Source organism: Festucalex cinctus, chromosome 17 (genome assembly GCF_051991245.1).
Source record: "Festucalex cinctus isolate MCC-2025b chromosome 17, RoL_Fcin_1.0, whole genome shotgun sequence".
NCBI classification, from domain to species: domain Eukaryota; kingdom Metazoa; phylum Chordata; class Actinopteri; order Syngnathiformes; family Syngnathidae; genus Festucalex; species Festucalex cinctus.
The window spans coordinates 8,220,061-8,699,798 of record NC_135427.1 but is presented as its reverse complement, the minus strand read 5'-3'; the positions used below and the strand labels follow the sequence as shown (position 1 = coordinate 8,699,798).

General features: G+C 38.6%; 26 protein-coding genes, 2 long non-coding RNA genes and 3 other non-coding genes across 70 annotated transcripts; 16 read left to right on the top strand and 15 right to left on the bottom strand.

The window, feature by feature from the left end:
• Positions 1-54,745: 54,745 nt before the first annotated feature.
• LOC144005104 (uncharacterized) lies at positions 54,746-97,008 on the bottom strand. Of its 2 annotated transcripts, XM_077503033.1 has the most exons (49): positions 96,351-97,008; positions 94,717-94,749; positions 93,632-93,721; positions 91,169-91,857; positions 90,403-90,571; positions 90,078-90,331; positions 88,720-88,845; positions 88,448-88,645; positions 87,590-87,730; positions 86,848-87,105; positions 85,811-86,000; positions 85,565-85,731; positions 85,342-85,482; positions 83,819-83,997; positions 83,517-83,689; positions 83,220-83,444; positions 83,034-83,143; positions 81,594-81,824; positions 81,343-81,469; positions 80,524-80,731; positions 80,268-80,415; positions 78,816-78,993; positions 78,519-78,696; positions 77,325-77,451; positions 77,085-77,204; positions 75,944-76,094; positions 75,316-75,428; positions 74,993-75,143; positions 73,846-74,094; positions 72,613-72,831; positions 69,700-69,881; positions 69,397-69,580; positions 68,101-68,243; positions 66,740-66,921; positions 65,263-65,522; positions 64,049-64,265; positions 63,793-63,970; positions 62,842-62,968; positions 62,663-62,749; positions 62,261-62,446; positions 61,146-61,423; positions 60,915-61,063; positions 60,034-60,118; positions 59,314-59,428; positions 58,243-58,374; positions 57,887-58,147; positions 56,643-56,796; positions 56,390-56,555; positions 54,746-55,448 (listed from the first exon to the last, which is right to left on the bottom strand). In XM_077503033.1, exons 4-49 carry the CDS (start codon positions 91,844-91,846, stop codon positions 55,038-55,040), a joined length of 8,706 nt encoding a protein of 2,901 aa, XP_077359159.1. In that variant the 5' UTR covers positions 91,847-91,857; positions 93,632-93,721; positions 94,717-94,749; positions 96,351-97,008; the 3' UTR covers positions 54,746-55,037. The 2 variants fall into 2 exon arrangements, with proteins under 2 accessions (XP_077359159.1, XP_077359160.1); XM_077503034.1 differs by lacking the exon at positions 96,351-97,008 and having other exon boundaries at positions 72,619-72,831.
• LOC144005115 (uncharacterized) lies at positions 94,692-117,022 on the top strand. Of its 3 annotated transcripts, none has more exons than XR_013279501.1 (6): positions 94,795-99,337; positions 100,213-100,252; positions 101,717-101,884; positions 103,044-103,159; positions 110,487-110,606; positions 116,811-117,022. It is a non-coding gene; the product is annotated as an uncharacterized LOC144005115 (long non-coding RNA). The 3 variants fall into 3 exon arrangements; XR_013279500.1 differs by having other exon boundaries at positions 94,795-100,133; XR_013279502.1 differs by lacking the exons at positions 94,795-99,337; positions 100,213-100,252 and adding an exon at positions 94,692-94,775.
• LOC144005113 (sulfotransferase 2B1-like) lies at positions 97,171-101,095 on the bottom strand. Of its 2 annotated transcripts, none has more exons than XM_077503050.1 (6): positions 100,987-101,095; positions 99,133-99,344; positions 98,746-98,872; positions 98,093-98,181; positions 97,828-98,008; positions 97,171-97,356 (listed from the first exon to the last, which is right to left on the bottom strand). In XM_077503050.1, the coding sequence occupies exons 2-6, from the start codon at positions 99,331-99,333 to the stop codon at positions 97,247-97,249; spliced, it is 708 nt and encodes a 235-aa protein (XP_077359176.1). In that variant the 5' UTR covers positions 99,334-99,344; positions 100,987-101,095; the 3' UTR covers positions 97,171-97,246. The 2 variants fall into 2 exon arrangements, with proteins under 2 accessions (XP_077359176.1, XP_077359175.1); XM_077503049.1 differs by lacking the exon at positions 100,987-101,095 and adding an exon at positions 100,243-100,615.
• On the bottom strand, positions 101,240-124,067 carry radil2b (Ras association and DIL domains 2b). The gene is made up of 20 exons (XM_077503040.1): positions 123,812-124,067; positions 121,854-121,932; positions 121,400-121,482; positions 120,421-120,587; positions 118,570-118,744; positions 116,765-116,997; positions 115,073-115,479; positions 112,538-112,828; positions 112,041-112,439; positions 110,664-110,701; positions 110,431-110,582; positions 109,857-109,969; positions 106,902-107,169; positions 105,304-105,476; positions 104,541-104,685; positions 104,263-104,447; positions 102,881-103,220; positions 102,594-102,805; positions 101,732-101,871; positions 101,240-101,634 (listed from the first exon to the last, which is right to left on the bottom strand). The coding sequence occupies exons 1-20, from the start codon at positions 123,853-123,855 to the stop codon at positions 101,541-101,543; spliced, it is 3,738 nt and encodes a 1,245-aa protein (XP_077359166.1). The 5' UTR covers positions 123,856-124,067; the 3' UTR covers positions 101,240-101,540.
• Positions 123,233-153,365, top strand: abcc3 (ATP-binding cassette, sub-family C (CFTR/MRP), member 3). 8 transcript variants are annotated; one of them, XM_077503036.1, is made up of 31 exons: positions 123,244-123,625; positions 126,960-127,136; positions 128,227-128,352; positions 129,968-130,105; positions 132,985-133,110; positions 133,787-133,848; positions 134,281-134,412; positions 136,202-136,447; positions 136,632-136,809; positions 136,903-137,064; positions 138,194-138,286; positions 138,494-138,697; positions 140,865-141,011; positions 141,210-141,297; positions 141,542-141,608; positions 141,686-141,812; positions 142,558-142,734; positions 142,841-143,008; positions 143,127-143,310; positions 143,414-143,522; positions 143,916-144,072; positions 144,180-144,387; positions 146,366-146,679; positions 148,586-148,785; positions 149,495-149,621; positions 149,764-149,865; positions 150,401-150,547; positions 150,625-150,783; positions 150,863-151,029; positions 151,111-151,305; positions 152,664-153,365. In XM_077503036.1, the coding sequence occupies exons 1-31, from the start codon at positions 123,590-123,592 to the stop codon at positions 152,770-152,772; spliced, it is 4,632 nt and encodes a 1,543-aa protein (XP_077359162.1). In that variant the 5' UTR covers positions 123,244-123,589; the 3' UTR covers positions 152,773-153,365. The 8 variants fall into 8 exon arrangements, 4 of the variants coding, with proteins under 4 accessions (XP_077359164.1, XP_077359162.1, XP_077359163.1 ...); XM_077503037.1 differs by lacking the exon at positions 146,366-146,679 and adding an exon at positions 145,125-145,435 and having other exon boundaries at positions 123,245-123,625; XR_013279496.1 differs by lacking the exons at positions 146,366-146,679; positions 149,764-149,865; positions 150,401-150,547; ... (2 more) ...; positions 151,111-151,305; positions 152,664-153,365 and having other exon boundaries at positions 123,233-123,625.
• A 2,151-nt stretch (positions 153,366-155,516) lies between these two features.
• On the top strand, positions 155,517-159,711 carry wfikkn2b (WAP, follistatin/kazal, immunoglobulin, kunitz and netrin domain containing 2b). Its single transcript, XM_077503042.1, has 2 exons — positions 155,517-155,963; positions 157,286-159,711. Exons 1-2 carry the CDS (start codon positions 155,781-155,783, stop codon positions 158,828-158,830), a joined length of 1,728 nt encoding a protein of 575 aa, XP_077359168.1. The 5' UTR covers positions 155,517-155,780; the 3' UTR covers positions 158,831-159,711.
• Positions 159,712-172,768: 13,057 nt separating this feature from the next.
• Positions 172,769-174,089, top strand: LOC144005224 (uncharacterized). Its single transcript, XR_013279527.1, has 3 exons — positions 172,769-172,849; positions 172,941-173,054; positions 173,947-174,089. It is a non-coding gene; the product is annotated as an uncharacterized LOC144005224 (long non-coding RNA).
• Positions 174,090-179,757: 5,668 nt separating this feature from the next.
• Positions 179,758-185,257, bottom strand: tob1b (transducer of ERBB2, 1b). Of its 2 annotated transcripts, none has more exons than XM_077503048.1 (2): positions 185,197-185,257; positions 179,758-181,851 (listed from the first exon to the last, which is right to left on the bottom strand). In XM_077503048.1, the coding sequence occupies exon 2, from the start codon at positions 181,665-181,667 to the stop codon at positions 180,669-180,671; it is 999 nt and encodes a 332-aa protein (XP_077359174.1). In that variant the 5' UTR covers positions 181,668-181,851; positions 185,197-185,257; the 3' UTR covers positions 179,758-180,668. The 2 variants fall into 2 exon arrangements, with proteins under 2 accessions (XP_077359174.1, XP_077359173.1); XM_077503047.1 differs by lacking the exon at positions 185,197-185,257 and adding an exon at positions 184,130-185,152.
• A 25,701-nt stretch (positions 185,258-210,958) lies between these two features.
• spag9b (sperm associated antigen 9b) lies at positions 210,959-241,703 on the bottom strand. Of its 4 annotated transcripts, none has more exons than XM_077502075.1 (29): positions 241,074-241,703; positions 234,438-234,558; positions 232,601-232,671; positions 232,320-232,420; positions 228,522-228,669; positions 225,929-226,352; positions 225,755-225,848; positions 225,468-225,592; positions 224,925-224,982; positions 224,186-224,338; positions 224,047-224,104; positions 223,808-223,938; positions 223,385-223,441; positions 221,902-222,081; positions 221,675-221,807; positions 221,290-221,373; positions 220,390-220,551; positions 220,128-220,299; positions 219,443-219,655; positions 219,279-219,381; positions 218,313-218,441; positions 218,147-218,227; positions 217,994-218,061; positions 217,778-217,926; positions 215,625-215,796; positions 215,384-215,497; positions 214,073-214,249; positions 213,728-213,850; positions 210,959-212,586 (listed from the first exon to the last, which is right to left on the bottom strand). In XM_077502075.1, exons 1-29 carry the CDS (start codon positions 241,371-241,373, stop codon positions 212,468-212,470), a joined length of 4,020 nt encoding a protein of 1,339 aa, XP_077358201.1. In that variant the 5' UTR covers positions 241,374-241,703; the 3' UTR covers positions 210,959-212,467. The 4 variants fall into 4 exon arrangements, with proteins under 4 accessions (XP_077358201.1, XP_077358200.1, XP_077358202.1 ...); XM_077502074.1 differs by having other exon boundaries at positions 214,073-214,252; positions 241,074-241,701; XM_077502076.1 differs by lacking the exons at positions 232,320-232,420; positions 232,601-232,671; positions 234,438-234,558; positions 241,074-241,703 and adding an exon at positions 229,674-229,960 and having other exon boundaries at positions 214,073-214,252.
• A 583-nt stretch (positions 241,704-242,286) lies between these two features.
• On the bottom strand, positions 242,287-250,892 carry daglb (diacylglycerol lipase, beta). 2 transcript variants are annotated; one of them, XM_077502947.1, is made up of 16 exons: positions 250,514-250,892; positions 250,205-250,392; positions 249,911-250,062; positions 249,404-249,578; positions 249,062-249,329; positions 248,239-248,361; positions 248,001-248,128; positions 247,802-247,928; positions 247,630-247,713; positions 246,625-246,702; positions 246,459-246,539; positions 246,238-246,365; positions 245,855-245,923; positions 244,891-244,963; positions 244,562-244,815; positions 242,287-243,294 (listed from the first exon to the last, which is right to left on the bottom strand). In XM_077502947.1, exons 2-16 carry the CDS (start codon positions 250,297-250,299, stop codon positions 243,099-243,101), a joined length of 2,031 nt encoding a protein of 676 aa, XP_077359073.1. In that variant the 5' UTR covers positions 250,300-250,392; positions 250,514-250,892; the 3' UTR covers positions 242,287-243,098. The 2 variants fall into 2 exon arrangements, with proteins under 2 accessions (XP_077359073.1, XP_077359071.1); XM_077502945.1 differs by having other exon boundaries at positions 250,205-250,892.
• Positions 250,893-251,092: 200 nt separating this feature from the next.
• Positions 251,093-251,164, top strand: trnaq-cug (transfer RNA glutamine (anticodon CUG)). Its single transcript has one exon. It is a non-coding gene; the product is annotated as a tRNA-Gln (tRNA).
• Positions 251,165-251,276: 112 nt separating this feature from the next.
• On the top strand, positions 251,277-252,981 carry mrpl58 (mitochondrial ribosomal protein L58). The gene is made up of 6 exons (XM_077502948.1): positions 251,277-251,506; positions 251,669-251,696; positions 251,779-251,838; positions 251,910-251,992; positions 252,088-252,257; positions 252,820-252,981. Exons 1-6 carry the CDS (start codon positions 251,333-251,335, stop codon positions 252,902-252,904), a joined length of 600 nt encoding a protein of 199 aa, XP_077359074.1. The 5' UTR covers positions 251,277-251,332; the 3' UTR covers positions 252,905-252,981.
• Positions 252,982-253,433: 452 nt separating this feature from the next.
• On the bottom strand, positions 253,434-253,505 carry trnam-cau (transfer RNA methionine (anticodon CAU)). Its single transcript has one exon. It is a non-coding gene; the product is annotated as a tRNA-Met (tRNA).
• Positions 253,506-253,661: 156 nt separating this feature from the next.
• On the bottom strand, positions 253,662-253,734 carry trnar-ucg (transfer RNA arginine (anticodon UCG)). Its single transcript has one exon. It is a non-coding gene; the product is annotated as a tRNA-Arg (tRNA).
• Positions 253,735-257,605: 3,871 nt separating this feature from the next.
• On the bottom strand, positions 257,606-268,039 carry LOC144005110 (cerebellar degeneration-related protein 2-like). 2 transcript variants are annotated; one of them, XM_077503043.1, is made up of 6 exons: positions 267,215-268,039; positions 262,208-262,320; positions 261,279-261,427; positions 261,049-261,213; positions 259,936-260,143; positions 257,606-259,866 (listed from the first exon to the last, which is right to left on the bottom strand). In XM_077503043.1, the coding sequence occupies exons 1-6, from the start codon at positions 267,291-267,293 to the stop codon at positions 259,093-259,095; spliced, it is 1,488 nt and encodes a 495-aa protein (XP_077359169.1). In that variant the 5' UTR covers positions 267,294-268,039; the 3' UTR covers positions 257,606-259,092. The 2 variants fall into 2 exon arrangements, with proteins under 2 accessions (XP_077359169.1, XP_077359170.1); XM_077503044.1 differs by lacking the exon at positions 267,215-268,039 and adding an exon at positions 265,237-265,428.
• On the top strand, positions 267,132-273,121 carry LOC144005111 (DNA-directed RNA polymerase III subunit RPC4). Its single transcript, XM_077503045.1, has 8 exons — positions 267,132-269,205; positions 269,576-269,622; positions 270,706-270,863; positions 270,933-271,069; positions 271,212-271,290; positions 271,370-271,617; positions 271,917-272,069; positions 272,384-273,121. The coding sequence occupies exons 1-8, from the start codon at positions 269,023-269,025 to the stop codon at positions 272,519-272,521; spliced, it is 1,143 nt and encodes a 380-aa protein (XP_077359171.1). The 5' UTR covers positions 267,132-269,022; the 3' UTR covers positions 272,522-273,121.
• Positions 273,122-273,303: 182 nt separating this feature from the next.
• On the bottom strand, positions 273,304-285,579 carry tfam (transcription factor A, mitochondrial). Of its 4 annotated transcripts, XM_077503053.1 has the most exons (9): positions 285,315-285,579; positions 284,493-284,560; positions 281,181-281,265; positions 276,043-276,176; positions 275,828-275,898; positions 275,413-275,562; positions 275,254-275,349; positions 275,053-275,109; positions 273,304-274,653 (listed from the first exon to the last, which is right to left on the bottom strand). In XM_077503053.1, the coding sequence occupies exons 4-9, from the start codon at positions 276,089-276,091 to the stop codon at positions 274,348-274,350; spliced, it is 729 nt and encodes a 242-aa protein (XP_077359179.1). In that variant the 5' UTR covers positions 276,092-276,176; positions 281,181-281,265; positions 284,493-284,560; positions 285,315-285,579; the 3' UTR covers positions 273,304-274,347. The 4 variants fall into 4 exon arrangements, with proteins under 4 accessions (XP_077359179.1, XP_077359180.1, XP_077359178.1 ...); XM_077503054.1 differs by lacking the exons at positions 281,181-281,265; positions 284,493-284,560; positions 285,315-285,579 and adding exons at positions 277,704-278,344; positions 280,330-280,397; XM_077503052.1 differs by lacking the exons at positions 281,181-281,265; positions 284,493-284,560; positions 285,315-285,579 and adding an exon at positions 280,330-280,433.
• naglu (N-acetylglucosaminidase, alpha) lies at positions 277,832-287,402 on the top strand. Its single transcript, XM_077503041.1, has 6 exons — positions 277,832-278,367; positions 280,813-280,960; positions 281,198-281,344; positions 281,450-281,535; positions 282,335-282,591; positions 283,145-287,402. The coding sequence occupies exons 1-6, from the start codon at positions 277,952-277,954 to the stop codon at positions 284,356-284,358; spliced, it is 2,268 nt and encodes a 755-aa protein (XP_077359167.1). The 5' UTR covers positions 277,832-277,951; the 3' UTR covers positions 284,359-287,402.
• A 4,091-nt stretch (positions 287,403-291,493) lies between these two features.
• Positions 291,494-302,543, bottom strand: ipmkb (inositol polyphosphate multikinase b). Its single transcript, XM_077501686.1, has 6 exons — positions 301,366-302,543; positions 296,385-296,470; positions 296,211-296,307; positions 295,970-296,142; positions 293,553-293,634; positions 291,494-292,998 (listed from the first exon to the last, which is right to left on the bottom strand). The coding sequence occupies exons 1-6, from the start codon at positions 301,595-301,597 to the stop codon at positions 292,286-292,288; spliced, it is 1,383 nt and encodes a 460-aa protein (XP_077357812.1). The 5' UTR covers positions 301,598-302,543; the 3' UTR covers positions 291,494-292,285.
• On the top strand, positions 301,892-308,237 carry LOC144004511 (ubiquitin-conjugating enzyme E2-17 kDa-like). Of its 3 annotated transcripts, none has more exons than XM_077501698.1 (7): positions 301,892-302,040; positions 304,745-304,808; positions 304,973-305,004; positions 305,301-305,378; positions 306,667-306,772; positions 306,908-307,001; positions 307,090-308,237. In XM_077501698.1, exons 3-7 carry the CDS (start codon positions 304,996-304,998, stop codon positions 307,133-307,135), a joined length of 333 nt encoding a protein of 110 aa, XP_077357824.1. In that variant the 5' UTR covers positions 301,892-302,040; positions 304,745-304,808; positions 304,973-304,995; the 3' UTR covers positions 307,136-308,237. The 3 variants fall into 3 exon arrangements, with proteins under 3 accessions (XP_077357824.1, XP_077357823.1, XP_077357825.1); XM_077501697.1 differs by lacking the exon at positions 301,892-302,040 and adding an exon at positions 303,818-304,035; XM_077501699.1 differs by lacking the exon at positions 301,892-302,040 and adding an exon at positions 304,090-304,316.
• A 105-nt stretch (positions 308,238-308,342) lies between these two features.
• On the bottom strand, positions 308,343-321,932 carry LOC144004500 (signal transducer and activator of transcription 5B-like). Of its 2 annotated transcripts, XM_077501681.1 has the most exons (20): positions 321,790-321,932; positions 321,040-321,174; positions 320,724-320,880; positions 320,489-320,578; positions 320,238-320,415; positions 319,265-319,395; positions 318,634-318,785; positions 318,354-318,509; positions 317,969-318,148; positions 317,278-317,365; positions 316,541-316,663; positions 316,221-316,313; positions 315,703-315,732; positions 315,526-315,600; positions 315,296-315,390; positions 314,303-314,445; positions 313,862-314,017; positions 313,185-313,236; positions 312,993-313,103; positions 308,343-311,976 (listed from the first exon to the last, which is right to left on the bottom strand). In XM_077501681.1, the coding sequence occupies exons 2-20, from the start codon at positions 321,165-321,167 to the stop codon at positions 311,853-311,855; spliced, it is 2,262 nt and encodes a 753-aa protein (XP_077357807.1). In that variant the 5' UTR covers positions 321,168-321,174; positions 321,790-321,932; the 3' UTR covers positions 308,343-311,852. The 2 variants fall into 2 exon arrangements, with proteins under 2 accessions (XP_077357807.1, XP_077357806.1); XM_077501680.1 differs by having other exon boundaries at positions 315,526-315,732.
• A 653-nt stretch (positions 321,933-322,585) lies between these two features.
• LOC144004495 (caveolae-associated protein 1-like) lies at positions 322,586-343,930 on the bottom strand. The gene is made up of 2 exons (XM_077501672.1): positions 343,149-343,930; positions 322,586-326,005 (listed from the first exon to the last, which is right to left on the bottom strand). The coding sequence occupies exons 1-2, from the start codon at positions 343,677-343,679 to the stop codon at positions 325,151-325,153; spliced, it is 1,386 nt and encodes a 461-aa protein (XP_077357798.1). The 5' UTR covers positions 343,680-343,930; the 3' UTR covers positions 322,586-325,150.
• On the top strand, positions 323,400-366,934 carry LOC144004494 (V-type proton ATPase 116 kDa subunit a 1-like). Of its 5 annotated transcripts, XM_077501668.1 has the most exons (24): positions 323,400-323,478; positions 323,955-324,025; positions 326,540-326,639; positions 347,465-347,614; positions 347,691-347,769; positions 347,847-347,944; positions 348,866-348,994; positions 349,104-349,186; positions 349,418-349,544; positions 350,273-350,355; positions 351,045-351,138; positions 352,735-352,947; positions 353,678-353,828; positions 354,005-354,144; positions 354,224-354,387; positions 355,086-355,176; positions 355,308-355,426; positions 356,043-356,259; positions 356,446-356,553; positions 357,573-357,773; positions 359,002-359,019; positions 361,574-361,691; positions 362,759-362,930; positions 366,013-366,454. In XM_077501668.1, exons 4-24 carry the CDS (start codon positions 347,498-347,500, stop codon positions 366,104-366,106), a joined length of 2,616 nt encoding a protein of 871 aa, XP_077357794.1. In that variant the 5' UTR covers positions 323,400-323,478; positions 323,955-324,025; positions 326,540-326,639; positions 347,465-347,497; the 3' UTR covers positions 366,107-366,454. The 5 variants fall into 5 exon arrangements, with proteins under 5 accessions (XP_077357794.1, XP_077357796.1, XP_077357792.1 ...); XM_077501670.1 differs by lacking the exons at positions 323,400-323,478; positions 323,955-324,025; positions 326,540-326,639 and adding an exon at positions 346,222-346,377 and having other exon boundaries at positions 357,666-357,773; XM_077501666.1 differs by lacking the exons at positions 323,400-323,478; positions 323,955-324,025; positions 326,540-326,639 and adding an exon at positions 346,222-346,377.
• Positions 366,935-367,586: 652 nt separating this feature from the next.
• On the top strand, positions 367,587-375,530 carry rfng (RFNG O-fucosylpeptide 3-beta-N-acetylglucosaminyltransferase). 2 transcript variants are annotated; one of them, XR_013279400.1, is made up of 10 exons: positions 367,587-367,735; positions 368,784-369,350; positions 370,084-370,132; positions 370,237-370,339; positions 370,440-370,593; positions 371,859-371,944; positions 373,161-373,326; positions 373,549-373,634; positions 373,729-373,937; positions 374,860-375,530. XR_013279400.1 is itself a non-coding variant. In XM_077501687.1 (9 exons), exons 2-9 carry the CDS (start codon positions 368,844-368,846, stop codon positions 373,802-373,804), a joined length of 1,227 nt encoding a protein of 408 aa, XP_077357813.1. In that variant the 5' UTR covers positions 367,587-367,735; positions 368,784-368,843; the 3' UTR covers positions 373,805-375,530. The 2 variants fall into 2 exon arrangements, 1 of the variants encoding a protein (XP_077357813.1); XM_077501687.1 differs by having other exon boundaries at positions 373,729-375,530.
• dcxr (dicarbonyl/L-xylulose reductase) lies at positions 373,862-397,826 on the top strand. 5 transcript variants are annotated; one of them, XM_077501693.1, is made up of 14 exons: positions 373,862-373,937; positions 375,756-375,808; positions 375,974-376,057; positions 376,407-376,504; positions 376,591-376,745; positions 377,667-377,709; positions 377,821-377,920; positions 378,031-378,095; positions 378,368-378,485; positions 378,656-379,755; positions 382,726-382,848; positions 392,383-392,548; positions 395,680-395,776; positions 396,755-397,826. In XM_077501693.1, exons 3-10 carry the CDS (start codon positions 376,006-376,008, stop codon positions 378,757-378,759), a joined length of 735 nt encoding a protein of 244 aa, XP_077357819.1. In that variant the 5' UTR covers positions 373,862-373,937; positions 375,756-375,808; positions 375,974-376,005; the 3' UTR covers positions 378,760-379,755; positions 382,726-382,848; positions 392,383-392,548; positions 395,680-395,776; positions 396,755-397,826. The 5 variants fall into 5 exon arrangements, with proteins under 5 accessions (XP_077357819.1, XP_077357817.1, XP_077357820.1 ...); XM_077501691.1 differs by having other exon boundaries at positions 395,652-395,776; XM_077501694.1 differs by lacking the exon at positions 392,383-392,548.
• rac3b (Rac family small GTPase 3b) lies at positions 379,742-390,401 on the bottom strand. The gene is made up of 7 exons (XM_077501696.1): positions 390,258-390,401; positions 390,017-390,163; positions 387,692-387,763; positions 386,759-386,876; positions 385,509-385,571; positions 384,861-385,020; positions 379,742-382,818 (listed from the first exon to the last, which is right to left on the bottom strand). Exons 2-7 carry the CDS (start codon positions 390,049-390,051, stop codon positions 382,688-382,690), a joined length of 579 nt encoding a protein of 192 aa, XP_077357822.1. The 5' UTR covers positions 390,052-390,163; positions 390,258-390,401; the 3' UTR covers positions 379,742-382,687.
• Positions 390,760-398,856, bottom strand: lrrc45 (leucine rich repeat containing 45). Of its 4 annotated transcripts, none has more exons than XM_077501682.1 (18): positions 398,786-398,856; positions 397,916-398,172; positions 397,116-397,177; positions 396,951-397,021; positions 396,673-396,851; positions 395,916-396,044; positions 395,656-395,801; positions 395,364-395,422; positions 395,098-395,175; positions 394,828-394,963; positions 393,974-394,051; positions 393,779-393,890; positions 393,612-393,682; positions 392,819-392,911; positions 392,634-392,726; positions 392,353-392,526; positions 391,626-391,773; positions 390,760-391,519 (listed from the first exon to the last, which is right to left on the bottom strand). In XM_077501682.1, the coding sequence occupies exons 2-18, from the start codon at positions 398,133-398,135 to the stop codon at positions 391,320-391,322; spliced, it is 2,049 nt and encodes a 682-aa protein (XP_077357808.1). In that variant the 5' UTR covers positions 398,136-398,172; positions 398,786-398,856; the 3' UTR covers positions 390,760-391,319. The 4 variants fall into 4 exon arrangements, with proteins under 4 accessions (XP_077357808.1, XP_077357809.1, XP_077357810.1 ...); XM_077501683.1 differs by having other exon boundaries at positions 395,656-395,768; XM_077501684.1 differs by having other exon boundaries at positions 398,028-398,172.
• Positions 398,857-399,104: 248 nt separating this feature from the next.
• On the top strand, positions 399,105-405,793 carry trub1 (TruB pseudouridine (psi) synthase family member 1). 2 transcript variants are annotated; one of them, XM_077501690.1, is made up of 9 exons: positions 399,105-399,300; positions 399,385-399,483; positions 399,763-399,818; positions 400,172-400,253; positions 400,382-400,454; positions 401,583-401,722; positions 401,809-401,865; positions 401,950-402,123; positions 405,652-405,793. In XM_077501690.1, exons 1-9 carry the CDS (start codon positions 399,159-399,161, stop codon positions 405,678-405,680), a joined length of 852 nt encoding a protein of 283 aa, XP_077357816.1. In that variant the 5' UTR covers positions 399,105-399,158; the 3' UTR covers positions 405,681-405,793. The 2 variants fall into 2 exon arrangements, with proteins under 2 accessions (XP_077357816.1, XP_077357815.1); XM_077501689.1 differs by lacking the exon at positions 405,652-405,793 and adding an exon at positions 404,123-404,249.
• On the top strand, positions 405,677-411,674 carry hhex (hematopoietically expressed homeobox). Its single transcript, XM_077501688.1, has 4 exons — positions 405,677-406,109; positions 410,648-410,826; positions 410,926-410,976; positions 411,055-411,674. The coding sequence occupies exons 1-4, from the start codon at positions 405,677-405,679 to the stop codon at positions 411,313-411,315; spliced, it is 924 nt and encodes a 307-aa protein (XP_077357814.1). The 3' UTR covers positions 411,316-411,674.
• A 13,005-nt stretch (positions 411,675-424,679) lies between these two features.
• On the top strand, positions 424,680-453,673 carry exoc6 (exocyst complex component 6). 4 transcript variants are annotated; one of them, XM_077502402.1, is made up of 25 exons: positions 424,680-424,828; positions 428,091-428,262; positions 430,327-430,374; positions 430,533-430,623; positions 431,001-431,046; positions 434,061-434,114; positions 434,292-434,442; positions 434,529-434,684; positions 434,901-434,969; positions 435,111-435,194; positions 436,086-436,132; positions 436,279-436,399; positions 437,794-437,865; positions 437,947-438,044; positions 438,604-438,709; positions 438,969-439,078; positions 439,244-439,355; positions 439,422-439,556; positions 440,233-440,412; positions 441,504-441,533; positions 443,296-443,437; positions 444,104-444,177; positions 448,212-448,324; positions 449,167-449,178; positions 449,402-453,673. In XM_077502402.1, exons 1-25 carry the CDS (start codon positions 424,731-424,733, stop codon positions 449,526-449,528), a joined length of 2,448 nt encoding a protein of 815 aa, XP_077358528.1. In that variant the 5' UTR covers positions 424,680-424,730; the 3' UTR covers positions 449,529-453,673. The 4 variants fall into 4 exon arrangements, with proteins under 4 accessions (XP_077358528.1, XP_077358530.1, XP_077358529.1 ...); XM_077502404.1 differs by lacking the exon at positions 441,504-441,533; XM_077502403.1 differs by lacking the exon at positions 449,167-449,178.
• Positions 453,674-462,510: 8,837 nt separating this feature from the next.
• Positions 462,511-466,995, top strand: cyp26a1 (cytochrome P450, family 26, subfamily A, polypeptide 1). Its single transcript, XM_077502692.1, has 7 exons — positions 462,511-463,648; positions 463,736-463,960; positions 464,786-465,067; positions 465,142-465,291; positions 465,366-465,500; positions 465,591-465,737; positions 466,274-466,995. Exons 1-7 carry the CDS (start codon positions 463,460-463,462, stop codon positions 466,610-466,612), a joined length of 1,467 nt encoding a protein of 488 aa, XP_077358818.1. The 5' UTR covers positions 462,511-463,459; the 3' UTR covers positions 466,613-466,995.
• Positions 466,996-479,738: the final 12,743 nt, after the last annotated feature.

The following is a 479,738-nucleotide window of genomic DNA, read 5'->3' as shown; positions in this document are numbered from 1 at the left end:
AAAAAAAGCCTTACTATACATGGTCGTTTTTATGTCGAAAAAAAAAGCCTTACTATAAATGGTCGTTTTTTTGTCGGAAAAAAAAGCCTTACTATACATGGTCGTTTTTATGTCGAAAAAAAAAGCCTTACTATACATGGTCGTTTTTTTGTCGGAAAAAAAAGCCTTACTATACATGGTCGTTTTTTTGTCGGAAAAAAAAGCCTTACTATACATGGTCGTTTTTATGTCGAAAAAAAAAGCCTTACTATACATGGTCGTTTTTTTGTCAGAAAAAAAAGCCTTACTATACATGGTCGTTTTTTTTGTCGGAAAAAAAAGCCTTACTATACATGGTCGTTTTTATGTCGAAAAAAAAGCCTTACTATACATGGTTGTTTTTTTGTCGGAAAAAAAAGCCTTACTATACATGGTCGTTTTTTTGTCGGAAAAAAAAGCCTTACTATACATGGTCGTTTTTTTGTCAGAAAAAAAAGCCTTACTATACATGGTCGTTTTTTTGTCGGAAAAAAAAGCCTTACTATACATGGTCGTTTTTATGTCGAAAAAAAAAGCCTTACTATACATGGTCGTTTTTTTGTCGGAAAAAAAAGCCTTACTATACGGTCGTTTTTATGTCGAAAAAAAAAGCCTTACTATACATGGTCGTTTTTTTGTCGGAAAAAAAAGCCTTACTATACATGGTCGTTTTTTTGTCGGGAAAAAAAAACCTTACTATACATTGTCGTTTTTTTGTCGGAAAAAAAAGCCTTACTATACATGGTCGTTTTTATGTCGGAAAAAAAAGCCTTACTATACATGGTCGTTTTTATGTCGAAAAAAAAAGCCTTACTATACATGGTCGTTTTTTTGTCGGAAAAAAAAGCCTTACTATACATGGTCGTTTTTTTGTCGGAAAAAAAAGCCTTACTATACATGGTCGTTTTTTTGTCGGAAAAAAAAGCCTTACTATACATGGTCGTTTTTTTGTCGGAAAAAAAAGCCTTACTATACATGGTCGTTTTTTTGTCGGAAAAAAAAGCCGTACTATACATGGTCGTTTTTATGTAGAAAAAAAAGCCTTACTATACATGGTCGTTTTTTTGTCGGAAAAAAAAGCCTTACTATACATGGTCGTTTTTTTGTCGGAAAAAAAAGCCTTACTATACATGGTCGTATTTTTGTCGGAAAAAAAAGCCTTACTATACATGGTCGTTTTTTTGTCAGAAAAAAAAAGCCTTACTATACATGGTCGTTTTTTTGTCGGAAAAAAAAGCCTTACTATACATGGTCGTTTTTATGTCGAAAAAAAAAGCCTTACTATACATGGTCGTTTTTTTGTCGGAAAAAAAAGCCTTACTATACATGGTCGTTTTTATGTCGAAAAAAAAAGCCTTACTATACATGGTCGTTTTTTTGTCGGAAAAAAAAGCCTTACTATACATGGTCGTTTTTTTGTCGGAAAAAAAAGCCTTACTATACATGGTCGTTTTTATGTCGAAAAAAAAAGCCTTACTATACATGGTCGTTTTTTTGTCAGAAAAAAAAGCCTTACTATACATGGTCGTTTTTTTTGTCGGAAAAAAAAGCCTTACTATACATGGTCGTTTTTATGTCGAAAAAAAAGCCTTACTATACATGGTTGTTTTTTTGTCGGAAAAAAAAGCCTTACTATACATGGTCGTTTTTTTGTCGGAAAAAAAAGCCTTACTATACATGGTCGTTTTTTTGTCGGAAAAAAAAGCCTTACTATACATGGTCGTTTTTTTGTCGGAAAAAAAAGCCTTACTATACATGGTCGTTTTTTTGTCAGAAAAAAAAGCCTTACTATACATGGTCGTTTTTATGTCGGAAAAAAAAGCCTTACTATACATGGTCGTTTTTTTGTCGGAAAAAAAAGCCTTACTATACATGGTCGTTTTTATGTAGAAAAAAAAGCCTTACTATACATGGTCGTTTTTTTGTCGGGAAAAAAAGCCTTACTATACATGGTCGTTTTTTTGTCGGAAAAAAAGCCTTACTATACATGGTCGTTTTTATGTCGAAAAAAAAAGCCTTACTATACATGGTCGTTTTTTTGTCGGAAAAAAAAGCCTTACTATACATGGTCGTTTTTTTGTCGGAAAAAAAAGCCTTACTATACATGGTCGTTTTTTTGTCGGAAAAAAAAGCCTTACTATACATGGTCGTTTTTTTGTCAGAAAAAAAAAGCCTTACTATACATGGTCGTTTTTTTTGTCGGAAAAAAAAGCCTTACTATACATGGTCGTTTTATGTCGAAAAAAAAAGCCTTACTATACATGGTCGTTTTTTTTGTCGGAAAAAAAAGCCTTACTATACATGGTCGTTTTTATGTAGAAAAAAAAGCCTTACTATACATGGTCGTTTTTACGTCGGAAAAAAAAGCCTTACTATACATGGTCGTTTTTATGTCGAAAAAAAAAGCCTTACTATACATGGTCGTTTTTTTTGTCGGAAAAAAAAGCCTTACTATACATGGTCGTTTTTTGTCGGAAAAAAAAGCCTTACTATACATGGTCGTTTTTTTGTCGGAAAAAAAAGCCTTACTATACATGGTCGTTTTTATGTCGAAAAAAAGCCTTACTATACATGGTCGTTTTTTGTCGGAAAAAAAAGCCTTACTATACATGGTCGTTTTTTTGTCGGGAAAAAAAAACCTTACTATACATTGTCGTTTTTTTTGTCGGAAAAAAAAACCTTACTATACATGGTCGTTTTATGTCGAAAAAAAAGCCTTACTATACATGGTCGTTTTTATGTCGAAAAAAAAAGCCTTACTATACATGGTCGTTTTTTTGTCGGAAAAAAAAGCCTTACTATACATGGTCGTTTTTTTGTCGGAAAAAAAAGCCTTACTATACATGGTAGTTTTTTTGTCGGAAAAAAAAGCCTTACTATACATGGTCGTTTTTTTGTCGGAAAAAAAAGCCTTACTATACATGGTCGTTTTTTTGTCAGAAAAAAAAAGCCTTACTATACATGGTCGTTTTTTTGTCGGAAAAAAAAGCCTTGCTATACATGGTCGTTTTTATGTCGAAAAAAAAAGCCTTACTATAAATGGTCTTTTTTTGTCGGAAAAAAAAGCCTTACTATACATGGTCGTTTTTTTGTCGGAAAAAAAAGCCTTACTATACATGGTCGTTTTTTTTGTCGGAAAAAAAAGCCTTACTATGCATGGTCGTTTTTATGTCGAAAAAAAAAGCCTTACTATACATGGTCGTTTTTTTGTCGGAAAAAAAAGCCTTACTATACATGGTCGTTTTTTTGTCGGAAAAAAAAGCCTTACTATACATGGTCGTTTTTTTGTCGGAAAAAAAAGCCTTACTATACATGGTCGTTTTTTTGTCAGAAAAAAAAGCCTTACTATACATGGTCGTTTTTACGTCGGAAAAAAAAGCCTTACTATACATGGTCGTTTTTTTGTCGGAAAAAAAAGCCTTACTATACATGGTCGTTTTTTTGTCAGAAAAAAAGCCTTACTATACATGGTCGTTTTTACGTCGGAAAAAAAAGCCTTACTATACATGGTCGTTTTTTTGTCGAAAAAAAAAGCCTTACTATACATGGTCGTTTTTTTGTCGGAAAAAAAAGCCTTACTATACATGGTCGTTTTTTTTGTCAGAAAAAAAAGCCTTACTATACATGGTCGTTTTTTTGTCGGAAAAAAAAGCCTTACTATACATGGTCGTTTTTTTTGTCGGAAAAAAAAGCCTTACTATACATGGTCGTTTTTTTGTTGAAAAAAAAAGCCTTACTATACATGGTCGTTTTTTTGTCGGAAAAAAAAGCCTTACTATACATGGTCGTTTTTTTGTCAGAAAAAAAAGCCTTACTATACATGGTCGTTTTTTTGTCGGAAAAAAAAGCCTTACTATACATGGTCGTTTTTTTGTCGGAAAAAAAAGCCTTACTATACATGGTTGTTGTTTTGTCAGAAAAAAAAGCCTTACTATACATGGTCGTTTTTACGTCGGAAAAAAAAGCCTTACTATACATGGTCGTTTTTTTGTCGAAAAAAAAAGCCTTACTATACATGGTCGTTTTTTTGTCGGAAAAAAAAGCCTTACTATACATGGTCGTTTTTTTTGTCAGAAAAAAAAGCCTTACTATACATGGTCGTTTTTTTGTCGGAAAAAAAAGCCTTACTATACATGGTCGTTTTTTTGTCAGAAAAAAAAGCCTTACTATACATGGTCGTTTTTTTTGTCGGAAAAAAAAGCCTTACTATACATGGTCGTTTTTTTGTCGGAAAAAAAAGCCTTACTATACATGGTCGTTTTTTTGTCAGAAAAAAAAGCCTTACTATACATGGTCGTTTTTTTGTCGGAAAAAAAAGCCTTACTATACATGGTCGTTTTTATGTCGAAAAAAAAAGCCTTACTATACATGGTCGTTTTTTTGTCGGAAAAAAAAGCCTTACTATACATGGTCGTTTTTATGTCGAAAAAAAAAGCCTTACTATACATGGTCGTTTTTTTGTCGGAAAAAAAAGCCTTACTATACATGGTCGTTTTTTTGTCGGGAAAAAAAAACCTTACTATACATTGTCGTTTTTTTGTCGGAAAAAAAAGCCTTACTATACATGGTCGTTTTTATGTCGGAAAAAAAAGCCTTACTATACATGGTCGTTTTTATGTCGAAAAAAAAAGCCTTACTATACATGGTCGTTTTTTTGTCGGAAAAAAAAGCCTTACTATACATGGTCGTTTTTTTGTCGGAAAAAAAAGCCTTACTATACATGGTCGTTTTTTTGTCGGAAAAAAAAGCCTTACTATACATGGTCGTTTTTTTGTCGGAAAAAAAAGCCTTACTATACATGGTCGTTTTTTTGTCGGAAAAAAAAGCCTTACTATACATGGTCGTTTTTATGTAGAAAAAAAAGCCTTACTATACATGGTCGTTTTTTTGTCGGAAAAAAAAGCCTTACTATACATGGTCGTTTTTTTGTCGGAAAAAAAAGCCTTACTATACATGGTCGTATTTTTGTCGGAAAAAAAAAGCCTTACTATACATGGTCGTTTTTTTGTCAGAAAAAAAAAGCCTTACTATACATGGTCGTTTTTTTGTCGGAAAAAAAAGCCTTACTATACATGGTCGTTTTTATGTCGAAAAAAAAAGCCTTACTATACATGGTCGTTTTTTTGTCGGAAAAAAAAGCCTTACTATACATGGTCGTTTTTATGTCGAAAAAAAAAGCCTTACTATACATGGTCGTTTTTTTGTCGGAAAAAAAAGCCTTACTATACATGGTCGTTTTTTTGTCGGAAAAAAAAGCCTTACTATACATGGTCGTTTTTATGTCGAAAAAAAAAGCCTTACTATACATGGTCGTTTTTTTGTCAGAAAAAAAAGCCTTACTATACATGGTCGTTTTTTTGTCGGAAAAAAAAGCCTTACTATACATGGTCGTTTTTATGTCGAAAAAAAAGCCTTACTATACATGGTTGTTTTTTTGTCGGAAAAAAAAAGCCTTACTATACATGGTCGTTTTTTTGTCGGAAAAAAAGCCTTACTATACATGGTCGTTTTTTTGTCGGAAAAAAAAGCCTTACTATACATTGTCGTTTTTTTGTCGGAAAAAAAAGCCTTACTATACATGGTCGTTTTTATGTCGGAAAAAAAAGCCTTACTATACATGGTCGTTTTTATGTCGAAAAAAAAAGCCTTACTATACATGGTCGTTTTTTTGTCGGGAAAAAAAGCCTTACTATACATGGTCGTTTTTTTGTCGGAAAAAAAAAGCCTTACTATACATGGTTGTTTTTTTGTCGGAAAAAAAAGCCTTACTATACATGGTCGTTTTTTTGTCGGAAAAAAAAGCCTTACTATACATGGTCGTTTTTTTGTCAGAAAAAAAAGCCTTACTATACATGGTCGTTTTTATGTCGGAAAAAAAAGCCTTACTATACATGGTCGTTTTTTTGTCGGAAAAAAAAGCCTTACTATACATGGTCGTTTTTATGTAGAAAAAAAAGCCTTACTATACATGGTCGTTTTTTTGTCGGGAAAAAAAGCCTTACTATAACATGGTCGTTTTTTTGTCGGAAAAAAAGCCTTACTATACATGGTCGTTTTTATGTCGAAAAAAAAGCCTTACTATACATGGTCGTTTTTTTGTCGGAAAAAAAAGCCTTACTATACATGGTCGTTTTTTTGTCGGAAAAAAAAGCCTTACTATACATGGTCGTTTTTTTGTCGGAAAAAAAAGCCTTACTATACATGGTCGTTTTTTTGTCAGAAAAAAAAAGCCTTACTATACATGGTCGTTTTTTTGTCGGAAAAAAAAGCCTTACTATACATGGTCGTTTTTTTGTCGGAAAAAAAAGCCTTACTATACATGGTCGTTTTTTTGTCGGAAAAAAAAGCCTTACTATACATGGTCGTTTTTTTGTCGGAAAAAAAAGCCTTACTATACATGGTCGTTTTTTTGTCAGAAAAAAAAGCCTTACTATACATGGTCGTTTTTATGTCGGAAAAAAAAGCCTTACTATACATGGTCGTTTTTTTGTCGGAAAAAAAAGCCTTACTATACATGGTCGTTTTTATGTAGAAAAAAAAGCCTTACTATACATGGTCGTTTTTTTGTCGGGAAAAAAAGCCTTACTATAACATGGTCGTTTTTTTGTCGGAAAAAAAGCCTTACTATACATGGTCGTTTTTATGTCGAAAAAAAAAGCCTTACTATACATGGTCGTTTTTTTGTCGGAAAAAAAAGCCTTACTATACATGGTCGTTTTTTTGTCGGAAAAAAAAGCCTTACTATACATGGTCGTTTTTTTGTCGGAAAAAAAAGCCTTACTATACATGGTCGTTTTTTTGTCAGAAAAAAAAAGCATTACTATACATGGTCGTTTTTTTGTCGGAAAAAAAAGCCTTACTATACATGGTCGTTTTTATGTCGAAAAAAAAAGCCTTACTATACATGGTCGTTTTTTTGTCGGAAAAAAAAGCCTTACTATACATGGTCGTTTTTATGTAGAAAAAAAAGCCTTACTATACATGGTCGTTTTTTTGTCGGAAAAAAAAACCTTACTATACATGGTCGTTTTTTTGTCGAAAAAAAAAGCCTTACTATACATGGTCGTTTTTTTGTCGGAAAAAAAAGCCTTACTATACATGGTCGTTTTTATGTCAAAAAAAAAGCCTTACTATATACATGGTCGTTTTTTTGTCGGAAAAAAAAGCCTTACTATACATGGTCGTTTTTATGTAGAAAAAAAAGCCTTACTATACATGGTCGTTTTTTTGTCGGAAAAAAAAGCCTTACTATACATGGTCGTTTTTTTGTCAGAAAGAAAAGCCTTACTATACATGGTCGTTTTTACGTCGGAAAAAAAAGCCTTACTATACATGGTCGTTTTTTTGTGGAAAAAAAAAGCCTTACTATACATGGTCGTTTTTTTGTCGGAAAAAAAAGCCTTACTATACATGGTCGTTTTTATGTCGAAAAAAAAAGCCTTACTATACATGGTCGTTTTTTTGTCGGAAAAAAAAGCCTTACTATACATGGTCGTTTTTATGTAGAAAAAAAAGCCTTACTATACATGGTCGTTTTTTTGTCGGAAAAAAAAGCCTTACTATACATGGTCGTTTTTTTGTCAGAAAAAAAAGCCTTACTATACATGGTCGTTTTTACGTCGGAAAAAAAAGCCTTACTATACATGGTCGTTTTTATGTCGAAAAAAAAGCCTTACTATACATGGTCGTTTTTTTGTCGGAAAAAAAAGCCTTACTATACATGGTCGTTTTTTGTCGGAAAAAAAAGCCTTACTATACATGGTCGTTTTTTTGTCGGAAAAAAAAGCCTTACTATACATGGTCGTTTTTATGTCGAAAAAAAAAGCCTTACTATACATGGTCGTTTTTTTGTCGGAAAAAAAAGCCTTACTATACATGGTCGTTTTTTTGTCGGGAAAAAAAAACCTTACTATACATTGTCGTTTTTTTGTCGGAAAAAAAAACCTTACTATACATGGTCGTTTTTATGTCGGAAAAAAAAGCCTTACTATACATGGTCGTTTTTATGTCGAAAAAAAAAGCCTTACTATACATGGTCGTTTTTTTGTCGGAAAAAAAAGCCTTACTATACATGGTCGTTTTTTTGTCGGAAAAAAAAGCCTTACTATACATGGTAGTTTTTTTGTCGGAAAAAAAAGCCTTACTATACATGGTCGTTTTTTTGTCGGAAAAAAAAGCCTTACTATACATGGTCGTTTTTTTGTCAGAAAAAAAAAGCCTTACTATACATGGTCGTTTTTTTGTCGGAAAAAAAAGCCTTACTATACATGGTCGTTTTTTATGTCGAAAAAAAAAGCCTTACTATACATGGTCGTTTTTTTGTCGGAAAAAAAAGCCTTACTATACATGGTCGTTTTTATGTCGGAAAAAAAAGCCTTACTATACATGGTCGTTTTTTTGTCGGAAAAAAAAGCCTTACTATACATGGTCGTTTTTATGTCGAAAAAAAAAGCCTTACTATACATGGTCGTTTTTTTGTCGGAAAAAAAAGCCTTGCTATACATGGTCGTTTTTATGTCGAAAAAAAAGCCTTACTATACATGGTCGTTTTTTTGTCGGAAAAAAAAGCCTTACTATACATGGTCGTTTTTTTGTCGGAAAAAAAAGCCTTATACATGGTCGTTTTTTTGTCGGAAAAAAAAGCCTTACTATGCATGGTCGTTTTTATGTCGAAAAAAAAAGCCTTACTATACATGGTCGTTTTTTTGTCTGAAAAAAAAGCCTTACTATACATGGTCGTTTTTTTGTCGGAAAAAAAAGCCTTACTATACATGGTCGTTTTTTTGTCAGAAAAAAAAGCCTTACTATACATGGTCGTTTTTTTGTCGGAAAAAAAAGCCTTACTATACATGGTCGTTTTTTTGTCGGAAAAAAAAGCCTTACTATACATGGTCGTTTTTTTGTCAGAAAAAAAAAGCCTTACTATACATGGTCGTTTTTTTGTCAGAAAAAAAAGCCTTACTATACATGGTCGTTTTTTATGTCGAAAAAAAAAGCCTTACTATACATGGTCGTTTTTTTGTCGGAAAAAAAAGCCTTACTATACATGGTCGTTTTTATGTCGGAAAAAAAAGCCTTACTATACATGGTCGTTTTTTTGTCGGAAAAAAAAGCCTTACTATACATGGTCGTTTTTATGTCGAAAAAAAAAGCCTTACTATACATGGTCGTTTTTTTGTCAGAAAAAAAAGCCTTACTACACATGGTCGTTTTTTTGTCGGAAAAAAAAGCCTTGCTATACATGGTCGTTTTTATGTCGAAAAAAAAAGCCTTACTATACATGGTCGTTTTTTTGTCGGAAAAAAAAGCCTTACTATACATGGTCGTTTTTTTGTCGGAAAAAAAAGCCTTACTATACATGGTCGTTTTTTTGTCGGAAAAAAAAGCCTTACTATACATGGTCGTTTTTTTGTCGGAAAAAAAAGCCTTACTATGCATGGTCGTTTTTATGTCGAAAAAAAAAGCCTTACTATACATGGTCGTTTTTTTGTCGGAAAAAAAAGCCTTACTATACATGGTCGTTTTTTTGTCGGAAAAAAAAGCCTTACTGTACATGGTCGTTTTTTTGTCGGAAAAAAAAGCCTTACTATACATGGTCGTTTTTTTGTCAGAAAAAAAAGCCTTACTATACATGGTCGTTTTTACGTCGGAAAAAAAAGCCTTACTATACATGGTCGTTTTTTTGTCGGAAAAAAAAGCCTTACTATACATGGTCGTTTTTTTGTCAGAAAAAAAAGCCTTACTATACATGGTCGTTTTTACGTCGGAAAAAAAAGCCTTACTATACATGGTCGTTTTTTTGTCGGAAAAAAAAGCCTTACTATACATGGTCGTTTTTTTTGTCAGAAAAAAAAGCCTTACTATACATGGTCGTTTTTTTGTCGGAAAAAAAAGCCTTACTATACATGGTCGTTTTTTTGTCAGAAAAAAAAGCCTTACTATACATGGTCGTTTTTTTGTCGGAAAAAAAAGCCTTACTATACATGGTCGTTTTTTTGTCGGAAAAAAAAGCCTTACTATACATGGTCGTTTTTTTGTCGGAAAAAAAAGCCTTACTATACATGGTCGTTTTTTTGTTGAAAAAAAAAGCCTTACTATACATGGTCGTTTTTTTGTCGGAAAAAAAAGCCTTACTATACATGGTCGTTTTTTTGTCAGAAAAAAAAGCCTTACTATACATGGTCGTTTTTTTGTCGGAAAAAAAAGCCTTACTATACATGGTCGTTTTTATGTCGAAAAAAAAAGCCTTACTATACATGGTCGTTTTTTTGTCGGAAAAAAAAGACTTACTATACATGGTCGTTTTTTTGTCGGAAAAAAAAGCCTTACTATACATGGTCGTTTTTTTGTCAGAAAAAAAAAGCCTTACTATACATGGTCGTTTTTTTGTCAGAAAAAAAAGCCTTACTATACATGGTCGTTTTTTATGTCGAAAAAAAAAGCCTTACTATACATGGTCGTTTTTTTGTCGGAAAAAAAAGCCTTACTATACATGGTCGTTTTTATGTCGAAAAAAAAAGCCTTACTATACATGGTCGTTTTTTTGTCAGAAAAAAAAGCCTTACTATACATGGTCGTTTTTTTGTCGGAAAAAAAAGCCTTGCTATACATGGTCGTTTTTATGTCGAAAAAAAAAGCCTTACTATACATGGTCGTTTTTTTGTCGGAAAAAAAAGCCTTACTATACATGGTCGTTTTTTTGTCGGAAAAAAAAGCCTTACTATACATGGTCGTTTTTTTGTCGGAAAAAAAAGCCTTACTATGCATGGTCGTTTTTATGTCGAAAAAAAAAGCCTTACTATACATGGTCGTTTTTTTGTCGGAAAAAAAAGCCTTACTATACATGGTCGTTTTTTTGTCGGAAAAAAAAGCCTTACTATACATGGTCGTTTTTTTGTCAGAAAAAAAAGCCTTACTATACATGGTCGTTTTTACGTCGGAAAAAAAAGCCTTACTATACATGGTCGTTTTTTTGTCGGAAAAAAAAGCCTTACTATACATGGTCGTTTTTTTGTCAGAAAAAAAAGCCTTACTATACATGGTCGTTTTTACGTCGGAAAAAAAAGCCTTACTATACATGGTCGTTTTTTTGTCGAAAAAAAAAGCCTTACTATACATGGTCGTTTTTTTGTCGGAAAAAAAAGCCTTACTATACATGGTCGTTTTTTTGTCAGAAAAAAAAGCCTTACTATACATGGTCGTTTTTTTGTCGGAAAAAAAAGCCTTACTATACATGGTCGTTTTTTTGTCGGAAAAAAAAGCCTTACTATACATGGTCGTTTTTATGTCGAAAAAAAAAGCCTTACTATACATGGTCGTTTTTTTGTCGGAAAAAAAAGACTTACTATACATGGTCGTTTTTTTGTCGGAAAAAAAAGCCTTACTATACATGGTCGTTTTTTTGTCGGAAAAAAAAGCCTTACTATACATGGTCGTTTTTTTGTCAGAAAAAAAAGCCTTACTATACATGGTCGTTTTTACGTCGGAAAAAAAAGCCTTACTATACATGGTCGTTTTTTTGTCGGAAAAAAAAGCCTTACTATACATGGTCGTTTTTTTGTCAGAAAAAAAAGCCTTACTATACATGGTCGTTTTTACGTCGGAAAAAAAAAGCCTTACTATACATGGTCGTTTTTTTGTCGAAAAAAAAAGCCTTACTATACATGGTCGTTTTTTTGTCGGAAAAAAAAGCCTTAATATACATGGTCGTTTTTTTGTCAGAAAAAAAAGCCTTACTATACATGGTCGTTTTTTTGTCGGAAAAAAAAGCCTTACTATACATGGTCGTTTTTTTGTCGGAAAAAAAAGCCTTACTATACATGGTCGTTTTTATGTCGAAAAAAAAAGCCTTACTATACATGGTCGTTTTTTTGTCAGAAAAAAAAGCCTTACTATACATGGTCGTTTTTTTGTCGGAAAAAAAAGCCTTGCTATACATGGTCGTTTTTATGTCGAAAAAAAAAGCCTTACTATACATGGTCGTTTTTTTGTCGGAAAAAAAAAGCCTTACTATACATGGTCGTTTTTTTGTCGGAAAAAAAAGCCTTACTATACATGGTCGTTTTTTTGTCGGAAAAAAAAGCCTTACTATGCATGGTCGTTTTTATGTCGAAAAAAAAAGCCTTACTATACATGGTCGTTTTTTTGTCGGAAAAAAAAGCCTTACTATACATGGTCGTTTTTTTGTCGGAAAAAAAAGCCTTACTATACATGGTCGTTTTTTTGTCGGAAAAAAAAGCCTTACTATACATGGTCGTTTTTTTGTCAGAAAAAAAAGCCTTACTATACATGGTCGTTTTTACGTCGGAAAAAAAAGCCTTACTATACATGGTCGTTTTTTTGTCGGAAAAAAAAGCCTTACTATACATGGTCGTTTTTTTGTCAGAAAAAAAAGCCTTACTATACATGGTCGTTTTTACGTCGGAAAAAAAAGCCTTACTATACATGGTCGTTTTTTTGTCGAAAAAAAAAGCCTTACTATACATGGTCGTTTTTTTGTCGGAAAAAAAAGCCTTACTATACATGGTCGTTTTTTTGTCAGAAAAAAAAGCCTTACTATACATGGTCGTTTTTTTGTCGGAAAAAAAAGCCTTACTATACATGGTCGTTTTTTTGTCGGAAAAAAAAGCCTTACTATACATGGTCGTTTTTTTGTTGAAAAAAAAAGCCTTACTATACATGGTCGTTTTTTTTGTCGGAAAAAAAAGCCTTACTATACATGGTCGTTTTTTTGTCAGAAAAAAAAGCCTTACTATACATGGTCGTTTTTTTGTCGGAAAAAAAAGCCTTACTATACATGGTCGTTTTTTTGTCGGAAAAAAAAGCCTTACTATACATGGTTGTTGTTTTGTCAGAAAAAAAAGCCTTACTATACATGGTCGTTTTTACGTCGGAAAAAAAAGCCTTACTATACATGGTCGTTTTTTTGTCGAAAAAAAAAAGCCTTACTATACATGGTCGTTTTTTTGTCGGAAAAAAAAGCCTTACTATACATGGTCGTTTTTTTTGTCAGAAAAAAAAGCCTTACTATACATGGTCGTTTTTTTGTCGAAAAAAAAAGCCTTACTATACATGGTCGTTTTTTTGTCAGAAAAAAAAGCCTTACTATACATGGTCGTTTTTTTGTCGGAAAAAAAAGCCTTACTATACATGGTCGTTTTTTTGTCAGAAAAAAAAGCCTTACTATACATGGTCGTTTTTTTGTCGGAAAAAAAAAGCCTTACTATACATGGTCGTTTTTTTGTCGGAAAAAAAAGCCTTACTATACATGGTCGTTTTTTTGTTGAAAAAAAAAGCCTTACTATACATGGTCGTTTTTTTGTCGGAAAAAAAAGCCTTACTATACATGGTCGTTTTTTTGTCAGAAAAAAAAGCCTTACTATACATGGTCGTTTTTTTGTCGGAAAAAAAAGCCTTACTATACATGGTCGTTTTTTTGTCGGAAAAAAAAGCCTTACTATACATGGTTGTTGTTTTGTCAGAAAAAAAAAGCCTTACTATACATGGTCGTTTTTACGTCGGAAAAAAAAGCCTTACTATACATGGTCGTTTTTTTTGTCGAAAAAAAAAAGCCTTACTATACATGGTCGTTTTTTTGTCGGAAAAAAAAGCCTTACTATACATGGTCGTTTTTTTTGTCAGAAAAAAAAGCCTTACTATACATGGTCGTTTTTTTGTCGGAAAAAAAAGCCTTACTATACATGGTCGTTTTTTTGTCAGAAAAAAAAGCCTTACTATACATGGTCGTTTTTTTGTCGGAAAAAAAAGCCTTACTATACATGGTCGTTTTTTTGTCAGAAAAAAAAGCCTTACTATACATGGTCGTTTTTTTGTCGGAAAAAAAAAGCCTTACTATACATGGTCGTTTTTATGTCGAAAAAAAAAGCCTTACTATACATGGTCGTTTTTTTGTCGGAAAAAAAAGCCTTACTATACATGGTCGTTTTTATGTCGAAAAAAAAAGCCTTACTATACATGGTCGTTTTTTTGTCGGAAAAAAAAGCCTTACTATACATGGTCGTTTTTTTGTCGGGAAAAAAAAACCTTACTATACATTGTCGTTTTTTTGTCGGAAAAAAAAGCCTTACTATACATGGTCGTTTTTATGTCGGAAAAAAAAGCCTTACTATACATGGTCGTTTTTATGTCGAAAAAAAAAGCCTTACTATACATGGTCGTTTTTTTGTCGGAAAAAAAAGCCTTACTATACATGGTCGTTTTTTTGTCGGAAAAAAAAGCCTTACTATACATGGTCGTTTTTTTGTCGGAAAAAAAAGCCTTACTATACATGGTCGTTTTTTTGTCGGAAAAAAAAGCCTTACTATACATGGTCGTTTTTTTGTCGGAAAAAAAAGCCTTACTATACATGGTCGTTTTTATGTAGAAAAAAAAGCCTTACTATACATGGTCATTTTTTTGTCGGAAAAAAAAGCCTTACTATACATGGTCGTTTTTTTGTCGGAAAAAAAAGCCTTACTATACATGGTCGTATTTTTGTCGGAAAAAAAAGCCTTACTATACATGGTCGTTTTTTTGTCAGAAAAAAAAGCCTTACTATACATGGTCGTTTTTTTGTCGGGAAAAAAAGAACCTTACTATACATTGTCGTTTTTTTGTCGGAAAAAAAAGCCTTACTATACATGGTCGTTTTTATGTCGGAAAAAAAAGCCTTACTATACATGGTCGTTTTTATGTCGAAAAAAAAAGCCTTACTATACATGGTCGTTTTTTTGTCGGAAAAAAAAGCCTTACTATACATGGTCGTTTTTTTGTCGGAAAAAAAAGCCTTACTATACATGGTTGTTTTTTTGTCGGAAAAAAAAGCCTTACTATACATGGTCGTTTTTTTGTCGGAAAAAAAAGCCTTACTATACATGGTCGTTTTTTTGTCGGAAAAAAAAGCCTTACTATACATTGTCGTTTTTTTGTCGGAAAAAAAAGCCTTACTATACATGGTCGTTTTTATGTCGGAAAAAAAAGCCTTACTATACATGGTCGTTTTTATGTCGAAAAAAAAAGCCTTACTATACATGGTCGTTTTTTTGTCGGGAAAAAAAGCCTTACTATACATGGTCGTTTTTTTGTCGGAAAAAAAAGCCTTACTATACATGGTCGTTTTTATGTAGAAAAAAAAGCCTTACTATACATGGTCGTTTTTTTGTCGGAAAAAAAAGCCTTACTATACATGGTCGTTTTTTTGTCGGAAAAAAAAGCCTTACTATACATGGTCGTTTTTTTGTCGGAAAAAAAAGCCTTACTATACATGGTCGTTTTTTTGTCAGAAAAAAAAAGCCTTACTATACATGGTCGTTTTTTTGTCGGAAAAAAAGCCTTACTATACATGGTCGTTTTTATGTCGAAAAAAAAAGCCTTACTATACATGGTCGTTTTTTTGTCGGAAAAAAAAGCCTTACTATACATGGTCGTTTTTATGTCGAAAAAAAAAGCCTTACTATACATGGTCGTTTTTTTGTCGGAAAAAAAAGCCTTACTATACATGGTCGTTTTTATGTCGGAAAAAAAAGCCTTACTATACATGGTCGTTTTTTTATCGGAAAAAAAAGCCTTACTATACATGGTAGTTTTTATGTCGAAAAAAAAAGCCTTACTATACATGGTCGTTTTTTTGTCAGAAAAAAAAGCCTTACTATGCATGGTTGTTTTTATGTCGAAAAAAAAAGCCTTACTGTACATGGTCGTTTTTTTGTCGGAAAAAAAAGCCTTACTATACATGGTCGTTTTTTTGTCGGAAAAAAAAGCCTTACTATACATGGTCGTTTTTTTGTCGGAAAAAAAAGCCTTACTATACATGGTCGTTTTTTTGTCAGAAAAAAAAGCCTTACTATACATGGTCGTTTTTACGTCGGAAAAAAAAGCCTTACTATACATGGTCGTTTTTTTGTCGGAAAAAAAAGCCTTACTATACATGGTCGTTTTTTTGTCAGAAAAAAAAGCCTTACTATACATGGTCGTTTTTTTGTCGGAAAAAAAGCCTTACTATACATGGTCGTTTTTATGTCGAAAAAAAAAGCCTTACTATACATGGTCGTTTTTTTGTCGGAAAAAAAAGCCTTACTATACATGGTCGTTTTTTTGTCGGAAAAAAAAGCCTTACTATACATGGTCGTTTTTTTTTCAGAAAAAAAAAGCATTACTATACATGGTCGTTTTTTTGTCGGAAAAAAAAGCCTTACTATACATGGTCGTTTTTATGTCGAAAAAAAAAGCCTTACTATACATGGTCGTTTTTTTGTCGGAAAAAAAAGCCTTACTATACATGGTCGTTTTTATGTAGAAAAAAAAGCCTTACTATACATGGTCGTTTTTTTGTCGGAAAAAAAAGCCTTACTATACATGGTCGTTTTTTTGTCGAAAAAAAAAGCCTTACTATACATGGTCGTTTTTTTGTCGGAAAAAAAAGCCTTACTATACATGGTCGTTTTTATGTAAAAAAAAAAGCCTTACTATATACATGGTCGTTTTTTTGTCGGAAAAAAAAGCCTTACTATACATGGTCGTTTTTATGTAGAAAAAAAAGCCTTACTATACATGGTCGTTTTTTTGTCGGAAAAAAAAGCCTTACTATACATGGTCGTTTTTTTGTCAGAAAAAAAAGCCTTACTATACATGGTCGTTTTTACGTCGGAAAAAAAAGCCTTACTATACATGGTCGTTTTTATGTCGAAAAAAAAAGCCTTACTATACATGGTCGTTTTTTTGTCGGAAAAAAAAGCCTTACTATACATGGTCGTTTTTATGTCGAAAAAAAAAGCCTTACTATACATGGTCGTTTTTTTGTCTGAAAAAAAAGCCTTACTATACATGGTCGTTTTTTTGTCGGGAAAAAAAAACCTTACTATACATTGTCGTTTTTTTGTCGGAAAAAAAAGCCTTACTATACATGGTCGTTTTTATGTCGGAAAAAAAAGCCTTACTATACATGGTCGTTTTTATGTCGAAAAAAAAAGCCTTACTATACATGGTCGTTTTTTTGTCGGAAAAAAAAGCCTTACTATACATGGTCGTTTTTTTGTCGGAAAAAAAAGCCTTACTATACATGGTCGTTTTTTTGTCGGAAAAAAAAGCCTTACTATACATGGTCGTTTTTTTGTCGGAAAAAAAAGCCTTACTATACATGGTCGTTTTTTTGTCAGAAAAAAAAGCCTTACTATACATGGTCGTTTTTATGTCGGAAAAAAAAGCCTTACTATACATGGTCGTTTTTTTGTCGGAAAAAAAAGCCTTACTATACATGGTCGTTTTTATGTAGAAAAAAAAGCCTTACTATACATGGTCGTTTTTTTGTCGGAAAAAAAAGCCTTACTATACATGGTAGTTTTTTTGTCGGAAAAAAAAGCCTTACTATACATGGTCGTTTTTTTGTCGGAAAAAAAAGCCTTACTATACATGGTCGTTTTTTGGTCAGAAAAAAAAAGCCTTACTATACATGGTCGTTTTTTTGTCGGAAAAAAAAGCCTTACTATACATGGTCGTTTTTATGTCGAAAAAAAAAGCCTTACTATACATGGTCGTTTTTTTGTCGGAAAAAAAAGCCTTACTATACATGGTCGTTTTTATGTCGGAAAAAAAAGCCTTACTATACATGGTCGTTTTTTTGTCGGAAAAAAAAGCCTTACTATACATGGTCGTTTTTATGTCGAAAAAAAAAGCCTTACTATACATGGTCGTTTTTTTGTCAGAAAAAAAAGCCTTACTATGCATGGTTGTTTTTATGTCGAAAAAAAAAGCCTTACTATACATGGTCGTTTTTTTGTCGGAAAAAAAAGCCTTACTATACATGGTCGTTTTTTTGTCGGAAAAAAAAGCCTTACTATACATGGTCGTTTTTTTGTCGGAAAAAAAAGCCTTACTATACATGGTCGTTTTTTTGTCAGAAAAAAAAGCCTTACTATACATGGTCGTTTTTACGTCGGAAAAAAAACCTTACTATACATGGTCGTTTTTTTGTCGGAAAAAAAAGCCTTACTATACATGGTCGTTTTTTTGTCAGAAAAAAAAGCCTTACTATACATGGTCGTTTTTACGTCGGAAAAAAAAGCCTTACTATACATGGTCGTTTTTTTGTCGAAAAAAAAAGCCTTACTATACATGGTCGTTTTTTTGTCGGAAAAAAAAGCCTTACTATACATGGTCGTTTTTTTGTCGGAAAAAAAAGCCTTACTATACATGGTCGTTTTTTTGTCGGAAAAAAAAGCCTTACTATACATGGTCGTTTTTATGTCGGAAAAAAAAGCCTAACTATACATGGTCGTTTTTTTGTCGGAAAAAAAAGCCTTACTATACATGGTCGTTTGGTTTGACTCAGCCTGGGATCGAACCCACAACCTCAGCGTCAGAGTTTAGACACTCTACCACTAGACCACGGGGCTGTTAATCAATTTACTGGAAAGAAGAGCAATGAGTTTAGTAAGTATGACTAGGAATTTAAAAAAAAAAAAAAAAAAAAAAAAAAAGCCTTACTATACATGGTCGTTTTTTTGTCGGGAAAAAAAGCCTTACTATACATGGTCGTTTTTTTGTCGGAAAAAAAAGCCTTACTATACATGGTCGTTTTTATGTCGAAAAAAAAAGCCTTACTATACATGGTCGTTTTTTTGTCGAAAAAAAAAGCCTTACTATACATGGTCGTTTTTTTGTCGGAAAAAAAAGCCTTACTATACATGGTCGTTTTTATGTCGAAAAAAAAAGCCTTACTATATACATGGTCGTTTTTTTGTCGGAAAAAAAAGCCTTACTATACATGGTCGTTTTTATGTAGAAAAAAAAGCCTTACTATACATGGTCGTTTTTTTGTCGGAAAAAAAAGCCTTACTATACATGGTCGTTTTTTTGTCAGAAAAAAAAGCCTTACTATACATGGTCGTTTTTACGTCGGAAAAAAAAGCCTTACTATACATGGTCGTTTTTATGTCGAAAAAAAAAGCCTTACTATACATGGTCGTTTTTTTGTCGGAAAAAAAAGCCTTACTATACATGGTCGTTTTTTGTCGGAAAAAAAAGCCTTACTATACATGGTCGTTTTTTTGTCGGAAAAAAAAAGCCTTACTATACATGGTCGTTTTTATGTCGAAAAAAAAAGCCTTACTATACATGGTCGTTTTTTTGTCGGAAAAAAAAGCCTTACTATACATGGTCGTTTTTTTGTCGGGAAAAAAAAACCTTACTATACATTGTCGTTTTTTTGTCGGAAAAAAAAGCCTTACTATACATGGTCGTTTTTATGTCGGAAAAAAAAGCCTTACTATACATGGTCGTTTTTATGTCGAAAAAAAAAGCCTTACTATACATGGTCGTTTTTTTGTCGGAAAAAAAAGCCTTACTATACATGGTCGTTTTTTTGTCGGAAAAAAAAGCCTTACTATACATGGTCGTTTTTTTGTTGGAAAAAAAAGCCTTACTATACATGGTCGTTTTTATGTAGAAAAAAAAGCCTTACTATACATGGTCGTTTTTTTGTCGGAAAAAAAAGCCTTACTATACATGGTAGTTTTTTTGTCGGAAAAAAAAGCCTTACTATACATGGTCGTTTTTTTGTCGGAAAAAAAAGCCTTACTATACATGGTCGTTTTTTGGTCAGAAAAAAAAAGCCTTACTATACATGGTCGTTTTTTTGTCGGAAAAAAAAGCCTTACTATACATGGTCGTTTTTATGTCGAAAAAAAAAGCCTTACTATACATGGTCGTTTTTTTGTCGGAAAAAAAAGCCTTACTATACATGGTCGTTTTTATGTCGGAAAAAAAAGCCTTACTATACATGGTCGTTTTTTTATCGGAAAAAAAAGCCTTACTATACATTGTCGTTTTTATGTCGAAAAAAAAAGCCTTACTATACATGGTCGTTTTTTTGTCAGAAAAAAAAGCCTTACTATGCATGGTTGTTTTTATGTCGAAAAAAAAAGCCTTACTGTACATGGTCGTTTTTTTGTCGGAAAAAAAAGCCTTACTATACATGGTCGTTTTTTTGTCGGAAAAAAAAGCCTTACTATACATGGTCGTTTTTTTGTCGGAAAAAAAAGCCTTACTATACATGGTCGTTTTTTTGTCAGAAAAAAAAGCCTTACTATACATGGTCGTTTTTTTGTCGAAAAAAAAAGCCTTACTATACATGGTCGTTTTTTTGTCGGAAAAAAAAGCCTTACTATACATGGTCGTTTTTTTGTCGGAAAAAAAAGCCTTACTATACATGGTCGTTTTTTTGTCGGAAAAAAAAAGCCTTACTATACATGGTCGTTTTTATGTCGGAAAAAAAAGCCTTACTATACATGGTCGTTTTTTTGTCGGAAAAAAGCCTTACTATACATGGTCGTTTGGTTTGACTCAGCCTGGGATCGAACCCACAACCTCAGCGTCAGAGTGTAGACACTCTACCACTAGACCACGGGGCTGTTAGTCAGTTTACTGGAAAGAAGAGCAATGAGTTTAGTAAGTATGACTAGGAATTTAAAAAAAAAAAAAAAAAAAAAAAAAAAAAGCCTTACTATACATGGTTGTTTTTTTGTCGGAAAAAAAAGAACCTTACTATACATTGTCGTTTTTTGTCGGAAAAAAAAGCCTTACTATACATGGTAAAAAAAGCCTTACTACGTTTGGTTTGACTCAGCCTGGGATCGAACCCACAACCTCAGTGTCAGAGTGTAGACACTCTACCACTAGACCACGGGGCTGTTAGTCAGTTTACTGGAAAGAAGAGCAATGAGTTTAGTAAGTATGACTAGGAATTTAAAAAAAAAATAAATAAAAAAAAAAAAAAAAAAAAAAAAAAAAAGCCTTACTATACATGGTCGTTTTTTTGTCGGGAAAAAAAGCCTTACTATACATGGTCGTTTTTTTGTCGGAAAAAAAAGCCTTACTATACATGGTCGTTTTTATGTCGAAAAAAAAAGCCTTACTATACATGGTCGTTTGGTTTGACTCAGCCTGGGATCGAACCCACAACCTCAGCGTCAGAGTGTAGACACTCTACCACTAGACCACGGGGCTGTTAGTCAGTTTACTGGAAAGAAGAGCAATGAGTTTAGTAAGTATGACTAGGAATTTAAAAAAAAAAAAAAAAAAAAAAAAAAAAAAAAAAAAAAAAAAAAAGCCTTACTATACATGGTCGTTTTTTTGTCGGGAAAAAAAGCCTTACTATACATGGTCGTTTTTTTGTCGGAAAAAAAAGCCTTACTATACATGGTCGTTTTTATGTCGAAAAAAAAAGCCTTACTATACATGGTCGTTTGGTTTGACTCAGCCTGGGATCGAACCCACAACCTCAGCGTCAGAGTGTAGACACTCTACCACTAGACCACGGGGCTGTTAGTCAGTTTACTGGAAAGAAGAGCAATGAGTTTAGTAAGTATGACTAGGGAAAAAAAAAAAAAAAAAAAAAAAAAAAAAAAAAAAAAAAAGCCTTACTATACATGGTCGTTTTTTTGTCAGAAAAAAAAGCCTTACTATACATGGTCGTTTTTTTGTCAGAAAAAAAAGCCTTACTATACATGGTCGTTTTTTTGTCGAAAAAAAAAGCCTTACTATACATGGTCGTTTTTATGTCGGAAAAAAAAGCCTTACTATACATGGTCGTTTTTTTTGTCAGAAAAAAAAGCCTTACTATACATGGTCGTTTTTTTGTCGAAAAAAAAAGCCTTACTATACATGGTCGTTTTTTTGTCGGAAAAAAAAGCCTTACTATACATGGTCGTTTTTTTGTCGGGAAAAAAAGAACCTTACTATACATTGTCGTTTTTTTGTCGGAAAAAAAAGCCTTACTATACATGGTCGTTTTTATGTCGGAAAAAAAAGCCTTACTATACATGGTCGTTTTTTTGTCGGAAAAAAAAGCCTTACTATACATGGTCGTTTTTTTGTCGGAAAAAAAGCCTTACTATACATGGTCGTTTTTTTGTCGGAAAAAAAAGCCTTACTATACATGGTCGTTTTTATGTCGGAAAAAAAAGCCTTACTATACATGGTCGTTTTTTTGTCGGAAAAAAAAGCCTTACTATACATGGTCGTTTTTATGTAGAAAAAAAAGCCTTACTATACATGGTCGTTTTTTTGTCGGAAAAAAAAGCCTTACTATACATGGTCGTTTTTTTTGTCGGAAAAAAAAGCCTTACTATACATGGTCGTTTTTATGTAGAAAAAAAAGCCTTACTATACATGGTCGTTTTTTTGTCGGAAAAAAAAGCCTTACTATACATGGTCGTTTTTTTGTCGGAAAAAAAAGCCTTACTATACATGGTCGTTTTTTTGTCGGAAAAAAAAGCCTTACTATACATGGTCGTTTTTTTGTCAGAAAAAAAAAGCCTTACTATACATGGTCGTTTTTTTGTCGGAAAAAAAAGCCTTACTATACATGGTCGTTTTTATGTCGAAAAAAAAAGCCTTACTATACATGGTCGTTTTTTTGTCGGAAAAAAAAGCCTTACTATACATGGTCGTTTTTATGTCGAAAAAAAAAGCCTTACTATACATGGTCGTTTTTTTGTCGAAAAAAAAAGCCTTACTATACATGGTCGTTTTTTTGTCAGAAAAAAAAGCCTTACTATACATGGTCGTTTTTTTGTCGGAAAAAAAAGCCTTACTATACATGGTCGTTTTTATGTCGAAAAAAAAGCCTTACTATACATGGTCGTTTTTTTGTCGGAAAAAAAAGCCTTACTATACATGGTCGTTTTTATGTCGGAAAAAAAAGCCTTACTATACATGGTCGTTTTTATGTCGAAAAAAAAAGCCTTACTATACATGGTCGTTTTTTTGTCGGGAAAAAAAGCCTTACTATACATGGTCGTTTTTTTGTCGGAAAAAAAAGCCTTACTATACATGGTCGTTTTTTTGTCGGAAAAAAAAGCCTTACTATACATGGTCGTTTTTTTGTCGGAAAAAAAAGCCTTACTATACATGGTCGTTTTTTTGTCAGAAAAAAAAAGCCTTACTATACATGGTCGTTTTTATGTCGAAAAAAAAAGCCTTACTATACATGGTCGTTTTTTTGTCGGAAAAAAAAGCCTTACTATACATGGTCGTTTTTTTGTCGGAAAAAAAAGCCTTACTATACATGGTCGTTTTTTTGTCAGAAAAAAAAGCCTTACTATACATGGTCGTTTTTTTGTCAGAAAAAAAAGCCTTACTATGCATGGTCGTTTTTATGTCGAAAAAAAAAGCCTTACTATACATGGTCGTTTTTTTGTCGGAAAAAAAAGCCTTACTATACATGGTCGTTTTTTTGTCGGAAAAAAAAGCCTTACTATACATGGTCGTTTTTTTGTCGGAAAAAAAAGCCTTACTATACATGGTCGTTTTTTTGTCAGAAAAAAAAGCCTTACTATACATGGTCGTTTTTTTGTCGGAAAAAAAAGCCTTACTATACATGGTCGTTTTTTTGTCGGAAAAAAAAGCCTTACTATACATGGTCGTTTTTTTGTCAGAAAAAAAAAGCCTTACTATACATGGTCGTTTTTATGTCGAAAAAAAAAGCCTTACTATACATGGTCGTTTTTTTGTCGGAAAAAAAAGCCTTACTATACATGGTCGTTTTTTTGTCGGAAAAAAAAGCCTTACTATACATGGTCGTTTTTTTGTCAGAAAAAAAAGCCTTACTATACATGGTCGTTTTTATGTCGGAAAAAAAAGCCTTACTATACATGGTCGTTTTTTTGTCGGAAAAAATAGCCTTACTATACATGGTCGTTTTTATGTCGAAAAAAAAAGCCTTACTATACATGGTCGTTTTTTTGTCGGAAAAAAAAGCCTTACTATACATGGTCGTTTTTATGTCGGAAAAAAAAGCCTTACTATACATGGTCGTTTTTTTGTCGGAAAAAAAAGCCTTACTATACATGGTCGTTTTTATGTCGAAAAAAAAGCCTTACTATACATGGTCGTTTTTTTGTCAGAAAAAAAAGCCTTACTATGCATGGTTGTTTTTATGTCGAAAAAAAAAGCCTTACTATACATGGTCGTTTTTTTGTCGGAAAAAAAAGCCTTACTATACATGGTCGTTTTTTTGTCGGAAAAAAAAGCCTTACTATACATGGTCGTTTTTTTGTCGGAAAAAAAAGCCTTACTATACATGGTCGTTTTTTTGTCAGAAAAAAAAGCCTTACTATACATGGTCGTTTTTACGTCGGAAAAAAAAGCCTTACTATACATGGTCGTTTTTTTGTCGGAAAAAAAAGCCTTACTATACATGGTCGTTTTTTTGTCAGAAAAAAAAGCCTTACTATACATGGTCGTTTTTTTGTCGGAAAAAAAAGCCTTACTATACATGGTCGTTTTTTTTGTCAGAAAAAAAAGCCTTACTATACATGGTCGTTTTTTTGTCGAAAAAAAAAGCCTTACTATACATGGTCGTTTTTTTGTCGGAAAAAAAAGCCTTGCTATACATGGTCGTTTTTATGTCGAAAAAAAAAGCCTTACTATACATGGTCGTTTTTACGTCGGAAAAAAAAGCCTTACTATACATGGTCGTTTTTTTGTCGAAAAAAAAAGCCTTACTATACATGGTCGTTTTTTTGTCGGAAAAAAAATCCTTACTATACATGGTCGTTTTTTTGTCGGAAAAAAAAGCCTTACTATACATGGTCGTTTTTTTGTCGGAAAAAAAAGCCTTACTATACATGGTCGTTTTTTTGCCGGAAAAAAAAGCCTTACTATACATGGTCGTTTTTTTGTCGGAAAAAAAAGCCTTACTATACATGGTCGTTTTTTTGTCAGAAAAAAAAGCCTTACTATACATGGTCGTTTTTTTGTCGGAAAAAAAAGCCTTACTATACATGGTCGTTTTTTTGTCAGAAAAAAAAGCCTTACTATACATGGTCGTTTTTTTGTCGAAAAAAAAAGCCTTACTATACATGGTTGTTTTTTTGTCGAAAAAAAAAGCCTTACTATACATGGTCGTTTTTTTGTCGGAAAAAAAATCCTTACTATACATGGTCGTTTTTTTGTCGGAAAAAAAAGCCTTACTATACATGGTCGTTTTTTTGTCGGAAAAAAAAGCCTTACTATACATGGTCGTTTTTTTGCCGGAAAAAAAAGCCTTACTATACATGGTCGTTTTTTTGTCGGAAAAAAAAGCCTTACTATACATGGTCGTTTTTTTGTCGGAAAAAAAAGCCTTACTATACATGGTCGTTTTTTTGTCGGAAAAAAAAGCCTTACTATACATGGTCGTTTTTTTGCCGGAAAAAAAAGCCTTACTATACATGGTCGTTTTTTTGTCGAAAAAAAAAGCCTTACTATACATGGTTGTTTTTTTGTCGGAAAAAAAAGCCTTGCTATACATGGTCGTTTTTATGTCGAAAAAAAAAGCCTTACTATACATGGTCGTTTTTACGTCGGAAAAAAAAGCCTTACTATACATGGTCGTTTTTTTGTCGAAAAAAAAAGCCTTACTATACATGGTCGTTTTTTTGTCGGAAAAAAAATCCTTACTATACATGGTCGTTTTTTTGTCGGAAAAAAAAGCCTTACTATACATGGTCGTTTTTTTGTCGGAAAAAAAAGCCTTACTATACATGGTCGTTTTTTTGCCGGAAAAAAAAGCCTTACTATACATGGTCGTTTTTTTGTCGGAAAAAAAAGCCTTACTATACATGGTCGTTTTTTTGTCTGAAAAAAAAGCCTTACTATACATGGTCGTTTTTTTGTCGGAAAAAAAAGCCTTACTATACATGGTCGTTTTTTTGTCAGAAAAAAAAGCCTTACTATACATGGTCGTTTTTATGTCGAAAAAAAAAGCCTTACTATACATGGTCGTTTTTTTGTCGGAAAAAAAAGCCTTACTATACATGGTCGTTTTTTTGTCGGGAAAAAAAAGCCTTACTATACATGGTCGTTTTTTTGTCGGAAAAAAAAGCCTTACTATACATGGTCGTTTTTATGTCGAAAAAAAAAGCCTTACTATACATGGTCGTTTTTATGTCGAAAAAAAAAGCCTTACTATACATGGTCGTTTTTACGTCGGAAAAAAAAGCCTTACTATACATGGTCGTTTTTTTGTCGGAAAAAAAAGCCTTACTATACATGGTCGTTTTTTTGTCGGAAAAAAAATCCTTACTATACATGGTCGTTTTTTTGTCGGAAAAAAAAGCCTTACTATACATGGTCGTTTTTTTGCCGGAAAAAAAAAGCCTTACTATACATGGTCGTTTTTTTGTCGGAAAAAAAAGCCTTACTATACATGGTCGTTTTTTTGTCTGAAAAAAAAGCCTTACTATACATGGTCGTTTTTTTGTCGGAAAAAAAAGCCTTACTATACATGGTCGTTTTTTTGTCAGAAAAAAAAGCCTTACTATACATGGTCGTTTTTATGTCGGAAAAAAAAGCCTTACTATACATGGTCGTTTTTTTGTCGGAAAAAAAAGCCTTACTATACATGGTCGTTTTTATGTAGAAAAAAAAGCCTTACTATACATGGTCGTTTTTTTGTCGGGAAAAAAAGCCTTACTATACATGGTCGTTTTTTTGCCGGAAAAAAAAGCCTTACTATACATGGTCGTTTTTTTGTCTGAAAAAAAAGCCTTACTATACATGGTCGTTTTTTTGTCTGAAAAAAAAGCCTTACTATACATGGTCGTTTTTTTGTCGGAAAAAAAAGCCTTACTATACATGGTCGTTTTTTTGTCGGAAAAAAAAGCCTTACTATACATGGTCGTTTTTTTGTCAGAAAAAAAAAGCCTTACTATACATGGTCGTTTTTTTGTCGGAAAAAAAAGCCTTACTATACATGGTCGTTTTTATGTCGAAAAAAAAAGCCTTACTATACATGGTCGTTTTTTTGTCGGAAAAAAAAGCCTTACTATACATGGTCGTTTTTATGTCGAAAAAAAAAGCCTTACTATACATGGTCGTTTTTTTGTCGAAAAAAAAAGCCTTACTATACATGGTCGTTTTTTTGTCAGAAAAAAAAGCCTTACTATACATGGTCGTTTTTTTGTCGGAAAAAAAAGCCTTACTATACATGGTCGTTTTTATGTCGAAAAAAAAAGCCTTACTATACATGGTTGTTTTTTTGTCGGAAAAAAAAGCCTTACTATACATGGTCGTTTTTATGTCGGAAAAAAAAGCTTTACTATACATGGTCGTTTTTACGTCGGAAAAAAAAGCCTTACTATACATGGTCGTTTTTTTGTCGAAAAAAAAAGCCTTACTATACATGGTCGTTTTTTTGTCGGAAAAAAAAATCCTTACTATACATGGTCGTTTTTTTGTCGGAAAAAAAAGCCTTACTATACATGGTCGTTTTTTTGTCGGAAAAAAAAGCCTTACTATACATGGTCGTTTTTTTGCCGAAAAAAAAAGCCTTACTATACATGGTCGTTTTTTTGTCGGAAAAAAAAGCCTTACTATACATGGTCGTTTTTTTGTCGGAAAAAAAAGCCTTACTATACATGGTCGTTTTTTTGCCGGAAAAAAAAGCCTTACTATACATGGTCGTTTTTTTGTCGAAAAAAAAAGCCTTACTATACATGGTTGTTTTTTTGTCGGAAAAAAAAGCCTTGCTATACATGGTCGTTTTTATGTCGAAAAAAAAAGCCTTACTATACATGGTCGTTTTTACGTCGGAAAAAAAAGCCTTACTATACATGGTCGTTTTTTTGTCGAAAAAAAAAGCCTTACTATACATGGTCGTTTTTTTGTCGGAAAAAAAATCCTTACTATACATGGTCGTTTTTTTGTCGGAAAAAAAAGCCTTACTATACATGGTCGTTTTTTTGTCGGAAAAAAAAGCCTTACTATACATGGTCGTTTTTTTGCCGGAAAAAAAAGCCTTACTATACATGGTCGTTTTTTTGTCGGAAAAAAAAGCCTTACTATACATGGTCGTTTTTTTGTCTGAAAAAAAAGCCTTACTATACATGGTCGTTTTTTTGTCGGAAAAAAAAGCCTTACTATACATGGTCGTTTTTTTGTCAGAAAAAAAAGCCTTACTATACATGGTCGTTTTTATGTCGAAAAAAAAAGCCTTACTATACATGGTCGTTTTTTTGTCGGAAAAAAAAGCCTTACTATACATGGTCGTTTTTTTGTCGGGAAAAAAAAGCCTTACTATACATGGTCGTTTTTTTGTCGGAAAAAAAAGCCTTACTATACATGGTCGTTTTTATGTCGAAAAAAAAAGCCTTACTATACATGGTCGTTTTTATGTCGAAAAAAAAAGCCTTACTATACATGGTCGTTTTTACGTCGGAAAAAAAAGCCTTACTATACATGGTCGTTTTTTTGTCGAAAAAAAAGCCTTACTATACATGGTCGTTTTTTTGTCGGAAAAAAAATCCTTACTATACATGGTCGTTTTTTTGTCAGAAAAAAAAGCCTTACTATACATGGTCGTTTTTTTGTGGGAAAAAAAAGCCTTACTATACATGGTCGTTTTTTTGCCGGAAAAAAAAAGCCTTACTATACATGGTCGTTTTTTTGTCGGAAAAAAAAGCCTTACTATACATGGTCGTTTTTTTGTCTGAAAAAAAAGCCTTACTATACATGGTCGTTTTTTTGTCGGAAAAAAAAGCCTTACTATACATGGTCGTTTTTTTGTCAGAAAAAAAAGCCTTACTATACATGGTCGTTTTTATGTCGGAAAAAAAAGCCTTACTATACATGGTCGTTTTTTTGTCGGAAAAAAAAGCCTTACTATACATGGTCGTTTTTATGTAGAAAAAAAAGCCTTCCTATACATGGTCGTTTTTTTGTCGGGAAAAAAAGCCTTACTATACATGGTCGTTTTTTTGCCGGAAAAAAAAGCCTTACTATACATGGTCGTTTTTTTGTCTGAAAAAAAAGCCTTACTATACATGGTCGTTTTTTTGTCGGAAAAAAAAGCCTTACTATACATGGTCGTTTTTTTGTCGGAAAAAAAAGCCTTACTATACATGGTTGTTTTTTTGTCGGAAAAAAAAGCCTTACTATACATGGTCGTTTTTTTGTCAGAAAAAAAAAGCCTTACTATACATGGTCGTTTTTTTGTCGGAAAAAAAAGCCTTACTATACATGGTCGTTTTTATGTCGAAAAAAAAAGCCTTACTATACATGGTCGTTTTTTTGTCGGAAAAAAAAGCCTTACTATACATGGTCGTTTTTATGTCGAAAAAAAAAGCCTTACTATACATGGTCGTTTTTTTGTCGAAAAAAAAAGCCTTACTATACATGGTCGTTTTTTTGTCAGAAAAAAAAGCCTTACTATACATGGTCGTTTTTTTGTCGGAAAAAAAAGCCTTACTATACATGGTCGTTTTTATGTCGAAAAAAAAAGCCTTACTATACATGGTTGTTTTTTTGTCGGAAAAAAAAGCCTTACTATACATGGTCGTTTTTATGTCGGAAAAAAAAGCCTTACTATACATGGTCGTTTTTATGTCGAAAAAAAAAGCCTTACTATACATGGTCGTTTTTTTGTCGGGAAAAAAAGCCTTACTATACATGGTCGTTTTTTTGTCGGAAAAAAAAGCCTTACTATACATGGTCGTTTTTTTGTCGGAAAAAAAAGCCTTACTATACATGGTCGTTTTTTTGTCGGAAAAAAAAGCCTTACTATACATGGTCGTTTTTTTGTCGGAAAAAAAAGCCTTACTATACATGGTCGTTTTTTTGTCAGAAAAAAAAGCCTTACTATACATGGTCGTTTTTATGTCGGAAAAAAAAGCCTTACTATACATGGTCGTTTTTTTGTCGGAAAAAATAGCCTTACTATACATGGTCGTTTTTATGTCGAAAAAAAAAGCCTTACTATACATGGTCGTTTTTTTGTCGGAAAAAAAAGCCTTACTATACATGGTCGTTTTTATGTCGGAAAAAAAAGCCTTACTATACATGGTCGTTTTTTTGTCGGAAAAAAAAGCCTTACTATACATGGTCGTTTTTTTTGTCAGAAAAAAAAGCCTTACTATACATGGTCGTTTTTACGTCGGAAAAAAAAGCCTTACTATACATGGTCGTTTTTTTGTCGGAAAAAAAAGCCTTACTATACATGGTCGTTTTTTTGTCGGAAAAAAAAGCCTTACTATACATGGTCGTTTTTTTGACGGAAAAAAAAGCCTTACTATACATGGTCGTTTTTTTGTCGGAAAAAAAAGCCTTACTATACATGGTCGTTTTTTTGTCGGAAAAAAAAGCCTTACTATACATGGTCGTTTTTTTGTCGGAAAAAAAAGCCTTACTATACATGGTCGTTTTTTTGTCGGAAAAAAAAGCCTTACTATACATGGTCGTTTTTACGCCGGAAAAAAAAGCCTTACTATACATGGTCGTTTTTATGTCTGAAAAAAAGCCTTACTATACATGGTCGTTTTTTTGTCGGAAAAAAAAGCCTTACTATACATGGTCGTTTTTTTGTCGGAAAAAAAAGCCTTACTATACATGGTCGTTTTTATGTAGAAAAAAAAGCCTTCCTATACATGGTCGTTTTTTTGTCGGGAAAAAAAGCCTTACTATACATGGTCGTTTTTTTGCCGGAAAAAAAAGCCTTACTATACATGGTCGTTTTTTTGTCTGAAAAAAAAGCCTTACTATACATGGTCGTTTTTTTGTCGGAAAAAAAAGCCTTACTATACATGGTCGTTTTTTTGTCGGAAAAAAAAGCCTTACTATACATGGTTGTTTTTTTGTCGGAAAAAAAAGCCTTACTATACATGGTCGTTTTTTTGTCAGAAAAAAAAAGCCTTACTATACATGGTCGTTTTTTTGTCGGAAAAAAAAGCCTTACTATACATGGTCGTTTTTATGTCGAAAAAAAAAGCCTTACTATACATGGTCGTTTTTTTGTCGGAAAAAAAAGCCTTACTATACATGGTCGTTTTTATGTCGAAAAAAAAAGCCTTACTATACATGGTCGTTTTTTTGTCGAAAAAAAAAGCCTTACTATACATGGTCGTTTTTTTGTCAGAAAAAAAAGCCTTACTATACATGGTCGTTTTTTTGTCGGAAAAAAAAGCCTTACTATACATGGTCGTTTTTATGTCGAAAAAAAAAGCCTTACTATACATGGTTGTTTTTTTGTCGGAAAAAAAAGCCTTACTATACATGGTCGTTTTTATGTCGGAAAAAAAAGCCTTACTATACATGGTCGTTTTTATGTCGAAAAAAAAAGCCTTACTATACATGGTCGTTTTTTTGTCGGGAAAAAAAGCCTTACTATACATGGTCGTTTTTTTGTCGGAAAAAAAAGCCTTACTATACATGGTCGTTTTTTTGTCGGAAAAAAAAGCCTTACTATACATGGTCGTTTTTTTGTCGGAAAAAAAAGCCTTACTATACATGGTCGTTTTTTTGTCGGAAAAAAAAGCCTTACTATACATGGTCGTTTTTTTGTCAGAAAAAAAAGCCTTACTATACATGGTCGTTTTTATGTCGGAAAAAAAAGCCTTACTATACATGGTCGTTTTTTTGTCGGAAAAAATAGCCTTACTATACATGGTCGTTTTTATGTCGAAAAAAAAAGCCTTACTATACATGGTCGTTTTTTTGTCGGAAAAAAAAGCCTTACTATACATGGTCGTTTTTATGTCGGAAAAAAAAGCCTTACTATACATGGTCGTTTTTTTGTCGGAAAAAAAAGCCTTACTATACATGGTCGTTTTTTTTGTCAGAAAAAAAAGCCTTACTATACATGGTCGTTTTTACGTCGGAAAAAAAAGCCTTACTATACATGGTCGTTTTTTTGTCGGAAAAAAAAGCCTTACTATACATGGTCGTTTTTTTGTCGGAAAAAAAAGCCTTACTATACATGGTCGTTTTTTTGACGGAAAAAAAAGCCTTACTATACATGGTCGTTTTTTTGTCGGAAAAAAAAGCCTTACTATACATGGTCGTTTTTTTGTCGGAAAAAAAAGCCTTACTATACATGGTCGTTTTTTTGTCGGAAAAAAAAGCCTTACTATACATGGTCGTTTTTTTGTCGGAAAAAAAAGCCTTACTATACATGGTCGTTTTTACGCCGGAAAAAAAAGCCTTACTATACATGGTCGTTTTTATGTCTGAAAAAAAGCCTTACTATACATGGTCGTTTTTTTGTCGGAAAAAAAAGCCTTACTATACATGGTCGTTTTTTTGTCGGAAAAAAAAGCCTTACTATACATGGTCGTTTTTATGTCGGAAAAAAAAGCCTTACTATACATGGTCGTTTTTTTGTCGGAAAAAAAAGCCTTACTATACATGGTCGTTTTTACGCCGGAAAAAAAAGCCTTACTATACATGGTCGTTTTTTTGTCGGAAAAAAAAGCCTTACTATACATGGTCGTTTTTATGTCGAAAAAAAAAGCCTTACTATACATGGTCGTTTTTTTGTCGGAAAAAAAAGCCTTACTATACATGGTCGTTTTTATGTAGAAAAAAAAGCCTTACTATACATGGTCGTTTTTTTTGTCAGAAAAAAAAGCCTTACTATACATGGTCGTTTTTTTTGTCAGAAAAAAAGCCTTACTATACATGGTCGTTTTTACGTCGGAAAAAAAAGCCTTACTATACATGGTCGTTTTTTTTGTCAGAAAAAAAAGCCTTACTATACATGGTCATTTTTACGTCGGAAAAAAAAGCCTTACTATACATGGTCGTTTTTTTGTCGGAAAAAAAAGCCTTACTATACATGGTCGTTTTTTTGTCGGAAAAAAAAGCCTTACTATACATGGTCGTTTTTTTGTCGGAAAAAAAAGCCTTACTATACATGGTCGTTTTTTTGTCGGAAAAAAAAGCCTTACTATACATGGTCGTTTTTTTGTCGGAAAAAAAAGCCTTACTATACATGGTCGTTTTTATGTCGAAAAAAAAAGCCTTACTATACATGGTCGTTTTTTTGTCGGAAAAAAAAGCCTTACTATACATGGTCGTTTTTTTGTCGGAAAAAAAAGCCTTACTATACATGGTCGTTTTTTTGTCGGAAAAAAAAGCCTTACTATACATGGTCGTTTTTTTTGTCAGAAAAAAAAGCCTTACTATACATGGTCGTTTTTACGTCGGAAAAAAAAGCCTTACTATACATGGTCGTTTTTTTGTCGGAAAAAAAAGCCTTACTATACATGGTCGTTTTTTTGTCGGAAAAAAAAGCCTTACTATACATGGACGTTTTTTTGACGGAAAAAAAAGCCTTACTATACATGGTCGTTTTTTTGTCGGAAAAAAAAGCCTTACTATACATGGTCGTTTTTTTGTCGGAAAAAAAAGCCTTACTATACATGGTCGTTTTTACGTCGGAAAAAAAAGCCTTACTATACATGGTCGTTTTTTTGTCGGAAAAAAAAGCCTTACTATACATGGTCGTTTTTTTGTCGGAAAAAAAAGCCTTACTATACATGGTCGTTTTTTTTGTCAGAAAAAAAAGCCTTACTATATACATGGTCGTTTTTACGTCGGAAAAAAAAGCCTTACTATACATGGTCGTTTTTTTGTCGGAAAAAAAAGCCTTACTATACATGGTCGTTTTTTTGTCGGAAAAAAAAGCCTTACTATACATGGTCGTTTTTTTGTCGGAAAAAAAAGCCTTACTATACATGGTCGTTTTTATGTCGAAAAAAAAAGCCTTACTATACATGGTCGTTTTTTTGTCGGAAAAAAAAGCCTTACTATACATGGTCGTTTTTATGTAGAAAAAAAAGCCTTACTATACATGGTCGTTTTTTTTGTCAGAAAAAAAAGCCTTACTATACATGGTCGTTTTTTTGTCGGAAAAAAAAGCCTTACTATACATGGTCGTTTTTATGTAGAAAAAAAAGCCTTCCTATACATGGTCGTTTTTTTGTCGGGAAAAAAAGCCTTACTATACATGGTCGTTTTTTTGTCGGAAAAAAAAAGCCTTACTATACATGGTTGTTTTTTTGTCGGAAAAAAAAGCCTTACTATACATGGTCGTTTTTTTGTCAGAAAAAAAAAGCCTTACTATACATGGTCGTTTTTTTGTCGGAAAAAAAAGCCTTACTATACATGGTCGTTTTTATGTCGAAAAAAAAAGCCTTACTATACATGGTCGTTTTTTTGTCGGAAAAAAAAGCCTTACTATACATGGTCGTTTTTATGTCGAAAAAAAAAGCCTTACTATACATGGTCGTTTTTTTGTCGAAAAAAAAAGCCTTACTATACATGGTCGTTTTTTTGTCAGAAAAAAAAGCCTTACTATACATGGTCGTTTTTTTGTCGGAAAAAAAAGCCTTACTATACATGGTCGTTTTTATGTCGAAAAAAAAAGCCTTACTATACATGGTTGTTTTTTTGTCGGAAAAAAAAGCCTTACTATACATGGTCGTTTTTATGTCGGAAAAAAAAGCCTTACTATACATGGTCGTTTTTATGTCGAAAAAAAAAGCCTTACTATACATGGTCGTTTTTTTGTCGGGAAAAAAAGCCTTACTATACATGGTCGTTTTTTTATCGGAAAAAAAAGCCTTACTATACATGGTCGTTTTTTTGTCGGAAAAAAAAGCCTTACTATACATGGTCGTTTTTTTGTCGGAAAAAAAAGCCTTACTATACATGGTCGTTTTTTTGTCGGAAAAAAAAGCCTTACTATACATGGTCGTTTTTTTGTCAGAAAAAAAAGCCTTACTATACATGGTCGTTTTTATGTCGGAAAAAAAAGCCTTACTATACATGGTCGTTTTTTTGTCGGAAAAAATAGCCTTACTATACATGGTCGTTTTTATGTCGAAAAAAAAAGCCTTACTATACATGGTCGTTTTTTTGTCGGAAAAAAAAGCCTTACTATACATGGTCGTTTTTATGTCGGAAAAAAAAGCCTTACTATACATGGTCGTTTTTTTGTCGGAAAAAAAAGCCTTACTATACATGGTCGTTTTTTTTGTCAGAAAAAAAAGCCTTACTATACATGGTCGTTTTTACGTCGGAAAAAAAAGCCTTACTATACATGGTCGTTTTTTTGTCGGAAAAAAAAGCCTTACTATACATGGTCGTTTTTTTGTCGGAAAAAAAAGCCTTACTATACATGGTCGTTTTTATGTCGGAAAAAAAAGCCTTACTATACATGGTCGTTTTTATGTCGAAAAAAAAAGCCTTACTATACATGGTCGTTTTTTTGTCGGGAAAAAAAGCCTTACTATACATGGTCGTTTTTTTATCGGAAAAAAAAGCCTTACTATACATGGTCGTTTTTTTGTCGGAAAAAAAAGCCTTACTATACATGGTCGTTTTTTTGTCGGAAAAAAAAGCCTTACTATACATGGTCGTTTTTTTGTCGGAAAAAAAAGCCTTACTATACATGGTCGTTTTTTTGTCAGAAAAAAAAGCCTTACTATACATGGTCGTTTTTATGTCGGAAAAAAAAGCCTTACTATACATGGTCGTTTTTTTGTCGGAAAAAATAGCCTTACTATACATGGTCGTTTTTATGTCGAAAAAAAAAGCCTTACTATACATGGTCGTTTTTTTGTCGGAAAAAAAAGCCTTACTATACATGGTCGTTTTTATGTCGGAAAAAAAAGCCTTACTATACATGGTCGTTTTTTTGTCGGAAAAAAAAGCCTTACTATACATGGTCGTTTTTTTTGTCAGAAAAAAAAGCCTTACTATACATGGTCGTTTTTACGTCGGAAAAAAAAGCCTTACTATACATGGTCGTTTTTTTGTCGGAAAAAAAAGCCTTACTATACATGGTCGTTTTTTTGTCGGAAAAAAAAGCCTTACTATACATGGTCGTTTTTTTGTCGGAAAAAAAAGCCTTACTATACATGGTCGTTTTTTTGTCGGAAAAAAAAGCCTTACTATACATGGTCGTTTTTATGTCGAAAAAAAAAGCCTTACTATACATGGTCGTTTTTTTGTCGGAAAAAAAAGCCTTACTATACATGGTCGTTTTTTTGTCGGAAAAAAAAGCCTTACTATACATGGTCGTTTTTTTGTCGGAAAAAAAAGCCTTACTATACATGGTCGTTTTTTTTGTCAGAAAAAAAAGCCTTACTATACATGGTCGTTTTTACGTCGGAAAAAAAAGCCTTACTATACATGGTCGTTTTTTTGTCGGAAAAAAAAGCCTTACTATACATGGTCGTTTTTTTGTCGGAAAAAAAAGCCTTACTATACATGGACGTTTTTTTGACGGAAAAAAAAGCCTTACTATACATGGTCGTTTTTTTGTCGGAAAAAAAAGCCTTACTATACATGGTCGTTTTTTTGTCGGAAAAAAAAGCCTTACTATACATGGTCGTTTTTACGTCGGAAAAAAAAGCCTTACTATACATGGTCGTTTTTTTGTCGGAAAAAAAAGCCTTACTATACATGGTCGTTTTTTTGTCGGAAAAAAAAGCCTTACTATACATGGTCGTTTTTTTTGTCAGAAAAAAAAGCCTTACTATATACATGGTCGTTTTTACGTCGGAAAAAAAAGCCTTACTATACATGGTCGTTTTTTTGTCGGAAAAAAAAGCCTTACTATACATGGTCGTTTTTTTGTCGGAAAAAAAAGCCTTACTATACATGGTCGTTTTTTGTCGGAAAAAAAAGCCTTACTATACATGGTCGTTTTTATGTCGAAAAAAAAAGCCTTACTATACATGGTCGTTTTTTTGTCGGAAAAAAAAGCCTTACTATACATGGTCGTTTTTATGTAGAAAAAAAAGCCTTACTATACATGGTCGTTTTTTTTGTCAGAAAAAAAAGCCTTACTATACATGGTCGTTTTTACGTCGGAAAAAAAAGCCTTACTATACATGGTCGTTTTTTTGTCGGAAAAAAAAGCCTTACTATACATGGTCGTTTTTACGTCGGAAAAAAAAGCCTTACTATACATGGTCGTTTTTTTGTCGGAAAAAAAAGCCTTACTATACATGGTCGTTTTTACGTCGGAAAAAAAAGCCTTACTATACATGGTCGTTTTTTTGTCGGAAAAAAAAGCCTTACTATACATGGACGTTTTTTTGACGGAAAAAAAAGCCTTACTATACATGGTCGTTTTTTTGTCAGAAAAAAAAGCCTTACTATACATGGTCGTTTTTATGTCGGAAAAAAAAGCCTTACTATACATGGTCGTTTTTTTGTCAGAAAAAAAAGCCTTACTATACATGGTCGTTTTTTTGTCGGAAAAAAAAGCCTTACTATACATGGTCGTTTTTATGTCGAAAAAAAAAAGCCTTACTATACATGGTCGTTTTTTTGTCGGAAAAAAAAGCCTTACTATACATGGTCGTTTTTTTGCCGGAAAAAAAAGCCTTACTATACATGGTCGTTTTTTTGTCGAAAAAAAAAGCCTTACTATACATGGTCGTTTTTTTGTCGGAAAAAAAAGCCTTACTATACATGGTCGTTTTTTTGTCGGAAAAAAAAGCCTTACTATACATGGTCGTTTTTTTGTCGGAAAAAAAAGCCTTACTATACATGGTCGTTTTTACGCCGGAAAAAAAAGCCTTACTATACATGGTCGTTTTTTTGTCTGAAAAAAAGCCTTACTATACATGGTCGTTTTTTTGTCGGAAAAAAAAGCCTTACTATACATGGTCGTTTTTTTGTCGGAAAAAAAAGCCTTACTATACATGGTCGTTTTTATGTCGGAAAAAAAAGCCTTACTATACATGGTCGTTTTTTTGTCGGAAAAAAAAGCCTTACTATACATGGTCGTTTTTACGCCGGAAAAAAAAGCCTTACTATACATGGTCGTTTTTTTGTCGAAAAAAAAAGCCTTACTATACATGGTCGTTTTTATGTCGGAAAAAAAAGCCTTACTATACATGGTCGTTTTTTTGTGGGAAAAAAAAGCCTTACTATACATGGTCGTTTTTTTGTCGGAAAAAAAAGCCTTACTATACATGGTCGTTTTTTTGTCGGAAAAAAAAGCCTTACTATACATGGTCGTTTTTTTGTCGGAAAAAAAGCCTTACTATACATGGTCGTTTTTTTGTCGGAAAAAAAAGCCTTACTATACATGGTCGTTTTTTTTGTCAGAAAAAAAAGCCTTACTATACATGGTCGTTTTTACGTCGGAAAAAAAAGCCTTACTATACATGGTCGTTTTTTTGTCGGAAAAAAAAGCCTTACTATACATGGTCGTTTTTTTGTCGGAAAAAAAAGCCTTCCTATACATGGTCGTTTTTTTGACGGAAAAAAAAGCCTTACTATACATGGTCGTTTTTTTGTCGGAAAAAAAAGCCTTACTATACATGGTCGTTTTTATGTCGAAAAAAAAAAGCCTTACTATACATGGTCGTTTTTTTGTCGGAAAAAAAAGCCTTACTATACATGGTCGTTTTTATGTCGAAAAAAAAAGCCTTACTATACATGGTCGTTTTTTTGTCAGAAAAAAAAGCCTTACTATACATGGTCGTTTTTTTGTCGGAAAAAAAAGCCTTACTTTACATGGTCGTTTTTATGTCGAAAAAAAAAGCCTTACTATACATGGTCGTTTTTTTGTCGGAAAAAAAAGCCTTACTATACATGGTCGTTTTTTTGTCGGAAAAAAAAGCCTTACTATACATGGTCGTTTTTTTGTCGGAAAAAAAAGCCTTACTATACATGGTCGTTTTTATGTCGAAAAAAAAAGCCTTACTATACATGGTCGTTTTTTTGTCGGAAAAAAAAGCCTTACTATACATGGTCGTTTTTATGTCGATAAAAAAAAAGCCTTACTATACATGGTCGTTTTTTTGTCAGAAAAAAAAGCCTTACTATATACATGGTCGTTTTTATGTCGATAAAAAAAAAGCCTTACTATACATGGTCGTTTTTTTGTCGGAAAAAAAAGCCTTACTATACATGGTCGTTTTTTTGTCGGAAAAAAAAGCCTTACTATACATGGTCGTTTTTATGTCGAAAAAAAAAGCCTTACTATACATGGTCGTTTTTTTGTCGGAAAAAAAAGCCTTACTATACATGGTCGTTTTTTTGTCAGAAAAAAAAGCCTTACTATACATGGTCGTTTTTATGTCGGAAAAAAAGCCTTACTATACATGGTCGTTTTTTTGTCGGAAAAAAAAGCCTTACTATACATGGTCGTTTTTATGTCGGGAAAAAAAAGCCTTACTATACATGGTCGTTTGGTTTGACTCAGCCTGGGATCGAACCCACAACCTCAGCGTCAGAGTGTAGACACTCTACCACTAGACCACGGGGCTGTTAGTCAGTTTACTGGAAAGAAGAGCAATGAGTTTAGTAAGTATGACTAGGAATTTATATAAAAAAAAAAAAAAAAAAAAAAAAGCCTTACTATACATGGTCGTTTTTTTGTCAGAAAAAAAAGCCTTACTATACATGGTCGTTTTTTTTGTCGGAAAAAAAAGCCTTACTATACATGGTCGTTTTTTTGTCGGAAAAAAAAGCCTTACTATACATGGTCGTTTTTACGTCGGAAAAAAAAGCCTTACTATACATGGTCGTTTTTTTGTCGAAAAAAAAAGCCTTACTATACATGGTCGTTTTTTTGTCGGAAAAAAAAGCCTTACTATACATGGTCGTTTTTTTTGTCAGAAAAAAAAGCCTTACTATACATGGTCGTTTTTTTGTCGGAAAAAAAAGCCTTACTATACATGGTCGTTTTTTTGTCGGAAAAAAAAGCCTTACTATACATGGTCGTTTTTTTGTCGGAAAAAAAAGCCTTACTATACATGGTCGTTTTTTTGTCGGGAAAAAAAACCTTACTATACATTGTCGTTTTTTTGTCGGAAAAAAAAGCCTTACTATACATGGTCGTTTTTATGTCGGAAAAAAAAGCCTTACTATACATGGTCGTTTTTTTGTCGGAAAAAAAAGCCTTACTATACATGGTCGTTTTTTTGTCGGAAAAAAAAGCCTTACTATACATGGTCGTTTTTATGTCGAAAAAAAAGCCTTACTATACATGGTCGTTTTTTTGTCGGAAAAAAAAGCCTTACTATACATGGTCGTTTTTTTGTCGGAAAAAAAAGCCTTACTATACATGGTCGTTTTTTTGTCAGGAAAAAAAACCTTACTATACATGGTCGTTATTTTGTCGAAAAAAAAAGCCTTACTATACATGGTCGTTTTTTTGTCGGAAAAAAAAGCCTTACTATACATGGTCGTTTTTTTGTCGGGAAAAAAAAGCCTTACTATACATGGTCGTTTTTTTGTCAGAAAAAAAAGCCTTACTATACATGGTCGTTTTTATGTCGATAAAAAAAAAGCCTTACTATACATGGTCGTTTTTTTGTCGGAAAAAAAAGCCTTACTATACATGGTCGTTTTTTTTGTCAGAAAAAAAAGCCTTACTATACATGGTCGTTTTTTTGTCGGAAAAAAAAGCCTTACTATACATGGTCGTTTTTTTGTCGGAAAAAAAAGCCTTACTATACATGGTCGTTTTTTTGCCGGAAAAAAAAGCCTTACTATACATGGTCGTTTTTTTGTCGGAAAAAAAAGCCTTACTATACATGGTCGTTTTTTTGTCTGAAAAAAAAGCCTTACTATACATGGTCGTTTTTTTGTCGGAAAAAAAAAGCCTTACTATACATGGTCGTTTTTTTGTCAGAAAAAAAAGCCTTACTATACATGGTCGTTTTTTTGTCGAAAAAAAAAGCCTTACTATACATGGTCGTTTTTTTGTCGGAAAAAAAAGCCTTACTTTACATGGTCGTTTTTATGTCGAAAAAAAAAGCCTTACTATACATGGTCGTTTTTTTGTCGGAAAAAAAAGCCTTACTATACATGGTCGTTTTTTTGTCGGAAAAAAAAGCCTTACTATACATGGTCGTTTTTTTGTCGGAAAAAAAAGCCTTACTATACATGGTCGTTTTTATGTCGAAAAAAAAAGCCTTACTATACATGGTCGTTTTTTTGTCGGAAAAAAAAGCCTTACTATACATGGTCGTTTTTATGTCGATAAAAAAAAAGCCTTACTATACATGGTCGTTTTTTTGTCAGAAAAAAAAGCCTTACTATATACATGGTCGTTTTTATGTCGATAAAAAAAAAGCCTTACTATACATGGTCGTTTTTTTGTCGGAAAAAAAAGCCTTACTATACATGGTCGTTTTTTTGTCGGAAAAAAAAGCCTTACTATACATGGTCGTTTTTATGTCGAAAAAAAAAGCCTTACTATACATGGTCGTTTTTTTGTCGGAAAAAAAAGCCTTACTATACATGGTCGTTTTTTTGTCGGAAAAAAAAGCCTTACTATACATGGTCGTTTTTTTGTCAGAAAAAAAAGCCTTACTATACATGGTCGTTTTTATGTCGGAAAAAAAGCCTTACTATACATGGTCGTTTTTTTGTCGGAAAAAAAAGCCTTACTATACATGGTCGTTTTTATGTCGGGAAAAAAAAGCCTTACTATACATGGTCGTTTGGTTTGACTCAGCCTGGGATCGAACCCACAACCTCAGAGTCAGAGTGTAGACACTCTACCACTAGACCACGGGGCTGTTAGTCAGTTTACTGGAAAGAAGAGCAATGAGTTTAGTAAGTATGACTAGGAATTTATATAAAAAAAAAAAAAAAAAAAAAAAAGCCTTACTATACATGGTCGTTTTTTTGTCAGAAAAAAAAGCCTTACTATACATGGTCGTTTTTTTTGTCGGAAAAAAAAGCCTTACTATACATGGTCGTTTTTTTGTCGGAAAAAAAAGCCTTACTATACATGGTCGTTTTTACGTCGGAAAAAAAAGCCTTACTATACATGGTCGTTTTTTTGTCGAAAAAAAAAGCCTTACTATACATGGTCGTTTTTTTGTCGGAAAAAAAAGCCTTACTATACATGGTCGTTTTTTTTGTCAGAAAAAAAAGCCTTACTATACATGGTCGTTTTTTTGTCGGAAAAAAAAGCCTTACTATACATGGTCGTTTTTTTGTCGGAAAAAAAAGCCTTACTATACATGGTCGTTTTTTTGTCGGGAAAAAAAACCTTACTATACATTGTCGTTTTTTTGTCGGAAAAAAAAGCCTTACTATACATGGTCGTTTTTATGTCGGAAAAAAAAGCCTTACTATACATGGTCGTTTTTTTGTCGGAAAAAAAAGCCTTACTATACATGGTCGTTTTTTTGTCGGAAAAAAAAGCCTTACTATACATGGTCGTTTTTATGTCGAAAAAAAAGCCTTACTATACATGGTCGTTTTTTTGTCGGAAAAAAAAGCCTTACTATACATGGTCGTTTTTTTGTCGGAAAAAAAAGCCTTACTATACATGGTCGTTTTTTTGTCAGGAAAAAAAACCTTACTATACATGGTCGTTATTTTGTCGAAAAAAAAAGCCTTACTATACATGGTCGTTTTTTTGTCGGAAAAAAAAGCCTTACTATACATGGTCGTTTTTTTGTCGGGAAAAAAAAGCCTTACTATACATGGTCGTTTTTTTGTCAGAAAAAAAAGCCTTACTATACATGGTCGTTTTTATGTCGATAAAAAAAAAGCCTTACTATACATGGTCGTTTTTTTGTCGGAAAAAAAAGCCTTACTATACATGGTCGTTTTTTTTGTCAGAAAAAAAAGCCTTACTATACATGGTCGTTTTTTTGTCGGAAAAAAAAGCCTTACTATACATGGTCGTTTTTTTGTCGGAAAAAAAAGCCTTACTATACATGGTCGTTTTTTTGCCGGAAAAAAAAGCCTTACTATACATGGTCGTTTTTTTGTCGGAAAAAAAAAGCCTTACTATACATGGTCGTTTTTTTGTCTGAAAAAAAAGCCTTACTATACATGGTCGTTTTTTTGTCGGAAAAAAAAAGCCTTACTATACATGGTCGTTTTTTTGTCAGAAAAAAAAGCCTTACTATACATGGTCGTTTTTTTGTCGAAAAAAAAAGCCTTACTATACATGGTCGTTTTTTTGTCGGAAAAAAAAGCCTTGCTATACATGGTCGTTTTTATGTCGAAAAAAAAAGCCTTACTATACATGGTCGTTTTTTTGTCGGAAAAAAAAGCCTTACTATACATGGTCGTTTTTTTGTCGAAAAAAAAAGCCTTACTATACATGGTCGTTTTTTTGTCGGAAAAAAAATCCTTACTATACATGGTCGTTTTTTTGTCGGAAAAAAAAGCCTTACTATACATGGTCGTTTTTTTGTCGGAAAAAAAAGCCTTACTATACATGGTCGTTTTTTTGCCGGAAAAAAAAGCCTTACTATACATGGTCGTTTTTTTGTCGGAAAAAAAAGCCTTACTATACATGGTCGTTTTTTTGTCTGAAAAAAAAGCCTTACTATACATGGTCGTTTTTTTGTCAGAAAAAAAAGCCTTACTATACATGGTCGTTTTTATGTCGGAAAAAAAAGCCTTACTATACATGGTCGTTTTTTTGTCGGAAAAAAAAGCCTTACTATACATGGTCGTTTTTATGTAGAAAAAAAAGCCTTACTATACATGGTCGTTTTTTTGTCGGGAAAAAAAGCCTTACTATACATGGTCGTTTTTTTGTCAGAAAAAAAAGCCTTACTATACATGGTCGTTTTTTTGTCGAAAAAAAAGCCTTACTATACATGGTCGTTTTTTTGTCGGGAAAAAAAAAACCTTACTATACATTGTCGTTTTTTTGTCGGAAAAAAAAGCCTTACTATACATGGTCGTTTTTATGTCGGAAAAAAAAGCCTTACTATACATGGTCGTTTTTATGTCGAAAAAAAAAGCCTTACTATACATGGTCGTTTTTTTGTCGGAAAAAAAAGCCTTACTATACATGGTCGTTTTTATGTCGAAAAAAAAGCCTTACTATACATGGTCGTTTTTTTGTCGGAAAAAAAAGCCTTACTATACATGGTCGTTTTTTTGTCGGGAAAAAAAAGCCTTACTATACATGGTCGTTTTTACGTCGGAAAAAAAAGCCTTACTATACATGGTCGTTTTTTTGTCGAAAAAAAAAGCCTTACTATACATGGTCGTTTTTTTGTCGGAAAAAAAATCCTTACTATACATGGTCGTTTTTTTGTCAGAAAAAAAAGCCTTACTATACATGGTCGTTTTTTTGTCGGAAAAAAAAGCCTTACTATACATGGTCGTTTTTTTGCCGGAAAAAAAAAGCCTTACTATACATGGTCGTTTTTTTGTCGGAAAAAAAAGCCTTACTATACATGGTCGTTTTTTTGTCGGAAAAAAAAGCCTTACTATACATGGTCGTTTTTTTGTCGGAAAAAAAAGCCTTACTATACATGGTCGTTTTTTTGTCAGAAAAAAAAGCCTTACTATACATGGTCGTTTTTATGTCGGAAAAAAAAGCCTTACTATACATGGTCGTTTTTATGTAGAAAAAAAAGCCTTACTATACATGGTCGTTTTTTTGTCGGGAAAAAAAGCCTTACTATACATGGTCGTTTTTTTGCCGGAAAAAAAAGCCTTACTATACATGGTCGTTTTTTTGTCTGAAAAAAAAGCCTTACTATACATGGTCGTTTTTTTGTCTGAAAAAAAAGCCTTACTATACATGGTCGTTTTTTTGTCGGAAAAAAAAGCCTTACTATACATGGTTGTTTTTTTGTCGGAAAAAAAAGCCTTACTATACATGGTCGTTTTTTTGTCAGAAAAAAAAAGCCTTACTATACATGGTCGTTTTTTTGTCGGAAAAAAAAGCCTTACTATACATGGTCGTTTTTATGTCGAAAAAAAAAGCCTTACTATACATGGTCGTTTTTTTGTCGGAAAAAAAAGCCTTACTATACATGGTCGTTTTTATGTCGAAAAAAAAAGCCTTACTATACATGGTCGTTTTTTTGTCGAAAAAAAAAGCCTTACTATACATGGTCGTTTTTTTGTCAGAAAAAAAAGCCTTACTATACATGGTCGTTTTTTTGTCGGAAAAAAAAGCCTTACTATACATGGTCGTTTTTATGTCGAAAAAAAAAGCCTTACTATACATGGTTGTTTTTTTGTCGGAAAAAAAAGCCTTACTATACATGGTCGTTTTTATGTCGGAAAAAAAAGCCTTACTGTACATGGTCGTTTTTATGTCGAAAAAAAAAGCCTTACTATACATGGTCGTTTTTTTGTCGGGAAAAAAAGCCTTACTATACATGGTCGTTTTTTTGTCGGAAAAAAAAGCCTTACTATACATGGTCGTTTTTTTGTCGGAAAAAAAAGCCTTACTATACATGGTCGTTTTTTTGTCGGAAAAAAAAGCCTTACTATACATGGACGTTTTTTTGACGGAAAAAAAAGCCTTACTATACATGGTCGTTTTTTTGTCGGAAAAAAAAGCCTTACTATACATGGTCGTTTTTTTGTCGGAAAAAAAAGCCTTACTATACATGGTCGTTTTTATGTCGGGAAAAAAAAGCCTTACTATACATGGTCGTTTTTTTGTCGGAAAAAAAAGCCTTACTATACATGGTCGTTTTTTTGTCGGAAAAAAAAGCCTTACTATACATGGTCGTTTTTTTGTCGGAAAAAAAAGCCTTACTATACATGGTCGTTTTTTTGTCGGAAAAAAAAGCCTTACTATACATGGTCGTTTTTTTGTCGGAAAAAAAAGCCTTACTATACATGGTCGTTTTTTTGTCGGAAAAAAAAGCCTTACTATACATGGTCGTGTTTTTATGTCGGAAAAAAAAGCCTTACTATACATGGTCGTTTTTTTGTCGGAAAAAAAAGCCTTACTATACATGGTCGTTTTTTTGTCGGAAAAAAAAGCCTTACTATACATGGTCGTTTTTATGTCGGAAAAAAAAGCCTTACTATACATGGTCGTTTTTTTGTCGGAAAAAAAAGCCTTACTATACATGGTCGTTTTTTTGTCGGAAAAAAAAGCCTTACTATACATGGTCGTTTTTATGTCGAAAAAAAAAGCCTTACTATACATGGTCGTTTTTTTGTCGGAAAAAAAAGCCTTACTATACATGGTCGTTTTTTTGTCGGAAAAAAAAGCCTTACTATACATGGTCGTTTTTTTGTCGGAAAAAAAAGCCTTACTATACATGGTCGTTTTTACGCCGGAAAAAAAAGCCTTACTATACATGGTCGTTTTTTTGTCTGAAAAAAAGCCTTACTATACATGGTCGTTTTTTTGTCGGAAAAAAAAGCCTTACTATACATGGTCGTTTTTTTGTCGGAAAAAAAAGCCTTACTATACATGGTCGTTTTTATGTCGGAAAAAAAAGCCTTACTATACATGGTCGTTTTTTTGTCGGAAAAAAAAGCCTTACTATACATGGTCGTTTTTACGCCGGAAAAAAAAGCCTTACTATACATAATCGTTTTTTTGTCGAAAAAAAAAGCCTTACTATACATGGTCGTTTTTATGTCGGAAAAAAAAGCCTTACTATACATGGTCGTTTTTTTGTGGGAAAAAAAAGCCTTACTATACATGGTCGTTTTTTTGTCGGAAAAAAAAGCCTTACTATACATGGTCGTTTTTTTGTCGGAAAAAAAAGCCTTACTATACATGGTCGTTTTTTTGTCGGAAAAAAAGCCTTACTATACATGGTCGTTTTTTTGTCGGAAAAAAAAGCCTTACTATACATGGTCGTTTTTTTTGTCAGAAAAAAAAGCCTTACTATACATGGTCGTTTTTACGTCGGAAAAAAAAGCCTTACTATACATGGTCGTTTTTTTGTCGGAAAAAAAAGCCTTACTATACATGGTCGTTTTTTTGTCGGAAAAAAAAGCCTTCCTATACATGGTCGTTTTTTTGACGGAAAAAAAAGCCTTACTATACATGGTCGTTTTTTTGTCGGAAAAAAAAGCCTTACTATACATGGTCGTTTTTTTGTCGGAAAAAAAAGCCTTACTATACATGGTCGTTTTTTTGTCGGAAAAAAAAGCCTTACTATACATGGTCGTTTTTTTGTCGGAAAAAAAAGCCTTACTATACATGGTCGTTTTTATGTCGAAAAAAAAAAGCCTTACTATACATGGTCGTTTTTTTGTCGGAAAAAAAAGCCTTACTATACATGGTCGTTTTTTTGTCGGAAAAAAAAGCCTTACTATACATGGTCGTTTTTTTGTCGGAAAAAAAAGCCTTACTATACATGGTCGTTTTTTTTGTCAGAAAAAAAAGCCTTACTATACATGGTCGTTTTTACGTCGGAAAAAAAAGCCTTACTATACATGGTCGTTTTTTTGTCGGAAAAAAAAGCCTTACTATACATGGTCGTTTTTTTGTCGGAAAAAAAAGCCTTACTATACATGGACGTTTTTTTGACGGAAAAAAAAGCCTTACTATACATGGTCGTTTTTTTGTCGGAAAAAAAAGCCTTACTATACATGGTCGTTTTTTTGTCGGAAAAAAAAGCCTTACTATACATGGTCGTTTTTACGTCGGAAAAAAAAGCCTTACTATACATGGTCGTTTTTATGTAGAAAAAAAAGCTTTACTATACATGGTCGTTTTTTTGTCGGAAAAAAAAGCCTTACTATACATGGTCGTTTTTTTGTCGGAAAAAAAAGCCTTACTATACATGGTCGTTTTTTTGTCGGAAAAAAAAGCCTTACTATACATGGTCGTTTTTTTGTCAGAAAAAAAAAGCCTTACTATACATGGTCGTTTTTTTGTCGGAAAAAAAAGCCTTACTATACATGGTCGTTTTTATGTCGAAAAAAAAAGCCTTACTATACATGGTCGTTTTTTTGTCGAAAAAAAAAAGCCTTACTATACATGGTCGTTTTTTTGTCGGAAAAAAAAGCCTTACTATACATGGTCGTTTTTTTGTCAGAAAAAAAAGCCTTACTATACATGGTCGTTTTTTTGTCGGAAAAAAAAGCCTTACTATACATGGTCATTTTTATGTCGAAAAAAAAAGCCTTACTATATATACATGGTCGTTTTTTTGTCGGAAAAAAAAGCCTGACTATACATGGTCGTTTTTATGTCGGAAAAAAAAGCCTTACTATACATGGTCGTTTTTATGTCGAAAAAAAAAGCCTTACTATACATGGTCGTTTTTTTGTCGGAAAAAAAAGCCTTACTATATACATGGTCGTTTTTTTGTCGGGAAAAAAAAACCTTACTATACATTGTCGTTTTTTTGTCGGAAAAAAAAGCCTTACTATACATGGTCGTTTTTATGTCGGAAAAAAAAGCCTTACTATACATGGTCGTTTTTATGTCGAAAAAAAAAGCCTTACTATACATGGTCGTTTTTTTGTCGGAAAAAAAAGCCTTACTATACATGGTCGTTTTTTTGTCGGAAAAAAAAGCCTTACTATACATGGTCGTTTTTTTGTCGGAAAAAAAAGCCTTACTATACATGGTCGTTTTTTTGTCGGAAAAAAAAGCCTTACTATACATGGTCGTTTTTTTGTCAGAAAAAAAGCCTTACTATACATGGTCGTTTTTATGTCGGAAAAAAAAGCCTTACTATACATGGTCGTTTTTTTGTCGGAAAAAAAACCCTTACTATACATGGTCGTTTTTATGTAGAAAAAAAAGCCTTACTATACATGGTCGTTTTTTTGTCGGAAAAAAAAGCCTTACTATACATGGTCGTTTTTTTGTCGGAAAAAAAAGCCTTACTATACATGGTCGTTTTTTTGTCGGAAAAAAAAGCCTTACTATACATGGTCGTTTTTTTGTCGGAAAAAAAAGCCTTACTATACATGGTCGTTTTTATGTCGAAAAAAAAAGCCTTACTATACATAGTCGTTTTTTTGTCGAAAAAAAAAGCCTTACTATACATGGTCGTTTTTTTGTCGGAAAAAAAAGCCTTACTATACATGGTCGTTTTTTTGTCAGAAAAAAAAGCCTTACTATACATGGTCGTTTTTTTGTCGGAAAAAAAAGCCTTACTATACATGGTCGTTTTTATGTCGAAAAAAAAAGCCTTACTATACATGGTCGTTTTTTGTCGGAAAAAAAAGCCTGACTATACATGGTCGTTTTTATGTCGGAAAAAAAAGCCTTACTATACATGGTCGTTTTTATGTCGAAAAAAAAAGCCTTACTATACATGGTCGTTTTTTTGTCGGAAAAAAAAGCCTTACTATACATGGTCGTTTTTTTGTCGGAAAAAAAAGCCTTACTATACATGGTAGTTTTTTTGTCGGAAAAAAAAGCCTTACTATACATGGTCGTTTTTATGTCGAAAAAAAAGCCTTACTATACATGGTCGTTTTTTTGTCGGAAAAAAAAGCCTTACTATACATGGTCGTTTTTTTGTCGGAAAAAAAAGCCTTACTATACATGGTCGTATTTTTGTCGGAAAAAAAAGCCTTACTATACATGGTCGTTTTTATGTCGGAAAAAAAAGCCTTACTATACATGGTCGTTTTTTTGTCGGAAAAAAAAGCCTTACTATACATGGTCGTTTTTTTGTCAGAAAAAAAAGCCTTATTATACATGGTTGTTTTTACGTCGGAAAAAAAAGCCTTACTATACATGGTCGTTTTTTTGTCGGAAAAAAAAGCCTTACTATACATGGTCGTTTTTTTGTCGGAAAAAAAAGCCTTACTATACATGGTCGTTTTTTTTGTCGGAAAAAAAAGCCTTACTATACATGGTCGTTTTTTTTGTCGGAAAAAAAAGCCTTACTATACATGGTCGTTTTTTTGTCGGAAAAAAAAGCCTTACTATACATGGTCGTTTTTTTGTCGGAAAAAAAAGCCTTACTATACATGGTCGTTTTTTTGTCGGAAAAAAAAGCCTTACTATACATGGTCGTTTTTTTGTCGGAAAAAAAAGCCTTACTATACATGGTCGTTTTTTTGTCGGAAAAAAAAGCCTTACTATACATGGTCGTTTTTATGTCGAAAAAAAAAGCCTTACTATACATGGTCGTTTTTTTGTCGGAAAAAAAAGCCTTACTATACATGGTCGTTTTTTTGTCAGAAAAAAAAGCCTTATTATACATGGTCGTTTTTACGTCGGAAAAAAAAGCCTTACTATACATGGTCGTTTTTTTGTCGGAAAAAAAAGCCTTACTATACATGGTCGTTTTTTTGTCGGAAAAAAAAGCCTTACTATACATGGTCGTTTTTTTTGTCAGAAAAAAAAGCCTTACTATACATGGTCGTTTTTTTGTCGGAAAAAAAAGCCTTACTATACATGGTCGTTTTTTTGTTGGAAAAAAAAGCCTTACTATACATGGTCGTTTTTATGTCAGAAAAAAAAGCCTTACTATACATTGTCGTTTTTTTGTCGGAAAAAAAAGCCTGACTATACATGGTCGTTTTTATGTCGGAAAAAAAAGCCTTACTATACATGGTCGTTTTTATGTCGAAAAAAAAAGCCTTACTATACATGGTCGTTTTTTTGTCGGAAAAAAAAGCCTTACTATACATGGTCGTTTTTTTGTCGGGAAAAAAAAACCTTACTATACATTGTCGTTTTTTTGTCGGAAAAAAAAGCCTTACTATACATGGTCGTTTTTATGTCGGAAAAAAAAGCCTTACTATACATGGTCGTTTTTTTGTCGGAAAAAAAAGCCTTACTATACATGGTCGTTTTTTTGTTGGAAAAAAAAGCCTTACTATACATGGTCGTTTTTATGTCGGAAAAAAAAGCCTTACTATACATGGTCGTTTTTTTGTCGGAAAAAAAAGCCTTACTATACATGGTCGTTTTTTTGTCAGAAAAAAAAAGCCTTACTATACATGGTCGTTTTTTTGTCGGAAAAAAAAGCCTTACTATACATGGTCGTTTTTATGTCGAAAAAAAAAGCCTTACTATACATAGTCGTTTTTTTGTCGAAAAAAAAAGCCTTACTATACATGGTCGTTTTTTTGTCGGAAAAAAAAGCCTTACTATACATGGTCGTTTTTTTGTCAGAAAAAAAAGCCTTACTATACATGGTCGTTTTTTTGTCGGAAAAAAAAGCCTTACTATACATGGTCGTTTTTATGTCGAAAAAAAAAGCCTTACTATACATGGTCGTTTTTTGTCGGAAAAAAAAGCCTGACTATACATGGTCGTTTTTATGTCGGAAAAAAAAGCCTTACTATACATGGTCGTTTTTATGTCGAAAAAAAAAAGCCTTACTATACATGGTCGTTTTTTTGTCGGAAAAAAAAGCCTTACTATACATGGTCGTTTTTTTGTCGGAAAAAAAAGCCTTACTATACATGGTAGTTTTTTTGTCGGAAAAAAAAGCCTTACTATACATGGTCGTTTTTATGTCGAAAAAAAAAGCCTTACTATACATGGTCGTTTTTTTGTCGGAAAAAAAAGCCTTACTATACATGGTCGTTTTTTTTGTCGGAAAAAAAAGCCTTACTATACATGGTCGTTTTTTTGTCGGAAAAAAAAGCCTTACTATACATGGTCGTTTTTATGTCGGAAAAAAAAGCCTTACTATACATGGTCGTTTTTTTGTCGGAAAAAAAAGCCTTACTATACATGGTCGTTTTTTTGTCAGAAAAAAAAGCCTTATTATACATGGTCGTTTTTACGTCGGAAAAAAAAGCCTTACTATACATGGTCGTTTTTTTGTCGGAAAAAAAAAGCCTTACTATACATGGTCGTTTTTTTGTCGGAAAAAAAAGCCTTACTATACATGGTCGTTTTTTTTGTCGGAAAAAAAAGCCTTACTATACATGGTCGTTTTTTTTGTCGGAAAAAAAAGCCTTACTATACATGGTCGTTTTTTTGTCGGAAAAAAAAGCCTTACTATACATGGTCGTTTTTTTGTCGGAAAAAAAAGCCTTACTATACATGGTCGTTTTTTTGTCGGAAAAAAAAGCCTTACTATACATGGTCGTTTTTATGTCGAAAAAAAAAGCCTTACTATACATGGTCGTTTTTTTGTCGGAAAAAAAAGCCTTACTATACATGGTCGTTTTTATGTCGAAAAAAAAAGCCTTACTATACATGGTCGTTTTTTTGTCGGAAAAAAAAGCCTTACTATACATGGTCGTTTTTTTGTCGGAAAAAAAAGCCTTACTATACATGGTCGTTTTTTTGTCGGAAAAAAAAGCCTTACTATACATGGTCGTTTTTTTGTCGGAAAAAAAAGCCTTACTATACATGGTCGTTTTTTTGTCGGAAAAAAAAGCCTTACTATACATGGTCGTTTTTATGTCGAAAAAAAAAGCCTTACTATACATGGTCGTTTTTTTGTCGGAAAAAAAAGCCTTACTATACATGGTCGTTTTTTTGTCAGAAAAAAAAGCCTTATTATACATGGTCGTTTTTACGTCGGAAAAAAAAGCCTTACTATACATGGTCGTTTTTTTGTCGGAAAAAAAAGCCTTACTATACATGGTCGTTTTTTTGTCGGAAAAAAAAGCCTTACTATACATGGTCGTTTTTTTTGTCAGAAAAAAAAGCCTTACTATACATGGTCGTTTTTTTGTCGGAAAAAAAAGCCTTACTATACATGGTCGTTTTTTTGTCGGAAAAAAAAGCCTTACTATACATGGTCGTTTTTATGTCAGAAAAAAAAGCCTTACTATACATGGTCGTTTTTTTGTCGGAAAAAAAAGCCTTACTATACATGGTCGTTTTTTTGTCGGAAAAAAAAGCCTTACTATACATGGTCGTTTTTATGTCGGAAAAAAAAGCCTTACTATACATGGTCGTTTTTTTGTCGAAAAAAAAGCCTTACTATACATGGTCGTTTTTTTGTCGGAAAAAAAAGCCTTACTATACATGGTCGTTTTTTTGTCGAAAAAAAAAGCCTTACTATACATGGTCGTTTTTTTGTCGGAAAAAAAAGCCTTACTATACATGGTCGTTTTTATGTCGAAAAAAAAAGCCTTACTATACATGGTCGTTTTTTTGTCGGAAAAAAAAGCCTTACTATACATGGTCGTTTTTTTGTCAGAAAAAAAAGCCTTATTATACATGGTCGTTTTTACGTCGGAAAAAAAAGCCTTACTATACATGGTCGTTTTTTTGTCGGAAAAAAAAGCCTTACTATACATGGTCGTTTTTTTGTCGGAAAAAAAAGCCTTACTATACATGGTCGTTTTTTTTGTCAGAAAAAAAAGCCTTACTATACATGGTCGTTTTTTTGTCGGAAAAAAAAGCCTTACTATACATGGTCGTTTTTTTGTTGGAAAAAAAAGCCTTACTATACATGGTCGTTTTTATGTCAGAAAAAAAAGCCTTACTATACATGGTCGTTTTTTTGTCGGAAAAAAAAGCCTTACTATACATGGTCGTTTTTTTGTCGGAAAAAAAAGCCTTACTATACATGGTCGTTTTTTTGTCGGAAAAAAAAGCCTTACTATACATGGTCGTTTTTTTGTCGGGAAAAAAAAACCTTACTATACATTGTCGTTTTTTTGTCGGAAAAAAAAGCCTTACTATACATGGTCGTTTTTATGTCGGAAAAAAAAGCCTTACTATACATGGTCGTTTTTTTGTCGAAAAAAAAGCCTTACTATACATGGTCGTTTTTTTGTCGGAAAAAAAAGCCTTACTATACATGGTCGTTTTTTTGTCGAAAAAAAAAGCCTTACTATACATGGTCGTTTTTTTGTCGGAAAAAAAAGCCTTACTATACATGGTCGTTTTTTTGTCGGAAAAAAAAGCCTTACTATACATGGTCGTTTTTATGTCGGAAAAAAAAGCCTTACTATACATGGTCGTTTTTTTGTCGGAAAAAAAAGCCTTACTATACATGGTCGTTTTTTTGTCGGAAAAAAAAGCCTTACTATACATGGTCGTTTTTATGTCGAAAAAAAAAGCCTTACTATACATGGTCGTTTTTTTGTCGGAAAAAAAAGCCTTACTATACATGGTCGTTTTTTTGTCGGAAAAAAAAGCCTTACTATACATGGTCGTTTTTTTGTCGGAAAAAAAAGCCTTACTATACATGGTCGTTTTTTTGTCGGAAAAAAAAGCCTTACTATACATGGTCGTTTTTTTGTCGGAAAAAAAAGCCTTACTATACATGGTCGTTTTTTTGACGGAAAAAAAAGCCTTACTATACATGGTCGTTTTTTTGTCGGAAAAAAAAGCCTTACTATACATGGTCGTTTTTTTGTCGGAAAAAAAAGCCTTACTATACATGGTCATTTTTTTGTCGGAAAAAAAAGCCTTACTATACATGGTCTTTTTTTTTTTTAAATAAAAAAAAGGCTTGCTGTACTATACAAGGTCATTTAAAAACAAACAAACAAACAAAAACAAAAAAGATGCTCATTTTTGATTTAAAAATAAAATAAAAAAGCCTTAGAGGAAGACAATCACCGTAAAAGTGGAACCACGTGACAATTCTTTCAATGTGACATTCAAATTGGGTGCGCTTGATCCTCTATTGACACTGACATGCAAACATGTTCAGTCGAGTATCTTTTATTTATTTATTAATTTATTTAATTCAATTAAATCAAATTGAGGCTAGTGTAACATGAGGGTGCGTTGGTGGTTAATGGATTTGGCTTTGATTTGATTTTTGATTTTTTTTCGAACATGTATAAAAACAATAACAATAATTAAAAATGAAAAATAAAAATTGTGAAGCCCAACTTGTAAAAAAGCGAAAAGGAGTAGGAGGAAGTATAAACTTTTATACTCTACATATACTTTATCTCCATTTCAACATCAAAATATCAAATTATTTTTAAGATTTGTAAATATTGCTAAATATAGTAGTATACTATTTAGGCAATCGGGTATACATAACAACAGCAATAATAGTGTTTTGCCTTATAGATTGCAATCGCAATCATTTTCCTGTCCTCTGATTGGTTGGTCTGAGAATGCTAAGTTTGATTAGCAAAACACGTATGTAGCATCTGCACATATTAATACATTTATTGTTCATTATTTCTGGTGGATCTATTTTTATTTAATATGTTTCTTGCTTTTGAGCATGACGTGATTGTGCGGTGTAATTACCACGGAAAATGAGCACCTGCAAGGAAGCGTTCAGCTCCGCTTCCACTTGGCTTGACTCGGCAAAAATCACTTCATCTGTCACTTCGACTCTTGTCACGCTGCACATGATGGCTTAAAAAAAACAACAAAAAACAGGAGAAATTGCAGTAACATGGAAATGATTTTATCTAAAAAGGTGTACAGATTGAAAAGGTGAGATACAAATTGGGTTAAAACATCAATGTGCCCTAGCGACATCACATAAAATTATTCATTTAAAAAAAAAACTGCTACATTGTAAAAAAAATAGGATTAGTGATTTCCAGGAACAAGGAATATTATTATTAAAATACCACACATCAGATTAAAAATAATCCATCAAATACATACAATAAAAGTGCATGTCGATGCAATCAGTGCAGTCAAGGGTGACATTACAAAGGCCAAATTTTCCTCACACGAAGAGAAAGAGTTCAAGCGTCTTCGTGTGAAGATGCTGCGCCAGGTTGCGGATGCGGCACAGGCGCACGTTCCGCGCATCGCCCGCGTTGTACACGCGGAACATTTGGTAGCGCTCTTTCCTGATCAGCGCGAAGTGCAGCTCGTTGGCCGACAGCACCACGAACGAGCGCTCCTTCCTGGTGGTGGACTTCACCTCCACGTACACCGCCTCGTCCGCCGTCGGCCCGAAGGTCAGCTCAAAGTCGTACGGCTGGCCGCTCTCGCCGGCCCGGTTGCACCAGACCACCCGCGTGGGCCGGCCCGGGTCGGCGCCGTCTCTCCAGTGGCAGAGGAAGGAGTTGACCAGGCGCTCGCCCCATTCGCCGATGGCCGTCAAGTCCATGTGGCCTTCGCTTAGCGCCACCTGGATGACAACGAGCGCCGCGTGCAGTTAGCCATCCACATTCTTTCGACTTTGTGAGCTTCCTGGTGCCGGTCAAATGAAAATATGGAGGGAAAATGACATATTATGCTTAACTCATTCGCTCCCAATAACGTGTAAATACGTTTTGTTTTTTTTATGTTGTGAGTGTCCCAAAGACGTATTTATACGTTTTTTTGTTTGGTTTTTTATGCTAGAGCATACAGAAGGCTTTGATGCAGCCTCTCAGCTGCAAAGAACGGTTGCAGAAAAGGTAGTTATTACACAAACGGCCAGCAGGTGGCAGCAGAGCAAAGGGGATCAACCAGGGCCATGTAGAAAAAAAAGCTAAATTACTCACAATTTTGAGTAGATTTGCGAAAACTGATGAAACTTAGCTCTCATCTAATACTAATTGCTGCAAAACGGAGACAGATAGAAACATACTTTTTTTTTTCTGATGAAAGAAGAGACTTTAATCTTTCTTTTGATAGGTTCCATGCTTTTATAGCAATAGAACACAATATTCTGTGGGCTTTGCAAAATCAGTCCAAATCCAGTAAAACAGCCGCGAGCGAACGGGATTGCGAAATGTGAAAATGGCTGGGAGTGAATGAGTTAATTAAATTTTTAGTGCGCAATCCAAAACTGATTTGTTTTTTGTTTTTTTGTTTGTTTTTCATTTTCTGTTTGATTGATTTTTTCCCCCCAACTTTTTTGGAATCATTGTTTTCTATTCTGTATATTCCATAAAGCAACACAAACATATCAGGAAAAAAAGAAAAAAAATACTCAGAAAACAGGCAATATTCAGAAAAACAAAATGAAAAAAAACCCAAGAAACAAAAAAAAAATACAAAGCATGTTCAAAGTTGCTTACGGGCAAGAGTGAAAAATGAGCAAAAATAGCAGCACATCTAAAGACGCATTGAAAAGGTACTGACAGTGGCGGGTCTCTGGCAGGTGACGTCCAAGTCCTCAAGCGTGGCCTGCGGCGACAGGAATTTATCCCAAGAGGGAAAGTTGAGGTGCAAAAGGTGTCTCTGGTTCTCCGCAGCCGCTTGTGAGCCTCTGAACACGCTGGGCAGCACCACCGCCTCTGGCACGACACTGGAGGGAGGAGACACAAAATCGCCGATCAGTGGAATCGAGTGCGAGTGAATAATACGGACTTTGGAGGACTTGGAGCGAACGTACGGGCTGTCTGGAGCGGGTCGCTCGCCCGCCGCCTCGACGGGCTGCGCAGATGGAGCACTCGGAGCCGGTTGGGGATCAGTGGGACTCTCCTCTCTCGTCTGCTTTGCGCTCTCTGCGTGGCCAGATGTCGGTGCTTCACTTGGTTGATGGCGCCCTGTACGTGACAGCGGAGACCGGAATGAACATCTAAATCGATTTAATTCATAATAATTAATTATCTTTTTTTAAATTTTTTTTTAGCTATTGGCAAACTAGGAGTGCAGCTTTCAAGCAGCATTTTTTATTTGTATTTATTTATTTTTTAAGTAGAGCAGATTGCTGGATGCTGACGTGTTCCGCACTGCCCCACTTTCTATTGGTGTTCCACAGGGTTCAATTCTGGGGCCTCTGATATTTTCATTGGCGTTGTCAATGATGCCACCCCGAGTTGTGTCTAGTTTCCTTTTGTTGTGAGTCTACTCCCGGATAAAGGTTGTTACTTTTAATCTCATTTGCTCCCAATAACGTATAAATAGTTTTTTTTTTTTTTTTTTTATGTTCTAAGTGTCCCAAAGACGTATTTATACGTTTTTTGTTTTTTTTATGCTAGAGCATACAGAAGACTTTGATGCAGCCTCTCAACTGCAAAGAACGTTTGCAGAAATGGTAGTTATTACACAAACGGCCAGCAGGTGGCAGCAGAGCAAAGGAGATCAACCAGGGCCATGTAGAAAAAAAGCTAAATTACTCACAATTTTGAATAGATTTGTGAAAACTGATGAAACTTAGCTCTCTTCTAATGCTAATTGCTGCAAAACGGAAACAAATAGAAACATACTTTTTTTTCCTGATGAAAGAAGAGACTTTAATCTTTTTTTTGATAAGTTCACAATATTCTGTGGGCTTTGCAAAATCAGTCAAAATCCAGTAAAACAGCCGGGAGCGAACGGGACTGCGAAATGTGAAAATGGCTGCGAGTGAATGAGTTAATCTCATTTTATAGGACTTGACCTCATACAGTTGCCAGCCCAGTTAAAACGGAACTTTGACGTCTATCGCCGTCAATGGCAGTGAATGAGTTAAAATTTTTTGTCCTGGGCATTTTCAAGCTCCTAAATATAGCCCACTGCTGTCACATTTTGTTATGGTCTCTCTCTTTTTGTAGCACTGGCTTTGTAAAAGAAATGAACATTATTGTAGCAGTAATTTTGCTCCAAATGTAAAATATGTGCCTAAGCTCAATCAAGTGGCGATGCAAGTATAACCTGGAGGTTTTGTTGTGCCAGCAGCAGCAGCAGCAGCATTAGACTGGCTAGTAGTTCTCGGAGGTCCTGGTTGGTCTGCTGGTCTGCTGTCGGTGGTCTTGAACGCTTTATCACCCTCAATGTCGCCGTTGTCGGATTTCTGTGGAGCAAAATGGCCGCTCCCTTTGGCGGAGACGTCTTTCTCCGGGTCTCTGTCCTTGGGCGTGGCAGGAGGTGGCCACATCTTCAAGGCGGCTTCTACTGCGCTTTCGTCGGCACGGACTGTTGCAAAAATGTGGGAAGAAAAAAATGGGAGGATGAAGTTTGTGCTGAATGGAAATAATACGCAAATTCCTTTGAGCCTGTGCTTCACACACCTGAATTTTGGTTTCCTGTGTTGACAATGGATGCTCGTGGAGGCCAGGAAATTAACGTCGTCTCTCCGTCTTGTTGTTCAGGACGAGAAAACGCTAACGGGGAACCCGTGCAAGTCGGATATCTGGACGGTGCTGGAAAAAAAAAAAGAATTCACTTTCATGATCACGATCAAATATAATCAATTTGCTTTGTGTCCTCTCTTCCTGATCTTTGAGGTAGCTGAACAAAGCCACCATTTACATTTGTAAGGGACAACCCAGGTGGAGACCAGAATGAACATCGAAATCTATTGCTGTTTTTTTTTTTTGGCTTTGATGCCCGACTGAAAATGCAGATATGTGACGATGCTGGCGATCAAGGGAACAGGATACGCTGCAGACGCAAGAGTGGACTGACTGACTGACTGACACGGGCTCAGAGAAACGAGCCGTATGTCGTTAGAATTTGATTTCATGCTCCAGTTGCCGTGCAAAAGTTACATGCAAGCGATCTCGCACGATTTCCACTGCGTCACGTCCACAGACACTTTTAGAACACCTTCGAAAACTAGACTCAGTGCAAATTTGTGGAGAAATTGCGTGGGAATGCTGAAAGCTGAATTCTATGATTTTGTATGCATGTGGAATGCTTATGAAGTAAATTGAGAGATAAATTATGAAATTATGACCTCCTGGTTGGACACGCGGTTGCTACGCGGCAAAAAAGTGTGGAGAATAAAAATCACAATAACATATGCGGGAATGCTTCAGCATTCCCACAACTACACTAAGTGCAATTCCTGGAGAAATTGCGTGGGAGTGCTGAAAGTTGAATGCTAATAGCAGAATGCTAAGAGGGAGGCGGACGTGCTAACCAGTCTTCTCCAAAACAAATTGATCGAATTGAAAATACAAGCTAGTTTCATGATTCTGATAAAAAAAATAAAAAATACATAGAGACAGTTTTGGGCCAAATAGTTCCTTTAAACTCAGAGTTGCAATCACCCTAACAATGAATTGATGTTGAAAAACACAATAGTGGAGGTGTCTTGACTTGCCCAAAGGGCCCCAGGCCTGCGAATACGTCCTTACGTTTTTCCAGGGTCACCTCTGGCCGAGGGGGCTCTGGGACCTCCCACTGCACCTCCTCACTGGGCAGCTCTCTGATGTCCTCCTTCACTAAGAACCTATTCAAGGCTGCTGGGTCCTATTTTGGTTAGAAAGCATTGTCAGAATTGCAATCAATAACTCACCTACCAATCTACTGCACGCAGCTGTTTACTGCTAATCCATAAATGTAACATTATTTCAGTCATGCGTTTGCAGATTATGAACCAAAAAGAGACAACATTAAATTCAACCAAAGTACTGTAATATATATTCTATATGTCATAGCTGCGTTTAACGTCCGAATGGCATTAAAGTGACTTTGAAGTTTCTCTTGCTGGCACGTCCGGAGCGAAGGCTCAATTATTTTAATCAAACATCCCAGCTGGGCCTTCGCCAGAGTGGATTATCATTGATTATAATGCGACCCAATTGCGCCGCACATGTCGGCAGCCGCTGCACAAACGAAGCGCACGAGGATATTCAAGGATGCTTCGATGGCGGTCGCCGTGTCATGTGAGCAAGCCCTCCCCACCCTCGACGGAAATCTCCCATTAATTCTACTTCCAGTTGTGTGTGCGTGTCTGTGTGAGAGAGCGAGACAAGACAGACAATGACAGGCTGAAAGAGGCGCGAGCAAGCAAAGTCTGGTTTCCCTGAATATGGATTACTGGTCAGTGCGCGAATAGGTCACATATCGCTTACGCTGAGGGACGCGATCAGGCCGCTCAGGAAATTCATCAGCTCTTTTCTGTGGCCGCTGTCGGTGCAGAACAGTTTCACCAGCTCCCTGCAAGACACATGCACAAACAGACAGATGGAAATTGGACTTGGATACAAAAAAAGTTGGATCTCCGCAGTGGCTTAGTAGCTTAGCGTGCTACACATCAACCCAAAACATTTCTTTACAATATGTTCTATGTTCTATATGTTCTGGTCTAAACACGGTATTCTGATGAATATTATGTTTGGGCAGCAAAATCCACCGGCCATTTTGCAACATACTGTCAACTGAAAAATGACATCACAGTTGCTCAGGTCTCAGGTAACAACCAATCACGGCTAACCTTGCAAACGTCAACATGACCAAACTCAAAGACAGCAGGTGAGCCGTGATTGGTCGTTACCTGAGGCCTGAGCAAGTGCGATGCTATTTTGAGTCCACGGTAAGTGACAAAATGGCCGCCCCCTTGAGATGGAAAACACCAGGTGCATTTTGCTGCTTTATTCATATTCCATAAAAGCAAAAGTAAGTAGAATATAATATTTAGACTAGTGGGTTGGGAAAAATTACTTACTAGGGATGTCACAATAAGGGCAATATCGTGATATCGTGATATGAAAACTGCCACAATATCGTCGTCGTCATGTTCACAGTATTTAAAAGGAACACATCTGTTAATTTAAAAAAGTTGATTTCCATTTGTGCAGTTCTAGCACCCTCTAGTGGCTATTTTAGTAGTGCAATTTAATTTTCATGAGGGATGTTTTGGCCTTCTATGTTTCAAATGTATGCTAACTGTCAGATGACGGGGAACCGAATTTGCTTGTGAAGCGATCAACGTGTGCTTGCGTCACACACAAACCTGCAGATGTCCAACTTGGCCGTGAGATGATCTTTTTGGATGTACAATTCCTTCTTATCCTTCAGCAGACAAATGACATCTGTGGACTCCACCACAGCATCCTCGCAGTTATCCAAATCCAGCTGGTAGCGGATGTACAGTTTACCCACCTGGAAATCACCATCAACAAACTCACAACCCGACTCACCATTTCCATTTCCAGTTGAAACATTTTCACAAATTCTGACTGACTTGCGCAAATTTGAGTCGCTTGATCTTTTCCGCGATGTCGTCCTCGACCAGTTGCGCATAAATGTCGGCCAGCTCCTCGTGGTGGTAGAGGAACGTCTGGACGTGGGGGACGAGCGATCGCACCATGGCCTGCATGGGGGCGCAGGGCCTCCAGCTCTCCGTGACGGGCTCCATCTTGACGCACCGGGATAGCAGACGGATGCCGCAGATGTTCAGGAACGCCAATCTGTCATTCTCGTTGAAGGCGGGAATGGCTGCCTCGCTTGGCGCTGTCCTCCCTGGCAAACAACAACAACAACAAAAAAGGTCACAAGTACTCCCATAATGTGTGTTTGTTTCTCAGACGTCAAACCTCTTCAGAACAGGGCTGGGCATTGCCGCCAACCTCACGATACCTGCTGGCCGTTTGTGTAATAACTACCATTTCTGCAACCGTTCTTTGCAGTTGAGAGGCTGCATCAAAGCCTTCTGTATACTCTAGCATTAAAAAAAACAACAACCAAAAAACGTATAAATACGTCTTTGGGACACTTAGAACATTTAAAAAAACGTATTTACATGTTATTGAGAGCAAATGAGTTAATAGGCACGAGCCGATATGAGCAAAAATATCAAAGTATTAAAATTACAGCTCTAAAATGTGCTTATTTGAAATATTTGGGGAAATAAAAACAGCATTTTTTTTCCACGTAATACATTCTATTTCGTTTTTAAACAAAATATAGGAAAATTGGTCCATTAAGACACGTGCCGTGTTAATTTTATAAGTAAATAAATATTACTATTCTTCCTTTGCTTTAACTTTTCTTTAGCAAAACACAGTGTCCAATCACTGGTGAGCTATTTTTGCATTAATTGAATGCAATTAACTTCAAAGACGCTGCTGGTTTTAATTTTTTTTAGGTACAATGCAAGCTGCAAAGGTAAACGTGAACTGCCAATATCGATTCTGAAGCCTGTGTATCGATACGTGTATTGTAATGAGGCCCGCAACGATATATTGCCGTATCGATTTTTTTTTAGTACACCCCTACTTCAGAATATCAAATCCGTCAAGTATTTGATAGATAGATAGATCAAATAGTTTGAAGACACTGAAAGAATCAGCAGCATACCGGAGGAGCCGGTATTTTTCCGTAGCAGGGTCTTCTTCCCTGCTGGCGGCAGATTGAGGAGGCAGACTTCCTTGTGAGTTTTAAAGATCTTCTCCAGTTCTTTACTGTCCGCTATCATGGGTTTACATGCCAGGCTCACCCAGCTCTTATCCTTGGTGGGGAAGACCCTCTTGTCGGACACCATCCCTAAACGCAAGACGTGAGAGTACGGCCGGTGTGAGTCAGCAACAGAGGAATTTTCTCTGTGGCTTTAAACTCATCAGTTGGCGATAAAAGACGACGTAATCCGGCACCTGAACGGATCGTGCCGTGTTACGTTTTCCTGTATCGTCAAATGATGAGAAATATCTTTCAAAGGTTGTATGTGGGGGAAAACGTCAACAATATGAAGGCGCCGCTCACCTTTCAAAGTGGAGGAGTAATTTCCATCGAGCGTGGACTGAGGCGCGTCCTCATGTTCGCCAGACACGTGAATTTTACACTTGTCGGCTGTCGGGACATGCAGAGGAACGATTGGATAATCAGGCCCGGTGGAAGAAACGATTCAATCTGGGGACAAAATTCCACGGCGACAGTCTTACCAAGTGTGGCGTAGAGCGCTGACACATCCTGAAGCACGTCAGCAGTTGGGATGGGAGATGATGAAGCGATGATTTCCAAAAGTGACACATATTGCCTCATGTTGGGGCTGCCGTCCACATTGAGGAGCTGACAAGAGACAAAAATACAAATCTTCAGAATACCGTTTCTTTTTTTTTTTTATTTATTTATTTATTTATTTTTCGTTTCGGATTGTGGTGTCAGTTTGGACTCTATTTCAAGTACATTTCCTCTCTAATAACAAATCTTTGACTGCCACATGTTATCCAAAAAACAACTTGTCAGCTGATTTCGAGCATTTTAACTCATCTTTCGTAATATAATAATAATATTCGTAAACTGAATATTGTGTGCTTTTACTACATAAACATGATGGGTCCCATATAAAAGATCACGTTCCATTCTTTCATGAGGGGGGGAAAAAAATTATTTTTTTTTTTTTTACTAATCACTATTTTAAAATAGGTATTTGAGTGAAATTGAGTGAAAATTGAAAAGATAAGGAGAAAACAATTTTTTTAAACGATGCATTTTCTCCACAACAGTGACTTTTTTTTTTTTTTTTTTTTAAGTGACTCTGTGAATTAGATTTAATGTGACAAAGACTTTGATCATTCACGTCACCCTTGAAAAAATTTCTATTTCATCAGATTCAGTCGCGTTTCATTGTAATTCCACGCCGGCAGCCCTTTGATAATAAGAGATACAATGCTGCCATCTGCTGGTCATAGTTCGTGGGTGTTTTTGATTCCACAACACATTGACCAGGCAGCATTTCAATTTTGTTTGATTAAAAAACAAACAAAAAAAACATGTTAGTGACGTCATTTTACACTTATGGCGGCATACATCGTGATTTTGCTCATCGTCATGACACGTTTTTGGCGGTCAAAGAGTTTTAAAAAAAAGTCCACATGAGCGGAGTCGCTTACTCTGATGAAGAAGTCTTTCATGCCTTCCAATTTGGTGTAAAAAGCGGCCAGGACTTTCGGCTCCTCAACGGGGCTCTCCGGTCCACGCACGAGTTGTTTGTAGCGCAGGAACATGTTGGTGGGGTCACTCCAGCACACCTCCCTCAGGTGGTAGAAGCGTCCCGAACACCACTCGTTACTTTGCGTGCGGGGAAAGCCAAAATTTGATTCGTGGCAGTCAGTGGGATACAAACAATCAATAACGTATCGATCCTACCTGCGGCACTCCAGCGGTATAAATACGGCCGGATGATGTTGGAAGAGCTCCTTTAGGCTGCTCTGGGGACAGTTTGTGCGCAGGTAAGAGTAGACGTTGTGGACGTGCGGAATCGTGGATGTGAAATTTGCCCCCTCGTGTTCATCTGCTGCGGGTTTGGTGCACCACTCCTTCACGTACGTAATCAGATCATCCACTGACACATTTTGTCTGATTCCTAAAAGAGGCAAAAAAAAAAAAAATTGTTAACATGTACATTGACATTTGAAAAATTGTTCAAGTAGAATTCTTTGAACGACCTAACCCAGTGGTGTCCAAACTACGGCCTGGGGGGGCCATTTGCGGCCCGCCGTCCATTTTTTTGTTTTTTTTAGTGGCCCGCGACATATGCTAAAAATAGCATTTGAGTCAGTTCAAATCAAATAAAAACAAAAATGTTTGGAGATGGTCAAAGTAAGAAGGGAGGGTGTCGAAAAAACACAGGTGCTATTAAAGGTTATTTTAGTTAACAAAAACTAACGAAAAAAGTAAAATTCAAAAAACAATTTCGTTAACAAAATAAAATAAAAACAAAGATGCTTTTTAATAAAAGAAAACTAACTATAATTATAGCAAAAATGTCCTTCATTTTAGTCTTTGGTAATTAATTTAATGCATGAGCCTTTGGGGATGATTTTAAATGTGATTTTTAGTTGATTTATTTTGATATCAATCGGAATAATGATGTCTCGCCCATGGTGTTTTTTTTTTTTTAAATATTGCGCACAATACTACACGTAAAAAAAACAAAAAAACAAATACTGAAACTAACTGAACTAAAACTAAGCATTTATTAAATAATTAAAAGTAATGAAAAAAAACTAACAGAACCACCGTGAAAACCAATTAAAACTAACTACATTTAAAAAAATAAAATAAAAAACTAAAATAAAAAAAATTCCAAAACTATAATAACCCGACTGCCATATTACAAATAAATTGTTTTATATACTGTAGCATTTTTCTAAATATGTAAAAGCGCAAATCAATTATTTGTACAATTTTTAGGACTAAACACAATTTCTCTTCATAACATTATGTGGCCCTTCTAATTTTCTGGATGTGGCCCTCAAATGAAAAAGTTTGGACACCCCTGACCTAACCTATGAAGAATGCAACCCCTGAATCGACACCTTTTCTTTTTTTTTGGCAAATTTCCGCAACAAGATTCTTACCCAGGGCTTTGCTGAACTCGCTTGGATCCATGTTGACGTAGTCGACGTGCGTCCCGAGCAGGCTGCTGATTTCAGGTGCGTTCAGGTAGATCGTGTTTGGACACAGGTACTTCATCTCCGTCTTTTCGTCTTCCCGTGGGCGAAATGCCGGCATCCATTTGAGACGGCACAGGAAGTGGTAAAAGGAAGACTTGGTGGTTCTGATGGGCCGAGCGTCTCTGTCCAGCACCTGAGCGGTGAGGTACTGAGAGTAGCCATGCCTGGAACGATGACGTCATCATTTTAAAACTCAATGTTATTTCAATTTGACCGGTCAGGCTAACATTTCTGCTTCGGTGACATTGACACTTTGCGTCGCTTCACCAAAGTGGCACAAAACTGCGCGATCAGATTATTCTGCAGCATCAAATGCGCAAAAGAAACTTCGATTTACGCTTCAAGTGAAAAACGATATCGTGTGCAATTGAGCAGTGTAGTAAACACAAGCTAAGTCATGTATCCTGACAAGGCCCATGGTTTTCAAAGGAAACATGACGATTAATGGGCTAACTTTTGCTTGCCCAGTAAGGTCCAATAGTCGCTTTCCTTGACACCTGATATCAAGCAATAGACTTCACTGGATTGGCAAAAAAAAAAAAAAAAAAAAGCGACTTAAAAAACTAAAAACAACGAAGCATTGTGAAAACATGACATGGGCACTTGGAGACCGCCTTGCACCCCCAATCGTCAGTCAGATTAATAGACTGTATTTTCCGCACTATAAGGCGCACCTAAAAGCCTTCATTTTTTTCAAAATCTGACCAAGCGCCTTATAATCCGGTGCGCCTTATATACGGATCAGTATTGAGCCGCAACAGGTCTCGCTGTCAAGACGCTATCGGTGACCCTGCACGATCGGAGATTCCGCCATCTTGGATCGCTAATACGAATACTTTCCCTCAGAGAAAATAATAAAACAGCTGTTGATTCATTTTGGGAGTTGTCACAAAGCTGCTTTGTAATCTATTAATAAAGTTTGACTGACCTGTCTGACTGTTTTGTTGACATTCCCTTTAGCGCAGCACCATCTAATGGATGCATAACGTAACCCCAGCCTCTACTTTAGCGACTTTATATGGAAAAAGTTTGAAAATATGTCATTCATTGAAGGTGCGCCTTATAGTGCGGAAAAAACGGTAATAAAGAATTGGGACCGCCAAAACAAAGTGAAATCTGCAGAGTGAAAACACTGTCTTGATCAAGACCACAGCAACACGCTAAGCTAACACTTGCAAGTGTATCCAGTGCATGTGTGCATATTTTCCAAAGGACAAAACAAAAAAACAAAAAAACTTTTAAAAGGATTACACCCGACCCATTCCAACCATAATCTTGTTCAGTCTAGACGCTATTGTGAGCTATCACTCCTTTCGAAACGGTCGAGTAGAACGCATCTGTTCCTCAATTGACATTGGACGGAATGTGACAAGCGCGTTACCCCGCGCTCCAGTTGCTCGCCAGCAGATTTAGCAAAGCCGTCCTCTGCGCCAGGAGGCAGGGAGGAGTCAGCTGGGCTGTGGCCAGAGCGCGGAACTCCTCGCACGGGTAGTCGTCCAGCACGCAGTCCTCCCCGGGAGTTTGGTGCCACGTTGTGCTTTCCACCGACCACGGGCTGGCGTTCTGGACAAACAGAAAACGTATCGTGACAGCTCCGGATGGATTTGGATATTTATCCACCATATCCCCACGTACTAAAGCAAGACAATAAATCTCCAAACAATGAGTTGGGGGTTGCAGTCCAAGCTAAAACTGGCACATGGAATTACAAGCTGCTGACATGTCTTTTTTTTTTTTTGTCACCTGCTCTTCCTGCTCACTCTGAAAACAGCGAGTGATCTCAGGAGTTTTCGTGTACCCCTGTCCTCATGTACATACTTTTTTTTTATATATATATATAAATATATAGAAATATAGAAATATTATTATTATTATAGGCACTGGATTATTATCCATCCATTTTCCAAAGCGAACCACAAGGGTCACAGGGATGCTGGAGCCTATCCCAGCTGGTCGGGCAGCAAGCTGCACCCTGAACTGGTTGCCTGTCAATCGCAGGGCACACGTACGCAAACAACCACACTCGCAATCACACGATTTCCACACTTCGATTTTCATATCACGCATGTTTTCGTTATGTGGGAGGAAACCGGAATACCCGTAGAAAAGCCGTGCAGGCACGGGGAAGAACATGCACTCAGGAAGCCGGAGCCCGGACTCGATACTGGATTATTAGTTAGATAATTAATTTATTTATTAAAATTAATTGTATTGTGTGTTCTATACAAAATATGCATTTTATGAACAGATGGATAAAAAGATAATAAAAAATTACCTTGCAATCTTAGGGAGAAACGCTATATTTGGATAATTACTTCTTTCTTTAAAATGATCTGTCATTGTTTTTTTTTAATCGTAATCCAAATTACTAGTAGTGTCAGAGTTTGTTATCGGTATCGGTGAGTACTGAAGAGTTGAGGACTCGTACCGATATCGATCGATACCGAAAAGTGGTATCGAAAATCCCTATGATAATCAATACATTGCAAGAAATTAATCTTGAACACAGTAAAGTGCCATATTTGTGCACTTCACTTCACAAATATGGCACTTTACTGTACTTTAATTTATTTAATTCAATCTCCGGTATTGATTGATTGAATTTTTATTCATTTTATTATCTGTTCTCATCTCTTGTGGACCAGCGTGGTAGCATATTTACAGCACGACTTTTTTTTTTTTTTTTTTTTGATTGATGACAAAAACAGATTGGGGGTGAAAGTGGAGCGACGTCATTCTCACCAGTTGTGCGGGCGTGAGCGTCTGTCTCTCTTTTCGGATGACGAGTCCGTCGCTGACGCCCAGTCGGCCGAACAGTCGCCTCCAGCCCGCCAGGTCATCGTCCGCCTGCAAGTAGTTGGTGCTCAGCAGGATCCAATCATAGCCTGGTTGATACCGAGCAAGGTAAGAAACGTTAACCCCGAGGATCACAACATAACAACACACATCATAAAGTGTACAACTGAAGGTATTTCGACAAAAGCAAACCACAGACACCTGAAAAGTTTGAACTGTTTTAAATTGTGGGGAAGAGTTGATGTGCTATGATCTGTACATGTAATTATGTCTTTAGGACAGCAACACTCTTGACTCTGTAAATCAGGGGTGTCCAAACTTTTTCCTTCGAGGGCCACATACAGAAAATCCGAAGGACGCAAGGGCCACATCATGTTATGAAGAGAAATTGTGTTTAGACCTAAAAAAATTGTACAAATCATTTATTTGTCCTTTTGCATATTTACAAAAATGGTACACAGTATATAAACCAATTTATTTGTAATATGGCAATAGGGTTATTATAGTTTTGGAATTTTTCATTTTAGTTTTTATTTTTTTTTAGTTTTGTTTCTTTAAATTTAGTTTAGTTTTCAGGGTGGTTCTGTTAGTTTTTTTTTTAGTTTTAGTTCTTTAATAAATGCTTAGTTTTAGTTTAGTTACTTTCAGTATTAGTGTTTCTTTTTATTTATTTATTTATTATTTTTTTTAAATGTGTATTACTTGCGCACAATATTTAAAAAAAAAAAAACACCATGGTTGCAACGTTATTATTCCGGTTGATATCAAAATAAATCTATGAAAAATCACATTTAAAATCATCCCCAAAGGCTCATGCATTGATTCAATTAATTAACAAAGACTAAAACAAAAGACATTTTTGTTAAAATTATAGTTTTATTTTTAGTTCGTTTCGTAAACATAAAATGTAGTTTCAGTTAGTTTTCTTTTTTTAAAAAGCATCTTCATTTTTATTTCATTTCGTTAACAAAATTGTAGTTTAGAATTTTAGTTAACTAAAATAAACTTTAATAGCACCTGTTCAAATGCCATTTTTAGCATATGTCGCGGGCCACTAAAAAAAAAAAAAGGATGGCGGGCCGCAAATGGCCCCCGGGCCGTAATTTGGACACCAATGCTGTAAATGAATAATTCCGTTTCATCTATTCCAATGGAGAACTGGAGATTCCACCGCAGTTATTGTAAAATTCGAACCATGTTGCAACAATAGCGTGATGTCGTGTGAGAGTCTTGAATGTTTACCGGGCAGTGTCTTTGACAGGTCCATGTTGCCGTACGCTTCAGAGAAGTGCACCCTGCTCTGGCCTGGGCACAGCAGACCCCTGTTGGTGAGGACGGGTACTGCAAGGTCTGCGTACTCCTGGCTGGAGTTGCAGTGCTGCTTGATGAAAACCAGGTAACTCACGACCACCGCCTCCGGCTTTGACTTAGTGACATTAAAGGGTCAAAATAACAGAGAGAGAAAGATAGTAATAATAAAATAAGTTTGATGAAAAAAAAAAAAGAAAAGCACACACCGCCGATGCAGCATCTAAAAATATCTACCTTCCATTTTTCATTTTGTAACGCGGGGTAGATGTGCTGCTCCAGCAGGTCTTGCGGCTCGAGTTGATGAACTCCAAGTCTTCGGAGCAGCTCCCGCACCTGCTGACTTTCCAAAGGGTCCACGCAGCTCAGCAGATACGGGTGAACTACGTTCACGTCCGCATACAATACGGACAAATGCCCTGTGAGTGGGGGAAAAAAAAAAAATATTGAAGGAAAAGTTTTCGACCAGCGTCCAGACGATGACGATGAATGGAAAATAAAGGCGGCCCAAGAATGGAGCCTTGGGGCACTCCCGATCTCAGACGGGTCGACAATGGACTCAACGACCACAAAACGAATGCTAAACGTTCTACTAGTAAGGCAAGGGTGTCCAAACTTTTTCATTTGAGGGCCACATACAGAAAATCAGAAGGACGCAAGGGCCACATCATGTTATGAAGAGAAATTGTGTTTAGTCCTAAAAAATGTACAAATTATTTATTTGTGCTTTTGCATATTTAGAAAAATGCTACAGTATATAAACCAATTTATTTGTAATATGGCGGTAGGGTTATTATAGCTTTGGAATTTTTCATTTTAGTTCGTTTTGATTAAAACAGCATGGGGGCGACGTCATCTTTTGTTGCTTTTCTATTGGCTGCTGCTTGATGACGTCACTTCTGTGTGACATACTTTCAAACGTTATTATTCCGGTTTATATTAAAATAAATCTACTAAAAATCACATTTAAAATCATCCCCAAAAGCTCATGAACTAAATTAATTACCAAAGACTAAAACGAAGGACATGTTTGCTATAATTAGAGTTAGTTTTGTAAACATAAAATGTAGTTTCAGTTAGTTTTCGTTTTTATTTTATGTCGGTAACGATATTGTTTTTTGAATTTTAGTTTTTTTCATTAGTTTTAGTGAACTAAAATAACCTTTAATGGCACCTGTTTTTTTTCGATACCCTCCCTTCTTACTTTGACCATCTACCAAACGTTTTTGGTTATTTTATTTGAACTGAGTCAAATGCCATTTTTAGCATATGTCGTGGCCCACTGAAAAATGGACGGTGGGCCTCAAATGGCCCCCCGGGCCGTAGTTTGGACACCTCTGTAGTAAGGTAACACGAAGAGTAAAACATGTAACGAGCCGACATAAGTGCAAGATGGATGCATGGATGAAACCATGCAAATGCATTACATAGAACACACGACGTGCAAATGGAAAACCAATAATTGGCGTGAAATATTTGTCACTATGTGCACCTAAAAAAAAATAAAGATAGCACCGCCCACACATTTGGAGAAAGGCCCATCGGTGGCCTACATTCCGAGACAGGCACATTTAGTCTCTGTCCTGCTGAATATTTGAAAGGAGTTCGCAGTGATTCACTCTGTGCTCTCTCTGCTATCACACTCAACTTTGTACACTTGACTTCCCCTCAACGCAGAAGAGTTCAACAATCGAAGCGAATACTGAAACTCGCTCCGCTCGCTGACCTGGAAACGGAACTTCCACGACTATTGTCATACCCGTCCATCATTCAATGCTGAGTTTATATACTGAGAGGGGGAAAAAAAAAAAAGACAAATCAACCACATATTTCAAAGCAAGTTCTCTTAACTCATTTGCTCCCAAAGACGTATTTATACGTTTGTTTTGTTTTTTTATGCTAGAGCATTCGTAATGCTTTGATGCAGCCTCTAAACTGAAGGGAGTGATTGAAGCAATGGTAGTTATTACAAAAACGGCCAGCAGGTGGCAGCAGAGTATAAGAGATCAACCAGGGCCATGTTGCAACAAGCTCTTTTTGTCACTAGGAATCTGAGTAATGATGAAACTTTGATATATTCTAATGCTAACTCCTGCAAAAAGGAAACAGATAGAAATAGACTTTTTTTTTTTTCCTCACTCTAATCTTTCTTTTAGTCGGTTCCATGTTTTTATAGCAATCGAACACAATAGTCACAATAGTCCAAATCCAGTGAAGCATCTGGGAGTGAAGCGGGTTTTGCTTCAGTGAAAATGGCTGGGAGGGAATGAGTTAATATCAAACATGTTGTACCTTCGCCGCTGTAGTAACTCATTTCGAGAGGCAAAAACAACTCCTCTGTGATGTTTGTGACTCATAAGAAATACATAAAGGGAAGTCAAAATGGAAGAGCTCTTTGCCGCCTTTCCAAAAGTAAAACTGCGCGTGTGCTGTATTTAGGCATGATGACGCACAAGTCCGGCGATATTCTTGACTTTGTCTATTCTGAGTGCGATTTGAAAAACTGTCATACACTCACTACCTGCAAAAAAAAAAAAAAAAAAGTCAATGTGATGACTAATAAATCCTCTAATCTATTTTATTGTCAACATAATAAACCTTTCAGTTCAATTGAAAATAGAAATCAAACTTGACCTACATTCGGACAGCTTTTCCGCAAACACACTTGGTGTCCCTATTCGTGTTTTGTTTCGGATTTTATTTCCAAATGTTTGCATCTGGATCTGATGCACAACTTTTTGTTTCAATCCACCCGAGTAGTGAAACTTGTGACTGTCATTGAAAGACCTTCTAATAACCTGTGAGTGCCATCAGCATCAACGTCCAGGTGACAGTGTGTGGCGTTATCGGTAATTAACTTCATGAATAAAAGTACAGAGATGAGTCTTAAAAATTCTGGAGAATAAAAAAAAAAAAGAGACAAAAGATGAACCTTTACCAAAGTGACGTAAAGGCTATTATCTTACACATTTACAAACACGCTACTAAAACAACTAATTCGTTCACCAGGTTTTTTGACTGAACAAATTCAACTCCAGTCCTAAATCCTACTAATTGAACAGTACTGTTTGGTAGAAATATGGTTTAAATCAACTTACAAGTGACAGAAAACGGCAATCAAGCATTTTACAGATCATTGAGATCAATTACCAGTACCAGTTTTGGATTCAGTTTTCCTTTTCTTCGTCTTGCTTTGCTCCAACGGGAAGAAGACGCCGTCCCCATCGAGCGACACCACGCGTCCATCGGCCAGGGGAATTATGGGTAGAGTCCGAAGAGTTTGCAAAATGGCGTCGCCGTCCCCGTAACCGTGTTCCGCGGCCCTGAAGTTGCACACAAGAAGTCTGGCCAACTGGCGCAGGCCGGCATCTGCAAGAGTGGAAGACTTGCTTACGGTATTTGCTTTGGTGCAATGAATGACAAATGAGTCAGAAAACAATTTAAATAGACGACTGCGAATGCATGTGCAGAAATAAATTGAAAGCTTCTTATTTTTCTAAATGTAATAAAAAAAAAAAGGCTGCAGACTTTTAACAAAGCAGTCACCAGTGAGCATGAGTAAAAAAAATAAAATAAAATAAATAAAAATAATGGTTTAGCAGCAATTGGCCCAATCTGTGAAGACTTCTCCTTAACTCTTTGACTGCCAAAAACATGTAATAACGTTTAGTAAAATCACGATGTATGCCGCCATAAATGTTAAGTGACGTCAACAACTTTTTTTTTGTGTGTGAATATATCAGTGCAACGACCAAGTGCAGCGCAGCCGGGTCAATGGGTTGTGAAAAAAAAAAAAAAAAAAAAAAAAAAAAAACACTAACTATGGCCAGCAGATGTCAGCGGTAGCTGCTCGGGCCCTAACTAGAGCTGCAAATTACAATGAAACATGACACAATCTGATGAAATCGAACGTTTTCAAGGCTGACGTGAATGATCAAAGCCTTTGTAACATTAAACCTAATTTGACGGAGCGTCGCTAAACAAAAAAATATTAGTATCAAAGTCACTGTTGACTGTTGTATCTTTTCTTTTCAATTTTGGCTCAATGTCACTCAAATGACCTATTTTCAAATGGTGATTACTCAAGGACAGAATAAGTTAGAAACATACTTTTTTTTTTCTAATGAAAGAATGGAATGCAATCTTTCGTGTGGTAGCCATGTTGTTTATGTAGCAAAAGAACACAATATTCTGTTTGCTTCAAAAAACGAGTTAAAATGCTCGAAATCCGCTGGCATTGGGGGTTGTTTTTTGGTAACGTGTGGCAGTAAAAAAGTTAAACACTCATCATCTGCTCATATGGCAACATATATGTGTGGTAATATGATTATTTATTTCAATGTTTTCGATGAGAAAAATGTTGGCAAAATATCCTCCACTCACCTGTGTGGATAGTCTCGTCTTTCATCAGCTCCTTGGCCATGGCTGTGGTCACCGTGGTAACATCAGAGCCCCTCAGGTTCCGAACTCCCAGGTGGGAGAGGAGAGAGGCGGGTGGGGCGGGGCTTAGACTCGGGTGCAAATATGAGAGCAACAGATGCTTTTCCAGCTCATCCTGGTCGATCACCTTGCGAATCACGGCATCCTTGCAGACAGCCACTTGCGATGGCAGCTTGTACGCAACCTGACCATCTGAAAAGCAACAACGGAAAGTATCGTGTCAATCGAACTTGAAATAAGGCTACAAACAAACGATAAACAGAACTTTTCTGTCACAAGTGCGCGAGGATTGTGTGAATGCTGAAATGTTATTCCGATTCTTCATTTTTGATGCAACTCCCACGTAATACATCCTATTTAGTTTTACGATTTCAAAATATTTCCAAAAATTCACGCCTCACAGAATATTATTTTTCTCAATCCACAATACTTAGTTTTTTCCCCCCCACAATTACATATTTTACAACATCATTACATCAATTCATTTTCAATGGGACAAACTTTCAATATTGCAAGTCAAGCATTCCACGTCCAGTGACCAAAAGGGTTGGGGGTTCAAATCTTCACGACTGTGCATTACAAATGTATGTACAAGGGTCGCGGGGGGGAGATGGAGCCTATCCCAGCTAGCTATGGGCAGTACCATTTAATTATATTTAATAATTACTAATTTTTTTTATATAATTTATCTTTCAATATCCTTCATAAATATTCCACAAACATTCAAATATTACCATTCAGAATGTACGCACAATTTTTTTCTAGAAATTGCACAATTAACATTTGTATGTAAAACATCTAAAAATTTAAATGTTTTATTTCTATCCACTGCTTTTAATTAATGATGGTGATACATAAAGGCATAATCCCAACATGTTTTGCTTTACATAAATACTAGACAATTGTTGATACAACATCTGATTCAAATTCAGAGATGTGTGGTTGCCATGACAATGGCAAAGATGTCATTCTCCATATTGCAAGCCAGTGTACAATCAAAACATTAGAATTAATAATTATATTAAGATTGCGTTTGTACAAAGTATTGACATTCTAGTTCACGTTTAATTCAAGTAGGTGTGAGCGATACCCGAGTTGAGTGTCGGCAGGAAGGCCTTGCCCTTGAGCAACTGGATAATCTGACTGGCGACGGGTTTAAAGAAGTCCATCACCTCGTCGGGCAGGGGGATGAACTGCAGGAACTGGCAGAGACCCCGAAGGCCCGTGAACTCTGGGTGATCCTGCAAAAGCAACAAGGAAACATAGTTCGGCCTAACATGTCAAAAAAAATAAAAAAAAAAACATGGAAGTTGGACTCCACATTTCAAACAAAATCCGAGTGAAATGAGAACCAGAATCAGAAATGAGAACAATTTAAATTCAGCAAATATTTCAGGAGAATTGTAGACTTACATGAAAAGTGTTCATGGCCTGAAGGAAGAGTTGTGGGATCTCCGATCGGAGCCACTGGTTCCATGAGCTGTCTCTGTCAACATCCTCTCGAGAAGATGGGATGTCAAAATCACCTGAATGGGGTGGGGGGAAACAATTTGAACTGTCCAAGCCACTGCTGACTCTTACTGGTACACTCGAGTACTGCATTTGTACAATGAAATTACCCACTTCATATTTTTTGTATGTTTTTTTTTCACAGGCGTTCTTAATTAAATTTATTTCTTAAATATTTTTTTTTTATCATTGGGGCCAGTTTGAACTGAGACATTAAAAACTCTAGAAAATTATTAAAAAATGTTTGGTTTTTTTAACCCAAGAGTTAATGTGAGTGACTTCATACATCACACATATTGCTTATATGTTATATACAACCAAAACACGTTCAAATGATGATGTCACCATTTAGAGACACTAGACATTGAAGGGGACACAAATTGGCCCCAAATATGTAACAAATATGTGCTAAATGCACCAATAAACCAGCTAGTTTCAAAATGTGGTTGAATTTCTGCTACATTACAAAATGAATAAAGTTGTTTTTTTTTCTATTTTTTAAATGATCTCAACAAAGAAGAAATAATCCAACCTTGTACGATGAATCGGAAGCCAAAGCTGCGAAGAGGCAAGTATGCGAAGACGGGCTGTTTCTGCGGCTGGCCTACAACGTCGCCTCCGGCGCTGTCGCAGTTAAGTTGGAAGGCGAGGGCGAGCTCGGTCGATTCAACGTTCTCTTTCAGCTTCGGGAAAAAGAAAAAAGAAAATAAAAATGTCGTCAAGATGGAATAGGAGAATTGTATTCTGTACTGTCAAGTTGGCTGACAGAGAATCAACCAAACAATCAACGTCATAAGTCTACTCCCAGTCTAAAGAAAATTGCTTGAAAAAAAATGACCAAAGAAAAAAAAATAAAAATAAAAAAGACATTCACTTGCACAAATGACAGACCTGGTAACGTTTGACTTCAGTGCTGCTTTCGATTTAATTGATCATAAACTATTGAGTTAATTAAGAGTTGTCTTCTTTGTCATTGCACATGCGCAAGTACAGAGCAACACAACAGTGTAAACGGGCTAAACGTCGGCAGTATTGCGAGCCGTCTTGGGCTTTTTGATGGTTCTAACCAAGCCATTTCAAAATAAGATACTGCCTACGAGGTACAGTTCCTTGAACGTGCGATAAATGACCACCTCTCACTTTAAATGTACTGAGGGAATTCCAGGCGCAACGCAGAAGAATTTAGCGGAAATAAATGTAATAATAATAATGCATCTATTTGTGGAGACGAGGGTCAAGTTGCATTTACAATTTTGAAAATGTGCAGAATTTCACAAGTTGCTTCATGTTCAAGATTAAATACCTCTTAATATGAAAAGAAAGAAATGCACTGAGCTGTCACCGTCTTAACAAATGCAATTATGCCATCTAGTGGCAGAAAAATGACCTCATCACACATCAATATCATACTCGGGTTTTTTTTACAGTTGAGTACATCTTTTTAATTTGAACTCCATTTTAGGAATTATTATGAAATGACTGTATCAATGACTAAAAGATACAGCCATATATCTATTCGTTTAACATTTTTGTTTCCACTTTTACGTTAACAAGAGTATAAAATCTTCCATTTTTTTTTATTTTTATTTTTAGAACAGATATAAAATTTGCATCAGATTGTGTCTGTGCACCGCATAACATATGAATGAACGTGTGAGCAGCGTGCAAATCACCATCTTGGGCTGCAGTGTAGTTTTCACAACAAGCCAGCGGTCAGCGCCATCTGAGTGCTCCACCTCCAGCACATTATGATTCAGGTCTTTACGTGTCATTGTTACAAGGCGGTCCTCAGCCTGAAGGATTACAGAGAGCGCATAAAAACAACAACAACAACAACAAAAATGACCCTCGTACAAAAACTATGCTGCATGACCCCGTTGCACTTTCAAGTAACGTGGACGTGCGGGAGGCACCTGATTGTAGATGGTGATCGAACGTAGCCGGTGCAGAAAGAGCAGCAGGGACGGGTGCACGTCATGGAACAGGTTTCGGGTCTGATGGCTCTCGGAGCGGAGAGGAAGGCAGATCTTGGTTGTCCAGCTGGTCAGAAAACAAATGTGCATTTTTTTTCTCCATATTATCCAATCTTGATCATCACCACAATTTTATATATTTATTAGGGGTGTCAAAATTAGTGAGTTCATTTAAAGTTCCTTTAATGCCACTCCTTTTTTGAACGCTTGATTAATGACCGCCCCTTACTTGGAAAGTAACAATTCCACTCGCAACGCAGCAAACATATCCAGTCAAAATTGAGCAGTAATGCATTTATTAATAATGCATACTGGGGTCAAGTTGTAAAAAAATGTGCAGAATTTCATACATTTCATGTTTAAGATTAGATTGCTCTTATTATAAAAAGAAAAATTCACTGAACTGTCACCACTATCTTAAAAAAAATGCAATTATGCCATCTAGTGGCAGAAAAATTACCAACACAAATCAATATCACACTTTTTTTTTCTCCCCACTACATCTTTTTAATTTTAACTTAATTTTATGAATGAATGAAATTGCTGTATCAATAGCTAAAAGATGCAGCCATATTTCTATTAGCTTTTTTTCCTTTTCATTTTTTAATTAGTATGATAACTTAAAAAAATGTTTTCTTGTTCATTTAGAACCGAAATAAAAGTTGCGATTAATCGCGAGTTAACTATTGAAGTCATGCGATTAATTACAATTAAAAATTTTAATCGCCTGACACCACTAATATTTATCCAACCATTTTCATCACTGCTTATTCCTCACAAGGGTCGTGGGGGTGCTGGAGCCTGTCCCAGCCAGCTTTGGGCAGTAGACCGGGGTCCACCCTGAACTGGTTGCCAGCCAATCGCAGGGCAACAATTTTTTATATATTGTTTGTAGTATTGCCACTTTTAATGCATCCATACTGAAAACTAGAGTGCTTCAACATTACATGAATAAAATCTGAAACGTAATAATAGTCATGGCTGACATCTACCTTGTGCATTTCTTGCTCTAAATTTTTGTTTACGTCTTCAAGTCGACTCTGATTGGCTGTTGATCAAGTAAATACAATCACAGCTTATTTGGCATATAAAGGCCCAACCCAAAAAGTCAAAAGGCCGGCCACCGCATCACACCTGTGACGAAATGGCTCGTGTAACTGCGGGGCCAAGGGCCTCTCATCATCCGTCCAGTGGGGGAGGATGTATCCCATGGGGCCGCAGGTCTTGTCGAAAAACAAATGGAAGCCGTTGGAGTGAATCTCTGGACGGTCCGTGACCTTGAACACCGACTTAAAGCCAATGCCCTTTTGTCCTGCAGGAATCAAATGGACGAGTCTATCTTGTGAACGGATCAGTGATCGACTCTCTTTTTTTTTTTCAAACCGGCTGATAAGCGATCGAGTGATGGTGTCAAAGCAGGCTAATGCGTACCTATGTATCCATATTTGTGTTTGCCCTTGGTACTTCGACCCACATCACATATTGCCTTTACGTTTGCCTCCTGGAAGCCGTCTTCATTGTTGAGAACGGTGATGCAGTCTCGCTCAACCACGAAAGCCAGCGCTGGAACCACGTCAGCCTCCGATGGGTAACTGTTGTCATCTGCGTTCTGGAAAAGGAGTCAGGTGAGAATCGGTGAGTCGTGGTTGCAATCGCGTGTTCCTTCTTCAGTCCACCACGGCGAGCGCATGGAAGGAACGTCTCCTCCGTCAAAGTCACGGTGCCAAAACGCAGCTTCATCGCCATACATAAATCAAAACAAGTCGAATTCAAATCAATCATTGCATGTGTGTTACGTGACGTCGTCAAACAGTTTAGAAGCTGAATGTACCATAGCTTATTTTAATGATGAAATAATTCATTTCTTAAAGGATTCTGTCATTGTATATGTTAATTACATTAAAATTACAAATAAATAAAAACATCTGAACTCATTTGCTCCCAAAAACGTATATGTTCTATTTTAAATGTATTAAGTGTCCCAAAGATGTATTTATACGTTTTTTTATTTTTGTTTTGTTTTTATGCTAGAGCATACAGAAGGCTTTTATGCAGCCTCTCAACTGCAGAGAACTGGTGAAAAAAAATGGTAGTAATTACAAAAAACTGCCAGCAGGTGGCAGCAGAGTATAAGAGATCAAACCAGGGCCATGATGAAAACAAGACGTTTCCCCACAATTTTAAGCAGATTTGTGAATAATGATGAAACTTATTATGGCTTTTTTTCTTTCTTTCTTTTTTTTTTTTTACTTGGTCTAATATTTTGAGATATATTTGAACTTTCGTAAGCTGGAAGCCATAATCAGCAATATTAAAATAATAAAAGGCTTGCAATATTTCAGTTGATTTGTAATGGATCCAGAATGTGTGACATTTTTTGCTTATTTAATTGCATTACAGAAAATAATGGACTTTATCACAATATTGTAATTTTCTGAAACAGTCCTGTATATTCTAATGCTAATTGCTGCAAAACGGAAACAGATAGAAATATACGCTATATTAATGTAACTCATATTAGAGGATTGATAATAGTTTGATAGATATATAGATTGATACAGAAGGCTACATTATAGTTGCATGTAGTGTACACAGTTTACCCACACCGGTTTGAGATGCATTGCAAATACCACACACCTATAACAAAGTTTTAGTGTTAGTAATGGGAAAACTGAACTTTATGAAGCGTCATGAAGCACTTACGCGCATTTTTTTTTACTCCTCTAGATGGTGCTCTTTGTATTAACAAAACAAACAAAAAAAAACCCGGTACATTTCCACTACATCATCTAGAGGAGTAAAGAAAAAAACAAAAAAATTCAATCGTGCTTCGTGAAGCTTTCATGAAGCTTCGTTCACAGTGTAAGTTAAAGGGGACAACACCTGAATGAGTTCCAACACAAAATGCGTGTCTTTGCTGTAGAGCTCGGTCGAGAGTCGATCCAAGCTTCTGCCGAGTCGGTCCTGGTGGACCTGCATCAGGTTCTGGCCTTCAGCTGTGAGTTCCACACCGATCCCAAACTCTTTTTTTCTGTCGTTAAAAAAAGGAGAAAGAGAAGAAATACGCTGATGAAGTTTTGCTTTTGGGAAACTTAGTACAAAAAAGTACAACATTTTTTAAAAAGTATTGACGACACACCTTATTTCCTCAATTATGGTTCTGTGGACATCTAAAGGGGGTTCCGGTTGATCTTCATTCCCATCCAGAAGTTCTGGCTTATCGTCACACGCAGCTTGGACCTCGTTGCAGATGTCTGACAAATCACTGTCGGATCGTGACGCTAACAGATCTTCTTCAGCTGATTCGTCCTCCACCGGCTCTTCTCCTTCTTGCGCTTTATTATTATCTAAAGCCAATTCAAAACAGTATATACAGCATTTGTATTATATCAGTTCTCATCAATCCATCTCTTAAAAACGATCCATTTAACACTAGGGATGTCACGATAAGGGCGATATCGTGATATCGTGATATGAAAACTGCCACAATATCGTCGTCGTCATGTTCACAATATTTAAATGCAACACATCTGTTAAAAAAAAAAAAAAAAAAAAGTCAGGTTTGATTTCCATTTGTGCAGTTCTAGCACCTTCTGGTGGCTAGTTTATTAGTGCAATTTAATTTTCATGAGGGATGTTTTAGCCTTCTGTGTTCAAAATCGATGCTAATTGTCAAATGAAGGTGAACGTAATTTGTTGTGAAGTGATCAATGTGTGCTTGCATTACTAATATTTTTATTAGAGATTGTAGGTGGTTTACATGCATTGCTGTTATGTACAAAAGCACAATATATATATATATATTTTTTATTTTATTTTTTTTTACAATATTGTGAGCTTTTTTTCAATATCACCAAACCCCCCCTCCCACAATATCGTGATAATTATCGTATCGTGACAATATCGTATCGTGATGTTTGGATGTGGTTACACAACACATCATGTATTCGTGTTCCACCTTGTTGAGGGCTGCGGTTGAGGTGACGGCGGGAGAGGCAGTCGTCTGTCGCATCGTCTTCACGACTCTCATCGTCACTCATATTCACACCTGACAGACTACTGCTCTCAGAATCCGCCGCATCGGACTGAAATCATAAAGGAAGCACATCGTTCATAACTAGCATTGTTCCGATTGCATTGCCAGATACAACTATTTGCATTGCTCCGTATTCAGTTTTGTGTTACTTTCGAGTCATCTCAGCATTCAACCTGTGTTTGGACTTTGGCCCGATGCAAGGGTCCTGGCTCGAAGGTGCCATTTTGGATCTGTGGTGACGTCGTCAGCTTTTTTTGGTAGTCCTTCACCCACTCTGTGATGCCGAGAAGGATTCCGAGCCGATGCAAGCAGTTGATGTGCTTCAGGTTTGACTGGGCTGCAGCGATTAGGACCAATTTGGACTTTGTTTGGCCCAAAACTTTGGACAGAGGCTCTAAAAACACCTGGAAGGTCACATTCATTTGAGAGCGACGTCATCAAATACATACATTCCTTTCATTTGATTATTTTAAGGTAGTGCTTCGCAATTATTTTCTGTCGTGCCCCCCGCCCAGGAAGAAGAAGAAAACATCTCGCCCCACACCCCCGTACGCTTCGTCATATTTCGGGCGACTTTCGTTTGTCTCTTTATCTCCGTCTCTCTCCGCCTGTTAAATATTTTTTCATGGTGTCACTTGAGGGTCTACTACACTTCATACATGTATGTTAAATCTTTACAATTGATTAAAAGCCCTAAAGTACAAGTGATATATAATATTTTGAAAAAAAATTACCTCTTGTGTTGAGTTGAATATTCTGATTTCGTTTTTGTAATGTCATTTATGTTTTATTTTATTTTCCTTTTGTGTATGTAATTTACAATTGTATGTGTGCATTCTGTTTGATTCTCTTGGTAATTTTCTTTTTGTAGACTACTGTTCTCTTGGCAACTGTTGTTGATTTGTATTGAAAATGTTTGATTGTTGCCATGTTTGAATGTTTTACAGAAAATAAAAAAAATAAAAAATAAAAAAATACTCATACTCTGTGCTGTGTGCAAAAGGCGCATGCTCAGTGCAAACAAAACCACCGAGCGAACGCTCCCTGCGCACACTCTGCCAATAATGAGAGCGCCACTGCCCCCTAATGTAGTGGAGGTGCAATTGCACGTTATTCTAAGACAGTAAAAAAAAATAAAAATAAAAAAGCATGTTTCCCGAGGTCAAACGCGCCCCCCTTGACGAAGTCTTACGACCCCCTGGGGGGGGGGGGCCCGCCCCACTATTTGAGAAGCACTGTTTTAAGGAGACATCAATGCTATTCTGAAATCATAATTGTTCTACCGATTATGAATAGGATTAATGACAATTCAACTGGCACATTTATAGTACAAAAAAAAAAAAAAAAGTGGCACCTCCAAGTCCAACACAATCTTTTTTTTTTTTTTTTTTCTGACTTCCAAGTGTTTTAAATATCAGGACAGCCAGACAGTTTGTTTACAGAGTTACAGTATATTGTGACCTACTGGTAATGGCATTCTAGACATATTACTGCGATTAATATGGAAAGTATATTTGCAAAAACCTTTTCAATTTAACGGACGAATCGTCCGCCCTATCAGTCCGTTAATTCGACTTCCTACATTCCACTCGTGCGAATACGGCGCAACTGACCTGCTGCAAAAGAGCCTGACAGAGTCTGCTTGGAATTCGAACCAAACAATCCAAAACAAAATTCGCCACTGTGCCGTAACACGACATGTCCTCTTCAGCGTGGGACAAATCTAAACACAAACGCTCATTTTAGCAACGCGGGCAAGTTTGCGTTTTCAAATCGAACACGATTTGAGGCTTCAATACCTTCTTTGGCCACAGCTGCAGCCAGGGAACTCTGAACATGATTGGCGAGGAGGGCGGTGGGAGCGTTTGCGACGCCGTCGGCGACGACGATGGAAACGAGGTGACCGGCGGTTTCCACGGGGTCGAGGTTGACGGCGGCCTTGGAGAAATGCTTGTCTCCCGTGTCTGAAGTGATCCTGAGCAGCAAATTTGGCCCCACCTCCAATGCTGCTAAGCCCGTATTTGCTGTCATTTGTTCAAATGGAAGGTGATTGCGTCATAGCGTTGGTTAGCCACATTTCTGACAATATTTTGTACCTGCATTTCTTTCAATGAAATCTTTGAGGGAGCCATGGAAAGGTTGAAATATGAGCTCCCATTGACTCCATTCACGTAAATCCTCTAAGAGAGGACAAGAATGCAAACTGGCCAATGCCTCGACCTTTGACATCTCCCCAAGCCGCCCGACTGCTTCGCACTCACTTTGGGCACTGGTGATAGAAAGTGGAGAGAAAATGAAATGCTTAAAACTAGTTTGTCTGTCAGGGGTTCGACAGTAGACCGGCCCACTTTGTGTGTGGGTTTGATTTCTGACAATTGCAGCCAATAGAGGACCTCACCTTGACATTCCATGTCTGGCAAACAACGTCGACTCATAAAAGACTTGGCTGAGTCCTCCTCCTGCGAGATCTTTCTGGCACTGGACGAGTCTGGCCAGCGTCTGGAGCGAGCCGTAGCCCAAATCCCGACTGTCCTGCACTCCATAGTGGGACCGCAGCGCCAACTCGATGTGGGACAACTGAGAACATTGAAAGGAGAGCAGTTATGTTTCCACTTCACGAGCATTTATAGTCAAGACGCTCGTCAGTTTACAAAAGCGTTCTGTTGCTACGATGCTGACATATTACGGATTCGTACATTGAGTACACGTGGCCTAGTTCATCGCTAAACTACCAGAGGTGGGCATCAATCACGTCAGCGATGGACTCCCATTTTGTTGGCGATAAACAAATGACGGAAATTCTCCAAGCTTTCTCTCTTCTGGCTCTGTCCCAATACTGATAGATGGCCGTGTTGTGGAGCTCGGGTAACTAATAATGTTTTCTTCCTCTTATAAATCCCTCGTTATTGCTACGTTTAACTCATTTGCTCCCAATAACGTGTAAATACGTTTTTGTTTTTAAGTGTCCCAAAGACGTATTTGTACGTTGTTTTTTTTTTATGTTAGAGCATACAGAAGGCTTTGATGCAGTCTCTCGACTGCAAAGAACGGTTGCAGAAATGGTAGTTATTACACAAACGGCCAGCAGGTGGCAGCACAGCAAAGGAGATCAACCAGGGCCATGTAGAAAAAAAGCTCAATTACTTAGAATGTTAAAAAGATTTGTGAAAACTGATGAAACTTAGCTCTCTTCTAATACTAATTGATGCAAAACGGAAACAGATAGAAACATACTTGTTTTCCTGATGAAAGAAGAGACTTTAATCTTTCTTTTGATAGGTTCCATGCTTTTATAGCAATAGAACACAATATTCTGTGGGCCTTGCAAAATCGGTCAAAATCCAGTAAAACGGCCGGGAGCGAACGGGATTGCGAAATGTGAAAATGGCGCAGAGTGAATAATTTAAGTAACTTTTTTTCTAGATGGCCCTGGTTGATCTCCTTTGCTCTGCTGCCACCTGCTGGCCGTTTGTGGAATAACTACCATTTCTGCAACCGTTCTTTGCAGCTGAGAGGCTGCATCAAAGCCTTCTGTATGCTCTAGCATAAAAACAAAACAAAACAAAAAAAACGTATAAATATGTCTTTGGGACAATTACAACATTAAAAAAAACGTATTTACACGTTATTGGGAGCAAATGAGTTAATTATCCTAAGTGCTTGAATGAAAAAAACACTTCCAAAATAATCTATTCAAAATGGTGAATTTGGCAGTCACTGAGTGAAAACATATTCGCACGCAATGCAAGTACGCACGTAACAAAAAGTGAGCATTCTTGTGCCGCGTAGTCTTAAAATGAAGTTGTTTGTCACCTTAAAATGTTGCATCATAAACTGCAGGACAACTGCATATAAAAACAAAGTGAGGAGAGCTTTGCTGTATGTGTAATTAATTTCTCATTTCATTAGACGTGGACTCACTTCATCTTGACCACCAGATGTATTTTGCCCACACTGTTTGATGAACTCAAATATGTCTTGTTTGGTGGGCCTGAAAAAACTTCTTGCGCATTTGGTGCCACTTCTCAGAATCAACGTCGAACCGAGCGCGTCCTCCAGTAGCTGCGTTCAACACAAAACAGATTTTGTTTTTCGAGGACCGAACGACCCGAGATCAGCGAGAGTTATAAAGTGCACTTGGTACCTGAATGTGTTTGAGCAAGAATCCCAAGAAGCTGCCGTGACCCAAGCAATGAAAGTCTTTGACCTTGAAGTGCTTGCTCAACTTCCCCTCCAAGATGGCGATATCGGCCAAATGGATGGCTGAGTTGGCTGAGGAGAGGATCTCTTTTAGGTACTGCTTCACTTTGGCTGGAAAATTGATTCATAAGAATGTGAGGTCAAAAGAATATTTTTTTTTTCCAATCCTTTCTTGATCTTGAACGAATACCTTCACTGGCATTTGATGTGGCAGGTCCGTCTTCCGTCGGCTCTGTTTTCTTAGAAGCTTGTGGGGTTTTCTCCTTGGCCTGGTTCTGGTCCTGTGGGATGGCTAGCGAGCCACCACAGATTGCCAACTGAAAGAGAGCCGTTGCCAGCTTGTTGCCCGACACTTGAGTTAGGAATGTCCGGATATGCATCTGTCAACCATAAAATGACACAATTAGCAAAATACATCAACATGAGTTTCACCCGTACAGTTTAAACGAAAAATAATTGTTGGCCTGTCTTTCCAAGTTTGCTACCAAAAGAAAGATTAAAGTCTCTTCTTTCATCAGGAAAAAAAAGTATCTTTCTATCTGTTTCCGTTTTGCAGCAATTAGCACTAGAAGAGAGCTAAGTTTCATCAGTTTTCACAAATCTATTTAAAATTGTAAGTAATTGAGCTTTTTTTCTACATGGCCCTGGTTGATCTCCTTTGCTCTGCTGCCACCTGCTGGCCGTTTGTGTAATAACTACCATTTCTGCAACCCTTCTATGCAGTTGAGAGGCTGCATCAAACCCTTCTGTATGCTCTAGCATAAAATAAAAATAAAAAAATAAAATAAAATGTATAAATACGTCTTTGGGACACTTAGAACATAAAAAGAAAACGTATTTACACGTTATTGGGAGCAAATGAGTTAAGTGCTCAGCCCACTGCTGACCCACGACTGTGTGCTTAACGCCAGCACCAACCAGATCAGCAAAACTGCACATGACTGGGCTTCGCCTTAATACCAATACTAATAAATCCAAGTTAAAAAAAATGTACGTTACTTCGAACCAAGAAAGCTAGCAATAGCATTAGCAGGTTTTAACTGAGCCACCTTGCACTGGCGACACCGACACACTTCTACAGTAAAGTGTGGCGAAAATGTGTGCACGCAACTCTTGAGTAATTTTTGGTACTCTTGAGCCATTTTTGGTACGGCCCTCGACAACTCTTCCACTTTCCCCGCTGCCACTTCAAGCAAAAGCACGTACTTGTGAACGTCTTCCACTTACCCTGAGCGCCGAAGGGTTGAACACCTTTTCCACATTTGTGAAGACTGCCAGCACGACATCTGCCGCAGTAGAGGAGGCGTATTTCTTTCTGAGGTCCAAGTTCCCCGCAAAGACCGAGCACGTGCCTTTCACCGGGTCCAGGACGCTCTTCTTCAGCTTCATCAAATGCTCGCGCGTCTCTTCTTCCAGCTCTTTCTGAAGGCTTTCTTTGGCCTGGTCCATTATGCCATGCTCACAACGAACCACTTTATTTAATGTCTGAAGGAGAACAGAGGAAAAAAATGAAATAAAACTTTCATCCACATGCTGGAACATTTGCGCTTAACTCATTCACTCGCCGCCATTTTCACATTTCGCAATCCCGTTCGCTCCCTCCCGGCTGTTTTACTGGATTTTGACTGATTTTGCAAGGCCCACAGAATATTGTGTTCTATTGCTATAAAAACACGGAACCTATCAAAAGAAAGATTAAAGTCTCTTCTTTCATCAGGAAAAAAAAGTATCTTTCTATCTGTTTCCGTTTTGCAGCAATTAGCATTAGAAGAGAGCTAAGTTTCATCAGTTTTTTATGCTCTAGCATAAAAAAAACAAAAAACGTATAAATACGTCTTTGGGACAATTAGATCATTAAAAAACGTATTCACACGTTATTGGGAGCAAATGTGTTAATTTGAAAGATTATAACACATCTCACTCAGAAAAAGAGAATATTAAGTCGCTAAAAAATCGACTCCAACTTTACCGCTATGGGCAGTCCAAGACTGTGTATCCTGATGCCCAGTTCGTAAGGAGAGTCACAGTTATAATGATCAGCGAGATGCTTCATAAAATCCGCTAGGTCCACTCTTGGCTGGCTTGACTTTCTCCTGTAATTGCGAAGTTGCTAGAAACAACAGAACAAAAACATTTGACATGTAGAGTGAGCATAAGATAGACACTGCGGCTTTACATATACGTGATGGGGAAAAAAAAAATCCTAGACCACCCTTGTTTCTTCAGTTTCTTGTTCATTTTAAACACGATGGATGCGGGACTTGATTGTTAGTACTAACAAACATGACTCAGTAGGCAATTGTTTTAACATGGCCTGGTTGATCTCTTATACTCTGCTGCCACTCAACCATTTTCTGCAGTAGAGAGACTGCATCAAAGCCTTCTCTATGCTCTGGCATAAAAAAAAACGTATAAGTACATCTTTGGGACACATTTAAAATATGGCGTGTTTATACGTTTTTGGGAGCTAATGAGTTAATTGGACGTCTGGATTGTCACTCGGTGTGATTGTGTGAGTGTGCATGGTTGTTGGTCTCCGTGTGTCCTGAAATTGCCTGGCAACCATTTCAGGGTGTCGTGCCTGAAGCCAGCTGGGATAGGCTCCAGCACCCCCGCAACCCTTGTGAGGAATAAGCGGTTAAGAAAATGGATGGATGGCTGGACGGATACTGTACAAAACACGTAGCATATCTACCAATGCTGAAACTGATTGGGAAGATTGGTTTGAAATGAACATTTTCGGACCACCGATACATCGATTAATCAATGTACTCATTTAAGCACTATTCTGTTTTTTTTCTTCTTTTAGCACTACTCTAAATCACACCTTTAGAATGTCCACCGTGTCGATCTGGGGGATATCGTCATCCTTGGTGTCACTGTCGATCTTGAACATGCGGTGGACGATGGGGAGCTTGCAAAGGGGTCCCAGGTTCAGCTCCTCGTAGCGTTTCTTGTCCTTGAGACCGGCCAAAGTCTGTCCCAGCTCGTACAGGGTGAGGACGGACGCCGCCGCTTCCGCGGACTGCCGAAGACAAATAGTTCAAAGCAAAAAGGTTGAAACAGGAGACTTGTAATTGTGTATGAGCGGCTGCTCACCTGGATGTACATCGTTATCTCTTTCACCAAGTGGTGAAGGTCGCTCAGGGCCGGAATAAGACGATAATTGAGCTTTTCCGATTCTTTCGAAGTCAGTTGCATTAACCGGCACGTCCTTGAGATCACCTGACAAGAGTCAAAAAAGGAAGAACGTGTGATATTTCACAGCAAATTCCAAATGTTGGGAGTCCAACTATACTTCAAAACTGATCCATTCGTTCCTCGAGTCTCCAAAACTAAAAATTCCGGCTTACGAACAACAGTGACGTTTGCTGTTCATTGTTTTTGTATATCGCTGGTGTCATGCCAAAACCTCTTAGACTTAAACTTGACTTTATTGATCCCTTTGGGATGGCTCCATCTGGGAAATTGACATGTCCAGCAGCAAATAATAAAATAAAAAATAATTCAATCAATCAATCAATCAATAAATAAGGTTATTACACCAGAGATTGAATTAATAACAATAATAAAAATAATAAATAAAATAAAAAATAAAAATTCAATCAATCAATAAATAAGGTTATTACACCAGAGATTAAATTAATAATAATAATAATAATAATAACAATAATGATAATAATAATAATAATAATAGTACAATGAAAAATAACAATTCAATCAATCAATAAATAAGGTTATTACACCAGATTGAATTAATAATAATAATAAGAAGAAGAACAATAATAATAATAATAATAGTAATAATAATAATAATAATAATAATAGGAAGAAGAAAAATAAAATAATTAAAATTTAAGTCACAATTTGGCAAGTAAATTATGCATAGCTTAACAAGATATGCAAAAATCGATGTTTTTGGTGAGTCCACATTTGTGGGTAGGGGTGGGCGATATGGTAAAAAATGTCATATCACGATTCTTTAAAAATAAATTCACGATCTCGATTTTATCACGATTCTTTTTTTTTTTTTTTTTTAGACTTATCTTCACAATTCTGAACATTTTTGTCAAATTTAAAACATATTTAAAATGTATATAAAACCCTAAAAGAAAAACAAAACAAAACAGACATCTTAAGCCAGGGGTGTCAAACTCATATTAGCATATTAGCCCGCATAAAGTTAAACTGTATAAAATGTGCCCTACAGACAATCTTGTCGATCTTTCAGCTTTATGAGATGGTCAACACTTAACGATCCTTAACGATCTAATATCATCATGTCGCCCACCCCAAACAATTTTTTGACAATATTTACGCTGATTATTTGCTTCAAGCACAGGGATAATGACAATTTCTTCCAACATTTTCACAAGCAATGCTCAAAGTGCAGTAATTATATTTCGAAAGCTCTAAGATTAAACAAACAAACAAACAAACATATTTTTGCTTTTCACCTTTTCCTTGGTGACCAGCTCTCCCTCTCCCGCCAGTTCTCGTCTCACATCCTCCATCAGACTGCTGAGCGCGTCCGGATCCAGATCTTTTTTCCTCTGACCTCGGACGTCATCGTCCGCCATCGCTTCCGCGGCCCGCAAATTATCTCCATGAACTTCCCTCAACTGAGCATTGAAAGCTTCTCTGAACACGCTGCGCTCGCCCCAAGCTGCGGCGCTCGTTTTGCTCACACTGGCTGCAGACGATTGCTGTACTGCAGAGGAAAAAAAAAAATTGTTTACTAACAATGAGTGCATATTTTTTCCCAATACAATCACATCATACCAGCAGTCCTGGCGTCAGGTGGACTAGGCAGCTTGTTTTGCCAAGATGATTCCAGATGGTGGTACATGGATAAGTACAGTTGAAACGGAAGCTTTTTGCCACAGTGATGAAAATAGCAAACTTCCAGTAGATCCATGCACGGGTCACTTAGCTGGTATTTTTCAGCCACCTGAAACACATTAATAACCTTTAAAACAGCCGTTCGGGGGGGGGTGCAATGCCAGAATTTGTGTGCTTTTTACAATGAAACTTTTAACTCATTTGCTCCCAATAACATGTAAATATGTTTTTTTTTTAATGTTCTAAGTGTCCCAAAGACGTATTTATACGTTTTTTTTCTATGCTAGAGCATACAGAAGACTTTGATGCAGCCTCTCAACTGCAAAGAACGGTTGCAGAAATGGTAGTTATTACACAAACGGCCAGCAGGTGGCAGCAGAGCAAAGGAGATCAACCAGGGCCATGTTGAAAAAAGCTCAATTACTTACAATTTTGAATAGATTTGTGAAAACTGATGAAACTTAGCTCTCTTCTAATGCTAATTGCTGCAAAACGGAAACAGATAGAAACATACTTTTTTTTCCTGATGAAAGAAGAGACTTTAATCTTTCATGCGTTTATAGCAATAGAACACAATATTCTGTGGGCCTTGCAAAATCAGTCCAAATCCAGTAAAACAGCCGAACGGGATTGCAAAATGTGAAAATGGCGGCTTCATAGTTTCCATATATTGAATTATTTTTTTTCTCTGAGTGTATTGACTCACCTCTAAAACCGTCTTGTGCAGATTCTGTTCTTCCTCAGTCAGCTTGGATCCTGCGGGGGGACTTTTATCTGGAATGTTCCGTGCCGATGAAGATGTTTGTGGATTGAAAAGCGAACTTGCCGCTGATACTCCGGCTCCATGTGGATCTGGAGGCGAGTGGCTCTTGTGGAACACGTGGTCCCCTATCAGCACGAGATCACGATCTAAGGTTTCTACCAGGGCAACGATGGAATTGAAGCCCATCGAGCTCACTTTCAGCTTTTGGTCGTATTTCAGCCGGTATGCTGTTGACAGATTCTTCATGGGAATCCCTTCCGGATGTTCGACCATCATGGCCACGAGATTCTTCAACTTCTTGATTTTCTTTTTTTCCTTTTTCGGTTTGGCAGATTCACAAGCCGCAGCCACGGCTGTAGAACTCGCACTGGTCCCAGCTTTAGTTTCCACTGTGCCGTTAGTATTATTACATTTGCAATCCTTGTGAAACACAACGTTTCCCTCGACAAGCAAGTCGTCATTCAGATGGGCTAATAGATCAGCATGGGATTGAAATCCCAGGTCGGATATTGATAGGTTGCGACGGTATTTCTTCTTATAGTACATGTTAAGTTTTTTGATGGGGATCCCTGCTGGATGATTCTTCACCAAGGCCACAATATCTTCAAGAACGTTCTCCATCTTGATTAGTTCTGCCAAGTGAAAAACAAAAACACATCAGCATTCAATAATTAACACCACAAAGCAGTTACAAAAAAATATATATATATATATAGTGGTATTTTGCATATACAATAGAGCAGTGGTGTCCAAACTACGGCCCGGGGGCCATTTGCGGCCCGCCGTCCATTTTTCAGTGGCCCGCGACTTATGCTAAAAAAAAAGAAGGCATTTGACTCAGTTAAAAAAAAAAAAGAACAAAACAAAAATGTTTGGAGATGGTCAAAGTAAGACGGGAGGATGTCGAAAAACACAGGTGCCATTAAAGGTTATTTTTGTTAACTAAAACTAACGAAGTAACCAAAACTAAAATTCAAAAAAAAAATTTCATTAACAAAATAAAATAAAAACGAAAATGCTATTAGAAAAACATAAAAAACTAAAACATAACGTAAAATTAACTAAAACTATAATTATTGCAAAAATGTCCTTCGATTTTGTCTTTGATGTGATTTTTAGGAGATTTATTTTTATATAAACCAGAATAATGACGTTTGAAAGTATGTCACACAGAAGTGATGTCATCTAGCAGCAGCCAATAGAAAAGCACCGAAAGATGACGTCGCCCCCATGCTGTTTTTTTAAGTATTGCACACAAGTAATACACATTACAAACAAAAACAAAAACAAAAACTAATACTAATACTGAAACTAACAAACTAAACTAAAACTAAGCATTTTTTTTAAGAACTAAACTAATAAAAAGTAACAGAACCACCCTGAAAACTAAGAAAAACTAACTGAAATGAAAAATTCCAAAACTATAATAATATACTGCCATATTACAAATAAATTGGTTTACATACTGTAGCATTTTTCTAAATATGCAAAAGCACAAGTAAATTATTTGTTCAATTTTTAGCACGAAACACAATTTCTCTTCATAACATTATGTGGCCCTTGCGTCCTTCTGATTTTCTGGACGTGGCCCTCAAATGAAAAAGTTTGGACACCCCTGCTATACTATAGAGGTTGTACAATTCGTAAAACCAACAACAATATATTTGTCCCGAAAAGATTTGCGTAAAAGTTAAAAAATAAATAAATACAAAATAAATAAACAAATAAAAAATCCCTCTCACTTGACCTGAATGGTCATCATCTCTGTGATGGGATTTGTGGTGAAGATGTGGACCCAAATGCAAAGAGGACGCAAGGACAGAACAAACAACATGACGGGCAATAAGCGACAAGGCGCACGCTATGCTAATTGCTAAGCTAACCTCGGAAGTGGACAAGGCCAAGCGCATTTAACAGCGCGATGAAATGCTCGTGTGATCAACAACACGTTACACAGATGTCTGAGAAAACACAACTGCTGCACAAAATGAAAAAAAAATCAAGTCATTGATTCGCAAAAGTTTCCGACAAAGAAATAAAAAAGAAATCCAGCCTTGATCGTGAAACACTTTTCAAGCACATCGTCTCGTGACGCCATTGGAATAGTACAAAGTCTCTGCAGTGTTACCTGTTTTGTGTAATTGGACTTGGAATAAACAACTTTATTGACCAGATGATAATTTACCAGGAAATAAATTCATTTATTCTAAAATATATGTACAGTATATATATTTTTTTACATTTTGTTTTGAAATAAGATGAAAGCTGTGACGTTGACTGTGACCTGTGCCTGCGTCACCTAACTTTAGGTGCGAACAAATTCATCGAAAAACCCTGCTAACCGCAGACATCCTCCCCAAAGCAAAATGTAAACATACAAAAGCCATCAATCCAAATGTGTCTTACCCGTTTCCTCTTCGTCCGCTCCGAAAATGAGCCAGCAAGCCTCTCGCTTGTGGCTTATAAATCCCTCCCCGTTCTGTTGAGTTTCAGTCTCTGCAGGCAGACAGAAATGAAAGTGAAAGTAAGAGACTTGCTCATTCAAATGCACGGCTTGGCTCACTCTCATGTTCCTGGAATATGTGACTGTGTTGTTTATGTGTTTACATGATCATAATCCACCAAGGAATCAAGCAAAAGAAAGCAATCAAAACACTTTCACATACATACATACCAGTATGTAAATGTACAGTGTCATGTATTTGAATACTGTATTTTCTGACATCAATTACATTATTTATTAACGCATTCACTCCCAGGACATTTTCACGGTTTTACTGGATTTTGACTGATTTTGCAAGGCCCATAGCATATTGTGTCCTATTGCTATAAAAAACATGGAAGCTACCAAAAGAAAGATGAAAGTCTCCTCTTTCATCAGGAAAAAAAAAAAAAAAAAAAAGTGTATTTCTTGCTGTTTCCATTTTGCATCAGTTAGCATTACAACATGGCTAAGTTTCATCATTATTCAAAAATCTGTTTAAAATGGTGGGGAAAAGAGCTTTTTGAGCTCTTATACTCTGCTGCCATCTGCTGGCCCGTTTTTGTAATAACTACCATTGCTTCAAGCATTCTCTTCAGTTCAGAGGCTGCATCAAAGCCAAAGCGTATAATTACGTCTTTGTGAGCATGGTAATTTTTTTAAAATAGAACGTATTTATACGTTTTTGGGAGTAAATGAGTTAAATACTGTACTGTGACAAAAACTGAATAAAAGTATCTTATCAGATACATTGTCCTATTTGTTAACTTAAGTGGATTTTTAAATCAATGAGGCTATGAATCTGATTTCTCCAAAACAATCAGAAAATACAATATACAATAGCACATCAAAATATATGATGATGTAATACCACAGAATGCACTACACGTTTATTATTTTACCCTACAGCCATCCATTTCTATATTGTTAGTCCACATTGCTTTAGACTGAGGAGAGAAATTGTTTCTCTTTCCTGCCCGCCCCTTCCTGAGTGCCTGCTGAGTCATACCTCATGTGATCTGCAAACGAAGCTTACCAGCGCCTGATGAAAGGAAACAGAAACAGCAGGTAAGTACTGTCATGGACTGTCAGCTCCCAATATGCATTTTTCTTCATTTCCACTCATAGGAACAAAAAAGTTCCTCTTGTACAGGTTGCTGCCTAGTTATGAAATCACCTTGGCATGCATCGCTTCAAGATGTACAGCGCTGCTGTACTTTTTTTCAGCAGTAAAAAGAATTCATTTCATAATTATTTTTCATGTACAATCAATACTTTTAAAAACACATTTTGCCACTTGGTGCCAACTGTAAATGGACATCACGGGTTCTCCGAGCTCAGGTAATTAACAATCAGGTCTTACCTGTTTCTGGGTTTGGTCATGTGAAATGTGCAAATTGAGCCATGATGACTGGACGTTTACCTCAGCTCTGTGGTCACGTGACGTCATTTTCAGACGAGAGCAAATGGCAAAATGTGTTTTTCACTCCTTCACAAGTATACTTGTCAATTGTATTTTTTAGAGCGGGGATAGATGGGGGCGAATCTGATTATGCTCCATGTAAATGTCAAACTTGGAAACAAGTTTACTGATGCCCAACCACCAGTAGATGACATCATTGCCCCATTTTATGCCAAATAAACACAGTTTCAGAGTCCATGGGAGAAATGGCTGTATTTTGGCAAACCGACATTTTTCTACTGTCAATTATAAAAAAAAAAACGGGACGGGGCAGAATGTAGGGAGTCGATTCTGTCATTTGGTAGATTCGGTTTATACATTTACGTTTTTTATTGAATATCACGTGGGTAATTTTGAAATGTTCTAAAGTGGCTGGCAGCGAATGAGTTTTAATGGCATTTTAATTGTACATGAAAAACAATGAAGTCACCAAATCAGTTTTAGACAAAATATTAACTTTCTTACTGCTGGAAATGGCTAAACAGGGTCAAGCATTCCTTTAAACCTGCTTCTTTATGTTGCCTTAAGGAGCATATTTAGCTATTTACTAAAGCGCATTGATTTTTTTTTGAATTTATATACATATTTGCAAGTCTAAAAAAAAAACTAACAAAACTTACTGCCTAGATTTAGCACCATGATATTGAACCAAAAAAAATAAAAAATGATATCGTGCCTTTCCAGAGCCAATAGACATCTATCACCAAGAGCATACAGTAACTTTCAGCCACCGTTTCAAGGTTTACTTTTCCTTCTCATAAACGGGGTCTGCACATTTCCTGCACTGTGGAGGCCCTGAACGACAAATGAACGCATCTCTTAACTACGCGTATTAAAGTGCTTATTATTCCTTGCCCAAGTTGGATGGTGCACGTTTTTAAGAACAAACTATCATAACGCAGTCAGTCCAGTCATGTAGTTACGTGTAATTATTGATAGATGAGCCAACTTTTGCACAAGATATTCGAATGGAATCGGAATGCAACGAGCATGCATGCAATGTGTATATGTCGGACTGAACGTGAGTCGAAGCCGGCCGGTTTCTGTGACGAAGCTGTCGGGAATGCTTTGGTTAGCTTAACAAGCTAAGACTGGCTGTCGTTGCTCGGACGCTGTTCGTTGACATTCCAAACGGGTAAATACGGATGATTCACGTAATATTAATGATGGGTGAACCTTACCATGGTAAAAAACAAAACAAAAAAAACGGCGACCTCAAATAGTCAAAGCACACTGCTGTTTATTTTGTTAGCTAAAAACAGTACTTCCGCGTTAGCATGATGATGCATTCAGGTTCACAGAAAAAAGTAGGACGTATTGTTGCTCGTTTGTTTGCGCACTTTAACAGTCGGTTGAGAATATTAGGATTAGGATGACTTAAATTTGTCATTATACACAGGTACAACGAAATTTTGGGACGTTTCCCTTGTCAGTGCAATAAGAAGAGAGCAAAATAAATATAAGTTAAAAAAAAAAATAGCACATAAAATATCTAGATATCTACAGTTTGGTTTGGTTTATTGGTTTTGAACATATCAACATAAACATATTAAAAGTATAAAAAACAAGTTGAAAAAATAAAATAAAGGAAGAAAGGGGGAAAAATGTCAACAATAAATTCCATAATTTACATGTTCAAGGAGTAGAAAGAAGTACAGTACACGTACTTATCCAGTCCTACTCCCGATTATTTCTATCATATTGATATACCAACAAGTAGTTCCTATTCAATAACATGCAAATAAAATTAAAACAATGACAGATAAAAAAAAAAATACGCCTATCCCAAGTGCACAGATAATAAAGAAAAGAGAGAACGAAAGCAAACAACAAATTCCCAGAATACATAACGTTCATTGTTATTGCAGTTCAATTCATGTAGCGGTTGCAGTTCTCGTGTTCACCGCTTGGGGGAGGCCTTGCATCAGCAATGCCAGAACCGGAGTTAAGAGTCTGGAAGAGTCTCGAGTCTAAAATCACGTATAATATCACCCACCCCTCGATTTTGGATTATTTATTTATTTTTACAAAAGAAAAGTGTTATTTCCAAGAAATTGCATCAAATGGAAAGGTTCTTTTAATCCCATGCAAATTTATAATCCACATCTTTCATGTTGTCTATGTAAACAGCATCAAAGTGCTCCACTTCCTCTTGTGTCATCTGGTTTTTCCAATCTCCAGCTATTCCTGAAACATAACGTACGTACAATCGAAGTCATCCCATTCTATTTAAATTAAAAAAAAAAACTATTTAAAAGTGCAACTTTAAACATACTTTTGTGCAATAAGGAATTTACATCGTTTGTGCACTTTCATGAGATGATCAAAGCTGGTAAATTAAAAGGTAATGCAAAGGGTCACGTTTACGATGGAGTTACGTAAAATATTGAATGAAACTAAAACATAGATTTATAAAATTATCAAATTAAAAAAACGATAAGTACGGCAAATTACCCGAATTTTACCCGAAACACATTTATGATGAACTATGTTCTTGAGTTACAGCAATAAAGTCATTTTCTGAACTGCTTTTACAATCGTTTGTGGCTTGACTGGTTTGATTTATGAGTCACACAAACAAACGGCCATTTAAAGTGCACTGACCGATTTACTGCTGTTCTGACGCGATACGGAAACAAGCACTTAACAACAACGCACCTTTCCTGAGAAATTCCGACTTTGTGGTGTCCATGATTTCCTTGGGAACTGCAGAGTAGTTGGACATGTTGTTCTTTTTCATGTTCTCGAACACACACCGCTCTGCGATCTTCTCAATCGCATCTTTGTCCAATGATTGGCCCAGGAATTGAGAGATTCTGGCCACAGAATCTTGAAGATCCTTCCATCAACAAAAGTCAAGTGCGATTAGATTTACAATGATCGTCGCACAATAGTGGCTGTGATTTTGTTTTTTCCTCCTCACCTTTATCATTTCTTCGTAGCAGATGTAAAATATGCGTCCTTTATAATTAAGCCACGCCTTTACGTGATCAAACCATGAGCCAAACATAACTAGAAAAAAAAGAGATGGTGCAGTTTAGTTAACTCATTTGCTCCCAATAACATGTAAATACAGTTTTTTTTATGTTGTAAGTGTCCCAAAGACGTATTTATACGTTTTTTTTATGCTAGAGCATACAGAAGGCTTTGATGCAGCCTCTCAACTGCAAAGAACGGTTGCAGAAATGGTAGTTATTACACAAACGGCCAGCAGGTGGCAGCAGAGCAAAGGAGATCAACCAGGGCCATCTAGAAAAAAAGCTCAATTACTTCCAATTTTAAACAGATTTGTGAAAACTGATGAAACTTAGCTCTCTTCTAATGCTAATTGCTGCAAAACGGAAACAGATAGAAACATACTCTTTTTTTTCCTGATGAAAGAAGAGACTTTAATCTTTCTTTTGATAGGTTCCATGAACACAATATTCTGCGGGCCTTTCAAAATCAGTCAAAATCCAGTAAAACAGCCGGGAGCAAACGGGATTGCGAAATGTGAAAATGGCGGCCAGTGAATGAGTTAATAGCAAAAAAGTGCATTGTTATGATATAGAGTACATTAGAAATGAATAACCTAACCTTGTCCTTTGAGAAACTTTTGGAGGAACTCGCTCTGCGGTCCGGGGTCAACCAGGAAGGAGGCCATCGCACAATAATGGAAGGATGACGTGAATACATCTTTGGGGTTCCTCATGACATAGATCACCTGGAAAATTTTAATGATGGAGGAGGCTACAACTTTTCATCAGGATCAAACACTTCCAAGCCAGCTGTATGAGGAAAAATGCCATTTTTAAATATGGACAAAATACGTGCTCAATTACTACATTCTTCAATGCACGTATAAAAGAGACTTTTTTTTTTTCCCCCCATAAAAAGCTAACTCACTCAAAAATTTAATATTATTCAGTGCTATGTTTGTCCCATGTGTCTTATAACACTGATGAAATAATAAATCAGAATTACCTTGGGCTTAACTTCCAAGAAAGATGGCGGCATCATACGAGGAAGGAAATGTGTGGTGAACATGCGCGGCGAAGGCCTGTCATCGAGATTGAGGCTGCAAGTGCGAGCCTCCTCCAGCCAGGGAACACGATCCCAGTTGTGGAGGCTCTCCACTGAAGCGGGATCGCCACCGCTCACAATCAACGGGAGGATCTCCTGCATCCAGGTTGTACCTTCACAAAGGAGATTTTTTTTCGATAGTGTAGGTCAAGCATTTTTTATATTTTCTTTTTTTAGTATCATCATGTTCAAGTTTAAAGGTTTGAAAACAATACTTAGTACTTAATACTTAATAGTAAAAATGCCACGTCTAGTCCTATAAAAAAAATTGAAACTCAGACAACAATTGCAACATTTAATGCTTTATACAGCAATGATATAATACATGAAATACAGAATACAGAAAAACACAAAACCAAATTTTGATGTGTTAGGTAGTTTTTTGTTTTGTTTTTTAAGTTTTCTGGTTTTGTATTTTTCTGTATTTTTTTCTTTTTGTTGTTGGTTATTCTTGCTTTATTTAGTTAATTGCTATTAACTTCAGGACCACTGTAAGTAGTAGGAATATTTTTTTTAAGACGTATTTTTACAACATTATGCAAATTAGTTAATTGCTTAAAATGCTTCGTCCATTGAAATATAATAATTTCAGGGGGGAAAAAAAACACCGCTTGGCCACAATATAAAACATTCAATGAAAAAAAAACGAAGCAGCCAGCAGCGTTAACTGAACGTGCCCTTTGCCACGTGATGACGTGTTCGTCGTTGTTACAAGTTACCGCTGTAAGCGTCGTTCGTAACGTAAATGCCTTTTGTCGTAAACGGAGGACTCCTTGTGGCGCAATGTAACACTTCCCCCTGCTGGACATGGGAGGCAAGGCAGTTTTGAGGTGCGCCAGGACGTCACTTCACCCTCCCTCGGAATTTATTTTTTATTTTTCCCCCACTTGACCTACATTGCTGTACGCTTACTTTTTACTTTTAATTGGGAATGTTTTCGTTTCGGTTTGTACTCTGTTTGAAAAACGTTTTTTTCTCTAGGAGAGCTGGTGGAAAACAAGCTCGACTTACCTGACTTAGGGTACGTTACAATGAGAATGTCATCTGGGCGAAACGTGAACGTCTCGAAGCGCATTAAACTCTGTGGTGGGTGTATAAGAGTGGGCAGCAACACCCCCTTATACACCTTGTACAAGTCTGCCTCGGTCATTGTGTAAAACTGCACAAATTGCAAAAACAAAATCTCAGCAGCTGTCGTTTTGGCCAACGGCAATTTATTTTCGGGTACTTCCGGTGTCTTCTCTTGCAATGAGGCAGGCCAACGGAAATGGGATCGACATTCCATTAGCCACGCCTACCGTACTACAGCAGAAATCGAGGAAGAATAGTGTGTAAAAAGTATTTTAAAAGTTTTGAATGACCTCTATAAAAAAAATTAAAAAAAGTTCAGATTGAAATGTTCTTTAGTACAGACGTAACAACTCTTTGACAATTTTGATATTTGTTTTGATAAATTGGTTCCCATAGGCTTGCGAACATTGTGAACCGAGTAACAACATTTTTAGATGAGTTAAAGAAATGGAATAGGAATACACCTTACTTGAATATATTTTTCTTCTAATTTAATGAAGAATTTTTCAACACCATAAAGTTGTTGGTTTGGCTGACAGACATTCGCCACAAAATTCACAATTTACACAAATCATTTTAGAGCTGAAAATCCGGATGTGGAATTACAGTAGCTTGCTTTTCAAATCTGTTGCATTTATGTTGTCATTTTCAGAGGCTGAAAAAAATAAATAAAAATCTGCTGACCTACTGTTATGTGGTACACTGGTAGCGTGAGAGTGCAGCTTTCCAATGCTCACCCTTCTATGATAGTTTACTGCAATTCGTCAATATAAGTGAAACTGGTGTGAATGCTGTTTGCAGCCATGATAAATCACACTTAAGCAGTATTCTGCTCTTCAGCCAGTAGGTGGCATATGATGCAGCATTATGTCCAAAACACAGCTCAAGCCAAACACGGAAGACTCATAAAAAGGCTTTATTTACAAGTATACATGTAAGAAACACCTGGCAAAAAAATATTTACCGTCAAGTGAATTATTGAACCAACTTTTAAATCTTTTTTTTTTTTTTTTTTTAATATAGTGCATTTTGTCTTAAGAAAAAGCAATCCAGTTCTTCATTGTGGCGGTCAGGACGGACCTGAAGAGAATCTCAACACCAGGTTAAATATGTGAGCAGAACTTGAGCATTACCCCCCACTTCTGGCTAAAAAAAAATTTTAATTGTAAATGATCTCGGTACATGTGGACCCCTCCGCTTTATGAGTGAACAAATTATTTGGACGATTTCCTGCAGCGTCAGCATTCAGTCTGTATAGCCTTGGCCATCCAATCAGATCTGGCCACCAGTAACCTCAGTCTATCACCTGATGACTGCATCAACTCCTTGCCACTGATGAAAGAAAATGATGTTAAAAAAAAAGGTTATTTCAAATGATCTGCAATACTTTATATTCTTTTTGTTGTTGTTGTAGATTTGGTGCGTTTACTTGAGGCAGTGGGCACCAAGCAGACTGACTCCATTCACAGCAAGGATCCTGTCTCCTGGTTGGAGCTTCTCACAGCGGGCTGCAGGGCTGTCTGGAACTACTGCCCTGATGAAGATGCCTTTCACCTTCAGTGACATATCCTGGAATATTGAGGTCAAACTATGAACAACAACGGTCAAGCCAAAAACTTATTGTACATTTTAATCTCTAACAACTATTTCGCAATTAGCATTCTTATGTTGGTTATGCAAGTTGGTTTGCACTTAACTCATTTACTCCCAAAAACGTATAAATACGTTCTATTTTAAATATTACCATGCTCACAAAGATGTAATTATACGTTTTGGCTCTGATGCAACCTCTGAACTGAAGAGAATGCTTGAAGCAATGGTAGTTATTACAAAAACGGCCAGCAGGTGGCAGCAGAGTATAAGAGACCAAAAAGCTCTTTTCCTCTTTATTTTAAACAGATGTGTGAATAATGATGAAACTTAGCCATATTCTAATGCTAATTGATGCAAAATGGAAACAGCTAGAAATACACTTTTTTTTTTTTCCTGATGAAAGAAGAGACTTTAATCTTTCTTTTGGTAGGTTCCATGTTTTAAAACAATAGGACACAATGTGCTATGGGCCTTGCAAAATCAGTCAAAATCCAGTAAAACTGTGAAAATGTCCTGGGAGTGAATGACTTAACAAAAAAACAAAAAAAATGATACTCCATAAATTATTTCGAGGGCCCCGAAGCTGTCGCTCGCAGACCCCTGTGGGCCCCTTGATCTCAGTTTGAGAAACTGCATGTCTGCATTACGAAAAAAAATTATGCAAAACACGGTCTGTTAAGAAAAAGTTGTGTCTGTACCCTCGTGTCGACGAGAGCGAGACCAAGACCGCGCTCGTCACGCTCGAGCTCCAAACTGAAGATCTCGTCGTTGTTGTCGTCAAAATGGTTGCTCATCTCTTCGGCCTCCTCTTCCTCTTCCTCGATGAGTTCAAAAATCCTTTTCATGCTGGTGTAATCTTGGTCAAAATGGTCGTCTTTCAGCGCAGATAGGCATTCGAACATTAAACCGCCTGAGGAGAAAATAATTGAAGGTTTCGCTTTGACGATATCGTCGAACAAGTGTGACGATTTAAGCCCTAAACTACCTTCATCGTGTGTACCACCATCAGGGGACCAGGGATGTGTGTCTTGGTCTTTAAGCACATGAACAGGATCTATAATGAGAGGCGTGTTGGGCGGGGTGAGGAGACAGGAGGGGTCCAGTGCTGACCTCCTCATGTCAACGCTCTCCGTCTCTCTTGTCTGCAGCTGGAGATTCCGAAGCTTCTGGGACAAGAGGAGGGCGCCGCAGGAGCTGAACTCATCCGGGTACTGGATGGGGGAGCGGCGGGACGGTGATGGCAGAGGCTGGACGCTTGTCTGAGGTAATTGCACTGGCGTTGCAGCCATTGTCTCCTGTCTGGATTTGGCCTTCATGGTGATACTCTGAAATACAAATTGTATTAGAACATGGGAAGGACAATTAACATAAAATGATATATAATACATGGACGTACCACAAAAAAAATTGACAAAGTTACAGCAGTTTTAATGTTGAAAGGTAGAAATCCCTAGTTTGGAGAAAAAAAGGGGTTTTGGTACTTGCAACTTTCAAATGTCCATAGCAACCAGTACCTTAGGAAAAAGATAAGAACCTGAAATTTTCAGGAACTGTTATTCAAATATCAATGGATTGTCAATTCCAATATCATCGTCCGAGATTTAAACGCTTTCAATGTTTTGGAAGTTTGACCTGAAATCAGCCTCAACTTTGAAGATCACGTTCAGCTTACAATTCATTTTCTGAGGCATCAGCCAAAGTTTGCTTATTTTATTGTTGCTCTTTGTGGTATTTTCTTGTGTAAATCAGGTCATATTACCACGGTGGGAAATTTGATTTCATAATTTTGTGTCACTTAAAAGATTATTTGCCATGTGTTGTGGCCTGTGCAACTGCCCAAAGCCAGCTGAGATAGGCTCCAGCAACCCCCGTGACCCTTGTGAGGAATAAGCGGTCAAGAAAATGGATGTGGCCTGTGATAAGTACATTATTGATAACATCATGAAATGTGATGTCTCAAATGCTTTTGGTCACATGAAGAAAATGAAAATGTTTTGTTTGTTTGTTTGTTTGTTTGTGCACCGTGGCTGCTCCCCTGCCAGACTTCTGGCAGGACAGGCTACAGATAGTTTACTATACGGGTATGCTGATCTGACAGAACACCGGGCTTCCTGTGTGGAGTTTTCACGTTCATCGCCAAAAAATCACGTTTTCATCTAGACAAACATCCATTTGCACTCACATTTGTGGGAGGAAGCCAGAGTTACTTAGAGAAAATCCAGGCAAATGCGGAGGGCACATACAAACTCCACACAGGAAGGAGCTGAAATTCAAACCCGGAATCTCGCAAGTGTGAGGCCGACCAGACGAGAACACCCGTTGCTGCCTTACTGTTTGACAGTAGTCATAAAATGTGTTGCCGTTTACCTGGTTGGGACCGGCATCCGTGACCCCATGGGACTTGAAATTCGAGAGGTTGAAAATGAATACTTTGAGCTTATTCAAATGTTCAACCAAGCTGGAATCTTTCACTGCCCTTCCCGCCATAAACTGGTAATCCTCATCCGGTAGCACAAGAGGATGGTGGCTGTCGAAACTCTGCAGGATGTCCTCTGAGAATGCAAGCGACGATACAGAACATCCAGAACAAAATGAAGACATTACCGAAGAGAATCAGCGAACCGAAATGGCGTTTTGACGCTCACCGGTTCTGCGTGCTTCCGTTTGATCTCGGCCGCATGGAGTCCATGTGTGCCTGGTGGGACATGTCGGGCTGTAAAGACTGAGCAGGTGGTTCAGTTGGGCTGCGTTCAGGGCGGGGAAGTCCGATCGTAACGAGGCCCAAGAGGTCTGCACACAATTAATACCTGAATACCGAATCTTGGAACATTTCAGCAAAAGATTGGACAGACATGAATTGTGGAAAAAGGCAGAATAAGTTGCCTTTAATTAACTCATTTGCTCCCAGTAACGTGTAAATACATTTTTTTAAATGTTTTAAGTGTCCCAAAGACGTATTTATACGTTGTTTTTTTTATGCTAGAGCATACATAAGGCTTTGATGCAGCCTCTCAACTGCAAAGAACGGTTGCAGAAATAGCAGTTATTACACAAACGGCCAGCAGGTGGCAGCAGAGCAAAGGAGATCAACCAGGGTCATCGAGAAAAAAAAGCTCACAATTTTAAATCGATTTGTGAAAACTGATGAAACTTAGCTCTCTGCTAATGCTAATTGCTGCAAAACGGAAACAGATAGAAACAGACTTTTTTTTCTTGATAAAAGAAGAGACTTTAATCTTTCTTTTGATAGGTTACTTGCTGTTATAGCAATTGAACACAATATTCTGTGGGCCTTGCAAAATCAGTCAAAATTCAGTAAAACAGTCGGGAGCGAACGGGATTGCGAAATGTGAAAATGGCGGCGAGTGAATGAGTTAACCATCTCCTTGTAAGTGTGCATCTTTTCACCTGGAGTAAAATCTTTCTTGGCGTGGTCAGAAGATTGATAGCCGACGAAAGTGTGCGCGTGTGCTCGAAAGCCAGTTCTCCCAATCCGCTCGTCTGGGACCAGTTCAGGAGCAAGTCCAAATTGGTCCGTATGCGAATGCCCGTAGACCGCTGATAGAAATCTGGCTCCGAGCCTGCAAACACATCAGGAAAAAGTCCTCTTTTGAAAATAGGTCACGACATAAATAGGGACGATTTATTGAGCTCCATTTTTTATTGCCAGGCTGGCTGTAATATTTAATAGCTCATCTGTCTTTGATACAAATATGACAAAATGCGTATGATGTCAGCATGAAAAACAAAAATCCAACCAAAATGAAGGCAAAGGTTGGAGATATTTTACAACATTTTTCAACATCAACAGTGGAATTGATTGTATCAAATGGTATTTAGAGACAAATAAATAAAGTATATCGATAGTGGTTGCATTCCAGTAGGGAAATGTTTGTAAGCGTGTCAACTACCACACGCTAGCTTTCTCCTGAGCAATTCAGCTGCAGGCGTTGAAGTATGCACATATTTTGGCTCTATGTACCCTGTCTGGGTTCTCCCTGCTGCTGCAGTAAAACAAAACTTGTAGTAAATGTGATTTATCATTGTTTGTTATCATTCTTCAATATAATATCCTGTCGCATGTTTGCTCTTTCATCCATCTGCTGTGACACTCTTTTCTCAGTTATGTTTTTGAGATAAAAAAAAATAATCATAAAAAAAATAAAAAAGTGCTAGAGATAAAGTTAAAAAAACAACAACTAATATTTGTTGAGGGCGCTATGAGTGACTTTCGGGACAGCACGTGCGCCATGTTGACAATAATATGTCGACCACATTAACACATCTTTTAAACATTAGCTGCCCATAATCGACTGTCACCATTAAAAGGCGCACGCGTATGATTGCGGGTGTTTTCACACGTGTTCCCATTCAAAAGTCCACAAAAAACTCGAGACTGACTCGTCAGCATTTTGTTGCGCGTCCACAGAAAAGTTGGCAATGTGAACAAAAGGCATCATCAGATTCACTTGGTATTGCGCAGTCTGACTACTGTATCGACTTGATCGACTGATCTCATCAGACTCCAAGTGGAGGGTTCAGTTTTGTCACTCGACGGGGATGGGGGGGTTGGTGTTATTTAAAAAAGGTCACAATATTGTAAAAAACAGAAAAAAAGAGCTCATGCTAAAAAAAAGCACAATATTGTGCTTTTGTACATAACAGCAATGCATATAAGCCACCTACAACCTCTAATAACAATATCGAGGCACTTTCTTGCTAATGCAAGCACACGATCGCTTCACAAGCAAATTCGGTTCCCTTCATCTGAAAATTAGCATCGATTTGAAACATAGAAAGCCAAAACATCCCTAATGCTGTAACACTGTTGTAAACCCTGCCACACTTTGGCTTCAGCCACAGGTTCTTCTAGTCAACTGAAAGTCGCTTGTTTAGATTAGCTTCGCTCAGGTTTAGCTTGCTAGCTTATTTATTTGTAAATCGAGTATTTGTTTTGACTTTGCTACGCAACAAGCAATTTGATGGCGTACGAGCGTGTCGGCTACCTCTCTCCATGAGCAAGTTGAAGAGTGACGCGTTGATGAAGTAGAAGAGGAAGGCAAAGAGCTGTGAGGAAATCTCGGGGTGGAGCTGACAGTCCAACAGTAGTCTCTGGGTCTCGGACAGGACCTCCAAAACCTGCTGGACTTGATCGGGGACCGTCAGCCCGTTGCTGCTCAGGACCGGATCACCTTGGCCGGTCAGAGGGCGACTCTCGAGACCCTCCTTGAATGGGTTGCAGTCCAGAAATCCCGGCAGGATGGGGTGAAGGACCTGGTAGGAAAGAATCAGTCAAGTCAGCTCATACCAGTGGTGGACAATGTAACAATGTTAATAAAAAGTTAAGTCAACCCAAAACATTTCTTTTCTTAACAACAAAATCCAGCAGTTTTTAATCAATAACAGAAGGCGGACATTTTGCCACTTCATCATCGCAGTTGCTCGGGTCTCAGTTAACGACCAATCGCAGCTCAGCTTCTTAAAACAGGTGAGCTGTGATTGGTCGCTGTGATTGGTCGCTGTCTGAGCACTGAGCAACTCTGATGTCATCTTCAGTCGACAGAAAGTGGCAAAATGTCGGGACCTCAGTATTAGTTTGTTATTTTTTTAAATGTGCTTTGTTATACTTTTTAAATGTGTTTTACTTGAGCACAATATTAAAAAAAAAGTTAGTTTCAGTATTAGTTTTTATTTTATTTTTTTAAATGTGTATTACTTGTGCGCAATATTTAAAAACGGCATGGGAGCGACGTCATCTTTTGGTGCTTTTCTATTGGCTGCTGCTAGATGACGTCACTTCTGTGTGACATACTTTCAAACGTCATTATCCCGGTTGATATCAAAATAAATCTACTAAAAATCACACCAAAGACTAACACGAAGTACATTTTTTGCTATAATTATGGTTTTAGCTAGTTTTTTTAAATATTAAAATGTAATTGCAGTTAGTTTTCGTTTTTTTTTGTTTTTTTTTTTTAAAAAAAAGCATTTTCGTTTGTATTTTATTTCGTTAACAAAATTGTTTTTTGAATTTCAGTTTGTTATTTCGTTAGTTTTAGTTAACTAAAATGACCTTTAATAGCATCTGTGTTTTTTGACACCCTCCCTTCTTACTTTGACCATCTCCAAACATTTTTCTTTTATTTGAACTGAGTCAAATGCCATTTTTGAGCATACGTCGCGGGCCACTAAAAAAAAAAAATGGAAGGCGGGCCGCAAATGGCCCCCGGGCCGTATTTTGGACACTACTGGTATATATCATATTATTGAAATGTTTAAAGTTGACTTCCCCTTTCAAATGAACTTTTGTGAAGGGATCAGCGTCTTAAGGCAGATTAAAGACCACCCACGTTGCCCTCACTTAACATGACTCTTTGAACACGGGGCACATTATTGATGGAAGATTACATGAACAAAACCAGAAAATCAGCAAAAAAAAATGAGGGTGTTTTCTTCTCTCTCTGTCAGCTAAAAGGTCCTTGCTACCCCAATGGACAATGACAGCTCTGTTTAGGCTAATTGTACGCAGACATCCCCTTTCCTTTCCTTTCCTTCCCTTTCCCCACAACTCTCGCTTTTAACGCCCACCAAGGCCGGCACCGGCACTCGATCCACATTCCAAAAAAAAAAAGCTGAATATGGCGCTCATGTGGGCTTGGCGCTGTGCTGCAACAAGACTGCTGAGCGAAGAGTTGTGAAGGAATCCGCCCTGAGCGGATCATTTTACTTTGACTGTGAAAGGCCAGCGTAGGCGGGGAAACGCTGAACACAAACGACAGGATGGAAGTCGACAGCCACATCTCGCATCGCACACCAGACGAGGGAAACGGGGGAAAACGCCGTGTTTTCTGGTTGGAAAATGGAGAATTCAACTAAGCTCGATGCTTGATTTTTTTACCGCGTTCAGCCAGAGACCTGTATTGTCTCACGAGTCAAAAGCGTGCGTTCGTCATAAACGGGCAAATAAACAAGTCTTGCCCGCAAGTCTGTGGAAAAATGTGCATATCCATCAACAAAATGTCTTCAAGTTGAAATAGCTTGTCATTAATGGCGTCTGTTGTTTTTCCACGCTGCAGCAACATTCACCACATCGAAACGTTGTGTATAAAATATAAGCATTCTGCCTCTTCTTATTTGTGGAAATACAAAATTTATTTCACCGCGACATCTGAAAACAACTGAAAATAGGCCAGACTGGCTCGTACTCGCTCGTGAGGGAGTCTTGACACTGCACTTAACTCGTTTGCTCCCAATAACGTGTAAATACGTTTTTTTTAAAAATGTTTTAAGTGTCCCAAAGACGTATTTATACGTTTTTTTAATGCTAGATAGAGCATACAGAAGGCTTTGATGCAGCCTCTCAACTGCAAAGAACGGTTGCAAAAACGGTAGTTATTACACAAAAGGCCAGCAGGTGGCAGCAGAGCAAAGTAGATCAACCAGGGCCATGTCGAAAAAAAGCTCAATTACTTACAATTTTAAATAGATTTGTGAAAACTGATGTAACTTAGCTCTCTTCTAATGCTAATTGCTGCAAAACAGATACAGATAGAAACATACTTTTTTTTCCTGATGAAAGAAGATACTTTAATCTTTCTTTTGGTAGGTTCCATGCTTTTATAGCCATAGAACACAATATTCTGTGGGCCTTGCAAAATCAGTCAAAATCCAGTAAAACAGCCGCGAGCGAACGGGATTGCGAAATGTGAAAATGGCGGCGAGTGAATGAGTTAATCATTAGGCCACAATCGAGAGGCCTTTGCTTGACATCGGAGACTTCATCGCATTCCTCACTAATTCTGTTTGGCAATAGAGGAGGCGTGATGAGATGACAAGCATGATGGATGATGGATGACGAGCTGGCACAACCAGTGCAATCATTCTTCATAAACAAGTTTTATCCCTCACTTCTTTTAGTCCGGGGACAAAAAAAACAAAGCAAAAAAAAAAAAAAAACGTACCTTGGTGATGTAGTACACGCACTGCTGGAAGGTAAGCATGATGACCTCCTCCAAGGCTGCCATTGTTTCTTCACTGGCCGAGCGCACACAGGACAGCTGGAATTCCAGCAGGTCTAAAAAAAAGAATCAACAACTACACTGAACAAAAATAGAGCAACAGTTTTGTTTTTGCTGCATAAACCACCTTTAATCTCTAATAACAATATTGAGGCACTTACTTGCTTACGCAAGCACACATTGATGGCTTCACAAGCAAATTTGGTTCCCCTTCATCTGACAATTAGCACAGATTTTAAACACCGAAGGCCAAAACATCCCTCATGAAAATTAAATTGCACTAATAAATTTGCCACTAGAGGGTGCTAGAACTGCACAAATGGAAATCAACATGACTTTTTTTTTTTTTAACAGATGTGTTTCTTTTAAATATTGTGAACATGACGACAACGATATTGTGTCGGTTCTAATATCACGATATCGCCCTTATCGTGACATCCCTAATTGAGACAGCATGATCGTGCAGGTGTGCCTTAGGCTGCCCACAACAAAAGTTGTGCCGTTTTATATGACTGACCTAATTTGTCCGCATCCTCTCCTTCTTCATTCTCTTCGCTCGTTCTCCACTCCAAGATGACAGGCAGCTGATACTGGACGAACTGGAGCATCTCCAGGCTGTTTGACAGCCACACCACTAGGGGCAACAGTCTTGAGATTACGTCCGTATTGCTGAAAAGGGCCCAGCACATCCAGGTATGAGATTTCAACAGGAGGAGTTCTGTAGTATGGAGTAGGAATAAATGGGCTTACACTTCCTTCTGAAACGCAGCAAGATCCTTCGTTTGCTCCTGTATTGGAAATGATACAAAACAAAGTCATAAAAATAAATACATCTTGGTATGGGGAACCAGTAGAAAGTCATTTTGAGAGGTATAATGGTGACCATTTCTCCGGCTCTTTTTAAGTGTTTGCCCCTCCCCAATCTAACTCGGAAAATGGTTGGGCCACCCGTTGCAAATGTCAAACCTGCTCAGTATTTATGACAGTAAATTCTGATGTGTGTGGTCCACAACGAGTTCGGGAGAGTCACAGACGTGTTTGTTTGCGACGTGAAATGGAACGATAGCGTATTGGGATTAACTGTTAGCTTAGCTTTTTCCGTTTCTTCTACTACTACTTGTTCCTTTGAATTTTTCAGCAAGTTCGTCTTGATACTCCACCAGACGTGTTTTTTTCACCATTGTCAGAAATATCGTTTTGTGTGTGCGTGGCGTGAAGCGAGATCCAGATTTTTTTTTTAATCTATCTCAGGCGGCGGCCATTTTGCCACTTGCTGTTGACTGAAAATGACTTGACAGTTGCTTCGAGCCTCAGGTAACAACCAATCACAGCTCACTGAGTTTGTTCATGTGACGCTTTCACCTGTTTTCTGAGTTTGGTCATGTGACAATTCGCAAGCTGAGCCACGATTGGTCGCCTGAGCCTCGAGACACTATGATGTCATTTTCAGTTGACAGCAAGTGGTAAAATGGCCGCCCCCGGGCTCTGGGCGGGAGGAGTGGAACCGTCGCTTGCCTTCGGAGCCGGTTGATGTGAGTTCGATTCCCCGCTTGAGAGACCACGTTTGTTTGTGTGAGTGAGTGTAAAATAAAAAATAAAAAAAAAAGGGGAAAAAATGGCTGCTCCCCTGAGATGGATTAAAAACAGGTGGATTTTGCTTCTTAATTCATATTTCATTATTGTAAAGAACATTTTTGACTTTTTCTTTAATGGGATACCTGACTCATCGAGCCATTTTTCAACAATAAGAAGATAATATTTTGTCCACAATTAATGCGATAACGTCATTATTTTTCATGAAAAATTACTATCTTTAAAAAATAAATTTTCCACTTGCTGTCAACTGATGATGACGACGACATCACCCATGCTGAGGAAAGAGGTAACGACCAATCACGGCTCAGTTTGCTGACAGTTTGTGGTTGGTCGTGATCTATTGCCTCAGCGCAGTGGAAAAAAAACAATTGTTCATGAAAATAATGAAGTAATCAAATTAATTGTGGACAAAATATGAACTATTTACTGCTGAAAATGTCTCAATGAGTCAAATATTCAAATATATGGCATCTATCGCATCGATTTCATGACATTGAATAATATGAATCAAAACAATCCAGCACTACTCACCCAAACAGTACTTTGAATTTGACTTGCAATAAGCAGTAGGAGCCGTCGCAGGTCCGAGGTGCGAAAACGTGACGCTGAATACTGAACGCACAAGCACAGCAGAAACGCGACGCTCAGCGACGATCCTTCTTTGACGCCGCCGCCGATTGCAACGATTTGCTTGACGACGCAAAGCTCGTCGCCGGTTTGGTAGTTCAAACTCAGGCAGTGACCTTCTGGCGATTTCAGAAACGGAGGGCTTCGCCGCTGGCGCTTTTTGGTGGGCGGGCTTGGCAGGTCGCCGCAGGTGTTGCAGAGTATCACGTCGCTTGCCTGGCTTGTTGTATGCACAGACGCGGCGTCGGGAAACGACCAGCGGGGAGGAGACAAGTTGGGCTCCGGAGCAGTTATGTTTACTTCCTTTTTTTACAAAAAAGAAACAGCAATGAATCATAAATGATATTATGATAGTTACAGTGCCAAAATATGACGTGAGAGTATTTGTTTACGTCGACTACCTTGTGCATCAGCGGATCTTTAAATAGAAACAGGTAGCTTTGTCCCAGCCCAATGACATCACCAGGGCAAAGTTGTACTTTCTCTTTTAAGACGTTGCCGTTCCTTGTGAGCAGCGCGTCGGGGAAGGGGCACAGCGTGGTTGCTCCACCGGCACTATTGCGTTGAAAAATGCAATGTTTTGGTAAAATATCTTCAGCGAGGACGAAAATGTCCGCCTGTGAGAGATCCCTGTTGTCATTCTGTCGCCCCATTACGATGCTTGGACTCATAAGGAGGTAGATGACAAAGTCCTACGGAGAAAAACAGTACAAGATGGAAGAACACTGTTACACCTTGGGGGGGGGGGGGGTCAAACATGAGGCCCGTGGGCCGGATCAGGCCCACAAAGGGGTTTAATCCGGCCCACGAGACGACTTTGTAAAGTAAAAAAAATAAAATAAAAAATTGTAATGTCGGACTAACTAATCAGCCAAACACAATCCATCCATCCATTTTCTTGACCGCTTATTCCTCACAAGGGTCATGAGGGGTGCTGGAGCCTATCTCAGCTGGCCTTGTGCAGTAGGCTGGGTACACCCTGAACTGGTTACCAGCCAATCGGAGGGCACCAGCCACAATCAAATATATACATTTTGTAATTTCATGAGCAGTCCTCAGATGAGTAATGTAACTTGGTCATAATTTTACACACAACTTAAAGTTATGGTTTGTTTAAAAAAATAAAATAAATAAATAAATCATAGACCAACATAAACGTGTTAAATACGAAACAAATTAAATTACTGTTAACACAAATATATTTGACAGGGATTAACATCCTTATAACTTCATTAACTGTGCCACACAATGCATTCTGGGAACGATATATATGCAAAACAGGTAGATTTAACACATCCGGAACTCATACAAAGCAAAGTGTTGCCGTGTTTCATTTGCATTCGTGTTATTTTTTTTAAACAGTAGATTACAGTTGAGCTCCGTAATTCAGGGCTGGCCGGAAAAAAAAAAAAATCGCAAAAATCTGCGTACAATTGACGGCAATTGTTTTTAAGTTATATACACCATTATTTTACCGATTCGGCCCACTTTGTAATATATTTTCCTCCATCCAAATAAATACATTTCTCAAATGTGATGAATTGATCATGTTTATTAGGGTTGCAGGTAGTCTGGAGATGATCACAGTTGGCACTTCCTCCTATCATATAACACCGGTTTGCTCAATAGGAATTATAATTCCAGACTTGATCCAAACCTGAGTAGATAAACATTTTTTATTTATTTTTTTTCTTCCCCACAGTGAGTACCAAAGCCAACAAGCATGCGCCGGGATTATGTTTGACTTTGTGCTCGTGACGCCTACGTCCTCGTACATTTCTGATTTCACATGATGAAATATGGAGCAAATAAACCCCTTAACCTTTTTTTTTTTTTTCCAGAGAACCTGGTCTCTAAATGACTTCAGCGGCAGTTGCGAATGTGCCCAAATATGTTGGCCTGCACGTGTAGAGCTGTTAAAAAAAAAATCCAACTAATCAGACAGGAAGCAGTACCACAGTTGCGTTTTATAGCTTCCTGATCAGTGTTCACTTGACAGTTTTTCTTCTGACAGTTTTGCGCTCATGTTTATTTTCTCTTCGGAGAACATTGCCATCCTGTTTCGTTTTCCAAATAGGGAAGAATGTATGTCATGCAGTAGACACAATATTGTACGTTATTTTCCTGGTCGTTTCAATTGATGGCGCAAAACTAGATACAACATGAAAAGTTGAAGTGATAAAGACAGATTTATTTGGATTATTGTTGTAATCTTAATTTACGATTTACTGATTTATATATCATCATTTGCCACTAGTTGGCATATATACAGTTCTCATAAATTTACATACTTCTAGGACAAAGGTCTCCAAATCGGGTCTTCCAAGACACCTGAATCAAATGATCAGCTCATCGCAATTCGATAATTTCAAAAACAAAACAAAAAACATTCAGACCCACTTTAGTGTCAAATATAGTTATAGTATACCAGAATAATAATAATACTTGAAAAACTAAGTTTTAAAAGTTTCCTAACTAAATCGTGATATTAAAACTGCCACAATATTGTCATCGTCATGTTCACAATATGCAGTTATAGCACCCTCCGGTGGCTAGTTTATTAGTGCAATTTAATTTTCATTTGGGATGTTTTGGCCTTCTATGTTTTAAATTTGTGCTAATTGTCAGATGAAGGTAATATGCTGGTGAAGCGAGTCAACATGTGCGCGTGCATTAACAAAGTAAGCGCCTCAATATTGTTATTAGAGAATGTAGATGGTTTATATGCATTGCTGTTATGTACAAAAGCACAGCTTTTTTTTTTGTATGAGCTCTTTTTAAATTTCCTGACATCATAGCACACCAGCAAAAACTGAAATTTGCCAACACAAGTTCTGCTCACAGCCACTCAGAGAGAGAAAAAAAAATGCGTTACAAATTTTGCATACGTGTGCAAATAGCTGAGGGAAGCATGAGTGTGTTATTGCATGCGATACCTGTACAAGGCTGCGGCCGTGTAGCAGCAGCAGGTACGGACAGTCGTGAGGCGGGTGAATGGAGTACTGTGTGGTGTTATCGTCGCTGCTTTCCGTCTCCTCCCTCTCAGACTCCTCCCCTTCCCGCTCACCTCTCGGCCTGGGCGGACAGACGGTCTCTGTTTTTGCCTGAACTGCAAGTTCAGCGTCAGCGGCGGCGGCTTCTGGGCACTCGTGGGCCTCCGCTAAAGTTCCATCCAAGGACACGCTTTGATCCGCATCCTCTTTGGGCCGTGAATCGCCATTCATGAGGTCCATCTCACTTTTACTCCTCCATAGTTTCTGGGTTCGACTCATTGTTTTCTCTACGAAGGTGGAGTTGACTCTGGAGCGACTCTTCTGCAGCTTTCGGGCCTGAGCGTTGATCCCTATCGGGGAGGTGGATAAACAAATACAGGAATTCGCTTGGGCAACCTGCGCAAATAACCTGCTATATAAAAACATTCGGGACCCAGCTAATGGGATGCAGCGATAAGGCAACACCTGTTTTTTTTTCCTGCCGTTTAATGCATGTGTACGCGTGATCGTGTAACGTGCCAACGCTCGAGTCAACCCAGATAGTCCGCACGCAGGAAGCAGACGTCAGTGGAAAAGAAAGGCAGAGCTCACGGAAAACCGAAAGTGATCACCCACACTGATACAGAAGGGCTATCGTCGCATGCCGTGCCAGCGGCAGAAGCAAAACGGCAAACAGGACGCACTCATACTCGGTCACCACAGCTGTGTCAACTGAAGCCAGTGTTTCCAGTACAAATGATGTGGTGCTACGAATGTCTCTGGAAACTTTTCTATGGCATCGTGCTTTTGTGCAAGTGGAGAATTTTTTTCCAGGCAAAACGTCTGGACTATTTATTTATTTATTTATTTTTTCAAACAGAGGGTGTTAGTTAAAACTACAATTTCTGTAGTTTTCATTAACTCATTCACTCGCCGCCATTTTCACATTTCGCAATCCCGTTCGCTCCCGGCTGTTTTACTGGATTTGGACTGATTTTGCAAGGCCCACAGAATATCGTGTTCAATTGCTATAAAAACATGGAACCTACCAAAAGAAAAAGATTAAAGTCTCTTCTTTTGTCAAGAAAAAAAAAAAGGATATTTCTATCTGTTTCCGTTTTGCAGCAATTAGCATTCGAAGAGAGCCAAGTTTCATCAGTTTTCACAAATCTTTTTAACATTCTAAGTAATTTAGCTTTTTTTTCTACATGGCCCTAGTTGATCTCCTTTGCTCTGCTGCCACCTGCTGGCCATTTGTGCAATAACTACCATTTCTGCAACCATTCTTTGCAGTTGAGAGGCTGCATCAAAGCCTTCGGTATGCTCTAGCCAGCGTAAAAAAAAAAAGACATAAAAAACATATAAATACGTCTTTGGGACACTAAAAAACTTATTTACACGTTATTGGGAGCAAATGAGTTACATTCAGAGTGTTAAAACATTTGTGCAGAATAAAATGCAACACCAAATTTGAAACAAAAGGAAGAAAAACATTAAATGCACTTTAATGCAAGAGGTGTGGTTGTCTGGAAAAACGAAGCGAAACTTTGCACGAACTCTAAAACTAGATGTACTGCATTATGGATAGTGCTTTATTTTAAAGCCAAGACTGTTGAGCAGCGTGCACGAGGAAATAATAAGCGTCAGTCAGCCTACCAGCAGTGACGGTGTCTTTTTCTCTGGACGTCTGTTCCTCCACCAGGCTTCTCCGCTGGATTTCAAAGCGTCTCGCGAGGCCCTCCCTTGGTTTCCATAGCGACTGCAGGAGGAGCGGCTTCTCGTTGTCGCCCACAACTCTGAATCCTTCCGTTTTCCACTGGCGCTCGCCAAAGGAACCGATCGTGTCGCACAGAACATAAGAACTTGCTTCGTCTTTTCCAAGGCCGTACCTGGGATGACGTGGAAAGGAAAACAATCGGCACGGGGGGGAAAAGAATGGTGGAGGGGGGCCGCAATTTTTCATCAATGCTAATGTGGGGCTACAAACAACCTTGTACTTCCTAACCAGGTGTATGACAAAATTCTAAATTTGTAGAAAATATGTGCTCTCAATGTATTTCATTTTTTCATACTACATTTGCCAAAGAATGCAAAAAAGATTCACTAGGTTTGTGACAAGCAACAAAATAAACACATACTGTGACCACCCAAAAAAATGCAAAGGGCTCTCTTGCATGACAATTACCATTTAAAGAAGATACAAAACTGCTGAACAGCAAGCAAACCATCAGTAAATACAAAAACTCACTTTGTGCATTTCTCTCTCTCTCTCTCATAAAAATCGATTTACTCAAAATTTTAATACTATTGAAGTACTGTTTGTCATTCATGTCATTTTATATATATGCCAAAAAATATTAGGCCTATTTACATTGTAGTAAAGAGCAGTATAAGACCTGGTGCAAGTGCAACTAAGTCTGCCATCTAGTGGCAAATGGTGATATTGTAACATAAAACAATACAGTGGAACATGGGCGATCGGCACCGAATAGCAAAAACGTGCATAATTGACACCCCTTGAAATGCGTTGGTGGTGGTGGTGGTGGGGGGGGGGATCCTCCAAAAAGAGCCCCCCCCCCCCAAAAAAAAAGAAAGAAAGAAAAACAATAAAAACATTGTTTTCAAAAATATTCTTAGCAAAAAACTGCAAACAATGCCAAGCCGGGAGTATTCAGATTTTTATTTTATTTTATTCTATTTATTTATTTTTGACCAAGGGGCCCCTCACAGGGTGGTCGCGGGCTACATGTGGCCGCCAGTTGACCACACCTGAATGAATTATCTTCCAAAAGGTTGAAGTAACACTTGATTGCCATCTGCTAACAGTTCTTGTTGCTCTAACAAAAATCAGCAACATTCATTATCATCTTTCTTGTGTGTTCACACATAAGAATTAAGAATACTAAAATGCTAAAAACCTGTAGGCTGCAGTTCATCAAATATTCCAAATCCAAACATATCAGAGGTTTACCTGTGTCCTTCAACCTTTGAGGTTTCATTTTCTTTTAGCTAAACAGTTACATTGCGAACATGCTAACGTTGCTAACTTGCGTTCATCATTCAGTTACATTTTTGGGGTCTGAAATCCAAGCAAAGACTAACAGACGTTTTTTTTCCCTCTCTCTCTCTCCGGGGAGAATTCCTGCCAACACTGGCCGTCTTTCACACAACGCTGTGGTTTGCGCTCCACTTTTTTTTTTTTCAGAGCTATGAAATTGACTACGTATTTGGCACATGTGCACACTTGTGTGCACAACGCTGCGATTATAACGCAAACGGACACAACATCTAGTCGACTGTTTCTTGAGCCGGCTTATTAAGTATAAACACATGTGCATACCCGGCTGCTTTCATATACCAGATTGTTTGTAGCGAAATAAGGAGGAAGCGTGGACAAACAATCGCACAAAACACACATATGGCTAACAGACAGCTAGCTAAATGATAGCACGTTCCCTCACCTTTCAAGGGCCTCTTTGACCAGCTCTTTCGCACTGGAATGTGTCGTGGCCAAGACACTCTTGTAGTGAGCTCCTTTACAAAGTTCGCTTCCGAAAATCTTCAGGATTCCGGGAGCACTCAACTGATTTGACAGCTCCGAGGGGTCGTCCGCAATTTCTGCGTCCGTCACAATCGCTGAATGCAACAAGAAGAAAACATAATACGAACGTGTTTATGGGATGTATTTTTCTACATTTAAGGAAGGAATATCAACACTTTTTAGTGCACTATTTTTTTTTTATAACAGTTCTTTATTTGATAGATTATGAATACCATCATTATATTATGTATGGATTGCGTATTGGCTGGGGGCGGGCCAAAATATACAAAATATATTCTTTATACATGACCACTTTGGAATGAGTGTGGAATAAAATTAGGACAGCATGAAAGTAAGAAAAGAAAAGTCAGCCAATCAGGTGAAAGTATGCTTCTTGTGAAGGAACTCTTGTGTCTAAAGAAAGAAACTTTACAGCGTGCCAAAATAAAATCAATAAAAAGCCTTTCATGCTTTTTTTTTTTTTTTCCCGCTCGAGTTTCCATAATGTGAGTCAAAGTGTCCCTGCAACTCATGTGGGACTCAACATGAGATAAACGAGCAAACTGTAACAGCTGTTGGCACTCCATTTACCATGATGCAACATTCGATCCTTTCAAACTATGCCCAAAAATCGTCTTGCCTTTCTTTTGTTCTGGTGCAAAATTGTAGTTTACTAATCCCAGGATGAGATCAGTCTGATGACTGCTTGTGTTTTGGGTTTTTTTCCCAACTTTGCAAAGCTTCTCAAGAAGGCATTATGCCCCATGACTTGCATCATAAAATGGGCTGTAAAAATGACTCACATTTGCACCTATGGGCAATTCATTTAGATCAGGGGTGTCCAAACTTTTTCATTTGAGGGCCACATACAGAAAATCAGAAGGACGCAAGGGCCACATCGTGTTATGAAGAGAAATTGCATTTAGTCATAAAAATTGTGCAAATAATTTATTTGTGCTTTTCCATATTTAGAAAAATGCTACAGTATATAAACCAATTTATTTGTAATATGGCAATAGGGTTATTATTATAGCTTTGGAATTTTTCATTTGAGTTTTTGTTTAGTTTTGAGTTTTGTTTTTTTAAATTTAGTTAGTTTTAATTAGTTTTCAGGGTGGTTCTGTTAGTTTTTTTTTATTAGTTTTAGTTATTTAATAAATGTGTAGTTTTAGTTTAGTTAGTTTCAGTATTAGTTTTAGTTTTTTTGTTTTTTTAATGTGTATTACTTATTTTTTATTCTGTTTGTTTTATTTTAGTTTTGTAAACATAAAATGTAGTTTCAGTTAGTTTTCCTTTTTTAACAAGCATCTTTGTTTTTATTTTATTTTGTTAACGATGTTTGTTTTTTTTTTTTTATTGGAGTTTTTTCGCTAGTTTTAGTTAACTAAAATAAACTTTAATAGCACCTGTGTTTTTCGACACCCTCCCTTCTTATTTTGACCATCTCCAAACATTTTTGTTTTGTTTATATATTTAGTCAAATGCCATTTTTAGCATATGTCACTAAAAAGTGGACGGCGGGCCGCAAATGGCCCCCGGGCCGTAGTTTGGACACCCCTGATTTAGAGACTTCACACAAGCAAGGGAAGACAATGAAAACTACACAATGAGACTCAAACCGAGAACCTCTCAACTGTGAAGCAGTTGTTCTAACCATTCCACCACAATACGAGCTGCTTTCAAATATCTCAAAATAAACGATCTGAACTGATGCGCTCGCCAGTATGTTTCTGGACATTAACATGGGAAGAAAATGAAAGGATTTACTGACCGCTTCCTTTCCCGATTTGGGTCGACATGGCCGTGGACGGCGAGCCGCGGAGGAAGACTCCCGAGAGGCGGTTGGTGTGGTGACGGATGCGGCTTTTGCCAGGCTGTCTGAAAGCCACAGCCTCGGCTGACCTGCCGGTGGACGAACTGCCGGCAGACGAACTCGACCTGAATAATCAAACGGGAAAAGGTGGACTGATGAAAAAGAATCCAGTTAAGTCAACAATAATAATTACAAATAATAAACAATAATAACAAGTAATTAGGTCTATAAATGAGTGTTTCTACATACAGTACAAGCCTGCCTTCTCCTTCACCATTCCTCTCTCAGCTCTTGGTTTACTTGAATGGAAAAAAATTAAGTGTTGGCGCAGGACTGAGCAAGCCTGTAAGCTTCTTAACATAGTGTGGTTCAAAGGTTTTCTGCTTACATATAAAACAGCTCACATTTGTGGGGAAAAAAAAAAAAATAAAGTTAAATACCGAGATGAAGCGTTCACATAAAAGGTTCTGAATAGGGGTGACAGACGATTACAATTTTTAATCGTAATTAATCGCACGACTTCAATAGTTAACTCGCGATTAATCGCAAAATGTTATGTCTAAATGTACATTCAAATGTATAATAAAATATTTTTTTGAAGTTTTGGATGAATACGATTATATGAAATAAATGGTGATAATGTGTATGTGGGAAAAAAAAAGTTTTAGGTCTTTGAGTTCATATCATAAAAAGATGGGAGCAAAAACAAAAGTGCTGTGTTTCTATTTTTGTTGAATATAATTCTCAAGATGCAGAACATTACTGTCATTTTCCACATATTCTCTCTCTCTTTTTTTTTAATTTAAAGCCTGCAACATATTTGAAAACATGCAAAAATCGAGGTAACAAAAAGACTGTGAAAGTCAACAAATACAAAATGAAGTCCTAATAAACAATTGGACCCCAGCTAAATAAATAAATAAACAAACAAACTTACCGAAGGGATCCATCACTGGACTTTCTTGCGAGTCTTCCAAGGCGTCTTTTCAGAGAAGATGTGGAAGATGTCGACGAACCCCTCTGTGGAAGAGATTGTAATTCCTCCGCGTTTCTTCGACTCATCTCTGATCAAGGTCAAATTAATGTCCCGACTCGCTTGAAAATCCGCGCGGCGGGTTGCATAATAACGTCCTTTGAGAGCTCGGCTTCATTCCGGAGATGTTTCACGCGGGACGAGCGACACGACGGCGCTCATCTTCGACTCTCTGCCTGCAGATGTTCCCCCCCCCCACCCACACTCTCATCCAGCTGTTGGAGCAGGCGAATTCTGTTCTAGGTTGTGTCCAAACTCTGACGCTCTGAAAGGTTTTTAAAGTGAATCACAGGCAAAAAAAAAAAGTGCAATCTGTTAACAAAATGTAGTCGTGATATGATTTGAATTATTAACGAACCTGCTGTCCAGATGTGCGTCCGCGGCGCAGCACTTTGGGGATGCCAATTGTGAGCACATAGCGCACACACACACGTAGCCTGCACACAAACACATGCACGCCCATCCAAAATAAAAAAAAAAAAAAAAAGTTCAAAATGAGACAATCCTCTAAAGTGGGCGGAGCTTGTTTATAACTGCGTGAACGTTTTTTTTTTTTAAGCTATAGCATGTCATACGAGGGTTGTGAAAAGTGAGGCTCGGAAATAATTGGAAACAACACAATCATTTCAAGCGACGGCAACACCTGCTGACACGTGAAGGTAATATGGATGTATATCGCGAAATATAAGAAAGAATAAAATCACACATTTTTAAATTCAGAAGTAAGCTAAAGTTGGTAGTGTTAAAGCGCTACAATTAGTGAACTACAAAAAAAAAAAACAGTATGGGCACGTGTCACCTACACAACAGTAATAAAATGGAAAAGATGAAGCATTTACAATGTAAAGTACAGTATTTATTATTGCGTCTATGTCGCCATCTAGTGGCCAATTTGTACATGTCCCCAGCCACGTCATTATGTTTTTTTTTTGTTTTTGTTTTTTGGGGGGGGGGTTTTTCAAAAAAAATTATTTTGCAGTATTCCAGTTACTTCACAAAGATTGTGGAATGTCAAAATAAAAGTGATTGGACAATATTTTTTTTTATTTTTTTTTTCCCTGGTAGTCAGGAGGTTAAGTAAATATCTTTTCAATCCTAAGATTCTAATCTTAGTATATGTAGATTTTGTTAAACATCCTGCTTTGAATTGACTTTGTGAATCTAATAACATCCTGAGTAAATCCTCTCCTTCCCTGCATGAGAAGATTCCTTCCTGTACTGTTGATCTCCTGTTGAGTTAGTTTTCTGTCATGTGAACGATATAAACGACACTGATTGCATCAACCATTCAGATTTTATTAAGTAATACGGGGGTTATAAATGATGTTTACAGATTAAATTGTTAACACAGGGTATGATTTCATATGTAAGTTCTTTGGTCCAGTGCTTGATGTTAAGGGAAACTACAAATAGCCCTGTGACTATTCTACTTTTTGAAATATTGTTCTACTAGCCTGCAAATAAATGAGCTAATATTTTGCTAGTTGAATCCAGTGCAATAAAGCTTTAATTGCAGCTTTGCTGTTGGTTGATAGTTTCTCTAAACCACCACTGTGTGATTGTGCAACATTAATCATTCTGGTGGTGCCGTTTGTCTATGTGAGAAAATGGTTGAGTGCCAGTGTGTGTTATGTGCGTGACGGTGGTTGAAAAGAAAAAAAAAGAAAAAAAATTTAAAAAAAAAAGAAAAAAAAAGAGAGGAGGAGGAAAAGGAGGGGGCCAAAATAAGCTCACGCCCTTTACTGACATCTGAACTGAGACTTTCCATTTCTCAGCCCGTGATCTACTTTGTGAAAGAGGAGTCGGCAGTCGGCTATTGGGAAAGAGCGGAAGCAGAGCCGCCGTTTCCTGGCGCTGGTTCGGTCGCTCGGTAAAACCGAGGCACATCCAGTACCCGTCTGTCTGTCTGTCTGTCCGTCTGCCTGACGAGTTGTCGGGCATGCGACCGTTTAACCGGCGTCGATTCACGTAAAGAGGGTACGAGAGGAAAAGCTGGTTGCTAAGCTGCCTAGTCACGAAAAGGAGGGAAAAAAAAAAAAAAAAAAAAAGTTCTCCGGTGGTTTACTTGCCGGTGTCCTCCCGAGGCGGACGGAGATGGAGCGGCTGTGCGGACCAGAGCTTCCCTTCTGGGTAAGTTTGCTACATGAAACAGCGATGCTCAGTTGTCCGTACACGGACAATACACTAGTTTGGCTTCATTCAACTTTGTGTACGTTTCACCTTAGGCTAATACACGCCGTATGGTTTGAAAGCGTTTATTTGTTTGTTTTCTTTGTTGGCAGCCATTCAGATCAGGAAGGACCAGAGCTAACTTACTTACTCGATCTCGATAAGCTCCCTGCTGTCAGAATGAATTGCATGTTGTGGTTTGCTCTCTAAATGCAGCTGTGCTTTTACTCTTTAGAACCCAAAGGACGCATGTTAAACTGCATATTGCTGTAAATTAGTTATATAAACATTGTTGCCAAAGTTAACGTGCAACTCAAGAAATTACGTTTTTATTACTAATGAAAAATATACATATTTTTTTTTCACATGGGGCAAAATAATCAGGTGCAATGAAGACATATAGAGTGGTGAAATACCTGTAATAAATAATTCATAAAACAGTATTCATTTCAATAATATGCAAAATAAATACAGTAAATACAATAAAAAACTGTCACATCAACGTGCAATTTTTAATATAATCCTAGCTCTAGTAATTTCTAACTATTACATAGCTCGTGCCATGCCCTTTATTTTATAGCAACATCATGAAATGACTGATATGACAGTTATTTAATTTCTGGCTGATCAGTTACAGATTTTATTGGCTCTTCAAAAATGCACTAAATTATTCATGAAGTCATTTTTTGTTTGTCAGGTTTTGCCCACAAGTAAATCTCCTCATGTAAACAAACATTTATAAATGTTGGTGGTATGTTGGTTCCAAAAAGCCATATATTTATTTATTTTTTTGTATTGCAACCAGTTTGGAATAGTTTATTTTGTATTTTTTTTGAGGCCATCATATGTAACTCAATTTAGTTTCTGCCATAAACTGAATGAAGGTGATCTTAGGTTAGCCAACTAATGCTGGTCAGTTTTTGGTAGAATGTTTGTGGTAGGTATTGCACGGTTGTACTCGATATGATAGATGTGTTTGAGAGGGAGACGCGTCACATGGTCCTGGGAAACCGCTCAATTGATTTTTTTTCTTCTTCTTGTATACTGTTGCACGTTTGATGCAGAATTGAAACTAAAAGGGATGAAGCTAAATGAAGAACTGAGAGTATAAAGGGATGTTTGGTGGAAACTTTTTGTTTCATGTGCAGTTTTTTTTTTTTTTTTATCTTTGTGAAATTGTGTCATACAGCAAGGCAAGGCAGCTTTATTTATAAAGAGCATTTCCTCGTGTTGGGAAAGACACAAACTCGTTCAAAATTCAGCTCACAAATTTTTAAATGAACTTTATTGCCACCCATTTCATCCATACTTCCTTGTGTATTGTTTGTTCTCCCCAACTTTGTGTTTTTGTTAACTAAGTTTTCATCTTGTTAATTTGTTTCGGTGCTTTGTGGACATGTAAGCAGACCCTAAGAGATACTTTTAGTTTGATGTGTGTGTATTTCTCGTGTAATAATTGTAATTATTTTGATTAATTGCACAGTCTTACCTGAATTAAACATTTTGAGCAGTTGAGCTCATACTTTTTTTTTTTTTTTACATTGTCCGTAAAATGAATCCATAATTCACACAGTCGTGTGTTCCGTGTGAGAAAATGTCCAGCAGCAGTTCCTGTTCTCCTGCAGTCTTTACGGGGTTTTTTTTTGCCATCACTTAACAACTTCTCAGTGTAACAGGCAACAGATGGGGAATCTGTTGCAATATTTGTTGTCAAGCTGCTAAATCCAGTGACCAAATATGCGATTGTACCGTAACTGTCACATCGGCTTTATTGCTTGTTTAACTACAGTATCCTTTTCAATGGCCAATCGGAGCACAAATTGCGCCTATAAATTTCACATATTTATGGAATTATTTGCTGAGATCGACATGATTTGCTGCTGACGTTTCACTAACAGTTGGTAGGATATGAATCTCCACTGGATTTTTTTTTTTTTTTGGAGAAGTATTCAGATTTACTGCAACGTTATTATTGCTCTTTCATCATTCCAGGTGTTGCTTGGTTATACACGATGGTGCAAACGTCCCACGAGGATGATTATTCCCACGCTGACATGACTCTTTGGAGAAATGTCATGATATTTTCTTGAAATGGAATCTAGTTTATATATATATTTTTTTCATCATCGTCATCCTTGCCAATAAACCAAATTGAAATGAAATGTAAAGATTTAGTAGATTATAGCAAATTACAAATAATGCGCTGAGCTAAGAATGGATGGACGAAGACAAAGTATCCAGAGGCTGTTTAAAATATCAATCTATCAATCTAAGATATATGAATTCAATTAAAAAATAATTGCCTGTCGATCCAAAATGTGAAACTACAAAGACTCAGCTGATAATGTTAATCAGTGTAAAAAAAACAGAAAAACAAAACATACAAAAAACATGGAAATTATTTAATATGGCAATATGTTACAGCAAATTAAAGTAACATGTCAATACAATAATTAGAAGAAACGTGAAGAAATAACCTTGTGTTTGCTGTTTTGCTTTAATTTTTTATTTTTATTTTATTATTTTTTTTTTAGCTTTAGTCTACACTCAGAGGGTCCATTTTTTTTCCTCCAAATGCCACATATAGAAAAATAGGATGTGAGAGCTCTTTAATTTCTTAAAAATGGTGAAACTAATCTTCCAAACAATTTAATATTGCGTAGAATTTGTAGTTATTAACAAAAAAGAAAAAAAAAAATCATGACCCACCAGACGTGAAAAACTCAATTCAATACCCAGCAGCTGGAGTGATGACCTATCACCCCATACATGCCTTAGTCGATGGGAGTGGTGATAAATGGAAAGTGACGGACGGGACTGGAGTCCGCCAGCTGTGTTTATCTTGGTATTCTGCGGGCGGGCCCTTGTGTTTGTAAAGAACCATGATCACTCCCTCGGATTCACGGCCAGTTTACCATTTCCTCCGGAGGTTGCCTCCTATTGTTATCCGAATGTCGAAAATATGGATATGTTTGAACAATGTGGCATTCGTTTTATCTTGATTCATTTATGATCTCTCAGAGAAGCTGGCTCGAATTTTGGAAGACACCGCGTTCCAATTTTTTTTGCAAATTTTCTCTTTGCATCAACTCTTTAGGAAGTAAATATTATTTGGAAGAGTGTAAAATGGGTAGGTGGACTTAAAAAACATTTCAGTTTGGAATTATGTGTCACCATATGTCTGATGTTGATGTAACTCGAGTATACTCTAAGATAACCATGCAATTATATTTTTGGTCTGTGATCTTACGTTTTTTGTTGTTGTTGTTGTTGTTTTTGCTGGACGTTTCTGTAGGTTGCCAATCAGACGCTCCACACAGATCAGCCCGACCTCCCCGTGTGTTTCCAGCTCACGGTACTGTCTTGGCTGCCATGCGTTTACCTGTGGGCCGTCTCCCCTATCTACCTTTTCTACCTAAAGAAGAACAACAGAGGCTACATCATGATGTCCGTCATGAACCGATTCAAGACGGTGAGACACCCGAACGGCCCCAAAGGAACATTTCATCATGTCCTACTTTCTGGTCCTGTCAACAGGACATCGGCAGATTGTAGCATACCATTTTTTTCCCTTACTGAAAATGAGACGAAGCCATCGGTGGCCTCGTTTGTGGAAACATGATCTGGCTTCATTCTCCCGACGCAGCCACCAACTGTCTTTAAAGCATCGGCTGCAAGCAGCCCTGTCAAATATTGTGCATCACTGCAGTGAAAGCCTACCGATATAATAAATGCAGCAGCAAAAAAACTAAAGAAAAAACAAAACACAAACAAAAAACGTACTGTATGTGAGTTGCCTGCTGTGGCGACCCCAAACCGAAAATCAAACATCATTTTGTTTGTTGTTTGCCATTGTCCTGACAATAATTTCGATTTTTTAGAATAACTACCATTGCTTTAAGCCACCTCTTCATGTCAGACGCTGCATCAAAGCCTTCTGTATGCTCTTGCATAAAAAAAACAAAAAAAATGTCTAAATACATTATGGGGAGTGAAGGACAAAGTATTTAAAAAAAAAAAACGTGTTACACGTTTGGGTTTGAATGAGTTAACTTTCATTTTTTAGATAAAATATTCTTTAAATTAATTGACTTAAATTGAAAAATATTTTAAAAATTATCATAGTCTAAATTATTGAAATATCAGAAAAGATGAAAGGTAAGATGAAAAAGTTGTTTAAAAATATATTTTAAAAAGTGACGATAACATGTCCAGAAAGAAAAAGGAAAAGCACAAAATTACCATAAAATGTCCATAGATTGCCAAAAATGTCAGAGAATTGAATTTAAAAAAAAGGCAGAAAAGAAAATATAAAAATGTGAAAAGTTGAAATATAAAAGAATTCCCGAAAATTACCTTAAAGTGTACACAAAATTACCCAAAAAAATTTCGAACTACGTACTATCCACTTTAGAGTGCCGATCCACAATACATTCTAAATCCACGCACGCTTTTAATTTTCAAGTGTTTCACGCCAGTTGAAAAAGAACATCAAACTTTATCTGTTTATTTTTGACTTCATTTCTGTTCTTTTGTCCTCTTTCACTGTCGACCTGTCTCAGGTGTTTGGCTTGCTGTTATGGTTTGTTTGCTGGACAGATCTCTTCTACACATTCCATGAAACGCAGCAAGGAATCAGCCAGCCGCCCATTTTCTTTATCACCCCACTGGTGCTCGGCATGACCATGGTAAGAATCCAGTTTCGTCATCGAAACACATTTACATGTGATTCAAATGGAAGATGTTCAGAGTGCACACAAAACTCTTTCTACTGTACTTTTTGTGGAGCTATTATTTATAAAGGCCCATTTCTATGTGGATTTAGTTTCCATGGACTCCTAGCAAACTACGCAAACACATTCCATACAAACAAAGACTGCTTAAGAGGAATCAATGAAGAGATCGCATCAGATAAGGAAGTGTGATAAAAGTCACTGAGGGTGTATTGTACAAAATTCTGTGTTTGTTTAAGTTAACTGACACAAAACTAATGGATGGCATAAATGTAACAGCAGACAGTCACATAATAGGAAAACGGTGCAACGTATTGTCTGATGTTACGCAACACTTTAAGGGGCCTATTCACTAAAGGTTTGCGTCGCCTTTGCACCGCGCTAACCGGCAAAAAAAGGAGCAGTCTGGGAGCGCTAAATGCGCGCAGATGGGGAAGTCCGTCACTAAGTGCGCGGCCAAACAAATTGCGTCACGGTGCGCCAGTGTTATTTGCACGTATGGAAATTTGCATACATTTGACGCAAAATATGCCCACCACAACGCCAATGAGACTCTCTGATGTACGGCGTCTAATTCACTAACGCCAGCGCAAATAGCCACACCGCGTTTGCGTGACGCAAATAAAGTTTTTGGAAAGCATGTTTTAACCTGCTGCAACCTTGATTCCGGGATCGTGACATGATATATATATTTTATATATATATATATATTTTTTTTTTTTTTACAAAAGGTGTTTATTACATGATCATTTTCACAAATAAGTGCATTTATTTAATATGTCTCTTATTTCATGTGTAATTTAATTTGTATTTCTTATTAATAAAAAATCATAAGATCAAAATTGTGAATTCATAATTAAAAAAATCCTGATATTCTATTTTTGCAAGATCGCCCACCCCTAACACCATGTGAAGAAGACTCAATTTGACTATGCCTGTCTGGGAGTTTCCTTCTTTTATACAACTGTCGTGCTTTCATCATTGTCTATAACTGATATAAGTGCAGTCCTTTTTTATAAAATATTATCATTTTGCATGGAGTCCTGCCATGTCCAAGTGCCCTTAAATAACCTTTCCTTGCAAAACCATGACCTGGATAACTGAGATTCTTCAACCCCACCATTTAGTGTGCGTGTTTTGTTTACTGTAAGCTGTTATGATTTCCTCTCAGAAGTATTCCAGTGTTTTCTAGCTAATATGATATTAATGGAATGGAATGGAATTGGATTTTAATCAGAGATTTTGAATAAATAAACACAGAGCCCAAAGGGGGAAAAAAAAAAAAAAAAAAAATCCGGATCAGGCAGTTTACCCCAGACGACCTCGTCTTTGTCTCTTAGTAGGTCAAACAAAAATGGAAGGAAAAAACAAACAAAAAAACAGGCTGAGCAGCACATCTAATCCAGTTAGTGTGTAAGATGACGGGAGCAGTCAGCAGTCAGACCCTGCTTTACCTCACATGCCCTCAAATGTTCTGTTTCATTCAGTCTCTTCCCCCTCCCCCCACCCACAATTCCATCCCGCTCCTCAAATATATATTTATATTTATTCTCCTCGCTTTCTCACTCAGCTGCTGGCCACGTTTTTCATCCAGTTTGAGAGGTTGCGTGGGGTTCAGTCCTCAGGGGTTCTCTTCATCTTCTGGTTCCTGTCCGTGCTGTGCGCCATCGTGCCTTTCCGCTCCAAGATCCTGCAGGCGTCCAGCCAGGTGAGAATATGCCCTTTGACCCCGGATGCCTTTCGAGGCGTCAGTCGCGGCTCGCTCAGCTCAGCCCGCATCCATTCTTGTCTCCAAATTCCATCTTGAATCGTCTGGTTTCATTGAAATCTCACCCTTGACTTGTGGATCACACCAAACGATGTCATGGCATGAAAACATTTAGCATTAGGAGCCGATAAAACTTTATTGAGGCAGGGGCACGCACGTAGATTTTCAGAAATGCCAAATGTACGAGTTACAAGACTTTAAGAAGTTATAAACCGAGATCAATACTTTATTTGCTAAGGATGTATTAGAGTGATAAAAAAAAATGGAAGATAACTGAAGAGACTCCCACAGGAACATTAATGCAATATTGTGTCGCCACTATCTTTGGGATGCAATTAAACCGAATAACGTAATAAGCAATATTAAAAACTACAAACATGTCACGTGCTGTTTAGTAGGCTGTTGTTGTTCTACATTTGGGCACAACGTCCTGATGGTATCAGCGAGCACTCCACGTGAAAAGAGTCACTGCCAAGTATTTTTTTTTTCCCCTCAGGACTCTACTCATCTTCACATTGCAACTTAATAATTTGTCAGTTTTCTTGCCAACTAACCGCCATTAATGTCATTTTTATTTCTTTACAGTGTACCCCTAAATACTCCCTTTTTAATACTGACACATACACAGCCCACACAGTTTTTTGTTTTTTTTTAAATGCCTATATCTGGGTCCTGGGTCAGAGAAGTCTTCGTCCACACATTCCACACGTACATTTTGGCTGACTGATTTAGCCAATCAAAAGCATGAAAATGCGACTACAATTTCCTTGCTTTAGCATTCTGATTATTTGGCCCCTCAATATAATAAGTGCAGTTTAGAATTCACCCTTTTCTGTCTGCCAAACATGAAATAAACTGGAGTAAAATGTTATTATTGGACCTTCTGTCTACATAATAAAATATATAAGATAAATAAATCATCAATCCATCCTAAAATCTTGTACAATTACATCTAATTTTTACACGACAGTTGTGCTGCCTTAAAACAATGACCACTTTCAAACAGGCCACCTTTTTGTTTGCACGATCACCTTTTTCACATGAATAAAACCTCCCTTCCTAAAACCCTTTAAATGCGGTACTGAGCTATGTTGGCGGCCCGAAAGTTGAGCTCACTGGTCAGCCTCTGCGCACGTTGTCGTGGCGACGGGTTCAATCTCAATCTCAAGTTGAGCGGATGCCGCCGGTTACACGTAATCGCTACCAATAAGCCTCAACACGTTTAAAAACAAAACAAAATCACTGTCGGTTGGGAGCTTGAGTTTGACTCGGTCAATTTCCCAGATTCTGACATACAGTTGTGCTTGAAAGTTCACATCGGGGTATGTAAACTTTGAACACAACTACAAATGTACAAAAGCTAAATATCACTTATTGACACAAAAATGTTAGGAATCGTCATGTCAACCTTAGCCTCTGAAACATCAAAGCAATTGCCACAGTATTTTGGATTTTATGGGCATTAAGCGTTTGTCTCGCCATGCAGTACGCTCCTAAGTTTATGTCAACTTTCAAGCACAACTGTAGTATCAGAGGGGTAACAAAAACTGATTTCTTTTCTTCTTTTTTTTTCTGCTTTGCCTGTGAGCTTAGCGGAGGTTTTGCAAGGTTCAGCCCAGGCCACAGCTAAGCAGAGAGGGAAGAGGGAATACTAGGCCTGTTGTTTCTAGCGTGCTTATCTTACCTCTGGTGCAGGGAGCTGCAATTTACTGCAAATAATCCCTCGCTCAGGCAAGACCAGCAGACACGAGGTTGTACTCGGTCTTAAAAGGACAACTTTGAAGAGTTTTGAAAGTTTTACATCATCTGTACTCGTAATGGATATATGGCTGTAATTTAAAAAAAAAAAAAAAATGCGTGAATGTGAGTGTCAAGGAGGGACTTACTGTTAACTCATTTGCTCCAAAATATATAAATATGTTCTATTGTGTTATTTATTTATTTATTTTTTAAAATTTTTTCTTATGCTTGAGCATACAGAAGGCTTTCATGTATGGAGCCACAACACTGACAATGAGACTTGGTATTGGGGAAAAAAAAAAAAATGTCATTGTGGAAAAAGCTGCAAGCATAAAAAAAAAAGTGTAAAAAAAAAATCTGCAGATTGGCATTGAAAAAGATATTGTAGTGTTTTTTTTTTCAATGTTTGTATTTTATTTTTCAATACAACCTTTTACAATGCCAATTCTTAATATTTGTTTCAATACCAATGCAGCATTTTCCACAATGACATTATTATTATTATTATTTTCAATACCAAATCTTATTGTCAGTGTTGTGGCTCCATATTGATGCAGCCTCTCGACTGCAGAGAACGGGTGGGGAAAAAAAAAACGGTAGTAATTACAAAAACGGAGCAGGTGGCAGCAGAGAATAATAGATCAACCAGAGCCATGATGAAAACAAGCCGTTTCCCCACAATTCTAAGCAGATTTGTGAATAATGATGAAACTTAGCTTAGCTATATTCTAACGCTAATTGCTGCAAAACGGAAACCGATAGAAATATACTTTTTTTTTTTTTTTTTTCCTGATGAAAGAAGAGACTCCAATCATTCTTTTGGTAGGTTCCATGTTTTGATAGCAATAGAACACAATATTTCTGTGGGCCTTGCAAAGTCAGTCAAAATCCAGTGAATGAATTAATGAGTTAATGATTGTTCGATCTGTGAATGGCTGAAAGGGAATCATTGTTCATGGTGAATACGTGGCCTTGGAAACCACTCCTCTGTTGGGGGCCGCTCTACTTTTGATGCAGGCATTCCCTGCTGTGAGTCATCCTTCCTTCCGTATGCGTGTGTCCTTTTCTTCAAATCTCAGGTCGAAGTCACGGACAAGCTGCGTTTCGCCACTTTCTACTTCTACTTTGGCCTGGTGGTCTTGGAGCTGATCCTGTGCTGCTTCAATGAGAAGCCGCCGCTCTTTTCCAATGTTGTCACGGACCCCGTGAGTCATCCGTCCCATCTCATCTGCTGAGAATCTTTCTGTGCTCTGCATGTTAGAACATGCATGCACCGCTGGCATAATTCAGTCGACATTTGTTACAGTAGCAAACAGCCACATCCGCAAATGAATTACTGAATATCTTCCTCTCCACCATTGTTGTTCAGTAAATAAGCAGGCAGCACAATGATGTGATTTACGCGAGTTTAACAGTAAATTCAAACGTTTGAATTCAATTTAAGTTAAAACAAAAATAATCTCATGTATTTGCCTCTCTTATCTATCACGTTTGTAGTGCTTACCCCGTTCAGGGGTCACAGGTCAGAGAGAGAGAGAGAGAGAGGGTACACCTTGGACAAGACCCAGTTGATTGCAATCCGTATATCCAATAATGCAATTCTATTGAGTGCGCTAGACGATACCGAAATACTAAATGCTGGACGAAAATGTCAGAAAATGTGAAGATCAGTTAAAATCCGACCTGATAGAGACGAACACGAGTGCAGGCAAGTTTATACGCAGTCTTGCCCTTTTGCGATAATTTTAGCTTACCCAACATTGATTTAAATATTCAGTGAGTCTTCTACTTCTGTGATTTAAAAGCGCTTTTTTAAAAATAAACGCTTGTGGTTATTCCACTCTTGTTTTTGTTATTTTTGCTTTTTTTTTTTCTGCCCAGAAAGCCTGCCCTGAATCTACAGTTGGTTTTCTCTCAACCATGACATTTTGGTGGTTCACGAGGTTTGTTTGTCCCTGTTGCTTCATGCAATATGTCAACAAACATGCATGTTGTTGGGATTTTATTTATCTGCATAACAGGAAAAAATGCTAATTTATCCATTGCTTTAGTTGGGGTTTCACTTCTACAAGCACAGCAGCTTCTTTGTTGTTACCTGGAAGTCCGTTTCCATTTGTGCTTCTATTAATCCAATTTTCCAATGAAATCTGAGCCTGGAGTACAGAAATGATGATTGGTGAATTCCAGGAAACTCAATTAAGCACTGGAGGGAAGTAATTCCTAACAAAACTCATACGGGGAAAAAGGGTTGTAATTTATGTTCTAGTTGAAAGAAAAAAAAATCACATTGTGCTAGAAAATTTGGTAGCGAAAAATATTGAATTTGCTCATGTGAGATTATGCTGCTGCTCTTTTTTTTTTTTTCCCCCTCTCAGTATGGCCATTAAAGGGTACAAAATGCCGCTTGAGGCCAAGGACCTCTGGTCTCTGAACGAACGTGACAGCTCGAAGGCAATGGTGCCCAAACTCCTCAAAGAGTGGGAAAAGGAGCAAGCGAAAGCCAAGAGGTACTTTCCTAATTCACCAAATATTTACTATGTGTGGGAGTGCTTTTTTTTTTGCTTTTTTTTTTTAAATCTGCAAAACAGCAAGTAAGTGACAAAAATGTAATGATAACTGGAAAGTTCTGAACTAACGGTAATCGTAAATCATTAGCTTGTTACAGTATTTGAAACACCTGAATGTTATCACCATGTTATGATTGCATTCCCGAATGCACAAAATACTGGTAGAAGGAGATGCAAATAAATTACGCACAATGTTATTTATTAAGCGTGATGATGAAACAAATGGCGGTGGCTGATATCTTAATACCGCATCTGGACAATTAACAGTGTTGGTACGATTGTGTGTGGTGTGCTCCGATTATCTCAATATTAGCGCCTAAGTGTTTCCAAAGAGAACGATAGGCTGGCGAAATGATGTTGACATAAGATTATGATCTTACAAGACATAAAATTAAAAAAAAAATAAACGCTGGATAATACATACATACATTGTATTCTCTCTGGTGAACTTTGGCCTTTATCCGGTTGCTTCCTTTCTTTGTGTGCTGCAATTTTTTTTTCCTGTGAGTTTCACTGCTTGAGAGAGCAAATTGTAAAATGATACACTAAAGCTCATTTAAGTTGCAGCCATTAAACTTGTTGGGTGGGGAGCTGGGTTTCATCGCGCTTAGAGAGCTCTGGGTACCAATTCTGGTCATGCTTGGTTTATATTCTGATCCCTATGGTCACTTCAGCCACATTTGCCTCTCAAATGAGTGGACTGTGGGGGATTTTGTCCATTTTTTGGTCCATATCCAAGTCTTGCTAAATTGTCCTCACATTCTATTACTATATCCGTGATGGTTGATGGTGCATGGGCGGGGAGGCTCTGCTGAAGCCCAGAGACTCAAATCTAGACTACGGTTCGGCCTGACCTGACCTGGCCGATGCCGATATTTGGCATGTTGACAAATATCGGCATCGGCCTTTTTAAGAATCTAAAAGTCGATAAAGCTGGAATCTCACCGAGCAGTGAATGCTTGCAAACGAAGCAAAATGTTGCGTTTTCATCAGGATTTTACTTGTTGCAAAGACATTTCAAACATATTCAGACCATTTTTCACTGTCTGCGAAGATCTTTATGAACCCTGACGAAAACCCCAAATTAGATATTGAATTTTGCATACATTTGTCACTGCTGACACTGGGAAGTCCCAACACTATTTATAAAAAAAAAAACAATAATAATAATTACAATTAAAAGAATGTTGAAATTTTGCAAAACTTTATTTACAGTAGAAAAAGTATGTATTTATTTAATTATTTATTTAACACTTTTTAATTTATATTTAAAAAATTAAAAAATTAATTTAGAAATTATATTGAAATTTTGGAAAGCTTTATTTATGGTAGAAAACTATGTATTTATTTATTTATTGACTTGCTTAGTTTTGAAATTAGCTTAACACATGCTGATAACCCTGGAAGTTCCCTACAATTTCTACAATTTCTCTTAACATTTTTAATTAAACAAAGCTGTCTATTCTTTATATGTTTAAAATTAAAAATTTATGCTATTATTTTTTCTTTGACTGCAAATGAATATCGGCTTGAAATATCGGTTATCGGCCTCCTTGACGACCAATAATCGGTATCGGCAACGGCTCTGAAAAAAAAAACGTATCGGTCTATCACTAAAAAGAGGTAATTATCACCGTTCATTCATTTTCAAATGCTGTAAATACGATTTTGGAAATGTAACCGTCACTTTACTTGCTGCTATTCACAATGAACAATGTCCGCTTTCCAGTAAACCGAATCCATCCAATGAAGTTGTCTACTCCAAGGTTCCGCCATCGAGCGGCAACCACATCGGCGGTGAAGGCGGAACTAGCCCGGAAGAGGCGGAAGTGCTGCTGAGCAGTCAGAAAGCTGCGCCCCGCCAGCCGTCGTTTTTACGTTCACTCATCAAAGCCTTTGGACCCTATTTCCTGATTGGTTCCGCTTACAAGCTTTTGCAGGACGTCATCACATTTGTTAACCCTCAGCTTCTCAGGTGAGTCGAATTATCCACTGCTACAGGATTTGTAGGTGCGTTTTTGTGGTTTGGCATTCGAAAATGTATCTATGCGTGGGTTTTAATTTTGAAGACTGTCTTCACCTGCTTAAAATAAATATGTTTTTTGTTGAGTATACATATTTGCTTTTTGTTCTTCTTCTTTTTCTTTTTTTTTTTACAGAATGCTGATCTCCTTCACCAAGCAAAAAGGTGTCCCTGACTGGTGGGGTTACTCTCTGGCCTTCCTTATGTTTTTCACAGCTTTTTTGCAAACGCTCATCCTCCACCAGCACTTTCAGTATTGCTTCGTCACTGGCATGCATGTACGCACGGCTCTCATCGGCGCCATCTACAGGAAGGTACATGCGCATACGTCCCCGACTGTACGTCTAGATTTGTGACACCATTTTGTCGTTGTGACGATGTTTTTATTTTTTGTCTGTGTCTGCAAGTCATTGGTAATAACCAACGCTGCCAAACGCTCATCTACGGTGGGCGAGGTGGTTAACTTGATGTCTGTGGACGCTCAGAGGTTCATGGACCTCACCACCTTCCTCAACATGCTGTGGTCTGCTCCTCTTCAGATTATGCTCGCTCTCTATTTCCTCTGGCAGGTACGTTCAAGAAATAGCCTACTTTGTCCAGTAATCATTCCCATGTTTTTTTTTTGTTTTTTTGTTTTTTGATGGCTCGCTCGTTGGGTTACAGGGGTTATTATAGTTTTGGAATTTTCATTTTAGTTTTTATTTTGTTTTGAGTTTTTAAAAAAAAATTATTTAGTTTTAATTAGGTTTCAGGGTGGTTCTGTTAGTTTTTATTCATTTTAGTTATTTAATAAATGCTTAGTTTTAGTTAGTTTCAGTATTAGTTTTTTTTTTTTTTTTTTTAATGTGTATTACTTGTGCGCAATATTTTCAAAACACCATGCGAGCGACGTTTATCTGAAGGTGCACACTTTCAAACGTCCTTATTCCGGTTAATATCAACTTAAAATCACATTTAAAATCATCCCCATGGGTTCTTGCATTAAATCAATTACCAAAGATGAAAACGAAGGACGTTTTTGCCGTCATTAGTTTTAGTTTTGTTGACATAAAATGTAGCGTCAGTTGTTTTGTTTTTTTGTTTTGTTTCGTTTTTTTTAACCAATTTCCTTTTTATTTTATTTTGTTAACGAAATTGTTTTTTGAATTTTCGTTTTTTCGTTAGTTTTAGTTAACTAAAAATAACCTTGGTTGGGTGATTGTCCAAAATTGTTTTATATTTATAGCAAAATCTAAATTTGTCATTTGTTCGCGTCTATACTCTATAAAACGTGTTCTGCACATCCATTTTTTTTCTTCCTTTATTTGTTGAAAAGGTGAACATTTCAAAAATAAAATGTAAATGCATCCAATTATTCACATTTCCATTGGTAGTCACCCTGCCATAAGGAACATGGCTGATGTAAACCAACAAAAACAACAAATTAAATAAAATTATGTTTAAATGAACTGTATGAGATGGACTCTCTAATGTTTTGTGGGATTACATTATACTCATTACTTGCCCTGTAAGGAAAACCAAAAAGACTGAATATAGAGATGAACACATATGTTTGTAATAAGCTAAAATGGGGGCAATCGAGAATTCCAAAGAAAGTCCAAAAGAATAAAACAAACGACTCGCTCTGGATTTGGAATCCCCGTTTTTATGCCTGGCATTCACGTGTTATTTATGCTAAATAAGTGACTTTGCCTCCAGAATCTGGGCCCCTCGGTTCTGGCTGGAGTTGCTGTTATGATCCTGCTCATCCCATTTAATGCGGTTATAGCCATGAAGAGTCGTGCCTACCAGGTACTGACAAGCACTTCATTTACACTTTGTTGTCATGTTGTTCTGCTGTTCGTAATTTTCTTTACTCGTCCTTACAATGGCATAATTTGTGAATCATAACCATCTATTATCCACAATACAAATTAAGATGATCAATTTGAATATAGTAATTTTTTGATAGTATTTCACGTGGTGCGTTATTTATTTATTTATTTTTTTGTGTCCCAGGTGGAGCAGATGCAGTACAAAGATAGCCGTATTAAACTGATGAACGAGATCCTTAACGGCATCAAAGTTCTGAAGCTGTACGCTTGGGAGAACTCCTTCCAGGAAAAGGTGCTGGCCATCCGGCAGAAGGAGCTCAACGTGCTGAAGAAGGCGGCTTACTTGGGAGCACTGTCAACCATGGCTTGGACCAGTGCGCCTTTCTTGGTACGTTATTTCTTGAGATGTCACGTCAGTCTGATGATTATTCTGTCGTTGATTTAGAATTCCTCATAGTTGTTGACAGATGGTTTAATATAAAGTCAGCATCCATGAAAGTGAACATATGACTTAGGGCTGCTCAATTATGGAAAAAATAATAATCACGATTATTTTAGAAGTAATTGAAATCACAATTATTTTATTTTTTAGTACAAAACAAGAAAATTTTTAAACATTTAAAAATACTTTTTTTTTTTTTTTTTTTTTAATAGAAACACTATAATTATGTAAGTTCCTTTTGAACCAAACAGAATTTATAATAATATTTATTAATTTATTTATGTTGACAAAAACTTGAAGTTTGAGTGCAGGATGATTTTTTTATTTTATTTTTTTTTAATTTATTATTATTTTTTATTTTATTTTTTTGGTACAAAAGAATATTTCAAGCGTAAAAAATTACTAAAAAAATATTAAGACATAAAATTCTTTGAAACACTATAATTATGCAAGTTCCTTTTGAACCAAACAGAATTTATAATAATATTTATTAATTTATTTATGTTGACAAAAACTTGAAGTTTGAGTGCAGGATGATTTTTTTTTTATTTTTTTTTTTTATTTATTATTATTTTTTATTTTATTTTTTTGGTACAAAAGAATATTTCAAGCGTAAAAAATTAATAAAAAAATATTAAGACATAAAATTCTTTGAAACACTAATTATGCAAGTTCCTTTTGGATGAAACCAAATTTATTAAATCAGTTATTTTAAAATAAAATAAAATAAAAAAACGTTCAAACGCATATACATTTAAACAACTTAAAAAAAAAAAGTATTAATATCTTTTTTTTAAACGATTAAGCTGATTTTGAAACTGTGGAGTGTAATAATTGAAATTGTAATTGAATTTCGATTAATTGCACAGCCCTAATATGACATATCAATCAAATCGATATCGTGTTCTTTGCAAAGTGACCACAAAGCTTCAGTTTGATGCCAGAAATGCCACAATAATTTCAAAAGTACATCCTCGTGGCTTGAAGTTCCGCATTTTTCTGTATCACGCAGTATACTATCGTAATAAGCAAAGTGAGTTACACGGTACAATGATTGTGTTTCAAAATAGTCAGGCATGAATTCTGTCTTATCAGTCTATCTATAACCAGATATCATCTTTCGGACAAAGAGACATCAAAACAGATCTTGTGTTCATTTGTATAAACAAATAATGATGTCATCTAACAGACAAGCTCTCTTTTTTTCAGCCTCATAAAGTTTTGAATAAGTATTTACACAAGGGGAACAGGGAGAGAAGTACGTAGTATGTCTGCCTCACAGTTGGGAGCTTCTGAGTTCAAATCTTCTCGCTTCTTTTCATCCCGGCTTCCAGAAACTTGCATGTTAAATTCATTTGAAGACTCTAAAATTGTGCGAATGTGGTTGTTTGGCTATCCGGTATGTTGACTGGGACCAGTTTAGGCTATACTGAGTATCGAGATGCTGATATATTGTTGTGGGAATGCTGAAGCATTCGCTCATATGTTAGATTTTTATTCTCCACACTTTTTTTTGCCATGTAACAAATCCCACATAATACTTTAGATTTACACTGTTCAAATTTCAACTTGCTTCAAAAATTCACATCTCGCATTACTTAGAATATCCGCACAATTTAACATTAAATATTAACTTTTCCCCATTCATTTTCAATGGGATAGACATTGAACTATTTTATGCGTCACTTTCCACGCCCACTTCCATACATATAACTTATCATCGATACCAGATGTCTGACTGCTCGTTGGCACAGTTGGTAAGGTGCATTATACAGTAAACAGAAGGTCATAATTTTATAATTTATCTCTTAATTTTCTTCATAAGCATTCCACATGCATTCAAATCTTAGCATTCAGCTTTCAGCATTCCCACACAATTTATCCAGAAATTGCACTTAGTCTAGTTGTTTTTGTTGTTGTTTTTCTTTCAGGAATGATATAAATTATTGATAGTCAAATACTAATATAGAAAATAGTGAGAACTGGTTGGTTATCCTGTTTCAATGATTGTCTCTATCACCAGCTTTTGAAGAGCAGGTTATTTTTGACTCAGGTGTTTATGTCTACAGTAAACTGTCGTTTCTCACTCGCTCGTTTGTTGACGTGTCCTCAGGTTGCACTGACAACATTTGCCGTGTATGTGACAGTGGATGAGAACAACATCCTGGACGCCGAGAAGGCCTTTGTATCGCTCTCGCTGTTTAACATTCTGCGATTCCCGCTCAACATGCTTCCCCAAGTCATAAGCAGCCTCGTGCAGGTGGGCGGTTTACATCTCTTCGTCCTCTTGTCTCTCTGCCTGCGTAAGTCGAGCGCTCGGAGAGACTGTTTGTGGGCGTGTTTTTTTTTTTTTTTTTAAACGCGTCGTTTTGCATGATTCTGCTTATGCAAACAAAAAGAGCGTTTACTTCCTTGATCACCAGTTTGGATGTACACTTTTGTTTACTCTGCGTTACAGACAAGCGTCTCACTGAAGCGAATCCAGAGTTTCTTGAGTCACGATGAGCTGGACCCAAATTCAGTGAACAGGAAGAACACGGCGTCAGGCAAGTTCACGTGTCGTCGTTTCATGCCCGCCCACTTCATTGAAAAGCGATGACTCATGCCTGAGAATACGTGCATTGTCATTGTAGCTCAGCAATTCCTCGTATACGATTCTCCGCCTTAGTGTCGAGTCACTTTTTCCCGCGTGTAACTTTCACCCGGTGGCTTGAGGCGTGAGGAGGATATTCAAGTTTGAGAAATTCTGAGTCACCATCACAATATGTCTACATATGTTCTGCTTAATAGATTTTTCAGTCGCTGTTGTCAATGGGAAATTCACCTGGGCTAAAGAAGATTCTCCTGTTCTTCATGAGTATGTCTTGCCAAGTCTTCGTTTTCATGGATTCATGCACAATGTTGGAGGTCTGACGATTGATTGTGTTCGTTTAGCATTAACGTGTTGGTGCCCCAGGGCTCCCTGCTGGCAGTGGTGGGCCACGTTGGCTGTGGGAAGTCCTCGCTCATTTCGGCCCTGCTGGGCGAAATGGAGAAACTTGAAGGCGAGGTTTCCATTCGGGTACGTCTTCACTCCGTGTCAGCTTTGACATGCAATCTAGAAGCAGTTCGTCTTGTTTTGTTTTTTTCCCACCATCATTAATGTTAATAACTTGGGAGATATTTTGTGACTGAAATTAACTCTTTGACATGATATTCTAAAGTTTTATTTTTATAATTAACTCTTTTATTGCCAAACGTTATTAAAAAAATAATAATATGACAAAGGCTTTGATCATTTACATCATCCTTGAAAACGTTCTGTTTCATCAAATTTCATACACATTGAGACCATTGAAAAGAGATACAATGCTGCCATCTGCTGGCTATAGATAGGAGGGGTTTTTGATTCCACAACTCATTGACCAGGCAGCACGTGCTGCACTTAGACGGTTAACAGCCCATTGATAAAAACAAAAACGTATTAACGTTTATGGCGGCATACATCGTGATTTTACTAATCGTTATTAAACGTTTTTGGCGGTCAAAGAGTTCATAATGTAGTTATCACATTGTTCTTTGGATGTTTTTTAACTGATATCTTTGTGTTTCTCTTTGCCTGTCCTTTATATCTTTTGCTCTTATTCCAGCTAACATAAGTTTTCTCTTACAGCGACAATTAATTTCCTCTTTGGTGTGGCTTTTTGCCTTGCAACTCTTATTTCTAGCATCCTTCTATCAATATATTCCTGTCCATCATAATCACTCCCAATGAGAATGTCAGATTTAATAACAGGATTTTTTTTTTTTTTTTTTTTTTCTGCCAGGGCTCAGTGGCGTACGTTCCTCAGCAGGCCTGGATCCAGAATGCCACGCTGCGCGATAACATCCTGTTTGGGAAAGCGTACAATGAACAGAAGTACCGCTGCGTTCTGGAGGCCTGCGCTTTAACCCCTGACCTCCAGGTTTTGCCAGGAGGGGACATGACGGAAATAGGAGAGAAAGTACTTCCGTTTTGCCTTGTTTCCACTCGTCTGGACTGAGAAATGTTTTGTTGCTATGCCAAACATGCTAGCTGTCTTTAATGCCGTTGCCTGTCGATACGTGCAGGGCATTAACCTCTCCGGAGGCCAGAGACAAAGAGTCAGCCTGGCCCGAGCTCTATACAGCCATGCTGATGTCTACCTGCTGGATGACCCGCTATCTGCTGTTGACGCCCACGTGTCCAAACACATATTTGACAACCTCATAGGTCCAGAAGGAGCACTAAAGGGCAAGGTGCGTTGACATTGCGCATATTTTCTGCTTGCGTGCAGTTTCCTCATTTGATATGTTTAAAACGGAGACGGCGGTATTTCATATTATTTAACATATTGTTTGTTCTTATTTGACCCAGACACGTATTCTCGTGACGCACGGCATCAGCTACCTGCCCCAGGTGGACAACATAGTGGTGATGGTGGACGGAAGGGTGTCGGAGATGGGCTCATATCAGGAGCTGCTCAAGCAGAATGGAGCATTTGCCGAGTTTCTAAGGAACTACGCTCTGGATGATGTCGTAGAGGAGGACGAGCTCACAGGTACAATTAAGTGTTATATATGAAATTTGCATACCATCAGCTAATATTGGTTGACATAATTATGTGAAGTGATTTGCTTCCTGTTTTTTTTTTTTTTTTACAGAGGAACTAATCGATGATGAGGATTTGTTCCCTGAAGATACCCTCAGCAACCACATAGACATGGTGGACAGTGAACCAGGAATCAATGAAGCAAAGAGAAAGTTCATAAGGTATTACCAACCGTTTTTCTTAAAATAATGACTTCTGATTGAATAGCCATGTTGTCACAAAACACAACCGATGAGGAGGACAAATAGTAATATGCAAAGTACAATAGAAAAGTCTTTAAAAACAAAACAAAAAAAACTGTTACTAACAAATAGGGAGATATAGCACTAGAGCTGTCACTATTGATTATTTCTATATTATTGTTGTAATTGGAAATGATTCCAAAGTGGGAGTTACTGGCACCGTGTTAACTGTGACTCAATTGGTAGTCATGAGTACGAGCAGATCACATGCGGGGTTCCACAAGGCTCCATCCTTGGACCACTTCATTGTCCAAATAAGAAAAAATAGGACATACCTCTGTCCGCAGCTGACATCATTTCTTTGAATTGAAGGCAAATCAGCATCATTTCGGCAGATGGCGAGAACCCCAAATCCCGGTCGGCGAGGAGGCACGGTTGCAGTCAGAGGAAGCACCCGGAGCCACAAGAAAAGAAGCAGCCGCATGGGATCGGGAAACTCATCCAGGCAGAGACTACAGAAACGGGCAGGGTTAGTTTCTTTTCAGTATTTGTGCTTATTCCAAACATTTTCTCTCACAAAATCAGACATCCCATCGTCACTTGTTTTTGCATTTTAACACCCGGTCTGTCCTTCAGGTCAAACTAAAAGTCTACCTCGAGTACGCCAAAGCGGTGGGACTGCTGCTATCTGTGCTGATCTGCATTTTGTATGGCTGCCAGAGTGCAGCTGCCATCGGAGCAAACATTTGGCTCAGTGAGTGGACCAATGATGCTTTGCAAAACCAGACTGAGGACAACGTTAATATGAGGGTGGGGGTGTACGCAGCACTAGGCATTACGCAAGGTAAGAAACTTCTTCTTTTTTTTTTTTTTTTTCTAATATAATATTATGAATGTATCCAATCCGTTGTCGCTAGCTAGAAAGTTTCAAGCATATGAAGCTGTCATTTTACGCGATGATGATTTCAAATGTTTAACGGCCCCAAGACTCAAGCAGGAGGAGTGATTGATTTGATTTGCCAGGTTTGTTTTATTGATGCGCTAATCTCCATATATTAGGTATGCATTTTTTTTTATTTTTTTTTTAAATGACACGACACAATGATTTATTGCAAATTATTTTGCACACTCTGAAGCTATGGATCCGGACCCAAGTGGGTCCAAGGATTATAGTTTGACAACCACCGTTTTAAGTAACATGAGAACATTGCAAGCAAGTAATTTCCAAAAAAAAGCAAACCAAACATATGTTTGAGCCACTGTACATTGCATTTGTAGCCTTTTGAAAGGCCTTCATTTGAATGTTTTATTTTTTTCAGAGGGCATTTGACATGGTTTGTTTGTCGTTTAATGGCCCATGTGTAGATACTTTGTTATTGGAGAAGATGCATGTTCTAATCTAATTCTAATTGTTGATATGTTTGAAAGAGCGTTTAAGGCTGTGAATGTTTTGCATAATGTCGTCGAGAGCATCCCCCCCCCCCCAATGAATGTTCCCTTTTTCAACCTTGCACCGCAGGCACGCGTCTGCTATTTGCCGATTAATCGAACGAAACCCTTCTTTTCTGAAATCGATCTCAGGTGTGCTGGTCATGATCTCTTCCTTTACGTTAGCCATGGGCAACATTGGGGCGGCGAGGAAGCTGCACCATAACCTGCTGGCCAACAAACTTCACACGCTGCAGTCGTTTTTTGACACCACCCCCATAGGACGCATCATCAACCGTTTCTCCAAAGACGTCTACGTGATAGACGAGAGCCTGCCTTCCACCGTGCTCATGTTCCTGGGCACCTTTTTTGTTTCCCTCTCCACCATGATTGTTATCGTTTCCAGCACGCCCATCTTTGCGGTTGTCATAGCACCCCTGGCTTTCGTGTACATCTTTGTGCAGGTACTCGGCGAAATGGAAAACGATGCATGCTGCGTGCATGTTTGCGGCTGTCACAACACTCCAGTGTTTGGGCCGCCTTTTCATCTTTTTTTTTTTTTCTTCTCTACAGCTTTGTCCGTGCTGAGCGTTGCTGCTAGGATTTATCTAACCACTTCATTCTGCTTTCCTGTCACGCCCACATTCTTCTTCAACACTTTTAAACAAACACAAAAAGAGATCATACGTGGAACTATGGCTCCCTCTAGCGGTGCAGTTATTTGAGAGAAAGCGGAACGATGAAGATCGAAATTTCAGGATCAATTAGGGATGTCACGATAAGGGCGATATCGTGATATTTAAACTGCCACAATATTGTCGTCGTCGTCATGTTCACAATATTTAAAAGGAACATCTGTTAAAAAAAAAAAAAAAGTCAGGTTGATTTCCATTTGTGCAGTTCTAGCACCCTCTGGTGGCTAGTTTATGAGTGCAATTTAATTTTCATGAGGGATGTTTTGGCCTTTTATGTTTAAAATTGATGCTAATTGTCAGATGAAGGGGAACCGAATTTGCTTGTGAAGCGATCAATGTCGGCTTGTTTGCCTCAATATTGTTATTACAGATTGTAGGTGGTTTATATGCATTGCTGTTATGTACAAAAGCACAATATTGTGCTTTTTTTATTTTTATTATGAGCTCTCTCTTTTTTTTTTTTACAATATTGTGATCTTTTTTTAAATATCGCCAATGCCCCCACAATATCGTGCTAATTATCGTATTGTGACCTTCATATCGTGATAACATCGTATCGCGATGTTTGGATATGGTTACAATCCCTCGTATCAATAGGTATATTGTGTACCTGACTTCAGAAGGATAACTTGAATCCATGTAACACATTTGTCGTGTTGTCACACTTGCCCCTCCCCCTGCTCGCTCCCCTTCTCGCAGGTGCGCTGTTGTTGGTTAACTGCCTGTTGTCGCAGACCTACGGCATGATACGGGCAGCCGAGCTCGTGCACCGCAACCTGCTGCGGGGGGTCCTGCGAGCGCCGCAGGCCTTCTTTGAGAGCAACCCCATCGGGCGGTTAATCAACCGCTTCGGCAAAGACACGGATGCCATAGACTCGCAGCTCCCGCACCAAATTGACATATGGATGCGCACTTTCTGGTACACGCTGAACGTGCTGCTCATATGCTCCGCCCTCACCCCCATGTTCCTCATAGTCGTAGCCCCGTTAATGGTGTTCTATTGGTGGGTTCAGGTAAATAAGTCCAACAAGTCTGTTTACACGCATGTCTGACGTTGATGAGAAAATGTGGTGTCGTACTTTGGGTGCTCGTTAGTCATGCTGCAATTTCAGTAACCATGATAATGCAATCTGAAAACTCTGGTGGCAGAAATAATGGCAGCAGTTGATTATGTTGATGATTTTTTTTCTAACCTCTCGGATTGTAGAACCTCATGACGTGTTTGTTTCCTTAAAACGAGCCTGAGGGGGTATGTGCACCGTTGTGGTATGAACACAAATGATCCCTGTCTAAGAAAAGGCATTGCTCAGTGATTTGGTTCTACGGACAGCAGAAGCTTTGGAGCTTCCGTCCAAATGACGTAAAACAGCGGAGACGTTGTATTTTTCATGTGGTTGTTGTTGCTATACTATATCTTGTTCGTGCAGGGTTTCACCTCCAAAATATTATTTCACGTGCTTTCAAAACGGTTCAAGAGAATTATTGAATCCCAAACCGCCTCCTCTCTCATCCTATGGACTATAATAGTCAATAATTTCATACGTCTTTAGTACTAAGGTGGAGACTAGGAGACACAAGTATTTGGTTTATATTCTTATCAGTGGCCAAATGTTTATAGAGCATTTCTGGATTGACTGCTTGGAAGTTGTAATTGGTAATTTCTAGGGATGTAACGATACCGACAATATTGTGATATTAAAACTGCCACAATATCGTTGTCCTTCATGTTCACGATATTTAATTAACTCATTCACTCGCCGCCATTTTCACATTTCGCAATCCCGTTCGCTCCCGGCTGTTTTACTGAATTTTTTACTGATTTTGCAAGGCCCACAGAATATTGTGTTCAATTGCTATAAAAAAAAAAAACATGGAACCAATCAAAAGAAAGACTAAAGTCTCTTCTTTCACCAGAAAAAAAAAAGAAAAAAAAGTATGTTTCTATCTGTTTCCGTTTTGCAGCAATTAGCATTAGAAGAGAACGAAGTTTCATCAGTTTTCACAAATCTATTTAAAATTTGAAGTAATTGAGCTTTTATTCTAGATGCCGCTCGTTGATCTCCTTTGCTCTGCTGGCCGTTTGTGTAATAACTACCACTTCTGAAACCGTTCTTTGCAGTTTAAGTCATCTCATGATATCAAGTACCGAGGAAAGATTATTCCTGCCACTGGAACAGCTTTAGCGTTAGCCTATACCTGATAGTTGCTATGGTGATGTCAAGTCAGACGCAGGTGAATTTTGTTGTTGCTGAAAATAGTTGCAGTTACGCATCGGCCGACATTATGTTGCTGATTTCTGATCAATTAATTTCATTCCACTCTTAACTAGTAAATCGGTGACAATTTTGAGCATAGATTTCACATGATTGAGATCTTTTCTTGTTTAATGAACATCACAGATCATTTTGGTCTCATTGTTACATCGTTTCTCAGAATTTCAATAACAAATTCAGCCAAAACAGACTATAAATGACTTTCCAAATCACTAATCATTTTTGAATTAAGCAAGCACACAACTTAATTGACTGTGGCTAATTTGAATGTTTGCTTTCCCTTTTTCATTCAGTACTAACAAGCTTGATCATTTCTGGGGCTGTGGTGATATTTTCCCTGCATGGCATTTTTCTTTTGTGAATATTGCTGACTTGCGTGTTTCCCTGTATGAGCGCTTTGTGGGTGTCAAAACGACTCACTAATGCAAAAAATGACAACAGTACTAACATACGGCGCTTTGTAATTGTTAGAAAAAGAGGGTTTCATGTAACAAAAATAAAGGAATAAAAAGCGCACAGGCTTAATATTGCGTATGATTGTGTAAGTATGTATGTGCCATGTATTGTTTGCATGTATTTTTAACCTGCGTAAGTAATTAGTTGTAACTTGATGTTTGTTTTTTTTCGTCTGCTGGTTTTCCCGTAGAGGTTTTACGTTGCCACATCTCGGCAGCTGAAGCGTCTGGAGTCTGTCAGCCGCTCGCCCATTTATTCTCATTTCTCTGAGACCATCACGGGCTCGAGCGTTATTCGAGCCTTCGGCAGACACGCTGCATTCGTTTCCATGAGTGATACGAAAGTGGATGACAACCAAAAGAGTTACTACCCCGGCATCGTGTCCAACAGGTGTGGATCTTGTTTACGCAACAGAAGCTCTTTTTTTTTTTTTTTTTTTTTCCTTGGCTTGGTCTTCCTGTTTATTTTTAATGTTTTGTGTCAGATCTTCATTCATATCATTTATCTATGATGTGATATTAAGCACAATTTTCTTTTTGATTAATCACAGATATTTAATAAACATCAAAGTAATGCTGAAGCATTCAATTCACGCCTCCCAGGGTATATATCGTCTGATTCCACATTACTAACAGCATTTGCACAATTTAAACATTTAATATCAGCTTTTCCCCCATTCATTTTCAATGGGACAGACTTTGAACTTTTTTTTTTTTTCCTAAGTATCACTTTCCACGTGGCACAGTTGGTAAAACACAGGCGGTTATACTTTCATAATTTAGCTCTCAATTGGCTTCATAAGCATTCAAATCTTAGCATTCAGCTATTACCAGTCAGATTTCAGCATTCCCACGCAATTTCTCATGAAATTGCACTCATTCTACTGTAGTTTGAGGTTGTTGTTTTTTTGTTTTGTTTTTTTTAAATATATATATATAGCTTAGAATGTAGGGGTGTCATTCGATTAACATTTTTAATTGTAATTAATCGCCTAAATTCAGTAGTTAACTCATAATTAATCACAGATGTTATACTTAAATGTACACTAAAATATTTTTTCCTTGATTATTATTATTATTATTATTATTTTCTCACGCAGGTGGCTGGGGGTGCGCATCGAGTTCATCGGGAACTGCATCGTGTTGTTTGCTGCTTTGTTTGCGGTCACGGGAAAGAATGATCTCAACCCCGGCCTGGTGGGTCTGTCAGTGTCTTACGCTTTACAGGTATGCAAGATTTATAAGGCTCCGCAAACGTATTCCTGAATTTCTGTTTCTTACCAAATACAATATCACACACAATTTTTCCGGAGTAGTTATGTTGATTTTGTGTCTTGAAGTTGAATTCAGATGTCACCTGTGCTTGCAGGTGACCATGTCTCTGAACTGGATGGTGCGGATGACTTCTGACCTCGAGAACAACATTGTCGCCGTGGAACGAGTGAAGGAATACTCTGAGACCAAGACAGAGGTACTGTATGGAGTAGTTTTTTTTGTTTTTTTTTACAATATCGTGACCTTTTTTAAATATCGCCAACCTCCCCCACAATATCGTGATAATTATCGTATCGTGACCTACATATCGTGATAATATCGTATCGTGATGTTTGGATATCGTTACATCCCTACAAGTAGAAGAGTTGGCAACTAGATGTGGTAACTAGTTATCCATGTTAGCTAATAGTTAGCCTAGCTCTAACAATTAGCCTAACAGTTTTATTCTTCTTGCTACGACAGGAAGCTAATTCTCAAAGTTGATCTTAAGTACATCCTAAACTACAAGAGCAAAAAGCACATGATTTTTTTTCCTCTTCATCATGTGTAGGTTAAAAAATAAATAAAAAATCTGTATATGTACCTTGCTTTCGATAGCCAGTGTGCAAGAAACTTTTGAGAGGCAGAAGTGAAAGAACGTGACACTTTGAGTGACAGAAAGAGATTTAAAAGTGGCGGCGCTTCATTTGTTCTTTTTTTTTTTTTTTTATATATATATTTCCATGCAAAAGGCACCGTGGGAAATCGAAGACAAGAAGCCCCACCCTGATTGGCCCATGCAAGGGAATGTGGAGTTCCACAACTACAGTGTCCGCTACCGAGAGGGACTGGATCTGGTTCTGAAAAACTTGACGCTGAGTGTGAAAGGAGGAGAGAAGGTACAGGAATATTAAAAAAAAAAAAAAAAAAAGTGGAGAAACATGCATGGCCTTACCGACTGCACCATTTTCGACAGGTTGGTATTGTCGGTCGAACAGGAGCTGGCAAGTCATCCATGACGCTCTGCCTCTTCCGCTTGCTGGAAGCCGCTGAAGGCGAGATCTCCATCGACGACCTCAGGATCTCCGAGATCGGGCTGCATGACCTGAGGTCCAAACTTACAATCATTCCACAGGTACGTCATATATAAAAAGCAACACAGAAGCATTCCATGCACATTCATGCAAGCGTGGGTGCGAATGTTTTTGTCCCAGGAACCAGTCCTATTTTCCGGGTCACTGAGGATGAACCTGGACCCCTTCGAGAAGTACACCGATGACGATGTGTGGAAAGCGCTGCAACATTCCCATTTGCACAAGTTTGTGAGCAACCAGCCGGCTAAACTGGAGATGGAGTGCTCCGAGGGAGGAGAGAACCTCAGGTACGGAACAGCCAACGATTCGTGAACAGCTGTCGGAAAAGTGATTTTGTGTGACACATTTTGTGTGTGTGTTTTTCTCAGCGTGGGCCAGAGGCAGCTGGTGTGTTTGGCCCGAGCGCTCCTGAGGAAGACGCGAATCCTCATACTGGATGAAGCTACTGCCGCTATCGACTTGGAGACGGATGATCTCATCCAGTCCACTATCAGGACTCAGTTTGAAGACTGCACCGTTTTTACTATTGCACACAGGCTCAACACTGTTATGGATTACACAAGGTGAGAAACGTTTTTGTTTTTTTTGATGGGTGTCAAAAGTATCGCGTTATTATCTCGTTAACTTAAAGTACCTTTAACGGCACTATTATTTATTTATATATTTTTTTAAACGCTCGATTAACAACCGCTCCTTATTTGGAAAGTCTCTACTCAGGGAATTCCAGTCACCGCAGTAGAAACGTCCACGTCAAAACTACCCAATAGAAATGCACTGGAGCTAAAACACAGTGTTTAAGGGGCAGAATGTAGCGTGGAGGAGCTATTTGGACTGTGTCTTACCATTACAGCCCGTGCCTTGCTTTGAAAGAACGCACTCGGTTAGCCGTTAGCCCCCGGAGGTGTCCATGGGAGAGTCAAGAGCCAAATGGAGGCCGTCATGTCAGTTGGAGTGAGCCCAAGCCTATTTATCTTTAAATGTGAGGCGTATTTTATTCAGCATCTCCACAAAATACCTCATCAGGGTGAAAGTGAAACTACCGATGTGTTCGCTGTAATAGTAGAGCGGCCTCAGCTGCGTCTCGCATCCGAGAACTTAACAAAATAAAAGCGTCCGACGTCCTGAAAAGTAGTCACTATTAACACAATTTAGCAGTAATAAATTTAATTATGCCGCATATATTTGTGGGGACTGGCGTCAAGTTGTATTTTACCATTTTAAAATGTGCAGAAACTCGCAAGTTACTTACTGTTCAAAATTACAGAGCTCTTAATATGAAAAGAACACATCCATCGTTTCTGGTTCCTATGCAGTCAAGATTCGTCATTTTACAATGCACATCCTATTGAACTTAACAAAAGAAAAGCATTCAGCGAATGCATATATTTGTGGGGATGTGTTGTATTTTACAGTTTTAAAAAATGTGCATAATTTCACAAGTTACTTCATGTTAAAATTAGGCACCTCCGAATATGAAAAGAAAAATGGACTGAGCTGTCACCATTTGTCTTACAAATGCAATTATGCCATGTTGTAGTGACAGAAAAATAACAGAAACAAATCAGTCACACTTTGGTTTGTTTTTTTGCAGGACAGTACATATTTTACTTTTTAACTACTTTTTTTTATACTGAATTGCTATGAAATTACTGGATCAATGACTAAAAAAATCAATTATTTAAATTAGGGGTGAAAATTGTACATTTCATTGTAAATTTAGATATAAATTGAGATATAAAATGTGTGATTAATCGTCAGTTAATTATTTAAGTCATGCGATTAATTACGATTAAAAAATTTAATTGACTGACACCTTTTGCTGCATTGAAGCAAAGAATGCTTCAGTTCAGTTCAGCAGGGGATCAAATCATTATCACCGGCACGTTTCTTGACGAAATGTTCATACTTTGTGTCCTTGCAGAGTGCTGGTGTTGGACAAGGGACAGATTGCAGAATTTGATACTCCGTCCAATCTCATATCACAGCGTGGAATCTTCTACGGAATGGCAAAAGATGCAGGACTGGCGTAATGAGAGCAGCTGCTCTTCATCAACAAACTTTTAGCGTCTTCACCGCACTTCCCCGTCCGTGGTCTTGAGCGCCATCGCAGACTTGTGTCAAATAGGAGTTGCAAACAACGACGTGAGGTCATTTAGTCATCTCACACTGTGGGGACTGGAATGCACGTGTCGGGAAAATGGCGCCGGAAAGAAGAAAAACGAGCTTTATTTGCTCCTCCAAAACTGATCGGAAGTGCCTTCAGCCAGTGAGGTGAAGAAAACAAGTGAATGTATCTTTTTTTTTTTTCTAGTGAGCTGTCTACTGCAAAACAAAAACACTAGTAGACAACAAGCGTAGGCATTTTTATGTTAGTTTTTTATTAGTGTTCAAAGATACTGTGCCACTGTACCGTCTGCAAAAAAACGTTTGCGATGAACCCACTTATTTTTGTACTGTATCATTATTTAAGCCATTTTTTGTTGACTGTTTTTTATGCAACTAGGGAATTTGTTGAGTTGATGTGATTCTTCTGTGAACCAAATCTATCTATAAAACTTGAATTCTGTACCACCAAAATATGAAATATTGTAATGCTTGTATTAAAGAAAAAATGAAAATATGATTGTTATAAATTGATGCATTTTGTTTTTCTCCCAGTTTGTTTACAACATTTTTGGGACGTAGCATGATCCGTAGTGACAAGTCCAAGGTGTAGGATGTATATATTTTACAAATAATTATGCAGCTACTATTTTGAGGACCAAAAATATGTAAATATGAATATTTGATAATCTGATGAATTATGAAGATTGATGATAAATTATTGCACTAATATAAAAATAAAAACGAATTTATTTCCATTTATATATATTTTTTGACAGAAATTATTATTATTATTATTTTTTATATTCATTTTTTTTTCTCCCACTTTTAGTCATTTATTTATTTATTTACTTATTTTTATTTTTGGTAGTTTTGGTCCTCCATAATCTTGAACGTCCAATTGGAGTTTGACACACGACCAGGAAAATAATGTAGTTATGGTAACTCGCCACTAGTGGGCACGATAGTATTTACTTCCATACCATAGTGACACCGTCTGGTTACATGATGTGTGTATGGCAAGGAATGTAAACCATGGAAAATAATTTAAAAAAACAATTGTCATCCAAACGTTTTCTTCAATGAGCTGCACAAAAAAAAATAAGATAACTTTTGTATCTCAAATGGAGTTATTAAAAATGTGATATTCACAATATAAGCAGACATATATATGATTTCCTCCAACAATTATCTACTGTTATTTAAAAAGTTATGAAACATGAGCATTAGCAGGTCCACAATGGAACGTGTGAATGTGGCTATTAATGGTTCTTTGCACGTATTTGTATGTGCCTTAATAGCTTTTGACACAAACTTCTGAAATAACAAATATGTTCAAATTATCACTAATTATTGTTATTAAAAATGAGTATTCGCATTATAAGAAGCCACTGGCCATGTTAATGATTTCTTGCCAGCTGGTGGGTGACCTGTTTTAGACGGTAGTTAACTTTGTCATACTCATCATGGGAATGTTGAATAGTTGCATGTCACAAATCAAGTAAGAGGAAGTCGTTGGGCATTAAATTGTCATATTGGCTAGGAAACGGAGAAGCTAATCTGTTTTTATGAAATCGTAAACTGCAGTCAAGAACAAACAAAATTCTTCCCACACCACACGACCTGAATGTGATGTTATTGAATGGGAAAGGCTGTCCTCGGCTGAACTGCCAAGGACCACATGCGTGTGGATTGAAAATAACACCTTCGTTCATTACACTTTCAAATGATCTCTTTGTCTTTTGTGAAATATTTTTTTTCGCTCAGCCCCCTCGCCAGGCATTCACCCCGTTCGCGCCAGTCTAAGACTTAAATAAGCCATTGAAATTCCTTGGATGGGTTTATTTCACAAAACACAGTTGAAAGAATGCATCATTATGTCAACTGACAACCGACAAACTTCTCAAATGCACCGCATTATTTGAAAAACAACCGAAATGAGCTAAAACTACAAAGGTGCCGCCATTTTTGGAGTCACAAGCTACACACGTGGCGCCAGCGACAGCGCCCCCTGCTGTCGCGGGTGGCTTGATAAACTCATTCATCCCGTTCGCGCCAGTCTAAGCCTTAAATAAGCCATTGAAATTCCTTGGATGGGACTATTTCACAAAAGAGTTGAAAGAATGCATCATTATGTCAACTGACAACCGACAAACTTCTCAAATGCACCGCATTATTTGAAAAACAACCGAAATGAGCTTAAACTACAAAGGTGCCGCCATTTTTTTTCGTAACGCAACGTACGTGACAGTATTGTCGCGATATCCCTGCATGAAATTATGCGGTATAAACTACTTAACTGTATGGAATGCTTATGAAATAAGATGAAAACAACAAAGGAAGCAAAATTGCAAAAAAAAAAAGGTAAGTTTTCTGGAGGTCAAATTGAGTTTTGAGGACCAAAATAAATTTAAAAAAAAAAATTTTTTATCACTATCCGCCATTTTGGTTGTTTCCGTTCGCCTCGAACGCTTTCAGGTCGAAACTGGAAAAAACAAAAACAACAACTCGGATATATCCGACTTTCTACCATGCTCGAATGCAGCATAAATCCCAACATGCACTTGAAACGCGCACATGCAGTGCACCTTGGTTGGCACCAGTGATGTATCGAAGGAGTTAACGGTGTTTGTGCGCGTGCGTGTGTGGGCTGAGCGGTGGGAGGCGGATGGGACCCTCAAGCAGGCAGGTACCCCTTCAGTCCCAGCCCAAAGCCAACCACACTCACTTAAAAATGTTCCTCCAACTTCTCGGGATCAAGTCGAATGTGTCCTGCTGCGGGTTGCTCGACCATGTTCGCGTATCTTTAACATATAAGGACGGCTCGAACCATTTGACACGCGTATGATGTGCTCCCGCAGGTCTTTTTTTTTTAATGTTTTAAACATTAGCCGCTTTTAAACCTTCGCCAACTCGTGTTTACTTGCGTGCTGAGATGTGGTGGATGCTGTTTCCACGTTGGATATGGTTTGTGGCCATCGGCGTGTGGATGGAGCTCCAAGTGGAGGTTCTGCCTCACGTCACCGACTCGCACGCGGGGATGTGCCCCAACGAAATGAACCCCAACCTGTGGGTGGACGCCATGAGTACTTGCACAAGAGAGTGCGGGTCGGATCAAGTAAGAAAATGGATTTATTTATACACTTTGAAATAACATTTAAACGACGGACTTTGGAACACGTTTTCAGACTAAAAATAAATGGATTTCATTAAGCTTGATACAGTTCATTTTAATTGTTATAAAAAATAAATTCTGATGCCATTAGAAAGATTTATGAAAGAAAAATAATAATACAATTTTACTTTAGAAAAATACCAAACTACATATGTACTATACAGTCAAAAAAAAAAAAACCCAGTAGGTTCAACCGTATACTCATTTTTCAGTAAGGGGTGTCGCTCACTTATGTTGCCATCAGTTTTGAAATTTATGCTGACTTATTTTGAGGAGACAATACTGTTTTACAAGCTGTACATAAATATCATAACGCTGCAGTGAATGTTAATTATTCAGTGCCGTGCCACGTAGAACAAAATATTAACAAAAATACAGTATGTGCTGCTTTGAAGAAACATTTTTCTTTTATTGCTAAGTTCCTGAGACCCCAATATTAGATTTGACACAGGTGACTTTTGTTGAATTACAGGTATTTGTCTTTTAATTTTGTATGGACCTGGGTCTGCAATAAAGAATGACTATCATTCTTTAATCAAAACCAGTGTTTTCCGATACCGATACTGGCAGAGGCGCCGATACTGCATTAAAACAGTGGTATCGGTATCGGTGACTATACTTACAAGTAACTTGCCAATACCATTAATTCCAACTAGTGTTGTTCCGAAACCGTTTTTTGGCCCCTGATACCAATACCCAGCTTTGCAGTATCGGCCGATACCGATAGCATACCGATACTTAAGGTTGTTTTTTTTTCCTCAACATGAAAAAGCTGTCCTGCTATTGGTTCAGAGCATTCAAGGGCCAATAGGATATCTTAGATCGGCATGCAGTGAACATGTCACATATCAGTGAATGTCGTGCACGAGCAAGACACAAGATGCTGCATCCAAAATCCTTTATTAGCGTCGGAATAAATGGTATCGGCATGTTACTTGTGAGTACTCACCGATACCTCTGTTTTAATGCAGTATCGGTATCGGAACAACACTAATTCCAACGCTAATACTGTATAGGATTTTGGATGCAGTATCTTGTGTCTTGCTCGTGCACGACATTCACCGATATGTGCATGCCGATCGAAGATGTCCGATTGGCCAAGCCAATCGCAGAAGTTTTCCACACCTTTAAAGTAAATCCACAGTGCCATCAGCTCTCCCGCAGGGTGGGATCACCTTGATCACTCTCCTCTGGTGATTGTTTTCTGCTTTGGAATTGCAGCCTTGTAATTTGCCTGTCTGTCTGTCCGTCTGTCTGTCTTCCAGGAATGTGAATCCTTTGAGAAGTGTTGCGGGAACGTGTGCGGGAACCGTAGTTGCGTGGCAGCCCGATACGTGGCTGGGGTGAAAGGCCCCGTGGTCGTGCCCCAGCAAGCGACCTGCGCCGGCTTCACGTGCGCCCAGCAAGGGGCAGAATGCGACATCTGGGACGGCCAGCCCGTGTGCAAATGCCGCGACCGCTGCGAGAGGGAGCCGCACTTCACGTGCGCCTCCGACGGCATGACCTACTACAACAGGTGCTACATGGACGCCGAAGCGTGCTCCAAGGGGATCAGCCTCTCGGTCGTCACGTGCCGCTTCCACCTCGCCTGGTCGAGCGCCAGCCCCGCGTCGTCCCCGGCGACCACCCTCCGCCCGACCACCACCCCGCTGCAGGTGACCGTCCCGCCTCCCGCCGAGCCTCGGGCGCCCGTCGTCGTGAGCAGCCCCGTTCACCAGACGGTAAACGCGGGCGACACGGCCAGCTTCCCGTGCGATGTCACCGGCGGACCCCCGCCCGAGATTACTTGGGAGAAACAGCTTTCAGAGGGCGTCGATAAGGCGGTCATGGGGCGCAACAACGTGCGGGGGAACATGGTCGTCACCAACGCTGGTCAACTTGTCATCTACAACGCCGGAACGCACGACTCGGGTGTCTACACCTGCACGGCTCGGAACCCGTCTGGCTCGGCGCAAGCCCACCACGCGCTCGTGGTGTTGCCGGTAGAGCCGTCAAAGAATCCAGCGGCGATCAACTTGACCCGCTGCTCCCCTGACGAGTGTCCGAAGCCCCCCGACAGCCCCCAGCTCTGCGAGAGCGACCTTGGCAAAGTGAGCTGGTTCTACGACTCGCAAAGCAACAACTGCGTCTCTTTTCGTCGCTGCAGTGGCCAGCAGCCGGGGAAGTCGTTTGAGAGCTACGACCGGTGCATGCAATGCTGCGGTCCCGAGCTGTCGGGCCCCTGCGACCTCCCCAGCCTGCAAGGGCCGTGTAGGGCCTACGAGCCGCGTTGGGCCTACAGCAGCAGCCTGCGCCAATGCCAGTCGTTCATCTACGGCGGATGCGGAGGCAACGACAACAACTTTGAGTCCAAGGAAGCCTGCGAAGAGACGTGCCCCTACCCGAAAAACCACGACTGCAAAACCTGTAAGCCGAGAGGTAAGATCGTGACCAGCTTCTGTCGCAGCGACTTTGTCGTCCTGGGACGCATGACCGAGCTGACGGAGGAGAAAGACTCCGGCCGCGCCCTCGTGACGGTGGAGGAGATCCTCAAGGACGAGAAGATGGGCCTGCGCTTTTTTGGTCGGGAGCCTCTCGAGGTGAACTTCGTCAACATGGACTGGAAGTGCCCGTGCCCCAACATCACGGGCGCCGCCGCCGCCGAGGAGGGCCAGGTCATCATCATGGGTAACGTTAGCGACGGCATGGCTGTGCTGCAGCCGCACAGCTACGTGGGCGCCTCGAGTCCTCGCCGCGTACGGAAGCTGAGGGAGCTCGTCTCCAAGAACACGTGTGACATTCTCAAAGCCATCACAAACAGTCCTCAGTAGACTGTACGGCATAGAAGGACAACAACAACACAATGCTATCGCCGACACGTATTTGGCGATCGATTCGAAAACTGACCAACAACTTACTATTAAGCAAATCCAGCAATGTGGCATTGCTCAGACGATGTTACCCGGTCATATCACATCACTTATAGCTAAGGCAAAATCTATGAGATTTCATCCTAATTACTCACTTGGTATAGAAAATCGATGTTCTCCGAATGGGGCATGACACTAGTTATTGTGATTTATACCACTTTATTTCACTATGTGTAAAATAACGATTTGATACCTATTATGATACTTTGGGTATTGATACAATTCAAGGACGCAGTAAACCTACCGTCCAAGAAGTTGTGCATTTCATGCCGTGCCAGCACTCTTTTAGTTTTTTTTTCGGATTACGAGCTGGCCTTGGTGGGCTTTCGACGAGGGTGTTCTACTTCCCGCACGAGATTCTGTTTCTCCCATCCAGAGCAAGCCAGGCAGGCAACAGATCCGCCCTCGTTTACTGGCAAAACCACCAGGGAGCTCAGATGTGCACTTCGCCATCTGTTGAGGAGGAAAGGATTCATCTGAGGCAACCTTGGATCGCACAAAGTATGAAATGCAAGCCGGATTACGCAATTTTGAAGTGACATATGCAAATAGATTGATTAAATAATCGACAGGAATTAGATGTATTGTCTTTGTTTAATGTGTATACAGTAAAAAGTACATCTGCTCGTTTCTCTGGTGTCTGACATCAAATTGATCAACTCAAATGAATGCACATTCTTAACAAACATTGCGAAATATAAGGTCCCCACAAGACAGAGGTGCTATGAAAAAAATGTGTTTTATAACAAAAAAATAAATAAAAAAATACATTTTTTTGTGGTGTTGTGGTGATGTCGAAAGACATTCCATTTGATTGTTTTTTTTTGGTCTGACGGCATAAGAATAGACATTCTTACTATTTTTCATTTCACTGTTTTGAGTACAAATATTACCTGCAATTATGACTTTAATGTATTTGTTAGCATAGGCTAGTCATACAAATTCATATAATGTGAATTTAGGACTTTCTAGAAATATAGAACATTTCAATGTAATTTTTTTAAGTAATCTTTAATGTCCTTCTATTAGTTTTTCAAGATAATTTGGTAAGGAAATACCCAGAATGCCCCTCATCAAGCTCGGCTAGTCAAAAATTCTGTTCTTGTATGAAGCCTTTAAACACTTATTAGGAACTGTAGTTGTACATTGACACAAGCTTCAAAACTTGCTTCTCTTCAGGCATTATAATAGGTCATAAAAACGTGGTCGGATTTTTGTGGCAGAACCTATTACACACCACTGCTGTGAAGTGTGAAAGGTACTTTGGAGCCAAAGACAAAGAATTTAGGAAACACTAGAACAGGAACCGTTTGAACAAAAGACAAGAATTTATTGGAAAGCCTTTGGTATTCGTTCTTACCGGAATGGTAATTAGTGGTTACTACACCTATCAAACACCATCATTTTTTATTTTACTTTCAGCCTTTGCTATAAAACTGCAAAATCTGGTATCTATCAAACGTTTCTTCAATTCAATGAATCTCATTTTTCCACTTTTCTAGTTGGAAGTGAGCCAGCTAAAAAAAAAGGGTAAAAATGTGCTCTGATTCGTTGCTACGGAAGGTTTGCACAACTATTTTTTTTTCTTTTTTATTCCCCATGTTCCTTCCTCTCAGACGTTTGATGATTTGATAAGGTCAACGCGTTCACGGGCTCGGTTCACCTGAGGCGGTACGAGTCGGTGTGGTCCATGGACAGGCCGGAATATCCAGAAAAGATCGAAGAATAGCACCTGTGGAAGAGATCAGCCATGCCGGGTGGTTCGAGACCTTTTTGATTCACGACAAACATCTGTTATGGCCATAATAGTGGAAACATCTATCGAAAAGATACAGTAGCCACTCGTACGCTTTGACTGGAGATGAATAGATCCCATGGCGATTTTATCTTCCGGGTAAGGGCAGCGGCCGAAAGGTTTGAAGCTGCTAAGTGGTAATTCAGGGCTAAAAAGTTCAAATTGGACGATAAGAAGGACATCATTCATTCATTAAGCCTACTATGAATGACAATCAAAGGTGGCAACATGCAAAATACGTTTTAGTGCTACACTTGTATAGCCTGCAAATAGTTTAGTCTCTGTGTCTTAGCTAACAGCGTTAGCATCCAATAATGGTGAATTAAATCATTATGGTTGCTTGCTTCATGGGGTGGAGGCGATCGATTAATTAGCCATTGCTAGGTAGCTTTGCACAAGTGCTGTCATTTTTCAGTCTAACTAAGGGGTGAAAAACAGCATGGAAGCTGCAAGTAAAACTCCTCTGACTTTTGTTGGCAAGCGTTAGCTAGCAGCATTAGCTTCTGAAATGAGCAGTGAAACAGCACCAAAAAGAAAATGTAAACACAACTCCTCTATGTAATGTTCTTGTCTCAAAGAAGAAGCACTCAGGTTCCGTGTTTATGCTAGTCTGCTTGATTTCTGACTCCTTCTCGAATCATCGATAACAATACCGGAAGCCCACAGTCCCTTGAGGTTATACCGCCATCTCTTGGTCAGCACACATCACTACACTCTATTTTTGCTTGCTAGCGTTAGCTAGCAGTGTACGCTCCTGCTGGGCACATATTTCATTGCAAAGTTGCCGATGAAGTTGTAGTTTGTGCACAAATTAGCCGGCAAGTGATGACTTTAAACACATCATTTTGTTTGCACATTTTCCAACTCCCAAGTTATACAGAGGACTTATGAGACTTATTCGAAGACTCAATAGTACTAGAATCCCATTATCATACAATACTGGCATATTCCAGTACCGCACATGAAGTACAAGGTGTTCAGTATTGAAAAGTAATGAAGGCTAAAAGTCCGACTACCACTGAGCACAGATCATCTTTAGACGATAAGAAAATGGCATGGCCCCATTCTGAACTCTAACCCCCTAACCTGGACAAATAATGGTTAAATCAAATTAAATAAATAACATTCATTGGTCTTTTACCTCAACTGTGATTTGTTGTTACTTTTAATTTAAAACTAAACGAATGAGTGAAAAATGGCTTAGTGGAGTACTAAAAGGTTACTAGTATGTGGCTAGGTCGAGAAACAGCCTCCTCTAGTGTTCATTTAAATTAACCACATACATGTAAGGCTTGGAAATTAAACAATCCAGAGGGAATTGAAGAGTAGGCTTTCAGAGAGTTTTTACAACAACGTGTTTTTTACTATTTAGGATTTACATCAATTTCATGATGAGTGCCTGCGGAAGGCATAGTAGATGTACTGCAAATAAATTAAAAAAAAAGTGTGCCTGTGCTTCAGTTCCGCAAGAGGGCGCCATTGAACATAAAATAAAAGTGTCCAACAGCAGCCTGCAAAGGCCTGTGTCCATACATGTGTATCATGTGTACAGTTTGCTCATTTAGCCATTTAAAGGCCAGGAAACTCGTTAGTGGGCCCGCAGTCATATTAGTAGCATACATGTAATGTAACGACTAAAATCATTTGTTTCAGAACGTCTGCATCATTGTCTCACATAAACAAAAAAACAGAGCAACTTTCCCCGGCTTGGAGCAGGACAGTGACTAGTGGAAAACAAGGCGAGAAAGTGCTGAGTTTGCGGGATGGACTGCACCTAAATATTTCACTGGTGTCAATAGGCTAGCGATCCTTTTAAATGCTTAATGGGATCTTTTATACAGATTGCTTAGTATGGAAATCTTCAGAACACTAAATATTACATAGCAGCAGAGTGTATTTCACATTAAACATTTAAATCAGAATAAAGTGACGTAACGGCATTGACACAGATCGAATGCAATTCAAAAGAAAGGGGAGTCTTCATTTGTGCATCGAATAAGTTATTTTCTTGTCAAACGATCACGTGGAAGGGAGGGAAATGTTGCCCCAACAGCAGTTGAAACGCTGTGCAGTCAAACCTCGGTTGCAAAACGCTTCTGTTCTCAACCAAATCGGGTTTTCAACCAGAAAATTCGACAATTTTATGTCTCAGAACTCGACCAAAAAAAATCGTCTCTCGACCAAACTGAAAAAAAGCTGAGCGTACTTGAACGCGACTCACTCGGGAGCTAACTCGAATGCTTCCGCCGGAGCACATTCCTGTTCAAAGTTCGAACGGAGCAGACCTGTTTATTGTTATTTACGCAAATCTTTTTTTTTTTTTTTTTTTTTTTTTTTAAGTTTTGCATTGTGTATTAGCCCCTAATCATGCGTCCAAAGAAAGCAAGTGCAAGTGGTAAAGATGGTGAAGAGAAGAGGAAAGTAGTGCGCAGAACTATTGAATTTAAAAAAAGAAATGTTTACATTTTGTTTTTTCATCATTTAGATAGGATATCTAAATAAAACAGTGTCTATTTCTACCCTTTTCTATTTATGGTAAACAGTATACAGTGCAGTTTATGATGTGAAAGAGTAAAAAAAAAATCTTGGAAAAAGTTTTTTCAGACTTGGAACGGATTAAAATTATTTACATTAATTATAATGGGAAAAATTGTTTTGGATTTCGAACAACAGCCTTCTGGAACGGATTATGTTCGAAAATCGAGGTTTGACTGTATTTCCCCTTTCATTCTTCTTCTTTCAAATTGACACCATCTGAAACTAAATAAGTGTGCTGCCATCTAGTGGTCAACAGTGGACTTATACACACACACACACACACACACACTATAAAAGACCAATATAGAGTTAATAACTGTAAAAAATAAATATATAAATCAGAACAACAAAACGGGAACCTGCGATAATTGTGAATATTAAATATTGTAACAGTGTTGGTGGTGTGTTTGCGTGTTTCGGGATCCAGGGGGAGTTAGGCTATTGCTGCATATGCATGTGCTCACCCACTCCATCACGGTGTTTTATTTCGGGACGGGCACACAGGCTAGAACTAGGAATAGAACAGCATTCAAGTGGAATGAGCTGACATGCTGTAAGGCCACTTTCTCTCCGTCCGTCCGTCCGTCCGTCCTTCTCTCCACAGACGTTGGACTTGAGCGCAAGTTGCCTGACAGTGTCTGCTTTAATCACTCACGCTGGCTCCCAGAGTCACACCATGACCTGGATCCATCCCCTCTCCTTGCTTATGCAATCCCTTCATCAGCGAGCGTGTCTGTTTGTGGACGGGTGCATGAGGGCGAGCGAGAGAGAGATTGCTGCTCTAAATCTCCATTGCCCCCTTTATGTTGGCTGTATTATGCAATCGGCTTGGCTGTGTTATCGGCGTGATCTATGACCCCAAGTGTGGAGGGTGAATGTGAGAGAGAGAGAGACTGTGCTTGTATGATAACTTAATGACTTCTCAACCATTTGCGCTGTATAGCCAAGGCCAACCTCACAAACTGTAAAGAGTTGTGAGATTACAGCTAGCCAGCCCCTAGTGAGTTGCTATGTTACTCCGGCCACCTCACTGAAAAAATATCCTGGCCCAACGTGTGTATCTAACTCGCACAGTGCTACATTGAAAGGCAAACTTACCGGTAGTTCATACACGTAACTCAAAACAATCATATTTCAAAACGTTTTGTTTTTTTGTTTTGTTTTTCTTATTGAAATGAGTGGAGGCATCAATCAGTTCATTCAAGCCTGCTCCCAAAACAAAAACAAACGAAAAAAAATGCTGGAACATATATTTCAACAAGGAAAAATAGCATTCTTTCTTATTGTACTTAATTATTAAAGAGTTTTTAGCACACTGCATCAAGTGAATGACAAATGAATTTGCTTTTTTAGGGCTGTAGCGCCACAACACAGACAGTTAGCATTGGGCTACCGGACTTAAGGTTTAAGCTAATTATTGTGGTTAGTTTAAATACACAAGGTAGAAATATCTTTGGTTTATGTTCAGTTTGATAGTAAACGTAAAATAGTGTTTCTGTTCAATCCCTTGCTTTTTTTTTTCTGGGTTATATTACCACATCATAGATGCTAGTTAGCATCAACGTTTAAGCTAGTGCAGTGAAAGGCTAAAGCGATTTGGTTGTTTAAGTTGTTTTCTTTGCTTTATGTTTAGTCTGACATGACTTTTTAAGTGCAGCCAGTCGTATCGAAAGGCAACACTATACATTAGTTAAAAAAAATTAAAAATAAATAAAGAGTGAAATACAGTCACGTTATTTAAACTTCATTTAGAGTGTGCTAAAGATTCGCACAAGTGTAATTAATTCCCACAATGTGCTGATCTCAGCGGAATCTTCTTCCTCTTTTGGCTCTATTGTTTCCTGCTTCTGAGTAATTTGCTCGTGTTAAAAGAGAACCAAATTTCTCTCATCTATCCCTCATTCACATCCCGTTCCTCTTTTTTTCCATCTTCGTGAGTTTCTCATCTTGCTCCTCGCATGCTTTCGGAGACTTAGCCTGACAAGAAGGAGGGGAGGGGAAAAAAAAAAAATCCATTTCAACAAGTCATTTAATCTCGCATTGATGCTTCAAAACCTCCTGCGAGTTTTACTTTGGGGAAGACGACTCTTCTTTCACAAGACACAAATCCTCCCTCTTGATTATGAAAGTCTGCTCAATTGCTTTGATTTGCACGACTCTTTTGAAAGTGAGCTTTCTGGAAGGTGCTGACCCATGTATTTGACCCAAAAAAAAAAAAAAAAAAAAAAAAAAAAAAAAAAAAAAAAAGTCAGTAACGCAATGTCACAGTAACTTGAAAAAAAGATTTGGTCAAATATATTTTTTTTTTCTGCCAAATATTGGAATCAGCATTGGCCAAAAACAAAAAACGAAAAGAAAAACAAAACAAAACAAAACTTATTGTTTAGGCCCTAATACATTTATCACCTGTTAATATTTTATTAAATTATAAATTATATTAATCATTCAAAGCCAAAAACGAGTAAACATTTTTTTTAATACTTTGTACTTCGCTCCCAAAAACGGATTCACACATTTTTTTGTTTTTTATGCAAGCACATACAGAAGGCTTTGAGGCAGCTTCTGACATGAAGAGATAGCTTAAAGCAATGCTAGTTATTACAAAAAACGGCCAGCGGGTGGTGACAGAGTATAAGAGATCAGCCAGGTGATTTGATTCGATTTGATGTAGCACAGCTCAGCCTGAGAGAGTATGATGCAATGATTTTTTTTTTTTTTTGGTTGTCATTTTGCCATTGTTGTCATTTTGCCAGAGTTCTGCACTAGCGTCCCTGTCATTGACGGATGTCCACATTTTCCGCGAGTTCTTTATTGTTATTTTTTATTTTATTTATTTTATTTTATTTCTTCGAGTTCTTTATGACATGAAGCCTTGGAAAAAAAATAAATAAATTACACGGATGGAGAAGGAATATCTGGACCGGATCAACGGACGAAAACCCGCATCAGTCGGTGCTCGGTCCGTGTATTTTTTTTTCAAGGCTTCGCGTCATAAAGCATCCACGGAAAATGTGGACATCCGCCAACAATGGAACCTGCTTCAGCATTTTACATACATTTGACTGAACTTTCGCTCGCCAATAAAATTCGACAAACGCGTGTTCTGCGAGCTCCTCCCACATTTTCCTTTTTTTTGTTGTTGTTGTTTGAATCTTTGTGGTAATTGCATCAGACATAAACATCATCTCGTGCATGTGTGCGCACCGCTGCCGTCCGTCCGTCTGTCTGTCTGTCTGTCTGTCTCTCCCTCGGGCAGATGTCCGTACATGCTTGAATGAGCCGTTGTCTCCGGGCGGCGGCTAAAAAAAGCATCCTTGATTGAATTGCATAATGAGCGTGATGTCAGCATTGTTCTTCCCACGGTAACAAGTGACGCTCGATGATGAAGAGCGGGTTGGAGGCGGCGGTACGGCTGGTAATGGATGGCAGAGGCGAGAGGGGGGGGAAAAAAAAAAAAAGCTGAGACTGACAAGAACGTAAAGCAAAGTGAAAGATGTATGAAGTTATAACATCATCATCTTCAATCCCAGACTGACAGTGAGGAGAATCCCGTTGGCAGCATGATGCCGCACTTTTTGTTTACCCGGAGGAACCTGCTGTCGGGTGTTGACACTTTTCCTCCCACGTGAAATGGTGACTCATAATTGTTGCATCACCACTATTTTCTCCTCCTTTTCAATACGACAGAAACTCAGCCTGGCAATCAGAGTGTAACTCATCATACAATTATTATTATCATGATATTTTGATCATCATATTATATTGTTGTTGAAAATCAACAATAATGAAGTCATATCTATAGAGTCTTTCGCATTGATTGATGATTTTTTTTGTGTGGTCTGACATTTAAAAATATCTGTTGAGATATCGCAAAGTTTGATATGGAATTTGATGCTTTGATCTGAATTTGACCAGTCAGACTGTCAGGTTTACCTGTTTGACATTTATTAAACATGACCAAAAAAAAAAAAAAAAAAAAAAAAAAAAAAAACAGGAGAGAAGACACTCAGTTCGAGGAAAGGAACTGACTGATACAATTCACTACTGCCCTCTCTTGGGGGAAAAAAAAAAAAAAAAAAAAAATCCCCTCCTCACCCTCTCTTTTTATTTGGTTTCCACGCCCCTGGTTCCATGGGTGTTCCAACCCTAATAATGCAAAAGCAAAACATAGTTGGAACACAAGTGTACTTAACGAAAATGCGCACTGCCATCCACTAGTTGAACATTATCGAGAGGTAATTACAATGAATTAAGAATACATTGAGTTTGATTATTTTACCGCAGGATTTTTTATAAAAAAAAAATCTTTTATTAGATAATAAAAATGTCATTTCTTTAGGTACATGTTAAATATCGCAATAATATCAATATCGCTATATATTCTATTCAACTATATCGCATATTGCACGTTGTCCCAACATCGCGCAGCCCTCGTGCGTCCCTCGTAAATGCCGCAAACAGCAGGTGGCGCTTGTCTTAATGGTGACTGTGAATTTGTATGCGCTGCCATTGTGTTCTGATGAAAGATATTATTAAGTTTAATGCACTGTTTGTGGCAAATGGGGCAACTTGTACCGTTGTAAAAATAAATAAATAAATAAATAAATAAATAAATAATAATAATAATAGTAAATCACATAGATTTTGAGTGGTTAGCACGTCCGCCTCCCGTTCTGAGGACTCGGGTTCGAGTCCAGGCTCCGGCCTTCCTGGGTGGAGTTTGCATGTTCTCCCCGTGCCTGCGTGGGTCTTCTCCGGGTGCTCCGGTCTCCTCCCACATTCCAAAGACATGCGTGGCAGGTTGATTGAACTCTTATACTCTGCTGCCACCTGCTGGCCGTTTTTGTAATAACTACCACAAGAAAATGGATGGATTGATGGATAAATCACATATGATTGAGGTCTTTTCTGTACAAATCCAATCCCATGCTTTTATTTTTTTATTTGTATTTTTGCTTCCACAGGAGAAATAAATTGCTTCAGTAGAACTATACTGTATAAATCAAGCCTAGTATACAAGCATCTGGTTGTGAGAGTGGTTAATTAGCGTATGGCAGCTGCAAAATCACAAGTAAAAATGGAAGTAAGATCAAGATGCTTCCATTCAATTTTGTAAAGTTGAAATGAATTGACAAGACAGTCATGCCACTTGTTTACATCTAAATCCCCTTCTAAGTACAAGTCAGTCCAATCTTGCTTGTTGACGACTCAAGCCAGACGGCAGGCCCATATCGGGTCTTTTTTGCCGTTGTCACGCTGCGCTTACCTCGACTGGGAAGGCGGAGATGCAATTAGTAACACTCCGCCCCTTCGGGCGCACACAAACGCACGCACGCACTTTGCATGCTTCTTTTCAATTGAGCTTAGCCTCCAGATAAGTCCAAATATAGGAGAGGGGATGAGTGAGTCATCGGCAGCAACGATGTGTGTGCTTGTGCATGCATTGCACATTTGGGGTACACTTTTTTTTATTTATTTTATTATTTTTAATGCTCTATCGCGTCTGAATGAACTCTTGCAGAAAGAAAATAAATCAAGTGAGGTTTTTGCAAAGTCAACAAAGTCCATTACAACCTTCCACTTCCTTCTATAGTGCGAAGATATTTTAGTCCCCCGTCCTGTGGAATTGGGCTAAAAGAAAACATCCCACAACCTTTGATACTCACGTCGGTAACCTGCATCAGAAATCCTTTACATTTCAAACAGGGACTTTTTTTTTTTTTTTCGGCCCATAACAACAACAACCTTTGGCTAACCTTTAACCTTTTGGGGAAAGATTTGGACTTGTCGTGTAGGACTATATTAAATTTGCTCCCAAGCGAATGTGAATTGTTACAATGCTAACAACATGTTTGGAGCAATATGTTCGTTGTGGAACATCTTGTGCATCGGTGCTTGATTTAAGACGACCAAGATGGAAGAAGACTATGCTAGCTATAAGACTATGCGACCATGCTAACAGTTAGCACAAAAAAAAAACAAAAAAAAAACAAACTTTTCTAAAGGAGAGCGGCATAGCGTTAGCTAAAGTCCACATAAAACTCGAATGTAGGCAGAAAGAATCTGTTCAAAATGACACTCGCTTCAAAACAGCAGTTTAGAAATTTGGTGTTTTGTTTTGTTTTTTTAAATATTGTGCTCCTGAGTGAATGTTGGTGATCAGTTTGAATGTATTATTATTTATTGATTTGAAGTCATTTTATTTTTCCATATCATATGGGTTGAAATGGTGAATTAAAAAAAATGTTTATAGTTTACTAGTTTATTTTTAAATTTTAGATGCACTTTAAATCTTTTCTGTTACAGTTAATAAAGATATTCTTTGTTGTAAGTTGGTCCATATTTCTATCTTTTTTTTAAATTCTCTTATACGTTAATATTTATTTATAGTGGGGGGGCAAGATGTTTTCTTCTTCCTGGGGGAGGGGCATGACAGAAAATAATCGAGTGGAAACAATGAGCCAATCAACCCGAGTCCAATGTGTGACTTGAACCTCCCTCGTCTCCAGTTTCCTTTCACTGGTCACTTGATCCCGCCTCCCGAGCGCGACACCCGAACGCACGAGTCCCACTTGCTCTCGTTCGGGCATGTCGAGTTTCTTCAGGATTGATAGCGCTCTCGATTTATGATATCACAATTGGGATGTAACGATATCCAAACATCACGATACGATATTGTCATGTTATGAAGGTCACGATACGAAAATTATCACGATATTGAGGGCGCGTTGGCGATATTTAAAAAAGGTCACAATGTTGTAATAAAAAAAAAAAAAGAGCTCATACTAAAAAAAAATAAAAAAAAAATAAAAAAAGCACAATATTGTGCTTTTGTACATAACAGCAATGCATATAAAGCACCTACAATCACTAATAACAATATTGATCACACATTGATGGCTTCACAAGCAAATTCGGTTCCCCTTCATCTGGCAATTAGCATCGATTTGAAACATAGAAGGCCAAAACATCCCTCATGAAAATTAAATTGCACTAATAAACTTGCCACTAGAGGGTGCTAGAACTGCACAAATGGAAATCAACCTGACTTTGTTTTTTTTTTTTTAACAGATGTGTTCCTTTTAAATATTGTGAACATGACGACGACGATATTGTGTCAGTTTTCATATCACGATATCACGATATTGCCCTTATTGTGACATCCCTAATAACTACACAAATGAATGAATAAGGAAATTATATTTGCTAACAGTAGGGGGAGTTTTGGAGCAAAAAACAAAAAAAAACCAAAGAAAGAAAGAAAGAAAGCAGTATTTCTTGAACGCTACTTGAAGCGCACTCACCCTTCAGGTTGCTCCCGCCGATGCGCTGCAGTCTTGAAAGTGTGGAGTCAGCGCAGAAACAAATCATTCGGTGGCTCACGGGTAGAAGGTTCAATTAGATGCACCACCTCCAACTGTCGAGAATTCAATTATGTCAAGAACGAGTTACGGTTGAGGGATGGAAATAAACAAGGTGTGCTAATGTTTTATTCATCCCACACACCAAAATACTTCTTGCATAAAATACATTTGGAGAGAAGCCCCCGCCCCCCCCCCCCCTCCATGTTTTGCTTTCAAATTGGAGGCACAGCAATTTTCATATTTGCAAAGATTGTTGTGACTTTATGGGTAATAGGAGCGAGTAGGAACAAGGATGTGCTCTAAGAAATACTTATGAGTAGGGATGTTCGATACCACTTTTTTTCCCAGATACGATACGATACCGATTCTGATACCAAGTGTCGATACCAGTAGTACATTTGATAAATAAAAAAAAAAAAAAAAAAAAAAACATCACTAAAAATATTTTTAACAAAAAAACAGCACGGTCACTCTCCAAAATAAAACCCAAAAATGCTCTTTTAGTTTAGGATTCACAATTTTGACGTACTTCCAAACCGGTGACGTTTTGGTGAAAAACGCAGACATGCTTGTGGGTTTCATTGATGTCCAAACAGGAAGTGATCCTCGTGATTTGCCGTGGCGTCAAACTGCCACAGGCTAGCGCCAGCTACAGGCGAGGAGGACTCACTCCACGTCTCCGGCATCGGTCGCTTGTACTCGTCGGCTTCACGAGTACTTGAAAGAAGGCTGGCATCGGCCCGATACCGATACCTTGTATCGGTACTCGCTCATCCCTAGTTTTTAATCGCTTGTTTGTATGTTTATCATTATTGAGAAGAAGCAGACGGATGAGAAAGCTTCCAGTTGGCAGGATGATGAGCGAACTGACCTTCCCTTCCATGGGCGCTCGTTGCACCTCAAAGGCCCTCTGTGCAGCCATCACGCCAGATGATTCATAGGATCATCGAGTGACAACAATATACATGGCAGGCTGCACGCACGCACACGGGAGGTTGGGCCAAAGCCAACGTGTTTACCTCAGAAGGTCAGCGGATGGAAATATGGTGACACCTCGCGAGCGACAGACTCGGCTCTCTCGTCTCCCCAAACGCATCCTCGCATTTTCAGTTTCATACACGATGCTCATTTGGAAGGTGCCCTCCGAACAACATCATATTTGGTGGCCATGTCTATCATGAGTGGACCCACAAATTAGAGATAGACCGATAAGGTTTTTTCGGGCCCGATACCGATATCAATTATTAGTAGTGAAGGATGCCGATAACCGATATTTGGAGCCGATATTCATTTTCACTAAAAAGGGACATCAAAATTTGGAAAAAATACAAACTCAAGCATATGTTTATTGAGCAACTTTTAGGGTTAGTAAAAATATTCATTTTTTTTTTTTTTTAAATCTTAGTCAATAGACAAGTTCTGGGATCTCCCAGGCGCAGGAGCATGTTTTTAAAAGTTAAATAAAAACAAACAATTTAAATAAAAGTCTTCCAAAATTTCTAAATATCCAAAGTATTAAATGTTTACTTGTCTTAGTTTTAATTTCAATCAAAAACAGAAGGTGCAGAGAGTTCCCAGGGTCGACAAAAATGAAAATAAAAACTTTTTCTTTCTTTTTTTAAATTTACATTTAAATTAGTTCCCTGAATTTAACACTTAAAAAAAAAGGCCATATAATTCTTCAAAATGGCCGATGCCGATATTTCTCAAAATGCTGAATATCGGCGCCGATAATCGGGCCAGCCGATAATCGGTCTATCCCTACCACAAATCTAGTCTCGCCATTTCAGTGCAAAGTTTCGGTTTACGATTTGATTTGGCCATTTCCAGGGTAGAGATTTGATCCGGTTGCTATTAAATACTCAAAAGTTGTCGAAGAAAAATATCAGATAAACCCGTTGAAAAGCTGGGAATCATCTCGACATCGTTTCATGCTGTATTTTTTTGTGTTATGGTCAACAATGTGTTGCAATAAAATGTTTGTTTTGTTCACCTGGTGCGCGTGTTTGTGTACTATTGTGAAAGAAGGGAATTTCCTTTAAAAAAAAAAAAAAAGTGGATTAATATTAAACTGGCTATTGGCTTTTCGCCTATTGGGGAAGTTTTGTGTAGGAAAGTTGCATATAAAGGGGGCCACGGCGAGGAAGGGCAACAATCCAGTCGGTTTGAGCAACATGAAGACCGTCCTTGTCGCTCTTCTCGTCTTTGCGCTCGTCAGCCAGGGTGAGCGCGTCGCGCTTTGTTCACACTCGAGCGGGTTTTACATTTGGTTCTGAAAAAAAAAAAAAAAAAAAAAACATATTTCTTTGTCTAGGCGAGGCCCTGCAGTGTCACTGTGGAGGAGAGGAGAGGTTCTGCCCGCTATCGGTGGAGACCTGCAGCGTTTTCCAAGACAGGTGCGTCCGCATCACCGATGCAGCTGCTTCCGGTCAGTATTTACTTCAGTTGTTGTCATATTCACGTCTCGTATGTCGTATTCACATTCAGGCAGCACACGAGTGTAGGAGGGGGGTGTACATTTTTCCTAATTCCCTACTCTGGTAAGATTGCACCAGTATTGTCAAAATTTTGAGCCCCTCGCTTTCAAATATAATTTGGTCCTGAGAGGACTGTGACTTTATTCTCTGAAACAGAAAAAAAATATAATAATAATTAAAAAAAAATAAAAATAGCACTCTCTTGTCGTAATATTATACGTTACAAATTTTTAAAACTATAATGCCTCTTTTCTTATTTCACATTTTAGTAGTTTTGTCATTCCATTTTTATAAAACAAACAAAAAAGTTTTTATCCATGTAGAATCGTGCATATTTCTTCAATAAATGCAATGCTATCATTGGAAGATTACATTTTTTTCCCCCTCAATGATTGTGAATTTATTCTGGTCATCTATTTTATTATCTCTCTCTCTCTCTCTAAATATATTTTTTTCCTTTGAAAAAGAAAAACAATTTATTTTGGAATATTTCACCTATTCCAGGAAAAAATGAAATATTTTTCTGTAACATTTCACTTTTTTTCTGTCTAAAAAAAAAACAATACACATTTTTTTCAGATTTCAATTAGTTTTTTTCCCTCGAAAAAACCCCAACATGTTTTATGCCAGAATTACATCTTTTTTCTTGGGGGAAAAGAAAAACAAAAACTAAATGTTATGTGCAGATTTGGCCTTTTGCACAAAATAATAAGATTTTATTCTTTTAGTCTGAATCCCATTTATTTGCAAAAAACACTTCTTCATGAAAAAAAGTGTTTTATTTTATCGATACACTATTTCCCTCTCCCCCAACAAAAATCTGTGTGCATTTCTTGTCGGCAGTCATCTTTGAAGGCTGCATGTCGAACCGTGACTGCATCCTGCAGAATTGGCCCGACAGCTCCACAGGTGAATGCTGCACATTCAGCAAGTGCAACAGATTCCCTTATATGCTGGATAAATAATAAAAACATGGTTTCACTGTCTATGGTCTTGTCTTTTGTGCTTTTTTTTTTATTTTGATTTATTTATTTATTTATTTATTTTTTTTAGAAGTATTCATCAACTTTTATTGGCCCATAAATCTGATTAATAGAAAAGTCAATTAATTAGCCATTTACTCATTGGTCCTTTCACTCCCCAGGATAAAAGAGTTGGTCAGGCCTTCATTAACTCATTTGCTCCCAAAGACGTATTTATACGTGTTTTTGTTTTGTTTTAATGTTGTTTTATGCTAGAGCATACAGAAGGCTTTGATGCAGCCTTGGAACTGAAGAGGATGCTTGAAGCAATGGTAGTTATTAGAAAACCGGCCAGCATGTGGCAGCAGAGTATAAGAGATCAACCAGGCCATGTTGCAAAAATCTCATTTCCCGACTCTTTTCCACCAGGAATGTGAATAATGATGAAACTTAGCTATATTCTAATTATAATTGCTGATAAACAGAAACATATAAATATACTTTTTTTTTTTTTTTTGCTGACTCTAATCTTTCCTTTGGTAGGTTCCATGTTTTCATAGCAATGGAACACAATAGTCTGGTGGGCCATGCAAAATGTGTCAAAATTGAGTAAAACTGCCAGGAGCTAAGGGGGTTGGGAGTGAATGAGTTCATGTTGGTTCTGGTTAAGAGGGATTTAATAAAGTGCTGTCGATTGAAGTTGAAATTTCGGCAAATACACAATACGAAAGAGTCCTCCTCACTGAATCAAATACTTTTTCTGCATCTTAACGTCATATCAACGTATCGTATCAGTAGTATCAGTTCCATTGTTTTCAATGTTATTGAGGTAACTACTACGACTTGGACAGTACTTCTCGCAGGCCAATCTGCATCACCTACTGCTCGGAATATTTGGAATTTTTACATGAATTTTTGTGGATAAATACAAAAGAAGGGCTGCATGATCATATTTTGTTTACGCATACAATATTGACGGAATGCCCACCTCTGGATGTAAGACTGCTGCTGTGAAATGCAGCTTGGCACGCTCATTACAAAAAAAAAATTCAGGCTTAATGGAAACTGCAAAAAAAAATAAATAAATCATGACAGTTTCAAAGCAGCCAGTACGGAATCTTGACACTATTATTTCCTGTATAGAAGCTCCAGTAGATCTCGCTCACAATAGTGCAAACAACATTACTCCATTAAAGGACTTTGTCATTTATTTACCTTTGGTGAATCACTGCCTCTCTTTCTGCTTCAATAAGCTATCATCCGTGTAAAGAAAAAGGAAAGGAAACGGTTGTCATGGCGACAGGGTTGGCCTGAAATGTATTTGTGCAAACATCTTTGTATCTCGCTGCTTTGTCTGTCGGTTTCCGTCCGAGTTACACGCCTGCTTTTCAAGCTTCTCTTCATGCCTTCGCCTTGAGGTTGCAGCCGCCCCGGCCTGCGTGCGTGCGTGCGTGCGTGCGTGCGTGCCTCGTCGTCACGTGTTACGTCAGCAGGCGTGTGAGTGAAGAATTGCTCCCCTCTCTGCTGTTTTTTTTTGTTTTTTGTTTTGCATATCGCTTGCTGGCAGGCGGGTGGGCGGGCGGCTCGGTCGGGGAGGGGCTGTTTATGATCCTGCAGTGAGGCAAGGATTCTCCTAGGATGACGCAGACACCCTGCAAGGTCTATTTTTAAAGCGATTGAAGTGTGCGCGACACCCTCTCTGTACTCTAACCTTCAGCTGTGCCTGCAAACCAAAACAAACAGACACTCAGTGAGACAGCGAGCGAGTAGAGAAAGTAAGCGATGGCGACTAAGCTTTCTTTTTAGGCTTGCGAGAGCGATGAAATATGGATTATGACTCCGCGGTGGATTGATGCGGTGCTTTTAGCCCGAACGATTGTCAGCCACGGAATAAGAATAGGGCAGAATGGATGATCCCCACTAAAATGACTTGGCAGCACTTGAAAGCTGCAAAATGACTCAAGTTCTATCCTGGCCAAACACAGAGCGGCCTGTATTCATTTAAGTCTCCCAGCATTTGGGGTTTATCTGCGGATAACACGGGCTCGTCGGGCCTTTTAGATCCTCTTTATCTTTGCTCATGGTCATGTATTTTTAATCAAGTGTGCAGCTCACAGATTTGCAGTCATGCTTCCGCACTCACGTGGCGATATCTTTTGGCTGGCGCACGTGCCAAAATACAAAATCGCATACAGGTGGACGATTCACACAGGGGTGCAATTTAAGTTCATTTGTTAAAATATATATTTACTTGTACATTTATGTTTCTAGAACTATTATTTACACATTATATATATAGGGGATATACTGTATTCCACTACACAATATAATTTCATAACATTTCACAAGACTTGTTTTTTTTTCTGGTGTGCTTTGCTTTCATTTCATTGTTGAAGGTTCTTATCACGGATTCTGATGATGCAGAACAATATGAGTAGCACTCAATACCTTATGAGAGAAAATTTAGATCCACATTCATTTCTTACTGATGAAATCTGCATTTAGAGCATCTCCCACACTTATTTTATACTTATTGGTACAACCATACGTTTAGGGCTGTACTTATTTATACTTATTCTATTTACTTATTCACTTCCCAACATCTTCTTATTTTGTTTTTTTAAATATATATATTTTTTGCTTTTATACTTACCTACATATATTTACTAGAATCAATTTTATTTTGTGTTATTTTCTTTCAGCTGTCTCTATTGCAAGACTGATTTCTATTCCATGCACAACACTTTGTATGCAGCAATAGATGTTTTAAAGTGCTTTATAAAAAAAAAAGGTTGAGTTGAGATATGTCTATAATATAGAGAAACGACATATGGGTGCAATGAAAAACGAAGCAAAATATCAATCCAAAAGGATGTGTAAAGTGCTGTTTTTTCATTAGAACTTAGTGACAGTCATCAACATTAACAAACTTGGCAATAAAAAAAAATAAAAAAAAAAAAGAGAATTCAACTTACATTGTACTGCAACTGTGCTTTACTGATAAATAATTGTATGCTCCAAAGTTTTTGTTGTGTTTGTGTGACTGCGTGGCTCTGTTAACCGCATATGTGTATTGCTACAATTCGTCCGTGCTGTGTGGCTTGACGAATCAAAACAAAAGTTTGCCACTCACTTGTAAACGTTGTTTAGTGGACGCAGGATTCCCAGCAAAGTCAACTGTGTTATCCTGGATCGAGGTTTGGCGTTTGGTGGTCATTGTGTCAGCGTCGGCCGGCGAAAACGCACTACTATCTAACCCGGAAGTAAATTTGGCCGATAGCGCACTACTCTCTAACCCGGAAGTAAATTTGGCTAATGCACGTCTCTAGCGCGTGACCCCCCCACCTCACCCTCCCAATCCCGATTGTAATTGGCTAGCCGTAGTTGTCAATCAAAGCTACATCTGAAAGGAGGTATGTGGTTGGCTGGCCATGCTTTACTTGAAACAGAATGCGCGAGTTTACGTGACTGACAGAGGATTAAAAAAAATAATAATACTTTAAAAAAAAATATATATATATAAAAACTTCTCCTCTCCCTGTCGCCCCTTTTGCTCACGAGCGCCCCTAGCATTTGCCTAATCTGCCTAATGGCAGGAGCGCCACTGTAGTCACTTATTTCCAGATTGCGCTGATTTCTTTCGGAAATGCGCCCTGAAATCCGTGCACTACACTTCCCATTAATTTCTGGGGGGGGGGGGGGGGGGGGGGACAAATAAACAAACAAACAGTGCAGCAAGATTACTATTTGTATTTTTGTTTACAACTCGGCTCTGTCGTAATCATCTCGCTAGTTCACGCAGCTAGCTAACATAATTGTCAACAACCACCATCTTAAACAAAGCCTCGACCCAAGCACCACTAAACCACAAACTTCTGAAAAAGACTTCATAACTTACCCATTTGATAAGTATCCATATGGAATGGTGAATGATGTGACAACAATGACATTTATACCCCCATCAAAGCACACTCCCATACATTGGTAATAGAATATAACAATATACATACTTGATACTGTGTTAATACGACAACTCCAATCAAAATAAGATGGAAGAATCGCTGGTTTGAGCTTTTTTATGGAATTTGAATAGTTGCCCTTGAGTTCTCATCAATCAGCTCCAGCAGCAAATGGGAGCCAGAATGCCAAACAGATGCGACGGGACCAAGCAGACAGATCAGAAGTTTATTTATTCAAACCGACTACTCGTAAAACGCGATCTAAATCACAACATTTACGAGGGTAACACGGACGTGAGTAATGAGAATAAGAATAGAATAAGAATATGGAAAAGTACAAAATGTGGAGGGAATTATGATTCAGTACTAAATACGTTCTTTTAAACTGAAATACTTTTGTCAATGCCATCTTGCATCCCTCTTGATCTCTGCTGTGGTGAAACAGGTGAGTGAGTGAGCGAACACTCGAGGAAGACAATATGGAGTCACAGCAAGGCAATACCCGAACACCAGCTGGGAGTCTCCCACCAACACCATCTGTGGGCCTGTTTGTCGCAGGGATGTTCATGCTCGTGTGAAACTGTGCACATTGTGCTTTGCTTCCTAGTGGAAAAAAGCAACAACAACGTTAGCCGGGAACAGAAATTCTTTTCCCACGTGTTAGCCGACTCAATTGATTACAGCAATGAAGGCAAAGTCAAACGGCGCAATAAGCAGCAATTGGAACATGAACTATCCATATTTACAACAAAAAATCTTGGAAAATGTGCCAATTATTTTTCTGTTGTAAAAAAAAAAAAATGCTTACTGCATTTCAGTTTATGCTGTTACAAAGGGGAGGAAGTGCCAAGCTGCTTTCACATATATTAGGGATGGACATACCCGACCTTTTTTTTTTTTTTTACAAGGTATCGTTAAGCACGACCAGCCACCCTCTATCTTTGTACGATTAGCAACTAGAAATGAGAAACTTGCTATTAATTTCATGCAATTTTAAGAAAATTGCTATACTGTGATGTACGTCTTTGATTATTATGGGACATTGTTTTTTTGGGGGTAAATTTTATATATCAAATGTACTGCCAAGTATTGCAGTAATAATGTGAACTGCCGTTTTAATTTGACTTTACTCAAGTGAAGCACTTTAAATTGCCTTGTGTATTAACCGGGTTACATAATCTACCATACCTTTGTGACGCTTTGAAATGAAAACACTTCTCGAATTTCTTCATATAAAAGAAAAAGACTAACAGCAAAAGCCTAACACTTTAAAAATGAATATCTGATCATGCTATGTACTATGAAGCCATGACACAAAGTGAACACGTGAGGAAGCAGCAGAAATGTAAACAGTCTGAAGTTAAACGTCTAAAGCTCACACTAGCATGTCGATTTCCTTCCATTTTGTCCAAAGTTGGACAAGCAGCCTTCCCTCGTGTAATTAAGTGTGACGATAACCTTGGCCTTCATATGGCCAGTTTACAGGACACGAGCGTTGCAGTCTTAAGCTTGAGGTGACCCCGTGACACGAGCACGTGACCACACTTCCCGCTATTATTAGCTCGGGAAACTGCTAAGTGTGCTAACGGCTAAACAATCATAACGGACTGATGTGGAAGCAGGCGAGGAGGAAAAATGAGCTCATTTTCAACAACATCTTCCCATCGTAGATTATTTTATTAAAAAGACCAGGGTGCAAATACGAAATAAAAAAAAAAATAAAGACACGCATATAGTTTTTAAGCATTTAATACAAACTTAACAATATAAACTATTTCAGTCCCTCTTGACATGTAAGACACTGACTCAAAATACTTTGTTACACCGTATTTTTTTCTTTTTCTTCATCAAGTATTGCACAATGTAGGTACAAAATTAATATCCATACGATTACATTTGTTGTCCATAGTATAGCAAAATCTTGAACCTCATAACAGAAAATACAATTCATCTTTCAGAAATAGCAAATATTCCTACACTTGAGTTCCACCACTAAAAGGAATATTCTGTACACAATCTTTAGAATTTTTTTTTTTTTTTTTTAAGATGGTTTCTTTAACAATTCTTTTTTTAAAAAAAGAAAAGAAAAATAAGGAAAAGCTGCTGCAGCCATCACAGATCACTGGAGTCGTAAAAAGATATAAATGCAACACCATGTCATAGAAACAATATATACTTTTATATCTTACAAACTTTGTACTAAATTAAATTATACAATTAGAAAAAGACCAAGTAACCCCACTTAGTAGTGCCAATTCATAAAAAGTCAGCTTTTGTCTTACCAACTGTAAAATACTGTAAGACGCCAAAACGCAAAGCTCGGGTTTTTCTTTTCCTTTCATCATTTTTTGGAGTATTTTCCTCACCATTGTAAAAAAAAAGAAAGAATATTGTGCTTGGTTGGCAAAAAAAAGGGGGAAAGAAAAACAACGACGCATGATGAACTGAAGCAACCAAGCTTGGATGTGTTTGTACAACAAGCTTTGTGAGTCGAAACAAACTCGAGGGGTTCCAGTAAACACGACCTTGGGCACATGCGCTTGACGGGACCAGTCGCTATCAGTCCGGTTACTAAAAGTGTGCGCTTCGTTTTTCCCCGTTCTCTTCCGAGCCACCTTCACTCACAAATAACCACAAGCAAGTTTCAGTTGGCCATGACGGGCTGGAATTGCTGGTTGGAATACTGCATGCTGCTCAGACTGAAGTTGAGGCCATCCACGAGGGACTTGTCGTTGAGGCTTCCGTAGGCGGCGAACACGTCCAAGGCATTGTTGTACGGCAGAGGGCCCGAGAGCCCCAGGGAGGCCTCGGCGGCGAACGCCGGCCCGGGGCTGGCCTGACCCTGGAGGCTGGGGAACACGAACTCCTTGGCGTTGGGGGACAGAGCCGAGGCCTTCTGCTGCTGCTGCTGCTGCTGCTGCTGCTGGCCGAGGCCGTACAGCGAGTGCACGGAGGTGGAGATGGCTTTCTGCTTCAGCAGCGCGTTGACATTCAGACCCAGGTTCCCCACGGGCGACGACCGCGACGCCTTGCTGCCGCCGTTGCCGCGGCCGCCGCTTTTCATCTTGGTGGAGCCGAACTTGGTGGCGGCGAAGGTGGCGGTGGTGAAGGTGAGCGGCTGGGCCGAGCGCGGCACGAAGGAGGGGCTGACGGCGGCCGACTGGCCGAACGGAGGGGAGGGCGAGCTGGACTCGGACGAGGCGCCGGCGGACTCGGTGATTGGCATGAAGACCTGGGCCTCGGGATTAAAGCTGTTCTTGATCTCCTTGTCCAGCTCGGAGCCGTTCTCGCCGTTGTCGTCCACATACAGAACTTTGACCGCTCCCTTCTCGCCAATCTGGTAGGAGACCTCGAACGGGTCGATCCACACGCTCAGGTCCTGAGGGAGATTGTTGCGGACATCTTCGATGGCCAGGCCGCTCTCTTTGGCCGCCTGCTCCACCACGGGCTCCACCTTCTCCCCGACGTGGATGCACCGGAACCCCGAACCTTTGTACGGCTTATCCGGATACCAGTGGCCTTCATACTTTTTCCTCAGCAGGCTCTCCAGCTCCTCGCCAAAGATATTCACACGTCGCCGGGGGAGTTTGTTGTATAAATAGGAAATAATAAAGTTGAGTGCTACTTGAATTTCAAGCTGCATAGCTGCTTATGTGGCGATGAGATTTTCGTCTCAGTAGTTGGATTTCCCCCCCCCAACGGCACCGAGAAAAAAATAAAAATAAAAATCTTCAAGGCAGCAGTGACCAGCGTGATGAAACACGGATGGATTGAATTCTTCTAGATCCAATGAATATCCGTCCTGAAACGTGGCAATGTTCTGGAGCCTGAAACACAAGACACTTCACTTTAATAACTCTGCATTACATCTGCATTATTTACAGATACTAAGGTAACTAGCAATAGCATTAGTAATTTTGATACATTATTTTTTTTTTTTTACAGTGAACGTTGTTTTACATTAACTCGTTGACTGCCAAAAACGTTTAATCCCGATGAATAAAATCACGATGTATGCCGCCATAAACGTTAAATGACGTCAACTATTTTTTATTTATTTTTTAAATCAATGGGCAGTGCAACATCTAAGTGCAGCGCTGCCTGGTCAATGGGTTGTTGAATCAAAAACACCCTAACTATGGCCACCAGATGGCAGCATTGTATCTCTTCAATGGGCTGCCAAATTACAATGAAACATGAGGAAATCTGATGAAATAGACCGTTTTCAAGGATGACGTGAATGATAACGTTTTGATAACGTGTGGCAGTAAAAGAGTTAAGAGTCATATCGTGCTTCGTTTGAGCTTTTCCAACGACTAGTTGAGATATGTATTAGTGTAGAACAACATGTAAATATCGTGTTATATGTCAAGACTGAAGAACTTGGGCGGCTGACGTTTGAGTGCAGAAGAGTGACAGGGATTAAGAATATGACGATTATTATAGTGGCACCTGTATTTACTTGTATCGCTCGATACCAAACTCTCAAGTATCGACCAGCTCTATTAAATGTATCCCAGTACATGGGACTTCAAGGACATTCTGATATTTTAAAATGACATACATAAAAACAGACATATGCACAAATGATATATTTATGCCGGATGCCATAAAATTGATTTAATCTTCAAATGTTAGCAGCGCTTACAGTTTACTGGCAACATTATGCCTGGTCAAAATGTATGCGCACTGCATAGCAATGGAGTAGCTTTCAGAAATGCTATACATTCCCATACAGTTTTTGTTGTTTTTTTAAATCACATTTTGCATAATCGTAAGCAAAAATAAAATACTAATTTGCAGTTGTTTAAATATATACATTTGCACATTTTTTTATTTTAAAAAACATTTATCTTGTTTCACCAATCAACGCAAAATTTGGTGGCCATGTCTCTCATGTTAAGAAGACACGTGATTAAAGAGCACTCCTGAATTTGAAACCGAACGTGGCCAGTTTGGCTTTGAAGCAGCCATTTCGGGTCAATTTATTTGCTCCTACTACGATGAACTTCATCCATCCATGTTATCATCATACTCTGGGTCACAGCTGACTTCAAGCGTAAGGCAAACTGCACAACACCACAGACTGATCACTAATCAATCACATGACAATTGTGAAACTACTATTTTCCCCTGATGGGCGGCAGGTGTCTTTAACAAATGGGTAACAACTAAAGATTGAAGCTGCTTCAGCCATAATTTCAAGGATTTGTCATGAAAATGTCTGTCATCATTATTAAACGATTTAAGAGTTGAGGTTTGTGGGGCAGACCTCGTCTTAAATATGTAACAGTCAGTCGCAAATGTATCTGTCAATTGGACGATATCAAAGCCGATATAAATAAGCCATTGAGTCATAAGGGTGTCAGTCAGCAACGTGTTCCTCATTGGCCTTGTGTGACAGATTAAAGGCAAACGTTTGTGACCTCTGTGGACAAACGGAAAGTGTGCAATCGTCACGCGGATGTGAAAGACATGTTGAGACAAAACGCCGAGCGAGAGCTCAACGGGGGTGGATGCTTTCAGAACTACAACTGTGGCTGGCATTAATGAACTCTAACCGGACACGAGCGTGAATGCTGCTGTTACGTAATCAACACGGGCTCCATCTGCACACATATTTTGGCACATTGGGAGGACAATTATAGAAAAAAATATGCGTGCTTTGTCGTCGCAGATGACAACGTCGAAAATGAGCATAACTAGCATTAGCTTAACAACTTGCCGTGTGGGGTGTGAACGCCAGTGCAGCATAGAATCGTTTTTTTTAAATCAACCGTGAGCCGGTGGTGTTAATTTGTAGCTCAGCAAGGATAGTTGATCATTATCGGTTCGTCGTGTTTACAGAGTAAGCGATTAAAGAAAGGTTTGAGACGACGCCAATAATTAAAAAAAAAAAAGTCAAATGTGGTCGTGTCACGTCCATTAGCTTAGCTTAGGTAGCTTGTAGATGCCAGAATGTTCGACAAATGCTGCGTGACTAACATTTAAAAGCGCGGTGTCACTAATCAAACATGCGAGTAAACGTTCGAAATCGCACACCGAAGTTGGGATTCTTTATCAAACGATTACGGCATCGCTGCGGTTGACTTAAGATGTACTTACATGGAAAATTACAGCACGTCCTTCTTGCAATAGGCTTCCGCGTCGAGTAGGACGGATTTTCAAAGTGCAGTGTTTCCAAGCGAAGTACAAAATGAAATGTCTCTCGCTTCCAGGCGAGTTTCCTTCTGTGCGGCTGTGAAGTAAGTTGATTCTGATCCCCAAATCTGCTCAGATGACTCCCCCCCCCCAACAAGCCTGCCTGGGAGTTTGCACAACTCTGCCCTTTAAACAGCGATGGCGATGTGTTTATATAGTATCCCTCCGCCACGGACACGGAGGAGGTGGTGATGCGGCTCACAGAGGTCGACACCCAGCAGAGCGATTCTACTGGCTGAGCGTATTACGTCATCGGCAAACCACCAAACGCCGCTTTCCTATTGGACAATGTTTTGTTCAATCAATGGCAAGGTTCTATTTACGGCAGTGGTTTGCCATTCGGTAGGCTCTGAACTATTTTTTGCTGTATTCTGAGGTAGTAAAAATGCTTCGTATCAACCAAATCGTGGTGCAAGTAAACAAATGGGATCTATTACATGAACGAGGTTAATACATTAGACAGTTGAACACTGTCATGGATGATTTTATGACATTAATGCGACCCCAAGCCCTTTTAACAAATAACCTTATGAACCTTAGGAGGTTCTATTGTGAATATCTTGTCTCAAATATACTCTAATTTCACATCAAACGTACCTCTTGAAACTTAACAACATATTTCAGTGACAGCATTTCATTGTGGATGAGTGTCACACGCACACATACCTTTCACAATGTGTTCATTGCTACACAAAAATGACATTTTGATATTCCAAGAACCAACAGTAGCCACGAGCCACACATTCAAACCAACAACATTCATTTGCAACTCCCACAAGGTCCGTACCACTGTCTAATTGTTATTACAATACTTGTAATTGTACTTGTTAATACTTGTCTAATGATTCTTGGCAGCGTTGCGGTTCCTGTGCGCCGGCTACTTTTTCCCAGCAGCTGAACAGTGCAGCGGGGCTTAAGTTCTCCCCTGTCAGGCCCATGACAGGGTGTTTGACGACACAGCCTATTCTTACCTAACATGGGCTCCCACACTCCTGTGTTTGCACAATAAATGTAATGCCACATGAATCTCGCAGGCCGGAGGCAGAAGAGAAGGAGAAGGACGGAGAAAGGTTCGAAATTAAAATGTCTTCACTGCCAAATGTTACCTAAAAAGCTTCGATTCATCAGCTAAAACACTAAACATGGGTGCCACTAGAAACGGAGGTTATTTTCTCCCCCTACCTCCACCATGAAGTACAAAATACACAAACATGTACTTGCCGAGTAAATAATCATTTGCGACAAATGATTTTTCTCTCGTCGCTCTTTCTTGGTGAACGGTGACCAACTTAAATATCAAATATGACGGATGAAATAAGTTTTAAAACGACTTTCTGGATAGGATTTTGCCAAATGTGTGTGTGCGCGTCAATGGATGCCGTCATAAGCTAGCGGTTGGTATGACAAACAATAACCTAGCTAACAAAGAGCATCAAAGCAGAAGGAAAGAGTTGCCTAAGTTCAAGTTTAGTACAAGCTAGGAGATGATACGACGAACCGTATCGTCGCCAGCAAGTTGTATACAAAGCAACCGTCGGCAAGAAGGTGACAGTTGCTGACGTAAACCGTACATACGCACCCCAAACTTGAAGCCGGACTCATCAATGAGGTGGCGAAATCCTGGAACAATGGGAAGGAGACCTCCAGCATCGATCCATACATCTCAAAAAGCAGAAATCAATAATAAGAAAATTGGAGTTAAGTTGAAATATTTCAAAGTACGCTTCAAAGTACATTATTATATTATTTTTTTATTCACTGAAGCGTACAAAATTAGCTTTGTGAGATACAAAGACACTATAGACACTTTGATCACTTTGCACGATCTCATAAAAGAAAAAAAAAAAAAGCCTTCTGTACACGAATGCGGTTGATGTTTAGCTTGGTGCCATCTTGCTATGTAGTCAGGTCGTAGTGAGTTATGATAACTCACTTTATTTGCACTTTTTATATTTGTATGATAGCTAAAAATGTTTAAAAATGACTTTTTATGGATCTTCACTTTTTCCAAGCTTGTCAAAATGTCTTCAATTCTTCAGTTTTTCATTGCCTTTAAATGTATTTCACTATGTGAAGCTAGCTTGCGCATGAAATGCGCTATATAAATATATAGAATTTTTTTTTTCAATTTGATGATTTAAAGTTGACTAAACTTTAGACTAGCTTGGAGCAGGTCTAAGTTGTGGCGTATATATCTGCTTCCGCAATGTCAAAGGTTTGCTATTTCGCACCCAAGTTTGGTGTTGAATATTTTATTCATGTTCCCTTTTTGCCACCATTGGCATCATTGATTTAGACATGTTAACAACACAAGAAGAACATGCAACTCCACGCCTGAGCCAGGCATGCTATCTATCGCGCCACCCTGCCGCACCACTAAATTTCTTTGAGCTGTTTTAAAACCAGGTTTGAAAATATGTTCCCATTTGCGTCGGCATCCCAAGGCCACTTTTCAATTCAGCAAAAGCGATACGGCAGAAGGAGGAGGAGGCCCGGAATCATTTTGCTCAGTCTCCCACTTTTATATAGCCGGCATGTGGGTGTTTGTCTTGGCTCGAGGCAGGTAGAATAATAGTCCCGCAGCATGCCTAACAATGACTTATTTGTTATTCCCCGCTCGTGAGCGAGGTGAAAGTTTCCCTTTTGTTGTCGAGAGCGACTTTGAGGAAAACACTGATAATGAAGTGAAATGTTTTAGCATGACTCATGTACATTTTTCAGTGAAGTCAGACCACATAGACGCTTTTTTTTCTACATTTTTTTTCACAACTGTGTGAAAGAAACCCTTCGCCCCCCCCTCGATGAGGATTTGGCGCTCGCACATGATAGTATGCAAAACATATGCTAAGTCCCACATGTGGTTGGCGGGTTTGAACCAGACTTGCGGCTCTAAATCTGACAAAAGGTGGAATTAGAACAGTATGAATGTGCGCGTATCTGCTTGTTTACACGCAGGGAAGTGGAAACATGCATGAATAAATAACCTTGAAGGACTATCGGTGTTATTGCATGGGTAAGTTAATTTAGTGCTGGTGAGCCCAAAGCTCATGTGAACGCGCTGGATAATAAAAGCTGTCACACGCACTGCATTCATTTCTCGTGGTTGTTTGTCAAGTACTGAGCGATGGATTTATTAGAACGCGCTCTTACTAGTGGCCTCCGAAATATGGCTTCAATCTTTCTTGTCTTATTGAGTGCCTCTTATTGCTTTCATCACTTTTTTTTCAAAATTTACATGCGAAACACCAAACAGATCTTTTATGAGTTTTTCATCACGTTTATAACACCTTGCAATGTGTAGAATAGTTTGTTTGTTTTTTTAAATCAGGGATGTTCAACAACTTTTTTTTTTTCAGACTGAAACCAGTACGAGTATTCAACTCTTGAACAGTCACGATACTAAATATCGATACCATTAGTTAAAAAAGAAAAGAAAAAAAAAAGACAATTTTAACTAATTCGCTGCCATTGACGACTATAGACGTCAAAGTTTTTTTTTTCTTTTTTTTTTTACTGGACTGTCAGGGAATGAGTTAAATAACTATATCCCAATATAAACATGTTCCCTTAAAATTTCATGAAATAGCAATTTTCTATTCTTCTAATTTCTAGTTCTTGATCCGCCACAAGAGGGCAGACCATCCTGCTATTGGCCGCTTGCCGCGAGCAACCGATACCTTGAAATAAGGCTGGTTATCGGCCCGATACTGATATGTGGTATTAGTACCCGCCCGTTCCGAGTTTTTGGTCATATGATGGGAAAAGTTCGGCATTGCATGCTGCAAAGCTTCCAGGGAAACAAAGAGTAACATAAAAGCACAAAAATAGGTCAGCATTTATTTCCCCCATTCATGAGAACTGTTTACAGTTCATTTAAAGTTACACTATGTTTACGTTACGGTACGGTAGCGAAGAGGGTGTGCACACTTGTGCAACTACATTTTAGTAATTAACAATTTCAATTGTAGTTTGTTATTTTGTTACGTTCTCAATCAAAGACAAAGGGCAAATGTGGCGTGTATTCTCGTGTGGCGACGTATATTTTTTACGCTGCGCATCGTACGTGACCTTGAAATGTCATTCTTGGGCACCTTGGAAAACCGAGCATCATCAGCACCATCCAAAACCAACAGCCGGCGTTAGCCGTTGCTTTCTGGCTCACGGAGCTGACGCAGTGCTGTTGGCGTAACAAGAGAGGGTCGAGCCATATTTCGCTGATCAGAGTCTTTTGATAGAAATGGGCAAAGGTGATAGGATAGACAAAAAAAAAAAAATGCCTGAGAACAGGGGAAAAAAAGAGCCGCGGTGTAGAAAAAAAAAGTGTTATCCCGGCCTGCCTGCATGCGCGCAACTACATCAGCAGCGAAATGTCTCGAATCTCCAGGGAGAGAAGGAGGAGGAGTCTGATTGTGACATTGTTCTTTGGCTTGGAATTTCGAACTGAGTGCAGTACAGAACAGAAATCACACAGTGTCAGGGTGACTAGTCAATGAACCGCAATCACCTTCAGTTAGTTTGAGTGGCGAATGTGAACCGTCCGTGTTTGTTTTTGTTCATCTTTAGACGTATTCTGTGCTGAATTGCCAAATGCTTTTCAATATAAAATACCATCGTTGCTTGGGAGAGGCTGGGATAGGCTCCAGCTCAAACCTCCAACAACAGTATCTGACAAAAAAGTAGTGACAATTTATAAAATGAAAACTTAGATCATGTAGTTAACATACAGTACCAAATAAATAACAAAATCAATGAATAATATTTGTTCATGTTATTGTTAGTGCAGTTGTTAGTGTAATATATTGAGGCCCCAAGCGGGCCCTAACTAGAGCTGCACCAGAACAGAAAAATAGGAGAGCAGCATTCAATAAATAAAGATTCATAATTCTTCTACCTTTTGTCTTCTGTTTTGGATTAGTTTTTATTTTTTTCATTTTTTTCTTACATTTTTAGACTTTTATGCCTTTATGTCAAATTTCTGACATTTTTTTTTACAATTTTATGGCTATTTTATGGTCGTTTTATGTTCTTTTTAAACATTATTTCCTGTCTTGTCTGCCATCATTTTTCTGACACTTGCCGTGACTGATTTTTATGGTTTACTTTTTGAACATTTTCTTTGGCAATTTCATGGTCTTTTTGTGGTAATTTTCTGCTTTTCCTTTTCATTTTTGGACATTTTTTGCTAATTTAAAAAAATGTGGACCCTGACATTTTCTGACTATTTAAGTTATTATTGTTTATTAATTATTATTCATCTACATCATGTTTTAACTAAAAATAAATATGTATATTTATTTCTACTTTTTTTTTTTTAGATCCACAGGGTCACAGGAGAGAGACCAGTGTATTAAACGAAACATTAAAATATTTGACAACACCTGAATAGCTTTCATTATTTTTACAAGCTAGCCGATAGCGGATTATATTTGAGCTCTTTCACTTTTTCATTCTGCGAACGGTGTTGTTCACAGTTTGCATAAGCCTCCTTATAATCTTGCGATTTACCTTAGTGGGTCAGCTGCTCTCATATCTCTCACCATTCATAACCAACGTCAGTCTCTTGTTACGCCACCATGTATGAATAGAACAAATTAGCCACACAAGGCTACTCCAGTTTTCAGCACAATCTGCAGCCAATCCCATAAAGCTGCTGCTGCTGTGTGGGAAATATCCGCTACCTCATGCGACGCGGACTCTATTTATGTACGGACAGCTTAGCTCGATGTGTGACATAGGAAAACTCTTTTTGCTATAATACGCAATAACCACTAAACAGACCTGTTCCGTGAAACCTGCTTGAATTTAGAATGACTTGCTCGCAGGCAAGTTTTTAAGAAACAAGCCGATAGAAAAAAAAAAAAAAAAAAAAAAAAGATGTGTTTAACTCATTCACTTCCAAAAACGTATTTATACGTTTTTTAATGGCTTTTTTTTTTTTTTTTTTTTTTATGCAAGAGCATACAGAAGGCTTTGGTGCAGCTTCTGACATGAAGAGGTGGCTTAAAACAATGGCAGTTACTACACAAAATGACCAGCAGGTGGCGGCAGAGTGAGATCAGCCAGGACTATGTTGCAACAAGCTCTTTTTGATAGTGTTTTCAGCTGGAATGTGAATATCAAGTAAACCTATCTGTATTGTAATGCTAATTGCTACAAAACAGAAACAGACAGAAATCTATTTTTTTTTTCCTGTTGAAAGAAAAGACTCTTAATGTTTCTTTTTTTTTTCTGTTTTTCCTCATGCTGGAGGTCGAGAAAATGAAAAAAAAACTTCACTATGTTGTGTTGAGCCTGATGGAGTGAACCCTCGATCTTCCACTGCTGCCGTTGGCTGTTTACTTACTGCACTGTTTACTGTCTGTAGTGACCTGCGGTGTGGGTAGAAAGGCAAGCACGGGCCTGAGCTGAGATCAGACCTCGAAAACAGCCGGCAGCTCGGGGAAGAATGTCACAGGGAAGTGGTGGGTGATTCCATGCCCGTGTGAAAAGCCATTAATCGCAAATTGGGCCTGATCAAAACGGAAGGTCAAGGAAGGAAAGCGAGCAGGCGTCATCACTGCTTCCGCTTTTTCCCTATATTTATATTTCACTATATTCTGTCAACTTTGTCACTAAATGTGTGAATATTACGGTTTGGAAACAGTTTTTGAAAACTCCCTCATGAGTGCTAATCCAACATGGCGGCGTCTATGGTTACGGTGCGCACCATGGCAACGCGTCATATCGACGCTGCGGCCAATCGTATTTAGCGGGGGAGGGTACAGCCTCGGAGTGTCATTCTCAGGTTCGCTACTAGCGTTAGCGTCTTAAGCCATCGCTATTGCGTCTTCTAATCCAACGCAACGTCGAACGTCGGAATTGCAACTGGTTGTAAATGGCTACATTCATGACTGAGTTATGTGTTTTGCTTCAAACGGGAACTTGGTTTAACTCAGGGATGTTCGATGTTAGCATAGCATCAAGCTAGCCGACTGAAGTCGTGTAAAACAACTGGTAGACATAAAGACCACACTGTAAATCGTTCCACCCCTAATATACATACACATACATACATTTACATATTATAATGCTAACACAGTAGTAAAGTCAATTACAAATTTCAGGAAATATTTAAATTAATATAAATTCAAAGCAAATGAAAAACAGTTCGCATGATGATAACAATGTAAGTAGGCGCTAATATGCGACTACTTGTGCTAAAGTGACCCACTATGTATTCCCAGGCCACCTAGCATACTCGTTCATTGCGCACCATTCGTAACATTGAAATGTCATGTATCTGTATTGTTACAAACGGAGGACGCTGACCCTGTCATTTTTTTTACTAGCCGTCCATGACCCACCCAAAATGGCCCCACAACCCACATTTTAGTCCCAACCAGTTGAGAATCACTCCACTTTACTGCTTTATTACATGTTCAATATGTTGTGGAAGCTCTCAGCCAGCATTCGGTCACAGTGTGACAGCCTGAAGTTTGGAGGCACGCCAGAACAAACAGCTTGGGCAAACCTGCTTTCGCAACAGAGTCCATGCGAGAGATCGTCTCCCGCTAACACGCACGTGTGTTTGCGTGTGCGTGGGTGGGCGGATGGGCTTCAGTGACATACTGAAACGAGCCTCAGTTTTCTCACATAGGTCATAAACAAGTAAAACAAATGTCCCCCCCCCAAAAAAATGACATTTTGCTTTTTCTGTAACGTTTGACTGTCATGGGAAAATTGATAATATATTGCTAGTTACTGTCATTTAAAGGTTACATTACAATATTACTGTCTGAATTGAAATTCACTACTAATGTGTTGCTTACACAAAATCAAATTGTCGTTCTAAATGTGACCTTTCAAAGTAAAACATTGCCAAATGTACGTATAGTTTGGCTCAAGGTCATTTACTTTTTTTTTACGTTTACAAAACTACCGGTAACTAAAACTTTTGTCTTTGGTCATTAATTTAACACATGAGCCTTTGTGGATGAGTTTAATTGTGATTTTTACGTGTATTTATTTTGATATTAACCGGAATAAAGACGTTTGAAAGTGTGTCGCACAGAAGTGATGTCATCTAGCAGCAGCCAATAGGAAAGCATCTTCAGATTGGCTCGGCTCGCCTGCTTTTGCATTTAACTCAGCCGAAAAAAAAGAAAAAGAAAAAAAATCCATCTGGCATGTCAGGCAGAAATTATGCAACAATTTTAGCATGAACCAAGATGAGGTTAACTGAGTGCTTAAATGGTATTTTAACGCGAATATTTGAACTAAAGAATAACCATTGAACCAAAAAGTAAATGAGGCACATCTTGGTGGGAATTCAACAATCGACTTCAGCCGGCGTTTTTTTGCAAGTAGGTGCGAAGATTTGGATATTTTCAGCTCATTCCTCACTGGTCCGTGTAATTGATATTCATTTCTAATTTGCCTGTCACTGAGACAAGCTCAAAGCGCCGAAATGACATTTGGAAGAATTGAAATAAGAATTCTGATTATACACGTTTCAGATTTCAAGGTAGGGGAGAGTGAGGTATTGTGAGACACTGGGTAATGTGAGACACCACCTGTATCTAAAAAATAGAGCACATCTGTGGTCATGTGACCAATTTGGTATCAAGCCCCTCCCATTTCAGCTTGGCCATGAAGAAGATGACTTGATTGTGCTGAGGTAAGCATGTGTTTTAGACAAAAATATATTTTTGGGATGTAAAAGTACTTTTTTTTGCTTTGAACTTAATCAACTGTTGCACTAAAGCTATTTGACTCAAGTGGAAAAACGTATATCCCACATATTGTTGAACTATCAACTTATAAAATGATGTGACAGTGCTAGCTAAAGATTAGTCTGTGTTGTCAAGAGAGGTTGTTCTTTATAAAATGGTGGTGGTGGGTTTAAGTGAGACAAATGCCATGGGGCAAAGTAAGACGGTGTCTCATTTTTCCCCTTTTCATACATGATTTCACTTTTCATTCATGTTTTGTTTTTCATGTCAGAAACAGTTTTTAAAAAAGCCATCATGCCAAGGAAATACAACAGGAAGACAACCTGGGGCAATACCTCCCTTGAAGAGATGAAAATTGCAGCCACAGAGGTCAAGGAGGGAAATAAGTCTTTAAGAGCTGTTTCAAGGGATCGAAATATTGACAAGTCAAGTCTCCTAAGATTCATAAAGAAAAAGGAGAAAGGGGATGTGAAATCAGTAGCTTGGGGTGCAGTGGCTCAGGCAAAGAGAATTTTCACTGATGAGATGGAGGAAGAACTTTCCAAACACCTGAAAGAACTTGCTGAACAGTTCCATGGCCTCTCTCCAGCTAAGTGTCGTCAACTTGCATTTGAATATGCAGAAAAAAACAATGTTGTTATCCCTCCTAATTGGAAGGAGGTGCAGTGTGCAGGTAGGTCAGAGTGTGCAAAAGATCATATGATTTAGTACAATAATTTAACTAAGCTGATCTTCCCAAAGAGGCTAACTCTTTTACTAATGGATTGTCTATAGGTCAAGAATGGTTTCGGAGCTTCCTAGCACGTCGCCATCTTTCTGTCCGAACTCCAGAAGCAACATCCCTTGGAAGGGCCACTGCGTTCAACAAAACAACCGTTGGGGAGTTCTTTGATAACCTGGCAGTAGTCATGGACAGGTAACATAATTATTTTTTAATTGCAAATATTTTATTAAGGCTTTATCTCTGAGATTAAGTTTGAATTCTTATCTATTTCTCTCTTTTCCTCCACTCTTTACAGGCATAAGTTTGCCCCACACAAAATTTTTAATGTGGATGAAACAGGTGTCTATACAGTACAAAAGCCTCAGCAGGTAAGCCATACGATAAACACACACAAGACTGATGTGTAGCGTGTAATAATAACCAGCTAGTTACTGAAACAATGCTTAAATTGCAATTTGTAATATGGTTGCCTGAATTGGATAAACTGGATAAAATGAATAAACTGAAACCAGACACTGTAAACCTTTTTTTTCCCAGTAGTAGCCTACAAATTGAAGATGCAACTGATTCTGAATTTTCTATTTGATTCAGGTTGTGACACAAAGAGGGAAAAAGCAAGTTGGCTCTGTCACATCGGCTGAGAGAGGGGAACTGGTGACTCTGGTGTGTGCAGTGAATGCTATTGGGAATGCTACACCTCCCATGTTTGTCTTTCCCAGAGTAAAGTTTAAGGAATGCTTCATGATCAATGCACCTCCTGGAGCCAAGGGTACCTCCACCAGGACAGGATGGATGAATGAAGATACCTGGACTGAGTTCCTTGATCACCTGATAAAGCACACTAACTGCACCCCTGACCAGCCCATGCTGCTAATCATGGATAATCTTAAAGCTCACATCTCACTCAAGGCAGTAGAAATGGCAAAGAGCAATGGTATTGTTCTGCTCACCCTCCCACCTCACACATCCCATCGCATGCAGCCTCTTGATGTGTCCGTGTATGGTCCATTCAAAGCCCAATACAGCCGAGCCCTTGATGGGTGGATGAGATCAAATCCTGGCAAAACGGTAAGCATTTACCAGGTTGCAGGAATTGTGAATCAAGCCTTTATGTCAACTGTGACACAACGCAACATCACCTCTGGGTTTAGGACCACTGGGATTTTCCCATATAATCGTGACATTTTCCCTGATGAAGTTTTTGCACCATCTAAGGTATCAGACCGACCAAACCCTGAGAAGCAGCCTACCACTCCGGATAATATGAATGGTCCACTTCCAGAAGATTATATGGAAGGTCGACATCCTGCTGATGAGCCACTGGAAGATGAACCATCCACTGCAGAGAAGTCACCCCATACTAATTCACCCACTCTGTCGCCAGCTGACAAGGATGTGCGACATATGACCAGCCAACCTGGATATGTATCTCCTCAGGAAATCATTGCACTTCCCAAATGTCCTCCGAGAAAACAAACAACACGGAAGCGTGTGAAGACAGCAATCCTCACGGATACTCCTGAGAAGAAGGCACTTGAAAAAGCTTTTCAAGAAAGACAAAAGAAACTGGAAGGGAAAATACAAAATAGGAAACAGAAAGGAAAACGAAAAAAGAAACCAATCAAGAAGAAAATCATTTATAGCAGCTCTGAGGCGAGTGATGTTCCTGTGCCACTTGAAACATCTGATGATGAAAGATCTGACCCTGAGAGTGGTCAACCAGAAAGCACAGATCTGTCAGTGGGTGACTTTGTCATTGTCAATTTTGCAACCAAACTCAGGAATGTCCGTTACATTGGCATGGTTGAGAAAGTTGACGGTGATGAAATACTCACACAATTTCTCAGAAGAACCCAGGGAAACAGGAAAGTGTGGGAGAGACCCATCTTTGCGATAAAGGAAAATGATGTTGCACATGTTCCTAAAAGCGATGTTGTGAGGAAGCTGCCACAACCTACAAGGCCTGGAGGAACCACACGAAGAGAGCAACTCTTCAGCTTTCCGTGCAACCTTCAGGGTTGGAATGTAGAATAGGTTTTGCAATAGTGTCAGATGTCCTCGTCTGAGTTCTACTCCTGTTTTCTGAGTCACAGGCTGCTCTACTTCTTTCAGTTTGTTCTTTTCCCTGATTTTCAGACCAGAGATAGCTCTAAGGGTCCCGAGTTCTGATCCCAACTGTAAAAATGGTTCTTCCTCTTGTTTGATTGTTAAATAAAACATTTTGAATATTATTGTTACAGTATTTGTTTTTGTTCAGTTACCTTCAAATGTTTAGGGAATAATGGCTTAATTGACCAGTGTCCATGATTTTTAAATTATTCCAACATTAATTCCGGAATCAGTGGTTGTTTAACTAGTTATTAGGATTCTGACTTTTACAACAGGTGTTGTTAGGCTTGATTCAGAGTGAAAAAAGTAAGTGGATCATTTTACCCCAAGCAGGATCAATTTACCCCACTGAAATTTGGGTTTTGTCTTAGTTTACCCCGTAGCTGGGGTAAAATGAGACACTTTACCACTTTTTTTTAAACAATTATATTTTCACTGTCTTTAGTCCTACATGCATTCTGATAATTTCTATTCTTAGTAAACATCCTAAATTAATGGAAAATGTGTTAATTTTATTGATACATCACTTAAACCTGCTTAGATCGGTAGAAATGTAAAAAATGTCTCACATTACCTCACTCTCCCCTACCCTGTTTCATGTTCCCACTAGTTAAAACACAATTTATGATGAACGGCTTAAGTGAGGCTCGCTCTCTTTTCATTTTATTTTATTATTTAGTTAGTTTTACGTTTACAATAATAACCAGTCATTTCAGAACTGTTTTGTGTCGATCATAAGCTTAATAAGTGATCAGCAAAGTGGACACACTGTGTTGTTAGTGTGCGTGTGTGCGCCTATGTGTGAGATGCCCCTTTTAGTTTCCACTCAGTGTTCTGTTTCACACTTGGCTCATGAATCATGCATTGTTGAGACGCACAAGCGGGAGTATAAAAGCCATCGCTGCAGTCCAGAACAAGCCTTCATGATGACTGCCCTTTGTTTGCGTGCGTGCATGTGGAAAGGTGGCGCACCCAAGGTCAGACAAAAAAAGAAAACAAAGAAAAAAAAAGGCCTTTATTTTCCTTGCCTTTGTTTGTCACTATACAGATGAGTTGCCTTGTTCTAAGATCAGCCAACGTTTATCAGTGAGTGGCAATTATCCAGACGCATTCCGTTTATTTTCCTCTCCCTGCTCGCAGACATTAGCTTGTGATTGGCTGTCTCGCATGGCTGATGATATGACCCAAAACAGAGCTAATCCCTCTTCATCGTCTTGCACATTACACTGGTGAGCAGCAGTTAGCCACTTAGCCTCATGACCGACAACCTTGCTTGTAACCCCCCCCCCCATCATCTCTCTGTGGGCTGGCCTGGCATACACATGCAGACAGAACTCCTTGCACATGCACACAGACACTATGATGCAAAGGTCTTTTTTTCCCTTCTAATATGGACCAACAGTTTAGTAATTTGTTCCCACAGTTTAGTAATCTGTACCCATAGTTTAGTAAATTAATCTGTACCCACATTTTAGTAATCTGTTCCCACAGATTACTAATCTGTACCCACAGATTACTAATCTGTTCCCATAGTTTACTAATATGTTCTCACAGTTAACTAATCTGAACCCACAGTTAGTAATCTGTTCCCAGTGTCTACTAATCTGTTCCCACAGTTTAGTAATCTGTACCCATAGTTTAGTAAATTAATCTGTACCCACATTTTAGTAATCTTTTGCCACAGTTTACGTACCCACAGATTACTAATCTGTACCCACAGATTACTAATCTGTCCCCACATTTTACTAATATGTTCTCACAGTTAACTAATCCGAACCCACAGTTTAGTAATCTGTTCCCCCAGTTTAGTAATCTGTACCCATAGTTTAGTAAATTAATCTGTACCCACATTTTAGTAATCTTTTGCCACAGTTTACGTACCCACAGATTACTAATCTGTACCCACAGATTACTAATCTGTCCCCACAGTTTACTAATCCGAACCCACAGTTTACGTACCCACAGATTACTAATCTGTACCCACAGATTACTAATCTGTCCCCACATTTTACTAATATGTTCTCACAGTTAACTAATCCGAACCCACAGTTTAGTAATCTGTTCCCCCAGTTTAGTAATCTGTACCCATAGTTTAGTAAATTAATCTGTACCCACATTTTAGTAATCTTTTGCCACAGTTTACGTACCCACAGATTACTAATCTGTACCCACAGATTACTAATCTGTCCCCACATTTTACTAATATGTTCTCACAGTTAACTAATCCGAACCCACAGTTTAGTAATCTGTTCCCCCAGTTTAGTAATCTGTACCCATAGTTTAGTAAATTAATCTGTACCCACATTTTAGTAATCTTTTGCCACAGTTTACGTACCCACAGATTACTAATCTGTACCCACAGATTACTAATCTGTCCCCACAGATTACTAATCTGTCCCCACAGTTTACTAATCCGAACCCACAGTTTAGTAATCTGTTCCCACAGTATACTAATCTGTTCCCACATTTTACTAACCTATACCCATAGGTTAGTTAATTAATCTGTACCCACAATTTTAGTAATCTGTTCCCACAGTGTACTAATCTGTTCCCACATTTTACTCATCAGTACCCACAGTTTACTAATCTGTACCCACAGTTTAGCACATCAAAAAGAAGAACACACAAATATGTGACATAACGTAACTACGGCGCTATTCTTGCCAGAATGAAGGTTTTACTTGAAGGGTTTAATCAGAGGCAGAGGGCTGAGAAATCAAACATAAAGCAGGTGGCGGTGAGGTGAGGCAACCCACTTAGTAAGCGTGCAACATTTCCATCTAATCAAACACGAGGCAGTAAATCTGAATTGAACTGAAGTGATGCTGAGGAGCCATCTGCTCATTGATTAGCAGGACGCCACAAACATCGCGCCGGACGCGACATGCATATTAGGAACGATATTGATTTCAACACAGGGTCGCTCTTAAAAATTGGTATGACTTCCATGTATGCGTGAAGGATGGCGACATTTTACACTAATTGGGTTGTCTGGGTTGCTGATCCTGACATGTGAAATTGGAATTCAGTCACACATATTTGCATGTTATACAGAAGTCCTTAAACTCATTCACTCGCCGCCATTTTCACATTTCGCAATCCCGTTCGCTCCCTCCCGGCTGTTGTACTGGATTTTGACTGATTTTGCCAGGCCCGCAGAATATTGTGTTCAATTGCCATAAAGGCATGGAACCTATCAAAAGGCTTAAAGTCTCTTCTTTCATCAGGAAAAAAAAAGTCTGTTTCTATCTGTTTCCGTTTTGCAGCAATTAGCATTAGAAGAGAGATAAGTTTCATCAGTTTTCACAAATCTATTGAAAATTGTAAGTAATTGAGCTTTTTTTTTCTAGATGGCCCTGATTGATCTCCTTTGCTCTGCTGCCACCTGCTGGCCGTTTGTGTAATAACTACCATTTCTGAAACTGTTCTTTGCAGTTGAGAGGCTGCATCAAAGCCTTCTGTATGCTCTAGTATAAAAAAACAACAACAAAAAACGTATAACTACGTCTTTGGGACACGTAGAACATTAAAAAAACGTATTTATACGTTATTGGGAGTAAATGAGTTTTTTTTTTTTTTTTTTTACCAATTAGGTCACTGGAAGGAAACATGTACTCCTTTATAGAGCACATTATATTTTCTTACTTGAAGGGGCCATATATGTGAAAACAGGCTAACTTTTTGTGTATTTAAACTACCACGTAAATAGTTTGTTGGCCCATTTCTGAAAATGTAAGTGAGCCATTGCGCTAGTATTTCCCTAACAGAAATATAATTTCATTTTCACTTGAAAAATACCCAAGACATGTTTTGTTTCTTTAAAACAAAGAATTAGTTTAATTACAACGTTAACAGGTGCTTAACCATAAATGTGGAAATGATATTCATCTTAAATGTTTATACTCCCTCTTTAATGTGTATTTGTGTGTGCGCGCGCGTGCATACTAATGGACTGAATTAGGTCTCTGTAATAGTTACAAACCCATATTAAGTTGTTCGGCAGTCCCTTTGGGTCCGTAGAGCCATATAGAAACTTTTATCTCATTATTGAGAGTTAACTGCCTGCAACTTTATGTTGAGTCTCACGACTCCCATTAAAGCACTGCGGCAGCCGCTGACTGTTAAAGTAGCTATATGCTACCTGAGCAAAATTGCAAGGACAACTTGGTGAAATTATCGGAGCAAATCGTGAAGTCGGGAGCACTTTGAGCAAGGAATGTCATTTTTATTCTTCCGCGTCTACTCACAGTCAATGCTGGCTATGATAAATTCATTCTATAGAATGTTAATGAGCTGGAACAAAAAGAACTTGGAGAAAAGAATTTTGTTCGAGAAAAGTGATTTTTTTTTTATGCAAGAACCGGTCAACCTTATATTTAAAAATATCTATTTAAAAAAAAAAAAAAAAAAAAAGACTTTAAAAGAGCTAATATAATAAGCGGTGTCCTGGCTGGAACTCTGATGTAATTAAATTTTATTTATAATAAGACATTTCTAAGGCCATTATCACCTTACATGTGACGATTTCATTCCGTATAATGACAGGGACGATATGGAGAGAAACTGTTTTTAAAAAATATTTGTGTAACTATAGATCTTTTTTTTTTTTTTTTTTTTTTTTTTTTAAACCCTTAGTGTACTGATTCTCAAATAGTGGGGCGGCCCCCCAGGGGGGCGCGAGGATCCATCAAGGTGGGCGCGTTTGACCTCGGGGAACATGCTTTTTAATTTTTTTTTTTTTTTTTTTACTGTCCTAGAATAAAGTGCAATCGCACCTCCACTACATTAGGGGGCAGTGGCGCTCTCATTATTGGCAGAGTGTGCGCAGAGATGACAGAAAATAATTGAGAAGAAACTGCCCTAGTGCAAGATTAATATGAAATTAAAAATACATATCTTGAGTACATGTAGACATGTCCTTATAAGGACTTCCTAGTATTGGACTTTGTCGTAGAAGTGACTTGACGTTATCGTTACTGATAGCGACACGAGCGCTAAAGTAAATAATGAACCAAATCAAGACAAAAAGACTCCTGGGCGTCAATCAAGTTCCTCACGTTTCTCTTCCTATCTGTCTTGTTTCTCCGCCATTGGGTCCGTCCACCACAACGTAACGCTGCTATTATTTGTCAAACAAGAACAATAATCTCTTAGAACTGTTCCCAGCAACTGAACGCTGAACGCCTTACGAGACTGTAAAATATATTTCACTGGTTCTTAAGCAATAAAAGTGTTCAATTTGGAAGCCTGGCTTGTAATCTTGCCCGCACAGCTGCGGGCGGCGCTTCGGACATTAACGAGAATATGATTGACCATGTGAGGGGTAATTGAAATTGATTAATCACGTGAGACACGCGGGACTATCGAGGTTATGAGCGGTAAAAAAAAAAGTGACAATCGGCGTTATCGTGGCTGGCCCAGGCCGGCCAGCGAGACACGTCGAGATCAATACCAGCTGAGAGTTCGTTTGCGTTCAACTGAAGATTACAAAGAAAACGGTTGAGCGCTTTTACCTACAGTGAACTCTTCGTGTCCGACATGCCTCCACTAAACGTGTCATTTATCGTCGTGTGCCAAAACAGGAAGATTTGCGTGATACAAAGTCACAAAGCCGGATATGTTGTCACATCTGGCCCGAGCGAGCGACACGTCGTGACAGGAAGTGGATTAAGGTGCCGGTTGGCCCGGCTATGACCGGGCTGTAGAAGTGTATGTTTAATCTGCAAAATCCGCAGATCTGACGGAGATCTCGGCAAGCGGCCTCGAGTCACGCGGAGATCGGAATCACGCAGCCGGCTGCCAGATCATGGAGGACTAAAAAAGCAGTTTAGACTCTCACCTCATCCTCACAGCAGCACTGATTATTTTTTTTTCCCCGTCATTGGACGCTCTCAGACCACGCCTCACGTACCTGTGAGCAAAGTCTATTAGCAGGCAGTGATGCGAAATGGCCGCTTTGATTGCTTGGGCATCCATTTGCGTTTTACAGTTGCGATGTTCGCTCACTTCTCGTCGCTAAAATAAACCATCAAGTTCTCATATCGGCTGTGCAGAGGGAACTTGGCTTTTCAAGACTAATTCATTTCCGGTTGTGAAAGCAGAAATAATATTTTCAACGTGAGAAGGAAGAACCAAGCACTTCTATTCTAAATGTATTCATTTGAATTATTCGGTCAACGTGGGGGTGGGTCTGCTTTTCTTGCATCACATCACGCTGACAGCTCAGCCAGCGAAATGTCAATTTAGTGAGGAAAGAAAATGTGATTTGCAAATGTTGCGGTGACCAAAAGTTGAGTATGATGAGTGACAGCCGGCTCAGCACAAGTTGGGCAACAGCAGCTTGACACCAACCGGAGCTGCTTGAGGCCCGTCAAAACGTCGCACTCGGGGAAAAAGACGCACGGCCGCAGGTGATAAAACGATATCGGCATATTGTTAGGCTGAAATACGGTCTTGTGAATAAAATGCATCTTTGCTGCTTTTCAAACAAATCAAGTTATTCAAACTGGAAATACACTATTCAGCTTTATTTTTTGGGGGGGGGGATAATTCTTGCTTTGCTTCTAGTGACCTAAACTGGATAATAAGAATGTGTGCAGAGATGGGATCAAGTCACACGTGCAGGTCTCAAGTCAAGTCACATGTCGTCACTTTGTCTTGCTCAAGTCAAGTCGCACGTGACCACAAGTCAAGTCATGACAAGTCACTTTATTTATGCGGTCTTCCTCACAGAATCGTGTCCTCATAAAGAGATAAATAAAATCAAATAATTATATAATGGGCCAACCAAAACGAGCCAATTTTGGGGGCTTGTTTTGTGGGTTATTCTTTTGACTTTTTTTTTTTTTTTTTAGCTTAATTGAATAACACAAAAAGTTGTCTCATTCCTTTTTTGACCCAATTTTTTTTTTTTTTTTGATATTGTGTCAGATGCATCAGCTCCACAAAAAAAATAAAAAATACTGTACCACTAACTCTTTTACCATGCTATTAAAAAAAAAAAAAAAAAAAAAAAAAAAAGCATGATAACATTCAAACATAATAATTGCAAATCCAGAAAAGTATGACAGGAAACGCCTCATCCTCTGGTTCCCAAACACGCCAAAAAATATGTGTAAATTGCATTGGCTAGGAAAATCAACAAAAACAGCATTTGCTTCATAATTTGGATCACACGTTGTACAAAGTATCCACTCCAAATTAGCATATGAAGAAGAGGCTTGAAAGCAGGTGAGTGAAAGCCTCTCGCTTGCTTCAAGCACATCCTCCTCCTTCCTAGCATCTCATCGTCAACAGCTGATGAAAGGGACCGGAATCCAAAAAAAAAAGAAAAAAGAAAGAAACACCTTAGAGGAAGCCTCGGTGAGTGCGTCACAGCTGTTGTGATGCTTCTCGCTGGCTCTGCTAAGGCAACGTTTGACCGACTTTAGCTTTAAAGGCCGAGATCAGGGCTGTCATCGTCGTCATGTTCACAATATTAAAAAAAAAAAAAAAAAAAAAAAAAAAGTCAGGTTGATTTCCATTTGTGCAGTTCTACCGCCCTCTAGTGGCTAGTTTATTAATGCAATGTGATTTTCATTCGGGATGTAGGCATTGTTTACGTTTTTATATCCCGCCCCCCGTAAAGAGGTTTCCGGTTGCCTTTCGGGAATAATGACTACCGCCGCCGATGGTACGGAGGGGAATTACTTCTTGCGTAACAGTCGGGGTCGGTGCAGTGTATGTTTTATTATTTTTCTACGCGACGTGCCAATGGTCACATTTGGCCAATGTCGATGACTGATGTATCGAGGCCTTTATCCTCAACAGCAAGGACAGTAGTCATACATTTAAGTGGTAAACTTCTGTGAAATGGAGGGAGGAAAGAGAAGATGATTTGTTTGTTTGTTTGTTTTGGTTGTGCGAATGCACAAGTTGTTGGTTGTTTAATAGTGGGCCACAAATGCCGGAACAAATCTGCTCACATCTCTTCTGTTCATTGAACTCTGAACTTTAAGCATTATTTTGGGAATACGATCAAATTTAATGTACTCGTAAAACTGTCTAAAATATTGTCATTTTTGCACATAATCATGCAACAGTCGTAGCATGTGCAGCAATTATCGCTTGATAGAAAAAGCTGAACTTTCCTCCAGTCAGCTGACGTAACACAAGCTCAAAAGATTACCAAGAAACTCAAAACAAACACTGGAACAATCGTGAGAAACACACGTACAACAAGTCCCCTTTCATGCTTGCGCTGCCCATTAAAAAAATTTAATACAATAATTCAGAGGGTTTTGCCCGCTGTTCACATATTTAAGAATGAAAATAACAAACAGTATAAGCCTGAAATCCACCATGTCTTACAGATGTCAGAATCCTTCTGCCCGTGTCCCAATCGAATTCACCCCAAAAAATCACGTTCGACTACCCGCGCCAGCATTTAGACGCGGACTGACGTTCTGTCACGTCTCCGAGGACGCACGCTGGCTTGTGCCGGAAACCAGCCTGCCAAACTGGCAAACGCGCGCGGTGAGTCTTGCGCTCGGGTTACGCTCGTGCCAATGGCGCAGGTGAAATTCGAGCACCTTGACCTATGGGGGCCTCAACTGCGCTCGCTTTGTTGACGTTTTTGCTTTTTGTTCAGTTTGAGTTCTTCCAATTTTAATTGAACTGAAAGGAGTTTCCCCAAATTATTCCGTGACGTCGGAAGCATGAATTAGTCCAAAAATATCTTGATGAACTCGAGCACAGGTTGGTAAATAGTTCAAATAGAACACATGTATCCGTTTTTGGGAGCAAGTGAGTTAACTCATTCACTCCCAACCATTTTCACTGAAGTGCTTTCCTGGATTTTGACTGATTTTTCAAGGCCTGCGAAATATTATGTTCTATTGCTATAAAAACATGAAACATACCAAAAGAGAGATTAGAGTCTCTTCTTTTATCAGAGAAGAAAAATGATATTCCTATCTGTTTCCGCTGTGCAGCAATTAGCACTAAAATTAGCTAAGTTTCATCGTTTTTCACAATTCTGTTTAGAACTGTGGGGAAATCAGCTTGTTTTAACATGGCCTGGTTGATCCCTTATCGTCGTTATCCTTACTCTGCTGCCACTCAACCATTTTCTGCAGTAGAAAGACTGCATCAAAGCCTTCTCTATGCTCTAGCATAAAAAAAAACCCCAAAAAAACAAAAACAAAAAACGTATAAATACGTCTTTGGGACACTTAAAATATTTAAACTATGACGTATTTATACGTTTTTGGGAGCTAATGAGTTAATAGCGAGTCCGGATCAATATCGGATCTTTTGGCTCTTGCGTGCACTTTTGTGGTATGTTTCGACAGGTGACGGGCAGGTTGCCGAACTTTGCCCCCCATTTACGACCTTTCTCGTGTTTTGATGTTCGCAAGCAGGCCACCGGCTGGCGTCCGCCCACCCACGAGCGCACAACAGAAAAAGCACGGCTTCTTTTTTTTGTTAAACTTAAGGACTATTTGAACTAACTGATGATCAGAACCCAAAATGGGTCACGTTGCAATTTTTAGGGTCGCTACTTGATACATTAATTAGAGTGCAAGGAAACTAAATTTTATATAGTGATCTATGCTCGTCTGGTTAGATTAGGTGACTTATTAGTAAGCAAGAGCGCTGCAACTAACTACTCGTACATTTTACAAAAACACCACGACGTCACACGTAACAGCATGAAACTGAAGGAGGATGCAGATGTCTGTTTTGGCCGATTTTCTCCCACCTGCTGGTCGTATAAAAACAGGAGGCCGGCCGGCCGGATGACATCTTTCACGGGAGAGACGCGAGGAGGGCTTGAAGCAGTCTGCCGAGTCCGTCACATCTCTTAATTAATTAGTGTTGTCCCTGGGACCCGGTCGGTGAAGAAGTACTCCACTTGTGCGGCGGCAGGCAGGCAGGCAGGCTGGAGACTCCGCTGAGATGAAGATGATGGAAGGAGTGAGCTGAAGCGCGGCCTGTCATCACAAAGCAGAGCAGCCAATCCTTACTTGGCAATATGGACTTTATATATATATATATATATATATATATATATATATATATATATATGTATGAACTGCAACAATAACAACAATGCATCCGTCAAGACATAGAGCAGCTTTAATGTGCTCGGCGCTTTGGTGCTTCCCTTTCCGCGAACACGTGTGCTAATGAGGATCAATGGCAGATATATGTGCCAGTATTAGCAGAGACGCTAACGCAGCTAATCGTCCTAACTTTCTAAGATGTTCTCTGGTGGACGCACACACATACGCGCACACACACACGTACGCACCCCACCTGACCTCAATCACAGGTTCACACAGGTTGTTGATGAAAATGTGGTGACATCATCAAGTGTGCCGCTCACATCATGTCACCGGTAATAGACTTTTAGGTTTGGAGTTCGACGCCGTCGTTCCACAGAAGCATGTGAAATGATCATCGCAGCCTATTTCAGACGAGACGAGCGCTTAATATTTGCGATGAGCTCACCCGCAAGCTATTGGAACAGATCATCAAATACATGTGCAGGAAATGTACGATCAACATGAGCAGCTGGAGGCAAGAAAACAATCGACAAAACACTTGCAAGTATCGGTGGGGCTTTAAATCATTATGTTTTGTTAGACTAACTCAGTATCCGTTTTGTTCATGTGAATGCACCATAACTTTAACACATACGTCATAGTCCCAAGAATGTCGAGGTATTTTTGTTAATTAAATAAATATGAATATATTGTGTCCTCTAAAATAGCCATATAAACAGTAGACAAATACAAATACATACCAAATATTAGTACTGCCTTTAACGATTGAATTAGTATTACAGGTTACACGCAGTCTTAGAGCGCCCTCTTAAGGTTGCTTGGTATATTGTTTTCCTGACTTAGAAAAATACAGTAAACGCCGTTCATGCGAGATACATTGTTGGACAATAATATAGTTTTTATCAAAAGTTTACATGCACTTGAAAAGAACATAATGTCGTGGCTCTCGAGTTACCAGTTATTTCTACAACTCTGTTTTGTTTTTTTCTCTCTGATCGAGTGATTGGAACAGATAGGCTACTTCTTTGTCACAAAAAATATCCAAAGTTTGGTACTTTTATGACTTTATTATTGGTTAACAGAAAACGTGGCCAAATCTGCTGGGTCAAAAAATAAACCTACAGCCGCATGAATGAGCAATTTTGGTGACTTTGAAAGTTTGTCAATGAGATGAGCTTCAATTAACTTCTTGCGTGTGACATACTTTATGTTATGTTTGGATTATTATTACCCACTGGGACTATTAAGTCCTCAAACAAGAGAGAGAGAGAGAGAGAGAAAAAAACAAAACACGTTTCTGCTAAATCGTTCCTTTGCTTTGACAAAACGAGCCAGTGCTAAATGTGTAATTTTCCGTTTCCACTTGTCATGTCAGCATGTCGTGTGCTCCTCTAACTCGCTACATGACGGTCGCTGCAGGGAAGGTCAAGTTGGAATGTTTTTTTGTTTTTTTTTTTGACGTCTCATCTCCGTGGTAACGGCCAGCTCTCATTTCCACGCAAGATCGTGTTTTCTGACGCGCCGAACACAATCAGCAGAATCAAAGCAGCTGTTATTTAGTTTTGGCAGAGGGTTGATTTTCAGTCAACAGACGCTTATACGATATTGCTGGCCATTTTTTGTAATAATACCATTGCTTCACTTGTTCCCTGCAGTTGAGACGCTGCATGCTAGCCTTCCGTATGCTCTAGCATAAAAAAAAAACAAAAACAAAATCATAAATACAGTACATCTTTGGGGCACTTAATACATTTAAAATAGAACGTATTTATATGTTTTTGGGAGCTAATGAGTTCATGTAAAATCATCAACGAGAAAGTATCGAACCACAGACTGTTCTAATAGCTTTCTGGGATCCTTAAATAGAATAAGGAATGTTAGTGAGGACATTTGCTCTGATAGGGCGAATTGGTCGTTCTAGAAACTTGGCACGTGTTGCATAATTTACAGCTAAATCCTGTCCCCAAGCATTAGACATCATAGAAAAAATGTTCAGGGTTGAATTTTGCTGAAAGTAAAAGCTAGAGGGCGCTTTTGTTTTTTGTTTTTTTACTCAACAAAACGACGCTGGGATGATGTAATGTTGCGCATTTGCAGCGTGTCATTCGATGACAATTCGGCCTCTCGACGAACGATGATTCACTTCTTGATGCAGCTGACAGCTTGAGCGAGCCTCTTTAAGTGAGCACGTTGGCGTCATGGATGGGAAGTGGGACAAAAAGCGCGAGGACAGTGGATGGGATGAGGCTGAGCGGATGTGTGTTTGGACCGCAAAGAGCTCAATTGGGAGTTTGGAGGGAGGAGGAAGGAGGGAGGGCTTTCAAAATGCATTTCTTATCCTCTCCATTTTTTTTTTCCTGCTAGCATCTTTGCAGCCATAGACCTGACATGACGTAAAAACAGTTTATGATGCTTTTACCCAGCCATCCTTTTTTTTTTTTTCAGGGAAGAATAACAGAGGCGGCTGATGGGCTGACACGTGAGCAGCAGACGAGGAAAGAGGGAAGCAAATGTTCATTTATTGCAGCGGTGTCCAAACTACGGCCATTTGCGGGCCCGCCGTCCATTTTTTTAGTGGCGCCGCGACATATGCGAAAAATGGCATTTGACTCCGTTCAAATAAAATCAAAACAAAAATGTTTGGAGATGGTCAAAGTAAGAAGGGAAGGTGTCGAAAAACAGGTGCTATTAAAGGTTGTTTTATTTCATGAAAACTAACGAAAAAACTACAATTAAAAAAACTAATTCGTTAACGAAATAAAACAAAAACAAAGAAAACTAACTGAAACTACATTTTATGTTTACAAAACTAACTAAAATAAAACTAGAATTATAGCAAACATCCTTCGTTTTAGACTTTGTTAATTAATTGAATGCATGAGCCTTTGGGGATGATTTTAAATGTGATTTTTAGTAGATTTATTTTGATATAAACTGGAATAATGACGTCGTGCCCATGGTATTTTTTTTTTTAAATGTTGCGCACGAGTAATAGACATTAAAAAAACAAAAAAACAAAAAAAAACTAAAATGAATACTGAAACTAACTAAACTAAAACTAAGCATTTATTAAAGAACTAAAACTAATTAAAAAAAAAACTAACAGAACCACCCTGAAAAATAATTAAAACTAACTAAATTTAAAAAAACAAAACTCAAAACAAAATGAAAATTAAAATGAAAAATTCCCAAACTATAATAACCCGACTGCCATATTACAAATAAATTGGTTTATATACTGTAGCATTTGTTCTAAATATGCAAAAGCACAAATAAATTATTTGTATTCGTTCAATACTGGCTCAGTGTCTAAAAAAATAATAATAATAATAAAAAAACAACAACAACTTTGGAATGGACTGAATAATGACCTTCAACAATGTCCAAACATTCATCATTTTAAAAAGAAATCAGTATTTTTGAGAAGTATAAGAAGGAAGGAGGGCTTGATAAATAGGTGTGGAAGTAATGGTTAGATTATGGGGTGAAGTTATGCCAAAATTTGAATGAATGAGGAAGTTAAATGTCGTGTTTGGCTGAAAGGAGGCGGAAACAGAGAGAACCTTAAGCTTCATTGTGACAAAACTGCTACTGACCACACCAGGTTCGATTCATGGACTATCTTGTTACTACGGTAACAGACCGAGAGCTTTTTTTTTTTATTTCTTCTCTTTTTATGAAACAGGCTCGAGTTTACCCTTTCTGAAACGAAAACCTAATTTCCCGCATTTCCGGGGTTACCAGACTCACAGGGTCCATATTGGTCCTGCTTTGTGTAATGGACCCCTTGTACTTTTCGAAATCAACCACGCCGCCTTGTGGTTCCTTGGTGATGTCACAACGGACAGTAATAAATTAATTAGAACGGCATGTATTAAAGATTAAAAATGTAGGTCACTGTTGTAAGAGTCGCACAAGTTGAAACAAAAAAAAAAAAACATTAAACGCAAAATAATGGCCAATTTAGCTAATAATAGCTTCATGCCTGCTGATTTTGTACAAACCACTTAAAAATAAAATGTGAACAGCTTTAAAGATTTCAATAAAATTAACATTAAGGAGCAAATCAATGTTAAAATAAGAACTTTAAAAAGGCGCTAAACACTACTTAACTTGACTCTGACCTTTCATCCTCGTGACTTTTGTGATCCAAGAGAGCAGAGAGGTGCTTTCCTTTCAGCTGCTTGCTGTAGCTCCTTTTCCGTTTTCTCTTTTCAGCCTCTCCTTTCTAGGCATTATGCTACAATTAGTAAATAAAGAGACCAATTAGTAACCAAACAGACCAAGGGCCTAAGAATGAATAAGACAAAAGTGGTATTTTTCCACAGGCAGGCAAGTAACAATTCCAAACATCCGGGCATTTTCTGATATTTCCACATTGCAACTCAATTCAAACGCTTCGACCACCAATGGCGCATTGGGTTGCTTTTGCATGTGACTACTAGCATAAAAAAACAAAAAACAGACACAAACAACAGTTCATTACATTTTGAAGTCAAAATAATCCCCACAAATCAAATTCCTTCCTTTCGCCGTCATTAGTCTGACTATGTGGTGGTTCTCACGTTATCTATTATTATTGAATATAGCATTTTAAACTAGCTAACTAGGTGGCCATTCGGCTAATTTATGCTCAGTTGTTTGTGCTGTATGAGACATATGCTACTTCACAACAAAAAATGATTCTAGGTAGGGGATAGAGAGGGCAAACAAACAATACAATTTCACTGGATTCACAATAAGTTACCTGGCTGGTGGAGGAGCAGGGGAAGGAGATGAGTTCGTGTGTCTGTCAACACTGTGACACCAACAGTGGCTTGCGTTCACGTGACCAAGAACACCCCCCCCCCCCCACGATTAATCAGGCATCTTTTCTAATATTGTATCAACATTGACCTGTCCTAAGAAAAGTGTTTATTTAAAACAAAAAAACAAACAAAAAAAAACACGAACTTTCCACAAGGCACTTTCGACAGAGGGGCAAGAGTATCAGCATCACCACTAGGGGTCTACCTGTGCACGCCTATGATGACAGAATAAAAATACTATTTCATGCACGTGCATCTTGATGCAGAAACGTTACTAAAGGTGAGATGCTCCCCATTCTGTACTGGACAAAAAAAAAAAACACCGACGCAAATTCATTCTGCCCACAAAAATATTCTTTAATTGTTAAAAAAATAAGTAAGGCGAGAGATGTTGGAGTACATTTGTATGTGTGCACTGCTAACCTGGAACAAATCCCCTGGTAAAATGTCTGACAATCATTTTGCAGATTAGAGCAGGGAGAAGAGTGTCTGGACAAAAAGTGATCAGTAGCAGAATGTGGATGGATGAAATTCTTTTGACTTTTTGTCTATTTTTAGTAGGCCTATTGCTGGGGAAACACACACGAATCAATCACTCCCTGCAGATATTTTGCATAGCTCTGTAAAGTCACCGACTACTTTTCAATAATCCAAGCCACCGTGTCATGTTTCATACATACTAGATCATTTATAACATGTCATGTACAAAGATACATTCTGAACTGCAATGGCTCAATCAATCAAAAATAAATACTGAAATGGCGAAACTGCAAACAAGCACGCTGACACACGCAGAGTACAGACCTCATATTTTACTATTAAATACAAAACACAAATAAAAGAAAAAAAGCGTTTGGCTGTCATTCGACCACGTAAAGAAGACGTGAAAAACGTCATTCAAATAAGAGCAAATATTTTGTTGCACAAAATATTCCTAAAACCTGTTAAATGCTGGGCGGGAGGATCCACTCAATAGTTTTGTCTTCTCTATGAAAATATTCCACCACAAAAATACATCTCATTTTACAGCAAAAACGTCGCTTACAAAATATGCATATTTGCAAAAGCAGAGGCCGACTTACTGAAGGCGCCACGATTATTAATTCAGAGCTTTGATTCATAATCCTTTGGTAGCAAACGTAACATTCGTTCAAGCCAAAAAATAAGTCGAGGATGGGAAAAAGTCGAAGGCAGCTGGAGGACTGTTTACATTTTTTTGAAAGGAACGCGAGAGCCTAAAATATGATATGGGAGTTCTTAGTTCAACATGTCACTGTAATTGATTTGCTTCTCATGTTTTTGTATCAAAGCCGAGTTGTCAAAAAAAAAAATCAATAAGTGTCTTGCAAACAATTTTTCTAACCCGTTAAACCCCTCCAACAATCATTTTTTTCTTCTTTTGCAATCATACATCTTGATCCATTTCCAGCTGTCAAAGTTGAGAGTATTCGGAAACGCATGCACAACTGCGTCACCATGTTTTTTTTTTTGATAGTCAAGAAGGAGCCGCCAAGTCCCATCTTGCGTCTTCAGACACGTTATTTGGTTCGACTAGTTTCATGTAAAACATCCACGGTCATCGGAACACGATTCGATTCGACGATTAGAATATCACACAAAAGGCACTGTACTATGTGTTGCACGTATATAATTTGCTTCCTGCTGTACATTATTGCCTGTACATTATTTCAGAGAAACACTTCGTATTGGGGAAGAAAACAGATGCGCTGAATAAATAAATTGGGCCAAATAACTGACAACACAAGAACCAATAACTTGTTATTGTTTGCCTTTGGAAACAAAGTGCTTGAGGCAGGTCCGAGGGTTCAGAGGTCAGCAGCTCATTTCTCGTTGTCCAGCACCTGCCAGACGATGAGGTGGCTGCGCTCGGCTAGCGATAGGGGGGGCTGAAGTTTCATTGGGGCGTCCTCCCCTTCGCCCGCCTCCCCCTCCTCATCCCCTGGACACAAAAAATAAAAATTAAAAAAAAATAAGAGTCCACAATTGAAAACATCTCCAAGCTTGCTGTGTTCTGGGCAGGACATGCCTTGCCGCAAGATGATTGGCTGATACAAAAAGGAAAGGACTTCCTGGAAATCAAGTGGGATTTCTAATAGGGCGTCCAAACTACGGCCCGGGGGCCATTTGCGGCCCGCCGTCCATTTTTTTTTTAGTGGCCCGTGACATATGCTAAAAATGGCATTTGATTCAGTTCAAATAAAATCAAAACAAAAATGTTTGGAGATGGTCAAAGTAAGAAGGGAGGGTGTCGAAAAACACGGGTGCTATTAAAGGTTATTTTAGTTAACGAAAACTAACGAAAAAATAAAACTCAAAAAACAATTTCGTTATAGCAAAATTGTCCGTTTTAGTCTGTGGACATTAATTGAATGCATGAGCCTTTAGGGATGATTTTAAATGTGACTTTTAGTCATTTATTTTGATATAAACCGGAATAATGACGTCGCACCCATGGTATTTTTTTTTAAATGTTGCGCACGAGTAATACACATTAAAAAAATAATAATAATAAAAAAAATAATATTGAAACTAACTAAAACTAAGGATTTATTAAAGAACTAAAACTAATAAAAAAAAACTAACAGAACCACCCTGAAAAATAATTAAATATAAATAAATTAAAAAAAACAAACAAAATGAAAACTAAAATGAAAAATTCCAAAACTATAATAATAACCCGACTGCCATATTACAAATAAAGTGGTTTATATACTGTAGCATTTTTCTAAATATGCAACAGCACAAATAAATGATTTGTACAATTTTTAGGACTAAACACAATTTCTCCTCAGAACACGATGTGGCCCTTGCGTCCTTCTGATTTTCTGTATGTGGCCCTCAAATGAAAAAGTTTGGACACCCCTGGTATGTACATACAGTGTTTTATACTGCCCTCAGGTGGCCAAGACAGGTAGCCCAGAAGGAGCAGCATTGCAATGATACAATTTTCAGAAAAAGCAAAAAAAAAAAAAATTTAGTCATTTAGGTTCACACTTGAAGGTTGGCAGAATACAAAAAATATATATATATATAGATTTTGTTTTTTTCCACAATACGTTTGCTTTAATCAGGTGACGCACCCATCCTGAAATCAATGTAACCTTCTCCTCCGCTCATCACCAGCACAGACTTGGTTCCATCCCGAGATGGGTCATCTGACGTCCTGTCATCTCCGCCGCCGGATGTCGTCGGGAGGGCGTGACCTTAAAACAACAGCGCAGCGCACGACATCTTACTTTCAATTGGCGGGACTCCATTTCTCACGATCATCCCCTTCAGCATCATCGTGATCTTGTTAACGAATAACTCGTCGGAATAATTATTGCCGTTAACAGCAAAGGCTCAGGCAATGATCACATGATCGGGTCTCCGCCGAGATCAAATGTGTTCCCTGTGGATTTGATTGCTTCTATTGGCTAACTTGCCTGGGACGGCGGTGAAGAACTTAACGGCATCGCGGTGTCCATGGAAACAGAGCTGGGCGTGGGCCATGGAGCAGTATGGAACAAACGTCCCCGCCGCCACTTTGTCACCGCTGTCGTCGCCGTAGACTCGAATCGCGCTCCCTGGGTGGTGACCTGCCTCCTTGGCTAACTTGTTAGCTGCTAAAATACAACACAAGGTTACCAGTTGATACACTTTTTCAGCCTTAAATGATAATGAAAAAAAACTGAAGTGGATCCTTTATTCCGCTATCTATTTTTTTTAGCCTGGTTGCATGTCATAGAAAGCCTTTGTGTATTTTTTTTGGGACTGGGAAAAAGTCCGGAAACCATTTTATTTACATCAAATAAAATAACTAACTACAGTATGTGTTGTTATTTAATTTTAACATCTCTTTGTTAACTTCCTGCCGCACACATTCAGCCAATCACAGATGCGAATAGCAGGAAGTTGTTGTTTGAATAAACACGGAAATACAAACAAACATGCTCAACTTTTGCTAAACGAGGAGACGCGATAAACGACGGTTACATCGAACATTGAGTCGAGCTAGCAAAACCCCCAGCAATTTTTTTTTTTGAAATATAATTTTTGGAGTTTATTTTTATTTTTCCTGATGCGTTACAATGGCCGTCAATTATATGTGGTTATGTGCTATGGCAGTTGTGACACTGCAGAATAAATATACTAGTTGTTTAACTATATATAGTTCTCCATCTTCTGACTGAACTGGACTTTGAGTACATAAACAAGCTATTCATATTTTTCTATCTTATGATCCGATCGGTGATTGGTTATCGCTTTTCTAAAATTGCTGATCAGCGATCACCCCCAACATCCTGATGATATAAAGCCGAGTTTCGATATACAGGACTGTCTCAGAAAATGTGAATATTGTGATAAAGTCCATTATTTTCTGTAATGCAATTAAATAAGCAAAAATGTCATACATTCTGGATTCATTACAAATCAACTGAAATATTGCAAGCCTTTTATTATTTTTCATATTGCTGATTATAGCTTACAGCTTAAGAAAGCTCAAATATCATATCTTAAAATATTAGAATATTTCCTCAGACCAAGTAAAAAAAAAAAATGCCATCATCAGCAATATTAGAAAAATATTTCAGTTGATTTGTAACGAATCCAGAATGAATGACATTTTTTGCTAATTTAATTGCATGAGAGAAAATAATGGACTTTATCACAATATTCTCATTTTCTGAGACAGTCATGAAATCAACGCGTACTTTTGGGGACACCTTGCACATCACTTTCAATTCAATACTCACTTTCTGCCAGAGGGATCGAAATGATGACTCCGTTTCCAGTACCGATCCACAGACGATTACACGACACCATGAGAGCTGTGATGCGCACGAATGAGAAGCCCAGTTTCCCCGTGCCTGCAAAAAAAAAAAAAAAAAAGTATGCAAATCATTGTCATCGACTGCAACCCTGACCTTCCCTTGAAAAATTTTAACCTGTGCGCAACGGTGGCTATGGAATACAATTTAAGACAATGAAACCGACCCAACATCTTGCTGACGTAAGGCTCGATGTCCACATCCTGTAGGTGCTGCAAAGTGTGTGCGTGGAAGAGCCTGAGGGTGGAGTCCAGCCTGATGGACACCCAGATGCCGTCACCGTCCCACGCCAACTGACGCACCTGGCTCTCCTTGCGGGGGTGCGCATCGAATGACTTCTGCACGGTCCCGTCAACACACAGAATCAGGTGCAGTGTCAAATGAGCATGCATAACCATATTTTGCTTACATTACATTTTTTTTTTTCATAGTTTGGCGACTGATACTCAGGTGTGACTTCAAAGTTAGACCTCACGTACCCGTCGTATTGTTCCCAAAGGTGGAATCCTGGTCAGTTATTACACCTTTTGATACTATAAATAGTAGGGATGTAATGATAACGGCAATATTGTGATATCGCCATATTTAATAAACCGGCCACAATATTGTTGTCGTCATGTCACGATATTCAAAGCAGCACATCTGTTGACAAAGTCAGGTTGGTTTCCATTTGTGACATTCTAGCACCCTCTGGTGGCTATTTTATTTATTGCAGTTTAATTTTCACAAGGCATGTTTTGACCCTTCTATGTTTAAAATCCATGTTAATGGTCAGATGAAAGGGAACGTAATATGCTTGTGAACCGAGTCAATATGTGGAGGACCTCAATAGTCAATATTAAGTGTTACTAGAGATTGTAGGTAGTTCACATGTGTTGCTGTTTTGTACAAAAGCACAATATTTAGTATGAGTTCATTTTTATTTGTTTAATATTGTGACCTTTTTTTTAATATCGCTCCCCACAATATGGTGATAATTATCCTATGGTGACCTTCATATAGTGACAATATCGTATTGCGATGTTTGAATATTGTTACATCCCTAGTAAATAGTAAATCCTTCTTGAGGCTGATGCTCGATTGCTAAACTAGAAGGCTAGCTTAGTAGCGCCCTTCATTTGTTACCCCGAGAGTAAACTAACCGACAAACATGAATGAAAAATGTATTCGGTTCATTGGCGAGATAAATTAAAAATTCCAACGTGAACAAAAACAAATTCCATACAACCGAAAGGGTGCAGGCAGAAGTAAAAGATTTTCATTTCTGTGCCTACACCTCTAGCGCTACAAAATACAAGACTTAATTCAATAATTGTACATCTTAACAAAACGAGAGTCACCACGTAAGTTGCCATGCGACCCTTGTGAGGAGGAATAAGCGGTTTGGAAAACGGATGGATGGTTCAAATGTATTATTATTAGGGGTGTTAAAAAAAAATCGATTCGGCGATATATCGCGATACTACATCGCGCGATTCTCGAATCGATTCAATAATCGGCAGAATCGATTTTTTTTTTTTTTTTTTTTTTTTTTTTTTTAGGATTCACACCTTGAGCATGGAAGAATGTTATATGAACGGCACATTAAGCCTTAATATTTTTATTTTAATGCTGTTCAAATGTGAAACAGATTGCAAACTGTTTGTGTACAGTGCCTCACGGTTATAAGCCTCAAGTTTTAGATAAATATATTCATACAAATCTTACAGTGTACATGTACAAATTTACTGATAGTATTTTCTAAATTTGAATGGAAAAAAATCGCAACAATCGACTTATAAATTCGTATCGGGATTAATCGGTATCGAATCGTGACCATTCGTATCGGGATTAATCGGTATCGAATCGAATCGTGACCTGTGAATCGTGATACGAATCGAATCGTCAGGTACTAGGCAATTCACACCCCTAATTATTATAGCACCAAACGGCACAGCAATCGACAAACCTTTGGCCACAATGCCACGCAGGATTCGAGTTAATTAAAGTAAGCAATTTTAAACTAAAAATAAAACGTTTCCGCAGTTAGAAGAGCAAATTTCCACTCCTACCTAAAATTTAAACGTCACTACCGTCAACATGAATATGGAACAGAGATTTTGGGTGCCAGTCCAAGCTCTCTTTTTGTGTAAAATAAATAATTAGCAACATGAACCCAATTGGATGTTGTGTAACGTATGAGAGGAGAAAAAAAAAGTGCATTTCTTTTGGTCAAAATTCATAAGACGAAAAGAAAAGAGTCAAGCAAGCAATGTGGAAGTATAGAGAAATGTTTTTCTCTCACAAAGTTTAAAGTCAGGAACTTCAATGTTCCTTTACCTCAATCCTCATCGCTTTGGGCTGCACCACGTAGATCTTATTCCTGAAACCACACCACACCTTGTCATGCACTGTGGTCATGCAGCGGATGGAGTGGTGCGGTTTCCCCAAGTCGAGCAGGTGGTAGTTAGTCAGATCCCACTGGCCATCTGGAACAAAAACACAAGTTGACCTTAGCTCCATTTTAGCGATGGAATTTTTTTTATGTCCACTCACCAGCTCCACGATGGAAGATGGCCAACGTGCCATCGGACAAGCCGACCAGGACACGCCCCTTCACATGTCTGTTGCAAAAAAAAAAAACATGTCAAAAGTCAGGTTGGCAGACTTTTTCAGTCAGCGAAGCAGCAGCTATTTAAATGAACTTACACGATGCCAAGTACGGAGTCTTTCAACTTGATAGAATGGAGACACTTCTTCCACTGTGCCACAGATGAGTGCACATACAAACTGGGGGGGGGGGGATGTAACGATCACGCTGATTGAATTTTTGCTCACAAAACAAATTATCAAGTGAACAGCAATTGATTCTCACCATCCGTTCTGTGCTCCGAGCCACATAGTGGGCAGGACGCTGCTCATCTTCTGAGCCTCCTCCCTCATCAGGTCCTGCTCCTCAGCGGCGGAGTTGGAACTCATGCCACCTTTCACCTGGTCACACGCTCTAACCAGGGAAATCGTCATCATAAACTGTCAAAATGTCACTGCGACTTCACTTTTCAGTAAGAAAGTCAGCACAGCACGATTTGTCAACAATTGAATTAAGGTGTAGAAATGTCACAATATTAAAAGCAGCACATCTGTTAAAAAAAAAGTTAGGTTGATTTTAATGTGTGAAGTTCTAGCACCCTCTGGTGGCTCATTTTTTTTAGTGCGATTTAATTTTCACAAAGCATGTTTTGGCCCTTATACGTTTAAAATCCACGCTAATGGTCAAATGAGGGGTAAAGTAATATGCTTGTTAACCGATATATATATTATATTTAGAAAAGTTTTTACAATATTTTTCATTGCTGTATTGTACAAAAGCACAATATTGTGTGTTTTTTTTAGTAAGAGTTCTTTTTTTTTTTACAACATTGTGACTTTATATCGGCAACCTCCCCACAATATCGTGATAGAAATCATATCGTGATGTTTGCATATCGTTACGTCCCTATTGACGTGGTTATGAGAATATATGAGATATAAAACTTTTAACACTTAACTAAAAATTGATAATCAAATAATCGATTCCAGAGTGGACAATATTCAATTTGACAGCTCACAAACAAATTTTGCTTGATTTTTAAATGCGTGCGCCTCACTGGGTCTGCACATGCAAGGCAGCATGAGAATAACAAAAGAACCTGCAGAAGTACTGAGACGAATACTGACTGACATTCACTCAATTCTGTCAAATCAACTCAACTCAACTCAAGTTTATTTATATAGCGCTTTTACATCAGTTCTAGGTCAATGCCTATTGACACACATTTTGGGTGAACCAGATTACTATTACCTTTGAAAGTAGTTGGCAGAAGGTTCTGCTGCCTGCTGCAGCCCCAAAGGATCAGTGAAGACATGTTCACGACGAGCAGAGCCTCCACTCTCCTCAGTGGCCTCTACAACAGTCACACAGTTAATAACACGGAGCGGGCGATGATAGAAGCTTCAATTGCTTACCCATCTGTCCATTTTCTTTGCCTGCACTGTCTGCTGTCTGAGGGACCGCGGTCGCTCCCTCAGCTGTACAGCCGACGACGGTAATGCCTCCGAGCACGCCATCGCTGCCTGCTGTGCTGCTACCGCTGTCGGACAGGCAGGCCTTTTCCACTGGTGCAGACTCTGAACTCAAGGTTAGCTCCTCGCCTGCTGGATAGTCTGTCTCTCTTGCACCTGCGAAAAATAGTGTATAGTGGCGGACCAATCGGGTACAATACAAACTGGGAGACTCGTTTGAATGCACGGCACTGTAGCTTCAACAAGCACAAAAAGGGTTAACCTGACACTTACTGATAACAGTCATCCATGAAGCTGCATAACTGTACAATTTGACCATATCTTAAAAGCATTAAGTACAGTTGAATTTCATTTAAATGAGCCATATTCTTTGTTTCGTACCTCATCTTGAAATAACGGGATATAATTACCGGTATCTTATATTATAACGGAAAACGTTTTGGAATAAATGGATATGTTCCCTTCATAACAAGTAAAATATATTATGACAAAGCTTTCCTGTCAAAGTCATATTGAGAGACTTGTTGTTTTTTTTTTTTTTTTTTTGGTGCAGTATATAAATTTGCTTTCATACTTAAACTTTACAAAAACATCACTTTCTCGTTGCATAAAGTACTTAGCAACAGACCTGGTACGCTGGTGATACAAAGTACTTGTGCATTGCACACAAAAAAGCTGTCCAGGATGATTGCGGGCTGGTTAGCATCAATGACAACAGCTTTAGTAGTCGACTGGGTGCTGGTACAAATCCAGACCAGTGACGACAGCTCATCCTGTTGCCGCAGTTCTTGTTGCTGTTCCTTTTGATGAAAAGCAAACGAGATGACCACGTTTCCGTTTAAATATTGTTATTTTCTGTGATTTGACAAAATACAACACAAAACTCTGACCTTGAGTTCCTGATCCAGTTTTTCCAGGCTGCTCTGAGATCCTGATTTCTTTTTGGGGCTCTCGGGTCCGGACACGTTGCTGTAAAACACACTGGCTCCTACGATGGAACCCCCGTCTCTGGTTTTACCTCCAGATAAGTGCACGCCAGCAGCACACCACAGCTGAAGGACAGACGCACAAGTTTTGCACAAACCCACCTATTCACTAAGGATATTACTCTAATCATATACCGGCGCAAACAAGCCCACCAAGCTGACAGCCGGGAGCAAATTTGCACCTGATTTACCACACATGGCATAACGGATTTGGATTTACACGCCAAGAACATGGTTGTTATAGTAACAGTTGCCAGAAAGATGACATTATCAGAAAGCCAGGTTGGACCGACAGGTGCAGAAGCGTTTTCCTCATTTAGTGGCCATTAAGCTGTACAAAGCAGAGAGGATGACAATGACGTCATTCATTCATAAAGTACAAATTATTTAAAAAATGTATATTTTCAGAAAAAAAATGATCGGAAAATAAAAAATGTATGCAAATTAGCTCATTTTCGTACTCGCAAATACCACCATCGCACCGGGGCGCAATCTGGTTGGCATTGCACTTAGTGACAAATTTCCACAGTGTTTCGTGATTTAGACGATTTTTTTTTCCGGTTAGCGCTGCGCAAAGGCTACGCAAACCTTTAGTGAATCTACCCCTATGTTTACTATTGTTGTGGTAGTGTAGAATTCTATATTAGAAAAAATTAGAAATACTATTTAACTTGCCCTATTATACTGTAACTGAATAAAATTGTCAAAACATAACGTTTGCACAAAATGTTCTAATATTGTATAGACGAAATAATAATGAAGCTGTTGGGCCAAACTACATGCTACAAAACTACAAAAACATACCTTCATCGAGGCATCTTTTTCATCCAGAGGTCTAAGGAAGACCGGAACAGGTTGGTCCTTCATCTTCTCTTGACCACCATTGTTCTGTGAGAAGGAAATTGCAGTTCAAGATGCTAACAAAGCCTTAGTGACCCATTTTAGACCCATTTTAACTGGGCTGGCAGGGAATGGTTTAAACTCTTCTCAAAAACATACAAAAACGATCTCTGACAAATGGCGCCATTTCAAAATACAGAATATGACGAAAAAATTGTGGCGGCTAATTTTAGCTAAAAGGAACAATAAGAGCTTTCGTGGAGAAATAAACAGATTTCAAATCAAGTGGCAGGTTCAGAATCTCCCGTGACATGAATGAATGAGAGGCTGAAGGAACTCTTCGACTTACTTTGTGCTTCTTGGGCAGGCTCCAGCCATAAGCCTGCACTCTGCCCTCCTCCTCTTTCTGGACGTGGGCTTTAACCTGCTGATACTGTGCCCGCTTCTGTTCTCGCCTGGACACCATGCTATCCACTGCCAATCTGTGGTATATGTCATCAGCTCTCTTACAAATGTGTGTGTGTGTGTTTTTTTTTTTTTTTAATAATAATAACCAATCTCTCCCGACAGACTTACTCCTCATTGAGAAAATCAAAGGCTTTGCTCTTGTCGCTGGGCAGCTGCTGCAAGGCGCTGCTCCTCTTCTTGACGGACGGCTGGATGTGCGAGGTGGGTGCATTGTACTTGACGTTGACTGGGGCTTCGGCGGCAGGCTTCTTCGACGCGCCGCCCGACGAACTGAACAGACGGCTGAAACTGGAGTTGTAAGGGAAGGGAAGGGACGGGACGGGACGGGACGGGAAAGGGGAGAGCACACAGACAAACATATAGACGGGTGGACACAAGCAGTGGCTCCAGCAGAGGGAGGGTTTGAGCATTTAAAAGGACAATGGCAAATTGTTTGCATGCCAGCCTCCGTAAAGGAAACACTTACACAGTTGGCTATACATTAATATGTCAAAATACTGGTTTGCAAAAAAATGTGTGCAGCAATAAAACAGGCGAGCATTGGCTGCAGGGTGAGTATTGTGCATTGGTTTGGGCGTTAGTGAAGGCACAAAGCAACACTAAACGAAAACACATTCCCCTTCACCCGAAATTATTAGCGCCATCACTGTTTCACTTCATCTGACCTAAATATAGCATTATCAGAGCCGGTTATATCATTAACTGCCACTCGAAAAGCCATGACAGGTTAACTGTGTCTGCATATAGGCCACGCCCACTCACACCTTAGCACCCTCAGCACAGACAAAGCAGCCACTGAACACGCAACTAATTCTCAAATCCTGAACTGCTGACAACAGCCGACATGCACTCATCTAACACGCGTGCAGCCAAACAGAAGGTTAGATTGCATTTGCAAACTCACACAGGACGAGACGTCCTGTCGTCTTAAACTACTCAAGCAAAGATTTACATTAAGGAGTTAGTGCTCTAAAGCTCAAAAATGTAGAACCTTAATGTCTGTAATCTGAAATCAGACATTATGACCTACGGCTACCCTCCCAACATACCGCCTGCACACAGACACACGACATCAGCCAGATTATAGAGGAATACACAACGGGAAGGAGAAATGACGAGGTCATCAGAAGTCAGTCCCCTTCTTTGGGTTCCTTCTGTACCGGCCTCTAATCCGTTCTGAAATATGCATCAACTCCACAACAAACAAAACTCATGCTTGCGATAACCCAACAAAGAAGAGCCTGCAAATAAACTTCAGTTACTCACTCATGTATTGTGATTATATTGCCATGATAGTTCTTTTAACCAGTTTTAACTAAGACCTAAAGAACCAATAGACAAAAAAAAAAAAGCCTTTAGATGGATTCACTGTTCCAAGACAGGCTTCTCTGTTGAGATTTTTTTTTTTTTATAGAAAAATCAACACACCCGAAAAACCACAATTTGCACAGTCACAGATTTACCTACATCCTGGAGAAACCCCCATACAACATGTAATACAAAGGGAAAGTAACACAAATAACATCAACAAAAGACAAAGAAAACACGACAATGACTGGTATCCGAGCAAACACAAACAGGAGGAACTCACAACTGCCAGAGGCTGGATTTCTTCTTCTCTGGAAGTACGGGGTTTTCCTTTGATGCCCTGAGAGTATTAAAACAAATAAAAACATAAATAAATAAATCAATCAAGTGTATTTCTGATTTACATTTTTACTACCTTCATGCACTGGAGACCCAAATAGAAAATACAAAAGATTCAGTGAGTTTTGGTTAGTGGGTTACACCTGAATAAAAACAAACTAAAATGACTAAATACAGTACAAATATTTCGGGGACAAAATTTTCACCATAATCCTAATTTTGATTCGTAGTGTTTCATCTCTATAGATATAATAGGGTTGTGCACAACATAAGTGACAAGATTGAGCCGAACCTACTCAGTTTGAAAGTCTTATATTACTGTATATTTATTAATAAGTTAATGCTGATATTAACAGTTTTGGTTTACCGGATCATCTCTGTCCATCGGACAGCCTCTTGCAGCTCCATCAGCCTCTCCTTATACTGGTTTCTCTCCATCAAGACTCTGGCCATTTCCACCCTGGTGAAACGTTTCCTCTGTGCTGTGGGCACATCGCTCTGCAAAAACCAAACATCAACGTTTGCGTGTTAAAATATGGAAACACGTTGTAAGCAAGTCTCTCAAACCACACATGTAGACAGTACGGCATACAATCAAGAACTCACATCATCCTCATTCTCGGTTTTAGACTTGTGTTTGCTGTTCCCAAGTTCAGCTCGAACTCTAAAAGACAAATCAACGTTTTGAACACAAATTGCGCATTTTCAAGCAAGCATCAAAATATCAAGTTGTAAAAGGACGCACTTTTTCAGTTCGTCTTCCAAATCTTTGTTCTTCTCCTCAAGTCTGATCTTGGCCTGAGTGACGGCGTCGAGCTCCCCTTGTAGGACCTCCTTCTCGCAGGCCAGCTCGTCCATTCGCGCGATCAGGTCATTCTTTACCACGTTGAGGGCATTTCTGAAAAACAAACGTGGATTTTCTTTCAAAACCCTCGCTCGATATTGTACAGCAGCGGGTGCCCACGGGTACCGGGTCACCAAGGACGACACGAGTCACCTGTAGGATTGTTTGAAAAATGGCGCAGCAGTGATGGGACATTGTGATTTTTTATTTTTTTTTTATTTTGTAGAAGTGATCATTGGAAAGTCACTTGCAGAGATTTATAGAAATATAGTGATGCATGTACAGTAAATCGTAATCCGTTTCATATCACTGTTGATAAATATTGTGAGAAATCAAACATGATCAGTGTCTTCACATAAGAATGTCAGCAATTATTAAGCATAAAATTAAAAGTTAAGTCGCCCCAATTGATTTCAAACGTGTTCTTTAAACTGGTGGCCCTTTGCATCAATCAGTACCCAAGAAATACCTCTCGGCTCAGCTCCAAAAAGGTCGGTGACCCTTGCTGTACGTACAGTAACCTTTAAAAGTTCGTCCACCTAGATGTGCGTGACCCTTTTCCAAATGCCTATCGGTAAAAAGTCAATAGAGAAAACACAAATCATACCACAAACTATTAAAACATATATCATGTACTAACTTTGTCTCCAGAAGTTGCGCATTCTCCTGTATAAGATGTTCGACCTCCCGACCCATACCTAAAAAAAAAATCACAATGAAATATACTGGATTTAGTTTTTAGAAATCAGTATAACATATCAGAACAAAAGCTTCCGACATCTATTACTCAACTCAGTCTTACCTAAAAAGTTGTAGTCTGAGATTCATGCATTGATTGTGGTGAATTGCAATGAGAAGGGTTAGCGATTCGGAGATTATTATTAGTATTCACGTATAATTGCAAAGTGATCCGGTAGTTTCTAGCCTAAAACACAATTCACCACTGCAATCACAAAAACACAACTATCAAGAAAATCTAAAGGTGAACAGATAATTAAAAAAAAAAAAAAAAAAAAAAAATCAACCAATGATGAAATTGAGTTTTTCTTTTATACACACCAGAAAACTCATCTGTCAGGTTGATCAAAGCCCGGCAGCCAACAAAAGACAATTTATGAGAACTATAGGAGGAGATAACGGCAATGGTAGCCAAATATACAGAGTGGGGAAGGCTAATAATTACCTAAAAGGTCTGCTCCTTCATCAACATCTCCTATGTAGTCAGTTCCTGCAGAGGACAGTTCCTCAAACAGAGAGTCTGTGTTCCGGTCGAATGCTAGATTCTCGATGCCACCTTTAGTGGGTGTGCTGGACAGAGATTTTAAAAGAAAAACAGAAAGTAAAAACAACAACAATATGGTGAGCAAGTCGCACTACTACACAATCCACTTCCACTTACAATATCTACACAAGTATAATATTATCAAAGCAAGGCAAATTTTTTTTTCTCATTTTTTTAATTAGTCATACCTTGTTCCTTGGCAGCCATCAAGGTCCATGTCCAACTCAGGAGTGGACTCAATAATCGCCAACACCTCCGACTTTTCCACGTTGTTTTTGCCATCTAACATGAGCAGCAGAGAAACATAGTAAGTGTTTGTAAAACAAAATTTTTGGGCACGTCTTGTTTGTCGCCGTGCTGACCGTTGCCTTCAAGAGGCGGAGTTGCAGATTCCTGACTCTCTTCTCCTGGCTGAACGCTTGAAACGTTCTGATTGCCGTTTGGTTTAGCAACGTTGCAGTCCAGATCCTTGTTGAGGCCGCGATGTTCCTGAGGCGTCGCGTCGGCTTCCATTGCAACAGCGGAGCCAGAAGCGCCCACTCGGCTGGACGAAGGACTTGCGTCGATACACGCCGCGCCACGAGGCGACGTTGGCGCTGAAGTTTGACAGTTGCCGCTTTTGGCGGAAGAGGAGGCATTTGTCGTCGAGCTACTCATCTGAGACGCGTGCGCGCTGGGTTTGGATGTCCCTCCTTGTGACGGCGAGGGAACACATTTGGAGATACCTCCCCGCTTGGCTGGAGTGCTGGATTTGGATCCTTCGTGGTTCGTGTTGGCCAGTTCATCCTAAAGCGGGAGGGTTTGCATTTGTACAACAATGTGGATGTTTGGGATAGGTATGAATCGATTACAGGGGGTGTTCGGTTTCCGGTGGAGTTCCGTTCTTACAGTGGCAATCTAACCAAATTCAAAAAGTTAAAAAAAATTACGTATGTCAAATAACAGCATGAAAATTGTATATATGAGTAGGAGCATATGATTTATAAATGTATTATGGTATATGTCTATGAATTTCATGTACATATGTTGCTGGCAAATGCATGCATGTCCAAGTGCACTTGTATTCATAACCAGGTTTATATATTTTATTTTTAAAAATATTAACCTAGTATTGTATTAATAATGAGATAAGTCTGAATATATCATGTATAAGGGGTAGGACTAGATGTTTTTAACTTCTTCCTACTCCCTTTTGAACATGTAAACTGATGATTTTATGCTTTGTTTTTTATTTTATTTTTCTTTTATAATTCATTGTTTCGCTGCTTTTTGTTTATATGTTTATATGTTCAACAAATCAAATCAAATCAATCAATCAATCAATCAATAAAATTCAACCTATACTCACTAACCTACGCAGTAACTCAGTAGTAAAATCACTAACTCAATACTAAACTCATAATTAACACAAACAATATGAAAAAAAACAAGCAAATGAAACCACAAGTTCGACATTTAATGAACATGATACGTGACAACGTACTGTATTAAAATTATAATTCCATGCTTTCATAACCTTGACACTTCATACGTCACAGTCACACATAGCAGAAAAATCATCTACGCATATGATACAAACTTTACTGAAGTACTGTCAACCACATTACAGTTAGTTGCCGAACTAACATTTCTACTTGTTCCTCCAAACCAAGTATTGCGGGTTAGTTTGAGTAAATCACACACACGGGTGCATCTTGGTTGTTTTCCACTGCACACGCACACACTTTGCCTGTAAAATATGTCTACCTGATCAGACTTGTGATTCGGTAATTTGAACTTTCCACTTCGGACGTCAAACTGAAGAATGACAAATTTAAATTAAGTTCACATATAGCAACAAACACTAGTAATAGTGGTGCAAGTGAGGAGTGGTCCTTCAATATCTTATCTTTTGGTAAATAACTGGAAAAATTAAAAACAAGCTGCACAGAAAAATATTAGTTTCTAAGTGATCACATGAGAGTATTATCAATGGTTCCAACTGGCATGCAGACTTGGCCAGAAATGACCATATTTTCAACACCAACAAAGTTTCCATAACTCTTTGCAGCCCTTTGATGCATGTTCCAACTCTATTTTGTTTTGCTCATTGAACATCTGCAGCTTTGGTATGATAAACAGCAACTTTGCCGATGGAAAGGAAAATGAACAAAATCAATAAATTGGGCCAACAAAATATGCGACATTATAGCGTTCACATGGACAATCAAATCTTAAGGACGTTGATTTCTGATGTGTATTTTTTTTTTTCCCATCAGAGTTTGTATGCTTAAAAAATAAATAAGCCTGTACAAAACAGTGTCTTAACAATAGTGATGTTCTTTTCTTTTTTTCTCTTGTCTTTTTTTCCAGGTCCCATACCGTTACTAATTTTTGTAGTCAGGGAAGCCGGTAACCGATATTTGGAGCTGATTTTCCATAGGGGGGAAATATTGTCATTGAATTAAAAAAAAAAAAAAAAAAAAATGTATAAACTCCAACTCTGCAACTTTGTCGTGTCACTCTCAATCCAAATTTTTTTTTAAATTTAATTGAGCGTAGCTGTAATTAGATGTGGTGGTCATAATGTTACAGCCGATTGGTGTGAGCAAAGTCATTCATATTGATGATGTAGTCCTGCTTGCCGTGTGGTTTCTAACGGCAACAATGTGAAGACTCTCTGTCCTTCCCTCTCTCCCTGAATGGCACCGTTTCCTCCACTTACTGGGCTCCAGGCCACCCGGTTACAACACAAGCTGTTCAAAATTCTAGACACCCACAAATACTTTTTCTACAACAGAAATGTAGACTTGATTTTAGAACTCACATTTTAATTACATATTACACTCACTGAACCAAGAAATAACGTGGGAAGGCCTTAACTCTCATGTTTGAATTTAACGTAATTAGAAGTCATCATTTAAAAAAAAAAAAAAGGCAGCCACAATTTGAAAATATGAAGTGAATGTCACATACCTTGAGACTGGTGTTAGACCTTGGATGGCTGAGGTTATTGAATCTCCAAGGTTCAGCCTGGACATCCGCGGGGTCCCTGTGGGGGTCAGCGCTCATGCCATCAATCCCTGGCACCTGAAAGATGCCCATGGAGATGGGACGATCCTTCCTGGTTACACAATGGCAAGAGGCAAACACAGAACACTAATTCAGATGAGGCAAGAAAACAAGTAGAAAAGTTACAAGTTGTTCAGAACCACAATGAGAAAATAATATGTTCCCTAGAAATAACAGGCTGCGTGCAATACATAGAATCAGAAGGTGGACAATGCATGAATAAACTGTGAATGATAAAATATTTGAAGGTATTTCATAGGACTGTGCATGAATTGGCGGTGACTCGAATTGTGGGACGACTTGACCAAGCACCGAAGCAGAATTTTGGCTTCAATATCAATAGCGAACGTGGATCTTTAGTGCAAGTCCAAGTATTCAACATTGTGATTAAAAAAATGACACCACGAAAAAAATCCTTTTAAGGATTACCATTTTTAGCAACCGTTAGCGCTTTGAAAAGAAAACGAAGAAACAGGTTAATTGGTGGGAAATGTTTGCAACACCCCAGCAGCATTGTATGAACATGAAGACAGTGCTGGCTTTCCCTTTCAGTGAATAGGTATGATGGAGACTGTACAGGAGAACAACAATAGCTGTGATAAAGCACTAGTGATGAAAGGCATAAACAATAAACAACAGAAACAGCAGTTGCTTCAGGCCAACCATTATTTACATTTTTTTATTTACAATTTTCTGTATTTTAGCTAGTTCTCTTTTTCATTTGTCATAAAAGACTAATTTGCATTGGTAGTTATTGAGCAGAAAATAACATCCTTTTGGTCCTCCAGTGATAATTTGTTTACAAATTTGTTGGCTGTTCAAACCGCTGGTTATTTAAAAACACGAGTCTGACGATGCACATATTCTCACTGAAGCGTTTTTGGCGTAACACCCCCGCATGCCTCTTTAGCTGTCTGCGACCTATAAGTTAGCTCCTGTGGGACAACAACAAAGTGCCTGTTTAGCATTCAAACAGGCTGCATCCGTTAGCATGAACGCGGGTGGCAACTGGCAAGCAGGAAACAAACGTACAATAAACCATATCACTCGGCGTACCTGCTGAGACGCTGTATGGAGGGAAAAGATGGCAGGGCAGGTAAGCCGCCGGTAGCGACCGAGTAGTGAACCAGCAGCAGCACTGACAGAGACACCAGCACAGCAGAGTTGATGACCACTGCTCCACCAACAAAGCCAAAAACAAAAAGCAGCATTCGCCCGGGGCTCATGGCCCCGCCTCTCAATGGTGCCAAAATGTTTGGGGGGAATCGAAGCTGGCTTAACCTTAACTGAACCAAGATAAAATAGCACTATTATTGTATAGCCTAGCTCAGTTGCGAGGCAGACAGTCACAATAACGGGAATTCAGGAACAGCAACTGAGCGAAGCAGAGCAGCAGACAAGAGAGGAGGGAAGAAAATCATCCATGGAGGGCAAGGAGAGCCTGGTTAACTCCAGCACCGTCTTCCTCTGGTGAATCTGTTCTTGTTGCCCTGTCACCTCTTCCCATCCTCTGCCGATATGTGACACAGCAGGCACTGTGCAGTACAGAATGCGCTGACGTTCTCTCTCTCTCTCTCTCTCTCGCCCACATTTCTCCATCTCCCCCTCTCTGTCGGATGCTGAGGCAGCTGCTCAATATGCTTCTGCAGGCTGCAGCTTCCTGGCTGCAATCCCCCAAAGTAATCTGCTTTTTTTTTTGTCTTAGTGTGTGTGAGAGAGAGATTTTGGTGGTGCATCAAAATTAGGTTATTTGCACACAGTCACTGAGGGAAATGTTCTCTTTTCTTTTTTTTTTTGTCTCTCGTACATGTTCAATAGACCAATTCAAAGTGTTTGTAAACAACAGGTGTGCTTCTGGGTAGCAGAAAAGCGATCGACCTCAAACATCAGATTTTTGATCAAATGTATGGTTAGGTTATCTTTGAACAATTTGAGTAATTTCAATATTATTCCAACAAGATAAAAGTTTATTTATTAGTAGATAATAGAGTGATGGGGAGTGTTTTGGGGGACAGAGAGACAGTATTAGTGATAATAACCGATATTTGGAGCCTACATTCATTTTCAGTAAACGGGAAAATATTAATGTCAAACTTTTCAAAATACAAATTAACTCATAACATTGTTAAAATGTCTTTAAGCATAATGTTTGTTGAATAACTTCTAATTTGGATTTTTTTTTTAAACTCTTCAATAGAAATATTTGTTTTAAAATAGTTCAGATTGCTCCTAGGGTCATCAGCATGTCTCAAAAAAAAGATCAATGAAAACCTTAATAATTAAATAGCTTAGTTTAGTCTTGTACAGTAAGAAAAAGGTTTCGAAATGTCAAAATAAATGAAATGTCAAGCATTCACTTGATTTAAATGCAAACAAAAACAAAATGTGAGAGTTCGCAGAGTCGGCAGCATCTCAGCATCAAAGTTAACCGAAAACTTCAATAAATATTTTCAAATTGATCTCTTTTCAGCCATCCAAATTTTTAAAAAGCCAGAAGTCGACGTTCGTCGAAACGGCAAATAACGGTGCCGATGATCAGGCCATCTAATAATGGGCCGATCCCTATTCCACACCTTCAAACTACAACGGTCGAGAAGAAGGCTCACTCACCATTCGAGCCATTTACAACGCTTTCTTCATGATATCACCAAGCCGTGATCAAATGAAATAAAAGAGTTTGCTTATTCGTGGCGCTATGGAACAGAATACAACACAAGTTAGTGCCACCTGGATGTTTGATGTTATGGTGAAAAGGTCTATTTTTGTCGATGCTAATCTGCATCAAGGACAGATTTCATTTGATTTAATCGAGAGCGAATCCATTTTAATTCATCTGTTCATGGTGTAGCAGTCTACTGCTTACCTTTCATAAATGTTACTGAATGTTGTTAAAATACGTGTCAACGTATCGGGTGAGGAAATTTCCGTAAATGCAATGCTGGTGAAATGTCAGTAAAAATTCTCATCTAGAGATATTGTCTGTTGGATAATTACAGTGGGCGACCGGCCCCTTTTAATCCTGCCCTCGGTCCTCCTAATCTGCTCTCCAAACGAGCAGTCAACCACAAGGTCCATTATTCCATGAAAGCAGATTAGTACAGTATATGCAGTGGAACATCTGAGTAACACAATCCATCAAACGACTATCAAACGTCAATACAATGTCACTACCTCCTATTTTATGAGTTGACTCTCTGCCATGCTTCACGGCAGATTGGTCCAAGCTCACGTTCTGATTCTGATTCTTTTTTAATTCAAGGAAGGGCAGCACATTGCTGTCTATTAGCTTTATATTCCTTCATTTATTTATAGCGAGTGGCTATTGGTTATATGATCTTAGTACAGAATGCAGATGGAAATCTCTCAACAGACTAAAATAGTGCAAAAAGTGAAATAAACAAAATGCAATAAAATGTTTCTTAGCTGTGAGTTTGTTAGCTGCTGCACGGCTGCCGGCTGCAAAGGATGAACTGTGGATGATTGTTTTTGGTGATCGGCAACGAAAGGCTTTGATTGGCATTACTGATCAATACTATTTCATGAAAACTGTCCGATCGTGGTCGGTTTTCCAATCAATGGCACCACTAAAACACTATTGTCAAGACTAAATCAATGGCTATCAAAATCGACGATATAACAAATGCATGCTCTGTGGCTGCCATCTGCTTGGAAGAACTTTCAAGGAGACGCGTTAGGCCTTACCGCAGTTTAGCAGACGTGCCAGTGCCTGAATCTGAGGGCTCCGCTGTGACTGTGTGCTGGTGTTTAGTTCGCTCCAAGTGCTCCATGTAGCTGTGGATCATCTGCAAGGTTAGGTAAGGTCAAATAAATCGGGTTTTCGTTCATTTGGTAAAATGTGACACACTTACTATAATAAGTATATAGTATTGGCAACTAATTTGAATAATGTGTCAAATCAAAAATAGTAATACTGCTGGGTTGCAATTGTAAGATAAGAGAGTTGGTCTTTTATAACAGAATACCTCTGTATGTCTCTGGTGGAGAGCGTTGTACTCCTTCTTGAGTTCCGCTTCTCTCTCCTCAAATCTGCTGACTACATTAAAAAAAATAAAAAATAAAAATAAATTTAAAAAAAAAAGAAAGAAAGAAATTTCTATAAAATGTAGCACATATGATTCAACAGTGAAGTGAAAAGAAAGCAAAGAAGTGTGAAAGTTAAACTCAATGTTGCTAAGTTGGCAGCTGCACTGAAAGTTCATGACCAGAAGGGGGCCCCTCAATCCCATCGTCTCACTATGCTTACTCTCCAAGCTTTTCTGTTTGTTTTATGAATTAAAATTCTTACGAAACCTGTGCAATAAAGTGTCACGCACAATTTTATGAAGATGTGAAGTTAACAATGAACAAATGCAGTCTAAAAAAAAAAAAAAAGCAGCTACTTAAAGGATACACCTATTGGGAAATTGTCTCATTGTTTAATATATAAACAGTTTGGTCTCTGGAATGTTTGCCCACCAATCAAGGGTGAAATCAATATTTGTGTGGGTCTAAATTCGCCCGTGGTGGCTTTGTGCAAGGGTTATTCATTTGCAGTGGTCAACAGCACCTTCGAACAAGTCTCAACTTGGGCCAATGTAAGTAGACTGGATTGCTTGTCACTTTTTTTTTTTTTTTTTTAAATAGTCATGTAGGGGTTGGCGAAGTTTCTGAATACAAAGTTCCTAAATTGGCAGCAAACAGCAAGTAGCTGCTTGTCACCTTGCCCCAGCTCCGTCCCGGTCGCCATGGTAATGAAAGCCGTTCTATGCGTTTGGTTTGCGTACTGCTGGACTGCCCTCCAAAATGCTGTGATATCAACCAGAATAGAACAAGTTCCATTGGAATACCAAATGTCAGAGACCTTTTTTTTTTTCCAGACACCTGACAACTGTTTCAAAGTGTGGAAGAAAAAAAAAATCAATGTCTCCTTTGAGTTATAAACTTGAAGCAGTTTTAAGTCAAATCAAATGAGTTAATGAGTTATTTTCAGAGACACGGGACTACTTCATCACTGAGCGTAGTAATTCGAATTCCGAGATGAACTTGTGCTTAAAATCACAGACTCAGGTCCAACCCTTAAAAAAAAAGAAAGAAGACATTTGTGCAAAGAAAATGTTATTGAGAGCAATATGAGGCAGTGCTAATGATGTTGACAAAAAAAAATAAAAAAAAGAAGGGTTTAATGGTGACCAATAAGCACACTTCTCCCAATTCTGCCAGCTAACAGAATATACGACAAGTGAAACTCCAAACGTGACACAAACAGCAAAAGGAGAAGTGTCACGCTGCAATACGCAAAGCAAAAATGATACTGCGCCTTTTCAAAGTTTCCCTTCATGTAAAACCGTGACGGTGCCTCGTTGGAACAAACATGCGGTCACGCGCTGTCAACGAGGCAGTCATGCACGCATCATGAGTGTTTTTTTCTCTTGACGGCCTGGGAAGATGACCTCCCTGTTTTGTGATGCTCTGAAACTTGTCCTGTATTTCTAATTGGTTAGTCCTAGTCTCTGGCTCAGCTAATTTTGTTTGTCATCTTTCGGGATTGTGGCTAACCGAACAAATTAATTGACAATTAAGGTCAATTTCTAAAATTGCTTAGTTTGTTTTTACCCAGTATATTGTTCTGTTACAGTTCATGAAGTGCCTTAACTATCTTAGTTGCGAAACCAATTTTTCCTAATGTTGTTCATACAAGAACATTGACAGCCATCTATCGTCCCTCTGGCACAATATCGCCTTCAAACAGTCACAAGATTTGAAAAGCTGTCAGCTTTTTTTGAGCTTGTGTGTGCCTCACACCTCTTCCGACAGACTTACTTTGATCCGCGTAGTTTCTTGTTTTGAGCTCCAGCTGACGCGTGTGCGACTCCAGCGTCGCCACTCGAGCCTGGAGATCCTTCCTCTCGCCGTCCAAGGAGTCTTCATTTGCAATGTATCGCTGCGGATAAAAGAAGAAAGCAATCAGAGCGTTGCACGTTTTTTTTTTTTTTTTTGGTGCGTGAGAGGAAGCCAGAGTACCCAGAGAAAACCCACGCATGCCCACGGTGAACGTGCTAACACCAGACAGGAAAGCCGACAGCAAGATTCAAACCCATAATAACATGGCCATTAGCTTAGCATCACTGTATGCACGTAGCTAACTATTCATTTCGATTGAGCTCCCAGCTGAAAGTGCTTCAAGTACCTTCATATTTATTTTGAATACTTTTCTGCTGTGCTGGGCATTTTTTAAGCCAAGAAAAAAAAAAAAAAAGTACTTCTATTTAACAGACAATCAGCTCTAACGGATGATCCCTTCCCACAATTAGTCCGCTAAATCAATATTCCACTGTATTCACCTTCAGCTGATGCATCCACATCATGTCTGATGTGCTAAATATTGAAGGTTAATGAATCATGTCAATTCTGTCTTTAAACAAAAAAGTGGAGCACTATTTCTCTTAAAATTGAGATTCAGTTCTAATAGTTTTCGAGAAATGAGGGGGACCAGGTATTGAATTTGGAAGGTTGAACTGGAAGTTGCTTGTAAACATGCAGTCTTGTGATGCAGGCTCCTATTCATATAAAGCTCTGACCCAAGGGGAGGATGTCATCTGCAAGCAGATGAGGATCAGCAGAGTACCTTGCCACAAGCAGCCTCTTTTTGTGATAATGTCATATTGTTGGCCTCCCCGACAGCATCTCCCAAAGGTGTTCTGATCAACTGAGATGTTACGTGCTTTGGAGAATCTGACTAAGTACAAATAATAAAGCAGAATGCAACAAAAAAAACAATATTTTGTTCTTAACTCATTCACTCGCCGCCATTTTCACATTTCGCAATCCCGTTTGCTCCCGGCTGTTTTACTGGATTTTGACTGATTTTGCAAGGCCCACAGAATATTGTGTTCAATTGCTATAAAAGCATGGAACCTACCAAAAGAAAGATTCAAGTCTCTTCTTTCATCAGGAAAAAAAAGTATGTTTCTATCTGTTTCCGTTTTGCAGCAATTAAAAAAAAACCTGTATATTTCTCTCACCTTGCAACCTATCACATGACAAAGAAAGTAGGACTGCCCGTAAGACAACTTTCCCCATTTACTGTCATGCACTCTTCCTCCAACATTGCACGAATAATGCTCCTTTTGTCCCCAAGTTCCAATGCACTAACTAACACAAGTGCATGAATGCAAGCAAACACACAAGGCACCACTGTATCGGCGCTCAATTTGACGGGCTGAAATGAACTAGCTTTGTTTCTGCAAATGTCTTGGTTGCTGCTGGGGGGGGGGGAAGACTACAACGGGGCACACATCCTGACAGAAGAAGTTGAGTCCTGTGAGTCCAGGGAAACTGCCTCCTGGTAGCAAGGCTTAGATAAGCATTTCAAACAATGACTAACCCATGACTAAGTCGTGATTCTTGCATCCACCCGCAAAAGCGGTCTGAAGAAGATCGCAGCCTGCTCGCTTCAAAATAAGAAATAAATATAATATTATTTAAATGTGTTGCACTAAAGTATATAGTCCGACAACAGTACATAATATCAGTGATTCTCAAATGGGGGTACGTGAAAGCACTCCAGGAGGTACGTGAGATTTTAAAAAGAATTTAAAAAGCAGCATCTATGCAAAATCTTTTACAAATAATTCTGTAATATGTTCAGAAAACATTATATTAACTAGGCTATTTAATTTCATTACCCAGATGTCAAATGTCACCTATCACCTGCCCATCATTTGAAAACTTGATTTAAATTAAAATGAAATGAATGATTTCTTTAGACCAGACCTTCACCCAAAGGATGGACAGTTAATGGTGATCATTTTTAAGTGCACAAATCTTTATTTAGAATTAAGTCAATTCTCTCTTTTTTTGTCTGTTTTTTTTTTGTTCACCCTCATGGGGGTAAGCGGTTCAGAAATGAGAATATTTTTTTTTTATTCCATAAAGTTCAAGAGAAACTTTTAATAAATCAGACAAAGATGGCACACCGCTCTATTTTAAGTCTTTTTTTTTTTGCGCTGGTTAGGAGGTACATGAGAGAAAAAATAAAGAAATAAATACTTTGCAGGGTAGTACATCACTGCAAAAAGTTTTTTTTTTTTTAAATGCGTCAAAAGTCTCAGACGTCTTTTTTCAATCATTTACAAGTTTGGAGTTGAAGTGCATACAAACGTCCAGGAAGGTAAAACCTCAAACAGAATTTTGCTTGCTTTTCTTTAGTTGAACAAAAAGAGCTTCCAAACGTTTCCGTGAACCATCAGACATAATCACAAGTCAAACCGGTAGGTGGGAGTGGTAGATTACGGAGCAGTCTAAATATATCCAACACCACAATCTGGAGTCCCTGAACCTGTCAAAAGCCGTCGACAGTCTGTGCCAAATCGCACTCCAGAACAATTATTTGTTTGTGTGTAGTTTCCGTATGATATTGGAAACGTGAACTTGACTGTCTCGTGCAGGTCAGCAGACACCACCGACTGGACAAAAGAAGTGAGGGAAGTCCTCGTTTCCCCCTCAAGCTATTTCCTGCCTTGCCTTTTCCTCCGCAATCGAGTTCAACCTCTCGCTGGGGTTCGTCGTCTGGATTTGGCGCAGTGACAAGACGGATTTGGCTTGAATAGTGTGAATGTTTGATGAAATTAATCTGATTATTTGGTAGAATGTCACTTGCCCCCCTTCATGAGAAGATTAGTAACCGAGTTGTGGCGTTTGCTTCCTTTGATTTGCTCAAGTGGCGGCGGCTAATATTCATCGCGGCTCCTCTAAATGTGGAACGATAACACGCAGCGATCCCGTGATAGTGCCGCAACATTAACTCATTCACTGCCATTGACGGAAAAAAGACGTCAAATGATGCATTTTTTTGATGGTCTGGCAATGAATGCGTTAACAGTGCCGATTTTCAGCACTTGGAGCCGTTTATACATACAGTAACAGTGAAACAAAAATAGAACGGCAATGCAAAAACGGTTAGTTAGTATTTGTATTCCTCCACACAAGTTTGTGGGCAACCTCTAGTTTGTATTGTCTGATTTTTCTAAATGACCAATAATTAAAAAGCTTTCATAATGGGTGAAACTTTGGAAGATGAAACGTGTTTGTGCAGGCCAGACGTTTCCTTCAAGTCAGATTCAGATTCCAATCAGGCAGTAACGTGAAAACTCTCTTGTAGCATATTCAGATTTATCTCATATCTCAGTCATATCATATCAAAACGCATTTGTGTTTAAAAAAAATATTCCTCTTAAATGCTTGTAATTGTGGCACCAATTTAACAGTGTCCCCTCGATTATTGCGGGTGTTACGTTCCAAAAACTACGCGCGATAATGGAAATCTGCGTTTTTTTGTTGTTGTTTTTTAAATTCCCTTTAATTATACCTATTTTTTCATTTATTATGTTTTTTTATTTTGTTATGATTTTTACTTTATTATAAATGCTTTTTAATTCATTGTATACGCTCTTTTTTTCATTTATATTCATTTTTTTCTATTAAAAGTTTTTTTATTTACTTATACAGCACAGTATATATATTTTTTTTGAATTTATGTTTTTTCGTTTTGGTATGATTTTTAGTTTATTATGAATGCTTTTTGATGGATCGTTTTTTGTTTTATTTACAGTCATTTTTTTTTCATTAAAAAGTATGTTTTTTTTGTGTTTTTTTTACTTATTATACATCACAGTATATATTTTCTACCTCCGGAATGCAATGTTGTGGAGCGACTAGACAGACACAGTGTGGATAAATTCTCCAGCACGCCTGCGACGCTCGTGAGAAGAAGCGTTTCAGATGATGGATGGATGTCGCAATCCTGGAGATTTTCTAAAGAAGCACTCATGTCGCTGTTATTCTGTGGGAGATATTTCAACGTCGACACCCCAATCTCCGCCCACCCCAAGATTGCAAGATTGTTGTCCTGGGATTAAGTACAAAGGGTTTGGAAAAAATACTAAACCAGATTAAGTGCAATAACCCCTGCCAGCAGTGGATCAGGGTTGTTAGAAATGCTTAATGTCGTTTGTGTGTGGGACGCCCAAACATGAGGTCCAAAGAGGATTAAGAGGAGGACATGCTGGACTGTGAGGGGTTAAAATAACAGCAATGTTGTGGCATCAAGTGCACATGATTGTTAATGTCATTCATGCTCGCACAGCCATAGAAATCCGAACAAACGCCGTTAAGGTGAAAAAGGAAATATTTATATTTAAGTAGCTCCTCTTTTAAAATAAACAATGTCATCAAAACACACGTGTAAGAAGGCCTCTTGGGTCCGAGCTGCTTTGCCACAAATGTCCAGAATCGGTACTGATTGGATCATTCCGGATATTGAATTTACAGCGTTCCACCAACTTGTTTGGAAAGTTTCTGTTTACACACGTGAACTTCAACTCGCCATACCACTTTGTACCTGAATGGCAAATGTCAGACCGCTCATTCTGTCCTTGATCTCAATCTTTTCAGTGGTGTCAAATCCAATGAGAATACGTGAGGGTCATGACATAACCTTACTGGTGAATAAAATAATGATACTTGTGGTTAAAATGCCTTCTTACAATTGTGTGAGGATTGCAAGTCGTAATACAAGTGTGTGCAACTTAATGTTGCATCATGAGCCCTGAAGCATCCACATTTAACTTTATAGGTGACTTCATATACATAACAAAAGACATTGTGGGTGCGTGGTCAAGTATCAAGTGCTGATTGGCTGGGAAACAAAAAAAAAAAAAAAAAAAAAAAAACACACAAAGAAAGCACAGTGGGTCAACAAGTTCTCTGTGTGCCTTTTGCTGCCATGGCTTCTGCACAGCACCTGCGCCTTGTCTCGGTGCACGTCTCGGGAATAAAGCAAATGCTTTAAGACACTGCAACACATTTGCATGACTGGAAGGAATTTACTGAAGTGGGAAAAATCACAAGATCTCACCACGGAACAGCAGTCAGCTGAGTCGATAATGCAGTGCCGCCAAGTGTAGGCGTGTCATGTTTTTAAAATGTGTAGGGCACAAAAAAAATAAATAAATAATTGTGTTCACTTTATAAGTCTACAAGAATTTTTCGGGCTATAAGTCACTTTTTTTTTGGGGGGGCTGGTCATACGATTTATTTATTTTTTTCTTCTTTATGATGCATTTTTTAATTATTATTATTATTTTTTTACTTTGCTGACAAATTAAAGTTGTAGCTCTTCCTCTAAATGAAAAAGTACACATTTATGCATCCACATGTGGTTTTTTTTATGGCCAGTTCTTAACTTATTTTGTCTTTCTGTTAATGCAGTTTAGTTACTTCGCCGTGCATGCGCTCTGTTGGGGGGCGTTGCTCAAAAACTGCTCCAAGACCTTCTTTGATGTAACATATCAAATCGCAAATTGATTTGATGAAAAATAAATCTATCTATTAAATACTAAACATATGTACATATTATTGTTGTAATGTAATAAACGTAATACTTTCACCTTTACATTCATGAACTCAAACCAAAAACTTCTTTGTACTCATTTTTGCATGGTGCGCTGCAGACAACGCACTCTTGGCTCCTATTCATTTCCAAACTAACAAAAACTAAACTAAAAATAAGCATTAAAAAAAATAAATCTTGAATCTAAAAACACTTTAAAAAAACTAACTGAAATTTAAAGTGACAGTGTGTATTATGTAGTGCCATCTAGTGGTGAACTAATAGAATGCAAATATTTTGAAGCACGCACTAAAATACCTCATGGGAGGGAAAAATTAATGAAAACAAAGTCAAAAATAAATAAATATTAACTATATGTATGTTAAAAAAAATCGATTTGGCAATATATCGCGATACTACAGCATGCAATTCTCGAATCGATTCAATAGGCAGCCGAATCGATTTTTTTAAACATCCATTTTTGATGGAAAAATATTCAAAAAAAACGTCTAACATTCACACCTTAAGCATTGAAGAATGTTATATTAATGGAACATTAAACCTTAATATTTTATTTCAATGCTGTTCTAACATGAAAAAAAAAGGTTACAACCTATTTGTTAAATACAGTGGCTCACTGTTATAAAACTGAAGTTTCAGATCAATAAATAATACATTTTCATACAAATCTTACGGTGTACATGTATAGGTTTACTGAATAGTATTTTCTAAATTTGAGTACAAAAATCGCAACAATCGACTTGTAAATTCATATCGGGATTAATCGGTATCGAATCAAATCGTGACCTATGAATCATGATACGGATCGAATCGTCAGGTACGAGGCAATTCACACCCCTAATTAACTATTTTAAAAAAAATGTTTTTACAAATCTAAATTCTGTTCCAAAACATTTTGAGTGGCTGTCGAGTTCTGGTACTGTCACATTATTTTCCATAACTTATTGCTAAAACAGACTTGATTTAGAGTTTAGTGCATAACTAATATTAACTTCAGCATTTCATTTCCAAGAGGCAGCATGGGAGCGGACGTGTAGTGAACGCACCTCTTCGATGTGTTTCCTCAGCGACTTCTCTCGTTCGTACTGGGTGACGAGTTGCTCGTTGTCCTCCTTCAGCAGCTCGAGTTCCACTTCGTGCTCCTGGTTGACGGCGAACACCGAGTCCAAGTTCTCCAGCACGGCGACGACGAGTGGCATCAGCTCCTTCACCACGTCCTCGTCGTACTTGGCGATAAGCCGCTCGAACTCGCGGTAAATGGAACTGGCCAGACCGGAGACCCGCTCGGACATCATGGTCGAGTTGCAGGAGTCGTCCTGATAGAGGACGACGTCGTCCAACTCCATTTTTTTTTCTTTTTTGTCTTGCCGCCACTCGCACACTTCTTCCCCGGGCTAACGTGAGAGCGAGCTAGCCGCGAGCTTCGGGTTGACGTCCGGAGGCTGTTCGCCCGGTTCCTCTGGAAGTACTTCGGTCTCGTTTCTAAAGCATAGCTCAAATGTTCTTCTGCGAAATTGTACGTCCTTCCTGTCTGTAAATGTTGTCTTCTCCGAGCTTCTCCGCACTGTTGACTTGAGCTTTGCTAGCCTTGTTGTTGTTAGCAGTCCTGAAAAGACTTTACTTGGCTCCTGATTAGTTTCACTGTCCAACAGATGAGCTCCTGCTGCTGCATTTAGGAACAATCGGAAAGGCTACTATTAGTTAACTGTGTAAAGTTGTAAGACACTACGTGCACATCATGTTTGATAAGGATTTACAAAATAAAAATGCCAGTTTGACTATTATGATTTAATTATTGAGCGTTTATATTCAAGCTAAATCGTAACTCGGACGCCCCCCATGCGCATGCATGTGATATCATTTAAGTAGGATTAAAATGAATACATTTGTCAACTAAGTTTGATGCTATCACTAACGAAAAACTTAAATTAGTTACCAAGGTAACTCTTAAGTGCAGCTACAGACCGCTTTATACTCAAGTTCGTCGATAAAAAATGAGAGAAGTGTGAATTCCCGAGGACGATGAACACCTCATATGTTGGGGAAGGTCCATTGCCGTGACGTCATTCTAACGCGGGATGGGAGGATGGAGTCAGAACTTGCAGAGCAGCTCATCATTATGGAAACATTTCTGGATTTATGCCTCCACCCCATTGACTCACAGGCTTCACTTGTTTCTTCCTTCCTAAACTTTCACGTTTACTATTTCAAATCATTTTGTTCCTAATTAATGGCAGGAAATCGAAGGATGTTGGTCAATTCCACAAAAAAAAAAGCTTTTATTTGCATCATGTAATTCAATGCAATATATTTGGAAGGCGAATGCATCTGATGATTAATTATGTACTTGCTTTTTTGGGAGAAGAAAAAATCCATGGCATGTCAGTTTGTACAGATTTTTCTTCTCCTACTGTATTTGCACCAACATAAACTGAACATCAGCTGGAGAAATTCTGAGCAACACTGCCAAAACAATTTGACGGACTTTTTTTTTTTTTTTTTTTTCCAGTAAAGCATAGGCACTGTTCACCCTGACGTCTCAAAACAGGAAAACACTTGACCACAATTACTGTACAGACACGTTTACACAATCAGACAAAAGTTACCCCTTATCATAACTGTCATCCTTGATCATTCCAACCAACGAGGAAAACAAAAAAGTGGTCACTTTGAGCGTGAGGCCGGCGGGCAGTGTCCAGCAGCAGTACACCATACACATAAATTACAAGATACATACAATACAAATGTGTCAAATATTGTACACCAAAGCACATTCAGATATTATGCCGCTATGACTCACGCCGTAACAAACGGCGGAATTGAAGCATGACCATAAAACGATTAAAAGTGAAAACAAAACAGAAATCCGATGTGCCTTTCGGACAACACATTTTCTTGTCCGATTACAACTACAATGAAGTTTCAACAGGTCTGTTGGAAAAAGTGCAACAACAAAAATAAAAATAGGCATATGAACAGGATTATAGAATAGAGAATGGACGTGGAGAAAGCCAAACGTCTTATTTACAAAAGAAGTGGAATTTTGTTCCGCAGCCTGTTGCGCGGTACATTCAGACAACGTTGTGCTGGTCGCGGTTTGAGGACGACGGGCAGAGCGAGTCGGGCTTGTCGCTGGTCAAGCTCTTGAGCGCTCCGAGCACAGCATCCGGCATGTGATCCGACAGCATCCGGGGGCTGATCAAAATGCTCCTGAACGCCATTTCAGTCGACCACTCGGCACGGTATCGGACCTGGGATGTGCAAGATCTGGGAGAAAAAAAAAGGAAAATACATTTTCTGATGTTGCTTAGCAATCAAATACATGCAAAAAAAAAATCCACTGCAGGATAAACCTGATTATATTTGAGGCGTGTTTGAACCACAGACGCAAGGTTTTCGATTTAGGAACGTAGAGTCACATGACATTTTGAGATTACGAATGGCACATATTCATAATGTGTGCGAGAAGGCATACTCAATTACTGCAGATATTTTTTTTTTTTATATCTGTATGGCCAATAAGTGGTTCTAATACAAATATGTACTGTAATGACGACTTTACTAATTTCGATTTCAATATAGGTTAGCAGTAAGTCTATTTTTGCGGCTAATTGGGGTTACGTCTTTGATATAGTAACGGAACTGATGCGAACCAAAGAACTGCTCAGCCAGTATATGCATGTAAACAGATTTGTAAAAAGAATCTAAAATAAAAAATAATCATAAAAAGGTGTGTCTTCTACGAGCGTACATCACGTTTCTTACTGTCTGTGTCATTTTCAAATTTTTATCAAATTGTAATTTTCTTCACTTTTTACAGATATAAAAAATAGATATACATACCGGTACTTTTTTTTTTTTTTTTTTTTCACCAAATCCCTTAACATAGATTGAACAATAGTTCTGTACTTATTTGCATAGCACTTTTTTTTTTTTTTAATTCTGATTTAAAATTGAATTTGACATTAACAATATATTTACCAATCAATTGCAAGGGCAATTGTGTATATTCGTGCTCTCAAAGTATTAGTACCACTTGTGGTACGTGGTCAAAATAAATACCACCTACAACTGTTTAGTTGCATTTCACTTTTGAGTACAGTATATTTGCATTTAATCTTTAACACATTCATTGCCAGATCAGCAAATAATGCATCATTAGACGTCTTTTTCCGTCAATGGCAGTGAATGAGTTAAACATGGTAAAAATCAATGAAGCAATTATAAATTGTTGATATAATGTACAGCAGGGATGTCCAAACTTTTTCCTCTGAGGGCCACATACAGAGAAATAGAAAGCTGCAAGGGCCACTTTGATTTTTTTTTTTTAAAGTTATTTATTAACACATTCATTGCCAGACCAGCAAAAAAAAATCATTTGACGTCTTTTTCCGTCAATGGTGGTGAATGAGTTAATAACTACTATGCTATTTTAATTGGGAAATGCCAGTGTAGATTGCGTTTGCCTCTTGAAGAAAATAAAAGTCCACGTATGGAGATGTTGCCGTAATGCCGTGATGATTTCGGGACAAACCTGCGTGCGGGCCCGTCTTCTAGAATATGCAGAACACGTCCGGGCAGGAAGAGAGGCATGTGCGGCACAGTGTGGACAGGCGAGTCGTCCGACGCCAGGCTATGGTAGGACGACGAGTTACGGATCAAAAGTGATTCTTCGCCCAGCAGAGGCTGACTAAGCTCCTCCTCCCTCCTGTTCTCCATTTCCGAGGGAAAGTCATCCGGGTCGCCGCCAAACAGTTCGTACCAGCAACCCTGCAGAAGGATGCGGTACTGCAACGCACACGTGCGGACAGCTGACATGGCGGCGCAACTCTCATTTCGATTCATGCTTGACGGGGTTCTTACTTTGGGTTTATTGCAATTTGAGACGATCTTGAGGATTTTTCGTTTCAGATCTTCCATATTGGGAAGGCTCAATCTAAACGGGGGAAAAAAAAAAAAAAAGAAAAGAAAGTATGGTTTCAAAATACAGTAATGACACGAGTGAAGGCACGGAAAAGGCTCGCTTGTGAGTTGTCTTTGTGTCTCTGCATGTAATAGCAGGACAGCGCTAAATATAGTCTGCATTACACACGAGTCTATAAAAGCCACCGCGCATTCATTTAGGCCATTTTTGGAAAATTACAACACGCAATCCCTGTTTTACCTTCCATGATACACAGACCGTCCAAACAGTGTTCCAAAATGTAACATATTCCATATTACTAGTTACTTGCATTTGAAAGTAATAAGTTTCTTCACAATATTACCGCCTGTGTAGAGTAATGAGTTACTCAAGTTTAAATTACTTTTGAGTAACTTTTTAAAAACTTTTTTTTTTTTTTTTTTTTTTTTTACTCTGGGATTAGTTTATTTAATCATGATTTTGAGATTTAAAAAAATAAATAAAAAATTTGCAACAGCTCATAAAGTTAAATTATAATGAGGACCTTGAACAAAATAGCTTGTGTCGTGTGGTATAATCTTAATTACATATTTTGACTCCGGTGCGAGATGACTGCCTTTGATTCATGTTTGTATCAAGATGTATTTTTTCCCCCAAAAAAATAATCGTGAGAACTGATATTTAGTATCCACCCATCCATTTTCGGAGCCACTTTTCCTCACAAGGGTCGTGGGGAGTTGCTGGAGCCTATCCCAGCTGGCTTCGGGCAGTTGGCTGAACTAACCAATCCAGGGTGATATTGAGTATGGTAAATAAATAATCCCAGATTGTACACACTGAAAAATCCTTCAATCAATGCAACAAGTCAAATCTTTTCAAAGCCGCACTAACTTATCAAAGTACTTGCGGTGGTAAAATACTTACCGTGGAACCAGGTCTTTTCCCAGTACAACGGAGACCGCAAAGTCTTTGGAGTAATCAGCTAAGGCTTTGCTGTGCATGGAATGAAATACAGAAGAACATTTATTAGGTCCCCTGACCACAGATTCTCATTAGTGTTTTAGATGAACTCATAAGAACATACTTGGCTCGAGCTGCATTGTATACACATGACCACAATTGTTGACAATCTTCCAATTAAAGAACAAAAAACTCCACCATCTTCACCATAATAACGCGAAACTGACAAACTGTCATAATATATGAAATTAGATTGGAAATTAACTGATCAGGGTGACGCTCATGCTCCTTCATAATACTTGTGCCATTCAGCACATTACCAAGGAAATCCGATAAGACTTTCTTACCTCAGGAGTCCCCCTGGTGGAGAAAAGGCGTAGCACTTGAGGGTGGGGAAGGAGTTGCGCAATAAGATGGCAAGCACTGCGGCCGCGCCGGCGCCCAGACTGTGACCGGTAACGACCAGTTTGTACTCCTGCAAAACAAAACGCATATGAATGTTCATTTCGGAACTGAATTTTGTATTTCCTTGGGGGGGGCAAATACTTCTTCACAGCACTCCACTTACTGGTGCAACGGAGAACGCTTGGTTCAGGATGCCATCGTTGACCAGCTTCCTGTAAACGTAAGACGCGGCCTGGCTGATGCCCTGCAAGAAACGATGCATTCCAAAAAAAAATAATTGTAAAACGAAATCACGTGGAAGAATATGAAACTTTGTTTTGGAAACGTGCCTTGTGAGCGTAGCAGGCGCCGGTCACGCCGTCGATGGGCAAGTTCTCACATTCGGCAGAAAGGTCCGTTAGGACATCCTTTGGGGTCGACGCGGGGAAATAAATACACGTTGGGTCATATTCTCCCGTTCAAATGTGAGTCAGCTTCATTCAGGCATGAACGTGGACACGTACGCGCACATTCACTTCCTCTATTCATGCAAGATTGACATTTCAGTTTCTATGTGGACAGTAAAAAAGGTCATTTGTTCAAATGGAGAACAAAACCACCTCCACACACGCACACACGCAACTTTGCTCAAACGCAATTGAACTGTTTAAAAGCAAAGTTAACTTAAATATGTCTCCTTTCAGTATATTTTAGGCATTTGCAAACACAGCTTTGACAACAAGACTTGTCTCGTTCGAAAAATGCACGTTTACTTCCACTTAACTCATTTGCTCCCAAAGACGTATTTACACGTTTTTTATTTTTTTTATGCTAGACCATACAGAAAACTTTGATGCAGCCTCTGAACTGAAGAAAACGCTTGAAGCAATAGTAGTTATTACAAAAACGGCCAGAAGGTGGAAGCAGAGTATAAGAGATCAACCAGGGCCATGATGCAAAAAAACACTTTTTCTCCACTGTTTTAAACAGATTTGTGATGAAACTTAGCTATACTCTAATGCTAATTGCGCAAAAACGGAAACAGACAGAAATATACTTTTATTCGTGATGAAAGAAGAGACGGTCATCTTTCTTTTGGGAGGTTCCATGTTTTTATAGCAAGAGAACATAATATTCTGTGGGCCTTGCAAAAGCAGGCAAAATCCAGTAAAACAGCCGGGAGCGAAGGGGGTCGCTTCAGCGAACATGGCGGCGAGTGAATGAGTTAAAAGACGCGCCGTCATTTTCCACGCCTCACACTAAGTACACCAAAACATAGACAAAGTAGTCCCGATTGTTTATAATCATATCATCCGCCAAAAAATTGCCAAGTGCAGTCAGACGGTGCAACTCACCTTTAACGACAGCGTTCCTCTGACGGACACAAGAATCGACTCCCGCTTATGATCCAGAGCCACAAAGAAGGGGATTTCATAAATCTACAGCACAAATGTTTGTTTAGATTGACGTCAAATCAACAAAAGAATTTCAGTGACTTAAGTGGATTCAAAATTGTTTTGACGCCACCTGATTGTGGAAGCTGACATGAATGAAGTCTCTGTAATGCAACCCGGTGCTTTGCAGGATGGAAGAAAAATGGCAGCCCAGGTGGTCTCCCCCAACAATGTCGTACTCGGCAGCACGACTTCTGCAACTGCCGCGCAAATACAACTTTTAAATACCAAATAATGTCGGAGACACTTTTGATTGAAATAGAAAATCCTACCAGTCTCCGCTCAGTTTGCAGGGCCCGGTGAAAAGGTTGGAGTAGATGTACAAAGGCCAGCCGTAGGCCGCGGCAGCAAAGTGCATGCAGTGGACGGCGTTCTCCAACTCAGACTCCAGATCTTCTTCCTTCAAATTGGAATTAACATTGAAAAATTTGCCGGCTTAACATAAGTGAACAACGTCAATTAAGCAGTTTTCTGGATACAATGTCTTTTTTTTTTTTTTTTTTTACTTACAATGGGAGAGGATGGACTGTGATCAACGGTGACATCGGGATCTCGGCTTCTCTCCACCTTGTCCTGTTCCTGATGCAGCAAAGCCAAACCGGCAGCAATGTCGCTGGGAACCAAGTCTGTGTCCTGCGACGCACGTTTCAATATGGGTCAAAAAAACAAAACATTTAAAGCTTATGAACAGTTTGCAGCTTGTATTTTTCGTTTGTCTTTTAATGAAAAAAAATGAGAACATTTGTTCAAATACAAATGTTAATATGTCTCCTTTATGTTTAGGATTTTTATTGGAGCTGAGAAGTATTTGATAGGAGAGGGCATTGGAAAGTTAGCTTTATATTTTTGCCTATTAATCTCTACTTTCTTTTCTTCTTTTTTTAATGGCAAAATAAATCAATTAAAAAAAATATTGGCAACACTATAAAGACATTGGTAAGAAAAAAAAAAGGAGGCTATGCCGGCAAAACAGGCTTCAGGCTTATCACAACGAAACAGTCATTAAATGCTGTGCTGATATTACACCAATAGAGGGCTCCTTAGTTTACAACATATTCCTTCAATTGGCGCACAAGTCAGTACGCACCCTCGCCCGCCATAACCATGACCTCGTCGATAACCAACAGTTAATATTTGTATGAAAAAACTTTCTCGGTCTGAGTGTGCCTTCCTGTGTTACGCGATGACATTCGTACACTTCACCGTCGTCACTAAGCTATGCTAATGCTTTTAAATGAGCACAGGAAATATTTGCATGAAAATTATTCAGCACAGCAATAACTGAGCAGGCCTTTGGGGGTATTGCTCGGCGATACGAAGGAAGGAGCCTTACAGAGAAGAATCCGCTGACCAGCTGAGAGATGCTGGAGAATGCCGCCGTGTTGCTTTCGTCCTGCGGCAGGCAACAACACCAAAGTCGGAGCCGACTCTCCCACACCTTGACTGCGAGCGAGCGCGCCGTTGAGAGGAACTGAGTTCCCCCGCCGCTCTCCAAGTGTCGCACTCCCAGGGGCTCCATGGCAGCAGCTGAAGGCCGAGGGTTGCCCAGCGGGTCAAAGACGAATACAACGCCGAGCGCCGTGAAGAGCAGGATGATCCAACTAATAAGGGGAGAGAAATGCTGTCAACGCACAATATGATGAAGCGCACTAACGTCGAAAGCTTCATATCCGACCTAGCAACCACTGCTGCGATGACAGCCCCCACGGTGGCCGGGTCGCAACCTTGGCCGTCATCGGACACCCACACGGCCCCCAAACAGGCCCACACCAGCTCGGGAAGGTAAAGAAGAGCTCGCAGGTACACCAGTGTAGGCACGGAGCGCCGTGACCCAGGGTTGGTTATGGTACCTGAAGGCACAAACATTATTAATAATCATGAAACTAAACAGTGGTAAGTAAACTAACGGCTGGATTTGCTATTAAGAAAGACATAGAACGGAACTACAATTACTTAACACATAGTGTAGAGTCAGACAAAATCCTCTGAACAACTCTGCTCTCTAACCTTTGAATCTACAGATTGAAGTGGTTTTATGAGCCTTTCACAGCACTTGTATGAGGCAATTCACAAACTATCCAGGATGTTCAACATTTTTTTTAATACGCTGAAAAACCACAATAACTAAAAATGTCTACCATAACAGCAGATGGAAGTTATTCTTTTATGGTATGAGGGTTACCTTGAGCGCTGACATATACAATTGCAAATAGTGACAGGATGATAAATGTCAGCACCACTATGAGTCCAATCAGGTAGATGTGAAGAACACCTTTCCCGTTACAATCAAAATGACCCTTGTGATAAGAGTACAGGACGATGGTGCCAATCCACCTAAATGAAAACACAGTGCACAGAGTGGGGCGTAAACAAAGAGAGACAAAGGCGTTAACTACATTCACAAAGAGTAGTGAGGTTACAATTAACGAGTATGCAACGGAATTGTTGATTTGACTTATAATTTAATCATACATACCAAAGTGCGCGGATGAATAATTCGAACGCTCCAGGGAAAACGAGATCATCACTGGCAATTCCCCACCGCCGACCAAAAACCACCATTCCGGGCATTTTGGGATCAAAAGGAAGAAATGTTGACTGGAAGTGTTAGAATGCTACAAAATCTCTTTAACTGGCGCTTCGGGCCATTCATGACTCCACTTCCTGAAAGCAAAATCAGTGTTGCCTCATTGTACCTTTCCTACGTTGCAACACTCGCTTCAGATTCCTGTCTCGACTCGCCATTTTACACTACAACAGAACACAGATTGTCTTGATTGTTTACCATATGTCCGTGGTGACAGCCAAAGCGTCTCGCTAATCGTTTCGACGAAGGTCATACACTAAAAACCGCGTGTGCTAAACTGACATTAAATAATGTCATTAAGGTGCTTTAAAAGAGGGGGTTACTGGAATTGCTGATGTTACGTGACGAGCTTCTTATCTTCTAATGTTAGCTACAAATACTAAAAATAAACCTATTTCAAGGTAACGGCTTGAATCGATCACACGACTCGGAGTTTTGACGTTTTACAAAAATATTTCCTTGCAAGCCAAAGTATTCGTTTCAATAAATTATTGTTAACTAATTGAAAATAGGCTTGTTTTGCCAAAACGTGTGCGTCCGCATGTAGCAACCCTGCGCAACAGAGCGTCGTTTGTTAGTTCCGCCTCAGACTTTCTTTTCGGAACGTATACATAATTTGTGTCACGCCTATTCTATACTATATAGTACTGTTGCCTTTATTTAATTATTAAATTTCTTAGTTTGAATACCCAATGTGAAATCTGTAAAAAAAAAAACAAAAAAAAAAAAACAATTATAGATATATTAATTTTATAATTTTGCTATGCTAGCATGCGAGGTTCCATGGTGTAATGGTTAGCACTCTGGACTCTGAATCCAGCGATCCGAGTTCAAATCTCGGTGGAACCTTGGTTTTTGCATTATACAAAATATATTAAGGTTGTTATTTATTTCTATCAATAACATATCCACCTTTAAATGCACATTTTACCACTAGAGAAAAATGTGTAAAGGTGGTGCGTCTCGTTCAAGGTTCACGCCGTATTAGTTCGTCATTTCCAGTGACGTCAAAGCATCATGGCGGCACTGGCATGTCTGGCTCGACGCTGTATTTCTTTTTGCGGTAATGTTCGAGTTCATTTATTCGTCGTTCCGCAATCGGTAAAACTCCGGTTTGTCCAGACTAGTAAACTAAAAAACAGTCTGCAGCCGAACTCTGGTTATGCAAACCGAGGACCAGATACTGAGGAGGTTAGTCAAATAGTGTACTGCATTGTATGTCTTCTTAAAAAAAAATCGAAGGCACCTTTCTTATTTTATATTGATTATTTTTGTTTTGACGACGCATGACTTCTAAAACTCATGTCTAACTAACGTTTCATGATGACGATTTATTTTGACCTTTTTTTCTAGGATGCCCAACAAGTACATGTTCCAGTAGGTAAATATTTGCCTACAAAAACCATTATGTTGTCTTAGTAATTTGCTGAGGCCAATTTTTCATAACACTTTCTTATCTTTAGACCGTCTGACAGTGTCTTACAGTAGGAGCAGCGGTCCTGGTGGTCAGCATGTCAATAAAGGTTTTCAAACAGTAACAAGAACGCTGAATTTCTTTGTGTTCTATGTTGACAATTCCAATTTCAACTTACAGTCAACACGAAAACAGAGATCAGATTCCACGTGTTAACTGCAGACTGTATCCCGGAAGACGTGAGACACAAAATCATGCAAAAGGTAAGTACATGTGTCACCTGTGTTTGTTTCTCAGCATTTCTAATTTAAAGGTAATAAAAACAGTTTGTGTGCAACAATTCCGCTTTGCCGTGCAGAACAAAAATGGCATCAACAAGGCTGGTGAGTTGATGGTGACGTCAGAGCTGAGCAGGAGCCAGCACAGGAACTTCCTTGACTGCATACAAAAGATCTCGGCCGTTATTGTTGAAGCGAGCGAGAAGCCTCGCGAGGCCACGCCAGAAGATGTCGCCCTCAGGAAATCGAGGTAACTATTTGACACCAGGTTTCCTCACATATCGGCTGCTGTGTTTTTATACAAATTAATAACTAATGTAGGATGTATGTTAATCTTTTGCATTTGCCTTGTCAATTTTTCATTTTTTGTTGTTATCAATTTTTAGGAACGCGCTCTTCTCACTTTATATTGCTACAAGTTGTGAACAGGGCTGTGTAGACTGTAGACCTTTAATTTCTACTCACTGTATATTGTGATAACAAAAATACAAGTATTTTGTGTTACCTTCGGGTAGGGGTGTTCCAAAAAATATCATCTGCGATATTACCGGTGTATTTTTTTAGGTATTAAAATTTGACATATCGCGAAATTGACGTGATGATATCTTTGAAATATCGTGATGTCATTTTTAGGCCATACATATCACCCAGCCCTACCTTCGGGTCTCGGTCATATTTGCTTCTGCTGTTATGTGTACATTCTATGAACTTAATTCCCACTTTACATTGCTTTGTTAAAAATCAGCCACTGTTTGGGGAAATGTTGTGGTTATCTTTCTGAATAGATCTTATATGGGGAAAATGTTTTTCAGGCTGGACAAAAGAAACATGGAGAGACTGAGACAGAAGAAAATCCATTCTGCTACCAAACAGAGCAGGCGGACGGATTTTGATTGACGTTCCAGCCAGCTTTGTAATGTTTTTGTCGTATTTATTCTATTTTCTTTGTAATAAAATCATTTTGAAAAAACGTATATGCATACTGCTTCAATATTCTGTGACCAATCAGCATTTCGACAGTTTAAACAGACTGGTTTTAACCACTGATTTAAAAAATAAAATAGATAAATGCCAAGGAGTCTAAATGTACATAAATACTGGACAGGAAAATAGAAATGCATTACTTGTCACTGATATCAGCTACCACCAATTGTTCATCAGTTTGTTAACACTATGCATTAGCATAACATTGACCAACTGGAGCATAATCTAGCTTGGCAAATATGACCTTTTTTGTTAATTAATGCAATGAATTATTACTGTACTGCAACAGCATAACTGTGTGGGTCATACGCAGTTCTGCGTTTAATTCGTCAAAAATATCATTCTTCCCAGATACAGCACAATACATCGATAGTGGGTGTCCGTGATAGCGTTACAAAACGTTATAAAATCATATTTCGAAAGAAACCCAATGTGACCAAAATAGCAGAGGATGGTTTCGATCCATCGACCTCTGGGTTATGGGCCCAGCACGCTTCCGCTGCGCCACTCTGCTACGGAAATAAACACATTACAATGTAGTTTATGTAATGGTCACTGGCACATCAACCAATCGGACGTCATATAAAGAAAAAGAATAAAAAACGTGACGCATTTTGAAAAGTTTCAGCACTTTTCAGTGAAGAAGAAAAGAAAAGAAGAAAAAAAAAAACGACCACGAAGGGACTCGAACCCTCAATCTTCTGATCCGAAGTCAGACGCCTTATCCATTAGGCCACGCGGTCTGTACTTCACCCGGTGTGTATATCTCAAATAATACTTAATATTTATCCACTGAAGTGCTAATGAGCATAAATTCTAAGCGACTACTTAAGCAACAATGGCAAAAGTACACATCATTTACCTTACCTTTACCTGACATAAGAGTCGCGTTGAGACAATATTTTGGCGTTCGCGTCCATTTTGGTCAAACGGAAGCAGTTGCTCGGCTCGGCCAGGGTGAACGCTAAAGAACTCTGAGCGTCCACTCGTTTCAGTTTAATCACACCGAAATTATGTTTATAAACATTTTTGAGAAATGATTTTTCTTTTTATTTTGTGTGTGTGTGAAATGACTATCCAAGTTAATCTGAATACCTTGGTAAAGTAAAACTACATTCAATGAGCATGATTTCCATTGTTGGTATGTTTGTCTTCTTGTATGTAGGGAGAGTGAGACAAGATGAGCCAATTTTTACTTATTTTGTTCTTGTAACGATCAGTTTCGAACTAAGAATAAAACACTAGCTTAAAAAAAAAAACGCAGCTAATTTTGACGTAAGTGATTCACGTGTGCGCTGATTGGCTGGCAACCAGTCCAGGGTGTCCCCCCCGCCTACTGCCCAGAGCCAGCTGAGATAGGCGCCAGCACCCCCTTGTGGGGAATAAGGAAGTGCGCATCTCGAATTCAAGGTGCATTATGGGTAGGCGAAACTACCAAACGGTCATTGAAAATTAATTGGATCCAATGCAATCGGCTCTGCAAGAAACGTTTCAACCGCTGGAAAGTTGCTGTTTTGTTTTGGTTTTTTATTAACATGCATAGCATGTGGTTTATTGACATCGGGGAAGTTGACATGCAAGCTTTAAAGTGTACAGTTAAGCAAAGATTGTCACCACTCTAATTTCCGCCATTCAAATTGATAGGGTAGTTGGTAGCCCCCCCCCACCCCGCGCATGCGCAAACTTAGGTAATAGCAGGGTTGTGTATGACGTGTCCAATTGAAACATTAACAACAATGAATGTAGTTTTAAGGCTTTATTATCATCATCAGTCTTGGTTGAGACAGCGATATTAAGATGAATCTAAAATGTGAGTCACAATAATGATACAGCACATGGTTAGAATGAACTATAAAGCAATAATATATGCTATGACATTGTGTTAGTAAAAAAAATAAAAATAAATACAGAGGTACATTTCCACTCTCAAAAGCAAACAAATTGCAAAAAGACGAAACAAGAACATTGATAGAAGCTGGTAGGTTTGATATTAATATTTCTCTAGCATTCTAACTGGGTTAAAAAGTTTGCTGAAAATGCACTTGATACATCACAGTTATCCTGTTTTATTTGCTGATTTTTTTCATAATCTTTGATTTCCTCGCCTGAATTCATGAAAAAAAAAAAAAAAAAAAAAAAAAAAAAAAAAAAAAAAAAAAAAAAAGTCTATCCCTCACAACTTCATATTGTGGATGTGTCAGGTGCAAAGTATTCAAAGTTGCTTTTGTGTTCAACATGGTAAAAACATTCATTATAGTAAAGCTTCATATTATACACAGACAAACACGACACCCCCCCCCCCCTGCAGAAAAAAAAAATAAAAAAAATAAAAGGCATTTAATCATGAAAATCCTTTTTTAAGGTTACTCGGTTAGGCTGCACGTGTTAGACAAAGCCCTGGCTTCAACATGCCTATTATTAAATAGATTGTTAGAATGTATTAATGTCAAAATATATTGACACCAAATCATTCTTTAAAAAAAAAAAAAAAAAAAAAAAAAAAAAAAATGTGACAAATCTATGTGCCATGAAAAAGGGGCGGAGTAGGTTTGGTTAACTGGCCAATAGGAAGAACTTCACATTATTAAGCATTCTGACACTGTCATCATTATTCCCATTTCACTCCCACAAAAAAAATAAATAAATAAGCAAGGTGACAAAATTAAGCAGAAAAACAAGAACGGTTATTCATACATTCAAAAAAATACAAGTAGAAATGTTAATATATTGTTTCAAATACAGCATGATTGAACATAAACTCTTATTTCCACGTGTATTCATGTCAGTTATATAGTTGAGCTTTTCTGTTCTAGTGTAATATTGCATATGAGGGAGCCTCGGTTTATGTCACATGACATTTTGAGGTTATGAACAGCAAACGGCGTCAGAATCTACGTAGTCACGTGGTATGCTCGATTACCGCCATGCTTACTGGTTTTCATTTGTTTTACATTTACGGCCTAGAAGTGGCCTCCAAACAAATATTTAACTAATTGTAATTTTACTACTGCATTATTATTATTTTTTTAATGAAACTCACTGAATTTTGGTGTCTATCAAGATAAAAGAGCAAATCCGACAAGTATTGTTTGAATCATGGTTTTATTCATAGAAGGATGACAAAAACTGTGCTGCCATACGTTTATTTTTGGTGCAAATTAGAACAAAATGAGGATTTACCCGCTTTTCTCCATTTGAGTGTGAGCAGAATGCGGAAAATGCTTAACTATTTTTATTTATTTTTTTAAGAGGAATTTTCCCTCTTCTTGCTTTCTTGTTATGATAATGTTGCACAATGTGACTGGAGCAGAAAACAGGAATTGTTTCGGTTCGTTCACATAAAGTCCATTAATTGCTGACTTGTGTTTGTTGGAACTTTCGTTCGAGTCCGAGCGCAAGTTGCTGATTGCAGAAACCACAACTACGATGCGGAATATACATCGATATATATTTCATCTCGTTATTAGTTCAATCTTCTCGGTCTGTGTTCTACTGAGTCTCATTCAATTTTGTATGTTATTTCATTTTTTTGTTACAATTGCATAGCATTTTCAAAATATTTAGTTTCTGAGTGAATAAGGGAAGAAACTTTTAACACATAAGCAGCACATTGCAGATCCAAAGTAGGATTGTTCGGCCTTGGTGGAGGTTTTTGCATTCTCGTTTGTAAGACTAAAATGCGATCAGAGATTGATTCTGTTTTCGACACATTCTTGTTTTGTAGTCAGCACATTTAAAAAGCCAAAAGCAGGCACGGTTAGCCTCACACTTCTTGAGGTTGTGATTTTTTATCTGTGTTGAGTTTTGCATGTTCTTCACATGCCAGCACGGGACTTTTTTTTTTTTTTAAGCACATGCGTGTTAAGATAATTAAAGACAGAAAATTGTCCATTGGTGTGAATGCGAGTTTGAATTGTTTGTATGTGCCATGTTTGGGAGCGTAGAACTGCCAACATTTTTTTTTTTTTACTGTCAAACTTGTTGGAACGTATTTGCAAATACATTTGAAAGTACTTGCAAAGCTTCATCAAGTTTACTCGCTTCAATTCCAATCTTTGCCAAATATGGTACCTTTCAATAAGACGTTCCTCCAACAGCCTTGAAGCGACGTTCTCCTGAATGGACTTCACGGTTCCAAGTTGATTCTTGTGCTTATTCCAATATCGATTTGTTTGATGCGGTCAACAAAAAAGTTCCTTCCCCAGCTCACCCCACCAGGTGATCAATGACAGACACCTTCACCACAGGTGAGTCCACTTAATAACAAGACAGACCACTCCCACTGATGCGTTGTGACACCGCCAATCATCTTGATAGTAAAACGTGTACGACACACAAACACCCGCACAGGAAGAAACCACCAAAAGGTACTATTTGGCTCCTACACTATGCCTGTGTGCAAATTCACAACGGTGGGTCCTCCGAAGGCCGAATTTGTCGGCTGCATGACGTCACTTCCGGGACGACTCGTCAACACGCACAGACTTGCACATGAATGGAGTGTCAGTCAACGCACTACCGACAAGCAACATTGACAATCCATTTAAAAAAAAAAAAAAAAAAAAAAAAAAAAAAAAAAAAAAATCAGTGCGTCCTGTCGCCTTCGTAGCGGAAGTGACGTCACGCAGCCGACAAATTCGGCCTTCGGAGGAGCCAGCCTTGTGAATTCGGACACAAGCTATGTCTGCAGTGCATGATTTCCATTTGGCATTTTTTTTCCCATAATGCCACGGGGTATTGACGTCCACATGCGCACATCACTTGGTATTATGGGCAAAAATGTCGAGCGGAGATCATCGACTGCGGATATAATAAAAAGATAAACATTACAAACAATGTTTACTTCCTTAATTCAAATCCTAAAAAATAGTTTTTTTGTCATTTGTTTTCGTTTTACTTTTTAGTATGCACAAGTCAATACCTTGTGGCGTAATGTGGAAAAAAAAATGCTATGTTTGAATCTTTTTTAGCATTTTGCCTACAAGTACGTTCAAACATATTTCCATGTTTGTACATGTAAATATGTTTGAATGAGTTTACCAGTCAAAAATGTTGGCAATTCCACGTTTTTCCATCGCCCTTGAAATTGACTGGCTCCCAATCCAGTTTTTTTTTTGGGCAAAAGTAAGTTGAGATAGGCTCCATCATCTGTGACCCTCCAGAGGACAAGCGATTTAGATAATGGATGGAGGAGTATGACCTCGTGCGACACCTGGTGGTTCGTGTAGGTTTCGCAGCGCAGAAGCACTAAACCAGGAGTGCCCAAACTACGGCCCGGAGGCCATTTGTGGCCCGTCGTCCATTTTTTTTTAGTGGCCCGCGACATATGCTAAAAATGGCATTTGACTCAGTTCAAATAAAATCAAAACAAAAATGTTTGGAGATGGTCAAAGTAAGAAGGGAGGGTGTCGAAAAACACGGGTGCTATTCAAGGTTATTTTCGTGAAGTAAAACTAACAAAAAAATTAAAAAAACAATTTCATTAACGAAATAAAATAAAAACAAAGATGCTTTTTAAAAAAAGAAAACTAACTGCAACTACATTTTATGTTTACAAAACTAACTAAAATTACAGCAAATATGTCCTTCGTTTTAGTCTTTGGTCATTAATTTAGTTCATGAGCCTTTGGGGATGATTTGAAATGTGATTTTTAGTAGATTTATTTTGATATAAACCGGAATAATGACGTCACGCCCCCCATGGTGTTTTTTTAAATATTGCGCACAAGTAATACACATAAAAAAAAAAAAAAAACTACAACTAATACTAAAACTAACTAAAACTAAGCATTTATTAAAGAACTAAAACTAATACAAAAACTAACATTACCACCCTGAAAACTAACTCAAATGAAAAATTCCAAAAGTATAATAACCCTACTGCCATATTACAAATAAATTGGTTTATATACTGTAGAATTTTCTAAAGATGCAAAAGCACAAATAAATGATTTGTACAATTTTAAGGACTAAACGCAATTTGTCTTCATAACATGATGTGGCCCTTGCGTCCTTCGGATTTTCTGAAAAAGTTTGGACACCCCTGCACTAAACATCGATACTGTCCTACAACTAACTGTCTTCTCTAACTCGACACGTGACTATTTACTAGATTTTCCTGATTTGCTCGATTTGCTCGATTTTGCCGATTTGGAAGCTTTAATCTCCATCTTGGTTTTCTGGATCCGGGAGAAAATCTCCTTGAAGAGAGCCTTGTACTCCGGAGCGTTGTGCCCCAGACGCTTATCCACCGCCTCCACTTGCTTGCCAATCATCTCGATGGCTTCCGGCGTGGAGGGCGAGCGGGTCGGGGTGGGCGGGGCCGGGGGCGCGGGGGCGTGGCCCGCGGCGCAGTCTTTCATGGACGGGTCTCGGGAAACGGGCCGGGACGTCTGGACGCCCGCGTGGCAGAGGCTCTCCTCGTGGCGCCTGCATTTCCCCAGCAGCTCCTCGTATTTCTCCAGCAGCGCGTGGTACTGCTCGTCCACCTCCCTGAGGATGGACATCCCCCTCTTCCTCACGCTGTTGGCGTGAAGCGCGTAGCTTCCCCTCCTGCGGCCGCTGGCGTCCCGGCCGACGATGGCGTTGAGCGCCGTGTCGCTGCAGCTCTTCCTCACGGGGTTCGACTCGGGGAGAGCCTCCCCGTCCGCGCCGGCGGCGCCGCCCTCCGTTCCCTCCCTGACCCCGCCCCCCGTCTCGCCGACCCCTCCCTCCAGGAAGGCGTCGGTCTCCGGGGTGCTGTTGAGGACGGTCTGCGTCAGGGTGACGCCGTCGTCCTCGTTTCCGAGGAGGAACGTCCGGGTGCGGCGTAGCTGCTGCAGCTCCTGCAGCTCCGCCTCCAATTCCCGAACCCTTGCCTGGCAACTCTCGGCATCCTTGGACAAAAATCACAAAGTCACGTCGAACGATCGTCGTAATCGTGAAAGAAACGGCGCGACGGTCACCTGCACGCGCGTCTGCAGGCGCGAGAAGTCGGCGAGGAGCAGGCTGCACTCCTTCTCGGCGCCCTCTCGGCGACCGCGCTCCGTCCGGACGGCCGCTCGCAGTGCCGACACCGCCGCTCGCAGGTGCTGGTTGTCCTCTTCCGACGGTTGACGCTTCGGCTCCAAAGTGAAGCTTTCCGCCCTTCCCACCACAAACTCATCCTCGTACCTGACGCAATCGGAAAAACAAGCCGTCAAGGGGACATCTTAGGACAGTGGTGTCCAAATTACGCCCCGCCGTCCATTTTTTAGTGGCTCGCGACATATGCTAAAAATAGCATTTGACTCAGTTCAAATCAAATACAAGCAAAAATGTTTGGAGATGGTCAAAGTAAGACGGGAGAGTGTCGAGAAACACAGGCGCCATTAAAGGATATTTTAGTGAACTAAAACTGACAAAATAAGTAAAACTAAAATTCAAAAAACACTTTCATTTAACAAAATAAAATAAAAACGAAAATGATTAATAACTCATTCAGTGCCATTGACGGCTATACATGTCAAAGCGGGGCTGCGCAATTCATCGAAATTCAATTCTAATTTCAATTATTACACTCCACAATTACAAAATCCGTATAATCACAAACTAAAAAGATTATTGAGTTGTTTAAATTTATACATTTGCACCTTTTTTTCATTTTAAAATAACTAACTTAAATAACTTGCATAAATATAGTGTTTCAAATAATTTTATTTGTCTTAATATTTTTTATTTGTATTTTAGATTTAAAAAAAAAAAAAGAGGCTGCATCAAAGCCTTCTATAAAAAAAACACAAAAAAAAACGTATAAATACGTCTTCAGGACACTTAAAACATAAAAAAAATTGTATTTACACGTTATTGGGAGCAAATGAGTTAAGCTAGTTCAAAACATAATACACCTCTTTTCAATTAGCCAGCATCAATCCAAAAAGTAGGTGAATATCATCAACATCTCCATTTAATTGTGTTCTTCGCTTGTCCGGAATCAACACGTGCGATCGATATCCTATCTGCCTTCATTTTTGCCCACCCCGTGTTTGTTTGAACTATTTGTGTTTAAGAACTCATTCGTGAGTTCGCCATCCTCGTACCTGGGCGCCGTGCAAAGTTCCCTCAGACAAGGGAAGGAGTGGACGGTCTTGCGTCGTTCCCTTTTCTCCCTTTTGACTCGGAGCTGTTCCACCGAGCGCAACTGCTCCACCTGTCCCGAAAGGGACTCCACCTGATTCTGCAACGTCTCGATGGTCCCTGTTAACCTGATCCAAAAGGCAGGACAAAACATTTTTTAGCAGGATGGCGAGAGATTACTCACAAGTATTACCTTTCGATCTTTTGCTGTGAGGCTTTGCTGTCGACGACGAGCGTTTGGTTGGTGCGCTCGAGCTCTCTGGCGGTGCCGTCCAGCTGCTCGTACACTTTGGCGTGCTGTTCGTTCATGTCTCGGAGCACTTCCAGCTGTTTTGACAGGTACTGTGCGATACAAAAACACACAGAATTCATCCACAGTAAATTCTTGCTGATAAGACTACTGAACAGTTACGGTTAGCTGTGATTGGTCATTTTCTGAGCAACTGTGATGTCATTTTCACTTGATAACAAGTGCCAAAATGGCCGCCATCTGGGATAGATAAGATAAAAACAGGTAGATTGTGCTGCGTAATTAATATTTCACAAACGCAATATTAACCAGAATGCCGTTTTTAGACTAGTTTTGTTGACTTCCCCTTTCAAGTGTGCTTGTTTTAACTATGATGATGACCTTATCCATTATTCAAGCTGCCATATACACTATTGACAAAAAGTTTGGGATTTTCTGGATTTTGGGTGAAATTTCATGCTTAACTCATTTGCTCCCAATAACGTGTAAATACGTTTTTTTTAATGTTGTGAGTGTCCCAAAGACGTATTTATACGTTTTTTGTGTGTGTGTTTTTTTTATGCTAGAGCAAACAGAAGGCTTTGATGCAGCCTCTCAACTGCAAAGAACGGTTGCAGAAATGGTAGTTATTACACAAATGGCCAGCAGGTGGCAGCAGAGCAAAGGAGATCAACCAGGGCCATCTAGAAAAAAAACTCAATTACAATTTTAAATAGATTTGTGAAAACTGAAGAAATTTAGCTCTCTTCTAATGCTAATTGCTGCCAGAATGAATCTGCTCTGTTTTGTTGACTCCGCGACCACGATTGCATGACGTTGCAGACTTCATTTTTTTTCTCATTATTATTGATCATTATCACGGCCTCCCCGACCTCAATTTCTTGCACTTGCTCTTCATTGGTGATGTACATCTGCTGCAGGGAATCCTCCAGCTCCTTGTTCCTCTCCAGCAAGGTCTTTCCGAGCTCTGCAGCCAGGTGGAGGTCTATAAAACGGGAAAGATTCAAGGAAATGGCGAATTCATAACGCATGCACAGAACATGAGAAAGGAAATGAGAGATGACGCATGAAATGACGGGATATTAATAGAAAGCTGAGAAATTCTGGTAGAGGAAAATGATGGGGTATGCCAGTGACAAAAAGGATTAGGTGAACAAAAAAAAGGAGCGCTAAGCTCCCAGGGAAGAAACAAAAACAAAAAACAAAAACAAAAAACTGCAGCAGCTCAATTTTGATTAATTGCGATTAGTACCAGGATATCTTTGGGGCTATTTTTGATAAAAAAAAAAATAAAAAAAAAAGCCCAAAAGTTAGTCTATTGTATTGCTGAAATTATCAGTATAACATTTTTAGCTGCTTGAACGTACTCGCTTGAAAATGTTTTTGCTCAGCATGTCAAGGGGAGGGTGTGCTGGTGGTTATTAGGAAAATTAGCTGCAGGCATTCACTCATAGAACACAATTTCAGAAACGGGCAATTTGGATTGTTTAATTCCACACTTGAAGGGCGGGTCGACATTCCAGAGGCTGTTTGTAAACAACTCACGAAAAAGTACAAAGTCAGGTCATAATCGGAAAAAGCAACAACAAGATCTTTGCCCAGAGGACTTTCAAATGATCCCCATGAGATTCACTGGTGTTATGCTTATCTCTCGCACAGCCCAAAAAAAGGGGACATTTATGTAACTGTAGTTTTGTACTAGACTGAAATTATTTTTTAATTTTAACACTACTCTAACTGTTTTTCTTTAAAAACGTACAAATAAAAATCTGGTTCAATCTGATAATGTCTACGTTTGCTTGTATTGACACAAAATGAAAAACAAAAAGCTGCCTCGGATGATCTATGACAGTGGTGTCCAAACTACGGCCTGGGGGCCGTTGGCGGCCCGCTGCCCTTTTTTTTTTTTAGTGGCCCGCAACATATGCTAAAAATGGCATTTGAGTCAGTTCAAATCAAATAAAAACAAAAATGTTTGTAGATGGTCAAAGTAAGAAGGGAGGGTGTCGAAAAACACGGGTGCTATTAAAGGTTATTTTAGTTAACATAAACTAACGAAAATATTAAAATTCAAAAAACTATTTAGTGAACGAAATAAAATAAAAACGAAGATGCTTTTTACAAAAAGAAAACTAACTGAAACTACATTTTATCTTTAAAAAAATTAACTAAAATAAAACTAACTATAACTATAGCAAAAATGCCCTTTGTTGTAGTCTTTGGTAATTAATTTAATGCATGAGCCTTTGGGGATGATTTTAAATGTGATTTTTAGTAATTTATTTTGATATAAACCGGAATAATGACACCGTGCCCATCGTGTTTTTTTAAATATTGCGCACAAGTAATACACATTAAAAAAAAAAAACGAAAAAAACTAAAACTAACACTGAAACTAACTAACATAAAACTAAGCATTTATTAAAGAAATAAAACTAATTAAAAACAAAAAAACTATCAGAGCCACCCGAAAACTAATTAAAACTAACTAAATTTAAAAAAAAAAAAAAACTCAAAACAAAATAAAAACTAAAATGAAAAATTCACAATTTCTCTTCATAACATGATGTGGCCCTTGCGTCCTTCGGATTTTCTGCATGTGGCCCTCAAATGAAAAAGGTTTGGACACCCCTGATCTAGGACCACACAAACACCAAGTCAACCAAAGGGAGATCTAAAACCACTAAAAACCAAAGAAACAAAATTCATTTGTCATTTCTCCACAGCTGTGCGGGATGCAAACACCTGAAAGCACTCGAGAAAAGGCGAAAGAGGAAGCAAACCGATCAATACTAATAATTGCATTAGAAAACATTCCAATCGATACTTGCCACACACGACTGCGCGTTTGCCGCAGACGGGCCGAAAGCCTCAGCCAGCGCTTCATGTTTCTGTTCACTCCTATGCTTACATATCTTAATAATAATAATAAAAAATACGGAAGTGTGCACTGTACATAACGTCTATTTATATTCCCTGTTGATTTCTTCCAAAGACAATATTTCCTTGACACAAGACAAGACAAACATCTTCTGTTCCTTCTACCCTGTGACGCAGGCCTTCATTTTGTGTTATCGATGAGTAATTCTCTTTATCATGATGTTCACCATCAGTACAGTAACATCTACAGCGGATGCGCTGTGCTTGCGCAACGTAAACATTTAAGCACTGAAAGAGCCTGGCGGGCCTCTCGTTTGATTTAAACCAAGGTCCATTCTCAGCTGGTACAATGGCCAAGCATTTGCTTCCTGGAATCCAGCCAGTGGAGACTCTAGAAGGATTAAAAAAAAAAAAACACTCACACAATAGGCCCAAACAACTATGCATGCTAATGGCATGTCTAAACAGTCCGTCGATTTCCTGCTTTTCGAGCTGTAACGTGAGCTGCGGCAACATCAGGAATTCCACAAGAAGCTCACAGAAGTTTTCAATTCAGCTATGAATTATTTGAGCATTCGGCTACATGAACGAGTCAAAATATCGATGCAACCTGGCTGATACAACCAATCTATTTTTCCCAATTGGAAATTGCATCATCAGCCAAACGGATGCTGTAATAAAACCGGGACTGTATGTACAATGTCGTTTTCTTATGAATGTAAAAAAGAAAATCAAAAGTTCGATGCCGACTTTAAGATGTTTACTTGAGGGACTCACTACACCAGGAAAAAGGAAATTAATTGATATCATATTACAAAAACTATCCACTTATAAAAAGAGGCTAATGGTCTTATCACACTATATAGCATTATTCATGGCTTAAAATATATATTTTTGCTGCCCAATCAGATCTCAGGTTCTATGTGTTGCCATGTAAATGTAAACTAGAGTGCTGGCGTTGAAGACACGCATACCATTGAAAAGTTTGTCTTATCTTAAAAATCAATTCACCACTCTGCACCTTTGTGACGGCTCAGAATGACGTCATCATTTTCCCGTCCTCTGCCTGGTTCAGCTAACTAGTCGTGTTTAGTTAACCGTGTTTAGTTTACCGTTCTGATTGGTTGAGCTTGCGAGGAAGGTTAAAAAAAAAAAAAAAGATGTGTTCTGGCGACGTTCCCTTTTATACACGAGATTACGTCGGCCGGAAGCATTGACAGCCATATTTTGTCATTCTTACTCGATGACGCCGTCGCGACAAGCGGAATTCCGTGCTGGTTACAGCACCGCCACCTGGCGGTCGGGAGGGACGAAATAGAACCGTAGTTTATTTTTTATTTTTTATTTTTTTATTCATTCATTCAATTAGTTACATTCGTAACTTTCGATTTACAAGGGGAGGACGATGTCGGCCATGATTAAAAATTCATTAAAAAAAAAAAATGAGGGTTTATGAGGTTAGCAACAACGTTGCTGGCTAGCTTGTTTCAACCCGGAAATCGATTTTGGGGCTAATATTGTACATTAAAATAACAATACTTCTGAGGAAGTATTTCGTTTTTTGAATGTATAGAATGCTTGTTGTCATTTCTGACCTACAAGTACTTGAATACTGTGTAATGTACTTATCATTGATGACAAGATGGAAATTTTCCGAGGGGCTCGTTGCATAGCACACAGCTCACTTTAAGACAGCCATTTCGTCACATTTGAGTCTTTTTTGACATCTGCAGCGCATAAGCCTAAGTAAGATAAATGCGTGCCATTGCACAGTCTCTGCGTCAGCACTGGTTCACCTTCAGGAATATATTATGATCCTGATGACTTGGCACAGTGACTGAGCGTGAAAGAGAGATTGGAAATTTGGGAAGTGGAGTTCAGCATCACAGCATGAAGCATCGTCACTGACTGCAGCCTATACAAATGATATTTTCAGGACAAAAAGTTAACCATTCTTCCACTTTCTTGCGCTCATAAAGGTAGCCGGCGTGATGGGCGATAGGCAGGGTACGTTATTGTGTATCGTGATATTATCGATATTGTGAATCAAATATCGTCCCACCCCTATTCGATATTACCATACAGTAATACTGAAATAAATACATGACGTGAACCACAAAAGTTCATTCCATTAACTGACAAAGGCAAAAAAAACGAAGGACATTCATGCTTGTAATTATTTTTAGTTCATTTTTTTAAACTGAAAATTTCATGAATAAAAATGCTTTTTTTCCCCTCCAACTTTATATTGAGTTTCTTTAGTTTTTATTAACTATGCAGGGAAGCACGAGTCTAGGTAATTATTAATAATATAATAATATTAATTACAGTAAATACAGTTCCTTGTCCTCACCTCAAAGAAAAGAAACAAAAATGTACTTTTTGTTCAATAACATAATTTTGCCTGCATTTATGACAAAAAGTACACACACAAAAAAAATAATAACGATTCTTAATCTTGGCAAATAAACAGCGCATCTCTTTACAGATTGGTCACATTTGCCTCGAAGATGTGATTTTTATTTCAGAAATTTATTATATTAAATAACGTGGGTTTTCATGACGACGTAATTGGACCCGTTCACGTTAAACTATGCTCAGAAGCAAAATGACAACGTAATCACTTGACTGCTTACTAGAACACGTAATTATTTTTTCAAGTTAAATTATGTAACTCAATCTACATTTGGAATTATAACACAAGATACTGAGACTGAGTACTTTGTAGACATTCGAGGCTTTGTTATAAAAAAAAATAAAAAATAAAAAAAAAACGACACACTGCATGCTTTTAAAAGACAATTTTAGGACACAATCAAACGACCAAAATATAGCAGCATGCCACTAAAAATGATCATGCAAAAGTTATATCGTCGTGCGCATGCGGACTGAGCCTTTGTTCTGCGGGTGCCACTGAGAGATGCCACCGGCCGGCTGCAGCCGCTTCCTGCCGGGATGCTGCGGCCAAGGAAGGAAGGAAGGAAGGAGGATCGTCTTACCCTGCTCCAAGTCCCGTTGGTCGTACCAAGGCTCTTCCTCCTCGGTAACGAATTCGTCCATTGTGCCTGAGCTTAGCATGGATGAAGTGCACAGTCCAAACAAGAGAAACTCCGACAAGCTCCTTCAAGACATCAATCATGAGCTGCCCGTGTTGATTTTCCTATTTCCTTCCTCTCCTGGCTATTTTCTTCGTCTCTCCCTCTCTTCCTGTCATCCCGTCTGCTGCAGCTGCAGCTGCAAAGACGAGACGTGGCAGTGATGTTGCAAGAGGAGCACTTCCTGTCCCCGTGGTCAGGCGAGCCTCAACTTGAAAATTAAATCAACCAAAAGGCGCTGAGAAAAGAGGGCGTGAGTCAATTTAAAAATAAAAGCCAAATTAAAAATGAGGCAATCGATGCATTTGAATTAAGTCATTATTGGTGGAAGTGGTGGTGGGGGGTGTTTATGTTCAAATATCCTTCAGAAACGTTTTTTTGTTTGTTTTTGTTTTTAAATCTTGCATATTTTTGCAAATGGCTTTTATTTTGAAATGCACCATCAGATCTTAATACAACTTCCTGTGTGGCATCTTGCTACAGCCATGTTATCACCCAGATTAAGATGATGACAATTTGAAATTTGGGTACTGTACATATTTTTTAGCAAGCATTCATGAAGTTGACATGCTTGATTTGCTTTGAAATGATGTTAGCGGGCCACAGCAGGCCACGTTTGGCCGCTGGGTATCGAGTTTGCCGCCTGTGCAAAAGACTGAAGGGAGAAACCCCCAGAAATAAACTGAAAGAGGCCGCAGCAAAGGCCTGGATTTGCATTTCAAATGAAGAATGCAACAGATTGATTGATTTGAAATTAGTTATTATGTAATTATAGAATGGGTGAAACGTTTGTATTCTTTTACATGTGCCCACTGTTTTTTTGTTGTTGTTTTTTTTTTACTTTTGGCATCTGTACATCCATCCGTCCGTCCATTTTCTACCGCTGACTTTTGGCATGTCCATGTTTATTGAGGCTGTCATTTTGTTGCATCGCCTTCACATGAGTTTCTGTTACCGTAATGTAGAGTACAATGTAACTGTTTGAGATTTATTGATTTTATATATATATATATATATATTTTTTTTTTTAAGAGATTGTGGCTTGACCGCTTGATCATGTACCTAAATTCAATATTGTGAATAATAGTTCAAGTTATAGCTTGTAATTATTTGTGTCCGAATAAATCGACACAATATTGACTATAAGGCGATTTTAAAAGATATGCCGCCCTCTTGCGGCCGTATTGGGGTATTGTCGTTACAAGACAACAACAAGAGCTAAACGCGAACGATGTCGGTGTTGTTGGGGAAAACTAGCTAAAAAAGCGGGCTGCCTGTTTTCAACATTTTATCTTCCCTGTCTATCATTTCCGCAACCACACGGACTACTTTTGTGGCGGCAGAACCAAGACGTTTGACAGAAACCTTCCGGAAGCACACGACGTAAGCAAAAAGCCCTCATACGCCACCGAGTTTCATTGTGTTCCAAATGGAAACATCTTCGACCGGAAGTTGTCGCAATTTGGGAGTTGATTGTGGACGAGCGACGCTTTGTTGTCATCTGCGCCATCACTTGGCCTAAAACCATTTCGGAAATGTTCATTTCAAAGTGAAATGTGGTCTTCAAAAACAATTTAGCAGCCACGTTTATTCATTTGCAGCAATAAAACACTAAATTTGATGTTGTACTTCGAAAATACAAACGAACGTTTGGCAGGAAATGAGACGCGCGACGCTGTCTTTGTCGACATAAGAGGATCTAATCATCTTGAATGATGGAAACGAAGAAGGCAGAAGAGGTCCCCTGCTGTTCTGCTAGTTTGAGTCTTCCTCATGCGAGCAGAGGACTGCACGGCGTCGGTCTCGGATGCCTCCCTTCCCCGGTCGCCGCGAGAAGACTGCAGTCTCTCCGAAATCGGGATCTGACGCTTGGGGGTGGCCAGAAGAAAACAAAGGTATCTGCTCGAATAGAAAGCCACCTGAAAAAAATGGTCATTATTTGTAAAAAACAAAAAGTCACTTTCAACAACAATTGGGATCCATCCAGCCGACAGGAAAAACAACATTTTCCCTTTTGGTGAAATCGGCTTCTCACAGTAATTGACTTTATATCACACTTGATAAATTGAGTAGGTGCTCCAGAGACTTATTTGTGTGCAAACAATTTAAAAAGTTCATTTCCCATAAACCATACATACTAGTCACATAATAAAATACTAGGAAGTCTGTTAGAAAAAAAAAAAGAAAAAAAAAAAGTACTGACATCTGTATTATTTTACATGCAGTGGTTTAATTTGACTTTTTTTTTTTTTCTGTCCCTCCAAGAAAACCTTTGAGCCAAACGTCAACGTTGTGAGGAAAAGCAAAGATGAGTAAGTAGTCACCATTCAAGATTGTTCGGTGCAGTAATATTGTATATTCATTTTGTCATCTTCAAAAGAAAATTTTAATTTTCAAGTGTCCCAAAACAAACTTTAGACGCTTATTGCATCCTAATGATTTTTTTTAAAATTGCACTTAACTCCATCAAAAATGTATTAATTTCACATGCAATGTATATAAAAAAAAATGCTGACTGATACTGTATTCCCATTTTTACCAGTAATGTAATACCTTATTGCATAATTATATGATATGTAATATATCATATCCCAAAATTCTTTGTGGCAGAGCATTTTTTAATCAAGTGGGCGGAGCTTACTTTTATTCACTTTTTTTTTCTCTTTCTGCAGTTTGTTTACCACTAAATTAATCAAAGTCAGACAGTGTTAAAAAAATAAATAAAAATACACTGATCAACATTTAACGCCAACATTTTAACACTATGATTTTTGCACATGTACAACTTTGAACTGAAAATGAACATAATCTATTTCATGTCATGTTTTACATTATCGATTTTGAGAAAACGAGCACCACCTGAAAATGTAATACTGTAAATCCCCAACTAATATAAGATATTACATAATCGTTAACACATTTCTTACAATATCAGTCCACTTTTTTTTTTTTTTAATTCAATTGTTGGTTTGATTTCATTTTGAGTTAATTGCAAATTTTATTATATTTTCACAAAATTATTATATGGTGATTATATGATTTATTAAAAGATGTTTTGACTTCTGTTTCTTGCACATCAGATTTTTGAGATATTTTCAATTTTTGTTTTTCACATTTGACCAACAAAAGCGTGTGCAATACAGATTTTACCATCATTAGTAATTTCAGAAGAAGAAAAAAAATCACCTGCCTAATCCTTAAGTCATAAATATGAGTACTACTTTACTACATATTATATAATGATTGTTATAATATTATGATGTGTTTGGGAAGAAATGAGGGCAAATTTGGAATCAGTGCAAAAACGGCATCTTAGAAAAGTTCACTTGCAGGGTTTAAAACAATTTGCTAAAATGTGTTGACCTTGTGTGCACTTCAACCACATTTCATTCCAGAATCAAGGAAGAGACTCAAGTGGCGCCCAAAAGAGAGCGGAAACAGAGGGACGATCGAAGACGAGAGAGCAGAAGCAGGAGGAAAGAGAAGCCGCAGACGATCCAGTCGCACTCCATCTTTGAGCAGGGCCCCGCCGACGCCCCGCGGAAGACGACAGGTTCGCGCCGACGGCGCGTTGCGCAACGTTCGGCTTATCGGTTTTACGCCTTTTTTTTTCATCTCGCAGGCTGGTTCGCCGCTCCGCGGGCGTGCGACGTCGCCGCATTTCCGAACCGTAAACCGATAAAGAAAGAACGGCAAGACTCTGATGATGATGATGACGAAGATGAAGATGAGCTACTCGGGATACTGCAGCGAGATGACGTGAGTTACACTAAATACACTTTCTGGACTAGGATTAAGAGGGACTGTATCGTTTTCATTCTGGGTTGTGCAGGACTTTGTAAGTCCAACAGTGAAAAGAGAAAATTCGATTACGGTTTTGATTGTGTCTGTGCTTTTCCAGTTCATATGCGATCCGAGTTTAAAGAATGACGCCAAGCTGAACCCGATCCAATTACCTTTGTGCCGGACGAGCGCAACACGTAAGACAACAACAACAACAACACCTTATAACATCACGTGCCTATCTGTGACCTTATTTCACTCTGTTGATTGATGGAGCGAGCCAAGAGAAGCCGCGTCTTCCCGGATCGCCCTCCCGCGGACCTCAGGTGAGAGCAGACCCGAGCGGAAGGCGGCCATCTTTGGCAGAGATACTGCAAGGTCTCCGCCTGTCCGGCAAGGAGGAGCTCGTCTTCATGCAGTTGCCCGACTGTATGCCCGTCAGGGCGCCAAAAGCAGACTCCCATCCCGAGGCAAGAATCGAGAAAGTCGCCAAGGGCAAAAAGCCGCCGCTCGGGAAATCACAAGTGAGTCGACATTTTGGGCTTAGCTGCGGTAGCATTTTAGGCTAATTATGACGCTAGCTCACAGATGCCGCTTACATCAGTTCAAAACAGACTTCTTCTCTGGTGGAGAACTACATTCTTGGAGGCATTTGTGAGCGTTGTCTGCCATCTAGTGGTGAACAATGTTATTACCATTTCAAACTGCTCCGCTACAGTAAACTGTTATTTAAAAAAAAAACAAAAAAACAAGACTCCCTGAAGGCATCATTGATAATGTTTTGCACTCATCGCCCACAAATTGCTCGTTTGCGTCTCTCCAGGAGTCCCCGTCGGTCAAGTGCTCGCCCGTGTTGTCAGAATTCTCAGAGGGATTTCTGGGTAAGCTCCAAATACGAAAGTCGGGAAAGGTGGAGATGAAGCTGGCCGATATTGTCATGGACGTCACTAATGGAGCCGCTTTGTCATTCCTACAGGTAATCTCAAGCTTATAATATTTAATTAACAAATGTTCACTTTCACTGACATTGCCAGAGAAATACTAAACCAAACACATTTTTTCTGAAAATGGGCAGCCGACAACGCGAACGGCAGAGGCCCCAGAAATGAACCCTGTGGAACACCTTACATACGTTCATGTCAATTCATGTTGCACATTTCCATCCAACCACTTTCCTTTTATGCTCGACAATGTACGAAGGGATAAATCACACAACAGCCATAAGATGAATTAGTGCACCAAATACCCTAAGACGAACTCAAATGATTTTTGTTCTCTTCTTGTTTTCAGCAACTGGTGTCCGTGAATCTGTCCGACGGTAAGACTGGAGACATGATGGTGTTAGGAAACATCCAACATAAACTGGTCTTATCTCCAAACTTCCAAACTTTATTGGAACAATCAACTCAACAGCAACAAGGATCCTGATCATCCCCTTTTTGATTGATCTTTTCGGCAGCGTTGGAGCGCCACCCTTTGATAATCAACTGCCAATGAATGAAAGCGAACCGGTTATCTAGTTTTGGTATATTTGATGTATTATAGTCATAGTGTACGTTTGGTGTAAACAACTGATTTTAGTTGCGCCCATCATTTTTTGTAATATATTGTAAAAGCCTCGCAAGACAGATCTGATTTATGATTTAAGTACTTAGCTATTATAGGTTACCTATGCTTGTTTTTTTTGTTTTTCCGTTCTTAAATATTATTTAAATGTTCAACGATTGAATGCATTTATCACTTTTTTTAAGTGACTTGCTAAGGTTTTTTAAATATTGATTCCAAACATTTTCTACATGGTAAAATCTTAACTGTTGTGTTTTTCTTAACTAGTGAGCTTTAATTTGAGTGACAAATTGTTTTGCATCTTGATATTCTCCGTTTATAAGAAGTCTACTTTTGTATTTCATTGCGTTTGACAATGTTCTGTACAGATGACGCAGTTTTATTGTTTAGTAATGTACAAATAAATGTGTTGTAAAGGTTAAAAAAAATAAAATAAAAAAAGTGTTGTCAGTTTTCATACCAGATATTGTTTTTTCAGTTGAAGTGTATGTACATAACCTTGCTCTCGAAAGATGAATTCTCGCGATATTTGTGAGTTCACAAACTCCGGAAAAATACTTTTTTTTTTTTTTTTTAAAAAGCTTCATCCCCCCCTTGTGCCTAAGTGCTGTGGGTGTCAGGTTAATGTTTGACATCACAAAAAGTGGATGTAAATATTTATTCAAAACACAATATAAAAGGACAGCGATAACATAGCGTATTATTCTCTAAATCCTTAAGCGTGTGTTCTTAATGGGTGTAGCTACATTACTGGACAAAAAAAAAAAAAATCAAGAACAAAAAACCCTAAGACAGAAAGTTTCAAGGTGTATGTGAAATTTTTGACATGGCTTTTTTGGTGGGGGTAGTGTTTGAGGGGCATTTGCTCATGAAAACATTTCTTCAGTCATACTGTATGTGTGCATCTGCACAAGCTTATGTCACATAAAACTGAGTTCATAGCAATAATACAACTTCAGTCAGTCAGGTTCCAATTCTCGTACTCACTCCCAGTATAGACGATACTGCCAACTCAAGTACCAAACTGTGCCACATGCAGTGTACATCTGAAATAGAAAGTAAGTTTCCAAAACCTACCATATTGTAAAACAAATATTGATGAAATAGTAATAAAAAAAAATGGAATAATCAGTTCATCTAGGGATGCAACTGATTTTAGCAGAGGTGTCCCGCATCATGAGAAGGTTGAGCGAAAAATCTGTCATATTTTTGTCAAAATATGACTACTGTATTACATGCCCGGGTTTCCTTCAGGCTCAATGTTGCACTATAGCAATAAAAGTATGGAAATGCTCCATCTGTAATCGGCCAATTGATTGATTCATTGCATTGTAAGTACTCAGTGTTGAGACATTCATTTTCGGTCATTTTGTGCTTCCAAATTAGTGGGAACAGTTGCGGGTCAAAGCTTCACATTTTCAATCATTTTTCTTCCTGCGCGTAATGGCCAAGTGTACCAAAGCTAATGTCAAGAATAAAAAAGGTGTCCAAAAATCACAAATGTAGTCAACTGAAGCCAAGTATGGCAAGAAGTTGGATGTTTAATTTCTGGTGAACCCGATGACAACTTTTGCGCCACTCCAAACGAGCGGAGAAACCGACATAACACAGACACGGTGTCGTCAGAACATCTATCTAGTAGTAGTCTAGAACACTTGGAAACCGAGAACCAGCTAAAGAAACAAAGTTCAAATCTTTTTTGTCTTTTTGGCAGCTTTCACAACGATGCTTTTTGCTTTCTTCTTGACAGTTCTTGACTTGGCTTTGGCGACGACTTTCTTCTTCGCTGTGGCCGTCGTTTTTTTCTTGGCCTTTTTGGTTTCCGGCGCCTTTTTTTTCTTGGCCTTATCGGCTTCAGCGGCCTTTTTTTTCTGGCTCGACAGAGTCTTGTCTCTGAGCAGGTCTTGTCGGCCAATTTCCATCATGTTGTCTTCCCATGACTCCATCTCATTCTTGTAGCGGATTTTGTCGTCCTCGGCCAGCTGTGTATAAATCTGGAATGTTGAGCAAATAAATTGACAGTTTGCTTGATTAATTGTGCACAACATTTGGGAACAAAAAAAAAACATGTTGAGGGCCAATACATATAACAGTATAACATATTTCCCAATAGAGCAACTAGGGCCTTTATTATGCATACAGAGTTTTATTAGTATTTTAATCTAATTTTCTATTTAATTCTGTTTTAACTGTAGATGTACAGTGTCCTTGAGGGTCTCAAATGGTGCTTCCAAACGGGATGCATTATTATTATTATTATTATTAGAATATAATAAACATATGCTATAGTTTAGCACGTGCAGTTCCTTTGATTTCTTTAACTTTAAATTCCAAATTACCTACTTCAACGTTACTAAAAAAAAAAAAAAAAATGTTAAGTTGTTGAGGCCTACCTGCTTCTGATTACTGAAAAGATTCCGCCAGTCATCCTGCAAAGACTTCATCTTTGCCTGCAACATCAAACATGAAATCCTGTTATGTCAAAATCATGACGTGCCAGGATGCTACAAAAAAATGTGAGCGAGAGGCCGAATCATTGAAAACATGAAGTACAAGCAACACAGATCAAATTGTTGGTAACCTTTCGTACTAACCGATACGTTTGCTCCTTTGGCTTCCACGAAGTGTTCGGACATAAAAATGTTGAATGGCGTGCGAGGACGTTTGGGTTTCCCCATGTTGGTTGCTTCCTAAAAATCACGTTGAAAAAACATCAGCGAACTTTGCATGGCGCTTGTGTGCTTTCGGCTCACCCTTTTCTTGCGGATGGCCTTCCTCTTGGCCATCCTCCGCCTCTTCTCAAGCGCTTGCTGCTCGACCTGTGCCGGGGTCAACTGGGCCTGGTATCGCTGTAGCTCCATCGTGAACGTCTCCTTCTCCCGCAGATATGCATCTTCAAACGGCTTTGAGCACCATATCAAGCAGGTGAATTCGTATTATGCTTCAACAGTATATGTAAGTATTTGACTTTTTTTTTTTTTTTTTTATGTTTATTTCCTTTTAGATACGTGTGACCCTTTGACCTGATTGTAAAACATTATTTATACCAAACACTTTGGTGATGGATGAAAAGATTTGTGATCATTGCCACATTCGACTAAAGTCAGCAAACCTTGAACGGATATTTGGAACCTTTCTGGTTGCATTGTAGTGATAACGATGAATTACCCGCTTCTGCTCTGGGCTCATCAGTCTCCACTCGTGGGCTATCTTCCTGATGGCATCAATTAGTTTTATTTCTGTAGGAAAACACAAGATTATATTGAACAGCTGTCTCGGTGTAGGCATCCTCTCAAAAAACAAAGATGCAGTAAGAACATAAGTCACTGCATAGCTCCTCATTGCACACTGAGATCATTTGAAATGCATATGTTGCGTCTTGCCTGGGTTCCAACTCACGACGACTGGCTTCTGCTGCAAAACGTATCTCATGTATCCATTGAGAGGCTTCTTTGGAGGGCCGCTGGTTTGGGTGGACAAGCACTTTACTGGACTCCCATATGCAGCATGGACAACTCTGGTACAACAAAGATACAAATACAATAAATTATTGAACATCCCAAGTTTTAAGTTGTTTTTTTTTCTCATCAAAAACACTCTGGTTCGGGGGGCCCTTGGATCTATAAAATACAAAAATGTATTACAGATATATTCTTAGATAATTAAAAAATAATAATAAAAGAAGCCGTGTTAAATATATTGGCTACCTTATTTTCTACACTTATTCAATGTAAATTAGAAAACGGTAACGTAACGCGTTTCTAGTCGACTGCAAAATACACCCAAAACAACGGGGGGAAAAAAATGTACAAAGATTGAGCAAATTCTCTGCTGGCCCACGAACACCCAGATAGTGTCATATTTCATGCTGCAGAAAACATACTATAGCGTACTTACTTATCTATATACAAGTACAGTATTGCAAAAAAAAACAAAAACAAAAAACAATCATGCAATGCAGATTACATTAGATTTGTTTGGTGGTTGTCTTTGGGAAAACATACAACTAATGATTGGGCTACTGTTAGCTTTGTCGCTAATCGTAACAAGAAGCTACTAGAGTACAGTACAAACTTAGTTGAAGCAAAGTTAGCTACCTTGCCAGAGTGCTCGTGCAAGTGAAGACATTGAAGGACTTCGCCAGAAGACTTGCACTTGCTGTTACAAATCCGAAAGGAGCCATGCCGGCGTTGTTTGCAACGCTCCTAAAATCACGTCGGGCGGATCGAACAAAAACAGTCGTACGACCTCACAATTCCACGGCGATTTTTTTTTTATATTTAATGCATGCGATATCCTTCAGCCCTGCACAGTGCACACATGCAGCACCGCAAGCAAGCTGCAGCAAAAGGCGCCTTCGGGTGCCCCCGGTGGATTGTGGGTATGAACAAAAATACATTCTTCCTCATTTACCGCCACCAACTGGACTGGAGGGAGAAACGCATATTAATGCCAAAAAAATAAATAAATTAATGATGATGATAATAATAATAATAATAATAAATTAAAAACCGCTGAACCAGCAATAAGCGTTTTCCACGAAAACCGGGGCTGATTACACAGGTGCCGAACTGGTTATAAATGAGTTGCTGAAATGTTTGCTACAGTTCCCAAGTCATAACATTATAATTTAAATTTAAATCTCTCATATTTTTACAGTAATATATATTTCCATTCTGACTATACAGTTTGTGTTTATCCGCAGTTTATAAACTGTTAAATATTTGACCACACAAGTTTTTTGGGGGCGTTATACGGGGACGGAAATTGACTTTATATAGTTTATGATTGAAAATTATGTTTGAAATAAATGCACGGACGGACTTTCCGGGTACAACATGCCTGCACTGAATTCAGTTTAAAAGTTGGACACAAGAGGGCGGCATCACCAACAATAACCACTGAGCGCGTCACAGAAACTTAGCTCATCAATGTAAGTGAACGAATAACAGTAATTACTAAATTGGCATTAAAAAAACATTTTAAGATAGCTGATGTGAAGAATATGCTAATATTATATACTGAGCGCTAAAATAGTTGATACCTGAATTTAGCTCATTTTAAAATGCATCATGTGACTGGTTGTTGATCACATGATTCACGGAAGTTCATCCTCAAAAACGATGCGTTTCCTTCTTTTGATTGGATGCAAGTTCTAACACAAAAAGTAAGGCCTCTTCTGATTGGCTAGCATTTCCTCAGGAACGCGACGCTTCCCGGTGAACTGCAAATGGAGCAATCGTGCTGTTTTTAAACTTGAGCTGCGGTGGGAAACCTGCCGAAGGGGTCGAAATGTCGCACGGGAGTGACCGCAGCTTGCTTGTCGTCGTCGTCGTCCTCTACCTGTGTGTAACCGCGTCGTGTACATTTCCCACTTTGGACCACTTGAAGGCGCAAGCCAGCGACAAGACACAGGGCAGAGCTGTGGTGGAGCTGCTGAGGAGACTGCTGGGGAACAGATCCACTGAGTTCATCGTCATCGTCAACAGGAGCCTCTCCAACGACAGCCTGGATGTGTGCGAACTCAAGTCGACCAGACACAACAAGATCGTCGCCACGGGCAACACTGGAGTGTCCGTGGCCTCTGGGATTTACAATTACTTGAAATATTTCTGCAACTGTCACGTGTCTTGGTCCGGGGATCAGTTGGATCTGCCTCGTCCTCTTCCTAAACTCTCCGGCGTCCTGCGCATCAACACCCAGCACAGGTCAGTGACCTTTCTGTCTCAACCCGTGTCAGTCCGTCAACACACTGACGCGTGGGTACGAACAATGCACGTCAGTGCGTTTTAAACATCTCTGATCACTTTTGCTACTTTGTCAGTTAACAGGCTGACAGGGTTACCAAGATATTTTTATTTTTGGGTGGACTCCAAAATGTAAAAAAAAAATAAACAGAAAATAAAGTACAGAAAATGTCTGGATCTATTGTTTCACCATAAGACCAATTTGGATGGATGTGCTATAAGCTCCCGAGCACTCACTGGAGTGGGCGAGTTCCACAAGGGCACCGTAGCAAACTAGTGTCTCGCTAGTCGCAACCAACCTGTGTATTTTTGGTGCGTAGAATTACGTCCCACCATGTCATCGCCATCTCTTCAGCCTTGATTCATTTTCAAGTTTTTAAAACCCAACTCTAGAGATTTGTGCACAATCATTGGCTAACGGTTTCCCACAGAATCCATTTCAGACTGGAGTACACATGGGATTGCATCATAGAGGGAGAGACGAGTATGGCTTTTACCAGCCAAGAATGCCCAAATACTGTTTTTTTTTGTTGTTGTTTTTTTCCATCAGCCATGAATGACAAGTCAGTGTTGCTTCTGTGTTTGGCAACAGCATACATGGCAGCATTTGAGTAGCAGGGCACCCATCATTGCAACTGAGCACATAATAAAAAAAAACATGGATGCATGACAAATAGAGCATTGGAACTCATTATGTTTCATTGTTCACTAGGGGCGCAATGAAAACTTGCGGCGGCTATGTCCTTTTAAAAGGACCATTTCTCTCAATTAACTGTTGTGAATTAGAGCCGCATCATCTCACAACAGTTATGTCATGTGCGCAGACTCGACAAGCCATGTGAAGCATGGCCAAGTGTGGCACCATTTGTTTTTTTTTCCCCATGACCGTATCATAGTTTAAGGCCGGGGTGTCAAACTTGTGGTTCTCATCTTGGGCCTGTTTTTAGTCTTGGTTGTCCTCGGGCAGTCGGTATAGAATGTGTGCTATAAATCCCGATGTCAAGCCCAGTTGAATCCGACTGTAAAACTAACATACATACTGTAAAACTTTCGACATTAAAACAAAAAAAAAATGTCATGGACAGACTAATGTAAATTGGCATTTATGTTGCTGTCATTGTAAACCCTCAAACAACTGCCAATACAAACACTCAGAGATATTCTGATTTGTCCAGTATTATCCGAGTTTGGGTGCCAAATGTCTGCTTCTTGTTGGTAAAGTCTAGAAGGTGCGCGAGTAAGTACCGGGTTTTAGTATTGGGTCAATACTAGCCTTATTTTCATGGACTGGGCACTCATAAAGGTTCATGATACCAGCTAGCTATAGCGATAGAAGCAGTGACAAATGTCCAAAGGAAGTTTACATGCTAAGTCATGTCTATTTTGCTAATTTGTACTAAGCAGCCAGGACCGAGTTTCCCCACATTCCTATGGTCGTCATCACATTTTTTTTTTTTCCTCCCCAGTCATCACCATTACCGTTCTGTTGTGGCTTTCCCCACCAACACGCTTGCTCTGACGTCACTAGCTTGAACTCCATTAAGGCTTCGGCAGTCGGGCAGAGAGGCGCGCTAACAAGCAGCAACAAAGGAGGCGCTTTCATCTCGACTCACTCAACCGGATGTTCTCAACGTAGAGAGGCTCACAATCACGTTTAGGAAATGAAAACAACCTCACTTGACTTCTGCTTTAGATAATCACACACAAAAAAAACACCAACTGTTAAAAAGGCCAGATTGAACTGTTTGTGAGGTTGCAGCGCCCTCTGTTGGTCAGTTGATTGGTACCAATTGTGTGGCTATAATACAATACTACTTAGCTGAGCTACTTAGTGGTACATAAGTCCAAAATAGTACAAATAACATTAACCTAAATGAATATATATAAGACAAATTACTGGTAACGTTACATTGGGAAACCTACCTGCGAATGCACACGCATGAAGAAATGAAGCTAAGCTCGAACATGTAGCGACCAACTTCGTCTGTCGATTAGCATGAGGTCTTAACGACAAACAGGTGGTCCAAGACGTGCCTAACTATAATTAAAACGGTACCAATCAACTGACCAACAGAGGGCGCTGCAACCTCACAAACATTTTCAATCTGGCCTTTTTAATACCAACGATTACCGGTACATAAGCCTTCGATATTATTCAAATGCGGCACATTTTCAAGACGGAGGTTGTCGCTTGAAACTTGCGGTACCTGACTGTATTTTTGGTGTTCTTTTACATCGCTATTCATAAAATAAAATGGAATAATTAAACGTCTGCATTTCAGTGAGTTAGCCACCATCAAGTGATTTTTTTTTATTTTTTTATAAGAGGCAGACGGCAGCAAGTGTATTGTCACAAAACCGCACCCACGTTTCATCTTATGTGTTTCATATTTGGTCTGTGTCCAGGTTCCGCTACTACCAGAATGTCTGCACTGTTAGCTATTCGTCAGTGTGGTGGGACTGGCCGAGGTGGGAGCGAGAGATCGACTGGATGGCGCTCAATGGAATCAATCTTCCATTGGCTTTCACTGGCCAAGAGGCCCTGTGGCAAGAGGTAAAAGAGCAAAACCCTTCGTAAGGCAAAGTGTTGATCCTATGTTCCGTATAAAAAAGGGCTTTTAACTGGGTTTGACCAAAGATATTCAACCAAAAAAATAGAAAATACCGTATGAGTGACCACAGGCAAAAGGCAAAATCTTGAGTGTAATTTGTCAGGGTGATGCAAACCTTTTCGAATGTGAAACATTATGTCGCGCTCATTCGCCAACACTTACCTAATTCACCTTTTCAGGTTTACCGCGCTCTTGGTTTAAACCAATCGGAAATCGAGGAATTCTTCGCCGGCCCGGCGTTTCTCACCTGGAATCGCATGGGGAACATGTTTGAGTTTGGCGGACCGCTGCCACAGTCCTGGCATGTGAACCAGCTGACCCTCCAAGTAAACAACAGCTTTTACGTACAGATATTTACACTAACGTTCTGTTGGACTCCCTTGTGATTAAAATACCCGAATATTTTTATTTCATTTTTTTTTCTTCTGTAGTTTAAAATCTTAGAGCGGATGAGATCATTTGGCATGATTCCAGTGCTGCCAGCCTTCTCTGGGAACATCCCCAAGGGAATCCTCAGGTAAAAACAGCACATTATTCATTCACGTTTACAGTGGTTATTAAGTCGACACATCCCTCTTGAATTGGCAAGTTTTTCAAGAATCGCCAAAGCATGATGTTGTTCTCTGTAGGTTTCTGGTGACCATTGTTGTGGGCGTACAAATACGAATACCTTTTGGAGTCGTGGCTAAAAAGTTCTGGGTTAGTCCGTAACGTTGACTCAATTGTGTTTGGGACAGTTCAAGAGTAATTTTTTGCAAAATTTCGAAACCAAGGTTGAACTTTGACACGAGTTTGAACGTGATTGGTTAATTCTGAACACATCCACAGTTAGAGAAAGGGTGCACATGTTATTGTAGACGCAGGGTCCTCGAGGGCCTCCAGTCCTGCAGGTTTTGGAGGTTTCCCTCTTCCAACACAAGCTGATTCTAAACAGGATCGTTATCAGGCTTATGCGGAGCTTGCTGATGAGCTGATCATATATCAGCTGTGTTGGAGAAGGGCAACGTCCAAAACCTGCAGGACTCCGGCCCTCGAGGACCGAGTTTATTTTGACTTCTCTGCTTGAAAAGATGTTTTTCTTCCGGTTGAGTTGTACGCTACATGTTACAGGTCACAATAATGGTGGGAAAAGTTTGGAAATATTATTATTATTATTTTTTTTTTTTTACCACAAAAAAATGACATTTGAACAGGGGTGTGTAGACTTTTTATAGCAACCGTATATATTGAAATTAAAATGTGTAGAAAATGGCAATATTATTATTATTCGAGTCACACAAAATTGCAGCTTGTGCTGAAGTGATTTTGCATTTCAGGTTGCATCCAGAGGCAAACGTAACAAGACTCGGTCCCTGGTCTCATTTCAACTGCAGCTTCTCATGCTCCTACATCTTGGACCCCAGGGACCCGCTTTTCCTCCGCATCGGTTCCCTCTACCTTTCCCAGGTGGTCAAACAATTTGGCACGGATCACGTCTACAACACGGACTCCTTCAATGAGATGATCCCGCCCTCCTCGGACCCCGCGTACCTGTCGGCTGTCAGTCGAGCCGTCTTCGCCTCGATGACTGCCGGTGAGTTCTTAAGTCAAGGTTTCTATTTAAAGGGGGTTCATACTTGTTTTTTTTTTTATGGCACTTTACATGAGGAATTTTTTTCTTCACACAGTATTATTGTTTCATTGATGTATTTCTGTTAGCTGATGCTCAGGGTCAGAGTTCACCATTCGGAACAGTCGTTGGGTGAACTGAGAGCCACTGTCCTGCCTGTTTCCGATGTCCCCCTCCACCAACACGCCTGATTCGATGAACAGTATCGTTTTTCAGGCTCCTCCAGAGCTTCCTGATGGGCTGATCATTTGAGTCAGCCGTGTTGGACGAGGGAGATATTGACCATGCTCTGGAATGCCTGCGCCTGCTTCGGTGGCTCAACTATACTTGAACACTATTTAATTTGTTGTTATTTTCAACTCCAATTAATTGCCCCAGTTTGGGGGACCCACGGATGACCTACTGTGTTACAAAACTTAGCCCGCTTCAAAAACTCCCTACTGAGTTGAACATTTCAATCGTGTTCTAGAATGGTCCCTTTCTTGTTGCTCACAATTTTTTTTTTCTCCCCCCCCAGTTGATCCGAAGGCAATTTGGCTGATGCAGGGATGGCTGTTCTTGCATGCTGCAGCTTTCTGGAAGCCTGCCCAGATTCGGGCCCTACTATACGGCGCGCCCCTTGGCCGGATGATCGTGCTGGACTTGTTTGCGGAGACCGAGCCAATTTTCTCCAACACCGAGTCTTTCTACGGCCAGCCTTTCATCTGGTGCATGCTGCAAAACTTCGGCGGCAACAGCGGCCTCTTCGGCGCGGTGGAGAGCGTCAACTCGGGGCTCTTCAGAGCCTCGCGTTTCCCCAACTCCACCATGGTCGGCGTGGGCATGGCACCCGAGGGCATCGAGCAGAATCCCGTCATGTACGAGCTGATGAGCGAGCTGGCGTGGCGCAAGGAGCCGGTCAACCTGGTCAAGTGGGCGTCCCTGTACGCCGTGCGTCGCTACGGCACCACGCAAGAGAGTCTGACCGCCGCGTGGAGACTCCTGTTTTCCAGCATCTACAACTGCACCGTGCCGCATTACCGGAATCACAACCACAGCCCACTGGTGCGCCGGCCTTCTTTTCGCCTGCAAACGAACCTTTGGTACAACCCGGCGGACTTGTTCAAAGCGTGGAAACTGATTATGGAAGCGGCTCCTTCCCACATGACCAAGGAAACGTTCCGGTACGATCTTGTCGACGTTACCCGGGAGGTCTTGCAAGTTCTGACGACATCGTTTTACCTGGATATCACAGATGCCTTTCATAGACAAAAGTTGCCAGAACTGCTGATCACAGCAGGGGTGCTCATTTACGACCTTTTGCCAGAGCTCAACCGTTTGCTATGCAGCGACCGCAACTTTCTGTTGGGGAAATGGCTGGAGCGGGCCAGATCTTTAGCTATCGACGAGGAGGAGGCCAAGCTGTACGACAGGAACGCCAGGAACCAGATCACTCTGTGGGGCCCCAGTGGTGAAATCCAAGACTATGCCAGCAAAGAGTGGGGAGGCCTCATGGAGGACTACTACGCCCAACGGTGGGGCTTGTTTGTCCAAACGCTGGTGGAGTGTCTGGACAGCGGGCAGCCATTTAAGCAGGACGCCTTCAACCAGGCCGTTTTCCAGGTGGAAAAGGGATTTATTTATAATGGCCGAAAGTACCCTAACAAGCCTCAAGGCGACACGTACGAGATCAGCCGCAGAATCTTTCTAAAGTATTACCCACAGGCCTTGAAAACCTTGAAAAGACGATAATGATCAGCAGAGACTACATTTTCGATTCAATATGTGCAGCAAGAAGAATGTCAATTCTTAAGAGGTATCCCAAACTTTCTGATGAAGACAATCATCTTTTTTTTCTCTTCTTCTTTTTTCCAGTTGACTCTTACCTGAGAATGTTGCAAATGTAGGAGGGTCATTGATGGATAAGGGTTTCACCAGACTCAGCAGTTAATTTCTGATTTAAAAAAAAAAAAAAACATAAAATATGAATTACTATTATCTACAAATTAGGACGTGCAGATCTATCATCGAAAGTCTCTCAAGTAGTCGCACCAGATGATGGTTGGTGGCGACACATATTTTCAACTTAAATCAAAGTTATGAGGCTAACGATTGGGCATAACAAGCTAGCTAGCCACACAAGTAAAAGGGTAATGAATAAAATATATATATTTGTTGGACAAAAATAATATTGATGTCCAAATATCACAACTACATTCCAGTCCACTAAAAGGATAACTTTTTTAACATAGTTGTGAGACACTACAAACTAGTGCTTTTACGATTATTATTATTTTTTTAAATCAAGTCTCCTATCGATATTTTTTAAGGTTCTACCTGGTAGAACCCGCCTAGTACTGCCTGAAGCCAGCTGGGAAGCCACCGCGAACCTTGTGAGGAATAAGCGGTTAAGAAGATGGATGGATGGATAAACGGTTAACAATCGCAATTAGCATTAGCCCCGAATAAACTCGACTCACATATTTATTGCACTTTTCCCGAAAATCACTTCATAGTCCAACATGTGAAAAAAAAATCCAATTTGATCAAAATATTAAATGATAAATCGAGTGCGCTTAAATAGCGCTTTATGTTTCCTAATCCGGAATCCGGCTTGTCTCATTCAAACATATTGAGTTGTCGAAGCCGACGCTGGCCGTTTGATGCAGCATAGCAACCGCACGGAAAAGTTTTTCAAATAAACTTACTTTATGTTCCAGTGTCCCGCGCCGTCGCCCTGATGTTTTTCTTCGCTTCCATTCCACTTTAAATCCATAGACCTCATGAGTACTCGCTCATTGTAGCTTCGTACTTGATCATGCTAGTCTAGCTAATGGTGATAATGCTAATCTAGCTAATGGTGATAATGCTAATCTAGCTAATGGTGATAATGCTAATTTAGCTAATGGTATTGCGAAGTGAGTTCGTTTCGAAGGTCCGCCAGCGTCCGTGTTTACAAACTCTCTTGCGTCTTTTGTTACGTGCATTGTGGCCAACTGGGTCAATTTCGGCTCGCTTATTGCACACTTTGGTGGCGTAAAGCCGTAATGATGTGTCCTTCTTTTTGGTTGGGCCACGTGACAAATCATAAAACGGGCATCACCGGACAAACCTATTCATTATTGAGTGATTATTTTCCAATCATTGTTGCATAAAATGATATTGCAGATCTACGTAGTGTACTTATCTGTATACAGTTCATGGGTCGGGGGGCTTAATTTCAGCTGTAACTTGTGCTAACACACATGTACTGTAATAGGCTGTTTGACATATTTAAATATGAAAAGGGCCAGCATTCTCCAACAGAACAGACTGGAGAGCTTCCTTTAAGCGACTATGGCTGCCATTTTGACTTGTGACGTGAGCTCAGAACCGTCCAATCCCTTGCCAGCAATAACAACCGTCCCTTTTCATCAATTCATAACTCAAGCTAACAGGAAGGGCACAAACACTTTTTTTTCCACAGCACTTTTATGTATTTGACTCCATCACAATGATGAACATAAAAGAACAATCCAGGATGCGAACATTTATTTCGAAACAAAATGGATTCATGTTTAATTCTGGCCATGAGGAAAGCAGGTCAAATGTAAACAAACGAGTATTATACAATAGAGCCCAATTTACTGTGTTTTCCTTGATTGACAAAATACATGGCATAAAGTCAGATAAGATGTTGCTTGCATTTGGTATTAGACAGTGAAGTATACCCAGGAAATTCCATTTCCTTTCCGAAATATAACTTTCAATAGCAATAGCAATACACGTTATAAAAAAATCAAAACGATGGAGTGAGTGCCTTGATCATTTGAGGACAACAAAGCCTGTTAATACATTTACACCATTAGGATTGCAGATTAAAGTCATTTTCAAAGATGAACATCCCTTTGGAATTAACAGGAGAATATTTGTAAAAGTAATATATATATTTTTAGATTGAATTACATATATTCTTAATGTTTTCATTTTGTGGATATAAAAAATTGGGAATAATGGGGGGGGGGGAAGTGCCCACTTTAGTATCACAGCCTGATTGTCAGACATTACACACCGTTTACGAGTTAGATTGCTGTCATTAAACAAAATAATTTATTCACAATTCCCTGTGTAAATATATTTGATATGACATTTGTTAGTTTGCAAGCAAAATGAGCTGTTCTGATAAAGCTGCCGGAATGAACAAACAATTATGCTCACAACACAGACACACACAAAAAAAAAAATGAATTCATTGACATAAGGCAGTTAGAGGAAAACAATAATGTGTGTAAACATCAATTATGACTAGGGATGTAACGATAAGCGCAATATCGTGATATTGTGATGGTAAAACTGCCACAATATCGTTGTCGGCATGTTCACGATATTTAAATGTAACATCTGTTTAAAAAAAAAAAAAAAAAAAAAAAAAGGGTTGATTTCCATTTGTGCAGTTTTAGCACCCTCTGGTGGATAGTTTTTAGTGCAATTTACTTTTCATGAGGGATGTTTTGGCCCTTCTATGTTTAAAAGGTACACTAATTGTCAGATGAAGGGGAAAGTTATATGCCTGTATGCTTTAACAACATAATAATAATAACATAACATTGATGTTATGTACAAAAGCACAATATTGTGCTTTTATTTTTTTAGTATGACCACATTTTTCTTTGCAATATTGTGACCTTTTTTTTAACGATCGCCAACCTCCCCACCTCTTTTTATTGTATTATGGATTTTTTTTTTTTGTTCAGTACATTGAGTTGCATTTGAATGTATGAAAAGTGCTATATCAATAAAGTTTGATTTGATTTGAATATTGTGAGAATTATCGTTATCGCGAGCTTCATATTATCGTACATTTGGCTATCGTTACATCCCTAATTATGACTCCAAAAATGTGATTCCGATTTTGTGTTTAGGATCGCATTCGAAAATATTACAAAACCAAATAAACCAATTTTCACTGTCAAGCATAAACCGACATAAAAGGCATGTGCATATATCAGTTAACTCAAAGTGGTGCGGTAAGGAACCAGTTATCATGGAACAAATTATCAGCAGCCATTTTAAAAGCACAATTAACACCCTTATATTTCCATTTTTTTTTTTAAACGTGCGCACCAGCAAAAGTACAAAACTCAAATTTGATTTAGTTAGAGGAATTCTGTCGCTTATTTTCACATTACCTGACTGATTCCATCTCCAATAATAGTTTGGTCGTGATCAAGGTTGCATCATTCATCTGTCACTCATTGCATTCCATCTGATTAATATCATCCAATGCATGTAAGAATGTGGAAGTACATGGAAATTCCTATTAACCAAAAAAAGAAGAAGTATATAGCTCTAAATGTGAGTCAAATGGGTCAATATAGATAATCACGTAGGTTGACATGACAACGTGAAAAGGATTCCTTCCAATGCCCAAAACAAGAATAAAAAAAAAATAAAAATAAAAATCCCATTCACTCCATTCATGTCTCATTGAGACACTGGCTTTCTTTACAATCTTATAACTTGACCGTAACACCATCGATCAGAACTGCGTTTGGCGCCTCAATTGTACCGCTTTATGACAACAAAAACGACACGAGTCATAAAATGTTGCGTTAATGGCACTACACTCACGCAAGCTTTCCATTAAAAAAAATAAAAATAAAGTGGGAGTGCAAGGTAAGAAAATATCCGAATCACAATAAAGGTGAATTGAAAGAAGGGAGTGTTTTACAGCCAGTTATCAAAAGCAGCATGGTGAAATACATATTGTAAATGTCTTGACGAGGTGAAGAAGTGAAAAATGAGCTTTAAACACTGACCATGTGGAGACAGCAACGAGGATCATCTGGCAAATTTGCGTCATGGAAACTATACTGTATGTATTCTTGGTGGTCATTACCTGAGTTACATCCCTGTTGACACTGAATTAAAAAAAACTAAACAAAACAATAAGACAAAATGACAGCCCACGTTGAGTTTCAAAATGGCGTGGCAGTAAAAGTGTGTCAGTTTCAGCTTGAAAAAGTTGCATTTGCATTTTGAATTCAGGATGAGATTCAAGCAACACAAGTTCCAGTTCGTGGTTTGCTAAGTGGAAGAGTTGTTAAAAAAGAAAAAAGAAAAAAGCACTTTAAACCGAAATCCAGTTCAAATAGAACATTTGTTATTCAGGGCCTAAAATGTGATTCAAAAATTGACACGTCAACAGGCCATGCCAGTAAATAATCTGATCAGATGACAACAACAGGATATTATGGATCGCTATATCAGACACCAGAAAACTCTAGTCCATTATCTGGATATTTGAAATTGGGACGAGACTTACCTTTGTCCTCATTTTTTGTTGATTGTTCAAAAAATAAATTCCCTCAAAAATTGAATGTGAATGCTGAGAGATGTTAACCTGTCAAAAGAATAAATAAATGCTAAAAGCAATCGTGTATGTTTCAATTCCATAAAGCGTTGTAGTGTCGTATGTCGGGATGTAACGATAAGGGCGATATCGTGATATTAAAACTGCCACAATATCGTCGTCGTCACGTTCACAATATTTAAAAGGAACGCATACGTTGAAAAAAAAAAAAAGTCAGGTTGATTTCCATTTGTGCAGTTCTAGCACCCTTAAATTAGTGCAATTTAATTTTCATGAGGGATGTTTTGGCCTTCTATGTTTCAAATCAATGCGAATTGTCAGATGAAGGGGAACCTAAATTGCTTGTGAAGCCATCAATGTGTGCTTGCATTAGCAAATACGTGCCTCAATATTGCTTTTTTTAGTATGAGCTTTTTTTTTTTTTTTTTTTTTTTTTTTTAAGACAAAACAAAAAAAACGTTTTTTTTTTGCAACTTATGAAGTGTAACATGTAACGGTTGTCGAGATGAATTCCTCGTCGGTTATCTTATCTGGCCGTTGCATTTCTACGTGTGAAAGTGCTAAGCTTCGATTTTTATTCGGCTAGTTTGTATTCACAACAATGTGCTAACGTGCTAAGAGGCTAACGTGCACGAGACATGAGCTTCCTGGATCTAAGGAAAAGAACGGCGATCGGAGACACAAAAAGCTGCAAATGCAAGTTGGCAAGTAAGTACTTCTACAAAATAAACATAAACGAACATATGAGCACGTCCTGGAATGCCGCGGGGGCCGTGTAGCTTCCCAACGGTATGTAGCTCGTCGCTGTGTTGACTTCCGTTCGCCGGATACAATTGGATACAGGCGGTGTAAATTTATCCGAAAAACACGCACGATTTCCGGGTAAAGTAAACGGACGGATCGGTGTAATGGAGCTTTTTCTTTCCGTTATTTGTCCGGAACCGTACGTCCTACGGGGAAAATGACACATATCTGACACATATCTGGAACCGTGAGCACAAGAGATACGTGGCTCGTTGAAGTGCGACGCCGGATATGGGGGTGTAAATCGGGCCTTCCTGTACCCGAAAATCAAACACAATTTGCGGCTAAAGTCACGGAGGGTCCCGGTGCCGCTCCGGAGCCCCACAAAAAGTACTTTTTTCCCCAAAGTTTTCTATCAAAGCTACCGTGTTGCCTGATGCTCTAACTATGTCATATGAAAGATTCAAATTTATTTCTTTATTATACATATATACAACACAGTTAATTTTCTTCATAATCTATTATTTGGCTTCTGTTGTCCTATGGTGGGGGGAAATAATAATAATAAATAAATATACTATATTTATGCATAGTTTTGATGCCAATGAACATTTTGGGTGGTTGAAAGAAAAAAAAATGTTAAAAAATGACTTAGTTATCACACCTCAAAGTAGAATTACTTATTTGGCTAAAATGTACTCTTCGAGGGTGTTCTGAGTTAAATTGCCATTGTCAAAAAATTTGGCATGCATTGAAAAAATTGTTGTTATAACTTATTGCCTTATTCGAAGCTCTAATTATGTCATATGAAGTATTAATTTTTTATTTATTTTTTATACATGTATACAGCACAGTTCGTTTTCTTCATAGTCCATTTTTTGGGCTTGTATTGTCCTAAGAGGGGGGAATACATAAAAAAAAAAAAAAAACTTCATATGTATGGATAGTTCTGATGCCAATGAACATTTTGAGTGGTTGAAATAAAAAAAAATGTTAAAAATTGACTTAGTTATCACACCTCAAAGTAGAATTACTTATTTGGCTAAAATGTACTCTTAGAGGGTGTTCTGAGTTAAATTGCCATTGTCAAAAAATTTGGCATGCATTGAAAAAATTGTTGTTATAACTTATTGCCTTATTCGAAGCTCTAATTATGTCATATGAAGTATTAATTTTTTATTTATTTTTTATACATGTATACAGCACAGTTCGTTTTCTTCATAGTCCATTCTTTGGGCTTGTATTGTCCTAAGAGGGGGGAATACATAAAAAAAAAAACTTCATATGTATGGATAGTTCTGATGCCAATGAACATTTTGAGTGGTTGAAATAAAAAAAAATGTTAAAAATTGACTTAGTTATCACACCTCAAAGTAGAATTACTTATTTGGCTAAAATGTACTCTTAGAGGGTGTTCTGAGTTAAATTGCCATTGTCAAAAAATTTGGCATGCATTGAAAAAATTGTTGTTATAACTTATTGCCTTATTCGAAGCTCTAATTATGTCATATGAAGTATTATTTTTTTATTTATTTTTTATACATGTATACAGCACAGTTCGTTTTCTTCATAGTCCATTCTTTGGGCTTGTATTGTCCTAAGAGGGGGGAATACATAAAAAAAAAAAAAAAACTTCATATGTATGGATAGTTCTGATGCCAATGAACATTTTGAGTGGTTGAAATAAAAAAAAATGTTAAAAATTGACTTAGTTATCACACCTCAAAGTAGAATTACTTATTTGGCTAAAATGTACTCTTAGAGGGTGTCACTGATTCCAAGGCACAAGGGTTAAACACAATATTGCGACCTTTTTTTAAATATCACCAACACCCCCACAATATCGTGATAATTATCGTATCGTGATGTTTGGATATCGTTACATCCCTACTAGTATGCTTTGTTGTCATTTGATTGCTCTACAATCTAAGTGTCCCTTTCAAGTTTAAGTCGAATTTAACAGCGAATTGGGATGTAAACAAACAGCAGCATATATATATGTACACAAAATTAAAAAAAAATAAAAAAAGAATTTTTAGGGGTTTTTAGTTCACCAATCAGGAAGTTAATTTTACTGCTGTTATGCATGAATAAAAATCAGAATGAACCAAAAATCCATATTTTGATGCATGATGGCAGTGATCTTATCTCTCAGCATCCACACGATTAAGCCCAACTCTAAAACTGCTATAAACAGTATCAAATAGTTACGATGGTAAAAACAATACAGAAAAAATCTCTGGCTCACTCAGGATTTGAGATGTTCTGATATACAACACAAAGCAAACAGGTTGGTTTTTTTCTTCGTGGCCTCAATATAAAAATAGATTTGTCAAATCCAGTGCATTTCAAATGGACTACAGGCAAAGTCGGGTCACATTTTGGAGCTTGTGTAAACGTGAGTCAACGTACCCGAACACTGATGCCTTCAAGGGATTGGTTAGTTGACTTCCGCTTGGAAAAAATGCTAAACGCACACGCGTGCACGTCGCAATCGGGCCAGATGATGGTGACGGCGGTTCCATGATTTGGGGGGCGGGCAGGTAGGCGGAGACAGTGGTTCACTTTGAGCGAGGACGAGTCTTAATGGTCATCACAGAGTATCTGGTCCAGCACGCTCAGCAGGTGCTTGAGGCCGTAAATGTAGCCGTGATCGGGGCCCTCGCTGGGGAAAACGTGGGCAAAGTCGATCATCTTGACCTCCACCTGGGCGTGGCCTTCGCCCCGCCCCGTCGCCCCGCCTCCGCCTGGCGCCGTATCCTCTTCCCGCCAGTCGCCCGTCGCTCTCTTCCCATCCTCGCCCTTCCCTTCCACTTGGGATTTGTTTCCGTTTCCGTTTGGCGGTTGCCGGGACGACCACGTCGAGTTGTTCTCCACGGAAGGCGCCGCCCCCAAAGCGCCGCCGTCGCCGCCTCGGAGGCGGGTCTTGGCGCAAAGGTGGCGGCCATCTTTCCTGCGGTTGCCGCAAACGGAGTCTCGGGCGCAATCGCGGGGCGGCGCCGCCTCAATGTTGTTGTTGTTGTACTCGGCCATCTTTTCGTTGTCGCCCCCCCGCCCGCGCTCATCCTCGCCGTCCAAACTCCTGCCGACGGCAGCCGGGCTGTTGGCGGGGGCGCTGATGAGGGGGAAGGCGCTGGAGTTGGGGAGACCCTCGTAGACAAAGAGAAGCGAGCTGGCGTAGAAGACCAGCTGACGCTGAGACTGGAACCAGCGGAGGATATTCTGCACCCGGCCGATGCTGGCCGCCACCGCGTCCTTCCTCAGGCAGACGCCGTTGTGGAAGAATTTGGCTAAGCCTGGAGAAGGGACGAAAGCAAAAGGCCTTGTTCACACTGCACCGACTTCCACAACATTGTCACGTCAGACAGAAACGTGCAATTTGTGGAGAAATTGCGTGGGAATGCTGAAAAGCTGAATGCTAATATTGGAATGCAACAAACATAATGGATGCTAAATAATTGGATTGCTATCAATTGTATTATCCCTCTCCAATTTATTTACTTTTTTTTTTAAATCAAATTTCCTCCTACGGCCACATCCAGGCAGGTTGGTTACAAGTTACATGGATCTTAAATTTCTAAATAATATGTTGGGGAATGGTCTTTTTTTTCTCGCCTTTATCTTTACTGTAATTGTCCATAATTTCCTTTGTAATTTTTTGAGACAGCTTTTGTTCCTTTGCTTCTTCTGGCCCACTTTTATTGACGTATGTTACCAAACAACACGTCGACTTTTCATGGCTTTTTTAGTGCTGAGATTGCATCAAATGTTCAAGATGTAACATTGAGAATTAGGAAATGGCAGAATGTCGGAGTTCACAATACAAATGACTTATGACACACAAACGTACCATCTTTAATGGTGTCCTTCAACAGTCCCCTCCCATAGTGTTGGTCAAACGTGTCAACGGTGTCACTGCACAATTTATAAACCTGTCAGGGAAAAAAAAAAATCCAATTACAATCTATGTTACACACTGTAACATAGATTTAATATCATTAGTATCCCACAAGGGACAGCAAAATATTTCATTCAAATGTAATCCGGTAAAACTTTCTTCCTGTGTTAAGAGATGGAATGAACTGTGGTGATGATGACACCTAGTGGCTTAATCCTGTAACTACTTTCACACATCTGAGGATAAAAACAGAAAATAAACAAACTTATGTGAGCTATTTGGTTGAATTCAGCATTATGGTTTTGATAAATACCGACAAATAATATATAAATAAATACATTTGGTCATAGAGTGGATGTGATCAGTATTTTTTAGTTCAAGGAATTGGAACCGCTGCGATGGAGAAAAAAAAAAAAAGTTGTAAAACAAGTTGTAGCTGACACGACGTGATTATCGCATAACATCAAAGTTTGACCTCTGGCTAACATCTTAGCTAACATTTCAATAGAAGGAAAACTCGTGGTGTTAAGTGGCATCATTTTTGTTTGCTTAATGTGAACATTTCATTAGTAGCCATTCAATTGAACTCAAATGTCTAATAATGCATTTTGCCACTTGCTGTCGACTGAAAATGACATCATCAGGTGACGAGAGCTGAGGTAACTACGGCTTACCTGAAGTTGATTCATTCATTCATTCAATTTATGAATCATGATAGACATAATATTAACTTTTTACTGCTGAAAATTGCAAAATTAGTAATGCAGCCTTTCTTATCCAACTACAAAGTACATTTAACTGTGTGCCTCTATTATTAACTCATTCACTGCCATTGACGGAAAAAGACGTCAAATGATACATTTTTGCTGGGCTGGCAGTGAATGTGTTAAATTGTAACTGCACAGAATATTTCTGGTAAGGCTTTTTAATACGACGCCTCGATGGCTGACGAGTTCAAGTTCCGGGCAGTGACTCGAATCGAATTTTTTTGTATTTTGCTGATTGTAGAAAGCAGTGGATGAAAAAAGTGCAAGCACAAAGTAAATGTTTTCTAAACGTTGCATATGTGCTGTTCAAAAGCCTCTTCATTTATGTTGGGAAACAAGATGACAAAACAGCAAAAGTGCATACATATTTCCGTTAATTTACTTTGACATACTTTCTGAATTTTCCGATAAAATTTGTGTAAGACAAGTCCGAAACATTGTGGACTCATAATGAAACATATTACATACCGGTAATTGTAAATGACTCGAGATGTGTTGTTTGTATACTGACGACATCTTTCAAGCAAACAGGAAATGATAAATATACAAACAAGGGCAGGGAATGGAAACAAAGTGATAAATGTTTGAAATTCCGCATTTTACTAGTTTCCTTTCAAATAGATAAGATGTGCTTTCCTGTCTTCTCCAACCCATGTTGACCCAGTAATCACTAGGGATGTAACCATATCCAAACATCACGATACGATATTATCACGATATGAAGGTCACGGTTCGATCATTATCACAATATTGTAAAAAAAAAAGAGAGCACATACTTAAAAAAAAAAAAAAGCACAATATTGTGCTTTTGTACATAACAGCAATGCATATAAACCACCTACAATTGCTAATAACAATATTGCTAATGCAAGCACACATTGATCGCTTCACAAGAAAATTAGGTTCCCCTTTCATCTGATAATTGGCATCGATTTAAAACATAGAAGGCCAAAACATCCCTAATGAAAATTAACTTGCACTAATAAACTAGCCACTTGAGGGTGCTAGAACTGCACAAATGGAAATCAACCCGACTTTTTTTTTTTTTTTTTTTTTTACAGATGTGTGCCTTTTAAATATTGTGAACATGACGACGACATTGTGGCACTTTTAATATCAACGTATCACGATATTACCCTTATTGTGACATCCCTAGTAATCACACTATATAACGATGTGCATTTGTTTTGTGTGCGCTGCACTTCCCATAAAAAAAAAATAAAAAAAAATAATTAAAAAAAAAATTTAAAAAACAGTTGACGTCATTTAACGTTTATGGCGGCATACATCGCGATTTTACTAATCGTTATTAAACGTTTTTGGCGGTCAAAGAGTTACAGCTGGTCTCCAGTCTTCACAAATAAATAGAATGATATATATTTTTTAATCACATTAATTACAATGACTGACTTAAATAACGGCGTATGTAAAATAAAATATGAACAAGTATTTCAATTTTGAATGCATCTGGAGATTGCATTGACTGTTTCTTAATGCAGAGCAAAATCCATTGAATGGACTTCATGCTTTTTTGCTAACCTGCGGAAAGCATGACAATATTCCTCAAATCATGAACCCTTCTACCTTGGAAATGCGACTCACCCTCATCCCAAGCACCAGGAAGCCGATCTCCTCCATCAGCGGGTACTTTCGGATCTGTTGCTCCCTTTTCTCCTGCGAGGCGAACGGGTCGTAACTCCGCTGGCCCAGCTTCACGTCCATGATGCACGGCTTGACGAAGCGCCGGGTCACGTCCTCCAGCTTCATGTACAGGTCTGAGGCACGCAATCGGATTGCATCATAAATTGGCGTCACTCGCGCGTCGACGTTTTGTCATTCGTACCGTTGGGCGCATCAGGGGAGGACAAAGTGCCGTAATATTTTGGGAGATGTGCTTGCAGCTCAAGAAGGCGTGGATCGCAGCAATCCTCTGCATATACCTGCGCAACAAGTACAGACAAATATTATTACTGTACTCAGTTGTGTGTGGACATGCATTCAGATGAGTATTCATTACCATGCTGTAAAACTGCATCTCTCTTGGTCCTCGAGGTGGAGGCTGCAGTTGCTTCAGGACTGTTCCATCCGGATGTTGCAGAATCCCTTTCAATAAATAAAACCAAGCGTATGGATCTTAGAACGCTCATTGTTACTAAATAAATAAATTAGAGGTGTCAAAATTTGTGCATTCATTTTGAGTTCATTTACATTTTCTTTAATGCCACTCATTTTTTTGAACCCACGTTTAATGACCGCCCCTTACTTGGAAAGTAAGCAACGCAGCAAACAGATCCAGTCAAAATTTGAGCAGTCATGCATTTATTAATAATGCATATATTTGTGGAGACTGGGGTCAAGTTGTAAAAAAAAAATAAAATTCGTAATTACTTCATGTTAAAGATTAGATTGCTCTTATTATGAAAAGAAAAATTCACTCAACTGTCAACATTATCTTAAAAAAATGCAATTATGCCATCTAGTGGCAGAAAAATGACCAACACAAATCAATATCACACTCCCGCCCCCCCCACTACATCTTTTTAATTTTAACTCAATTTTATGAATGAATGAAAGTAACTGTATCAATGGCTAAAAGATGCAGCCATATTTCTATTAGTTCGTTTTTCATTTCTTAATGAGTATGATAACTTAAAAAATATTTTCTTGTTCATTTAGAACAGAAATAAAAGTTGCGATTAATCGTGCGTGGGTTAACTATTGAAGTCACGCGATTAATTACGATTAAAATTTTTAAATCGCCTGACACACCTAAATTAAATAAATAAATAAATAAATAAATAAATAAATAAATAAATAAATACATAGATGTCCTGAATGAACTCGACATTTTGAAATTGGTATACAGTTTGTTTGAATCGGTTGAAAATAGGGAAGGAAGTATAATAACTTTTTATTGCTATGATGGGCTAAATAAGTGAAGTATCCCATTTTTAAGGAAACTAACACGTGTTATATTCACTTCAGTGTTATGCAAACAATAAAATAATATTTTCCTAATTGTAATTCAATAATTGTAAATATAAATTAAAAAGATTCCGAGTCGTTTTTAGTGCAATAAGTCAAGTCTCTCAATGAATGTTAAAAAAATAATTTTAAGAAAACAGTAAAGATACAAAAAAAAATGGCCTTTAAAATTCTATTTTCGTATGAATTTATGTGAAAAATATTAAAATAATCGATTCATGGTTTTATTCATCAATATCAGGCTCGAAAGGGAAAATGATTCAATATTATCGATTATTTTTTTCAGACTGGCCTGCCTGCAGTCCCATTCCAAATGTATGGCGCATTATGAATCATATAATACGACAATGGAGGCCCCAGACTGTTGAGCAGCTGAAGTAAGAATTCAACCTTGATTTGCTTGCGTCTTTTTTTTTTTTTTTTTTTTATAGTTTGTATAACAATATATCAAGTTGAATGTCGAAGAGGAAGACGCCAGCCTGGGAACGTGTACACAATTCTGCATAATGCGCATGGAGCCTCAAAACCACACTACAGATCGACGTTTGTGTAAATCTTTTTTTTTTTTTTTTTTCTGCCAAAGCAACATATTTCCCCTTTCGATCCACGATGACGTGCATAGAAATTGCTACACAAGATTGCCGTTAACGGGTGTATGAGTAATGCAGGCAGGTTCAACAGGCAACCTCATGCTACTGTTGGGAAAAAAAAAAAATGTTCTGATTACTCCTACGATTATAACGACATTTTCATTTCAGCAGTCATGCTGGAGGCTGCGTGGGAAGAGAGAAAAAAATGCAGATTCTTACGTATTCTGAGATATGTTGGAGATGAAGTTTACATCGGAAATGTTGAAAGTCTTATCAGGTTATGATTTATGATGAATGTGTTTGTGACTTAGAAAAAGATCAAACGAAAGGAGAAGTGATTGCTTGTAACGGTTGTATGAGCAAGTCAATTATGTAGAAGGCTGACATTTGTAGATTCTACTGCACTTTTTCCTGTTTGGCATTTTAGCTCATTAGTTACATTTTACACATTTGAAAAATAAATAACTTATAGAAAACAGTGTTGTCCTGTCTATCAATGATTAATGCTGTGGGACAAAAAAAAATGGGAGGGGGACACTTTTAACTCTTTGGCCGCCAAAAACGTTTAATAACGTTTAGTAAAATCACGATGTATGCCGCCATAAACGTTAAATGACGTCATCTACGTTTTTTGTTTTGTTTTTTTTAATCAATAGGCAGTGCAACGTCTAAGTGGAGGGAGTGCTGCCCGGTCAATGGGTTGTGGAATCTAAAATGTGGCCAGCAGATGGCAGCATAGTGTCTCTTTACAATGGGCTTCCAGCGTATGGAAATACAATGAAACGTGAAATCGAAACGTTTTCAAGGATGACGTGAATGATCAAAAAGCCTTTGTCACATTAAATCTAATTCACAGAGCGTCACGAAACTAAAAATATTCGCGTCAAAGTCACTTTGACAGTTTTTTCAATTTTCACTCAATGTCACTCAAAATGACCTCTTTTCAAAATGGTGACTAAAGAATGGAATAAGGTAGAAATAAACTTTTTTTTTTTTTTATAATGGAAGAATGGAATTCCATCATTCATTTGGTACTCACATTGTAAAATGTAGTAAAAGCACACAATATTTTGCTTGCCTTGAAAGGTGAGTTAAAATGCTCGAAATTGGCCAGCGGGTGGCAGCAGAGTATAAGAGATCAGCCAGGGCCATGTTGCAAAAAGTTTTTTTTTTTGTTTTTTTTGGGATAACGTGTGGCAGTAAAAGACTTAATGACTTCATTCAAATACAGTGTATGAAACTAAGCTGTACAGAAAGGCATTCATCTTCATTTTCTAGATGCAAGAAATCGGACTTAAGGAGTCCAAAGGTACGTTTTCAGGGCTTTACCTGATGTGTTTGTTTAACCACGGTTGTAAACGTTCGGGTTCAGGGACTCTTCAGGAATCAGATCATATCGTCATGTTTTGCCCCTCTAACAATTATTGTGACCTGGAAGTTTTCGATTCTAAGAAAAGTAATAACATTTAATCATTAGCCTTCCTCACTTGGTCAACAAAACACACACACAAAAAGTTTTTATAAAATTAGATTACCAGAATTGTTTTGGTTTTGTTTTTGTAAAGAATTGCAGTTTGGGGTGTCACAAATAAGTGACCATTTGTTGTAGACATGTATCACATGATCATATACTATACATCTATTGTCATTTGACTAGATTGCCGGTGAAAATGTGTGTTAATAGGACCAAAGGTAGCCTGGACCAAGAAAATAAATGACATCAACTTGGGCCTCCATCTAACATGGCAGTAATTCATTAATGTAGAACAGCAAAGTTGACGTTCCTATTGCATTTGCATACAAAAGAAGTAATAGTTGTCTATTTTAACCCTGATGTGTTTATGAAAGCTGTAGAACGATATCTTTGCCGCATACCGCTTCAAGAAACCTTTCAACGGTCCTACACGAGTTCCCGTTTGAGCACATTTGAACAATACCTATGGAGGTCAACGCATGTGGAGGGCTTAGGCAAACAAGCAATGGGAGGAGCACGATCATGTTCAGTCAGCAGCAATACAGGACGAGCCGGATTCCACTATTTGTTCAACATTGCCCGCTGAGTCGATTACTTCAGTGTATGCGAGCCGTGTTAATGATTATTCAAGACCAAGCGCACGAATGAACCGAGATAACATCGCGCCGCCGCTGAACTCAATGTCGCTTTTGTTTCAGCAGATAGCGAGGAGAGACACAGGCAGGTAAACCTCGCAAAGAAAACAGACTTCATTCGATTTAATGATGGAGCTGCATTTGTTTTGTCATCCCAATCATTCATTTAAGGGCTACTTTCATCGTTGAGGAAAGATATGAGTAGGGCTGCTCGATTATTGAAATAAATATTAATCACGATTAATTCAGTCATAATTGAAATCACGATTAATCAAACCATCGTATATTTTTGGGTACTGTCAGGGTTACCTGTTTGACATCTATTGGTACAATGAGGAGAGAAGACACTCAGTTCAGGGCTCGCAAGGAGATACAATTCACTCCTGCACTCTCTGAAGATTCCTCTCCTCACCTTCTCTATTTATTCAAGAAATGTTTAAACATGTAAAAAATGCTAAATGAATTTATCATCATCATCATCATCATCATCATTTTTATTATTATTTAAGTTATTATGAAAGTGTTTTTTGGACCAAACAAAATGTATCAAATTAGTTTTTATAATAATAATTTTTTTAAAAATGTACAAGTCTTGTTTCCTTGTATAAACAAATATTGTCCATTGCAGTTGCATTGGTGTACACTTATAAATTGACATAGAACATTTAAATAATATTCAATCTTTTTTTTTTTTTGCGATTATGGCAATTTTGTAATCGTGGAGTGTCATAATTAAAATTGAAATTGAATTTCGATTAATTGCACAGCCCTTGATATGAGCAAATTAAAAAAAATAATTGTTTCATTTATTCATAATTGAAGCAACCTTTACTTGACTACAATAATTTTGCTGCGATAAGAAAGAAAGACCCCTGGCACAATAATGTTGAAATTCCGCAATCATGTTTGGATTTGGTAAATGAGAACATTTTCCTTGACTGAAGCACACTTGGTCAAATGACTAAAAACAATTCCTTAATATTGACCGAACTGCTGGCCTGACATGAAGCATTACAGTAAAGCACATGATTGCCTTTTTGCCAAAATGGTGGGGCTGGGAAAGGATCAATTTAATCTACATATTTATCGATCACATCTCGGCCCACCACCAAAAATTCTCCAAGTTCTCAACAATGTGGTTGTCATTTCATTTTTTTTAATTGAAGCGGGGGGAAAAATGTCAAATATTAAGAAAGAGTTACACCTTTCTTAATATTTGTCACACATAAATGGATCTTTTCATTTCCACACACGCACTCACTCACTCACTCAACTGGATGGAAGTCGTGTCGGGGTGCACCTGTACTTACTTACCCACTTTATCCACTCCATACTTGTGACCTGCGACCTGGTGCGACAACGGCACGCAGCCGTTCAGGTGAGCCGGTCCTTGCGTTCCAATTGGCCGATGGCCGCTCATCTCTTTCGTTGAGGCATCGGGGGAGATGCACGGGGTCATGTTGACCCCGACGGCGGAAGTCAGGTCCAGTCTGCCGAGAGCTAAAGAGGACTCCATCATCACTTGATGGTGGTGACGTGATGACATTTGTGATCAACGACCGGGCCCAGCAATCTTCGTCCTCGACCGAAATGCATATATTGTTTCAAAGGTGGATTCACATACTTATTACGTAAGCAACGCCCCAGATGCAGTTGAAATAAAGTGTTTGGACGTGAGGTTGTGAAGTCTTTAGGGAAGTGGTCCAATCCAGACGAAAGCAAAGACTGAGCGGCTCCGTTCGCTGCTTTCGACCCCGGGCAGCAACTTGAGGGACGTGGGGTGGAAACACTGTTACCCCCGCTGTGACCTGCGGTGAAGCAGAGCTCCCGAGGCGCGCTGATTCAATGATTTTCATATCTTGATCAGCAGCATAAATACAATCTGGCCACATCCCACTTCCTGACAGTGTCCGTCAAAGGTGGACCAGGCACGATTTCCGCTGAGGGATTTCAAAATAAAACCACATCCAGGCGTCGTGTGATACTAAGGCAAGTATCAACGGTTTGTTTTTTTATATACTGTATATATAATGTTGCACCATTTCAAATGTAAATTATAAAACGTCTTTATGACTGTATACTACCCAATTTCCAATCAACGTTCGCAATTTTCACAAAGCCACAGTTCCTCCTCCACTGGTGACGTTGACTAATGTTGCGACACTCAGTGTCAAGTGGTGATATGTAGTTCCCAACTTCCCATCAACAAATTCAAAAGCAGACTGCACTCATGAAGAGTAAAACGTACCAAAACGAGAAAAACGGTCTAGTTGTCCAAATGTTAATTCCGAAGTCTTCTATTTTCTACAGTCCAAAATGAGCTGAACATGTCGTACCTGAAAATGAAGGCCTGCCCTTTATCAGTATGACGAAACATCACATTCGTCATCGCTGAACCTCTAATTTAGCGAAGGTGCGTGGGATACAGCGGTGACATTACTTTTACTATCGATTTAGGTGACGACGATAGCCACCGTTTTGCGACATACCACATTTTTTTTACTGCTTTACGGCAGCCGTGTAAAGTCCCCCCCATGAACTTTGTTTTGACAATCGCTTTAAAAAAAATAAAAAATACGCAAGTACAGAAACTACAGTAAATTCAGTTTAACACTATTATTATTTCTCTTAAACTATATACATATATATAGCTTATACTTGTACTTTTATTTTAATAAATGAATATCGAACCTTTTTGGCGCTTTCTTCTGCTGTTCAAATAACAGCGAAATAATCAGAGACAGAGTGGAACTCATCTCATCCCATTTCCCACAGTTACCACGATTCCACACAAGTCCTCCTCTGTAATTGCACAATTATGCTTATCTGCTGGAAATGCAATCCACTCTAATTGGGATGACATTTTATAAACACAGATAATGGGTAAACACCGTTGACAGGGAATGTATACTGTATGCATTCGTCCATAACAACATAATGAGGTTGATGCACGCTTCTATCTGTATTTCGTACAGATTCCATAGAGTTGCTACAAAGTTCAGTAAAAAATAAAATACAATTTAAAACAACAACAGGTCTTTCAAATATTTCCCATCATTTACACTTCTCAAGTGAGCTACACATTATTTAAGACATAATTCTGTTAATCATGTTATGTTATCTTAGTTTTGGACTGTTCAAAGTAGGCTACTAGACTATCTACATTCCAGGTAACGTTATTTTATTAGTTATATTGATGAAAGGACCTTTAAAAAAAAAAAAAAAAAGACTCATGGACAACAAATACTCCAAAAAGAAACACATTACATGTAGTATTGTTTTCCCTGAATAAGCGGTCATACGTATGTTGTTATATTTGTCACTTTATTTCACATACAATGGAAATGCTTTCTTGATAGGCATTGTAACCTGTAAGAAGAATTTAATTTGGCCATATTTGTACTCACTGTATTTTTTTCCTCAATTTACTAAATTCTGTACTGTTTATGTAAATTACCATATATTTTATTTGATATTGTATCGGAGGTTGTCAAAAGTGGACTGTTAATACGCCATTTACAGTATTTTGTGTTTTGTTAGTTGATTAGGTGAGGGTCAGGTCACACGCTGGACTTTGGGATACAGTCGTGATATAGTGATTTCATTTAACAGTAATTGTATACTTTATACGGCATTTTTTTTATGCTGCGCCGTGAAACGTAACCACTTCATATTTGAAACGCAATTACGACATCACAATTCTAAACGTCAACAACACGTGTTTGTTTTCCGGTTCTATCTTTGCAAACTACACTTCCCATCACCCTCTTCGTTTTTTTGCCACCGTAAACACAGAAGGCGGAAACAAAAGAGCTTTTCATAAATGCACAAACCGTAAACCGGCAGCTGGGCAAGGAAATGAACTGTAATTACTGATCGTGACTGCATCTATAACGAAATTGAAACGAAAAAAAAAAAAGTGACACGAAGTTTGTCGCAGTTGGGGCTACACCAGTCAACATGGCACTGAAGAGAATAAATAAGGTAACTGACTAGCTTGCTAGCGGCAGATAAACTGACTACCGAAGGGTCACGATTGGGCGAAGTTGCTGTTACTACCGCTTCCTCGCTCTCCGTGGATTTAAACAACTTGTGCATAACTCGGTAACGGTGTCAGATATGATATAATCGTTGACACTTCCGAGAATAGACGAGGCAGACAATGACAACTTCAAAGTTTCGAGCTAGCTTGCTAACCTGAGCACATACCTTCGAGTGTTCCTGTTGGACCACTTTTGCTAGGAAAGTTGAAAATCAAGCTTCAGGTATCTACTTTCAACAACAATTCGCTAAATTTTCAAAGCTGACATGTACTGTTTAGTAGTGGGTAATAGATCACAAAATGTTTTGTTTTATTTTTTTTTACTAGCCTCGTTTTGCAAAAACTTTACAATTAGGAAAGCAGTTTTCGGTTTTGTTTTGAAACCTTAAATTGTCAATTGGTGACGTCAGGGAGACATTTATTAAGGAACTGATGCTTGATCTTTTATGTTGTGTTTGCTTTGTGACAGTTCAGGCTGTTTGAAAGCGCAATATAAATCAACTTGAGTTGATCAGCTCCACATATTTCCTGGAACAACGTTAAAAAAAAAAAGTTATGTTTTGTTCAGGAGTAACTAGTCGTTGGTCAGCGTCTGAAATAATGCTGCAAACAACTGAACGGCTTCATCAGTATGGCTGTTTTGTTGAACAGGAACTGCAGGACCTGCAAAGGGACCCTCCAGCACAGTGTTCTGCTGGACCTGTGGGCGATGATTGTGAGTAAACACATTAGAGCACACTACTATTTATTTTGAAGCATTTTTTCCCCCCCTTTTTGGTTGCAAACTATTTATGTTTTGTCAGCGTAAGGCCAGCATAGCCGTTTTTGAGTTTCTGCCGCTTTTATATTTGTCTCTCTCTTTTTTTTTTTTGATTCCAGTGTTTCATTGGCAGGCGACAATAATGGGTCCGGTGAGTACCACACCACTGATTGTTTTTGTCTGAACTAGGCTTTAACGCAGTTATAGTGACCGAAACATCAAACTCATTGGCAAACCACGCTTGCCTCCCATTTACAGTGTTTTTTTTTTCTCCTTATGAATACCGTTTGCATTGCCAGCGTTAGCATTGTGTGAGGTGTCTCTCCAGTAATTCACAATTTACAGCGGCGCAGAGATGTGTTGTGTGCATGTAATCTGGCTATAATGTTCATCAGTTTTTTTGTGAAATGCCTAATCAATTGTGCAATTTCTCACATACCTTGTCAGGGTGACAGTCCTTACCAAGGAGGAGTTTTCTTTCTCACAATCCACTTCCCCACTGATTACCCCTTCAAGCCACCAAAGGTGACGCTGAATCCATCTTCTTCAACAGTTATTATTCACAAAACCTCTTTTTTTTGTGATTTAATATAGCCTCTAAAAATCATATATAGGGGGACCTCTAAATGTAGATTGATGTCCAATTTGGTATTTGACCATAATTTCCAAAGATGACCTCTAAAGTCACACAAAACGTCTGATTTATTTTTTTTTTTTTAACTGCCTTACATCATTTGAGATGCCAGCAAATTTCGAGGGAACCTGAAAGATTTAATTCTGGGCGATTAAATACTAATCTTTAAGCTGTTTAAATTGATATACGGATATAAGGAACTTGCATAATTATAATGTTAAGGAATTTTATTTGTCTTAATATTTTTTATTTCTTTTTTTTTTACGTTTAAACATTTTCTTGTTTTGTACCCCCAAAAAATAAATGATCCTCCAAATGCACAGTCCTAAAACATAGAAGGGCCAAAACATGCCTTGTGAAAATTAAACTGCACTAAAAAAATTAACCACCAGAGGGTGCTAGAACTGCACAAATGGAAATCAACCAGACTTTTTTTTTTTTTTTTTTTTTTACAGATGTGTTGCTTTTAATATCGTGACACCACGACGACAGTATTGTCAGTTTTAATATCACCATATTGCTGTTATTGTTACATCCCTACTTATCATGAGGGTGAAAGTAGGGCTGCTCGATTATGGAAAAGAATAATAATCACGATTATTTTGACAATAATAGAAATCATCATTAGTCAAACGATTATTTGTATGGTACAGAACAAGAAAATGTTTAAGCATATAAACCTATTAAGAGCAGTAAAAAAATAGAAACATTTTCATTATGTAAGTTCATTTTAAATCAAACCGAATTTATATTTATTTATTTATTTATTTAATTGTGTTGGCAAAAACTTGGAGTGCAGCTTAATGATAAAAAAAATAAATTAAAAATGCAGTTGTATTTTTTTATTATTTTTTTTTTTTTGAACCTTGATTCACTGTTTGGAGGGTAAGCAACACTTTGCATCATCCCACTCCATGACAAACAAGCAAATACTGGACTGTAAATAAGTGACACATGCCCTCTAGTGGCACAAGTAAATATTGCTGGAGAATGTCAAGTAAACAATCAACTTGGTTACTGGAGATAATAGTTAGTCTCACCAAACCCTTTTAATATACAGAAGTGCAAGCGTAAGTTTCATTTTGCACATTTGTAAGCAGTTGGGAGTGTTCCAGTTTGCTGTCGATCAACATTCTCTGCAAAGTCCCGAATTTGTCAGTTTCATCTCCTCTTTTCCAGGTAGCGTTTACGACCAAGATATATCACCCAAACATCAACAGCAACGGGAGTATTTGTTTGGACATCCTGCGGTCGCAGTGGTCTCCTGCACTAACCGTGTCAAAAGGTACTCAACGGTCTGCGTTTTTTTTTGTTTTTTGTTTGTTTGTTTCACGTTGTGACAGGGCGCGCGCGTAGAGCGGAACCAGAGAGGCAACGTTTATCAGCACATGTCCAATCGTGCGCTTTCTGCTTCTTTCAGTGCTGTTGTCTATATGTTCACTGCTGTGTGATCCCAACCCGGATGACCCGTTAGTTCCAGATATAGCGCAGATATACAAGAATGACAAAGAAAGGTGAGTACGCACACCTGAGGTCTACAATTTTGGATCGACTGGGTCACGGAATTCACATCCCACCCCCACCCCTTCTCTCTCTCTCCAGATACAACAAAGTAGCAAAAGAATGGACCCAAAAGTATGCCATGTAACAAAAACACAGTTGCATCACAAACATGTTTTTGTTTCTTTTTTTTTTGTAAGTCACAAAACACTGTAAAAATATAGTAAGGAATGGAATAACCTCCAATCAACAGTACTTTCAAAGGCAGTCTCTCACTACGAGGCCCATGTAGCTGAAAGTGAAGCAGCATGTTTCAGGCTGGAAAAACGGGAAACATTTGATTTTTGAATTCTCCTTTGAAAGTGATGTGTAGCATTTTTCTCGTTCGAATAATAAAAAGCATTAAAAGTTGCCATGCAGCCAACAAGGAGGGATGCCAAATTTTGTTTACCCTGACTTTGTTGTACGTATTTCTATAAATCAAAATGGACACTTAAAAAAACAAACGATTTTAAAGCTGCTCAATGCAGGAAAATTGAATTTCGAATGGCTGCTGCAACGTGTGGCCGCAAAATGAAACTGCACACTCCTTTCTTCACGTACACGCATGACGTCACAGCTGCAGACGGGAAATTCGAACCCGAATCCAGTCTGAAAGGAGTACTAAGGTGTTAATCTTCGAGTTAGAAGATGTTTGAGTCATGAATGGTTCAAATTAAAAGGCTATTTTAAATGTATTTTTGGGCGAAATCCTCCATAGAGCAACTTTTAACACTATAACTTGAACATAGGCTTTTTTTAATTTAAAAAAAAAATGTACTTCCTGTATGCAATTACACTGAATGGAACAATGTACAGGTACTGCTTCTCTCAAAATCAAAGCAGTTTAGAAATCAATTATCTCATTGCTTTATTGTTTTCTTGTATAGTATTTTAAAAAAAGTATTCATAGTTCAACAAATCAGGAAAATCTACGTGTAAATCTGCCATTTGAAAGAATGGACTTTTCTCCCCTGTGTTTTTTTGTTGTTTTTAATTTGTTGATTCAAACAGATTTTTTTTGTTTTTAGTTCAGTCTTAAGGGGTATATGATGTTTGACATTCAGATTAATTGATTTATCTAATTTACAAAAAAGGGTGAAAATCTTCTCTTTTTTTTTTTGTTGTCCCTGTACAAATTGTCTCATGTATTTGACGCCTGTTATTGTACATGGCAAATTTTGTACTAAAATAAAGAATGGTACAGTCCAGTTTGTACTATTTCAGTTGATTTTGATGCATGTAAACGTGCCACACTGTACAAAAGCCAGCAAACGTGTAATGCGAGTGAGTGGACTACAAAATCCCACGAGACATGTTATTGTAATTTTATTTCAATACAACCTAGAAAAAAAAATACACATAAGAACCAAGTCATGATGAGTTTGAGCATCAGCTCTCACATTTACTGTCTACAGGAGAAAACGTACACAAAAATTATATGGTTGATTGGAATTGAGATTTCCTTGCAGTTTTTTTTTTGTTGGTGTTTCTAGTTGTTGAACTTTCTGGACTGATGCTGAATATGAATGATATTGTCCTTTACCAAGCTACAAAGCATGGCCACATCCGAGCAAAAGCAACCTGAAATATTTCCTAACTAAATGATTGTAGACAACCATCATGAATATAAAGAAAAAAAAAAAAGTTTTTATTGAACACTTTTGGTGGTATTATGACACATTAGCATTTCCCCTGGTTTCATTTTTACAAAAAAAAAAAAAAAAAAATCCCATCCTTTAATATTGGTGCACATTTATTATGCTTTTAATGAATCATATTAAAAATATTTACATTCCCAGAAATCAAGGCAAAGCTAGATGGTGGATTTAACTCACTAGACAGCCTCGGATTGTTTTGGGAAAACCTTGCAAAAATAAAAAGTAAGAATTTAAGAAGAGGACCATTTTTTTCATGGAAATGTATATCTATAATGCAGATAGATTACAACAGTGAAAACTAGGCAAGGTAAAATAGGAAAATCTGAAATGCCAGATTCACTTTTTTTTTTTTTTTTTTTGTCCCTATGCAAACTTGTACAAGAATGACAGGAAGTGAAAACATGACAGGAAATGATTCACTTAAAGTTAGACTTAAGTACTATTGAGTCCCTGATAATTGGGCAATGTTGTATTATAATGGCTGTAATTCCTGGCAAATGTTATTCTTCATCAATTACATCTTAAGTGTTTCAAATCCAGTATGGAAGTGTATTAAGGCACAAAAAAAAAAAAAAAAAAAAAAGCCTACAAGCGTCCAAATAAGACCAACCTCACTTAATCTTCAACAGCAACGATGACAAAGATATAAAGACATTAAGAATAAAAAGTCAAGTGCCATCGGAATTCAATGTATGTAAAGTTGACATCATAAATTTTAATAAATCCCTTTTACTAATTTCAGAATATGTTGTAAATGGCTTCAAGTGTCCTACAGTTTGATTACCCTGCACCAAAGCTACACAATATAGCCAAATGAAAACAAACAATAAAAATAAGAACAACAACAACAAAAACTCATTTAATGTTTTTTCCTTCATCTTTGGCAGTAAGTGGTTCATATTTTGCACCGCTGACATGACAAATCTGTTCAACTAGGTCAATTTTGTACATAAATTGCATTTTTTTTTGTTATGAATCTGCTGGTAATACTTCTTGAGCTTGTTTATATCTATGGCATTTTTATCATTAATACGCATAATTAAAAAAAGAAATCTGATAATCAGCTGACTGCTGATCACGATGTCGTGATTTGTGATGATGGAATAATGGAGGCCACAGCCCACCAAAAAGAGGACAACATTGTGATTTGTCCACCAATAAAAGAAAGGGAATAATACTGACAAAAACTTTGTGAAAGGCACAAAAATGTCTTAGGTACTGCGATGTGGGCTGTGCACGACTGACATTTGAACAGGGGTGTATCGTTTTTAGAGCCACGGTACTATATTTATGTATGAATATATACAGTATGTATGCATATTAATGTGCAGTGTTATGTATACATGAACATTATCAGAGCTGGGCACTTCAGGTAATCGTCATTCCCCGTTGATGATGATGCCCCTCGTTGGGCGAGCGCACAATGAGGCAAAGCTTCGAAAAAATAACACGGACCGTAACATAGTACAACATCAAACCCCCCCCCCAATAATCTATACAATACGAAGTACAAAATAACCACCAATCAAAGTTAGTTAACAGTAATCAGGAGGGGGAAATGCTTGAATGCAAAATTAAAATGAATCAATTGAATAATTGATCCTAAAATGGTTCGATAGTGACCGCACTAATTATATACATGGAGTTCAACAATTTGCCTGTATAAATGAAAATCCATCTCCCAACAGATGATTGAAATATCCCCGTGATGGATGACCTTATATAACAGTATACGACGATATGTACCTTTCTGACGTGAATGTCGTCACTTCTATAATTCTAATTGATAAAGATTCCCATTTTAAAAGAAACAAACTGGGAAAAACAAACTCTTTTTGGTCAGCAGTTTGAATGAAGGTTCCAGTTTTCCTGGGCGGCGTTATCGCGTTCTTTTGCGTCCGTTCATATTCCAAAAATATGCTTCTTTGGTTAACTGAAGGCTCAAACTTGTGAGCATGAATGATCGTCTATGTGCCCTGTGGTTGCCATTCTCGGGTGTGCCCTCCATCTTGTGCAAAGTCAACTGCTAACATTTGCTTCATCCCACCTGTGACCCCTGTTTGCTTATATCTTTAAATGATTGTGTACTTCTAAATCTAATTTACAAAAACACTGACATATTTTCTGTTAGAAGGTGAATAGTTCCACCGTTTAAAGGGCAAGTCAACCCCTAAAATTGATTGATTTATTTTTTGTTAATATTGCATTTGCGGAATATGAGTCAAAAGCAGCAAAATCCAGCCGCGTTGATCCATTTCAGGGGGCGGCCATTTTGCCACTTGCTGTCGACGGAAGATGATAAACTGAAAAGTTCTCCAAAAGTTCCCAATATGTTACTCAGGTTACAACTTATCGCAGTGCAGCTTCAGACAACAGGTGAGCTGTGATTGGTCACTGCCCGAGCCCCGAGCAACTGTGATGTCATCTTCAGTCGACGGCAAGCGGCAAAATGGCCGCCCCCCTGAGATGGATTGCTTCTTAACTCCATCCATTTTCTTAACCGCTTGCTCCCCACAAGGGTCATGGGGGTGCTGGAGCCTATCCCAGCTGGCTTCGGGCAGTAGGCGGGGTTCACCCTGTGAACTGGTTGCCAGCCAATCACAGGGCACACAGAAACAACCACCCCCACTATCAAGCACACCTAAGGGACAATTGGGAGCGCCCAATTAACCTGCCATGCATGTCTTTGGAATGTGGGAGGAGACCGGAGTACCCGGAGAAGACCCACGCGGACACGAGGAGAACATGCAAACTCCACCCAGGAAGTACTGGGAGGCGGACGTGCTAACCACTCATTCATAACTCATATTCCACAAATGTAATATGAATCAGAATGTCATGTTTGGACTAGTTAGGTCACAAATTATTGCTAATAAATGTTTATGGTTGACTTCCACTTGAATCACACTATACTTGAGCTTTAAAACTGGTGTCAACCTGCTAAAGGCACATACTGTATGAATGGCTGTTTAAAGGCACCAATGCTATTCGTTAGCTTGAACAGCCCCGACATGTTGCTGTCAAGAGTTTGTCTCCCGCTAAGAACACCGAGGCAAGTTGGATTGTTTGTTGAATACCTGACCATGATCTTCCAGAAGTCCAGTCTGTGAAGATGCTCGTGCGGTCCTGCCGGAGTGAGTCAGCGGATGGGATTAAATGCTCCGTTCAGGACTGCTGACTGCTCCACTGGTTGGCCATGGGCCGACGCAGGAGCTCCTCCACGTGTCGAGCTACGTCCATGGTGTCCTCCAGGTCAAAGTCTCCCTCTGCATCCAACATGGCATCCCCCCTAGGAGGACAGCAGTAGAGGTCACGTTTAACTCATTCACTCGTCGCCATTTTCACATTTCGCAATCCCGTTCGCTCCCGGCTGTTTTCCTGGATTTTGACTGATTTTGTAAGGCCCACAGAATATTGTGTTCAGTGGCTATAACAACATGGAAGCTACCAAAAGAAAGATTAAAGTCTCTTCTTTCATCAGGAAAAAAAAAGTGTTTCTATCGGTTTCCGTTTTGCAGCAATTAGCATTAGAAGAGAGCTAAGTAATTGAGCTTTTATTCTAGATGGCGGTTGATCTCCTTTGCTCTGCTGCCACCTGCTGGCCGTTTGTGTAATAGCTACCATTTCTGCAACCGTTCTTTGCAGTTGAGAGGCTGCATCAAAGCCTTCTGTATGCTTTAGCATTAAAAAAAAAAAAAAAAAAACGTATAAATACGTCTTTGGGACACTTAGAACATAAAAAACGTATTTACACGTTATTGGGAGCAAATGAGTTAAGCTATTTTGCAATTGAATTGGTTGTATGTAGCAAAGGAACACGATTTCACATTCATTTTGCATTGACAAACCTGAAGGTCCAACAATCATCATCACCTGGTGACACAAATAATCTACTGTAGGTTTTCCTACGATCAGAATTATTGGGCCGATCATCAATCTGTGATAACCAGTTTGAAAAAAAAAAAAAAGATGGAGGAATATATCTACTGTATTTAAAAAAACCTGTTTAAAAACATGTTTACTCGACAGTTGACCGCCGCCATTTGCTGAGAATCGTGACTCGCAAAAACCCAAGTATAATTGACGTCAATTGAAATGCATATAATTAAATATAACATGTAACGTCTTTTTTTTCATGGAGCCGATCAATGACGTCATTGATCCATCGGGCAAATTAAGACATGACAGCCAATCACCAATTTTGCATAAAAATGCTAATTAATATTGTCCTGATCCAGCCAATCAGATTAGTGTAAAGTCTAATCCGACTGTGCACAATGAATAAAAATAAGAGTACACGCTTACATCGAAGGGTAGGCAGCAAAAGTGTTGTTGGGATTAACCACAGAGGGAGAAGCTGTCTGGTCCATGAATGTGGGAGTTGTTCCGCTGGGTTCAGGATTTGGGGTGGTGAATCTGTCAAAATGAAAGAGAAACTGTAATATGCAGGTAGTACAATACTTGGCATTAATTTAGGCATTCAATAAGATAACTCACTCTGGCACAACTTGTTTGATCTGTGGCTTTACGTAGCCATCCACTGCTTTTGCTGCAAGGTGGACAAAATTCATTTATAAATTAATACGCATTTCGGATTGTTTCTTTTACTCCAATTTCAATCAATTCCGTATTTCTGATTTTGCCAAGTAGACATGCTTTTTGCAGAAATGTGTTTAACTCATTCAAACCCCAGAAAACATAAACATACGGGTTTTAATACTTTGCCCTGCACTCCCAAAAACATATTTATACATTTGTTTTGTTTTGTTTTTTTATGATAGAGCATACAGAAGGCTTTGATACGGCTTCTGACATGAAGCGGTCGCTTAAAGCAATTGGTAGTTACTACAAAAAATGGCCAAATGTTGCAACAAGCTCTTTTTCCTCAGTGTTTTCAACAGGTTTGTGAATAATCATGAAACTTAGCTTCATTCTAATTCTTGCAAAACGGAAACCGATACAAATTTCCTTTTTTTTTTTTTCCTGATGAAAGAAGAGACTCTAATCTTTCTTTTGGTCGGTTCCATATTTTTATAGCAATAGAACAGAAAATTCTGTGGACCTTGCAAAATCCAGCAAAACGTGGTTGCTTCAGTGAAAATGGTCGAGAGTGAATGAGTTAAATGCCAACAGTCTTGACGAACATGTAGAAAGTCTTCAGCGCTGATACATACAGAGTGGTGGCGTGTAGTATTTGGCAAAGACCTCATCTTTGGATCGGTCGGGATAGAGAAACAGAAGATGGTTGAGATCACTGATACGGTCGGCCAAGGAGCGAATGGAGAAATCCTTGGAGGTATAAGGCAACAGATTCCACACCAGCCTCTCACCTGCTCAACAACGTACAACACTTGTCAAACTTGCCACAAATGAATCAAAACAAATCTGGACTATAAACTTGTTCAACATTTGAAACAACACTCAAATTTGACATTTTCTGGGCTAATAATGATTGAACAATTTAAGTGTGTAGCACTCAAAATATTGAATATTAAATATTAAGTCAATTCATCGTATTTATGAAACTCGTACTGGCCTGCTTGGGCCACCGTCAGTGAACTTTTGTAACGTCGAAGCCTGGCAAAAGGCTTTTGAATGTGCGCTAGATTGGACACCTGCTTTGTTGGGGTTCTCTGCAACCCAGGCGATGGTGATGCCACCAATTTCAGAGTCACTGAATCGAAGAAGGAACGTCCCGTTGGGTTTGGACATCAGCATATCCTGTGCCTGCTGCTTGTTGACAAAACCCAGAATGGCCCTGCAATAATTCAGAATTATATGTTATGTGCATTTTTATGATGTCATGTTGTAAGTTAGTGCAAACAATCCAGGTGTTTAAAGTTAAGGGGAACATGCTGATTATATATATTGTTTATATTATACATATTTCTAAACCAGAAGAAGACTCGCGTTATTATTTCTTGCACAACATTCTTTTAGCGAATAAACGGCTAATCACCATCATCGTTTCTGCCATAAAGATTCCTAAAAGGTTATTCGGGCTAATCAGAAACCCAAAGACTGCAGGCGGTTACAACCAAGACAGCAAAACATGATATCCATCTTAATTCGAAGATTACTCGACAGTGGATTACTTACAATTGTAGAGATTACTTACAGTTTTAAATCGATTTGTGAAAACTGATGAAACTTTGCTCTTTTCTAATGCTAATTTCTGCAAAACGGAAACAGATAGAAACATACTTTTTTTTTCCTGATGAAAGAAGAGACTTTAATCTTTCTTTTGATAGATTCCATGTTTTTATAGCAATAGAACACAATATTCTGTGGGCCTTGCAAAATCAGTCCAAATCCAGTAAAACGGCCGGGAGCGAATGGGATTGCGAAATGTGAAAATGGCGGCGAGCGAATGAGTTAAGCAAGCGTGGGTCTCCCTTTAAGTCCATGTTATCATGACTGTGGAATACGGGAAGCTTTAACCCTTAAGAGTCAGTCAGAACCTTCTTGAAACGAAGAACATTATTTTAAGTGTTAAGAGTTCTGTGGGGAATGAAATATGGAAAGTTCATCCCTAAAGACAACATGAAGCCTGCCTACTTAAAAAACAAGCAAAATAAATAAATAAAAAAATCAAATCCATTCATTACCCATCATTCCAGTGAGGCTTGAGATGTTTCTTCATAAGTTCCATGACTCCATCAAACCACTGCCAAAAGGTGAAATTGCGTCCGGGTAGGCTCTCCTGTTCACAAGGATTCAGTTGAGAGTTTCTTTGCAGTGGTGAAATGGGAACGCATTTTTTTCAGTAGCGCTGATTTTTCTTATATTACTAACGAGCGAGAGATTTACTGATGCAGCGATGAGATGCTGGCCTCACCCTGTTAAACTGGGCCCAAGATATGGTCATGTTGCGGTACTCGTCCGGGTTGTTGCTTGTGCTCGTGAAAGCTTTCTGGGCCAGGAAGACCAGGTTATTCTCAGACAGGCCGCGGCCACTGTGCATCTCTGCCTTGTATTTCATATCAAGGGCTTCACAGAGCTGCGTCCACAGTACCTTGTCTGGCACAATGAATGGAACCCGGCCCTGAAGAAGAGAACAAAACGAAAGGCCATATTTATTAGAGGGAAGCGTATGCACATTATGATCCTGGCGTAGGAATGTTCGACTGTGTTGCTGATATATTTCAGAGATTTCCCCATGCAAGCACAATTGCGCAAAGGGCTCCACAGCAGTGATACTGACAACGGAAAGTCCTCGCCCATGTGCATTTGAGTCATATACAAGTAGAATACCAAAGCCGTCTTACCAAAAGGTTTGTATCCATGTATGTTGGAAGTGCTTACAAAAAAAATGAATACTGTAACATAAAATAAAGGAAAAATACAATAAATAAATAATCATAATAATAATAAAGTATGTGAGTGAAAGCCAAACCCTTTGGAGGCCAATACAACTAACCACATCGAGAAGGAAATGTACTACTACAGAACTGGAAGTTAAGCAATAATCTTCATTTCTAGGAAAAAAATAATAATAATGGAAGTGGAATGAGACCGCATAGTTGAACTCACTGGTTCAGCGAAGGCATTGTCCCAAAGTACTGTTGCTGTGGCATTGTTGTCCTGACTACCATGGACTATCACGACTACGGGTAGTGATAACGTCTGCGGGTTAAAGCAAAAGAAAAAAAATGACACAAAGATTACAGCGAGCAAAAACTCCAAATTTACCATCTCAAAAAATTACATAACAAACAACATGATTTGCAGTATGGCAATTAGATAGATGTGTTGAATGAAATACACTTTTTGCGTCATCCACGAGACATATTTAGCATCACTAAACTCGAGTTAAATGGAATGAATGAAAGGATGAATGAATGTTCCCTTACTTTAACATGGAAGACGAGTTCATTGCCTCCAATGCTGAACTGTGATTCGAACAGAACTGTGAACTTTTCCTCGGTCACCGACTCGGCACCTCGACGGTCCGAGCGCTTGATTCGCTTCAGAGACTAAAGCACACAAAAATAGATTGATAAATATTACACTTCTTACGACAACATAAATCAGTGTTTCACTAATTTGTATTGCAAAATAAATCATGACCCTTTTTTTTTTTTTTCCAGCACTGCCCGATATTGGAAAATCATGCGATATGCAATATAGTTCGATATGGCATTTTTATTATCTAATAAAAGAATGACATTTTTTTTTTCACGTGGCAAAATAAGCAAGCTCAATGTATTTTTACTTCATTTATTGTAATTACCCTAGTTAATTTTCAACCATTTAAGTTTCTGTCTAAATGATCAAATTCAGATAAAAGCATAAAATTCCACGTGAAACGTATTGCATGTTTATATATGCATATAGCATGGGCCAATATCATGATGTTGATCTTTTTTTTTTTATATATTGTGCAGCCCTATTTGGTCGGCAAAATTCATTCTAAATGATCAGAAAATCATAGAATGAGTCAAAAACTGCCAAAACGTTTTGACCATGTATGCATGAAAGCATTGTTATAAAAAATGTCAAGTTACAAGTACTGAATGTTCTTAACTAAAGCATTGTATTATTTACATTTCATGAAAAAACATGACAGGTGTTGAAACTGTAATCCTACCATGTTTCTGAAGTGTGCACTCAGAGTGCCGGTGGCCTGCTGATACTCCATCACACAGTTGTTGTTCAGGATTTCACCGCTGCTTTCACTACCAAATGGGATGAAATCAAGTTGAGTGAAGAAAGAAGACGTCTCGAACAAAACAGGTCTGTAAATGACATGTAGCCTAAGAAAACACATTTCACTGCTAATTCTGAATGTAAAAAAAAAAAAAAAAATTAAATACATGATTTAACACAGATTATTATACAGAATTTACACTTTAGAAATGCAACAATATTAACTTGTTCACTCCCACACATTTTCATGAAAAAAAAAATGAAAAAAAAAGTATATTTTTATCTGTTTTTACATTTTTTGCAGCAATTAGCATTAGAATTAGCTACGTTTCAACATTATTCACAAACTTGTTGAAAATACTGGGGAAAAAAGAGCTTGTTGCAACATGGCCGTGGCTGATCTCTTATACTTTGCTGCCACCTACTGGCCATTTCTTTACTTTTTTTTTTTTGTTACTTTTTTTTTTTGTATAACTACCATTGCTTTAAGCGACCTCTTCAGGTCAGAAACTGCATCAAAGCCTTCATAATGCTCTAGCATACAAAAACCTAAAAAAAAACAAAAAAAACCCGTCTAAATACGTTTTTGGGAGTGAATGAGTTAAAGTCTGCATTCTGTAGTTTTTCCTCACCTGTGTGTGCTTTCATTTTTGAGTAGCGCTTTGGCCTGTTGCTCACTCACGATGACAGCCTTGACTTGCGGTGGGTTCATGTGGACGTTGAGCTTTCCGCCCACCAGAAGTCGCACCGTGGCAGCAAACTTGGTGTGGGTTCTCAACACCTGGGGAGGTTGCTTTTCAATGATGAAGGTGCTAAACGAGAGGGGCGACATATTAACATTAGTTAGGTGAATTATTTCAAAGAAACGAGGCCGTAGCCATCCGGATGATTGTATGATTTGGGTTAGCGCCACTGCCATAGCGGCGGACCTTTAAAAAAAAAAATCAAATTCAAACCACTGCTTCTGTGTACCAGTCTTCAAAGCAGCTCAAAAAGGGATTATGTGTGATTTTTCACCTCGTCACCAATGCCGAGATGATATCAGTGATGTCCGCGTTGAGTTTGTTCAGTAGATCTTCCATGGGGCCGGGCAGAGGAAGCTGCTGAGTAAGATGTTCACAACGTCGAATCTGTTGTCGATTTGTCCAGATCAGATCGGCCAGTTTTTCACACCTACAAACAAGCGGGCACATTCATAAGAAGTTACATCAACATATGGAAGTGAGGATGAAGAAAATAACTCAATTTCTTTTCTGTTGCCAGTCAAAAGTAACCAAAAGGAACCCTGAACACAGACCAGGACTGGAGAATGTCGAGTCCTCCCTCGTGAGGGCCGCCATTTCCAGCTAACTGCTGCCTCCTCTTCCACTGGATGAGTTCCTCGTCTAGGATTAAAGTCTGCTGTTTCCTTAGAAGGGTTAAGGTCTTTTGGTGTTGCTCTGACAGGTCCTGCAAACACAACGTGAGCCACACACTGAGAACGCGAGTGTTAACTCATTCACTGCCATTGACGGAAAAAGACGTCAAATGATGCTTTTTTTTTTTTTTCTTTTTTTTTGCTGGGCTGGCGGTGAATGTGTTAAACAACACTTGTACACCAACGGCAATAAAAAGACGATGCAAAGGATGTGTTGAGGAATTTTCCTAATAATGGAACTCAAAATGTTGCTCTCTCTCTTCCAGACCAAGTCCCCTTTGTCAGCTTGATAAGTAGGGATGTAACGATATCCAAACATCACGATACGATATTATCACGATATTGTGGGGGGCGTTGGCGATAATTAAAAAAAGATCCCAATATTGTTTAAAAAAAAAAAAAAAAAAAAAAAAAAAAAAGAGAGCTCAGACTAAAAAAAAAAAAAAAAGCACAATATTGTGCTTTTGTGCATAACAGCAATGCGTATAATAATGCGTATGAAGATTCATACAAGCCTGTATTTCTGCAATGTGCTGGCCTCTCTGGCCAGCCAGGCCTCCACGGTGGCCCTCTTGCTTTGCAGCGTGGTTTCCCGTTGGGTGCGCTCAGCGAGCGGCACGGAGCTCAGACTGCTCAGCTGGGCTGACCAAGATGGAAGCAAGATTACAACCAAGACACAAAAACTAACTTCACAAGGTGGGAATGTTTGTTTAAGAATGCTTCCAAAGACTTGATTTTGTTTCTGAAGGGTCAAATGATTCGGCTGCATTGAGCAAAGGTAAAGATTAAAAAGACTGCTGCAAGTTGCAACTATTAATATTGGTTTAAGGACTCTATCGTTATCTGTTAAGAAGAAATGTTGGAAAAAATGTTCAGACACTTTATGACTATCAAAAATAAAACTGTAAAAATGGACCATTTTCACAAGTCAAGTAAAGAATGTTTTAACACAATTAGAGCTGCCAAAATTAATCGATAAGTAATCGATTATCCAATTAATCAACTAAATGCATTACCCAGTAATCAGGAGGTCGTGGGTTCGAATCCCACCTCTGACTGTACATTGCAAATGTATCCATGGCAATTATGCGAAGCGGTTGCATATGCGCTCGCTTGGAAAATATTTTATTAACATTCAGCTTTCAGCATTCCCATGGAATTTCTGCAGAAATTTCACTTTGTCTGGTTATAAAATAAGATATTTGCAAACACCTGATTTACTTTGGAAAACAATAACTGCACTGGTAGCACAGTACAACATCAAACCATTTCTTTTTTTTTAATCACTATATGAATACGAAGTACAAAATAAACACCAATCAATGGTTAATAAACTGTAATCAAGGGGGAAAAATGCTTTTGTTATACACTTTAATGCAAAATTAAAATGAATCCGATTAGTTGATTGAATGGTCGACAGATTGATCGATTCTAAAAATATATTGACAAAAATATAGACTAATTTGCAGCAAAGGAGTGCATACCCTGGAGGCGCAAGTTCTCCTGGTACTGGATGATGAAATACTCCTGGCTGTGCTGCAGCTTCCTCAGTTCATTCTCCGTTTCCTGTGTGGCTAGTCGGAGCTCCTCGAAGGCCTGATTGATCTGTTGATGGCGCTGGGAGAGGCTGTCTATGGCTTGCCCCCCACTCACACAATTTGCCTGACCAGAAAAAAAAAAAAGTGCAATTATCAAATGGGGAGCCGTCCGGTTCACGATTGGCTTCTGCGCTTACATTTGAAGCTTCTTGAACCAATCGCTGCTCGGAGCACAAGATGTGTTTGATGCAGCGCACCAGCTCCAAAGGACAGCGGTCATATGTGCTCTGCAGTGACATTTAAACAAACAGAGATTTTTTTTTTTTATATATATAACTATCAAACATAACAAAATAGTGTTAGTAGAGAAACTCTTGAAAAGGTGTTTGGTTTATCCCATTACTGGTGAGCTGATCAGTTTTGCTAGTTTACCTTGAGCTGGTTTGCATAGTGTCCCAGCTTGATTTTCAGAAGAAAGCCATCCTCCCCGCCCTGAAGCTGAGCTTTCCTCTGAAGCTCTGCCACCAGGTTGTCCAGCAGACGCTTGGCTTTGGCTTCCTCTGCTGGGTTGCCCAACTCCACTGTATCCCTTCGAAGGCACATCATTTTTGATGGGGATTTTAGCAAACAGCAGACTAACACAAATCTCACATTATTTCCCACCTTTAAATAAGTTTCTTCTTTTTTTTATGAATATAGCTAAGGCGGCATGTTGTTTTTTTGGGGGGGTTATTGCAATTCAAATTACCAGAGTTGGCTCTCAATCCACTGGGCCAAGTAGTGGCGCACTTCGATGGGAAAGTGCTGGCCATACAGTGCCTGCATCTGGTGTAAGGCATCGCCCTGCAGCTGCTGGGCTTGGATCCACATTGCCATGGTGCTCCTGTGGAAGTGGAGGAGTGAAAAGGAAAATGTTGAGGGGGCGTGGTTGGGAAAAAAAAAGCAAGCACCGAGACGATTTGATTTGCGTCTGAAACTTGGGCTGCAATGATGATGTGACAACAGACAAAAGCATAATTCATTTCAACCATGCTGTTTATTAAACATCTTGCTGTATTACTTACTTAGCAAAGCAATAGCATTAGTTTCTATTTGACTGGACAACTCGGATTTAAAACAGCAGATTGTTATTGGTCTGCTTCCTACAAGTTAAAGGGACGTTTTAGCTTGCTAACGATTTTTGTTAATGCACACTCATGAGACTGCCACGCTGTCACGCAGATGACATTCAAATGAATACGTTTCATTAAATATATAGAGATAGTTGAACTGATATACTTATTTACATTAGTAAGTGGCTGGATTCGGAGTTTCTTTTGTTTTCAACTTGACTGGGACTTCAAAACGTGAGCTGTGCTAGCTAGCGAAAGTATGCTATCATCTTCGCTAGCATCGTAGACTTCAATCATAAAGTTGTCAAGTTACAACATACGATTCAAAATTCAACTCCTCCACGCCACATGACACTTGTATGGTTGCGAAAAAAACAACAACTCACCTTTTAAAAGGCTGTAGAACAGCTCAGAGAAACACCATATAAAAGTAGCGGAGGGACAAGACGTAAACACAACTTTTAACGTCACAGTTGTTGACGTTCGCTGCATTCTGCTATACCAGCTGTTGCTGGAAGTATGAGTCAAATATCAATTTTAGGGACCGCTTCCGTTTCTACCTTTCAAAATAAAACAAACCACCACTTTATTGTCTTCAGCAAGATTTGTTTTTATGGTGTCTTTATTGATTGCCATTATTTAACTATATAACAGAAATTCCCTTTAAATTGTTGTGATCTAACCAGAGTTTAATTTTCGCTACAACAACTTTCCCAAACTTCAGGCACGGATCTCTAAAAATATATTATATTATATTATATTATATTATATTATATTATATTATATTATATTATATTATATTATATATTAGCTATTTTTGAGATAGAATCCTGAAATGTAGATTGTGTGGATTGTCTGAAAATAAATAAATAAATAAAAATCATAGAAACTTAAGTAAACATTTTAACAGAAAGTTTGACCCCTTATCATGAGACCTCAAAGTTTCATTCTGCTACATTTTGATGACAGCAGAGTAATGTTATTGGGACACTTACTAACTCATTATAATTTCACCAGTCGAAAGGCACATTTGAATGAATTGATAAGCCAGTCCCTCAAATATTGTGTTATCTACACAGTAACTGCTTTTTTGACTTACCTGTTGATATGGAAATAATAGTTTGTGTTCGGTCTCCCTTGGAAGCAATTGAATACTTGACACACACACGCACACGCAAACCATACTGAACTAAATAGCTTTTATTAATTCATTAGTGGTTAAGTAATGAAACATTTTACAATAATCCGTTACAACAATGTTAATTCACTTTGAAGTGCCGATCATGAAACCACTAAGATAAAATGTGCAACCAAAAAAAACGAAAAAAAAAAAAAAAAAAAGCTAGAATATGTTTTTGCTCAATTCCAAGCGTGTCAATTTTGGCTCAAGAAACTTCTAAATGCAGAGTATGTGCCGGCAGCTGTATGCATTATGCTCTCTGTAAAATGTTTACGCATTATGAACTGCATTGTGATTATTTACAAAAAAAACAAACAAACACAATTTAAACATATTTTTGCGTAAGATACTGAATAAGCTTTGACAATAAAAGTACTACAGAACTTGTCATTTAACATATTTCACAAGTTTACTGTATTTCCCCTATTTGGTGAACATCCCACCCTCCCCACAACATACTTGACTTATTTGGAAAAAAATTACTTGCAAATTGACTTTTATTTTGTCTTGCCAAAGGAATGCATGCAGTCATCTGCAAAACATACATTATTCAAATATTTAGTGCGTTAGACCCCCACAATGCACTTATCAAATACAATTAGAAGTGACGAACAAATCAAACAATTGAATACACATTAGTCAAACAAATGTGGAAATTGTTGGTTGGTGTTGCTTGGAGTAACAACTGGGAAGCTATAATGAACTACAGTACAGGCAAAACAATAAAAAAAATAAAAAAAAATAAAAAAGGATTGAGCGCCAGGGGGCAGTAGCGGGCTTCTTTTCCAATTTATTCACCGCTTTGCAGCGAAGAGAGAGAGAGAGTTAAAAAAACAAAAAGAAAGGAATTAGGGATGGTAATCGAAACATATTCATTGCTTATGCTATTCAACAGGTAATTAATAGAAATCTTTTGCTCATTTTTGTGGATAGTTCGTTCTTGTACGTTTGATGTAAAAATGGAATAAGAAAGCAATTTTTAGCCTTTTTTCGCCTTTAGTGCGACTGTTACATACGTTTTCACAGCCGGTTGGAATTTTCAAATCTCATTATTTTTTTTTCCAGAATATACATGATTCATTCACTTTCATTACCATAGATATATTTCTATTTATCTGGTCGTATATTTGTAACCCCAATCCTATGGATCTGTAATTTGATTCAGTATTGAGAGTTTTGTAAATTGTTTTAAATTGTTTGTAGTGAAAGCTTGTGTCGAACAAGCCACATCATGTTTGTTTGTGGCATTGCACATCACTTTGGTTTATTTACATACGTACATCCCTTGAACGATTAACATCATTCAAAACGGGGCTAAAAAAAAATACTGTTGTGGCACCTTTGGAGGCTCAGTTGTCTTCTCTCCAACAGAAACTCTGAAAGGCAAGCAAGGCTCGAAGTAAATAAGAGTATGGGAGACTGGAACTGGATAAGAAGGGACGGTAAGGCAAATGATAAAGTCATTCATTTTTAGAAGGATTATGAACATGGTTCCTTCGTTTAGGATTTATTTTATTTGGCCAATGCATTCTCAATTTACAATGCAAATATTTCACTCTTATAAATCACTCTTAAAAAAAAAAAAGTTGGAACAAAAATAACCTCCATCCATTTTCTTGACCGCTGATTCCTCACAAGGGTCGTTGGGGGTGCTGGAGCCCATCTCAGCTGGCTCTGGGCAGCAGGCGGGGGACACCCTGGACTGAGTTGCTTGCCAGTCAATCACAGACAAAAATAACTTAAATGGTCAAAAAGGGACTGGCTCACATTTTTGGGTTATTCGTTTAACCCAGTAACCCAAATTTTGGCTCATTTTTTTTCCACCTAATTTTGCGTGGGTTATTTATTTAACCCAAAAAAGTTGGGACAAATGAATAACTCACAACTTGCGCCCTTAAAAATACGGGATAAAAAATTGGACCCACTCATTAACTTGGGTTGACCTAAGTTCATTGCTCAAATTGACCCAAATGGGGTTGTTGAGTTGATTGTTTTTGGTTATTTTTTTTGTCCAAAATTGGGTTGTTGTTTTTTTACACCCTAAAAAAAACAAAAAACAAAAAAACGGTGCTCTTTTTTTGTTATGTTTGGGTTTGTTTGGGTTGTTTTGTACGATAATACGATAAATAATGCGGGTCATACGTTTAACTCAAAAAGCTGGGTTGACCCAATTGTAATGATTTTTTTAGTGATTTCTATTTGACCTTGCTTGCTGCTGAACACAATTTTAGGAGGAAAAAAGTAACATACAACGTCTTGGGTGAAGTAACACAAACCGTCTGTTGTTAAGGGAAGTTTATGGGCAGCTAGTTTTGTGCTGATGCGTATTCTGACCATGCGCAGCTAAAAATAATGCTAGAAGAGGATTTGATAATAGTATAGTCAAACCCTAAACGATTTACTCAGACTCACTGATGTTTGCCAACTGTTCCTGCTTTAGGCATGGAAGCATGTTGTGATGTCACAAATGAACAAAAAGGAAGATCCAATTCAATTCCTACATCGCATTCAGTTTTTACAAAAGATTGGGTGGCGTCAAAGACTTTGGCAAATTCCTCCTTCACGATCTAGTCGCTGTCTCTGTCTTTATCCTCGTTCTCCTCCAGGGCGTCGTCGCGGCTTTCCTCGTCTCCGTCTCCGTCTCCGTCTTCGTCTTCGTCGTCTCCCCCGCCATTCATCATCTCCATCTCGAGCTCCACGCCCCCTCCCTCCACCTCGTCATCCATTTCGTCGAAGGGCTCGGCATTCTGGGAGACCTCCACCATCTCGGTGCCCTGGACCACCTCGACGGCGCCGTTGCGGACTTTCTTGACGTGGAAGGTGAAAGGGGGCACCTTGTACACGGCCGTCTTGGAACGGGCGTAAACCACGTGGCCCGGCGTGAAGGCTTTCTGCATCTTGTCGCGGGACGTCTGGAGCTTCTGCTTGCGCTCCGGGTTGACGCTCATCCGCGTCCCCAGCTTGCCCATCTTCTTCTCGATGTTGTGTCGGGTCTTCTCCAGGTTCTCCTTAGCCTTTTGCTTGGTATTCTCTAAGTTCTCCTTCGTCTTCTGTTTGGTCTTCTCCAGGTTATCTTTGGTCTTCTGCCTGGTCTTCTCCAGGTTCTGCTTGGTCCTTGCCTTCGTCTTATCCATCTTCTCCTTGGAGAAGACGGTCTTCAGGGTTTGCACGCGCTGCAGGCTGCTGCGCTTGATACGCTCAGCGCGGGTCTCGTAAAGGACGTCCTCCATCTCCACTCCCTCCTCATCCGAGGAAAGGTCTATGGCGGGTTTGTTTTCCTTCTCGCCCTCTTCCGCCTCCTCCCCAGGCTCCCCCGTCGCTTCCTTGAGCTCCAGCATACTTCCTCCCCTACTTCCTGATACGGACTCCGAGACCCGCATGGACTTCGAGACGTTGAGTTTTGAGGGAACTTTGACTTCATCCTGTGGAGAAGAGAAAAAAAAAAATTTGATCAATATGAACGTAATTAAGTATTTCAGATGAATACCGACAGTCACTTGTAACAATCGGCAGTGTGGCACCGCGCCACAAGGTGGCGCTTCTTTCCTTTGGTTGTGAGTAATTTTCCTTTTGCCTTTTTGGCAAAGATTTTTTTTTTTTTTTTTTTTTTTTCCCGGAACGGCCTTTTATAACGCGCGGTGGCGTCGAGCCCCCTCCCTTTTTTTGTTGTTTTTTTAAAATAAATGTTGTCAACTTAAGTTGCTCTCCCCCTTTTTTTTTTTTTTTGTTTTGCTTTCCCGCTGCGCCGTCGATGGCAAAATCAGCCTCCACGCGTTACAAACTGTGTATTGCAGTTTAATTTGAATTTAGTACAATTTACCAAGTGAAGAAATAATTGACAAAGAACAGAGGAATGAGTTAATAATGTGTAAATTTTTTTGTCATGAGATTTATTGTCTTCAGTGTTCAAGTTTTGTTTACTGTTACAGTAAGTTGTTGTTGTTTTTTATCAATAGGGGGCAGTAGAAGGCAAGCAAATGAAAGATCCACGCTTCAGGTCCTGGTGAGGTCATCGAATCGACTAGACTGGAGCATATTTACAATATATTCATCAAGGTAAGAAGTAAATGCAAAACAAAGACTTATGTTGCTGAAAGCCTCAAAAATATAATAATATATGATATTTTACATGTTCCCTGCAAACGATATGGCATGTCAAATTACAGGTGGGGCTGCGTGAGCATTCTGTCAAAAAAAAAAAAAAAAAATCAGTTGCTGTATTCATCTGTTGTTTGAAGTTCATCACGGCGTTCTCGCAAAAATAGTAGAATTTGGGACTACAATAATTTTCTTTACAGTAACATTATCGTGAATGCAACAGAACAGACGTGAAAAAATCACACACAAAAAAAATACAACTGCTGCTGGAAATCTATTATTAGATCTGTTTATTTTATTTAATGCCAAAACATTTGGGTTTGACTGACATTCACATTGTGGGTTATAATTCCGTTGTGCTGTAAGAATCGTAATTGAATGCCCGTAATATGGATTTATGTCTGCTTGTTGTTGGGTTTTTTTTCCTTCCTTGTCAAATAAACACAAGTACATACAAGATGACTGAAGTCAGGCACATGAATCACTCACCAAAGTCATGCAAACGGGCTGAAATTACAGACTAGCCTAAACAGAGTTGTTGGATCGTTACATTTGACAGAACCTTTCACTTACTGCAACAGCACTTCAAATTGTACTCATCTGAGTCATGCTAAAGGGAGAAATTACACAGAAAAATGTGCATTAACCTTGACAGAGGTGAGGCAATGGAAACATCCCTTTGGCCAAAAGGGTTGCGCAACAACAGCATCATCTCCTATAAGCAAATCTGCACCAATAAGCATTCCCGGCTGCTCTTAATATATGAGGTGACTTTTACCTGTTACTTGTCTATGCATGCCAGGATAAAGCTAACGCAATTTCCTCCCTATTGATCTCTTATACTCTGCTGCCACCTGCTGGCCGTTTTTGTAATACTACCATTGCTTCAAGCATTCTCTTCAGTTCAGAGGCGGCATCAAAGCCTTCTGTATGCTCTAGCATAAAAAACAAAACAAAACAAAAAACGTAGCAATACGTCTTTGGGAGCAAATGAGTTCATAGAAAAAAGCGCCATGAATTGTGACCTCCAAATATGTATCTGAAGTTAGTTTCATATTGTGCAACATTTCTCTTATTGTAAAGTTGCAAGAAAGGCTGAGCAACAGATCCTGCAATTATGCAATACAGTCGTCTCTTTGACAATATTGACATGTTCCGACAGATAGCAGGTGATGGTTCACTCACACATGGTGACGTCAAGCTTAACTCATTCACTGCCATTGACGGAAAAAGACGTCAAATGATGCATTTTTGCTGGGCTGGCAGTGAATGTGTTAATGTGCTAATAGTCTCTTCTTTTTTTTTTCCTTTTTACCTTAAAGGCAGTTTGTTTGAGATATAAATAAGTCTGGTAGATTGAAGCGATAGTTTCCAATTCATTTTTTGTGCAGCAGTACATAGATTGGCTAATTTTATTTCACAGAAATGAGCGCACCGATGAAGAATTCCACAGCACCATTTGTTTCTCTTTTCCTTTGTGCATCACCTTCATTTTCTTGGCCCATCAATCAAGCGGCCATTTTCCTCTTGAGCGACCTTTCACCTTCGGAACACAATGCACTATAGATTTTTAATGAAGGGATGGAAAAGACACGTAAAAGGGCGGGAGGACTTCCTTTTTTTTTTTTTTTCCACGATGGTAAATCTTGAAGGTGGAAGCATTGGTGAAAGGCGACACTTGCGCATGTTGTGCTTTTTTTTTTTTTTTCCTTTCGTTGAGCAAAACAGGAACACGAACAAAAGACGCAGGAAGAAACGCCGGTCGCACGAAGCAAGTCCCGGCGCAAAATTGGACGATGCTTCAGAGAGGTGGAAAATCTGCTTAGCAGGAAGATGATAGCATCAAAGGACGGGAGCTTGAGGCAAGGGAGACGAGGGCGGGGCACGGAGTGGGGGGGGGTGTCTCGATTCTATTGTTTTGTGTTGAGGCTTGATGGCGGTTTTATGAAGGTATTGTATTGCAGCGTCTTGGGTAAACTTGACCTTGAAAGAGGAATCCCGGCTTTCCTGACCAGCTGCGTTGAAAGGAAAATGGAAAATATTTTTGCCTGGCTGAATTTCTTGCTTCAGTCTTGATGAAAAGTCATTGGTTTTTTTTGTAATTGTTGTTAGCAACTAATGTCCAACCGCGGTGGACGCTTGAAACGTTTGTGAGTTGCTGAGATCAGCACCGCGCAGCATTTCCCTTTCACCGCGTCGGCATGATAACGCCGTCCGTCCGGCGCTCCCCACAACACGAGCCTTTCGGATCGAACGCACATATTCCGATGAAATGTTTTCTTTTCGTTGCGGTTGTTTTGATAGCATGCATTATCATGACTTATTTTAGGTGGGAAGGACTGTTTTTATTTGGCTACAAATGTATATGCCGTAAACAATCTTATATCTACTGTACCTACAGCAGAGGTGTCCAAACTATGGCCTGGGGGGCCATTTGCGGCCCGCCATCCATTTTTCAGTGGCCCACGGCAAATAATAAAAATGAATAAAATGAAAGAATTTCAAGGCGGGCCATGCAATCCTTTCACGTTTCTGTGTGTGGCCCTAAAAAAATAAATGTTAGGACAGTTTACAACTAACTGTCATCCATTTATCATCCAATTGGACTATGACTGTCTCAGATAAAAGCAAAAGGGACAATTTTTACTGTGACCTTGAGTTGTTGTTTTTTTAATCTTGCACACAAGAAATAACCCATTAAAAAAAACTAAAAGTAACACTAAAACTAATAAAATTACATTTAAATCTACCACACAAGAAATAACTCATAAAAAACTAAAAGTAACACAAAAACTAATAAAATTACATTTAAATCTAGCACACAAGAAATAACCCATAAAAAAACGAAAAGTAACACTAAAACTAATAAATCACATTTTTCTTAAAAAAAGAAAAAGAAAAAAAGAATAAAACCAATAAAACAAATTAACTCTAGAAACTATTTAAAACTAACAGAATTTGGGGGGGGGGGGAGTAAAAAAAATAAGATAAAAATACTAGTAAATGTCATGAATACTCCACAACTATTATAACACTGAATTAAGGTTCAAGTTCGACTGCTTTAACTGTTTAGTTTTGTTTTGTTTTTTTAAACATGGAAAAAAATGCATTTATGTGTCCCAATATAGACATTTTCATCATGTTGGCACTGAGTCCAATGAGTCATTGTGGTATTTAATCAGTGCAGGGACTCAGCTGCAACAATAATTCCCAGGCATGTTCTGTACTTCTGCCATCTGTGGCGGCCTTGTGTTCGTGTTTCTATCACATACAGTTTATACCACAAAAAAAAAAAAAAAAAAAAGTCATAATAACAACTAAAATAATTTCTCTCCATTTGTTTGCGGTGATGTACAACAATCTGTAAATCCGCATTTATTTAATGACTTGTGTGTACAACTCGCATGAGCGACCGTTTGTTTGTGGACTGTGTGGATGCTTTCACACTGCAACCTCTCATCAGCGCTGCGTCGAGGAATCCCGCCATTGCACAACTGCCTCTCTGTCACTCTTTTCCTGTTTCGACTTCAGCTAGCATGAACTCCCCTGCTGCCAAGCCAAAGCCGCGAGCGTAACTGCCGTACCTGCACGAGCGACATCAATTCCGTCCCAGTGGAGGAGTGCGCAATTCCGTGACGCGCCTTCACACACAAACGCATGCTGAGGGATTTTCCAGTCAAGCCAGGAAAACACGGAATCGTCATGACTTTAACTGGGGATGTAAAGAGGAACCGAGTGCGGTTCAAGTGGCAAATGGCGACGCCGTATTTCCATTTTATAGCGGCCAACTCAGTCAGTCCATTCAGACAAAAAAAAAAAAAATTAGAACTCATGTGCAATGACTTCATAAACATCCATTTTGCCAATTGTAGGTTTAAATTAAAAGACACCCGGCAGCTATTTTTAAGGTTGTAATTATGTTCGGATTGGATTAGATTAGATTTGTACGGAGCCCCTAAAGTGACATACCAAAAAAAAAATAAAGTGACAGTTTTCACAAATCTATTTAGAATTGTGAGTAATTGAGCTTTTTTTTTCTACATGGCCCTGGTTGATCTGCTTTGCTCTGCTGCCACCTGCTGGCCGTTTGTGTAATAACTACCATTTCTGCAACTGTTCTTTGCAGCTGAAAGGCTGCATCAAAGCCTTCTGTATGCTGTAGCATTAAAAAAAAAAAAAAAACAATAACGTATAAATACATCTTTGGGACACTTTGAACATAAAAAAAACATATTTACACGTTATTGGGAGCAAATGAGTAAAGGTTGTAATTTTGTTTGGATTGGATTAGATTAGATTTTAAATTGAAAATATCATGGAATTTTATTTAGTTTATACAGTGGTGAACCGTTTGCTGTTGTTGTCATGCACAAATTATTTAGAATTGTGAGGAATTGAGCTTTTTTTCTAGATGGCCCTGGTTGATCTCCTTTGCTCTGCTGCCACCTGCTGGCCGTTTGTGTAATAACTACCATTTCTGCAACCGTTCTTTGCAGCTGAGAGGCTGCATCAAAGCCTTCTGTATTAGGGGTGTGCCAAAAAATTGATTCATAAAAGAATCGAGATTCTCATTTATTAATCGAATCGAATCAATATTAATAAACAAAAAACGATTTTATTTAAATTAGAAATGAAGAAGAAGGGGAAAAGGCAGTTGTAGCCCACATGCTGTTTTTGTGGAAAAAGGCACTTACAATGCAAAATTAATAAATGTTTAAAAAAAACAAAAAAAAAAACACTTTAATGTCTATTTGTCATTTTGTCTTGCAAAACAGACGAGTAGATCATGAAAGTGTTATACATATGTGTCAATTGAAGCAAAAATCGTTTGTCAATCAAATCATTTTGAATCGAAAATCTTTTGAATCAAGAATCGAAAATCGATTATGAATTGAATCGTAGACGCAAAAATCGTAATCGAATCGTGAGACAGTCAAAGATTCCCAGCCCTATTCTGTATGCTCTAGCCTAAAAAAAAACAAAAACAAAAAAACGTATAAATAATATGTCTTTGGGACACTTAAAACATAAAAAAAACGAAAAAACAAAAAAAACATTTACACGTTATTGGGAGCAAATGAGTTAAGGGGGATCACTCAGAGTGTGGTAATTTTTTTTCCTTTGTAGTTCTACTTCAAATATAATGAAAGGAGAAAAATGTTGCGTATTGTCTTTGCAGATACACGACTTTGTCTCGTCAAAGCAGTGTTTGCTTTTTTTTTTTTTTAAACATTTCTCCCGAGACGACCATGGGAAAGCGCGTGACGCTCACACGCAGCATTAAAAAAATCTTGGGAGGGAACTCAAGTATTCATCTCCTTATTTTTCCAGTAGTTCACTTCAATCGGAGACATGCGGGACCAGAGAGAGCAAGATTGCTATATAAAGTGATGGCATGCCGCCGATCCCCCGCCGGGGGAGAGCAAAACGGATGAGTCACCCGGCACTGGTGTTGCACTGGAGCATGGCAGCGTTCTCTTTCCCCCTCCCATTAGAACCATTTTTTTTTTTTTACTTTTTTTTTTCTGTCTGCTGTTCTTTCTTTCCCATTTCCTTCCATCTGCACAAATTCCCGTCATTCCTTACCAAAACACACCTGCCTTTGTTTTTCAATTCCTCCTTGCAGCCCCTGTCGGAAAAAGAAGACTAAATGCGGCATATTAGATCAGATCAGCATCAGCGCCATGGCAACGTAACAAAATATTTCTGCGCGTTTTACTTCCAGATAACCCCGACGGCTGCAGATACGTTTTCTCGCCACTTTTTTTTTTTAGAACAGCCGTTGGCCAAGAAAATTGCGCCGACCGCCCGCGTGTTGACTTGGACCGACACAGTTTGCAGACGCTTTAACCGTGTGGACTTTAAAACAGGGCAAGTTTGTTCTTTACGCATCCATGAATCGAACGCGAAATAAAGATTTCATCAAGCGTTTCCAAGGTTGCAGACATGCTCAAGTGAGGAAGCTGCAATGGAGTGAGTTCGCTCGTTGCTTGTTTTTAGCTCAGCCTTGCAAGACACAGCTTGCCATTGTCAGCTATCACTGGAGGTTGTGCTTAGCGCATACTTTGGTTTCGGGGGGGGGCGTTCTGATCGTGTGCTTTCATGTCGGGACGTACAGATTCATAAATATAAACAAATGTGTACATGTGGACGTGAAACTCATATTTATGACACAAACTAACCTTGATAAAAAGTGAAACAAACTAGCTTGAAGAATAAATATTATATAATCATAAATATATAATAAGAAATATCATATATATATCTATATATATATAGCCTTTTTGATTAAGCGATTAATCGTGATTAATCCAATTAAAACATTTAATCGTTTGACAGCTTAAAATGAATATTATAGCACTAATATATATATATATATATATATATATATATATATATATATATATTAGGGGCGTTAAAAAAAATCGATTCGGCGATATATCGCGATACTACATCGCACAATTCTTGAATCGATTCAATTAAGAAAAAATCGTTTTTTTTTTTTTTTTTTTTTTTTTTTTTTTTTTTTTAAGAGCTCAGAATTGTTCATTCGGTAGTCTTACCGATTCAACGTCTTATCATCATTGCCTTTTTTGTGTGTGTGTGTGTGTGTGTGTGTGTGTGTGTGTGTGAATCGATTTTTAAACTTCCATTTTTAATGGAAAAATATTCAACAAAACGTCTGACTTCGGGTTAGGATTCACACCTTGAGCATGGAAGAATGTTATATGAACGGAACATTAAGCCTTAATATTTTATTTTAATGCTGTTCAAACATGAAACAGATTACAACCTCTATAAGACTGAAATTTCAGATCAATAAATAATACATTTTCATATCAATCTTACACTCTACAAGCTTACTGATTAGTATTTTCTAAATTTGAATGAAAAAAAATCGCAACAATCGACTTATAAATTCGTATCGGGATTAATCGGTATCGAATCGAATCGTGACCTGTGAATCGTGATACGAATCGAATCGTCAGGTACTAGGCAATTCACACCCCTAATATATACATATATATATATAGTTTTTTGTTTTTGTTTTTGACGAGACAAGTGCAACATCTTTCCCCATGCTTGACTAACAGTGACACGGACGCAGTGTGGCATGACGGTGGCCGTTCCCACGGCAACCCCATGTTAGTCTTTTCGATAACAATGGAGGAGCTTGGCATTTATGGTGAGATTTATAAAGCTGGACAAGAAACTGGTTTCAACATTGCTGGAATTTTGCGTCCCCAATAGAATCTTGCATGGAATCAAAAGAGTAAATTGCTCAAGTTTCCAGAAAGGATTTCCACACACCTCGAATCTGTGGACCTGAAGCAGTAAATTTTTCGACTAGTCCAGTATATTGAGACTTTATGAACTTTTAGCCCAGGGGTGTCCAAACTTTTTCATTTGAGGGCCACATACAGAAAATCAGAAGGACGCAAGGGCCACATCATGTTATGAAGAGAAATGTAGAAATTGTGTTTAGTCATAAAAATTGTACAAATAATTGATTTGTCCTTTTGCATATTTACAAAAATGGTACACAGTATATAAACCAATTTATTTGTAATATGGCAGTCGGGTTATTATACTTTTGGAATTTTTCATTTTAGTTTTTATTTTGTTTTGAGTTTTGTTTTTTAAAATGTAGTTAGTTTTAATTAGTTTTCAGGGTGGTTCTGTTAGTTTTTTTTAATTAGTTTTAGTTCTTTTTTTATTTAGTTTAGTTAGTTTCAGTGTTAGTTTTAGTTTTTAGGTATTTTTTATTTTTTTATTTTTTTTTTTATGTGTATTACTTGTGCACAACATTTAAAAAACACCATGGGTGCGACGTCATTATTCCGATTGATATCAAAATAAATCAACTAAAAATCACATTTCAAATCAACCCCAAAGGCCCAAAGACTAAAACGAAGGACATTTTTGCTATATTTATAGTTTATTTTAGTTAGTTTTGTAAACACAAAATGTAGTTTCAGTTAGTTTTCTTTTTTAAAAAGCATCTTCGTTTTTATTTTATTTCGTTAACGAAATTGTAGTTTTGAAATTTAGTTGTTTTTTTTTGTGTTAGTTTTAGTTAACTAAAATAAACTTTAATAGCACCTGTGTTTTTTTTTTTTTTTTTTTTTTTTTCAACTAAGTCAAATGCCATTTTTAACATATGTTGCGGGCCACTAAAAAAAATGGATGGCGGGCCACAAATGGCCCCCGGGCCGTAGTTTGGACACCCCAGTTTTAGGGCCACTATCTTATTTTTCGTACTGATAGCGGTCAATGGAGCTTGTCCAAAACAATGAAACGAATCCTTATGAAACGACATTTGCACTTGTGACTTCTCCTTACCGTTTTCACTATTTTGATTGAAATTAATCTGCACCTTCATCTTACTTGTCACACAATTTTCAAAGGTAAAAGTGAGGAAGTCATGAGCTCAAGGCTTGGCAAAAAACAAAAAAAACAAAAAACGCAGGAATGACTAACACGCTGAGCACCTGAAAGGATTAACAACACGTAACCAAACTCAGGAAAAGTTTGAACAAATAAATAAACTGACTCAGTAACATGGCAACGCCCAAACAAAAAAAAAAAAAAAAAAAAAAAACTGGACTGGACCAGAACTGAGCACAACACAAAACTTAATGCGACGAGGCACATGTCCGATCGAGATTTGACGGGAAAATTGGGCTCATGAGGGGCAAATATTTAATAATATTCAACTTTTGGAATCAGGAAATTATCGAAGTCATTTAAAACCATGAAAATGTCAAACAAAAGTCCAACTGTGAAATTATCTGAAATATGTGCGTCAATATGGAAGCGCCGCAAGATCATCTGACTTTTTAATGTTCTCATTCGAGAAGCGGAAAATTACTGAAGCAAATTTATCTTATCTTCACGCGTGATATTTTGTTCTTCCATCCATTTTCTTGACCGCTTATTCCTCACGAGGGTCGCGGGGGCTGCTGGCACCTATCTCAACTGGCTCCACCCTGGACTGGTTGCCAGCCAATCGCAGGGCACACAGAGACAAACAACCATCCACACTCACACGCACACCTAAGCGACAATTCAATGAACCTGCCATGCATGTCTTTGGAATGTGGGAGGAGACCGGAGTACCCGGAGAAGACCCACGCGGGCACGGGGAGAACATGCAAACTCCACCCAGGAAGGTCCGAGCCTGGACTCCAACCCGAGTCCTCCGAACTGCGAGGCGGACGTGCTAACCACTCGACATATTGCCCGATATTTTGTTCTTAATTCTCAAATTGTATATTTCAGTATATCATGACACATTTCCAGCCCTTTTAAGTCCAACATAATAGCAAAGCACTTTCCCGGCGATTTATGACTCAAATCGCATGAACAATGGAATCATATGACGAGACAAAATGTGATTATGTTTTAGTGCAACCACATCTTAGGGAATGTGAGTCATCCGCATCTGACTTGTGTGCAAAAGTCAAGAAATGAAAAAAAGCAGTTTGTGTATGACGCAGTTTCAACAAACAAGAAGGCGGAAAGATTTTGACTGTATAAGTTCCGGACGTGTTAAATCGACCTTTTTTGTATATATTGTTCCCAGAATGCATTGTGTGGTGCAGTTAACTAATTAAGTCCCAGCCCATTTTTCGCCGTTTTACTGGATTTGGACTGTTTTTGCAAGGCCCACAGAATATTGTGTCCTATTGCTATCAAAACATGGATTAGAGAAAAAAAAAAGTTTATTTCTATCCGTTTCCATTTTGCAGCAATTAGCATTAGAAGATAGCAAAGTTTCATCAGTTTCACAAATGTATTTAAAATTGGAAGTAATTTAGCTTTTTTTCTACATGGCCCTGGTTGATCTCTTATACTCTCCTGCCACCTGTTGGCCGTTTTTGTACCATTGCTTGAAGCGTTCTCTTCAGTTCCGAGGCTGCATCAAAGCCTTCTATATGCTCTAGCATAAAAAAAAAAAACATAAATACATCTTTGGGAGCATGGTAATATTTAAAATAGAACGTATTTATACGTTTTTTTGGGAGCAAATTAGTTAATGACTAATCCTTGTCATAGCTATTTGTGTTACCAGTAAATGAATTTGTGTCGTATTTAACACGTTTATGTCAGTCATCATTAAACAAACTGTAACTTTAAGTTGTGCGTAAAATGACGACATCCAGGACGATTCCATGCTATACCAAATTTGACCCAAATGTCATAATAATATTGAATGATTTTTTTGTGAGTGAAATGGACGGATAAAATGCTTTTGATCAATGTTTTGTTAGCATTATACATGTAACGTTTTTCGTTTTTTCTTGGTCCTGGCAATTCTATTCGACTCAGGAAGCGTTTTATATAAACAACCGTCGTATGTTGTGGTGTAAACGTCAACACAAGTTCTTCAGTCCTGCACCAGATCTTCATGACCAAACAGGAACACGGTCTCTTTCCTTCTCACAATCAAACAAGCATGCGCTAGGTGCTATTTTTAGACATCTCGCTCTTACGTTGTCGCCATGCTCCGATTCTTTATCCTCTCGCCCTCTTTCTCAAATCGGCCCTCTTGCATGACTTGGCCCATCTTGCTGTCAAACGCAGTTTGTCCCTAACAAACCTTGAGACAAACATTCCTTGGGGGTGGGGCAAGTCTGTCGAAAGAACGTTTCACACAATCTCGCTTGTAAAGTTAGCCCAGAAGCGTTTTTCGACTATCATGTCCATATTTGGGCCTGGGTCGACCCGTCAAAGAGGAGTGGGTTTACTCTTAGTGCATTTTGAATGATAACTCCCAGGCTGTGTTGTTTTCAAGGTAGCAAAAATGCTGTTTACTTTCTGCAAAGTAGCAAACAGCTGCTATGATTTAACAAACTTTGCTGGTTACCTTTTACTTTAATCATAATTTCTAGCTTGGCTACTGTATTTCTTTACAACACAATCACTTTTCCATTCGTATCTATTTTGGGATGCAATTCCACTTTGGGCACTAGGTGGCATCACACGACTATGACGATGCTTAACACCATACATTTAAAAGAAGAAGATAATACAGGAAGTGCCAGCTTTATTTTTGCTAATGAGATCAAAAGGATATCGAACGTCTCAATCCTCCTCAATCCTGCTTTTTATGCCTACAGAAAGCAACCACTATACATTCTTTTTATAATGTGCACCATTGGGAATTATTATTGATGCATACTGTATTGTGAAATGATGAGTTAATTTTTTTTTAGTTTGTAAAAATGTCTTTTTTTTGTTTGTTTGTTTTTTTAACACCGTAAACGCCGGGATACTACAATATGTTTGTCTTGTCCATTCCACTTCCTGCTCTCTGAGTAAATGATTTTTTTTATGTGTTTGTATTATTTAGAAGTGTGTTTAAGACATTTCAAAATGTGCCATAAATGCTACAAAAACATACATAAGGAGTATTTAAATAGGGTACAATATTTCATCGTCAAACCTGTTGAAAACACTGGCAAAAAAAAGAGCTTGTTGCAAATGGCCCTGCCTGATTTCTTATACTCTTCTGCCACGCGCTGGCCGTTTTTTTTTTTTTTTTCAATATCTACCATTGCTTTAAACGACCTCTTCATATCAGAAGCGCTATCTTTATGCTTTAGGCATTAAAAAAAAAACAAAAACGTATAAATATGTTTTTGGGAGTGAAGAACAAAGTATTGAAAAACTTACTTTTCCGTCTTTGGGTTTGAACGAGTTAACCATAATGTCCACTTGCAAGAGGAAGCAAGAAACTGATTTGTGATTTGTGCGGAAACTTGGTACTGCTCGGTACTGTACCAAATGTTGTGCATTGAAAAATCAAGAACACGTAAACGTGTAGTTTCAGCCTTACTGTTTTGTCTGAAAGGCATTTTTTTTTTTTTTTTAAATGACGATATGATGCCAATTAACATGCTTTATTGACGGAAGAGTGTTGTGAGGTGGCTGACTTGCGCATGTGGTCTGATCAGGACAAGTGGAGGAAAAGATGTGAACATTAACACGGAACAAACAAGTCTGGAAAAAGCAAGTCATGAAATTCAAGGAGAGCAGCAAGAATGAGGGTGATGATAGTTGGGGTGGGATCGGGCGTGGCTGCTTGAGGTGGAAAAAGATGTGGAGTGAGTTATCCGCACGGGGTGGAGGTTCCGAGAGGGAGATCGGCGTACTTGTTCCACGTGAAGATGAATAGGCAGGAGGTTGTTTTTTTTTGTACGGAGAACAATGGCTGCCTGTGCGATGAATCAGCTGTCTAAATATGGTCTCTTGCTTCTCCTCGTCAGAACACACCCAAGCTCACAGAAGTGGGTGGATTCCTTCAACACCTTTCACATTTGACCTCGCGCGGTTCAGCGTTTTGATTGTGAAAGGGAATCTCGGGTCACAAATTCTAACTCGTCGCCGCCTCGTCTCATCTTATCACTTTCTACTGGACTTGCACATACTCATATTTGGGACAAAGGGGCATCGGAATTAAACAGTAATGCAGGACAAGGTTGAGCGTTCATTTTTTTTCCTATTATTTGCATAGAAAAAATAGACATTTGAAAGTGGAGATCGAACACTCCCAAGTTGCATTCATTGGGCTTTGTATAACTTTCCCATCATAGCAGCATTTCCTTTACTTCAATAAAATGAACACAATCTGAAGTCATTTTTTTCCCTTTGGATGACAAAACTAGTTATTTCTTGTGTGTGTGATAAGGTTATGAGGTGATCATTAGTGATGTCTCGATAAGGGCAATATCGTGATATTAAAACTGCCACAATGTCGTCGTCGTCATGTTCACAATATTTAAAAGGACAACATCTGTTAAAAAAAAAAGTCAGGTTGATTTCCATTTGTGCAGTTCTAGCACCCTCTAGTGGCAAGTTTATTAGTGCAATTTAATTTTCATGAGGGATGTTTTGGCCTTCTATGTTTCAAATCGATGTTGTTAAGCGATCAATTGTCTCAATATTGTTATTAGCGATTGTAGCTGGTTTATATGCATTGCTGCATTTTTTTTAATTTTTTTTTTATTATTATTTTTTTTTTACAATATTGTGATCTTTTTTAAATATCACCAACGCCCCCACAATATCGTGATAATATCATATCGTGATGTTTGGATATCGTTACATCCTTAGTGATGTGTTGACCTTTACAGCCTCAAACTCCTAACTTAGAGATGAAAATATTTACTACGTAGCAGTTTTAAGTTGTAATAACAAGTGTTCATCACTAGATGGCAGATCTTGCTTAAGAATGCTTCCAACTTCAAGCATATACGTCATCACCGAAGAAGAGTGCTTTTTTTTTCTTTTTTTCTTTTTTTTCTTTTTTTTCTTTTTTAATTTCGTTCTCTTTTTCTGTTCCAATTTTAATATTTGACCTGTAGTTCCACTGCTGCTACTTTTACCAAATCCATTCCAGAAATAAACCGAAAATTCAAAGCAACATAAAGTTTCGTAAAATGTCTTCCGTGATCGTAATAAATGACACATACCGTGCGAGGGGTTGAGCCGTGTAATTCCAGGGTTGATCCGCAGTAAATAACATAAGTAAGCGCCTCACTTGTGTAAGGAAACAGTCGAGTGAAGACTGAGCGCTTGACAGCTGGTAATAAAGCGCAGATGAAAATCCAACGTTCTACAAAGCCTCTCTCGTGCTGTGTCCTCCTTTGCATGTCTCGTGCAATAAACAACCACTTAGGAGCTGCGTGTTTTTATTAGCAGCCGAGTGCCAGGGCAGGAAGGTCTTTTTCTGTACGTAGAACAGTTTTTGTCCACATCAGGGTTTGGATTTTTCATTGTGGTCTGGGAGGACAATTGCAATTTCAAGTTCTCTTTAACTCATTCACTCGCCGCCATTTTCACATTTCGCAATCCCGTTCGGCTGTTTTACTGGATTTTGACTCATTTTGCAAGGCCCACAGAATATTGTGTTCTATTGCTATAAAAGCATGGAACCCATCAAAAGAAAGATTCAAGTCTCTTCTTTCATCAGGAAAAAAAAGCATGTTTCTGTCTGTTAGCATTAGAAGAGAGCTAAGTTTCATCACTTTTCACAAATCTATTTAAAATTGGAATTAATTTAGCTTATTTCTACATGGCCCTGGTTGATCTCCTTTGCTGTGCTGCCACCTGCTGGCCGTTTGTGTAATAACTACCATTACTGCAACCGTTCTTTGCAGTCGAGAGGCTGCATCAAAGCCTTCTGTATGCTCTAGCATAAAAAAAAACAAAAAAACAAAAAAACGTATAAATACGTCTTTGGGACACTTAGAACATTAAAAAACCCCGTATTTACACGTTATTGGGAGTAAATGAGTTAAAATGGATGGAAATTGAAAAGCTCAAGTCTTCACATCCATGTTGCCGATGTGTCTGCAACAAGTGAAATGAAATGTGGCGTATGAAGTTTTGCTTCAAGCAGAGAGAATGCTTTTATTGTCTTAACTGGCTTTCTTTCCCACATTCTGGGCTCCGCTTTCCAAAAAGTCAAAGCCTCTGGCCACGTCCAACCCCCCTTAGCCGCCACTCCAGGTTGTCATGGTAACAAAAGCAGTCATTTTTTGTTTTTCCGGCGTATGTAATCAGGAGCCCGTCATAATTGCTGCGCTTGTGACTTTGAAGTTTGAAGTTAGAGGGAAGAACAAGCCTCACTCGGTTGCTGCAAAACGTTGTCAGAGCTTAATTACCGTAAACTTGGCCAGACTTCACACTCAAGTCATCTGTTTTGTAAAGTCATGTTTTCCGGGCACAAGAGCCGTTTTGTTGGGAATTAAAAAGGCTACAAAATCGAATCAAGAAAGGAACCGTTTGTGTGCTTTCTCGTTCTCTGTGTTGAAAAAACGCTGTTACGAGCGAAAGAGTTGTGAACGAGATGTTTGTTTGTTTGTCATTATTCTCGTCTGAATCTTTTTTTTTTTTGGAGTTCGACAGGATTACAAAATAATTTGAACATCCTCTTTTGAAGAATCAAAAAATGTGCTTTTATATGTTCGTCGTCAATCTGGACTTGCTAAAATGGAGCTCTCATTTTTTTGAGCAGCTGCCTGGAGAATCAAAGAAACAGAGAGGAAGGTTGGTCCAGGACATGAAGTCTGAGTCAAGGGTGGAAACTCTGAATGTTCTCGCGCCACTGTGCAAAAAAAAAAAAAGAAAAAAAAAGCTGCAAGCCATTACACACCACACTGCTGCCTCGCAGGCTAAAAAAAGAAAATAGGGCTCCCCTCAACTCTTTTCAAAGCAAACAAAACAAAAAAAAAGTTTCTCTTCAAATATAGTCCTGTATTTGCCTTGTTGTTTTTCTACTTTTTTTACTTGTATTTTTTCGAACAAGGGAAAGAGTTGGAGAGAATTTCCTCCCAAAACGAATGATCTGTGACTTTGCCAACCAGTGAGCATTCTCGCATGTGAAGGCTTGTATTCGTTGGGTCGATCCATCATGTGCTATGGAAGGAAAAACTATCCGGAATGCAACCTGGAGTGGATTCCAAGTGTTGAACCAATGTACACGATCGGGCGGGGCAGGGGTGGTGTAAAGCAACATCTGGGATCAAAAAACAAAAAAAAAACCAAATGCTGTGCATGCTACAGTAACTTTCTTGTAAACTGACAGAAGAATTTGAATTTAGATATACATAAAAACGCTTTTATAAATGTGGAGTGGCTTTTCTTGTGTCCGTTTTTTTTTCATTGAATCATTTAATTGGTTCTTTTTTCCATTACGCCTGTCTAGAGAAAGTACCACTAGTACTTTTAATACAGTTTTGTTTTTGTTTTTGTATTTTATCTTTATCAGCATTTTCAGTTTTTTTTTTTTTTTTTTTTCAGTGCATTTTAATCTGCGTCATACTGTATATACACAAATTTTTGAAATTTGTGGGCGGGGCCTTTTTTATTTTTATTTTATTTAATTTTTTTTTTTAATTTTTTTTTTATTTTTATTTTTTTTTATTTTTTTTTTATTTATTTTTTTTATTTTTTATTTTTTTATTTTTTTTTTTATTTTTTTGCATTCTATGTTTATCAGCATTTTCAGGTGTTTTTTTTTTTTTTTCTCCAGTGCATTTTAATCTGCGTCATACTCTATATACACAAATTTTTTGCGATTTTTTTTTTTTTTACATTTTATGTTTATCAGCATTCTTAGGTGCTTTTTTTTTTTTTTTTTTTTTTTTTTTTTTTTTTTTTTTTTAATGCAACACTGATTCGAGATGTCTATCACTTGAACACTTTCCAGCATGATAACATTTAGCCACACCCTTGAAATCGACTGCATCTAAAGTACATGAACTTCCATCATATTCAAAAGCATTCATTCCATTTAGACGGGAAACAATTTGTTATCTCCAGCTCGGGCTTTTACTTGAATTAGATATGAAGGAGTTGAATGTTTCAAATGTGTTCTCAAGAGGGCCGCACCCATCCATCCAACCCTTCGATCTTCTGACCCCGAAACCGAGACGTGCCAATTCGACTGTCACCCACCTGGTAGATCATGACTTTAAAGTTGCGTCTCTTCAGCAGCTCGGCCTCGTTGGTCTCCAGCTTCTTGATTTGCCCGCCTTGCTTCTCCAAGTTGGCCCTGACGGTCTTGACGTTGACGCTCACCTTGCGCACCTTCTCCATCATCTTGTTGACGCTGTTGGACGTGGTGCTGTGGTTCTTGCTCAGCTTGGCCAGCTCGCCTTGGATGCCGCTGACCGAGCGCTCCATCTCCTGCTGCCTGGACTCCAGCCCGCTCTGCGTCTGCTGGATCTGGTCCACGGCGCCGATGATCTTGTCCAGCAAGGACAGCACCAGCACGCCGTTCACCCGCTGCTCCGACTCGTCCTTGTCTTGGGCAGACTCCCCTTCCGCTCCCGCGGCGGACGGCTCCTTCTTTGCCGCCGCGAGGACGACGTCGTCGTCGTCGTCGTCGTCCGAGGGTCGGACGTTGACGTTGTCGTCGGAGATCTCGCTGAGGGAATGTGGCTCGAGCTGAGCGCTTGAGCACTCCAGTGCTTCCATTGCTGCCATGTCAAGTGTAGTTTGAAAGCGTTAATAGATCAGACTTCTTCCTCCTGCTGGATTTCTCACCTGCTACTGGGCCTCACTTACTAGCAGAGATTTTTTTTTTTTTTTCTGTCTCAAGCATTGACTTTTGTCAAATCCTGTGCTCAAGCCACTTTGTAGGTGGTGCCAAAGCAAAGCTGGACGTTACCGCATGAGCTCCGGGATGCGAATGGCTCACCAAAGCGGGAGAAACCCTGAAGTCAAGCTACAACCAACAGTGCTTTCTCTCTCTCTCTCTAGCCGCTCTCCTTTTTTTTCCATTCGGCTCTCCCCCTGTCATTAAACCCCTCCCTTTCTCCTCCCATACACAAATTTGGGATGCGCACACACAGTGGGGGGAAAAAAAAAGAAAAAAGCCTCCACTTTGGTCCTATCAATGTGGCTGGAATAGTTAGTTTGTGTATACAAATGTTCAGACCCAGCAGAATTAGGAATGTTTTACCAATCACTTCCAACTCATAATATTACTCTTCCTTTAACTAATTTGCTCCCAATAACGTATAAATATTTTTTTAATGTTCTAAGTGTCCCAAAGACGTATTTATACGTTTTTTTGTTTTTTTATGCAAGAGCATACAGAAGTCTTTGATGCAGCCTCTCAACTGCAAAGTATTACACAAACGGCCAGCAGGTGGCTAGAAGAGCAAAGGAGATCAACCAGGGCCATGTAGAAAAAAAAGCTCAATTACTTACAATTTTCAATCGATTTGTGAAAACTGATGAAACTTAGCTCTCTTCTAATGCTAATTGCTGCAAAACGGAAACAGATAGAAACATACTTTTAAGCAACCAAAAAAACTAAACATTTTTTTAAACTCATTTGCTCCCAATAACGTGCAAATACGTTTGTTTTTTTTAATGTAAGTGTCCCAAAGACGTATTTATACGTTTTTTTTGTTTGTTTTTATGCTAGAGCATACAGAAGGCTTTGATGCAGCCTCTCAACTGCAAAGAACGGTTGCAGAAATGGTAGTAATTACACAAATGGCCAGCAGGTGGCAGCAGAGCAAAGGAGATCAACCAGGGCCATGTAGAAAGAAGCTAAATTAATTCCAATTTTAAATAGATTTGTGAAAAGTGATGAAACTTAGCTCTCTTCTAATGCTAATTGCTGCAAAACGGAAACAGATAGAAACATACTTTTTTTTCCTGATGAAAGAAGAGACTTTAATCTTTCTTTTGGTAGGTTTCATGCTTTTATAGCAATAGAACACAATATTCTGTGGGCCTTGCAAAATCAGTCAAAATCCAATAAAACAGCCGGGAGCGAACGGGACTGCGAAATGTGAAAATGGCGGCGAGCGAATGAGTTAACAGACACTTTATCAGAGCACTTCCAGCTTCCTCCTAACGCCACCATGCTAACCTTGTGACATAACAGCTACCCCCAAAGCAGTTCGCATTGATGCGGTTCAATAAATTAAACTTTGTTCATAATTGTTCATGCAATCTAAGTGTAGCGTCTTAAAAAAAAAAAAAAAAAAACTCACAGTTTAATGTTGTTTTGGAGCTCATGCATCTTTGTGGCTTGAGTTTGCTCATAGACAGGCAACTAATTTACTTCTACACTATGTTTATGTTAGCTTGCACAATATAATGTTGTTGTAAGTGTTGCACTTAAGTAACTAGTCATTTGTAGTGCATTTACACTCATTACATTACACTTAGGCTCAATGGACTAAGCGCATAAGAACGTTTCTTTTTGTACTCAAAACATGCTTTTGACCGAACAGGTTTTATTTTATTTATTTATTTATATTTGGTTGTGTTTTTCAACAATGACAAGCCAGAATGAACACAATACAACAAGGCTTTTTAAAAGTGTAAGTAGCAAAAAGTTTCAGATATTTGCATGAAAATCTAAGGAGCAAAAGTCAAAAAGTAGCCTGAAAAGTAATACTGCAGCAAAGTATAGAAACCTTACTGTAAGGTAACAAATTTATTTCTACTTTGTTACTTGACACCATCTGCGATTTCACTGATTTTGGCAGCGCGATCGAGGGGAGGCACAACTTGGACTATAGTTGCAACTTGTTAACCAATCACAGAGGCTGTAATTAACTCAACACGTTTGTTTGTTTGTTTGTTTGTTTTTAGAATGTGGGAGGAACCCAGGCAGAATCGTCGAGAAGAGGAAAAGTCCACACATGTCCTTTTATTTATTCATTTATTTATTTATTTATGCCCTGCGATTGGCTGGCAACCAGTTCAGGGTGTACCCCGCCTACTGCCCAAAGCCAGCTGGGATAGGCTCCAGCAACCCCCCCCCCCGCGACCCTTGTGAAGAATAAGTGGTCAAGAAAAATGGACGGATGGATTTATTTATTTATTTGTTGTACATTATTTTATAGATGTGTTTCTGCTAATAACTTTCAAAATAAACAAATGTAACCATCAGCCTCATTCAAATGTTTAATAGAATTTATGTTGCCACGATAACATAATTTTATGCTGTCGTGATCAATTCTCGTAATTCTCTGTGTGTTGCGTTCTTTATAGAAAATACGCGCCATCGACGAGCTCTTATTTTTCTATCCGCAACGGATGTCCGGTTTCTCCCTTAGTTTGTCGCACTTGACGCAGAGTGTTAAAAACAGCGGTACCCCCGCATCATCACTCGAGCTTGACAGGCCACAGTTTTTGACGAATTGCACGTTTAGCGGTAAGTAAATACAAATAAATACATTACTGATTTGTAATGCGGCGTAAACGTTCATTAACACGTCGTTACATTAGTTTCATCCATAATACTTGACGTGTGGATTGGTATGGACGACGAATGCGAAACCAGATGAGTGACGTTTTCAAGTGGGTACATTTTGGACATAATTCGCCACGACGCACGTTTAATGTATCAACCTGATACGTACTTGTAGTTGTACAGAACGAAACATTGTTTGAATAGGGGATAGGACACACGTATGTCGAGGCGATAGATGCTGTCACGGCGAGCAGCATCATGGCGTCCTTGAGCTGAAGGGCAGTTGAAAAGGAAGGATGCTCACGACAGATGGCCTCGACATTCGACTCTCTTTTCACTCTGCTCCAGTCGGTTAAGCTAACATGAAAGTAGGATTTTCCCCATATCCTATCCATTATGCCTTATTTGGTCAGTTGTGTTCCAAGTCAAGTTTTACGTCATCAACTTGACGGGCAGGACAGGTATGTCGTCACTATTATGATATGGTAAAAGTCACAAACTACATATTGGTTACATGGAATGTAAATATTGAATAAATCCCTTCTGATGTCACCCTAATAAGGAGTGCCACACAAAATGGATGGATGGACAGACGGACGGACGGATGGACGGATGGACGGATGGATGGGTGGATGGATGGATGGATGGACGGACGGACAGATGGACGAATAGATGGGTGGATGGATGGATGGATGAAAGGCTGGACGGATGGATGGATGGACAGATGGACGGACGGAAATGTTTCTTTTTTCAACCACTTGCCAGTGCACTTTACATACCTAAAAAATACAACTGCAATACAGTACAGTAATAGCCACATATTTCTAGAACACAATTTCAAATAATACATTTTAACGATGTCGACCAAAACAGAGCATTATTGTAAAGAGGGGCGGAGCCATAAAATTTGCGGTGGTGTGGCAAGGGTGACTCATGAAGCGGTGGCCGTACGTCCGCATGAAAATGCACCATACTGTATTTTTCCTTGCTTAGTGGTTATTTTCAAACTCATCATCTAATATCTGGCATATTTCTGTCTATCTTAAAGCTGGTTGGTCATCAACTCATCGTCGTCATCATCATGGGGGAATTATTCAGGAGTGAGGAGATGACACTGGCCCAGCTGTTTCTCCAGTCGGAGGCAGCTTACTGCTGCGTCAGCGAACTGGGAGAACTCGGCATGGTCCAGTTTAGAGACGTAAGAACGCGAGTGTTCAACACTCATCGACTTTCTCCATTTCTGTATTTGCCTCACAAGAACATCTCGTTGCCAGCTCAATCCGGATGTGAACGTGTTCCAGCGGAAGTTTGTGAACGAAGTGAGGAGATGCGAGGAGATGGACAGAAAATTGAGTAAGTCGTTGAAGCAGCTTCAGTTTCTGTTTGCGGGTAACGATTGCTCCGACATGTTCCCTTCCCGTTCGGAACAGGGTTTGTGGAGAAGGAGATCAAGAAAGCAAATATCCCGACGGTTGACACGGGAGAAAATCCTGAGGTGCCCTTTCCAAGGGATATGATCGATTTGGAGGTAAAGTAACTTGATGTGGACGTTACTGAAACAACATCAGGTACCTTAGTGTAGTCGGACGAATACAATAGGCTGATATGATCATAAAGGAAAAGCAATTTCAAAATACATACAGTATATATATTGATCATTGCCGTCACATACATTGTTGCAGTCGAAGGTGTTAATGAAACAATTTATTAGCACAGTAATAAATGTAAAGATATTAGTACACCAGACAGCAGGGATGTATTAGTATTGATTTTTTTTTTTTTTATAATTATATCTATGCTGTATTTTGTTTGGATTGTTTTTAAATTCAGTTACTTTTAATTAGTTTTCAGAGCAAGTTTTTTATTTTTTCAAGAATGTTTTGTTTTAGTTTAAAACAGCTTTTGTATTGTTTTTCTCTATTGTATTTGTCAAGTGCAAGATAAAAACAAACAAACAAAAAGGTCATGAAGTGTCCCATTAGAAATAATAAAATTCCGGGATCAAACTGTTTCCATCTTCAAACCTTTATTAACCATTATTTAAAATTGTTCATCAGTTTTGTAAAAATAAAATAAAGTGTATTTCTAGCTATTTCCATTTCGCAGCAATTAGCATTAGAACGTTGCTAAGTTTCATCATTATTCACAAATCTGTTTAGAATAGTGGGGGAAAAGAGCTTTTTGATCTCTTATACTCTGCTGCCATCTGCTGGCAGTTTTTGTAACAACTAGCATTGCTTCAAGCATTCTCTTCAGTTCAGAGGCTGCATCAAAGCCAAAACGTATAATTACGTCTTTGGGAGCATGGTCATATTTAAAATAGAACGCATTTATACGTTTTTGGGAGTAAATGTCGTGGCATGACGACGACGATATCTTGTGTCAGTTTTAATGTCGCGATATTGCCGTTATCGTCACTGGTACCTCAAGTGTCTGTTTTGCTTTGCAGGCAACCTTTGAGAAGTTGGAGAATGAACTGAAGGAGATCAACACCAACCAGGAAGCCCTGAAGAAGAACTTCCTGGAGCTGACGGAGCTGAAACACATTCTTCGTCGGACGCAGCAGTTCTTCGATGAGGTTTTGACCCTCTTCGAGCTCTCCGTTTTGGACTGCATCATTGGGCGATTAAAATGTGGAATGAATTCAAAAGTTCTTTCTTATCTTTTTTTTTTGTTTGTTTTTTTAGATGGAGGATCCCAACTTGTTGGAAGAGTCGTCAGCCCTGATGGAGGGCAACGAGGGGGGAAGAGGAGCTCCGCTCCGATTGGGGTAAAGCACGAGGAGACGTTAAAGCTGCTTTTGAAACGTGTCTGAAGATTAATATTTAAACATATTATCAACTATACATTATCTTCTATGAACACATCGATGATTTACTACTCGAAAGCAACATCCATCAGCTTTGTATTTATTTTCCTCATCCGTATAAATCCCGTGTAAAATATGTAAACGAAAGACGAACTCGTGTTGATGTGTGTCACTCGTGTTCTCATTGTGCAGATTTGTGGCGGGCGTGATCAGTCGAGAGAGGATTCCAACTTTTGAGAGAATGCTGTGGCGGGTGTGCCGCGGTAACGTTTTCTTGCGCAAGGCCGAGATCGAGGACCCGCTGGAGGACCCCACCACAGTCAGTACACAAACGTCAGCTTTTTTTGGGGGGGGGGCAGCAGAGATGAGAAAACCAGGTCAAGAAAGTGTCAGAGTTTGGCTTCAGCCACAGGTGCTTCTCGTAATGACCTCGTTTACCTGCTGGTTGATTACAAACACCTGTAACTAAAGCATTTTTTTTTTTTTTATTACTGTTCTGGACCTGGATTTCCCAACTTTGGTGGGCGAGTCATAATTGATGCTGCATTCGAGGATGGAAGTCGGAAATATCCGAGTTGAAACTTCTCAGTTCCGACCTCAAAGCGTTCGAGGTGAAAGTAAACAACCAAAATGGCGGATAGTGATCAATTGTTTTTTTGTTTTGGTCCACAAAACTCTATTTGACCTCCAGGAAACTTCACTTTTTGCAATTTTGCTTCATTTATTGTTTCAATCTTATTTCTTATCTTATATATAGCGGCAATACTGTCACGTATTACATGAAGTTATGGCGAATATTTATGAATGAAGAAAGCTGTCTAGTTTTATACTCGAGTAAATTGTGTTTTGCCATTCAGAGTGACGTCACATTGTAGTCCGCCGGTGAAGTCGGGGCCCTTGGTTTTTTCCGACTTTGTGAGTGAAATTTCAGGGGGGCGTTCCCAGACGGACTTCCTGGTTTGAACTCGGATATTTCCGACTTTCCCGACCGTCCTGGAATGCAGCACGAGCGTAAAAGTTTTAAAGAAATATTTTCCTCTCAAACAGGGAGACCAGGTCCACAAGTCGGTCTTCATCATTTTCTTCCAAGGTGATCAGTTGAAGAACAGGGTGAAGAAGATCTGCGAGGGGTGGGTGGACCATTTATTTTCAAATGAAATTATCGTACTTTCTGTCTTTAACTCATTCGCTCGCCGCATTTTCACATTTCGCAATCCCGTTCGCTCCCGGCTGTTTTACTGGATTTTGACTGATTTTGCAAGGCCCACAGAATATTGTGTTCAATTGCTATAACAGGCATGGAACCTATCAAAAGAAAGATTAAAGTCTCTTCTTTCATCAGGAAAAAAAAGTATGTTTCTATCCGTTTCCGTTTTGCAACAATTAGCATTAGAAGAGAGCTAAGTTTCATCAGTTTTCACAAATCTATTTCAAATTGTAAGTAATTGAGCTTTTTTTCTACATGGCCCTGGTTGATCTCCTTTGCTCTGCTGCCACCTGCTGGCCGTTTGTGTAATAACTACCATTTCTGCAACCGTTCTTTGCAGTTGAGAGGCTGCATCAAAGCCTTCTGTATGCTCTAGCATAAAAAAAACAAAAAAAACGTATAAATACGTCTTTGGGACACTTACATTAAAAACAAACAAACGTATTTGCACGTTATTGGGAGCAAATGAGTTAAAAAAAATGTTTAGTTTTTTTGGTTGCTTAATTTCACACAGCAGAGACCCAATTATTTGTCTACGAACAGTTTTCCGTAATCTGTGCACCTTTAACGTCAATGATGTGAGTTGACTCGGGTGTTTGGTGGTTTTTCCAGGTTCCGTGCTTCTCTCTACCCTTGTCCAGAGACTCCACAAGAAAGGAAAGAGATGTTGGCAGGAGTCAACAGCCGTATTGATGATCTCCAAATGGTACATTTTTTTTATTTTATAGAAAAAGTCAACCAAAATATTTTCTTAAAATGGTATTCTGATTAATAGTGCATTTGTGGAATATGAGTAAAGCAGCAATATGTAGCCATTTTAGGCGATTAAAATTTTTAATCGTAATTAATCGCATGACTTCAATAGTTAACTCGCGATTAATCGCAACTTTTATTTCTCTTCTTAATGAACAAGAAAATGTTTTAAGTTTTCATATGCTAACAAAAACAGAAAAAAATGTTAAACTAATAGAAATATGGCTGCATCTTTTAGTCATTGATACAGCAATTTCATAATTCATAACATTTAGTTAAAATTAAAAAGATGTTTCTGAAGAAAAAAAAAAGTGTGATATTGATTTGTGTTGGTCATTTTTCTGCCCTGAGCAACTGTGATGTCAATTCCAGTTGACGCTTGAGATGGATTAAAAACAGTTGGATTTTTCTGCTTAATTCAAATTCCACAAACGTAATATTAATCAGAATGTTTTGTTTAGACTAGTGAGCCCGCATACAACATATTTTTGACGAAAATGGTTGGTTTGACTTCCTCTTTTACAATGTCGCTCAGTCCAAGTGCAAATTTCGCTGCACTGTAATGGAAAAACAAGAACATACAGTAGAAAGCAGATCAATAATCATACATCACGTTAGCAGTATTTTGTTGCACATCTAGTATAAAATATCAAAAAAATGTGTGATGCTGTTGCAAAATGATTGGTAATTGCCACACACAGCAAGTTTGTTTTTTCATATATATATATATATATATATATATATATTTCTGCTGTAAGTCTAATAGTAGACTATAAACTACATATTTGCTTCTATATCTGCACTAAAATTATTCATAATTCCTCCTTAGCTCATGTGCCACCCATCTACAAAGCTTAGTGGAGTCAATAATGTAGATTTTAATCAATACGACTAGCTAGCTAACTAATAAACAGCCATTCAAACAATTGAGCAAAACAGGTCAATAATGACAAAGAGAGAGTCAGTTCAGAAATACAGCCTAAAATAAACAATTGTTATATAATTCACAATAATGTGTAAGGTGGTTCATTACCCCTTTTTTTTTTTTGTTTAAATAAAGATTTTAACTTCAAAACAACAAATTCATCAAAATCTTGCATGCTGCTTCCTCCATCCAATGTAGAACAAAATCCATTGAAATGTCTTTTCTGTGTTTGGTCTTATCTGTAAAAGACCTTTGTGCTGTATCAAAACGTTGTGTGGCCCAAAGATTATTAGTGGGAAAAAAAAAAAAAAAAGTCTATTCCGCTTCATTGTCTGCGCGAGTGTAAGCGTGCCAAACACACAAAATATATTACGCTCACACAATACAACATTTGGCATCGAGAAAAATCAAAAACAAATGCAACGGAGCCTCTGGTGGAAACACACATGGATGTTGTTATTATCCAGCCAAACGGGTCAAAATAATATTTTTTTTGTTTTACCTTACGGACAGTATGGTGGACTTGCGTTTAGCAATCTTGTCTCGCACTCGAGGATTCTGGGTTCAAATCTCAGAGTTGTAAGAAAGAAGCTCCACATCCAGCGACGGTTTTTGTCGACGCAGGTGCTGAACCAGACCGAGGACCACCGTCAGCGGGTGTTGCAGGCCGCCTCGAAGACGATGCGAGTTTGGTTCATCAAAGTTCGCAAGATGAAAGCCATCTACCACACTCTCAACCTGTGCAACATCGACGTCACCCAGAAATGTCTCATCGCCGAAGTCTGGTGTCCGGTCTCGGATCTGGACTCCATCCAGTTTGCCCTGCGGAGAGGAACGGTGAGTTGTTGTTGTTGTTTTCGATACAATATTTTGACTCCTTTTGCAGCTACCTATCACCAAGTTTATGGTAATTAGCGAAAAATAAGGAAATAACTAAAGCGAAAATTTGAAAAAAAAAATGGGCCCTATTAAAGGGGGCCTTTAACTAATTTGCTCCCATTAACGTGTAAATACGTTTTTTTATGGTTTAAGTGTCCCAAAGACGTATTTATACGTTTTTTGTTTTTTTGCTTTTGTTTATGCTAGAGCATACAGAAGTCTTTGCTGCAGCCTCTCAACTGCAAAGAACGGTTGCAGAAATGGTAGTTATTACATAAACGGCCAGCAGGTGGCAGCAGAGCAAAGGAGATCAACCAGAGCCATGTAGAAAAAAAGCTTCAAAAGCGGCTGGCATTGGATTTTTTACATTTTTTTATAACATTTGGCAGTCAGAGTTAATATCAAAAAATCGATTTTATTTAAATTAGAAATGAAGAAAAGGCAGTTGTAACCTACATGCTGTTTTTGTGGAAAAAGCCACTAGGAATACAAAATTAATAAATGTTTAAACAAAAAAAAAAAGACACTTTAAATCGAAAATCGATTCTGAATCGAATCGTAGACCCAAAAAATCGTAATCGAATCGTGAGAAGGTCAAAGATTCCCAGCCCTACTTATTAATACTTATTCATTGAAGAGAAGTTGTCGTGTTATATATATATTAATATTTTTTGTGTCGATGTTGCAGGAACGAAGCGGTTCAACCGTGCCGTCGATCCTCAACAGAATGCAGACCAAGCAGACCCCGCCCACTTATAACAAGACCAACAAGTTCACCTCTGGCTTTCAGAATATTGTGGATGCATATGGCATTGGAAATTACAGGGAAATTAATCCAGGTAAGCGTCATTATTAGGAAACGATGATTTTGTTTGACGATTTTTCGGGAGGAATGTTTGAATGTCATTATTTTTGTCTTGTATTATACTGTGTTAAAAAAAAAAAAAAAGGCTTGGGGTCATTAAATGTCCCCTTTTTTTGTTTTTCAAATGCTTTTTTTTCTCACCTGCTCCAGCTCAATACACCATCATCACCTTCCCTTTCCTGTTTGCCGTCATGTTTGGCGACATGGGTCACGGCCTCCTCATGACCTGCGCCGCGCTCTATCTGGTCATCCGAGAAAGTCGCCTGCTGGCGCAGAAGAGCGACAACGAGGTAGCGTCGCAAGCAAGGAGGAACGTTGCGAATCACGCCTTTGTGCATTCCTTGTCGTTGTGTCTCGTTTTGCTGACAGATGTTCAACATGATCTTCGCTGGTCGCTACATCATCTTGCTCATGGGGATCTTCTCCGTCTACACGGGCGTCATTTATAACGATTGCTTCTCCAAGTCGCTTAACATGTTCGGCTCGGGGTGGAGCGTGAGGCCCATGTTTGGACCCAAAGGAGCCAACTGGTCGTAAGTCAGCACATTCCGGATCGACACTGATTTTGTGCACCGTTATACGATCATTTGTACTTTTATTAAATTTTTTTATTATATCGTTATAAACACAAATGCCAGTGGGGGGGGGGAAAAAGTTACAGAGAGTGAGGCTGTGTCTTGAAATTTTTTACAAAATGTTTACAGCAAGAGGGCTGACCAAACTGACGAGAGCCTTGCAGTCAATTGCCTCCAAATTGTGGAATGTCATTTTGATTTCAGCTTAGTGCTGTCACCATTCGGATCTTTTTTTTTTTTTAAATCAATTATCCCAGGGTTCACCAATTCCAGTTCTCGAGTATTGGAGGACCAAAAACTGACAAAATTTGAAATAAATAAATGACTAAATAAATAAAAGTGGAAATAAAAATGAATATAAAAAAATCTCATTCGAAAATTACATCTAAAAAAATAAATATAAATGGAAATAAATCCGTTTTTATTTTCACTTTTAGTCATTTACTTATTCAGACATTTATTTCTTTATTTTAGATATTTATGTATTTATTTATCTATATTTATTTATTTAGTCATTTATTTAGACATTTATTGAGTCATTTGTTTATTTATTGGTAATAAATGACAAAATGTATGACTAAATAAATAAATGACAAAATAAATAAATAAATGAATGAATAATACTAATGAATTCCCGTGTTGTTGATGTGATCAAGGTTCGATACGCTTGAAGGAAACGCAGTGCTCCAGTTGGACCCAGCAATTCCTGGCGTCTTCAATGGGCCTTATCCTCTGGGAATTGACCCGGTAAAACACCTCTCAGGAAAAAACACAAAAATGACCGACCAGTTGATATTTTTTGGTTTTCTTTGCAGTGAAATGAGGGAATATAAATGATACGGTTTCATTTGTATGATGTCCTGCTCTCGTGTGCGCAGATCTGGAACGTCGCCACCAACAAGCTGACGTTCCTCAACTCATTTAAGATGAAGATGTCCGTCATACTCGGCGTCATCCACATGCTTTTTGGAGTCTCTCTCAGTCTTTTCAACCACCTGTAAGTCGCAAAGCTTGAACTTTTTTTTTTTTTTTTTTTAATCTTTAGCTTAACTCTCATTGGACCAAAGCTTTTTTAACTCATTTGCGCCCAATAATGTGTAAATACGTTTTTTTTAATGTTCTAAGTGTCCCAAAGACGTATTTATACGTCTTTTTGTTTTGTTTTTTTTAATGCTAGAGCATACAGAAGGCTTTGATGCAGCCTCTCAACTGCAAAGAACGGTTGCAGAAATGGTAGTTATTACACAAACGGCCAGCAGGTGGCAGCAGAACAAAGGAGATCAACCAGGGCCATGTCGAAAAAAAAGCTCAATTACTTCCAATTTTAAACAGATTTTTGAAAACTGATGAAAGTTAGCTCTCTTCTAATGCTAATTGCTGCAAAATGGAAACAGATAGAAACATACTTTTTTCCCTGATCTAACTTTTGATAGGTTCCATGCTTTTATAGCAATAGAACACAATATTCTGTGGGCCTTGCAAAATCAGTCAAAATCCAGTAAAACAGGATTGCTTCTGTGAAAATGGCTGGGAGTGAATGAGTTAATCTTAATTATTGTCTGACCATATTTGATTTAAAAAAAAAATATATATATATATATATCTCACTGCAGGTACTTCAAGAAGCCTCTGAACATCTTCCTTGGCTTCATTCCCGAGATTGTCTTCATGTCCAGCCTGTTTGGTTACCTGGTCCTGCTGGTCTTCTACAAGTGGACGGCTTACGATGCCTTCACCTCAAAAGATGCTCCCAGCCTGCTCATCCACTTCATCAACATGTGCCTCTTCAATTACAGCGATCCCACGACCAAATCCCTCTACGCGGGACAGGTGCTCCTTCCCTCATCACCATGTTGACGTTATTTAACGTTTATGGCAATATACGTCGTGATTTTACTGATGGTTATGAAACGTTTTTGGCAGTCAAAGAGTTAACATCGACTCTACATAATGATGCAATCACAGCCACGACAAATCATCCGCAGTTTCTTCGCATTCCTCTGTTTGAATCTATAGATGGGGATCCAGGTTTTGTTGGTGCTCATTGCCCTTGCATGTGTACCCTGTATGCTGGTTGTGAAAACTGTGGTGCTTCGGCGTCAGCACCTGTGGAAAAAGCACCTGGTATGTCCATTTCACCAAAGCACCCTTCAAAATATTCTTCTTCTTTGCAATATAACCTTTTTTTTTTCCTTCTGTCTTTCAGTGTACATTTATATATTGATTGTTCTGCCATGAAATGACATGCTTAAAGCTTGCCTTAGAAGCGGCCTGACACTTGCCACGACTTTTGGGCACCATTCTGTTGCGGCAAGTCGTGCCATTTTGGGTCACGAACTGGGAGGTTCACGACGAGTTCACGAATGCGTCACCATTCGTGTCCACGTTGACGCGAACTGGCACGACGAGTTTGCGCAGTTTTCGCACTTTCCCGCATTTGCACGACGAGTTCGCGCAATTCGGACGGTGTCGTGCCGACTTGGGCACGCCTCCCCGACCCAGTTGCGTACCCGTCGGCTGTCGGGGGGGGGGGGGGGGGCGGGCCGGGACCAAGGTTGAGTGGACGTGGGAAAGAGGGGGGGGGTGCAAACCGATTTATCCGTGAATGCTCCCTTTCGCACACTCTGCCAATAGTGCCACTGCCCCCTAATGTAGTGGAGGTGCAATTGCACTTTATTCTAGGACAGTAAAAAAACGTTCAGGCACAGTTTGCGCATAGTTCACGACCCGGTCGCAAAATTTTGGCACGCAGTCGCGACGGGTTTACTTCGCGCCACTTTACGCCACTTTACGACTCGAGTCGTGCCAATTCGTGCCACAAAATCGTGCAAGTGTCAAGGCGGCTTTAGAAGCGCTCTGAAAATCTTAATCTAGCAGTCTGAGCGCACCCCAACAACAGATTGTCTCAATTCTTCATAGTATTTTCACTGGATGTGGTGAACATCCAAGAAATGATTTCATGAGTAAATGCATGATCATAAAAAAAATGATTTTGTATTTGTGTCAAAGATTTTTCTGTAATACTACTTGACTTTAAGTCAGTGTTTGTAGTGGGTGCCATGTTTACATGACCAGCTTATGTACAAGGTGCCGACTAAGGCCTGCTTTAAGCCCGACAAAGCTCTTGTGACTTTTGTATCTAGTCACAGAAGATGCAAGAAAGGCCTGCAGAGAATCTAGAGCAATCTTTAGAGCGAACAGGCGTGTCCTCATCATGCACCGGACTCACCCAACAGGGCACGCAGAAGTTCGGCGGGGTGCGGGTGGGCAACGGTCCCACGGAGGATGAGGCTGGCATCATGGACCACGACCAGCTCTCGCAACACTCGGAGGAGGGAGACGAGGTGAGCGCAGGATATCGCGTTTCGCTTATTTGACGCTCTTGCAGTCTCACGGCGTCCAAATCCTTCAATGTTTTAAAGATGGATGTACAACTGTGTAGTGTGCCAACAATAGCATATTTGAGAGACGTGTAAACACACCAGCCATACATATGAATAAGTCAATATAACATTTATAAACTACTGTACGTGCGTATGCAACCTAACATCTTTGCTCCATTACATTTGAAAGAACTCACCCCCGTTTGTTTTGATTGGAAAGTTGCCCCTGCCAACATGGCCCCCAGATTGACACGTTTTTGTTTGATAACCCACTCCTGTCTACTGTAAAGTTGAGCTATGATGAGAGAGTAGTGCAAGCTGGAAACACACAACCAGTTTCTGTCTGTTGATGGCGCCACAGTGCTATTTGCTGTCGTTGTAGTGAATTGCGGCTAATTCTGGAATTAGCATACTTTAAGGTTGAAAGGTCCTGAACAAAATGAGGCATTTCGAGTAGACTGGACATATATATATATATATTTTTTTTTTTGGTCTGTTGAATCCGGGGGTCTGGTGGTTGCAAGTCTACGGAAGCGTAGAACTGCCAATGTGGAGTAAACATTTTTGGCTGGTGAGTATGTTCGAACGTACTCAGTTTACAGACGTATATACAATCCAACGTTCTCTTCCTGGCGTAGTCGGAGGAGATGTTACAAATGAGCGCTTTCAAATAGAAAGCGAGGCCTGCGATGGACCCGAGCAGATAAGAGTCGGATTTTCCATTTCAGAAACATAAACACTGAGGTGTTTTTCATGAGAACCAGGGAACGGAATTTGTGAAAATACCACCCGGTTGACTCAGAGGTTTGGTGTCCCCCCCCCCCCACCTCTGATGCATACGACGTCAAAGTGTTTGTTGCATAACTGTGATTTAACAAGAGCACATTCATCACCATGGAAACCTGCAAACAGGAGAATACGGCCTTAAATTTCAAGTTCGCGGCCCCTCAAAAAATATCAGACTATCATCCTGGAAAAAAAGTGGTATCAAACATCCCTTTTGGATTTCGCGAAATATTTCAACTTTAAACTGGAACAAAGACAAGACAGTGCAAGTCAGTGTTATAGCATCAATCTCCAATCATAGCTCGGTTTCTGTGATTATTGCGAAGTATGAAATATAATGCTGCATCAGCTCACATTAGTTAGCAAACGTTCACACTAATATTGACCTTTGCTTACTTTCAAGCATGCAGAGGAAGAGCCGGTAAGAGACTCTTGTGGTTATTTCAGCATGCCGTCTTGTGGATCTCTGTTTTTGTGCTATGTGCGTTATTTTTATTCATATGTATTTATATTTGTGTCAGATGATAAAAAAATTGAGCTTTTTTTTTCTTTTTTTCATTTAAACAGATATCAATCCAGGAGGTAGTTTTACTTTTGTTTGGATTGATTATTTGACTTTGAACGAAACGTCTCAGTAAAAACCTAGTTGATCTGTTTTATTTCTTATGCTCACATGGATGCGTCTACAATTCCATGAAAGGCCATTAACTCATTCACTCGCCGCCATTTTCACATTTCGCAATCCCGTTGGCTCCCGGCTGTTTTACTGGATTTTAACTGATTTTGCAAGGCCCACAGAATATTGTGTTCTATTGCTATAAAAATGTGGAACCGATCAAAAAAAAAAGTATGTTTCTATCTGTTCCCGTTTTGTAGCAATTAGCATTAGAGCTAAGTTTCATCAGTTTCCACAAATTATTTAAAATTCAAAGTAATTGAGCTTTTTTTCTAGATGGCCCTGGTTGATCTCCTTTGCTCTGCTGCCACCTGCTGGTCGTTTGTGTAATAACTACCATTTCTGCAACCGTTCTTTGCAGTTGAGAGGCTGCATCAAAGCCTTCTGTATGCTCTAGCATTTAAAAAAAAACAAAAAAAAACGTATATATACGTCTTTGGGACACTTAGAGCATTAAAAAAACGTATTTACACGTTATTGGGAGTAAATGAGTTGTCAGATAACTATGGAAGTTAAAGTTTATGCCTGGTGATATACTCATCAAGAAAACATGGATTTCAGCTGGGATAAGCACCATTACCTTATTACAGAAAATGGGTGGTTATTTTGAATTATGTGTTCAAACAAATAACACAGAGACAGAAAAAAACCACTGCCTTCCATTTGGTGTAAAATGTCACTATTTTTGTTCCCCCCCCCCCCCCCCCCCCTCCTGTCGGTATAAACTGTAAATGTTCGAGCAGACTCGCCTTGTATCTTAGAGCCCATCAACCTTAATGTGTTTTGCCATGACATCATACCTGCCGCTATTGTTTTCTCAAGCCGCTTACGTTGGAGAGCCTTTGAATTGGAACAATGAAGCGACTTCCATGAAGCGAATTCCATGAGTCCAAGAACAAAAGACGAGCATGGAAAGCGGAAACCTGGCCAGCAGCAAACGAGCCAAATTCAGCAACGGCACCGATGCGGCCGTAGCCCCGCCCACTTTGTACAGGAAAGGCCCGTCTTGTTCCAGGATGGAGTGAAGTGAACGGAGGGACAATACACAAAACATGTTCGACTCTTATGATCCTGCCGGACAAACGGACTCAAACAAGTTTGCCAATAATAGCGGATTATTTGATCCAAAACTGACCTCACAGTCGCATTTGTTTTGAACAGTAACGACTATAATTTACATTTTGACCTTAAACCACGAAGCTGGATAGAACTCACGCACACCAGTAAAAACATTTGAATCGGTTTCTTGTAAACACTGGCTAATACGCAGATCAAACAATCATGATCCTTTTTAAAATCAATTCTCCTCAGCAATGCATGACAGAAACATTTTTTGTAATTTGGCTACAATGCAAAAAATACTGGCAACCAGTCCAGGGTGGACCCCGCCTACTGCCCAGAGCCAGCTGAAGTAGGCTCCAGCATCCACCGCGACCCTTGTGAGGAAAAATGGAAAGCAGCATTTCAGAAAATCAAACCAATGTCGATGGTGGTGTGATGGTCTGGGGTTGCTTTGCATCTTCAGGGCCTGGACAACTTGCTCAGATTGATATGCAACCATGAATTCTGCTTTGAACCAGGAAGTCCTGAGTGGAAAATGTTTGGCCGTAAACTTGTGACCTCAAGCAGAAGCACATTTTGGTTCGACATGAAATTATTTGTGGAAAACGCCGTGTGGATATGCACACAGAATCGGCAATGTCCCGCTTTGTGATTGATTGATTGTATCAGAAACAGGCTTGTCTGTCAATGAAAATTAACTACATTTAAAAAAATAAATTAAATTAAAATAACTCTTTGACCGCCAAAAACGTCTAATGACGTGTGCTAAAATCCTGGTGAATGTTGCCATAAACGTTAATTGACGTTTGCTAAGTTTTTTTTGTTTTTGTTTTTCCTCAATGGGCAGTGCAACGTCTTGCGCAGCACTTCCTTGTCATTGGGGTTGTGAAAACCCAAAACAGGCGCTAATTATGGCCAGCAGATGGCAGCATTGTATCTTTTCAATGGCCTCACGGTATATGAAATTACAATGAAACGTGACAAATCTGATGAAATGGAACGTTTGAATGATCAAAGTCAATAAACAAAAAAAATATATATTTTGCCAAGTCACTGTTGTGTGCGTGGAAAAGCGACAGCATGATGTTTGCCTAGTTGACAGGTTGGAAGGCGTAAAAAGGCAAAAATGTGCTGTTGCACAACAAACAAACTTTCACAAGGTACCACTAACAGTTAAATAGTAAATAATTAAAAAATAAATAAGAAAATAATGCAATCTTTTTTTTGTCTCCCCCAGTTTGACTTTGGAGACGTGGCTGTCCATCAGGCCATCCACACTATCGAGTACTGTCTGGGTTGCATCTCCAACACGGCCTCCTATCTGCGTCTCTGGGCCCTCAGCTTGGCTCATGCGCGTGAGTAAAAACACATACGCGTCTCAAATTTTTGCAGTTTGGCATAAATCTTCAAAAACGTTCTCCATTAAAAAAAAAAAAAAAAAAAAGATGACACACGTTCTATGGTGAGAGGCTGGAATGGATTCATGACATTTTTTTTTCATTTCAATGGAAAAGTAAGATTTGAAATATGAGTGCTTTGAGTTACGAGTGTGGTCAGAGAACAAATGAAACTTTCATCCGAAGTGTTCTATAATATTGACAAAATATTTGGACATTACACCTGTACAAATTAAATTAAAACCCTTAAAATCTGCGTATAATTGAAGCCTATTATAAATGCTCAGTAATAAAATGTTTTTTTTTAAACCCCAAAAATTCTTGAAAAAAAAAGCAAAAAAAAAAATGTCCAATACGCATTTAAAAAATGAATAAAAGTATTTTTTCTATGAAATCTTTTTAAGGAGGATGACGTTTTTGAGCATAATGATGACCTATGAGGCCTTTATTAGTGCTGTCAAAGTTAAAGCATTAACTAATTAATTAACCACACATAAAAAAATATTTATTAATGCAGATTAATCGCACCATTAATTCCGACTGCAGATGATCCTTTAGCTGACAGTGGATGGTTAACGTTAAAGGTAGCACAGGTCGTGTTTGAGCAATAAACATAACTACATGCATTCAAGTAAAGCATTTAATAAATGTTTGCATGTGAAAATCGGAATATTTGTCAATGTCAAACTAATGGGGCCATTTTTTCCCCCCGATTTTAAATTATGCAAATAATTAACTGATTAGAATATATATATATATATATATATATATATATATATATATATAATTATATATTTTTTTCCCAGTTACCGTTGGACTGCCTGTTTTCCATACAAATATTTACCGTAATTATGGTTACTGGCATATGTCAGTGAATTGGAAACGGAACTCCACCGTAAACAGAAGATTAGCTGTACAGTTGACGTATCTGGAAATAGTAGCGCACTTGAGTAGCACTTGAATCAAACAGTTACAGCTGACTATGTTTTTTTTTTTTTCATGAATTTGTATGTGTCTGTATTCAGAACTGTCAGAGGTGCTGTGGTCCATGGTCATGCACTTGGGTTTGTCATCCCGGAGCGGCGGCGGCTTCTTTGGCCTCACGATCATCTTTGCGGCGTTCGCCACCCTGACGGTCGCCATTCTGCTCATCATGGAGGGGCTGTCTGCCTTTTTGCACGCCCTGCGTCTTCACTGGTGAGAAAAACACACACAAACGTCGTTCACCGTTTGGTTTCGGTGTGCTGGCGATCTCATGAAGCCGTCGTTGACAAAAAACATACACAGTCAAGCTGTCATTTTTTTCACCTCTTGAACCAAGCATCTCTGCCAAAAGAGCGGCTTGACAAGTGCATGAAGAATGAGCGGAACATGAAACATTCCTGACCCAAAGTGGTTGAGCAAACTTGTGAGCTCAAAATAACTGAAAGCCCCTTCGAGATCCATCCCCTCCTTGCACCATCTCCAGCATGCCGATACAACCTGCATCAACTGAGTACACGCGAGTCAAACATTCGACTACATTATCAACACTGCTGGAATGTAAAATGGTTGCCAAGAGCACGATGAAAATGAGTGATGACCACTATTGGGCAATCCTTTATATTTTTCAAAACAAAATGAACTTGTTTTTCCAGCTACTTGCTCCATCTAGCTCGCTAGCTAGGTAGACTCGAACCCGAGTCCTCAGTACTGGGAGGCGGACGTGCTAACCACTCATCCACCGTGCCGCCCATATAACATTTAATGTCGAAATAATTAACATATAGCAGATGTTCTTCAAATTGGGCGAGCAAAAAAAAAAGTTCATAAAAAGCATTTTTATGAGTGATTAATCATGATTAATCAAAATTCTAAGATGTGATTAACAGGGATGTAACGATAAGGCAACTATCGTGATATCGTGAACTGCCACAATATCGTCGTCGTCGTCGTCGTGTTCACAATATTTAAAAGGAACACATTTGTTAAAAGAAAGTCAGGTTGATTTCCATTTGTGCAGTTCTAGCACCCACTAGTGGCTCGTTAATAAGTGCAATTTAATTTTCATTAGGGATGTTTTGGCCTTTTATGCTTAAAATCGATGCTAATTGTCAGATAAAGGGGAACCTAATTTTCTTGTGAAGCGATTAATGTGTGCTTGCATTAGCAAGTTAGTGCCTGAATATTATTAGAGATTGTAGGTGGTTTATATACATTGCTGTTATGTACAAATCACAATATTGTGCACAATACTGTGCTTTTTTTTTTAGTATGGGCTGTTTTTTTTTGTTTTTTTTTACAATATTGTGATCTTTTTTTTAAAATATCGCCAACCCCCCCACAATATTGTGATAATTATCGTATTGTGACCTTCATACCGTGATATCGTATCGTGATGTTTGGATATCGTTACATCCCTAGTGATTAATCTGATTCAAAAATGTAATTGTTATTATGGGGCCATTATTGTGCCAAAACTATTTACAAATGCGTATTTCGATCCACACATATGTCGGAAAAAAAAAAATGCTTATGACGTATAAATACGTCATATGTACACGGTGACTGACTTTTATGACGTATTGATACGTCTTATGTATGGAAAGAGTTAAATATAGGTTGAACGTAATTTGCGAATGGTTGTTTTCCGTTTTTATTTGTGTCACACAATGTCCCAACTTCATCTGTACTTGTGGCTGAAATGAAATAAGTGGGCAGGTCTGCCTAAAAAAAAAAAAAAAAAAAAAAAGATCTGTGATGCAGCATCCACCCCAATGCTGCCGAATGTTACTTGGTGAATAAAGCAGAAGCGTGTCAGCTCCACACGTATCCGCTAAGGTTTAAAAAAAGTATGAGTGAATGGAAATAATGGCGCTCGCAGTTAACAGCAGTCAACATCGACCTTCTGCTTTGGTGGCCGATCTTCACACGCACACGATGACGAGTTGTCAGCGCACGCGCACGTGTGTAAGGCATGAGAGTTTTTTCCATCTCTGCACATGTGCGGGGAGGCGGATGAGAGGATCTCTCATTTCTTTCCACATTTTCAAGTGTTGCCGTCTCACGGCTCCGCGAGACCAAATATTTGCCACGGCTTGGACACATTCCTGGGCAGGCTCCCCTCACTGGCTGAGGCCAGCAACGAAAGGGAACTGATGCCGCACTCGTAAAGGGGAAGTCGAGTCAAAAAAAAAGTTTTCTATACGCCCACCTCGTCGAAACACGTCATTGGTCAGGATTTCATTCCATTTTTTTCAAAACAGACTTTTGCCTGTTTGCATCTGTTCTTCTTTTGTGAATATTGAGAGGAGACTCCGCCGCTGTAGGTGGCGCTATACACCTTAGAGATGTGATCCTCACCAGTAATTTAAAAGAAGAAGAAGAACAGGAAACGACTGCGCTGTGCAATGAGTTTGCTTTTGTAAATTTCTTTGCTGTTTTCCCATCTAAAATTGCATTAATATTCGCTTCTTTAATTAATTCCAACAAGATTTCTGTTTCTTTTACTGGATTTTGACTGATTTTGCAACGCCCACAGAATATTGTGTCCTATTGCTATAAAAACAAGGAATCTACCAAAAGAAGGATAATAGCCTCTTCTTTCATCAGGGAAAAAAAACAAAACATATTTCCATCTGTTTCCATTTTGCATCAATTAGCATTAGAATATGGCTAAGTTTCATCATTATTCACAAATCTGTTTAAAATAGTGGGGAAAAAAAGATCTTTTTGATCTCTTATACTCTGCTGCCATCTGCTGGCCGTTTTTGTAACAACTACCATTACTTCAAGCGTTCTCTTCAGTTCGTTTAAATACATCTTTTGGGAGCATGATAATATTTAAAATAGAACGTATTTTTATGTGTGTGTTTTTTGAATAAATGAGTTAAGGCGACTCCTGTGTGATCTCATTTCGTCACAGACAACAGCCGCTCACACAAATATGTGCGACTAAAGATATACAGATCGCGGGTAGCACATTGTTTGCTAAAGCAGCTGTTGCAGTTACGCTGCATTAAACGATTAGTTTGTGTGTCATCAGTGCTTCAGAATGTGTCATTTAAAAAGATAATGTTGCATGTTTGGGATTTGGAGGAGTAAAAGTTTCTCAGCATGCATTGCTGTCGTCACAAAAAAACAATTTGACTTTCATCACGCCTCAAAAGTTATTCAATATCATCCTTGGGATACAATAAATGCTTATGTTTACATTTTACACTGTTTGCGTTGAATCTTTTTTTTTTTTTCCTCCCACATTTATGAAACTTCCTCACTGACCAATTCTTTGTTTTATCAGGGTGGAGTTCCAGAATAAGTTTTATTCCGGCCAGGGCTTCAAGTTTGTCCCCTTTTCATTTGAGAGCATCCTGGAAGGAAGATTTGACGAATGATCATCAGGATTCCGCTCTTCTTCTCTCTCGCTTAGCTGTGTCAGTGTGCATGAAACCCTCGTGCAAACCTCTGTCTCCCTCTAGTGGCAATCCAAAAAAATGTTTGTTTTATTTTGTGGTTTTAGTAAACATATTGTAAAGCTGTACTCATGCTGATGATACGTGTCGTGTTTACCAGATTTCCTCTTTTTTTTTTTTTTTTTTAAATAGCTTCAGTGAGGCTTGTGAAAAAAGGTGTAATTTCCTGTTTTGAGTTTGAATCCTCCATGGTTTGAACGTGGAAAAGTTAAGTCCAACATGCACAACTTCGAACTTCAAGCTGTGGGAAAAAAAAAAAAAAAAAAAAGGTACATTGACTCACTTCATGGAAATAACCACAAGACCAACATCAACTTGTTACTGGCACAATTTTCTCTTGTAACTGTAAACATGTTTGTGTGGAATCGGAATGGGGAATTGTTGAGTACAAGGAAATGTAGTTGGAATATGAAGGGGGGGGGCACAACTGAGCGGAATAGATTACGTCAGTCACCAAGAAAAATTACCAGCTCACAAGTGAAAGTTGTACTTAATAATTGTAAGAAAAATGGTCTTACTTGAAGATTAATTAATTGCTATATTGGTTGTAAGCCATATGCCATATCAGTATTTTAATATTTTCCTACAAAAATGATATAGAGACGGTATTTAATACCACATCGTAATGTTATTAATAAGACAAAATATCAATATTTGGCCAGATTGCGTATGACCTTGTGTCTCCTGCATGTCATCTGTGTAAATTGTGGATGATAGTTTTGTCTTTACATGATCATCTGTGTGCATAAATATATTAATACAAAAACTTCAGTGTTCCCGTGCCCCGCCCTCCAACTGGAGGGTGGACACGCCCAAACGGCAGTCGCCTTCTGATGACGTTTGTGACATCGCACGACAAAAGGCAACCCCGAGTTAAAAAAAAATAACTCATATTTGTAAGTTATAGGTGATGTGGAAGTTGAACGTGAGTGCGTGATGTGATCAAAGATTTGGGGGTTAGACGTGTGTTTGTTGTTTCTTATATGCAAACATTTACTTTAGTATAAACATGATTTTTGTTTGTTTCTTTGAAGTTTGCCCAACTTAATTTTCATTAAGTATGTGAAATTATTCAATTTATTGAACTTTTCTAACATACCTTCATTCTACACCGAAATATGCGTGCAACTGCAAATAGTTGCATAGTTTTGTTTAAATTATTTTTTTTCAATCAGAAAATATACAAGTCAAGTCAACACAGAAATGTAACATTTCAGTCAAATTGTTTAATTGAAAAACAAAGATATGTTAACATTAGTATGCAACATAATTGAGGAGACGCAAACCATTATATCGAGAAAACAACTCATTTCGGTGTGGGAGGTCAGCAAAACGTACAACCAGTATTAAATTCTTTAATACTCTACTTTTTGATTTTCCCTGCCACGTTACACATTTTTAAATATATTTTGAAAGGTCTACCGGAAACTACTTTTTATTCCGGAAACTTGATTCATGTCATGAAGTGAAAAAAAAAATAAAAAAAAATATTTTTGTTTTCGGCTTTCTGCAAGATTGTTCACGCCGAGATATACGACTGAATCTGAACAGGTAAGCAAGCAAACTGTTCAAGATTTTAATATATCAAAGATATAAATTGGGAGGGTATTGAGTCGAACGGTGGGATAAAAAATAAGTCTAACCTCCAACTTCGCTCATGAGGATGTTTTGAGCAAGCTAACTTTGGCTAATTTGTTGGAGTTAAAGTTTCCCACTTTATCGCGTTCACTTTGAGTGGCCATGTAGCATCTCATTCGGATGTATTGTAAGATATTTTGTTGGTAAGTTGAGTTTCTACAAGTCTTAGTTCCGTCCTTTCTTCCCAAAAATGTACAATTGGCTTCACTTCAGAGCTAACTTTTCCACAGCTGTATGCGAGGTTTTATTGCGCATAAATGTGTTTGTTTGTTTGTTTTAGCTATCATTTTTTTGAAAAGTGACTCTTATCAATGAGAATAGGTCTGGTCACCGTTCAATTGTGTCTGACAATTCTGAGTTACCAAACCAGGGTAAGCTTTTAAGTTGAATTCTCTTCTTAAACGGAAGTAGTCTTATTAAAGGTACAATGTGATCGTGAAACTGTTTCGAATCAGACGATTGATAAGTGTTGTTGATAGTGGTAATTTGGAAATAAATGTAGACAAGAATGCGTTTAATGAAATGAATCAACTTAGCTGTTCCACCTTGTCAACTTTTTGACTGGTAAAATTAATATTGGTGTGTAACCGTGTTTATAATTGTTTTATTGAAATTCAGTGCACACTGTGTTTCTGTATGACCACGCCGGCATGGTGTGTTTGTGTCATGATTGTCCTCATCCTAATTGCCCACGAATTATCATAATCCAATAAGGCTTTTTTTTTTTTTTTTTTTTTAAAGAAAAAGACTCGGCATGTGTGTGTACTGATTCCCATTGAACATGAATTTGAATGCACTCCATCCATCGTGATTTGTTCGTTAATTCTCAACACAAGCAGTCATAAGACGGTGTGCACACTTATGCAACCACAGTAACTCAGTTGTTGCTTTTTTTTTTTTTTTTTACCTGTAAAGCTGTGAACGTTTGAGCTGTAACAACATTCCGTCTCTCCTCCCGTAGAATTCAGCGCGATGGAGTGAGAATGGGACGAGGCGGCGCGGAAAGCGGCTTCAGCGCCGGATGGCTGATGCGCCGTCTCCCAGAATGCGCGTAGCGTCGTCGTGGGTGGGCGTCAGTAAGGCGGGCTTCCTGCTGTCCCTCGCGCTCTGCGGCCTCCTCCTGTTGCTCATCCCGGCCTTCCAACCCGCGGCCCGCCAAGTGGACCCGCCGCAGCCCAGAGCTCGCGTCAAATCCTCAGCTTCCGCTTTGCGGAACCGTAGCGGGCTGCCGCCGGCGCTGGCCGACGCTGCTGGCGACACGGAAAGGAAAAGCGGCTTGGATGTAAGCTCAGAAGAGATGAATGGCAGCACGGAGACGGAACTTTTTGGGAACGATGACTACAAGGAGGCTGACTCTGAAGAAGCCCTTTCTACCCCCGCAGGACAAGGTGGAATACTTCCTGGACCCGGATCACGCGACCTCCTGGAATTAAAGGACATTTTTATTGCGGTCAAAACCACCAGGAAGTACCACAAGTCTCGACTGGAGCTGCTAATTCAGACCTGGATTTCACAGGCGAAAGAACAGGTGAGAGTACCGTCGTAGTTTTTCCAGTCACAGCGATTGGAAAAAGGGGACCCGATCCCAGCGCGTTAGCTGCAATTTCCTTCCACAAGTGTCAAGAATCGCTTGACGCAAGTCTTAATGAGTCATCCCATGAAGCACAGTGACCGGCCTTGTGTTTAACTCATTTACTCCCAATAACGTATAAATACGTTTTTTAAAAAAAAAATGTTCTAAGTGTCCCAAAGACGTATTTATCCGTTTTTTTTGTTTTGTTTTTTTTAATTAAACATGAGTAGGGGGAAATATTCCATTTTAACTCATTCACTTCCATCCATTTTCACTGAGGCAACCCTCTTCGCTCTGTTTTCCCAGATTTTGCAAGGCCTACAAACTGTTATACTGCTATATATATATATATATATATATATATATATATATATATATATATATATATATATATATATATATATATATATATATATATATACTGTATATCATCTGGTCATATGCTGAACTGAACTGCACACATATTATGTTTCAAGTTTTGTTTTTTGTTTTTTGTTTTTTTTGCATGCAACAGAAGCTCTATCTGCAATGATCTCCTCATTTTTATGGTGCTCCTTTTTTTTTCCCACTCTTGTCTTTTGTTTTACTTGACCAAAACTGCTTCTCACTCAAACAATGGAACAATTGTATGAGAAGATTGTGTGTGTGTGTGTTTGCATTTGTAACAGCGCGTCTTTGTCTCTTCCAGACTTATTTATTCTCAGACGGTGAAGACAAAGAGCTGCAGATGAGAACAGGTAAATAAACGTGCCAAACGTGAAACAATGAAATACAAAAACCATCATAATCATAATCAGATGACTTCATTTAGAAATAAACTACTTACTTTTTTTTTTTCTAGGCGCAAATATTATTAACACGAATTGTTCAGCGGCTCACACTCGACAGGCCCTCTGCTGCAAGATGTCTGTCGAGTATGACAAATTCATTGAGTCTCAGAAGAAGTGAGTGGACGGACGGACGGACGGACGGCGGGGGGGGGGTCCCAATAGTCGGATCCGAGAAGGAGACCTTTGTCGAGTAATATTTTGCGTCCTTTTTGAGGTGGTTCTGTCACATGGACGACGACAACTACGTGATCCTGCCGAGCCTGCTGCAGCTGCTGTCTTCCTACCACCACAGCCAGGACGTTTACCTCGGTCGGCCCAGTCTCGACCACCCCATCGAAGCTGCAGAGAGGGTCAAGAGCGACGGATTGGTCCGTTACTACGCCTCAGTCCAGTTGTATACGGCTCGGAATGGGAAATATTGCGGATTTGAGAATACCCTATTTTCCGCACTATAAGGCGCACCTTAACTCATTCACTGCCATTGACGGAAAAAGACGTCAAATGATGCATTTTTTTGCTGGTCTGGCAATGAATGTGTTAATAAATAACTTAAAAAAAAAAAATCAAAGTGGCCCTTGCAGCTTTCAATTTTTCTGTCTGTGGCCCTCAGAGGAGAAAGTTTGGACACCCCTGCTGTACATTATATCAACAATTTATAATTGCTTCATTGATTTTTACCACGTTTAACTCATTCACTGCCATTGACGGAAAAAGACGTCAAATGACGCATTTTTTTTTTGCTGGTCTGGCAATGAATGTGTTAATAAATAACTTTAAAAAAAAAAAAAAAAATCAAAGTGGCCCTTGCAGCTTTCAATTTTTCTGTCTGTGGCCCTCAGAGGAGAAAGTTTGGACACCCCTGCTGTACATTATATCAACAATTTATAATTGCTTCATTGATTTTTACCACGTTTAACTCATTCACTGCCATTGACGGAAAAAGACGTCAAATGATGCATTTTTTTTGCTGGTATGGCAATGAATGTGTTAAAAGCCTTCAATTTTTTCAAAAGCTGACCATGCGCCTTATAATCAGGTGCGCCTTATATATGGATCAGTATTGAGTCGCAACAGGTCTCGCTATCGGTGACCCTGCACGATCGGAGATCCCGCCATCTTGGATCGCGAGCTAATACGAATACTTGACCTCAGAGAAAATAATAATTTATTCATTTTGGGAGTTGTCAGAAAGCTGCTTTGTAATCTATTCATAAAGTTTGACTGGCCTGACTGTTTTGTTGACATTCCCGTTAGCGCAGCACCATCTAATGGATGCGTAACGTAACCCCAGCCTCGACTGTAGCGACTTATATATGGAAAAAGTGAAATAAATATATAATAAAATATCAAATAAAAGCCCCCGCGACCTTTGTGAGGAATAAGCGGTCAAGAAAATGGATGGATGGATGAATATAAAATAAATAAAATATAATAAAATATGTCATTCATTGAAGGTGCGCCTTATAGTGCGGAAAATACGGTAGTTAAGATGCAATTTTTGTGTTTGCTTCCCAGCCACATACTTGTAAGTAGTACACAGCAGTAAAAACGTGGATTTGCGAAATGTTGATTACGAGTTTCCACTGAATTTGCTCGATATTTTGCTTCCAATCAAATGCGTTTCTCGTTTCAGGCGTCCGCCAAGTTCTGGTTTGCGACAGGTGGTGCGGGTTTTTGTGTCAGCAGAGGTCTGGCACTGAAAATGAGCCCATGGGCCAGGTAGGTGCTGCCTTCTTATCGCCACGCACTTCTTCATTGAGCGGTCGCCAATGTCTTACTAATGCAATTCTGCCATCTGGTGGCAGAAAAATGACCTCAACGCAAATCGATAGCACGCTCGTTTTTGACAGTTGAGTACAATCTTTTTCATTTTGAACTCTGTTTTATGAATCTTTCTATTAGTTTGACATTTTTCTCACTTTTATGTTAACAAGAGTATGAAAATTTAAAAATCGTTTTTTTATTGGACATTTAGAACAGAAAATTTGTGATTAATGGTGAGTTTACTATTGAAGTCACACGATTAATTATGTATGATTAACTCATTCGCTGGCAGCCATTTTCAAATTTCGCAATCCCGTTGGCTCCCGTTCGGCTGTTTTACTGGATTTTGACTCATTTTGCAAGGCCCACAGAATATTGTCTTCTATTGCTATAAAAACATGGAACCTACCAAAAGAAAGATTAAAGTCTCTTCTTTCATCAGGAAAAAAAAAAAAAGTATATTTCTATCTGTTTCCGTTTTGTCTCAATTAGCATTAGAATATAGCTAAGCTAAGTTTCATCATTATCAGAATTGTGAGTACTGTAGTTTAATTAGGATTACTTCTATTACACTAATTGTGCAACCAACCATTGGATGGATTGTGTGGTTGAAAAGAGAAGAAAAAAAAAATCATTTTGGGGCCATTTCAACGGACATCTGGAGATTTTTCAACATTAAAATAAAAGCTAAAGCATTAACCGTTGACTGACTGTAATGAATGTCAACTTTTTTTTGTTCTTGTTGCTATGACGCTACTTCAACTGTGAAGTCACATTACTTGCGTAAAATTTTATGCAGGGATAGTGCATAATTTTGCATTTTATGCAAAATTTTATTTATTTGATAAATACGTTCTATTTTAAATGTTTTGTGTCCCAAAGACGTATTTATACGTTTAGTATGGGTTTTTTATTTTTTATTTTTATTATAATTATTATTATTTTTTAATGCCAGAGCATACCGAAAGGTTTGATGCAGCCTCTCAAATGCAAAGAACGGTTGCAGAAATGGTAGTTATTACATAAACGGCCAGCAGGTGGCAGCAGAGCAAAGGAGATCAACCAAGGGCCATGTTGAGGGAAAAAAAAAAGCTCATGTTCCAAGGCAGGGAAATGAGCAAAAGGGAAATCAAAGTTGAAGTGTGAAACTCGTGAATCTGGTGGTTTCCAGTTTGGGCAATTTCATCAGCACGGCAGAGAAAATCCGCCTGCCGGACGATTGCACCATCGGCTACATTATCGAGGCTCTGTTGGAGGTGGCGTTAATACACACGCACCTGTTCCACTCCCACCTGGAGAATCTTCAGAAGCTGCCCACTGACAGCGTTTTGGAGCAGGTTGGTGCGTTTGTGTTTATTGGCCTGTTCCGCATCGGAAGTGTTCAGTAGTTTCTGGACTGAAGCTAATGTGTGATCGTTGGTTGAAAGATGATTGGAGGAAATGTTTTTCAGTTGCATGACATTCTCGAAGCAATAACAATAACGACCGTATTCTGCATTTCCAAGTCGGAACTGAGAAAGTCTACATTTGACGCAACAAACGGGCGCTTTTCTCTTCAGGTGACGCTAAGCTACGGAGGCTACGAGAATCGACGCAATGTGGTCAGCATCGTTGGAGGATTTTCACTGGTGGAAGATCCAACAAGGTTAGAGAAAATAACGCGAATAGTTTGGCAATCGACCGTTCCTCATGGCGCGTTCCCAATCCGATTATAACGAGAAACTCTTCCAATTCTGCAGATTTAAGACAGTCCACTGCCGACTATATCCCGATACCGACTGGTGCCCAAAGCCGAAATCTCCGAATGGGAAGTGACTTCCAACGTCCGTTTTTTTTAAAAAAATTCTTCACAAACCGATGCTTTTAAATTCAAGCCTTGCTCGACCTTCGACCTCATCGGTGTTTCGAATGTTGTTGGGTAGAGAAGAACAGGTGAAGTGAAAACAAGGTGAGTGTCATGCTCTTCACTGTTTTTTTTGTTGTTTTTTTCCCCCGAGAGCTCAGAATTGTTCATTCGGTACTCAACGTCTTATCATCATTGCTCTTTTTTTTTTTTTTTTTTTGCTCTTCACTGTTATCTGCAAATGCAAAAGTTAACACTCCGCCATACAAAGTAAAAGCCATACATCAACAACGTCAGGAAACTCTGCCAGTTTATCTGGACCTGAGCTCATCTGAGATTAGTCACAAACTGTGCTGCGGTCTGACGAGTCCACATTTCAAATTGTTTTTTTGGATGTCGTGTGAGACTGATTCAAAACTACATTTTGGATGTTAAAAGTGCTGTTCGATTCAGTTTCTCATGGTACACCTTTGGCATTTTATTGAAATCAGAGGTGTCCAAACTACGGCCCGGGGGCCATTTGCCGCGACATATGGGGCCATTAAAATTATTTGAGTTAACTAAAACTAAAATTCCCAAAATATTGTTACCGAAATAAAATCAAAACGAAAATGCTTTTTAAAAAAATGAAAACCAACTGAAACTACATTTTATGTTTACAAAACTAACCATAATTATAGCAAACATGTCCTTCGTTTTAGTCTTTGGTAATTAATTGATTGCATGAGCCTTTGCAGATGATTTTAAAAGTGATTTTTAGTACATTTATTTTGATCTAAACTGGAATAATTACGTTTAAAAGTATGTCACACAGAAGTGACATCATCCAGCAGCAGCCAATAGAAAAGCAAAGATTATTGGGTGGGGGCGGTTGACCATCACCCAATGACAGCAAAACTTGCGAGATTTTGTTTTAGGGTGTTTTTAATGTTAATGTCGTTACATATCTTCATAGATGTCATCCATTTTGTATTTTAGGTATTTATGTGACAGATCCATTTTCATTGTTTGTTTTGTTTTTTTGCAGAATTTTGTCTGCATGTGTGTTCTTTTCCAAAGCGATTCTCCACGTGGTCATTAACGTTAACTATAAACGGAGTAACGGGATCAGAGACCAAATTTGTACAAATGTGCATAGTTCTTTTAAACAGTCGATCATAACGTGACTTCTTTGTTTTGTTTTTTAAAATAAGATTTGGATGTTGGATTCAACAGATGTGAACATTTTCATGAAGTTGCATGTTGTGAGTTTTAAGTTTGACTTGTGTTTTTTTTTTTTTTATGACTAAATACATGCAAATCGAATATTGTATGTTGATTGACACAATGTGAGCTTGATGATGTTTTTCTTATCAAACATGACCTCTTGACGGTTTTTGAAGTTTAGAAAATGTTTTAAAGACCGGCCTTATCAACGATGTAATATTCTGTCTCCTAGTGCAAATATGCCAGACAGTCTTGTTTATATACCTTCCGTTGTTCCTTTTGTGATCAGGTTTGACACGTCCGGTAAATTATTTGGTTCCACTCCACCATTAGTATTTCGAGTTGTTGTTTTCAGTTGAAAATGTTGTAATATTTGCATCAAGCCTAAAATTGCAAATTCAAACGTGTCACTGCAGGTCAGTGCTTGGGACTATGAGTGAAGTATTTTTGTCATGCAGTGTTGGTTGATTAAAACAAATACACACATCCGTGTCATGTTTCAATACGATGTTATTGATTTCTCATATCACCCCGTAACCACAAATTACGTCACGTGACTCGGTAAAGACCACATTTGGAAAGGCAAATTTTACCGTATTTATTTCAATTGAGATGATACCTAACCTTACAAAGCTAAAAAAAAAATGTTTAAAACAAAAAACAGCGTACCTCCATATATTGTCACTTTGACTTGACTATTAACTTTAAACTTGGCAGCCAACCGGAAACGAGGAACGCCTCTTCCTGTCTACTGCTGTGCACAGCTTTTGGTGAGCACAATAACTTAACATTTTCAAACAACCACAAAACACATATTCTATGAGCATTTAGAGGATTTTGCAGATTTCTTTGCGTATCATCAGATAGTGGCGAGTCACGAGTTCGACTCGTTTCCTTTCCGGGCCGAACGAGTGAAATATTCTTTCTTCATTTAGAGTTGTTTTCATTTGGACCTGTCACTTTCGACATGGAGATTTCATTTCAAGGCAAACACGCTCTGGTCACGGGAGCAGGAAAAGGTAAACGCAACACGCAAAAATAAATGATCGTCCATATTGCTGCGTGTGTACGCCGACCCAATGATTAATGTGGTGTAGAGTGACCCCCAGTGGTTGAACGTAATAACTACGGTCAAAGTGTTCATTTAAACCACCTCAGATGGAATAAAAATAATACTGTACTGACCTCTAATTTAAAAAAAAAATACAGTAAAATATAACCCATGCTACAGTGTACAGAAATATATGCCAAATATTAGTATGATTTTTAAGTAATACCATTTGAAGTGCTGACTTACTTATATTTAACTCCACTTTGGGGTAATTCACACTTGAAAATCTCTTCATTTTTGTTTGTACGTTTTCTCAGGGATTGGCAGGGCTTCTGCTTTAGCTCTAGCACGCTACGGTGCAAACGTCACAGCGGTCACACGCACACAATCTGACCTGGACAGTCTCGTGCGCGAGGTACAATCATCATTCCAAGTATTCCGGAGCTATTTTTTTTACTCAAACTTACATCCATGTTTTTGTTTTCTGCTTTGTTCCCACAGTGTCCGTCCATCATACCTGTGTGTGTTGACTTGGCAGACTGGGGGGCCACAGATGATGCCCTCAAAAACATCGGCCCCATTGAACTGCTCGTCAACAATGCTGCATGCGCCAAACTCCGGCCGTTTCTTGAGGTCACGCCTGACCAGTTTGACCAGTAAGTCATGTAAATCCCACTTGGGGTTTAGTGGGCACCCGGTGAGATTTTCTGTACGAGCGTGCGCAGTCGCAGACAAGAGAGAGAAGAGGAGGAGGAGAAAACAGGAGAGGAAAGGACGACACACAAACGCGGTTCGTGCAAGATGAGCCGAAAACGCAGTAACATTTGGAGACATTTTAATTGGTTAAAGTCAGATGAGAGAAAGAAGGAGCCGCATCAGCCCGTCCAAGTTGATATATTTAGTTTTTTTTTTTTTTTTTTTTTTATCCTGGAACGGGTGAGTAGCTAATGTTTGTTGTGTTCGCTGCTACTGTGGCAGTTAAATGACTACACACTATTTTTGTTATTTGATTGTTGTTGGTTGAAGTTTTAATTGTTTCTTGTTTATTGTTTGGAGCCTTTTTAATTTTCAATAAAATGAGGTAAAAAAATATTTGCTTGATAATTGTTGCTATTTGCAGTCAGTAGAATGCAATATTTAGTTCAAGTCATTTATCAAAATAAAATGTAAATTTCTCGTCGTAAAGTTAAGTTAAGTTAAAAGAGCCGTTTGAGAGCCAAAAGGAGCCGGCTCTTTCCACCGAGCCGATCCAAATGAACCGGATCACCGAAAATCCCATCACTACTCCCCACATCAGTTCGGCAGTTGTAAGCATAGCTAGCTGCTAGCTGGCTAGCTAACTAGCCAGCTAGATTAAGCTAGCTAACTAGCTAGCATGATAGATAGAGAGAGCTTTACCCAGAGTCGCACATTTTACCAACATTGAGTCTGAATACGTTCAGCAAAAGATAGTCAGTCTTATATAGAAATGGTGTTTCAGGACTCAGGAAAGTAGTACTTCTTTAGTGTTTGCGTTACGACTCAAGTAGGAACTAAGGAGTCAAATGGAAGCGTGACCCGGTGTCTTTTATTTCTAGGTCTTTCACTGTGAACGTGAAAGCAGTGCTGCATGTCTCCCAGGTAAGGATAAGGACATCCTGTTTTCTTAACAGCACGTCTCTTAACTTCTCTTTACTCCAAACTGTTTTCCACTGAATGAAAGAAGGCAACTGCGTGCAATCTGTGTGGCAGGTCGTGGCTCGTGGGATGATCGCCAGAGGATCAGGAGGCGCCATCGTCAATGTGTCCAGCCAGGCGTCGCAGTGTGCCCTCAAAAACCATACGGTCTACTGTGAGTCAACTTTCGAGAGTGGACCTGTGACTTTGTGTTGTTGTTTAGAAAGAGCACAGCGTCGCTATTCTATTCCAGGTAATCTCGTGCTTGTGTTTAATCACCTTCAGGTGCCACTAAAGGAGCGCTGGACATGTTGACCAAAGTCATGGCTCTGGAGTTGGGACCCCATCAGGTACTCGCTGATATCAATAACATGGAGAATAATTGACTTGTTAGAATCCAAATGCTCCTGTGAACACTTTAACTGTTTTTGTTAAGTGTAGGCACGATGTAGTTTATGATATATTGTTTTTTCCTCCTTTTTTGTTAACAATTCAGCCCTGGTAAATGCCTTGTAGTGCAATGGTTCCCAAACCGCCATCATTGATGCTTTTATTGATTACATTTTGTAGCTATTATTATTATTATTATTATGGATTCTTCCTGTGTTGCGTTTGTGGTCAGATTCGTGTGAACAGTGTGAACCCCACTGTGGTGATGACTGAAATGGGCCGTCGAGGTTGGAGCGACCCCGAGAAAGCCAAGACCATGACGTCCCGCATCCCGCTGGGCCGCTTTGCAGGTTTAAGCCAGCACATTTGACTGCTCTTTTTTTTTCCCTTTATCGCAATTAGCATGCGCTCAGTAGTACAGCAGTGTTCTCGAACGCCAACTTCCATTACACGTGATGTTTACACTAGCCACATTTTGGTTTATATGCAATGTAATTGCTCTTTTTTTTTTTGTGTCCAGAGGTGGATGAGGTGGTGAACAGTATTTTGTTCCTGCTGAGTGACAAGAGCACAATGACAAATGGAGTTTCTCTGCCAGTAGATGGAGGCTTCCTGGCCTGTTAAAGCTGCACAGCATCACCAATCAAATCTTTACAACTCCTCTGTTTGGTCTCAATTCATCATTTCATTTGGTTTTACATGTCAATCAGTGTTCTGGTTAATTTAGCCTTACAGGTTGACATATGTAATGTAATGACCAATCACGGCTACCCAGTTTTCTGAGGTTGGTCATGTGACGTTCCCAAGCTGAGTCGTGATTGGTTGTTGACTGAACCTGAGCAACTGTGATGTTGGGCCGTGGGGTATTTTGTGGACACGTAGAGGAGTTACAATACATAATTTACATTAAAAAAAAAAAAAAAAAAAAAAAAAAGCTTTCCTAGCTACTCAAACGGCTTGTATTTCCGTGTAGTAATCATTTTAAGCAATTACGTCATTACCAGAGCTCAAGCCGTCAAAATTACGACGCTGGGAAATCTAATTGGGTATATGCCACGGAAGAGGCGGGACTGTTTTTGCACATGAGCATTGATTCCGGTTCCGGTTTGCGACGTGTGTGCTGCGTCCCAATACTTGTGCTTCCGACTTTGTGCCCCTTTGTTGCGCGTTCCCGTCGACGGGTGCGAATGTGAAGTGTGTCCGTCAGTTGTCCGAAGCACGTCAGAAAAATCGAGCGAGTGTTGGAACGCGGCACACACGTCGTATAACCCGGAACTGGAATCCAATCTGATGTGCAAAAACACGGAAGTCGGAAGTCACGCCTCTTCCGTGGCATATACCCCATTAGTAGTTTTAAAATTCTAATAGACATAGTGTACATGTAGCAAGGAGCGGCCATTGTTATTTTTGAGTGGGTTAAGGATTTAGGATTGGAGTTTTATATCACATTAACAGTGCGTTCCGCTGAAGTCTCCCCGCACCGGAAGTTTGGGTGCGCTCATCCGGCGAATGCGGAAGTCATTTGTGCATATAGTTCATAGAGACAAACACTCTTGAGCAGAAATGTACCCTCCTGTCGGATAACTTAAACAACACGCTGCTATAATTGTCCATATCCAGGTATTTTTTTTTATTACACTTTCTTTGATGATTTCACATGTAATGTCTTGTGTGTCGAACAAATCAGGACAAAAAGCCGTACGTACATATACATTTGTATTTAGTATTCCAAAAAATTGAAATATTTAACCACACAGACGTGAAGTAATAAAATTTTTAAAAATGAGACACAGTTGGGAACAAGTATACAATTCATCTTACATTACATACATACATGGCCGATGCATTTCAACCTCTCCTAAGAGTTAACAGTGTGTCAAATAACCAGAGAACGTCCATGCAGTAGTAGATTTGAAATTGGCGCTGCATTTGTCAGCTTTACTTCGACACCTTATCTAGGCAGGACAACACGACATTATTCAACCACATACTTTGCTATGCCAGCCAAAAAAACAAAACATAATTCAGACAAAAATAAAGGCGGGGAGTGCTGTATCTCACCGTCAGGGGGAGACAAACACACCACAGCCCTGCACCCATACAAAAATGCAATTACTAGGATCATAAAAGGTGCATTTTTTTTGTCTTGTCACTGACACCTAAACCCAAATCAAATTGGCCCCTTTATTTTACAATGTTACACTTCTAACTTCAGCATCACTTTGCCTCATTTCAGAGCTAATATATTTAGGTAATCATAAAGCATTCATTTCCTAAGAATTATTCTATACGTCACAAGATGTTATTTTCTTTTGACAGCCATGTTTATTACTGCAGTACAATATGAAATAGTACCAAAAAAACCTGTCACTTAAAAACTCGTCTTAAAACAATACTGTCTTTCATGCACCTCCCCCAAGCTTATCAATGTTCTACGCACACCCTCACACACAAACAACATCAAAACAATGGCAGAATATTTTAAGACCCATGCAAACTCCTCCACCCTCAGAGGCAGCAAGGTTTTGTTTGTCTGTCACGTGTTCACAGTTAGGATGAAGTTACTCAAACACTTCAGTAACATCTGATGGTGTTTGAGCACAAACAGCAAAAAAAAAAAAAAAAAAAAGTCCATGGAAGGGAAGTTTTCATCTTGTTACATTTTTTTTTGTAACAAAGATTTTAAATGCATCTCAATAAATACAATGTTATTTCTGTTCGCTTTCCAATGTGACGTCAGTTTGGATCAACATTGCTACTTAAGTCATTTTTATCCTGAAATGTAATGTAATACAGTACAACTGTAATATTTTGAATATTCCTTCGTTGTGCTAAAAAGTGTATACACAAATGATCGGAAAAGAAGGTGGGCGTTAAAACCATATCTCTGCAACAACAGGTTTGCCAAATTGTTATACAACTTCATGCAAGGTTGGCGGAGCGCAAGTCACTATGATATTTTTTTTCATTTCAGCTTGGCGTTAAATTTAGATGCAACATAGAAGAAAATAAACAGTGCCTTCACTACTAATTTCCAGTTATAACATCTCATACAGCGCCCTGTCAAGATTAAGGACGTACTTATAACCTTCCAAATGATATTGAAATATGTCATTAACAGGAAAAATAAATTGTCACTGACAGAAAATGACCTCGAACTCTTCGGACGCACGAACCAGAATTTCCCTTAAAGGGACGGTAACGTGAAAAATCAACTTTTTGTTGATTGATGTTAATTCCTCACCAAAAGCATCAGCGAAGTGGTGTTTTCTACGGTGGCCCTGAAGTGCAAAAAAAACAAAAAAGTAATCACAAAAACCGAAACAAAAAGGTTCCCGCAAACATAAAAAGGAATTACGCAACATTTTCCCAACATCCATTCAAGCCCCACCTCTCGTCCAATCATTCGTGAGTATGGTTACTCCTCCCCCTCCCCCCCGTCCTACCAACTACTTCCGTTAGGAAAATGTTGCAGTAATTTGTTTTGTTTGCGGTATTTCGTTTTGTGTTTGTGGTAACCTTTTTGTTGTTTTGTTCCAGTTTTTGTGTTTGTGAGTACCTTCTCGTTTCTGTGATTTTTGATTTGTTGTGTTTTGTTTTTGTGTGTGTTTTTTTTTATTTTTTTTTATTTGGTTTGTGTTTTTTGATTTGCAGTTGTGTCCATTTTTTGTTTTGCACTTCAGGGCCACTGTAGTTTTCCTCCATTCGCAGCCTCGAATACAGCCCCGCTAGTCTAAACACGGTATTCTGATTTATATTACGTTTGTGGGATATGAGTTAAGCAGAAAAATCCACCCATTTTTATCCATCTCAAGGGGGCGGCCATTTTGCCACTTGCTGCAGACAAAGAATGACATCATAGTTGCTCAAAGCACGACCAATCATGGCTCACCAATTTTCTGCAGATGATTGGTCATTATCTGTGCCCTGACCAATGTTGTCATTTTCAGTCGACACCATGAGGCAAAATGAGGTGGATAAAAACAGGTTAGACAAACAAGCAGTCACACTTAAGGACAATTTCGAGTCTTTATGAGTAAATTCCAGAGCTATTTTTTTTTACACAACATAACATTTGTAACAGTTCCTCGATGTCATCATTCTGTCGTTGTAATTGAAGGGAGGCGTCTTACTGACAGCGAAATCTTCAAGTCGTTCCTCAAGTCTAAAGAACTTAACTCTGTATCCATAAGACATGTTCACAGTTCACGTTCTATCAGTCAACGCTGCATTCATTCAAGCAAGCAGGACTAAGAAAGAGCGGACGCGGCGGTGTAAGACGAGTACTCGAAACCTTTTGTTAGCCCTCATGGGAACTCGGTGTGGTTTGATGAGTACAAAGTGCCGTGAAGACAGTCAATGGATTTTTTTTTTCACTTAATGAACACACAATCAGAGAAATATCGGCGCTGTTATACCAATATGGCGTTGAAAAAACATCAATATATAAAGAAAGCAATCTTAGCAGTGCGCAGCCACTCGACGTTAGTTATCGCTCACAAATCACGCGAGAGAGATGCGGCGGTTCTTGGTTTGTGAAAATGACGTCTTCTCAGAACATGGTGCACCGCTTTCCCCGCTTCTTGACAGGCGGAGGGCAGAGCACGGCTCGGATGGCCTCGTCGAACACCGTCTTCAGGCCTCGCTGGGTCAGCGCCGAACACTCCAGGTACTTGACAGCCCCTGAGGACCGGGAAGAGGTCGTGATCAGAGGTACGCGTTTCCCCGGAGAAAAAAAAAACGTTTTTGCAAAGGGTACTCGTGCCCCCATTTGAGAACCACTGTTGGATAGCACATAAACATCCATCCATCCATCTTCCACTTATCCACAGAGGTGTGCAATTTACAAAATTTAGCTGGTCCGTCCGTCATTCGTTAGCGCCTGTAGCTTTCCGTTATCGTGATGCTTTGTCTCCCGATTATCGATACTAGGGGTGTTAAAAAAAATCGATTCGGCGATATATCGCGATACTACATCGCGCGATTCTCGAATCGATTCAATTAAAAAAAAAATCGATTTTTTTTTTAAATTTTTTTATTTTTTATTTTTTATTATTTTTTTATTTTTTATTTTTTTATTTTTTTATTTTTTTATTTTTTTTTTAAGAGCTCAGAATTGTTCATTCGGTAGTCTTACCGATTCAACGTCTTATCATCATTACCTTTTTTTTTTTTTTTTTTTTTTTTTTGTGTGTGTGAATCGATTTTTAAACTTCCACTTTTAATGGAAAACTATTCAACAAAACGTCTGACTTCGGGTTAGGATTCACACCTTGAGCATGGAAGAATGTGATATGAACGGAACATTAAGCCTTAATATTTTATTTTAATGCTGTTCAAACATGAAACAGATTACAACCTCGATAAGACTGAAATTTCAGATAAATAAATAATACATTTTCATATCAATCTTACACTCTACAAGCTTACTGATTAGTATTTTCTAAGTTTGAATGGAAAAAAATCGCAACAATCGACTTATAAATTCGTATCGGGATTAATCGGTATCGAATCGAATCGTGACCTGTGAATCGTGATACGAATCGAATCGTCAGGTACGAGGCAATTCACACCCCTAATCGATACGCATACGCAAGTGGCGCGATATTTGTCGTAAACAGCCACTATAACGGCTCCATTGTTCATGACTTTTTGAGCAATTACTTGGCGGGCCACTAGGGGGAGCGCCTCGTGAGAGTGGCGGGGAAAATGGACGCAAGTCTTCTCAGTAGAAGAAGACTCACGAGCTGACTTTTCCTTGCGCAAGACATTTTTTATCTGTCCGGTAACGGACTCACTTTTGCATACGTCTCTCTGAGAAATGTGGATTATATCCTCAATTTTAACATTTCGAAACATATTTGATGTTTTGGAAGCACACAGTTCATGAGGAATGTTCATATTGATTTCATTGGATTGGATAATTGTGTATACACACTGAAAAAAAAGTTTGTGTCTTGAGTAGTTTTATCGTAGATTACCGTGGATTTATTAGCTGACCAATATATCAATCGCAGTATCGTCATACCGTGAGATAATCGTTCTATTGAGCCTTATATCGCATATCGTAAGATGTTCCCACCCCTAATTCTGACTGATTTTGCAAGACCCACAGAATATTGTGTTCTATTGCTATAAAAGTATGGAACCTACCAAAGATTAAAGTCTCTTCTTTCATCAGGAAAAAAAAAAAAAGTATATTTCTATCTATTTCCGTTTTGCAGTAATTAGCATTAGGATATAGCTAAGTTTCATCATTATTCACAAATCATATTAGAATTGTATTTAGCTTGTTTTCGACATGGCCCTGGTTGATCTCGTATACTCTGCTGCCACCTGCTGGCCGTTTGTGTAATAACTACCATTTTTCCAACCGTTCTTTGCAGTTGAGAGGCTGCATCAAAGCCTTCTGTATGCTCTAACATAAAAAAAACAACAACAAAAAACATAAATACGTCTTTGGGATACTTAAAACATTTCAAATAGAACGTATTTATACGTCTTTGGGAACAAATGAGTTAATAATGACAAATTCACCTGCTGAAGGTCACAATTGCAACCCACATGCAGCACCTTGGCCTTTTCGTTTAATTCCCGATTACACACGTGCAATTTGCAACTTTGACCCTCCTTAATATATTTGTGGTCATGAGCATCGTAGTGACACATGATTGGAAAGGCGACTTTTTTTTTTTTTTTGTTTTTTTTTTTTTATATGACCTCACCAATCTCTCTGGCCATGGCCAGACCCTGCGGGTAGGTGATGGGCGACAGCTTCTTGTCCCGCAGCCTCTCAATGGTGTCCTTGTCGTCTCGCAGGTCTAGTTTGGTGCCCACCAGGATGATGGGCGTGTTGGGGCAGTGGTGTCTCACTTCGGGGTACCACTGAATGAATGCACGTCCGAGTTGGCGACGGGGGAGAAAGACGAGAGTTAGTTTGATAGAGAAGGCGGAGTGTTGCGTATCGGATCTATTAACTCATTCACTGCCATTGACGGAAAAAGACGTCAAATGATACATTTTTGCTGGGCTGGCAGTGAATGTGTTAAGGAACGGAAGCATCCTCAGGCAACACTGCATTGTGAGCTTGGACCCTCAGAAAAAAAAAAGAAGTGATTTTCATATGAAAGCATCACATGACGCTCAGCAGACAAAAACCACAAGAGGGCCGACACGCTCGCTCTGCAGAGTGTTCACCCATTCAGACCTCGCCTTGCAACCTTTTATCTGGCCCAGAGGGTGCAAAATCCACTGGATTGGAAGACGAGGTCTGGACGGGCGGCCTTGCACTTTCATAAGCCAGGTGGAGCCAAAGATGTGCCTCGTTGTGGTCAGACTCGGCGCGGGGGGGGAAAGGGGTCAGCCTTACTGACCTTAGCGCGGACGTTCTCAAAGGAAGCCGGGCTGACCAGGGAGAAGCATATCAAGAACACATCCTGGGAGAGAACCAAACACATGACGAGTTGGGTGCACGATGCGAAGCCATAAACACGCGTGGATCGACAAAAAACACGATTGTCTAATATACTCATGGATTATTGCTAATTTGTTATGCTACGTTTTTTTTTGTTTTTTTTTGTATCCAGTATTAAGGCTGTGCAATTAATCGAAATTCAATTAAAATTTCAATTATTACACTCCGCAATTACAAAATCATCATTTTAAAAAAAAAATAAAAAAAAGGCCATTAGCACTAATTTTTTTCCGAGTTGTTTAAATTTATACATTTGCACCTTTTTTATAAATTTTAAAATAACTCATTTAATACATTTTGTTTCATCCAAAAGGAACTTGCATAAGTTTCGTGTTTCAAAGAGTTTTATTTTTCTTCATATTTTTTAGTTGTTTTTTTTTTTTTTTAAACATTTCAACATGTTCTTATTTTGTACCAAAAACATAAAAGCAGCATTCCAACTTCGTTTTTGCCAACATAAATAAATAAATAAATAAATATTATTATAAATATATATTATAAATTCTGTTGTGTCCAAAAGAAACTTACATCATTTAGTGTTTTGATTTTTTTTTTTACTCGTCTTAATATTTTTAAATGTGTAAACATTTTCTTGTTTTGTACCAAAAAATAAATAAATGATCATCATCCTACTGCACAGTGCACAAGCAGCATTCCAACTTCGTTATTGCCAACATAAAAATAATAACTAAATAAATAAATATTATTCTAAATATGTATTATAAATTCTGTTTTGTCCAAAAGGATCTTACATCATTTTTTTTTAAATTGGTCTTAATGTTTTTAAATGCTTAAACATTTTCTTGTTTTGTACCAAAAAATAAATCATCGTTTGAATAATCGATATTTTAATGACTAAAATAATCATGATTATTATTTTTGCCATAAATGAGCAACCCTATCCAGTACATTTTTTATTTATTTTTTTACTTTTCAAGTACGGTTCGGTTCATTTTAAGAACAGTACAGTTCAATTTATGTAAACAATTAACAATTAATGCAAGAGACTCGCTGTGGTGACCCCAGGCAGGACAAGCCAAAAGTCCAAACGACAATTCCTTCTCTTTGCTCCTCCCACTGGAGCTACTTTTGTTTCTGTAACCCATTTGATGATCTCATTCAAACGAGACCTGGCTGGCGTTTGTTTACCGTCTGCGGGTACGATAATGGTCTGAGCCTATCGTAGTCCTCCTGTCCGGCTGTATCCCAAAGGCCCAAATTGACCGGTTTCCCATCCACCATCACGTTGGCCGAGTAGTTGTCAAAGCTGTAGGGAAGATCGATCGACACGTATGCGTTGCATTTAAATATCGTGACCATGACGACGACCATATTGTGGCACTTTTAATATCACCATATCGCGCTTATCATTACATGCCTGTTATTAGTCACTAATAGGGGTGTTAAAAAAAATCGATTCGGCGATATATCGCGATACTACATTGCGCGATTCTCGAATCGATTCAATAATCGGCAGAATCGATTTTTTTTTTTTTTAGGATTCACACCTTGAGCATGGAAGAATGTTATATGAACGGAACATTAAGCCTTAATATTTTATTTTAATGCTGTTCAAACATGAAACAGATTACAACCTCTATAAGACTGAAATTTCAGATAAATAAATCATACATTTTCATATAAATCTTACACTCTACAAGCTTACTGAATAGTATTTTATAAATTTGAATGAAAAAAAATCGCAACAATCGACTTATAAATTCGTATCGGGATTAATCGGTATCGAATCGAATCGTGACCTGTGAATCGTGATACGAATCGAATCGTCAGGTACGAGGCAATTCACACCCCTAGTCACTAATAATGAAGATGAAATATCGTATGTGTTTTTTTACAATCAATTAACTGTGCTAAGTCTTGACCCAATCGCAATAGCAAGAAAACAAAATTGCTTGTTTGCTTCATTATTTTTTTTCAAACTCATTTCTACCCTACCAGCAAAAAAAAAAACATCAAACAAACAAAATCATTTTTCTGTACTGGCAATTTGGCGCAATGCATCATGGAATATATATTTGATTTTGTCGCACAACTCGACAACAAAGTCACGAGCTTACTCACACAGTGGGGATGTATTCACCGGGGAATGCATTGGTGGTGTAGCTTATCAGCAGACAGGTCTTACCCACGGCCCTGGAAGACAATCGAGAGACGTGTAGTCGCACAGCCGCATACTGTACGTGTAAAACGTCACTCGGAATATGACTTTTTTTTTTACGCGCCTCACACCCAATTGAAGGGAGGCAACTCGTCCCATTCACTGAATGCCACGCAGACACTGGCCGACATTCATGTTGCCTTAGGGGACAACGCGGTCGGCCCCCTGATTTTTACCCCATCGCATCACATCACATGCGCGTTCGTAATCGCAGGCAGAACTGACCTCTGACCTCTGACCTACTAACACACAACTGGTGATGCATGCATGGAAACATAAGCGAATGATTTCCAAGGGTCGGCATTCTGAGAAAGTTGTTAAAAGAGTGCCAAAAAAAAAACATGATTGAGGGGAGCGAGTGTCCAAACTTTTTCATTTGAGGGCCACATCCAGAAAATCAGAAGGACGCAAGGGCCACATAATCATGTTATGAAGAGAAATTGTGTTTAGTCCGAAAAATTGTACAAATAATTTATGTGTGCTTTTGCATATTTAGAAAAACGCGACAGTATATAAACCAATTTATTGATAATATGGCAGTAGGGTTATGATAGTTTGGGAATTTTTAATTTCAGTTAGTTTTTATTAGTTTTCAGGGTGGTTCTGTTACTTTTTATTAGCTTAGTTCTTTAAAAAATGCTTAGTTTTAGTTTGGTTTGTTACTTTCAGTATTAGTATTTTTTTTTAATGTGTATTACTTGTGCGCAATATTTAAAAAAAACAGCATGGGGGCGACGTCATCTTTTGGTGCTTTTCTATTGGCTGCTGCTAGATGACATCACTTTTGTTTGACATATTTTCAGACGTCATTATTCTGGTTTATATCAGAATAAATCTACTAAAAATCACATTTAAAATCATCCCCAAAGGCTCATGCATTCAATTCATTACCAAAGACTAAAACAAAAGACATATTTGCTATAATTATAGTTAGTTTTGTAAGCATAAAATGTAGTTTGTTAGTTTTCGTTTTTTTAAAAAGCATTTTTCGTTTTTATTTTATTTTATCGATACCAAGTCAATATCGATATCGGATCGATAGTGGCACTAAAATATCGGTTTGGTCAAATAGATAACAGACATATATCACAGTAGCGCGTTTTCATCGTGTGCCATCACGCGAATTCGCATCTCATCTTTGTAGTATGAACACGCGCAGTATTTGGACTTGAAAAATATGTTTTATATGTTGTTTTATGTTTTATGGGATGTTCCAAACAGGTGCTTGATGAGCATTCTTTTTTTTTTTTGCCACCTGTCCCAGCTTTTTTGGAACGTTTGTTGTAGCCATAAAATTCAAAGCTAAGTTTCAACGTAACTATCTTGTCTTTGTAGTTTTAGTGTATTTAATTAAACATATGTTAAAAATGATTTGCAAATCATTGTATTCTGTTTGCATTTATGTTTAACACAAGATCCCAACTTCACTGGAATTGTAGTTTCGAGGCGATTCGAATGTTTTGTCCTGTTCACATGCGTCCATGTGCAGGCAAGCGAAAATAGGTGAGCCAAACCCGAAAAGAATGCATTTCTAATCAAATGCTCCGCGTTGAGGTCCAGTTGACACAGTGGCACATCTCCACTGGGATCAGCAATTAATGAAACCAGAAAACCACACAAGCCGCTCCCTGCCTGCTCCCAAACAAATCAAGTGTGCAACGTAGGATTTAGTTCAAAGAGGTGCAACAACTGACGTGTCATCTTGGTGTGATTTTGCTCACTTTAAAGCAGTAACTGGGGCTTGTTCTTTCGTTGCCATGCTTAGTCATGACAATCGCTTGTTGTATACTACTACACCTACTATGACGAAGATGCATCGATGCAACTGAATGGACGAATTGGGGCCTGCTTGCTTGTCAACAGGACATTCCGAAGCGTGCATCAGCACTTCAGCCTGCCTCCAGTGGCCTACAAGGCGTGTTGGTGGTCCGCATAGCCTCCACGACGCATTTTAGCTTCATAATAATAACAACGACGATGAAGGAACGAACGAAATTAGAACCACGAAGCACAACAACAAAAACGTACGGTAACTAATATCGGGGCGAAAGTGCACAAAAATAGGGCGCTCGACAGATCGGCGAGCCCCAGCCCCTTTTTTTTTTTTTTTTTTTTTTTTAAATACATAGCATCCTCCCATCATCTTATCTGTGGACACATCACGGGAGAGACTCTTGCTGAGAGAATCTTGACAAGCGATTTTTTATTTTTTATTTTTTTGTTCTTACCCGTCGCCGACCACCACACATTTGATAGCTTGCATTTGTGCACGAGCTGGGGGCTTCCGGGGAGCCGGCGCTGGTCGTTGAATAGATCCGACGGGGTGCACTTAGGACTCGGATGAGAGCAGCGGGCCAGTCTGCTCGGCGAAGGCGCTGCAGTGAAAGGAGAGAGACGAGACGACGAGCAATGCCGAGCGGGTCCGGAAATTGTCGAACAACGCTATCAAAGGAGAAAGCGGGCCGTTACCGTTGACGATGGCGAGGTGGTCACGTCCCCTTTACTTCCGGTTTTGCTTAGCTTTCCAAACACGAGTCATGTAACTGTTTTTTGTGTATTAATTCATTTACTTTACTTACTTACAGTGATACTTTTGAGGCATATATGCCATTTTCTAAGACTGACAATGTTTTTTTTAAAACGTTTCTGTCACAACTGACATCACGTTTCAAAGACTAGTGATGTATTACTTAGCTAACAACAGGCACGCCGTTATAGTGATTATTATTCAGGAAGCGAAATATTTGGCTACAAAAAAAATAGCTGCACTATTTAAAAAGGTTCCACAAGCTCTGAAAGTAACATTGTGACAGGCCAATCCAGATATCAACACACAGCGTTGAACTACATCGTGACTTATCTTGATAGCATAAGATCTTTGGTTCGAGAAACAAGTGACCTCATGCTTTTCCGGCCCCATTCCACAATGAACACATTAAATGGAGACAGTAGAACAGACCAGGGCTAGCCATTCAATTCAAACATAATTACATTGTATTTATTTCGAACCTTTGAAATAGTGCTTTATATCAAAACAATGTCAAGATATTACAGAGAGACAGTACATGCATCCAGGCCTTCACTTGAATCTGAATCGGCTTTGACACACAATAAAAAAGGACCACTCCAAACAAAAAGTGGTATAAAAGTGAAAAACAGAGTACAGTCTATAAACAGTGTCTAGAAAATTGAGAGATTTTGTTGACAACGGTCATGTTCATCTTTCTAAAATATTTATTTTATTTTGTAGTCTCATCCAAGCAAAGTGGTTGAAAATATAATCGTACCCTGGAAACCTATTTAACGTCAACGTATCATGTGATGCTCAGACAGATAATAAAAGGCATGGCGTTTTCATAAAATAGTACAGCAGTCATTCGTCTGTGTGGGGTAGAATGAAGATGAAAGATGACAACTACGCTTTGAAGTTGCACCATTTTACAGCATTTAAAGCATTTTTCTTGCAGATAAACTGGGAACATTAAAGCGCTCGTCAGTAAAGGCTACGAATTGAGGTTTCGGGTCATCGAGTCATTTGTTGGAGCTGCCGTATTGTGCCAGAGGAGATCCTTGCACAAAGGCGAGGATGGCGTTCTGTAGATATGTAGCTCTTTGGGCTTCATCGTCCCTCATCCTTTTGATCTCTGCCTCTTTAAGTCGAAGCTTCTCCAGCAGGGAAGACGTCTCGCTGTCTTTGTCGAGCAGCGCCTCTCGGTGGTTGCCGCTGAGTACTGCACGATACAAAAGCAAAATCGCTTAAAATGTACTTAACAAAAAAAAAAAAATCACTGGTGTGTCGATAGTCACTAGACGCCAACGCATAAGTTAAAGAGGCACCTTTAATCTCTCTCTCGAGGGCACTGATCTTCTCTTTCAGTCCCGCTTGCGCAATCCTCTCGGCCTCCAAGTGACCGATTTGCTCCTGGAGCTCGACCCTCACTCGGCTCACCTCGGCCACCTTCTCCTGGTCCTTCCCGGAGAGTTCCTGCAATTTTGCAACATCTTTAAGGTTGTTGTTGTTTTTTTTGTCAATCTTTTGGCTTCGGTTTGATTCTTGAAAAAAAATGTTTTGGTATGTTACATGTATAAGCAAAAAAATTTGGGTGTGGGACAAGGACATGACATTAAGTTTTGGTGAGGGTTTCACTTTAAAAAAAAAAATAATAATTAAAATAGAACAAAATCATTAACAAAGACGTCTGGGTCTCTGAAAATAGACATACTACATAAAATATTTTAGTGTTATTTTCTTAAAGCGGTATTTGACTCACTGAGCCATTTTCAGCAGAAAAAGTTAATATTTTGTCTAGAATTAATGTAGTGGCTTCATTACTTTTCATGTTCAATTAATACCTTTAAAAAGTCACTTTTCTACTTGCTGTCGACTGATGATGACATCACCTGCGCTGAGGAAGTAGGTCACGACCAATCAATGGCTCGGTTTGTTGACCAACCCCAGAAAACAGGTGAGCCATGATTGGCCGTTGGTTACCGACTCCCTCAGCGCAGGTGATGTCATCGCCAGTCGACAGCAAGTAGAAAAGTGACTTGCTGGTGCGCGCACCTGCTGAAGCTCGTCTATTCTGCGACGCAGAGAGTCCGTCTCGATGGCCTGTTGACCGCTCTTGGCCTGCCGCTCCGAGATCGTCTGCTTCTGTTGCGAAACGTGCAGCTGGACCTCCTGCAGGGAGGAACGCGCCGAGCGGAGCTTCTCCTCCAATGCCGTCACGTGTTCGTGCTGCCAGTGATAAGTCGGAGAGGTCAGTCGCTGCTTCTGATTATTTATGAGCAGACCAGTTGACCAACGACAATGACGCCAATGTGGTGTCAGGTTTTGAAACCAACCTCTTCCTGGCGCGCTTGGACACGAGCTTTACTCAGTTCCTCCTCTGCCTGCGATCTCTCTGCCACACGTGCTGCTTTTGCCTTGCTCAAGTCCTAAATGAGCGGTACGACACTCTTACATGACATAATAGTTATTTGTACCGCAATGTAGAATAATTCCTAAGTGGTGAATTTCAAGGTCAAACCTCTTCTAGTTGAATCCGTTGTCCTTCCAGTTTGATGATGCGTTCCTGTAAGGATTTCTCACTTTCCTCCAGGTGCCGACTCACATGTTCAACCTGGGGAAAGAGACATGTTAGTTTCCGCACTTTTTAAAATGAAAATAAAGCAAAAGTCAGGCTTGTTTTCCAATGATGAACTATAACTTCTGATGAAAAATAATGTAGGCCTATTACAGCTGTTAACTCATTTGCTCCCAATAACGTATAAACACGTTTTTTTTTATGTTTTAAGTGTCCCAAAGACGTATTTATACGTATTTATTATTTTTTTTATGCTAAAGCATACAGAAGGCTTTGATACAGCCTCTCAGCTGCAAAGAACGGTTGCAGAAATGGTAGTTATTACACAAACGGCCAGCAGGTGGCAGCACAGCAAAGGAGATCAACCAGGGCCATCTAGAAAAAAAGCTCAATTACTTACAATTTTAAATAGATTTGTGAAAACTGATGAAACTTAGTTCTCTTCTATTGCTAATTGCTGCAAAATGGAAACGGATAGAAACAGACTTTTTTTTCTGATGAAAGAAGAGACTTTAATCTTTCTTTTGATAGGTTCCATGAACACAATATTCTGTGGGCCTTGCGAAATCAGTCAAAATCCAGTAAAACAGCCGGGAACGTTAAATACGACTTGCAGGAGCGAGTCGTCGGTCAGCAAACAGTTTTCGCCAGTAAATCAAAATGGCGTTAGTGGCAATCAGAAACGGGAAGCGATAAACGCAAACAAATGACAAAGACAAAAGCTATTAGAAATAACCTCTCTTTGTCGCAAACGATCCACGTCCTCCAAGCCTTGCTTGAACCTTCGCTTCTCGACTTCCAAGCCGTCTGTGAGAGGACGAGATAGAAAATCCATATTTCCAAGAGTCTGAGTTGGAAATGACATCGTGGAAGTGGTGACGTGAATTGTTCACTGTTTGTTGCCTTCTGCCTGTGCAAGTTTGAGCTTCAGCTCAGCCGTGCTGTTGATCAGCTCTTGCTTGAGCTCAAAAAGCTGCTGCTGCTGGGACTTGCACTTGCGCTCCACCTCCTCCACCTAACCCATATGCACAAAAATAAATCAGCGCAATCATTAAAAAAAAAAATAGATGTGCGTCTGTAACCGATCAATTGCTGTACCTTATTTTTTAGTTGGATGTTGGTGTCTGTCAAGTTTTGGATCTCACTGAGAAGCTGTCCTTCCCTGGAAACACTCTCCTGAAGGAACAGGAAATACTTCAAACTAAATCAAAAGTTAATCCCACACCCCTTTAAGTAGAGGTGTTAAAATTAGTGCATTAATTTGAGTGAAAGTTCCTGTAATACCACAATTTTTTTTTTTTTTATAACGTGCGATTACAGACCGCCCCCCTTACACATCCACGTCAAAATTTAGCAGTCATAAACTTAATAAAAATACATATATTTGTGGAGACTGGAGTCAAGTTGCATTTTACAATTTTAATTAAAAATGTGCAAAATTTCACAAGTTACTTCATTTGAAAGATGAGATCGTTCTGAATATGAAAAGCAAAATGCACTGAGCTGTCGTCTTACAAAAGCAATTCTGCCATCTAGTGGCAGAAAATGACCAACACAAATCAATATCACACGTGTTTTTTTTCAGCACCGTACATCTTTTTAATTTTAACTCTATTTTATGAATTATTATGAAATGACTGTATCAATGAGTAAAAGATGCAGCCATATTTCCATTAGTTTAACATTATTTTTTCATTTTTATGTTAACAAGAGTGTATGAAAACTTAGGAAATAAATACTGTACATTTAGAACATATGAAATTTGTGATTAATTGTGAGTTAACGATGGAAGTATTGCAAGTAATTACGATAAAAAAATAATTTTAATTTAATTTAATACCAGTTTTGCTAGATTTACATGATTGTCAATTAATGCAAAAATGGTGGCCATCAACTTCTGCCGGTCGAAAAACCGTTATCACGATTCACAACTGCATCTTGTCTTTTTCTACCTGTTCGACTTTTTTCTTCTCTCTGCCGTGCGCCTCCGCCAGTTGCACCTTTTCAACCTTCAGTCTTGCTATCAGCTCAGCCAGGCTGTGATTTTTCTGCTCAGAGAGCGCAACGGCGGCCTCGCTCATCTGCAATCTGCACACATACAGAATCTAAACACCGGGAAAAAAAAACTCCAACAGACTTTGTTATTCTCCATACAAACATTAGCTGGACTTGAGCTAGCACTTGTGTTGTATAGTAAATTTTGGAATGAAAGAAATGATTACTTGGCAGTCAGACAATTTACAGCTGACTTCCTCTCACTCAGGGCTTCCTGGAGTTGACTGATCTGTATGGAACTGGACCTAACGAGAAACGCACAACAGAAATATGTCATGCAATGAAATGTGAATTCAATAATAATAATTTTAAAAAAAAGTTTTACAGTTCACAGAAAGCAACCAAAGTAATTGCAGTGTGTTTGATTTTACAATAAGTGACGGCAATACTAAATAAAGCCCTAGTCAGTGATCTTACGCAATCATATTCTCACCGGTTTGATTGTCCCATCTCCTCTCGCTGCCTGTCGATTGTCACCATCAAGTTTTGAAACTGGAAAAGTGGAGGGAAAATACAATAAAAGGAATATTTCAAGAAAGTTTCACGGTGGCAGATGTATGCTCACACCCATTTAACATGAGTTTGAACGTGATTGGTTAAGACTGAACGCGGCCACGCCCCAGTTATAAAATGATCAGTTCTTTTTTTTTCTTTTTTTTTTTTTTCTTCTTTTTTTTTTTTAAAAAAATGATCAGTTCTGTAATTTGTTTGCTGCCCCCAGCTACCTGACGTCCCTTCTCCTGCTTCAGGTTGTGAATCTCCTTGTGGAGGACTTGGGTCCTGCTGTGGCTTTCTCTCAAGGTGGATTGTCGATCGGTGTTGCGGCCAACAACGTGCTCTGAACAGGTTAGACAAAGTAGAGGCACCATTCCTGAGAGGTGGTGATGGGTGCTTTGAGTTTTGAGGATGTATATATCAAGAAAATCATTTTGGTGTGCATATTAAACCAGGGTGGGGGAAAAAAAAAAAAAAAAAAGCAAGATACCGAGCGCTTTGAGTGTGTCGCTGGGTATGTTGTTTCCTGCCAGCTCCAACTGCTCAACACTGTGGTTGCTCTGCAGAGCCTCCAGAAGACACCTGCCACCCAGGAGACCGACGTTGTTCCACCTCAGATCTGTCATAAATTAGTCATCAAAATATTTGATTATGGGGAAAAAAAAAATGACGTTTTAATATTCGTGTACAATTAGTTGGGTCTCTAGAGTGAAGTTCTGCACTTGTGCCCACCCGTACAAAAACCCTCATTAACTCATTTGCTCCCAAAAATGCATAAATACGTTCGATTTTAAATGAAATGTAAGATTAGATTTTTAAAGTGTCACAAATGTGTATTTATACATTTTCTTTTTTTAATGCTAGAGCATTGGTGTCCAAACTACGGCCCGCCATACATTTTTTGGCGGCCCGCGGCAAATATCAAAAATAATTTTGGGGCTTTTCTTAACGTGTGGGGGTGATTTTTCTTCACTCACTCATTCACACAAGTAAGCTAATGTGAGTCTTTCCACAGAAAGGGGGTGGGGGTTTTGGACAAAATCACCACCAAAGATTAACATAAACCCAGATGTGTAGACTGAGAGAAAGTTAAAGTGTGTATTTAAAAAGTGCATTTTCTTGAGTGAAACCGGCATACTGGGCCATTAAAACAACAAAACTAAGAATGGCTTCAGACTTTTTTTTTTTTTTTTTCACAAATTAGCATAACATCACCATTATTGTTTTTAGATTTGCGTGTGATTTACCGAGTACTTTCAGACTGCTGTTGCATCTTAGCATCTGCGCAAACGCGAGCATCGCGCGATGGTTGACCTGGTTGTTCCGCAGGTCAAGATGCGTCAGCGCAGTGTTGGGGCCCAAACCCTCGCAAAAGACGGCAAAGGCTTCCTCCCACACTCCCAGCGCGTTCCAGTCCAGCACTAACCTGCAGACAAAATGTTGGCGGGCCACATTATCGATTCAATCGATTGTTCTAGTTGCACAACTATATTAGCATTTAAAATAGGAAGAAAATCGTTCTCACCGAGTAAGAGTATTGTTACGTGCCAACAACTTTCCCAACACCTCAGCACCTGATGATTTCAAGTTATTTCCCTGTTCATATTTTGCAAGGGGAAAAAAAAAAAAAGTTGTAATGACAAATGTGCAGCATCTGAGAGTCAATACAGTTTCATTTGTCAAGAGTTACCTTTAAATCCAAGACTTTAAGGGTTGTATTGTAAAAGAGACCAGTGAGGAAAGCTTTGGCACCTAAGAGTCAAAAAAACACGTTTAAAACATTTGGGTTTGACATCTTTGAGGGATGTAACGAGTCACTCAAGCTCGGATTCAATTTCCAATTTTCCCTTCACGATTTCGTTTCAATTTGATTTTTGAAAAATCTTTTTTTATCTTACAAAATGAATGAGTCATTTTAGAACCAAAAGATTTTTTTTTTGTATTTTAACATCTGCATTTTGTCATTTTTACAAACAGTAACTTTTTTTTGTAACTTTACCACAAGAAAAAAGAGCCATCAGTTATAATTTTGTGTGCAGTTTGTTTACATTGTGAATCAATTGTTTTTTTTTTCTTTTCTTGTTTTTTTTTACATGGATGTATTTGTAAGTAGTTTAAATAGATTTTTGATGTATCATTACATCCCACGATGAATATGAGACAAGATATCAACATATCTGCCTTATTTCCAGGTCTTTAATCCGTCTTAAATTTTGTAAATTAATTTATTCAAAAGATTATCTATGGTTCTATCACACCTCGTGGTGAATTGGCACTATATTGTATCCCAAAATACATTGAATTTGTTGCCCTGACGATTTGTATGGATTCACCTGCGACACTGAGAAGTTCTAAACACTTTGCATGTGATATGTTAATAAAAGCGGGCTGCAGAAAATCATCAGTTATATTAAAGGCACATTTTATTTTTAGAGTTGATGCAAACATTCAGGATACTGTGCATACAACTCGGGTGGTGTCTCCACTCACCTTCATCGCCAAGCATGCAGTCACTGAGCGACACCTCTGAAAAGAACGTGTCTTTTTGAAAAACACGGGCAAGGAGCGCGCAGGTGTCTGCAGACAGACTCAGGCCACTCACATCCAGGCGGGAAGACCTGCATTCCTGCAGTTTGACCATGACGCTCTCTTGGGGATCGATACCGCCTTCCTTACACAGGCGTAAGTACGTCTGCCGGAAATCGTCCATTCTGCCCTCCTTTCTTGTACTTCTTCATCCAGCGAAACTGATCAAAGATGAAAACATCACAGTTAGAGAATTTGGGATCTGGAGATAGAGTCTTGGCATATTCTTTTCAGTGAAAACAGTCATTCAAAAAGATCAATGAGGAGCCTTCCCTTGGTTTAGTTTCTAGAAACATTTACTTATTTATCGAATTGAGTTATTCGCTGTTGCATATTCAAAGTATGTTAGTGTGAAATCTGGGCCTTTTGACTTGAAAACAAAACAATTACTGATCTGGATGCATCATTTAACGGTTCTGTCTGTCACTAATACGTCGCTGACATAGTTAGAGAAACAAAGATGCAATGTTTGTAAGCCTATCAAATAAATAATTTTCGGTGAAGTAGTGAAATTGGATCATTTTCCGCGGCACCTGTGTTGGTCACTACGCAGTAATTGTAGCGAACGTGGATACTGGTCAACAGAATGACGTCGGCAGGTCAACAATCTTTCGAAAATTCATCAATGCGACTTGGCTAATATATCTGTTTAACATACGAGTACTGCATGTGTTTTCTAGTCGTAAACAACCTGTTTAAAATAAAGGAGTCCAAGTTCTTGTAAGCTTTACAAGTACACATTTACATGATCCTTATACACAAATAACTACATACCTTAACGTCACCACCGCATTTTTCACACAAATACTAGTGACAAAAACGAAGCCGTGTGAGTAACCAGGAAGTGTTTTGTTTTTTTTTGTTTTTAGCGCATGATGCATCATGGTCAATGTAGTCTGATTTATCAGCTGATCATTTTCACTGTTTTCAAACACATGAATAGAAATATATTTCTTTAAGCAGACGTTTGGTCTACAAATTGTATGTTATTTCATTAAATTCCACTTTGTTTGCTTGGGAACTAAGTGAAACGTATTCGAATTAATAACCAGCAGGTGGCGGTCATCCATTTAACTGAGCTGAAACATTTGGTCGAAGACAACGAAGAAGATTGTCGCTTCCAATGTCGGAAGTGTGACAGAAAAGCATGTCTGGAAGTAGCGCAGCTGCACCCATTAAGAGTTCTCTATCTAAATTGCAGTCATTGAATGGACTGTTTGCAATTTATAAAAAGCAAGGGCCGACCTCGGCAGATGTTTTGAACAAACTCAAGGACACTTTACTCAAGGGTAACGCATAATAGGCTTTTTTTTATGATTCTTATTGGGGCGAACAAAAACGACCTGCTTCTCATAAACATGTCTTATGTTCAGAAGCCGGAGTGAGGAACCCGAACCCGCAGAAAAGGAAGAAACAGAGTCTGAAAATGGGTCACGGAGGAACGCTGGACAGTGCTGCCAGTGGAGTACTCGGTATGTTCACTATCCCCGTTTAACATCCCTTTGTCAAAGGCTAAAAAAAATAATAATAATACAAAATGAGGTGCAAAAAATAGGTAGACAGTAATGTCACTTCACTTGAATGAATCATACGGACAAATATCGTAAAGAACAAATATACATTCATGTCACTAATTTTACCGATGTGATACTACTGTCCCTGCACAATCAGCATTGTTTAGAATTGGTTTTAATTGTGTGCACTAATTAATTGTGTTTTAAGTCATGACATAATTCTGTGTGTCCTTTTAGTTGTTGGTGTTGGAAATGGCACAAAAATGCTCAGCACAATGTTGTCCGGTTCCAAGGTGAGCTGTTCTAAATGTGTACTCGGGATAATGACAGCCACAGGATATCAATGCATTAACTGAACGAGAGATTAATCATGGGGGAATTTATGGCAATACTATACCAGTTAATTATAGGGGGGGGGGTTGACATTGAGCGCTGACCTATTCAGTGGCTCAATAAATCTGAATAGAATCTAACATTTCAACGGAAGGTCAACAACAATCAGGAAACTGAATGCAAACATGATGAGATGTCCCTGTCAGTGCCATTTGAGTTACTCTGATCATATATTTCTGTATTTACCTTAATTACGGTACTTGTATGTGGAACCCATCCCCAAGATGAACTAAGCAAATGCCCTTTCTTTTAGAAATACGTTGCTGTAGCAGAGTTGGGTAAAGCAACCGACACGCTTGATGCGACTGGCAGCGTTACCGAAGAGAAAGCGTTCCGTAAGTGCAAGCGACGTCTATTCAAGTCGTCAGTAAATGTGCATATGTGTATGTTTCCGCTCATATATGGTCAAATGTTTGTTTTATTGTCTCTCTCTCTCTTCTTTTTTTTTTTTCACTTTATCCAGAACATATTACCAAATTGGATGTAGAGGAGAAGCTGAACAGTTTTGTTGGCGATATCATGCAAGTGCCACCACTGTAAGGCTTAATGTTATTGTGATGTATCTAATTGCAGAAAATGTATTGTATGATCAAAATAGTTTCATGCATAATTGTTGACCCTCTTCTGTTGTGGCATCACAAAAATGGAACAAAAACAAAACGCGTGTAAAGTTCATTCAAGCTCTTTAATTATGAGCTGTAAATCTGCTTAGTGTGATTTTATAAACTTTTGGGATAACTGCCAGTTTGTACTCCAAATTAACTGTCTGACCCATCCACAATGTATTGTCATGAATATCGAAAACATTCAAATAATTGATGCCCCTAAACTCATTCAAGCCCAAAAACATGTAAAAAAGTTTTAATATTTTATCATTCACTCCCAAAAACGTGTTTACACTTTTTTTTTTTCCATGCTAGAGCTTCATATCAGCTTCTTACATAGAGGTGGCTTAAAGCAATCGTAGTTATTAAAAACACAGCCAGCAGGTGGCAGCAGAGCATAAGAAATCAGCCAGGGCCATGTGAATATTAATACTTTTTTTTTTTTTTTTTTTCCTGCTGAAAGAAGAGACTAATCTTTCTTTTTGTAGGTTCCATGTTTTTATTGCAATCTTCTGTGGGGCCTTGCAAAACCTGTTCAAAGGGGGTTTCTTTAATGAAAATGGCTCTGAGTCAATGAGTTAAAAAAAAAAGAAGAGTTTGTCATGTCTGTGTTTAGTGTTTAAATGATCCAAACTACCTTCATATGAGGCTTAGCAATAATATTTGATAGCATACTAGCCTGATAACATGCTAACACAAAGTGACGCGACGCCACAAATGGGCAAACAAATTTGTGCACTCGGACTTAACACCACAAGGCCATGAAGGCAATAAAGTTAACTTCACACATTAGTACTTAATAATAAAACATAATAAATGTTAGGGAATATAAATTAATTGTAGGGGGAAAGTAGCATAGTGGCTGCATTTTGAGGTGCATTCAAGCACTGCAACTCGACTGTATTAAACATAACAATAACACCAAGATTCCACCAGATGGTGCTAGATTAATACTTTTAGTTTGGTCTGGGTAGTAACAAAAAAAACGGATTTTTTTTTTTTAACTTAATTACGTGTAATTGATTCTTGTTTTAATCCTTATGATTTTTTTTTTTTCAGTTACTCTGCGCTGAAAAAAGATGGCCAGCGAATGTCTGTCCTTGTGAAGCAAGGTCATAAGGTCGAGGCCAAACCCGCCAGATCGGTCACCGTGTACAACTTGACCCTGCAAGAGTTCAAACCGCCCTTCTTCACTTTGGGTTTGTGTTCCTTCACGATGTCCATTTACTGTTAAGGGAGCGTCAAAGGATGAAGGAAGTCCTTTTTGTTTGTTTTTCATTTGCAGATATTGAATGTGGCGGTGGATTTTATGTGAGGAGCTTGGTGGATGACTTGGGAAAAGGTTGGATGAATGGAAAAAAAAAAAAAAACAACCTCCGGTCAAATCCCAAATCTTGTTCAACTGATGTGTATTTGTGTGCCGCAGCACTGTCGTCGCGTGCTCACGTCAAGGAGCTGGTCCGTACCAAGCAAGGTCAGTTCACTTTGGAGCAACACGCCTTGCGCGAGGAACACTGGACGCTGGAACACATCCTCAAATCACTCCAACCGTGTCCGGATTCAAACGAGAGTCTGGATCGGGTGGCGGCGGCAGCAGAAGGTGGAACATGAAACGATCTGAACCAGATCTGGTGACTTTCAGATAGTCAATTTTATTAGGATTCTTTTCCAGGAGATTATCACTTTTTTTTTTTTTTTTTTTAGTTTATGTAAATTCTTACTTGCAAGCATTGTAGATTTCTATATGGTTTATTTTTTTTACTTGTATTATGTGATGCTGCACACATCTGTGGGTCAGCAGGACATTAACGTGTTGCATAAATACGACAATGAATTACGATAACGTTCTTTTTTTTTATTTAGTCATTCTAATACTGTTTAAAGTGAGTGGAGCCACTCTGGTTCCAGGGTAAGAATTTATTTATTTTGCTATTTCTCTACCCACAGTTTACTAATTTGTTCCCGTAGTTGTGGCACATCAATAAGAAACGAAGAACACTCGATTACGTAGATACAAATTTGATTTCTTTGGAAATTGGGGTAGCGTGGAGTTTGAAACGGGTGAGAAACTCCATGACAGTTTGATTTTGTGGAAGTGAGAGCAGGTAGAAATCAGTGTTTTGTTTTGGGTTTTTTTGTTTTGTTTTTTACTGTAGGCAACGAGGAAACCAGCTTCTTCACCAATGTGAAAATACTGCCATCTTAAGGCCAGAAAATGCAATTGCAGTTACAGATTAGTAAACTGTGGGTACTGATTAGAAAAAAAAAAAAAAAAAAAAAGTAATTCATGGTACCAAAGGGGCGCCATAGTTTCCTGGTAGAAATAATTGCAATAATTATACAATCATCATACTTTTCCAAATTATTAGACATTTTTGTTCATTTTTCTATATGCAATTAACCCTATAAACGCACCTTCAATTTGATATTTCAAGGCTTAAACGTTATTTTCTTGGCAGATCTGCCTCACAAAGTTGCTTTTTTTTTTTTGCTGATATATTACCATCCACCCTCATAGATTTTACTTTTTAAAGACGCTCCACAGATTCTCAATATCGGATTCAGGTCACGGGATGATGTTGGCCACACTGTGAGTTCATTGTTCAAACTGATGAACTTTATCGTTTTTATGAAAATAGTCTCTCATTTTGAATTTGATGCCTGCGACATGTGCCCAAAAAGCAAGAAAAACTGGGAAATTTTACGTATCCAAAATAGGCTCGCTTGTTCACTAACTTTATGGCCGTTCCAAAACTTTTGGTTATACTATTGTCAATATGAGTTGCAATTGTCCACGTTCTTCATTTGATGACGTCACCGGAGCGATTTGTCAGTGAAGTGCGAACATTTATGGCGCCAGCTGTCACCGAGTTGCTGTTGCTGCTGCTGCAATTGAAAAGTTCTCCATCGTTTTGGGCAGCAGTCTTGACGCCAAGCGGGATCAATGAAGCCATAATTATTGTCCCAGTCCAAATATTAGCCGTTGGGGTGTTTTTCTTTCATGTCTTCGAGGCCGGTTTCGTCCGTGTTTGCTCTCGGGAGTCCTCGTTATCTAAATTGCAGCATGTTGGGAAAGTTGGCTGGCAGCGTTTTCAAACCACTCGTCACAAAATCGAAGCATCCAATTGGATAAGTGAGCCCGTTTTGTGAGCGTTCTCGTTTCCACTCGGGAACGTGACGACGTCATGCTCCGTCAATTGACACGTGATAATGAGAAGACGTCAATAATCGCGCGACGGGATTCAGGATGGGGAAGATAAGCGCCCACCTGCAACTCATTGTCACTTGATTGCGACTATCTTTAATTCAACATTCTAATCCTGAGTGAATCACTCGCCGTATAACATTTGCACCGTTTACAATGTAGATTGGAGACTCGGAGCTCTAATACTCAGTTTAAGATAAAGAACGTTAGTCAAAGAACAGTTTAACATTGCAAATACGTTGTTTTTACGGGTGAAAAACAAGTGCAAATATAAACAACTGCGCAACTTGTAGATTTTACTGGTATTTAATGAACAACAAACAATACACGAATGTTAATTGTACTAATATAGTACAGTAAATGCTTCTTTTTATTTTTATTTTTTTTACTACAGGGATTCAATGGACAAGAAGCAAAATCTGCATGTTAGTTTTACAGAACAAAGCGGAAATCTTCATGTATTTATTTAATTAGCGCTTTTCATTGAGACTCGTTGGCCGACTGATGACGCAACATCTGGAGATTCACTATTTATCATGCTCGAGATGCTTCGATGCGGTCGCAATGTGACCTGAGATCGAACCAACAACCAACCACAGTTTTGTAAGACGACCGCAGAACCTGCATGACGACAGACGGCTCTTCTCAACTTATCAGTAAAGGACTGTCATACTGTATTATTATTGTTTTTTCCTTTTCTTTTACAGAATAATTCTGGTAACCTCAGCTGCCTTTTTTTTTTTTTTTTTTTTTCGTAAAAACTTTTTATATAGTGCACTGATAAATTAATAAATAGGACTAAAAGACCAACAATTTTAAATGAACAATAATACATTTAATTTACCCTTTATATTAACATGGTTTTATAAAGATTCAAATTCACTGTTGATTCTATACAGATATTTGTTTAGGCCTGCAGCCATCACTGCAAGCCTTTTTGTATATTTATTTACACGCGAAAATGAAATTTCTATATTTGACACCTGCGCAATTATTGTAGAATATCGTTGAAATCGCTGCATTAACTTTTTTTTTGAAAATTGCAATAATCATTAGGCTATACAGGCCGACATGATGTCTAACAACAAGAAACAAAAACCTCAACTTGTTTGCTCATTGGCTGCAATCAAGCGACGTCCTGTATTGAAGAAGCATCTCAAAATTCGATGTGACACCGGTTTGAGGCTTGCATTTCAACTTCATTTCAAATACTAAATAACATGGTTCCATCACCAAAGAGGTAAAAACACTTTAAGATTTATTATAAGTTTCCTAATGGCAACAGTCAAATTTTAATCAGGTGCACTTATGTGTGCCTACATTTATTTATGATGCTAATAAAAAAATAAAAAAAGTCTCAAGTCAAATCCTACATGCGAATTAACTGTAATAGGCCTGATGAGCACTGTGAATTAGGCTGCTAAACACATAAATTCATTTCCTCAGTCAATCTATTTGATTTTCGACAACAGGATTTTATCGCTTTTTTTTATTTATTTTTATTTTTTTATACTATATATTCTAGGATTACAGCCCCGGTTTCTGAACGAAGATAGAGTAAATGTCCCCAAAAAAAAAATGTTCCTAAACTATCAGATTTGAGCGTCTTTGTTTTTGGTGAGTAGCAATTTATCTTTTTTTGTCAACTGTCATCTGATCACCGAGCGTGTCGATTGGAGGAGCCAATCAGAAACGTTCGCCGTCCACCTGGAGGAAGTGACGCGTCCATTTAGCTCCTCCCTTCTGCGCCTGCAGCCCGATAACAGTCCAACAGTTGGATCGGGACCTCCTGATATACGAACACTGAAAATCCTTTTTGACTTCACGGACACAGCAAAAAAAAAAGAAAAAACAAAGTTGTTGTGCTTTAATAAAAAGCTCGCCAAAAAATTTTGCTTTTTTTTTTTTCCTTCCCCCAAACAGATTGCGGGAAAGAATTCAGGACAACATGATGAGCGTCCCCCTTTACGCGCCGACTTCCATCCAGCAAGCTCACCCGACTCCCTTCTACATTGAAGACATTTTAGGGAGGACTGAAAACACCGCCGGCGACTCTTCGCCGTCTTCTTCCTCCGCCGCTTCTTCGTGCTCCTCCACTCCGATCATCCCCACGCCGACTTTGCCATCGCCCAACTCTTCCTTTACGAACTTCATCTCGCCGTACCGGACGCCGATTTACGAACCGACGCCGATGCATCCGGCGGCGCTGTCCCACCACCACCACCACCACCACCACCAGCAGCAGCACCAGCAAGCTTTCGCCGCCGCCACGTACGCTTCGGCCGGGACTTTCGCGGGCTCCGTGTTCCCCTTCCACCCTCAGCAGCACCATCGAGCGTTGGGAGAGTTCGCACAAAGCCTCCTCAGATGCGACCATCTCGGTGAGTGACAGCGAAACGGATTTGAACAAGAATTGTGTCGTGAATACCAATTTGGCGCCTTTATAGTTATTCATATATTTATTTAGTTTTGCTGACAGTTCCTGAAATCTTGACATCTTCGTAAAATGTTTGCCATGTAAGAGAGTATAACGTCATCTTTATTTTCCAAATATGTGAAACCGATTGTCCCGTTTCCGGTTGTTTGTTGCGCCACTTTACAATTTTTTTTTTTAGACTTTGTACATGCACACAACACGATCGCACGTACGATGTATTGCTTTCTTATTATTATTATTATTATTACAGTAGGCTCTAATAATTTTACCTTTACAACATCGTGTCGAATTTTCAGAACGCAGATAGGAAACAAATGAAAAGTTCTATCTGGCTGCCAACTCGTTTGAGTTGCATTTAAGCACTGTCGTACACTCGAACACTGTCCTGAATCGTTTTTTATTATTATTATTTTTTTGTAGCCTCGTTTTATTTATTGTGCACGGTTATGAACTTTGATTTGTTACTGACTCTCGTCTTCTTCAACAACGAACTCAGAGAAGCGTAACAAAAAAAAAAAACAAAAAAAAAGTATTCTTTATCGCACCCTTTCATTCAACGGCCTTAAATGCCACATGACTTTTCAGCCGAGAACAGTTGTGACATTAAAAAAAAAAAAACATTCTGTAGGTACAAGTAAATTATCTCTTTCTAAAATTGTGTCCAAAATTGGCCTGCTGTACTATTAAAATGATTACTTCCGGATAAAAAAAAAAAAAAAGTCTAAGATTTTGTGCCAATGACTTTTGTAACCACCCTTGTAACGTTGTTGCGGGGCCAACAAGACTGTTTTTGCATCAGAGCATCACGCTTGGTCATGCATGCATCTCAACTGGGTGTTGTGCACTTGAAGAAAGCACATAAGCATGAAATGCTCTGAAAGTCAACAACACGAATGGAGCCGAAATGAGGGTCCCATGGGCGTGTCTAGTCCATTTTTTATTTTTTCTAATTTCAATCCGTTCACCCCTAGAAACTTAAGGGAGTTGGATTTTTTTTTTTTTTGATTTTTTTATTTTTTTTTAAACAAGCTGGAGAAGTGTTAACTCACTGACTTGAATCATAATGTAACCAAAAAATTACAGCTTGGAGGACGGCTGCATGTCGACGAGCAAAACTGCTGGTGGGAGTTGATGAAAACATGTTGTGATTTTTATCAAGACGAAGTTCATTCATTTCAACACATAGTTGTGATTATAGTTTGAACAATTTTCAGCAGTGAAAAGTTAATATTTTGTCCAGAATGAATTTGATAACCTCATTGTTTTTTTTTTTGTTCATGTACAATAAACACCTTTAAAAAGTAATTTTTCGACTTGCTGTCGACTGATGATGACATCACACGTGCTGAGGAAGTAGATAACGACCAATCATGGCTCAGTTTACTGACCACACCCAGAAAACAGGTGAGCCATGATTGGTGGTTTTACCTACTTCCTCAGCACGGGTGATGTCATCATCAGTCGACACAAAAAAATAGGACAAAATCACCACCACACGTTAAGAAAAGCCCAGATGTGTACATTGAGAAGTAGTTTGTTTGTTTAAATCCTGTATTTAAAAGGTGCATTTTTTTTTTGAGTGAAACCGGCAGACTGCGCTTTTCAATTTAGTCTGTTCACCCATTTTGAAGATAGATAATAAAAACGAGTGGCCGAATTGCACATGTTTATATAAGCAAGAGTCGGGCCATATAAGCCAAAAAATGCCAGAGCCGATTTTTTTTTATTTTATTTTTTTTGTGGATGGGTCTATGATGTGGTAACCTTGACTGTTTTCCTGCTCTTCTATTGTTCACAAAGATCAGAGCAGCAAGTGACTAAAACATATGTGCCCCCCCTCCTAAATCACTTATTTTGTATGGAAACCGTCAAGTTTTCATGGCGGCCATGTTGGTTGTATCGATAGAATTGTTTAATGGCCTTCTAGTGTGTCTGATACTACAGGCGATAAAAGTTATTTTCAAAGTGGAGCGTGACAAGCGGGTCATGTGACTTTTGGTGTCGTGCTGAATGAGCTCCTTTTTTTGGGGGGGGGGTTGCTGTTGCTGTTGCGGAAGCCGCGAGCAGCTTGTCGATCGGAGTAAATCTGGTCGGAGAAGCTGTTGAATGTTTTCCCGTCTCGCTCCGGCCAGCCGCTTCCTCGGCAGCCCGCTGCACGCTGCTGATTATTTTATCGACATCCTCAATCCAGACAAATTGAGGAAACACTCGGCCTCCGATAGCCCGGGATCCGTTTTTCACATATTGTTGCACTTCCTCCGCTCGGCCATGCGAGGATGTGGCTGACTTGCTTTATGATTGCAAACCGGGCAACACCTATTGCGAAAAAAATAAAAAAATATATTTTGTTTCAAAATATTTTGTCCGCGGTGGTAAATTTAGGTTAGACGAAATCACGGTTTATTTGTGAAATCAATTCTAATACATTTCTGTATCGACTTCGTTTGTTTCAATGCAAAAAAAAAAAAGATTGTTTTATATCAGGGGTGTCCAAACTTTTTCATTTGAGGGCCACATAAATGTTATGAAGGGAAATTGTGTTTAGTCCTAAAAATGTTACAAATAATTAATTTGTGCTTTTTCATATATAAACCAATTTATTTGAATATGGTTATTATAGTTTTGGAATTTTTCATTTTAATTAGTTTTTATTCGTTTTCAGGGTGGTTCTGTTAGTTATTATTAGTTTAGTTCTTTAAAAAAATGCTTAGTTTTAGTTCAGTTTGTTAGTTTCAGTATTAGCATTAGTTTTTTTTATTTTTTTTTATGTCGATTACTTGTGCGCAATATAAAAAAAAAACACCATAGTAGCGACGTCATCTTTTGGTGCTTTTCTATTGGCTGCTGCTAGATGACGTCACTTCCATGTGACATGCTTTCAAACGTCATTATTCCGCTACGTATGTATGAATGAGGGATTAAAAAAAACAAAAAACGTCATTATTCCGCTTTATATCAAAATAAATCTATTAAAAATCAAATTTCAAATCATCCCCAAAGGCTCATGCATTAAATCAATTACCAAAGATTAAAACGAAGGACATTTGTTATAATTATAGTTAGTTTTGTATACATAAATTGTATAAGTTTGGACACCCCTGTTTTATATTATTATGATTTGAAGTTATCTTTTTGCTTGGCCATCAAAATCTTCGCCCTGCTTATTGGTTTCAACCAAGACCGAGAAAAAACACAAAAAAAAAAAAAAAAACCCACAACACTTTCGCCAAGTGCACTTTGATTGTGTAAATGAGAAGAGGACGACATGCGCATGCGCATGCGTGCGTGTCTGTCGCCCATAATCACGCCACAGAGCAGGAAACACATGAAGCGGATATTTGGCCATAGTTGAGTCTCTGTCACGACCTTCCCGAAAAAGAAAACGTGTGCAACAACTATTTTGTTGTTGCTTCCTCACTATTTACCTGACGGGAAACCAGACTTCGAGTCACACTCCATTGAATCATGTCGTTTGCAGATATATGAATACAGTATATATTTTTTTCAGGTTGAGCAGTTCGTCCTTATTTAGAAATAGCAGGAAAACACCAAGAAAAAAAAAAATCATTTAACAGCCCAGTGATGATAATAATAGTAATAATAATACGTTTTTTTTTTGTTTTTTTTTGTGGAACCTGATACCTATTGTGTGCTTTGTTATTTCCTGGAAAAATAAATAAATAAATAAATAAATAAATAATGATATTATGATAGTAATTGATATAATAAAAAAAAAAAAACATGCATATCTGAACAACGTGGTCAACTTCAATGCAGATATTTTGCATATTTCACTCTATACTGCAACATTAAAATTAAATTAAAATGTGTGTTTTTTAATCACCTATTATTATTATTATTATTATTATTATTCATTGTTAATTATTTAGCATACGGAAATAGGCCTACAAATTCAATTAACTTCATTGCAGATATATTGCATATTTCACTCTACTGCAACATTAAAATTAAATTAAAATGTTTTTTTTAAATCACCAGTTATTATTATTATTATTATTAATCATCATTGTTAATTATTTAGCATACGGAAATAGGTCTTACAATATCAATGAACCCAAATTGGCAGCATGCAGGTGATGGCCACAATTTTGAGACCTTAATTATTGTTTTCACTTATGAACCTTTTTTTTTTTTTCCAATATGTTGTGTCAAATCATGTCACTTAACGACACAATTCATTAGTCATATTAAATCGCAACTTTCATTCAATAGAACGAATTAGAGCGATAAGCGGGAATTGTATGCAGATTGTTTGGCTACTATACGGAAAAATATATATAAAATTAATAATACATGAACGATAACGTTAAGTGACCAAATCGATCGCTCATGAAAAAAAAATACATAATAATCAAAATATTTTACGGAAATGTGCACGCTAAACGGTGACTTGCAGGCAAATTGTAAAACTGTTGTTATAATAAATCAAAAAATCAATCCATGTGCCTTCTTGTAAATTAGGGAAACCTTTGCTGTGGACTCCCTTCATCCAGCGGCCCTTCCATAAGCGGAAAGGCGGCCAGGTCCGCTTCTCCAACGACCAAACCGTCGAACTGGAGAAGAAGTTCGAGACCCAGAAGTACCTTTCACCTCCGGAGAGGAAAAGGCTGGCCAAGATGTTGCAGCTCAGCGAGCGGCAGGTGAGGAGAAGAAAAAAAACAAAACAAAAAAAGTTCACGCAACTTTATTTATCTAAATGTGTTTGCGATTATTAACTGTTTTTTTCTCCCCATTTTCAGGTTAAAACCTGGTTCCAAAATCGACGAGCAAAGTGGCGGAGACTCAAACAGGTTAGAAATTATCTGCCTTAAAAAAAATCAAATAAAAAATACAGCGAAACTATTAATTGAATGTTTCAATGGTGTCAGGAAAATTCGCAAGGAGGCATGAAGCCGGAGGATGACGTCAGCAGTGCGGTTGGGAGGAGCGACAAGGCAGACGGGACCTCGGAGCTGACGTCATCACGGACCGTGGCGGATTCCCGCGCGGTCGAAGCGGGCCTGCGTCGCGGTGTGCGATCCGTGTCGCCGCCGCGACAGGCCTTCGCCGAACCGGAATGGAGCCTGTCGGACGATTCAGACCTGGACGTCGAGGACGAGGACGAGTTCGCGGCGACCCACCAGCGCTGAGGGTGACGACACGTAATGGACTCGTGGAAAAATACTGGGGGGGGAAAAAAAAAAAAATCAGCTTTCTGATTGTGAGAAAAATGAAAATTCATTACAACTGACAACTTACAAATTCCAACAAAAAAAAATGTAACGATAAGAAGAAAAAAAAAAAGGGCCAGTACGGTCTCAACTTCATGTTACACGCGCATGCGCACATGTGTACATGCAACAGCGCCTTTTGTTTGTGAAATGATATTGTTTATACTGTAAATTAGATTAGGATTGTTTTTGTATGTCATTTTTAAATGGAGATTTAATGAAATAATCGACGGCAGGAACAAGCTCAAGATGTCGAATAAAACTATTCAAATGTGACATTTTGGGGTGATTAATTTGTGGATAAAAAAAAAAAAAAAAAGACATTAGAATAACAACAGGCTGCTTTCAGTACACTGCAAATAATATATTAATAGCCTAAAACAAGTTTTCAAGGAGCTAACAATGAAAAAAACAAATGAAAAAAAAAATCTGTACTTGAACTACACAACAAAGGATGTAACGATACCCAAACATCACGATACGATATTATCACGATATTGTGCACCGGGCTCAAACTTACTTATATTGTGCACGCACGAACAAATAATGATACAAATAAAAATGAGCATTTATCCTCCACCCATTTTCTGAACAATTGCATGTAAATGTTGCCTATACAATTTTCTAATTCGCTGAAGTCATAATTATACACAGTTAAAATTAGGGATGTTCGATACCACTTTTTTTCAGACCGATACCAACTGCCGATACCAGTAGTACATTTTGACAAATTAAAAAAAATGACTAAAAGATATTTTTAAACAAATATATTTCCTTTAATTTTGAAAAAAAAAAAAAAACAGCACAGTCACTGTTCAATAGTCTTAACGCTCAAAATAAAACACAAAAATGCTCTTTTTAGTTTAAGATTGACAATTTTGAAGTATTTCCAAACCGGTGAAGTTTTGGTGAAAGACTGCTGCAAGCTAGCGCCACTTACAGGCAAGGAGGACTCACTTCGCGTCTTCCCCCTCTGCCGTCGCTCGCTTGTACTCGTCTGCGTCACGAGTACTCGAGTACTTGAAAAAAGGCTCGTATCGGCCCGATACCGATACCTGGTATCGGTACTCGCCCATCCCTAGTTAAAATACAGGTTAGTACATATACATTCATTTCCAACCAGGAAGTAATCTGCTAAAGAATAGACTGATGGAGAATAAAAATATGACTAATGTTGTTATTGACTTTTACACAGTTGTGCAGTTTGAGTAAAGGACACAAGTTGGAAACAGAAAATTTTACCGGTGAATCCTATTTGTATGAAATCAAAAACCCTCACTGATGAGCAACGTGGATGGTCGTCCCATCACCAACATCCGACTTGAAATATCTTATCATGGAGAGCTCATGCAAACACTGTGGGACGGATTTTTTGTCAGTGAGAAGATTAGGTTAATAATTTAGTGAACTCTCGGAACAGCGGGGACAGATAGGAGGGCGACTGATTGATCATACAATATTTGCTCATATTTTTCAACGGGCGATTATAGTTGTTGAAGAAACGTCAGTGAGATCAAAGTGTATGTTGATCATCGGACGGTGGACGCCTTGTGGAGAAATCGGAAGCTATTTGGGACGGCGCGTGCGTAGTTTGAAGGTCATAATTGCATTTACACAATTCATTTGTCTCGGTTCAACGGCCTCACAGAAGTTTGACTCGTCCAAAAGCAACAGTTATGCTCATTGTATTGTGTAATGCTTCACAAATTTCTCAGGGTAAAGTCAACAAATGGAGGGTGAGCACACACAGTTGACAGTCAAATGTTCGATAGATAGCCGGCGCGCACGCGCACGCGCACGCGCACACGAGCATTCACAGAACATTTGGGGATGGTGTGGCAATGTGTGTTTTGATTGACTTGCAATTGAACAACTTTATTTATTTTTTTTGTTAACTAAAACTAACGAAAACACTAAAAGTAAAATTCGAAAAAAAGAATTTTAAATAACGAAATCAAATAAAAACAAAAATGCCTTTTGAAACACGAAAACTAACCGAAACTACATTTTATGTTTACAAAACGAACTCTAATTGTCAAGCCAAACTTGTCAGTTGACGAAGGCCAGCTGGGAAAAAAAAAAAAAAAAAAAAAAAAAAAAAAAAAGACTACAAAAATGGCAGACAAACCACCTCGACCTGGAAGCATTGCTTGACCTTCCAAAAGGAAACACCTGTCAGTCACAGGTGCCACGGATTGAAATCAAGGCAGCAGCAAAAGACGGTCGCTTGCCTTCTGGTCTTGGACTCTCATTCTTGCATACAATTGCTCCACAAACACCGCAGAGGCAGCCGGTAAGACTGCGACGAGAGACATTTTGATTCAGCAAATTGTTTGTTCGATGAGCTCTTGTTACCCTTGATAAGATGTGGTGGGATTGTTTGGGGAGGGAGGGAGAGAGAGAGAGAGAGAGAGAGAGAGAGAGAAGCAAAAAAAATAAAAAATGCCGGAAATCGTCAGAAACTTGAATCTGTTTGCTTGTGGTGTAAACGAAAAGAGTGAACTATCTTGACGGTAACATTTATCTTTGGTCACGCACTTGACACTATGGTGTAACTGCACATGCGCAGTTGTTTTCTGTTTGGCTCTCGAGTGTTCAGTGAAAGTTGATCGTCCAGCAGGTATGATTTCGTTCGGTTAAAGAACACATTTGCAACCCGCCTTTACCCAGTTTCCTGAAACAATAATAAGAACAACATATTAGGGTTGACTTTCAATAGTACAACACGCTCTGATGAGATTCACAAGTGTCAAAAACTCTGCCATTTTCTAAGAAATGTCAACAAGATGATTATTAACCAAAGTCAGCACATCAAATTAGGGATCAAGATGCCTGCCTCACAATTTTGAATACAGTTCTTGAATATGTTGACGTCTCATTACTTATGGAAACTTTCCATCTTTTAAAACAGATACAACAATCAGAGGTCATCTGATACTGGGTACTTCATCTGACTAGGGCTATATTTAAACAGTCTGAGGTTTTATCAATATTCTGACCAGGGATCAGTTACTTTGTATTACCTCCTATAAGAGTGGAGAAAAAAAACAAACAAACAAACCCTCCTCTGACTGCAAGACAGTATTGGCACAACCCTGCGACAAGCTCCAAGCTGTCTGCGTGTATTGGAGAACACAAGTTAATGTGTGTTTCTATTTAAACGACTGAGGAATGTGTTGATTGTTGACCTTGGCCAAATGAAAGCCATTATCTCCCCCACATCCACCGAGCTGATAAATTAATGAGTGAAAACGCTGTTTACGTCGATAATAGTGTCGCCACCAGCCGCAGAGTTGAGGGTGGGGGAGGTGGCGGGTGGGCGGGCACAGGCGGAAACGCCGAGACGGGCAAGCGAAGAGACAAATAACAGCGGCATGTTGACGAGAAGACGGCAGACCTGTGTGTTTTAGAGCTTTCCCTCCTCTAGCATGCAGAATGCTACAGAAACCTCATCATTCCATTCGGGTGTGTTGGAGCAGGGAAACAGACTTTGAGACGTATGACACACCAATAGGTTGCCAGCCGTAATTAGGAGGTCAGCAAAAATCACTTGCAATAAATGATTGTGTAATACCAAAACAAAGTTTAGCCTGCCCCTGTGCACATTTAGACGGCACTTCATGCCAGATTTGCATTGGCAATGAAAATGCAGACCATCGAGCACGCTTCAAGCAGGAACTTCCTGTTGACCACAGCTCATTTACGCAAATACTCCAAAATAGAAACTAAAATGTTTGGAGATGGTCAAAGTAAGAAGGGAGGGCATCAAAAAACTCATGAAAAAACCTCAAACTAAAATTCAAAAAACAATATTGTTACCGGAATAAAAAAGAAACGAAAATGCTTTTTAACTCATTGACTGCCATTGATGGAAAAAAGACGTCAAATAATGAATTTTTGCTGGGCTGGCAGTGAATGTGTTAAACACAATGTGCCAATATATTTTGTGATTATATTGCAGCCTCCTTTTTTCATTTTTTTTTTAAGGCAATGTTGCTTAAAAATCCATCAATTTTGGTTACATCTCATCTTAAGTCATTGACTGCCATTGACGGAAAAAGACGTCAAATAATGCATTTTTGCTGGGCTGGCAGTGAATGTGTTAAAAAACGAAAACCAACTGAAACTGCATTTTATGTTTACAAAACAAACTATAATTACAGCAAACGTGTCCTTCGTTTTAGTCTTTGGTAATGAATTTAATGCATAAAAGCCTTTGGGGTTGATTTTAAATGTGATCTTTAGTAGATTTATTTTGATATCAACCGGAATAATGACGTTTGAAAATATGTTAAACAGAAGTGATGTCATCTAGCAGCAGCCAATAGAAAAGCACCAAAAGATGACGTTGCCCACATGTTTTTTTTAAATATTGCGCACAAGTAATACACATTTAAAAAAACAAAACAAAAACAACCTAATACTGAAACTAACAAACAAAACAAAAACTAAGCATTTTTTTCGAAGAACTAAACTAATAAAAACTACCAGAACCAGCCTAAAAACTCAAAGTTGGTTAGGGCAGTCTGAGATGATTATTCATGTCCACGGCAGAGGAACGACACGTTAAATTGGTCGTGAGCTGATTTGCGTCCAAAGTGTGCAAACACGTCTCAGAGGCTGGCACGCTTGCCAAAGCGCCTTTCCGACGACTTGTAATGATGACAAATGAGCGTTCCATGTGACTCGCACGCTGTCATTAACCCGTCATTATTGCTGGGCCGTGTCATTGTGTGTAATTTGAGCTAAAAATTACAAATATAATGGAGTTGTATATTTGCAATTCACGGTTGACTGACCCCTTTGTTTCCTCATTTCAGGATGATAGCAACGATGATCTTGGTTGTACCTGTTCAGTTAATTTCATAATCTGATTGTATTTCAGATGGTTCCCTCTAGCTAGCTAGCTAGCTAGCCAAGCTCTATCTATCTTAGTGATGTCAAAGTATTAACTCATTAATTCATCAAAAAAATAGTGCATTTATCATGTATTAATGTAGATTAATCACACTATTAATTTTGACCACAGATCTTTAGCAGCTAAAAAGGATCCGCTGTCAAGCTAGCTAAAGTTTAGCTTGACGGCGGATGGTTACGCTAAAGTTAGCACAGCTTTGTGTTTGCCGAATAAACATTACATACAGTAAAGTAAAGCATTTAATAAATGTTTTGGGTATGACGTTTTCATGTCAAACTATTGGCGGTCATCTGTTTCCTCATTTTAAAATTCTGCAAGTAACAAATATGGCAGGCAAAAATGTTGATTTAAAAAAAAAAAAAAAAAAAAAAAGCCTTTTTAATTAAGTCATTATTCAAAATTCTAAGATGTAGTTAATCTGATTAAAAAAATGTAATCATTTGACAGCTCTAATATATATATTTACATGTTTTATAACAATATAATTGTTAATGTATATGTTCTGAACACCCACACACGCGTCTACTGTAAATACTTCCTTGTCATAAAAAAAAAAAAAAAAAAGGCTCAAAGAAAGTAAACGCACAGCTGGGAGAAATCTGTTTATCTCCATCACCCACCGCTTCCTTCTTTTGAATTCTGGATGAAACATGAACTTTTGTTATGGTATTAAGTTGCAGATGCATAAATTCTTAAAACCAATCAAGCAGCAGTTCAGCACAATTCTTAAGGAAATTCATATAACAGAGAATTTAAAAGGAAAATGCAGAGTTGAGTGACACTTTTCCAAAAACATGCTCTTTGAATAGTTTTTTTTGTTTGTTTATATTGTTTCTTAATCAGATAAAGAGTTCCACATTTAGATTGTTGTTTTGTTTTAATGGATCTTATTGGGAAACACATTTTTGAAATGATATTTTGGGTTTAAATTGAAAGTCAAAGCGTATCACGGGAAAGATGGTGTTTGACATCAACTTCCCTCTCATGTCACAAAACCCACTTGGATTTTTTTTTTTTTTCTCTGATGGATGTTTTTTTTTTTTTTTTTTTTTTTTTTTCTGCTTGATTAAAATCTCTTGTTATCATTAAAAGATAACACCGAACAAAAGCCCCATTAACATCACTTGAGAGAGCATTGACTCGCTTCCTGGATCATTGACCTTTGCTTAACCTACTATGCAACTGTGGAGGAAAAAAAAACAACAAAAAAAACGATGCCCAAAAGCAATAGTAAAATCTGGTGCAGCAACATTATACGCGAGGTCATTTCAAATAATGGAAAGCCAACGTAAGAGGGCTCGGTGGAGGAAACTCATTCCTGCGGCAGCTAAGGAGATGTCACTCACTGACTCACGGATGCAATCATGTATGCTATTTACTTTTCAATTAGGCCATATCCAAATGGAAGATGGGGAGGTTTTAAAAGTATTCACATGGTAGTTAACGGAGTACAGGATTTTCTGCCTCACCTTGCAATTTAGTTAAAAGTCCCATTTGCACAATTAGCTGTTCAAACAACATCCTCTGGCAGAGCACACATAATCATAATAAATCTTATGGGCTGATGTTGCAAATATCTCGCTAAATAAAAAGGTGGTATAGGGGCACAAGACTTTATACCAGGGGTGTCCAAACTTTTTTTTTTCCCTCTGAGGGCCACATACAGAAACTAAAAATCTGCAAGGGCCACTTTGATTTTTTATTTTTTTTTAAAGTCATTTATTAACACATTCATTGCCAGACCAGCAAAAAAAAAATAAAAATCATTTGACGTCTTTTTCCGTCAATGGCAGTGAATGAGTTAAGATACGCCCCTCCACTGAGGAGCAGCTGAATCCCAACTTGACATTCTGAACCACAACAAGAACAATCGGTAGTAAATTGACCACACTTAAGAACCATTAATTTAATGTGATGCTTTCACAAATTGGACCTTGACACTAAGCAACAAGTGGATGAAACTAGTTTTATTTCTGAAACTGAAAATTATTAGCTGCAAATTTGTGTCTTTGCATAGCTAGAATTTTTTTTTTTTTTTTTTTGCTAAATTGTTCACTCGCAATATAAATTATCACTACCTGAAAATATTGGAGTGTGCTCTTGCATTGTTTTTATTGCGTTTTGCTACGTCACCGGGAATGTAGCGTAAGCTATTAGCAATCTGCTGCTAGTTACTTTATGACATGCCTGTGCCGTTACCTTCATCACCACGCCATTGATTTTTTTTTTTTTTTTTTTTTACTGCTTGTGGACACATTAGAGCGCTTGTAAAAGTGCATCAGTTCACGGCAAAGTGTCGGACAGATTGCAAGTGTTTACGTATGTGTTCAGTGATATTCTGGAGCAACGTGAGATGCTTTCGCGATGCAGCTCTTTGCGTGACCCGCCGAAGTGATCGGCTCAAGTTGATTAACTTTTCACTCAAGCATACACGTTTAACTGCAAGTGTGCATTTGTCCAGGAAATAATGTGAGAAAAGCAACTCATTAAGTATAAACGTTATCAAATTGTATTTATATAGCATCTTTCAGACATTCAAATGCAACTCAAAGTGCTGAACAATTAAAACATCCATAATACAATAAAAAGAAAAAGCAACCCCCCCCCCCCCCCCCCCGCCCCCCCCATATCCCCACAGACACACGCAAACCACAACATGGTGGGGCACAGAAGAACCCTGTGAGGAAAGGCACCCAGGAGGACTTCATCCACACTAAGTTGAGCAAATTAACAAAATTATTTATTTACAGCAAAAATTAAGCTCACCGGCAAAAGTTCAACAAAAAGAGCTTGCAATGGCAAGAGCAAATTTAAATAAATAAAAAAAAACAAATACACAGAACCGAAAACACATTTGAGCCAATCCAGAAGGACAATGAGACAAAGTACAAGAGAAATCTTGAGGAACTTACAAGAAAAAACAAGACGGGAAGGCGAGGTCGAGGAGTCGTGGATGTCTTGGGCTGACGCATGAGCAAGTGAATAAGTCCGACAAAAGACAGGCCTCTTAACACATTCACTGCCAGCCCAGCAAAAATGCATTATTTGACGTCTTTTTCCGTCAATGGCAGTCAATGAGTTAAGATGAGATGTAACCAAAATTGACGGATTTTTAAGCAAAATTTGCCTTAAAAAAGGAAAAAAGGATGCTGCAATAATCACAAAATATTTCGGCACATTGTGTTTAACACATTCACTGCCAGCCCAGCAAAAATGCATTATTTGACGTCTTTTTCCGTCAATGACAGTCAATGAGTTAAATATATAAGACATAATTGCTGATGAGCAGCAGCTCTGCAGTCTCATGGGCGCCACCGGAGGTCAGGCTCAAACTGGAATTGCAACAACAACTGAGAGCAGGCATGGAACATAACACAACTAAGTCATTTTTTCCCCCCCAGATTTTTCAGGAAACACAAAAAAATGAACCATTTGCATCATGAGGAGATAATTTAGGCACAAAAAAAAAATACGACAATTGTCTTATTGTTGGCTGTACCTTTTGTTGATACGTCAGTGTAAGTGCATTGTTTTGTCATCTTCGTGTCAATAAAAGTTAACCACATTTTGTGAATTTCACATGTTGCCTGTGAATTGAAGAAATGGCAAATGATGTCATCAAACATTTTTGGATTTATGACAAACGCCTCTCTTACAACCCGAAACAATCTTGATGAGTCGCCGTTTTTTTTTTTTTTTACTTTGCCAGACTTCACATTCCAGCTGGATGTCTGATTAGTTCTTGAAGACGCTGACCTCTTATTGTTTTTGGGGGCTTTGGCCTAACTCTTGCTACCACTCCACATCCTGCCAACGAACTTATCCTGTTTTCCTTCTTTTGTTGTCTGACTTTGATTGTTTCTCTCATCCCAAATAGAGAGTCATCTTGACCCGTGCAGAACAATGACTGGACTCACTTGATGATCGTTCAAGAGTGTTGAGATAACCACGCGGAATCTGGCGACATCTTGACAACAAAATATTAACGCGCCGAATAGTGTACACTGGAGAAAATTATTCTCAAAATGTAACTGACAATATGACATGACACCTTAACTCATTCACTCGCCGCCATTTTCACATTTCACAATCCCGTTCGCTCCCGGCTGTTTTACTGGATTTTGACTGATTTTGCAAGGCCCACAGAATATTGTGTTCAATTGGTATAAAAGCATGGAACCTATCAAAAGAAAGATTAAAGTCTCTTCTTTCATCAGGAAAAAAAAAATGTTTCTATCTGTTACCGTTTTGCAGCAATTAGCATTAGAAGAGCGCTAAGTTTCATCAGTTTTCACAAATCTATTTAAAATTGTTTTTTTCTAGATGGCCCTGATTGATCTCCTTTGTTCTGCTGCCACCTGCTGGCCGTTTGTGTAATAACTACCATTTCTGCAACCGTTCTTTGCAGTTGAGAGGCTGCATCAAAGCCTTCTGTATGCTTTAGCATAAAAAAAAACAAAAAAAAAAAAAAAACGTATAAATACGTCTTTGGGACACTTAAAACATAAAAAAACGTGTTTACACGTTATTGGGAGCAAATGAGTTAATCTTTTGGTTGTACGCAAATTCAGCCCACTGACATTCTAATTGGCTCTAATCTGAGTCGACTCACATTCATAAATAAGTGATTAAAAAAAAAAATGGAAAGAATTTTGAGAAACCTAAATGATCACTTGACATTATGACACCAATGTGCAGATATTATGCCGGGTTCCGTGGATCATGTTCCTCAACATCCACGTTTCCACAGTGGCCTTTATCGTATTAATGTGAAGTTCCAGGAAACGATTGCTGCACTGATGTTTCCAGTCACAATGCAACAGGCCAGAACAATGTAGTGTTAATTTGTTTGGTTTCCGGCAAAGGACTGTGAAAACAGCGATGGCCGACAGGAAAGGCCATTAATAGATGAAGGAATGTTGATCGTGAGCAAAAAAATAAAAATAAAATAATAAAGTGGGATGTGGGAAGGAGTAAATGTATGGAGTTGGGCACAAACGTGACGAGATGCAGACCTGCGTTCCTCAACTTTCTTTTTTTTTTGCCATCTGTTTTTTTTTTTTTTTACATTAAATATATTGTTTTTGTAGTGTAGTGTATTTGGTTAAATTGAATATGATTTGCAAATCCTTGTATTCTGTTTTTATTTACGTTTAATACAACATAAACTTTGATTTTGTAACGCATGGGACAGCGCAGCTGGACAGCAAAAATAAATACATAATAATAATAATAATAAAAAGAAAAAGAAAAGTGATCACTGGAGCTTATTTGCCGGTTAAATGGACTGAATTCATTAGCACTGGCGAAACTGTAGCTGAGCTAGCTTGAAGTTTAGCCTTGATCAGTTTATGTTTTGCTAAATTCCTCAAAGAAAACACAATCAAATATTTCATACATGTCTGTGAGGAAAATACATTCCACGTAATCAATTTGATTTCTAAATCGTTCTCCGTTAGTTATTTATATTGGCAAGGTTGACTTCGCGTTCACTCAAGTTAAGTTTTGCCGTCAGGATGAGAATCGGAGACGGCTAAAGCTAGTTGGGCATATGAACGTTAACATTCCTACTGCTTCTTTCGTCTGAGCCTTCCCACTTAAAAGAGACAGGAGAAAGTCTGAGAGGTTTATGTCTGCACAGATAAGATCGCTTTACGCCTCTCTCCTTGTGTTGTGTTGTGTGTGAGTGTTCCTGTGTAACAGGTGCATGCGTCTGGAAAGACACTTAAATACCCAAGCGCTTTTTTTTTTTTTTGTTTTTTTTTTTTTTTTTGTTCTGTGGGTCGAAAACTCTTTTCAGAGACGCTCATCGCAAAACATTTACAAGGGTAAGACCAATGTCCAACATTATTATCCAAGTTGCAGAATGGTTTTCAAATGGTATTCCCAGACCGAACGATTACATCTACAGAAAACAAGTGCAACGCCATTTTGGGGGGTTTGCAAGGTTTGGTGACGCTGCTTTGCTTCCCCAAGATGGAATCACATATTTCTAAAATCATGTATTGTCATGTGCTTCTGCATATATATATATACACAAAGTACTTAAATATTAACTAATGAAAGACGTGTTCTGTTCATGTATAGTGAGCGCATCTACACTACTGGCTTGTAGGCAGTGGACCACGTCTCTACTCAAGGGTGCCCTCTGCAGGCAAACAACAGGTAATGCAGCATCATAATCAATCGGTGAATTTTATACGTTGGATGATTTTTAATGGTTGAAGCGAATAGCTTGTATCATACAACTGATCGTATGATACAAATGATTTGTAATGTACTGTAAATATGATTTTTAAATGAATTAAGCTATTCGGGATGTTGGTCGCTCACTCAAGACTGTTTTAATAATAATAATTGTTGCCATGATGACCCCCGTTCTTCTGGGAAGAAACCCCCCTTTTGAGCAACGGACTTTCTTTAAGAGCAGGATGTCCTTCGGTGCTATTTGTTTGGAGTGTAACTTACAATAAAGGTCAGCAGCTGTATGGCAGAACCTGCGCTCGGTCAGGAGAGACAAAAGGAAGCAGGCAGGAAGCTGGCAGGCATGGAAAGGAAGAACACATGGTCACACGGGAGATCTCATGGGGTAATCTCCTTTTCCAAAACAACACGTGCACATAAAGTGCCGTGAAAAATATCTGCCCCCATCCTGATTTCAACCCCATTACCAGCCAGAAAAAAACCAAAACAAAGACAACCTATATAAACAGTTTTAAATCATGATTTTGTATATTAACAGTTAGTCCTCCCGAATAGGAGGTCATAAAAGAACCCACAACGAGTGTGTGGTGTGTGTGCGTGTGTGTCGACCCACTTCTTGTTTTTGGTGAAGTAATAAGGAAACTCATAGTCAGGGCTTTTGTAAAAGACACACCGTAGCCACACTTCCAATTGGCCAATCCATTTCAAGAAGAATAGAAGGAAATAGAAAGTGGTTGCGTAAGCTGGTCAGGGCCTCCCACTTCACAAATGGAACAGTTCCACAACAGCTATTCAACTCCAATATTTGTTTGTATTCACGCTTTTTATCTTCTAAGGTATACCCCCCCCCCCCCCTTTTTTTTCTTCTAATTTTGATTCCCTTGATTACACTTACTGTACACATTATATTGCACACTTTATTTTAATGCTGAAATTCAGGCTATTTCAAATGAAATGTGGATTTTGTCTTCACAAATCTACTTTAATTACGTTCTCTTTTTTTTAATATACAGGTTTAAAATAAATTATTATTATAAAAAAAAAAAAAAAAAAAAGTAAGATGAGAAATACATTTTTTTACTTGTGAATTTTTACTCAAGTCAAAGTTCAGTGAATCACAAGGTTTCCTTTTCCGGTTCGTCATTTTCTGCTGACTTTGGCAGGTGACCTAAAGTTCACACATTCAAACTCGCGCACGCTTCCCGTGCTGCTGACATTTAGTAGTCACACTGTAAGAGAGTTTGAATGAAGAAATGGACAGTAAAAGGCTCCATGCTCCTTTACCCGACCCCCCTAGTCAAAGAGGAGACGATAACGAAGAGGAGGTAAAAGTTTTTGGGAACATTTTTACAGAACTGGAATCTGTGGATCTCCCACTGGGGACTACATTAAGGTATCGTGCACAGCAACAGTTAAACATTTTAATGAGAAAGGTTAAAAATAAAAATTTTGAACGTTGACAGCCATTACTTATGTAACTGATATGCAAACACGAATATACAGTAATGCAACAGACCGTATTTTGTGCATTTACAGTAACATTCTAAATCTTTATTTCCTTTGGTAAGCATATAAAATATACACGTGAAAGATATGAATGAAAAGAAAACAAAACTCATTCATGAGGATCTGAGCCAACACATGGGCAGATTTGTGGAAAATATGGAAAATACATACACACAAATATCAGGGAAAGGTGCACAATAAAGTTTACTTGTGTAATTTGTTATCATTGTAAATGGATAACATTATGGACAATACAGTACTATGTAGCCCAGAAGTCACCAAATTTTTGGTTACTGTTTAATGCTAAGGACTACTACCATTTTGATAAACATTTGTGGCATTAACAAATGCTCAAATTATCTTTAATTATATGTTTGTGATAATGTCACGATAATTAACAATTTAGAAATATCTATACCAACATACACAATTTCTCTACATTTCCGCAAGTATTAACATTTCAACTGATGACCATTTCAATATTCCTAGGAAATTCCAATGTTTCCCGACTAACGCGTACTAGTCATGCGCTCTTTGGGGTCTCCCGGTGCCCCCACCCGCCCCTGGTGGAGCCAATGTTTTATTTCCGGGTAGACTCGGTTGTTTCCGAATGTAAATATGGATCTCGCGCGCCCTCCACAGGCCAGTACCTTGAAGTGCTCCCCTTTCAGCTGCACTTCCAGCCAGCCACAATGCACACATAATCATGGCGGAGAATGAAACTCTGGAGTGTATAACGGAGCACGAGCGGATTCTACAGGAAATAGAGAGCACAGACACGGCTTGCGTCGGTCCAACGCTTCGGTAAGAAGATCTGTTTTCTCAGGACGCCAATACATGATGGCAGTGCCGGTGAATGTATTTCGTTCACCGATTGTACCTTTTTGTTCCGTGAGCGCGTTTATTTGTTAGCTATCTTAGCAACCGGTAGCAGTTACCGTTGCAATGTATGTTAGCAGTTTTAGCTAAACGGCGATGTAATGTTGAAAATCAACATTTGCTGGTACGTTAGCTAAAAAAGGGCTAACATCGTTGAACCTGCATTTTGGTTTAATAGGTGCGAATTTCAGTGGACATTTTCGAAACGTGATAATTGACCGGTGACCTGTCAAAATGTAAACATGAATTGTGGGTGTGGCTATCTGTCTTAATGGTGTTACTCTTGTCAGCTAACTGTGTGGTTCATATGGAACCGTTTGACTTTAACATTCTTTTACTTGTTGGGTAATGGTTGCAAGTCAAATTGATGAATAATATAATTGCTTTCTGAGCTAGCTGTCATCTACTGGACACTTAAGTGCTCAAGGATGTAAGGCATCATTGCACATTTCGTCTTTGTATCATAATTACTGCACTTACAATTCACTTTAAATCTAAAGCTGCACAACTTCTTATTGCATTGTTGTAATTAACTATTGATTTGCTGGTTACTTATTTGCACTCTTATTTTCTTTTGATGACTCAGCATCACTTACATAGCTGTCGTTGTTTTGGTACTAAAGCACCAATTTACATTTACGTTACATTGCCTGTATTAAGTCAAGTGTATTAAGTTAACCGGCCGTGCATGTTTTTTTTTTTTTGGAATGTGGGAGGAGACCCAGGCAGGCACGGGGAGAACATGCAAAGTCCACCCAGGAAGGCCAAAGCCACGTTCTAATAGAAGCATTTAAAAAAAATTGTAAAAATAAATAAGATTAAATACAACAAACACATTTATTGTCCTTACAATGAGCCGAGCGAATGTAAAGCAAGTAAGCGAGTCCCCATAAAGATTAACCAGACACTCAGAAAGTTAACAATAAGTTATTTTATCATTCAAATCATTGACATCACACATTTAAAGTTTAGCAAACATGCACTGCAGTCTTTGTTTGCCGTTATTTGTGACTGCACATTGCGAGCGTGTTGTATGATGTTGAGCTATAATTATGAATACAAAACAATACGAGTTTTTGTACGTAAGATATTTGTATTAATAGTTATTTGTTTCTATGCCTGTACATTTAAAATATGTCTTCACATGAAATTGGTCAAAAGTTGGGATCGCTGCCTTTATTTTATGTTGTTGGAATGTTGAACTCGGTAAATATTTTCATAATTATTGTAATTGATTTATTCCTCGAGACAATACTGGTTCTAACACGGCCGCCACGACAAAGGCTTTTAATATTATATTAATATTGAGCAAACTCACAGCAACATACTGCACTCCCCCGAGGGGTAAAATTTTGCAGGTGAGCCAAGGTGACTGCTACAAAATATTTGTGGCTCAGAAGCATGCAGCTTGGGTGAAAAGTTTTCAACATGTCAATAATTCCCACCTTTTGCAAGATTTAAGTGGGAGTTTGGCGTGACTCATTACGATGCAGGTTTACAACTTGTAATAGTTTTGAATTTGTCTTTTCGAGTTAGTTTTTATTTTATTTGGTAGTGGCAGTGCATTACGAGCGTCCACCTAATGTAAACACCTAATAAATCCAAAACTTAGATAGTTAGTGTTCCTAATTGCAGTAACTAGTCAAACGTTTGGACACATTTCTTCTCAGCTTTTCAAAAGTGCAATTTCAAAGCATGAATAAGCAAGAATGTGTTTCATACTTTTGGTTCTGTATGTACATGTTTAATAAGTGCAGCTGCCCAGTTGAGCGTGATGTGATGTGATGTGATGTGGCCTGTGGGGACTTCTCATTTACTTTGAAGTAAAAAAAAAAAAATAGATTTGCTGTGGCATGACATGATTTGATGGAGGGGGTGCAACTACGCCCATATTTCTTCGTTGAGAAATAAAAGTTTGAGATAATAGATTTAGTTTCTTCAAATGTAGCATTTCACGTCACCGCCAATAGATGGCACTGTAACTGTAGAAAACAACGTCAGTCATCCTGTCCCCATCCATAATGATCCTTTTTCTAAACCTGCCGACAATTTGAACGTATTAACCTACCCTAACTCTCTCTTTGCGTCCTTCATTTATTATGGTTTAAAATGTAATACACTTTAATCTTTTATTGTTTAGCTTTAGCTGGATTGTAAGGAGCACTTGCCTTGAATCCTACTCTAGTTGTCAACTTGTTATAATTCCTTTAGAAGTGGGTCATAATATGTTTACAGTATTTGCTATTCCTTTTTAGTCTCATGTCCAAGAAATAATTGTCATAAACACATTTCTGTGATCAAATCAAACATGATCAGGATGCAGAGTTGAAGATGTTCCCATAAGCTGTTTGATGTATTTTTGTTTTTGTCACTCACTGACAACTGACACTCACTGGCTACAATTAAAATAAATTAACAATTATCTGTGCACCTTGAATTGATGCACATTTTCTTTCTATGCATTGTTTTTTTAAATATTTTTTTTATTATTTTATTTTATTTTATTTGTGTTTTTTTAATTTTTTTTAAGTGGTACTTTCCACTACTAGTAAAACATTTGCAGTCGATCTAAAAATAAATAAATAAATATATATATATATATATATATATATATATATATATATATATATATATATATATATATATATATATATATAAATAAAATAAAAATAAAGAAAACCTATAACCCAACCCTTTTCTTTCTTTCTTTTCTTTTTTTTTTTTAAAGAACTAGATATATGTATACTTGGCTACAACAAACAATTTTTATCGTCAACTAATCACCAACAGTGGTCGTGAATCACGATTAGTCGACTAAGCGGATCGTATGTAAATCGCAGCATATTTTGCCAGCAAGCAGCTGCTCTTATAAACGACCATCATTAATCATACAACTTGAATTTAACGAATGCTCAAAATAATAATAAAGACATATAAGAATACGTTCAACTTCTATTAAACGTTGCAGCTTGTACCGTCGGCATGTTTATAAATGATGGTGCAACTTTAAATTGAAGGCCATTCCTCATGTTTGTCACTCATGACCCTTAACACTGGCCACTTGTTCACACTTTTGGTGCTTTTTTATGTGTGCTCCGTCAGCTGTTAACTAACCCTATCAAAAGATGGTTTGGGGTTCGCTTTTCTGTTGTTTTTGTGACTCCTCGCTGTGATTTTTCTGTGCCAGATCGATCTACGATGACCAGCCGAATGCTCATGTTCGCTTCATGGAGAAGCTGGACGCCCGGATACGGAATCACGACCGTGAGATTGAGAAGATGTGTAATTTCCACCATCAAGGGTTTGTGGACGCCATCACAGAGCTCCTCAAAGTCCGCACTGATGCAGAGAAACTTATGGTAAAAGCAAGCTTTTGAGATTCGTTAGGCCAAAACTTATACGAAGAGTTCTTACGCTAAAGGGTGAATTTAAAAAAAAAATGCCCATGGGCTACTTTAATTAATTAATTAATTAATTTTTCTATGGGCATAAAGTACACACAAGAGACCATTCCAAACAGTGTGTAAAAACTAAGGTGTCAGGTGATAATTATTTTTTTTTTATTGTAATTAATTGCACGCCTTCAACAGTTAATGCACGATTAATCGCAAGTTTGATATCGTTTCTAAATGTACAATAAAATATTTTTGTTCCAAGTTTATCATATTCTTGTTAACAGAAAAGTGGGGGAAAAAAATGTAAACTAATAGAAATATGGCTGCATCTTTTAGTCATGAGTACAGTAATTTCAGAACAATCCTTAAAATTGAGTTCAAATGAAAAGATATTTACACCGTTTAAATTTCAACTTGCTGAAAACAATTCACGCCTCCCGGGGGTTTATATCGTCTGATTTCACATGACTTGCTGTATTCGCACAATTTAACGTTAAATATCAACTTTTACCCGTTCATTTTCAATATGACAGACGGTGAACTTTTTCCAAGTATCACTTTCCACGCCCACTTCCATACATATAACTTCTCATCATTACCAGGTAAAGTGCATTGTCCAGTAACCAGGAGGTGATAATTTCATAATTTATCTCTCAAATTTTCTTCAAATCTATTCTTCACCTATTAGCATTCAACTTTCAGCATTCCCACACAATTTCTCCAGAAATTGCACTTAGTCTCGTTTACATTGTAAAGCCCTTGCATTTGAAGACAGGCTTTTTATATCCACTGCGTTTGCAGAAATGTCGAAAGTCACTGCAGTCAAAATCCGGCAGATTCTTAGCTGATCAGCATTCACCGTAAATGTCACTGATGCCTTCCCTCCAACTGGTTGTGGAGCCTTTTGCTGTGCAGTGGAAAGAAACTTGCGATGATATTAGTTTGCCATGCTAGTCAGGAAACGTCCTTGTTGAAAGGATTGCATCAAAAGCCGACTGGTCAATTGGGTCATGGCTCTCAGCCGTGTGACAGGAGCAGATAGTTCAAAAATCCCCGTCCAGAATCGAGAAGTTTGTCACTGAATCTGCGAGAAAGAGCCTGTCACAAGCCATTAAACTCCATGAAAGGCCCAGTGGACCGATGACGGGTTCAGGGCCCTGCTGCCTGGTTAATCTGAATTTGCCCGCCTTTGTCCTTGGCCCTTCATGGACAATGAGCTGATTACAAGGTTGAGCAGCTGCAGGAAGAGTGGCGGAGAGGGAAAAGAGAGGGCATCAAGGGGGGTGCGGGGGGGGGCAGATGCAGAGAAGACAAATTGATTATGTGTACCTAAGAACCTGTTGAAGATGTCAGTCGAAAGGGCAACATGTTCTGTGCACTATTTCAAATAGTTGTTTGAGTCAGCAGGATGAGGAAAATGGTTTGCCATCATATAAGTTTAAGGGGAAACACTGATCATGTAAGTGTAGATTTTGAAGAAAAAAAAAATAAAAATCAGTCATTGTGGGCTGTTTAAATCTTTTACTTCCACACGCCAGCTGATTTTCATCATTTTAACTCATTTTTCAAGGCAAACAGAATATTGTGCGCTTTTACTGCATATAAAATGTGGGTACCGAATGAAAGATCGCATTCCATTCTTTCATTAGAAAAAAAACGAATCTTTCTACCATATTCCGTACTTTAGTAATCACCATTCGAAAATAGATAATTTGAGTGACATTGAGGGAAAATTGATAAGATGAGAAAATATTAATTTTCTCCACAACACTGACTTTGACACCAATATTTTTTGTTTAGTGTCGCTCTGTGAATTAGGTTGAATGTGACAAAGGCAATCAAAGAGTTCATTTATTGTATTTTTTATTATTTATATTTATATTTTTAAATGTGATTTTTTTTTTTTTTTTTTTTTTTACCATTTCATTGTGGGAAAAGTCTCCTTAGGAGAATGGATATTACTTCAGATTGAATATCTTTTGTATTTAAAAAAAAAAATGAAGTTTGACATCTCGCCTGTTTTTCAAGGGCCAAGTGACAGACACGAATCGAAGACTACAAGAAGCTGGGAGGGAGGTAAGGTGCTTGAAAGACAACATCCATCCATCCTCACCGGATATAATTGAACCCAATTAAAGTATGCTAAACTATCGTAATCTTGTTGATCAAACATATAAATACCCGCTTTAATATGTGATTTGTATCTCACGTCCTGATTCTGGGGTGGGTGACAGGTGACAGCTCAAACCGGGGAGGTGATTCGCTGTCGGATCCAGCAGAGGAACATGGCCACAACTGTGGAGAAACTGCAGCTCTGCATACCAGGTGACACAATATTACACAGGGGTCACGAACAGAACGCGGCTCGCAGGGATCAGGTCGCTCGCACCCGAGGACGACATGAGTCGCAAGGATGGTCTAACCAGTGATGGGGCTGTCATGATTTCCCGGGAATGATAAATGATGAAAATGGGAAAAAAAAGAAAAAAAGAGAAGCCAGGGGGTTTATGTGCTCCCTCTTACGAGCACCAGTTAACCCTTGATGATACTGTGTAGTGGAAAAGGGGCTCGAGTAGGAATGTTACTTTGATACTGTTTTATGTCGTCCAGTTTGTATTTGGATTTTGAATTTGTAAGGGTTTGCTTAGTGAGAACCTAAAAACATTTATTTTTATCTCTTCCTCTTTTGCTCTCTCCAACAGTGCTAGAAATGTACAGCAAACTGAAGGAGCAGCTGGAGTCCAAAAGGTATCAATTTTAGAGATCAAAGTAAAAGTTTCGAGTGGATTTTGAAAGTGCTGGTTCAACATCTCCTTGACACTTCTGCCAGTAGAATGGGCGCATCATCCATCCATTTTCTGAGCCGCTGTCATTTCGCTATTGTGCTCACAAAGAAATGTTTCTTCTGTAATTATTGTAATGTGTCAAATGTACACTACAACAAATTACCGTTATTTGTGCTATAGAATCAATTTCGTATTTGATTGCATGAGAAAATCTACAAGTTGAATTGTCGGACATCTTGTGATTGTCTACAACCATGCAACACAACACTGATTATCTGCCGTTAAACCTAATGAGGGCCTTTAGTATTCTACAGTATTAATACTTTGATATACAATGAGTGCATATTGCATGTTTTTAGCCTTGAGGAAACAGACCTTTGGGAATGCATGTTTTTAACTCATTCACTCGCCGCCATTTTCACATTTCGCAGTCCCGTTCGCTCCCGGCTGTTTTACTGGATTTGGACTGATTTTGCAAGGCCCGCAGAATATTGTGTTCTATTGCTATAAAAGCATGGAATCTATCAAAAGAAAGATTAAAGTCTCTTCTTTCATCAGGAAAAAAAAGTGTTTCTATCTGTTTCCGTTTTGTAGCAATTAGCATTAGGAGAGAGCTAAGTTTCATCAGTTTTCACAAATCTATTTAAAATTCCAAGTAACTGAGCTTTTTTTTCTAGATGGCCCTGGTTGATCTCCTTTGTTCTGCTGCCACCTGCTGGCCGTTTGTGTAATAACTACCATTTTTGCAACCGTTCTTTGCAGCTGAGAGGCTGCATCAAAGCCTTCTGTATAAAACAAAACAAAAAAACGTATAAATACGTCTTTGGGACACTTACAACATAAAAAAAAACAAAAAACGCAACCGTTCTTTGCAGCTGAGAGGCTGCATCAAAGCCTTCTGTATAAAAAACAAAACAAAACAAAAAACGTCTAAATACGTCCTTGGGACACTTACAACATAAAAAAAACACGTATTTACACGTTATTGGGAGTAAATGAGTTAATCTGCCAGCCGCACTCAACTAAACTAAAAACCAGTCAGGCAAGCAAACAGTTAATTTGCTTAATGTACTGTCTGAGATGATTCTTTCTCTGTTGAAAATATAAACAATTGAGAATGAGGCTCTTCATGATACACTCAAGTAATGTTTCTGTTCAGTAATCCAATTGAGCAAGGAGTCTTTTACTTTGTCGGTTTGCTTGAACTTCATTTTTACCCCATGAACTTCGCTGACAGAAAAATAATGACCCTTTTTTTTGTTCATTACTGTGCAGCAAAAGGAACAGGCCATTCACTGTCAAGACAATTGACCCTCAATGTGCCCTTGTTTGCGACAAGGCCCCCTCGTTGCAGTCCAGTCAAGGCCCACTGCCAATCTTAGGCAATTAGACCACCACCGCGTTGGGATATATGTATGTGTTTGGGGGGAGGGGCTTCTACTCTCAGCGCTAATGACATGGTGGCTTTTCCTGCCGTGACTTCAAACCGACGAGAGTGCGTATTGCTCAAATACTTTTTATCATGATCTGTAGTGAATGTGGTTGCCGGGCAGGTCAGCGTTCTGCCACTTGTTGCTTTTGTGCGTTACTTCCTGGTGCGCTGCTCTCCGACAGACCTTTTCACTGTACACTTTTATGAGGCCGTCTTCTGTTCATGTGTGCGCAACACATTTTGCACTCGCCGAGCGACCAATTAGATCCCTCACAGCCTGCCTATCAGCCTAATGATGGGAGTTGAGCACACTGAACTGAGGGTGAACCCCTCTGGTTTGTGCTCACTACCAAAGAGCGCAATGTCTTGAAAGCCCCCCACCCCCCCTTTTCCACTACAGTACCTCAATTTTCCACAGCTGTAATTGGCTCAGTTTGTGGGGATTCATTTATTCACTACAAAAAAAAAAGTGTTCTGTAGTCATTGCAAGAGACTAGTTTAAAACCACGTGAAATGCATGTCGAGCGAGAGACGCTAAATTGCGGAGGTGGGATTAAGTCACACGCGTAAGTCACAATTTACAACCAAGTTTCAAGTTATTGTGGCAAAAGTCAAGCAATTTTTCATGATTTGTTGTTTAATATCCACATTTTAATAGGAGAGATTTGGTGTCATCTCCTATATCATGTTAGCACCTTCCCAATATGTTAATACAGCAGAATTTAGTATTTCTTCAGAAATAACTGGCGTAGAGTTTGTATACAACTATGTTTTTTTATTACCATATTTGCCGCACTATAAGGCGCACCGTATTATAAGACGCACCTTCAATGAATGACATATTTTCTAACTTTTTCCAAATAAAGTCGCTAAAGTAGAGGCTGGGGTTACGTTATGCATCCATTCGATGGTGCTGCGCTAAACAGAATATGGTAAAATGGATATGAAGGTAGAACTCCAGCTTTTGGGCCTCTGTATCGTTGTAAACAAGATCAGATGGAATATTCTCTCAACAAAACAGTCCGATAGGTCAGTCAAACTTTATGAATAGATTACAAAGCAGCTTTCTGACAACTCCATTCACTCCCAAAATGAAAAAAAAAACAGCTGTTTTATTATTTTCTCTGAGGTAAAGTATTAGAAAGCTAGCGATCCAAGATGGCGGGATCTTCTGCGCATGCGCGTCACCTAGAGCGTCATGACAGCGAGACCTGTTGCGGCTCAATACTGATCCGTATATAAGGCGCACCGGATTATAAGGCGCATGGTCAGCTTTTGAGAAAATTGAAGGCTTTTAGGTGCGCCTTATAGTGCGGAAAATACGGTCATTTCTTCACACGGAAGTCATACACTGCTTGGGTAAATCTGAAGCACTTCTACGCCATTAACTCATTCACTGCCATTGACGGAAAAAGACGTCAAATGATGCATTTTTTTTGCTGGTCTAGCAATGAATGTGTTAAATGCTATTTCCCAATGAATAAGATGCTATCTCGGGTCTTTGAACTACCTATCGCCTTCCTGTGCACGATTTATCTCCTTAGATACTACGCTGCGCTGAAAACTATGGAACAACTGGAAAAGGTCTACATCCCTCGGTAAGAAATTCACCATTGCTCTTTGCCAGAATGCTCCAGTAAAATTGTCTGCAAAATATGATGCTACAAATGTTCTTTAAAGGAACACAAAAACTTATGAAAAACTTAAAATGCACTCCAAGTATGCTTTTTTTTTTTTTTTTTTTTAAAGCCGAACTTGTCCTGTGTCCGATGCAGCGTAAGCCAATATAGGTTCTGTCAGATCATGGCCGAAAATCTGCCCAGACTGAGGGAGGAGATCAAGGAGATCTCCATGTCTGACCTAAAGGACTTCCTGGAGAGCATAAGAAAACACTCGGACAAAGTTGGAGAGACGGCCATGAGACAGGTGCTTGGATTCGCGTCCTCCCATCGTAACCCCCCCCCAAAAAAAATCTGTGTCTTGTTTGCTGATTGGATTGCGCGTCCATCCAGGCACAACAACACAGAACCTTTAACAGCGCGGTCGCAAAGCAGGCCAGCGTGGGCCACTACACTACGCCTTTGTACTCCCTCAATGGGCAAACGCACACGCACAACAGTCTCATGACGGACGATGACGCAGAAGACGAGGACGACGCTGATGAGGAGGTAATGAAAGCGCGCGCTTTTCATGTCATGCTAGTATAAAGTATAGAAAGAGTCATTGTATTTGGAATATATAATCTTGTTTCATTGACAAGTAAACATTTTTTTTTTTACAATTACCTTCACGGTGAATGTCGTTAACAAAGATCATGTGACCATGTTTTTCAACTTTCAGCAAGAAAATAACTGAAATTCTTAGCTGTGTTTTGATCTCAACAGATTCTTACAGCTCAGGATCTGGTGGACTTCTCACCTGTTTACAGGTGTTTGCACATTTACGCCGTGCTGGTATGTTATCCAACACCATAATTCCATTTCCGTTTTCTTTTTATTGTGCCAAATCCTAAAAGTTTTTTTTGTTTTTTACACTTTTCCTTTCATGGTGTTTGGAGACAATTTGAGAAGCTTTAAGATTTTTTGTATCTGCAGGGAGACCGAGAAACCTTTGAGAATTACTACAGGAAACAGAGGAAAAAACAGGCCAGGCTAGTTCTGCAGCCACAGGCTAATATGGTAAGTAATACTTGACATCAGCTAAATTACGTGCGTAATATAAAATGCAAAATACCGTCAAACTTTGACATGAACGCATTTTATTATCTGAATGTCATTTGCAAACATTGATGAAATGCACGTACGCAATTGCGTGTATTGCTCAAAACGTAACAGCATCATATCAACTGGGCGCAATTCAGCAGTTATTAACTCATTCACTCGCCGCCATTTTCACATTTCGCAGTCCCGTTCGCTCCCGGCTGTTTTACTGGATTTTTGACTGATTTTGCAAGGCCCACAGAATATTGTCTTCTATTGCTATAAAAACATGGAACCTATCAAAAGAAAGATTAAAGTCTCTTCTTTCATCAGGAAAAAAAGTATGTTTCTATCTGTTTCCGTTTTGCAGCAATTAGCATTAGAAGAGAGCTAAGTTACATCAGTTTTCACAAATTATTTAAAATTGTAAGTAATTGAGCTTTTTTTTCTACATGGCCCTGGTTGATCGCCTTTGCACTGATGCCACCTGCTGGCCGTTTGTGTAATAACTACCATTTCTGCAAACGTTCTTTGCAGCTGAGAGGCTGCATCAAAGCCTTCTGTATGCTCTAGCATAAAACAAAAACGTATAAATACGTCTTTGGGACACTTAAAACACTAAAAAAAAACGTATTTACACGTTATTGGGAGCAAATGAGTTTCAAACACGTTTTTCTGAAAACGAGGGATTTCAACCTGCCAACACTGTCATTTTTTTTTTTTTGAGGCACTTTCATGTATTGTATATAATTGTACAGAACTCTGTAAAATGATCATTTGCGGAGATATAAACCCGATTTTGTGAAAATGCATCATTTACTTGCAGATTTGCAAACGCGTGTCAACATAATTTTGTGTCTGTGTGTCTAGCACGAAACGGTGGAAGGCTACAGAAGATATTTCAATCAGATTGTAGGGTAAGTCGTGTTCAATCACCTTCCTGAAAAAAAACCGTGTCACGTTTCATTTTCTGGAGATAGAAACAACCAGATACCATTTTGAGAATTGGCATATGGCATTTCATGACGGTTGTTTTTTGTTTTGTTTTGTTTTTTCCCATCAGGTTCTTTGTTGTGGAGGACCATATCCTCCATGCCACTCAAGGATTGGTCACCAAAGCGTTCACTGATGAACTCTGGAATATGGCCCTGTCCAAGATCATCGCTGTGCTCCGCACACACTCTGTAAGCTTGCACTCGCATGCGCGCACACGCGCCGGCAGTTCATTCGGAGTTACGAGATATTCGTCATCCGCCGTTGATCTATTTACCCCGGAAGAAAGCTTATTTCACGTTGCCTTTTTTTCCCTGCAGAATAAAATAACGACGTCACTCTCAAGAGAAGGGTCGAAACGCAAACGGTCAAAAAGAGTCGGTCATGGGAGCCTTAATGAGAGACAGATTGCAACAATAACATCCGTTGAAGATGGCATATTCCTGACCACTTAGCTGCAGTCACTTGTAAATGAGCGGGAGGATTATGCTAACAGGCCAGAGAATGGGCCGCACAGTGTGGGGCGATTTTGACAAAAGCCCCGGGTCAACCTCCCACTGGCTGCCCTTTTCCTGCCGATAGACACACGGGCAAGCTCCACATTTACAATCATTACATGGTAAACCCACAAAAAAAGAAAGTTCCCCACCACTAATCTTTAAATGTAGGTTTACTGTCACATAAGACGGGATGAGTCAGGAAAAAAAAAATAAAATAAGACTGACTTCTCTCTTCGACACAAGAATATTGTCATCCTGAGCAAACAAACTACCTGAACATGCTGCAGCACCTTTGCTGCCGTTCAGTCAACTCCCGAGCTAATTTGTTTTTGCGTCTTGAGTAAATAAAAAAAAAAACAAAGAAGTCATTCAAGCGCTGCCTCGCGTCAAATCTCAAGCTTTGTTGGTTCTGCTCGTTGATTTACAGACTCCCGTGTGGCCGACGGGGTCCTCGTATCAGGGTTAAAGGACACAATGGTGCTACTACTTCAAAAGCTCGTAAATCACTCCGAACCGTGGCGACATGGAAGAATTCTCGTGACAAGTTGTTAATTTTACTATACTGTCATGCAGGGGTGTCCAAACTTCTTCATTTGAGGGCCACATAATGTTATGAAGAGAAATTGTCTTTAGTCCTAAAAATTCTACAAATAATTTATTTGTGCTTTTGTATATTTAGAAAAAAAGCTACAGTATATAAACCAATTTATTTGTAATATGGCAGTAGGGTTAGGAAAGTTTTGGAATTTTTCATTTTAGTTAGTTTTTATTAGTTTAGTTCTTTAAAAAAAAAAAAAGCTTAGTTGTAGTTTAATTTGTTAGTTTCAGTATTAGTATTCGTAAAAAAAAAAAAAAGTGTCTTACTTGTGCGCAATATTTAAAAAAAGAAAACGTCGTCTTTTGGTGCGTTTCTATTGGCTGCTGTGTGACATACTTTCAGACGTCATTATTCCGGTTGATACCAAAATAAATCTACTAAACACATTTCAAATCATCAGTTGTAGTTAGTTTTGTCAACATAAAATGTAGTTTCAATTACCATTGATCCTTTTTTTTTTTTTTTTTTTTTTCCCCTCCCCCCTTAGTCTTACTGTGAGGATCCAGACCTGGTCCTGGAGCTGAAGAACCTTATTGTCATATTTGTGGACACACTACAGGTTGTTGTTGTTTTGTTTCCCACCTAATTCGATTGCTTAACGTCATTATGAGGCTGTTTTTTTGTTTTTTTTAACATGCAGGGTTTCGGTTTCTCCGTGAATCGACTATTTGACCTGCTGTTCGAGGTTCGAGACCAGTACAATGAAACTCTACTGAAGAAGTGGGTGCTGGTATTCAGGTGTGCATTTCAATGTTTCTGTATAAAAAATGTGACAACAAAATGAATTAACAATAGTTTTTGTTTCTTAAAGCAGCAAACTTTATTTTTGTTTTCTACGGGTAAAGCTAAATTGCTTTTGGAAAAAAAAATCTGCTTTCATTTAATTTTATAAGATAAGATTTATTAAAACAAATATTACTTTATTTATTTCAAATGTATTTAGCTACAAATGAATGTAAAATACCAAAAAAGATTGTTTTCAGTTTAACCTTTAATAAGCTTTTAACTTTTTTTTTTTTCTGCTAAATTAATTTAAAAAGAAACAAGAATGAATCTCTCTCAAAAAATAAAAAAACAACAAAAATACAGTACAAATGAAATTATGCAGTACAGTGAAAAAACAAACAAACATATAATTATTGTATTGCGGTGCTAAATACCAGAATATTGTCTGGCCACAAGTGCAAATCGGCATAATGATGTACTTTTTTGAAATTGTAATACATAGAATGTTAAAGCAAATTAATAACTGGCATGTTAAGGCAGAAATTTTTTTTCCAACTGTATATTTTTGCAGGGAGATCTTCGAACTGGACAATTATAGTCCCATACCAGTGGAAACGGAAGACGAGTATAAACTGGTTGTGAGTCGCTTTCCATTTCACGATGCAGAGATAGAGAAGGTAAACATTCATTTTATTCCATGTATTCATCAAATTGAGTGAATTATTGATTATCTGATACTGACATCAGATATAGAAGTTTTTTCAATTTTTTTTAATTTCAAGTTTAACATGTAGCCAATAGGGGAACAATTTTGGATGATTGAAACCATTATCATCCCTGGACCATTTTTGTGAGAATATGAACGGAAACAATTTAGAATTTCAATTTTGTATTGTCAAAACTATTTTTGTTTTGTTTAATTTTGTTTGTGAGTAGCAGGATTTTCCCAAGAAGCTGCCAATGTCCCAGTCTGTGCCGCAGATATATATGCAAGTAAAAGAATTCATTTATGCCAGCCTCAAGTTCTCGGAATCACTTCACCGCAGGTACGCCTCAAGGAACTATTATAAATAGCATACAATTATTTCAATAATTCTCTTTGTGTCAAAGGTAGCCATTACCTTTTTACTTGTGCATTTTTTTGTTCTTTAAACTCGTATTATAATACAACAGTTATCCCTTTTTTTTTCTCCTTTTTTTTTTTTATCCAGTTCGACAGAGATCGATGACATGTTGCGGAAATCGACTAACCTGCTGTTGACAAGAACACTCAGCAGTTGTCTGCAAAACCTGATTAAGAAGCCGCATATAGGACTGACTGAGGTACAAAACAAAATGTCACCCTCCAACTTCAGGTTGACTGAACGTGAACTTGTCTCGTCTCTGCAGTTGGTGCAGATCATCATCAATACCACCCACCTAGAGCAGGCCTGCAGGTATCTTGAGGAATTTATAACAAATATCACCAATGTGTCCCCTGAAACGGTGCACACAACAAGGCTGTATGGCTTGTCTACTTTCAAGGTAAGGCCCGGCCATCATTTCATAGTAGATGTTATGGATTTGAGTGTTTTAACTCTTTGACCGCCAAAAACGTTTAATGACGTCGTTTAGTAAAATCACGATGTATGCCGCCATGAACGTTAAGTGACGTCAACTATTTATTTTTTTGTGTGAATATGTCAGTGGTCAGTGCAACGTCCAAGTGCAGCGCAGCCGGGTCAATGAGTTGTGAAATCAAAAACGGCCACTAACTATGGCCAGCAGATGGCAGCAGCTGTAGCTGCTCAGGCCCTAACTAGAGCTGCGAATTACGATGAAACATGACGCAATCTGATGAAATCGAACGTTTCCAAGGCTGATGTGAATGATCAAAGCCTAAATCTATTAAAACTAATTTGACGAAGCGTCACTAAACAAAAAATTAGTATCAAAGTCACTGTTGTGGAGAAAATGTATGTTTTCTTTTCAATTTTCGCTCAATGTCACTCAAATGACCTATTTTCAAATGGTGATTACTAAAGAACGGAGTAAGGTAGAAACATACTTTTTTTTTTTTTATTGTACTTTGTTTTATCATGGTACAGATGTCAATTTGTGAATGTGTATATTTTGTACGCATATTTTCACAAAATTTTACATTTTCCTATGAAGACTTATGTGAAAGATGTTTTTTTTTTTTTTTTTTTTTTTTTTCCAGGATGCCCGTCATTCTGCAGAAGGAGAAATCTATACCAAACTGAACCAGAAAATCGACGAGTTCATCCAGCTGGCAGATTATGAATGGAGCATGGCTGAGTCCGACGGTCGGGCCTCGGGTTATCTCATGGACCTGATAAATTTCCTACGTTCGACGTTTCAAGTCTTCACGCATCTACCGGTGAGTTGGCCCCACTTTTTTCTTTTTTTTTTGAACCTGTGAACATATTTCTTTGGACTGCATAGCCATTCGGTTGTGAGCACATTTGCATTATGAACACTCTTGAAACTGTGTTGCAAAAGTGATGACCTTTTTCTTGACGCTGTGTTTTTGTCCACCGTTTTTTGTTCTCGCATATATTTTTTTTCATACCTTATTTTTCTTACAAAAAAAACTACATGATGTGTGCATGTAATGGGATAACTTGGAGCTTATGTTGATTTGTCAATATTCATGGCAATGCCCTCTTTACTCTCTGGCATGCCATCAACGATGTCGTTTTAGCAGAATATTAGCATAGTGACTACGCAGATGTTATGCTTTTACAATTGCATCCTTTTTAGCCCCTTTTTTACTAAGCCCTTTCTTCCTAAAATCCTCTTTTCTGTCTCATTCCAGTTGTATTTATTTTTTATTAACTCATTCACTCCCAAAAACGTATTTATACGTTTTTTTTTTTTTAGGTTTTTGTATGCTAGAGTTTTTGTATGAAGGTTTTGATGCAGTTTCTGACCTGAAGTGGTCGCTTAAAGCGATGGTACTTACAATAAAAAAAAAAAAAAAAAACGGCCAGCAGGTGGCAGCAAGAGAGATCAACCAGGTCTTTTTTTCCCAGTATTTTCAACAGGTTTGTGAATAATGATGAAACTTAGCTAATTCTAATGCTAATTGCTACAAAACATAAAAACAGCTAAAAAATATATATATACCGCACTTTTTTTATTCCCCCCCCCATGAAAGAAGAGACCTTTTTTTTTTGGTAGGTTCCATGTTTTGATAGCAATCGAACATGAAAATGGCTGGGAGTGAATGAGTTAATTGAGACTACATACTGCCTCCACACCCAAACCCTTTTAAATAACTCGTTGTTGTTCTAATATTTTCCTACCCGTTGTATTCCTTGAATAATTTGACTTGTGTTAAACGCAATATTGCGTTACTTGAAATTTTCCTCCTCCTGTCCATTTATTCTTGCCGCATTTCTTTTCCTGTCCTTTCCCTTCCCCCCCCTACCCTTTTGTCCATTTTGGGTTGGTTTGGGGTCCACTCAGAATAACAACAATGACCATGCATCGATGTCGGTGAGTATTTGCTACCTGGATGTTGCGCCGTACTGCCGTTTCACTTGCAGGGGAGCGATGAAAAGCATGCTCGTATTCTTTGACAGTGGAAGCGCCACTGCACCAGATCCGGTTTGGTTTCTACTGGAACTTTTCTGGTGACCTGCCATGAAGACTTTTGGTTTCAGATGTTTAGTGTTCAGCGTCAAAAAATGTGGCATCGACTGACAAAAGGTGCTCATAAGTCTCTTTGTTATTATGCCAAGCGCTAAAGCAATTGTAACCGGGCTTAAGTTTCACTTTTTTGCTTTTACTGAACTGGAAATAATTACTCAGGCGTTGATTTTGTCATACAGTGTGTGCCCAAGTTACACTAAAAAGTATTCACTCACCCGTTCAAATAATCGGAATCAAGTGTTTTGGCGGTGGAAGTTCGTGACGCGTTCGGGTGTCCTTTTCAAATCTTACAGTGCAACATATTCGGGTTGTCAGCCGAGATGGTTTTTTGGTGAGTGACATCAAGAGTTGGAGTCCGTTTGCTTGCTTATCTGGCCATGAGGTGGCAGCCTACAGCAGCTTTTTTGTGAGGGTTCTTAAATTTTTGTTTGACTGTCCCAAGCGTCCCAGTTGGACGAAGACGTTGTCTGCTACGCTTCATGCGAGGGCGCTCCGGTCCGGTACCGTTAACTGCTCCGTTACCGGAATAATATTGATGGATAGATGAGGTTAGACCAGGGGTGGCAAACTGCGGTCCTCGAGGGCCGGAGTCCTGCAGGTTTTATAGGTTTCCCTACTCGAAGTGCAGCTGATTGCAATTAACAGGCTCGTTATCAGGCTTCTGCTGAGCTTGCTGATTAGCTGATCATGAATCAGCTGTGATGAAGAAGGGAAATATCCAAAACCTGCAGGACTGCGGCCCTCGAGGACCGGATCTCGCCACCCCTGAGTTAGACTGATGTTTACAAATGTGATCTGCAGCGAGCGGGTGGAGAAACATTTGCAAAGTTCGAAGCATGCGAGGGAAATGATGAGCAACAACAGCTCACGCACAACATTAGCATGATGTACCGTATTTTCCGCTCTATAAGGTGCACCTTCAATGAATGACATATTTTCAAACTTTTTTCATGTATAAGGCGCTACAGTAGAGGCTGGGGTTACGTTATGCATCCGTTAGATGGTGCTGCGCTAAAGGGAATGTCAACAAAACGGTCAGATAGGTCAGTCAAACATTATTAATAGATTACAAACCAGCTTTGTGACAACTGCATTTGCTCCCAAAATGAATAAACAGCTGTTTTATTATTTTCTCTGAGGGAAAGTATTCGTATTAGCGATCCAAGATGGCGGAATCTCCGATCGTGCAGGGTCACCGATAGCGTCTTGACAGCGAGACCTGTTGCGGCGTAATATTGATCCATATATAAGGCGCACCGGATTATAAGGCGCATGGTCAGCTTTTGAAAAAATTGAAGGCTTTTAGGTGCGCCTTATAGTGCGGAAAATGCGGTAATCGTAAACAAATCCCGAGACTGTGTCTTGCCCCTCCCCCGTCCCATTTGATACATACATCCTTTTTCTCCCCGATACTCTCCTCCTTTCAAGACACTTTCTAATTTCTTTATCTCTCTGTATTCATATTTACCCTTCCATTGACCTCATAGTACCTTTTCCTCCTGCACTTGTTTGCTCATTTACCGCCCCCCTTAAGCCATACGCAATCCTGCTTATTCGTTATGGCCTCATCTTCTCTCTCCCTTCCTTGTATTGCTTTCGTTTGTAGGGTAAAGTGGCCCAGACGGCTTGCATGTCAGCCTGCAAGCATCTGTCCACGTCACTGATGCAGATGCTGCTGGACACGGAACTGAAACAGATCAGCATGGGCGCCATTCAGCAATTCAACTTGGATGTCATTCAGTGTGAATGTGAGTACGAGAAAGGAAAAAAAAAAAAAAAAATCATTTTCTTAAATTGCACTATATTGTTCTCATGCCAGATGGTGAAACAAATAATGGAGAGTTTATGCGAATATCTCACTCCATAACAAACTGTTTTTATTTTTTTTTCTTTAAATCTCTGCCAAGTCTAATAGGGATGTAACAATATCCAAACATCACGATACGATAATTATCACGATATTGTGGGGGCGTTGGCGATATTTAAAAGCGATCACAATATTGTAAAGAAAAAGAGCTCATACTAAAAAAAAAAAGCACAATATTGTGCTTTTGTACATAAGAAATCTCTCATAACAATATTGAGGCACTTACTTGCTAATGCAAGCACACATTGATGGCTTCACAAGCAAATTCGGTTCCCCTTCATCTGACAATTAGCATCGATTTGAAACATAGAAGGCCAAAACATCCCTCATGAAAATTAAATTGCACTAATAAACTAGCCACTAGAGGGTGCTAGAACTGCACAAATGGAAATCAACCCGACTTTTTTTTTAACAGATGTGTTTCTTTTAAATATTGTGAACACGACGACGACGATATTGTGGCAGTTTTCATATCACGATATCACGATATTGACCTTATCGTGACATCCCTAATGATTATGTCCAAATGCGCCTGTGTTGTTTTCAGTGTTTGCCAGTTCCGAGCCAGTCCCGGGCTTCCAAGGAGACACGCTGCAACTGGCTTTTATCGACTTGAGACAGGTAAGGCTGGCACAACAGTAAGACTAGTTGTGTACGTGGGAATCGATACTCATACTCAACGTGTTTGTCATTCTAAATGTTGTTTTCATTTTAAATTCTACATTCAAAACACGACTTGAAAGCAGGGGTGTCAAATATACGGCCCGCGGATAACAAAAGCATAAATAATGCAAACATAATTCAAAAGTGAGATGCAAAGTTACTTGAAATAAACTGCAAGACAAATAATCGTATTCGTGTTAACTTCCGGGTTGTTGTCATGGCGCCTTAGTTTTCCTTTCATCTTCGCCCCGCCCCTTTTCCCTGCACTGTGCAATGAGCAATTACGTGCCGCGTGGAGCCAATAAAGAATGTGTTTCGGATGGGGGTGTTTCGACTCCTAATAATGAGCCGGCTCCAGTCGTTGACTTCAAAGAGTCGTCACGGTGGCGTACGCGGCCGACGCGTCGCTGTACACATCGCAGGTCTCGCCCCTGGAGGGGCTTCTCCCGTCATGATTCCCATTTCCCCCTTCTCACTTAAACTGCAAAGTCCGCCTCCAGGGCTTCCACTTGTGCCCCGCGGCGGTCGAGCAAGCACTCCGAATGGACTGAGCGGCCTGACGCACGAGTTGGTCCCATTGGGCAGGCTGCGTTCCAGGTATCGATGATCAAGATGTCCTCCAGAAACGGATTCAACGTTCTTTACCAACCACTGATTCCATGTACTGAAAATGTGCAACTTTTTGAAGGCAAAACACGAGAATTTACAAATATATAGTTAATACGTGACTTTATTTCCAAATCATGATATTCGTCAAATTCTTCTTTTTTCTTATTATCGCCTTTCCATTCCAATGGTGTGCCTTTTGTTTCACCTCCTCAACTTTTCTCTGGCCTCTTTTTCAACCTGCTCAAGAAAACGACTACTCCCCGTTTTTCAGACATCTCCCGTCTCTCCAGCGTGCTTTTTTTGTCAACACGGCTGGTATGTAAAGTGTTGCTGGCTCTCATTAACGTCTGTCTGGAGTTGACCTGTTAATCTGGGCCTGAGGTGCAGGATTGGCCGTTCGTTCGTTTGTTTGTTCACTTCAGGTCACAACCTTCCTGAGCCAAAAGTTCTTCTGCATTGCATACGTTGTAGATGATGTTATAGTACCGTTTTTTTTTTTTTTCTAATAATATCCGAGTAGATAAGTAACTAATCACAACTACAACAGCGATTATGTAATGCACGTGTCTTGTCAAACTGTTTGGGTCTGGGTTTTGGTTTGTTTGTTTTTTTTTTGGTCATGTTTCCCTTGTGTCCTTTTCTGTCAATGTTCTCGTCAAGTTTTGTCATGTCCTCCTGTGCTGGTTTTCCTGTTCGCTTGTGTTTACCCAATCAGCTCCCCAAGCCACTTATGTCCTGTCCAGGTGTCTCTTGTTCTCTCGTTACTATGACTATTTAGTTCCCTGCTTTCGTTAGGTCCTTGTCGAGTCTTTGCCGCCGTCGCACCTTGTTTCTCTGCGCCCCCGAGTCCTGCCCATTTACTTGACAAACTAGGAAGTGTAGTTGCCGGCCTTGATTTGCGTTTTGTTGTACTTTGTTTACGAGTTAAATTAAAGAATGCTTCCGAGCACACCAGCTTCCCTTCACTCCACTTTGGTCCTCAATCCCCTGACAAATGTTAAGTCATCACATTTTGAAATCAAAATAAATCCTCACAAATCAAATTTCAATGAGCGGAGAGCATCCGTTGACCGATTTCACCGTTAATGCTGCATTAACATGATTGGTTGTGTGATGTGTGCAAACGGACCAGTTATGGTGGCCTGCTGCTGTTGCCATCCCACTGTTCAATGTGGCCGCTAACGGTTTGAAATCCTCCAACTCCTTCTGAACTCGCTGACGCCGGCCGGCATGTCGCAGATTTTATGAGTCACGCTGCCGATAGCTAGCGAGATGATGCGACCTCGTTCATAGCTAGCTCAGTCAAGCCAGACACATCCTGGTTTGCGGGAGCAGAAACGACGAACGCGAGCTTTCGACCTCAGCACATCCTCCATCCGGTTGGCCACCATTTCGCAGGCTTACAGCTAAGCTAGCCACTCGGGAGGCGCTGACGGAAACGTGAGCACAAGGAGAGGTTTTTAGCGTAAAGCGAACTGCCTTGCGGCTCGTCGTTAAGCTTCAGGTGAGAATAATAGCATTGTTGTGGAGCTGAATAATCGTATTCTCCCTAAGCTGCTCTTTCAACGTGAGCTAAACACCCAGCTGCTTCACCCTATGACATTAGCATACACTGTGTGTGGGTGCGCAAATGGGAGAGGGGCGAAGTCGATCGGGTTAAACAGGGGTCATTTGGAGGGAGGAGGGGTCATTTTAAATGCTGTAAAAACTCAACAACTCCCTCACAGTTCCCACTTTTCTCTCAAAATTGTTCGCTTGGTGTCTCCGTGTTGCCCGCTTATTAACCGGGATAAATGAAACGTCATCGAAAGCCAGTAAAGAGTTTCACTGTTCACACGTCGTAAATGAATGAATGAATGATAATGAATTCCTCTTGTTTGTACAAGAGGAATTCATTAAACTGTTAACACAGCAGGAATCTTTTTTTTTTTTTTTTTTTTAATGACCCTGACATTGGCAACTTTGTATGCAAGACGAAATAAAAACGTGCCTGCGGTTGAGTTTGGATCGTGATCCAATTAGGTTCTAAAGTAAACCTGCGTTCTTCTTTCCTTGCTGCGTTCCTTCGATTTTTACCGACTACACTTTTCACAACAGAGGTTATCTCAACATTTCTTCCATACGCAACAGGTGGAGAACTACATTCCTCAAACACGCTGCTAAAGGAAGCAACCAAGAAGGGAAAACATTTCGATACATTAAATTAAAGAGTACGTTTTGGTTTAATAGTATATTGATCAATGTAGATTCTGTCTGGTTTTGTTTGCTCACACTGACCAAGATGACTTTTTTTGCATAAATGATTTTCCTGGTTGGTAACTTGAACCAGGATTCCTCCGGTGAACGCCATTGATCAGAATTGCACGGCTGCCTGAGTTTTGGTGGCAAACCAATATCCGTGATGTAGTGAACAGGGGTTAGGGTCCCAGTAGGGTCTTTATCAGTCTGTCTGATCACTTTCTGTATTTAACTCATTTACTCCCAATAATGTATAAATATATATTTTTTAATGTCCTAAGTGTCCCAAAGACGTATTTATACGTTTTTTTTCTATGCTAGAGCATACAGAAGGCTTTGATGCAGCCTCTCAACTGCAAAGAACGGTTGCAGAAATGGTAGCTATTACACAAACGGCCAGCAGGTGGCAGCAGAGCAAAGGAGATCAACCAGGGCCATCTAGAAAAAAAAGCTAAATTACTTTGAATTTTAAATAATTTGTGAAAACTGATGAAACTTAGCTCTCTTCTAATGCTAATTGCTGCAAAACGGAAACCGATAGAAACAGACTTTTTTTTTTTTTTTTTTACTGATGAAAGAAGAGACTTTAATCTTTCTTTTGATAGGTTCCATGCTTTTATAGCAATTGAACACAATATTCTGTGGGCCTCGCAAAATCAGTCAAAATCCAGTAAAACAGCCGGGAGGGAGCGAACGGGATTGCGAAATGTGAAAATGGCGGCGAGTGAATGAGTTAAATTGCTATTTGGACAAAGTTAGCATAGCAACTCTTAGCATGTTAGCCCTTTGTCCCAGTGGACAGCTTCCGTTTTGGATACCTTCGTCATGATATGGCTGTTTTGTTTTGATTTGTACTCCTCACGCATCCTAATGCATAATTTACAGAACTCAACATTGGCTCTTTTGATCAAGTTGTATTCTTAAGCTGTTATCTTCTTGGATGGATGGAAATTGCACATCCATTGGTTCTACAGCTTCTTTCATATTCTCCATTTGAGAGCAATTCTGAAGTCTCTTCTTAACTCTAATCTCGAGCAATCTTGCACGGTTTTGTGTTCTCTGAGTTCTTCCAGATTTCAAGTTTACTTATTTTCTTTTTTGTTTGTTTGTTTGTTTGTCTGTGTGTGTTCATCTGCGGTTTGCAGCTCCTGGACCTGTTCATGGTGTGGGACTGGTCAACGTACCTCGCAGACTACGGTCAGCCGACCTCCAAGTACCTTCGAGTCAACCCGGCCACAGCCCTGACCCTACTTGAGAAGTGAGTGCATCCAACAATGAATTTTCTTGACCGTCGTTGGTGTATAATTCGTGCTCGTCTGCACCTGTCGAGAAAAGCACCTGTGACTGTAGCCAATCTAAGCAGATTTCCACACATACTATACTATAAATAGTATCATTTGTCGATAAAATTGTTCTCAGCACACCTCTGCATAACACTGTATCCTTATTAACGTATAAGAGAATTTAAAAAAAAAAGAAATATGGAATATCTTTATTAATTGTAACAGAAAAGATTTAAAGTGCATCTGAAATTAAGAAATAAAATGAAATCCTTCATTAAACTATAAAAAAATTTTTGACTGACCATGTCAAACCATATGATACGGAAAAATAAAATGACGTAAAATCAATAAATAATAATGCATTCAAACTGATCACCAACATTAACTCAGGAGCACAATATTAAAAAAAACAACAACTTTAACCTGCAAAACAAAAATAATTTGTGCAGATTTTCTTTTCTTTTTTTTTTGCTGTGTGAAAAGCACGCATGCTCAGTGCAAACAAAACCGCTACACCACCGAGCAAACGCTCCCTGCGCACATTCTGCCAATAATGAGAGCGCCACTGCCCCCTAATGTAGTGGAGGTGCAATTGCACTTTATTCTAGGACAGTAAAAAAAAAAAAAATCCAAATAAAAAAGCATGTTCCCCGAGGCCCGCCCCAGTATTTGAGAAGCACCGCTATAACTTGATTGACTTCCATGTAACAGACTTACATTTAACCCCCCCGCCCCCCCTCCACAATATTAGTAACATCATTAGGAATGTGTTTATGAAATGATCTAAATCTTTTCTCTCTTGCTGTTGTGCCGCCAGACTTTATCGAGGGTAGGTGCAACTTTTCAAATATTTCACGTGACTTCAATATATTTTTGTATTTAGAATATAGTTTAAAACCGTGTTCAGGTTCATCAACGAACACTAAAGAAAGGCGAACCTGGAATAAAAATTGCTATGGTTTTAGATTTCATTCCAATTTCTGATTAAAATGTGTTGCGTAATAAGCAGCAAATTGAAACGATATATTAACTGTCTGTTGCTCTTTCTCAAGGATGAAAGACACCAGTAAGAAGAACAATATCTTTTCTCAGTTCCGGAAGAACGACCGAGACAAACAGAAGCTGATTGAGACTGTGGTCAAGCAGCTCAGGAGCCTGGTCAACGGCATGTCCTCCTAAGGTCACGTGCGCCGCTCACGCGACACGCAGTACGTCGTACGTAACGTGCGCCACTCACGCGACACGCGACACGTCGTACGTAACGCGGAAACCCGGCCAACGCTTTCAAAGCGACGAATGAATTGACCCGCCCACACGAATACCCGAGCACGTCACTTGAACGCGAGCCCTGAAAACGGACGTGGAAGCCCATCTTCTAAAAGCATGCAAAGATTTATCGCCATATAGAATCGATTCAGCATCATGCACCGTTTTCCGTTGCTTTCGATTTCGCGCCATTTGTGCTCGACCAAATGTTGCCCCGTGAAAACATCAAATTGCTCAAATGCCTTTTAATATAATTGACATCTTTTGCCATCAACAGGCACATTCTTTTTAGAGCAGACATGTCCAAAGTCTGGCCTGGGGGGGCCAAATGTGGCCCCGTGTTGAAATTTCCACTGGCCCTCAGCCTCTGGTATGAAACGAATTTTGTGTGGCCCTGTTGAAAAAAACTGCTGGATTTTGCTGCTTAACTCATATTCCACTAATGCAATATTAACCGTATTTATTAGACTTGTGGGGCTGCATAGAACATATTATTGTCATTTTTTGGGGGGTTTGACTTCCCCTTTAAATACAAAACAAGTGTCTAAATCTAAACTAATTTGCTAAGCGTCTGTGGCTGTTGTCAAAAAGTTCAACATCAAGAGTCCTAACTAAGACAAAACCGAGTGAGTGAACATGCAATTGAATTGAATTGAATTTAACGCCGACTGTTTGGGGTCCTTGTAAATGATTGGACGCAGACAAAGCAGAGCAATACACAGTGCACAAAGTGTGCAGTGAACAAACTCCTAGTACTGTATACAAAAAACTCCACCTAATTACAGTGTAATACAGAACACACACATGTGGCAGATTTTATTATTTTGATAACATTTTTAATTGCTACAATAATAATATAGGCCAGTTTAGAATTTGATATTTTCAAGGGTGCAATGATTAAAATGCAGAAAAAAGTACAACAAAAAAGTCCGGGGATAACGACGTCAATGAGAGGGGGGAAAAAAAAGTGTGAAAAAAATGAAATTCATGGGGAAACATAGATCAGTCTTCCGTAGAAGACGTTTTATCATAATTTCTATTTACCCCAGTCACAAAACATAACTTGTTGACCATTTTTGTTTGGATTTGTTTTTTTTTTCCGAATGTTCAGTCTTTTATGTCCATTATTTACCCCCCCAAAAAATGGACGATGACGTCTTGAGAGACTGATGTTCATTAAAAAAAAAGAATAGTAGGCTTTTTTTTCATAATATTTGTTCCTCCTGTAAGCCTTTTGGATGCATTAAAAGGGAGTCGTACATATTTGCTTAATCTGAGCATCGCATCGGTTTTTGTTTTTGTTTTGGGTTTTTTTTAGCTGTGATCTGCATATTTATTGATTGGAGGGAAAAAAAAGGGTCTTCCAAAAAAGGCTGCCAGGATTCCAAAGAACTCAAAACTTATAATCAGTCAGCACGGCTGATAGAAGGTCCAGATTTTTATTTAAGACTTTCATAGTAAAATAACAACTGAAGGTAAATGAATATGAAAAATAATGCTTCAATAAATCCACAAAAATGCAGACTTGTCGAAACGTTAGAGAATGTACTTTATTTACAATCTGTTTACAAACATATCCTGAAAATACATTTCAGAAAACATTCACTAAGTCTTAAATTGCTGTAATGTTGTAGGGATGTAACGATATCCAAACATCACGATACGATATTATCACGATATTGTGGGGGGGTTGGCGATATTTAAAAATGGTCACAATATTGTTTAAAAAAAAAAAAAAAGCACAATATTGTGCTTTTGTACATAACAGCAATGCATATAAATCACCTACAATTTCTAATAATATTGAGGCGCTTACTTGTTAATGCTCGCACACATTGAGTTCCTCCACATATTGAATCGGTTCACAAGCAAATTCGGTTCCCCTTCATCTGACAATTAGCATCGATTTGAAACATGGAAGGCCAAAACATCCCTCATGAAAATTAAATTACACTAATAAACTAGCCACTAGAGGGTGCTGGAACTGCATAAATGGAAATCAAGCTGACTTTTTAAACAGATGTGTTCCTTTTAAATATTGTGAACATGACGACGACGATATTTTGGCAGTTTTAATATCACGATATCGCCAATATCGTTACATCCCGATAATGTAGCACCACTGGGAGGGTTAGGGTTAGAGGTTGTCATATAAATTTTAATTTTTTATTTTTTTTTAACACAATTACAGTCATGGTAATTGTGCAGTTTTGATTTAAAAATTTGAATCATTTATTCGTCTCCAGTATGTTTTTTCATAAAATTTTGAAGTGACTCGGCTGCAGTCTGTGGGACAAACTGGTTGCAGCAAATTCATTTCAGATTTCACCGTGGACAAAAAAAAAAAAAAAGACACGCGAACAGCAGAATATGGCCCTCTATGAATTTCATTTGTTGTCTGTATCTAAATGTGTCATCAGCTGATGTATGAAAATGTCTATGATAAATATTTGCACATTTGATGGGCTCAGTATGATGCTAAACAAAGTTTTGTTATGCTGTGCGTCAGATGCGATATCTTGCATGAACTGAGTAGAAATTGAAATCGGTGAACGGCGCTCCTACATTTGAAAGTGTAAACCGAACAACATTAAACATGTGAAGTTAAATACATTTTTGTCCCCCTTCAAATGACCTCATGTACAAAAACGAAGCTATAATAAATGATTGTATATTGAAGCATTCCAGAACTTTCCAATTTGACCTTTTGAATTCTCTAATTTGTTTTGTTCCTCAGGGTGAAATGCGGCTTTTTGAATCTGTATATTCATAAAGCACAGCAATAATGCTAATATAATAAGTTGGCTTCTTTCCAGCCACGCGGGCGGGTTTCACGCGGAATCCCGCCCTCGCTGACGATTACCCATTTTCTAATGCCGTGTATCGTTATTCTGTGCGTATTTTTTTACTGTAACATTTTTGGCTTCTTTTTACAATTATGTTTTGCAATATTCAATGGTTGTTTTGGACTGTACACTCCAGACAAAAATGAATCGTGGCAATGTGGCCAATTATTTTAGTTTGTCTGAAAACACTTTGGGGCAAAAGATCAATATCAATCATCTTTTATTTCTTGCGTTAAATATCATCTATAATGTCATACATAATTGTTATCTGATCCAGATGTAAATAAAAGTTAACTCATTAGCTCCCAAAAACGTATAAATACGTCATATTTTAAATGTTTTAAGTGTCCCAAAAACGTATTTATACGTTTTTTGTTTTGTTTTGTTTTTATGCCAGAGCATAGAGAAGGCTTTGATGCAGTCTCTCTACTGCAGAAAATGGTTGAGTGGCAGCAGAGTATAAGAGATCAACCAGGCCATGTTAAAACCAGCTGATTTTCCCCACAGTTCTAAGCAGAATTGTGAAAAACGACGAAACCTAGCTATGTTCTGTTGCTAATTGCTGCACAGCAGAAACAGATAGAATATACTTTTTTCTTCTTCCACCCCCCCCCCCCCCCCCACCCCCCGGATAAAAGAAGAGACCCTAATCTCTCTTTTGGTATATTCCATATTTTTATAGCAATAGAACATAATATTTCGCGAAAATGGTTGGGAGTGAAAGAGTTAATATATTGGCCTTTTTGTGAAATAAATGTCTTTTCAATCTACAACAAAATATTGGCCACATTGTTCCAATTTTGAGGTGAGTGTAAATGCTTGTAGTGCTTATCAATTTGGAAAGCAGTTTTCAAACTATTTTTTATTTTTATTTTTTTTTTGGAACAGTTGAGAGCAAAAAGTGACGAGTAAAATGATGTAATCACTCTCAACTCATTTGCATGGTTGAACTGGAAATGCCATGTTGGGATTTGCATTCTATAAAAAGATGTTTATTTACAAATGTTTACTTTATGTAGAATTCCAGAAAAACCCTCAAATATTTTTTTTTTAATTTTTTTTTTATTTAGTTGTTGTGATATAATATTAATTCATCAGTAAATTATCATTCTTGTTAAATACAAAGCAAATGTGTCAATGATGATGAGATTTAAAAGTTCAGTGGAATATAAAAAAATGAATAAATCAATAAAATTTGCAGGAAAATGTCAACTGTGCTCAGCGTGTCATTGTTAACGTTGCCTCAAGTCGGGAAAAAAATCATTTCCTCCAAAGCTTTCGATTATTTCTCAGAATCTGTTGTTTGTTTTTTTGGAACGTGGGAAGAAGTCGGAGTATGCGGCGAAGCCCACAAAAACAGCAGAAGATGGAAAAACTGCACAAGGGAAGCCTCGAACCCTGAAACGTCGCAACTGTGAGTCGGATGCCAAACACTCATTACTAGGGGTGTGAATTGCCTAGTACCTGACGATTCGATTCGTATCACGATTCACAGGTCACGATTCGATTCGATACCGATTAATCCCGATACGAATGGTCACGATTCGATACCGATTAATCCCGATACGAATTTATAAGTCGATTGTTGCGATTTTTTTCCATTCAAATTTAGAAAATACTATCAGTAAATTTGTACATGTACACTGTAAGATTTGTATGAATATATTTATCTAAAACTTGAGGCTTATAACCGTGAGCCACTGTACACAAACAGTTTGCAATCTGTTTCACATTTGAACAGCATTAAAATAAAAATATTAAGGCTTAATGTTCCGTTCATATAACATTCTTCCATGCTCAAGGTGTGAATCCTAAAAAAAAAAAAAAAAAAAAAAAAAAAAAATCGATTCTGCCGATTATTGAATCGATTCGAGAATCGCGCGATGTAGTATCGCGATATATCGCCTAATCGATTTTTTTAACACCCCTAATATATATGATTTATTAGGGGTGTAAATTGCCTAGTACCTGACTATTCGATTCGTATCACGATTCACAGGTCACGATTCGATTCGATACCGATTAATCCCGATACGAATTTATAAGTCGATTGTTGCGATTTTTTTTCATTCAAATTTAGAAAATACTAATCAGTAAGCTTGTAGAGTGTAAGATTTATATGAAAATGTATTATTTATTTATCTTATAGAGGTTGTAATCTGTTTCATGTTTGAACAGCATTAAAATAAAATATTAAGGCTTAATGTTCCGTTCATATAACATTCTTCCATGCTCAAGGTGTGAATCCTAAAAAAAAAAAAAAAAAAAAAAAATCGATTCTGCCCTTTTTGAATCGATTCGAGAATCGCGCGATGTAGTATCGCGATATATCGCCGAATCGATTTTTTTTAACACCCCTACTCATTACAGTATGATACCAGAGGAAAACATTTTTTTGGTAAATGTGTAATTTTCCAAGCAGTCCTCAGATGAGCAATGCAACTTGTACGGGGGGATTCGTCCTGGATGTCATTATTTTACACCAATGGTGTCCAAACTGCGGCCCGAGGGCCATTTGTGGCCCGCCGTCCATTTTTCAGTGGCCCGCGACATATGCTAAAAATAGCATTTGACTCAGTTCAAATAAAATAAAAACAAAAATGTTTGGAGATGGTCAAAGTAAGAAGGGAGGGTGTCGAAAAACACAGGTGCTATTAAAGGTTATTTTAGTGAATTAAAACTAATGAAAAAACTAAAATTCAAAAAAACATTATTGTTACCAAAATCAAATAAAAATGAAAACGAACTGAAACTACTTTTTTTATGTTTACAAAACTAACTAAAAATAACGCCAATTATAGCAAATATGTCCTTTGTTGTAGTCTTTGGTAAGTCATTTAACGCATGATTTTAAATGTGATTTATTTTGACATAAATATATTAATATTTACTTTGATATAAATATGTCAAAATTAATTGCTAATAATGACGTTTGAAAACATATGTCACACAGAAGTGACGTCATCAAGCAGCAGCCAATAGAAAAGCACCAAAAGATGACGTCGCCCCCATGTTGTTTTTGAAATATTGCGCACAAGTAATACACATTTAAAAAAAATAAATAAATAATACTAATACTGAAACTAACAAACTAAACTAAACAAAGCATTTTTTTTAAAGAACTAAACTAATAAAAAGTAACAGAACCACCCTGAAAGCTAATAAAAACTAACTCAAAAACGCTAATAACTCGACTGCCATTTTACAAATAAATTGGTTTATATACTGTAACATTTTTTTTTAAATATGCAAAAGCACAAATCAATTATTTGTACAATTTTTAGGACTAAAGACAATTTCTCTTCATAACATGATGTGGCCCCCCCCTAACTGGGAAACGGCAAGTGAACTTTAGCCCGGGTCAATGTCTGAATGTGAGGATCCTCGTCGCCGCAGATGTAATGAGGCGAGAAACATTTTGGAGTGTTCCATTATGAGCGGCCAGCAGCAACCCTGCCAACACTCACACACAAAGAAACATGTTTGGTTGTTTTTTGTTTTGTTTTTTTTGCTCAAAAAGGGTTACCGTGCTCCTCCCATCGCGTCAGCGATCAAAACATTTGTTCCGTGCTCCGCAATGCAACCGAGGTCAAACTAATTGATGAGGCAACACAACGATGCGCAAAACTCGAATCCCCGCAAATGTCGCCTTCCTGCGTCAAATGCGGCCAGACGAGTTGGAGAAGGAAAAAAAAAAAAAAAACTCCTTCCTGAGTGTTGACGACCGTTTTAGTGGCGGCATCAAACGTTTTAACGAGGCGGTAAAAAGGTTGCGCGTTCACTCCAATACAAGAGGCAGACGGATATACACAAAAAGACGATTGGCCTAATTGTTGACAATTATTTTACTGTGATTTTTATTCTCTACACTCCCCCCACGTAACAACTCCCACATAATACTTCCAATTTTCAACTAGCTTCAAAAATTCACGCCTCCTGGGGTATATATCATCTGATTCCACATCACAATATTTGCATAATTTAGCGTTTAAGATCAACTTTTCCCCATTCATTGAACTTTTTCTAAGTGTCACTTTTCACGCCCACTTCCATCCATATAACTTCTCATCATCATTATTATCAGATGTCTGATACTATTCTGGGGCACAGTTTGTAAAGGCCATTGCCCATTAATTAACTAGGAGGTCATCATTTTTCATCATTTCTCTCTCAATTTACTTCATAAGCATTCAAAAGTACTAAGCTCAATACACTCATTTGAATGTATGAAAGGTGTTATACAAATAAAGTTGGATTGATGGATGAATTGATTTTCGACCCGTGCGTAACAGATATTTTATTTGCAAACAAACCGGCCGTCGCTGCGGTTGGATCGAATTTTATTTGAAACGTCTCCAAGTAAATGTTTAGTCGAAAAAGAGCAAAGCGACCTCGCGCTGAACCAGCAGCTCGACACTCCCCTTGACCTCATCTCGGGAATGTTCCTCCGATTTGCACCTCCAGCCATAAACTTGTGCATCCCACACAGCTGCTGTCGTCTTCGACATTGATTCTTCGCAAAGCGGCAAACACGACGAGTCGTCGCGTTTCCCGTTTGCGAACGACCTGTTGAAAAGCATTCCGAAGATCGGTAAACCCCGTTTGCCATCTTCGTGGCCTTCACGATAGTGAAAAGTGATGCATGAACACACACTTAGCATTTTGTACGACGAGTATAAGATATAAACGCGCACATTTTAAGACGCAACATTCAAAAAATACAGAAAAATGAGGTGGTCTGACCGCATAACGGAGTTTTGAACAACAAGATAACGGTGACGTTCAAGCTAACGGATCGGTTAAATCTACTTTACCAATTGTTAAAGCTGATAACCGAGTTTTGAACAACCGGGCCCTGATCGTTAAAACTCGACATTTCCACCCGCAAAGATCATCTAAATAGATCAAAGTGGTGAGATTCCGTCGTTAAAAATCCCATTTGAAATATTCGCATGGTGGCCACGTTGGGAAAAGTGGGGAAGCCATTTTGAATTTCAACGAACCCGCACGCTTTTTCCAAAGATTCGTGTCTTGGGACTGTTTGTGCTGAGATTGGTTCTTTTATCGGCTGCACCAATCATCGTGAATGTGAATTTGGCCTCCGCAGCCATCTGGAAAAAATCTTGTTTCGAAGGAATTCGATCAGATTTCATTTTTCGAATTTGGCACATGCTGACCTAGCAGGGAAATCCTTCAAACGATCCGAAAACAGTGAGCAGGCCATTCTGTTGCTATGGCGGCTCTGAGGAGTTTTTTTGTGTTTCTCAGAGGATGAACTTGGTTGCGAGTTCACCGAAGTGTCAGGGTCACTAGCAGGTCAGCAGCGCAGGAGCCGCGAGGGGGGCTGGGGGGGCGTTTGTTGATACAAGCTCCAAACACGCCTGCTCACTCTGCAGTCGATTGGTGCGATTGGTGCTGCCTGCGCGCGCTTCAACGCGCGTTTGGTCCACGAGCGGCCGGCGAGGATTTTTTTTTTTTGCAAATTTGCCGCTTCAGCGAGCGCTGGCGGGTCGGCAGAGGCGGACGACTCCACCGTTACGTTACCGTTACGTTACCGTTACGTTGCCGTTACTCCTCTGATGCAACAGTTTGCAACGCTTCCTTCGGGACACAAGTAGACATTTCGTATCCTGCTAATTACATAAGAAAAAAAAATTGGTTTTGTAGAGAAAATACGCAAATGATCATGATGATGATGAATTATCAGGAAGATTGCATTTTTATCGGGAGCATTTACGTTTCAGACAAAACACCAGAAAGACTCCAAACAACATTATTTTTTATTTTTGTTTTTTTCATTCGGAGTTATATTTTCTTTCTTTAAACGGCTTTGAGCAACAAAATATTTGCTGTTTTAATTTATTTAATACTATGTATTGGCTCTTAATTGCTAAAATTTTATATTGGCATGATTTTTTTTTAAAAGGTCCTATCATGCAAAATCAACTTAAAAAAAAAAATCTTTAGCTTTTAGCCCTGTTAAAATGCTAATTCCTCCCCCCAAAAAATATCCACTCGTCTGAGGTTCAAAGTTATTTTAATCTCATGAAAAAAAACTCAAACTAAACGAAATAAAATAAAAACAAAAAATGCTTTTCAGTAAACCAAAACTAACAAAACTAACTAATTATAGAAAAAAAAAAGTCCTTGGTTTTCATCTTTGGTAATTAACATGATGCATGAGCCTTTGGGGATGATTTGAAATGTGAATTGAAGTAGATTTATTTTGATATTAACCGGAATAATGACATTTGAAAGTGTGTCAAACAGAAGTGACGTCATTTAGCAGCAGCCAATAGAAAATCACAAGTTATATTGGGCACAAGTAATACTGAATGTTTAAAAAAATAATAATAATAATAATAATAATACTAAAAAACTAACTCAAACTAATAAAAAGCAACAAAACCACTTTAAAAAATAATTAAAACTAACTGAATTTCAAAAACAAAACTCCAAACGAAACCGAAATAATTTATTGCAGCTAAAAATAGGCGTCATTAAATCTGCTGCAAACCATCAGAAAATCTGTTTTTGATCGATAACGGAACCCTTTTTGACTTTCCCAATCGACGTGCGCTTTTTCAGCATGTGTCCGAGCGCTCGTTTGTGTCCGAGCGGGTCTGCGCTTTATCTTGGCGTTCGTTTTGCAAAGCGACATGTTGACATTTGCAGCTGTAAACACAAGAGAATTTATCCTCTTCGCCACTTGAACTTGCCTTCTCCTCCCTCCCGTATCGCACCTGAACTGCACAATCCTTCCACATGTTCACGTTGTGACGAGAAAATCTCCAACATAGCCCGGTGGAAACGCGCTCACAAATCATGGCGCCAAAACACCAACATTGTTGTCACTCATAAAATGTTTTTTCTCACGTCTAACCACTTATCATCATCATCATCATCAGCGGCAACATACGAGATTTACCGACGAGTGTTGCTGGCAAAAAAAAAAATAGGACAGACGTCACCCTCGAGGGATGATTTTTTTTTTTTTTTTTTTTTTTTTTTATGGTACGTTACACTCCCACCTGAATAGAAGCCAACTTTGAGACGAGAAGAATGTTGGGTAGGACAGGTGCAAAACCCACCAGCCAAACATTCTTCCTAGAAGTGAGTCAGTCAAATTTCCATGCGCTGAACTTTTTAACCGGGAAAGCCGAGCGGTGAACCGCACGCGTTGACCTCCGCGCACGACTGGCGCGTTTGCCAGCTCGCTAACGGCGCCAAAAAAAAAAAGGCTTTCGCTTTCACGAACAAAAGACGCGCTCGTTTTAAACATACTATTCAGAATTTGCCCAGATTTCCTCCCACGTTCACGTTTGACGTCATGAGACTTCAATTGGACTGTTCGAGTTTCATTTGGGAAAAAAACAAAAACGTGATTGTAATTACTGTCGTTGTGTGGATCGATACTGTCGACAAAAATGTTGTTGCTGGTACTTGTGTGAACTACAAGTCAAACTTTTGCACTTTGGAACCTAACAAAGAATAGTACAGTGGTTCGTGTGCTCGCTCTGTAAGCAGCAAGTTCCTGGTTTGAGACCACCTCAGCTTTTTTTCCTCCCCTTCCTCCTCCGTGATGTCTTGCGGAAAGGTTTTGTTTCAAATGTTTATTGAAGAATTGATGACGTGCAATCAGAGAGTGCTCAAACGCAGAGCTACGACAGCAGACTGCAGTTGGCCCACCGGGGGGGCGTGGCAATCACACATGGGGAGAGGCGGGGTTTTACTGAACCGGGTGTTTTACTATTTAGTCAGCAAAACACTGAATATTTCATTAAAAATAAAATGACATCATTATATGCTCTTTTGGAAGGAAGTGATGTCATCCTTTGAAAATGATCTTTTGGATATCAGCGAGTGGAGGTTCGTGTCTCCAATCGGGCTAATTCTCCCTTCCGTGTGAATCGGGTTTTGGAAGCGCCGCTGCACAGCCTAAAATTACAATCCGTCCGCTCCAGCTGAATGAGCGTTTTGAGGGGTCACTTTTGGAGTGACCCCTCGAAATGAAAACACGCAGCGGGCCCAAATAAACAGTCCTTGTAAAAGCAGAAGCTAAACTTGCCTCACCGCTGTTAGAATGGTCCCGTCACGTCACGCACAATGTCAACAACACCCGCACTTGTACGTCTCCAGTCCAAATTTCAACTCTGCCTCCATGTATGTTTGCATGTTCTCCCCATGCGTGCTTTCTTTCACATTCCAAAATGATATGGTCATTACATCATTTGCTCCCAATGACGTGTAAATACGTTTTTTTAATGTTGTGTCTCAAAGACGTATTTATACGTTTTTTTTTTTTGGTGTGTTTTATGCTAGAGCAAACAGAAGGCTTTGATGCAGCCTCTCAACTGCAAAGAACGGTTGCAGAAATGGTAGTTAGTACACAAACGGCCAGCAGGTGGCAGCAGAGCAAAGGAGATCAACCAGGGCCATGTTGAAAAAAAGCTAAATTACTTACAATTTTAAATGATTTGTGAAAACTGATGAAACTTTGCTCTCTTCTAATGCTAATTGCTGCAAAACGGAAACAGAAACATACTTTTTTTTTTTTTTCCTGATGAAAGAAGAGACTTTAATCTTTCTTTTGGTAGGTTCCATGCTTTTATAGCCATAGAACAGAATATTCTGCGGGCCTTGCAAAATCAGTCAAAATCCAGTAAAACAGTCGGGAGCGAACGGGACTGCGAAATGTGAAAATGGCGGCGCGTGAAAGTTTTACTTATCAATGGATGGATGGATTTTATGGTTTCGATTTTACATTTTGATAGGCTAAATCAATCGTCAATTTCTGATTGAATGATCGGCTCCGATCAAACTTGAGGTCTTCGAATGGGCGCCGTTCACTTGTAACAAGCGCCAATGTCACATTTGCAATCGATCCACTGGAGTTTGAACGACTTGTTTGGGTTCTCGGCAGCGACTTCGCACTTGGGGCGACGCCCCCAATGAAAACGGGCGGCGTGCCCGAATGAGACGGATCCATGCGTGTCATGAGTCGTCGTAAAAGCAGCAGCCAGACTGTCTCTGTGCTGACAGATTGGCCCTGCGGAAACGGAAACGCGCGCATCCGGCCGGCCCCGCCCACCCCACTATTCCACACGCTGCCAATGCCCCGCCCCCTCCCCTTCAACTCGCAAGACGGACGCGTCGTTGACAGGACACGAATATTGACTTGAAATGCAGCCGATTGTTGACGTCCATGCGGCGTTGTACGTGCGTGACATCCTTCCTTCCCTTTTCTGACGCTTGCTGACCGACAGTTGAACCCAACCGCACTCGCAGATATCATTTTTATATCCGGGTCGCGCGCCGGAGAGAGAAACGGGAGGAGGTGCGAAAGTAGGAGCAGGTTAAAGTCTTGTTGGAGATTAGGAAGAAGTTCATTGTTGAAAGTAAACTCATAAAAAGTGTGAGTCAAGCTGAGGGCAACGCTGCTTTCCAGGATGTTCGTCTGGATTTCGTTTTGCAATAATCAACTCAATCCATTTGCAAAGACATTTTCAGACAATTAAAAGGACAAACATGTCCACATAAGGGAGCAAGAAAGACTTAACGAAATGTTTACTTATATATTATTGTGCATTTTATCGTACATCGAGAACTGATATAAAATTTGCGATTAATCGCCAGCTAACTTCTGTCGTTGTGCGATTAATTACAATTAAAAATTTTAATCGCCAGACACCCCTAATATATATAATATAATTATATATATATATATCAGATATTTGCAAGTATGTTCGAAAAAAAAATAAAAAAGTAACTATTTCCATGGATAATTATATTTCAATTCAGGTAGTGTTGAGTTCATGCTAAAACAAAACTAAGAAGAAAAAAGTTGCAATCAAAAACTTGTTCTTTCATTCATGTTGAGCTAGTATTTTTATTTAGCGGGGAAATCCCCCCCCACCCCTGGCCACAGGTGCTTCTACTTCACTGGCAGGTAAACGAGCTCGTCTCCACCTGGTGAGTAGATGCACCTGTGACTAAAGAAAAAAAAACTTTTCCTTTCTGGATGTGGATTCCTCAAACTTGTCTATAAATCACTGAATGCTTCGGGTCACATGAAGCTAATTGAATATAAAAACCCGGCAGGACGACGACGTCGTCTTGCGGACAAATCGCGGAGCAAAGCAAACATGGTGGAGCAGCTTTTAGTTGTTATGCTGCACGTATTCCCGTCGTGTTTTTTTATTGATTTATTTCTGTTGCTTTTAAATGGTGTTTTTTTTATTATTATTTTTGTCATTTTAATTAGTGTTGTTTTGATGTGTTGCACTTTATTGTGTGAATCACATTGAGTTTCCTTGTGTATGAAAATGTGCAATAAAGTCGCCTTTGCCTCGTTGCAGTTACGATGACGGAAATAAAACAAAAAAAGGGGATAAATGAGGAGCATAAGACAAAAAAAAACATCTTAGGCTGTGAATGACGCCCACGGAGAAGGATTAAGAACATTCTGCAGTCCTTTTAGCCTCTTTTTGTTTTTTTGTTTTCTATCTATGTTGCGGAGCGGCTGAAAATGTCCTTTGCTCTTGAATGCGGCTCACCCCGCAGGCAAGATCGCGGAATCCTTCCAAGCAGGGCTTAACTTCATTCAATCAGGTTTCCAACCAACCCAAATGAGTTGACGCCAACAAAAGGCGTCTTGGGGACGCGCTTCTTTCTTTTGTTTTTCTGTTTTTGTTTTTCTCAGTTAAAATCTGCCGACGATTGTGTGCGTGCAACAGGAGGTAAAGGATTAAAAAGAAAAAAAAAAAAAAGATGTGTGCTTGCTGGCTTTGGGAACAAATGGCGAGGCGAGCCGGTTCGCGAGGAGGGGGCGGGGCCGAGCGACACCCACAATTAAAGATGAACTTTGAGTGAACTAATTTATCTGCGGGAGGAGAAGGTGACAAGGCGAAAAGCCTATAAAAGGCGGCGACGGAGCTTCACTTCACTTCACTTCGCTTCACTTCGCTCGAGCTTGAGCATCCTCGATTATCGGCCGACATGGCGCTCAGCACGCTGCTGGCGACTCTGCTGTGCACCGTCGTGCTTCCCGCGCTGCTCTTCCTGGTGGCCGTCAAGCTGTGGGAGGTTTACATGAGCAGGGGCCGAGATCCGAGCTGCGCCAGCCCGCTGCCTCCGGGCTCCATGGGCTTGCCTTTCTTCGGGGAGACGCTGCAGCTCATCCTGCAGGTAAAAGGCACAAAATGGCGTCAAGGCGAGGAGGAGTGATTCGCAATGTTTTTGCTTTTGCTTTTGTTTGCGGTGGCTGTTGTCCAGCGGAGGAAGTTCCTCCGCATGAAGCGGCACAAGTACGGCTCCATCTACCGGACTCACCTGTTCGGCAACCCGACCGTGCGCGTGACCGGCGGCGACAACGTCCGGCAGATTCTGCTGGGCGAGCACAAGCTGGTGGCGGTCCAGTGGCCCGCGTCCGTGCGCGCCATTCTGGGCTCGGACACGCTGTCCAACGTCCACGGGGCGCGGCACAAAAGCAAGAAAAAGGTCAGGACCGATCCATTTATTATTTTTATTTTTTTTCCAGTGATAAGCGATTGACATACTTGCATTTAAACTGGCGTTTAACAACATATTGTTCACTTTTTTTTTTTTTTAGTACTGTACTGCTCTCCAAAAAAAAAAAAAAAAGTTACTTTAAACAAAGTAGCCAATATATATTTTATGGAAACAATGTAGAATGTTTTCAGGTTATAAATAATCAGCAATATCAATATTACAGTAATGGAATTGTTAAAAATGTAACAATCAAGCGTATGATTTGTTTTCAAACCAAAAAAAAGTGGCGGATGATGGATTTAAGTGAACTGAATTAAGTTGATCCGATTTTAAGTGAACTGAATTAAGTTGATCCGATTTTAAGTGAACTGAATTAAGTTGATCCGATTTTAAGTGAACTGAATTAAGTTGATCCGATTTTAAGTGAACTGAATTAAGTTGATCCGATTTTAAGTGAACTGAATTAAGTTGATCCGATTTTAAGTGAACTGAATTAAGTTGATCCGGTTTTAAGTGAACTGAATTGCTGTTTTATCAAAATTATCTTTATGCATCCCATGGCTTATATTTTCTTATTGTTTTTATTTATTTTTAATAAAATAGTACAATTTGTTTTAATGATAAACTATGAAAATACTTGAATTCAACCAGGAATTCTATTGAACTTTTTATTGTTTATAAAAAAAAAAAAAAGAGAGAGAAAATGGAGTAATGTACTGTTTATTTCTCATAACTGTACTGAATCCAACTGGCATAAATGAAAAGGCTCCCAACTGTGTTTGCAACCCAATGAAACGGCCAACAACGGCGCAGGCCATCATGCGGGCGTTCTCCAGGGAGGCGCTGGAGCTGTACGTGCCGCTCATCCAGGAGGAGGTTGGCGCGGCGGTGGCCGAGTGGCTGGCGGCGGATTCCGGCGTGCTGGTCTACCCGCAAATGAAGCGGCTGATGTTCCGCGTCGCCATGAGGATCCTGCTCGGCTTCCCGCCGGAGCAGATCGGCGCCGACGAGCGGCAGCTGGTGGAGGCGTTTGAGGAGATGACCAAAAACTTGTTTTCTCTGCCCATCGACGTCCCCTTCAGCGGCTTGTACAGGGTAAGGAGGAAACGTGCAGGAAATACGTGGGCATGCCGCGTTCGTTTCTTTATTTTTGTTCTGTCCCTCTTCAGGGTCTTAAAGCTCGGAATTTCATCCATTCCAAGATAGAGGAGAACATCAAGAAGAAGATTCGGGACTCGCAGAAAGAGTCCAAACGTGGAGACGCCCTGCAGCAACTCATCGACAGCAGCAGGAAGAACGGCGAGACGTTGAGCATGCAGGTGACCGCGCGTTGGTTTCTTTTGAAAAGTCTTGTTTGGCGTTTGAAAAACAGCCCGTTGCGTTCCCTTCACAGGCTATCAAGGAGTCTGCAACGGAACTCCTATTTGGCGGCCATGAAACCACGGCCAGCACGGCCACCTCCCTGATTATGTTCCTGGGCCTGAACCCGGAGGTGGTGAAAAAAGTCAGGCAGGAATTGATTGACAAGGTAAACGGGACCTTTTGGTGAATTTCTGCCGTCAACGTCCGCTTTCCGAAATGCTCCTTTTTTTTTTCTTTTTTTTTTGGTGCATTCAAGGAGGAGCGAGGAATGCAACTCGGCAGTTTGAACATCGAGTCTTTGGAGCAGTTGAAGTATACCGGTTGCGTGATTAAGGAGACTCTCAGGATGAACCCGCCGGTCCCCGGAGGGTTTCGAGTGGCGCTCAAGACGTTTGAACTCAACGTAAGTTCAACATCATCTCCCTTTTTGTCTTCTGCTAATTTAACTCATTTGCTCCCAATGACGTGTAAATACGTTTTTTATGTTCTAAGTGTCCCAAAGACGTATTTATACGTTTTTTTTGTTGTTTTTTTTTAATGCTAGAGCATACAGAAGGCTTTGATGCAGCCTCTCAACTGCAAAGAACGGTTGCAAAAACGGTAGTTATTACACAAACGGCCAGCAGGTGGCAGCAGAGCAAAGCAGATCAACCAGGGCCATCTAGGAAAAAAAAAGCTCAATTACTTACAATTTTGAATAAATTTGTGAAAACTGATGAAACTTAGCTCTCTTCTAATGCTAATTGCTGCAAAACGGAAACAGATAGAAACATACTTTTATAGCAATAGAACACAATATTTTGCAAAATCAGTCAAAATCCAGTAAAACAGCCGGGATATTGTGGCAGTTTTTAAATATCACGATATCGCCCTTATCGTTACGTCCCGACTCACCAGTTCCCTTTTTTTTTTTTTTTTAATTCTTTTTTTTTTCCGCAGGGATATCAAATTCCCAAAGGCTGGAACGTCATCTACAGCATCTGCGACACGCACGACGTGGCGGACATCTTCCCCAACAAGGACGACTTCCAGCCGGAGCGCTTCATGTCGAAAGCGTCGGCGGACTCGTGGCGGTTTCAGTACATCCCGTTCGGCGGCGGCTCCAGGACGTGCGTCGGGAAGGAGTTCGCCAAGGTCCTGCTGAAGATCTTTCTGGTGGAAGTGGTCACAAAGTGTCACTGCACGCTCTTGAACGGGCCGCCCATGATGAAGACGGGGCCGACCGTTTATCCTGTGGACAATCTGCCCACCAAGTTTACCCGCTACGTTCGAAATTAAACGACGTTTTCAAATGTTCTCAGTAGTCGAAAATCCGTTTTTACTGCAAAACAAAACAATTTGGAAGCACTCAGGTGTTGCGAGGAACATATTTTGAAGTTGACGCTGTTTGTTTTAATGGCCTGTACATACTGTCAATATTTTATATGATATGGTGAATGTATACTTTTTTTGTGTATATATTTTTTAAGGGGAAATTAAACTAAACAAGAGGCACTATTTACACATTGGAACACTAATCAGCTCAGTGGTGTATCTTTGAGGTTGGTGTACATAATGTATGTAGAGTTTGTTATCAAATTTTGTATCTTAACGACAACTTATTTAAGTGATGCTATGTTGTATTGGCTTTTTTTTATTTAATAAAAACCTTTTATGGACTAGTTTGTAGTTTTTTTTTTTTTGGAGTATTGAGAAAAATGAAACGTTTCCTCAGTCAAGGAGGTTGTTAGGTTGACTCAAACTTTTACATCAGAATTGCGCACCCGATCTGTGAATAAACGCAATTATCAGGGATGTGAGAGTACCGATACCAGGTACGGCATCGCACCGATACCGGCCTCATTTTAAGGTATCGGGTACCAGCCAACAATCTGACTTGCAAGTCCTTCTCGGCAGTCGTTGGTGCTCTATTGCAGAGTGACGCAGTGAATTTTTATCTTGGCTCAATTTTTTTTTTGTGTTAAATGAAATTTTATATATCAAAAGTAGTCTGAGTGAATACTTGTACTGGTATCAGTCTGGAAAAAGTGTACTGAGCGTCCCTAATTAAACATTTACAAACTGTAGGTATTATGTAAGCGGTGTGCAATTATGTTGCTCTAAGGTGGCTTTGTTTCGATTTGCGCATAATGAGTGCTAGAAAAATCCTTAATCAGCTTGAACTAAATGAAAACGGGACGCGGATGTTAACGAATAGGAAGCCCAGTTGTTTTGACTGAAATTCAATTCATATTCGTAAGTGCCGAAGAGCGATTCCCTTGAATGTTCAACATGCAAATTCGACGTTTGCGCGCACTCAACGTATTTTAACCTGCCTTGCGCAGAGGCTGGGTGGTCCTCGCATGCCATTATCAATAAATGGAGAGGGAAAAGAAAATGGCGGCAAAATCTGGAATCCATAGAAGAAGAAGAAGAAGATCAAGCAAAGCAAGAGGGGCCTGATGACCCTGGCAGATGATCGGACCGAGGGTGAAACAGAGTTCAGACTGATCAGTTCACTTTCAGGCCACTGAACCAATTCAGACCTCCAGTGCGACGGCAGGAAAGGCTCCAGCAGCTCGGACGTGCGGCCATCGTCTCCGCGTGTCCTGCAAGGTCAGACAGAAAAGTGGATGATCACATTTCATACACGGGTGTCAAACCGTGATCTGATCAAACCAAAAAAATGCTGTTGTTTTTTTTGTACTTCTGTTGTTTTCTTTCTTTCTCAGAAAGATCAGACGAGCACGAGCAAACTCATAACTGTTATGTAAACACTGGTTCAGATTAGGCCAATATCACGAAAACAAAATATTGGCAAGTTTAAATATTTGACCTGGAAAACCTTATCAAATATCCGTTTCATGAATTCAAGACGTCTTCTGGATGAAAATCTACAAATTATTATTATTTTCGAGTGCTGTCAAACGATTACAATTTTTATATTAATAATTTAATTTTTAATATTGTGGGGAGGTTGGCGATATAAAAAAAACTCACAATGTTGTTAAAAAAAACAAAAACGCATCCTAAAAAACAATATTGTGCTTATACAGAAATAATATTATAAAAAAAATAAAAATACGATAAAAATATGATTATATATATAAAAATACAGAAATATATGTATTGAGGCACTTAATCACATATTGACCCAGTTCACAAACATATTACTTTCCCCTTCATCTGCCCATTAGTGTGGATTTTAAATGTATAAGGGCCAAAACATGCCTTGTGAAAATTAAACTGCACTACAAAAAAAAAAAAAAAACTAGCCACAAGGGGGTGCGAGAACTGCACAAATGGAAATCAACCTGACTTTTTTTTTTAACAGATGTGCTGCTTTTAATATTTTATTTTATTTTTTATTTTATTTTAATACATGACAACAACGATATATTGTGGTGGACTGAATATCGCGATATCACGATGTTGCCGGTATCGTTACATCCCTGTTAATCACACTTTTTAATTTTGATTAATCACAATTAATCAGCTAAATTACTTGCCTATTTGTGCAATAAAAAAATAAAAATGTTCTGTGATGAATTGATCTATTAACGCTTTAACTTTGACAGCCCTATTACAGTATTTTCATTTTAAAAGTGTCAATTATTTGAGTTGATATCTTACTTGGCCACGCACAGCAAAGGCATCCTGAGTGGAAAATGTGCTTTGGCCTTATTCTCAAGTCGTTTTTCTTTCTGCTGCCATTGTGATTTACCTCCAGCCTCCTTCCACTCCATGACGACACGCCAGCATTGTGCTCTTGTCCCCCGGCCCATGTTTATTACCGCGCTTCTTGCGATTATTGGACCGGCCGACGTTGAACTCTTGTACTTTTGCGAGTCGCTGTGGACGCGAGTTTCGGCTGAAATGCCAAAATTGTGACAGTAAATTTCCGCCGACACCTTTATGTTCCGCTCTCCTATCCGCGGAGGGGAACGATGTGAGTGAACTTTTCTGAACTTTGTCTGTAATTTTCACTCTAAAGCCCATCACTTTCCTTCCATTGTTCCCGATCACTCGGTGAAGGCAAAAATTTGCAGGGCGAGACCGTTTTTTTTGTCAAAATTTGTGACTATTGTCATGAATTTACAACATAGTGTGAAAGACCATGAAGGGTATTTCTCCTATGAGGTCATAAGGCCTAACATGCTCCACAGTAAATCATTATTATCGTGCAGGTAAAGTAGTTTTGTTGGTAATTGTTACTATTGTCGGAAAGACTGGGGGGGGGGGAACGAAGTTTGTTTCCGTTTCACGTACGTCTCCTTTTAAGGTAACACACTGGTTCATTTCCTTACTTCCGGCAGCACCATTTCCGTGTGCGTTACTGACGATAAGTAAGTACTTTTGTTGTGAGAAATAACATCCATATGTGCTCGATATGCAGTTCAATGTGTGTTATTTATGTTTGTGGTTCACGTAACTTCTGTGTTTAATTGGCTCGTTTACGTTGCACGGTGCTCAATTGCCTCGTTAACTCCGCGGAGCTTCGATGCTAAAAATAGAACTGGGTGGAGTAGATACAGTTAAGAATAAATATTGAAAATAAAATCATACCCGGCTCAATTTTGATGTAGTGAATAGAAATGAGGCAACAAATCATAACAAAAAAAGACTTTTCATGAAAATTCAGAAGATTCACATTCAAATTACTTGATCGCTTCCAGAATCAAAAAACATATTGCTACTTTATGGGGTGGGCACAGTGTGAACCTGGGAAAAAATAAAATAAAATAATGGGGAAAAAAAAAAATCCATATTCAAAATCTTCATATCCAGCGTTCCACATGTATAGTATTGGAATGCCCAAGAACATGTTTGATTTTATGACAATAGCTTAAATGCTTTTTGTTTCCATAAAGCTGTCCAATAAATGAATGAATAATTCTCCGTGACAGACTACGAACATATTTATCGTTTGTATTCTAGCGCAACTTCCCACTGTCTTCGTTCTTTTTCAGTTTTCACTTCCCAAGATACCAAATAAATGAACATGAACTTCAAAGCTGCGGATCATTTTGGGTTGAACCGTTTCCATGCTCACGTTTCATCAAGCGTGTCTGTTTACAATATTAAATAAGGAAAAAAAAAAAATCTAATCAAGTGATGATGAATTTGCTGTCTCAGTGGTGATGGTACTTCATGAGTCTCATTGAATTTATGTGGAAAGTATCTGATCGAATAAGCCCGGTCGTTGAGAGTCAATCAACTTACGGCGCATGTAATGGCGGAGACATTGTAATTCAGTTGGCGCGTCAATTCCAAAAAGCGCATTAACGCGCTGTTTGCTGGCTCGCTGATGCTAATGGAGATGCTAATGGCGTCGTTAGCATGCTTGTTAGTATCTCAATGTGATTATTCATAATTGGAAGAGCTGAGAGTTGTCTGTTGACAAGTTCAGCGGGTCAGCTGGAGGTCAACACCAACACGGCTTTTATCATACAGTGTATATTATATTCATATCACACAATTGCCTCTAATCAGTATGACCGATTTTCACCGATCTATTTTGTCTGCTAAGTTTACCCAATTTTGCAGGGCAACCAAAACAACCAAATTTGGTGCTCGTCCAAATCGTGATCCAGGATTAAAAATTTCCATTTTTTTTTTGTTTTATTTCTGCATTTTCTCCATTTGAAGTGATGCTCATCCAATTTTTGCTCTCCTCTTCTGTAAAACAATATTGAGTAATACAACATGTTCCATATCCAAATTATGGATATTCATAATTGACCATGAAAAAAAATGTTGTTGTTACTTTTGGACTACATTTGAATTTTTGTATATATATATTTTTTTCCTTTTTACTTAGACCAGAGGTGTCCAAACTACGGCCCAGGGGCCATTTGCGGCCCGCCGTCCATTTTTCAGTGGCCCGCGGCATATGCTAAAAATGGCATTTGACTCAGTTCAAATCAAATAAAAACAAAAATGTTTTCTAGATGGTCAAAGTAAGAAGGGAGGTTGCACAAAAACACAGATGCTATTCAAGGTTATTTTAGTAATAACTAAAACTAACAAAATAACTCAAACTAAAATAAAAGAAAACAATTTTGTTAACGAAATAAAAAAAATGAAAATGCTTTTTAAAAAACGAAAACTAACTGAAATTAGATTTTAAGTAAAACTATAATTATAACAAAAATGTCCTTCATTTTAGTCTTTGGTGTGATTTTTAGTAGATTTATTTTGATATAAACCAGAATAATGACGTCTGAAAGTCTGTCACTTAGAAGTGACGTCATCTAGCAGCAGCCAATAGAAAAGCGCCAAAAGATGACATCACTACCATGGTGTGTTTTTTTAAATATTGCACACAAGTAATACACATGAACAAAAATACTACTACTGAAACTTCCTAAAACTAAACTAAAACTAAGCATTTATTAAAGGACTAAAACTAATAAAAACTAACTCAAATGAAAAATTCCAAAACTATTATAACCATATTACAAATAAATTGGTTTATATACTGTAGCATTTTTCTAAATATGCAAAAGCACAAATCAATTATTTGCACAAATTTTAGGACGAAATCCAATTTCTCTTCACAACATGATGTGGCCCTTGCGTCCTTCTGATTTTCTGTACGTGGCCCTCAAATGAAAGCGTTTGGACACCCCTGACACAGAAAGAGGAGTTTGATCACTACTTCTCGTTTCACCTTTGCGAGCGCTATTTCCACGTCTGTGGAACACCCGCGAGCCTCGTTTGCATCTCCTCAGTCGTCCTCCCATATCTTCACACTTTCTGTCACTAATTATTCAAGCTCATTACTGCAGCTAATAAGATAATGAGCTGTCTCGCGTGAGTCTCCGCCTTGTTGACAGTGAAGTCACCTTTTCAAGTTCAAATTTACAGTTGCTGTTGTAATGTTGATGTTATATTTACCTTTGTTAGCATTTGGGAGGCGGAAGTAAAGGCCACCAGAATCGTACCGCTTAGTGACATTTTCATTTACAGTAAACGGCAAGAGAAAATGGAAAAAGAAGGAAATGACTTGGTCATAGGTTCAAAAGTAGGGATGTTCGATACCACTTTTTTTTCAGTCCGATACCGATACTCAGACCCGACCTAACTGCCTATACCAGTAGTATATTTTGACAAATAAAAAAAATCACTAAAAACAAAACAAAAAACAGCACAGTCACTCTTCAATAGTCTTAACGCTCAAAATAAAACACAAAAAAATGCTCTTTTAGTTTAAGATTCACAATTTTGAAGTGTTTCCAAACCGGTGACGTTTTGGTGGAAAAACTGCTGCAAGCTAGCGCCACTTACAGGCAAGGAGGACTCACTTCACGTCGTCCCCCTCTGCCGTCGCTCGCTTGTACTCGTCTGCGTCACGAGTACTCGAGTACTTATCGGTATCGGACCGATCCCCATTCAAAACATCCCATTTTGTCGATCACGCTCAAGAGGCTGCTAATGGAACCGACTGACTTGGTGCTCTTCCTTGTTTTCTGTCCAAACTTTGGACACCATCTTCTTCAGTACCAAGATTCAGTAATCCACATTTTAATCACATCTTCATTGTTCTATTTTGTTGTTCTAATACAACTTAACCTAACGGTATGAATAAATTTTCCTAAAGCTGGCGACATTGTTTGAACAGACAGGATTTGCCCATTTACGCCACATTGTACTGGCGGCTCGATGGAACAATGGCAGTTGTCTTGGTCCCGAGTTGGGAAATCCTCTTTTTTTGTTTTTTTTGTCAGCGAGGATTACAGGGCGCAGATTTTCCTGACTTGCCTATTGCGCTCAAAACGTACTCTGCCAAGTTCAAAAGTTCACCACAAACCTGAACTCATGTCAGTGAGCCGAGGGGGGGCTATTCTGGGAAAACAGAAGTCGTTCAGGCCGAGATCCTGCTCAGGATAATACGAACGAGCTGATAACGAGATCATCGGCGAGGCAAGTGAAAAACATTCACGCGCACTTCACGAGTGCAATAAATGAGGGTCATGCATGTGTTAAGTGCATTTTTCTCAATGGCTTGCGAGGAATATCATTTTGTTTGGAGGATAATTAGGTCTTCTCTGAATAAAAATTCAACATATACAATTTTTAATTGTGTTGTTGGGTTTAATGCATCATTCTCTGAGAAATTATGAATAATATAAAGAAAACTCTGCGATTGGCTGGCAACCAGTTCAGGGTTGTACCCCGCCTACTGCCCAAAGCCAGCTGAGATGGGTTCCAGCACCCCCCGCGACCCTTGTGAGGAATAAGCCGTCAAGATAATGGATGGATAAAGAAAACTTTCCACGATATCAAGTTAATTAAACATACTTTTTACTTTTTTTTTCTTTTTTTTTTCTTAATCTTGATTAGCACACTAATCCAAATGGTGCAAAATTTGGAATCAAGGTATGTTTATCATACATTACATTTACATGACATAAAATTTCTCTTCCAGGATTTGAAAAATTTAATGTGTCGATGACCAAACGTCGAAATGAATTTTTCTCCATTCGCAAGAACGGAGACAAATGATTGAAAATGCTGTAATACTCACTCCAGGCCTGCAGTGGGCGATGGATGACATTTTGTCAGGAAAGTTTACGTGCATTCACACCAACTGCTTCTTGCTTCATGACTCGTTGAGCCATTTTCAGCAGTAAAACGTTCATATTTTGTTCAGAATGAATTTGTTAACGGCATTATTTTTCTTGTACAATTAATACTTTGAAAAATAAACTATTTTTTCCCCTTGCCGTCGACTGAAGATGACATCACCTGTGCTGAGGAAGTCGGTAACAACCAATCATGGATCAAGTTTGATGACCAAACCCAGAAAACAGGTGAGCCATGATTGGTCGTTATCTACTTTCTCAGCACAGGTGATGTCGACAGCAAAGTGGGAAAATTTGTTTTTAAATGTATTAATTGTATACAAAAGCTAACGTAGTTATCAAATTCATTCTGGGCAAAATACAAACTTTTAACTGCTGAAAATGGCTCAATGAGTCAAGTATCCCTTTTAAGAGTCTTCCAGATATCTTGCGTTAATTTATGTTTTTCAATGTTGTACTTGTACTATTGGTTTTCCTCTCCCGATTTCATACATACAATATAATAAAAACAAAATAATATCTACAACACAAAACAAGTCCCAACTAAAAGCGTAATATTAAGTGCACGTTTCACCAAGTAATTTTGCATCCTTATTTCAAACGGAATCTTGTCTGACAAAAAGCTGATAAGGCTCGTCTGAGCAGGTGATAAGGTCACAGAGGTCACGTTACCGAACCTTTACAAGGTTCCCTCACTTTATTGTGGCCGTGGCACCGTCAAACATCTAAAAGACAATCAAGCGAAGAAAAAAAAAAAGAGACGCAGACAACAATTGCCGCTGTTAACGTCTCCTCAACGTCGTTTACATCCAAATGCCACTCCCTGCATCATAAACGCCGACAGGTCAGCATGCGCGCTCTGATGTCTTATTAAGGTCACTCAGATCCGCTCAAAAGCTCCTTCGTAATCGTCAACTAAGAGTCTTTTGTCACATTATATAATCATTATTTCCCTGGCCAACTTGTTTCTTTTTTCCGTATAACATATGTACACATGCATCAACGTATATTATCTGATGGTGTGCTGCAAGGCCACAGAGAGGACAGAGGATCTAACATGTCTACGTCACATTTCGATGCTTTGATGAGGGCCAAAGGGAAAAAAAAAAAAAAAAAAGGCCTTTGTTTCAGAGCTCGCCCCAATTTCACAGTCGATCGGCCCGAGTGACTGACAAAAGGAAAACAAATCGACACACGCTTTCAAGCTTGTGGCCGCTCCCTGACACCACTTACGGGATACGGTACGGCTGTGCGATACAGGTGACCTGTGTTTGGTGGGGATGTCACGATAAGGGCGATATCGTGATATGAAAACTGCCACAATATCGTCGTCGTCATGTTCACAATATTTAAAAGGAACACATTTGTTAAAAAAAAAAAAAAAAATCAGGTTGATTTCCATTTGTGCAGTTCTAGCACCCTCTAGTGGCTCGTTTATTAGTGCAATTTAATTTTCATGAGGGATGTTTTGGCCTTCTATGTTTCAAATCGATGCTAATTGTCAGATAAAAGGGAACCGAATTTTCTTGTGAAGCGATCAATGTGCTTGCATTAGTAAGTGCCTCAATATTGTTATTAGAGATTTTAGGTGGTTTATATGCATTGCTGTTATGTACAAAAGCACAATATTGTTGTTGTTTTTAGTATGAGCTCTTTTTTTTTTTTTTTTACAATATTGTGATCTTTTTTAAATATTGCCAAAGCCCCCACAATATCCTGATAATTATCGTATCGTGACCTTCATATCGTGATAATATCGTATTGTGATGTTTGGATATCGTTACATCCCTACTCGTGATTGGCTGGCGACCTCACCTGAGGCAGACGAGTATGTCAGTGGCCTCAAAAGCTATAAAATGATGACAGGTCAAAAATATTCGCTGTTTTTATTTTTATTTTTTATGTTTTATTTTTTAGCGCAAATAAGTACAAGTACATTCTGAAAATATTCCCATTATTTTATTGCTCAGTAATCGGAAACGTCTGAACAAAAATAAGGCATCAGTTGGTGCTGTTTTTTTTGTGGAATTCTTTTTCTGTTTTTTTTTGTTTTTTTTTAATTTTTTTTATAATGTTTTTCTGAATAATTTTTCTCAGCAAATTCAGTAAAACGGGAGGAAAAAAAAAAAAGCTCCCCCAAAAAATTAGTGAGGAAAAACAGTATTCATTTTTTTTTTTGCAATACTCTTCCGTAATTTCCGTACAAATGTCAGTCTGAAAATACAAACGTGTGGTCTAGACATTGGAGCCGTTCCGTGCTGGCACAATATCTTTTCTTCCTTTGCACCTGCCAAAATTTTGCACCTGGTGGTCCCGCCCCTTCGGAGGAAGGGAACCCCAACCACAAGCATTCAATGGAGACATCTGTGACCTGGCTCAGTCACGGTTACATACACACACACACGCACTCGCACCCAGACTCACATATACATGAAAAACCACCCACCTACTTATAAAAATTTCCATTTGTGCAAACACATTTTTTCCCTCTGCTGACTTAGTGTATTCCCATGATCAATCATGTTTACAAGTTTGTCACTGTCAAAATCGGGTGTCGGGACTTTTGTATTGACAGTAGACGTATCCTGTTTCCGCTGTGTTGTCCTCGAACGTCGCCGTACGACAGCTCGGGAATTTCGCAGAGCAGTCCGAGGTTGAACGGGAGGGGGTTCAGCACGCAGACCTGGGAAGAGCCAAGTGGTGGGGGTGGTGATGGAGACGGTGTTGTGGATCCTGACAGCCTGTGGACTGTTGCTCAGGAAGTCCCCCAGTGATGGACTCGGCTTTTTTGCACCAAGATGTGTTTGTAGGATGATGGAGCGCTAATGTTACTCTTAGCTAATCACTTAATGTATCATCACAGTACAAGTCAGGTGTCATTTTGGGAAAAGTACAGGACAGGACTTGTGCTTGGGGCCAATTGTGGTCTGGCCACTCATGCTAAGTAACTAGGTTGCTAACTGATAAATTTTGTTTTTTTTTGTTTTTCACTGAAAAAAATTATCAGTGCAATATATGGGATAATGAGAGTCTAGCAAAGAATGAATTTTATTGTTTGCATTAACCGTTCAGAGCATATTAACTCACTATTGGGAATTGTGACTTGCGTTACTTGCGGTTACATTTTACGTCAATTTTATTTTTTATTTTTTGGCCTTTGCTTTTATTTCATTGCTGATGTCGATCAATCTTTGAGTAGCGCTCGTCAAAATACCTTATGAGAGAATATTCATATTCAATATTGACATTCTTACCGATGTAATCTGCATTTTGACCTTTTTCCCACACTTACTGGTGCAACCAGAGTTGGAGGAGTCAGATGAGGTGGCTCGGGCATGTGATCAGGATGCCTCCTGGATGTCCCTCTGGTGAGGTGTTTCCGGGCACGTCTCATGGGGAGGACGCCCCCAGGGACGACCAAGAACATGGAGTGACCCCCAGTTGGCCTGGGAATGTTTGAGGATTCCACTCAGAAGAGCTGGACGAAGTGGCTGGGGAGAAGGAAGTCTGGGCTTCCCGGCTAAAGATCTTGTCCTGGCGACCCGACCCCAGATAAGTGGAAATGGATGGATGGATGATTATTTGAAAGGTGGAGGCTGCAAATGTCTTTTACGGGCAGTTGCCTAATTTTCAGCTGTTAAGGGCAAGCTGTAAATATATCATCATTTTTGACGTGCGAGATATCGTTTGCTATTGCGCTACGATCCTTACGTGCACCTTCCAATCGCTCTCACGTCCCCATTTACGGAGTGAAGAGGCGGCAAGGGGCACCAAAGTGTGTGAGTTGTCGTAAAAAAAAAAAAAAAAAAAAAGGGTGTGATGAATCGACCTAATTCATCAGACTTGTCAGAGTGAGAATGAACTATTGGCCTTTAACGAGCAATAAATACAGGTTAGCAGGACAGAGGTTGACCGCGGGTCTCGCCGGTGTTTGTGCAAGTAGCGCATGTGTTTTACTGGACACGGATGATCATTTAAATGTATATTAAACATTTCATATTTTTGAGCTAAAAATTAATAATAAATAAATAAATGTGACGTTATTTTTCTTTGGAGTAACCCGCATTATTATTTTCTGACTGTTTTGCCCATCTGGATCCTTCGACAGTCCATTCCCCTCGTCTCATCTGTCCACGCTTGTCTCCGTTTTTGTTTTTGTCAAATGCAACTTTTGCTTGGTCCCGTCGGGTCATTATTATTTGGCTGCGAAATGTTCGGCCATGTTCACCAGCTTGTCGCGAACTTTGTCTGTTTGCCGTTTGTTGCTGACGAGTGGTTATTACAAGGCTGTTCTATGAAAACCTGCTGATGTATGAAGATTGGGTTGTTAGCCGACGTTTCGCTGCTCCAAAGAGCTTGAGCAGTCCGGCATGGGGCAGCAGAAGGACGAGGCAAAAGTTCTCTATCGATTGTCCATTTGGGAGACGAGATGTCAAAAAGCACATCATTAGTTAACAAAAAATATGCATTGTAATTCTGTCACGGAGACGAACTTAACTCTTTGACTGCCAAACATTATCCAAAAAACAACCCAACAGTGCCAGCCGATTTCGAGCATTTTCACTCATCTATTCAAAATATTGTGTGCTACGACTACATAAACATAAAAAAAAAGTATATTTCTATCTTATTGCGTTCTTTAGTAATCACCATTTGAAAATAGGTCTTTTGATTGACGTTGAAAAGATACATTTTTTTTGCACAACAGTGACTTAGATGTGATTTTTTTGTTTTGTTTATTGACGCTCTGTGAATTAATGTGACAAAGGCTTTGATCATTCACGTCATCCTTGAAAACGTTTAATTTCATCATATCAGTCATGTTTCATTGTGATTTCATCTACCGTGAGCCCATTGGGGGGGGGGGGGGGGGGGGGGAGAATGCCACCATTTGCTGGCCATAGTTAGTGTGTTTTTGATTCCACAACCCATTGAGCAGGCAGTGCTGCACAAGACGTTGCACTGCCCATTGAGAGACCAAAAAAAAACCCAAAAACTTAGAAAACGTCAATTAACGTTTATGGCGGCATTCGTTCTGATATTAGCGTACGTCATTAAGCGTTTTTGGCAGTCAAAGTGTTAAATGTTTAAAAAAAAAAAAATCAAGTATATAAAATGTGGCTTAAAAAAAATCGTAAAAAAACAAGCTCTCAAATACTGTGGGCATTTCCACGCAATCTGCCAATCAAATACTGCAACGTATAGCAGTTTATACATATGAGAATGATGGTATCTTACAAAATGTCACGTTTCAATATGGTAGGAAGTTCAACTTCAAAATTGAATACAAACTGTGGACTGACTGTTATCATGGATGGAAAAACTAAAGTGGGGACATAACAATAGTCCACAATACATCAAATTTATTTCGCTTCTGGACACTCAAGGACAATAAACAGCAACAATAGTAAGAGTTCGTGTTATTATAGTTTTGGAATTTTTCATTAAATTAGCTTTAATTTCATTTAGAATTTTTTTTTTAAATGTAGTTAGTTTTCATTAGTTTTCAGTGTGGTTCTGTTAGTTTTTATTAGTTGTAGTTCTTTAATAAATGCTTAGTTTTAGTTGATTTGAGAAGCCTGTTCATGAGGGTAATGTGAAGTCGCGGTGCTGCGACCTGCGACGTTTGACCGACGCTCCGACGTGTATGAGACGTGACGCCCTCAAGCAATAATTCCTTCGTGCCGTTTAATACGTGATCTGTTTTGCTTTGCCCTCCCTCGCGAGCACACGCACACACGTCACGTGTACGTATAATACCAAAATGAGGGTATTGCATTCATGTGTAGAAGTTGGGGGGGTCGTCGAAAGGACAGAAACACACAGGCAGTCTCTCG

Excerpts from the sequence above, each read along its gene's own strand:
- LOC144004495 (XM_077501672.1), bottom strand. The coding sequence starts at position 343,679 with ATGGCAGCAATGGAAGCACTGGAGTGCTCAAGCGCTCAGCTCGAGCCA. Across the intron at positions 326,006-343,148 it reads TTAAAGTCATGATCTACCAG|GATGAAGTCAAAGTTCCCTC; the intron begins GTGGGTGACAGT and ends TCTTCTCCACAG.
- LOC144005113 (XM_077503049.1), bottom strand. The coding sequence starts at position 100,516 with ATGGAATGTCGATCCCATTTCCGTTGGCCTGCCTCATTGCAAGAGAAG. Across the intron at positions 98,873-99,132 it reads TCTTGGAAGTTAAGCCCAAG|GTGATCTATGTCATGAGGAA; the intron begins GTAATTCTGATT and ends AAAATTTTCCAG. Across the intron at positions 97,357-97,827 it reads GTCGGAATTTCTCAGGAAAG|GAATAGCTGGAGATTGGAAA; the intron begins GTGCGTTGTTGT and ends GTTATGTTTCAG.
- abcc3 (XM_077503036.1), top strand. The coding sequence starts at position 123,590 with ATGGAGCGGCTGTGCGGACCAGAGCTTCCCTTCTGG. Across the intron at positions 144,073-144,179 it reads AGACTACAGAAACGGGCAGG|GTCAAACTAAAAGTCTACCT; the intron begins GTTAGTTTCTTT and ends TCTGTCCTTCAG. Across the intron at positions 148,786-149,494 it reads CCCGGCATCGTGTCCAACAG|GTGGCTGGGGGTGCGCATCG; the intron begins GTGTGGATCTTG and ends TTTCTCACGCAG.
- LOC144005110 (XM_077503043.1), bottom strand. The coding sequence starts at position 267,293 with ATGCTAAGCTCAGGCACAATGGACGAATTCGTTACCGAGGAGGAAGAG. Across the intron at positions 261,428-262,207 it reads AGCAAGTGCAAGAAATTGAG|TACCTGTCAAAACAGCTGGA; the intron begins GTCGGGGAGGCC and ends TGTATCGCACAG. Across the intron at positions 260,144-261,048 it reads GAACTTTGCACGGCGCCCAG|GTACGAGGATGAGTTTGTGG; the intron begins GTACGAGGATGG and ends CGATTGCGTCAG.
- spag9b (XM_077502074.1), bottom strand. The coding sequence starts at position 241,373 with ATGGAGTTGGACGACGTCGTCCTCTATCAGGACGACTCCTGCAACTCG. Across the intron at positions 218,062-218,146 it reads GACTCCGTACTTGGCATCGT|ACATGTGAAGGGGCGTGTCC; the intron begins GTAAGTTCATTT and ends TTTTTGCAACAG. Across the intron at positions 215,797-217,777 it reads CCAAAGCGATGAGGATTGAG|AAGTCATTCGATGCGCACCC; the intron begins GTAAAGGAACAT and ends GGGACCGTGCAG.
- LOC144005104 (XM_077503033.1), bottom strand. The coding sequence starts at position 91,846 with ATGGAGAACGTTCTTGAAGATATTGTGGCCTTGGTGAAGAATCATCCA. Across the intron at positions 87,731-88,447 it reads ACACGGTGGACATTCTAAAG|CAACTTCGCAATTACAGGAG; the intron begins GTGTGATTTAGA and ends TGTTGTTTCTAG. Across the intron at positions 68,244-69,396 it reads CCTGTCAAAGACACTGCCCG|GCTATGATTGGATCCTGCTG; the intron begins GTAAACATTCAA and ends GGTATCAACCAG.
- cyp26a1 (XM_077502692.1), top strand. The coding sequence starts at position 463,460 with ATGGCGCTCAGCACGCTGCTGGCGACTCTGCTGTGCACCGTCGTGCTT. Across the intron at positions 463,961-464,785 it reads GGCACAAAAGCAAGAAAAAG|GCCATCATGCGGGCGTTCTC; the intron begins GTCAGGACCGAT and ends ACAACGGCGCAG. Across the intron at positions 465,292-465,365 it reads GCGAGACGTTGAGCATGCAG|GCTATCAAGGAGTCTGCAAC; the intron begins GTGACCGCGCGT and ends TTCCCTTCACAG.
- tob1b (XM_077503048.1), bottom strand. The coding sequence starts at position 181,667 with ATGCAGCTTGAAATTCAAGTAGCACTCAACTTTATTATTTCCTATTTA.
- radil2b (XM_077503040.1), bottom strand. The coding sequence starts at position 123,855 with ATGCAATTCATTCTGACAGCAGGGAGCTTATCGAGATCGAGTAA. Across the intron at positions 121,933-123,811 it reads AGCTTATCGAGATCGAGTAA|GCTACGTGTGTGTGTGCGCT; the intron begins GTAAGTTAGCTC and ends GTTTGTGTGCAG. Across the intron at positions 104,686-105,303 it reads CAAGAAAGATTTTACTCCAG|ACCTCTTGGGCCTCGTTACG; the intron begins GTGAAAAGATGC and ends AATTGTGTGCAG.
- exoc6 (XM_077502402.1), top strand. The coding sequence starts at position 424,731 with ATGGCGGAGAATGAAACTCTGGAGTGTATAACGGAGCACGAGCGGATT. Across the intron at positions 439,557-440,232 it reads ATGGCTTGTCTACTTTCAAG|GATGCCCGTCATTCTGCAGA; the intron begins GTAAGGCCCGGC and ends TTTTTTTTCCAG. Across the intron at positions 443,438-444,103 it reads GGATGTCATTCAGTGTGAAT|TGTTTGCCAGTTCCGAGCCA; the intron begins GTGAGTACGAGA and ends TGTTGTTTTCAG.
- LOC144005111 (XM_077503045.1), top strand. The coding sequence starts at position 269,023 with ATGATGGAAACGAAGAAGGCAGAAGAGGTCCCCTGCTGTTCTGCTAGT. Across the intron at positions 269,206-269,575 it reads GTGGCCAGAAGAAAACAAAG|AAAACCTTTGAGCCAAACGT; the intron begins GTATCTGCTCGA and ends TGTCCCTCCAAG. Across the intron at positions 269,623-270,705 it reads GTGAGGAAAAGCAAAGATGA|AATCAAGGAAGAGACTCAAG; the intron begins GTAAGTAGTCAC and ends ATTTCATTCCAG.
- LOC144004500 (XM_077501680.1), bottom strand. The coding sequence starts at position 321,167 with ATGGCAATGTGGATCCAAGCCCAGCAGCTGCAGGGCGATGCCTTACAC. Across the intron at positions 315,733-316,220 it reads ACAATGCCTTCGCTGAACCA|GGCCGGGTTCCATTCATTGT; the intron begins GTGAGTTCAACT and ends TCTCTTCTTCAG. Across the intron at positions 315,391-315,525 it reads CTTGGGCCCAGTTTAACAGG|GAGAGCCTACCCGGACGCAA; the intron begins GTGAGGCCAGCA and ends CCTTGTGAACAG.
- hhex (XM_077501688.1), top strand. The coding sequence starts at position 405,677 with ATGATGAGCGTCCCCCTTTACGCGCCGACTTCCATCCAGCAAGCTCAC. Across the intron at positions 406,110-410,647 it reads CCTCAGATGCGACCATCTCG|GGAAACCTTTGCTGTGGACT; the intron begins GTGAGTGACAGC and ends CTTGTAAATTAG. Across the intron at positions 410,977-411,054 it reads AGTGGCGGAGACTCAAACAG|GAAAATTCGCAAGGAGGCAT; the intron begins GTTAGAAATTAT and ends CAATGGTGTCAG.
- LOC144004511 (XM_077501697.1), top strand. The coding sequence starts at position 304,012 with ATGGCACTGAAGAGAATAAATAAG. Across the intron at positions 305,379-306,666 it reads ACCCCTTCAAGCCACCAAAG|GTAGCGTTTACGACCAAGAT; the intron begins GTGACGCTGAAT and ends CCTCTTTTCCAG. Across the intron at positions 306,773-306,907 it reads TGCACTAACCGTGTCAAAAG|TGCTGTTGTCTATATGTTCA; the intron begins GTACTCAACGGT and ends TGCTTCTTTCAG.
- rac3b (XM_077501696.1), bottom strand. The coding sequence starts at position 390,051 with ATGCAAGCTATCAAATGTGTGGTGGTCGGCGACGG. Across the intron at positions 385,572-386,758 it reads CATTATCGTACCCGCAGACG|GATGTGTTCTTGATATGCTT; the intron begins GTAAACAAACGC and ends GTTCTCTCCCAG. Across the intron at positions 382,819-384,860 it reads GGCCATGGCCAGAGAGATTG|GGGCTGTCAAGTACCTGGAG; the intron begins GTGAGGTCATAT and ends CCCGGTCCTCAG.
- lrrc45 (XM_077501682.1), bottom strand. The coding sequence starts at position 398,135 with ATGGACGATTTCCGGCAGACGTACTTACGCCTGTGTAAGGAAGGCGGT. Across the intron at positions 395,802-395,915 it reads CGACACACTCAAAGCGCTCG|GAATGGTGCCTCTACTTTGT; the intron begins GTATCTTGCTTT and ends ACCACCTCTCAG. Across the intron at positions 392,727-392,818 it reads AACGGATTCAACTAGAAGAG|GACTTGAGCAAGGCAAAAGC; the intron begins GTTTGACCTTGA and ends CCGCTCATTTAG.
- trub1 (XM_077501689.1), top strand. The coding sequence starts at position 399,159 with ATGTCTGGAAGTAGCGCAGCTGCACCCATTAAGAGTTCTCTATCTAAA. Across the intron at positions 399,484-399,762 it reads TGCTGCCAGTGGAGTACTCG|TTGTTGGTGTTGGAAATGGC; the intron begins GTATGTTCACTA and ends GTGTCCTTTTAG. Across the intron at positions 402,124-404,122 it reads GGTGGCGGCGGCAGCAGAAG|GGATTCAATGGACAAGAAGC; the intron begins GTGGAACATGAA and ends TTTTTACTACAG.
- tfam (XM_077503051.1), bottom strand. The coding sequence starts at position 276,842 with ATGGCTCCTTTCGGATTTGTAACAGCAAGTGCAAGTCTTCTGGCGAAG. Across the intron at positions 275,899-276,042 it reads CGTCGTGAGTTGGAACCCAG|AAATAAAACTAATTGATGCC; the intron begins GCAAGACGCAAC and ends GTTTTCCTACAG. Across the intron at positions 275,110-275,253 it reads CCAAAGGAGCAAACGTATCG|GCAAAGATGAAGTCTTTGCA; the intron begins GTTAGTACGAAA and ends TTGATGTTGCAG.
- ipmkb (XM_077501686.1), bottom strand. The coding sequence starts at position 301,597 with ATGTCATCACGTCACCACCATCAAGTGATGATGGAGTCCTCTTTAGCT. Across the intron at positions 296,471-301,365 it reads GTATGGAGTGGATAAAGTGG|GGATTCTGCAACATCCGGAT; the intron begins GTAAGTAAGTAC and ends ATTTATTGAAAG. Across the intron at positions 296,308-296,384 it reads AGATGCAGTTTTACAGCATG|GTATATGCAGAGGATTGCTG; the intron begins GTAATGAATACT and ends CTTGTTGCGCAG.
- LOC144004494 (XM_077501668.1), top strand. The coding sequence starts at position 347,498 with ATGGGGGAATTATTCAGGAGTGAGGAGATGACACTGGCCCAGCTGTTT. Across the intron at positions 352,948-353,677 it reads TTGCCCTGCGGAGAGGAACG|GAACGAAGCGGTTCAACCGT; the intron begins GTGAGTTGTTGT and ends TCGATGTTGCAG. Across the intron at positions 356,554-357,572 it reads ACCTGTGGAAAAAGCACCTG|TCACAGAAGATGCAAGAAAG; the intron begins GTATGTCCATTT and ends TTTTGTATCTAG.
- rfng (XM_077501687.1), top strand. The coding sequence starts at position 368,844 with ATGGCTGATGCGCCGTCTCCCAGAATGCGCGTAGCGTCGTCGTGGGTG. Across the intron at positions 370,594-371,858 it reads GGGTCAAGAGCGACGGATTG|GCGTCCGCCAAGTTCTGGTT; the intron begins GTCCGTTACTAC and ends TTCTCGTTTCAG. Across the intron at positions 373,635-373,728 it reads CTGGTGGAAGATCCAACAAG|ATTTAAGACAGTCCACTGCC; the intron begins GTTAGAGAAAAT and ends CCAATTCTGCAG.
- daglb (XM_077502945.1), bottom strand. The coding sequence starts at position 250,299 with ATGCCCGGAATGGTGGTTTTTGGTCGGCGGTGGGGAATTGCCAGTGAT. Across the intron at positions 248,129-248,238 it reads ACAGTCCATCCTCTCCCATT|GAAGAAGATCTGGAGTCTGA; the intron begins GTAAGTAAAAAA and ends TCCAATTTGAAG. Across the intron at positions 246,540-246,624 it reads GCGCCTGCTACGCTCACAAG|GGCATCAGCCAGGCCGCGTC; the intron begins GCACGTTTCCAA and ends CGTTTCTTGCAG.
- naglu (XM_077503041.1), top strand. The coding sequence starts at position 277,952 with ATGTCGCACGGGAGTGACCGCAGCTTGCTTGTCGTCGTCGTCGTCCTC. Across the intron at positions 278,368-280,812 it reads CGCATCAACACCCAGCACAG|GTTCCGCTACTACCAGAATG; the intron begins GTCAGTGACCTT and ends GTCTGTGTCCAG. Across the intron at positions 280,961-281,197 it reads AAGAGGCCCTGTGGCAAGAG|GTTTACCGCGCTCTTGGTTT; the intron begins GTAAAAGAGCAA and ends TCACCTTTTCAG.
- dcxr (XM_077501694.1), top strand. The coding sequence starts at position 376,006 with ATGGAGATTTCATTTCAAGGCAAACACGCTCTGGTCACGGGAGCAGGA. Across the intron at positions 376,058-376,406 it reads GGTCACGGGAGCAGGAAAAG|GGATTGGCAGGGCTTCTGCT; the intron begins GTAAACGCAACA and ends ACGTTTTCTCAG. Across the intron at positions 376,746-377,666 it reads ACGCCTGACCAGTTTGACCA|GTCTTTCACTGTGAACGTGA; the intron begins GTAAGTCATGTA and ends TTTTATTTCTAG.
- wfikkn2b (XM_077503042.1), top strand. The coding sequence starts at position 155,781 with ATGTGGTGGATGCTGTTTCCACGTTGGATATGGTTTGTGGCCATCGGC. Across the intron at positions 155,964-157,285 it reads GAGAGTGCGGGTCGGATCAA|GAATGTGAATCCTTTGAGAA; the intron begins GTAAGAAAATGG and ends TCTGTCTTCCAG.
- mrpl58 (XM_077502948.1), top strand. The coding sequence starts at position 251,333 with ATGGCGGCACTGGCATGTCTGGCTCGACGCTGTATTTCTTTTTGCGGT. Across the intron at positions 251,839-251,909 it reads TGGTCAGCATGTCAATAAAG|TCAACACGAAAACAGAGATC; the intron begins GTTTTCAAACAG and ends TTCAACTTACAG. Across the intron at positions 252,258-252,819 it reads GTCGCCCTCAGGAAATCGAG|GCTGGACAAAAGAAACATGG; the intron begins GTAACTATTTGA and ends AATGTTTTTCAG.